Source organism: Leopardus geoffroyi, chromosome B3 (genome assembly GCF_018350155.1).
Source record: "Leopardus geoffroyi isolate Oge1 chromosome B3, O.geoffroyi_Oge1_pat1.0, whole genome shotgun sequence".
Lineage (NCBI taxonomy): Eukaryota > Metazoa > Chordata > Mammalia > Carnivora > Felidae > Leopardus > Leopardus geoffroyi.
Window position 1 is genome coordinate 60,463,086 of NC_059337.1, and position 485,957 is coordinate 60,949,042.

At 40.0% G+C, this 485,957-nt stretch overlaps 8 protein-coding genes, 1 long non-coding RNA gene, 1 other non-coding gene and 1 pseudogene across 49 annotated transcripts in view; 8 read left to right on the top strand and 3 right to left on the bottom strand.

Moving 5' to 3' along the window:
* UBR1 (ubiquitin protein ligase E3 component n-recognin 1) overlaps window positions 1-15,532 on the top strand; it is a 137,346-nt gene extending 121,814 nt beyond the window's left edge. Inside the window, exons 44-47 of the mRNA XM_045448006.1 lie at window positions 377-454; window positions 9,162-9,332; window positions 10,634-10,735; window positions 12,926-15,532. Coding sequence (XP_045303962.1) covers window positions 377-454; window positions 9,162-9,332; window positions 10,634-10,735; window positions 12,926-13,067 — 493 coding nt within the window. The 3' untranslated portion in view covers window positions 13,068-15,532. The remainder of the gene's footprint in view (window positions 1-376; window positions 455-9,161; window positions 9,333-10,633; window positions 10,736-12,925) is intronic.
* Window positions 15,533-39,999: 24,467 nt separating this feature from the next.
* TTBK2 (tau tubulin kinase 2) lies at window positions 40,000-206,054 on the top strand. Of its 6 annotated transcripts, XM_045448018.1 has the most exons (16): window positions 84,383-84,482; window positions 95,233-95,288; window positions 96,294-96,405; window positions 96,636-96,756; window positions 113,661-113,734; window positions 120,203-120,343; window positions 121,821-121,925; window positions 145,041-145,106; window positions 149,518-149,610; window positions 150,225-150,350; window positions 161,443-161,600; window positions 169,185-169,401; window positions 179,698-179,909; window positions 181,836-182,424; window positions 194,157-195,430; window positions 198,999-206,054. In XM_045448018.1, the coding sequence occupies exons 5-16, from the start codon at window positions 113,723-113,725 to the stop codon at window positions 199,459-199,461; spliced, it is 3,456 nt and encodes a 1,151-aa protein (XP_045303974.1). In that variant the 5' UTR covers window positions 84,383-84,482; window positions 95,233-95,288; window positions 96,294-96,405; window positions 96,636-96,756; window positions 113,661-113,722; the 3' UTR covers window positions 199,462-206,054. The 6 variants fall into 6 exon arrangements, with proteins under 6 accessions (XP_045303971.1, XP_045303970.1, XP_045303975.1 ...); XM_045448015.1 differs by lacking the exons at window positions 95,233-95,288; window positions 96,294-96,405; window positions 96,636-96,756 and adding exons at window positions 40,000-40,088; window positions 74,378-74,513 and having other exon boundaries at window positions 84,335-84,482; XM_045448014.1 differs by lacking the exons at window positions 95,233-95,288; window positions 96,294-96,405; window positions 96,636-96,756 and adding exons at window positions 40,106-40,517; window positions 74,378-74,513 and having other exon boundaries at window positions 84,335-84,482.
* On the top strand, window positions 139,910-140,012 carry LOC123584515. The gene has a single exon (XR_006705483.1). It is a non-coding gene; the product is annotated as a U6 spliceosomal RNA (small nuclear RNA).
* Window positions 206,055-207,376: 1,322 nt separating the features above from the next.
* CDAN1 (codanin 1) lies at window positions 207,377-219,724 on the top strand. 6 transcript variants are annotated; one of them, XM_045448011.1, is made up of 28 exons: window positions 207,377-207,506; window positions 207,735-208,225; window positions 208,461-208,664; window positions 208,864-209,033; window positions 209,166-209,279; window positions 209,362-209,440; window positions 209,791-209,911; window positions 210,069-210,178; window positions 210,650-210,739; window positions 211,376-211,451; window positions 211,981-212,186; window positions 212,493-212,613; window positions 212,749-212,895; window positions 213,006-213,172; window positions 213,519-213,606; window positions 213,860-213,949; window positions 214,133-214,187; window positions 214,397-214,530; window positions 214,612-214,715; window positions 214,965-215,123; window positions 215,497-215,560; window positions 215,754-215,832; window positions 215,992-216,140; window positions 217,281-217,388; window positions 217,505-217,568; window positions 217,739-217,920; window positions 218,174-218,281; window positions 218,901-219,724. In XM_045448011.1, exons 1-28 carry the CDS (start codon window positions 207,417-207,419, stop codon window positions 219,024-219,026), a joined length of 3,696 nt encoding a protein of 1,231 aa, XP_045303967.1. In that variant the 5' UTR covers window positions 207,377-207,416; the 3' UTR covers window positions 219,027-219,724. The 6 variants fall into 6 exon arrangements, with proteins under 6 accessions (XP_045303967.1, XP_045303966.1, XP_045303969.1 ...); XM_045448010.1 differs by having other exon boundaries at window positions 207,378-207,506; window positions 208,458-208,664; XM_045448008.1 differs by having other exon boundaries at window positions 207,394-207,554; window positions 208,458-208,664.
* A 1,635-nt stretch (window positions 219,725-221,359) lies between these two features.
* On the bottom strand, window positions 221,360-341,679 carry STARD9 (StAR related lipid transfer domain containing 9). Its single transcript, XM_045448007.1, is given in 34 exon segments — window positions 221,360-222,867; window positions 223,424-223,582; window positions 223,772-223,851; window positions 224,086-224,288; window positions 224,454-224,518; window positions 224,726-224,847; window positions 225,038-225,155; window positions 236,334-236,474; window positions 236,821-237,004; window positions 237,426-237,623; window positions 237,829-245,368; window positions 245,371-248,000; window positions 249,723-250,203; window positions 250,658-250,845; window positions 256,270-256,373; window positions 256,507-256,589; window positions 257,289-257,426; window positions 257,745-257,796; window positions 261,707-261,886; window positions 264,214-264,285; window positions 264,722-264,799; window positions 265,951-266,048; window positions 266,231-266,440; window positions 266,849-266,946; window positions 268,131-268,198; window positions 273,529-273,601; window positions 275,722-275,791; window positions 284,987-285,099; window positions 286,868-286,929; window positions 287,018-287,050; window positions 290,733-290,849; window positions 333,518-333,634; window positions 335,257-335,326; window positions 341,564-341,679. Coding segments are annotated over 34 exon segments (14,094 nt in total). The 5' UTR covers window positions 341,611-341,679; the 3' UTR covers window positions 221,360-222,765.
* Window positions 256,594-264,207, top strand: LOC123581919. The gene is made up of 4 exons (XR_006704086.1): window positions 256,594-256,701; window positions 257,015-257,069; window positions 262,580-262,697; window positions 263,969-264,207. It is a non-coding gene; the product is annotated as an uncharacterized LOC123581919 (long non-coding RNA).
* Window positions 341,680-356,408: 14,729 nt separating the features above from the next.
* On the bottom strand, window positions 356,409-371,394 carry HAUS2 (HAUS augmin like complex subunit 2). 7 transcript variants are annotated; one of them, XM_045448027.1, is made up of 7 exons: window positions 371,259-371,394; window positions 365,146-365,238; window positions 364,750-364,819; window positions 362,014-362,146; window positions 360,393-360,501; window positions 358,473-358,572; window positions 356,409-356,691 (listed from the first exon to the last, which is right to left on the bottom strand). In XM_045448027.1, exons 1-7 carry the CDS (start codon window positions 371,349-371,351, stop codon window positions 356,666-356,668), a joined length of 624 nt encoding a protein of 207 aa, XP_045303983.1. In that variant the 5' UTR covers window positions 371,352-371,394; the 3' UTR covers window positions 356,409-356,665. The 7 variants fall into 7 exon arrangements, with proteins under 7 accessions (XP_045303983.1, XP_045303982.1, XP_045303984.1 ...); XM_045448026.1 differs by having other exon boundaries at window positions 356,409-356,703; XM_045448028.1 differs by adding an exon at window positions 371,022-371,107 and having other exon boundaries at window positions 356,409-358,572; window positions 371,259-371,352.
* A 4-nt stretch (window positions 371,395-371,398) lies between these two features.
* On the top strand, window positions 371,399-379,536 carry LRRC57 (leucine rich repeat containing 57). 7 transcript variants are annotated; one of them, XM_045448020.1, is made up of 6 exons: window positions 371,399-371,688; window positions 371,780-371,885; window positions 371,992-372,130; window positions 372,696-372,964; window positions 375,226-375,411; window positions 376,057-377,620. In XM_045448020.1, exons 2-6 carry the CDS (start codon window positions 371,802-371,804, stop codon window positions 376,096-376,098), a joined length of 720 nt encoding a protein of 239 aa, XP_045303976.1. In that variant the 5' UTR covers window positions 371,399-371,688; window positions 371,780-371,801; the 3' UTR covers window positions 376,099-377,620. The 7 variants fall into 7 exon arrangements, 5 of the variants coding, with proteins under 5 accessions (XP_045303976.1, XP_045303979.1, XP_045303980.1 ...); XM_045448023.1 differs by having other exon boundaries at window positions 371,416-371,526; XM_045448024.1 differs by having other exon boundaries at window positions 371,427-371,533.
* A 740-nt stretch (window positions 379,537-380,276) lies between these two features.
* On the bottom strand, window positions 380,277-417,132 carry SNAP23 (synaptosome associated protein 23). 7 transcript variants are annotated; one of them, XM_045448032.1, is made up of 9 exons: window positions 417,006-417,132; window positions 398,206-398,309; window positions 397,374-397,415; window positions 396,911-396,959; window positions 395,842-395,959; window positions 391,270-391,302; window positions 385,013-385,171; window positions 383,522-383,666; window positions 380,277-381,597 (listed from the first exon to the last, which is right to left on the bottom strand). In XM_045448032.1, the coding sequence occupies exons 2-9, from the start codon at window positions 398,260-398,262 to the stop codon at window positions 381,532-381,534; spliced, it is 669 nt and encodes a 222-aa protein (XP_045303988.1). In that variant the 5' UTR covers window positions 398,263-398,309; window positions 417,006-417,132; the 3' UTR covers window positions 380,277-381,531. The 7 variants fall into 7 exon arrangements, with proteins under 7 accessions (XP_045303988.1, XP_045303989.1, XP_045303990.1 ...); XM_045448033.1 differs by having other exon boundaries at window positions 417,010-417,131; XM_045448034.1 differs by lacking the exon at window positions 391,270-391,302.
* A 2,991-nt stretch (window positions 417,133-420,123) lies between these two features.
* ZNF106 (zinc finger protein 106) lies at window positions 420,124-481,775 on the top strand. 12 transcript variants are annotated; one of them, XM_045448040.1, is made up of 23 exons: window positions 420,184-420,326; window positions 439,143-439,228; window positions 441,338-441,391; window positions 444,839-444,900; window positions 451,044-451,244; window positions 454,116-456,296; window positions 457,350-457,977; window positions 459,236-459,305; window positions 460,516-460,670; window positions 460,755-460,815; window positions 461,536-461,877; window positions 463,793-464,570; window positions 464,925-464,980; window positions 465,552-465,697; window positions 467,312-467,446; window positions 468,157-468,273; window positions 471,310-471,501; window positions 472,025-472,087; window positions 472,794-472,913; window positions 473,440-473,511; window positions 474,326-474,397; window positions 477,029-477,175; window positions 477,872-481,775. In XM_045448040.1, exons 4-23 carry the CDS (start codon window positions 444,842-444,844, stop codon window positions 477,926-477,928), a joined length of 5,652 nt encoding a protein of 1,883 aa, XP_045303996.1. In that variant the 5' UTR covers window positions 420,184-420,326; window positions 439,143-439,228; window positions 441,338-441,391; window positions 444,839-444,841; the 3' UTR covers window positions 477,929-481,775. The 12 variants fall into 12 exon arrangements, with proteins under 12 accessions (XP_045303995.1, XP_045303997.1, XP_045303999.1 ...); XM_045448039.1 differs by lacking the exon at window positions 441,338-441,391 and having other exon boundaries at window positions 420,124-420,326; XM_045448041.1 differs by lacking the exon at window positions 441,338-441,391 and having other exon boundaries at window positions 420,124-420,326; window positions 461,656-461,877.
* On the top strand, window positions 436,754-438,699 carry LOC123583645 (annotated as a pseudogene).
* Window positions 481,776-485,957: the final 4,182 nt, after the last annotated feature.

Sequence of the window (485,957 nt, forward strand, 5' to 3'; positions counted from 1 at the left end):
GAAATACAGGCTTGGGTTCAGTGACTTGTTAGATACTAGAGAATTTAGGATTTGTGGCTGCGTCTGATTACAAAGCCTGTGTATCCTTAACAACTTTTTTATATTACCTTCCTAGCCATTATGGAAATCTAGCTAGAACAATTTAGTCTTCAGGAATAGTGGAGGTTGAGTTTGGAAAGGAAACCAGCTGATGAAAGATTTGGAATTCTAGGCTCAGATGCTTGGATTTAATGTTGTCAACAGGGGGAATTACTATGGGGTGCAAGTATGGGTTCTTTTGTTATTTTTAAGACATTCTTCCTTCTGTTACTTAGTTGGTTTTTGACATGGGTTTATTTACTCTTAAGTAAAATTGTCTTTTAAATTATATTTCTAGATACCCTAGAAAAAGAAATAGTTTGATAGAGCTACCTGATGACTATAGCTGCCTCCTAAATCAAGCTTCTCATTTCAGGTAAGAAGAAATATTTTTTTAAAAAATTTTAGGGGCGCCTGGGTGGCTCAGTCGGTTGAGCGGCCGACTTCAGCTCAGGTCACGATCTCGCTATCCGTGAGTTCGAGCCCCGCGTCGGGCTCTGTGCTGACAGCTCAGAGTCTGGAGCCTGTTTCAGATTCTGTGTCTCCCTCTCTCTCTGCCCCTCCCCTGTTCATGCTCTGTCTCTCTCTGTCTCAAAAATAAAATAAACGTTAAAAAAAAAAATTTTTTTTTTAAAAAAAAAGAAAACTTAAAAAAAAAAAATAATAATAAAAAATTTAAGCCTGTAATTGGTATGCACCACCACTAGCTAACTTTTTAAAAATTGACCACTTAGCATCTTTTATAACAGTGAGTGCTGATTTCTTTTTTATTTTTGAGGTGAGATCCACAAAACATACAGTTAATGATGACAAAGTATACAATTCAATACAATTTAGTGTCTGCATAATGTTGTGCAACCACCACCTGTCTCTAGTTTGAAAACTTTTTCATCATCCCGGAGAAACACCTTGTATCCACTAAGTAATCACACCCCATTTCCCTCTTTCCCAGTCCCCTGGTAATCAATAATCTGCTTTCTGTCTCTATGAATTTGCCTACTCTCTATATATCATATAAAAGGTATCATATATGATTTTTTGTGTCTTGCTGCTTTCACATAGTATGGTTTTTGAAGTCCATCCAAGTTGTAGCATGTATTCGGCCCTTTCTTGACTAAATAATATTCTACTGTAGGGGTGCCTGGCTGGCTTAGTCGGGGGAATTTGAGCCCCCTGTTAGGTATAGCTTAAAAATAAAATCTTAAATATTCCATTGTATGCATATACAGAGTTTGTTTATCCATTTATCCATTGATGAGCACTTAGGTTGTTTCCCTCTTTTGATTATTATGAATAATGCTACCGTAAACATTCATGTACAAGTTTCTATGTGGGCATATATTTTCATTTTTCTTATATATATTCCTAGGAGTAGAATTATTGGGTCATTATGATAATTCTATGTTTAACTCTTTGAGTTGCCAGTAAGCAGTTTTCCATAAATGGCTGTCCCATTTTACATTTCCATCAGCAGTGTAAGTTTTGAGAGAGAGAGCACATGAGGGGCAGAGAGGGAGAGAGAGAGACTATCAAGCAGGCTTGCTCTGTCAGTGCACAGCTCGACATGGGGCGTAAACTCATGAACCATGAGATCATGACCTGAGCTGAAATCAAGTTGGATGCTTAACCAACTGAGCCACCCAGGTGCCCTAATACACATTTTCTAAATGACCACTGATGTTGAACATCTTTTTATGTGCTTTTTGGACATTTGTGTATGTTCTTTGGAGAAATGCCTGTTCAAGCCCTTTGCCCATCTTGTAATTGGACTGTCTGTTTTGTTGTTGAGTTGTAAGATTTCTTTATACTGAAGGGGAAGGAGACTCTTCCTTTCTTCCCTCTCTGTTCCTCCCTCTCTGTTCTTCCCTCTAGTCAAATAATTAAATTGACATAAGACAGAATAATATGAGAGGGATGCCTGGGCAGCTCAGTTGGTTAAGCATTTGACTTCAGCTCGAGTCACAATCTCAGTTTATGAGCTTGAACCCTGCATCAGGCTCCATGCTGACAGTGTGGAGCCTGCTTGGGTTTCTCTCTCTCAGATTAATAGGAGAAAAACCAATTTAATTTCATATATATGGGAGATCACAGAGATACGTGACTCAAAGAAGAAACTAGGTTTATACTTTATAGTTAAAGAAACAATTATTTGTGAAGATTTGACAAAACAAAGGAGTTTACACTTAGAGTACCAAATTAATGAAGAAGTAAGAGAGTTTATATATACAGCCTTCTTGACTTTGATTTCCCTAACTTTGGCAGTAAGGGTATTTTCTATCCTTCTGGTATAGGGAGGATACCTTCACATGGGAGATTTATTTCCTGCTTTCAGGAGAACGAAAGAGGTGTCAGAGTGTCCTTTTTGCACCTGCTGTTTCTTAAGTAACTTTAATTCAAAATAATCATTATGCCAAAGCAGCATACTTTGGGGTGGCCTATTCTGTTCTCTTTCAGTCTATTCTTAATAGTTTTATAGTTTAGCTCTGTATTTAAGCTGTGGATCTGTTTTGAGTTAATTTTTGGAATAAAGCAGGAAGTCCAGCTTCATTCTTTTTTTTTTTTTTTTTTATGTGGTTTCCACTTATCACAGCACCATTTTTTAAGAGACTATTCTTCCCTTATTGGATAGTCTTGGCACCCACGTTGAAAATCAGTTGGTCAGTGATGTTTGGGTTTCTTTCTAAATCCTAAAGTCTGTTCCATTGGTCTCTATGTCTGTGTATCCTTATGCTAGTACCACACTTTTAAGTTACTATAGCTTTGTAAAAGAAGTTTTAAAATTGTTACATGTGAGCCTTCCAACTTTATTTTTCTTTTTCAGTGTTGTTTTAATTATTTGGGGCCCCTTGCAGTTACATACAAATATGAGGATTGGCTTTTCCATTTCTGCAAAAAGGCAGTTAGAATTTTAATAGAGATTAAATTAATCCTATAGATTACTTTGGGGAGTATTGCCATCTTAATAACATTAAGTACTCCAGTCCATGAACATGGATGCCTTCCCATATTTAGACCTTCTTTAATTTCTTTCTGCAGTATTTTGTAGTTTCCAGTGTACAAGTCTTGCCCTCTTTGGTTAAATTTATTCCTGGATATTTTAGTATTTTGGATGCTATTGTGAATGAAATTATTTATCTTTTTTTTTAAGTTTATTTATTTATTTTGAGAGAGAGACCATGCAAGTGGGGGAGTGGCAGAGGGACAGGAAGACAGAGAATCCCAAGCAGACTCCGCACTGTCAGCATGGGGCCCAACATGGGGCTCAAACTCATGAAACCGTGAGATCATGACGTGAGCCAAAACCAAGAGTCAGACACTTAACCAACAGAGCCACCCAGGCACCCCTGCAATTATTTTTCTTAATTTCCTTTTTGGATTGTTCCATTGCTGGTGTATTGAAACACAGTTGATTTTTGTGTGTACCCTACAACTTACCTGGGTATCCATAGGGATTACAGTTAACATCCTAAATTTATTTTTTTTTTTTAACATTCTAAATTTAGTTTGACTTGACAACATCATAGTTCCAGCTGCATAATTAACTGTTCCTTTCTAATTTTTTCTCCCTTCTTTATGTCGTTGAGGTCACAGATTACATTTTTATGCGTTCTGTGCATGTTAATGTAGATTTATAATGATGGTTTGTTCATTTGTCTTTTAAATAATATAGTAAACAAAAAAAGAGGAGTCATTTTTCCAAAGTTATAATAATACTAGCTTTTATACTTACATGTGTAGTTAGTTTTACCAGTTATCTATATTTTTTTTATATGGCTGCAAGTTGCCATTGGTGTTTTTCTGTTTTGGCTTGAAGGACTCCCTTTATTACTTCTTGTAAGACAGGCCTTGCAGCGATGAACTTCCTTAGCATTTGTTGGTCTGGGAATGTCTTCATTTCTCCTTTGTTTTTAAAAGATAGTTTTGGCAGATGTAGAATTCTTAGTTGACAGCTTTTTTTCTTTGAGGACATTACATGTATCCTACTGCCTTCTAGCCTCCATGGTTTCAGCTGTTAATTTTATTGAGGATTCCTTGTATGTGATGAATTGCTTTTCTTGCTGCTTTCAAGCTTCTTTCTTTGTCTCTGACTTTTGACGGCTTGATCATAATATGTCTTCTGTGTGAATCTCTTTGAATTTGTCCTGTTTGTAGTTCAGTTTCACTCCTGACATGTAAATTCATGTTTTTCAACAAAGTTGAGGAGTTTGGGCCATTATTTCTTCAAAAAAATATTTTTTCACTTGCTTCTCCTTCTGTGACTCTCATAATATGTGTGTATGTTGGTATGCTTGATGGTGTCCCATAAATCCCTCTGTTCCTTTTTATTCATTCTTACTTCTTTCTTCTCCTCTTCCTCAGTAATTTTAACTATCCCGTCTTAAAATTCACTGATTCTTCTGCCAGCTCAGATATGCAGTTAAACCCCTTTAGTAGGTTTTTTATTTCAGCTGTTGTACTTTTCTATTTGTTTCTTTTTTTTATAATTTCTCTTTGCTGGTATTTCCTACTCTTACATGTGTTTTCCTAATTTCCTTTAGTTCTTTGTCAGTGGTTTCCATCAGCTCTTTGAACTCATTTAAGAGTTAATTTAGAATCTTTGATTATTAACAAGTGTCCTGTCTGGGCTTCCTCAGGGATGATTTCTGTCAGTTTCTTTTTTTCCTGTGAATAGGCCATCATTTCTGTTTCTTTGTAAGCTTTGTGAGTTTTGGTGAGAACTGGACGTTTTGAATATTGTAATGTAGTAGCTCTGGAAATCAGATTCTACCCCCTCCCCTGGAATTGCCACTGTTACTTGATGAAGGCTGTAGTTGTCTGTTTGTTTAGTGACCAAACTGGTTTTTGCAGAGACTGTATTCCTTATTATGTGTTCACTGAAGTCTCTGTTCCATTTTTGCTGCCATCAGCCAGTGAACTGACAGATTTCCTTAAATTTCTGGATCCAATAAGAAAAAATATAAAGAATATTCTGTCTGTTTAAGTCCCCTCTGCCATCACCACCAAGGAAGTCCCTTCAGCCCATAGAAGTTGAAACAATAGCCAGTGTGTGTGTCAGCCCCTGAGTGAACTGCCAGGAAGAAGTAAACAACCCTGAGTTTTGAGGACAACCCTCATTTTTTTGAGGGGGTGGTAGCCACTACACAAAAAGCCAAAATTTACTAAAATTTACCAGCCTCTTTCTTTGTTAAGCACTCCTGTGGATGCTGCAATGATCACCTAGATTCCAAGTTCCAAAATAGTTGCTTCAGACAGATTTTGCCAGATCAACAGTTGTATTGGTAGAGGAACCAATTCCTGGAGCTCCTTACTCCACCATCTTCTATGACATCTCTCTTTTTTAAAGCTACAGGAGCCTTTTGTGTTTTTTTAAGCACTCGAAGAATCATCATTTATTCATGTACAAGTGTGGTCAACACATCCATCCACTGAAATAACCCTGTTTTCAACTTCACAAACAAGTAGTTCTCTTAGAAATATCTTTTATATGTGTGTCTTTAAGCACTGTTTTATGTGCATTACAGTGAGGTGACCACATCCTCACTGAAATAACACTGAAGAACCCCCACTTTTTTTTTCCAAGCAAAATCTTATATGGAAGCCCATTATTACAGTAAAACAAATAATAGCATTGTGGCTCAGGTTTAAGCCTGATACTAGAGAGAGGAGTAAACCTCCTTAGCTTTGTGTGGCACCATGCCCCCCACCACACACACACCTCAATCAGATTAAAACCTAATGTAAAACAGTGTTTCTTAGACTTTCTTTTATCTTCCTCTTCCTTTTCACTGATTATTTTCCAAAAAAAAAATCTGGATGATAAAGACTGGTGAGAAGTAAAATACACTAGTTACATTATACTCATTACTAATATCATGTATGAATTACCCATTAGTTACCTTTGTAAGAAAATAGCATGACCTTAAATACCTTATTCTGTATGATAAAATAATATCCTATAAAGTAACAGTTTACACTTGCTAAATATGACGTAAGTTATTCAAATAGCATAAATTCATGAGCTACGTACCACCGATGTAATGTCCCTATAGAAATTCTGTTGATATCTGCCTTAACCATTGGTGTGTGAATATTTCATATTTGAATCACAATGCATCATGTCTTGGAAATAATAGGCCAAAATTCCAATAGGCCATAATTGATGCAATTATGTATCCTTGACACTCAGGTGGCATCACACCATCACCCATAGCAAATCAGATTAATAATGATGACATGAAATGAGCAGTAACTTGTAATTAGAAGGCAAGAATGTCAGCAGTCTGAAAATCAAAGCCTGTTTGAGAATTCATTGCTGATGTGCCAGTAACACAGCATCTTTTTCCTAAACTGCAGGGATTCCTAAGCTCAGTTAGGAGTTATGTAATATTAAGTAAGCATTGCACAGCTGCCAAACTTCTTAATAAACTTTAATTAGAGTTCTCAGAAAACACAAAGAATTCTTAAATTTTGTTTTAAGGATATCAATAATTCTAATGAACTGCCTTGGTGTGCAAAGTGACTATTATAGTCCTTAGTCATAAGTTAAATAACTTGCTGTCATTTGAAGGGGCCAAAAATAGGGATTGCAGTGTATCATCATTTTTAGGGCTTGAAGAACCCAACGGTGGCCTACTCTGAGAATCACTACCCTACAGCATGACTGAGGAAATTCTCATATTCAGTTATAACCCCTGCTTTGAACCCTGAAGCCAGGGAGTTTAACTGGCCCAGGAGGGTCTTGGGCAGCCCATTCTCCAGTCTCTGTTACTAGATAGAACTCACCTTGGTATTAGCTACCTTGCTGCTTGTCTCATTCAGGTTAAGTTCAGCCACCTAAAGAAATGGTTGCATCATTTACCTCCCAGCCCTCAAAAAATTAGCTAGGTGATGTCAGAGATTGCATCCAGCTCTAAATTCAGTGATTCCCCTAATCTTAGGGCTGTATTGCTACCACAGAATCCCAGTGAATAAGTATTATCTTCCTGGCATTAAAGAGTATCACTGTTGGCTCTTAGGAGGATGTGAGAAAAGTGTTAGTCATTAATCACAGTGAAGATCCCCCTGGATGATATTACTACTTACTGGTTTCAAGTAAAAATGAAAATAAATCTGATGATCTCCTCCAGTTTTATTGTCACCATCAGTTTCTGTTAAGACTGAGCCATTTGGGGGCACCTGGATGGCTCAGTCGGTTAAGTGTCCCACTCTTGATTTTGGCTCTGGTCATGGTCTCACTGTCGTGAGATTGAGCCCTGTGTCAGGCTCCACGTGGAGCCTGATTGAGATTCTCTCTCCCACTCTCCCCCACCCCCACTTGTATTCTCCACCCACATTCAACAAAATGGATGGGAAATGTGTCTGAACCCTTGCTGCACATCATGATAAAACAAAAAAAATTGGGGGCACCTGAGTGGCTCAGTCAGTTAAGTATCTGGCTTTGACTAAGGTCATGATCTCACAGTTCATGGGTTTGAGCCCCACATCAGGCTCTGTGCTGACAGCTACAGATCTGAAGCCTGATTTGAATTCTGTGTCTCCCTCTCTCTGCCCCCTCCCCTACTTGTGCTCTGTCTCTCTGTCTGTCTCTCACAATAGTAAACATTAAAAAAAATTTTTTTTAATTGTATACCTAACAAGGTCATATTGAGGACATAAACTGTCTCTGAAAATAAGTAAATAAACCTAAAAAATAAATAAAAGACTGGGTCACATGGGTGGCTCAGTTGGTTAAGCATCTGACTTCGGCTCAGGGCATGATCTTGTGGTTCCTGAGTTTGAGCTCAACTTCTGGTGAGCTCGAGCCCTGTCAGGTGAGCTCCTCTTCTCTCTCCCTCTGTCTCTGTCTCTGTCTCTCTCTCTCTCCCCCCACTCTCTCCCTCCCTCTCCCTCCCTCTCTCTCTCTCTCTCTGCCCCTCACTCACTTGCGCCAAAAAAAAAAAAAGACTGAGCTATTTCTGCCATAGGAGGGTAAGCTGCTTGGTTACTATACTTTAGGTATCACCTTTATTTTCCTCTGTAGGATACTAGAGACTAGGATTCAGCCATCCTTCACTAAAGGTGAAAGATACTAGCTTTATCCAAAAAGAGCTATAATTATATTCTTTCCCCTAGAAGTGAAATAGTCCCCTCATCTACAGAAGATGGGTGGAATATCTATGCACAGAGTCTTTCTGCTCCTAGTAGACAGTGGTGGTGGTTTTCTTATCTTCGCTGAAAAACAAGGGATCAGAGAATCAACTGTTAATGCCCTATTGGAGATTATTTTGGTGCTCTTTATTCTGACCTCGTTGGATCTCAGCTTAGTGGTTGCATTTATTTTTTTACTGCCCAAATAAAGGAATTCTGGATGTTTCTGTTATATCCATTGTAAGGCAGAGATAGGGGTGAAAGCTCCTTTTTTCCAGGGTGGCCATTATCACTTTAATTCAGAGAATGATTCCCCTCCTTTGGGGGGCATTGTAGCAAGGCTGTAGCATACTACTACATAAAATGGCAGATCTCAAAGTACTGCTTGGTTCAAGCAAGTCAACTCTGTCACTTTTTCCTTCCTAAAGACTTGCTTTGTTTCCCAGATGGAGGGTATATCAACTTTAAGACTACAGTCTCTCATTTCAGCCCTAAAGATCTCAATACTTAAATGGACAGGAAATGTGTCTGAACCCTTACTGCACATTGTGATTAAAAAAAAAAAAAAAAAAATTGTACACCTAAAAAGGTCATATTCCTCTGATATTGAGGACATAAGTTTGACTAAACCAATCCAGAGGAGGGAGCTGACTATAAGTTGGTCATGTCAGATGAAGACTGGATTCTATAAATGTATCACAATGTCAGTGAGGCATATTTAATGGCCAAACTATGGAATTATCAGGACACTATATACTTAATAGTAAATCTTCTTAATCAGGAGATTGTTTTGTTACGTCCTTATTAAAGAAGAATCACCTAATTAAATGTTTTCTTGTGTTTTAGGATCTTTGTTTGCTACAAAGCAGCCAGTGATGAACACATTTCATTGCTAGCTGGATATGTCATGCTTTTATTGTTTATCCACCACACTGATTGTTTTCTTTCCCTTTGAGGTGCCCACGGTCTGCAGATGATGAACGAAAGCACCCTGTCCTCTGTCTTTTCTGTGGAGCCATACTGTGTTCTCAGAACATTTGCTGCCAAGAAATTGTGAATGGGGAAGAGGTTGGAGCTTGCATTTTTCATGCACTTCACTGTGGAGCTGGAGTCTGCATTTTCCTAAAGTGAGTAGTGAGTGTTTCGGAATCTTCATAATGAATTTAGGGAATCTGGATCCAATCTGGAAGCTATTATGGTAGGATAGTGTGTTGATAGGAAATGATCACATGAAATTGCATTAGAGAAGATATTACAGAATAAGTAAAAAACAAAAACAAACAAAAAAACCAAATCAAAACAGACAAACAAAAAAACCCATAGGATTCTGTCCACATTTTAATTTTTTTGTGAAATGTCTTAAGCATGATAGACTTTGCATTGATTACTCTGGTGTTACAGAACACTCAGGTACAATGAAAGGGCTTGGAGTCCTAAAAACAAGTATATTTAAAAAGTACCTGTACCTTGCTATTTTAAGTTGTCCTTTGAATATTTTCATTTTCTTCATTTCCTCTATCAAAGCAACTGTTGTTTTCCCTGGTCTCTCTGCAAAAGACTGAGAGTGGAACATAGTTATTTCATGTTTATGAAAGAGTGCAAGTTGCCTGAGAGAGAAAATTCAAAGTTGATGCGTGTGATTTTTCTTTCTATCTCCCCATGTACTGTAGTTTCTGTTTATGTAAGCCCACGTCTCGCTAACCATTGCCTGTAGGCATCTGTTGGAAAATGTGAATGAATGCATGGAAGCCACATCCAAATACCTATTTTTTTCTTTTAGGGAACCTATAGCAAATAAACCCACTACCTATTCCAACTGCTTATTTTGTAATGTCACTCTATAGTACCTATCCCTTCTGTATACACATACCCAAACATTATTTGTATGTCTTCATTTCTCTACTGTAAGAGTCCCAAGTACCTTCAAAGTGGCAGTGATTCTTTATAATTTGCACTATTGGAGGCTGGCTCTGACCAGAAAAGGCTTAATTAACACTTGCCTAGCTGACCTTCTTTTCTGGCCCAAAGTTATCAGATGTTGTTCTGTGCTTCTGTTAAGCTCCCTCCCACTCCAGATCGTGGGTCAGGAAACAGAACAGAAACAACACTGGCCGTCATTTTCCATGGTATCTGTGATTCAAGTAGGACAGCTTCCTTCCTCTCTTCAGTATATTCAGTCAGCATTAATGGTCCCGTTTCCCTAAATCCATTGATTTTTTTCCCATAATGTCAATAAAAATAACAATATTCACTGTCTTTTTTTTTTAGACAAAACACAGTTTAGTCTATTTGTCTATGTTTACTGTCTTTATACTGAATTCCTGACAGATACTGGCCATATCTTTTCTCTAGATTAACTTTGATGCAGTGCCTATCATTTGCACTCATGCAGTTAATAATATTTCCTCTTGGTTCTTTTGTCCTTCAGAATCCGAGAATGCAGAGTAGTTCTGGTTGAAGGTAAAGCCAGAGGCTGTGCCTATCCAGCCCCTTATTTGGATGAATATGGAGAAACAGACCCTGGCCTGAAGTAAGATTAGTTTTTGTTTGTTTGTTTGTTTGTTTCATTGTAGTCACATTATTGTACATGGATGTTAACAGTTCTTTAAACACAGAAACTAATGCTAAATATTGAAAGATATTTTTAAATAGTTGCAAATTAAAAATATTAAATATGATATGATCCTGAGGAGCACATAATTTTGAACAGCTTTGTGCTGCTTTAGAATGTGAAGGTAATACTTTTCCAAAATTAAAGACACCCAGCTGTTCTAATGTTTGAATATTATGTTATTTTTAAGCAACCTTTCTACAGAATTATGTATGGAGGTAGTTTTTGGATTAAGGGAGAAAAAGGCTGAGTGGTTCAAAGTAGTTAATGACTGAGGATAAGAAATCTGAGTTGTTCTAGAAAGGTACAAAGAAGCAGAATTTTTAAATTAATTAGGCAATTTGAAAATTCCCAATCAGCTGAGACACTTGAGTGCCTCCAGAATGAGAATCTCACAGTTCTCCATTACTGGCAACGGCCAAATTTTAGTCATTTTGGATTAGCTGCTCTACAGTGTTACAAAGTGTACAACCTTAGAATTGATGGGGAGTGGTTTTATTTAAATATTTGCTAATCACCAGCAAGTTTTTTTTTGTGTCATAAAGACAACAATAAGCAAATATTTCTGAGAAGCAGAATATAATTTGAGGGCTTAGTATTCTACACCTCAGACTTAATCTCTACTATACAAAAACCAGAAATTAAAGCTAAATACACTGTATGAAGCTGAAAAGCCATTAAAGCTCTATCAGACTAAGTACCCAAAAAAAGAATAAAGCTGCTTCGGGTTATAAATCTCATTGTCCATTTAAATGAGGTCTAATAAACCACAATTTCTTTATCCATTCATCAGTTGATGGACATTTAGGCCCTTTCCACAATTTGGCTATTGTTGAGAGTGCTGCTATAAACATTGGGGTACAAGTACCCCTATGCATCAGTACTCCTGTATCCCTTGGGTAAATTCCTAGCAGTGCTATTGCTGGGTCATAGGGTAGGTCTGTTTTTAATTTTCTGAGGAACCTCCACACTGCTTTCCAGAGTACTACATGGCAATGAGAAAGAACGAAATATGGCCCTTTGTAGCAACATGGATGGAACTGGAGAGTGTGATGCTAAGTGAAATAAGCCGTACAGAGAAAGACAGATACCATACATTTTCACTCTTATGTGAATCCTGAGAAACTTAACAGAAACCCATGGGGGAGGGGAAGGAAAATAAAAAAGAGGTTTGAGTGGGAGAGAGCCAAAGCATAAGAGACTGTTAAAAACTGAGAACAAACTGAGGGTTGATGGGGGATGGGAGTGAGGGGAGGGTGGGTGATGGGTATTGAGGAGGGCACCTTTTGGGATGAGTACTGGGTGTTGTATGGAAACCAATTTGACAATAAATTTCATATATTGAAAATAAATAAATAAATAAATAAGGTCTAATAATACCCATGATATACTTTGCCTATTTTCTGAGTAATCAAGGAGTAAATTTCTGCTTCATCAGCTAAGTAACCTATTAAGTTCATGGTGATCAGTAGTGAAGGGAGAATATCCCTTTTGAAACCCTCTTGGTAATTACCCCCCTGCTCTAAGAACATCTTGCCTGGGTGGCTCAATCAGTTAAGCAACTGATTTCGGCTCAGGTCATGATCTCACAGCTTGTGAGTTCGAGTCCCACAATGGGCTTTATGCTGACAGCTCAGAACCTGGAGCCTGCTTCGGATTCTGTCTGCCTCTCTCTCTGCCCCTCCCCTGCTTGTGCTCTATCTGTCTGTCTCTCCCCCTCTCTCTCAAAAATAAATAAGCATTAAAATTTTTTTATTTCTAAAAAAATTTATTTATTTATTTATTTATTTTTATGTTATTTATTTTGAGAGAGAGAGAGAGAAAGCGAGAAAGCACAAGCGGGAAAGGGGCAAAGAGGGAGAGGGAGACACAGACTCTGAAGCAGACTCCAGGCTCTGAGCTTTCAGCACAGAGCCCAGTGCGGGGCTCAAGCCTACAAACTGTGATCATGACCTGAGCCAAAGTCGGATGCTTAACTGACTGAGCCACCCAGGAGCCCCCCACCCCCCAAAAAAATTTTTTTTTAAAGTTTGAACTAATTTAGGCAATAAAGATATGGGCAGTTATTTGATTCGAACTTACATGTTGGTGTTTTTTGTTTTCCTGAAGGAGGGGCAATCCCCTTCATTTATCTCGTGAACGGTATCGGAAGCTCCATTTGGTGTGGCAACAGCACTGCATTATAGAAGAGATTGCTAGGAGCCAGGAAACTAATCAGATGTTATTTGGATTCAACTGGCAGTTATTGTGAGCTTCAACTCTGCCTTGGGACAATCACAAGTGAAGACAGTAATGAAGACTGATTGAAAATTATGGAGATCTTTCTTTCTGAGGGCTGGGGAAGGGTTGGAGGGTCTTTTGCTCCATGTCCAGATTTGCATACATTAATAAAATATTCCTTAATGGAGTATTGCTTTCAAGTAGTGAAAATATGCTTAAAGGAGTAAAAGGACGACATAGATTAATGTTTCATGTTCCAGAACACTAAAAAAATGCTCCTTCACCCCAAATGTCTCACTGTGCTATTTCCAGAAAACTCATTTCCCTTCATAATCTGTCCCATTTCATGTCATTTCATTCACCTGGTAAATGAAGTCACATCAAGCAGTCATGGACATTTTTATATGTTGGTTAACTCTTCTACAGTTCTGTATTTGGTATTTCCCACACACACCCAAGTTTCGTTTAGCTGACATTGGAACACTGACAAGATTCTAATCTGTGGTAGTCTTCCTTGCAGCTCAAGAGGAATTGCAGAAACCATGCAGTATACTTCAGTTGAGAAAGTTTTCAGAAGAGTAAATTTCTTTTAAGGAATTCCCCCTAATGTGCCACTTAGTGTTTCAGCCAGAAATTAAACAGTTCTATGGACAGAGTTGCCACTTGTAAGACAAATTTCTGCCACTGTGGAAAAGCTTTTTTCCCACAGTAGACCTCAAGAAGAGTTAGGATAATGTATTCATTATTCATCCCTTATGGGCCAAAGAAACTGTAATACTCTCCTTTTACCACAAATAGCTTTGTTAAGTTTTGAAATTATACTTTCTATTTCCAAAGGCAAGTTTCTAAAATGAGCTCACTTATCTCTTGTTTGACTCTTAAAAACCTGAGGCAGTTCTGATATAAAACTGTCTATAGAATGAGGATAAGAAAATTCCCCCAATGAATGGAGCATGGCAGCTGTAAATTAGAACAATCAGATTTAAGCCAATTCTGTAACCTATGTCTTTGTAAAAGACAAATCCTTCGTTATCTGTGTACAATGTTTTCATAAACTCTGGTTTTATGTCTAGTACAGACAACCAAAAAAGCCATGTGATCAGTAGTCTGTGTCCTGTTATAATATGCTGTGGTTGAGCCATCTTGTTTATAAATAATAGTGCTCTCCTGAATCTGTGCATAGACTTCTTGATTTTTGGCTTTAACTTTTTATATCAAGAACTTGTGATATGAGCAGCAGATAGAAGATAAATTGAAATCTTCCATTTTAGCTTCTGTTGTCTCTGGAATAATGTTATGAATTTGAAAAGATGCATTCAAAGATCATCTGATATTGCCTTTGGTGACTACGTCATATACGTGTGTACATGTTTTCCTGTCTTCTTTTTGCTCAGCCAAGGCAAGCAAATAAAAGTATATTTGCACAGTGATTGATGATGCACATCTGGGGTTAGATTTTTTTGGTATTTTTTATGTAAAGTGGGTTTTGCAGTAAAGGATGGGCATGAACAGGCATCAGAATCACAATCATGATTTTCTACTTGAATAATTATTATTCAGAAGGTATCAGGAAATAGATACAACTCCAGTGAGCAATCTGTAACAGTTGATGAATGAGGATCAGAAAATTCAGTATTCAGTTTGTCCAATTTGCCAGTATGATTAAGTGATAAGAACATCTCCCTTTATTTCTTAGATAATTTTTTTGGATGGATTGTCTGACTTGGTAAGTCTGAGCCAAAATAGGCAACAGGAGGTACTGACTTCTGCCCTGATTGGCCCCAATTTAACAAAGATACACTGACTTTGTTTCTAGTCTTTTTATATTCATTTCATAAATCCTGGGCTTAAGCTCTGAGGCTGCCAGAGGGACTATCCTGTAATGGCCAGTCAGACCTTTACTGCCAAAGAACCCATTTCATATTGAGTTCCACTTTTGAGATTGATTCAGACCCCTGCACTGTAGATGAACACGTGTCTCAGTGCTGCCCCCAGCCCTAGGGATTTCTAATTATATTCAAATATGATAGTGGTCTGCCCTCATCATTGCAAATAATTTAATTATGCTTATCGAGTTCACTCACAAATGAGCAAAACGTCACTTTATTTTCATTAGTGTAGTTGTGTGGAGGAACTGGTTCAACAGGATGGCTCCAAAACTATGTTTTTCTCATGTTTTTGGTGAGGGGCTGACAGGAATTTTAATGATACAGTGAAGAAAAACGTATATCTGTATAATTAATTTATTTTGTTGATGTATGGGCTGTGAGTTCACTTTAGTGGTCATTTGTCATTTCATAACAACTATGCATTTTGGTTCACTGTGACGATGATCTATATTTAGTGACTGCGACATGTTTATACCACTGATTCAAATTCCATCCATGATGAAGTTATACAAATAATGCATATATTGATATCTTTTATTGCAAAATGTAAATTTAAAACTTGTATAATGTTCTTGTGCTTTTTGAAATAAAATATCTTATATGTGTATATTTACAAAGAAAAAAGGGACTTCTCATGTTTGGGGATTTGGGTTTGAAGTATAAAAATCTGTACCTAGAAAGGAGCTCTAGTTAAAAGTTACCCTTCTCAGCTCAAACAAATTCTTTAACAGACGTAGGTATTTGGTGTAATGGTCTCCAAACTTTTTGACCATACATTCCATCAGTAAATATATTTTTTTAATTTTTAAAAAAATGTTAATGTTTATTTATTTTTGAGAGAGATAGAGACAGTATGAGCTGGGGAGGAGCAGAGAGGGGGGGAGACACAGAATCTGAGGCAGGCTCTAGGCTCCACAGAGCCCAATATGGGGCTCATACCCACAAACCCTGATACCATGACCTGAGCTAAAGTCGGACACTCAACCGACTGAGCCACCCAGGTGCTCCCATCAGTAAATAATTTTTTTTTCAACGTTTTATTTATTTTTGGGAGTAAATAATTTTTAAGCATGAACTGATATATAGAGAGAAGTTTTGTTTTTTTTTTTAATTTTTTTTCAATGTTCATTTATTTTTGAGAGAGAGAGACAGCATGAACAGGAGAAAGGCCGAGAGAGAGGGAGACACAGAATCTGAAGCAAGCTCCAGGCTCTCAGCCATCAGCACAGGGCCCGACACGGGGCTCGAACTCATAAACGGTGAGATCATGACCTGAGCCAAAGTCAGACACTTAACTGACTAAGCCACCCAGGTGCCCCTAGAGAGAATTTTTTTATATTCAGTACTATACTAATGTATTAAATACATTATAAAACATTGCCCAAAAATGGAGATTTTAAAAATCAGCTGAAAAATAATTATATTTCTATTTATTTATTTATTTATAAATGTTTATTTTTTAATAAATTTTTTCAATGTTTATTTTTGAGAGAGAGAGAGAGACACACACACACATACAGAGTATGAGCAGGGGAGGAGCAGAGGGAGAGGGAGACAGAATCTGAAGCAGGCTTCAAGCTCTGAGTTGTCAGCATAGAGCCTGACATGGAGCTTAGACTCACGAGCCATGAGATCATGACCTGAGCCAAAGTCGGACACTTAACCGACTGAGCCACCCAGGTGTCCCATAAATGTTTATTTATTTTTGGGAGGGAGAGCATGACCAGGGGACAGAGGGAGACACAGAATCCAAAGCAGCTCCAGGCTCTGAGCTGTAAGCACAGAGCCCAATACGGGACTTGAACCCAGGAACCATGAGATCATGACCTGAGTCAAAGTTGGGTGCTTAACCAACTGAGCCACCCAGGTGCCCCTAGAATATTTCTATTTAAAGATTTTCCACATGAATCTGTGGATTTCATTGAGTATGTACACTCCACTGTGGACAGAGTCGTCTAGGGCAGCAATGTCCAGGAGAACTCTGCAATGATGGGAATGTTCTATATTTGCCCTCCACTATGGTAATTACTGTCCCCATGCAGCTATTGAACTTTTAAAATGTGGCTAGTGCAACTGAACACCAGAATTTTTAAGTTTATTTGATTTTAATTAAATTTAAATCATCATGTGTGGCTAGTGGCCACTATATTGGACAGCATTAAATCTAGTGTAATGGTTCTCAAACTTGATTGTGTTAGAATCACCTAAAGAGTATTAACAAAATATAAATTTCTGGGATTTCAGCCCGGATCTTGAATCCAAATCTCCTGAGATTGAACCTTTATAAAATCATTGTGATTTCCTTCTGTTTCTATACCATTACTCTTAAAATTTAGAGCTTTCTTTCTTTTTACTTAAGTGATTTTAGTCTAAGTACCAGAGAGCCTCAGGGAGAAAAGTAGATCAGAGAGGGAGGAAAGTGCCAAACTTGGATTGTTGTGATATTTCAGTTGCAGTTTCTGTGTATGCTTTCATTTAAGAAAAGGGTGCCTGGAGTTAAAACAAAAAGTCCTTGCTTTAGTTTTAAGACTGTGCGATATTCTAGGAGGGTAATACTGGAGGCAATGAAGGAAGGGTTTTGGTTATGAAAATACAGTTGGCAGATAGAGGTCACTAAGGAATCTTCTCCATGCTTATACTAGATTGTCTGGGCACTACTAGGAAAAACAAATCATACAATTGTTCACAATTGTTCACAATTTACATTAAAATTTAAATTTTCTAGGGCCACCTGGGTGGCTAAGTCGGTTAAACATCAGACTCTTGATTTTGGCTCAGGTTATGATCTCACGGTTTGGGAGATCAAGCCCTGTGTCAGAGCCTGCTTTGGATTCTCTCTTTCTGTCTCTCTCTCTCTCTCTCTCTCTCTCTGTCTCTCTCTCTCTCTCTCTCTCTCATTGCCTCTGTCTCTCTACCTCCCCTGCTTGTGCTCTGTCTCTCAAAAATAAATGAACATTTAAAAATTTTAAAAAATGTAAACTTCAGTACAACAAATAAATAAATAAAAAGATACCCAGAGTTAGGTGGTATAATCACATCAACAGTACAGTTTCTGAATTTCCCCCAAACTCTTCCTGAAAACCATATACACTAACCAGGATAACAAAAGAAAAACCCCAAAGTTTAACAAAACTAGGTAGCAGCAGGGTCTCTCCATGAATTTCCAAGTCTGGGCAGATACACCCAAAGCACCAATAGCAGCAAGGCTGTGTAGTGCAAGTTGTGGAAAGTGAAAGGGGAACTAAGAGTTGCAGAACTAAGAAATTGCTAATGACCCTCAAGTGGGGAGAAACATAGTCAAAAGAAATCCTGGACAATCAGGACTGAGAATTGCCAGCAGAGTTAACTGAAGTCCTCACATGTTCTAAGTTGAGGGTCAGTGAAAGACTGCTGTCTTGAGAGAATCCGACAATGTGGTGGCAGTCTAAGTCCTCTGTATTCTTATAAATAACCATTAAATACTGCCTTCAATACAGAAAGAGAATCGCCCTATGGAAAACTAAAAACAAACCAGATTGAGAATGGCAGCAATACTGTGAGTAAGAGACAGAATTCAGATTGTATGTGTGAGTGATATACAAAGTAATCTATTAGCAAAATGCTACATTTAAACATATAAGTATTAGAGTACTATCTGAGTATTTGACATTAAAAATGGAGGAGGTAACTCTGAGCTGTGAAGCTGTGAACGTTTTCTTGGCCAATCTCTGCCAATATGACAAATATCTCCTGCAGAAAATCCATCTCATTTAAAAAAGAATATAACTTTCTCTGTATGGCTTATTTCACTTAGCATAACACTCTCCAGTTCCATCCACATTGCTACAAAAGGCCATATTTCATTCTTTCTCATTGCCAAGTAGTATTCCATTGTATATATAAACCACAATTTCTTTATCCATTCATCAGTTGATGGACATTTAGGCCCTTTCCATAATTTGGCTATTGTTGAGAGTGCTGCTATAAACATTGGGGTACAAGTACCATGGGGGAGGGGAAGGAAAAAAAAAAAGAGGTTAGAGTGGGAGAGAGCCAAAGCATAAGAGACTCTTAACTGAAAACAAACTGAGGGCTGATGGGGGTGGGAGGGAGGGGAGGGTGGGTGATGGGTATTGAGGAGGGCACCTGTTGGGATGAGCACTGGGTGATGTATGGAAACCAATTTGACAACAAATTTCATATATTAAAAAAAAAAGTCAGTTTGACTACAAAAAAAAGAATATAACTCTGATTGGGGCATCATTGGGATGGCTCAGTCGGGTAAGCATCTCACTCTTGATCTCAGGGTTGTGAGTTCAAGCCCCACATTACTTAAATAATATAATTGTGATGGTTAATTTTTTTAATGTATTTATTTATTTGTTTTGAGAGAGAACAAGCAGGAAGGGGCAGAGAGAGGAGAGAGACAGAATCCCAAGCAGGCTCTGTGCTGAAAGTACACAGGGCTCTATCTCACAAATGGTGAGATCATGACCTTAGCCAGAACCAAGGATCATGACCTTAGCCAAAATCAAGAATCAGATGCTTGGGGCACCTGGGTGGCTCAGTTGGTTAAGCGTTGAACTTCGGCTCAGGTCATGATCTCAGTGTTCATGGGTTTGAGCCCTGTGTCGGGCTCTGTGCTGACAGCTCAGAGCCTGGAGCCTGCTTCAGATTCTGTGTCTCCCTCTCTCTTTGCCCCTCCCCCACTCGTGCTCTGTCTCTCTCTGTCTCAAAAAATAAATTTTAAAAACATTAAAAAATTAAGATTAAAAAAAAAAGATCAGATGCTTAACCGACTGAGTCACCCTGGCACCACCTGTGATGGTTAATTTTTTTATATCAACTTGAGAGGCCTAAGGGATGCCTGGATAGCTGTTGCAACATAATTTCTGGATGTATCTGTGAGGGTGTTTCTGGAAAAGATTAGAGTTTGATTCAGTAGACTGAACAGAGCTATCCTCACATCCTCTGGAGGTATCATCCAATCCTCCGGGGGTCCAAATGAAACAAAAAGAAGAAGAATGATTTCCCTCTCTCTCTCTCTTTTTAAGTTTATTCATTTTGAGAGAGAGAGAACGAACAGGGGAGTGGCAGAAAGAGAGAGGGAGAGAGAGAATCCCAGGCAGGTTCCCCATTGTCAGCACAAAGCCTGATGTGGAGCTTGATGAGGGGGCTCATTCTAATGTTCCTGTGATATGACCTAAGCCAATATCAAGAGTCAGGCTTAACAGACTGAGCCACCCAGGTGCCCCTTCCCTCTCTCTTTTTAACAGGGATGTCTATCTCCGGCTCTCAGGCTTCGGAGCTCCTAGTTCTAAGCCTTTGGACTTGGATGGAATTATGCCACTAGCTTTCCCAGTTCTCCTGCTTGTAGAGTGCAGTTGGTGGGACTTCTAGGCCTCTATAACCACATGAGCCAATTCCTATAATAAATATCATATATACCTCTGTCTGTGTGTGTGTGTATCTTCTGTTGACTCTGTTTCTCTAGAGAAGCCTAATACAATAAACTAGCCCCAAAGTTATTACAAGGAAAAGGAAACCAAAAATGAACTGAGCAAAGTTGCAACAACTAGTGAGAATACAGTAGAAAATTGTGGCCCCAAAGCAGACAGAAACTGTAACCTAACAATTGAAAATGAGATATAAGAATTTTTTTAAATGATCAAAGCTTTGTCAGGACACAACTCATAAATGTAATAGAAGATCTCAAAAGTGATACAGTAAGACAACAGGAGGACATGAAACTCAAGTAGTATTAGGAAAAAATTTTGGAAAAGACTAAATTAGAATGAGTACAAGCTGAAAAGTCAACTATGAAAAACACAGTAAAGAAAAGTAGTAAATAGAAAAATAGAAAAAAATAAAAGATAAAAAAACATTTGAGATAAAACAAAAGAGACAGAAGATAGGCAAGAATGATTGAATATATATTAACTACAGTTCCTGATAAAAATCAAAGAACTGGAACAGAACACAAATGGAAAACTAATTTGACAAAACTTGCCTGGAAAAAAAAAAAAAAAAACCCTTGAAAATACACATTTGAAAGGAAACACTGTCAAATTCAACCCAGAGGAGTCCAACACCAAGACCTGCCCCAGTAAAGTTGTTGGATCTTAAGAACAAGAGAGACAAAATCATTTGGACATCTAGGCAAAAAAATCCAAGTCACTCGTAAGATAAAGTCAAATTGACATTGGCATTAGACTTCTTGGAAGCAACATTTTAAATATACTCAATAAAAGGATTTTTAAGAGTTTTTATGTCCAAACTGCCCAGGTATAAAGTTCACACAAATTGTTAAAAGCAAGTTAATACTCAGGAAAATATTTTTTTTCCATGAGCCTTGATTGAGGAATTTACCAGAAAACAATTTTTGGATAATCACAAAATGGTTATAGAAGCTTTGGCATATAGTCCAAGGGTTGGGTGTTGTAAGAATTGAGAGTAAAGAAGGAGTAAAAATGAGAGACAAAATCAGATGCTCTGATAATGTAAAACTAATACAATTAGCAAAAAATGGGAGGAAAGGGTTGAATAGGTACAAAGTTAAATAAGTGAACTGACTGCATCAGCAGTATTAGCTAAAAAGATATCACTCAAAGACGACAAATCAAAAACAAAACTTTACACAAATTGACACTAGGGATAAAACTAGTGGCTACATAGTGAGAAAGAAGAGGCCAGTAAGCAATTTCAAAATTGCTTACATGTTAGCAAAACAACAGCCAGTTTTAAAGAAAGAGTACTTAGACGGGTGCCTGGGTGGCTCAGTTGGTTAAGCAACCGACTTCAGCTCAGGTCATGATCTCACGGTTGAGGAGACTGAGCCCCAGGTCGGGCTCTGTGCTGACAGCTCAGAGCCTGGAGCCTGCTTCGGATTCTGTGTCTACCTCTCTCTCTGCCCCTCCCCCACTCATGCTCTGTCTCTCTGTCTCAAAAATAAAATAAAAACATTAAAAAAAAAAAAAAAAGAAAGAGTACTTAGAACATTACATAAAGATGTTAGTATAATGTTTACAACCAGAACTACAATGCAATACCAAAAAGAAAAAAGGCAAAGAAAAGAGGCTACATAGTAAAACACTGTAACAAAATTCAGAGACCAATGGATAAATGTAAATAGGCTTAATTCCGCTATTAAAAAAAATCAGATGAGCTAACCAATAGATTCCAGTGAAAAATAAAGAAATGAACATAATTTTTAAATGGGCAAAATATGTGGATATTTTTCCAAAGAAGATATACAAATTTCTAATCAGTACATGAGAAGATGCTCAACGACATTAGTCATTAGGGAAATGCAAGTCAAAACCACCATGAGACACCACTTCACACCCACTAGAATAGCTATTAATCAGCAAGACAGACAATACCTGTTGGCAAGGATGTAGAGAAATTGGAACCAAATACAGGCAGGCTTCACTTTGTATGGTAATGAATTATTATAAATATGGCCATGCAAACAAACCATGGAAAGCACTCTTAATAAACAATGGGAAAGATTGTGATTGTTCCATAGCCTTTAAAAGTTTTGGTGGAGGGGCACCTGGGTGGTTAAGCATCTGACTTGGGCTCAGATCGTGATCTCATGGTTTGTGAGTTTGAGCCCCGCATTGGGCTCTCTGCTGTTGGCACAGAGCCTGCTTCAGATCCTCTGTCTCCCTCTCTCTCTGCCCTTAGTGTGCGCGCTCTCTCTCCCTCTCTCTCAAAAATATATAAACATTAAAAAAAAGTAAAAATTCTGGTAGAAACAAAATCTTATAAATGTGTGGGGAAATAAAAATAGTAAAACTAACATTTAGTATGATTTATAACATTGAAAACTTTGAAAATTAAAGTGTTTTATTTCTTTTCAGAAGACTTATCAAGAAAAAACATCAAGGGTGCTTGCTTCTTCCCTGTGTAATTTATGATACAGTGAGCATCTTTTCTACACCTTGGCAAATTGTCATTCATCTAAGTTTGAATTACTTCCAACAATGTATCCTTTGTGTTCTCGGTGTTATGAAATACTTTCAGGCATTCCTTTAATGTGAAGTTTTGTGCCAGTATCGTTTTTTTCTGGGGCGCTTGCCATAAAAACGTATTTATTTCAATAAGTTTGTCTTCACTAAGTTTCCCTGACTGCATATCTAGAGTCCCTTAAGCAACAGTAATGTCAACAATTCTGCAGTTAACTATTGCTTCTATAACTCCTATATAACTTTTATGACATTTATATTTGACCCAAATTTCACTTCCAGCATTATCGCTTGAGTGTCTTTGTTGCGCTTTTATCTCTGTCGGCCAATTCCCTGTTTTGATTATCAATTTTTGTAAAACGTCACATGGGTTTATCACTGGGAGGCAAGAAGACAGCACAATGACATGCTTTGCTCTCTGTCCCTGACCTGAATGCTTTGACACAGATGTGCAATGTGCAAACAGAATTGGCCACTGACCATGACAAGCATTGTTATTTAGTAATTTGTGAAGTGAAGAGCTTGCTGCAAAGTTAACACTTTATGCAATTACAATTAACATACCATCATAAGCAAAATTTGAATCATGTTGTTGAGGAACTGGTGTTAATTTCATTAAAACACGGTAACTGAAAACTTTGTATATGGGAACGATCCAAGCTGAAGACATCTTGTAACAGAGCGGCAACTTTCATAAAGCCAAAAAAAAAAAAAAAACAAAAAACAAAAACAAAAACAAAAAACAGGATAAATAGACACATTAATAAAAGAGACTTTAACAAACATCTCCCAAACCTAGATAAGGTAGACAAAACATTCGTAAGGATATAATAGACCCAAACAAAATTATCAGTGTGTTAGTTGGGTCTTAAGGTAAGCAGACACTGAGATAGATTGGGGAGCACAAAAGTTTAAATTGCTGCACTAATCCACTCAGTTACAACTGGGCAAGGGAGTTCCAAGAAGTGCCCAGGCAAATCATCTGAATTCCACACATAGTCCTCTCTTTATCTAACAACAGCCCTTATACTTTCTTGCTGATCCCTGCCACTTACCCCTGCCAAGATGGTGACTCCTCTTCTTGCTTGCTAGTCCCTGGTAATATGCAGTCCAAAGGCCCGAGCTGCAGCCATCGTGTATAGTCCAGCAAGATCTTTGCCATGTCCCCTGGCAAGAGCGAGCCCCTTTTAGGCACCAAGACCTTTAACTCTGAAGAGCTCAGAGTTGTAGGGATAGGAAGCCTGAAGTCCTCCAGGAAGCCATTAGGAATGATGAAGGGAGCCACTGCTTGGCCCCTGAACCTCAGTTATATACTTCCTATTGGAAACACAGCGCTATATAAAGGTTTCTGATTCAGTGCATACCCCGCATTATGGAAGATGGCACGCCATCCTCACAGAGCAATGCCTCTGAGCTGATACTTGAACTACATCTTCCACAGTCCATTCCAACATTCTGTCAGACCAGCTGCTCCTGAATGATGCAGTGTGCAAAACGACCTCTATATCCCACAGTCTGGGCCCCCTCCTATACCTCCTTAGCTGTGATGTGTATTCCCTGATGGCATGCTATATTGTGTGGAATTCCGTGCTAATGGAGCAGGTACTCTACAAGCCCCCAGATAGCAGTGCTACCTGAAGCTCTGTGGGCAGGAAAGGCATACTTATACGCTGAAGAGATACCCAGTCATGTGAGAATGAAGCATCCCAGTGAAATCAACTTGCCACCCAGTAGCTGGTTGATCTCCTTGAAGAACAATGCCATATCAATAGAGCAATGGACTCCATTGCTGGCAGGATGGACGTTCCAAGGTGGCAGTAGCTCTAACAGTCTTGGTAAGTGGAATCCATGCTGTTGGGCCCATGCTTAACCTCCATCTCTCCAGTCGTACACCTATTGTATCAGTTGCCAAAGGATGCTAATGTCTAAGTTGTTTGGATTACTTGCTTGTTTGGTATGTCTTCTGTAATGGACATACCATGAAGCCTTTTGGTGGGCATTAACATCTAAAGCAAAAATCTTCACACTTTGTACACATACTCATATGTCCATCCATAGTATCATACTGTGTGTACTCCTTGTGTCTAGTTTCTTTTGCCTGTGAGATTCATCCATGTTGTCTATGTACCAGTAGTTCCTTTCTTTTATTGCTAAGTAGTATTCATCATTATATGAATACACAAAAATGTATCCCTTTTCCTGTTGATAGATATATGGGTTGTTTCTAATTTGGGGCTATGATGAATAAAGCTGTTAAGAACATTATTTTTAAAAAATTTTTTAAATATTTATGTTTATTTTTGAGACAGAGAGAGACAGAACATGAGCAGGGGAGGGGCAGAGAGAGAGGGAGACACAGAATCCGAAGCAGGCTCCAGGCTCTGAGCTGTCAGCCCAGAGCCTGACGCGGGTCTCAAACTCATCAACCGTGAGATCATGATCTGAGCCAAAATCAGACGCTCAACCTACTGAGCCACCCAGGCACCCCTGTTAAGAACATTCTTACACAAGTGTTTTGCTTTAGAGATGTAACATGCATTGATTTCTCTTGAAGACTATATATATGTATGTATATATATATGTATATATGTATAGGTATATATATGTATGTATGTATATATATATGTGTGTGTATATTTATAGTAAGAAATATGATGAGATATATAATGAAATACATGTGTGTGTGAACTGATCCATGTTCAACCTTTTAAGAAATTGTCAAGTATTTTGCCATCATTCCTCTTCTCCCTATTCTCAACATTTGGTGTTGCTGTCTTTTCACTTGTAGCCATTCCGGTGGGTATGTAATGGTAGCTCACTCTCTCACTAATTATAACACTTTTTTTAGATGCTTTTGAGATTTACTGTGTAGACAATAAATATATTTTTTCTCTTCCCTTCCAGGATTTATACCTTATTTCTCTTCATCTCTTACTGGATAGGCTGCAATATAGAGTTGTGGTGGCTTAATAGCAAGAGTAGAAAATGATCATGAAGAGTTTTCTAAGTGCTGCTCAGGGCGATGAAGAATCACTAATATTTTTTTCATAGATGAATAATGTGGTCAAATTTGCATTTAGAAAAAGCTCTCTGGCTATGATGTGGAAAAAATAAAGATACCAGGGAAGGCCAGTTAAAAGGTTCCTGAAGTAATGTAGCTAAGAAGTGGTGACCTAAGCTAGGAAAGTGGCAATTGCAATGGAGAAGAATTGATTTTTAAAAAATAAAATATGTCTGGCTCCACTTAGTCCACATCAAGTGTGATTTCAGTAAACCAATCAATAAAAATGTGCACATATTTCAAGCCATTCTGAGATAGACTGAATTTAGGGGAAATTCTTCTCCAGAAGCCACTACAAAGAACACTTTAACAAATGTTTTCAAGCTGTTAACAAAAAGAACTTGAAACAAATGGAACTATTGGGTTCAGTGTAAAATATAAAATGAAAATAATGCAATTCAATGAATGCAAGATCAGTTACTAAAACTTATTTTCTTATAAATGTGCCCCAATCAAGGCAAGTCACAGGCTGTTTATGCCAGCTTCCAGAATTGGTGAACTAAATTGTAGTGATAGTTGATGTGGTCCATGATAAGCCATATAGATGAACTGAAAAAAAGTAAACCACCTCTGGTTGGTACCAAAATAATAAGATCATACCAACTTGGAAAACAGCAACATCCACAAAAGACATAAATAGGAGAGAAGGTGACAAAAGTAGAAAATCTGTGAATTATGCAAAAAGACAAAAGTAGATGACTTTTGGAGAATGTAACTCAGCTGTGACACTCACCCAAGGCCTCAATAGTCCTAGGACAGCTTCCTTCTACTCCTCTGCCTCCTTTGCTCTCTTGCTCTTCCTTCCTTTTGCCCTGAACCCTCCCCTCACCTCATTGCCCTAGTGGATGCCCCGCTCCCTAGAGATTTCTCCAGCTTCGAGTTCATCTCTAGGTGAAAAGTTTTCAAAATTATGTGTCCAATCCTGACCTCAGGCCAGCATTTCCAACTTTTTACCTGGCGGTGCTGCTGGACTTTACAGCTCACAGAGTCAAGTTCATCAAACTCATCCTTGGCCCCAAATCAATTCTCCTTCCTGTCTTTTACTTCTGTTAAATGTACCACCATTATCCAAGTCATGCATGACATCTAAGTTACCTTTGACTCTTCCACAGTATGTTGCTTGGCAAAGTTACCAAGTCTCATCAGTTGTTTCTTCTGATTATCTGTCCTCTGCTCTGTACTCTCACCTCCCCATTTCAGGCCCTTCTTACATCATTGCCAGAACTGTTGCAACGGCCTCCTTGCTGGTCTTCTTTCCCTAGTTTCTTCCTTTCCTGAATTAATTCTGCATATTGTCACAAATTTAATCTTCCTAAAGCACAGGTCCGGTAATACCTCTGGCTGATACAGTGGCACCTCAGTAGCACCCCAAAAATCTTCAGTGGCTCATGAAACTCAAGAGCCTTTAAAACATGGCTCTGGGTTTTTTGTTTTGTGTTTTTTGGAGTTTTCTTCCCTTTCTGTGCAACCAGCTATACTCTGGTTTTTAGCCAATTTGTAAAAATAACTTTAACAGGTACTGAAAAGTTCCCATTACATCTCTACTCCTTAAGTATGAGCTGTGGATAGTGACTTCCTTCCAAAGACTACAGTGTGAAAGGAAGAAGAAAATAATAACTTTCCAGTGGAGAAAACTGATAAATCCTAGCTCAGTCAAGTGATCAAGGTCCATATCAATAGTGATAAATCATGTTGATAGTATGTATGTTGGATATGATGTGATAAAATGGAGCTTTATGTGCTTTTCCTCCCTAAGACCCTTAACCTCAGTATAACAATTTAAAAAAATCAGACAATGGGGCGCCTGGGTGGCGCAGTCGGTTAAGCGTCCGACTTCAGACAGGTCACGATCTCGCGGTCCGTGAGTTCGAGCCCCGCGTCGGGCTCTGGGCTGATGGCTCAGAGCCTGGAGCCTGTTTCCGATTCTGTGTCTCCCTCTCTCTCTGCCCCTCCCCCGTTCATGCTCTGTCTCTCCCCGTCTCAAAAATAAATAAAACATTAAAAATAAATAAATAAATAAATAAATCAGACAAAATCCAAAAGAGCATCCTACAAAATACTTGACCAATACTCCTCAAAACCATCAAAACTGTCATAACATATGGAAACCTGAAAGAAATGACATGCAAATGTAATGTGGTACCCAGATGGGATCCTAGAGCAGAAAAAATTATTAGGTAAAAACTAAAAACATCTGAATAAACTATGAACTTTAGTTAATGATAATGAATCAATATTATTTTATTAATTACACAAATGTGCCATACAAATGTTAGCTGTTAATAACAGGGAGAACTGGATGAGAGGATATTCGAGAACTCTCCATACATACTACCTTGTCAATTTTTCTGTAAATCTAAAATTATTCCAAAGAATAGCCTATTTTTTCAAATCTCATTTCCAAATAAATATTACACAATCATCAAAAATAATGAGGCAGATCTTTATGCACTAATATTGAAGAAACTCTAAGAAAATACTAATGAGAAAAGAAAGCTGCAGAACAGTCAGTGCATGAAGTGCTGCTTGCTATTTGTGTAAAGAAAAAGAATCGGTAGCTGTGTTTGCATATGGGGCAGAAAGCTACACAAGAAATCAGTAATTAGAGTAGGTGAATTGAGTGGCTGGGGGTCATGCATGAGATCATGACCTGAGCCAAAGTCAGACACTTAACCGACTGAGCCACCCAGGCACCCCTGCTGTTTTAGCAGTTTTTGAATATTGAACCATGTGAATATATTCTCTATTAAACAAACAAGCACACAAACCAACCAAATCAGGGGGAAAGAAGATGGTCTGCCAAATCGTCCTCCTGACATTTTTAGTCAGAGCAGATGGGCATTTTTCTGGTCAGGAAAGAATAGGCAAGAGGCAGCTGAGAATATAACTTTCTAAGATCCTTTCAAGAGGAATCTTAGGGCAGGTATCAACACTGTGAAGCAAGGGCCGTGGAAAGGTGAGACTTGAGCAGGTCAAATTGCCCCATCCAATGGCCTCTCCTGGATACTGTCCCACCATCTTCCTTTTAAATATTGACTTTTCTCCAGGTTCCAATCTTGCCCTCTAGCCTTTTTGCTCTGTAAGCTCTTCCTTATGGATTTCATCCATGAAAAACATTGATTCTAATTAGGGGCAGAATTAAATGACAAAAGAGAGAGAGAAATTAAACTATTTGTTGAACAGCTAATATTGTTTAGAGCTCAGTTTTATGATCTACGAGAGGGCCTCACACTTGGATGAGTTGGTATACAGTAAGTTAAAGGTATATTTGTTTATTCTTGGATTCTTGTCGTTTTTTCCTTATTGTGTGTACATGACTCTGGGCTATGTAGGCCCAGTGTAAAAGTTAACAAGTTTACTCTTGCTGAGTGGGGCTTTATAATCTGGAAAAAGCCAACAGTTATTGTCCAGTGTATACAAGAGCACAAGGTCAAAGCAACAATTAGATGAGTATAAAATAAGGCTGATCTGAAATTTTTTAATGTTTATTTTGAGACAGAGAGTGAGAGAAAGAGACACATGTGAACAGGGGAGAGGAAGAGAGAGAGAGAGAGAGAGAGAGGAGGAGAGAGAATCCTAAGCAGGTTTTGCACTGTCAGCACAGAGACCAGCTTGGGACTTGATCTCACAAAGAGTGAGATTGTGACCTGAGCCAAAATCAACATTCTGATGCTTAACTGACTGAGCCACCCAGGCACCCCTGATTTGAACTTTTTTTTTTTGGTTATAATTCTTAGGAAACATGACACAAACCGTAGGGATTTGCAGCCAATTCTTGAAGGAATCCTAAACTTCTAACATAAAATTAATGATTGGTGCACAAATGACAAAAGCAAGAATATATCAATGAATAATATAATTAATGAAAATTAAAAGTTGCAAGAAAATTTGAGAGTGAACTCAAGTGTTACTTTTCAGGAAGTTTTTCTTAACTCTGTGGTAGGTAGAATAATGTCCCCTTCTCTCTACAAACTGTCCATGTACTAACCAGGAATGTTACCTTACATTGTGATTGGGTCTTTGTAGATGTGATTCAGGGTGTGGGCCTTGAGATGGGGAGATTATCCTGGATTATCCAGGTAGACCCAGTCTAATCACATGAGTCCTTAAAAGTGAGGGAGGTAGAAGAGTGGGTCAAAGGGATGTGCCATGAGGACTTTGCCCACCGGTGCCATGACCTTGTAGATGGAAAAATGGGGCCAAAAGCCAAGGAATGTGGGCAGCCTCTTGAAGCTGAAAAAAACAAGGGATCTGATTCTCCCCTTGAGTCTCAGAAAGGAACTGAGGCCTGCTCACATCTTGATTTTAGCCTAGTGAGACCCATTTCAGATTTCTGACTTACAAAACTCTAAGATAATAAATTTGTGTTGTGTTAAGCCATTGTGTTTCTCGTAATTTGTTGTATCAGTCTAGAAAACTAATCCATTCCCCTCAACCCTGGGTAGAATTGAACAATCCCTAAATTTACACACACCCGCCCCCTCACCGATCCTGTGTAGACATCTACCAGAGGACCCATTTCCAAAATGGCTCACTAACATGTTTGTCAAATCTTTTTTTCAAATATTCTATTGTGAATATTTTCAAACATACCTCAAAGTTGAAAGAAATTTACAGTGATCATCCATATACCACCACTTAGATTCTACCAATAATAATTTAGTATCCTTGCTTTGTCACATATCTGTCCGTCCCTCTATTAATCCATCTATACAACTTATTTTTTGGATGCATTTCAAAGTAAATTGCAGATATCAATACATATCCCCCTGTATATTTTAGCATGCATATAATTAGCTAGAATTCAATATTTGTTTACAGGTTTTCTCCTTCGGATATAAAATTGGAATGAAGTGTACAAATCTTAAGTTTACTTTCACTGAGTTTTGACAAAATGCACCTGTGTAACTTAAAGCTCTGTCAAGATACAGAACATTATCATCACCTGTCTTCCCCTTGGAAGTTAATCCCTTTCCCCACCTCCACAGAGATTGCAACCACTATAGCAACCACTGTTGTAATTTTTTTCTACCATAGATTAGTGTGTCCTGTTCTAGAGCTTTATATAACTGGGAGAATATAAACTATTTTCTGTAAGACTTCTTCATATAAATAGAATCATATGAACTTTTTGTGTAAGGTTTCTTTCATTCAGCCTATTGCTTCTGGGATTAATCCATGTTGTTGTGTGGTCCTGTTCCTTCTTATTGTTGATGAGTATTTCTTTTGTGAATATAGCACAGCTTGTTATCTATTCTCTCTTATTGACAGACACCTGCGCTTTTCCCTACTTTGGGCTATCATAAATAAAGCTGCTCCAAACATTCTTGAGTTGGTATTTTTGCAAACACATATTTTTCTCTTGGGTAGATATCTAGAAGTCAGATTGCTAAAAACAGGGTAAATGTATGTGCAGTTTTAAAGAAACTTCCAGATATATTTTTTTCAATGTGGATGGACCATTTTACATTTCAACCAGTAATATATGGGAGTTCTGGTTGCTCTATCCTCAAATGTTTGGTGCTGTTAGTCTTTTTTAATTTTAGCCAAGTGGTGAATATGTTTGTTTTGTCCATTTTTCTATTGTTTTTTGTTCTTCCCCATAACCTGGATTTTTAAGAGTTTTTAATATATTCAAGATATTATCTCTTATCTGTGAAACACATTCCAAATATTTGATTTTGGTCATTTTTACTTTATGGTGATTCATGTCATGGAAAGATATTTAAAGTTTTGTAGTAGTCTTTCAATTTGTTTTCGTTACATTTGGATTCTGAGTCATAGTTTAAAAGCTTCTTCTCACCCAGGTTTAAAGAAACCCATCCATGTTTTCTTCTAGTGCTTGTATAGTTTCATTGTTGACATTTACATCTCTGATCCATATGGACTTTATTTTTGACTGTGGCCATATTTTACTTTTATATTTTCCTTTAAAAAAATTTTTTTAAGTTTATTTATTTATTTTGAGAAAGAGAGAGAGGGAGCGTAAGTGGGGGAGGAGCAGAGAAAGGGGAGAGGGAGAGAATCTCAAGCAGGCTCCACACTGTCAGTGCAGGGACCAATGTGGGGCTTGAACCCACAAACTGTGAGAACATTATCTGAGCCGAAACCAAGAGCCAGACGCTTAAACAACTGAACCACCCAGGCACCCCTATTTTTATATTTTTCAAATGGCTGTTTTTGGTCATCTGAACACAAGTTCTATAAAGATCTATCTTTGTTTCAACTCTTTGAAATGCCATTTTTATCATATATTAAACATAGTTGAGTCTATTTCCAAACTCCCTATTCCAACTAGAATTGAAGGTTTCAAAATTTTATTTTTCCAGAAATGGATTCCTTAAAAATCTGTGTGAGCAAGTAAAATAAAACTTCAATTTACTTTGAAAAAAAAAAAAAAAAAAGAGGTATAAGGATAGCATCTTTCCGCAAAAGGGTAGGCTAGAGCTCATCTTCAACTGAATCTAGACACCAACACTTACTTGCAACCATGAATTAACCAGAGCAAGCTTATGGACACCCAGTGATGGATGCAGTGCTGAGAATAGGCAAGGACCCTATTTGAATGCTGTGTATAAAGACAGACTGGCCCCGGAACCTAAAAACTCCAGTTTCTGGCTCTATATTGTTATTACAGTAAATTTAGCCGGATTTTTCTTTTTTCTCTTTCTCTTTTCTTCTGTAACCTCCACACAGGTAGAAAAAAATCACAGGGAATTTTTTTCTTTTTTTAAAAAAAAATTAATGTCTATTTTTGAGAGAGACAGAGCGTGAGTTGGGGGAAAGGGAGTAGGGAGCAGAGAGAGAGGGAGTCACAGAATCTGAAGCAGGCTCCAGGTTCTAAGCTGTCAGCACAGAGCCTGATGCAGGACATGAACTCACAAACTGTGAGATCATGACCTGAGCCGAAGTCAGACACTTAACCCATTGAGCCACCAGGTGCTGCCCGTGTTTGTTTTCTAATAATCATCCTTTGTTATGTTTCTGGGTAAGAAGTAAAGAAAATCAAAGAGCAGTACATAATCATCTTAATACAAAAGATGCAGAAAAAGACAAACTCAAAGGTGGTGACAGCACTTGTTTGGAAGTTAATACAAAGTATGAGGGCACTTGTATTTTTGTATTATTAATATTTAATTTTTTGCATTCATTCATTTAAAAATACCGAGTGTATTTAATAAATACAAAGTGAAGAAAGTATGGAAAATACATAGTGTAAGAAATGATTCTTCTATACTTATAGAAAGAAATAAGATATATGTACCAAAAAATATAATTCAAAATTGTCTATATATTGTCTATATAGGAACAACATCTAATATTTTTTTAATCCTCCATAAGATACCATACAATACCTTGATGTAAATACCCAATAAATTTCTGGGAAATTTTATTTGGCATCTGCAAATATATTTTATTTTGCAGAACATACAGTGTCCAAATATCACCACCAGGAAAATATTTTTAAAGGTCATCTTTGTCATCATGATCATCAGGTTTCTAAAAATTATAAAAATCCCTAGCCATTGGATAATCTGCTTTCGTCAGTAAGATAAGATAGAAGAGACCATTCTGTTTTATTTCAATATAGCTGGCAGTGGAATACTATGATCACTAGGGTGCGCTATTAGCATCCCCAGCCAGTTAGTCTTCCAGGCACTAGAGCCTGAAAATCACAGAAAGATGTCCCATGTTTCCAGTAGTTTATTGCTGAACCAGACTGAAATTCACTGAACCTTTTCCAGGCCATCATAGGAACACACCAGGAATCACATTACCTCACCACTTTGTCATTTGAAATTTGTTAACTATAGGGGTGCCTGGGTGGCTCAGTTGGTTAAGCCACCCACTCCTGATTTTGGCTTAGGTCATGATCTCAAGGTCCATTTGATTGAACCTGAGTGGGGCTCTGCGCTGACAGCATGGAGCCTGCTTGATTCTTTCCCTCCCTCTCTGCCCCTTCCCCGTTCACACTTTCTCTCCCTTTCTCAAAACAAACAAACAAACAAACAAACAAACAAACAAACAAACAAAGGGGTACCTGGGTGGCTCAGTAAATTAAGTGTCCGACTCTTAATTTCAGCTCAGGTCATGATCTCACGGTTGTGAGATTGAGCCTTCTGTCAGGCTCTGTGCTGGGTGTGGAGTGTGCTTAAGATTCTCTTCCTCTCCCTTTGCCCCTCCCCTCTTTCTCTCTCAAAAAATAAAAATGAAAACATGCTTATAATTAGTATTTTATAAATGCAACTGCAAACTAACTTTTAGTTTCTTTTCTAATTTTACTAGTTCTAATCAGTGTTCATCTTCTCTGATATTACACTCTTTTAATTATTATCAAACACAAACTGATATTCAATATGTTAAAAGATAATAGATACATATACTCAAAACTGAGTATATCCTCCCACCCCCAGGTTTCTCTTGCTTATTTCTTCTTAAAATTTAAAATATTATAAAGCCTTTCACAACAAAAGATGAAGTTGATTTCAAAAACATAAATACTTGTGGGGTGCCTGGGTGGCTCAGGTGGTTGTGTCTGATTCTTTTTTCTTTTTTGTAGAGAGAATCTTTTTTTTTTTTTAATCTTTATTTTTGAGAGAGAGAGAGACAGAGCATGAACGGGGGAGGGTCAGAGAGAGAGGGAGACACAGAATCTGAAGCAGGCTCCAGTCTCCAAGCTGTCAGCACAGAGCCCAACACGGGGCCTAAACTCATGAGCCGTGAGATCATGACCTGAGCAGAAGTCAGACAGTTAACCGACTGAGCCACCCAGATGCCCAGTCCAACTGTTGATTTTGGCTCAGGTCATGATCCCACTCATGTTCTCTCTCTAAAATAAAACAAAACCCCACAAATACTTGACGTAGTTAACGTATTTGGTATGAATGCATCTCTGTCAAAATTAGAATGCAACTAACACTGGCTTAAAGAGGTCTAGCTTTCAGAGGACCCTAAGGATTTGGCTGGCTTGTAGGCTATAGTTTACTGACTCCTGTTCTAGAGCATCTATATATGATACAGAATATACCTCTATCATTGTTGTTACTGCAATGCATTGCAATAGGATTTGCATGTTTGCTGATCCATCGCGAAACCCTTAAGGACAGGGGCTGAGTTTATTCATATTTGTTTTCCCAGTACCTAGCAGAGTAGTTGGCATTAATGGGCTCTGAAAATTTTTGTTTAGTGGATTAAGCAATATTTAAATAGAAGCTCACTAGGTCGACGAAAAATTTTATCAACAGGGCTGTTTCCTGGTTTGTGGAAATACTTGAGCACCAGTTCACTATTGTTTCATGCTTCAAAGGATTGTGCAGAGTTCTTAAAAACAGATTTATTGAGATAGAATTCATATACCATATGATCCACCCGTTTAAAGTATACAATTCTGACATTTGTTGTTGTTGTTGCTGAGGTATAATTGACATAACATTAGACTAGTGTCAGGTATACTAGGTATACTAGGTATACTAGGTATAGTGAGATTTGTTTTTGAAGAGAGAGGTGGAAAGCAAAAGGGAAGGGGTCTCTTTTCCTTGAATTGCACCCTAGTTTGTTCCGTGTGGTGCTGTCCTCCTGATAATTATATAAATAACCCATCTAGATCGTTTTCTGTTTGGATTAGGGGGAAGTTAGAAAGTAGGAAACCATTGGGTGTCTAAAGATCGGTAGAGGAGGCCACAATGGAGGTAGAGAGAAAGAAAAAGCATTCTCTAATATGTGATTTATTCTGTGCTAGGAGAAAAAAGGTGTGTTGAAAGGCGCTATTATGTTCTAGGTGGGGAATCAGCATAAATCTGAAATCTGCTCATTATCCTTGAATGTGCTCTAAGACTGATCCTAGGACCAGAGTCTCATTCTTTCAGACTCAGTTATCCAGGGCAGATATCCCTAGACTTGAATCATTCCTCATTCTCTTATTTTTGTAAATTTTATTGCACTGGTTATGAATTGCTGCATGACAAATTGCCCTTCAAAACTAAGTGCTTAAAGTGACAGTAAACATTTGTCGTATCACACAGTTTCTGTGGGTCTGGATTTTGGGAATGGCTTAGCTGGGTAGTTCTGGACTGGGGTATCTCACAAGATGGTAGTCAAGATGCCAGCTGGGCCTGCAGTCATCTGAAGGCTTGGCTTAGGGTGGAGGATATGTTTTCAAGAATGGCTCATTAACATGGCTGGCAATCTGGTACTGACTGTTGAAATGCCTCAGTTCCTGGCCAGGTGGCCACTCTTAAGGGCCACCTGCTTAAACATCCTGATGTTATGGCAAATGGCTTCCCTCTAAGAAAGTGATCCAAGAGAGCATAAAGCAGAAGCTGCAAAGTCTTTTTTTTTTTTTAATTTTATTTAAATCTGAGTTACTTAACATTAATGTAATAATGGTTTTAGGAGTAGAATTTAGTGATTCATCACTTACATGCAACACCCAGTGCTCATCACAAGTGCCCTCCTTAGTATCCATCACGCATTTAGCCTGTACCACTGCCCCCCCCCTCAGCAGCCCTTAGTTTGTTCTCTGTATTTAAGAGACTCTTATGATTTGCCGCCCTCTCTGTTTTTATCTTATTTTTCCTTCCCTTTCCCTATGTTCACCTGTTTTGTTTCTTAAATTCCACATATGGGTGAAATCACAAGGTATTTGTCTTTCTCTGACTTACTTCACTTAGCATAATACTAGTATTAATACTAGTAACATAACTCTAGTTCCATCCACATTGTTGCAAATGGCAAGATTTCCCTCTTTTTGATCACCAAGTAGTATTCCATCGTATATATATACAACATCTTCTTTATCCATTCATTAGTCAATGGACATTAGGGCTCTAATAAGCAATAATCTGGTTCTTGTTGATAGTGCAGAAACTGCAAAGTCTTTTATAATATGGTCTTGGAATTTACATACCATAATTTCTTTTTTTTTTTTTTTCAACGTTTATTTATTTTTGGGACAGAGAGAGACAGAGCATGAACGGGGGAGGGGCAGAGAGAGAGGGAGACACAGAATCGGAAACAGGCTCCAGGCTCTGAGCCATCAGCCCAGAGCCCGATGCGGGGCTGGAACTCCCGGACCGCGAGATCGTGACCTGGCTGAAGTCGGACGCTTAACCGACTGCGCCACCCAGGCGCCCCTACATACCATAATTTCTGAAAAAAGTCTATTAGTTACACAGATTAGCCCAATTCAGTAGGGGAGGGACTACACAAGGGTGAACACACCAGGAAGAAGGGATCATTGGAGGCCATTTTAGAGGCTGGCCACTACATTTATTTAAAAAAAATGTGTATGCATATATATATGTGCTTGGGTGGCTCAGTTGGTTAAGCGTCTGACTCTTGATTTCAGCTCAGGTCATGATCTCATGGTTTCTGGGATCAAGCCCTGCATAGGGCTCTGTGCTGACAGCAAGGAGGCTGCTTGAGATTCTCTCTCTCCCTCTCTCTCTGCCCCTCCCCTGCTTGCTCTCTCTCAAAATAAATAGATATACTCAAATATACATATATATTTGAGATCTATCTATCTACCTACCTCAAAAGGGATTCCTTAACTCTAGTACCAGCTCTTCAGTAATATATTACCTTGCCATTTATTTTAACTGAAAAATACCTTTTGGGACAGTTCAGTACTTTTTTTTTTTTTGGCTTAAAAAAGGTGATTTTATTAAAGCACAGAGACAGGACCCATGGGCAGAAAGAGCTGCCTCAATACTTCTTAAATGGAAAAGACCAAGGAAAAGGGTGACCTGGTGAGCTTTTTCTTTGGCCAGTCCGGTATCATAGGATTCCCACTCCTGTGGCATTTTCACCATTTATTTATTTATTTATTTATTTATTTATTTATTCATTACTGTCTGTTAATTCTTACACTTCCTACTCTGGGATACACTGTTACCCTATTCTCAAGATACTCATCCTAGAGCAATTCCCTCTGCACTGCATCAAAAAATTTTTGTTGTTCTCGATACGCAGCTACTGAATTGTTTTCTCACATACTTTGCTATTACCTTACCTTTCATGGATTTTCAAATGGAGTTGGTTACAAAATAACAATCAGAAAAATAATCATCTTTCCATATCTGGAGAATCCAGCTGTACCTACTGATTCATTTAAAATAAACAAAATAATAGTTCTGTGAATACATTAATTAAAACTCTTACCCATGATAGCAGAGATTTTATCTGGGTAGCTTGAAGAGGACACACTGTATTTGCTGAGTGAAAAATACTATCTTGAACTGAGAATAGCTATTTGAAATATTGCTAGGCATAATTTCAATGAATCTGAACTTTTCCCCTATAAACTTCTTTAATTTTAAAGAAAAACATTTGCAGAAACCCTAATCCTTTCCAATTCAAATTACTTGCCCAGCCAATATTCTGAAGTGAACTATATTCCGTTGGACAAAGTAATGGGAAAAACAACTTGTGGTTTTAATCAGTGGAAAGGAAACAATTTGGCTTCTTTAAGTTTGAACAGAACAAGATAAGCTGCGTCATCATCAATTGCCTTTAATGTGCATAATGTACACTTTGTCCTGCTTTTTATCCAAGGATCTAGGCATGACAGAGGTGTCTGTTGTTTTTTTTTAAAGAACGTGGAGAGGCCGTGGCATTTCCTGAATAAGAAGAAACAGATTCTATAACAGTTCTGAGATTGAACATAGGATTTATTATTAACCTTTCCATACTCCCAATTAATTAGTTTCAATCATAATGTCACTTGAGTGAAGAAAAATATTCAATGTAAGATGAAGCTTGTAAGTCATTGCATCCTTTCAGTCCATGGCAGACTCCTGGGAGTCATTTTGATTATTAAATAAAAAAAAGCATTGGACACAGGAGTAAGTTTAAGAGACCTGAGTTTTGAGGTGTCTGGCTGGCTCAAGCAGAGGAGCGAGCAACTCTTGATCTTGGGGTTGTGAGTTCAAGTCTTATGTTGGGTATAAAGATTACTTAAAATAAATAATTAGGGGCACCTGTGTGTCTCAGTCTTGCGCATCTGACTGTTAATTTTGGCTCAGGTCAAGATCCCAGGATCGTGGGATCCAGCCCTTGCCACCGGCTGTGCCATGAATGAGGGGCCTGCTTAAGATTCTCTCTCTTGCTCTGCCCCTCTCCCCCGCTCACGCGCTCTCTCTCTCAAATGAAAATAAAATAAATAATTGAAAAACAAGTAAACAAGAGACCTGAGTTTTGGCTTGGGCACTAATTAGTTTTATGGCCTTGGAAAGTTGCTTAACTTCTTTTGAGATTTTTCTTCTCTAAATTGGTGGGTAAGGATGGGAGAGAGGTTTAATCTTAAGGTTTCCTCTTCACCAAAGAGCTTGACACAATCAACACCTAATACAAATTTATCCCACACAGCCTCATTGCTCTGCTCTCCTCGCTTTTCCTTGAAAGTCTTCGAGGGATTCCCGCAATTGTCTTGCTTAGATTCCCATCCTGGCCCTCACAAGGGCTGTGTGTCCTTTGCTAGTGGTGTTTGAAAAAGGTAAGGAAGCCTCGTTTTTCACGGGTTGCAGTAAGGACACTTCGGGCTCCAGGCTGGTAGTCTTTTCTGGAGGTCTCGGTCTCCTTTCCTCCTTCTACCATTAGGCCTCTTCCTAGTGCCCGCCGGTGATTAGCTTCCTGTTAGGCGGTTCTGGGGATGGCGCCAATTTGCCAGATCCTGGCAGCTCTGGTTCTGAGGAGGTGGCATGGTAGGGCCTCACGGTTTGGGGCCCTTCTTCGTGACTCCTTCAGTGTAAATTCGTATCGTAACAACGCATTTCCGATTTTCTTCCAAAAAGCCCAAACCTGGTGTCACAATCATGCCTCTATAAGCAAGTTAACTACTGAGCTAAGAGGACACCAACGTGGGCCAACCACTAGTCTCAGGAGCTCTACTTCTACGCTCCGGACCTACGGGCAGTTGCGGCTGTGGCTGGAACTACAAGGCCCAGAATTCCAGCGCGCACGCGCGCTGCCATTGTGATGCTCCTTTCCCGGTAACTCGCCCTCTCAGGCAAACCTGAAGATAGCGGCAATTCTCCGGTGGGGGGCGGAGACGCTCTCTGCCTGACTCTCCGCCCCCGTCGTGATAGGCAATGGGACCAGCCAACCGACCTGGCGGGTTCGGGTCGTGCTCTCCAATCAGCACCTGCGGCGGAGAGGTGGGCGTGCGCACTGGCAGGGCAGGTGGGCTAGGCTGTGTCGGGTTGCGAAGGGGGAGAATAACGTCGGGTCGGGTCAGCGGGCGCTGCAGTAGTCGCCGCAGCGGCGATGGGAGCGGTGGGGACGAGGCGGCGGCGGCGGCGGCAGGAGGAGGAGCAGGGGCTGGCACAAGAGCAGCGGCTGGGGGCGGCCAGCAGCAGCATTAACAGCAGCCGCAGCCGCCGCCGCCGCCAGTAAACGCGGACGGTACCCGAGGGGACTACCCAGCCGGCCGGCCCTCGAAGCCGCGCTCGGCTCCCGCCGCAGTCGGCGGCGGGGGATGGGCAGGCGGCGGCGGTCCCGCCTGCTGAGGGTTGATCCCTGTCGGTCCTGGTCCTGAGCTGGATCCGAGCCCTCCGCCCGAAATCCCTGCGTCCGCCACGGCCCAGGTAGGACACACCCCCCCGAACCCCCGGGGCGCCTCTGGGGTGCCCCGGGCCCCGCCCTCCCCCAGTCCTGACCCCCTCCTCCAGCCGCACCCCTCGCGGAGTGACCGACCCTGGTGCGGAGGGGAAGGGTACCAGAGTCTCCTCGGTAGCTGCCCACGCCCTGGGCTTGTGCCAGACCTAGTCACTCCACCTCGGAGACAGTCTGCTTCTACACCGTTTACCCGAAGGCTTGTGCCCTGTTTCCCGAGAGCCTTTCGGTGTCTTGACTGAACTTGGAGGGTCACGAAGCTTCGTCTGTTTCTCTCTCTGTAGGTGACCCATATATTGCTTGTATTTATGCAGCTTCTGGTACCAGGGCTGAGCACAGAGGGTTCTCAGGATACACTGAGCGCTTCTTTCGCACCCCGCCTCCCCAAATATAATAGAAGGAGGCATGGGACTATGCAGTCTGTTTGCTGTGTAGTAACGACAATGAAGGCCATGACTTTCTGGTACTTAAGGTGCAAAGTAATGACCTGAAGGATTTGCCTGCCATTTGCCTGGACTGAGATGATGTTGACACCCTGGGTGCTGTGGGAGGGACAAAAGACTCCACACGTTTGTACTGTCAAATCAGAGAAGTAAATAATCCATTGGATGCCAGGATACTTTATCGCACAGTGAAGTTAATTTTGTTTCAGTCGTGGCTGCATTGGAGGTAAAAATGACATTGAGTTGTACTTTGCTTTGAATTAAAGTTGATAGGTGGCAGCAGTCCCGGTATTAACTCTTCTCATCCTTAGCTTTAGAAATTGTTCTTTAAACATGAGAGAGAGCAGTTTTCTTATAGTCTTTGTATTATGTAAAGATGTTTTGGTATTCAGTAGAAATTGAGATTTTGAAATCCAAAAAAACTGAAATACACGAGGATCACATTATTATGAATGGGCGCATGTACACATACACGCAGGGAGAATCCACTCTGTGTTTTGTTAATGTGTGTTCTGAGCCATTAATAACAGTTGCATTGGTTTCTAAACACTGATTTGCCAGAATAGACCACAAAGAAAGATGTGTTTGCTGTTTTCTTTTGGCTCAGTAGAATAATGTTCTCTTTGGGGGGAAAGGAGAGATGGGAGATTGATTTTAAAGTATTGAGGGAATTGAATGTTATGTATTTCTTATAAAGAAACAGTAATGTTGACAAATATTACTAATATGACTAATCTTGAAGAACTAACTCTAGAAATTTTTCAAATAATAAGTGTACTCATTTCCATGGCATATTGTGATCCATTCAAATTGAAAACATACCAAAAGGAACCTTTAATTTAGAAAGTTATGTTTTCCTGTATGATGTATCTTGATCAAGGCACTGAAAGGGATGTCTGAAGCATGCTTATAAAGGAAAGTTTCTCATTCTTTTATGATAGAATGTTAGGAAATGTTTTTTTCTCTTTCAGTTTTAGAAACATAAAAGAAATTGAAGTCCCTAGCTTCATTAATTTAATTTATAATATCAAATTGAAATAAATCTGATCTTCAGTAAGGAGCTAAAAATAATAGATCTTTCTTATGCTCTTGTACTGTGGTTAATACATAATTTAGTAAATTCTCTATTGTACTATATATGATTTCAGATTTTGTGTCTTTTTTTTTGACTTAAAAAATACTGATTATTTTAATGCCTCAGGAAATCTCCATGAGAACACGCTCATTTGCTTTAGCAAATTGAACTCAATTATAATAGGGCTTCAAATAGTTTTAAGTGTAGAGTTGGAAGTGAAGTTTGTATAATTTAGACAAATTTGAAAGTATTTTACCTCAAAAAAATAGGCTAAAAGGTGATAATTAGTGATAGATTGTTGGTTTTTCAATGTAAACAAATCTTACAGAGCTTAGTTCTCTATCATGGAATCTAACTTTGACAGGGGCAGTCAATTCTTTATATTTTATAACCTTAAAAAGTACTATATAGAGATGACAACTTGATTGCAACTTGTGAGAGACTTTGACCTGGAACCACCCAACTAAGACACTCTTAGATTCCTAATCCTCAGAAACTCTGTGAGTTAATGAATGTTTGTTGCCTAAAAACAAAAAGCAATGTATAACAAGGGAAAAATTTTAATGACCATTATTGAACTAGTGTGGGTTGAATTGATTCACGAAATAAAATAGCCTTTTAGAATTAATGGGAAATATAGCTTACATCCTTCCCCACTCTTAAAGAAGTCTCCTGTAGAAAAATTCTTTTATAGGTATGTGACAAACAACTTTACAATTTGGGCTTTATAATTTGAACTTTACAATTTAAGTTACTCAAAATGATTCTAGTCATGTATTCCTTTTTTTTTTTTTTCTCTCTTCTTGAGGTTTTTGAGAAATACTCAACATATAGCTGGAGTTGTGTCCGTTTATTTGATTAGTAATATTGCAGGATATCTTCAATGTATGAATTTTTGAAATTAAACATATTTATGCTATTTTACTTCCTTGTCGTCCTTTTTTTGTTGTTGTTATGCAGTGTATTGTAAATAATAGCGATGGCAGTGGTGGATTCGAACCCCCACCCCCCCTCCCCCCGCCCCACCTGAGGCTTCAGTGGATAGAATCCTTGTGTTGAAAATACTTTTATAACTTTTATTTGTAAATGTTCAGTGTTTTCAGGTTAAATGTCATACTTCCATGTTTGAGACAAGAGTCTTTAAGTCTGTATGAAAAAGTTGAGTTTTTTAGAGCTAACTTTTGAGCATATGAACAACACATATATAGTATTGCCACTCAGAAGTTACTTTCTTCCTTGGGGTGCCTGGGTGGCTCAATCTTTTGAGCGTTGGACTCTGATTTCAGCTCAGGTTGTGATCCCAAGTTGTGGGATCAAGCCCCGTGTCAGGCTCTGCTTGGTCATGGAGCCTGTGTGCAATTCTCTCTCCCTCTCTCTCTCTTTCTCCTTCTCCTTCTCTGCCTCTCTCCCCTGCCCCTTGCACTCTTTCTCTCTCTCTCTTTCTCGAAAAAAAAAAAAGTTTCTGTCTTCCTTAATATCTGGTGATCTTATTGTAGGTTTAAAATACAGGTTGAAGGGTGGCTGGCTGGTAGAGCATGTGACTCTTGATCTTGGGGTTGTGAGTTCAAATCCCACCTTGGGTGTAGAGATTACTTAAAAAAAATAAAAATCTCTAAAATACATACTGAAATTAAATTATTTACGTAATGTGAATGTCAGTTTTGCCAGAAAATTTCATCTTTTAAATCGGTGATTTTTAAGCAGATTTCTTGGTATATTTTCATTTATGTTTTATGACTATGGTAAACATAATTATTCTTCTCTTTGTGATTATTTTATATGTTCTTTTTTTTTTAATGGTTGTTAATTTTTAAGAGAGAAAGAGACAGAACACAAGCAGGGGAGGGTCAGAGAGAGAGGGAGACACAGAATCTGAAGCAGGCTTCCCGCTCTGAGCTGTCACCACAGAGCTGGACATGGGGCTTTAGCCCATAAACAGTGAGATAATGAGTGACCTGAGCTGAAGTCAGACGCTCAACTGACTGAGCCACCTAGGTGCCCCTGTTCTGTTTGTTTGCTTTTTTTTTAATGTTTGTTTATTTTGAAAGAGAGCACAAGCAGGGGAGGAGCAGAGAGAGATGGAGTGAGAGAGTCCCAAGCAGGCTCTGCACTGCCAGCACAGCGCCCTATGCAGAGGTGGAGCTCACAAACTGTGAGATCATGACCTCAGGTGAAATCAAGAGTTGGACTTGTATTGAATTTTTTTAATGATTTTTTTTTTAACCTTTGTATATGAGATCCTCGATGTTTTGGGATGTTGATAGTTCCTTTTTATTGTATTAAGAAATTCACTTTCACTTAGATTTAAACTTCCCATGGTAAAAAATTAAGTGTTATGGGGCACCTGGGTGGTTAAGTTCATTAAGCCTTCAAGTTCAGGTCAGGTCATGATCTCATGGTTCATGAGTTAGAGTCCTGCATCAGACTCTCTACTGTCAGCCTGCTTCCTATGCTCTCTCTCCGCCTCCCCCTCCCCCCTTATGTGTGAGCGCATGCTCTCTCTCTCTCTCTCTCTCTCAAAAATAAACATTACAAAAAATTAAGTGTTCTTTGAAAAGAATCTGAGGTGTTTTAGTGTCTTCTGAAGAATAGGAGGTGGTAGGGGAGCCTGGGTGGCTTAGTTAGTTAAGCATCCGACTTCAGCTCAGGTCATGATCTCATGGTTTGTGGGTTCAAGCCCCGAGTTGGGTTCTACGCAGACAGCTCAGAGCGTGGATGGAGGCTGCTTCAGATTCTGTGTCTCACTTTCTCTCTGCCCCTTCCCTTTTCTCTGTCCTTCCCCTTCTCTCTGTCCCTCCCCTTCTCTCTGCCCCTCCCTGAGTTCTCTCCCTCTCTCTCAAAAATAAAGAAGTAAAGATTAAAAAAAAAAAAAAAAAGAATGGGAGGTGGTAGCTTTTCACTGTCTCTGGTAAGCTTTCAGGATTTAACTGTGTTTTAGGAATCAGCATTTTTGTTTTATAGAAAGTTTGCACCTTAATGAAAATAAGAATTGGTATTTTTAAATGTTTGAAATAGAAAATTTATTTGCCATTATATGTATTTTTACCAGAATGCTTTTTATCATTTTTTTTTTAATATAGAAGTGTATGGTTGGTACAAAATGTTACTTTAGTTTCATATGTACACAACTTATATGTAACACTATGCCCACCACAAGTGTACCTACCATATGTCACCATACAGTGCTATTATAGTACCATTGCCTATATTTCCTATGCTGTACCCTTTATTCCCATGACTTATTCATTCCATAACTGGAAGCCTGTACCTCCCACTCCCCTTTACCCATTTTGCCCCCTGCCCTTGGCAACCCTCAGTTTGTTCTTTGTATTTATGGGTCTGTTAATGCTTTTTGTTTGTTCATTTGTTTTGTTTTTTAGATTCCATATATAAGTGAAATAATATGGTATTTGTCCTTTTCTGTCTGACTAATTTCACTTAGCAAAATACCCCTTAGGTCCATCATGTTGTCACAAATGCCAAGATCTCATTGTTTTTTGTGGCTAAAATATTCTGTTGTGTATATATACCACTTCTTTATCCATTCATCAATGGATGGACACTTGGTTGCTTCCTTTTATCATTTTTTTACATTTGTCTTCTTTCTGCAGTTTCAAGATAATTGCCTTTTTAAAAAAGTGATTTCACATTGTTTTCCTTGTCTTATTCATTTAAATACTGTATTTTGTTAATATTTGACATTTAGTTTTATACATGTTATATATTATATATTAAGTTGGAAAGACCCTCTTTCTTACTTTCTTTGATCCATTAAGGGCCTAGTTTCTAAAATACTTCAGAAATGGTTTTATCAACATTTTGCAATGACCAATGAGGCAGAGATGAAGGGAGGAAGTAGGAAAAAATGAATAGCTAAAGAGACTCTTGCCTCTCATGAAATTTGATTTGAAAAAATCATCTAGAAGCTAATTCATATGGTAGATAGTAAACTAGATTAGGACTTCATTTCTGCTGTGCTTGTTTAGCACTTAGAAAATCCAACATGTCCAAGACAAAAGTCAGCCCTCTTTTAAGTGCTTTAGTTCTACAAATGAAGGTATTATTATTTAATCAGTTGCCCAAGCTCAAAAATCTCATTATGTATGTATATATTTTGGTTTCCTTTTTCCCCTGGTTCTACCTGCACAGAATCTCTCCTTTTTATTTCTATTGTAACTACCTTAACGTAGCCTCTTTTCACTTCATTACCTCTCCTTAAACATGTGGCAGCTCTGAACCTCATTATCTCTCCTTGGAACTATTGTAATAGCCTCATCCATTTGTTCATTAAATATTTGTTCAGCATCTATTGTGTTACTATGCTAGGGGTTAGAGATTTGGCAGTGAAAAGGACAAAAATGATGTCACTTCTGGAGCTTAACAATATAATGGAGGCAGTCTGTTATAGAATAAGGAATTCTAAGTGTTCCAAGTATCATGAAGGGAAAATGCAGACTACTGGGTGAACATATTACCAGACAGAACTAACAGTCTGGGGAGTGGGTTCAGGGAAGTAGTCTTCTGTTTTGTCACCCACAGTTTATTCTCCATATGCCAGCAGATTCAGAGGTTAGTAGATATATTACAGCTATAAGCTGTTAAGTAATTAAAAATAATAATTTATTTTTAATAAGCTTTTTAAATAAAAAAATTTAATAAGAATTAAATGTTCACACAGCTTTTGAAACAGCTTCAGACAAATGCTTTCAGAACACCAGAGCATTTGAAAAATTTGGTTCTACAGAGTCTGTCCACCTCTCTGTACAGTATGAGTATCTACTTTGGGTTTTCTCAGGCTTCAGTTGCTTGAGTACTGACAGAATTCCTATGTTATGTTTCACATTCTGTGTTTGAACCTCCGAAATGAGGACTAGGCATTACCAGTAGGAGGGTATGTATGGTTACAAAAAAGAAGTCTTCCAGGTAAGTAACTGTCTCTCTGTGGCTAGAATCTAACAGTTTATAGGTGACTTATTTTTTTTTATTTAAAAAAATTGTTTTTAATGTTTTTATTTATTTTTTTGAGACAGAGAGAGACAGAGCATGAGTGGGAAAGGGGCAGAGAGAGAGAGGGAGACACAGAATCTGAAGCAGGCTCCAGGCTCTGAGCTGTCAGCACAGAGCCCGACATAGGGCTCCAGCTCACAGACTGTGAGATCATGACCTGAGCAGAAGTCAGACAGTTAACCGACTGAGCCACCCAGGCGCCCCTATAGGTGACTTATTAAATATACAAGTAATTAGGATATAATTTGGATATCTTTGTAAGTTTAAAAATATGTAATGCATTTGCAATCAGAGAAAAAAAAAAAGTCTCTTACCATATTCTGGCACCTAATTTTGGTTTAGAAAATAAAGTTACTAGAGCCATTAACCTCTACATTAATAAATGCTTGAGTGGGAGAGAGCCAAAGCATAAGAGACTCTTAAAAACTGAGAGCAAACTGAGGGCTGATGGGGAGTGGGAGGGAGGGGAGAGGGGGTGGTGGGTATTGAGGAGGGCACCTGTTGGGATGAGCACTGGGTGTTGTATGGAAACCAATTTGACAATAAATTTCATATATTTAAAAAAAAAAATAAACATTAAAAAAATAAAAAATGCTTACACAGCAAATGAATACAAACTGTTAATTATGCATCAGGATGCAATTTGAGTGTATTCTAATTTTTACTGTAACATATCATAGTACTTTACTTAACTCCTTTTTGCCTCAGTTTTGCTATTTTGAAAAAGGAAAATTAATATACTTATAATTAAAATGGAGATCATTACAGAGAAGTTTCTGTATTGATTTTTTTCCCTTTGTCTTAGTGGGAAGATCATAGACCTATAATGCTTTGTTTGGTTGATATAGCTACAGAAGATTTTACCAAAGGAACGGTCTTGTTCAGTGTTTTCATTACAATCTGGCCATGTAAGTTACACTGTACTTTCTTTAGGGAAAGGATTTGCTTATGTGTTGTTAGTGTTGTAGCCAGGGAGAAGAGAACTAGATTGTTTACACTTTTATCCTGTTGTCAGTAATTGTAACTACTGACTTGTAAAGTTTGTCTTTAATAGGTATTTTACTTTCTTGAATATATTTATTGAACCCAGAGAGTTTCCATGCTGCTAGAAGTGTAATTTACCTCCTGTGAAAGTTTAAAAGGAACATTTGAAGTATGAATGGTGACTAAATATTCTTTTCCTTTTGCTATCAGCAAATAGCATTAATCACAAATCTTTATCTGTTTTTAATAGCCCTTTAGAGAGGCTCTGGCCAAAAATCTTTGGGGTAAAACAAAAACAAAATCCCATGAGATTTATCCTATTCTTGACTGTTATTTCTGTTCTTTACATTAATATTATTAAGTGTCTTGAAAAACTTAGCTGTTGTGTACCTCTGTAAACTTGCATCTCTCTCTCACCTTGTTTAAAAACATAATTGAGAGGCTCCTGGGTGGCTTGGTCAGTTGAGCATCTGACTCTTGATTTTGGTTCAGGTTATGATCTCACAGTTTGTGGATTTGAGCCCTTAGTTGGGCTCTGCACTGACAGTGTGAATCTTCCTTGGGATTCTCTCTCTCCCTCTCTCTCTGTCCTAACCCCCCTTTGTGTTCTCTCTCTCTCAAAATAAATACATAAACTTTTTAAACAACAAAAAAACCGAGGGGGGAGGGGCAGAGACGAAGGGGGCATAAGATCTGAATTGGGCTCTGCACTGACAGCGGAGAGCCCAATGTGGGGCTCGAACTGACAAACCAGGAGATGGTGACTCGAACTGAAGTTGGGTGCTTAGCTGACTGAGCTGGACACCCCGAGATTATTTTTTATAATGTGAAAAATATATTGTTTTGACTTTTGAGATAGGAGGTAGCCACTCTGCATCATACTATATTTTAATCTATTTTTGGAATACAGATTATGTATTCTACCTGTTTATATAATAGATCAGGATTACTTTGAAAGCATCTGGTCTTTTACTCTAATAATAGGAGGTGTTTGATAAATGTTTTTTTTTATCAAATTTGAAAAAATTTAAGACCTTTTTTTCTTTAGATTTTTTTTTCCCCCTAGCATGGAATCCCTCTGGGCCCAATGAGTGTATCTAGAAATTAAAATATCTACTAAAAGTGGAAAGAAACTTTATATAAGACAGTATGGTTACAGTAACTGACAACAAAATAAAAGTGTAAACAGTCTGTTCTTTCCTTCTGGGACTCCAGTTACATTACATGTTTTAGGCTTTTTGATGTTATCCCATAACTGACTGATGATCTGTTGGTTGGGTTTCTTTTTCTCTGTATGTTTCATTTTGGATAGTTTTGTTTTTTTTTTTTTTTTTTCTCTTCTCTGTCTTCCAGTTTATAATCCCTTCTTTTACAGTAGCTAATCTGGTGTTAATCCTATCCAGTGTTGTTGTTGTTTTAATGTTTATTTATTTATTTTTGAGAGAGAGGGAGAGAACACAAATAGGGGAGGGGCAGAGTAAGAGGGAAGCAGAATCTGAAGCAGGCCCCAGGCTCTGAGCTGTCAGTGCACAGCCAGACTCAGAGCTTGAACTCATGAACTGTGAGATCATGACCCTGAGCCGAAGTCAGACACTTAACCGACTGAGCCACCCAGGTGCTCCCCCCTCCCCCCCCCTTTTTTTTTTTTTTATCTCAGATATATACTTTTAATGTCTAAAAGTCCTTGTCTACCACTTCTATTTCTGGGTCTGTTTTTACTTTTCTTTCCTCCTTTCTGTCCTTCCTGTCGTTCCTTTTTTTTTTTTTTTTAATTAAAGTGTATTTGATACACAATGAATGTTACGTTCGTTTCAGGTGTGTAGAGTACAGTGCTAAGATAAGACTAGAGTTATGTATGCTGTGCTCACCACAAGTGTAGCTCCCATTTGTTACCATGCAATGCTATTACAATACCATTGGCTGTATTTCCTGTGCTTAACCTTTCATCTCCGTGATTTATTCACTCCATTAACTAGAAGTCTATACCTCTTAATCTCCTTCACCCATTTTGCCCATCCCACCACGGCCCTCCCCTGTGGCAGTCACCAGTTTGTTCTTTGTATTTGTGCATCTACTTTTTTTGTTGTTCATTTGTTTTTATTTGTTTTAGATTCCACATATAAGTGAAATCATATGGTATTAGTCTTCCTCTGACTTATTTCACAGACCTTCTAGGTCCATATGACAAATGGCAAGATCTCATTCTTTTACGGCTGAGTAATAGTCCACATTCCATATATATTCCATAATATGTAACTTCTGTTTTATTCATTCATCTCTCTCTCTCTCTTTTTTTTTTTTTTCTTTGAGAAAGCGAGAGAGAGAGCATGTGTGCAAGTGGGGGAGGGGAAGAGGGGAGAGAGGGAGAGAGAGAGAAGCTTAAGCAGGCTTCACACCCAGCATAAAATCATGACTGGAGCAGAAATCAAGAGTCGGACGCTTAACCAGTTGAGCCACCTGGATGCCCCTATTTATTCATCTCTTGATGGGCACTTAGTTTGCTTCCGTATCTTGGCTATTATACATAATGCTGCAGTAAACACAGGAGTGCATATAGCATTTTGAATTAGTGTTTTCATTGGATAAATACCTAGTAGTAGAATTACTGGATCACATGGTATTTCTAGTTTTTTGAGGAACGTGCATACTGCTTTCCGTAGTGGCTCTATGCATTTGCTTACCATCAATAGTGTAAGAGAGTTCCTTTTTCTCCACATCCTTGCTAACACTTGTTATTTCTTATCTTTTTGATGCTAGCACACTGACAGGTGTAAGGTGATATCTCATTGTGCTTTTAATTTTCATGTCCCTAATAATTAATGATGTTGAACATGTTTTCATGTATCTGTTGGCCATCTGTATGTATGTCTTTACTGGAAAAATGCCTATTTGGGGCCTCTGCGCATTTTAAAATTGGATTCTTTGGATTTTTTTTTTTTTCTGTTGAGTTGTGTAAGTTGTTTATACATTTTGGATATTAACCACTTATCAGATATATTATTTGCAAATAGCTTCTTCCATTCAGTTGGTTACGCTTTCGGTTTTGTTGATGGTTTCCTTCACTATGCAAAAGCTTTTTATTTTGGTGTAGTCCCAATAGTTTGTTTTTGCTTTCCTGCAGAGATCTATCTAGAAAAATGTTGCTAATGCTAATGTCAGAGAGATTACTGCCCATGTTTTCTTCTAGGATTTTATGGTTTCAGGTCTCACTGTTAGGTCTTTAATCCACTTTGAGTTCATTTTTGCGTATGGTATAAGAAAGTGGTCCAGTTTCATTGTTTTGCATGTAGCTGTCTAATTTTCCTAGCACCATTTATTGAAGAGACTGTCTTTTCTCCATTGTATAATCTTGCCTCCTTTGTTGTAGATTAATTGACTATAAATGTGTGGTTTTATTTCTGGGTTCTCTTTTCTGTTTCATTTATCTATGTGTCTGTTTTGATGATTCAGCTTTGTAGTAGATCTGGAAATCTGGGATTGTGATACCTTCAGCTTTGTTCTTCTTTCTTCAGAATGCTTTGACTTGGGTTTGTTTTTATTGATTGATATTTCCTTTTTTCATCCCTGGTAATTTGTTTGAGTGCCAGACATTATGATTTTACATTGTTACGTGCTGGATTTTTTTTTTTTTTTTTGTATTCCTTTAAATATTGGGGAGTTTGTTTTGGGATAGTTATTTGAAAATACTTTGATGCATCCAAGGCTCTGAATGTTTTTGAAGGTCTTTTTCACTCTGTCTGGTGAGTATGCAAACTATTCATAGCCTTATTTGAGCATCAAAGATTGTTCTGCCTGCCCCTTTCCAGTGGTTTGAACTTGGCTTTGATCACTTCACTTCCTTACACAGGTGCATTGATAAGTACTTAGCCAGAATCTCAAGGAGAATTCTCTCTAGATATCCACAGCTCATTCTTTGTGCTGATATCTCCTCTCCAGTGTTTTGTTTTGCCTTGACCTCCCCAGAACTCTGAATTTTGTCTCCTTAACTCAGTGAGATTTCTGGTCTTTGTTTGGGTTCCCCATCCCTGTACTGTGGCCTGGAAATTCTCTCCAGGTAGTGAGTTGGGGGCACTTGTAAGGCTAACTTTATTTCCCTTTTTCTCATGGATCCCTATTCTGTAGTGCTTATTGTCAATAGTGTCTAAAAACCATGTTTCATATATTTTGTCCTTTTTTCTAGTTGTTTAATGTGGTAGGGTAAATCTGGTCCCTGTCACTTTATTGTGGCCAGGAGCTGCAGTCACCTGGTGAGTATATTTAAATTTCAAACAAAGAGGAGTCATATTTCACAGTTATGCTGTCATTAGAAATTTATGTATTATCTTTATGCCCAAATATAGCTTCAAAGATATCTTCTATGCCCTTTAGACACATTATAAGCTTCTGATGATTAATTCTAGCACTCTTCTCATTGGGATTAAAATTGTAGTAAAAATAATTTTCCAACACTCTGTTCAAGAGCAGAATCTAACATAAACTGTATATGGCACTATGTATAAAAACCATGCTGTTATTTATTTTGTGAATTATCTAGCTTCCCCTCCAAATAGGAGGATATCTAGTTATAGATATATAGCTACACACACACACACACACACACACACACACACACACACACACATAGTTATATAGTTATATAGTTAGTTATACAGTCTATCTAGATAATAATAGTTATAACTGAACTTTGTTTCCTTTTGCTTTATATCCATCCCCTTATACGAAGTCCCTTAGTGGCTCCCCTTTGCTGAAATAGAATAAAGTTCATTTTCTTCCTAGCATGATTTTTATAGTCTGAACTCAGTTTACCTTTCATGTCTATGTATTCTTTCTCTATGATCAGAATTCTTTTAGACTAATCTTAGTCCATGTAGACAACTGTACGTGTTCATTTTTCCATGCACTTGTGTGTTTTGTTCATTTCCATTTATGTGCCTTTGCTTAGCTCCTCAGTCAGTTAGCTTTTGCCTTCAAACAAACCACCCCAAAGTTCAGAGGGTAACACAATTTGTTAGTTAAATATTCTGTGGATTGGCCGTTTGGGTCCAACTGCATGTTCTTTTTTGGTCTTGTCTGGGCTCATGTATGCGAGGCATTGTGCTAGCTTGGGTTTCTTCACAATTTGGGTTCCAAAACAAGCACTAGAGGGCTAGTTGAGAGCATAAATGCTTTTCAAGCTTCTGGGTCATGTTTGCTAGTGTTCTGTTGGTCAAAGCAAGTCACAGGGCCAACCTCAGTTTCCAGGGTAAAGAAACTCTACCTCTTTGTGGGAGATGCAGCAAGGTCACATTGTAAAAAGATATGTATACAGGAGTGGGAGGAATTTGTGGTTATTTTGCAGTCTACTGAACCATCATCATAAATCCTGTCCACCTCCTCTGAGAAACTTTGTATAATCATCCTATCTCATGTAAACCTCTAGCATTTCTGATTTGTCATTTGTACTTGGCCCTTACAGTTTGATGTTGATTAACTTTTTGTATTTTTTACCTTTTAAATCCAGAGAATTACTGTTACTTTCTGTTTTTGCATTATGTATTCTATTTTAAAGAATAATTTGGAAATAATTATTTATGTTTTCTTCTTTCCTTGCTTGTAAATTAATTAAGGGCAAAACCATGCATTACACTTCTACCTACTCTTCTGTGTATTTATAACAATTCATTGAATGACTATTTTCAAATCAACTCTCAATTACTTGTTTGAGGATGACTTAATTTCACTCAGCTGTATAGAATGTGAAAGAAGTTGTATTCATTCTTCCAATAATTAAACATTTATTGAAAGATTGTTCTGTGGTAGGTATTATGCTAGATACTAAGTACAAAGATGAGAAGAATTCTGCTCTTGACCTCAAGAAATTTATAGCATTGTAAATTATGTATGTGCTTATAAGCCTGCTTCTTTACTCTGAACCTAGATTTCTGCCCTATGACCAACTCATAGGTTAGCTGGCTTTTCACTATTGCATAGATGGAACAGTCTCCTGCTGTCTGTCACACTGCTAGATGATTGTTGCCTAATCTATTCTGTGCCTAGCTTCCTTGCCTCTGGTTTATATGACTATTATCTTTTGCTGTTTTCATTTACTTATTTTTTTTAACATTTATTTTTGAGAGGCGGGGGAGGGGCAGAGAGAGGAGAGAGGGAGACACAGAATCCGAAGCACGCTCCAGGCTCTGAGACATAGGGCTTGAACTCTGTAGCCATGAGATCATGACGTGAGTCGAAGTGGGACACTTAACCAACTGCGTGCCCCGGTGTCCCTCCTGCTTTTTTTTTTTTTTATAAGACATATTAATCATAGACTACGTAAAACATTGGTGTGAAATTTAATATTACTATAAATGGTCAAGAAATAGAACATTACCTGCATCTCAGAAGCCCCTTCCTGATCTTATTCCCTTATACCCCAAAGGAATCTATTCTCGTGACTTTTGTAAAAAATCATGTCCTTGCTTTTCTTTATAGACTTACTACCTATGTTTGCATCCCTATTTAACATAATTTAGTTTTGCTTATTTTTGAACTTAATATAAAAGGATTTATATTGGGGGGGGCACCTGGGTGGCTCAGTTGGTTAGGCAATGGACTCTTGATTTCAGCTCAGGTCATGATCTCATAGTTCATGGGATCAAGCCCCTGCATCAGGCTTCGCGCTGACAGCACGGAGCCTGCTTGGGATTCTCTCTTTCCCACTCTCCCTCTCTGGCTTGCATGTTCCCTCTCTCTCTCTCTCTCTCTCTCTCAAAATAAATAAATAAGTTTAAAAAAAGGATCTATATTGTATGATTTTTTTCAATGTTGTTTGTGAGACTTGTTCTAGTAGTTCAGTGTCACAGTCGTTTATTTTTGGTTTAGTATAGTTTTTGTGGTAGGTAGAAAATGATCCCTTGAAGATATTGGTGCCCTAATCCCTGAAACCTGTGACTGTATTACCCTTAAACTTTATGTATTTATTTTGAGACAGAGAAAGAGAGAGCAAGGGAAGGGTAGAGAGAGAGGGAGACCGAGAATCCCAAGCAGGCTCTGCACTGCTAGCACAGAGCCTGACTTGGGTCTCAATCCCACAACTGTGAGATGATGATCTGAGATGGAATCAAGAGTCTGACCCCTAACTGACTGAGCCACCCAGGTGCCCTGTGAATGTGTTACCTTATTTGTCAGAAGGCACTTTGCAGATGTGATTAAGTTAAGGCTTTTGAAGATTATCTTTGATTATCCAGGTTGGTTCAGTGTAATCACAAGGGACCTTAGAAGAGGGAGACATATATAAAGAGACATGATGTTTGAAGCAGAGCTCAGAGAGAAAGATTTGAAGATGCTGTACAACTAGGTTGGAAGATGCAGGATGGGTCCGTGACCCAAAGCATACCGGCAGCTTCTAGAAGCTGGAAAAGACAGGAAAAAGTATACTCCCCTAGAGCCTCCATTACAAGCATAGCCTTACTGACACCTTGATTTTAGCCCCATTTGAAGCCTGGACTTTTGATTTCTACAATTGTAAGATTATAAATTTGCATTGTTTTGCCAATAAATTTGTGGTAATTTGTTACAGTAGCAGTAGGAAACTAATGCTTTCTTTCTTTCTTTCTTTCTTTCTTTCTTTCTTTCTTTCTTTCTTTCTTTCTTAACTATATGACTATATACTACACTTTATCCATTCTTCTCTTACTGGACATTTGAGTTGTTTTTTGTTTTGGCGTTTATGGATGGTGTGGCTATGAACATATTTGTGTATGTTTCCTGGGGCTCATGAGAGAAGAGTATTTTTAGGATATATACCTGGGAAGAGAGTTATTGGGTCACGAGGTATGCACATTTTCAGCTTTACTTAGAACTATTTCCAGAGTACATTCCTACCAATGGTTTATGAGAGTCTAAGTTTTTATTTTTAAATAATTTCTTCTTTGATAGTCACTATGATAATGCTTCCTTCCTTTATGTGGGCGGGTTCTCAAAATTTGCTTCAAGTCAAGACACATTTAGGAACTAATTTATACTTTTTCTAATTTAGAAATAGTAGGTGGCATTGGTTTATTTTTATTCCCTTTTTGATCAACCAATTTTCGCTTAACCTTAAAAGCAAGATTATAACAATGCAAATGCTGTAATTTAATTTGTAATCATAGTTGTAGAGTAATATTTTTCTCTTGCTGGCAAAAACATTTTTGTATGAATTTGCTAAGTAGTAGTTGTATAATGGGTTTAAATTCAAGGCCTCTATGCAAACATGGTAATTTCTGTTCATCAGCATTCAAGCAGCACAGGGACTGCTTTGGACAGTAGTATGTCTGTTAATGTGACTGTTTCTTCTTTTGGTTAAGAAGCATACACAATGATTTGTTAAGTAATCATGGCCATTTATTGAGCACACTTAGTATGCCAGGCATTGTGATAAATAGTTTACATATATCATATATTGTCACTTTTAATCCTGAGATAGCCACCATTGTTACCTGTTTTTTTTTAGATGAGGAAATTGAGCATGGAAAAGTTAAGTAATGGGCCTTAGATTACACAACCAGGATTTGAATCTAGGTAGTTTGGTCTTCATGTCTATTTTTTGAGAAGTCTCTGGACTTAGAACACAATAAACTCACTGCAGTATTGTGTTAATTTCTCTTATAGGGAGTTCTCTTCATTTGGTGTGGTTTGGTCTAGCTTATGTTTATAGAATTATTATAGGATTTTTTATCCATTTGCCATTGTTCCTCTTATTCTTATTTTCATTTTCCTTTTATTTCTCCTTTTCTTCGCATCTTTCTGTTATATTTGTGTATGTGAATCTGTATAACTTTTAAATTATAGTTTGTTTCCTCATTTTCGTTTTGTTAATTAATTTCATCAAATATCTATTTTTTTTTTTTAATTTTTTTTTTTCAACGTTTATTTATTTTTGGGACAGAGAGAGACAGAGCATGAACGGGGGAGGGGCAGAGAGAGAGAGGGAGACACAGAATCGGAAACAGGCTCCAGGCTCTGAGCCATCAGCCCAGAGCCCGATGCGGGGCTCGAACTCACGGACCGCGAGATCGTGACCTGGCTGAAGTCGGACGCTTAACCGACTGCGCCACCCAGGCGCCCCAAATATCTATTTTTTTAAAATACACTTTTGTGTTAAAAATTTTTTTTAAATGTTTATTTTTGAGAGAGAGAGAAAGAGACAAGAGTGTGAGCAGGTGAGGGGCAGAGAGAGAGGGAGACACAGAAATTGAAGCAGGCTCCAGGCTCTGAGCTGTGCACACAGCCTGATGTGGGGCTTGAATTCGTGAGTGATGAGATCATGAACTAAGCCAGAGTCGGACATTCAGCCAACTGAGCCACCCAGGCACCCCTCAAATGTCTCTTGATTAACTGCAAAGTTTATATATTTTTTTATTATGGCAGAGGGTATGTGATTATGATATGGTTTTCATCTTTAAGGGATTTATAATCTAGGGGATTGTCAGTGTTTGCTTATTAATTTGTTGGCTGTTTCTTCTCAGTCTTTTTCTATCTAACACGTTTCAAGTGATTTTTCACCACATGTTATTTTACAAATCGAATATCCATTTAATATGTTTTGTTCATATTTCATCATCTTTGGGTCTGTTTTGGCAACATCTTCAGATTTATCCTCATTGACTGAATTCATTAGTATGCTGTTTACTCTATTAGGATCTAGGTCATTAAGGTCACCTAGGTTATTCTAGGTCATGAATATTATTAAGGAGGAAATTTTTAATTTTTCTCTTGCAGTATCTAGTTTTCTTGCATCAAGATTGATTATTTTTAAGTTATTAGTGTTACTGAAAAATGAATTCCAATTATTTGCAGCCAAATTACATTCACTGTTTAGATATAATTAGTGATGTGGAATCAGAAAGAACTATTGCCCCATACCATTGAAGGCTGGTGTGTCACTTATTTATTGCTGCATAACAGATTACCCAAAACTTAGTGTTTTGGAATAACAACATTTATTATTTTACAGTGTCTTTAGGTCAAGATTTTGGGTGTGAGTCAGGTAGGTACTCTGTTTTAGGGTCAGTCACAGGCTGCAGTCAGGATAGGCTGTAGTTGTCACATGGCTCAGCTGGGGAAGGATCTGTTTCTTTGCTTAGTCCGATGGTTGGCATTGATTCAGTTCCTTTGGAGTGGTTGAACTAAGGGCCTCAGCTCTCTGCTATAGCTCTTGGTACCAGTTATAAATGGAATCATATAATTTTGCTAGCGAGGGCTATCCTCAGTTCTTTGCCATGTTGGGCCTTTCTTGGGAGGCAACATGGCAGCTTGCCTCATCAGAGCACCAAGTGGGAAGGGCCAAAGAGAAAGAATGTGAGCAAGGTAGACGTCTTTAGTAATATATTTGGGAAGCAACCTATCACTTTTGTTATATTCTATTCATTAGCGGCAAGTTACTAGGTTTTTTTTGTTGTTGTTAAAAAATTTGTTTTAATGTTTATTTATTTTTGAGACAGAGAGAGACAGAGTATGAGTAGGGGAGGAGCAGAGAGAGGGAGTCACAGGCTCCAGACTCCGAGCTGTCAGCACAGAGCCCAATGTGGGGCTCGAACTCACGAACCGTGAGATCATGACCTAAGCCAAAGTCGGATGCTTAACCAACTGAACCACCCAGGCACCCCAAGTCATTAGATTTCGCCTACACTCAAGGAGGGATCAAAAGCGTGAGATGAGAGATCATTGGGAGCCATTTTAGAAGCAGTACAAGTAGTACATCTTGGTAGCTTATAAGACTCTAGGTGTTTTCTGTAGGGTTCAGTTCCTAATTGGAACAGGTGTATTCTTAGATTTATTTCAGTGTTCTGTGAAGGACTCCACACAGGGTATCATTTTGTTCCATGATATTTCCATTGGTAACTTAGAGTGAGACCATGAAAATTATTTGGATTTTGTAGTTATATCTGAGGGGTAACTAGTAATCATTTAAAAAAATTTTTTTTACTGTGGTAGAATACACATAAGATTTACCATTTTAACCATTTCTAAGTGGACAAATTCAGTGCCATTACATACCTTAACACTGTTGTGCCACCAGAACTTTTTCATCTTCCCAAAATGAAATTCCGTATCCAAACAGTAAATCAACACTATCCCCTCCTTGTAGCTCTTAGCAACCCACCAGACAGAAACTACTTTTCTGAATTTGCCTACCTAGGTATCTATTATAAATGGAACCATAAATATGACCTTTTGTGATGGGCTTATTTAACTTAGCATAATGTCTTCAAGGTTCATTCATGTTGTAGTATGTTTGAGAATTTCCTTCCTTTTTAAGATTGAATAATACTCCATTATATGTATGTACTACATTTTGTTTATCCATTAGTCTGTCACTTGGGATGGAGACTTGGGTACTTCCACCTCTTGGCTATTGTGAATAGTGTTGCTATGAACAATGGTGTGCAAATGTCTTTTTGACTCCTTACTTTGAATTCTTTTGGCTATATACTCAGATGTGGAATTATTTAATCATATTTTTAATTCTATGCTTAATTTTGAGGGTGACCTCCAATAATGTTTTCTGTAGTGGCTGCACCATTTTAAGTTAATATCAGCAATGCACAGGGGTTCCAGTTTCTTTTCATCTTTGCCAGCAGTTGTGTGTGTGTGTGTGTGTGTGTGTGTTTATAATTGTCATTCTAATGGGTATAAAGTGGTTAGTGGTTGGATTTGTGTTTCCCTAATGATTAATGATGTTGAGTATCTTTTAATGTACTTGCCATTTGCATATTTTCTTTGGAAAAATATCTATTCAGGTTGTTTGCCTATTTAAAAACATTGTTTTGTTGTTGAGTTGTAGTTCTTTATATACTGTAGATATTTAACCCATTATCAGATATGATTTGCAGATATTTTTTTCCCATTCCATTGCCTTTTCATTCTGTTGATAGCATCCTTTGATTCACAAAAGTTTTTAATTTTTATGAAATCCAATTTATCTGTTTTTTCTTTTGTTTTGATATTATAGTCAAGATATCATTGCCAGATCCAATGTTGTGAAGCTTTTCCCCTATGTAGTCTTCTAAGAGTTGTATAGTTTTTTTTAACTCTATTTTCAGTAAATTTTTGCATATGATTATAAAGTAAGCATTTAAAAAAGATTGTCCTTTCCCCATGGAATAGTTTTGACACCTTTGTTGAAAATCATTTGACCATATATGTAAGGGTTAAAATTTTTAACTTTTAAAAATAGTGTTTCCCTTCTTATTGTAAAAATATGTATTTGGTGTAGTAAATTTACAGAAGAGGAATACTCCTTAAAATAATCCTATTATATAGAACTATATAATTTGTTAATAGTTAATTTGTTAATTTGTTAATAGTTGGTAAATATCAATCAGGTTCTTTATTTTATTTTTTTAAGAGTGTATTTATTTTTCAGAGAGAGAGAGAGAGAGAGAGAGAGGGATGGACACAGAATCGGAAGCAGGCTCCAGACTCTGAGCTGTTAGTTTAGAGCCCTACTTGGGGGGAGCAGGGCTTAAACCCACGAGTAAGATCATGACTTGAGCTGAAGTTGGACGCTCAACCAACTGAGCCACCGAGGCACCCCAATGCAGGTTTTTTCTATACATAATTTATGTATACACTATTAAAAATACAAATGGGATTATATATATATCTATCTATGTATATAGATAGATAGATATGTATATATCTATATATACTGTTTTATAACTCTTTAACTTGAAGCATAAAGAATTTTTCATGTTTAAATATTTTACAAGTTACTTTTTTTTTAATGTTCATTTACTTATTTTTGAGAGAGGGAGAGAGGAGGAGAGAGAGAGAGGGAGAGAGAGTGAGTGTGGGGGAGGGGCAGAGGGGGAAACAGAATCCTAAGCAGGCTCTGTGGGGGGGCTGGAAACCATGAATGATGAGATCATGACGTTAGCCACAATCAAGGGCCAGACGCTCAACTGAATGAGCCAACCAACTGCCCCAACAAGTTACTTTTTAAGTTTATTTTTTTATTTTCAATTAATTTAAATATGCATGTAAAGTTTAATGATTCTCTGCACTTTATTATAGAAAAGAACAGTTTTCTTTCCTCACCGTCTGCCCTGTTTACAACTCTGCAGAAGTACTCATTTGAACACTTTTTCCTGATTTTTTCATTGTTTACCTCTATATCTTAAACTGATGTGCTTGTATTGCTACTGATTAATTTTTATTAAAATTTTTTTTTAATGTTAATTTTTAAGAGAGAGGGACAGAGTGTGAGCAGTGGAGGGGCAGAGAGAGAGGGAGACACAGAATCTGAAGCAGGCTCCAGGGGTCAAGCTGTCAGCACAGAGTCCAATGCAGGGCTCGAACCCATGAACCAAGAGATCATGACCCGAACTGAAGTCAGGTGCTCAACCAACTGAACCACCCAGGCGCCCCTAACTTTTAAATTTTAGTTATAATATATAGGCTTTTTTCTATGGAAGATGGGAATTTTATTTTTTTCACTGCTTATCTCATTCCTACCACAGTTAAGTCCTATTTTTTCAGTAATGTTATATCTTAATTTTGATTACGTCAATATTCAGACTTTATTTTGACTCTGTAAATGCTTTGACGTGTAGGTGAAATTTGCTATCTATACAGATATAAATAGAGATAATGGTATCTTTTCTTCTCTACACTGTTATTTTTGTTTATTTTTTCCTAGAGCTTATAATTGTTGTTTTTGTTTGTGTGTTTGGTTGGTTAGTTTCCTAATCACTAATTCAGTCCCAAATTTTCCTCAATTTGTACAGGTCTCCTCTTAATGTATTCAGGTTCATTTAGGTATTCTATCAATAGCATCATCTTTGAGAACTCTTTCCTGGAGCCATTCTTGTCCTACAGGCTAGGAACTGTGACTTACTCATCTTAGTGTTTCCACAGTTTTTGGCAGGGTCCTCATCAAATGTTTATTGAAAGGATGATTAGTAAAAGTTTGTAGAATTAGTAAAAGATTGTAGAATTTTAAAAAATGTTTACTTATTCGGGCAAGAGAAATAAAAGCAAAAACAAACTATTCAGATTACATCAAAATAAAACGTCTGTGCACAGTGAAGGGAACAGTCAAGAAAACTAAAACGCAACCTACCAAATAGGAGAAGGTAATTGCAAAGGACATATCTAATAAAGGGTTAATATCCAAAATATATAAAGAACTGATACAATTCAACACCCAAAAAGCAAATAATCCTATTAAAAAATGGGCAGAAGATGTGAGTAGACATTTCTCCAAAGAAGACATACAGATGACCAACAGACATATGAAAAATTATTCAGTATCACTTATCATCAGGGAAATGCAAATCAAAACTGCAATGAGATATCACCTCACATCTGTCAGAATGGCTAAAATAAAAAAACACAAGAAACAACAAGTGATGGCGAGGATATGGAGAAAAAGGAACCCCCTTGCACTGTTGGTAGGAATGCAAACTGGTACAGACGCTCTGGAAAACACTATGGAAATTCTTCAAAAAATTACAAATAGAACTACCCCACAATCCAGGAATTGCACTACTCGGTATTTATCCCCCAAATACAAAATCACTAATTCAGAGGGGTACATGCACCTCTATATTTACTGTAGCATTATTTACAATAGCTAAACTATGGAAACAGCCCAAGTGTCTGTCGATAGATGAATGGGTAAAGAAGATACGTATGCACACACGTGTGCACACACATAGTGGAATGTTACTCAGCCATAAAAAAGAATGAATTCTTGCCATTTACAACAGTATGGATGGAGCTAGAGAGTATTATGTTAAGCGAAATATGTCAGTCAGGGAAAGACAGATATCATATGGTCTCAGTTGTATGTGGAATTTAAGAAAAAAAAACAACCACAAATGAGCAAAGGAAAAGAAAGACAAACCAAGAAACAGACTCTTATCTAAGTGGATGGGGGAATAGGTAATGGGGATTAAAGAGTACACTTCTCGTGATTAAAAAAAACTACAAAATGGCATATTAGAAAACATTATAAAACAAAAATGGAACTCTAAAAAAAGTTTACTCATTCACATAACTTTGTATACCATAAGTCTGGATTATTAATAGGGAAAAATATATATCTCTATAACATAATTTAGCTGTTCTCAAACTCTGGTTTCAGGACGTCTGTCTTACTAATCTTAAAATTTTTTAAGGACCCGGGGCGCCTGGGTGGCGCAGTCGGTTAAGCATCCGACTTCAGCCAGGTCACGATCTCGCAGTCCGTGAGTTCGAGCCCCGCGTCAGGCTCTGGGCTGATGGCTCAGAGCCTGGAGCCTGTTTCCGATTCTGTGTCTCCCTCTCTCTCTGCCCCTCCCCCGTTCATGCTCTGTCTCTCTCTGTGCCAAAAATAAATAAACGTTGAAAAAAAAAAAATTAAAAAAAAAAATTTTTTTTGAGGACCCTAAAGAGTTTGTTTTTTTAATCATAGATTTATATGTAATGGTATTTACTGTATTAAGATTAAAATATATTTTAAATTTATTTATTTTAAAATAATAAAACTGTTGCATGTTAACTATTTTCCAAAACAGAAAAGCAAGTTGATGAAATAAATGGCATTCTTTTATGTTTTTTTAAGTTTCTTCAATATCTGGCATGATAGAAGACAGCTGGATTCTCATACTTCTGTGTTCATTCTCTTACAATATGTTGCTTTGGTTGAAGTATATAAAGAAAATGTGGCCTCATACAGAGACACAGTTGTAAAAGGGAGGAATATTTTACTAGCCTTTTTAGATTGTAGATTTTCTTTTTATAAATTAGAAAAATTTTTAAACTTTTTAAAAAAGTTTATTTATTTTGAGAGAGAGAGAATCAACAGGAGAGGGGCAGATGGGGGCGGGGGGAATCAGAGAATCCAAAGTGGGGTTCTCGCTGACAGCAGAGAGCCTGACGTGGTATTCAGACTCACAAACCGTGAGATCATGACCTGAGCTGAAACCGAGAGTCCGACACTTAACCAAATGAGCCATCCAGGCACCCTGCTGTATATTCCCTGCTTTCAAGCATAGCGAGATTCTAGGCATATCTTTTACATACTCTGCCGTAGTTTTAGAAGTAGTCATTTGTCCAAGGAGCTTTCATTCTTTTTATTTTGTTTTCAAAGTTTATAAATAAATAAAATTTATTTTGAGAGTGAGAGAGAAGGAATGTGAGTGGGGGAGGGGTAGGGAGAGAGGAAGAGGAGAGAGAGAGAAAGTAAGAGAGAGAGAGAGAGAGAGAGAGAGAGAGAGAGAGAGAGAATGAATCCCAAGCAGGCTTCCCGCTGTCATCAGAGCCTGATGTGGGCCTCAGACTCACAAACCATGAGATCACGACCTGAGCCGAAATCTAGAGTCAGATGCTTAATCAACTGAGCTGCCCAGACACCCCTCAGTCTTTTTTGTTTTGGGTGTGGCGGGGAGGAAAATGGTATTTGGTACCCTCAGTCTGGATACTAATGGATGTTTAATGAGACTGTTCTTTGTTGCTTCTAGGACTGCTCATGGTTAGTTGTGAAGTACATAATTAAGTAAAGATCATATTTTTTCATATTTTCTTCATTATAAGATTTCAGGATTTTTACTTCTTTGACTTCTGTATTTATATCTCTTTTTGCGTAAAATGTTGATTCCTAGTGGCTTAATGTAATCAGTTATTTGCTGTGTTCTGCAGTATATCTATAATAGTTTTAAAATAATGTAATTGATATTGTAATAATATAACTACTAAAGGCTGTTTTAACATTTCTTTGTGGTTCTTTTATTCCTTTAGAATAGGGAATGTACAATCAAATTACTGTATTTTAGAGCCACAAACTTGGTAAAACAGTAGGTTATTGGTTTCAGTCTGTTTTAAATTTTTTGAGGTTGTGTAAAATTTTTGATATTTGGCTCTTTTTTTCTTTTTAAATTTAATTTTGTCTTAAAATTTTTTTTTAATGTTTTATTTATTTTTTAAGAGAGAGAGACAGAGAAAAAGTGGGGGAGGAGCAGAGAGAGAGGGAGACACAGAATCAGAAGCAGTCTCCAGGCTCTGAGCTGTCAGCAACAGATCCCGATGCAGGGCTTGAACTTGTGAATTGCAAGATCATGACCAGAGCTGAAGTCGAAGACTTAACTGACTGAGCCACCCAGGTGCCCCGAATTATATCTTTTAATTGTCTTGAAGGAAGAGGCCGTCACTGAATATCTGAACCAAATGCTTTTTCATGTCTCTCTGTGCAAGGAAGAGCTATGAGGCTTAAGAGTTCTGGGATCAGTGAAGTGAGACTATTTAGGAAGTGGTTGAACTTTTGTTATGCACATGTGGTTATGGAGTGTCACTGTTGATTGGTTGACTTTTTAAAAATGTTTGTTTATTTTGAGAGAGAGAGAGTGTGCGTGTGCGCACACACGCACACACACCCACACACCCACACACCCACACACCCACACACCCACACACACGAGCAGGGCAGGGGCAGAGAGTGAGGGAGAGAGAGAGAATCCTAGAAGAAGGCTCTGTGCTGAACACAGGGCTCGATATCGTGAACCATGAGATCATGACCTGAGCCGAAATCCAGAGCCAGACCCTTAACCAACTGAGCCACCCAGGCATCCCCTAATTAGTAGACTTTCTGAAGTGTGGTCACTTATTCATACCTATTATTGATAGACGAGGATGAGTTTAATTGTTTTTTTTTTTCAACGTTTATTTATTTTTGGGACAGAGAGAGACAGAGCATGAACGGGGGAGGGGCAGAGAGAGAGGGAGACACAGAATCGGAAACAGGCTCCAGGCTCTGAGCCGTCAGCCCAGAGCCTGACGCGGGGCTCAAACTCACGGACCGCGAGATCGTGACCTGGCTGAAGTCGGATGCTTAACCGACTGCGCCACCCAGGCGCCCCGACGAGGATGAGTTTAAAGCCAGCTCTGAAGATTACTATTGGAAAGTTACTTTCTTGAACTTGGAATTTAATTATAATAGTTTTTTCTCATGCAAAACAATGATTTTGGTTTAATTTTTTTTTTTTTTTTTTTTTAATTTTGGAGAGCAAGGGAGAGGGGCAGGGAGAAAGAGGGAGGGGAGTGCATGTTAAGTAGGCTCCAAGCTCATCCAATGCTGGGCTTAATCTCATGACCCTGGGATCATGACCTGAGCTGAAACCAAGAGTCAGATGCTCAACACCTGAGCTACCCTAGTGCTCCAATGATTTTGATTTTTTTTTTTTTAATTTTTTTTTTTTCAACGTTTATTTATTTTTGGGACAGAGAGAGACAGAGCATGAACGGGGGAGGGGCAGAGAGAGAGGGAGACACAGAATCGGAAACAGGCTCCAGGCTCTGAGCCATCAGCCCAGAGCCCGACGCGGGGCTCGAACTCACGGACCGCGAGATCGTGACCTGGCTGAAGTCGGATGCTTAACCGACTGCGCCACCCAGGCGCCCCTGATTTTGATTTTAAAATCAAACCTACGTTTTAAAATAGATCCATAGAAGTCTGACTCCCATTCTTATCCCTTCTATTCTGTTTTCTCCATTCGTTTGAGAAAAGGTTGACAAACAACAGCCTGTAAGCCAGATTTGGCTACCTAGCTCTTTTTGCAAATAATGTTTTGTCACAGCCATACTCATTTGTTTACATATCATCTATAGCTTCTTTTGTGCTGTAACAGCAGAGTTGAGTAGCTATCACAAGGATTATATGGCTTGAAAAGACTGAAATATTTACTATCTGGCCTTTTTCCAACAATACAGTGACCTCTGCTATAGGGAATCATTTTCATCATTTTTTGGCTTATCTTTTTTTCTTTTCCTTTTTAAAAAAGCAAATAAGTTAATAAGTTTAACATTTATCTTCTTTTAACACAAAAGTAGCATACTGTAAATACTTTACTGCATCTTGGTTTTTTTTACTTAACAGTATATCCTGAAAATCACTGTATCAACATCTCTCTTATTCCTGGACTAGTATTCCATTACACAGATGAACCATATCATTCCATTAATCCCCTATTGATGGGCTGTTAGGTTTTTTTTTTTTTTCCTAGTCTTGTGATTGTAAGTAGTGTTACAGTGAAAAGTATTGTGAAGAAGTCATTTCACATTTTTTGTCGTGGTATCTTTGGAATAGATTTCTTGAAGTATAATTACTGGTTTAGAGTTTAAATGTATATTATCATGCTGAATGTTACCAGTTTCCCCACCTTGGGCCCATACCATCCTTTCTTTTCTTTTTTTCTTCTCTTCTCTTCTCTTCTCGTCTCGTCTCGTTTCCTTTCCTTTCCTTTCCTTTCCTTTTGCTTTGCTTTTTTACTATGGTAAAGAAAATATAAAATATACCATCTTAACCATTTTTAAGCAGACAGATCATTAGTGTTAAATATATTCACGTTGTTGTAAAACAGATTTCCATAACTCTTTCCTCTTGCAAAACTGAAATTCTATACCTACTGAACAACACTTCCCCTTTTTCCCTACCTTCCTGCTCCTAGTAACCACCATTCTACTTTTTCTGTCTGTGATTTGGACTACTCTAAATCCTTCATATAAGTGGATACATAAGAGTATTTGTCCTTTTGTGACTGGTTTATTTCACTCAGTATAATGTTCTCAAGGTTCATTCATGTTGTAGCATGTCAGGATTTCCTTTTTTTAAGGCTAAATAATATTCCATTGTATGCATATACCACATTTTTTTTTTCTATACCACATTTTTTAAATCCATTCATTTGTTGATGGACATTGGGGCTGTATCCATGTTTTGGCTATTGTGAATAATGCTGCTCTGAACTTGAGTGCACAAATACCTGTTTGAGACATTGTTTTCAATCTGAGGGGATATATACCCAGCATTGGAATTGCAGAATCATGTGGGAAATGTATGTTTAATGTTTTGAAGAACTGCCATACTGTGTGTTTCATAGTGGCTGTTTTTACGTTTTTATATTTTACTTTGCCACTATTTTACTTTTATATTTTACTTTCTGTATCCTCTCCAATACTTATTAGTTCTGTTTGATTGCTTATTTTTTCTTTTTCTACATTTATTTATATTTATTTTTTTAATATGAAATTTATTGTCGAATTGGTTTCCATGCAACACCCAGTGCTCATCCCAACAGGTGCCCTCCTCAATGCCCATCACCCACTTTCCCCTCCTTCCCACCCCCCATCAACCCTCAATTTATTCTCAGTTTTTAAGAGTCTCTTATGGTTTTCCTCCTTCCCTCTCTGTAACTTTTTTTTCCCCCTTCCCCTCCTCCATGGTCTTCTGTTAAGTTTCTCAGGATCCACATAAGAGTGAAAACATATGGTATCTGTCTTTCTCTGTATGACTCATTTCACTTGGCATAACAGTCTCCAGTTCCATCCACATTGCTACAAAAGGCCATATTTCATTCTTTCTCATTGCCAAGTAGTATTCCATTGTGTATATAAACCACAATTTCTTTATCCATTCATCAGTTGATGGACATTTAGGCTCTTTCCATAATTTGGCTATTGTTGAAAGTGCTGGTTCCCATTTCTCCACATCCTCTCCAGCATCTGTAGTCTCCTGATTTGTTCATTTTAGCCACTCTGACTGGCATGAGGTGATATCTCAGTGTGGTTTTGATTTGTATTTCCCTGATGAGGAGTGACGTTGAGCATCTTTTCATGTGCCTGTTGGTCATCTGGATGTCTTCTTTAGAGAAGTGTCTATTCATGTCTTCTGCCCATTTCTTCACTGGATTATTTGTTTTTCGGGTGTGGAGTTTGGTGAGTTCTTTATAGATTTTGGATACTAGCCCTTTATCCGATATGTCATTTGCAAATATCTTTTCCCATTCCGTCGGTTACCTTTTAGTTTTGTTGATTGTTTCCTTTGCAGTGCAGAAGCTTTTTATCTTGATGAGGTCCCAATAGTTTATTTTTGCTTTTAATTCCCTTGCCTTTGGAGATGTGTCAAGTATGAAAATGCTGCGGCTGAGGTCAGAGAGGTTTTTTCCTGCTTTGTCCTCTAGGGTTTTGATGGTTTCCTGTCTCACATTCAGGTCCTTCATCCGTTTTGAGTTTATTTTTGTGAATGGTGTAAGAAAGTGGTCTAGTTTCAACCTTCTGCATGTTGCTGTCCAGTTCTCCCAGCACCATTCGTTAGAGACTGTCTTTTTTCCATTGGATACTCTTTCCTGCTTTGTCAAAGATTAGTTGGCCGTACATTTCTGGGTCCAGTTCTGGGGTTTCTATTCTATTCCATTGGTCTATGTGTCTGTTTTTGTGCCAATACCATGCTATCTTGATGATTACAGCTTTGTAGTAGAGGCTAAATTTAGTCTGGGATTGTGATGTCTCCTGCTTTGGTTTTCTTCATCAGTATTACTTTGGCTATTCGGGGTCTTTTGTGGTTCCATACAAATTTTAGGATTGCTTGTTCTAGCTTCGAGAAGAATGCTGGTGCAATTTTGATTGGAATTGCATTGAATGTGTAGATTGCTTTGGGTAGTATTGCCATTTTAACAGTATTTATTCTTCCAATCCATGAACACAGAATGTTTTTCTATTTCTTTGTATCTTCAATTTCCTTCATAAGCTTTCTATAGTTTTCAGCATACAGATCTTTTACATCTTTGGTTAGGTTTATTCCTAGGTATTTTATGCTTCTTGGTGCCGTTGTGAATGGGACCAGTTTATTTGTCTGTTACTTTGTTATTAATGTATAAGAATGCAACTGATTTCTGTACATTGATTTTGTATCCTGCGACTTTGCTGAATTCATGTATCAGTTCTATCAGATTTTTGGTGGAGTCTATCGGGTTTTCCATGTATAGTATCATGTCATCTGCAAAAAGTGAAAGCTTGACTTCATCTTTGCCAATTTTGATGCTTTTGATTTCCTTTTGTTGTCTGATTGCTGATGCTAGAACTTCCAACACTATGTTAAACAACTGATTGCCTGTTTTTAATAGTAACCGTCCTAGTGATTATGCGGTGATTTCTCATGAGGTTTTGAATTGCATTTATCCAATGATAGAGATGTTGAGCATCTTTTAATATGCTTTTTTAGCCATATGTATGCCTTCTTTGGAGAATTATTTGTTTAGGTCCTTTGCCCATTTTTAAATCGAGTTGTTTGTCCTTTTTGGGTTGTTGAATTGTTCTTTATATATTCTGGGCATTAGCCCTTTATCAGATAATATAGTTTGCAGTTTTTTTCTTCTAGGTTGTCTTTTAACATAAATTTTAAAAATTTTGATGAAGTTCAATTTATCTTTTTTTTTTTCTTTTTGGTTTGTTGTACTTTCAGTATCCTATTTAAGAAATCATTGCCTAGTCCAAGGTCATAAAGATTTATGCCTTTGTTTTCTTCTCCAAGAGTTTTATAATTGTAGCTTTCACTTTTATGTCTTTGATACATTTTGAGTTAATTTTTGTATATGATATTAGATGGGGGTACAAGTTCATTCTTTTGCATTGGATGTTTAGTTATCACAGTACTGTTTGTTAAAAAAGACTCTAGATATTTTTAACCTATGCACTTTTTTTTTCTTCTAATATATAAATATTGCAAACATACACAGAAATAGATAGTATAGTGAATTCCCATGTACCCATCATACAGTTAGAAAAATTATAAAAATTTTACCATTCTTACCTCATCTAATTCTCCACCCCTAACACAGTAACTCTTTTTCCCCTTACAGTGAATTAGGGCAAATTCAAGACCTTTTTTCACTTTGTACATTGGTAGTTTATGTGTCTCTGACAGAGAAAGACTTTTTATTTTATTTTATTTTATTTTATTTTTTGAAATTTATTGTCAAATTGGTTTCCATACAACACCCAGTGCTCATCCCAAAAGATGCCCTCCTCAATACCCATCACCCACCCTCCCCTCCCTCCCACCCCCCATCAGCCCTCAGTTTGTTCTCAGTTTTTAAGAGTCTCTTATGCTTTGGCTCTTTCCCACTCTAACCTCTTTTTTTTTTTTTTTCCTTCCCCTCCCCCATGGGTTTCTGTTAATTTTCTCAGGATCCACATAAGAGTGAAAACATATGGTATCTGTCTGAGAAAGACTTTTTAAACATAACCATACCACTATTGTTACACTCTAGAAAATTATCAGTTATTCCTTAATATTATATCCTACTCAGTTTTTCTGATTGCTAGTTGTTGCCTTAGTTTGAGATGTATATTGTTTCTTGTAATGTATAGTGTAAGGCCTTTTATTTTCCATACCATTTATTTGTTGGATAAACTGGTCATTTTGTCCTTTAGAATCTTCAGTATCATGGATTTAGCTTACTGTATTCTCAGGTTGGCATTTAACATATGCCTTTGTTCCCCTTATTTTTTTAAATGATAATTAAATCTAGAATATTGATTAAATTTAGTTTTGAAATTTTTTTTTAGGTGAGGGACTTTTGTAGCATAGGTGGTGCTGAGAAAATTTTGTTGCAGAATATCAGGAAGCACTTATGTTTCATTGTCTTGCTTTTTAGTGATGTTAAGCTTGATTGGTGGTTGGGGGGGGGGGGTGGTTCCTGGATGGCTCAGTTGGTTGAGCATCTGACTCTTGATTTTGGCTCAGGTCATGATCTCATGGTTTGTGAGTTTGAGTCCCCCGTTGGGCTCTGCATTTGTGGCATGGAGCCTGCTTGGGATTCTCTCTCTCTCTTCCTCTCTCTCTGATCCCCCTGTGCTCTCTGGCTCTCACCCTCCCCCCAAAATAAATTTAAATTTAAAACAAAAAAAGATTGATTGGTGGGTTCAACTTAATCTTTCATATTAAAGTTCCCCATCTACCTTTGGATTTGGAAAACGGTGATTTTCTTTTTTTTCTTTTTTTCTTTTTTTAATGTTTATTTTTGAGAGAGTGTAAGCAGGGAAGAGGCAGAGAGAGAGAGAGAGAGAGAGAGAGAGAGAGAGAGAATCCGAAGTAGGCTCCAGACTCTGAGCTGTCAGCATAGAACCTAATGTGTGGCTCAAACTCAAGAACTTCAAGATCACGACCTGAACCGAAGTCGGATGCTTAACCGACTGAGCCACCCAGACACCCCATGGAAAATGGTGATTTTCTAATTCTGTCATTTCTTCTAGCATTTATTAGCTGTGATTATTCTTTGAGGAAAAAATTCATCTCCTTAGTTTCCCCCAGATACTGTTCATACCAGAAAGGCACGATAAATCCATGATTCTTTGTTTCATTATCAGTGTTCAGAGTAATAAGTTGTACTCTGGCAACCTCCACAGGATGGCCAAAGAGGAATTTTCTTTTTACTTTTTTTTTGTTGTTGTTTATTTTAGAGAGAGAAAGAGAGAGACTGCATGCGAGCGGGGGAGAAGGGCAGAGGGAGAGACAGAATCCCAAGCAGGCTCCATGCCCACACAGGGCTCCATCCCATGACCCTAGGGTCAGGACCTGAGCCAAAACCAATAGTCAGATGCTCAGCCACCTGAACCACCCAGCCGCCTCTCTTTCTCTTTTTTGAGTGTCATTATGAACTATTGGTATTTGTATTTTTTATATTTTCCAATCATTGTAGTCACCACTCTTGTATATGCTTAAGGGAGAAATTTGGCATATGAGAATCCTTTTGCCTGGCTCTGATTTCCTTTGACTTGCCTGTAGTAGTATTGTTGATATTTTGTTGCTTTCTGATTTGACAAGATATCTCAAGTTCATTGTGTACAATTTCCTGTGTCAGACCTGGAAAAAGCTATTTCTCCAGGAAGCCCTGATTTCTTTTAGTGGGAGGTGATGTTTAAAGTCCACAATCTGGGGGCGCCTGGGTGGCGCAGTCGGTTGAGCGTCCGACTTCAGCCAGGTCACGATCTCGTGGTCCGTGAGTTCGAGCCCCGCGTCGGGTTCTGGGCTGATGGCTCAGAGCCTGGAGCCTGTTTCCGATTCTGTGTCTCCCTCTCTCTCTGCCCCTCCCCCGTTCATGCTCAGTCTCTCTCTGTCCCAAAAATAAATAAACGTTGAAAAAAAAAAAAATTAAAGTCCACAATCCGAAGGCAGAGGTACTCATTGCTACTGGGTTATCATTGCTTTTAGGCCTTTTCACGCCATTCCTCACGCCAGATCTTCTACCATAATTCCTTGATTGTCTGATGCTTGTTACATAGTTGATTCTTAGGGGCATTTCCTGGGAACAGTGTTCTTTGAGTTCTGTGTTTCATAACTGTTTGTTTCCTTTAGCTATGGAAGTTAATTTGGCTGGGTAGAACATCTTTGGCTTAGATATTTAAATGTATAATTTCATTGTCTGCTGGTGTAAACTGTTTGTGCTAATGTCTATTGTCAGTGCCAGTGTCTGTTTTCTTTACCTTTTAAGTAATTTGGACTGTCTGCACAGATGGTGATGATTTTTTCCCCCTTGAAATCCAGTAGTTTTATTAGACTGCGTGTTGATGTTGATCTCCTGGGTTGTTTTCCCAGGTATACCTGGGTATACCCAAGAATATCCCAGTGATATACCATTTCAGTATGCAAATTTAGCCTTTTTCTTTTAATTTAGAGAAATTTTTTGTATTATAGTGGCTAGTATTTGTTCTATTTCCTAGCATGGGTTTTCTTTTTGGGGGCCTTCTATAATATGTATTTTGTATTTACTTTGCCTTTTATTTGTCACTTTTGCTTTTAAATGTGGTTTTCGTTTTCTTCTTTTTTTTCTTCCTTGATTTGTATGGTGTTTTCTCATGTGTCTCCTCTTCATTTCTGATCCTTTTCTGAGTTAGCTCAGGTTTCTTTTTATGTCTTCCTAATTTCTAATTATGATTTATGTTGTCATCTCCTTATCTCCTTTAGGCCAGATTTTTCTGCTTATTTTCATTTTCTGTAGGTATGCTGTTCATATTATTATCCTCTTTTTCTTTAAATATCATTGTATTAGAACTGATCAACAGTACATTTCTGTGGCTCATGTTTATTTCCTATGCATTTTGAATGCATTTTGTACATTATGTAATGTTAAAATTTTATTAGCTCTGATGATGATAAGCTCTAAGTTACAACCTATTAAACTATAAGCTGTTGTAAGTTAGGTACCATGTCTTTTTCTTTAGCAATATGTTGTAGTTAGGGTGGTGGTCTGTCTAGGTCAATTGTCATTGACACCATGCTTGCTCTATAGTTTAGCAATCTCAGTTATTGAAATTATATCTGTGTTGTAATGTAATGTCTTTGTAATGTCATGGGCATCTTTAATGGAAAGGTACTTTTTTTTTATATAAGCACTAAACAGATTTTGGAACCGAGTTTGTGGTGTTTTTACTCCCTTTCCAACAAAGCAACCTAATTAATGTATAGAATTAATGGTGCTACTTGGTCCTGGAATGTTTGTGTTAATTAATTAGCCCTGATATGCTGCTGCTGTTTCTTTTGTTTTAGGTTAAATGGAAACCACCCTTGGGAGCTGGATGCCTGTATAACCGTTCTATCACATCAGTGAATTGCAATGAGTGGAGGAGGAGAGCAGCCGGATATTCTCAGTGTTGGAATCTTGGTCAAAGAAAGATGGAAAGTGGTGGGTATCTCTCTTAGATTGAGAGAGACACAACATGTGGGGTAGTTTTTGGTATCTTGATAAAAATAGGATTTCCTTAGGAAATAATATATATATTGCTAATATGCCTGAATCAGTTTTCAGTTATTTTCCTGTGATTGTCTTGTTTATACAATAATTCTTGCTTTATACAGTAGTCAGTTTTCCTAACCACTGATAGCTAATGCTGAGTAAGGTAGAAAAAAGTATACTTAGAGAAAGACAAATGAAAAAAAAAAATACAGTACAGTGAACTTCTCTTTTAAAAAAGTTTTGAACTTTTTATTAAGGAAAATTGTAAGCATACATAAAAGTAGTGAGACTGATATAATTAACCTTTATATACTCATGCCCCAGCTTAAGTAGTTATTAATTTATAGTCAGTCTTGTTTTATCTCTTTAACCTCCCTCCCGGAATATTTTGAAGCAAATCTTTTACCCTGGTATTTCTTCTGTGTGTACTACAATTATGTATCTCTAAAGGTTAAAAATTCTTTTAAAAATGTAGTCATAATATTATCACATCTAAAAAAGTAATAATTTTTTAATGTCATTAAGTATCCTTCCAGCTTTCACATTTCCCCTATTGTAAATTATTTTTAATGGTTTGAATCAAATCCAAATAAAGCCTGGGTGTTGCAATTGGTTGACATCACTTAAATATCTTTTAATTTCTAGATTTCTTTTCATCTTGCTTTTGTTCCTCACAGTTTATTTATGGAAGAAACTTGGTCATTTACCTGTAGAATTTCACAGTTTGGATTTTTCTGATTTCTTCTGTGTGGTATTAATAGGTTTCTCTGTCTCATGTATTTTATGTAAATTCTTATTTATTTACTTATTTTTAGAAGTTTATTTATTTTGTGTGAGAGGGAGAGAAAGCAGGGGAGCAGCAGAGAGAGATAGAGAGAATCCCAGGCAGGCTCTGCACCGACAACCCCCAGTGTGGGACTCGATCTCAGGAACTATGAGATCATGACCTGAGCTGAAATCAGGAGTCGGGCACTTAACCAACTGAGCCACCCAGGCATCCCCAAATTGTTATTTATTGGGGTTTGATTAGATCTAAGTTCAGGTTTGTTTATTGAGTTGGCGGTGTTTTTTGTTTTTTTTTTTTCATAAAGGGTATTGTGATCTTTCAATAGGAGGCACATAATGTCTTATCACCCATCAAGACATTGTGTGTCCTATTGGCCATTCTCATTTTAGCAGTCCTGATCATCATTTTCTAGGTCTGTTAATTGCAGATTATTGAGCGTTTGTTATTCCTTCATTTTTTAAATGTTTGTTTATTTATCTTGAGAGAGAGAAAGAGAGAGTGCACACGTGTGCAAGTGGGGAAGAGGGAGAGAGAGAGAATCTGAAGCAGACTCCACACTCAATGCAGAACCTGACATGGGGCTCAGTCTTACAACCAAGATATCATGACCTGAGCCAAAATGGATGCTCAACCCACTGAGCCACCCAGGCACTCCTGTCATTCCTTCATTTTTTAAAGTACATCTACAAAGAGGAATTTTTTGTTGTCAACTATTTGGTTGTCCTGAGGTACATTTTGATTAGGAAAAGAGAATAAATGCTTAATTCTTTTTCTTAATTTACCAGTTTTCAAAATAATGAATTGGTTCCCTGGCATTTTCCAAAAGTGACCAATGAGATTTTTAAAAATAGGTAGTCAAGAATGCATGGATTTAAGCATATTTCATATGTTTCAGTCAGTTGTCATTACTATCCTTATTGATCCCTAAACTGTCTCATTTGACTGAGGGAGGACACCCTTCAAGTTGTCTCTTGAGTCTTTCAACATGATCCTAATAGTCCTTTGATATCTTCCTTGTCCTGGGCTTGGAATCTGCCATCTTCTCTGCTCTTCAAGGAACAATTTTTGTTTCAGATGTATTTAAATATGTATTTTAATCAGAGTTTTGTTCATTACCAGGTGTAGGAAAGTTGTTATAGTGGTTTCCTTAGTTTATCAACAGATTGGAAAAAGAAGATTCTTCCTTTAGAAATACAAATTTTGTTTCTATGATACAGTGTTTTAACCAATTAGGCAAATCAGTTGGCTTTGAAAATTTACTTGAGTAAATGTAAGAAAAGAATCATGTTGTCATCATGGATTGGTGCAGGAAGATTACAATTAGTAATCTTTTATGTAAGTCAGAAATGAGTGTTTCTTTGGTGTTTTGTATTAAGTGCTGTGATAAAGTTTGGCTGTTTCCAGTAGACATATCAAAAGGTGACAAATGAAGCTATGCCTGGCTTAGTTGCTCTGTCCTGATAATTAGAACTAATATACGTATCAAACATGTCCCCCAAATTTGGGAGGCATAGTAGCATTTTAGTAAGAAATAGTCTCATTGTTATGGATGGTGTTTTGGTTATCTACCATTATGAACAAACTGCATCAAAATTTAGAGGCTTAAGCTGATCAAAAAGGATTTAAATAATATAACAGAAAGTGAATTTAGAATAATAGTCATAAAATTAATCCCCGGGCTTGAAAACAGCATAGAGGACAGCAGAGAATCTCTTGCTACAGAGATCAAGGGACTAAGGAACAGTCACGAGGAGCTGAAAAACACTTTAAATGAAATGCAAAACAAAATGGAAACCACCACGGCTCGGATTGAAGAGGCAGAGGAGAGAATAGGTGAACTAGAAGATAAAGTTATGGAAAAAGAGGAAGCTGAGAAAAAGAGAGATAAAAAAATCCAGGAGTATGAGGGGAAAATTAGAGAACTAAGTGATACACTAAAAAGAAATAATATACGCATAATTGGTATCCCAGAGGAGGAAGAGAGAGGGAAAGGTGCTGAAGGGGTACTTGAAGAAATAATAGCTGAGAACTTCCCTGAACTGGGGAAGGAAAAAGGCATTGAAATCCAAGAGGCACAGAGAACTCCCTTCAGACGTAACTTGAATCGATCTTCTGCACGACATATCATAGTGAAACTGGCAAAATACAAGGATAAAGAGAAAATTCTGAAAGCAGCAAGGGGTAAACGTGCCCTCACATATAAAGGGAGACCTATAAGACTCGTGACTGATCTCTCTTTTGAAACTTGGCAGGCCAGAAAGAATTGGCACGAGATTTTCAGTGTGCTAGACAGAAAAAATATGCAGCCGAAAATCCTTTATCCAGCAAGTCTGTCATTTAGAATAGAAGGAGAGATAAAGGTCTTCCCAAACAAACAAAAACTGAAGGAATTTGTCACCACTAAACCAGCCCTACAAGAGATCCTAAGGGGGACCCTGTGAGACAAAGTACCAGAGACATCACTACAAGCATAAAACATACAGACATCACAATGACTCTAAACCCGTATCTTTCTATAATAACACTGAATGTAAATGGACTAAATGCGCCAACCAAAAGACATAGGGTATCAGAATGGATAAAAAAACAAGACCCATCTATTTGCTGTCTCCAAGAGACTCATTTTAGACCTGAGGACACCTTTAGATTGAGAGTGAGGGGATGGAGAACTATTTATCATGCTACTGGAAGCCAAAAGAAAGCTGGAGTAGCCATACTTATATCAGACAAACTAGACTTTAAATTAAAGGCTGTAACAAGAGATGAAGAAGGACATTATATAATAGTTACAGGGTCTATCCATCAGGAAGAGCTAACAATTATAAATGTCTATGCGCCGAATACCGGAGCCCCCAAATATATAAAACAACTACTCATAAACATAAGCAACCTTATTGATAAGAATGTGGTAATTGCAGGGGACTTTAACACCCCACTTACAGAAATGGATAGATCATCTAGACACACGATCAATAAAGAAACAAGGGCCCTGAATGATACATTGGATCAGATGGACTTGACAGATATATTTAGAACTCTGCATCCCAAAGCAACAGAATATACTTTCTTCTCGAGTGCACATGGAACATTCTCCAAGATAGATCATATACTGGGTCACAAAACAGCCCTTCATAAGTTTACCAGAATTGAAATTATACCATGCATACTTTCAGACCACAATGCTATGAAGCTTGAAATCAACCACAGAAAAAAGTCTGGAAAACCTCCAAAAGCATGGAGGTTAAAGAACACCCTACTAACGAATGAGTGGGTCAACCAGGCAATTAGAGAAGAAATTTAAAAATATATGGAAACAAACGAAAATGAAAATACAACAATCCAAACGCTTTGGGACGCAGCGAAGGCAGTCCTGAGAGGAAAATACATTGCAATCCAGGCCTATCTCAAGAAACAAGAAAAATCCCAAATACAAAATCTAACAGCACACCTAAAGGAAATAGAAGCAGAACAGCAAAGGCAGCCTAAACCCAGCAGAAGAAGAGAAATAATAAACATCAGAGCAGAAATAAACAATATAGAGTCTAAAAAAACTGTAGAGCAGATCAACGAAACCAAGAGTTGGTTTTTTGAAAAAATAAACAAAATTGACAAACCTCTAGCCAGGCTTCTCAAAAAGAAAAGGGAGATGACCCAAATAGATAAAATCATGAATGAAAATGGAATGATTACAACCAATCCCTCAGAGATACAAACAATTATCAGGGAATACTATGAAAAATTATATGCCAACAAATTGGACAACCTGGAAGAAATGGACAAATTCCTGAACACCCATACTCTTCCAAAACTCAATCAGGAGGAAATAGAAAGCTTGAACAGACCCATAACCAGCGAAGAAATTGAATCGGTTATCAAAAATCTCCCAACAAATAAGAGTCCAGGACCAGATGGCTTCCCAGGGGAGTTCTACCAGACATTTAAAGCAGAGATAATACCTATCCTTCTCAAGCTATTCCAAGAAATAGAAAGGGAAGGAAAACTTCCAGACTCATTCTATGAAGCCAGTATTACTTTGATTCCTAAACCAGACAGAGACCCAGTAAAAAAAGAGAACTACCGGCCAATATCCCTGATGAATATGGATGCAAAAATTCTCAATAAGATACTAGCAAATCAAATTCAACGGCATATAAAAAGAATTATTCACCATGATCAAGTGGGATTCATTCCTGGGATGCAGGGCTGGTTCAACATTCGCAAATCAATCAACGTGATACATCACATTAACAAAAAAAAAGAGAAGAACCATATGATCCTGTCAATCGATGCAGAAAAGGCCTTTGACAAAATCCAGCACCCTTTCTTAATAAAAACCCTTGAGAAAGTCGGGATAGAAGGAACATACTTAAAGATCATAAAAGCCATTTATGAAAAGCCCACAGCTAACATCATCCTCAACGGGGAAAAACTGAGAGCTTTTCCCCTGAGATCAGGAACACGACAGGGATGTCCACCCTCACCGCTGTTGTTTAACATAGTGCTGGAAGTTCTAGCATCAGCAATCAGACAACAAAAGGAAATCAAAGGCATCAAAATTGGCAAAGATGAAGTCAAGCTTTCGCTCTTTGCAGATGACATGATATTATACATGGAAAATCCGATAGACTCCACCAAAAGTCTGCTAGAATTGATACATGAATTCAGCAAAGTTGCAGGATACAAAATCAATGTACAGAAATCAGTTGCATTCTTATACACTAACAATGAAGCAACAGAAAGACAAATAAAGAAACTGATCCCATTCACAATTGCACCAAGAAGCATAAAATACCTAGGAATAAATCTAACCAAAGATGCAAAGGATCTGTATGCTGAAAACTATAGAAAGCTTACGAAGGAAATTGAAGAAGATTTAAAGAAATGGAAAGACATTCCCTGCTTATGGATTGGAAAAATAAATATTGTCAAAATGTCAATACTACCCAAAGCTATCTACACATTCAATGCAATCCCAATCAAAATTGCACCAGCATTCTTCTCGAAACTAGAACAAGCAATCCTAAAATTCATATGGAACCACAAAAGGCCCCGAATAGCCAAAGGAATTTTGAAGAAGAAGACCAAAGCAGGAGGCATCACAATCCCAGACTTTAGCCTCTACTACAAAGCTGTCATCATCAAGACAGCATGGTATTGGCACAAAAACAGACACATAGACCAATGGAATAGAATAGAAACCCCAGAACTAGACCCACAAACGTATGGCCAACTCATCTTTGACAAAGCAGGAAAGAACATCCAATGGAAAAAAGACAGCCTCTTTAACAAATGGTGCTGGGAGAACTGGACAGCAACATGCAGAAGGTTGAAACTAGACCACTTTCTCACACCATTCACAAAAATAAACTCAAAACGGATGAAGGACCTGAATGTGAGACAGGAAACCATCAAAACCTTAGAGGAGAAAGCAGGAAAAGACCTCTCTGACCTCAGCCGCAGCAATCTCTTACTCGACACATCCCCAAAGGCAAGGGAATTAAAAGCAAAAGTGAATTACTGGGACCTTATGAAGATAAAAAGCTTCTGCACAGCAAAGGAAACAACCAACAAAACTAAAAGGCAACCAACGGAATGGGAAAAGATATTTGCAAATGACATATCGGACAAAGGGCTAGTATCCAAAATCTATAAAGAGCTCACCAAACTCCACACCCGAAAAACAAATAACCCAGTGAAGAAATGGGCAGAAAACATGAATAGACACTTCTCTAAAGAAGACATCCGGATGGCCAACAGGCACTTGAAAAGATGTTCAGCGTCGCTCCTTATCAGAGAAATACAAATCAAAACCACACTCAGGTATCACCTCACGCCAGTCAGAGTGGCCAAAATGAACAAATCAGGAGACTCTAGATGCTGGAGAGGATGTGGAGAAACGGGAACCCTCTTGCACTGTTGGTGGGAATGCAAATTGGTGCAGCCGCTCTGGAAAACAGTGTGGAGGTTCCTCAGAAAATTAAAAATAGACCTACCCTATGACCCAGCAATAGCACTGCTAGGAATTTATCCAAGGGATACAGGAGTAGTGATGCATAGGGGCACTTGTACCCCAATGTTCATAGCAGCACTCTCAACAATAGCCAAATTATGGAAAGAGCCTAAATGTCCATCAACTGATGAATGGATAAAAAAATTGTGGTTTATATACACAATGGAATACTACGTGGCAATGAGAAAAAATGAAATATGGCCTTTTGTAGCAACGTGGATGGAAATGGAGAGTGTGATGCTAAGTGAAATAAGCCATACAGAGAAAGACAGATACCATATGGTTTCACTCTTATGTGGATCCTGAGAAACTTGACAGGAACCCATGGGGGAGGGGGAGGAAAAAAGAAAAAAAAAAAAAAAAGAGGTTCGAGTGGGAGAGAGCCAAAGCATAAGAGACTGTTAAAAACTGAGAACAAACTGGGGGTTGATGGGGGTGGGAGGGAGGGGAGGGTGGGTGATGGGTATTGAGGAGGGCACCTTTTGGGATGAGCACTGGGTGTTGTATGGAAACCAATTTGACAATAAATTTCATATATTAAAAAAAAAAATTTAGAGGCTTAAAAAACAATCATTTTTTTACGTATAATTTTGTGGATTAGGAATTTGAGATAAGTTTGCCTGATAGTCAATTTTTTTTTTAATTTTTTTTAACATTTTTATTTATTTTTGAGACAGGGAGAGACAGAGCATGAACAGGGGAGGGTCAGAGAGAGGGAGACACAGAATCTGAAACAGGGTCCAGGCTCTGAGCTGTCAGCACAGAGCCCGACGCAGGGCTCGAACTCACAGACTGTGAGATCATGACCTGAGCCGAAGTCGGACTCTCAACCGACTGAGCCACCCAGGCGCCCCAGTTCGTCTCTTAACCATGTGGCACGGGGCAGGGTTGGGTGGGTTAGAGGATCCAACTTCCAAGTGGGCTGTTTGGTGACTTGAAGGTCCTTGGTTCCCTAATCCTCCCCCTGTCATCCCTGGTAACTTATTTTCTAGGACCTCTTCACAGGTCTGTGGCTTCTCAGATGGTCACACTTTTTATATGGTAGCTGGCTTTTGAGAGACAGGAAACAGAAACTGCAGGGCTGGTTAAGGGCTGTTCTCAGGGCTGGGGCAGTATTACTTCACCATGTTCTGTTGGTTAAAGCAGCCACAAGATTAACCCATATTTAAGAGGGTGGGGAATGGATGCTGTATCTTGGGTGAGGGGCAAGGTCACACTGAAGAAGAGCAAAAGGAATGGGTGATATTGTTGTGATCATCTTTAGGAAACAAAGTCTGCCACAGGCCTTACCACCATTCTTTCCCTAATCTACATACCCCCATCATACTAAACTGCCTCTAGCTTTCTGCTTTATAAACATTGATGATGTCTTAATGCTTTGTCAAGCTCAGTAAAAAATATTAATGTTCCCACTATTGTTGAGATGACATTATAGGAGTAGACCAAGGAGCAAAATCATTACTTTGGTCTAGATTTTCTGTTCTGTCATTTGGTAAGGTTGTTGTGAGGTAAAACATGAAGGTACCTCTCACCACTGTCCATAATTAGAAAAATGTCCCTTTGGTATTGCTTATGGATTTTTAAAGTTATACTAGGCTTTGTTTAATAGATATTAAGAATTGTAAGTATCAATCAGGGCCCAACAAAAAACAATTTAACTGAAATGAAGTTCTGGAACTTTATTTTAATCCTGCGCTCATACTGGAATTTCTCATGCCATCTCTTCCCATCACCCAACTGGAATAAAGGATTATGGCTCTTATATACAAAGCAATGAGTAGTTATTTAGCAATAATTATGTAGTTACCACTTAGCCACTTGCTGTAAGGGAAACAAAAAAATAGAAAGGTGTGGCTGTTTCTGAAGAAACTTAGTTTCACTGTAGGGAGCTAGGACATTGACAGTGGAAAGTCAAAAAATAGCATAGTGTATTAATACAAGTGATATCTGAGGTGTTTAGCTTAGTAAAATGATTAAATGATTAAGCAAATAATTCCTATAGAGATTCAGAAGATAGAGAAATCTGCCTGGAGGTAATCAGTAATGCAGTGTTCTTGAAAGAAATAGAGCTTAAAGTGAGTCCTCTGGGGTAGTTAGGATTTAGGACCCTTGTGCCTCCAGTGAGGACTGCCTGCTTTACATCACATCTTAGGTGTTTGATAATGTGGAAAGGAGAAGACCTTCAGGAAATGGAAGAACGCTAATTCCGTGCCACATCTGGTTTGAAGTATACTACCCACCTTGGTGCTCATAGCTCTACAGGTTTAGTTGTCACTAACACTTGAGAACTTGCTTGTAGTACTCAGACAGAGATCCTGGTATTCCCTAGTTAAGTTAATACATTTTATCAGGAAGGATGTTAAGTGTTTGTTGAAGGTGTTTTATTTGATTAGACTTTGTCTTATCTGAGCATATAGTTATATAGTGAACTCTGGGATAGTTTAGAACAGGAGTTTTCTGTCTCTTCTGTGGAGTGTGCTCAGTGCCTCAGAGGGGAGGATAAGTGGTGCTGAGAAGGCTGGGCTCTGGTTGCCTCACTCCCACCTCCAGCCTCTGCACATACACATCTCAGCTGGGGTCCAGATATGACTTTGATTGGCAAAAAGATTTTGTGGTTTAAAAGTTTACAAATGTTGCCCTAGAATTAAAATAACATATCTGGTTGTTGGGGGGCATTTGTGGCAAGCGAAACTTTCAGGTGCTGTGCTTTTTTGTGACATTTTTGATGCTGTAGACTAAAATTTAAAATTGTGGCTGAAATAATTTCATTACCTTTTGTGGGCAAAACCATGGGAAAAGGTTTTGATGGTATTTCTAGGCATTTGTTTTCTTGGCATATGTGCAGTTAATTTAACGATATTGAGATCTTTTATCCTCAAATAGGGATAGTAAAATTATATACAAGAGATGAATTGGTTTCCAATTAGAATGTTCTAGTAATTTTATGTGTGTATGTTCTTATTTCCCCTGCAGTTGAGGAAGATTGGGGGTGGGGGCTTTGGAGAAATTTACGATGCCTTGGACATGCTTACCAGGGAAAATGTTGCACTGAAGGTAGAATCAGCTCAACAACCAAAACAAGTTCTGAAAATGGAGGTTGCTGTACTGAAAAAACTACAAGGTAAGCTATTTTGTATGATACACCAAACAATTTATAATTTGTTGTTACCTTTCTAAACCTCAGTTACATTCTCAAACTATTAATGAATAATCAGGAATAAACAATGCTTAGCATTTTTCTCTTGGAAATTTTATCACTAGCTAGTAGGAGTGGAGATACTGATTGCTTAGGCTAATTGGACTTTGGGAATTCCTTTTTATGGTGAACAAGGATGACAGAGTGAATTACCTAAAACATTCTGCTTTAGAAAGTGTTTTTGTAAGTCTATTTTGGTAAAAATTTGCCTTTTTTTTTTTTTTTTAAACCACTAAACATGAATACCTCTGAGTTGTTTCTACTCATGTCATTGGGTGTAAATATGCTTTAATCACTAAGGAAGCTGCCTTCAAATCATACTGCAGGATGGATTAAAAATAATACTATTTGTTGTGTGGATAACTTTTTCTTGCCCTGTTGTCATTTTTGAGATCTGTTTTCTACTTGGGTTCCTATTTCTTACTACAAGGATAAATAAGTTTGTTTCTGACTTTAACCCAGTCATGTAATACCCTGAATTTATTGCTAGTTTATATTCATCTTTGTATCTTCAGCTTAATGATGTAATCTGATATTACTCATATTTAAATGTTTTGTCTGAATCAATTAAATGGGGTTATTAGCACATTAAATGATCTTGTTAAGCTCTAGACGGTTTGATATTGTTATGGGACATTCATTAGTATCTAAAGGAATTTAGTGGTAACATATAGAGCAAAGGAAGTTGCTAGAATTAGTAGAAATAACTGTAGTTGGTAGAAATAGCAAGCACAAAATGCTGTGTAGCCTAGGACCTTCAAATTCATGGCTGTGTAGTCTCTAGGGTGAATGTGCTCTCTTTGTGAATTCTTGATGTTTGGAATTCTAGTAAACTAGTTTGTGTTAAGTTAATGAAGTGTGTGTGTATTATGTATTCTGGCAATGTCTGTTCTTTTAATCATTGCCCTTTGCCTAAGCTTTCTGATTATCCAGGTTTCTCTAACAATTGGCTCGTTTGATTAGAGCCTGATGCTAATAAAATTATAGATCTGTTTAATAGTTATTTTTTAGTCCAAAATTAGCTTTCCCAAAACATGAGAAATTAGGAAAGCGGTGGATAAATCAATACCTATTAGAAGAAACATAACTGGAGAAGGAAGAGTAGGGGAAAAGATGGTGCTCTCTTTTTTTTTCACCTTTTCTCCGTACTCCCTGATTCTTTGGAGCTGTTCTCAGCTCATTGACATAGAGGCCACACAAATAGGTGCGGCTGGAGCTACCAATTCCTGGGTTGCTCAGATCTTAGCAGATCTCTTTGACTCTCAGACAAGCTCATAAAGGATATGTCAGCATCAGTGTGGCCTGCACAGTGCCATTTCACCTTTCTCCTACTTGGCCCTGGGAAGATGTTTCCAGGTGAGGCAGGATATAGCTCCATAGGTCTTTCAGTAGGTTTCTTGCCTATTTTGACCGCAGTTTACCCAGGATTCTATGGGATAAAGCCTGAAGATAACTTCAGTAGCTTTTTAAAAAAATTTAATGTTTATTTATTATTATTTTTTAAAATATAATTTATTGTCAAGTTAGCTAACATACAGTGTATACAGTGTGGTCTTGGCTTCAGAAGTAGATTCCCATGCTTCATCGCTTAAGTGCAGCACCAGTTCTCGTCCCAACAAGTGCCGTCCTCAATGCCCATCACCCATTTTCTCCTCCCCCCCATCAACCCTCAGTTTGTTCTCTGTATTTAATAATCTCTTATGGTTTGCCTCCCTCTCTGTTTGCCACATTATGGAAACAGCCCAAATGTCCATCAACTGATGAATGGATAAAGAAGGTGTGGTTTATATACACAATGGAATAGTATTTGGCAATGAGAAAGAATGAAATCTTGACATTTGCAACAACATTGATGGAACTGGAGGGTAGAATGCTAAGTGAAATAAGTCAGTCAGAGAAGGACATATATGTTTTCACTCATACGTGGAATTTGAGAAACTTAGAAGACATGGGGGAAGGGAAGGGGAAGAAAATAATGTTTGTTTATTTTTGGGAGAGACAGAATGTGAGCAGGGGAGGGGCAGAGAGAGAGGGAGACACAGAATCTGAAGCAGGCCCCAGCCTCTGAGCTGTCAGCACAGAGCCCAACGCGGGGCTCAAACTCACAAACTGTGACATTGTGACCTGAACCGAAGTCGGACGCTTAACCGACTGAGCCACCCAGGTGCCCAACTTTAATGCTAAACCCTTAGATGCTGAGGCTCTCCTTCTCTTTCTGGCTATTTTATCTTTCATACTATTAACTGACATGTTTTTTCTACCCACTTATAACCACATCCTAGTTCTCAGAATCCTTCACTTTCCAAAAATAAATGGGTTTTTATTTTCTGGTCTGTATTTCTTCTTTTGTTTTTAAGTTTTCACTTCTATGGTCTGTATTTCAATGAGGCAGCTCTTGAGTCTTCTTGGCTTTCTCACTTATGCCTTCTGCGTATTTAATGCTTCACAACTTCTTTTTGTTGAAAGTGCTTTAGAATTTGGGCCTTTTTGAGAACATTTTTATGGGGCTGACTTGCTTGCCTTCCTTTTGATATAATGACTTCTTACTCACTGACCCCAATAAAAAGGCTAAGTGTATAAGGGGAAGATATACAACCAGAGGCTAACCCTTTAAAGGATTGGTTGGTTTTAGATTTTTTTTTAATGTTTATTTTTGAGAGAAAGCAAGAGACAGAGTGTGAGTGGGGGAGGGGCAGAGAGGGAGGGAGACACAGAATCCAAAGCAGGCTCCAGGCTTTGAGCTGTCAGTGCAAAGCCTGATGCGGGGCTCAAACTCACAAACTGTGAGATCATTAACTGAGCCAGAGTCGAATGCTTAACCCACTGTGCCACCAGGTGCCCCAGGATTGGTTGTTTTTTTTTTTTTTTTAATTTTTTTTTTTTTTTCAACGTTTATTTATTTTTGGGACAGAGAGAGACAGAGCATGAACGGGGGAGGGGCAGAGAGAGAGGGAGACACAGAATCGGAAGCAGGCTCCAGGCTCTGAGCCATCAGCCCAGAGCCCGACGCGGGGCTCAAACTCGCGGACCGCGAGATCGTGACCTGGCTGAAGTCGGACGCTTAACCGACTGCGCCACCCAGGTGCCCCAAGATTGGTTGGTTTTTAACTGATGTTCAATTTTTGATAGGTAGTATAAGGATTTGTTTCTTCATAAGATAAAAAGATATTTTAAGGTGAATTTAGCCAGAGCCCTAAGTTTTATTCCTTGTAATACATCAATCCCCCTTTTCAAAATTCTCACAGTTTTTTTTTTTCCTGGATTCCTTCAGTTCTCAATTTTCTCTCAGTCTAACCCTGTATTTCCTTAGCTCATGCAGAACTCTCATTACTAGTATGATCCTTTCTCACCGGCCCTGAAGTGTGAAGGCCTTAGCGTTTTACCCCATCTTTTCTTCTAAATCACCTCCCTATGCTACTGTCTCAGATTACTCTATTTTCACAGCTTTCTGAACCATTCTGGATGTATCCTACAATTCTCTATTGAGTCAAGTTTGACTCCTGAATTGTACTTGGTTTTTAAAAATGTGTTTGAGGGACGGTGGCTCAGTTGGTTAAGTGTCCAACTTTTGATTTCGGTTCATGTCATGATCTTGTGGTTCATGAGTTCCAGCCCTGTGTTGGGTTCTGTACTGACAGCACAGAGCCTGCTTGGGATTCTTTCTTTCCCTTTGTCTCTGCCCCCTCCCTGCTTGTGTGTTCTCTTTCTCTCTCTCTCTCTCTCTCTCTCACAAAATAAATAAATAAACTTAAATAAATAAATAAAAATATGTTTGAATGCGTTAGTTGCTACTAGACTAAACCATGTCTCTAGGCAGTACTTCTAGTACTAGATAGTACGTCTACACTTAGTTATTATTTTGTAAAGTATCCTAGTAAATAGAACCGTACAACTTAATAAGCTTTTCTTTTTAGTAATATATATCTGTGTATAATTTATTTGTTTCTTCCTTGTCTCCATTTGGACTTTACTGTTTTCGAACCTTTTTCAATTCAATTGCTTTGAAACTTAGAGCTAAGGGGATAATTGCCTCCCTCGTCTGTTAGATTCCTTTTCCTTTCTTTTCTCCCATCTTCAATACATGTTTGTAGCAATATCCTAGCTATCTTCACTTCTCCATTTTAATGGCCCTCTTGAGTTGTATCTCACTATACCATTTTTTTTTGTTTTTGGTCTTTTTAGTAAGTATAGTTTTATTTGCACTGCTGGTGTAAGAGGAAAAAACCTTCTGTCTCATGACTTCAAATTGATCACCAGTAATTCTGTAGCACCTCAGAAACCTATCATCAATGCTTTTTATAAAGATTCCTATTCCATTTATAAAATTTTGATACATAGCTATAATCCTTCAGCAAGACAGGCAAATCTTAACTTTGCTATTTTCCCTAATTTTTATTATGAAAAAATTTAAATATACACAAAGATGGAAATAATTATATAAAGAACATTCTTTGTACCCAGTACTCAACTTTGATGTATCAGCACTTGGCCAGTCCTGTTGCAGCTATATCCTACTCCTTCAACACTCTTTGCCACCTTGCTGGAGTAATATTTAAGAAATATTTAAGAAATGCTAGGTTGTTTCTGCATCCTGGTGCTGCTTCTGGGATATGTTTGTTATAATTGGTGAGCCAGTATTGATATATTATTATAACTAAGATCTATAATTTGTGGTAAGGTGCTCCTTTTTTTAATATAACATAAACAGTAGTTTTAAACACCTATCAAATACAAGTTATTCCTCAATACCATCTAAAATCTATGCAGTGTTTAATTTTTCCCATTGTATCAAAAATATCCTATTGTTCTGTCTTTGAGGCCTATTGATACCTTGTCAGCACTGATGGGGAGGGAAGGAACTGGTGAGTGAGCAGGACTGAGAGGCATGCTTTGACTCTTGACTATAGCATTGACCAGTGGGAAGTGGCAGAAGTATAATATATAGAAAAACATCAGTTGTAGTTGACAAAAAAAGTGACACCTGAGGAATTAGGACCAACTCCACCATCCACTGCTGTGTGAACCTAACCATTCCAGGCAGGCCCCGACGCAGGGCCTGAACTCATGAACCATCAGACCATGACCTGAGCCCAAATCAAGAGTCAGATGCTTAACCGGATGCTTAACTGACTGAGCCACCCAGGTGCCCCTGCATTTATTTGTTGGAGAAATGAAGTTCTTAGTTCTATTCTATAGAATAGTCCAAATTCTGGATTTGGCTAATCACATACTTGGGGTGCCTTTTAACATGTTTCTCTAGCCTCTGTGTTTCCTATGAACTGGTAGTAGATATATAGAGCATCGGTGAGATTCATGTTGTGATTGCTGTTGTTTTTGGCAAGAGTACATTGTCTGGATATATTGTTTCCATAGGGGTTACAAAATAGTGATTTTTCTGATTCTTTTATTTCTACCAAATTTCTGAAGTGGAACTATTCTATCAAGTTAGAACTTTATTTCATCAGCTCTGTGTTTCCCCCGAAACATAGTTGCTATAAGAAGGGCAGGGTAAAGACTTGATTTTTTTTTTTTTTAATTTTTTTTTTTTCAACGTTTATTTATTTTTGGGACAGAGAGAGACAGAGCATGAATGGGGGAGGGGCAGAGAGAGAGGGAGACACAGAATCGGAAACAGGCTCCAGGCTCTGAGCCATCAGCCCAGAGCCCGACGCGGGGCTCGAACTCACGGACCGCGAGATCGTGACCTGGCTGAAGTCGGACGCTTAACCGACTGCGCCACCCAGGCGCCCCAAGACTTGATTTTTGATCCTTTTATTTTCCAATTCTCAGAATAATGAGCTTTATGCCATATATGACCGGTGAATTTTTTTGTTTTTGTTTTTGTTTTTGTTTCCAGAATCACCATGAACTCAAGGATTTTTATGTATTTTATTTCAACTCATTGCAGTCATTGTTATTTTGATGCTCAAATTTTCGTGTGTTTGGCTAGTGGAAGCCCTTTCAAGTTGGTTGCTGTGTCTTTCTAACTCCAGTGTTCTTTGATATCATCTTTCCTTTCTGGCGCAGGCCATATTTCAGGCTTTCCTTGAACTTTCCCCCATGCTATTGTTGGAATCTGGAACTCTGTTTCTCCAGGAAGCCCTATTTCCTTTTATTGGGAAATAATTGAGATTACAATATGGCCCTAGGGCACTAGTTGCTATTGGGCCAACACATTTTTCTCAATAGGTTTTAATAACCACTAGATTCTGTCTGGTTTATTCTTAATGTGTACTTTTTAATGTGTTTGAATTATTTTTTTTTTAAGTTTATTTATTTTGAGAGAGATAGTGTGTGCACACACAGAGGAAGAGCAGAGAGAGAACTAGAGAGAGAATCCCAAACAGGCAATGTACTCATTGTGGAGCCCGATGCCAGGGCTCCATCCCAGGACCATGAGATCATGACCTAAGCCGAAGTCAAGAGTTGGCTGCTAAACTGACTGAGCCACCTGGGAGCCCCTGAATTGTTTAATTTTTTTATAAAAAAAATTTTTTTTTACAAATGAAAAATTCTGTTTAATTATATTTAAGTATTTCTCAATGTGTCCAAAATTGTTTACAAGTTTTCCTTGTATTTATAACAAATCTGAATAGAAAATTTTAATAAAATATAAGTCTAATTTAAGAAAACTTTAAATGAACCATTCATGTTTAAACTCTAATATCAGTTATTTCTTGGCAGTTAGTAATTTTCTGTCAAATAATTATTCCAGGTTCATATTTAACCTTTAGTGTTATGCTTTTATCCCGAGACTGCATAAGAATATGCAAATTTAATGAAGAGAATGGTTTTTTTTTAGACACAGTGAAAATCTTCCAGTTTAGAAGGTTCTCACCTTGGATAAATAGGCACTTTTAGCCTCTAGGAGTATTTAATAAGGTGATTCTTAAATTTGCTCTGTATCCAAAGCATCTGAAGATCTTGTCAAAAGGAAAAGGAGTTCCCACTCAGAGACTTAACAGATTCAGAGTCTGTGAGCTGCCTTCTTCAGCTTTCTTGGTCATTCTAACGCACACACAAGTTTGAGAGTAAATCCTTTAGAAGGTTCTTGAATCAAGAGACTTTACAGTTTCTTCCTTGTCAGTCCTCTTTTTTTAATTTAATTTAATTTTTTATTTTTAAAAATTTACATCCAAATTAGTTAGCATATAGTGCAACAGTAGATTCCTTAGTGCTCCTTACCCGTTTAGCCCATCCCCCCCCTGCCCACACTCCTCCAGTAGCCCTCAGTTTGTTCTCCATAAATATGAGTCTCTTCTGTTTTGTCCCCCTCCCTGTTTTTATATTATTTTTGTTTCCCTTCCCTTATGTTCATCTGTTTTGTCTCTTAAAGTCCTCATGTGAGTGAAGTCATATGATTTTTGTCTTTCTCTTAGCATAATACCCTCCAGTTCCATTCACGTAGTTGAAAATGGCAAGATTTCATTCTTTTTGATTGCCGAGTAATACTCCATTGTGTGTGTGTGTGTGTGTGTATATATATATATATATGCACCACATCTTCTTATCCATTCATCCATTGATGGACATTTGGGCTCTTTCCATACTTTGACTATTGTTGATAGTGCTGCTATAAACATGGGGTGCATCTGAATTGTATTTAAATTAAAATCTGAATTTTAATCTTAATTTATTTTTAAGAGAGAGTGGGAGACACAGAATCTGAAGTAGGCTCCAGGCTCCGAGCTGTCAGCACAGAGCCTGATGCAGGGCTCGAACTCATGGACAGTGAGATCATGACCTGAGCTGAAGTCAGATGCTTAACTGACTGAGCCACCCAGGTGCTCCTGAATTGTTTATTTTCAAAAATACATTGTGTTGGGGGCTCAGTCGGTTAAGCATCTGACTTTGGCTCAGGTCATTATCTCTCGGTTTGTGGGTTCGAGCCCCACATCGGGCTCTGTGCTGATAGCTCAGAGCCTGGAGCCTTCTGTCTCTCTCTCTCTCTCTCTCTGTGTCCCTCCCCTCCATTCGTGTGCGTGCACGCACACGCTCTCTCTCTCTCTCTCTCTCTCTCTCTCTCTCAAAAATAAATAAATAAATAAAACATTAAAAAAAAATAGGGTCACCTGGGTGGCTCAGTTGGTTAAGTGTCTGACTTAGGCTCAGGTCATGATCTCATGGTTTGTGCTGACAGCGTAGAGCCTGGAGCCTGCCTCGGATTCTGTGTCTCTCTTTCTCTCTGCCTCTCCCCCACTTGAGCTCTGTCTGCCTGTCTGTCTCTCTCTCAAAAATGAATAAAAAATAAATAAAATAAAAATACATTTGTGTTCCCTTTTAAATTGGAAGCTATTTAAAGAATTATATATACTTAAACTTGACATATATATTATGTTCAGGAGCAAAATGGTAGCACCAATTAGCTTTGTATTTGGTGATAGCATACATTTGTAAATGGCAATATGAGAGAGTAAGAAAAATAACTTCTATTTCTGGTAATTTTCTTTATAAACTTTTTTTTTTTTTTTTTTGGTAAGTAAAAAAAAAAAGAAAAAAGTTTAGATGATCACAGCTTAGATTCTCCAAACTATGTTGGATAGTGATTTAACTCTTTATTGTTATAAAAAACAGTCACTTGGATCTTCCAGAAAATCATTTCTATTTGGTTTAGAAGTTTTTTATTTTTGGATATAGGTGGTTCTACTGTTTTGGGAATTCAAGAGTATTATAAAATTACTATGTTTTATACTTAGTGTATCTTTTCATCAAAGAAGCTTTCTTGGATCTTTAAAAGTTTAGGTTTTGTTTATTTGCTTCTAATTACTATATAACGATATATCTAAGCATAAAATAGTTTTTCTTTAAAAGTATCCTACAGATCAGATTTCTCACTAATTCTGATGTGAAAGTGCCTTCCATAATGTGTTCAATCTAATGAAGTTTATGGTGTTTAAAAATCGCTGCTTAAATCAATGAGTGACTTAGAAGGTTGTCTAGCTTTCCTGCCCCATTTTAACTCTACTTCATTCTGTGAATGAAATAAAGCATCATCTTATCTCTTGTACTCTTTCATTATGCACCAACTTGAGTAAAACTGAAGTTTTTCTCTTTATCTTAGATGAGAAGATAATTTATAAACTAAGTTTTTTCTCCTCTAGATTCTCTAAAAGCAAGTATAGAAAGATCCTATTAATATCAAAAAATAATAGGGGGTGCCTGGCTAGTTCATTTGGTTATAGCACATGACTCTTGATCTCAAGGTTGTGAGTTCAAATCCCACATTGGGCATGGAGGCTACTTAAAAAAATAGAGTAAATGCCATTGTTTGATAATCAAGTAATTTTATTATTTTTATTTTTATTATTCTCAGTTGAAATAGCTGGGAATTAATTTTTCTTGCCCCACATAAATGTAGAGGAAAACTACTTTGGTATAGCCCTTAAAAAGGAATTGATTTTGTTTTGACTTCTGGGGAAATTTTTTCACTCTGTTATATTGGTCTTGCATTTTATTTTTGCCTTGGAGACTGCAGAGCACAAGCTGAGAGTTGGGAAGAAGGATTGCTAGTACGGAAGAGCAGCAGTACCTCTTCTGCCCTCCTGCTTGAAGTCTCTAGCTTCTGCTGCAAAGTATGACTACTCCCTTTCCCCAGTTGTAAGAATGAGAGACAACGTCTTTTTTGGATTAGACTACTGGTCTGTCCAGTATAGAAGACTGTCTGTGAAGTTACTCCAAAGTGCTTGCCCTCATCATGGTGCATCTGTACCATCAAAGGGTGTTAGATCTCTGATAACTCCTTTTGTGGGAGAACAGAGTAATTGAACTCTGGGACTAAAAGGTTAGAGATAAACCCTCACCCTTTATTATATCATCTACCCATTTATTAACCTGTCATCTGCTCTTTTGTTTATTTCATCTGGTACTTCTTTTCCCTAAAGTAATTTTTGCTTGCCCTGGTTAAGGTTCATTTGTTCCATCAAAGATGTGTTAGGAGATCTCTGAGAACTTTATCTGTTCAGTGCATTTATTTTAATATTCTCTACTTGGAAGATTTAACATTATCTGCCAGCTTGGGGATTTGTCTGTTCATTACTCTGGACATATAGAAATAGAATAGTTCTAGGTTATTTAAGGAGCAGAGTTCCATTTTCTTGAAAGGGAATATAATGTATATATGTTTGTCTTTGTATATACATATGCACATATAGTTATATGTGCTTTATAAGCACAATGAAAGTCTGGAATCTTACAGAGCTCAAGAAACCATTGGAAATGGTTATGTTTGGGTATTGGCATTAGGAGGGACCGGGAAAGGAGAGGATTTTTTACTGTAAAGCTTTTTATATCCCTCAGTGCTTAAGAAATTGAAAAGAATTATGCAAATCTTTCTTTTATAGTAAAAATGTAGTATAATGATAATAAATATCTTCGGAATCCATTCTTACTCTTTATCTTCTGTTTACATTTCTGAATGATTGAAAATACATGGTGAATTAATGAAGTGTAGTGTGATATAATAAAAAAAAACTGTTTTGTGTTATGAACTTGCTTTATAAACGGTTAGTAATACCTTATTTGTGGAGAGATCTGTAGAGTGTTTGAGAGCTGACTATATGCTAGGAGTTGGGGTACTGAATGCTAGGCTCATTCATACTTATCTTGTTTTACTATCTTCTGTCTAGTTCGTGTGTAAGACCTCGCTCTTTTTTTTTTTTTTACAACCCTTTTTAAGGGTGTAAGTATTCACAGTACAAGATTTAAAAATCAAACAGAAGAATAAAGTAAAAAGTAAGTTTGCTTTCTCTTAGCCCCTCACTCTCCTCCAAAATTAACCATTGTTACTAGTTTCTTTTGTTTTTTCCAGAAATAGTACATATTCTAATCAGCTATTTATCTATCTATCTTTACGCATGCATATATATAATCATGTGATATATATTCTATATATAAATCATGGAATCATAATCATTTATAAAATCCTTTGATTACATATGACATGACTTTTTGCGTGTGTGTATGTAAAATTTCCCTCTCTTACCCATATGCCTCCACAATACATGCAATCATATTGTATATATATTTGTTCTGCAACTTAACATGACCCCTAAGATTCAGACAGTGACACTCATTTTTTATGCACCTTTATGTTCTGCAGCAGGAATAATTGTTCAAACATACTGATTGCATCATAGCATTCCCAACCTTTGCTAAAACAATTCAGGGCCTTCCTTTTCTCAGGTAAAGTCCAGCCACCTTAACCTGGCATACAAGACCTTGAATTGGTTCCTGCCCGCTTTGCTTGCCTCTTGAAACTCTTGGCTTAGACTTGGAGGGTTGGTCATCCTCCAACTTTTTTCAGTTTTTTAAACAGTTTATAACCTCTTCTCTGCAATCTACTTCCTCTGTTTTGTACTTTGGATAACTCCTACTTTTTTTTTCTTCTTTTAACAAATTTCTAACAGTCGTAGCATTTACAAAAATCCACAAGTAAAATAAGATTTAAAGAAATAAAGCAAAGTACAATTAAAAACTTCACTTTTTTCATAAGCATATAACATCCAAAAGAATATATGCTTAAAAAATGTGATTCTACTGGCTTACTTATTTCCTTTTTCACAATAAGGTTAATATAGGATTTGCTTATTTTTAATTTTTAATTTTGTATAATCAAAGTTATATAAATAGATTCAGTAATTAGTTCCTCAAAGTTATTATGAAAAACAGTAGTCCAGGTTCTGGTTCCAGATAAGATGGAGTAAGCACACTTCACCCTGTCTCTCCCACTGAATGCAGCTATAAAACCTGGACAGAGTGCTTGGAGTGGCTATTTGAGGACTCTGAAAAATAAATAGTAGGAGGCAGATTGGGGAAGAAGACCAGAATTCAAAGTACCACTGAACCGGCGGTGAGTTTACCATTTCTTTCCTTCCAGTATGCCCCAGCCTGAACTTAATGTATCCTGAAACTTGGAAGTGAGCATTATTAACACGACAGAAAAACTACCAGGAGAAGCCCTCTAGTTCTGACTCAAGGAGCTCCAGGAAGGGGTCTCCTAATGCTCAGAGAAAATGTGGCAATACCGCATCATTCTTTTTTTCTTCTTTTTTTCCTTTTCTTCATTTTCTTGCACCCCAGGCCTCAAGCAGTCCTTGGGAGCAGCTGCAATGGCCTCAGTGGGGGCAGGCAGGAGCCTAAATCTCAGAGGGAGGGGAAGTTTCCTCTCAGATTGGAGGAGCTCTGGTCTCAAGAGAGTGAGGTAAATCCCATGGCTTTTCTGCTCCCTCTGCTCTTTTTTTGTTGCTTGGCCCAGTCTTGAGGAGTACATGGCAGAGTGGGGTTAATGAAGCCTCAATTTTCTGCTGGAAAGCTGGAGAAGGAGAGCCCCGGGGAACCAAGAGATTGCAAGAAAATGAGGAGTTTGGGAAACTGACTACTTAAAGTTACTTATGGAATCATGAGTTGACTTCCAAGCTGTACCTACCTGAGTCTGATCCTAAACAGCATACAGAAACATTGAGGACTGAAATACGGTATAGACCACCCCTTAACTCCCAAACTAGACACTACGTGGGACAGTTATAAAACACATTCAGTATGACTACAGAGGGTTTGAAAACTGAATTGAAATTGGAAATAGAACCCACAGGAGGCTGGTCAGAACTTGAAATGTGAACCCAACTGATCAGTTATTGTCCAAAACAAAAACACCAACATTCTTAGTGGGACTTAAATAGGACCCAGAGTATCATAAAGTAGTATTCCAAGTGTCCAGAATACAATCTAGAATTACTCAGCTTAAAAAGAATCAGAAATATTGAACTCACATGGGAAAAGACACCTAACAGATGGTGATCACACATATGTTAAAATTATCTGAAAAACAGTTTTAAAATCAGCTATTATAACCATGTTCCAGGATTGAGCGAGAAGATAGAAAGTCTCTGCAAAGAAATAGAAGATATGAAGAACTAAATGGAGAATTTAGAACTAAGAAATACAATAATGGAAATGAAAACTCATTAAATCAGCTCAATAGCAGAGTAGACATGACAATGAAAGAGTCAGTGCACTTGAAAATAGATAAACAGAAATGATGTAATTTGAAAACAGAGGAAAACAGTTAAAAATAAAGAAATACACAGCCTCAGGGACCTACGAGACTATGATAAAGTCTTAAATTTGTATCATCAGAGACCCAGAATGAGAAGAGAATGAGTGTGGTCCATCAAAAATACTTGAAGAAATAATGACATAGAGATTGGAAAGAAGACATAAAACTGTCCCTATTTGCAGATGGCGTAATCATCTTTGTAGAAAATCCCAAGGAATCCACGAAAAAATTCCTAAAGTAGTGAGTTTAGCAAGTGATTCATGGTCAACTCAGAAAAAGCAATCATATTTCTATATGCTAGTGATAAACAATTAAAAACTGAATTTAAAAAACTTTACGTAGCTCCCCCAAAATGAAACACTCAGCTATAAATGTGACAAAATATGTGTAAGATCTCTATGCTGAGAATTATAAAACCCTGATTAAAAAAAAGAAAAGATTTAAGTAAATGGAGAAATACGTTGTATTCATGAATTTGAAGAATCGCTATAGTAATGATGGTGGTTTTCCCCAAATGATCTATGGATTTAAAGCAGTATTGATAAAAAAAAAAAAATCCCAACAGCACTCTGCCTAGTTATAAACTGATTCTACAATTTCTAAAGAAAGGGAAAGAACCTAGAATAGCCAAAACAATTTTGAAAAGGAAAAATGTTGGAAAAAATGAAACTACATGATTTAAAAACAGCATGATGCTATCATAATCAAGACTTTATTGGCAAAGGAAAGAGCTGTAACTCAATGAGATAGAATAGAGATTCCAGAAATAGGCCCACACAAATATGGCCGATAATTTTTTATAAAGTTGCAAAATGGAAAAGGAATAATCTTTTCAATAAGTGGCGTTGGAATAATTGGACATCAACATACAAAAATAATGAAGTTTGATCTAAACCAAACATATTATACAAAAATGAACTTAAAATGTACCACACATCTAAATTTGAGACATAAAGCTATATAACTTTTAGAAGAAAACGAGAAAATCTCTGTGTCCTGAGTGTAGACAAGAAGTTCTTTGACATGAGACCAAAAGCATGATTCATGAAAGAAGAAATCGATGAATTGGAGTTTATCAAATGAAAAACATTGCTTGTGAAGATGCTACTAAGAGAATGAAAAGACACATTATAGGCTGGAAGAAAATACTAGCAAGTCACATACCTGCAAAGGACTTATATTTGGAATATGTAAAGAACTTTGAAAACTCAATGGTAAGAAATAAGCCATTTAAAAATGTTTAATAGGCTTTGGCAAAGGGGATATAGAGTGGCAGATCAGCTCATGGAAAGATGTTTAGCATAACTAGCTATTAGGAGAATGCAAATTAAAACCATGGTAAGTTACCATTGCACATCCATTACGATGGCTTAAATTAAAACTGTTAACTGTACCAAGTACTGAGGAGGATGTGGAGCAACTGGAACTCTCACATTTTTGGTGGAGTTGCAAAATGATGCAGTTCTTCTAGAAAGCAATTAAGCAGATACTTACAAAAGTTAAATATGAATTTACTGTGTGATCCATCAATCCTACCCATAGGCATTTACCCTTGAGCAATAAAAATTTGTGTTCATATAAAAGCAGATACAAGAATATTTATATCACCTCTATTCTTGTCAAAAATGTATAATTCAAAGAGTGAATGGATAAATCAAGGGTGGTAAATCCACATACGGTGGCATACTGTTTGGCAATAAAAAAGTATGAACTCTTAATTCTCACAACTCCTGATTTCCTCTTCTTAGGGGAGTCTCTTCAGGGACCACCTAGTCAGCTCCAGTCAGGCATTTTTGATCTGTTCACAAGTATCATCCTTGGATCACACCTCAATGTCTTCCTGGGGATTCCCTTTGCTTCTTTTATATTGTATGCCTTGTTGAATCCCTTTTCTTTTGTGTTTATTCTCATTTAGTGAAGCACTTCTACTAGCTCCCTGAGTAAAGGATACATGGGAGGTATGTGTTTGGGACCTCTCTTGCATGTCTGAAAGTGTTTTTATCCTACTCTGATGTTCAAATGAAAAACTGGCTGGATTTAGAATTCTGTATGGAAAATAATTTTGCTTCCAAAATTTGTCTTCATACTCAGTGTTGTTAAGTATAATTCTATTATGATTCTTGTCACTTTGGCAATATCTAATTTTTTTCTCTTTTTCCCCCAGGGTTTTTCAATTTCATGATGATATGCCATGGTATGGGTGTGTTTTAATCTAGTATGCCTGTTTGTGTGCTTTAATTAAACTTGTGATCTGAAGGTTTCTCTTGGGAAGTTTTCTTGAATTATTTTGTTGATGGTTTCCACCCCCTTCATCATTATTATTATTATTATTATTATTATTATTATTATTATTATTTTCCTTATACTGGGCCTTGGAATGGTTCCCTAATTCTTGGTTTCTTCTCTCTTATTTTTACATATGCTTGTTCGTACATATCTGTGATAGACAAGTACATTTTTTAAGTAGGGTAATGAAATTGTGCTTATTTTATTCATTCTAACCACAAAAGCCTGGTAGTTTTAAATTGGCAGTTGTGATAGAATAGAGAGTTTTGTTTAAAAGGTAGAATTCCCTGTGATGGCTATCTAGATTGAAGAGATGGAAACTTTTGCCTTTGACTCCTGGTGAGCTACTATAACCTAGGTAATTGTTAGATGGGCAGCCTCGTGAGTGCTAAGAGGAGCCTTTGTTCCTTAAACTCCTTGGCTCAATTTTTTTCTGGGGACTTGGTTTAGAGGGCTCACCACTTTTGTTTTGTTTTGTTTTGTTTTGTTTTGTTTTGTTTTACCGATAGGTTAACTCAGTCAAGCTCTAAGCTCTGTGATGCATTCTAATCCATCGAATTTATTGATTTCTCACAGTGCTTATTCTTTGTTCTTAGAAGCTATCATTTGATCTCATATTGTCATATTGTATAGTGAGTTCATTTCTTTCAACAAAATTGTAGATTCTTTGAGGACAGGACCCATGCCTTTTATTTTTCTGTCTTCCTTGGTATAAGTACTTCATGAACTGTTTTTGTTAGGTTGGGTGTGGTTTGTTTGGTGGTGGTGCAAGTGGGTAAATAAGAGGAGTAAATGATAGGTGGGTAAGGAAGCTAGGACTGATTTTCTTGTGTCTTTGGCAGTACAGTAGCCCAGCTTTGCAGAATCCCAGTATTTGCTAGTTTGCCACTGAGCTGGAATTTATTCTTTAAGTTACAGAGCATCCCCATTAGTGGGTTTGGGATACTTTTAACTCAGCTCTTCACTTTATTACTAAATGGCTTTTTTATTTTGAAAGGAAAATGATTGATGCCTCTTTCTGATTTTTTTTTACTGTCTTCTATCATATAAAAATAACATACAGTTATTTGCCTTTTGCATGACATTATTATTCATTAATATTTAATGCTAGGATGTAGACCACCACACCATCACTTGCCATAGCTTTTTAAGCCCTTGGATTGAAAGCAAAGGTAGTAAATTATCATTTGAAATTGTAGGAACACCATTTGCAACTACGTGGATGGAACTGGAGGGTATTATGCTAAGTGAAATTAGTCAGAGAAAGACAAAAATCTTATGACTTCACTCATATGAGGACTTTAAGAGACAAAACAGATGAACATAAGGGAAAGGAAACAAAAATAATATAAAGACAGGGAGGGAGACAAAACAGAAGACACTCATAAATATGGAGAACAAACTGAGGGTTGCTGGAGGGGTGTGGGAGGAGGGATGGGCTAAATGGGTAAGGGTCATTAAGGAATCCTGAAATCATTGTTTCATTATATGCTAACTAATTTGGAGGTAAATTTAAAAAAAAAAATTAAATTAAAAAAATGAAGTAAGAACAAGAAGATTCATTAGGTTTTATGCATTTATTTTAAAGTACCAGCATATCTATTTCTTTAAAAAAATATCTTGGACAGTAAGGAAGGGTTTCTCACTACTTGCCTTAGATGAGTAAAAATCCTATTTAATATCACAATTAAAATCGGTGTTTAACTACCAAGGTTCCATCTTGCGTATAATATCCAAAGATAGTATCTACCTATTTAAATTAAGTCTACTTCTTACTGTCTTTTTTGGGTGGAGATATCACGGATTATTTCATTTTGCGCAGTTTGGTGACAGACCACAAACATTCCTTACTGGGTTATATTGGTCAAGAGCTAGAAAATTAAGAGAAGGACTTAGTGGTGGTATTTTGAAGGGTTGGTAAAGATTTGGTTTGTATATTCAGAATTCCTTTCCTCTCTTAAAGGATTTCTTTAACATAAGAGACATATAAACACGAAGTTAAAATTGCTTTGTTATATACTTCCATCCTATATTTTCTTGAGGTCAACCATCTATGACTTTTAGTGATCAGCGCTACCTTGCTGATTGTCTTCTTTCTCTGCTTTCGTCTCTGCACCAGACTTGATCGCTCTTTTTCAACTCTGGGAAACTTACTTTAATTTTCTTGTTTTTTCCCCTCAGGTCTTTGGTAGGTGACTAATTTGCTAATACCTGAAAATCTAATCCTGAATTTTAATTGGTTGATATTACCTCTTACAGGGATACTTAGATTTAAGAGTTGTATTTGATTTGAGGAAATGAGGTTGAGGGGAAAATGTGAGCAAAAACCAAAGTAGCACATTTGAGAAGGAGAATAAAAAAAGAAACTGGCTTCATTAGCGTGTATGATACATGTTGAAGAACTGAGGTTTGGTAAGTAATGTAGAATTAATTGTGAATTCCAGGTTCACCATTTCATTTCATTTCATTGCATTGCATTTATTTTTCCAGAAAATAAATGTTTAAAAACTTTTAATCCCAGTACAATAACATAGAGCATTATATTAGTTTCAGGTGTACGATATAATGATTCAACAATTATATACATTACTCAGTGCTCGTCATAATAAGTATACTCTTAATCTCCTTCACCTCTTTCACCTGCCCTCCCCCCCCCCCCCCCCACCATCCACTTCTTCTCTGGTAACCACCAGTTTGTTCTCTGTAGTTAACAGTTCATTTTTTGTTTGTTTGTCTCCTTTTTTTTCTTTGTTTATTTGCTTTGTTTCTTTAATTCCACATATGTGTGAAATCATATGGTATTTACCTGTCTCCGGTTGACTTCTTTCACTTAGCATTATATCCTCTAGATCCATCCACGTTTTTGCAAATGGCAAGATTTTATTCTTTTTTATGGCTAGGTAATATTCCATTGTGTGCACGCATACATGTGTGCATGTGTGTGTGTATCTTATATCTTCTTCATCCATTCATCTGTCGATACACACTTGGGTTGCTGCCATAATTTGGCTATTGTAAATAATGCTGCAATAAACATAGTGGTGCATACATCTTTTTGAATTAGTGTTTTTGTATTCTTTGGGTAAATACCCAGTAGTGTGATTACTGGATTGTAGGGTGGTCCTAGTTTTAATTTTTTGAGGAACCTCCATACCGTTGTCCACAGTGGCTGCACCAGTTTGCATTCCCACCAACAGGTTCCTTTTTCTCCACATCCTTGCCAACACTTGTTGTTTCTTGTGTTGTTGATTTTAGCCATTCTAACAGTGTGATATCTCTTTATAATTTTGATTTGCATTTCCCTGATGGTTATTGATGTTGAGCATCTTTTCATGTGGGCTATCTATATGGCTTCCTTGGAGAAATGTCTTCATGTTTCTGACCATTTTTAATTGAATTATTTGGGGTTTTTTTGGTGTTGAGTTGTATGTTTTTTACGTATTTTAGATAACTCCTTATTGGATATGTCATTTGCATATATCTTCTCCCATTTAGTAGGTTGCCTTAGTTTTATTTTTTCCTTTGCTGTGCAGAGATTTTAATTTTGATGTAGTCCCAGTAGTTTATTTTTGTTTTTGTTATCCTTGTCTTAAGAGAAGTTCTCTTAAGATATGCCTATATGTTCTCTTCTAGGAATTTTATGGTTTCAGGTCTCACATTTAAGTCTTTAATCCATTTTGAGTTTATTTTTGTGTATGGTGTAAGAAAGTGGTCCAGTTTCATGCTTTTACATGTAACTGACCAGTTTTCCCAGCACAATTTGTTGAAGAGACTCTGTTTCCCATTGTATATTCTTGCCTCCTTTGTCATAGATTAATTGACCATATAATCATGGGTTTTTTCTAGGTTTCTCTTTTCTTTTCCATTGATCTGTATGTCTGTCTTTGTGCTAGTACCATACTGTTTTGATTTCTTCAGCTTTGTAGTATATCTTGAAATCTGGATCGTGATACCTCTAGTTTTGTTCTACGTTTTCAAGATTGTGTTGTCTATTCAGGGCCTTTTCTGGTTCCATATAAATTTTAGGATTATTTGTTCTAGTTTTGTGAAAAATGCTGTTGGTATTTTGACAGGGATTGCATTAAATCTGTAGATTGCCCTAGGTAGTTTGGACATTTTAACAATATTTGTTCTCCCAATCTCTGAGCATGGACTATCTTCCATTTGTTATGTCATCTTCAAAATCATCAGTGTTTTATAGTTTTCAGAGTATAGATCTTTTACCTGTTTGGCTAAGTTTATTCCTAGGTGTTTTGGTATTTTTGGTGCAATTGTAAATGGGGTTGTTTTCTTAATTTTTATTTCTGCTACTTCATTGTCTATAGAAATGCAATGGATTTCTGTATATTAATTTTGTGTCCTGAGACCTTATTGAATTCATTTATCAGTTTTAGTAGTTTTGTGGTGGAGTCCTTCACCATTTTAATGGTCTTTATGTAGGCATTATTGTTTATGGTTTCTTAAGTAGGCAAATGACATGATATTCCAAACAGTATTTGGGGAAATTATCCTATGAATAGTGTGTGGCCGGTGACATATGGGACATTCTTGGCCTAGTCCAGTGAAGTACAATCAGATTTGACAGAATGGAGGGAGTCTAGAAGAGACACTGCTAAGTGAGCCTGTCAGTAAATAATAGGTGGTAATTCATTAGAGCATGCATCATCAGAGGAGTCCAATAGTATGTTTATAAAAGATAGGTGAAGCACAGGACAAGGCAAGCTCGTGCTTGTCATTCTAAGGTAGACATTTGGCCCACCCTGTAGGGGTGGGGAGAGGGGCAGTAGAGCAGAGAAGAAGGAGCCAAATGGCCTTAGGCCTAGAAAGTCCAGGGTGCTAGATAGTTTATGAAAGGCTTATTTTCATTCTCCCTTCCTTCTTTCCTTCTTAGACACCTGTTAAATGTGAACCATTGTGCTAGGAACTGGGGTTATAAATAAGGGATGGTCTTTGTCCTCAGGGGTTCACAATCAAGTCAGACTGATACAGAGGGTGAATAATGATGTTATAGACGAAAAGTTATAAAAAATGTATAAAATTTATTAAAAAGATCCATAGGAGCATTGAGAAGGGAACAAAAGAGAAACGAGAGAGAAGCTCAGTTGTCAGAGCCAAGGAGTTAGGTCAGGACAAGTCGAAGCGGCAAGGGTGAATGGTTGATGACATCTAGAGTATTGTGGTGGTTAGAGCTCCATAAATGTTTCCTGCTGAGCCTGAGGAGAAAGTGAGGGGGGTTTGAGTCTTTAGGTGATAAGTAAGTGGCACCAGTAATATAGAGAGAAAGGATATAGTGGCAGGGAACGAACAAGGGCTTTAAAGTATTTGGGAAACATGATACAAAAGACTCCAGATAAATGGCTCTATGACATAGTGATGTCCTAGGCCAAGGTAGGAAGTCCCAGGAGTGGATGGAGAGCAGATGGACAAAAGATAAGAATTGACAATTCGCAAGAAAGAAAACCTAAGCAATAAAGAGATGAAAAGATGCTCAACCTTACTAGTAATAAAGAAACTCAAAATATATAGCAAAACACTGTTTCATACCCATTGGATTGGCAAAAACAAAAATGTCTGACAGCTCCAAGTGTTGGTGAGGACAGAGAAATGGGAACTTACTCAAGTCCTGATAGCATCAGTATAAATTGGTACAACCACTGTGGAAGGCAATTTGTGCCTATTATTTAATGAAGAGGCTAGCAGCCATTTATCATTCTTTCTGTGTCAGGCCTTGTTTTAAGTGTATGCTTTTAAAAAATATATTATTTGATTTAATTTTTCTTTAACTTTCCCCTGATTTTATAGTTGAGGAAATAGAGCTTAAGAGAGGTTAAATAATCTGTCCACACAGTCAAAAAAGTAGTGAATAAAAGAGCTAGGATTTTAGCTTAGATCTGTCTCTTTCTAAAATTTGTGTTCATAATCACTAACGATAATAGGAAGCATATATAGAGCATTTACTGTGTGCCAGGCAGTATATTTAATATTAGACATACCTTACCTGATTTACCTGTGTAATAATAACTCTTTGAGGTTAAGAATTTTTGTTACCCATCATGTGGCTTTTAGAAATTAAGTAACAAGCTAGCAAGTGAAAAAGCTGTATTTAATTCCAGTGATCTTGACCACATGAACTTTTCTTCCACATCATATTGAAGGATCCAGAGGTGTAGGATAGACTACAGGTATATTTTGACCCGGATTCTCTTTTTTTCCCCCTCTCAGTTTTACTGAGATAAGTATAATTGACATATAACTTTGTATTATATACAACATAAAGATTTGATACATGTATATACTGCAAAATAACCACAAGTTTAGTTTAGTTTATCACCTCACAGTTTTTCTTTCTTGTGATAAGAACTTTTTTTTTTAACTTTGAGGGTTTTTTTTTTTAAGTTTATTTATTTATTTTGAGAAAGCATGTGGAAGGAGCAGCCAGAGAGAGAGAATCCCAAGCAGGCTTTTGCGCCATCAGTGTGGAGCCAAAATGAGGGGCTTGAACTCACGAACCGTGATTTGTTTCCATGTCTTGGCTATTATAGGTAATGTGGCATTGAACGTGGGCGTGGGATGTCTCTTAACGATAGTAATTTCATTTCTTTGGGTATATACCAACAAGTGGAATGGCTAGATCATATGCTAGTTCTATTTTTAATTAAAAAAAATTTTAAATTCCAGTGTAGTTAATGTACAGTGCTATATTAGTCTCAGGTGTACAATATAGAGATCCAACAGTTCTATATATTACTTAGTGCTTATCAAGACAATCCCGCTCCTAATTCCCTTCACCTATTTCACCCATCCTCCCACACACCTCCCTTCTGGTAACCATTTGTTTGTTCTCTGTACTTAAGAGTCTGTTTTTTGGTTTGTCTCTTTTTTTTTTCTTTGTTCATTTGTTTCTTAAGAAACTTCTAAAGTTTATTTATTCATTTTGAGAGAGACAGAGACAGTGTTGAACAGGGCAGGGGCAGACAGAGGGAGAGAGAGAGAATCCCAAGCACTGTCAGCATGGAGCCTGATGCAGGGCTCGAACTCAGGAACTGCTAATCACGACTTCAGCCAAAACCAAGTGGTGGACGCTTAACTGACTGAGCCAAATCTCTGTAATATTTTCCATAGTGGCCACACCAATGTACATTCCTAGGAGTAGTGCCCAAGGATTCGCTTTTCTCCACATCCTTACCAACACTTGTTATTTCTTATCATTTTGATAATAGCCATTCTAATGGGTGTGAGATAATATTTCTTTGTGGTTTTGATTTGCATTTCTCTGATGATTAATGATATTGAACACTTTTTCATGTACCTGTTGCCCATTTTACTATTTTCTTTGGAAAAATGTCTCTTCAGGTCCTCTACCCATTTTTAAGTTGGATTGTTTGTTCTTTTTTGCTGTTGAGTTGTATGAGTTCTATATTTTGGATATTAACTACTTATCAGATATATGATTTGCAAATATTTTCTCCCAGCTGGTTGCTTTTTCATTTTGTTGATGGTTTCCTTTGTTGTGCAGAAGCTTTATAACTTGATATGGTCCCACTTGTTTATTTTTGCTTTTGTCATCTTTGCTTTTGATGTCAAATTTAAAAAATCATTGCCAAGACCAGTGTCAAGGAGCTTACCCTCTATGTTTTCTTCTATCAGTTTTATGGTTTCATGTTTTACATTCAAGTCTTTAATCTATCTTGAGTTGATTTTTGTGTATGATATAAGATAGCATCTGGTTTTCATTCTTTCACATACGGCTGACAGTTTTTGTATGTGATTATCTCTTCCATATTGTAGAAATAATTCTCATGCTTATTTCCTTCATGGTTGAGAGATAGTTGCTGATAGCAACTGGAAAGGAGCTCCATTCTTTCTCTTTAAAAATAACATCTCTTCTCATAAGTGTCATATGAAACTATTGAGTTTTCCTCTGATTAGAACATTCCTGAAACAGTCTTGTCAGGGGCGCCTGGGTGGCTCAGTCGGTTAAGCGTCCGACTTCGGCTCAGGTCATGATCTCGCAGTCTGTGGGTTCGAGCCCCGCGTCGGGCTCTGTGCTGACAGCTCAGAGCCTGGAGCCTGCTTCCGATTCTGTGTCTCCCTCTTTCTCTGACCCTCCCCTGTTCATGCTCTCTGTCTGTCTCAAAAATAAATAAATGTTAAAAAAAAATTTTTTTTTAATTAAAAAAAAAGAATCTCGTCAGGGTAATGTCACGCATTGATTGCTTTAAGTCTTGAATATTTAGTTTTCTTTCCCTCAACAAATTGATCTCTATAATAAAAGAGAAATTTCTCTATTACTCTGATTGGCTTAGAACAATTAATGTCCAACCTTGGGCCTGGAAGTAGATCAAGCCCATAGAGACAGTAGATACATGATAAAGGAAGATCATTCCCCAAGGGTAATTTGGGTCTGTTATTAAGGGGGAATGAGTGCTGGATAGTTAATCAATATGATGCTTTATAAATATACTATATCATTTAATTTTCTCAGTAGTTCTGAGGAAATTGAGACTTAAGCTTCCATAATTATTAATGGCAGAGTTCAGATTTAATTCTAATCTAGTGCTTGCTTTATTTCTTTCCATCTGTCTTGTGTCTCCTTCAAAGAAAAATAATAAGTTGTCCCACTGGTGTATGGCATTCATGACCCTATCTTCTAAGATTCCAAAGTGATTTTCTGTAGATTTCCTTAATTAAAACTTAATCATCATAAGATACCAAAAGTTATGGGGTACAGTTTAAGTAGTACGCTTAAAAAGCAGCATATAGCAGTAAACACCTAAATTAAGAAGCCAGAAAGATCTCCAGTACATTGTCTAACCTTCCACCTTATGACACTAAAGAAGGAAGAGCAAATTAAACCTAAAGCAGGCAGAGCCAGCCTGGCTGGCTCAGTCAGTAGTGTGACTCTTGATCTCAGGACCATGAGTTCAAGCCCCAGGTTGGGCATAGAAAAGAAAACAAAACAAAGAAACCTAAAGCAGGCAGAAGGAAGTAAATAATAAAGATTATAGTGGAGATGAGAAAAACAAGGGGGAAATCCACAAAGCCAAAAATTGGTTCTTTGAATAAAATGAACACTATTAACAAACCTTTAGCTAGAAACACTAAGGAAAAATAGAGAAGAATCAAGTTATTAAAATCAGGAACGAAAGAGGGAACATTTCTGTTGACCTTACGGAAATAAAAATGATTATAATAAGGGAATACTACATAGTACATGGCAACAAATTAACCTACATGAAATGGACAATGGATGAATTGTGTGGTATGTTAATGTTTCAATAAAGGTATAAAAAACTTATTCATTGTTTAGTTAGTATGTATCCTGTGCAGAGCTGCGTACTAGAGTACGAACATAATATAGCCTGAAGATGCTGAAATTAAGTTTATATATCTATTATATTCTGGTGCCTTTGTGTACAGTAATGAGAATCTGTGGGAATTAAGTAGGAATAAAATGAGGGTTGGCTTGGTTATCATTCCTACACAAGATAGTCCTGCTCTACAGCATCATTAAGATTATATAGATGTCAGGGCACCTTGTCTGCTCAGTTGGTTAAGTGTCCGACCCTTGGTTTTGGCTCAGGTCATAATTTAATGGTTCCATGAAGTTTGAGCCCTATGATGGGCTCTGCACTGGCAGCATGGAGCCTGCTTGGGATTCTCTCTCCGTCTTTCTCTCTGCCCTTTCCCCACTTGCACTGTCTCTGTCTCCCAAATAAATAAACTTAAAAAAAAAAAAAGATTATTTAGATGTCATGGGGGTGTATGGATGGCTCAGTCGGTAGACTGTGCAACTCTTGATCTTGGAGTTTTGAATTCAAGCCCCACATTGGGTGCAGAGATAACTTAAAAATAAAATCTTAAAAAAAGAATATTTAGATGTCTTTTATCCTGGGAGTTCTTAAAAGTTTATAGAATGGTTTACCTAGAGATTTGGAGTTGTTTCTGTAATGTTTCTGGACCTCTCCTTTATTCTCATTGTGCATGAAGTTGAATAACTGTTTTTGTGAATGTGGAGTCGTGATCAGACCTCATAGTGCACAGTGTAGGACTCTTTTTTTTCGTTTGTTTGCTTACCAACTATATATGACTTTGTAGACTGTCTAACTTACAATAAAGATTGCTATAGTTCTGGTATCTAGATTCTACTTAGGACTCTTACCTAAATGACAGTGTGTTAGGTTTTACCTGATATAGTCTGTGCTTTTCAAGCTGGTTGTCTATGTTTCCTTTTCTCCACAGCAATGATTTTGAATTATTAACATTCTCTTCAAGTATAACCTACCCTAGTCCCCTCATTTTTAGAGATTATTTTGCTTAACTCACATCTAAAAAATAGGGAAAATAATAATACTTAAGCTGTGAGGATTAAATGCATGTAAAGGACTTAATATAATGCCTGGCACAATATGCTTGCATATTGTGCATGTTTTATTATTTATAATTATTTATTAATTTGTTTATTTATAGATACTGATTGGGGATTTCACTATTTACCAGGTACTGTGCTAGGGACCAGATAGATATGGTCCTTGTGCTACTCATGGAGTGATATCTCAGTTTGTACTAGATATTACAGTAGTTATTTTACTATTCTAAGTGGTGGTGAAGAATTACTATTCCAATTAAATTTTAGTTTCTCCGTGCTTCTAAAAATTTGTATATATTTACTAAACTAATTTTATTAAGGATTTTCATTAATTGTGTATATCTAAAATAGAAGAGCAGTAGTACACTGTTTCCAAAGTATGAGGTAAGAATTCATTAAGCTCTTACCTAAAGCAATGAAGATAGATGGGTGAATCCCAGAAAATTTGCTACTGACTTTGTATTTTGGTTACCTAGTAGAGTCTACACTTTATTTGATTTCTGTCTTTTTTCTTTTTAAAAGTAGGATGGTTTCACTATTGAGAGATAAATAGTATTTTGGTATATAACATACCAATAGGATATTTTTGAAAGAACATCCTAAGAAGAGTTAAATATAGTATGGCCTTCTGGTTTTAGATGGTTGAAATGTCTTTGTAATAGAGATCCATTATTTAAATGTTATATGCTAGGAAGATGGAATCTTGAAGAATGGGTAACAAGAAGAAAATACTTCCTAAATGATATTTTAATTGTTTCTTTGAAGCTGAGGGAAAGTGTAAGTTGCTAATTGACCATTATTTTATCCTTTCATTCCTACTTCAATTTACTAGGTGACGCAGTTTTGCAAACATTTGTAACATGCACGTGAAGTGATTGTCAGCATTGTACACATTGGGAATTAATGCTCCCGTTTCACTCATTTCTTGCTAGTTCGAGTCCTTTTCAATAAAAGCACAGATAACGAGAAAACAGTGTGATAACCCAAAAGCAAAAGAAGTTGAATTGTTAACTTAAGTCTAGATTGTCTTTATGTTTTAAGTCAGCCAGTAGAAAGTTTTTTTTTTGAATGTTGAGATATTATTTCTCATCCGTCTATCAAGTCTTGCCCTTATAGCTCTTGGTGTGTGACTTACTTTACAGGCAAGCTTCTTCAAAGATTGCCCTGGCTGTCTCATACTTCACTTACACTTTAATCCATTAAAGGCTGGCTGCCGCCCTTTCCACTCACTAGTGACTTCCTAATTTTTTATATTAACCAGTTTTTCTCAGTCTTTCTTCTTCTTCTTCTTTTTTTTTTTTTTTTTTTTTTTTTTTTTAGTGTTTATTCATTTTTTTGAGAGAGAGAGAGAGAGAAAGAGACAGAGCACAAGCGGGGGAGGGGCAGAGAGAGGGAGACACAGAATCTGAAGCAGGCTCCAGACTCTGAGCTGTCAGCACAGAGCCTGACACGGGGTTTGAACCCACAAACCGTGAGATCGTGACCTGAGCTGAAGTCAGACGCTTAACCAACTGAGCCATCCAGGCGCCCCACTTCTCAGTCTTCCTATAGCATTTGCCATTGGCCACTTCTGCCTTAACATGCTCTTCTCATTTTATTTCTATAATACCCCTTTCTCACAGTTTCCTCATACCTCTGTGGCTATTACTTGATTTCCTTCATGCATTTTATTTTCGCCCATGCTCTAAATGTTGCATTTTCTAAAATTCTGTTCTTAGGTTAATTTTACCATTCTTTATTCTTCCAACTTGTCAACTGTCCATCTATGTTTGTAGTTCCATCTACCTTCCATGAACTAATGGTTCCCCAGTGTATTTCTATAGCTCAGCAACAGGCTTGAAATTACAATTGTCTGCTGAATTCAACAGGTTGTTATTATACTCAATATTCTGATATCCCTTACAGTCTATACAACCTACTGTATATTCTCTTATTTTGATACAATTTATCATATAGTTGTACCAATTTTTAGTCAAAAATTATCTTTAGTATCTCTTATATTTATCTTATTTTTTCTGACTCTACTGTAATAATTTAAACCCTATTCTCTCTCTTGGGATATTGTGACTATTCCCAGAATCACCTTTCTGCCTCTAGAATTAACCTCTCTGTAGTCTATCCTCCTCATTGCCACCATAGCAGTGTTCTAAAGTAAAATGTTTTGTGTTTTTCCTCATCTTAAAATTTTTTACTTTTTTTAAATTTATTTATTTATTTATTTATTTATTTATTTATTTATTATTTTTAGAGCGTGCAAGTGAGTGAGGGAAAGGGGCTGAGGGAGAGAGAGAGAGAAAGAATCCCAAGCAGACGCCATGCTCAATCAGGGCAGAGTCCAACACAGGACCTGTTCCCACGACCCTGGGATCATGACCTGAGCCCACATCAAGAGTCGGACATTCAACCGACTGAACCATCCAGCCACCCCTTAAAATCTTTTATATGCTTCTCCTTATCCAGCAGTAGATTTTATATGTCCATCCATGGCCCATCTGCTTTTGGATCATTTAGAGAACTTTTGAAAAGCTCCTATACTGTATCTTCCTCCATCGATTATGAATCAGTATAGAGTTTAGGAATCTTTAAAAATCTTCCCAAGATGATTTTGATAAGCAGCCTGGGCTGGTAAACACCGACTTATAAATGTCTTTCACTTTCCTTATCATGGAGTCTAAGGCGTTTCATGGTCTCATGCCTCCTGCTTCTCAAGCGTCTTCTCATGCTGTTCTCCCTTCATTCACTGTACTCCAGTAGCCTTGGAGCCTACCAGTCTTGATCCTTTTTTAAAGACCTTTGTTTGCTTTTATTGGATCAGGGAAGAATCCTATATTTCTGCCTGCTCCACCTTTGCTTTCCTCCATACCCTAGTCAGCACCTCCTTGGGTTTCACAGATGTTGAAAGCTACTGAACTAATGCAAATTAATGAGGTCCAGAAAGATTAAGTGATTAAGTGACTGAAGTCATATATTGGTCAATGGCAGACCATATCTAAAATTCAGGATTTATATTCCTAACAGAGTTCTTAGGTATTGCTCTTCTCTCTTTTCATATGTATAATGTCTGGGCAACTTGATCTGAAATGACCCTTTAATTCTTTACTTCCTAAGTAAATTATCATTCATTTATTCCCTCATTCATTCATTTATTCATCCAGTAAATTTATTCATTCAATAAACATTTATTTGACTACACAAGGAACAGTGTAGAGTCCAGGGGAGGTAGGTAGAAAATCTGAATAATACAGATTTCCTATTATTAAGGTTCTTAAGACAGGTCCATTGTATTCAATTATAAAATACTATACAGAAAAACAAATTATTAATTTTTTAGAAGAGAAACCATAGTATAACCTTTTCCACTGTTTTGTGTTTTTCTTTTCTTTCTTTTATCCAGGGAAAGACCATGTTTGTAGATTTATTGGCTGTGGGAGGAATGATCGATTCAACTATGTGGTCATGCAGTTGCAGGTAGGTTACTTTGAAAATGTATCTTAAAATATTTCAGTTTTGATCAAGGTACCTAATTTTACTTGTTGTGGATAAAACAAAATTCTTGGTATCATCATCTCAGAATGTTTTATACTATGCAGATGGAATTTTTTTTTTTTGGATGGAATTTTATTTAAACAGATTTGATATAGATTTTCCCAAAGATGAAAGGGTTGTTCTTGTCAACTGTTTTAGTTGATCCATATCTTCATTAATTGTCATCATTGCAAAGTTTTTCAATCCCTACATGGATTTCTGGATATAATGTGAGTCTTGCTCTGTCCCTGTCCCTTCCCCTTCCTGTCTTTATTACCATTAGGACTCTAGTTTTTAATTTATGTGCTCACGTAGTAACTTTGCTTGAAAATTGAAGCATTAGTTGATACAGAGGAGAAATGCATTCCTTTTTCTTTTATCATTCATTAACATAGGTCTGATCCCTGTCCTTTAGACGGAGAGTGGAATTGGGCTGGGCAGGAGAGGAAAGAAATTCAGAGAGGGAATTTTGGAGTAATGGCCACAGCAGGGAGAAGAGGGAAACCATCCCATTCTCTCTGACAACTGCGTCTGCCCCTGAACACATACACATACACACATACACACACACACCTCTGAACTGTAGTCACTCTCAAAGTGTAAAAGCTGTGGTTTACCTTACTGCCTAACTTAAGAGTTATCAGAGTTTCCTTTCATCTTTTGCAAAATTTTCTTTGGACATTGGGTTCTTTTGTTTTCTTTGAACTTAACTGTATAACAGTGATTTCAGACATAGATCCTAGCCTGAATGCTTTCTCTTCTCATCAGAATACTTTTCCTGTTTCCCTCAACTATCCTTCAGCATTTGAGTTAGATCCAAAGATATTGTCTCTGTAAGCTATAGCCATAGAGTCTTTGAGTCGTGTGATTCACTGTCTCTTGAGCCAGCATTGTTTTATTTCTTGAAGCAGTTATCCTTGTAACTTTTGAGGTCATTAGTGTAGACCCTCCTTCTCTCACTTTGGCCATTAATAATATAACTTTTTGGTATGATATTGTTTAGTTTTCTTCTGGATTTATTATACATCTTATTTGATCCTCACCATATCCCCATGGAGAGGATAAGGAGGTTATCCCCATTTTGCAAGTTAAGGGACTGAAGCTCAAAGAGGTCTGTGACTTCCCTGGGGACTGACTAACTTGTTGGGTGTTAGGCTTTTGTGGAAGCCTGAGGCCAGTATTCTTGGCACAATTAGAGAAAACTCCTCATTTTGTTTTTAGGTTACTACTGACTAGAGAATATGGATAGAAGCTTTCTCAGTCTGTAGAATCTGTCTCAGTCTTAGCACATACTCATTTTTATGTTACTTGAGCTTACTTGTTTTTATTTTATTTGCAGTCATTTAAATCTCACTTTCTGGAAATGGGAGGGCTCTTAGTCTGGGAAAACTAAGGAGATTGTTGTATATCAGATAACAATGGCCTTTGGCCTTTGGCAAGCTCTTCTGGACTCACCTAAAAACCTTTCTATTTGACTTGCATGCTGTATTTTTTCCTGTCATAATAAAATTAATCTACCATTAGCCACCCCCCCATTCTGCATAGTTGATTGACTTGATTTGGGCTCATGCTGGTGTACTTACTACAGGGTATTCTCTCTTAGTTGACACATTGAAGATAATTACAAGGTTTCCCCGTGTACATTGTGATAAAATTTACATACTCAGCTTTTCGCTGGCACTTTTAATTTCTTCTAAAAACCCTAAGTTCATTAATTCTTAAGTAGTCTTTTCCTCTTGGTGATTCAATTATATAATATCTGCCTTAAAAATTTCAAGGAATAATCCTATGTCTATTGTAGAAATTATAGCTAATTACCACTAAAATGAGTCTTTTTTTAAATGTTTATTTAAAAAAAATTTTTTTTTACATTTATTTATTTTTTGAGAGTCATAGAGAGACAGAGCACAAGTTGGGGAGGGGCAGAGAGAGAAGGAGACACAGAATCCGAAGCAGGCTCCAGACTCCGAGCTGTCAGCTTAGAGCCTGACATGAAGCTTGAACTCACAAACTGTGAGATCATGACCTAAGCCGAAGTCGGAGCTTAACCGACTGAGCCACCCAGGTGCCCCTGTTTATTTATTTTTTGAGAGAGAGTGGGGAGGAACAGAGACAGAGGGAGATCGAGAATCCCAAGCAGGCTCTGCGCTACCAGTGTAGAGCCTGAGACAGGGCTCAAACTCACGAGCCATAAGATCGTGACCTGAGCTGAAATCAAGAGTCAGACCCTTAACTGACTGAGCGACTCAGGCACCCCAAAGTGGGTCTTAAAATCTTATAGGATCAAGAAGTTGTACTTATTTCTTTTCTCATTTCTACCAGCAAGACCTGAGACAGTTCTCGTGGAATTTCCTTTCACCATTGAGGCTTTCCAGAGCCATCTTTATTATAGCCAAGGAGTGATACTTTGTGAAAACCATATCACCTAGGGAAAGCCAAAAAGTACTTTTAATTTTGTAACCAGTACAGATGTAGATCTAGATTGCCTGACACCAGAACTGCCATACTTTTAAAAATGTATTTTTTTATTATGAAAAAAAACTAAACATACATGAAAATAGAATAGTATAATGAATACCCATGTACTCATCACCCGGCTTTGGTAATTATCAGTATATGGCCAGTCTTGTTGCTGGTGTATTCTCCCTCTCCTCTCCCTTCCCAGATTATTTCAAAGCAAACTGAAAGAATATTTTATGTGGAAATATATACATATGTATTCTAAGAGTCGGAGATTCCTTTTTTCTCCTCTTATGATAAAACACAATAGTTCCTTCATAATAGTGTCAAATATGAAGACAATCTTCAGATTTCCTTGATTGTATCTCTTTTATTTTTTATATTTGGTTTACTTGAATCTGGTTCCAGACAGAGTTCCACACATTGCATTTGGTAGATACAATTCTTAAGCCTCTTTTACTGTATAGATTCACTTTCTTTTTTTCTTACAGTTTTTGTTGTTTTGATTGTCATTGATAAAAGTGGAATCATTTGTTATTAAGTTGTCATGTTCTGGAATTTGCTGATTGTCCCCTCCTTATTTAACATGTTCTTCTATCCCCTGTATTTTCTATAACCTGGTGATTAGATAAGATTCCAGTTTTGTTTTATTTGGCCACAGTACTTGAGAGGTGAGTGGTATACTTCCTGTTGCATCACATCAGTAGGCAATGTCTGGGTTGTCTGTTTTTAGTAACGTTAGGATTGATGGGTGAGATTTGGGGACTGTCAGCCTGATGCATCCTTTTTAAAGTTCCCAGTGGTTTTTCTCCTATGTTTTAAAAACCCATTAGTAATCATTGCCTAGATCCATTACTTTAGTGAGATTGCAAATGTACTATTCTAATTCTATTTTTCTTAGTTTATTAACTGGAATTCTTCAAAAAGCACTCCACCAGGTGTGCTTGGCTGGCTCAGTTGGTAGAACATGCGACTCTTGATCTCGGGGTTGTAAGTTCGAGTCCCACACTGGGTGTAGAAATTACTTTAAAATAAATAAATAGATAGATAGATAGATAGATAGCACTCCACCAATTATTAGGTTATCTGAGATACATTTTATACAGGAAAGGCGGTAAATAGAAGAAAAGAATACTTGATTCTTAAACTCATGAATCGTGAGATCATGACCTGAGCTGAAGTCAGATGCTTAATGACTAAGCCACCCAGGTGCCCCAAGATTCATTGTTTTTTAGTGCTGCATACCAGTCAATAAGATGAATTTCCCACAGTGTATTAAACCTTTCATTTATTGATAAACATATAGATTATTTTCAGTTTTTCTCTATAACATAATAACCGGGGTGCCTGGGTGGCTTAGTTGGTTAAGTGCCTGACTCTTGATTCAACTCAGGTCATGATCTCATGGTGGGTGAGATCCAGCCCTGTCTGGCTCTGCACTGACACCGTGGAGCCTGTTTGGGATTCCCTCTTTCCCTCTCTCTCTGCCCCTCCCCTGCTCTTGCCAGTGCGTGCTCACTCTCTCTGTCAAAACAAATAAATAAACTTTAAAAAAACAAACAGGTAATAACCAGTTTTAGTTTATACTCTGAAGTATAATTTGGTAGATAAAACCTGCGTATATACCATGTTAATAACTTTCCTCCATACTCTTGCTAGCCTTATGTTTTAGTTTTTTTGATTTTGTTAATTGATATTATAGGTTTGTATGTATGTATGTATTTATTTATTTATTGTATATTTTTGAGACAGAGGGCAGACAAGCATGCACAAGCAGGAGAGGGGCAGAGAGAGGGGGACAGAGAATCTGAAGCAGGCTCTGCACTGACAGCCAAGAGCCCGATGTGGAGCTCGAACCAGGAGATCATGACCTAACCTGAAGTCACATGCTCAACTGACTGAGCCACCCACGTGCCCCTTAGATTTACATTTTAAAAGATTTGAAATGTTAGTATCATTGCTAATACCATAAACTGAATTAATTGATTTTCTTTCAAAAGCTTTTATAACTGTGCAAGTTGTTTACAAATGAAGTTCCAATATTTCTTAGGTATATTTTTGGAGATCAAAATACTGATTTTTGAGAAAATATTATTGGAGTGCTAATAAAATTTATTAGGTATTCTCATGGATTGTAAAACTCATTGTTCTAGATTGTCACTTATTTTACATTTGCTGAGATGTAGAGAACAATAAATTCACCTAACATTTAAAAAATAATAATAAAGATAACTACCAATTTATGTTATGAGAAAACTGCATTTTTAAAGAAGATATGAAGTATGAAAGACTCCTGACTTTCCTGTAATTTTTCAATTCTTTTATTACTTAAGTGCTATTTAGTATTTTTTTTTTTATTAAAAACAATTTTTTTATTAGGTAAACTCTATCCCCAGTTTGGGTCTTGAACTCATGACTCTGAGATCAAGAGTCGCATGTTCTACTGACTGAGCCAGCCAGGCACGCCTACTATTTTATTTTATTTTATTTTTTATATTTAAAATTTTTTTTTAACGTTTTTTATTTATTTTTGAGACAGAGAGAGACAGAGCATGAAGGGGGGAGGGGCAGAGAGAGAGGGAGACACAGAATCGGAAGCAGGCTCCAGGCCCTGAGCCATCAGCCCAGAGCCCGATGCGGGGCTCGAACTCACGGACCGTGAGATCGTGACCTGATCTGAAGTCGGACACTTAACCGACTGCGCCACCCAGGCGCCCCTCTACTATTTTATTTTAAATGGTACTTAAGTAATTTAAGAATTTATTACTTTTTCAAAAGTGAATCAACTGTCTTTAGATGAAGTGATGGTATTAGTGGTATTAATCCCAAGCATATACTACAAAGTTTTGAGAATAGAGAGATTGGGATGTTTAAATTCCCTCGTGATGAAGGAGCCAGTTTCCATTCTTTGGGTGGTAGAACTATAGCAACTGTAGCCCTACTCTTCTCATCAAATTACTGGTTTGTTACCTAGGCAACAGAGAACTTTCTGGGTGGAGCAGTACTATGAAGTGAAAAAAAAAAAAAACCCCACAACTTTGAATTCAAACAGGTTTAGATTTGAAAAACAACTTTATCTTAATAGGTTAACATTGTTTAAACTTTCTGAGCCTCATTTTCTTCACATCTATTTTAGGTGGCTGTAAAATGCAATCAGGAATGTAACACATCTGGCACAGGCTAGATACATTCACTGCTTTTATTTATTGCTATAAATTATTGAGTGTTTGCTTCATGTTATTTTTGTTCATAATAACAGTAATTAGCATTTACTGAGTACCTACTGTGTGCCAGGCAGTATCCTAAACACTTTACATGTATCTTGTTTAATTCTCTTCATTTTATAAGGAAACCGTGACACAGAAAAATTAAGTAGTTTGTATAGGAATGTGTTTGTATAGGAATATGTAATGAAGAATTACTGTTCTGGTACATGTATTTTGTATATTTAGACTACATTTTGTTATGGCATGAAAGACAAATGGAAACACAACGATGACTCAAAAACGCAGTATGTTCAAAAACTTCTGGTTATTCTTAAATTTGTCTGAAACATTCATGTATTTTAATGGAATCTCTTTTTTTTTTTTTTTTAATTTTTTTAAATTTACATCCAAGTTAATTAGCATATAGTGCAACAATGATTTCAGGAGTAGATTCCTTAATGCCTCTTACCCGTTTAGCCCACCCCCCCAAAACCCCTCCAGTAACCCTCTGTTTGTTCTCCATATTTAAGAGTCTCTTATGTTTTGTCCCCCTCCCTGTTTTTATATTATTTTTGCTTCCCTTCCCTTGTGTTCATTAGAATCTCTTCTTTTGAATGAGAGGATCGCGATTTGGGTAAAATCCTTGCTCTTTCTGTCAAAACACTTTTAATAGTAAATGAATAACTCCCCAGTCTTCTCTTACAACATAGTACCATATTTGACATTGTTGATTTGGTTTTCACAGGGTCGGAATCTGGCAGATCTACGCCGTAGCCAGTCCCGGGGCACATTCACCATTAGCACTACTCTTAGGCTGGGGAGACAGATTCTGGAGTCTATTGAGAGCATCCATTCCGTGGGATTCTTGCACCGAGACATCAAACCAGTAAGGGACCTTTTCAAGTCAGAGCATAGACTGAGTTTGCTTTGTACTCTTCATCTGATGATGGGACACAATAAATTATAAATGTAGCTTTCTGTGTTTGCTTTCTATTATTAAACACAAGGTAATATTTTAATTTCTTTAACTAGAAGCAAAATGTAACTTGCCTCTTAATTTTTTTTAAAAAGTTATAATTACAAACTACCACTTACATTCAAGAGCTTTTCTCATACAATGAAAATGTTGCTTGCAGCCAAATTAAAAATTATTAATGCTTGACTATTATTATGTGTGCGGACATTCCTAGTTACTTAACCTTACACCTCAATTGGTAGTTAGTCTTTAGATTTTTTTTCCTGATACTGTCTAAAAATATATACATTTGTTGCTTTTAGATATTGACATTGTGTTCTTTGAACTATTTCTCAAGTGACAAATTGTACTTACAAGAAACCATCAGTTGTGAAAGACCTTATTATTTTTTTTCTGAGTGCTGCAGTGGCAATATAGTATTTTTTTCAATTCTGTTTTTCTTAGAAATTGTCACTTCCATAACTGAAATATGCTTTTATTTTTCCTTCTTGGTTTTTTTTTTTTTTTTTTTTTTATTACTCACAAGGGGAAATGATCCATTTCTGGTATACTGTATTTACTATAAATATACCATGTGTTGGTTAGTGCAGTTGAAAATTACACCCTTCTGTTGCTACATGATTTCTAAAATTAAATGGTTTACATGAAAATGCCAACTAAAATTAACATTAGTAGAGTCAGACTTAACGTAATGTAGATTTCTTCTCCTCTTATTTCTGTGCACAGCTAAATGTCACTACTTGAGAATCATGGTGACTGAATGCTCCTTAAATGGAACAGTCTTTTAAAATAAAAGCTAACAATTCTGTAGCAATTTTGCTTTTTCCTTTATAAATTCCCTTTTTGCATACCATCTTTGCAAGTCTGTGCTTATTTAACATTACATTTACTTTTTTAAGGAAAGAATGCAAAGTTTATTTTCCTTAAGTCTGTTTTGAAATGTTTCCTTAAATTGAATTTTAATTTTGTACTTAGTGAAATTCAGCGTTATGATGCTTATAGGAAATTCATTTAAATTCCTCGCCATGTATTAAAATTTGCTCACTCCTGGTTCTTCCCATGTTAAAAAGGAAGAATTGGACTGTCTTTAAAGCACTGACTTAGATTAGAATTTCAAGGAATTTAGAGTTCCACTTAAGTCAGTGTTGTGTTGTATGTAACTTTATACTGTCAGTTAAATTCTTTGTTGCTCAAAGTTACCTGATCCTGGGCACTAATAAAATCCACAATGAGATTGTGTATTAATATCCAGCAAACATCATTGATTGGAATAGTATATTTGGGACATATGTATTATATAGAGGTTAAATTGAAGAGTTAAAGTATAGGAAGGATAAGATGTAAAGATAAGTTTTATAAGAATATATTTCCTTCTCTGCTTTTCTAGTCAAACTTCGCCATGGGTCGCTTTCCTAGTACATGTAGGAAATGTTACATGCTTGATTTTGGCTTGGCTCGACAATTTACCAATTCCTGTGGTGACGTCAGACCAGTAAGATTTTTCATATTATTATTAAATATTTAAGAATTAACCTGTCATTTATAGTACCACTTTTTTAAAAAAAAGAAATACAAATTATGTATAGAATGGATGTCATTCAAAAAGTAGTATATAGAATTTATCATTAAATATAGGATAGAGGTAATTAATTTTATTATTGAAAGTTGTGGCTTTAAAAAAAGTACATTAAAAACATTTTAAAAATTAAAAAAAAAAAACTTAAAAAGTACATGAGACACAGATTTAGAGTGGATTTGTAGTAAGAACACATGTTGGCCCTTTAGGATCAGGAGCCTTTTTTGCAATCTGAGGCTCTTTCTATATCCTACAGTTCTTCTGTTTTTGATATTGTACATTTCATATCCAGAATTTACATTTGGTTCTTTTAAAAAAAAATTGTCTTTATTGATATTCTCTGTTTGATACGATGTTGTCATACTTTCCTTACTTTGCTTTGGTTCTGTGAACATATTTATTTTTAATTTTTTTTTTTCAACGTTTTATTTATTTTTGGGACAGAGAGAGACAGAGCATGAACGGGGGAGGGGCAGAGAGAGAGGGAGACACAGAATCGGAAGCAGGCTCCAGGCTCTGAGCCATCAGCCCAGAGCCCCACACGGGGCTCGAACTCATGGACCGCGAGATCGTGACCTGGCTGAAGTCGGACGCTTAACCGACTGCGCCACCCAGGCGCCCCTCTGTGAACATATTTATAATGGCTGTTTTAAAATCTTTTAAGTCCAGCATCTACTCACTGTCAGAGGCAGTTTCTATTGCCTGTTTTCCCATGTATGGGTTATACTTTCCTGTTTCTTTGATTTCTTATGTTTTTTTTTTTCTTTGTTGTTGGAAACTGAACATTTTAGATAATATCTTCTAGTAGTTTCAGATACTGGTCCTCCTTTCTAAGGCTTGTTATTGTTGTTTTGCTTGTTTATTTGTTGAGTGAATGACAGGATTTGTTTTAGTGAAGGCTGTTCTCCCTGCCACCACCCCCCAACCCCTTTTTCCCAACACTCAGTATTAAGTCTGTTGTTGTTCTGGGTCATTCTGCCTACAGTCACCCTGGAATGACAGTGGTATTGATAGGGCTGTCTTCTATACTTTCTCTGACCACACCCAGTTTTAAGCTCCACTAATTGCTGGCTGATTGCTCTATTGTTTACAATAGTGCCTTGGGGCATAAATTCCTCCACAAAGGAATCTAATCAAATTGTGGCTCCTAAAATGGAATAGTTTCTGAGGTCAGAATTTGTATTTGTCTGAGCCCAGGAGTCCTCCTCCCAGATGTCTCATTCCCCTGGTTCTTTCTCACTTGGCCAGCCTGTAGCCTAGGCTCTATCTTCATTAGATCCATGAATCTCTTCCCATTTTTCTACACCACAACCTTCAGTATTTTTGAGAAATGTCTTCAGTTTAAACTTCACTGTTGCAAATGAAATAAATTCCTTTGGGAAGAGGTATTTTTTTCATGCCTTTCTCCTGCCCCCAGGCAAAATCTCTGAGCCAGGGCTCTAGAGTTGGGGGTGAGGACTATGCTGAGCTTCTGAGTAACATCGTTATTTTTTAGGAGCTGAGCCCTAGGGTTGAGATGGGAGCAGTAGGCTGAGATCTCTGTCTCTCCTGCCATGGAAGCACTGCTTCCTGAGCCAGGAGAGGGCTGTTGGGCCCCCAGTATTCGCAACACATTCCTACCCAAGGTAGAGCCTCCATTCCATGAGTGGAAGTTGGGTGCAAGAAAGGAACTGTACTTCTCTGTCCACACTTAACCTGGATTAGCCTCCTCAGCAACAGACAGCTGGAAGAAGCTAAGAAATGCTGAAGTCCTGCTCCTATGGGAATAAAGCCCTCTGGCTGGGAACTGAGAAGGGATGGAGTCTGGTGTCCTTGGTTGCAACAGTCTAGAGTGGAACCACCCTCTCTGCTCTGGAAGAGGGGAGGGAAGGAGTGGTTTTGGTGCAAGTACCGTAGACTCTAGCCTTTTTTACTTAATTTTCAGTTTTCTTGAATAGATGTTTCTTCATTCACTATTTGCTCTAAGGACCATTTTCAGAAGATTTAGCTGTTTTTAAAATAATTTTCACCAGTTTTACTGGGAATCAGGTCAGTGTGTTGCAGGATTTTTTATTTACCTCAATACCTGGATTCGTTGTCTCACCGCTTTGAAGAACGAAGAGGAGGACACAAAGTGACCAGCAGGCAAAAGGTTATTACAGTATAAGATTAGAAAGTAAGAGTAGTATGAAAGCTCTCTTTACAGAAAGGGACCATTTGAAAGTGAATGCCAGCCGACATTTGGCAAGGGTCCTTGTTTTATAAGGTTTTGGTTAGCCTTCCCCTTCCCCCTGTTCCCTCTCAGGTCCCACCCTTATTGGCTTGATAGTTATAGGTGCTGGGTGGTCCATTTCTGATTGTCTCTATTCTATTGTATGAGGGGTGGCTATTGGTCATAGTTAGGTCTTTTGTTAAATTCCTAAGGGAAACCAGGGGGGGAGTAGATGGTGTCTGTTACATTCTTAAGTGGAACCTTACTGGTGAGGGGGTTTGCTGTGATCAGACACTCCTAGAATTGTTCCAAATATGCATTTTTCCCCACCCAGGGACTTCAGGTCCTAATATTTCCCTCTCTGCCTACTAATCCTATCTTTTCCTATCATAAGTGGAACTCCTTATAATGTCATCCTTACAGTTCAGTTCTTCTAATATCTCCTCTTTACCTTTAGTTTTGTTTTAACATGGTACTGATTGTGATTTTCATTTCTAGCAAATTAGTTGTATAGAAGTTGAAATGCTAATTTTGAATACATTTGCTACGCTAAGTGTATACAACTAGAATTGTATACATAAATGTAAATTATATTTAAAATATAGGCACATGAGAATTTACCTGCCTAGAAATTATGAAGAATCTTTTTGAGTTTAATGAAGGTCTTGCATTAATAGATAGCAAAGCAGGTAAAGAACTTAGGTTCTGTGTAGCTTACTAGATTTCAGTATATTTCTGTAATTCCATTTCTTTTCCAGATGTCTTTTTTTTTTTTTTTTTTTTTTTAGTTTTTAAACTATTACCAGGTTATTGTTTATTCACACACATAACAGATATTTAATGAGCACATAATGCGTGTGAGGCATGGATCTAGGTGCTGGGACTGTAGTGGTGAACAAGCAGACCAAAATTTGGCTCTTATTATAGAGGTTATATTTTAGTGGAGAAGACAGATAAACATATACATAATTTTAGGTAGTAGTATATGCTGTAAATAAACACAAAGCAGTATATTGACATAGAGAGTGATGGGCAGTGAGGATAGGAGACTATTTTGGACGTATTAGTTAAAAAAGACTTCTTGGGGTGCCTGGGTGGCATAGTCGGTTAAGTGTCAGACTTCCGTTCAGGTCATTATATCATAGTTCATTGAGTTCGAGCTCCTCATTGGGCTCTTTGCTGTCAGCGTGGAGCCTGCTTTGGATCCTGCTTTGGATCCTCTGTCCTCCACTCTCTCTGCCCTTCCCCTGTTCACACTTGCACGTGTGCATGTTCTTTCTCTCTCTCTCAAAAATAAACATTAAAAATACATACATATATATATATATATATATATATATATATATATATATATATAAATAGTTTTTTAAAAAAAGACTTTCCTGAGGAGGTATTGAGTTTAGAATTGAATGAAGTATGAGAACAATGTGAATTGCCATGTGAATAATCTGGAAAGGGAGTGTTACAGGCAAAGGGAACAGCAAGTTCAAAAGCCCTGAGTCAGAGTAAGTTTGGTGTGTTCAAGGAAAAGCAGGGAGGCCACTGGAGCTATAGCACAACATAGTGTAGCATGATGAGGGGTTAAGCGGAGAGAGACGAGGTTTAAGAGGTTGGTTGGCCCTGGATTGTGTATGATTTTGCAAAGAGATGGATTTTATTCCAAACACGATAGGAAGCCTTGGGAAAATTTTGAGCAGGGTTATTGCATACTCTGTACATGATCTGTCAATAAGGTAACTACATAGTGGAATTATATTCAGTGGTAGATCATATTTAAAACATAGCCATAGGAGAATTTCAATGCGTAGAAATTGTAAGGAGACTGTCTTCAGTTTTATCAGTATTCTTGTGTTAATTAGTATGCATGCAGGAAAGAACTTAGGTTCTATACAGTTTATTGATCTTGAATATATTTTTAGAATCCCATCCCTATTCTATTTTTTTAAATTAAAATTTTTTTTTAATGTTTACTTATTTTTGAGAGAGAGATACAGAGTGAGAATGGGGAGGGGCAGAGATAGAGGGAGACACAGAATCCAAAACAGGCTCCAGGCTCTGAGCTGTCAGCACAGAGCCAGATGCAGGGCTCGACCCACGAACTGCGAGATGATGACCCAAGCTGAAGTTGGATGCTTAACCAACTGAGCCACCTAGGCACCCCTAATTTTTTGTTTTTTAAGTAAGCTCCACACCCATGTGGAGCCCTATGCCGGGCTCAAACTCACGACCCCAAGATTGAGACCTGAGTTGAAATCAAGAATCAGATACTTAACCAACCGAGCCACCCAGGCACCCCTCCCATTTTGTTCTAAATAATCATTTTTCAATTTTTAGAACATGTGTTTTTTGTTTTTTTTTTAAAGTCACTCTGGCTGTGAAGAAGAGATCAGAAAGTTATAAGTTAGAAGGCTAATGCCATGGTCCACTGATCATTGATGGTGACTGGGACCTAGGGCATTAGGGTGCTATAATGAAAGTGGTGAGAAATGGTCATATTTAGGATATAGGTTTTTTTTTTTTTTTTTTTTTTTTGAGAGAAAGTGCTAGCAGGGGAGAGGCAGAGAGAGAGGGAGAGAGAAAGAGAATCTTAAGCAGGCTCCATGCCCAGCACAGAGCCCAAAGAGGCTCTGTCTCATGTCCCATGTCCATGAGATCATGACCTGACCCCAAATCAAGAGACAGACACACAAATCGAGAGTTGGACATACTCAACTGACTGAGTCATCCAGGTGCCCATAGGATATATTTTAAAAATGGACTTAACAAAACTTCATTTTGGATTTGTTGATGTTGGGATGTCAAGGAAAAAGAAGGGTCAAGGTTGATTACTAAATTTAGTCCTGAATGAATGATCATACCAGTAACATAATGGGGAAGAAGGATGAAGAGTGGATTTGGTATTCTGTTTTCTAGAAGTCAAGTTTGAGATGCCTCTTGGATTTCAGATGGAAATAACAAGAAGGTGATATGATATAGTAATATATACCTTAAAGGAGAAATCAGGATTGGAGATAATATAAATTTAAGAATCATTTGATTAGGAGTGGGGTTGTAGCTGGGGCTCAGAGTTAAAAGAGCACCTGGCTCTAGGGGTCTCAGACAGGTAAGATTCAGTTACTGGCTGTTGAGAAAAATCCAAAGGCAGAGAGTGGTGGTGAAACAAGAAAGGAATTTATTTCAATAAGGCCAACACCCAGAAGACAATGGACTAAAAAAAAAAAAAAAAAATCATTTGCTCCCAATATTTAAAAATAAAGGGCAGTTTTAAAAAGTGGAATGAGGAGGGAGGGGCCAACATCACAGAGTAGTAGGAGGATTCGAACTTCCCTCTTCTCCCAAAGAAGTGTTGAAGCCAAAGGACTTTGAATCCCAAGAGTCTGGGAGGAAAAGAAACAGTCGTATTCCCAGGAATCCACTGGAACAACCTGACGGGCCATAGATGCGCGATTGCGAACTGGGAGAGATAAAATGAATGGAGGGCAGGGATCTGCTTCTGCAGAGAGACAAAAGGAAGAGAAAGAGCGGCTAGGGAAGTATAGGACTGTATCTCGACAAGAGAAAAATCTCAGACCAGGACGGAGAAAGATCAAATCTCTAACTGTGGGGCTTGCTCCAGACTGGGGCTGGCTGGCCAGAATGGCACACCTGAGGAGAGGGGGAGCCAGCCCCGGGCTCAGTGGCTAGGTCAGGGATGCAGTCCACAGTAGGAGAAAGCAATCCCCTCCCTGGAGTGCTGTGGGACAGGACAAAGCCTGCTTGTTCCCGCCAGCCAGGGACCACATATCGGGTGATGCAGAGAGGCGCTTCCCCTGTACCGGAACCCGGGGAGCAAGAATTTGAATCCCCGCCAAGTGCCAGGCATAGGAGTTGGGGAAACGAGACAGACTGCTTCATTTACACCCATGGCACAGTGAGGATGGCTGAAACAGAGTGGTTTGGGACACCGGGTCTGTGGAGGAGAGACTGGGGGGGTTCGCCATTTTTCTCCTTAAACCACCAAGGTGAGGCCTCAGGGATCAGACAGTAGGACCCACAGTGGAGGCGAGACCAGCCTACACCAAACCACGCCCCTCCGCACCAGTAACTGCATATCTACTGGGGCAGGGTAGACGCTGAGGAACCAGACAGCCCCTCCTCCAGACCTGCCCTGCTGCATTGCCTTGTTTAATGTATGTAGATACATTGTTCCTTCCTTTTCTCTTTCTTATCTCTTCCCTCTAGTCTGGTTACTCTGGTTGTTGGGTTGTTTCAGCAGACATATTTAATCCATTCTCTTGATACCTGTTCCACACCTCCTTCTTTATTCTCCCTTCTCTGTCTTGGATTAAGCTGTATTGTTTCTCTCTGAACAAATTTACCTTCTTTCATTTTTCCCTGCCTTCTTCTTAATTTTCCTTTCTCTCTCTCTGGATTAAGCCATATAGTTTATCTGTCTGGGTAACTTTCTTTTCTTTTTCTTTTTCCCTACCTCCTTTATTTTCCTTTCTCTCTCTCTGGATTAAGCCATATAGTTTCTCTGGTGAATTTTTATTCTTTCTTCCCTCCCCCTCCCCCCGCCCCCATCATTTCATTGTATGGGATAAGGCCTCTTTCATCAGCACTGCCTCCACCCTGTGGTTTACTTGTAGCTGGTGTTTCTGTTTTTTTGTTTGTCTTTTTTTGTTTGTGTGTTTGTGTGTTTTTGTTTTCTGTTTGTCTGTTTGTTTTCCTTTCCAAGGCTACTTCAACAAATCAAAGCACACCTGGTGGGAGGTCCAAAGCATCACCACAAGTAGGGAGTAACCCAAGTCACAACAACAGACAGCAAGTAATACTCTCCAAAAAACATCTCCTGAAGGGCCACACCCTGGACAGTGTATGACCCCTCTTTAATATAGTAGTGCTTGCAGGAGCAGGGCACATAACAAGCTTTTAAAATACATAAGGGACAGAAAACTAGCCAAAATGGTGAAACGGAAGACTTCTCCTCAAAAGAAATTCCAGGAAGAAATGACAGCTAAAGAATTGATCAAAACAGATATAAACAATATAACTGAACAAGCATTGAGAATAATAGTCATAAGATTAATCTCTGGGCTTGAAAAAGCATATAAGACAGCAAAGAATCTATTGCTGCAGAGATCAAGGAACTAAAAAATAGTAATGATAAATTTAAAAATGCTATAAATGAGGTGCAAATTGAAATAGAGGTGGTCACAATGAGGAGAGAAGAAGCAGAGGGGAGAATAGGTGAATTAGAAGATAAAATTACGGAAAAAGAGGAAGCTGAGAAAAAGAGATAAAAAATTCTAGATCACAAGGGGAGAATTAGAGAACTAAGTGATTCAATGAAACGGAACAATATCCGTATCATAGGAGTTCCAGAAGAAGAACAAGAGAGAAAGGGGCCAAAGGTATACTTGAATAAATCATAGCTGAGAACTTCCCCAGTCTGGGGAAGGAAACAAACACTGAAATCCAGGAGGCACAAAGAACTCCCTTCAGACGTAACTTGAATCGATCTTATGCATGGCATGTCATAGTGAAACTGGCAAAATACAAAGATAAAGAGAGAATTCTGAATGCAGCTAGGGATAAACCAGCCTTAACATACAAGGGTAGACACATAAGGGTAGTAGCAGACCTATCTACTGAAACTTGGCAGGCCCGAAAGGAGTGGCAAGAAATTTTCAATGTGATGAACAGGAAAAATATGCAGCCAACAATCCTTTATCCAGCAAGCCTGTCATTCAGAATAGAAGGAGAGATAAAGGTTTTCCCATACAAACAAAACTGAAGGAATTCATCAGCAATAAACCAGCCCTACAAGAGATCCTACGGGGGACTCTGTGAGTGAAATGTTGCATGGATCACAAAGGACAAGAGACATCACTACAAGTATGAAACCTATAGATAACACAATGACTTTAAACCCATGTCTTTCAATAATAATACTGAGTGTAAATGGACTAAATGCTCTAATCAAAAGACACAGGGTATCAGAATGGATTAAAAAAAAAAGACCCATCTATTTGCTATCTCCACGAGACCCATTTTAGACCTGAGGACACCTTCAGATTGAAAGTGAGGGGATGGAGAACCATCTATCATGCTACTGGAAGTCAAAACAAAGCTGGCGTAGCCATACTTATTTCAGACAAACTAGACTTTAAGTTAAAGGTTGTAACAAGAGATGAAGAAGGGCATCATATAGTAATCACAGGGCCTATTCATCAGGAAGAGCTAACAATTATAAATGTCTATGCACCAAATTCAGAAGCACCCAAATCTATAAAATAATCACAAACATAAGCAATCTTATTGGTAAGAATGTGGTAATTGCAGGGGACTTTAATACTCCACCTACAGCAATGGACAGATCATCTAGACAGAAAATCAATAAAGAAACAATGGCCCTGAATGATATACTAGACTAGATGGTCTTGATAGATATATTTAGATAAAAAAAAAAAGCATAAAGCAGCAGAATATACATTCTTCTAGAGTGCACATGTAACATTCTCCAAGGTAGATCACATACTGGGTCACAAAACAGTCCTCAATAAATATAAAAGAATTGAGACCATACCATGCACACGTTGAGATCACAGTGCTATGAAACTTGAAATCAACCATAAGAAAAAGTTTGGAAAGCCTCCAAATGCATGGAGGTTAAAGAACATCTTACTAAAGAACAAATGGGTCAACCAGGCAGTTAAAGAAGAAATTTTAAAAATATATGGAAACAAATTAAAATGAAAACACAACAATCCAAAGCCTTTAGGATGCAGCAAAGGCAGTCCTAAGAGGAAAATACATTGCAATCCAGGCCTATCTCAAGAAACAAAAATCCAAAATACAAAATCTAACAGCACACCCAAAGGAACTAGAAGCAGAACAGCAAAGACACCCCAAACCCAGCAGAAGAAGAGAAATAATAAAGATCAGAGCAGAAATAAACAATATAGAATAAAAAAAAAAAAACGACAACAAACAACAGATCAATGAAACTAAGAGTTGGTTTTTTGAAAAAATAAACAAAATTGATAAACCTCTAGCCAGGCTTCTCGAAAAGAAAAGAGAGAGGACATAAGTAGATAAAATCACGAATGAAAATGGCGTTATTACAACCAATCTCTCAAATACAAGCAATTTATCAGAGAATACTATGAAAAATTATATGCCAACAAACTGGACAACTGGAAGAAATGGACAAATTCCTAAACACCCACACACTACCAAAACTCAAACTGGAAGAAATAGAAAATTTGAACAGACCTATAACTAGTAAAGAAATTGAATCAGTTATCAAAAATCTCCCAACAAATAAGAGCCCTGGACCAGATGGCTTCCCTCAGGAATTCTACCAGACACTTAAAGCAGAGATAATACCTATCCTTCTTAAGCTGTTCCAAAAAATAGAAATGGAAGGAAAACTTCTGGACTCATTCTATGAAGCCAGCATTACTTTGATTCCCAAGCCAGACAGAGACCCCACAAAAAAGGAGAACTACAGGCCAATATCCCTGATGAACATGGATGCAAAAATTCTCAACAAGACATCAGCAAAGCGAATTCAACAACATATAAAAAGAGTTATTCACCATGATCAAGTGGGATTCATTCCTGGGCTGCAGGGCTGGATCAGTATTCACAAATCAATCAATGTGATACATCACCTTAAGAAAGGGTAAGAACCATGTGATCCTGTCAATAGATGCAGAAAAAGCATTTGACAAAATACAGCATACTTTCTTAATAAAAACCCTCATGAAATTCGGGATAGAAGGAACATACTTAAACATCATAAAAGCCATATATGAAAAGCCCACAGCTAATATCATCCTCAATGGAGAAAAACTGAGAGCTTTTCCCCTGATCAGGAACTCAACAGGGATGTCCACTCTCACCGCTGTTGTTTAACATAGTGTTGGAAGTCCTAGCATAGCAGTCAGACCACAAAATGAAATAAAAGGCATTAAAATTGGCAAAGAAGAAGTCAAACTTTCACTTTTTGCAGATGACATGATACTCTACATGGAAAACCCGAAAGACTCCACCAAAAAACTTCTAGAACTGATACATTAATTCAGCAAATTCGCAAGGTATAAAATCAGTGTACAGAAATCAGTTGTGTTTTTATACACCAATAATGAAGCAACAGAAAGAGAAATCAAGAAACCCATCCCATTTACAATTGCACCAAGAACCATAAAATACCTAGGAATAAACCTAACGAAAGATGTAAAACATCTGTATGCTGAAAACTATAGAAAGCTTATGAAGGAAATTGAAGAAGACACAAAGAAATGGAAAAACATTCCATATGCTTGGGAATGCAAGCTGGTGCAGCCACTCTGGAAAACAGTATGGAGGTTCCTCAAAAAACTAAAAATAGAACTACCCTACGACCCAGCAATTGCACTACTAGGCATTTATCCAAGGGATACAGTGTGCTGTTTCAAAAGAACACATACACCGCCATGTTTATAGCAGCACTACTAACAATAGCCAAAGTATGGAAAGAGCCCAAATATCCATCGATGGATGAATGGATAAAGAAGAAGTGGTATATACATACAATGGAGTATTACTCAGCAATCAAAAAGAATGAAATCTTGCCAGTTGCAACTACGTGGATGGAACTGGAGGGTATTGTGCTAAGTGAAATCAGTCAGTCAGAGAAAGACAAAAATCATATGATTTTACTCATATGAGGACTTTAAGAGACAAAACAGATGAACATGAGGGAAGGGAAACAAAAATAGTATAAAAACAGGGAGGGGGACAAAACAGAAGAGATTCATAAATATGGAGAACAAACTGAGGGTTATGGGAGGGGTTGTGGGAGGGAGGATGGAGTAAATGAGCAAGGGGCACTAAGGAATCTACTCCTGAAATCATTGTTGCACTATATGCTAATTTGTATGGAAAATTTTAAAAATAAAAAATTAAATTAAAAAAAATATCCCATATGCTCATGGATTGGAAGAATAAATATTGTTAAAATGGCAATACTACCCAAAGCAATCTATACATTCAGTGTAATCCCAATCAAAATTGCACCCACATTATGCTCAAAGCTAGAACAAAGAATCCTAAAATTTGTTTGGAACCACAAAAGACCCTGAATAGCCAAAGTAATACTGAAGAAGAAAACCAAAGCAGGAGGCATCACAGTGCCAGACCTTAGCCTCTAATACAAAGTTGTAATCATCAAGACAATATGGTATTGGCACAAAAACAGACACATAGACCAGTGGAATAGAATAGAGAACGCAGAATTGGACCCACAAGTATATGGCTACCTAATCTTTGGCAAATCAGGAAAGAGTATCCATTGGAAAAAAGACAGTCTCTTTACAAATGGTGCTAGGAGAACTGGACAGCAACATGTAGAAGAATGAAACTAGACCACTTTCTTACACTGTATACAAAAATAAAATAGATGAAAAACCTAAATCTGAGACAGAAAACCATCAAAACCCTAGAAGAGAAAGCAGGCAACAACTTCTTTGACCTCAGCTGCAGCAATTTCTTACTTGACACATCTCCAAAGGCAAGGGAATTAAAAGCAAAAATGAACTATTGGGAACTCATCAAGATAAAAAGCTCCTGTACTGCAAAGGAAACAGTCAACAAAACTAAAAGGCAACTGATGGATTGGGGAAAGATATTTGCAAATGAAAATCGGATAAAGGGCTAGTATCCAAAATCTCTAAAGAACTCACCAAACTCCACACCCAAAAAACAAATAATCCAGTGAAGAAATGGGCAGAAGTCATGAATAGACACCTCTCTAAAGAAGACATCCAGATGGCCAACAGACACATGAAACGATGCTCAACTTCACTCATCAGGGAAATGCAAATCAAAGGCACACTGAGATACCACCTCACACTGGTCAGGATGGCTAAAATGAACAAATCAGGAAACTATTGATGCTGGCAAGGATGTGGAGAAATGGGAACCCTCTTGCACTGATGGTGGGAATGCAAACTGGTGCAGCTGCTCTGGAAAACAGTGTGGATTTTCCTCAAAAAATTCAAAGTAGAACTCCATGACCCAGCAATAGCACTGCTAGGAATTTACCTAAGGGATACAGGAGTGCTGATGCATAGGGGCACTTGTACCCCAATGTTTATAGCAGCACTCTCAACAATAGCCAAATTATGCAAAGAACCTAAACGTTCATCAACTGATGAACGGATAAAGAAGATGTGGTTTATATGTACAATGGAATACTACTTGACAATGTAATAGAATAAAATCATGCGATTTGCAGCAATGTGGATGCAACTGGAGGGTATTGTGCTAAATGAAATAAGTCAGAGAAAGATATCATACGATTTTACTCATACGTGGATCTTGAGAAACTTAACACAAGACCACGGATGAAGGGAAGGAGAAAAAATAGAGAGGGAAGGAGGCAAACCATGAGAGACTCTTAAAAACTGAGAACAAACTGAGGGTTGATGGGGGCTGGGGGAGAGGAGAAAGTGGGTGATGGGCACTGAGGAGGGCATTTGTTGGGAGGAGTACTGGGTGTTGTATGTAAGCCACCTTGACAATAAATTATATTAAAAAAAACAGATTAAAGGAGAAATATTATATAATCATCAATATAAAAGAAGAAAGTGGAATGAGATTCGATGGCTCAGGAGCCCATATAGCTAGATAAAAGTCTGAGCCACTGGTTACTTTGGCAACTGGATGATGGGTAGAAAAGAACTGTGAGGGGCACCGAGGTGGCTCAGTCAGTTGAGGGTCTATTGATTTTAGCCCAGGTTATGAACTCAAATGGTTTGTGGGATGGAGACCTGTGCCCAGCTCTGTGCTGACAGTGTGGAGCCTGCTTGGCATTCTCTTTTTCATCTCTCTCTCTCCCTCCCGTACTCGCGTGCATGCTGTCCCTTGCTTTTTCTCTCTCTCAAAATAAACAAATAAACTTAAAAAAAGAGAAAACTATGAGCTAGCCCAGAACAGTGGGAAGGAGAATCAGCCAATGAGGTAGGAGGAAAATCAGGGACGCCTGGGTGGCTCAGTTGGTTGAGTGTCGGACTTCGGCTCAGGTCATGATCTCATGGATTGTGAGTTCAAGCCCCCGTCAGGCTCTGTGTTCATAGCTCAGACCCTGGAGCCTCCTTTGGATTCTTTGTCTCCCTCTCTCTCTGCCCCTCCCCCATTTGTGCTCTGTCTGTCTGTCTCTCTCTCAAAAATAAACATTAAATAAAGGTTGGTGGGGGGGGGGAGGAAAATCAGTGTGGTATCTTGGGAGTTAAGTGAAGAAAGTGCTTCATATATGTAGGTGGTCATCGCCCACCTGGTGCTGTCCTATCCTGGATGCTACAGATAGGTCAAGTAAGGTGGGAACTGAGAACTGACCTGGATTGGCAAGATGAAACCTTTTTGTGACTTTCATAAGAATAGTTTTGTAGAACAATGAAAACCTAATAGGAGTGGGTTAAAGAGAGGATTGGGGAGAAATAGAGAAAGGGAGTATAGACAATTTTCTGGAGGAGTTTATTTTTTTAGATTTAAAAATTTTTTTTTGTTTTTACTTTTATTTGCATTTATTTTATGTAGAATTTACTCCCGGGCCGTAGTTTTTATTTCCTCAGTTTCTTCTGGGAAATGCTTTTTTTTCTGTGAAACCTTTTCTGGTTTAGGAACTATTTGCTCTTTTTCAGTAAGGATTATCTCAGTGTGAGAGAGCTCACATATGGGTTAATCTGACCGTGAGCCCTGTAAGTTCTACACCACATCTTGGTGGCTTTGTTCACCTGGATTTGTTCAATGGCTAGAGGATCTACATCTAAACCCTTAAGTTCACTATTACTCTCCACATTTTTAAGCCGGTGCAGTAAAAATTCCACATTCTTTTTGGGCCACCAACGCTGTGTCCATCCCCACTGTTTGGCCTGGACATACCTACCAACTCCACCAGTATAGTGATGGAATGGCACCCATTGCTTCTGCAAAGTGACATCTTTGAGATACTCGGCTTTTTGGATATGCATACCCTTCATGGCCTGGGCAGTTTCACGTGTATTCTTAAAGTGGACACGAAGATTTGTACTTTTTGATTTGCATGATTGTGTAGGGTTTTCTGGATCGAGTGAATAGTGAACCGTTGTCAGAGATCACCTTAGGCCGCTATGGGAAGAGCTGGTTCTTTTTTTTTTTTTTTTTTTTTTTTTTAAAGAAGAGTGGTAAAACAGGAAAGGGGCTGAAAGGGAAGTAAAATCCTTCCTTAGTTTATTCCTTTTTTTTTTTAATGGCAGTTATTATAGCATGCTTGTGTACTGATGGTAATGCTCTAGGAGACATGAAAAAAAATGATAATGTAGGACAGAGGAAGAATAATTCAAGGAGCCACATTCTTGCATAGCCATCAAGGAAAGGAACCTGGGCACAAATGATGGGGTTAGCCCATTCTTTAAGAGCAAGAACACTTTATCCATTGTAACTGAGAAAAGGCAGAATTAAGTGGAGACAGATACAGGGAAGCATTTAGGTTTGGTGGTGGGAAGTTGAAGTTCTCTCATTGCTTTTATTTTCTCAGTGCAGAAAGAGGCAAGGCCTTTTGCTGGGAGTGCAGAATGGTGTTGGAGTTTGAGGAGAGAAGAGGACAAGTGAAATAATAGTTACCATGGAGAGGGAGAGAGGAAAACTAGCATCAGCAAAATAGATTGCTGGCCTGTGCTGAAAGCTCATTTAGTATTACGGCAATTTAAGGGGAGGTTGTCAGGACAGTTGTTTTTCTCCAGACACCTTTAATTGCTTGTTTAGATTTACGGGTTAGTCTGAGAGTTGGTTTTAACCTGGGTGAGGATCTGGTTAGCACTGTGAAAGAGCAAGAGGAGAGAGCTGAGAGAACGTTATTGTGGGTGAACATAGTTCAGGCTGTGTGAGGAATGAACTTTCCCTTTATTTATATATCACTAGCTGGTTCCTTTTAAGATTTCAGTAAGATTTTCATAGTTTTCTTTAAATCTCAAATAAAATTAATTTCATACTTTTTGGATCATGATTATGATTGAAATCATTTTCTCATATTGTTCCACTAATATCAAATCAAAAGTTGCTTTTGTAGATTTGTTTTATGTAGTACAATTTTGTTTAATTTATTCATTCCTTTTAAGAAACTTAAGTCGAGGGGCGCCTGGGTGGCGCAGTCGGTTAAGCGTCCGACTTCAGCCAGGTCACGATCTCACGGTCTGTGAGTTCGAGCCCCGCGTCGGGCTCTGGGCTGATGGCTCAGAGCCTGGAGCCTGTTTCCGATTCTGTGTCTCCCTCTCTCTCTGCCCCTCCCCCGTTCATGCTCTGTCTCTCTCTGTCCCAAAAATAAATAAAAATGTGGAAAAAAAAAAAAAAGAAACTTAAGTTGAAACTCCTAGATTTTCTAGGTATGCTGTCATGTTATCTGCAAAAATCAGTATTTTGATTTTGTCTTGCCATATGTGTTCCAGAAGAATGTAAAAAAAAAAAAAACATAAAAATTTTAAGGAAGAATATTTAAAACATCTGTGGCCTCCATCTATGTTAAGAAATATCTTATTACCACCTTACATCCCACCCCTTTTTTTTCCCTCAAGCAGTATGGTCTAATTGAAGTTACTGCGAGGATGGAAATGTTCTGTATCTATACTCATATGGTAGCCACTAGCTACATGGAGCTGTTGAGCACTTGAAATGTGGCCAGAGCAAGTGAGGGACTGAATTTTAAATTTCATTTATTTATTTTCTCTCTGTGTTGTTTTTTATTTGAGAGAGACAGAATGGGGGAGAGGGATGAGGGGGAGCGAGAGAGGGAGGGAGTTGAGAGAGAGGGAGGGAGGGAGAGAGAGAGAGGGAGAGAGAGAGAGAGAGGAGAGAGAATCTTAAGCAGGCTCCATGTTCAGCAAGGAGTTTGACACAGGGCCCAATCATTGCATAACCCTGGGATCATGACCTGAGCTGAAATCAAGAGTCAGACCTCAATGGACTGAGCCACCCAGGTGCCGCTTAAATTTTGTTTAGTTTTAGGTTGCTATTTAATTGGCCATTGCAGCTCTACACATAACCTCCATTCTAAAATTTGTATTAAATCTTCTCTCTTTTGTAGACCTGACAGTACTTGTTTTGGAGTATGGAGCAGATTCAGGGAGCTATTGTAAAATAGTACAGTTGTCATATGGCCTTCACCTAGTTTCTCCTGGTGATAATATCTTACATAATTGTAGTACGTTGTCCAAACTAGGAAGGAGATATTGGTATACGATTATCACCTTAAGTGCAGACCTGACCTGAGTCAGCTTTCACTATTTTTTTTTTACATGAGGGAAGAGAGTATGTGAAACTTTATCACATGTATTGATTTGTACACCCAACACCACAATCTATGGATACAATACACAATATGTGGACACAATCTATTATATCTATAATCTATTGTATACAATCTATTGTATCCATAGATACATGTATACAGTCTAGGATACAAAACTATTCCATCACCACAAGGAAATTCCCTCAAAACATAAATATAAATTATTTACCATACTTAGTAATAGTATCCTTAGTATAGGACCATCACAATGCATTACAACGGGAATGATGTATAGTCTCTGTTGCACTACTAGTGAGTTGTTTATATGGTTGCTTTTGAGACCCTCTACTATTTAACTCTACTATTTAACTTTGAGATGTATTAGTCACATTAAATAGGGATGTGTGAGGCACATAGAAGTCCTGAGCTGCGTACATTTACAGTATTCTGTTCCATATAGCTTCAGAGTTGAACTTTTGTTTACTTAATAATTTGAATCGTCATGTTCATTATTGTTTCTTCCTGATTTGAAGTATGCCTTAATTTCCTCACTCCATCTGGGTCGCATGTTGATCCTTTGTATCTCAACTTTTGCAATGGCTTGTTTTCTTTTCCTGTTTCCTTTCTGCTATTCAGTTGAAACTTCTAGAGCCTAGGGTTATAGTGACCTACTTAACAAAATTTTTAAGAGTCCATTTCTCTGTTAGCACCCACAATTTCAGCTATTTTCTTACTTCCATTGGGGGCTATATTACATAGTTCTCCATGCTTTCCACCTACTCTCTGATCTCTTGCCTTTGGTTAGCAGTAGGTCTGGGCTCATTTCTCCAGTTCTTCCCTTCTCCTTCTAGATTTATTCTCCCCGGAGCTCATTTTGTCTCTGACGTTCATTCCCTCCTTCACATTCACATTGCTCTGTGCTTGTAGTACTCTTGTGGTTTCTTTGTTTGGATTATTAAAAGGGTTTCCTTGTTGGTCTCCCCACCTCCTCCTTCCAGTCTGTTCTTTTTATCTCCAGCAGAGTATACATCCCAAGAACTTTCCTGATCACATCCCATCCCTACTTAAAATTTTTTATGAATTCCATTTGCCTGCATGTTATAAACCAAAAACCTTAATATGGCATTCAAGGCCATCCTTAACCTGATTCCAACCTATATTCCATTATTTTCTCTCACCATTTGCTCCAGCCATATCAGACACTTTGCCTGACACACACAGTACTTTGCTCCCATTTTGCATTGTTCACAGTGTTCTTTTTACTTAAAATGCTTTTCCTTCTTCCTGTTGTAAGGTGTTCAGATTTTCAACGTCCAACTTTTTCTTTTTCATTTTCACTTTCATCCAAATATCTAGGTATTTATATGCTCTTAGGTTGTTAACCACTCTCACTTTTTTCTTTAAAGATGTAAATAATGCCCGCTTTGGCAGCACATATACTATAACTGGAGCGATACAGAGAAGATTAGCATGGCCCCTGTGCAAGGATAACATGTAAATTCATGAAGCTTTCCATATTTTTTTTAGAAAAAGGATGTTTTTAAATATGATTTTTAAGAGATAATGTATTTATATGGTGCAAAAATAAGGTAAAAATTCATCAAAGTTAACCCCCCCGCCTTTTTAAATGTTTTGTTATTTATCGTTGAGAGTGAGAGAAAGCACAAGCAGGGGAGGGGCAGAGAGAGAGGAAGACACAGAATCTGAAGCAGGCTCCAGGCTCTGAGCTGTCAGCACAGAGCCTGATGCGGGGCTTGAACTCATGAACTGCGAGATCATGACCTGAGCCAAAGTCAGCCACTTAACCAATTGAACCACCCAAGCGCCCCAAAGTTAAACCCTTTTTTGAAAGACACTATTAAGCAAATGAGAAGACATGTCACAGAGTAGGAAAAAATATTTCAGAACACACATCTGACAAAGGACTTATATCCAGAATATATAAACAATTTTCACAACTCAATAATAAATGAATAAACCTGAGCAAAAGATTTGTATAGACCTTTCATCAAAGAAGAGACACTTACAGTAGCAAATGGTGAACATCTTTAGTTATCAGAGAAATGCACATTAAAACCACAGTAAGACATTACTACCCAGCAGTTAACCTAAAAAGATGATTCTAAATGCTTTTGAGGGACAGAAATCAGAGGTTGCCAGAGACTGGGAATGGAGGGGAAGGGACTGACTACAGCCTTTAAGGGAACTCTAGGGGTGATAGAAATACTCTATGCCTTGACTGCAGTGGTAGTTACATGCCTGTGTATCTTTAAAAACTCATAGAACTGTGTATATCTAAAGTTTGGATTTAACTGTGTAAATTATACCTTAATAAACCTGACTCGAAAAAAACTAAAAGATAAACCATGAAACAAATCTCCTACTTTACCTCTGCTCTCCCAAATGTACTCATTTTCTATACTGCCCTTATCCCTCTTTCCAACCAACAATATAGGTAGCTATATTGTTACTATTTCCTAAATGTATTCTTCCAGAATTTCTTTTTGCATATATAATAAATATGAATATATATTCTCATTTTTCTCTTTTTGAGTCAAAAGGTAATGTGATGTATATTTTACACTTGTCTTTTTTCCCCACAGTATATCTAGGAGATATTCCCATGTGAGGATATAGGACTTCTTCCTTCTTTTTTTGCAGCTGCAAAGTATATTCCATTTTAAATATGTACTGTAATTTATTTAATCAGTCCACTATTTATGTACATATGGGTTGCTTGCAGTCTTTTGCTATCACAAACATTAATGTAGTGAACGAATGTCTTACATCCATTATTTTTGTACATATGCAAGTATATCTATAAAATAAATTTCCAGAAGTGAAATGGCTTTGTCAAAGAGAATGCATGCATTTGTAATTTTGATAGATATTGCCAAATTGCCGTTAATTAGGGAAATTTGAAGAGATCATCTATTTTAAGTCCCCATTAAATGTTGCCTTATTCTTAAGACTTTCTTCTTCAGCGGGACTTTTCTTTCTTCCCTTTCTCCAAATGGAACTAATCCTTACCACTCTTAGGCTTTTTCATAGCTCGTTGTACTTTGCTAATGATGTTCATTATAATCTGCTTTAAATTAGAATTAGTTGTATATATGGCTGTTTTCCCCAGGTGGGTTGAGTTGTCTTTTCTGCTTTATATAAAAATTTGAATTTTTATTGACCTGGCATTATTTCTTTGATGAGTCACATCAAGATCTTTCTATACAACTGATCTGTCTTTAGCTCTCACTTTTTCATGGCAGAAGCAAGGTCAGGGGTGCTCTTAACTGGAAAGGATCCCCTGGGTTTGTCTTGGCTAGAATCTGTTAGGGGACATCTAGATGTCTGATTAACTGTGGACTGGACTGCAGAGTGTGGTAATAACTCTGGGGATTTTTATCCTGACAGTTACTGGAATTAAAATAACTGGGCAAAAGTACGTGCTACAAAAACATTTTTGTTAGTGAAGGCTCTTGTCAGGTAATGAATAAAAGTATAGCCAGTGAAATGTTATTTAGTGAAAAAGATTGATGGTAGGCTTTCATATATAATCCTACACATTCTTTGTTTAGAAAAGGAATCTCTGACCTCAGAGTTCTATCAAATTGAGAATATTAAATATTCCTGTCAGTCATGAATGTCTTAGGAAAATATTGAGATCTCCCGACTATGATTGTCAATGAATGGCAGCTAAGAAAAGAAAGGAGATCTAAATATATTGCAGGAACTTTTGATTACTGAAATTGTTATAAATACAGGGGCGCCTGGGTGGCTCAGTCGGTTAAGCGTCCGACTTCGGCTCAGGTCGTGATCTCACAGCTCGTGAGTTCGAGCCCCGCGTCGGGCTCTGTGCTGATAGCTCAGAGCCTGGAGCCTGCTTCGGATTCTGTGTCTCCCTCTCACTCTGACCCTCCCCTATTCATGCTCTGTCTCTCTCTGTCTCAAAAATAAATAAACGTTAAAAAAATTAAAAAAAAAATAAATACAAAGACTGGTTTTAAAATAGTTACAGCTTAAGAAAAAAACAAAAAGGAGTAATTAAAAAGAGAAGAGAGGGGGGCTTGGTCAAGAGAGTCAGCATGTGACTCTTGATCTTGACGTTGTGAGTTCAAGCTCCATGTTGGTTACAGAGTTTACTTAAAAATGAAATCAGGGACACCTGGGTGGCTCAGTCAAATTGAGCATCTGACTTCGGCTCAGGTCATGATCTCACTATTCATTCGAGCCCCATGTCAGGCTTTGGGCTCACAGCTCAGAGCCCAGAGCCTGCTTTGGATTCTGTGTCTCCCTCTCTCTCTGCCCCTCCCCTGCACGCACACTGTGTTTCTCTCTCAGAAATAAATAAACGTTAAAAAAAAAAAATGAAACTCTTAAAAAAGGGAAGACAGAATTTCATCAAAGAAGGAATATACAGAAAACTATTTGAACAGATTACAAAAATGAGTAAATGAAGGAAGAACATGTAGAATGATTATCTTTTAGCGTATGACCAGAATGATTCTGGTAACAAGATTTTAAAAATAACATTTATTGGGGCATCTGGGTGGCTCAGTCGGTTGAGTGTCTGACTTCGGCTCAGATCATGATCTCAGTTTGTGAGTTTGAGCCCCACATTGGGCTCTGTGCTGGCAGCATGGAGCCTGGAGCCTGCTTCAGATTCTGGGTGTGTGTCTCTCTCTCTGCCCTTACCCCACTCATGGTCTGTCTGTCTGTCTCTCTCTCAAAAATAAATAAACATTAAAAATAAATAAATAAGTAAATAAAAACAACATTTATTATAGTCTTTTTCTGGCTATAAAAGTAATACATCTCAATTGAGGATAATTTGAAGTTACTGGGAAAGAAAAGCCTACAAATGAAAATTATTGGCTGTGAACATTTTCAGGTTTGTCAAGTTTTCATATTGAGTTATGGTGCCATCCATGAGTCTTTAGGGTATTGATTTGACCCTTGTGAAGCAGTAGAGTGGAAAGAAACAATGTATGATTTCAAATCAAAAGATGTTGGTTGATGTCTGGTTTTATCACTTACTAATTCTGTGTCCTCACATAAGTTTAGTTAACCTCTCAGAGCCTGTTTCTATGTCTGTGAAATGAGCAAGACTAAGACCTTGCTATCACAGTTTATATTCCAGTGGAAGAAGACAGGCAGTGAACAAATAAGTAAAAATATAAATAAAATTAATTTTAGGTATTGAAAGGTATTATGTTAAAAAAATAAAACAGTAAAAAAGGGTAGAGTGGCATTGAAGGGGGGGGAGGGGTAGTATTTTAGATTAGGATAATTAAGGGGTACTTCTCTGAGGAGGTAACATTGCAGCAGAGAGCCTAATGTGAAGTAGAAGAGCTAACCATTGGAGGCATGTGAAGAGATGGCTTTCCAGCTGGAGTGAGTAGCAGAAGACGCTAGAAACACAGTTGGTTGTAGCATAAACCATAACTAAATCCATTTTGGAATGGGGCCAATGCCAAATCATGGAAATCTTGTAGGCTGAATAAGAGTTTGGACTTAGTATTCTAATTTGAGCTCTCTGAGAACTGAGATCATGTATTATTCATGTTTGGCTTTATTCCCAGTACCTAGCATGTAATAGTTACCCAATAACTTGATTTATGAATATATGAATTATATATTTAGAGAGGGATATAAGTTGCCATCATTTTTGAATTGAGTTTGAATGAAATAGCCAAGACATGAAGAGGTTGGCATCTTTACTTAGAGATTCCTTGTGGTCTTACTGTACTTAAATGTAACCAGCTTAGCATGATTCTGGATATGTGAAGGCATTTAGTGTTTTTCTTTTTTCTTTTTTCTTTTTTTTTAATTTTTTTTTTTCAACGTTTATTTATTTTTGGGACAGAGAGAGACAGAGCATGAACGGGGGAGGGGCAGAGAGAGAGGGAGACACAGAATCGGAAACAGGCTCCAGGCTCCGAGCCATCAGCCCAGAGCCCGACGCGGGGCTCGAACTCACGGACCGCGAGATCGTGACCTGGCTGAAGTCGGACGCTTAACCGACTGCGCCACCCAGGCGCCCCTTCTTTTTTATTTTTAAAAAATGTTTATTTATTTTGAGGAGAGGGGAAGAGAGAGAGAGAGAGAGCACAAGCAGGGAAAGGGCAGATAGACAGGGAGAGAGAAAATCCCAAGCAGGCTCTACACTGTCAGCATAGTCTGATTTGGGGCTTAATCTCATGAACCATGAGATTCTGACCTGTGCCAGAATCAAGAGCCAGACACTTAACCTACTGAGCCACCCAGGCGCCCCAAGTGTTTTCTAATGTACAGAATTTATTTATCATAAATGCTACTGTATTTTAAAATGTAGGTAGAAAAAAATTGGGCTCACTATCACTAAAATGTTAGTTTTTAACATGATTTAGAGATATTCTCTAATTTTCTGTAATTTCAAAATAAAAAATTAGAAATTTAAGTAGTATTTTATTGTGACAGTAATGCGCGTTTCTCCCATCTACTTCATGTGCTCAAGTGTGTGAGTCTTTTGTTATTTGAAGCTCATTTTATTATTCTTTACTTCATTTTGTTGTAGCCTCGAGCTGTGGCAGGCTTTCGAGGGACAGTTCGTTATGCGTCAATAAATGCTCACCGAAACAGGGTAGGTATATGAACTTAGAGTCATGTCTGCATAAGCATGCTGATGGCTTGAATCAGATTGACTTTTTTATATTAGAGTACACAAGTGTGGAAGGTACTTGGAAGCAAAGGGTAATGTGTTAGTAATACTAATGTATGGTGGTGTGTATAGTAGACAGTAGATGCTCGCAGCTACATAAAAATAAAATTGGATTTGTTGGAAAAGATAATAGCTGTGTGTGTGTGTGTGTGTGTGTGTGTGTGTGTGTGTGTGTGTGTGTGTGTAGGGAATCTTGTGTCCTTAATTAGGTATAAGTAAGTGTTAACAAGTTGAATATAGAATTTTGAAGAAATAAATTATCTGTGTTCTAATCTTATTTGGGAATATCATACTATCAATACCTAATGAAATATAGGAGTCAGCATTGTACCTGCAGTACGCATCTAATCTGTTATATCCCCTCTCCATTAAACCTTTTCTTTTCATGAAGATCTCTCAAACAGAGATAACTTTAAAATTTGCATCTTAGTAAATTATACCTTTTAGATTAAAATTTTAAAGTCTCTTTTTTACTTTGCTCCTTTTGTTCTTTTGATTTTTTTTTTCTTATTCTGAATCTTAATTATGAGTGGGAAAGGTGTTTATTTTATGGAATCAGAATCCTTGAACTTGTCTGGATGAAGCTGAGGCATTTAACAAGTGAATCCTTGATAAAAGAGAAATCTTTTGGGGCGCCTGGGTGGCTCAGTCGGTTAAGCGTCTGACTTCGACTCAGGTCATGATTTCACAGTTCATGAAGTCAGGCCCCATGTCGGGATCTATGCTGACAGCTCAGAGCCTGGAGCCTGTTTCAGATTCTGCGTCTCCCTCTCTCTCCGACCCTCCCCCGTTCATGCTCTGTCTCTCTCTATCTCACAAATAAATTAACATTTAAAAAAAATCTTTTCTTGACCTTTTATTACTTTATTCTTGTTCTGTGAAGCCAAAGTTGCCTTATTGAAAATTTGACTAATGCTAACTATAGAAAGAAGAGTATGCTGTGGTCTTATATGCTGTGCTCTAGTTAATTTAATTTGGTTTCTTATAATATGATTATAAACTGAAAATAGGAAAAGTATTTTTATCAGTGCATAATGTAGCACTCTGCCAAGTCTGTCAGCTCATTTGGTTTGATTCAGTGTTGTATTAATATGGCATCTAGTCAACTATCCTGCCTTGAAAAGATATATTCTTAAAATCCTTTAGAATTACTAGGCCTTCTAATTAATTCTGTGTAAAAATTTGGTCAACATTAGAATCTTTGAGATAAGACAGTCTTTCTGAGATAAGCATAAACATTTCCAGAGATCATTATAACTACATATGCATTTCCAAAGAAGCTAGTAGAAAGAGATTATATATTTTTACTTTTTTTAATTTGTACAAATTTCTTTTAAAAAGCTTTTCTAGTATAGAGTGCTCTAACAGTTAACTCTGTTAACCTGCATATTATTTGTTTTTCATCTGACCTTGGTAAAGGAATTTGATTATATATATCAGCAGTTCTTAACCTTCTTTTCTGCTCCCAAGACACCTGAGATGTAGAATCCTTTACAGGGCTTCACAGTGGTTGTTAGTTTATGTGGTGATGCAGGAGTGCAACTAGTGGAACTTTCAGAGGTGCTGGTCTAATTTTAAAAGACTGCTCAGATAATTCTAATATACTTCTTTCTTCCCTATTCTGTGATCTTGATAATTTCTAAGCATAATTCACTCCATTTCTTTTTTTTTTTTTTTTTTTTTGGTACCTTGATCTTAAACTTTTAACATGAATAATTCTCAGACAATATACAACTTTTCAAAATACATGAACTCTGTTCACTACATTGTTCTACATTTCAATCCATTAATATTTGTAGTATCTCAGTAATTTGAAGAAATTATTTTACTGTCTTCTGATTCTGTGGTTGCTATTGAGAAGATCTTTGTCCATTTAATTTTTGTTATTTTTTATTTAGCTTGTCATTTTTCTTTGACTATTTTGGATATCTTCTCTTTGTCTTTGCTGTTCTACAGATATGTTCTTTTGTGCCTGTATGTGGATTTCTTTATAATTGTTCTGTTTGCAGGGTGCCTGGGTATCTCAGTCAGTTGAGCATCTGACTTAAACTCAGATCATGATCTTGCAGTTCATGAGTTCAAGCCTCACATTGGGCTTGCTGCTCTCAGCGCAGAGCCTGCTTGGGATCCTCTGCCCCCCACCCCCACCTCTGCCCACCCCTGGCTTGCGCTCTCTCAAAAATAAACAAACATTAAAAATAATAATTATTCTGTTTGGGATTTGTAGTGCTTCCTAAATCTGAGCATTCATGTCTTTCATCAATTTTGGAAGAACCTCAGACATTTCTTCTTTAAATATTGCCTCTTTCTCTTTCTTTCTGTACCCTCTTTTTTCATATCTCAAATTGGTATATTTGTTAGATCTTCTTGTTTTGCCCTCCGTGTCTTTTAGGTTCACTCTCAGATTTAACTCTTTGTGCCTCTGGGTTGCATTTCTAAATACTTTCTTCAGATCTGTCTTCCAGTTCATTACTTTTTTTTCTGCCGATTTTGATTAGCTTTTTAATCTGTCCCTTGAGTTTTTAATTTCTAGATATTCTTTTTGGTCTTTTTTCAAATCTAATAGGTCTTTTTATTTTTTGGGGTAGGATATGGTTCCTTCCTGATGACATTTATTCCCTTTTTTTTTTAAAGCTTAAACATTCTAAAAATTCTTAAAAAAATTTTTTTTAATGTTTATTTATTTTTGAGAGACAGAGACAGAGCATGAGACAGACAGAGGGAGACACAGAATCCAAAGCAGGCACCAGATTCTGAGCTGTCAGCACAGAGCCCAACACATGGCTCAAACTCACAAACTATGAAATCATGACCTGAACTGAAATTGGACGCTTAACCAACTGAGCCACCCAGGCCCCCCTAAACATTCTTATTTCATATTCTGTATCCTATAATTCCATATCTGAAGTTATTGGATATCTAATTCTGCTCTGTAATTTATCTTGTCATTAGCTTATGATAGCCTGCTTTCTAATGTATTTTATACTTGTGAATAATGAGCTTATATTTTATGGGACTTTATGTATAGGACTTCTGTGAAGCCTGAATTTATGGGTTCTTTAATGTTGACAGGATTTTCATTTTCATCTGTCATTACTACAGGGTGGGATCACCCAGAAAACAGTTAATTTCTGGACTTGGTTTCCCAGACCACACATGTGGTATAAATTTAAACCCCAAATCTGAGTGAGGGGCAGGACTATGGTAACAAATTTTCAGGGTAGTTTTTTTAAACCACTAACTTTATCCCTTTGATAGTGGTTAAATTTTACAGAAAAAAAAAGTTATTGCTGTAAAATGCACATACCAAATATTGAACTAAAGATAGCCCTTTGAGGGTCTGAGCTATATGGTGAGAGCCTAGGGGAAAGTGTCTCAGTTATAGCTTCTGTCTTATGTAGTATCAATACTTTTATACCTGTTCCCTTCCTGATTGATAAAACCCTGGTTGATAAAACCTGTAACAGATGTTCCCAAAGGCAAAGTTTCAGCATCAGCTTGCTTCTCTTATTTCCAGCTTTCTTTTAATTTTAGCTCCTAGAATTTGCTTTAATTCTTTTTTTAATTATTATTATGGTAAAGAACATATCACATTAAATTTACCATGTTAACCATTTTTTTAACTTGAGTATAGGTGACACACAATGTTACATTAGTTTCAGGTGTACAATATAGTGATTCAACAACTCTGTGTTATGCTATGCTCACCAGTGTAGCATATTAACCATTTTTAAGGGATAATTCAGCAGTGTTAAGTATATTCACATTAGTGTGCAATAAAATTCTAGAACTTTTTCATTTTGCAACACTGAAACCCCATACCCACTAAATGCTAATTTGCCCTTCACCTTCCCTTCTTCATGAACTGATTTATTAATTAATGGGCTGTTAATTATATTTCCAGCATATCTAGGTTTTGGGGTGTTCTTTATACCAAAAAGTATTTCATTATATCTATTTCTGTTATGCAGATTGTTACATAGCTGTGTAGATATATTTACCAGAAGATTTTATGGGAAATAAATGCTAATTTGCCCTTTACCTTCCCTTCTTCATGAACTGATTTATTAATTAATGGGCTGTTAATTATATTTCCAGCATATCTAGGTTTTGGGGTGTTCTTTATACCAAAAAGTATTTCATTATATCTATTTCTGTTATGCAGATTGTTACATAGCTGTGTAGATATATTTACCAGAAGATTTTATGGGAAATACATTAAAATTTTTAAGCCTTATCATAAGATGAAACGCAGTGGTTAGGCCTTAGACAATGTAATATACTCACAAGGAGTGGTAATGTATTGTGACTGAATTCTCTTTGGCTTATGAAGGAAATGGGAAGACATGATGACCTTTGGTCCTTATTCTACATGTTGGTGGAGTTTGTGGTTGGTCAGCTGCCTTGGAGAAAAATAAAGGACAAGGTAATTTTGAAAATGGAAATGGAAATAACAGTTTTAGTAGGGGAAGGAATAAAAATTTCTCCTGAGTAGGCATAATTGATGAGAACATACTTACATATAAAAATTAAAATTAAGCTGATATTAAAGATCTAATGTTAGGATTTTTTTTTCTGTGTATATGGAGAATAGATACTCCTTTGAGTATCTATTAAATCATCACTTCTGATTTGATTTCTAGTTTTTCCTCTTTTCACTACTTCTCGCATATTCATTTTTATAAGTCAAGTAAGTTTTTAAATTTTAATTGTTACATTATATTGTTTGATTTGAAAACTGAACAAGTGTGTTGGTAAAGAAAAGTAGACTAGATTTAACTCTTTAACTCTAGATAACTCTTTTTTTGGGCGAACTGTCAATTCACTGATGCAGAACTCTGTTATCCTTTTGATTATCCTCCCCTCTCTCCCTTAAGGCATTGTGCATTAAGCTATTAGTAAGAGCTCAATTCTTGCTTTATACTTAATTACCCACTATCTCATTCCCTAGTACATACCCTTGAGACTATTACTGAGAGGCTGTTAATGTGTAGCTGCCAAGAGAAATTGACTTTAGTTCCTGTTCTCTTTACTTCCCAGGAGCAAGTAGGCTCTATTAAGGAGAGGTATGACCACAGGCTTATGTTGAAACATCTCCCTCCAGAATTCAGCATCTTTCTGGACCACATCTCTTCTTTGGATTATTTTACAAAACCAGACTACCAGGTAATCATCTTTGGGAGTTCTGTGGGCTAATCCTTCTCTCTCATTTAGTCTTTGTCTTCACTTACTGTAGCTTTGAGGGTATTGTATATGAGTATGGGAGGTCCTAGAATGATATTATTTTAATACATCCTGAGAAATGTGGTGACTGACTGATGAGGACTCTGTGTGTGTGTGTGTGTGTGTGTGTGTGTGTGTGTGTGTGTGTATGTGTGTGTGTGTGTTCCCATCTGGAAGAACATACTTCATTAGAGTTTTAGATTTGTGTATGGTTGAACAGATTTTACTGTTCCTGCTGTGATTCATCTGGTATATAGAACTGCTGATAGTTGAAATTATGTAAATCCTAAAACTAATTTGTTGACCAGAAGGAAATGTCCAGCTAGGTAATGTATCTGTTGAGGGCTTAGGGCTATAATATCGTATGTTAATATGCTGTGGAACAACAGTTGGTGAAGATTATTGGCTCCATTTTATCTGTGGTCAGTGAATCATTTCCTTAGGGTTTCCATTAATAAGGCCTTATAAGGATTGACTAAGTTTACCACAAATTGCACCCCTGGCCCCAACCAACTGTATTTCAGAAGATTCTTTTGCTCTCAGGGAGAACTTAATATAGCTTAATGCAAAATAATCACTACCACTGAAGACATAAATGAAGCCACCCATGGATTAAACCAGGCATGTGTCATTTCATTCCACTTTGCTTTATTGCACTTTGCAGATATTGCATTTTTTACAAATTGAAGGTTTGTGGCAACCTTGCATTGAGCAAGTCCATCAGCACCATTTTCCAACAGCATTTACTTATTTTGTGTCTCTGTGTCACATTTTGATAATTGTGAAACATTGCATACTTTTTCGTTATTGTTATATAGTGATCTGTAATCAGTGATCTTTGATGTTACAACTGTAATTGTCTTGGGGTACCATGAAACATACCCATGTAACATAGTAAACTTAATCCATAAATGTTATGTGTGTTCTGATTGCTCCACCGACCAGCCATTCCCTGTCTCTCCTTCTGCTTGAGCTCCCTATCCCCTGAGACACAACAATATTGAAATTAGGTCAGCTAGTAACCCTATGATGGCCTGTCAGTGTTCAGGTGAAAGGAAGAGTTGCACATCTCTCACTTTAAATCAGAAGCTGGAAATGACTCAGCTTAGTGGGGAAGGTATGTCAAAAGCCAAGATAGGCTGAAAGCCAGACCTTTTGTGCTGAACAGTTAGCCAAGTAGTGATTGCAAAGGAAAAGTTCTCGGAGGAAATTAGAAATGCTACTCCAGTGAACACATGACTGATTAGAAAGCAAAACAGCCTTATTACTGATAGGGAGAAAGATTTAGTGGTCTGAAAAGAAGATCAAGCCAGCCACAGCGTTCCCTTAAGCCAATGCCTAATCCAGAGCAAGGCCCTAACTTTTTTCAGTTCTGTGAAGGCTGAGAGAGGTGAGGAAGTTTCCAAAGAAGAGTTTGAAGCTAGCAGAGTTTGGTTCATGAGGCTTAAGGAAAGAAGCCCTCATCATGACATAAAAGTACAAGGTGAAGCAAGTGCTGATATAGAAGCTGCAGCAAGTTATCCAGAAGATCTAGCTTCTGAAGGTGGCTACTACACTAAACAACAGATTTTCAATGTAGAAGGAACAGCTTTCTATCGGAAGAAGAGCCATTTAGGGCTTTCATAGCTAGAGAAGAAAAGTCAATGCCTAGCTTCAGAGGTTCAAAGGGCAGGTTGACTCTCTTGTTGGAAGTTTTTGCAGGGGCGCCTAAGTAGCTCAGTCAGCTGAGCAAGCATCTGACTCCTGATTTTGGCTCAAGTCATGATCCCAAGGTTGTGGGATCAAGTCCCGTGTCAGGCTCCATGAAGCCTGCTTAAGATATTTTCTCTCTCTCTCTCTCTCTCTCTCTCTCTCTCTCTCTCTCTCTTCCCCCCCCTTCTCCCTCTCCCCTCCCCCCTTCTGCCCCTCTCCCCCACTTGTGCTGGCTCCCGCTCTCTCCTCTAAAAAAATCAAATCAAATAAAAAAGAATAAGCTACTGCAGCCGGTGATTTGAAGTTGAAAGCAGTGCTCATTTACCATTCTGAATATCTAAGGGCTCTTAAGAATGCTAAATCTAGCCTGGGTGGCGCAGTCGGTTAAGCCTCCGACTTCAGCCAGGTCACGATCTCGCGGCCCGTGAGTTCGAGCCCCGCGTCAGGCTCTGGGCTGATGGCTCAGAGCCTGGAGCCTGTTTCCGATTCTGTGTCTCCCTCTCTCTCTGCCCCTCCCCCGTTCATGCTCTGTCTCTCTCTGTCCCAAAAATAAATAAACGTTGAAAAAAAAAATTTTTTTTAAAAAGAATGCTAAATCTACTCTGCCTGTATTCTGTAAATGGAATAGCAATGCCCAGATGACAGCATATCTGTTTAAAACATGGTTTACTGAATATTTTAAGCCCCCTGTTAGGACCTACCACTCAGAAAAAAAGATCCCTTTCAAAATATGACTGCTCACGGACAATGGACATGGTCACCCAAGATCTCTGTTGGAGATGTACAATGAGATTAATGTTTTCATGCTTGCTAATACAGTATCCATTGTGCAGCCCGTGAATCAAGAAGTCATTTCAACTTTCAAGTCTTACTGTTTAAGAAATATGTCTTATAAGGCAATAGCTGCTATAGATGATGATTCCTCTGATGTATCTGGACAAACTAAATTGAAAACTTTCTGGAAAGGATTTACCATTCTGGATGCCATGAATAATACTGATGATTCATGGGAAGAGGTCAGAATGTTACCATGAACAGGAGTCTGGAAGAAGTTGATTCCAACCCTCATGGATGACTTTGAAGGGTTCAAGACTTTCAGTAGAGGAAGTAACTGGAGATGTGATGGAAATAGCAGGAGAACTAGCATTATACATGGAGCCTGAAAACATGACTGAATGGCTGCAATCTCATGATAAAACTGTAATAGATGAGTGACTTCTTATGGATGAGCAAAGAAAAGTGGTTTCTTGAGATGGAAGCTACTTCTGGTGAAGAATGCTATGAAGATTGTTGAAATGAAAACAAAGAATTTAGAATATTCCATAAACTTGGTTGATGAAGCTGTGGCAGGGTTTGAGAGGATGGACTCCAGTTTTGAAAGAAGTCCTGAGTGGCTCAGTTGGTTAGGCATCCGATTTAGGCTCAGGTCATGATCTCACAGTTTGTGAGTTTGAGCCCCATGTCAGGCTCTGTGCTGACAGCTCAGAGCCTGGAGCCTGCTTCAGATTCTGGCTCCCTCTCTTTTTCTGCCCCTCCCCCACTTGTGCACACATGTGCTCGCTCTCTCTCAAAAATAAATAATAAACATTAAAAAAAAGGTATCACATGGAACAGAGAAATCACTTGTAAAAGGAATAGTCAATCAGTGTGGCAAACTTCACTGTTGTCTTATTGTAAGAAATTGCTATAGGGGCGCCTGGGTGGCTCAGTCGGTTAAGCGGCCGACTTCGGCTCAGGTCATGATTTCGCGGTCCATGAGTTCGAGCCCCGCGTCGGGCTCTGTGCTGACAGCTCAGAGCCTGGAGCCTGTTTCAGATTCTGTGTCTCCCTCTCTGTGACCCTCCCCTGTTCATGCTCTGTCTCTCTCTGTCTCAAAAATAAATAAGCATTAAAAAAAAAATTTTTTTTTTAAAGAAATTGCTATAGCTACCTCCACGTTCAGCAGCCACCACCCTGAGTAGTCAACAGCTATCCACATCAAGGCAAGACCCTCTACCACCAAAAAGATTGACTTGCTGAGAGCTCAGATGATAGTTAGCATCTTATAGAAATATTTTTGTTTTTAAAAAATTTTTTTAATTTATTTTATTTTATTCTTTATTTTAGAGAGAGGACATGCACAAGCAGGGGAGAGGGGCAGAGGGAGAGAGAATTTTAAGCAGGCTCCACATTCAGCATGGATCCCAACATGGGGCTCATTCCCACAACCCTGGTATCATGACCTGAGCCAAAATCAAGAGTCGGATGCTCAACTGACTGAGCCATCCAGGCACCCTCCAATAAATATTTTTAATTAAGGCATGTACATTGTTTTCTTTTTAGATATAATACTATTGTACACTTAATAGTATACAATACAGTAGAAATAACTTTCATATGCACTGGGAAGCCAAAAAATTCACTTGATTTGCTTGATTGTGGTATTTGCTTTATTCAGGTGGTCTAGAACCCAATCTGCAATATCTCTGAGGTGTAACTATAAAAATGGTGTATCAGTTTATCATTTTCATATACAAAGGACAATACATAGACTTTACTGTTAATGAAAATTTTACATTCATCAGTGTTGCCCGGTTGAAAGACTCTGAACAGCATAGTGAACTTATTTGTATGTGGTAGCTATTTCTGTGTGAAATGGCAGCTTTTGTATAACATATAAACAAGATATAAAACAGAGAGGCAATATATAGCCTTGAGTACTTAGAGATGTTAAGTGGGTCAATTTGTCACCTTCTTTCCTGTGTGGCTTTTTGCATTAATAACTATAGATTGTGTAACAAATGGAGAAAATCCATTGTATGCAAGTCACTTTGGAATATATTCTTATAGTTACATTTTATATGTATTTCTGAAATGCACAGAATTCATATTACTTGTAATAAAATTCTACCTGTAATACTAGATTCAGGAGGAGCTGGAAAATGTTCCAACTTTCTCATCTTAGGTGCTAATAATTTTTTATTGATAGAGTTTGCATGGGAGTATAAAAGTTGAGCAAGCAAAATAATTTTGATCACATTCAGCACTTAGTTATGTCTATAATCTAAAGAAAACTATTGTATTCACTAGCTTAAGTTTGAAAGTTAGATTTATAATTATTTAATTTTTAAATTTTTTTTAATGTTTATTTTTTGAGAGAGAGACAGAGTACAAGTGGGGGAAAGGAAGAGAGAGAGAGAGAGAGAGACAAATTCCGAAGCAGGCTCCAGGCCCCAAGCTGCCAGCACAGAGCCCGATGTGGGGCTTAAACCTACAGACCATGAGATCATGACCTGAAGTGAAGTTGGTTGCTGAACCAGCTGAGCCAGCAAGGCACCCCTGTTTATAATTACTTTAAATTAACATATTCTTATTCTCATGTTTTTCATTTGGACATTCTCCTAGGAGCTTCTCTGTGTCTTTGTCATCTAATAACAAAACAAAATATAATAATTTTACTACTTTTGGAAGAGAGAGAGCAGGCAAAATATTTTCTTTTGGTTCTTTCTTGCTCTCTGATCTCTCATAAGCAGTGAGTGGGAGCAGAGGACAGGTGGAAAGGAGAAAGATAATTGGGGAAAAGATTTTGGTGTGCCTGGTATGTTCTCATGACTAGTATCAGTGTCACATCAGGTTCCAAAAAGGTCTGACTGCATCTTCTGTCTCTTGCTTCCCTCACAGAGTCCTCCTATGGACTTCATTTTGAGAAAAATTACTCTGCTTTGAATCTGAACACTTTGTGAACTAATGCTGTCCATATGGTTAATTTTACAGTTTGGTATCTGTTCGGGAATATGAGTTTAATTACTGTTCTTTCAAAATTTTAAATTCCTCATTGGACAACCATTGTGGTTAAAAACAATAACGAAATCTTCTATCAACAAGCAAAAAAAAAACAAAACCAAAAAAAAACAAAAAAAACCAGTATTTAGCATGACTGCTTCCCTAGCTACATCAAAAGTCAAAAAACATTATGTCTTGTATGTTCTGAGCCAAGACTGGAATGAATATATTTTGTAATCAGAGTGTTAAATGATGCTGTTTTACAAAGCCATGTTCACTTTGAATGTCTCTGCTTTGTAAGCCCTTAAAAGTCAGAATTTCTTGCCAGAAAACATTTCCATCTTAACAAGTTGCACATAGCCAACACCTCATCCAGTAGCCATCTAGTCCACACCTAGAGAGAAGAGTTGTTTTGCTCTTAACCAGGAATCTTTTATGCATGTCTTAGAATAATGGCTGGCACTTGCTTTTGGAAAGAGTTATAGTGTTTTGGGAAACTACGTCCAAGTTTATCAGTGCTTAGTATTTATGTATAAGTGTATCTTCCCAGCTGGCGTTAAGTCCTGGAGGTACAACCATGTCTTCTTTTTTTGTCTTGCACTATCCTCACACTGTGCCTGGCACCTAAGTTTTCAGCAAATGTTAGGAAAATTCAATTTAATCTTAGTTTGCCCACAATCACCTACTAAGGAAATCTATAAATGCTGTTTTCTATCTGTTAAACTAAAGTAAGTGAAGCTATCAGAATTATAGCCATGATTGAAACAGAGATCATATTATGAATATTATGGGGTTTTTTTTGAGAGAGAGAAAGCATGAGCAGGGGAAGGGCATAGGGGGAGGGAGGGAGAGAGAGAGAGAGAGAGAGAGAGGAGAGAAACAGACTCCCAAGCAGACTCCATGCTCAGCCCAAAGCCCACATGGGAGCTCTTTCTCACAACTGTGAGATCATGATCTGAGCTGAGAGCAAGAGTCTGATGCTCAACCAACTGAGCCACCCAGGTGCCCCCGAATATCTGAAAGAGGATAAATTAAATTCTGAAAGAGGATAGCAACTCTAAGAAAAAGATGCTGGGATATGAATCTCTTCAGATGATAAAATTCTCTAGTTTTATACATGTACAAATACACACACACATGTGAGTGCATTTAAAATGTGAAATTTGATAAGCTCTGTGGATTGTACCCATGTAATTTTCCCGGTTTGGATATTGAACTCTAACTATTTAAGGTGTTATTATTGGAGCACACTGGGTGAAGGGGATTTCTCTGTACTATTATTGTAATTTACTATTAATCTTTAATTATTTCAGATTAAAAAAAAAATGCTGGGCCAACATTTTCAGAAATGTACATAATGATTAAAAACACTCAACCCTATTGTGACCACCACGTAATTTAAATAATCCTTTTTAAAGTATTTTGAGAAAGGAAAATATCTCTGAGGAGTAAATAGGAAAATCTTAACCTTGAATTCCACCACAAGACTCCACACGTAGGTGACACAGTTACTGGTTAGTGGGAAACTAACATAGCATCAGATTGGATAAAGAAGAACCCTTGGGGTGGGGGGCGCCTGGGTGTCTCAGTCATTTGAGTGTCCGACTCTTGATTTTGGCTCAGGTCATGATTCCAGGGTTGTGGGATTAAGCCCCACATCAGGCTCTGCACTGAGCATGGAGCCTGCTTAAGATTCTCTATCTCCCTCTGCCCCTCCCCACCGCTCACTCACTCTCTCTCAAAAAAAAAAGAAAAAAAAATTAAATTAAAAAATAAAAGAACTCTTGGTGCCTTTGCACATTATTGTCACGGTAATGATACCTAACAATGCCATAGCAATACATGGGTAGGGTTATTATCCCCATTTTATGGAAACTTACTTTAGACCTGTTGCCTGGGAAAACTGGTGGTTTCCAGTAGTGGTACTGGAAGTGGTGTCTGAACCCAATTTCTGACTCATTCCAAAAAGCCCTGTTTTTTTACCATCTCGACTTCTTTGGAGAGGTGGCCACGAACACAGCAAATACTAACTGTAAAACAAATACTAACATGACTGGTTGATAAAAATGCAGTGAAAGAACTACAGAGTTATATGAAGAATTATTAGAAATTCTTGTCAGTAATTAATGGAATCATGTGATCCTGACAAAAGACCACAAAAGTATTTTTATTAGAGTGTTCCAGTGATGTGAAGCATTGTTTAGCAAGTTGAGAAGACCAATAAAACCCATAAATATCCACACTGTTGGTGAACCCAAAACTAAAATGTATATGTCAGCCAGTTTATACAGTGCCACAGCATTGCTAAAATCAGAGTATATGATAGGAAATCCAAAGCTGACCACATTTCTTACTAATCTTGTTAATATACTTCCCAGGTTTAGGAATGGGACTGTTTAAGCAGAGGTTGCATCAGAATGCAGCAGGCTTGCCTCTTGCTGTTTTAAGATTCCCCTGAGTCTGATGTCATTGGAGTTAAATTTTTCAGAAGGCCTAGATGGGCTGTTAGGAAGAAAAAAATAAGAGATTGAGCTGGAGAATAACAAGGGGGAACCTCCCATAAATTAGAGGGTCAGGGAAGGTCTATTTGTTCTGTCTATTCTGTTCCATCCTTCTGCCTTCTGCTGCTGGGTCTCTGGTGTCACCATCTTAGTAACAGACTTTTTTATCTGAGGCCCAAAGGCATATGCTGCATATGTTTATACTCTGATAAATGTAAGAAAATAATTCCATGACAAAAGGACATCTGGCATAAAACTGCTTAGGATCGTTCCTTGGCAGCCCGGTACGGGCTGTAGCAGTGTGGCAGTGGCCGTCTGAGTGCTCACACAGCAAGGCGGGTACTGCCTCAGGGACAGGGATTCCATTTTCAGGAGGCATGCAGCTCGCTCTGTGAGAACCTCTATTTCCAAAGTCAAGAGAGTAGTCCAAGGTGTGCCACTTCTGTTCCCATATGCTGGGTCTCAATCCATCTTCCTTCTGGGTTTTCTGTAGCCCTCTAACTCTGACAATTTGGGGAAGTCTAAGCTATAACATAGGTAACTTAAGTCAACAAAAATATGACCAAAATCAAATTTGTGAGGTCTTATAGCCATGCCGTTTCCAGTTCCTTTTATCTATTTAGTTTCCTTTTCTACATGTATTATTTTTTCCTTGGGATTTAAATGAAAGGTAGCGTTATATGAATCTTTTAGTTAATATTATCACAAATACTTGTTCTTGAAATGTTTTGAGAGTAACTATTTAAAGGTTCTGGACTCGTAATTCCAACATGGGTTTCTCTCCCTACCCCCCGCCCCCTCAGCCTGATAGTTCTCTGGCACCAGCTGGGTGTCCTACAATTCAACTCACTTTTGACACTATCTACCCAGAGATAGATGGCATCAGATTCCACAGGTTAAGGACTCAGTCCCAGAAGACCGCCCTCCACTTCAGATGCCATTCGCAAGTCCTGGTTGTCACCTGTACTTCTGACTGACCTATGACTATAAACCAAAGGTTCCCACGACCCCTTCCTTGGGCCTGGTTAATTTGTTAGAGTGGCTCACAGGCCTTGGGAAACCAGTTTTCTCACTAGATTACTGGTTTGTTACAAAGGATTTAACTTTGAAAGAGCCAGATGGAAGAGATGCATAGGGCAAGCTATGGGGAAAAGGTGTGGAGCCTCCATGCCCTCTCTGCGGGCACCACTCTCTCAGCATCTCCATTATGTTTACCAACCCAAGAGCTCTCCAAACCACATCCTTTTTAGTTTTTATACAGACTTCATTATATAGGCATGATTGATTAAATCATTTACCATTGTTGATTGATTCATCTTCTAGCCCCTCTCTTGTTTCCTGGAGGCCAGGGGATGGGACTGAAAGTTACAAGTCTCTAATCACATTGTTGCCAGCCCTTATCCAGAGGAGCTTTCCAAAAGTTACCTCATTAACAAAAACCCAGTTGTGGTGGGAAGGGGCTTGTTATGAATAACAAGATAGTCATTTCATGTTTATGTCTCTAAAGTGATTTCAGGAACTGAGGACTATAGATCAAATATTATTATATCAAAAGATGCTCCTATTGCTCTTTTCTTTTAGGAAATTTCAAGGTTTTGGGAGCTGTGTGCCGGGAACTATGGACAAAGACCAAATATACATAAGAAATATATTCTGGTCATGTGACTGACCAAACTTATAACTTATAAATCACAACACTGCTGTTATATATAAAGTATTGTGTTAGATACTGTGATGATCAGACATGCACCAACCTCTTGGAGCTTACAGTTTGGGTGAAAGAGAGAAACCAATCAAATAATCAGAAATAGCTATAAATATACCATTGATAGCATTTGGTCACCTTGTTGAGATGTTTTCTTCACTGGGCATCAAAAACAGCACACTTGATTCTCCTATCTCATTGACCATTCCTTCTTGGTTTCCTTTGCTGAGTCTTCTTTCCAGCCAAATGTTGGAGTGCCCTAGGCCTTTGCCCTTTGACCTCTTGCTACCTACTCTCCTTAGATGATATCATCTAGTTCAGTGACTTTAAATAATACCTTTTCATATGTATATGCTGACTGTCAAATTTGTATCTATATACCCTATTCCTCCCTGAAACTTTCAGTATCCTAATCCTCAAACTCTCATAAAGGATGATCTTTGTGAGATCTTTATCCACGTCACATCAGAGTTTTAGAATTTAAAGACAAAAAAATGAGGGGTGCCTGGCTAGCTCAGTCAGTAGAGCATGCAACTCTTCATCTTGGGGTTGTGAGTTTGAGCCCCATGTTAGGTTTAGAGATTACTTAACAATAAAATCTTGGGGCACCTGGGTGGTTCAGTCAGGTAAGCATCCAACTCTTGATCTCAGGTCAGGTCTTGAACTCAGGGTGGTGATTTCAAATCCCACCATGAGCTCCACGTTTGGTGTGGAGCCTACTAAAAAAAATTAAAAAGAAAGAAAATTTGATCTTGAACAAATGAAGACAAAAAATTGAAATATGTAATATAAACCAAATAAAGAGGCAGATTTCTTTGTGATAATTTGTGTATATGCACCCACATACAGCTGAATAATTTTTCAGCCCCCCCCCAAAAAAAAATTGTAAGGAAGTACAATCAACTTCTGTATACCTAGTATACCAACTGTTAACACTCTTCACTTACATCAAACCATATAAACATCACTTACATCAAACCATATAAAAATGCCGTTTGACAAAAAAAATGATCACCTTGATGATTGAAACTGAATACACATGTATATACATACAACACAAATATTCTGTTGCCAAACCATCTGAAAGTAGGTTTTAGATAAGACACTTCATTATGTGTCTTCTAAAAACAAAGACATTCTCCTGCATAACTGTAAACTGGTAACCCAATTGAGAAAAATCAGTATTAATTCAGTATCATCATCAACATATAGTCCTTATTCAAATTCCCCCATTTGTACGATTGTTCTTTGTTTTGTTTTGTTTTATTTTTTAAAATCCTACTACAAAACCAATTGTGAGTCTGGCAGCTTTCTCAAGGAATAAAGCAATGATGTTTATTGTTAGCTTACTCTAGTGTTTTTCTTTATGGTTTAGCTTCTGACATCCGTGTTTGACAACAGCATCAAGACCTTTGGAGTAATTGAGAGTGATCCTTTTGACTGGGAGAAGACTGGAACTGATGGTTCCCTAACAACCACCACTACTTCTGCCACCCCTCAACTGCACACCCGTTTGACCCCTGCAGCAATTGGGTATGTCCTAAACAGATTATTTACCAGTGGCTTTCTTGCGTGTACTGTGTTAGCAGAAATGTCTTTTATTTCATCCAGGTTCCTTCAGATGACAAAATGCTAAGACATATGAGAAAGCCTATGGATTTCCTTGAATTAAATATTGCTCTTACATATGTCCGTTCAGATTTACTTTTCTTAGAAAGTGTTTATAGGTCATACTGTGAAATGGGAGCTTTGAGCTGGTATGGCTTGTTGATGGTCAGATTTACAATGGGTATTCCTCACAATGAGAAGGAATTGTTTGATTTTAGTTCTAAAGAATATATAGGAGCCTGGAAAGAATGAACCACAATTATGCCTAACTATACTATGCTTAAGTTTAGTGTGAACAAAACATGTAGCTTGTTGCTGTAAGAAGGTGATTTAATTTACAAAGTGTTTTAGGAACAGGTTATGGTGTATTGCCATCATCTTGGTTTTGTTTTCTCCCTTACATGCATTAAATACAGTTGGTTTTGTTTGTTATTTTTAAAATTGGGGGGCAGGGTTGTCCTTTTTTTTTTTCCTGACCCATTTTTACCTGCTCTGGTTGCTTTAAACTACTTAGTTAACAATGAAAAAAGTAAGTAGGGAAAAATCACCATATAAATGGAGCTAATTGTGATAAACTAATCCATTGTTTTTGATTTTATATTGAAAGATGGGATCACCAGAGCTTATTGAATCAGAAGAGCTTACATGGACTTACATAACTGGAGATGATATCTTTGATTAGCTAGTCTGAGAGTTCTTAAGTGGGGCACCCTGACTGTCTACATTAGAATCATCACAGATGTTTGTTTAAAGTACCCATTTGTTGGAGCCACCCCAGACTTACCGAATCAAAATGTCCAAGGCACAGAATGTTTCTCTTGCTTCTCTGAGTTTAGAACCCACTGCCCTAGTCCAGCCACTCCCTTTTACAATAGAGGAAATAATCCTAACACTGAGTGAATCAATCATCCAACTGTAGGTAAATATTAGCAACAGAGCTGGAACCTGTCTAGAAATTTTGATTCTTGTTTTAGTGCCTTTGTCCTCCTCCTTTGATTGTTGTTAGAAGTAGATAATTCTCAAACTTGCAAAAATCCAGGTGATAGGGCTTCATGGTAGCTGAAGTCAGTGAAGACAGTTTAAGTTCCCATCTCTCAATGTTTCCTCCTAAAATAAGACATAATAACAAGAAAGAAAAAATAAAACTACACAAAAACCATGTCCTCAACATAATTTGAAGACAAAGGATGCCTAGCCTAAACTCCAAAATAAGTAGAGAGAAACAAAAAACACCAACTCTCTTATGTTCCTACTTCACTCAACCCTGCCCCCCAGGCTTTATAAAGGCAGATCACTAAAAACTGGGGGGAGGAGGAAAATTAGCAATGGGACTTAAGGTCAATCTTAAACCAACACCAGAAAAACTGAACCTGTCTTACAAATGAAATTATTAGAAAGTGTCTAGGTAGATCAGGTCATGAACTACCAGGAGGTAAAAAAAAAAAAAAAAAAAAAAAAAAAAAGCTATGATTCAAAATACATAGCTTCTGAAAGAAAGAAAGAAAGAAAGAAAGAAAAGAAAAGAGAAAAGAAAGAGAGAGTAGGAGGGAGGGAAGAAGGAAGGAAGGAAGAAAGAAAGAAGAAGGAAGGAAGAAAGAGGGGGGAGTGAGGGAGAGAAGAAAGAAAGTCAGAAAGAAAGAAGAAAAGAGACAAAACAGAAAGGAGAAGTGCCTTTTATCAGTTGAGTGGTGAAGGGTCCAATCAGCAGAGAGAAACTACATAGTAATTTGAACAGGGAAGGATGATACAAGGAGTCATTACCTATAATACAAAATTGGAACAATGTGGCATAGACTAATAAGAAGTAGATATACGGTGCTAGCAAATACAAAGTGTAGCTCCTACTGTTAAGGCTAAGATGAAGCATCCAAGGAAGAGCTCCACCAGCTCTGACTCCAGGGCTGAGCTCCTGACCTTGTTGGATTGCTCACTGGGTGCTCACTGGATGGCCAGGAAGTCACTCTGATGCCTGGTAGAATTTGCTGAAAATCTGCCCTCTGGAACTTGATGGAAATCTGTTCTCTGGGGTGTCAGAGAAAACTATTTGCTGGTGTGTCTCACCAGAGACACTGTGCCATAAAACTGCTATTTCTCAGGGAAGCTGTTGGTTGCTGACCTCTTTGTGCTGCAGGAAACAGGTGCTGAAGATGCTAAGGTGTGGCAGGATCCTTGTGCTGGGGAGAGCCATACACACTGGAGAGACTTGCCAAGCTGCACACTGGAGCTCTGACAGAACACTTTCCTCTTGCAGTGTCTCTTCAGTGCCCTCTGACACAAGCCCCAGTGCCAGCTGGCAAAGGAAAATATTTCAAGGGCTCAGATCCACTTTCACAGAACAGGCAAAAGGGATGAATTTCAAGCTGAAGGCAGTACATCAATAATTGCAGAAGGGCAAAAGGGGAAATAAAATTTACCTACAAAAAGGAGAACTATAAAATCAGGATACTGTATCTCTCTGACCATAAAAACAAGTAAAAATCCACTAATGTGTTTGGACTTTGTTATATTGACAGAAGAGGGCACCAAACAAACTACAAATCTCATGAACTACTTCACTACCGCAAAAATGAACAAGAAAAAGATTTCCAAGGTCCATTAGTCTTACTGAAAAAAAATCAGAAGAGGAAATCTAATTCATACTAAGGAAATTTCCTTTCAGAGAATCAACCACGAAAAAGAAGAAAACTCTAAGATAAAACCCCAAATGGAAGTAAATATACTTGTGCATTTGAAGATAGGGATAATCACCTTGAATCAGAAATTTAAAAACTAAGAACAGAAATAGACCACAAAGTAGAGGAAGATGGGAGAAAAAGGAAAAGGAGAAGAGAGAGAAAGGAAGAAATGAGAGTTGACTGAACTGAATGGAAGAAAAAAAGATGTCTTAGAAGTGAAAAATTAGGGGTGCCTGGGTGGCTCAGTCGATTAAGCATCTGACACTTGGTCTCAGCTCAGGTCATGATAATATGTTTTGTGAATTTGAGCCCTGCATTGGGCTCAAGCTGGCAGTGCGGAGCCTGCTTGGGATTCTCTTTCTGTCCCTCTCTCTCTGCCCCTCCCATATGTGTGCTGGCGCTCGCTCTCTCTCTCTCTCTCTCAAAATAAATAAAATAAACTTAAAAAATGAAAAAGTGAAAAAAATTATAAAGAGCATAAAGGAGAGTAGATTCAAATGAAAATTTAATAAGGGGCATTGATATAAAGTCGGGGGTGGGGGAGGGAAGCCCTAAAGGAATGAAAATAAGATAATCATTTAAAATAGCTAGAGAGAGAGTAGTGAAAATGGAATGCTGACAGAGGAGGAATAGCATTCATTATCGATTAAGTTAGAGTCCCTAATGGAGGAAAACAAAACAATACTGGTTAAAACCAAGAAACTCTATAGCAAGATAAAATGAGAAAACAGGGGACTAAGAGCATTTAAAAAGGTGTATGTCCAGAGTACACCATTAGAACAAAAAGGCAAGGGGTGCCTGAGTGGCTCAGTCGTTCAAGAGTCTAACTCTTGATTTCGGCTCAGGTCATGATATCACAGTTCATGAGATCAAGCCCCTCAATGGGCTGTGCACTGACCATGTGGGACCTGCTTGGGATTCTCTCTCTCCCTCTCCCTTGTCCCTCCCCTGCTTGTGCATGCATATTCTCTCTCTCTCTCTCTCTCTCTCTCTCTCTCTCTCTCTCTCTCTCAAAATAAATAAACTTCTTTATAGGCAAACCTAAAATACCCCCAAAAACAGAAAGAAAGAAAGAAAGAAAGAAAGAAAGAGGCTAAATGAGAGTACAAAGAAGATTCATCTTGTAGAGAAAGAAATATAACAAAATACATATAATTATAAAATACTGTGACAGAGTTGAGGCCAAACATATCAATCATAGCAATAAATATGCATGGGCTTAACTGCTCTATGAAAAGATTTTCAGTTTGGTTTACATAGCTAAATACGTATGCTATGTACAAGAGACCTAAAGAATATTTCAGAAAGGATGAACAAAGAAAAACCCAAAAAATGGGAGCCCTAAGAAGAGAATAATGATCCTGATACCAGAGAGTCTAGAATTCAAGCAAAAAAAGCAAAAAAAAAAAAAAAAAAAAAGTTACGAAGATGGAATGCTTTTTTTATGCTTAATGCTGCAATTCACAAATGGGACATAATAAATACATAATATTTAGTCTCCAGAATCCCAGCAGTCACCTTTAGGAAGCAACAACTAGAAGAGATTCAGGGAGGCATAGCTAGAAACACACGAGTAATTGGAGATCTTCTTGCATATTTTTTTTAGCTCTACATCCTGAAGATAGAGATCGTGCCTTCTGCTCAAATGCCCCTGGTACATTAATAAAAATTGATCAGTTATTAGGTCATCAAGAAACCCTATATGCTTTATAGTTCCATAAAGCAGAAATATTATACTGCCTGATCACACTGCATTAGAACTAGAAATTTCCAACAAAAAACAAAAATGTCAGAGGCCCTTCCTCCTGGAAACTTAGAACCCTATCAGACTACTCATTTTTTACATTTAAAGCTAAGATCAGAGGGAAATTATGGGTATTAAGTAAGGAGGTACATGATGTCAGTATGTCTTATTACTGGTGGTATTAATGTTGTTAATCTGGTTAGGGTGATGTTAGATTTTTCCACTGTGAAATTACTATTTTTCCCTTTGTAAGTAATTATTTTATGGGAAGATGTTTTGAGACCATTCAAATAAACTTTTTTTAAAATTTATTTTATTTTTTAAAAAAAATTTTTTTAAGAGAGAGAATGCAGGCAGGGAAAGGGCAGAGAGGGAGGAGTACAGAGGGTCTGAAGTGGGCTCCATACTGACAGCAGTGAACCTGATGTAGGGCTCAAACTCATGAACTGTGAGATCATGACCTGAGCTGAAGTTGAACGCTCAATCAGCTCAGTCATCCAGGCACCCCAAAACTTGTTTTTCATTGTACTTTCTCCTACAAGTTTTAGCATCCATCAGTGAATCTTGCCTGAAAAGTATTGTGCCTACAAGCCTACCATTTATCTGGCCCGTTAAGAAGTGACTGAATTTGCTGACCTCTGAATTAAAATACTGATTTTTCAGCAAACCTTATCTATTAAGGCCAGATAAATATCTGTGAGCTGTGCTGTCTCTGTCACCACTACCACTGCCATTATAGTAGCCACAGACTATATGTAAATGAATGAGCATGACCCATGCCATACACTTGACTTACAAAAATAGGTGAGCTGGCCAGATTTGGCCCACAGCCCTAGTTGGCTAATGCCTGCCTTAGATTATGGGGAAGGAAGTGTGAAAAGGTTGTCTGTTCTTAGTACTTTTCTTGACATCTGTCCAGTTCTTCCATACATGTCCTTACTTTTTTTTCCTTAATGTTTCTGTAATTTATACCTTGTCCACAAACGCAAACACACACAATGTGCTAATGTGCTAATAATACTCTTACATATACTTTTGCATTCATTCAACTCCTGAATGAAATATGATTTTTCTGGGAAGGAATTTCTTTCCGTATCGCAAACTCCGGATTTGGATCAGAGCTATAGGAGAATGAAGAAAGTAGAATTATGTAAGGGTTAAAAATGGGGAATAAATGCAGAGGGGAACCTAAGTCATGTGCAGGAGAGCCCGTGTGGGGAAGATGTGAGAGCCCCTTGAAGTGTGTGGAATTAGACCGCAGCATATGAGAGAAGAGGGAAACTGGGATAGAATAAAATTAGAAGCAGTTTGTAGGTGGAGATGTACTTTGTTTCCTCAGGAGTGGAGAAGGAAATGCCAACGAGTTGGGGGTTGGAAAGAAGCTGCGGAATAGTAGCTAGGTATAGGGAAGAAAGGATTGGAAGAAAACTGAGAGATTTAAAATGGGAAAAAATTGTGGGGCTAGTAGACCGACCTTCCTGAATTCAAATATTGATTCTTTTGCCATTCTCTGTCCTCGAGAATACAGGGAATTCTTTTAATAAATATTTGGATTGCCATGTAGCACATATATGTTAGTGTCTGTTGTAATGTCTAGCATCAATCAGTACATTGAACTTATATCTGAAAAATGTTTTAGTAGCCAGTTTATGAGCTTTATGAACTTTATTTACTTTTGAACTTTATTTTTATCATAAATCCCTTAATATGAACTATTTTAGGCCAAACTACCTTTTTCAATGTGTTCCCAATGTCAGAACTATAAGAACCACTTTACAGGCCTGAGAGCTATTTTTTTCCTGAGAGCTATTATCAGTGCTTTTCTAATTACATACCTATAACATATTGATAAAGAGATTCATCTTCTCCTATTGGCCCTAGTAGGGAGAGGTGGTAGCGAAGGTCAACTTAGGTAGAATAAGTCCCTGAAAAATGACTGATCTTTGTTCTCACAGCATTTCGTATTGACAATACCTGGGCCAGAGTGTTGTCACCCTTGGAGTGGTTCACTAAGAAGATGCCTATTTTACCACTCATATTCATTGTATGTGTCAGTATAGTTAGTCTAGTGAAGACTGTTTTTTCTATTTTTAGACATTCCAGATCACTTCTAAGAAAAGGTTTCACTGTGTGGTAAATATTGTGTTCAGTCGGCAATATTTAAAAACAAAACAAACTGGGCACCTGGGTGGCACAGTTGGTTAAGCATCTGACTCTTGATCTCAGCTCAGGTCTTGAACTTAGGGTCATGAGTTCAAGACCCACATTGGGTTCTGTGCTAGGTGTGAAGCCTACTAAAAAAAAAAAAAAAACCAAACAAATAAAAATAAAATACAACCAATATACAGAGCATAGTTCTAGAACCTAAGAGCATACAAGGATCTGAACACTTAATGAGTGATAACTAAGAACTAGAAAAGCCCCCTCATGGGCCAGCGGTCTAAGGGAGAGATGACCAGCCATATAAATAGGACATGAAATTACTTAGAAAGAAATATATTGACAGGTGTCAATATTTTTAAAATTTTGTTCATGGTCAGTTCATGCAGAACTGTATAATTAAAGAATTTCTAGTTTCACCCAGAGGGCAAGAATTTCCTTTCTCATTTCCCTAGAGCCTTCCATATAGTAGATACTTAGTAAAAAGTCTGTAATTGCAGAAGGCTAGGTACATTTTACACTATTTAAAAAATACAAGTGATCACATACCTGCTTATATCGTTATGACACTTAATATTTTTCTGCTTATAGTTTTTGTTATTCCCTAAATGAAAAAAATGGGTAAAGAATAGAAAATACTACAATTGACAGGGACTTATTAGAAAATAGAGCAATAATTGTTGAATCAGTGAGTTATTGTTAACATTTCTTTTTTTAGATCAGCCTGAAAATTCTACTGATCAGAAGCAGTTTTATTTTGTACAATTGGCATGACCTAAGTTTCTAAGGTTTTTGGTTTTGTTTTGTATTACTCTTTTACTCATGTATAGACATCATGATTTAAGTCCAGAAACAAAATGTAGGATAATCTTAGAGTAACTTGATTCTGGTGTTTTTAAGTTCTACCTTTTTTTCACTCCACATTTTTAGAATTGCCAATGCCACTCCCATCCCAGGAGACTTGCTTCGAGAAAATACAGATGAGGTGTTTCCAGATGAACAGCTTAGTGATGGGGAGAATGGCATCCCTGTTGGTGTGTCACCAGATAAATTGCCTGGATCTTTGGGGCACCCACGTCCCCAGGAGAAGGATGTCTGGGAAGAGATGGATGCCAACAGGAACAAGATAAAGCTTGGGATTTGTAAGGTTAGTATTTCTTGTATGGGAAGAATATCTTTCTATGTGCTTAATGTTTTTCTTCTGTTAATGTAGCTAAGTATCATGATTCTTAACTTTGAGAAGTAGAACATTGTATTGCTAGTGATTTATATATTTGTAATTGCAACATCTTGGCTAATTCTGCCCGTAGCACTCAGGTATAGATGCTAAACATTAATCTTCGTCTTGTATTTTGTGAAAAAGATGAAGGGATTTTTAAAAAATAACCAGACACAGAGACTAAAAGAAGAGACATCTATAGAAAAGAAGTAATAGTCTTTCTAAATAATATGACAAAACTCTGGGCCCCTTCTTTAGTGTGGACCTAGGGAACTAGGAGTACCCATTCTGAAAATTGCCTCAAGTGGAGGTGGGGAAATGAGGGTTGGGAATGGAAAACATTGAACTGATCACGAGGTGACATAGTGGATGTTGAATAATCAACATGATTTTTTCTTCCTTAGGATTATAAGCAGGACTACTTGTACATATGGGGAGAGATACAGATTTCTGAATTAAATGGTTAATTTTTAATAATCTTGGGGCATATTATCCCCAAATTTCTTTTTGCCTTTACTGTTCCTTGTCCTTTCCAGTTCATAGAAGATAAAATGAAGATTAATGGGAATGGAGGGGCAGTGAATTATGAACCAGTTAGTTTCTGGTGCTTCTTATGTTTTTATAAAGGTTTATTTGGAATAGAAGTTAAATGTATAGGTGTGAAATGAGACTTTGGGTTCATACTTATTAACATAACTGATAGAAAATTGGCTAGTCATGCTTTATGAAGTATATCTTGAAAAGAATTTTCCATGATCAGTTGTGAGGAGCTTGGCCTGTCTGTGGGACAAGAGACATCTGGGGGACATCCCCCATCTGTCTCTCTCTCTCTCAAAAAATAAAGAAATGGTAAATAAAATAAAATAAAATAAAAATCTCTAGTGACATTCTTAGTTGCCAGCCCACAGGGGTATCTGTGTATATGAGAGTATGAAATGGCATTTGACATAGAACATACTTACTGTAATTTCTTTCACCCATTGTCACTATTTAATCTGTATTTAGTTCTCTTCTATTTTTTTAATTCTTTCCTTTTCAAAAACATTACTCAAATTAGATTATGAGTGTTACTGTTCTTTTGTAGCAGTAGTGTTTATGTGGATTTTTCAAAGATATTTACCATTTCCTTACATTTTTAGAAGTCCTGGACTCACCTTCTTTCTTTCTGAAGTATTTCCATTAGAAGTTCCTTTAGTTCAGATCTTTTGGAAAGACTTTCAATTTTTACTTAGTTGTTAATGTATTTATTTTAGCCTCAATTTTTTTTTTTAACGTTTTATTTATTTTTGAGACAGAGAGAGACAGAGCATGAACAGGGGAGGATCAGAGAGAGAGGGAGACACAGAATCAGAAATAGGCTCCAGGCTCTGAGCTGTCAGCACAGAGCCTGATGCGGGGCTCGAACTCGCGGACCGTGAGATCATGACCTGAGCCGAAGTCGGCCGCTTAACCGACTGAGCCACCCAGGCGCCCCTAGCCTCAATTTTTAAAGAGAGTTTATGCTAGCTTCAAAGTTTTTGATTGACAGTTATTTTTCCTCTGGCTTCTGTATTGAATTTCAAAAGTCTGTTATTCTGGATTTTTTTTTTTTTTCTTTGTTACATGATCCATTCCCTCTCCCCCGTCTTTGCTCCCTGGCGACTTTTTAGCTTTTCTCTTTGTCTTTGGTGTTGTACATTTTAACTACAGTGTGTCTAGGCTTATATTTCTTTTTATTTATCCTGGTTGGGATATCTTGTTTCCTGAGTCTTTGATTCATAATTTTGTATCATTTCTAAGAGATGTACAGCCATTCCCTAGCAAAATATTGCCACTAATTCATTCTCTCTGTTCTCTCATTCTGGGACTCCAATTAAACATAAATTATGCCTTTATTCTGTTACATAATCTCAACATCTTTTTTCATATTTTCCTTCTCCTTGTTGTGCTTCATTCATAATCTCTTAACATCTTTTTTCATATTTTCCTTCTCCTTATCTTGTTGTGCTTCATTCTAGGTAATTTCTTTTGCTATGTCTTCTAGTTCAATGATTAAAAACTTTGGCTTTTCCTGGTTAATTTGATGTTTAACTTGTTGATTGAATATTTAATATTAAATTCATCAGCTAAAATTCCAAATAATCCCTTGTTGATATTTGTGATAATGACCTTTATTTATTTAAACATTTTAGGTATAACTGTTATATATCCTGTTTCTTTTTTAAAAATTAATTTATTTAAATTCAAGTTAATTAACATACACTGTGCTATTGGTTTCAGGAATAGAACCCCGTGATTCATCACTTTCTTATGACAACCAGTTTTCATTCAGACAAGTGCCCTCTTTTATGCCCATCACCCATTTAGCCCATCCACCTACCCACCTCCCCTCCAGCAACCCTCAGTTCTTTGTATTTAAGAGTCTCTTATGGTTTGCCTCCCTTTCTGTTTTTATCTCATTTTTTCTTCCCATCCCCTATGTTCATCTGTTAAGTTTCTCAAATTACACATATGAGTGAAATCATTTCTCTAATTGATTTTGCTTAGCATAATGTACTCTAGTTTCATCCATGTTCTTGAAAATTGCAAGATTTCATTCCTTTTGAGCACCAAATAGTATTTCATCGTATATATACACCACATCTTCTGTATCCACTCATCACTCAGTGGACATTTGGGTTCTTTCCATCTTCTTATCCATTCATCAGTCAGTGGATGTTTGTACTCTTTCCATAATTTGGCTATTGTTGATAGTGCTGCTGTAAACACTGGGGTGCATGTGCCCCTTCAAATCAGCATTTTTGTATCCTTTGGATAAATACCTACTAGTGCAATTTCTGGGTCATAGGGTAGTTCTATTTGTAATTTTTTGAGGAACCCCTCCATACTGTTTTCCAGAGTGGCTGCACCAGTTTGCATTCCCACCAACAGTGCAAGAGGGTTCCCCTTTCTCTGCATCCTTGTCAACATCTGTTGTTGCCTGAGTTGTTAATTTTAGCCATTCTGACAGGTGTGAGGGGTGGTATCTCCTTGTGGTTTTGATTTGTATTTCCCTGATGATGAGTGATTTTGAGCATCTTTTCATGTGTCTGTTGGCCACCTGGATGTCTTCTTTGGACATCTGTGTCCAAATAGACACAATAGACATGTGTCTATTCATGTCTTCTGCCCATTTCTTTACTGGGTTATTTGTTTTTTGAGTGTTGAGTTTGGTAAGTTCTTCATAGATTTTGGATACTAACTTTTTATCCAATATGTCATTTGCAAACATCTCCTCCCATCCCACTGGTTGCCTTTTAGTTTTATTGATTGTTTCCTTCATTATACAGAAGGTTTTTATCTGGATGAGGTGCCAGTAGTTCATTTTTGCTTTTATTTCCCTCACCCCTGGAGACATGTCAAGAAGTTGCTGTAGCCTAGGTCAAAGAGGTTGCTTCCTATTTTCTCCTGTAGGATTTTGATGGTTTCCTGTCTCACAATTAGGTCTTTCATTCATGTTGAATTTATTTTTCTGTATGGTGTAAGAAAGTGGTCCAGTTTCATTCTTCTGCATGTCGCTGTCCAGTTTTCCCAGCACCATGTGCTGAAGAGACTGTCTTTTTTCCATTGGATACTCTTTCCTCCTTTGTTCAAGATAGGTTGGCCTTACATTTGTGGGTCAATTTCTGGGTTCTGTATTCTGTTGCATTGATCTATGTGTCTGTTTTTGTGCCAGTACCATACTGTCTAGATTACCACTTTGTAATACATCTTGAAGTCTGTAATTGTGATGCCTCTAGCTTTGGTTTTCTTTTTCAGGATTGCTCTGGCTATTTGGGGTCTTCTCTGGTTTCAGACAAATTTTGGCATTGTTTGTTCTAGCTCTGTGAAGAATGCTGGTGTTATTTTGATAGGAATTACATTGAGTGTTAGATTGCTTTGGGTAGTATAGACATTTTAACAATATTTGTTCTTTAAATCCATGAACATGGAATCTTTTTTCCTTTCTTTGTGTCTTTCATAAGCTTTGTGTAGTTTTCGGTGTACAGATCTTTTACCTCTTTGGTTAGGCTTATTCCTAGGTACTTTATGGTTTTTGGTGCAATTGTAAATGGGATCAATTCCTTGATTTCTCTTTCTGTTGCTTCATTATTGGTGTATAGAAATGCAACCAGTTGATTTTATATCCTGTGACTTTGCTGAATTCATGTATCAGTTCTAGCAATTTTTTGGTGGAGTCTTTGGCATTTTCCATGTAGAGTATCATGTTATCTGCGAAGAGTGAGAGTTTTGACTTCTTCTTTGCCAGTTTGGATGCTGTTTATTTCTTTTTGTTGTCTGATTGCTGAGGCTAGGACTTCTAGTACTGTGTTGAACAACAGTGGTGAGAGTGTACATCTCTGTCGTGTTTCTGACTTTAGGAGTAAAGCTCTCAGTTTTTCTCCATTAAGGATGATATTAGCTTCATATATGGCTTTTATGATGTTGAGGTATGTTCCTTCTATCTCTGCTTTCTTGATGGTCTTTATCAAGAAAGGATGCTAGATTTTGCCAAATGCTTTTTCTGCACCTATAAAGGATCATATGGTTCTTATCCTTTGTTTTGTAAATGTTGCATAGCATATTGAACCAGCCTTGCAGCCCAGGAATAAGTCCCAATTAATCATGGTTAATAATTCTAATGTACTGTTGAATTTGATTTGCTAGTACATTTATCTTATTGAGAATTTTTGCATCTAGGTTCATTAGGGATATTGGCCTGTAATTCTCCTTTTTAGTGGGTCTTTGTCTGGTTTTGGAATCAAGGTAATGCTGGCTTCATAGAATGAGTTTGGAAGCTTTCTTTCCATTTCTATATTTAGGATTGGTTTAGAAGAATAGGTATTAACTCTTCTTTTTTTTTTTAATTTTTTTTTTTAACATTTATTTATTTTTGAGACAGAGAGAGACAAAGCATGAATGGGGGAGGGTCAGAGAGAGGGAGACAGAGAATCTGAAACAGGCTCCAGGCTCTGAGCTGTCAGCACAGAGCCCGATGCGGGGCTCGAACTCACGGACCGCGAGACATGACCTGAGCCAAAGTTGGCCGCTTAACCAACTGAGCCACCCAGGCGCCCTGTTATTAACTCTTCTTTAAATGTCTGGTAGAATTTCCCTGGGAAGCCATCTGGCCCAGGACTTTGTTCGGAGATTTTTGATAACTGATTCAATTTCTTTGCTTATGGGCCTCTTCAAATTTTCTATTTTTTCCTGTTTGAGTTTTGGTAGTGTGTGAGTGTCTAGGAATTTGTACATTTCTTCCAGATTGTCCAGTTTGTTGGCATATACTTTTTCATAGTATTCTTTTATAATTGTTTATATTTCTGTGGTGTTGGTTGTAATCTCTTTCTTTCTTTTTTTTTAATGTTTATTTAGTTTTTTTGAGAGAGAGTGCGCACATGCACAAGCCAGGGAGGGGCAGAATGGAAGGAGGACAGAGGATCCAAAGCGGGCTCCATGCTGACAGCAGAAACACCAGGATGGGGCTCAAAATTGCAAACCATGAGATCATGACCTCAGCTGAAGTTGGATGCTTGCTTATCCAATTGAGCCTCCCAAGTGTCCCATGATCTCTCCTCTTTCCTTCATGATTTTATCTATTTGGATCCTCTCTCTCTCTCTCTCTCTCTCTCTCTCTTTTTCTCTCTCTCTCTCTTTTTTTTTTTTTATAAGTCTAGCTAGGGGTTTATCAATTTTTATTCTTGGAAAAAACCAGCTCTTAGATTCATTGATGTGTTCTACTGTTTTTCTGAAAACAGCTAGGGACAAATGGACCTTAACCTACAGGGGTAGACACTGTTCTACTGGGGTTTTTGTTTGTTTATTTGTTTCTATATCGTTTATTTCTGCTCTAATCTTTATTATTTCCCTTCTTCTGCTGGCTTTGGGCTTTATTTGCTGCTCATTTTCTAGCTCCTTTAGGTGTAAGTTTAGATTGTGTATTTGGGACTATTCTTACTTCTTGAGATAGGCCTAAATTGCAAGTATTTTCCTCTTAGGACTGCCTTTGCTGCATCTGAAAGGTTTTGGACTATTGTGTTTTCATTTGCTTTCATGTATTTTTTAATTTCTTCTTTAATTTCCTGGTTAACCCATTCTTTCTTCAGTAGGATGTTCTTTAACCTCCATGTATTTGAGGGCTTTCCAAATTTTTTCTTGTGGTTCATTTCAAGTTTCATAGTGTTGTGATCTGAAAATATGCATGGTATGATATGGACCTTTTTGTACCTCTTGAGGGCTGATTTGTGACCCAGCATGTGATCTATTCTGGAAAATGTTCCATGTGCACTTGAGAAGAATGTGTATTCTGCTACTTTAGGATGAAATGTTCTGAATGTATCTATTAAGCCCATCTGGTCCAGTATGTCATTCAAAGCCATTGTTTCCTTGTTGATTTTCTGCTTAGATGATCTGTCTGTTGCAAGTGGGGTATTAAAGTCTCCTAGTATTATGGTATTATTATTAATGAGTTTTTTTTATGTTTGTGATTAATCAACTTATATATGTGGGTGCTCTTAGGGGCATTAAATATTTACAATTGTTGGATCTTCATGATGTATAGACCCCTAATTATGACATAATGCTCTTCTTCATCTCTTATTACAGTCCTTGTTTTAAAATCTAGTTTGTCTGTTACATGGCTACTCCTGGTTCCTTTTGACCTCCATTAGCATGATAGATGTTCTCCATCCCCTCACTTTCAGTCTGTGGGTGTCGTATGGTCTAAAATGAGTCTATTGTAGGCAGAATATAGATGGATCTTGTTTTTTAATCCATTCTGATACCCTATGTCTTTTGATTGGAGCATTTCATTTATATTCAGAATGATTATTGAAAGATATGAATTTAGTGCCCTTGTGATATCTGTCACTTTGGTGTTTCTGATGATATTCTCTGGTCCTTTGTAGTCTTAGCTGCTTTGGTCCTTTTTTTTCCCCTCAGAGAGTCCCCCTTAAAATTTCTTGCAGAAATGGTTTAGTGGTCACACGCTTCTTTAGTTTTTTTGTCTGGGAAAGTCTTTTTCTCTCCTTTTATTCTGAATGACAGCCTTGCTGGATAGAAGATTCTTGACTGCATATTTTTCCTGTTCAGCACGTTGAATATGTCCTGCCACTCCCTTCTGGCCTGCCAAGTTTCAGTGGACAGGTCTGCTGCTAACCTTATGTATCTACCCTTGTAGGCTAGGACCTTTTGTCCATAGCTACTTTCAGAATTTTCTCTTTATCCTTGTATTTTGCAAATTTCACTATGATACATTGTGATGTTGACCTGTTTTTGTTGACTTTGAAGTGAGTTCTCTGTGCCTCTTGGACTTGGATGCCTGTTTCCTTCCCCAGATTAGGGAAGTTCTCTGCTATAATTTGTTCAAATAAACCTTCTCCCCTTTTCCTCGCTTTTCTTTTTCTGGGACTCCTTTGATATGAATATTGTTTCGTTTCTTGTAATCAGTTAGTTTTCTAAGCCTCCCCTTGTCATCTAGTAATTTTCTTTCCTTCTTTTTGTCAGTTTCATGATTTTCCATAATTTTTTCTTCTGTTTCACCTATTCTCTGCTTCTTTAATTCTTGCTGTCCCTGTATCTAGTTTATTTTGCAGTTCAGTTATAGCATTTTTTAATTCATCCTGACTAGTTCTTAGGTCTTTGATCTCTGCAGCAAGGGTTTCTCTGGTGTCTTCTGTGCCTTTTTCAAGCCCAGATAGTAGTTATGACTGTTGTTCTAAATTCTTGTTCAGATATATTGCTTATATCTGTTTTGAGCCGGTCCCTGGCTGTGATTTCTTCTTGACCTTTCTTTTGGGGAGAATTCCTTCATCTTGTCATTTTGGCTAAGTTTCTGTCCTTTGCATGTTTTAAAAGCTTGTTATATTTCCTACACCTGAGAATACTACTGTATTAAAAAGGGGTCATACCCTGTCCAGGGCCTGTCACTCCAGGAAGTGTTTCTGGTGTATGCTGTGTGCCCTCTGCTGTTGCATCTTGGCTGCTCTTTCCCGCTGGTCAGTCCTTTACAAAGCTCCTCCTTGCTTGTAGTGGTGGAGTGTATGGAACTTCAACCAGGTGTGCTTTGATTTTTTTGTTGAAGTAACCCTAGGAAAAAAGGAAAAGGCTGGGGAGGGGGGGGGGGGCGGGGAAGGCTGATCCCATAAAAAGAGAAAAAGAGAGGGAACAAAAAAATATAAAGCTGATTGCACAGAAAAAGAAAGGCGGGGGGGGGGGGGAAGCAGAAGAAAAAAGAAAAGAAGGAAAAAGAAAATTAAAAAGCCTGATTCAAAAAAAAAAAAAAAAAAAAAGATAAAAGGAAATGACAAAAAGTAAACCAGAAACTATGAGCCTGATTCCAAAAGAAAAAAGAGAAAAGGAGAAAAAAACTAAAAATGAGTTGTCTTTGGTGCTTGAGGAGTGCTTGGCTGTGCTGGTCTGGAGGAAAGGCTGGCTGCATTAGCTCAGATTCTATCTTGCTTCCAGTAGATAAGCAGTTGCCAGGCATGGAGGGGCAGAGTATGGTGTAAGCAGGTCCCAACTCCACTGGGGGCCACTGTGCTCCTCTCTGAAGTCCCACTGTGTTGTGTTGGGGGAAAAAATGGCATCACCCCAGGCTTTGATCCCCAGAGTGGGGATCCCAACCACCACTGTTGAGTAGCCCTTACAGAATAGTGAGGGCAGTCAGCTTGCCCTGAGCCACAAGTATCCTGCACCTTCTCCTTGGTGCACAGTTGGGATTCAAAACCCCAAATCTTAAAGGACCTGGCATAGTGCAGATCCACTCCCCTCCTCCAGAGTAGAGCCTTTCCACCCTGCTGATGAAAATGTTTGGCCGTCACCTGCAGGGTCTTTTGTCCTTGGTGAGGCAATAAACCCTCTTCCAGAAGTACTCCAGGAAGGGGACTGTTCTCTTCCAGTGTACCCTGGAGATGTCTACACTACAGTATGCACTCCAGGGCCAGCTCCCTTCTCCCCAGGAGTGTGTCCACAGCTCCACTCAGGACAAAGACACATACTTCCAAAACCTTGGAATGAGAGCTCCAAAAGCTATTTGCAAAACAAAACTGGGATGCTCAGTATTTCTCGCTCCCCAGTTCATGGTCCAAAGAGGTTTTCCTCTTGTGCTAACTTGATGTTGCACTTTCTTAACCCTTCTCTCTTTCCCTCCCTTTTGTCTCTGCACAGAAATGGTTCCCTCTTGTCTGTGGCTCCACTGTTTTTCTCTTCCCCAATTCACATCCATGCACCTCACATCTACCAAGCTGTTTCCCTCCAACTGTGGAGATCCTTCTGTTGCTCTGCACATCTATTTCCTGGGTGTTCCAAAAAATCTGACCTCAATACAGCTGTGTTTAGGGACAAAGAAAGCCCAGGGTCCCCTACTTCTCCACCATCTTAACTCTCCCCTCTATATATCCTGTATTTTAACAAGTTTAATATCTGATGTCTTTGGGAGTTTTAAATATTTTTCTAAAAATTATTATTATTTCTGTTAGTCGTGGTGGCATTCCTTCCCATGTGTTTGATTAATAATTGATGGCAGTCCTGTAGACCTTACTTCAGAAGAAGACTTACTTCGGAGAAGATTGTCTTCTGCTGGTAGCCAGCAGACCAGTTGGGCATCTTTAAACATACCAGACCTACCTCTCTTACCCTACTACTGGGGTCAAGCTTAATTTCCTTGGCAAGTGTGCTGCTGTGGCCATCTGTCCTTAGGCAGCCCCACTACTCTGAGCTGTGTCATATTCAACCTGCTGCTCTACTCAGCTCTTTATTGTTCTAGCTCCAAGTTTTCTTATTGTTGTTTGGTTTTTCATTTGGTTTTTAGAGAAGGAGCAACAGGGGATATTCATGCTTGGCAGACTCTCCTACCTCTTGTGAGACCACCTGTAGCTCGAAGAAAATGTCCTTTCCAGGTTTTATTTTTACTTTAGTGGAATGGAGACCTGCAAGCATCTTGTAAGATATCATACAAAAAGCTAAGATGGTTAAACATTTTTAGACTGTTTATTTTTGTACCAAAAACATAAAAAACTAAAATAATACTGAAACTGAGAATAGATTAAGAATATTCATTTTATAAAGGGTTAATAGACAAGTGTTCAGTGATGTAAACTATCCAAAATATCCTGATTCCTGAAAACACATCGCAAGCATTTGCTTATATTATTTTGAAAGACTTCAGTGATTCCTATACATAGTCACCTGAATGTTTTTCATTATTTTCTTTTATATTTTGTCTAGGCTGCTACTGAGGAAGAGAACAGCCATGGTCAAGTAAATGGTATTCTGAATGCTCCAAGCCTTGGTTCACCGATTCGTGTCCGCTCAGAGATTACTCAGCCAGACAGAGATGTTCCATTGGTGCGGAAGTTACGTTCTATCCACAGCTTTGAGCTGGAAAAACGTCTAACACTGGAGCCAAAGCCAGACACTGACAAGTTTCTTGAGACCTGGTATGAAATAGTTTTTCTTTTCTTTAAAGCTACTAAGAAAGATGCTATAGTTATCCTCAACATCATCATTATTAATTTCTATAATGTAAAGTCTTTCAAATAAGAAATGTTTGCATTTTTGTAGTACTGATTTGATTAAGCTCTCATCTCCTTCCATGTTTTTATTATCATTGTGATTCTTAGTGTGAATTGTCTTATAATATTGTTAAAAGTTCTTATAACACAGCTTTTGGCTTTGCAAGTTGAGCAGTGGGAACTGGTAATTTCATAAAACTAGGTACAAGTTAAAAACATTTTGAACTTACCTTGTTTGGAAGAGATCTCATTTATTGGAGTAAGAAGATGCAATGTAGAGTTGGAGTGCAAAAGATAAAGAAGGTATTGTGCAGGAAGAAGGGGAGTGAAGGAGGGAAGGAGGGAAACAAGTAATTTATATACAAGGGACAGGCAGTTCAATTCAATTTAATGAAGGCCTTCTGTAAGTAAGTACTGTAGGAAAAATAGACATGAATAAGTTTCTTCCTAGAAATAAGGAAAGGTGGAACTTTAAAGAGCTATACATAGGTAATAACTATAGTTCATGATTAGAAGTCCAATTATCTGTAAATTTTGCTAACAGAAGAATTGTTATATATAAATTAAATAAGACTGCAGTAATACTAAGAGCCAAGTGACTAGTGATGGTCGCATGCCCTTCAGTGTACATCCCCGGTGGCTGCTATTGGCAATGAAATGTTAGAAGGACCATGTAATTGACTAACATGGTGTTTACTGTGTTTAAAGACAGTTCAGCCACTTCTGGCCTAGTCTAATCTGGCTTCCATTTTTCAATCGTCCTTCATATATGTGTATTCTTCCTTACATGGTAGTCATTCAGTCTCACAGCTATGTGATAGAAGCTATGTCTGCACATTGATATGATCAAAAGGATGGATTTGAGATGGGGCAGTGCTTAAACATTTTGAGTTGTGGCTAAGATTGGGAATAAAGACCTAAATGCAATAGGAGTAAAAGCTTAGTTTGGTAAAGAATTAGTTTAACAAAGGAATGAAACCAAAGGGAGTCCATGTTGAGGGAAAAGCTGAGAAATAAAAATAAGGTGGAGGTAAGAGAAGTAATCCAAGAAAATGAACTCAAGCCAGAAGCTAGAATGAAAAGGGAACAGTTGAAGGAATTGAAGCACCTAATTACAGACTTGGAAAGCAAAAAGTGTATTGCTTAAACTACTTCCCTGAAGATGAGATCAGTTCTTAGAAGCAAGTGCAGCCAAATGGTCACACCATTGCCTGCCCCTCAGCCGGCAGAGAGATTCTATACAGTGCCATCTGCTTTTTAATCCACCCAAACTGACAATATACCTTGAAGCTTCCCCCACCCCCTCCCGACCCCCCACCACTGTGTGCACCTCTCTGTGCGTAGTGGACTGGGTGTGCTTGAGCAGGTATAGCAGCTTTTCTTTTTAAAAGTTCTGCCTTTGGTATTTACTTGAATGAGTACATTTATATATATGTCTGAAGAAGAAACACTTCAAGTATTTGCCTAATGTATACTAGCTTCTTCATTTCCTTTTGTAGGGCTTCTGGTGAGGCAAAAGCTAAATTTGGCTAAATTGTTCCTGTCTGCCAGAGAGAGGGCAGTGTGATTGAATTGTCAAAGAAAAGTTGAAGTAGATCACATGAGTCAACCTGGTTAGGCTTCTCTTCTGCGCTGCAGCAGGAGAGCCATCTTCCTCCCATGGGCTCCATCTTCCCAAACAGGATTATGACACATAAAGCAGAACTTAATCAGCCTGTGAAACTTTCCTTATGTTTTATTTATATTTTTTTCTCTAACCTGTGTGTGAATGTTAGTTCTGTATAGAGCTTATAGGTTATGCAATAAATATTTTCCTAGGGCAGTTGAGTAACTTCTCTCTGTTTTCTTAAGCCTGGAGAAAATGCAGAAAGACTCCAGTGCAGGAAAGGAATCTATTCTCCCTGCTCTGCTTCATAAGCCTTGTGTTCCCGCTGTGTCCCGTACTGACCACATCTGGCACTATGATGAAGAATATCTTCCAGATGCTTCTAAGCCTGCCTCTGCCAACACCCCTGAACAGGCAGATGGCGGTGCCAGCAATGGATTTATAGCAGTTAACTTGAGCTCCTGCAAGCAGGAGGTTGATTCCAAAGAATGGGTGATTGTGGACAAGGAGCAGGACCTTCGGGATTTTAGGACAAATGAGGCTTTAGGCCATAAAACAACTGGGAGTCCTTCTGATGAGGAGCCTGAAGTACTTCAAGTCCTGGAGGAATCGCCTCAAGATGAAAAGCTCCTACTGGGTCCTTGGGCAGAAAGTGATCATTTAAAGAAAGAAACCTCAGGTGTGGTCTTAGCACTTTCTGGGGAGTGTCCTGCCACTGCTGTTCCAGAACAGTATACAGATAGGCTAGAACTCCAGGCTGGAGCTGCTAGTCACTTTATTGCAGTGACACCCACGAGTCCAATGGAGGCGCAAGCAGAAGGACCCCTCACAGCGGTAAGAAATTTGTTCCTATTATGTTTCTCTGCTATCCATTCAAGGTGCTGTTAAAAAAGAACTAACCAGTTCAACTAGCAATCAACTGAGATTGTTCAGCAGATGCCTAAGTTTGGGGATAGGGCGTGATGTCTGGAGTAGGTTCTATATCAGTCATCCAATATGAAATTTCTCAAAACAAGTGAAGGTTTCCTGTCAGTGTAGCAACACATGAAATGTCATTATAACCTAATTTCAGAATAACATTTCTAATTAGTCCACAAGAGCTGTGTGTTTAGATATGACTTTTTAAAAATTTGTAATTCTAAAGATTTTGAATCTCTGCCTTATAAACCTGGTGAGGAAGGCATATATAATTTGTACTTTATAGTGTACAGTTGGCTAGGTTTGATTCTTTTCTGTTTCTTTTTCGTAATCTCCACATGGAAATTTCTCATATTTTACATTACTCTTAAACAGTAGTCTTCCAGCTTTGATGTCCACTTTGTAAAATACAGAGTCCCAGCCTCACTTCCAGAGCTTCTCCTTCAATAAGTCTGGGAGAGAGTGAGACCAGGAGTCTGCATTTTACCAAGTAGCTGAAAGCAGTTGTGATTTAGGTCTTTTGCAAGGGAATTACCCTCAGTTTGGGCATTCAGCTAGAGACGCCTGTTACCCTGTTGTTAATCAGTAAGCAGTGATGCCCCGATGACTGAGAGCAGCTGGAGCCCCAGAAAAGTCAAATATGGAGGCAGTAAGGAACTGTGTACGGAGATCTTTGGCACCAGCCTGAGGACAGGTACCTCTGTCCTTACATGGGTGGAAGTACCAGGTTTTCTCAAATTCCCTAATCATCTAGCAGCTGTCTTTTCCAACTCACCAAAAACAACGTTGTTCCCCAAACTGACATTTTTCTGTTAGAACACAATTCCAAATGCAGGTGTAAAACAGTGAGAAAAGATAACAAAATTTGCTTTTGTGTCCTGCTTTATAGGAATTCACTTGCACTTCACCATAGGAAAATCAATGCCTGCCTCTTTCTACAGCAGAGTTAGTCTTTTCTTCTTTTCCAGGACTGCTTTGTACAGTTATACAGGTTGTTCACTAAATAAAGTGGCCTAGCCCAGGGAGCAAGTAGGGGCTGAAACCTAGCCCAAACTTTGCTAACCAAACTGCGTTTTTGTGTAGGTCTGTTTCTTCTTTAAGGAAGCATCCTTTTTCAAATTGTACACAATGACCTATGGGCTAAAGGCAAGTCCAACCACCCCCCTCCTTCCCCTCATCCCTTTTTCCACCCACCTTCCCTCTTTCCATTTATTTCTCTTTCCATCTTCAGTTTATTCTTATCTTGGACTCTGTCATGCTATGTACTTGCTGTCACTCAAGCATTCTGGTGTACTTCCCTTCAGAAAGGTTTTCTAAGGGCCCCTGTGTGGCTCAGTCGGTTAAGCATCTGACCAGCTCAGGTCATGATCTTGCCGTTTGTGGGTTCAAGCCCCATGTGGGACTCAGCTGACAGCTCAGAGCCTGGAGCCTGCTTCAGATTCTATGTCTTCATCTCTCTCTGCCCCTCCCCTGCTTGCTCTTTGTACCTCTCTCTCTCTCTCTCAAAAATAAATAAACATTAAAAAATTTTGGGAAAAAAAAAGGTTTTCTAAAGCCTTGGCTCCATTTCTCCTAGTATTGCTTTCTCCCATCAATACTGTTTTATCCACAGGGATTGTTCACATGCTTCTCTTACACTGTTTGTATTTTCTCTGTCGGGTTGTTGAAAGACTTGCATTCATTTATTTGATATTATAACTTTGGCCTTATTTTCAGATATCTTTAAATACAAGTATTTTTCTTTTTTCTTTCTTTTTTAATTTAAATTCAAGGGACGCCTTGGTGGCTCAGTCTGTTACACATACAACTTCGGCTCAGGTCATGATCTCACTACTTATGAGTTGGAGCCCCGTGCTGGGCTTGCTGCTGTCAAGCTCACAGTATGGATCCTGCTTCAGATTCTGTGTCTCCCTCTCTCCCTGCCCCTCCCCCACTCACAGTCTGTCAGACTGTTTTTCTCTCTCTTAAAAATAAACATTAAGGGGCGCCTGGGTGGCGCAGTCGGTTAAGCGTCCGACTTCAGCCAGGTCACGATCTCGCGGTCTGTGAGTTCGAGCCCCGCGTCGGGCTCTGGGCTGATGGCTCAGAGCCTGGAGCCTGTTTCTGATTCTGTGTCTCCCTCTCTCTCTGCCCCTCCCCCGTTCATGCTCTGTCTCTCTCTGTCCCAAAAATAAATGAATAAACGTTCAAAAAAAAAAAAAAACAAACATTAAAAAAAAATTTTAATTCAAGTTAGTTAACATACATTTTAGTCTTGGCTTCAGGAGTAGAACCCAGTGATTCATCTCTTACATATGACACCCAGTGCTCATCCCAACAAGTGCCCTCCTGAATGCCCCATCACCCATTTAACCCATATCCCCACCCACCTCCCCTCCAGCAAGCCTCAGTTCTCCGTATTTAAGAGTCTCTATGATTGGCCTCCCTCTCTTTTTTTATCTTATTTTTGCTTCCCTTCCCCTGTGTTCATCTGTTGAGTTTCCCAAATTATACATATGAGTGAAATCATATGATATTTGTCTTTCTCTGACTTATTTCACTTAACATAATTCACTCTAGCTCCATCCATGTTGTTGAAAATGGCAAGATTTCATTCTTTTTCATCGCCAAGTAGTATTCCATCATGTATGTATACATATGTATATATATATTACATTTTCTTTATCCATTCATCACTCAGTGGACATGTGGGCTCTTTCCTACTTTGGCGATTGTTGATAGTGCTGTTATAAACACTGGGGTGCACGTGCCCCTTCAAATCAGCATTTTTGTATCCTTTGGATGAATACCTACTAGTGCAATTGCTGGGTCATAGGGTAGTTCTATTTGTAATTTTTTGAGGAACCTCTATATTGTTTTCCAGAGTGGCTGCACCAGTTTGCATTCCCACCAATAGTGCAAGAGGGTTCCCCTTTCTCCACACCCTCACCAACATCTGTTGTTTCCCGAGTTGTTAATTTTACCCATTCTGACAGGTGTGAGGTGGTATCTCCTTGTGGTTTTGATTTGCATTTCCCTGATGATGAGTGATGTTGAACATCTTTTCATGTGTTTGTTAGCTATCTAGATATCTTCTTTGGAAATGTGTCTATTCGTGTCTTGTGCCCATTTCTTCACTCTTTTTTTTGTTTTTGGAGTGTTGAGTTTGATAAGTTCTTTATAGATTTTGGATACTAACCCTTTATCTGATATGCCGTTTGCAAACATCTCCCATCCCGTCGGTTGCCTTTTAGTTTTATTGATTGTTTCCTTCACTATGCAGAAGCTTTTTTATCTTGATGAGGTTCCAGTAGTTCATTTTTGCTTTTATTTCCCTCGCCTCCGGAGACATGTCAAGTAGTAAGTTGCTATGGCCTAGGTCAAAGAGGTTGCTGCCTATTTTCTCCTGTAGGATTTTGATGGTTTCCTGTCTCACAATTAGGTCTTTCATCCCATTTTGAATTTATTTTTGTGTATGGTGTGAGAAAGTGGTCCAGGTTCATTCTTCTGCATGTCTCTGTCCGGTTTTCCCAGCATCATTTGCTGAAGAGACTGTCCTTTTCCATTGGATACTCTTTCCTGCTTTGTCAAAGACTAGTTGGCCATATATTTATGGGTCCATTTCTAGGTTCTCTATTCTGCTCCATTGATCTGTGTGTCTGTTAAAGTATTTTTCTTAACTGAAGGTCTCTAAAGAAATGTCAGCTGCATCACTTGTGTACTTATGTCTAAGGTATTAAACTTAACCATTTCCTTCACTTGTGGGGGATGAGATTAAAAATATATTTATGTTGATTCTGTTTTTGAGGCTTAAATTGAGTTTACTTTTGCAAAGCAGATGGTATTATTTCCTAACTTACTACAGACATATTAAATAGGGAGGGCTCCCAGTTAGCTTCTCCACATCTCTTGCAACTCTGATTATATGTTCTAGCTTGGATGATATGCTAAACTATATCACTGGGCTATCTGAATATTTTAAATTAAGACATATCCTGATGAGAATGTTTGTTAGTTTGTATCTTTTTCACTCAGGCTCGTTTCTCTTTTATGATGATATGAAGGGAGAGTATACCGATGTCTTAAAATATGTAGGAACTATATAAAAATAGGCAAAGCAAAAGTTTATCTGTTTACAAGCATAGTTGGCATAATAAACTAACCTGATGAAAACTTTATTAGTGCAGAGCTATTAGCCTTGGTTAGGAATTCCCTTATCCATAAACATGAAACCACTGATTATCACATAGCATGTATAAATTTTTTAAATAATATGTTTTGAAAGATGGCTAAATTTGCTAGATTTGAAAAAAATTGGTTTGGGGTTACTGTTGGAAATTAAATTTTTTTCCTTGGGTAAACAGTGTTGATTGAAATTGGCTCACTGTCAATCGTTTCTAAAAAGCTGCTAAACATGGATTTACAGGGAGTAAATAAGACCAACCTTTGGCTTACAGGAAAAATACTAAGTTATGTTTTGGTTAGAAAATGGAGAGGTGCCTTGGTGGCTCAGTTGGTTAAGCATCTGACTTCGGCTCAGGTCGTGATGTCGCAGTCTTTAAATTCAAGCCCCTTATTGGGCTCTTGTGCTGACAGCTCAGAGCCCAGAGCCTGCTTTAGATTCTGTCTCCCTCTCTCACTGCCCCTCCCCCACACATGCTCTGTCTCTCTTGTGCTCTCTCTCTCTCTCAAAAAATAAAAAAGAAACATAAAAAAAAAAAATGAAGAGACAAGATTAAGCTAGCATACATAAATAAGAGTAGAGAAGAAAAAGAAAAGAAGGGGTGCCTGGGTGGCTCAGTTGGTTAAGCATCTGGCTCAGGTCATAATCTCTTGGCTTGTGAGTTTGAGCCCAACCTTGGGCTCTGTGCTGACAGCTTAGAGCCTGGAGCCTGCTTCTGATTCTGTCTCCTCTTTCTGCCCTTCTCCCACTCACACTCTGTCTGTCTGTCTCTCTCAAAAATAAATAAACATTAAAATGATACAAAAAGAAAAAGAAAAGAAAATGAACTGCTTCTAAAAGAGGTCTAAACCACTGGTCCACGTGACATTGGGTGATCTCTGTTAGTAGGGAGGTTGGATTTGAAATTTAATATAGGAGTGGAAAAGTTATTTCTTAAACCGAGTATCAAGGCAGATTGTACCACATGATCTCATGATTCTAGATGGTCTTTTAGAAATCCAGTGCTTCAGGGGTGCTTGGGTGGCTCAGTTGAGTAAGTGTCTGACTTCAGCTCAGGTCATGATCTCACGGTTTGTGGGTTCAAGCCCCACATCAGGCTCACTGCTGTCAGCCTGTCAGCTCAGAGCCTGGAGCCTGCTTCAGATTCTGTGTCTCCCTCTGTCTCTGCCCCTCCCCTACTCACGCTCTGTCTCTCTGTCTCTTAAAAATGAATAAACATTTAAAAAAAAAAATTTTTTTTAAAGAAAGAAAACCAGTGCTTCATTTTAATATTAGCTTTGGAAGTAGTATAAATATGACTGGGGAATGATAATATCAACAATATGTTACCTGTTGCCGTGTAACAAATTATTCCAAATTTAACGGCTTTATTTATTTTATAAAAAAGTTTTTTTAATGTTTATTTTTAAGAGAGAGAATGTGGGGAGGGGCAGAGAGAGAGAGGGAGACAGAAAATCTGAAGCAGGCTCTGCACAGACAGCAGAGAGGCCAATGTGGGGCTCAGACTCATGAACCGTGAGATCATGACCTGGGCCAAAACGAAGTCAGTCACTTAACCACTGAGCCACCCAGGTACCCCTCAAATTTAGCAGCTTTAAACAACAAAGTTATTTCACACTTTTCTGAGAGTTAAGAATGTAGGAGTGGCTCAATCTAATGGTTCTGGCTCAGGTCTTTCATGATGTTGCTGTCAAGCTGTCAGCTAGGGCTGAAATCATTGTAAGGTTCAACCAGGATGGGAAGATCCACTTCCGGGCTCACTCACATGACTGTAGGCAGGCCTCAGTAGTTGTTGGCCAAAGGCTTTGGTTCCTCACCACTTGGGTCTCTCCATTCTTGACAGTGGCAGCTGACTTTGTCACTGAGTAAGGAGAGAAGGAGATAGAGATAGGGGAGTGGGTGGGGTGGTAGAGCCAACATGCCTCCACCATGATAGAAGCCATAATTTCTTTTATAACCTCATCTCAGAAGGGCATGCCATCACTTCTGTCATATTCTGGTAGTCACACAGACCAATCCGGCTACAGTGTGGGAGGGCCTATACAAGGGTATGAATACCAAGGGGCAGAGGTCATTGGGGGCCATCATAGAGACTGGCTACCATATTATCTTACATCCATATTTCATAGAATACTTTTGTAGTTGATCTTAACAGCGACTGTATGGAACAAGCAGAGGGAAAATTATTGTCCTTTTTTGCACTGATGACACCAAACCATAGGACAGGGAGATAATCTGTAAAGAGGCAGATAACTAGTGGAGTACATTCTGTGTTCTGTTCCTCACATCAGGGGATTATCAACATTTGAAGGAATTTCCTCTTTGACTTGTTTCTTAGACACTGAGAAGAAGAAAGGGGCTGTGAGTCACAACACACACGGGGAGCAAGACAAAATGGAAAGGAGTCACATAATTGTTTTGTGATCTATCTGGTAGTCAGCATCTACAAAGAGGATTCCTCTGACTGTATTTACAGGAGTACCAATACCAGTACTAGAAAATTGAGATCAGCAGTGATTGCATTGCCTTAATTCTGTTCTTTTCATTCCTTCAGTTCTATTCAGTGTCTCCTGAGTTCCAGGCTCTATGCTTTACCCCAGGGATAAATAGTTGGCACCAACCTTCCAGGTTGGCACTGAGGGCCTATGTCTAACAGTTACCTTAAACAACATGAAGTGATTCTAGTGGAGCTGTGTACACAAAGGAGGGCACAGATCAATCTACCTAGGACTGAGGAGTACAGTACTGGGTGTTTTTATTTTCTAAACTTTTCTTTATTTTCTAATTTTTCTTACCATGAAAAATGAAATTTTGAAAATACATTGCTTTCATAATTAGAGAGGAAATAAAATATTAAATATTTTTCTGGAAAGGTTAAGGTGCACTTCAAAAATAAGAGGACTCTGAAGGATGAATTAGTTTGCTGGAGGGAGATGCAGGGCTGTGAGGCAAAGAACACAGTTAGTGCAGAGGCACAGAGACTTGAAGACCACAGTTCAGAGCATTGAAATAAGTGATTTAGAGTCTTAAGTGCTCTTTCCTTAGGGCAAAGGAAAGGGGCTGAAGATAAAATGCAAAAGGTAAGGTGATAAAGGGCATCGGCCTGCTCCGCTGAGATGTGTGGGTTGTGGGACAAGAAACTGCCAAGACTGAGGGAGAGGAATTTTATTCAACAAGTATCAAGCATCTACTGTGTGTCAAGTACTGCACTAGGCATCAAAAGAATTCAAAGCCCAGTGAGTCTCCTCACTGCTTCCAAGCATCTTCAAGCTAGTAAAGGGAAACAAATGAAGTGTTATTGATGCTTTGATAGAAATCTGTAGGTTATGGAAGTTGGGAATAGTTGAACTAGAGTGATCCCTGAAGTGTCTTCCAGTATTATATGAAGGGGCTTGAAAACTGACTGTGAAATCCTGTAGTCAAGTATGTGATGTGTAATTACAGGCCAACCAAAAATATTTTTACTTCCGTCTGTCTTTTCTGTGACTTCTATTCTTTGGGTGTGGGGTTGTGGCTTGCTTATGATTTTTGGTACCCCCACGAAATTCTCATAGTTTCAAATCCTGCTAAAAAACACTTGAACTATTAATGATGAGTGACTGTCTCTGAGAAATGGGTAATGGGAAGGGGAAAAGCAACTTTTACTTTTTGTTTACTTCGGCTCGAGGCTTCAGGTTTTCAGTTTTACCTACCTATGTAGCACATTGCTGCTCTCTCCATTCCTCCTCTAGTCAGCCTCCATATTCATAAGCCAAGCCACAGTGTAACAACATCTTCAGCAATAGTAACCAACATGGTCAGAGTAAGCAACAGGGATAAAGAGTGAGAGAGTGGGACATTCTATTAGCAGATAGGACGTCTTTTTTTTTTTAATGTTTATTTTTGAGAGACAGAGGGAGACAGCATCAGTGGGGGACAGGCAGAGAGAGAGGGAGACACAGAATCTGAAACAGGCAACAGGCTCTGAGCTGTCAGCACAGAGCCCAACAAAGGGCTCGAACTCATGAACTGCGAGATCATAACCTGAGCCAAAGTTGGACACTGAACCAATTGAGCCACCCAGGTGCTCTCCCGATAAGGCCTCTTAATACTCAAATGTTATCACTGCCATGTACTCACTTTTTAGTAATAAACATTTGATACATTAAAAACATGGTTCAATAATAGTGTTTTAGTTTCATTCATAAGTTTTAACACTTGCATGAAGTGTCACATAAAGATGCTTTAAGCAAAAGAAGTGTATAGTGGAATTTGAATGGCCCAAAGAAATGTGAATGTTTAAAATTTAATTTTTTTTAATAGACCAGGAATGTGTTCATATAACTCAGTTATTCTTGGCTATAGTGGGAACTAATAAATTATTCTACTACCGATATCTCGTAAATTATTTGTCAAAAACCAAAAGGAGATCTGGATATTTCATATATGACATTTTATTTGGAAGAGAGGCTATTTGGTATGCCTGTTGAATTTCCCAAAGTTTTTATTAATAACATACTCCTTGAATGAGATAAAAGTTAAAGGATAATTATTTATAAGTTAAATGTAAATAATAGTTTACAGTTTACTGTCTCTTGCTCTGTGGCCAGTTGTAAACATGGGGTAATTATAAATAATGAGGCTGCTTTATCTGAACTAAAAAGTAACGAGACTGAGGTTAGTCAAACTGAGTAGCAGGCATTAATAAAACTAATGTGAAAGACACGGAAAATATTGAGGTCATTTTCTAGTTCTGTAAAAAGGTGTTTACCTTTAGAGAACCAGTTAGAGAACAGAAGAAAGGCACTGATTGAATTCATGCCTTAATGAAGTGTTTGTGAATTATAGAAATTAAAGATATAAAAGATGCATATGGCTTCCTGGCAGATCGTTAATTAATTTCCAATTATGGGAAATGCTTTTGTGTCTTACAATCTGAGGTCAAGGAATCTGTTTTCAGATACACTTAGAATTAGCCTTTTCTTTCTCTGTATTCAGCTATTGATCTTTGGTTTTCTCCTTTTATCTCATCAGATAATGTTTTTGCAGACTCTTTCCCAGACTTCACTTGAAAGTGTAGTGCATGTCAGAATGCTTTGCTATGCTATGTATGATGTCAAAATCCTTAAATCCTATCCCTGACTTTTTTTTACCAAGGTTTTTTTTTCTCACTTGTGAAATTTGTGTCAACAATAGTACCCAATGAAAATACAGGGCAGTTATGAAATGAAATTTGTAAAAATGATTTTAGGAACATTTTAGAAATTTTAGGTGCTGTAGAAATATTATATGAGCATATTTTATGCAGTTTTTCATAATTGCTCAGAATCTTTTTCAAGAAAATAAATTCTCCTATCTAATGTTCCTATATCTTACATGTGTAGAAGACTGTCACCCCTTTTTTCCTGCCACACATACACATCCATTTATGTCCTGAATCTAAGATGAATTAAGCTCACAAGTGCATTGATTCCCTAGCTCTAATCTCAGAAAGATCATTGGAATGTTTTCCCGTAAACATTGCTGAGTTTATTTTGGCTGATATTTCTGAAATTACATATAATAATGAAATGACTGTTGTTTTATTTTGAATGTAGGTAGAGTCATCTCCCTTGTTATTTGACATTTATTGTAACTTCTTACCTGGTTTTCTTATCACCCTGACTCCCGGGTCTTAAAAAATACATTTCAAATAGTAAATAACTATGTATTCTAGGTTTCAATATCATTTTTAAAAATATACTAGCAAAGTGTCATCTGCCTGAATGAATATATTTTAGAACAATGAAAAAGAGATACAAGTGTAAAGTGACTTCCTGAAGGGCAACAGACCACTAGAACTGACTCCCTTTTCCTGAAGGTCATTAGAGGTCTGGGCTTATTGTAAGAATTCTCATCTGAACCTAAACAGCCTGTATTCAATTAACCAGACAGATGCTCAGGACACTGGTTCCATTCAGGAGCTATTTCAGGAAATTATTAGTTAGGTGTTTTCACCTGGGCTGGACTTACGACAAGCTTTACATGTCTTTTTTTTTTTTTTTTTCTAATGTTTATTTCCTTATTTTTCAAAGAGAGAGAGTGAGCAGGGGAGGAGCAGAGAGAGAGAGAGAGAGAGAGAGAGAGAGAGAGAGAGAGAGATCCCAAGCAGGCTCTGCTCTGCTAGTGCAGAGCCTGATGTGGGGCCTGAACCCACAAGCTGTGAGAACATGACCTGAGCCAAAATCAAGAGTTGGACACTCACCCAGCTGAGAGCCACCCAGGCGCCCCAAGCTTTACATGTTCTTAAACCTAATTGTATTCCTGATACACAGAGGAAAAAAATCCAGACAGTTTCTCTGACTCTGGAACTACACCCATTTCTTGATGTCTTTGGATTAAGATGGGATCTAAGTGAAGTCTCCCATGACAGCTCCACATTCATTTTGCTTTGAATTCAGGCCAATTTCCATAGTTTCCCCAAAACATAATTGGTTTCATTAAGTAATTTGACTTACTTGATTTCTCAGAAAGGCTTTTTTTCCTTATCAGTGTATGTGGTTGATATTTTCTGTCTCCTTACATGTCACAAAATGTAGAAACTTTAGGAGTCTTAAGAAAGGACATTCTTACTAGATACTGTATCTCATTCACATAGAATTGAAATGACCTCAGTGGAAGGACGGTAGAATTTATCATAGGCTTGTCTTTAAAAAATTAAAGAAACTAATAAAACATTAGGAAACATCTTTGCAAGTCTTTGCTTATAAGAAGATAAAATATTCCTAACATTGTTTGATTGCTAGGATTTATGGGAAACAAAATGCATGTAAATCCAGAGTTTTTAAACTTAGAGTAATTTGTCAATGATTTTTTCCTGTAATCCTATATCTGGATTCTGGCAGGAAGTAGCTGGCACACTGAAGGGGGCTTAGAATTTAATGAAAACAACTTTTTACAGATGTGTGGGTAGACTAAAGAGAACCAACAGGACCGTCAGTAGAGGGAGTCAGTTTTATCTTGAGTCCTGCAAGAGAAGGAAGAGGGAGCAGAAGCTGGGAGAAGCGCCATGCAACAGCAGCTATGGCCAGAAGTGGTAGAATGTAGTCACCACCAATGCTCCTGTCCCTTGGGCAGGAAGCAGAGAGAATTAATACCCAGACCTTTCTCTCCTCAACTCTCTGATTCTCTGTTGGTGCTTCCCATTGGGCAAACCCAACCAGAAATCAGAAGGCAAGGGAGCCTGGATAGTGCAGTGTGTAGAAATTCATCTTCCAGAGCACAGAGCAGGCTAAAGTAAAGGCAGGGATGAGCCTAGACAGAGACTGTTTTATGTAGCTCCTGAGTAGGGGGGCTTAAGTGTCGTGTACTTTGACTGAGAATTGTTCATTTTAGGTATGAGTTGGACAGACCTGGTCAACATCTATGTTCCTCTAATAAATTAGAATTTTAAGTATTAAATTTCAAATCATCCATCTTCATTAATATTCCACATTATTGCATTATGTTTTTTCTTCTGTGTCTCCAGATTACAATTCCTAGACCTTCTGTGGCATCCACACAGTCAACTTCAGGAAGCTTTCACTATGGTCAGCAGCCAGAGAGGAGAGACCTTCAGCCTGTTGAGCCCACTGTAGAACTTTACTCTCCACGGGAGAACTTCTCTGGCCTAGTTGTAACAGAGGGTGAACCTCCTAGTGGAGGAAGCAGAACAGACTTGGGGCTTCAGATAGATCATATTGGTCATGACTTGTTACCCAGTATTAGAGAGAGTAACAAATCTCAAGACCTGGAACCAAAAGACCTCGCTGACCATAACAGACTGGCTGTGAGAGAATTTGAGAGTCTCCCTAGAGAAACCGAAGAGAAAAGCATTCTTCTAGGATCAGATAATGAAGATGAGAAGTTAAGTAAAGGACAGCATTATATTGAGATCGCCTCTCTTCCAGGAGACTTGGTAACTGTGGAAAGGGATCACTCAGCTACTACTGAACCTCTTGATGTGACAAAGACACAGACTTTTAGTGTGGTGCCAAATCAAGACAAAAATCACGAGATAATGAAGCTTCTGGCAGTTGGAACTTCAGAAATTTCTCCACGAGTCATTGACTCACATGTTGAAGGACAGATAGGTCAGGTGGCAGCAATGCAAAAAAGTAAGCTATCTAAGGATGATGACATCGGGAGTGAAGACTTGCCAGGTCATCAGGGAGACGTGTCTACTTTTTTGCACCAAGAGGGTAAGAGAGAGAAAATTGCCCCTAGAAATGGAGAATTATTTCATTGTGTTTCAGAGAGTGAACATTGTCCCCCATCCCGAAAGGATGTGGTTAAGTCATCTTTTGTAACTAGACACAGCCGAATCCCTGTTTTAGCACAAGAAATAGATTCAACTTTTGAATCATCCTCTCCAGTCTCTGCAAAAGAAAAGCTCCTCCAAAAGAAAGCTTATCAGCCAGACCTAGTCAGGCTTCTTGTGGAAAAAAGGCAACTCAAGTCTTTCCTTGGGGACCTCTCAAGTGCCTCTGATAAATTGCTAGAGGAGAGACTAGCTACTGTTCCTGCTCCCTTTTCTGAGGAGGAAGTCTTCACTCCCTTTTCAAGACTGGCTGTAGACTCGCACCTGAGCAGATCAGCCGAAGACAGCTTTCTGTCACCCATCATCTCCCAGTCCAGAAAGAGCAAAATTCCAAGGCCAGTTTCATGGGTCAACACAGATCAAGTTAGTACCGCAACTTCATCTCAGTTCTTGCCTCGGCCACCACCAGGAAAGCCCCCTACGAGGCCTGGAGTAGAAGCCAGGTAATGCCATGTGTTCTGTGTTAACTGTGTAGTGTTATTTCTGTGTCTGCTTGATTATGATATATCAGTCATTTCATTTCTTCGTTGCCTGTTTCTGATCATCTACTTCCTTCCCTGCCTTTTCCAGCCTTTATAACCCAGTGTATAAAAGGGATCATAGTGATTCACATTAATTCTTGCCTCTCCCACTTTCTCACAGTGTGACCCTTAGTTTCCTCATCTGTGAAACAGGTCTTACGTTTGCCTCATAGTTTGGGGAGGATAAAATAAGGTTGCATACATATGGAGCTTTGTGCTGGGTTTAATTAGCATGCAACAAAGGTTACTTGTCTTCTAGTCCATTTTAACTAGATACTCCATTATAACAGATGTCATTATGATGTCAAACTCTAGTGAAAAAGACTGTGTCCATAATTTTTTTAATTTTATTTTAGAGAGAGAGAGAGTGAGAGATCATGTGTGCAAGCAGGGGAAAAGGGCAGAGGGAGAGAGAGAGATCTTAAGCAGGCTCCATGCTCAGCATAGAGCCCAGTGTGGGGCTCAATCCGATGGCCCTGTTATCATGATCTGAGCCAAAATCAAGACCAAGTAAGCCACCCAGGCACCTCCTGTGTCCATAATTTGATGAACGGGTCATGGTAACAATGTTATTTATCTGATTATAATGAATTAAGCAACTGCAAAAACCCTGTGGGCAGTTTTCCTAGGCCTGATACATACGGCCTTACAAAAGTATTACTTCAATATTTACTGTATGGTATACTTGTTTATTGAAGTATTCTTGTGTATAATTGACCACAGAGTGATTTTATATATATGTATATATATATGTGTGTGTGTGTGTGTGTATATATATATATATATATATATATATATATATATATATATATGTATATATATATTTTTTTTATTTTTAAGTTTATTTAGTTTGAGAGAGAGAGAGCATGTGTGGGCTTGCATGTGTGTGCAAGCCGGAGAGAGGCAGAGAGAGAAGGAGAGAGAGAGAATCCCAAACAGGCTCCGCACTATCAGTGTGGAACCTGACAAGGGGTTCGGACCCATGAACCTTGAGATCATGACCTGAGCCGAAATCAAGAGTCGGATGCTTATTAACTGACTGAGCCATGCGGGCACCCCAAGAGTGATTCTGTTTTAAGGAAGGGGGGAAATAAAAAAAGGAAAAAAAAAAAAAAAGGAAGGGGGGAAATATTGGGAGGTGATGAACCAGTTAAGAATGCTTTCCTTGGAGCCATTACTCACTTTCACAGACTAGAAGGGTCTAAACCCTTGGAGAAGAAAGAGAAAAAGGATGACCTTTTACCTAAAACAAGGTGAAAATCAGAATACATCTACCTGAAAACTAGAGCCTGTTATAGGTAGTACAGTAGTAGGTCTCCACCTGTTATATGGATTCTGAAGTGTATTAAAGTGAGGTTCTGTCTGTATTATTACCCAGCAGAACTTGTTCCCCCAAGGTAATGGTAAGTTTAGACTTGCCCTAAGGTTTCATGTTCAAAGGTAACTAAACACTGGATTTTCAGTGCCAGTGGGACTACAGTTCCATGGGGAGAATGGTGATGTGTAAACTGCAGTCATTTGAGACATTTTAAAGGTGATTCCATGAACAGTAGCCACACATCCCCTCTTCCTTCTGCTTTTCTTCTGTACTTAATAGAGATAATGTGTCTGTGGCTTGACATGCTTTGGACTGCAACAAACAAATCTTGATTATCATTTATTATTTAGCACTTTACATGTCCCTCAAATGTAGCACTTGGTAACCAAGCCAAGCATGTGGCATTGTGCCAGATATTACAGAGCTGACCAGTCTGGACTTCATCTGGGAGTTCAGCAGAAATGCAATTTTCCCACTTAGGTCCTGGCACAGAAGACGTATTTTATTCCCTTCTTCAAGTTTTACCATAAGATCCGTGAGGGTAGGCTTAACCAGAGTGAGTTTCATCATGTCTGAATAAGTAGATGGTGGAAAAGGAGGAGGAGAGAAAATTGAGTAACTTGTTGCTGACACATGATGGTGATTGATGGTGGCTGTTTATGTCCCTGCATCCTGCCAGTGATCATACAACCTTGGAAATTCTCCCACTTCCTTCTATAAGGAGTGGCATGTCTGCAGTTTGCGGTTTAAATTCTTTTTTAACTGAATGGATTTTTAGCCCAAGACAGAAAGACATTTAGGGCAGAGAAGATACTGCTATTCGTATGAATGTTCTCTAGATTTAGAATTCTAAGGCCCAGGTCCATTGCCAGTAAGACAGGGCAGTCAGCCCCCAAACCCAGCTCTGCTGAATCTCAGACTGTTGTCAAGGGCAGAAACTGAGGACCCCAAGAAACCAGTGACTACTCTTTTCCTTTTGGAAAGTATTAAATGAGGTTGAAAAATACTTTTATCCGTATTTCCTGCTGTTGGTGAATATAGTTCATGTTGAAGACTTACATTGTGGGGCTTAGTGTTTGCATATGCACATGCCACATTTCTGTCATGGGAGCCTTAAACAAAATGGTTTACTCTCTCTCTCTCACTTACTAACATGCTAGAGATGTTTCAAGTTGAAGAGCAAACCTGCCTTAGGAGGAAAGGGATTAACAACATTTAAGTGCTTCTGAATGGCAGACATCCAACTAAATACTTGGGCCACTGTTCTCAGCTGCTCAGTAATCCTGGGAGGTAGATAGCATTCCTATTAAAAGCTAGGAGAGGTTACGTGAACTACTGCTGAGGATGGGATTTATGGAGCAGCTATGGAAAACAGTATGGGATTTCCTCAAAAAATGAAAAATGGAACTACCGTATGATCCAGTAATGCCACTGCTATTTACCCAAAGCAAACAAAACACTAATTCGAAAAGATATAATGCACCCCTGTGTTTATAAGATATGCAGACAGCCCAAGTGTCATTGGTGGATGAATCGGTAAAGATATAGAGTGTGTGTGTATGTGTGTGTAATAGAAAATTGCTTAGCCATAGAAAAGAAAGACCATGGATTGGCATTTACAGCATAGATGGACTTAGAGGGTATTATGCCAAAGGAAGTGATTCAGAGAAAGACAGATACCATCTGATTTCACTTATATGTGAAATCTAAAAAAAAACCCAAAATGAACAAGCAAACAAACAAACAGACACTCATAAATACAGAGAACAATTGGTGGTTGTCAGAGGGGAGTGGGGTGGGAGGGATGGGTAAAGTAGGTGAAGGGGGGAGTACAGCAAAGGAAATTTAGTCAATGATATTGTAATAACTTTGCATAGTGACAGTGACAAAACTTATCATGGTGAGCATTGTATAATGTATAGAATTGTGAAATCATTGTGCTTTATACCTGGAATTAATATAACATTGTATGTCAACTATACTTTTGAAAAAAACTAGGAGAGGTTAAATAATTTGTCTAGGGTCATACAACTGGTGTGTGAAAGAGTAACTCTGTTTCCTGTGTTTGCTGACTTCACTCACATCAGATACATTATCATTTGGGACATTGTGACTTTCTGGACTCACTTGAAATGAATTAAAATGAAAAGAATTCTTCTCTGTTCCTTTAAGGCTCCGCAGATACAAAGTCCTAGGGAGTAGCAATTCCGACTCAGACCTTTTCTCCCGCCTGGCCCAAATTCTTCAAAATGGAACTCAGAAACCCCGGAGCACTACTCAGTGCAAGAGTCCAGGATCCCCTCACAATCCAAAAACACCACCCAAGAGTCCAGTTGTCCCTCGCAGAAGTCCCAGTGCCTCTCCTCGAAGCTCTTCCTTGCCTCGCACATCTAGTTCCTCACCATCGAGGGCTGGACGGCCCCACCATGACCAGAGGAGTTCATCCCCACATCTGGGGAGAAGCAAGTCACCTCCCAGCCACTCAGGATCTTCCTCCTCCAGGAGGTCCTGCCAACAGGAGCATTGCAAACCCAGCAAGAATGGCCTGAAAGGATCCAGCAGCCTCCACCACCACTCGGCCGGCACTAAAGCCCCCCCAGGGAAGAGTAAGTCAGCCACTAAACTCAGCAGATAGGAGCTGGGCTGCATCTCTGGGAAAGGTGTGAGGTCTTCCTCCTAAACCTGATGCATGTGTGTCCTTGTACTGTCTATTTAAAAAATCAGTGTTGATCTTCTCTTACAAAAGAAAGTAACATAAATTATTTATAAGAAGACATAAATATATGATAAGGAATTACCTAAGGCAGGCAGCAAGCAGATCAGGAATCCATGCCTTTGCATAGGAAGGGGCAATCCAGCAAAATCCAAGGGGGAGATTAAATGAACTCTTATTTTTTAGCTGCCTTTGAAACAAAGGAGTTAAAGGAAGGAGATGGAATAGAATTTTAAGGGGTTTGGCCTGGTATGTTTGTTTTTAAGGCATTGCTCAAAGATTATATAGCAAAAGTGAAACTTCTTGTTTTAATATTTTTATTCAAACTTCCCAACGTGGGAGAGTCAGAATTGCTCTAATATTAGGATATATAACAAGTCTGTTTGCTGGAGACCCAGTGCTCATACACACATGGCTTGTGTATTTATCTAGTGTATTGAGAGTTCACACCTTTACTTTGCCTCATGCCTACTACCCTCCCTGGATTTCACAGTTTTTAAAGTTAGTGTATCTCACCTGATGCAGTCTCTCTAATTTTAACGATACATTCTAATATGCTTTCAGCAGGACATGATGAAAACTTCAAATCCAGTTATTTTTTTTAGTCCCCTAATATTTTTCTGTGGAGCGGCAGTTCTTAGTATATTTTTATTGTGAAAAAGAACTACTGAAACTTAGGTAAAGGAAGAAGTCTAAATAGAGCTACTTTCCAGGCTTCAGTGCTTTAGGGAGAGAGGAACAGAGTGAGGCTAATACCATTCAAGACAAAAGAACCCTCTTCCCCTCTGTTTCCTCCTTATGGAAGGAAGACCGACCAGAGTAGACCTTACTTTCTTAGGTCTTCCGGATACCAGCTATTTCCAATATCAACCTCCAAGATGATACCAGGGAAATACACTGCTGTGGAGTGTGACTTTATGCTTTTAGATATTTAGAAAGAAAAATAGAGAGAAATTAGGTACGTTGTTGAGGCTTATAATCCTCAAACTTTGTATTTTATACATTTAGCCAATAAGGAACAAGTATCTGGGGAAATAAATTTAGGCTCAGTATTTATCTTTTAATGTTTTATTACCTGCTTCTCTTGTGCTTTAGTTTGAATATTTGGGCTTTTGGACCTGATTTCCTTGTAACCTCAATTTATAAAGCTGTGAGGAGGAGCATATTCTGATTTCACTCTTCTAGTAACAGGAATCAGGCAAAAGTAAATTATGCTAGATTTTTCAAATGGGCTCTTTTCTACTCTGTAGGTGTTTTGTGTTGTAAAGACCTTATTGAGGTCAGGTAAATTGGTCTGCTTGCTGTTGAAATTTGCCTTCTAGCAAACATCTGTGCTTTCTCTTTGACCTTGTGTTTGCTGCCAAAGCTTAACATGGTTGAATTGGAAAAAAAAAAAAAAAAGAAAAAAAAGAAAGAAAGAAGTGTATTTCCTCACTAAGTGAATACATTCTAATGCTGCATCAAAGCTGCCCTGAAGCTGCACTGAACTTCTCTCGTTCTCTTTATCTGTGTTGAGCTTTTTTTAAAAAACAAAAAACAAAAAACAAAACGAAACTCAAAGCACTCTTGAGTCCTATACGATCTCCCATAAGAAATGTAGCATAGTGTGGAATCTTAATTTCTCTCCGGTTTCAAGCACTACAGAGGAATGCAATAGATAAGACATATTTGCTGTTTAACTAAAGCAACTGTAATATTGGAAGACCAGTCCTTCTGTATTATATTGTATAATAGTTGCTATAACACTACTTGCATGTCTTCATGGTAAATGATATAAATATTTATAAATATATAGAGAACCATATGCTTATATAAACTCATTCTTTCTCATTCTCCATTTGTAATTTCAAGATCACAGATGGTGAAATTCCTTTCTATTGTGTGCCTCGCGTACACTTGGGCCTTGCCTGTCTTCATTTTCTGAAAATATGTTCTTGGCATGGGACATTTCAGATTCTTCTTGCCTTCTTTGTGTAATAATGCAAGGGTTGGCAGCCTTCAAGCCAAGATAGATTATTTAATTTTCACTTTTAAAAGATTTTAATAGGGGAAAAAATTACCGGGACATGCTTGTAATACTCGTTCAAAAATTTGTCATGTTAATCACATAATTCTGTCCTTATGGTTAAAGGGGATAAACTGGAATGATAATCATGGGTCTGACATAAATTGATTTTTTTTAATGTCTTAAAATTGCCATTCTTCATTCCTCTTTTCATCTCACAATTTTTTTGGGTGGTGGGGGAGTGGAGTAAGGAATTATCTACAATTCCTTAATTATCTACAATTAAGGAATTATCTTTTTTTCTGTTGTATTAGCTAAATTGTGCTAAGGGTAGCCAGCTTTAAATCCTGACCCCTGTCATCTGAAATGTGCCAGTCATTGGGAAAGCTGATGAGGCTGCAGTTGTGGTGTGTGTGTTGTTTTTAACTGGTGTTTCTCTTCTAGCGGTCAAAACAGTGATGGCAACATGGTGATTGGATGTTTTCTCTCTATGGTTTCTTAATTTTCTCCCAGCTTTTCTACTGTGTTGCCCCCTTTTCTAAATGGCCCTGACGAACTCCAGATCCAGAGAGAAATAGCCTCAGCGTATAAGAATATTTTATTTTGCATGTAGAGGAAAGAGTTAACCAAAGATGTTCTGCTCTGATACTTTCAAAAGAAAACAGACTAGTTATCGCTTAAGTATCAATAGGTCCACCTAAAAGGACTAGCTGATACAGCGATTTACTTCATGGTTTTTAAAAGCATAGTTTGTGCTTTTAGAAATGTTAGAGGTCTCAGGCTAAAAAGAGAAGTTGGCAGCCCTGAGCAAAGCATTTTTGGCCCAAGGATTTTTGTTTTTGTTTTATTTTAAGGTTATGGTATGGAGAATGGGTTGGTTATTTGTTGTTGTTTTAGTTCCTTCTTTTTTATTTATTTTGGTGTGTTTTTTTTTGTTTTGTTTTGTTTTTTTTAGTGTTGGCATATTTCAGATCTCAGTGACAAACACAGATCAACCAAGCAATTTTAAATCAGTTTGGTTATTCTACCTAAGGAACATGGCCATTAATTAAAAGTCCAGCCAAACTATACTAAACATAGTATGGGGCAAAAGTTAAAATTCTCTTTTGAAAATCAAGTGCCTCCTGGTTTCTCTTCTCACAACAAAATGGCAAACCCTAGTCACACTTGCCCTTACACCGTCATGTCTAGTCTCTGGAATTATGTGTGGAGCAGGAAATGGATTAGCACTAGCTCATTCCCGGTAGGTAGCATTCTTCTTACATTATGCTGCCAAATCTCCAGGGTATACAGACTGTTTGAAATATTAAAGTTTCACCTGAGAATCTTTTGCGCAGCATAAAGGCATTTAACTTTAATGTATAGTGAACAAAGGAAAATTGGATCAAATCAGGCGTAAGCTTAAAGCACAGCATGTAAACATCTTTGAATGGTAAGTCTCAGGCAGGTGCCCTTATTCCCAACTTGGTATGCAAGCTGGCCTTGCTGACGAAGGGCACCATCATATTTACTGTTTCTTAAGTTGCATGTTGTGAAGGGAATGTTTTTTGTAAAAGTTGCCAAGTCAGTCCAGTTCTAAATAAGTAGCAAAATGGTCATTGATACCACTGTTGTCATTCTCCACTTTGTATTATTTGCTTTAAAATACTAAGCAAATCTGAGCTGCTTCCTGATTCAGTGGACTAGTTGTGCAGTATCTCTTTCTTTTCAGCTCCCAGCCACTAGGGGAACTTGAAGTTCTTTGGTCTTCATCAGAGATTCCTTCCAGGCTACACATTTTTATGCAAATATTTCTATGGTTGCATTCAATCTACAAGGAAAAAGTGTACATTGGTGCATGTTTGATAAACCCACACGCAGACACTTAAAACTATAATTAGTTTTTCTATACCCCATAGTTTTGAATTAAAAACAGATGCTTTTCCCCCAGAGGGTTCTTTGTTCTAGGAACTACATTCTGAATCTAACATTAGGCACTGGTGAAAGGAGAAACAGGATTGGGAATTCAGAATTTAGTGACTTAGGGAAAAAAAATGCATCTTATTCTGGCTATTTGAAAATATATTTATTTGTAGATAAGTCTAGATTTAGTCTTGGGAGATCAAAGTTTTTTACATCTTAAAACTTTTTTCATTCCCTTAGATCTGTCCAAACATGTCATATGTTAGCGAACCATTTCTTCTCTCGTGTTCATGTATTTTGGAATTAACTTGTTTGCATTCACTGTTTTATATTCTGCCCATTTCTGTTTATGTGCATTTACCACAGATGTTTTGGGACGTTGCCTAAACGGAGACATATTTTGGCACCTGTATCACTGAGGAGATAGAATGGTTGATGACAGTGGCATTGTTTAACTTTCTTGAGTTTGGGTCTGTACAGTTTATTTGCAGAAGAGCTACTCATCTATGTTTTAACACAAAAAGTATTACAGGATTGAGGCACGTAACCACAGTGGTAGTCGTCATATGTCAATATTTACCCAAGTTCTGAATCCAGAGGTGCAGATTTAGACCTTAACTTACAGAAGGGAACATGCAGCGGCTGCAGTCCTCAGACCGTATGGGAGGATGTGGTGCACAGAAAATGCCAGGTGCTTTTTAGGACATCCTGCTTCCCTGTCCTCATCTGATAGAACTCTGGTGTACACCTCGAGGATGTGGGAGGAATGTGGAAACATCGTACCATTAGATTTCTCAATAGTTTGGCTATCCCTTTGGAATTAGGAGAAAGTGAACCCAGATAGTCGTGGGAGCCTGCAGAATCTGCTGCCAGCAGTGCAACGGAGAACTGCAGGAGGTATATGGGAATTCCTGTAGTTTTTAAGTGACTCCAGGACAAGGGACAAGGATCCCTATTAATTTAAAGGAGAATTTGGATGCTGCACACCTCAGTCCCTGAGAAATCCCTGGCTGGACATGAAATGATGACATTAGCGTCCTGGCCCATCACTACATTGCCTAATTGAGTTGTGATTATCTGCTCTGACTTTTAAAATGTAAGTTTGATGTTTAACTATTCCCCTTGAGCAAATTTGGATCAGAAAATGGAAATGTGTGACAAGATCAAGATCACTTTGTGGTTATTATACACAATCTTCAAAAAAGGGAATAGCCAACAAGTAACATTTAGTAATAATTTGAATACTTCTTACGCTTTGCCGGATCTTTGGTTTTAAGGAGACATGTAAAACAAGTGAAGCCTTTTCCTTCATTACCCTGTGAAACTTTCACAGAGCCTGCCTCTTCAATTGGCAGTGACAGTATGGGCATAGTATGTATCACTGGTGATGCTGACATGTCTCTTAGATGCTCTGGGCTAGTGGTTCTGGGTTCCTTGACCTACAGAATAGGATTCCATAGGCAAATCTTTGAGCCCACGTGACTATAGAATTTGCCAATGACATAATTTTACACACTAATGATAGATAGGAATTTTACCTCTTTTCAGTAGTTTAATACCGTTTCATATTGTGTACAAAAATGTTCACTCACCCAGCTAAAAACATTGAGTAAACCCAAGGTTTTAATATAGACTGTCCTTGCCATATGATACTTTCTCCCCACCTTATAATACACATTTTTAAATCCTTCAAAATTCATTCACAGCACTTCACCATATTTGGAGTCTGGGTATTCTTCACTCACCCATAAGAGATAAACAAGGCTACTAGAGCTTGAATGTGATTTATTTTAGGGAGTAAAATTCTTGCCATCTTTCCCAGGAAGGGAAAGCCCGTAGGACTTTTCAAAACTATTTTCTTTTTAAATGACTCACAAGATAGGTAAGTTAGTTCACTAAGGTAAAAAGCATTCAGAAATAGGAAGATCACAACACTGTGCCACCTGCAGCTCTGAAATTGGATTGAGTGAATTGAACAAAGAAGAGAACAGATCAGAGAACCCACGTGGAGTCCATGCACTTCCTCCCTCCTGCACAGTTCTTGGTCCCCCTCCTGACTCCATTCCTAAAATTGCCAGTGTCGATTTCATTGGGCCATTTGTTTACGAGTTTAACAGTTTTGGGGAAAAAAGAGGGAGGGGGAAACATCTAGTTTTGACTAGATATAATTCTTGAAAGTTATGAACTCTTGGCAACTGTTACATCAGATTGAACCACAAACTAGAAGAATTTTCTTGTCAAGCAAGACCAGTAAGGTAGAATAGAGGACTTTAATAATCCCACAGTTTTCTCCCTTTCTCCTCCTCTTCGTGAAATCAGAGTGATGAGAAGTTGCTCTTTGAAATACCTCCAAAGGTATTGTATTGACCTTTTCCCTCCAAGCAGCCCTCTTTATGCATTTTTGCTCAGGCAACCAAGGACATAAGAGTATTGGCAGAAACACGGAGTGCTTTTGTATAGGCCATCTGTACATAAAAGTGTAATTATTTATTTAATTTTCCCATTTGTATCATATTAAAGCTTTGTACAGTGTTTTAAGTTCTGTTTTAAAATTATTTTGTATTTTATTTTTATAATCTAGTAATAAAATATTCATTCCGCATGCAAACTCTAGTTCTGTTTGTGTGATGGTTTGCTTTCAAAAGCAGGAAATAATATTTTTCTGATTTAATAAAGTTATTGAATGCACCAGAGGTTACAAGATCAACAGGGAACAGAAGGTGTTACTATAAATGCAGTACCACATCCAGAGGTGACCTAGAAAAAGAAGTCCTGGACTGAATAGAATAGATACTGGTGTTCAGTATCCCTGCAGATAAAAACGAGAGTTCTGGGATATGAGGAGATGGTTTCCCATGTAATAAAACTGAAGGTGAAGTAACAAAACTGTGTGTATTAAGATCTCCTTTTCACTCCTTCATCCTCTGGCTGGAGATACTTTCTCCTTTTCTGCAGGAAACGCCCTTTGTATCACTAGAGTGATTCCTGCTCCCTACCACCCTCTCCTTTCCATCTGCGACCTTCCTTTGAACCAGAGGAACTCTCAGGAGGCACCCGTATGGGCACTGCTCCACCCCGTCTGGTGTGGTTCAGCCTGGAGTGTTCTTGCCAACTGTCTAGCTCTCTGCCTGGTTTCCCTTTCTTGATTTTCTCAGTGAGTAGCAACATCCAAAGAGCTGCCTCTCTCGTGTTTCTAAAAGAAATTAAGAAATAACTCAAGCTGCCATAAACTAATCTGAATGTGCCTCTTAACATTTCAACTGCAGAGTAGTCCAAATAATATAACCTGGTGTAAGGTAAAGGTACAGACAAGCGCTTCTGTGTGCAGCGTGGCCTGAGGAACTTTAAGGTTTGTGGGCTGAGGATTATAAAAAGCCTCCATGCAAGAATCATCGTGTCTTACAGCCTTAAATGGTCGAGCAGTTGATGGTGACAGCGGGCGTCGCACGGGCCAGGGGACTGAAAACTCAACTTTTGAGAAAGACAAGGTCAAATGAGGTTAGGCTAATTTTATCCTAACTTCGTTAGGGTGGTGACTGTTGTATCTAGAAAACTTAAACTCCAGAAAGAAAAGAGTGTGCTTATCACAGAAAATAAGGCAGGTGTCTCTCTCGGGGAATTGTTCACCTTTATCGTCCAGCCGCTCTCCCGGCCCCTCGGTCTCCCCTGTCGTGTCCCTGGGTCCCCGCAGGTCGCCCCTCGGGCCAGGGCAGCCGGGACCGGACCTCACCCATCGCGGTGCGGCCTCACTTTGCGGGCCAACTGTTGGCTGCCGGGAGCCGCTGAGCCAACCGCGGCCTTGACCGAAGGCCTTAGCCGAACCTCAACCTGGGGAAGCCCCGGCCCCACCCCCAGCCCCGCCCCTCCGCCCCGCGGCCCAACGGTCGCTCCTCCGCGCCGGCCCCGCCCCTCCCAGGCCTCCCGTGGCGCGTCGGCGCCTGCGCAATCGCGTTCAAGTGCCCCGACCGGGATGGCGGCCGTTTTGGAGTCGCTGCTGCGAGAGGAGGTGTCGGTCGCAGCCGCGGTGAGGTGGATCGCGCGCAGCGCCCAGAGTTCGGAGGTAACAGCGCCGACACGCCCCCAGGCCTGGCCCGAGTGTGCTTTCCGCGTGAGATACCACCCCTCCGGTCCCTTTTCTCTTGGGTGCCTGGCTGTCAGCCCGGGCCGAATGCGCTCCAACTAGGGGCCGCTGCCGGGGCCGCCCGCCTCAGCGCGCCCTGCGGTCCGGGCTGCTCGTGGCGCCGGGCTGGCAGCTGACCCTCTCGCCCCTCTCCCGCTTCTCCCTCAGGATGACCCCGGGGAGGCGGCCGCGCTGAGCTCCCTCCGGCCACTGCGGAAGGAATTCGTGCCATTCCTGCTGAACTTCCTGAGGGAGCAGAGCAGCCGCGTCCTCCCGCAGGGCCCCCCAACCCCCGCCAAGGCCCCGGGCTCCTCGGCAGCTCTGCCTGGGAGGCCCGGGGGCCCGCCGCGGGGCGGCCGCGGGGCGCGCAGCCAGCTCTTCCCTCCGACGGAGCCTTCCAGCACCGCCGCCGCCGAGGCCCCTTCGGCCCGCCGCGGGGGCAGGAGGCGGGGCCCGGGGCCGGGTCGCGAGCGGGGAGGCCGCGGCCCCGGGGGCCTGGAGGAGGGGGTCAGCGGAGAGAGTTCGCCTTGGGCCGGGGGCCGGAGGCCCAGGGGATCTGGCAGCCCCGGCAGCCCCAGCCTCGCGCGCTCTGATCCGCCAAACCTCAGCAACCTGGAGGAGTTCCCTCCCGTAGGCTCGGTTCCCCCCGGCCCTGCAGGGTGAGAATCAGGCCCCATCCACGATTGGGGTGGCACGAAGGCTGTGTTAGGGGAATCAGTAAATCAGGGCTGGGCGCTCCGCAGTTGAGCGTGGGAATACCCCGAGGGTTGTGGGTGAGTTAACCACAGTGGTGAGGGGCCTTTTGCGAAGCCCCCCCCCCCCCCCCGCTGTTGTGGTGGAGGGGGAGGTGTTTGAAGATAACGAATTTGAGAAAAACCTGTGGCTACTCAGCAGGACGAAGCCTTCGCGCAGGATCAATCCAACTCCGGTGAGCGAAGAGCGGTCGCTGTCCAAGCCCAAGACCTGCTTCACCTCACCCCCAATCAACTGTGTCCCCAGTTCCCAACCCTCAGTCCCGGACACTAGCCCTTGGGGCCATGGCCTTCCCCCAGGGTGCAGAAGTCTGCAAGAGGAACGGGAGATGCTCAGGAAGGAGCGGTATGACCTTGCCACTCCCTGGGTTGTCAGCTTCCTCCCAGTGGGGGATCTGCAGGCCTTTTCCCTTGAGATTGGTTTGCCCCTGGGAGCAGCCCTGGGTCTGTTTCCTGGGCTGTGGATGTCTGCCCTGGAGAAACCTGAGTATGGCTGTGGAGGGGAAGCCAGGGGAACTGCTCATGACATCTCTCTGTCCCCTTAGCTCTAAGCAGCTGCAGCAGTCACCTACTCCCGCCTGTCCCACCTCAGAATCGGGGTCTCCCCTCCCCAGCCGGACAGGTAACCTCACAGCTGAGCCTGCTGACCCTGCCAGAGTGTCTTCCCGCCAGCGCCTAGAGCTGATAGCCCTCATCTACTCTTCATGCATCGCAGGTAGTTGAGAGCAAAGGGCGCTTGAGTGGAGATGCCTGCGGAATTTTGCTGTAGGAGAAATGATAAGGCAAGCAGAACTGAGCCTTGGTTCCAAATGATGCCTGACACCCTGGGGCTTCCTTTTATATCCAGAGAACCTGGTACCAAACCTCTTCTTGGAGCTTTTCTTCGTCCTTCAACTCCTTACTGCTCGGAGGATGGTGGCCACGAAGGAGAGTGACCTTGAACCAATTCCGGGAGCACTAGGTCAGTGAGTGAGCCTCTTTTTGGGAAATGAGGTCTGGAGATGGAACAGTTCTTAACTGACAGCTTGGTACTATCCTTCTAGATTCCCTGGAAAGCCCTCTGTTCCAGAGTGTCCATGATTGTGTCTTCTTTGCAGTACAGGTTTTGGAGCATCAGTTTCAGTGAGTTTCCCCAGCTTTGGCATTTGAGCCTTATTCCCAATGTTCGCTTGGGTCTCTGGCCACTTGAGGTAAAATGCTTGTGCTTAACACAGGTGCAATAACCTTGGGCCTTTTCCTACATGGAGCCTGTAGTTATTGGTCAACTACTGCTCCATAAGGTTTTGGTCAACCCTGCTCCATAAGGTTTCGTTTCTTCCCCCTTGCCTCCATCATCTTAAATCCTTGGCCCATGACTTTGCCTTACATGCCTGCTCCATGTTCCAGATAATGTTCTCTGTGGCTTGCAGATGTCAGCTTCCTGTTTGCAGTCCATGTCCCGTTCCCAGTCATATGTGCTTTTGTCCCTGCAGGGTTCTTTCCTACTTGGACAAAGGGACCTTAAAACTGTTGGCTGAGAATGAGCGGCTGCTGTGCTTTTCACCAGCTCTGCAAGGCCGCCTCCGAGCTGCCTATGAGGGCAGTGTTGCCAAGGTAGGGACCCCTTCTAGCCTCCACCTGACCCTTCCCAGCCTCATAATTTAGGCAGCCCAGCACACACCGGGCTAACTCCGGGCAGGAATACAGAGATGAGGTTTTCTGAGCATGATCTGTGAGGGTTTCAGTCCCTAATGTCCCTGCCATATTTTAGGTCTCTCTGGCGATGCCACCGTCTGCTCAAGCTGTCTCCTTTCAGCCAGAAACTGACAATCGTGCCAACTTCTCCAGTGACCGAGCTTTTCATACTTTTAAAAAACAAAGGTGACAAGAAAAGGGAACTTTCAGGAGGGAGTGGGGCAGCATTTCTCTGGGATAGGCAGCCTATGTTGTTTTCCTAGAAACTAGGAGTTTGGCACTAATAGGTGGTAGATTAGCACCAGTCCACCCTTTCTGCCAAGTATCATAATGGCTACACACCTTCATTCTGTTTTCCTGCCCATGGACTTGAACCTCTGACCTCAGCAGCCTTCTCACAGGTATATGACGTTAGTCACAGGGTCCTCAAACATGAGAGGCTCAGCTCAGCTCAGCTTTTCCTGTGTACAGAAGTATGTGAAGCATGTTGTGTGCTGCTGCTGGGTCTTCAATGTTGTCGGCATGTAGAGAACTTTGGAGAGGATAAGGAATGGGGCTGTGGATAGTCCTGTCCTCGATGGTTCGGAGCTAGAGAAAGCACTCTTGGGAGTGAGATCAGCTATGCTTCAGTTGATCAGGCGTTCTTGTGTCTGTCAGGGATGTGTTTTTTGAGGTGCTTCGAGAGTGGGAAGATCGGCATGAGGAGCCTGGCTGGGATTTTGAGAAGGGCTTGGGCAGCAGGATCAGGTAGGTGCTCCCACACTGGTCACCTTAGTGGTGCTCTGGTAGTTGATTGGAGGAGGGCTCTTCCTCCACTTATAGCCCATAGCTCCTACCTTCTGTGTCCTCCTTAATCTCTAGTTATTGGCAACTCTGCCTCTACTCAGAGGGATTTGTATTGCCAGCTCCTTGCACTCAGAATGACTCAGACTTGTTATATGAGTGTGAATGCTTGGATGAATACCAAGCCCGTTTTCCAGGTTGCTTGAGTTTTGGCCCAAGTCACTGGTTAGACCCTTTCCAACATTTTCTTCATTGTCTAGTTCAGCAGCTCCAATAACTGCATAGCTAGATGCAGAAAGAATATCCTGTCCAGTGATCTACCTTCCACATGAGTCCTGACACTCACTAGAGCCCAGTATAGACTGAAGATTAGGGATGGTATTATCTCTTGGTGGGTTAGTGTGTCTGTAGCCTTGAGGGATCTTGGTGCTAAGGAGAGTGTCCCTTACCTATTCCCACATCTTTGCACTGGCCAACTCTGGCTGAGGTCTGCTCACACCCCTGGGTAAGGACTGAAAGGCCCAAGGATTGGCTCGTTCTCTCAGATTTCTGCCCCCTTCCTCCTTCTGTCACATTCTGTTCCTGCCTCTTATGCCTCAGAGCCATGATGGGTCAGCTCTCTGCAGCCTGCAGCCACAGCCATTTCGTTCGGCTTTTCCAGAAACAACTTCTCCAGGTAAGAGCCCCAGCAGGAGAGATGAATCTACAGGAGGTATTAGGTATTAAAGGCAGCCAGGTAATGGTGGGATGGAGCGGACAGACATGCAGGTCCTGGGCTGGAGTTTGAACAGGAGTTCTCCTTGGGGGGTGGCTGAGATGCAGGCAGCCAGAGGGGAGCCAGAGCCCTCCATCACGAGCCCTGCACCCACGGCCTCCCTAGCCTCCTCACACACCCAGCATACCCTTCTAGCCTTAGGCCCTCACTACTCCCTTGTCCTTGGTCTGTGCCATAGTAGAGCGAGCCCTGTCGTAGGACTCAGGCCCGATTTTAAATCCTGGCCCTAGTGACCGAGGCAAACATCTAACCTTGTGAGGTTAGTCTCTTTACCTATAAAACACAGTGATCCCAACCTTGAAAAACAAACCTGTGGCACCTGATACAGGGCTGGCATTCCAGAAATGTTCATTACTTCCACCCTATTTTGTTCAGTCCTTCTTTCCAGAAAAACTTACTGTTTTTTTTTTCTCCTCTTCCTGCCGCGCAGATGTGTCAGAGTCCCAGTGGCACCGGAGGCATGGTCTTGGGTGAAGCTCCGGATGTGTTAAGTATGCTTGGAGCTGACAAACTGGGGCGGTTGCGGCGCCTACAGGAGAGGCTTGTGGCCCCTCAGAGCAGCGGGGGGCCCTGTCCGCCCCCCACCTTCCCGGGCTGTCAGGGATTCTTCAGGGACTTCATCCTGAGCGCCAGCAGGTAAGGGTCCCCTGCAAAGTGCAGGGAATAGGGCTGAGGCCAGGAGGGGTTTGTCTTTCCAGAAGGGCAACAGTTCTCTCTCTTTTGCCTGGAATGTAACAGAGTGGGACCGGTGATGTCCAGGCTCCTCTAGCTCACAGTTCCTGCCTCCATTTCCTTTCCTGTTCTTTGACCCACACTGGTAACCTCAGCCTCCTTCCCTCTCTGCCCCACTGTGCCTTGCTTTCTGCATGAACTTTCTCTGTATTCCGATTCTGTCTATGCCTCTGCCAGTGTCTTTTTTTTTTTTTTTTTTTTTCTTCCTAGCTTCCAGTTTAATCAGCATCTCATGGACAGTCTGAGTTTAAAGATCCGGGAGCTCAACAGCCTTGCCCTGCCACAGCCTGAGCCTAGTGACGAAGATGGGGAGTCAGATGTGGACTGGCAGGTTAGAAAGCAGAATGAGGGAGAGAACAGGGTTCTGACGTAGGAGGGAAGGGCTCTTTTCAAGAACTGGGTAACAGATTCAGAATTGCTCTTGAAGCCCTATGCTTAGGACATCTTGCTTCCCTGATCCCTACAGGGTGAACGGAGGCAGTTTGCCATGGTGCTGCTCAGCCTGAGGCTTCTGGCTAAATTCCTGGGCTTTGTGGCTTTCCTGCCATACCGGGGGCCTGAGCCACCCCCCACCCGTGAGCTCCAGGACTCCATTCTGGCCCTGAGGAGCCAGGTGAATGGGGGCTCTGGTAAGGAGGGCCGGGAGGGGCCGCTGAGCCCTGGAGATGGAGGGCGTCCCCCACCTCCAGCCCCCCGCCCCCTGACCCAACCCTGCCCCCCCAGGTGCCCCCGGCCCTGGATGTGCGGGCGCTGTTGCAGCAGGGGCTGCGGGCCCGCCGAGCCGTGCTCACGGTGCCCTGGCTGGTGGAGTTCCTCTCCCTCGCTGACCACATTGTGCCACTGCTGGACTATTACCGCAGCATCTTCTCTCTCCTGCTCCACCTACATAGGTGAGTCCAGAAAGGGTGAGGCTTAAGCCAAGGGCATGGGAGAACACTGCTGAAGCTGCTGTCAGTGAAGAGGGTTGAGCGGCCCTGTGCTTCCTGTGTGGTACCATAGCCATAACCTACTCTCAGGGGAGAGGCAGAAAGTGGGCACTTTTTTGCACTTTTATTAGCTGTTTTTTATTCCTCCTGTGGCTGAGCTCAGAGGGAGTAAAGATCTGGTGAGGGGCGGTGGGGAGATCCTGGTCACCTGTATGACAGCCATCCCCTTTTGGTCTGCTTTTGAGAATTACCTTCCCAGTGATAGCTTTTTTTTATTCCGTTCTGTTTCTTATACAAATGTACTGTTTAGGAGCTTGGTCTTGTCAAAGGAAAGCGAGGGGGAGATGTGTTTCCTTAACAAGTTGCTGCTGCTTGCTGTTCTGGGCTGGCTTTTCCAGGTTGGTCAAGTGGAGAAAGATCCAGATTGGGGAAGGGAGGCATCCACTGTGGGTGGAGTCGGGGAGTAGGAGAATGTCTGAGTCTGAACAAGGTCACGGCCAGAAGATGAAGGTTTAGAGGGGGTATGGGAATTACCATGGTTTCAGAGCAAGGTTGCTTTGTATCTGGTGGCCAAACCCTGGAACCACAAGGTCTGTGTGTTGAATCTCTGAAGCACTGACTGGAGTTTGCACTGCTCTGATCTTTTGTCAGATTCCCACAGTCCCTGAGGATCTGTTCTTTCTGGAAGAGGGTCAGTTGGATACTTTTGAGGTGGATACAGTAACTTCAGAGCACGGGTTGGTAAGTGTTGGGGTCTGGCCAAAGCTGTGGGAGTGGCAGGAATAAAGGAGGCAGGCAGTCTGGGAGTTCCTAGAGACTGAACTCTTCTGTTACTCTTCCCCAACTGTCCCATTTCTGGCACACTGGGGAGGAAGAGAAGCCTGCCTGCCTGCCTGCCTAACTCTGGCCTGTTCTCTCCCCCAGGATGGCATGCCTGTGGTGGACCAGCACCTACTCTACACCTGCTGCCCCTATATTGGTGAGGCACCCAGGGTCCTCAGTCCCTGGCCTGTCCCTTCATGAGCACCTAAAAGGCATCCCGTGGGCCTAACACCCTAATATGTTATTCTCTTCTTAGGCGTTCCCCAGGTGCCTCAGCCTGTTTATTCCACAAATACTTAAAGTCCCAAGATGCCTGGGAGGGTAGGGGTGGTTCTGGAACTAAGCAGTTGGGCTTCCCTATTGCAGGAGAGCTCCGAAAACTGCTCGCTTCATGGGTGTCAGGCAGCAGTGGGCGGAGTGGAGGCTTTGTGAGGAAGATCACTCCCACCACCACCACGGGTCTTGGAGCCCAGCCTCCCCGGACCACCCAGGGGCTGCAGGTAAGGGCAGGGCAGAGATAGGGGACATCCACGAGGGAAGAGAGAGGAAACTCTTCATGCGCCATTGCCTCCTTCCCACAGGCACAGCTGGCCCAAGCCTTTTTCCACAACCAGCCGCCTTCCCTGCGCAGGACTGTGGAATTTGTGGCTGAAAGAATCGGCTCTAACTGTGTCAAACACATCAAGTAAGGGTTGAGGGGGTTGGGAAGGCAGATGTGGAAGGTGCCAGGCTCATTCCCTTACCATTTACCCCCTCAACTCTTAACATTGTATTGCCAATCTGAGGAAAGTTAGCTTGAGGGGAAGGATATGGTGGGGAGGCTAAAACTGCTAACATTATTTGAGGTTAGTTCTGACCAGATTTCCTTGCATTTGCAGCCCCTTTCTGATTCAGTTCCCTCAACCACCTTCAAGCTTTTCTGTCCCCGCTGCAGGGCCACACTGGTGGCAGATCTGGTACGCCAGGCTGAGTCGCTTCTTCAGGAGCAGCTGGTGACGCAGGGACAGGAAGGGTGTGATCCAGCCCAGCTGTTGGAGATCTTGTGTTCCCAGCTGTGCCCCCACGGGGCCCAGGCACTGACCCGGGGGCGGGAGTAAGAGACGTCAGACCCTCATCCCCACTCTCCGCTTTTATTTTCCTGACTTTTTCTTTTTCACAAACTCATCTCTTTTTATTCCACGTCCTCTCTGAAACCCCCTTTTTCTTTCACTTCCTATGTAGGTACATATCTTAGGCTTTAGGACCCAAAGTCTAAAGTTGAGTTGTAAGAATGGGGGGTTGGGTGTCCCATTCCTCCCAGCGTCAGGGATCAGGGGTGGGCCCAGGGCTGACAGTGCTTCTCTTACCCCCCTGCCCACCTCTCCCCAAGGCAGAGCCCTCCTGGCTCAGCTGATTGGTGCACTTGGCCTTTCTTTCTGTGAGCCAGGCCAAAACCTCTAGCCATCACAGACTCTGTCTCCTTTCAGGTTCTGTCAGAAGAAGAGCCCTGGGGCAGTACGGGCACTGCTTCCCGAGGAGACCCCGGCAGCTGTAAGTAGGGAGGAGGCCTGGAGCCCGCGGGCTGCTGTTTGGTGGTGGGAGAGTTGCGCTGCGGGTCACATGTGCATGAAGGTGGTGGATGGGTCCGAGGGTTGGTCCCGGCCTTGGGGACACCTGAGCTGTTGTTCATTCTCATCCCTGAGCCTCCCCTGGCCCCTGACGCTGCAGTTCTTCTGGGTCACAGGTTCTAAGCAGCGCAGAGAACATTGCTGTGGGGCTTGCGACAGAGAAGGCCTGTGCCTGGTTGTCAGCCAACATCACAGGTAAGGTCCAGGACAGGGGAGTGGCTGACCAAGTTCTTCAAAAGTGGACTGGCAGAAAGTGGGAGGCCTCTAGGGGAGAAGGAACATAAACCAGTTGGAAATAGTGATGGGCATGGGTTGGTGTGGTGACCCCTCTTCTGTTCTCCCTTTGACCTGCAGCACTGATCAGGAGGGAGGTGAAGGCGGCAGTGAGTCGCACACTTCGAGCCCAGGGTCCTGAACCAGCTGCCCGGGGGGAGCGGAGGGGCTGCTCCCGAGCCTGTGAGCACCACGCTCCCCTCCCCTCCCACCTCATCTCCGAGATCAAAGTACACAGCTCCCCTCCTCCCTGCGCCCCTCTCCTCTCCCTTCTCCCCGCTCTTTTCCTGGTCTCCCTCCTTCCTCACGTCAGCTGCAGTGTTTTGTGTAGCCGCTTTCTGTGTTGTGCAGCTAGTTCGGTGTCCTTCGTTACTGAACGGGATTAGGTAGGGCACAGCCGAACTGAACGGTTTTCCTAATTGCTTTTCACTAACTTCCGGTACCTGAATCACCCAAAAGGGGAAAAGAACAGATATGGAAGTTTCCGATGGACTGCATACTGCTTGCATGGGAGGTGATGGGGTCTGGGGGGAGTGGATGTCTGCTGTAGTAGGAAAGCCTCGAAGGGGGCAGTCACCTGTGTTGGCACAAGATTTCAGAAATGTTCTCATATGTGGGATGTGATGCTTATTTAGTTGTAGGCAGTAAGAATAAACTACCATTGCTCTTGATTGTAAAAATTTAGATACCGTCTAGAGTAGGGCTCAGCAAACAGCCCATGGACCAAATCCAGCCTGCTGCTGATTTCTATAAATCAAGTTTTATTGGAACACAGCCACACTTGTTCACTGATGAATTGTCTAGGGCTGTTTTTGTGCTACAGCAGCAGAGATGTTAAGGCCTGCAAACCCTCAACTATTTACTGTTTGGTGGAGCCAAAGATTAGGACTAGAGACTAAGAAGGAATGACAAAAATGGAGAGTATATAGTGGGGAGAAGAAAAGGCTAAGTGGTTTTCTGTACTGAAGCCGGACTCTCCCAAGAAGATGAACAGAGAAGCATGGGGGATAGAAAATATAACACGTAGCCAGACGGTTCTCCTAAATGCTTTCAGGATAAGGCTTTCTGGGAAGGGGATGGGTGTGGCTTTGTCCCAAGACGAGTGGCATCTCTTGAGCTCTCAAGGCAGCATGTTGTCCCTCAGCTGACCTGCTCCATCTGTTCCCTCTGTTGCTGTCCACTTGGTTGGCTTCTTCTCCCAGCTGTGCGGTCCTGCCCAAGTCCCAGGTCTAAGGCACCTTGGCCCGGCCGCTTCATCCGGCGACCCTGTCTTCCTTTTCCTTCTGCCTCTTTCCACTGGCTTCTCGGTGGCCTCCTCGGTCCCAGCCAGGTATGAAGTCTCGCTCTGCTTCCACCCCTGCTCTCTCCAGGATGTGCTCGCTCTGGCTGTGGGGCCCCGGGACCCTGAGGAGGGAGTCTCTCCGGAGCATCTGGAGCAGCTCCTGGGCCAGCTGGGCCAGACACTGCGGTGCCGCCAGGTGAGACCTAACACGATGCTGTACTTGTGTCCTTGTCCAGTGCTAGTCACCAGAGCTGCATCAGCTCAAGTCTGCTGCTGTAAGGATAGTGCTAACGTCCAGCCTCTTCTCCACAGTTTCTGTGCCCGCCTGCAGAGCAGCATCTGGCAAAGTGCTCGGTGGAGTTAGCATCCCTCCTTGGTATGGCTCTCTGTCATTATTACATCACCCTTCTGTCACATCCCCCAGATCTCAGGTTTTGGTACAAGCTAGATTAGAAACATGGAGCTTTGTTCTCTTCTACCTCCCAGGGGCCAGCTAGGTGACCCTACCTCCATTTCTCAAAGCTTGACTTTTTTCTTTGCCCAAAGTGGCAGACCAGATCCCTGTCCTCGGGCCCCCGGTACAGCACCGGCTGGAGAGAGGACAGGCTCGCAGGCTCCTGCACATGCTGCTTTCCCTGTGGAAGGATGACTTTCAGGTGCCGGTTCCACTGCAGCTGCTGCTGAGCCCAAGAAACCTGGGGCTTCTGGCAGACACTCGGCCAAGGGAGGTGAGCTAGAGCGGTGGAGGTGGGCAGGTGGGCTCTTTAGCCCCCTGCACTCCTGTTCTGACACCCCCCACCCTCACCCCAGTTGCTGTGTGTGTGTTTCCTTTACTCCACCTTTTCTGGCGCTGTGTTGGTTTCCTCTAATACGCTCACATGGGCTGCAGATCTCCTCCTCCTCCTCAGCAGCTCTGTCCTTTGGATCAGTCAGGGTCACTGTGTCAACCTACCCCGCTGATGCTCTCCATGTGTGTTGCAGTGGGACCTGCTGCTGTTCTTGCTCCGGGAGCTGGTAGAGAAAGGGCTGATGGGACGGACAGAGATAGAGGCCTGCCTGGGCAGCCTCCATGATGCCCAGTGGCCAAAGGTAAGGAGTCCTCATCTCCTCATCCATCTGTCCCTTTTCTCCTGAAATGGGGCCAGCGGTGGGGCCCAGGCATTCTTAGGATCTTCCCAAAGCTCAGTGGACTTTATCAGGGATCTTCAGGACCACCCTGAAATGGTGTGGCTGTTCTGGAGTGCCTTTTTCACATTTGAGTAGCTACTGTATGAAAGAGGGTGCCAGCGGAGGAAGGAAGATGGAAGGCAGGTAGTTGGAAAGCAGCGTGGCAAGGTGAGTATGGGTTTTTTAAATCAGAATAACCTAGATTTGAATCTCAGCTGGTACTGAGTGTTATCGTGATCTAGGGCAGAATAGTGTATACCTCCTAGGGTTTGTCAGGATGAAACCTGTTGGTGGTAAGTACTCACTAGATGATTCTGCGCCTCCTGTCAGATTCCCCTCTCCCTGCTGGAACTGGAGCATCCCCAGAGGACTAATGGGAAAAGGTGTCTGTCCATTTCAGTGTAGAAGGCCACTGGGAAAAAATAAGGTTGTCTACTCACTGGTTAGCAAGGGCTAGATATTGGGGATTGAGTTTTATAGAAAGGATGTACCATCCAGAATTATGTGTCAGCCTTGTCTGTCCTCTTTCTGCTTATTCCAGGACTTCTCTGAAGAATTAGCAACACTGTTCAACCCATTTCTAGCTGAGCCTCACATGCCAGAACCCCAGCTAAGAGCTTGTGAGCTGGTGCAAACAAACCGGGGGACTGTGCTGGCCCAGAGCTAGGGCTGGGGAGTGGCCCTGCCTCAGGTGTCTGACCAGAACCCTGGAGCCCGGCCGGACTGTGCCTCAGGAGGAGGCCCCGGGCCCCCTTCGGAGTGCTCACCGCTGACCCTTGCTGACGCGGGAGCAGCTAAGTCTGTAAGTCAGGCTTCCTGCTCACATGTGAAGGAAGCGTGCGTGTGGCTGCCGGCATCCCACTGACGCTGACTGCAGGCTCACCGCCCGCGTCCTAGAGGAAGGAGGAGGGTTCACCAGATTCAGGATTGTGATGGGAAAGCCTAGAGACAGACTCCAGTCCTGGAGCAGAAGAGTTGGCATTTATTATTTGGATTATTAAATGACGTGTATGGGCTTGACGACACAGGACTCGAGCCCTATTTGCTGCTACCCCAGCATCCCTTAAAACTCTGTGGTTTGGAAATCATGACAGAGGCAAATGGCTTCTGCTTAACTCGTGAGTAAAGTTAAAACATGAATCTTGGGGAGTGGACGTTTTCTTACCACCAGGAGCTAGGCTGCCTGCCATCTCCTTAAAAATGCACAGTACGTGAGGTGGGGCTGACCTGTCAGAAGCCCAGCTTTTACCCTGCACCTTCTCTGCCTTCAGCCCTGTGCAGGTACTAACTCTCAACCGTAACTCCTTACAGGGGCTATACACAGGGCAGAACATTAGAGCTTTTTAAAATAAACCATTTTCTTTATCAAGGGCTTCATGTCTAGTTATTTTCACCTGGCTCTTCCCTTGAGAAGGCCGTAGTCTCAGGTGGGCTTGAAGGTGGGCACTGACAAGGCAGAGCAACCCTTGTGCTGGTTTGTTAGGGCTGGGGGTGGTGCATTTGGCTCAGAACAAAAGCGTTCTGTGTGTCTCTAAGTTTGGACTAAAAAGCGCTACCTTGATAACGTGCATGAAGTTCACTCCTATAAAATTCATTGTTTTTCTACATTGGCAGTGCACACAGATTCAGGCTGTGTTGGAGGAAGGAGAGGGTACTCAGGGAACCCTTCTGAAGCGTCTCACAAAATTCTGTGTGTCCGTGTGTAGTTCCTGGGGGAAAAGTACATAGCTGTCAAAGAGGCCGACCCAAGGCTGAAAGGGCCTGCTGTGTCTGTCACCTGAGGAAAGCTGGTGGGAAGTCCTGACAGCCCTCAGCACAGAAAGGTCCCTCAGCACCTAAAAAGCCACTTCCATTCCTCAGCTCCTCCCAGCTGCTCCTTTTTACAAGTTTCTGCAGCTGAACCTTTTGTTCCATAATCTTTTTATCTTCAAAGGCCTTTATTTTGTCCTTTAAATCCATTTCACACTAATCTATAGGATGTGTCCTATAAAACCATTTATACTAAATTCAGGAAGTTCTGAATGCCTGGGAGCCAAGAAATGTTTTATCTTTCTGCACCCATGTGGCTTAACGAGAGCACTGCTCTCTGAAGGTGAGCCCTGAGGTAAGAAGCTGCCACTTCAGAGGACCCAGCTCTCTGTAGGTGGGACAGGTAGGCGGAGCTTGGAGGCAAGCCTGAAGCCCCAGGGATGCTGGGCTAATGCCCACTCAATTCAATATAGCGTGGGCCCAGCTCAGGAAACTTCACAGTGGCCTGTGTGAACCTTGAAGGCCCATTCTCTAGGCAGTAAGATAGAATTACAGTGAAACAGTGAACTCATTAGGTTCCTTTCACATACCTGCTCTCTACTAATTGTCTCAAACATTGGTTTTCAAAGTGTGGCTGGTCCCCAGACCAGCAGCCTCAGGACTTCCCAGACATAAAACAAATACGTTGGCCCCGCTCCAGGACTACCGCATCTCCAACTCTGGGGTGTAACAAGTTCTTCAGGGGATTCTGATGAAGTCAGAAATCCACCTATCCAAGCGAAAATTTGACTTCCTCGTGATCATTTGGAGCTGGGTCCCTGGATTATCTTTAGTACAGAATCAGCCTCAGTTAATTAATATTCCTTAGCTTGCTGACTCAGGCCTGGTGTGTGGCTATGGTAGGAAGGGGATTGCGATCGCCTCTGGGGACCCGTATGTTCAGCTTCCCATTGCCAGCTCTGCTTCAGAAGCCCAGAAGTACTCACCTGTTGTTAAAGAGCTTCCTTCCAGGGGATCATGGTCACTGGTGTGTGGCAATAACTGATCTGGAATCCTCTTATGTTCGTATCTGGCTATAGCTGGCTGTAGTTGGGTAACTGACAGGGCTGTTCACACACAAAGTCGTGCTGAGCTCATGGAAAGAACTCAGTACATTCGTGTGAACTGTATAGCTTGAAACTGGGCCGTGAGCTGTTGCTGCCATCGTAATCTCCAGACTAAAGTCTGAGCTCAAGGGACACCGCAGTCCACTAAATGAAAGGACACCATGGACCTTTAATTTGCAAGTGTTCTTTTTCAATCAATGGACTTAAGAGATTTATATGAAAAAGAGATGGGAGTACATAAATAGGGTGTTAAATATACCAAAAAAATTAGCCAGAAAAATACATTTAAAAGCAATTTAAAAAGTCTTCAACCAATCATATATGAGTAACAATCTGAGGTAAAAGAAAAACAATCCTGCAAACACTTTGAGAAACAATAAATCTCTGTGCTATACTGTACAGAAACTGACCTTTTCAATCCCCATATGGCCACCCTCTTCCGCCAAAGATTGTGGGCACCAGAATGGAAGCTGGGAATCTCTCCCACCCTACCACTTCCACGTAATCGTACTGAATACTCGAAGCTCAAGTTTAGGCAGGCTAAGGTACAAGAAAACCGAGCCCATTCCCCATCCCCTCCTAGAATAGCACGTCTGACCACAGCAGCACGGATGCTCAGGGGACCACTGAAGGCTGGCACCAAGGCTCTGAGTAAGGGAAGGAACAGAACTGAGTTTCCTCCTAATGAATCACTTACCTCCTCTAAGAGTTCTCATATCTTCTCTCCAGTCTTCAATAAACAACTTTTCAGCTCTTTGAAATTCCTCTTGCCCTGTCAGCAGCCAACATTGGGCTGCCCACCCCCATCCCTCCTCAAAGGGCTAGGTTCCCCTCCTTGGCCTCAAATCTGTCCAACCTGCTTCTACAGTGGTCTTTCCCATTCTTAGCTCTGGAGTGATGGCTCCAAGACTGAGCATTGCTCAATACTCCTGACTGAGGCAAAGACCCAAATGTCCTCTCCTGTGAAGGAAACGAAGAGGAAAAAGTAAAAACTAATAATAAAGCATTTTGTAAAAATGCAAGGAGAAACGATTCCGAATGGTTTGTGCAGTTGTTTTTTTAAACCGTTTTTCTGGTTTGGCACTTTCCGATACTGCAGTCCGAAGTGGAGCTGAATGCTGGAGACGGATTCTGAACAGTCCCGATCAATGGCTGCTTGCTTCCCTCCCTGGCTGGGGGCTGGGCCAGAGTACTGCCCTCTCCTGGCTCTGCTGGCTACGCCCAGTCCTGGTCTTCAAGCGGCCTATCTGCCACGATGTCCCGGAGAGGAAAGAGAGGCTGAGGAATCCAAAAAGGTGAGTTGAGCTTCACTGATGCTGGCCACCTGGGGCCAGGAACTCAGGTCCCCTCGCTCTGCAGAGGCACCAGCTGTGACCCAAGTACTGACAGGACTTTGCTGGCAACTCAGGTCTGAGTGCTGGTCAGCCTGGTCAGCCACAACCAGGAGCCTGGCCTGTCCTTGCATCCTGTACAGAGAATGACAAGAGCCACCTGGCATCACTGGCACATCCTGCACCTGCGTCTCTGCAGCACCATCTTGACAGTAAGATGTTAACTCCCAAGGAAGGAAGCCAGTCTGGCTATAACCAGTGGCTGCTGTTTGATGAAGGAGCTTAGGAGCTGAGGGGGGAAGCCCGGCGCACCGAGTTCTACCTGAAATAAAGCAGAGAGGGAAGGGTTAAAGGTGTGTACAGAGGGGGAGAACAAGCCAGGCCACACGTCAGCCCCAGGTAGTCACCCAGGCTGTTGCGATACAAAAAGCTTCTCTGCGGTCCCGGAGTTTACAGGCCCCTGGGCTCTGCTGTTCAGATCTAGGCATGGGCTTCACCTCCCGGTGACAAAGGTCACGTTGGGGAACTGGGAGTGGAGAAAGAACAGAATGGGTCCTGCACATTCTGCTCTGCTGAGGCTGCTGCTCCTCCCTCACCGTGACTATCTCCCAAGGACTCAGCAACAGAGGGTCTAAAGGCCACCGAACTCTTTGGTAACAGCAACTTCAGTCAGAGAAGACTGACCTACTCTGTCCCCCTCCTCCGTCCTCGATTCCCCACTGACTCCCCGCACTGTGGCCCAGGAAGCCTGAGTCTCCAGCTCTGGGGACACAGGGCCTGGGCACTGAAGGGTGTTGAGCAGCTGAACAGAAAACTCCCGCGGGGTGGTGGGGTCACACCGAGGCGTTCTGTGCAGCCAGCCACACAGGAAGGATCACCTGGGCCAAGTAGATGACTCTAGTGATGTCCCTTCCTTCCACAGTGAGAGGCTGTAGGATCCAGGCACTGGGCAGGATCTCCCCTCGGACCATGTCTCTGCTGGGTCTCGGCATGGATGTATCATAAACAGACTGAGCCGCCATGACAGACAGGTGCCCCTGGGGACAGGGAGTGAAGTGGATCAAACCAGGACAGGCTCCAGTGCGGCCAGACAGGCTTCATGTCATCCTCATCCCTGCCCACCGCACCCTCCTTTCCCTGCAGGACCTGAGGCCCACAGTGACTGCCTCTCAACAGCACTCTAGCCCAACTTCCTCCCACATCTTTACCACCAGCGAGGCAGGCACCTCTTTAGCTTCCACGCAGACACAACAGAAATCCCGCGGCTGCTTCAGGGCACACAGGGCAGTACTGCACACCAAGTACACTGGGGGGTCAGGAATGGGGAGAGTCAGGAGGTGCATGGACAGACCTAGCCTAAATCCTTCCCAGCCCAGGAGTGCCCGCCAATATCCCGTCGTTCTGCAACCTGACAGGTAGACCTAGCCTGAGCCACCCGGAGGAGGTCGTGTGAGCACCTGGCCTCCTGAGAGGACCACCTCCAACCCTTGCTGCCCCTGGCCCCTGGCCCGGACCCATGGAAAGCCCTCCCTGGGCTCACCAAGGTTGATGCTGTTGGTCACCCGCTGATGCAGCCTCACTGTCTGGATGGGCTTGTGGTAGAGCGGCCACAGGGTGGGGTCACTCACAGCTGCCCACACATGAGACAGTGGCTGGGAAACCACGCCTGCCCCCAGGAAGCCATGCCGAGTAGAAGAAAACATCTTGTAGTAAAGATGCACCTCCTGCTCCTCACCCTGATGGCTGGGGACACGAGGGTGGGGAAGAGGAAGAAGAGGTGAGAACTGGGCTCCTGGGTCAGAGGGGCAGCTCAGGGGAGGGACTCAAGGGAGCCGGGGCAGAGAAGGTAAAGGAGGAAAGAGGACAAGCAGGACAACAGGTTAGGACAATCCACTAGAAGGAACTTACTTCCAGCCAGCTGCTGGCTGGCAGCTGAAGAGGTTGTGCAGGTTACCTGAGCAAGCAGCCATTACCTGCAGACACAGGGATCACACCCAAGTGAGCAGGCACGGTACAAAGCAGACCCCTGGGTTAATCAGTCACCAGGGCCAGCCCTACCCTCATCTGAAAGAAGTTGGCCCTCATCTGCCCTGCTCTTTCCCTCCTTTCCCTCCCTCCCCCTCCCCACCCGGCAGAGGGCTGGTAAAGGAACCACGGGGACGAGCGGAATCGCTCCTCACGTCAGCAACAGAGATGTCCACGATGTGCTTGGCCAAATCTTGATAGGAGGAGGACAGGTAGGCCCCCAGGCTGGACAGGCTGGACGGACAGCAGCAGCAGCTGCCCAGGGAGGTTCTGCGGCCTGCAGTGAACAGGCAGAGGTCGTGAGACAGCATGAGCATCGAGGCCTCAGAGCAGCAACAGCCTCCTGAGGGACAGTGACTCGGGGCTGATAACCTCGGGCTAATGACTCCCTAAGGATCTAGAGGACCTCCGCCCCCAAAGTCCCCAAATCAGGCAGATAGCTGCATGCCCTCACCCCCACCACTCACTGTAAGCTAAGCTCTTCCAGGTGGATCCAGCCAGACTCAGTTGACTGTTCCTCACTGCAGAATGTCCCCGAACATCCCCTATCCAGGAGTCACTGGAATCAGGCAAGTGTGTGTCCCCCTGCAGAAAAGATGTTTAGGACCAGAGCAAAGGAAGATAAAGCAGAGCACCAGAAAGCCTGTGTAGAATTATCTCCTCTGCCTCTGAACTATCCCAATAGTTTCCAATGTAGAGGCTCTATCAAAAAAATCTTCCCCATGGAGCCTGGGTGGCTCAGACAGCTAGGTGTCCAACTCAATCTCGGCTCAGGTCTTGAGCTCACAGTTTTAAATTCAAGCCCCGTGCTGGGTGCTGTACTGTGCATGAAGCCTGCTTTAAAAAAAAAAAAAAAAAAAAAATCTTCCCCATTGGGATTACAGGAGGTTGGATGTCCCCAAGAAGCCAAGAGCAATAGAAACCAGTCCCTGGACAATCTCTCCTTATGGTTCAAGCCACAGGATCAAAGACTGCTTGGAGGAGAGCTCCAAAAGGGATCAAAATGAACAGAGCCTCAGAGGACCTGGTATGGAGCCTCAGTGGGTTTGGGGGCTCTACCATGTGGCAACACGAATGAGGCCATGGCTGGAGCCCAAGTGGAAGGTGGGAGGGGGAGGCAAAGCAACGGGCTGTGAAAAGCTTGACCCTAGGCCCCAACTTCCCCAAGCCTCACCTCCCCAACCCCATACAGCAAGGAAGCCAAAGGTCCTAATTTGGAACCAGACGGGATGATCTCTGGATCTGCAATACGGTCCTCCCACCTTTACTTCAGCCGGCAACTCAGTGACATGACCTTGACCTCTACCGGACCTGACAGGCACTCTCCATCCCACCTCTATCAGTTTTTAACCTATGGCTAAAGACAAGAAGAGGTGAACACAGACAGTTCTATCTCCATCCTTGTCTCCATTCCTCTGCTGCAACATATAGTCTCTTGTACTTTAAGCAGGTGTCTCTGTCTCACCTGCTTATCACAAGAAGTCTTGTGCCATCTTCTTGGGAACTTTCCACTACTGATCATCTCCTCCTTCACTGTTGCCTCTGCCTCACCCTCTTCGTTGGATCCTTCCTACAAGCACTCAAGCATGTAAATATTTCTCCCACCTTTAAAAAATTTCCTCAGATGGGTCCTTGCTCTCCCACCCTTCACACACGTGCTTCTTGAAACAACGGTCACCATTCACCATCTCCCACCTCTCACTCCCTTCTGAACCTGCTTGAACATAACATTTGCCTCACTACTCCACCCAACAGCAGTCACCAGGTCCCTGTGACATCCATGTGCTTGGAGCTGATCACCAACTCCAGTCCCCACCTTACTGAACCTCTCCGTGAGCTTCCACTCAGCCAGCCTCTCCCTTTCACTCAAGATAATCACTTCCTGAGTCCCCAGGCTCTTGGCACCTCTCCCTGCAGTGCTCCTTCTCCTGTGTTGGCTCAGACTCCTCAAACAAAAATCGATATTCTGGGATTCTTTCAGGACTTAGGCCTAGGCCCTCTTTTCTCACTCATTGTATACTCCTAAGTGATTCCATCTGCTCCCCCTGCTACACTGATGACTCCCAAAAGTAAATATCCATGGTTTAATCAATAAATACTGATGACACAACTAGCTACCATGTGAAAAAAATGGATCAGAGACCCATTTCATACATCATGCCAATATAAACTCTTCATGCTTTGTGGCTCAAAAATACATGGAATAAAGGATTTATTATCACTATAAGAAAAGAATAAGTTAAAAAAATTATAGTGGGGATATGACTTCCTAAACAGGACATAAAATTCAGAAGCCATGAAGGAAAACATTGGTAAACACCAGGCAACACAAAATTAACATTTTCCAAGAGCGCCTGGGTGGCTCAGTCAGTTGAGCATCCAACTCCTGATTTCAGCTCAGGTCGTGGTCTTGCAGTTGGTGAGTTTGAGCCCCACATCAGGCTCTGCTCTGACAGTACGGAGCCTGCTTGGGATTCTCTCTCCCCTCTCTATGCCCTTCCCTTGCTCATGCTCTCTCTCTCTCTCAAAATAAATTTAAAAAACTTTAAAAAGTAACATTTCCAAGTAGTAATAAAAAAACAAACAAAATAAAAACACACAATTAGGAAAAAACACTGGTATCTCAAATGAAACAGAAGGATAATTTTCTTAATATAAAAAGGGCCTCTAAAACCAAAAAGACTAACAACCCACTCAAGAAGTGGATATACTGCACTGTCATGGAGCAAAAGGACACAGAACTTTTAAGAATCTGAAAACACACTCGATCTTAGACACATGAGGAGAACTGCAAATGCGTATTTTATGCCCATCACACTGCCAAAGACTGAAGGAAAAACCCTTGGCAACGCTCTGTTAAGCAGAGTGGTCAAGTATTATTTAAGAGTGTAAACTGGTATACTTTGGAAACATCTACCACATATTTTAAATTTAAAAATGTACATATCCTTTGACCTACCAATCTCATTCGTAGGAATGCAACCAAGAGATGTTCTGTCATTTAAGTATAAAAGCGATAAACAATTTCAAATACAAACTCAGGGACCAAAGAGAAAGGGCCCATGAGTCTTTCTGGAAGAAATTATGAGGGGACGAATCACTAGGGAGGAATAAAAATGCCTGGAAAATTACTAGAAGTGAGCAGAGTCCATTTAATCTAGCCTAAGAACAACTCTATGAATGCAAACATTATACACAATGTAGAAATACTCTGACAAAAAGTAAAGGGGAAAAAAAAGGGTAGAATACATTGATTTCCTGATGTTTTATAAAGGTAACAACACTGCTAAATCAAGTAATAGACTATTTGAAGATATAAAAGTGATCATGGAAAGAATTTTTTAAAGGCTTCCAGATTATCAGACAAAAAAGACACATATTTACCCTCACAGCAGAGAACAAACAGACCACATAATGATAAAACAACAAAAAATTTTTAGATGTCCATGGGAAGGTATGCCTAGGTGGCTCAGTCAGTTGAGCATCTGACTCCTTGATTTCAAATCAGGTCACGATCTCATGGTTATGAGATTGAGCCCCATGTCAGGCTCTAAGTGTGGGGCCTGTTTGGGATTCTCTCTCTCCCTCTTGCTCTGCCCTTCCCCTGCTTACTCATGTGTGTTCTCTCTCTCTCTCTCAAAAAAATAAATTAAATAAATTAAATAAATAAGTTGATGTTCATGGGAATACTGATAACGAGAAAACCTTAATAAACTTAAAAAAGTAGAAATCATATTTCTCTGGATTCTTTCATAAGCAACACGTAGCAAACTAAAAATTAATAATAAAATCAGGAAACACAGGAGGCTTTCTACCAAAAAGTTCTTAAGAACTCATAAGAACTGGATTAAGGAAGAAATACAAACTGAAAATGCAAAATTACTATAAAAAATAGATAAAATATGTAAGTTATGGGATATAACTAAAGTACCATTCAGGTGGAAAATTTTAACTTTAAATATTTACATCAGTGAAAAAATAAAAAATAAATGAGTTGGTGTAATACCTATACACCAACAAATTAGATAGATGAACAAATTCCTAGAAAGACACAAACTACCAAAACTGACTCAAGAAGAAATAGATTCTGAAAACAATATGACACTATATGTTAGCTAACTAGAGTTTAAATAAAAATTTGAGGGGCACCTGTGTGGCTCAGTCGGTTGAGTGTCCGACTTCGGCTCAGGTCATGATCTCATGGCTCATGAGTTCGAACCCCACGTTGGGCTTTGTGCTGACAGCTCAGAGGCTGGAGCCTGCTTCAGATTCTGTGTCTCCATCTCTCTATGCCCCTTCCCCACTCGTTCTCTCTCTCTCAAAAATAAACACTAGAAAAAAAAAATTTTTTTTTTAAATTTTTTTTTTTTTTCAACGTTTATTTATTTTTGGGACAGAGAGAGACAGAGCATGAACGGGGGAGGGGCAGACAGAGAGGGAGACACAGAATCGGAAACAGGCTCCAGGCTCTGAGCCATCAGCCCAGAGCCCGACGCGGGGCTCGAACTCACGGACCGCGAGATCGTGACCTGGCTGAAGTCGGACGCTTAACCGACTGCGCCACCCAGGCGCCCCTAGAAAAAAATTTTTAATAAAAAATTTGAAAAAAGGAAAGAAAAAGAATAGAATATCTGAACATTTAACAAGATATTGAATTAGTAATCAAAACAATTCCCACAAAGAAAATTTCAAGACCAGATAGTTTCACTAGCTTCAAATCTACCAAACATTTAAAGAATTAACACCCAATACTTCACAAATTCTTTCCAAAAACAGAAGAGGAGAGAATAGTTCATAAATCATTCTATAAGTCCCTGACATAAAACCAAAGAAACCACACGTAAACTACAGATCAATTTCCCTTATGCATATCAACACACAAACCCCCAACAAAATATTAGGAAGGTGAATCTAGCAACACAGAAAGAGTTATATACATCATGACCAAGTATACACCATTCCTGGGATTTATCCTAGGAACACAAGATTAGTTCAATATACAAAAATCAATCATGTAATACACCATATTAATAAAAGAAAAAATCCACACAATCATCTCAATAGTTACAAAAAAAAATATTTGACTAAATTTAATACCCTTTTATGATAAAAACTCACTCAACAAACTAGGACTGGAAAGAAATTTCCGCAACGTGATAACAACTGTCCACAAGTTAACATCATCCTTAATGGTAAAAGGCTGAGTGGTTTAGTACTAAGATCAGTAACAAGAATGTGTGCTCTCATAGCACTTCTATTAACATTGAACTGGAGATTCTACCCAGGGCAATTAAACAAGAAAACAACAACAGGGGCAGATGATATGATCTTGTATACAGAATGTCCTAAGGAAGCTACTAAAAAACTATCAGAGCTTGGGGCGCCTGGGTGGCGCAGTCGGTTAAGCGTCCGACTTCAACCAGGTCACGATCTCGCGGTCCGTGAGTTCGAGCCCCGCGTCAGGCTCTGGGCTGATGGCTCAGAGCCTGGAGCCTGTTTCTGATTCTGTGTTTCCCTCTCTCTCTCTGACCCTCCCCCGTTCATGCTCTGTCTCTCTCTGTCCCAAAAATAAATAAACGTTGAAAAAAAAAAAATTAAAAAAAAAAAAAAAAAAAAACTATCAGAGCTAATAAAAAAATCAACTCAGCAAGGGTACAAGAAACAAGATCAATACACAAAAATAAACAGAGTAGCAATTAACAAACTGAAAATGAAATTAACAATTCCATTTATAATAGCATCAGAGGAATAAAATAATAAATTGAATAAAACAAATTCAAAATTTATACTCTGAAAACTACAAAACAGTGTTGAAAACAAAGAAGACCTGAATAAATGGAAAGATACTCCATATTCATGGATCAAAAGACATTACTATTAAGATGTTAAATACACCCCAAATCAATGAAACAAAACATTGTTTCATTCAATGAAACATTCAATGAAATCCAAATCCAAATCCCACCTGACTTCTTTGCAGAAATTGATAAGCTCATCCCTAAATTCACATGGAAATTCAAGGGACTCAGAATAGCCAAAACAATCTTGCAAAAGAATAAAGTTGGACACTTCCTGATTTCAAAACTTACTACAAAGCTACAGTAATCAAAATAGTGGTACTGACATAAGGACGGACATATAATTCAATGGCATAAATTCAGAGTCCAGAAATAAATCCATACATCTATGGTCAATTCATGTTTGACAAGGGCACCAAGACAATTCAATGGGGGGTGGGGGGGTGGGAATAATAGTTACTAACAAATGGTGGTGGGACAAGTGGATATTCACATGCAGAAGAACAAAATTCAACTCCTAATTTTGTCTCACTAAATACAAACATTAACTCAAAATGGATCAAAGAAAGACCTATACCTAGGAACTAAAAGCATACAACTATTTTTTTTTTATTTTTTATTAAAAAAAATTTTTTTTAACGTTTATTTATTTTTGAGACAGAGCATGAACGGGGGAGGGTCAGAGAGAGGGAGACACAGAATCTGAAACAGGCTCCAGGCTCTGAGCTGTCAGCACAGAGTCCGACACGGGGCTCGAACCCACGGACCGCAAAACCATGACCTGAGCCAAAGTCGGCCACTTAATCAACTGAGCCACCCAGGCACCCCAGCGTACAACTATTAAAAGAAAATATAGGCACACCTTGGAGATACTGTGGGTTTGGTTCCAGATCACTGGAATAAAGTGAGTCAGATTATTGTTTTGTTTCCCAGTGCATATAAAAGTTATGTTTACACTATATTATAATCTACTGAGTGTGCTATCATTACATCTAAAAAAAACCCAATACATAGGGCACCTGGGTGGCTCAGTCAGTTGAGCCTCTGACTCTTGATTTTGGCTTGGGTACACAATTCCAGAATTGTGGGATGGATCAGGCTCCATGCTGACAGTGGAGCCTGCCTAAGATTCTCCCTTTCTCGGGGTGCCTGGGTGGCTCAGTCAGTTAAGCATCCAACTTGAGCTCAGGTCATGATCTCACGGTCTGTGAGTTCAAGCCCTATATCAGGCTTTGTGCTGACAGCACGCAGCCTGGAGCCTGCTTAAGATTCTGTCTCCCTCTCTCTCTGCCCCTCCCCTGCTCACACTCTGTCTCTTTCTCTCTCAAAAATAAACATTTTTAAAAAATGTTAAAAAAAAAAAAAAAGATTCTTTCTCTCCGTCTGCCCCTCTCCCCTGCCTGTGCTCTCTAAAATTAATAATAATAATAATAATAATAGTAGTAGTAGTAGTAGTAATAAAAAACAATGCATATAACTTAATTAAAAGTACTTTATTGCTGGAGTGCCTGAGTGGCTCAGTTAAGCATCCAACTCTTGATATCGGCTCAGGTCATGATCTCATGGTCGTGAGATCGAGCCCCTTGTTGGGCTCTGCACTGACAGCACAGACCTGGTTGGGATTCTCTCTCTCCCCCTCTCTCTCTGCTCTGCCCCTGCTCATGCTCTCTCAAAATAAATAAACTTTAAAAAAATACTTTATTGATAAAAAATGCTAACCATTATTTGAGATTTATATTGTAACCATTAATTGAATCATAATCATTGATCACAGGTCATAACAAATATAATAATAATTAAAAAGTTGGAAATATTTCAAGAATTACCAAAATGGGACACAGAGACATAAAGTGAGCAAATGCTGTTGGAAACATGGCGGACAGACTTGCCTTACACAGCACAAACCTTCAATTTGTAAAAAAATGCATTACCTGCAAAGCATAATAAAGCAAAGCACAATAATAGGAGGTATGTTTGCCTATATAGGCATAATCTTTGTGACCGGGGATTAGGCAAAAATTTCTTAGATATGAAACCAAGAGTGCAAGCAATTTGTGCTTCAAAGAGTGCAACATTTGTGCTTCAAAGGACATCACCAAAAAAGTATAAAGACAATACACAGAATGGGACACAATTGTTACAAACCAGATATATAACTGATAAAGAACTTGTACTACAATATATAAAAAAATTATTAAACTTAATAAAAAGATAATAATCCAATTATAAAATGGACAAAAGGTCTGAAAAGACATCTATCTGAAGAAAACATATAAATAGCTAGAGTAAACACATGAAAAGATGCTCAAAACCATTAGGATAATGCAAATCAAAACCACAGTGAGGTACCATGTCACATCCACTAGGACAACTATAATAAACAAAGATGATGGTCAACATGGGGAGGAATTCAGTGCTCACACACTGCTGGTGGGGCTTTAGAGTAGCGTAGCCTCTGTGAAAAATAGTTGCCAATTGTTCAAATGGTGAAACACAGTTTCACCCATCTGTGGACCCATCAACCCAACTCCTAGGTATATACTCAAAAGACAGGAAAATGTATGCCCATACAAAAACTTTTTTTCTTAAGTCAATAAATTTTTATGCAAAGAATTTTACATGTGATTCCTTCCACTGCCAATCACTGTCGTTCTTCCAAAGTCAGAATCATAATCTTCAAAATAGCCCCTTTATAAAGAACTTTTGGGGACACATATGTGGCTCAGCCGGTTAAGCATCCAACTCTTGATATCATCTCAGATAATGATCTCATGATAGTGAGATTGAGCCCTGTGTCGAGCTCTGTGCTGACAGCATGGAGCCAGCATGGGATTCTCTCTCTCCCCTTTTCTCTCTGCCCCTCCCCTGCTTATGCTCTCTCTCTCTCAAAATAAATAAATAAACTTAAAAAAAAAAAAGTTGACATCCTAAACTGGTGAAGCACAGTCAAGCTGTCTAGAGGAACAATCAAATGTTAAAGAGACAGCTCAACAGCCATCTGGAAAGAATAAAGTTGGATCCATACCTCATATATTCAAAATGAATCAAAGATTTAAATAGGAGGGGCGGGGAGCCTGGATGCCTCGGTCAGTTGAGCGTCTGACTCTCGAGTGAAGCCTGCTTAAGATTCTCTTGCTCTTCCTCTCTCTCCCCTGCTTGCTTGCTCTCTCTAAAATAAAAATTAAATTAAAAGAAGATTTAGGGGCACCTGGGTGGCTCAATCAATGAGTATATGACTTCAGCTCAGGTCATGATCTCATGGTTCGTGGGTTCGAGCCTTCCGTTGGACTATGTGCTGACAGCTCAGGGCCTGGAGCCTGCTTCGGATTCTGTGTTTCCCTCTCTCTTTGCCCCTCCCCCATTCATACTCTGTCTCTCTCAAAAATGAAATAAAAATATTTAAAATTTAAAAAATTTTTAAAAATTAAAAAAGATTTAAATATGAAAAATAAAACTATACAATTTCCAGAAGAAACCACAGAAGTTCTTTATACAACTTTGGAATGAAGAACATGTTTCTAATTATGATCAGAACATAGACACTTAAGAGGAGAACTGATAAATTTTCTGAATAGCTCCAAACACAATAAGCAAAGTCAAAAGAGAACAAAGAACTGGGATAAATATCATTAATTCCTATTAGGCAAAGGGCTAGCTTGCTAAAGAACTCCAGAAACTAGTAACAATAACATAGAGAAATGAGCAAAGGATACGAACAGATGGCCCAGCAAAAATTTAAACATTTGATAACCTGTTGGAGAAACTGTGTATATCTGTGAGGTAACATCTGTCAATATTAAGATCTCAAATGCACATACTCTTCTGGGTATCTACCTCATGGATATATTTGTAGGTTCAGGAGATGATGCATACACACAGTTATTTACTGTAGCACTGTTTACAACATCAAAAGACTGAAATCAACCCCAGCTGGAGGACTGGTTACATAAATTACACTGGATCTTTATAATGGAATGCTACGTAGCAGTGAGAAAAAAAAAAAAGAGACAAAGCAAGTTCTCTATACAGTCATGTAGAAAGAGCTCCAAGATACCCTGAAGTGGCATGATATGCTTTATTCCATGAGCATTAAGATACTCTAGGAGGGCTCCCCCGACACAATAGTGCTATTTCTTTGGGGGCGGCAAGGGAGAAGGACCGGGTTGTCTGCTGCTAGGGGCAGGTACTTCCCTAGTTACCTTTAGAGATAGGTATATATAATTTTTTCTCTTTTCTACCATAGGAAAAGATTACCTGTGCAAAACATCACATTTAAAACCATACAATAAAAGAGAAAAAAGAAACACCAAGTATTCAGCTGTTAAAAAGAATAAGTCAGCAGCAGATTTGGTGGTGCGCAATGGTGTCCAAAAGACATTCTTAAGGAAGAAAAGTGACAAAGCAGGTGACTTTTGCTGCCATTCATGTGCTTTAGAAAGATACACACATTATAAAAAAAAGAGAGAGAGAGAGAGGGAGAGGGAGAGATTTAAAAAAAAGAAAAAAACATGGGGGCGCCTGGCTGGCTCAAAGAGTATGCGACACTTGATCCTGGGGTTGTACAGATTACTTAAAAATAAAATCTAAAAAAAGGGAAAAAGAAAAAAATAATGCATATAACAAAATAAATAAAATTTTAAAAATTAAAATATAGAAAAAATACATTAAAAAAGAAGAAAAAAAATTTTAATATGCACATTCTTATAGAAAGACATACAACATATTCAGAATACCTCCAGAAATTCACACCGTACTGGGATAGAAGATTGGTTCTGAGCAGGGCAACAGGAGACTGAAAGACGAACTTGGCATCGTATATCCTTTGCTACTGTCTGAATACTAGTGAAGTTTTACTATAAAGCGAATTTCAAATTTTATATCCCTGGCCAGATCTTACCTGTGATAAACCTGTGTTTCCAACTGCTCCCTTTGCATTCTCACAGAGACTTCAAAGCCAGTAAGTCCCAAACTAGACTCATGACCTTCCCCACAAAACCTGTCCTCCCCCAGTGCCTCACAGTCACCATCACTGCCCCTTCAGCTGCTCTGGCCAAAAAAAAACTGTGTGTTGTTTCTGACTCCACCCTCGCCCTTCCTCTGCATCCAGTGAATGTGCTCTGTCCAGGGCACCCCCCCTTGGGCCCCTGTGCTCGTTGTCACTAGCAGGGCCCCCACCCGGCAATGGGCAGCTCTCACCAGGCTTTGCTGTGGTCATTGCCGGTCCACCCACAGCTGCCCAGTCCCCTCTCCTATAACCTCATCATCCTGCTCCCCTGGTTTCAAGGCTTTAGAGCAGCTTCTGGGAAGTAACATCAATCCGAAAGGGGCCTGAATTTGCAGCAGCGTCTACGTGATCTGGCCTTTTCTAGTCCTTCCTCAAGTCTCTCTCCGTTCTTACCATATTCCAGCCATGCTAGCTTTCTTTTAGTTCTTCAAACTCTTCCTCCCTGAGGCCTCACTTACCAAGACCTCTGCCTGGAAGGCTATGTTCCCCACCCAACCCCCCATCTCTCCTGACACCTGACATACTACACTAAGCTTCTGCTCTGTTAACTGCCTCTCACGCTTCTGGTGTCACTTTAAACACACTCTCTTCAGAGCATCTTTGCTGACCTTCCAGATCAGATCCCATTTTATATTGGCTTAGAACCCCTTCTTCATGTAACTTACTGCAACAGTGCTTAAATAATCTTACAATAATCTGTGCATATCCCTCTAACGGTTTAAGAAGAACTTTTTTGCTCACTGCTCTATCCCCAGTGCCTAAAATAGTACCTACAAAATAAACACATGTTGAATGAACACACAGGGAGGAGGAGGCAAAACTAAGGGAGAGACAAAGCCTATCTATCATCCACGAGAAGCGTTCAAGTCAGCGACAGCCTCCGGGAGGCAGAACTTCCTGCTCCAACTCCTGTCTCAGTGGCTCTGGCCTGTGGCTCATTGTTAGTATCTGCCCACTCACCACACTGTCTGGGGACTGGAGCTGGTCCGACAATAAGGCGTTGCTGCTGTTGTAGCCAGAGGTAAGACCAGAGGAGAGGCTTCCATTGGAGCTGGTAGACAGGGAGCTGGAGGCAGCCAGTGTGTGCAGCTTTTCTTCTTCCTTACAAGGACGGATGACTGGCAACCAGCTGCTGGTACACCTTCTCTATCCCCTCCTCCCCTGAAACCACCCCTCCTCACCTCCCCAGTGCCTCCCCACATACCTACCCCAACTCTAAACCAAAGCAGCCTCCTCCCAGATTTTGGCCTGGGGACAGGAGCCAGTCAGAGGAGGGTGACAAGTAAAAAGAGCGAGCACAGCTTTGAGCTGGCACTAGGAGTCCAACACCTTCCTCCAAAGGCTACATCCCAGGACTCCAAGGCAGCCCGGGCGAAGGCTGACCTGGTCTGGCGTCTTTCCCAGGCTCCTGGCCCACCCAGAATCACTAGCTTGCCCCATGCCCCACCCTCAGTAGCTGGGAGATGATCTGCTGGCGGATTCTCAGCTTCTCCTGCTCGGTCCGCTCCTGCAGCCGGGTCCGGGCCCGGGCAATCTCCACCTTGGCCTCCTCGCGGGCGCGCTGGTATTCTTGCAGCATCAGCGCTATGTCTGAGGCAGGATGAACACACCGTGATGCCGACCCTGGGCTCCTAAGGAAGACCACAGGGTGGAGAGATGCCTTCTAACATGGTGGGTGCATGGGTGACGGCCCTGGCCTGCTTACCCCGGACCTATTCAACACCATCCTCTTGAAGGACCCATCCTCTCTTTGCCCAGTTTGGTTTTACCACCCATTTTGAGGTTCAGGCCTGCTGTCTTACACAGAAGGTCACAGCTGCTCTGTCCACCCTCTCCCATGAGCTCTGCCCCCACCCTGTTCCCTCCCACATCCTCCTTTTTCCCTTTGACCCATTCTCCCTGAGCTGCCTCCACCTGCCCACAGGAACGTAGGACCCACTCTTGGAATCACTCCTGTCCAAAGGAAGCTGCAGCCCCCACTTTCCAGGCCCTGCCCCCCACAGCCCTCCCACTCCATACACAATCTGCTCTCTGCAGGGTCCTGGTCCATACCTTGTAGTTTCCACAACATCCTTCCTCAGCTGCTGCAGGTATTCTCGGCGCCTGCTGGGTAGGCCGAGGTCCCGGGTGGGGAGATCCCTGTTGGGCAGGAGGCTCAGTTGTTTCTGGGGGCTGAGGTTCCGTGTCTGGTATAAGTTCTGAAGTCGTTCAGCTCGCTCTCTCCGGAGGGCCTCAATGGTTTGTTTTTGCCTGAGACAAAATGTGATTGATTCACTGAAGCTGGCCCTGAATGCCCTTCTCCATCTTAAGATCTATCTCTGAGCCCCGGAAGATCCCAGAGCTGAGCAGGGATCCCAGAGCTGAGCAGGGGAGAAAGGAACAGCCAGCTATTAGCCTTCTGTGGTTCTCCTTCAGCCCACCCCTTGCCCTTTCATGCCAGGCTGGGGGCACTTACCGGGCAAAGAGCTCCTCCCAGGTGGACTGCAGAGGCTCCTCAGCAGCAAGTGCCTCCCCTGTCCCACTTTGCAGCACCTGCAGCAGGGCATCAGCCTCCCCAAAGCCGTGGTGCAACTTCGCTTCTGTGAGCTCTGTGCTGAGTGAGAGGTTCTGGGCCCCAATCTGCAAGGGGATCTGCTCCCTCTGGGACCACTCAGGATCCTGGCTCTGGTTGTCAGGAGATTGTAGGGGCTTCTGTCCCTGTTTTCCAGAGCTAAGATCACACCTGATTCCCAGTGACTCCACACCTAGCCCCCCAGGAGAGCCATCCTGAACCCCGCTCCAATGACTGACTTTGTTATGCACTGAGGAGTCCCTCAGGCCGTGATGCTGGGGCTCAGCGGCCATGCATACCTGGGAACTGGAGCTCAGTAGCACCTCAGATTGGCAGGTAGGGCTCAAAGTGGGACCCTGGAGCCCTGCAGTAGCAGTCAACTCAGAGACAGGGCAGGGTCTGAGGTGATGAAGGCCTCCTCTTGAAGAGGAAAAGTCCAGAGTGGGTTGTGGCTCACCCTCATTTTCTGTCTTGCTCCGCCATTCACTTGGCTCCCTACTGCTCAGCGAGCCACACTCCAAGGAAGCCACGTCCTCAGGCACGAAGTCATCAGCCAGACTCGGACTCTGGCTCCTCAGTGAGGGTGGTGGTGGTCTGCTTTGGACCAAGGTGGTGGTCTTGGGCTGAAGCTGCTGAGGGGGCTGCTCTATGAAACAGACTTGGAGTTTTGGGCTCTGTGGTGGACTGACCGGGGACCTCACCTCAAGGAGCGAACTGCCATCACTCCTTTCTAAGGGACTTCCACCTTCCCCACATGGAGCCCCCACTCTTTGGGAGTCACCGGACTCATTAACAATTTGAGAATAATTATCCACTGGAGGCCTGGGGGAATCAAGGAAAAGGTCTGGACTGGAGACAAAATTCTGGCGGCCTTCAAGAGGACAAGCTGAGGGGGCTGTGAGAGACAAAGAATCTGGGGAGAGCCCCACTCCTTGGGTGCTGGCACTAAGCGTGAGTATTGGGGAGGAGGCCCTGTCTACCAACAAGGTACCCACGGTGCCCAGCTCCTTCTGGACCTTAGGATTCCCCATGGACTCTGCAGGACTGGGGCAGGGCCCTGGGGAGTGGGAGCCTTTGAGGCTGGAGCTGTTGACAGCCAGGCAGGAGGGCTCCTCTGCCTGGACGCTGGGAGGCAGGGAGGCATTAAGGGAAGCCTGAGGGATCACAGAAGGGAGGTTCTGCCCAAAGTGGGCTTTCTGAAGCCTCGAGCGGTATGTGGGTGCTGGAAAGCTCTGGGGCCTGAAGTGGAGGCTTTCTTCCTGAGATTCTGAGGGCCCTGCCATTTTCCATGCAGTTTCCTCTGACTCTCTCCTCTGAAGGGTCCCTGTGACATGTCCCTTTTTTTGAGACATGATGGGGATACCTGAGCCCAGCACTTCAAGGACCACATTGACCTCCTGAGGGTTGGCCTCTGGGGTTGGAAGGTGCAGAGGTGGTAAGGCCAGTTCAGTTTGGATGCCCTCATCCATGGTGGTCTGAGTACAGCAGTCCATCATTAGGGCCTGGGTCATCTCATCTGGGGACTCCCTCTTGACGTTCCGCTCCTTTTCAGCCACACTTGGCTGGGAGAAACTCCCTAACAGCTCTGAGGTGCTGTGTAGCAGCTGTGAAAGGTGGAGAGACAGGTTGTGCATGCTAGTCCAGGAGACCAGACCAGAGCCTGGCACTGCACTTGTTTCTGGCTGAGCAGAGATGTCAGTGGAGCTCCAGCAGACACTGCAGCCCAGGGTCTGTGTGCCCTGCTCCAAGGTGTTCATCCTGGACTGCCCCACAGGGCCACATGCCTCTGATGGATACAGAAGCATAATCTCATCTACTGGACCTGCAGCACTTTCTTCCGCCAACAGGGGCCTACTCCTCAGACAGCCTGCTTCATCAGGAGTGCCCAGGGTCTGGGCTCTCTTGTCAGGACCCTTACTGGGGATTGTTCCTTCAGGGGTGTTCAGGATGTGGGGGCTCCCCAAGGCAAATGAGGAGCCCCATACTTCCCAGGCCTCATGTGAACCTTGGGCATTTCTAATGCTGCTCTGTGTGCTTCCCAGGTCCCGGCCATCGGCATAGGTGCTGAGGTGGGAGTGGAGTGGAGAGTTCTGGTCTTCCAGGCCATCGTCCATGCTTGAACAATGGGCCATGTTTGATGGTATCGGGCCCTGGGTACAAGAGACATCCGCGGCACTGCCAAACACATACTGCTTCCAGCCAATGTGCACAGGACCCTCTGGACGTGAGGAGAGGATATAGGGATTGATGTCCCTGGAGCCAAAGTGTAACGTTCCTTTGTCTACCCTAGAGTGCCACTTCTCTGGATTTTCCTGCCAGGACTCTTCCAGGGTACTAGATGTCCAGCCTGTCATGAAGTCAGGGATTGGCATGCTTGAAAGATCTGAGGACTTTGGGTAAGGAGGGTTGGCAGGTTGTGGGGGCTGGTGACCAGCAGTGCTCATGTCCCAGTTAGATGAGGCCTTCTGACTGCAGCCCTCAGCTTTCAGAGATGTTCCTGCTGCTGACTTTCTTTTGAAATGACCCCTGGGATGTGGAGTCCACCATCTGTTAGGCTCCTGTGTATCTTCATCTGTGGGGGAAGGAGGCTCCACACTCAAATTCAGCTCCCGAAGAGACCGGGAAGAGCTGACCACAGAGAACTGTGGTCTGGGGGAGGACCTGGAGTGTTTGGGACCAGAAAAGACTGAAATCACAGGAAGTGAGCACCCATGATGGGGAGCCGGCTGCTCCCTGCCAGAGGCAGGCAGGCCAGGGCTCTGGGGTGTGGGCCATGGGGCTCCACTCTGCCCCAAAGGCATGGAGGCTGAGTCTTCAAAGCCTGATGAAAGCATCTTGGACACAGAGAGATGGGCTACAGATGCTTCCTCTCTGCCTGCATCTATAATTCGACAGCTGTCCAACCCACCTTCATGGGAAGGTTGGGAGCTCCTGCCCTGGGCAGGCTCTTCCTGACCACCCGAAGCCTGGTGTCTCTGCTGCTCTTCCTCATCCCAGGGACTGTCAGCTTGGTGCCTAGAAATGTGTTTTAACTTTGCTACAAACCTGGCTTGGGGATCCAATCCACTGTGATCTCTGGACTCAGTGGAAAGTTGTGGTTTTTCTGGAAGGCACTGGATGGCATCTTCTAAACATCCATGCTGAGGTTCCCCCAGAAGCTCACTCTCAATAGACCCTTCACTTAAATTCAGGGTGTATGGTCTCCCAGTTGTTAAAGGTGGTTCTGGCTTGGTTTGAGAGTCCTGTGCATTCTGGACACCTACAGAGCTATCCTGAAATTCCCTCAGTGGCTCAGAGTACATGTCTGCAGAGGAAAATGTAGCCTCAGGCTCTAGGCTGGCTTTCTTCTCAGCAACCTTTTTCTCAGGATCCTCTCCTGACCTTGAGCTTCCATCAGCCACTGAGTGGCTCAAGGAACATGTCATCACATCAGGGGCAGAAGGGGAGCTGCCCTCTTGAGCCAGAGATAGGACAGGAGCAGAAGCGGAAGGCTCCCAAGAACTGATGTCTGCTGGTGCAAATACTACGCGAATGCCTTTGGGCTCAAGGCCAGGAGTCCAGAGCACTTCAGGTGCCCTGGAATAGCTTTCTGCTGTCTCATCCATTCCACAGGCTCTGGAAGATACTATGCAGGGTGGCTGGAGAGTATGTAGGGCAGTCTTGGCACTCCTCTTCCTCAGGTCACCGTCTCTGTAACACGATAAAGTATAGGACAGGGATGCACAGGCACGAGAATCCATGGGTTGAGGATTGCAAAGATGCCAGCAAGGCGATGTTCCACTGTCTTCCTGCCCCCTAGGTGGACTAAGAGCCCTGCTGCCTTCCATGCTCCCTGAGATGACAACACGGTCTAAAGTTTCCTGTGGATGTCTGCACTGGGACTCCTCCTGAACTTCAGAATCAGGGCTAGGTCTTTGATCTGGCAATGGAGTTGGTCTAGGATGTTTGCTGCTGGCACTGTTTGCTGGGCTGCAGGCTTCTGCCAGCCCACAGTCATCGCTCTCCTCCCACTTCACATGGTGCTGTGAAGGAGCTTCTGTATCAACCCTTCTTGGGGCTCCAGGCAGGATGGTACCGTGTTTGGGACTTGCCCCCGCTTCCTCTAAGCCAATGGAAGCCTCAAAGCACCGGCCATGGTCTTGGGTACATCCTGAGAGGCTGACAGAATTCTGAACATCACAGGTCACAAGCCCACTTTCAGAACAGGTTGCTTTTCCTCCCTGTGCAGCCACTGAGAAATTACCTGAACCGCCACCACAAGTGGTATCTAGAATTCTAGGTTCGTGATGCACTGGGTTGGTCTCCTGACCACCAGGGCGTGTGCCTTCTGCAGTCTCCCATTGAGCTAACTGGCTTCCCCCACACAGAATCATGCCAGGATCACCAGAAGGGGCCCAAGAAGATAAGGCAGCCACTGCTTTCTCTGACCTTACCCTACTGTCCACTACCAGTGTGGAAGGAAAACTGTCTGAGCTCACAGGATCAGCAGAGGAAGGTGTTCTGGTTGCTTTTTTCTTTTTCTCTAAGATTTCGGAAGAGCTACAGTGACATACAAACTGTTCACCAGCTCCCAGAAAATGTCTCCGTTCTCCAGTACAATGGCTTTTGCCTGGAACAGGGGCTGCATGGGAGGAAGTTTGTGAGGGATGCCATGGCCCTGTTTTAGTTTCAGTGTTGGGCAGATGTTGAAAGCTGTCTGCAGGGAGGGGTGTGGCCTCATCAGTCGACAGATGTCCTGGTTCAGCAGAGAGAGATGTCATATAAAATCCTTGTGCTTCATCCTCATTCCTGGTCCTATCTGACACCGACTGGTCCCTTTGTGGACACTGAGGCCTACCACGGGCCCTTGAAGAATGTTCAGGTTCTAATAAAGTCACATAGTAAGGAAGAACATTGCCATCAGCCCCTAAGCCATGAAGCTGCTTTCCCTGGGCCTTTGCTTGTCTGATCTCCTCTAACACAGCCAGGTCCGTAGATGTATGAGCACAGTGCTCTGGGTGAGGCACCCTCGGCAGGGACACAGGTGCTGAGAAAGCACCACCAGCAGGACTGAGGTCCTTGGCCTCCTTCTCTGCCTTCTGCTTAGCCTGCTGGCCTTGACTGTTACCCTCTTCTAAGAGGCAGCTGGTCTTTTCAAGTGGGCTAAATCCCCTTTTCAGGGGACTGGCTCTTTCTGATCCTCTTTGCACAGCTGCCTCAGCTTCAGAAGCAAAACTCTCCCTGGGACTCAAGCCCATCACGATGCTTCTGAGGTCCCCTCCTTCATCTTGAGTGCTTGCTGATCTCCTGCTCTCTGCCCCCAGGGAAATGCTCTCTGGTACATGGAACTGACCATGAGACGCCATGGCCGTAGCTATCACAGACTCACACCAAGCAGTGTGTGCCAAGGAAAAGCCCCCTCTAACATCTCCCTGAGGGCTATAGCTTCGGGGCTCTCCACTCTGGTCTTGACGCCCTGCTCCAGTTACCAAGGGACTGTCAGTCATTTTGAACATCGTGGGATCCAGCACATAGTCAATGTGTACAGTATCACATGCGTGAAGATAGTTTCTTGGTAGCCTTGCAGAATCCAAAGGCAAGGTACCACTCAGGTCTCTGTGAGGAGCCACAGAGGAATCTGGCTGGCTCAGCAATGGGCCAGTCTCCTGGCTAAAAGATGTGCTCACACAATGTGGGCTTGGGCTAGGAACTTTCTGAGTCCATGAGACCATTTTGTCTTCCTCCAGTAGGCTCCCTCCCGTTCGCACAATCATTTCCTCAACTCGGCCTTGAGATTTTGGCCCCTTTTGCTTAGAACTACTTACATGTTTGGCAACTTGGCTCTCCTGAAAATCTTTCACAGTTTCCAGTTCCTCAAGACCTCCCAAGCTACAGGGCTGCCCTCTGGGGCATGCAGATGCATTCCCTGCCTCGCTCTCCTTCTCAGAAGACATCTTCAATCTGGGCTGCGATGGCAGAGCACTAGCCGATGCCTCAGTTCTTGGATTACCGCAAGTGTCTGCGAACCCTCTACCAGCTGTACATGTCCCTATGCAATCACAAGTGTCCCAGGATGGTCTGTCTAATACAGCTGGGGGAGTGTGCTCTGTCATAAACTTAATGTCTTGTATACATTCCCTTAACTTGAAGGGGCTCAAGATGATTTTTCGGACTTGGGGACCTTTCCCAATGCTATTGTTAACCTCCATTTCTCCAGCTTCACTATCCCTAAAGGTAATATCATCTATCTGTTTTGGAGAAGATGGCTGATCCTTGAAAGACAGGTGGTTTCCAGAGCTGCCTGACCTCAGGGCACAGTCAGCCATCTCCCGATCCCTCTGGTCCTGGAACACAGACTCCTTACTGACTCCCTGTGTGGGAGGAGCATATAGCTGCTTATTTTGCTTGGATTCAATTTCTAAGATGCCATTTTCCAGCTTCATTACACTCCTAATTAGCCTGGCCATCTCGTCAGCACTGTTAACTCTTTTATTCTGTTTTCTTCCAGAAGGTTCTTCTTTGGGGTTTAACGTTTCTTGTGATCTTCCAGAGCCCTTGCATTCACTCAGGTTTTTTTCCTGAGAGCTTATAACTGACCGGAATCTTTCATATGTAGATTCTGTCTGTGGAAGCTTAAACTCTTTTGAGCAGCCTTTGGAATGGAGAGATTTCCCAAGAAGCCCAGATTCACTCTTCCCCTCTGCTTTCCCCCCACCCTTGTGGGCTGGACTCTCATCTTGGGCCATCATCTCTGGGCCTCTTACTCTATGACACACTGATTTAGACTGCAAAGAAACAGCAGTTTCCCCCAGCATGTCCTTGTCAAGGGCTAAATTGATGGTTTTATAGATGAAATCAGACCTGGCCCCGGAAGGAAGCTGTCTGTTCATATCAAACGCCTGGGTCTGTCTTAGGACTACATGGTGATCCTGCTCTTCTTGCCCATCTGCCTCAGACTCACAAACAAGGAGAGGCCTCCCAGACCTACAATGGTTTGAGGAAACATTGCAATAGGACTGTATTGTGGCCTTTTCTTTTTCCTCAAGTGCTGAAAGACTGTGTTCATTTAAAATTCCAACTTGATTTTCAAATTCACATACTTTTGTGCTAGTAGATGAAAGAAAATGTCTGTTGTGACCAACAAAAAGATAAACTGAATTATGGCTTTCTTCTTCAGTATTTCCAGGGCATTTCCCCATTTTGCTGATAACTTCCTTGGTGTTCAGATGAACTGGCCTCCCTGCTGTGACCTGCTGAGATGAGGGAATCTTGGAATTGTGGTTTTGTAACAGCACTGGCAAATTATTCTTCACATAAACATTGTGGAGAACCTGGTGGTCATGACCAAAGCCCCAGGCTTCCCTGGGGGGTGGGGAAGGCATTCTTGATTCTCTGCAAGCCGGAATCTCTAAGGCAGTTTCTGTCAGGGCATCCCGGCTTTTGGTCACATAGAATGTCTCCAAGGGGGTGGCTTCAAGGAAGACGGGAATGGATTCCAGGCAGCAGAGTGGGGGTATGGCTCTGGACCTGACGCAAATGAAACACTAGTGTGCCTTCCAACCACTTCCCTGGAGCTCTCCTGATAGTTCACCTTCTCCTCCTGGAGGGGCAGGTAGCTGCTGTGACTTAAGTGCCCCTCCTGGCCTGCACTATTCTTTCTGAGAGGAGCCCAGCCCCGGGGCCCATGGTTTTCTTTAGTGGCTATGGTGACATTACTGTGACAAGGGCTCTTGAGGAAGAAACATTCATCAGAGGAAGTCATCAGTCCAGGCTTCCCATTACTCTGCGAAGACTCTTCCAAACTGTTCTGCTTGTCTTCACGTGCTTGTGTCATGGAATTTGCCACCTTGTTCTCGGCTACAAAGACTGGTGCATTTATAGTTCCAGAAGTCAATGATTCTACATCTGCTGAGTAAGTGCCACTATGACTCACCTCTTTCTCTCTAGTTGTAAGGAAATCTGAAGTACCTTCTATCTCAGCGCTCAGACTGTCCTGTTCTTTCTCTGCTCTCAAATGCCTAATTTTGGAAAAATGGAGAGGAAAGGTGCTGAAATGCAGACTGCTGGATACCCCAAAACCAACTGGCAAGACAGTATCTGTTTCTTTGCCAGAAGCTTGGGTCAAGGAAGTGGAGTCTTCTTCGAGGGAGGGGAAAGCTGGCCTGGGCTCTCTCACAGCCTCCAGAACAGGATGAGACAGTTCAAGGAGGTACTTCTGCTGAAGGGCAGCCCAGTCCCTCTCAGGTGCACTGCCTACATGAGTTAATGAGGCGGCAGAGGCAGCCAAAACACTTGATAGGCTAGAGGTGTTGGATGCTTCCGAGTTGCCCTGCTGGGCTGTATCAGGGGTACCTCTGGCTCGAAAGATGCCAGCAACTCGTGGCTGAAGAAGGCTGTACGACCCCCAGAATGACAGCCTGGATGTATCAGAGGCAGGGATTGTGTACACACCTCTTATATGGCAAGGCAGCTCAGTGCCGCCTTGGGGTATTTTGGAGTTATAAGGCAGGAGTGTTTCTGCCCTTGATGGCTTGAGTTCTTCCCTATTTTGCCATTGTCCAGGCCTCTCCTGACCCTGGGGTTGAAATTCCTGGATATCAGGACTCGGACATAAGGAACCCACTATTCCTGAAGGGCTGCTGGAATTGATCTTAGAGTCACAGGAAAACCAGGAATCCATGGACAACAGAGGGCTCCCTCTTGAAAGCTGCAGGCCTTGGAGTGTGTTTGCCTGTTCAGAGGAGCTCACCTCTACCTCCGACTCAGGTTGTTCACAGTGAGGCTGGGGTGGGGGGCCAAGGTAAAATGAACTGCTCATTGGCAGGATGGTATCCAGCCTGGTTCCTGTTCTATGGTTGATGGGACCAAGCCTGCACATTGCCTCCTGGTCCACTATGGGCAGACTGGAGGTCTGCAGGTGCCAAAATGTCTCTGCGGGCATCTCATCAGCCGAACTGAAGAAAGGCTCTTGCTGATCTTCCCCCAGTTCCTCCTTGGCATCAATCAGGCTATCCAGGGAAAAGCTCCTGCAAGTTTGGGTGAATAGTTCACTGTCTGAGGACATGGTGAAGCCCCTCACAGGGACTTTAGCTCTGGCCCTGGGGTGGCCGTGGTGGTTGGTGAGATAACTGCTCCCTGAGCTGTCTGGTGGGCTTTCATATCCTTTCTCAGCCAGCGAGTCCTCAGATATTTGGCTGTCATCACTTTCGGAGTTCTCTGACTCTGGGAGATCCTGTTCCTTCCCCTCGAGGTCCTCTGGCTTCAGTGGCTCCATTTGGGCTTTGGCATAGACATAGGAGAGAGAATCCACTGAGTAACTGCTATCCGCATCAGATAAGTCACCATCTTTCTCTCTTACAAGATCCACTCTTGGGCTGCAATCGGTGAGTGAGGATGTGGAATCTGGGTCTCCTGCACTGTGCTGCCTCCTCAAAGAGCTGCCATGAGGCAAACAAGAGGAATTTCTGACGATGTCTCTGGCCCTAGCTACCAGCACCCTCTGCTGCCTTTTTGATGCCTTGCTTGAAGAAGGTGGTTTGGATTCTACCCAGAAAGTCTTGGCTGCCTTTCCATGCCCAGATGCCTGTCTGGGTCCACAGGGATGTGAGGAACTGCATCTGGCTCCCTTAGCAGTCTTGTGGGTCCCAACGTTCCCTTCTTTACGCCACCCTGATCGTGTGTGGTCAGAGTCTGCTAGTCCCCTACCCCTCCTGGTATAGGTGGAAGGGCTGAGTGCTTCTGGCTCATCCTTTGGCTTTAGCTTGTTAGCTGAATGGTCAAGAGATGCTAAGCTCTGGGACACCATCCAACAGGGCTGCTTACCCATGCTCTCCATTTCCTGGATGCTGGCAGACTCAGAACTCACAGTGAGACAGGTGCCTGAGGCTGAGGCTCCTTTCCTTGCCAAGGCCCCCCTGGCTTTGCAGAGATGCCCCTTGCCTGAGGAACAGAGGGCATTCTTGCTGAAATGCCCTGTCCTTGGAGGGTAAGAAGCAGCCTGGGGCAAATATTCTTCTGATGGAATTGTCTCTGACATTTGGTCAGTAGGATCAGGCAAAGGAGGTACCATGGTGGAGGGATCTCGACTCAGGAAAATACTGTGGAGACAAGGAAATCCATCTCAGAAAAGTAGAAGGTCCCTATTGCCTGCTCACAAAGGGAATATAAAGTCCCACTTAGTTTTCTGTAAAAGAGGTTAAAAACTAGGCCAATGTCACTGTCCCCTAGCATTTGAAGTCAGAGAAAAGCTCTATGGGTACAAAAAGCAACTGTGGACTATAGCCCTGGCTTCAAAGAGGCCCAGGTACACTCTGTTCCTTAATTTCTTTATCTTATAAAAAAATTGAACTGAATCTGAATGTAATCATGCCTTTAGGGAAAACTTCCATTTAATAGGCAGCGTGAGGAACAGAGGAACCATCTAAATGACACCACAAGGAATCAAACAGGCAAACCTATAAAGCATCATATCCTACAGAACTGATACACTTTTAACAAATCAGTGATATGAAGAAATAAAAATGAAATAAAAGAAAAAGGAACTTAAAAGACATAACCACATGCAGTGTGTAAATCCTATTTGGATCTTAATTTGAACTGTAAATACATATTTTTGAGGCAATTAGAGAAATTTGATATGGCCTAGGTTTTGGATTATATCGAATAATTATTAATTTTGTTAAGTGAATAATGAAATGTGGTTCGAAGAAAAGTTCTTATTTTTTTAAGTGTATACTTGATGTAGGATTGAAATGACACGGTATCTAAGAGTTGCTTTAAAAATACTTCATCAGAGGGGAGACTAGGTGGCTCATTTGGTGAGGTGATCAACTCTTGTTTTCTGCCCAGGTCATGATCTCACAGTTTTGTGAGCTTGAGCCCTACACTGGGCTCTGTGCTAGTGGTGTGGAGCCTGCTTGGGATTCTCTTCTCCCTCTCTCTGCCCCTCCCCAAATTGTGCACGGACGTGCTCTCTCTCTCTCTCAAAACAAACAAATAAAAATATTTCATCAGGAAAAGGAAGGAGAGATTAAAGCAAGCATGGTAGATGTTGGAAACTCCTGAATGTGGGTGAGAGGGACACTATTCTCTCAACTTAGTCTATGTTTGAAAATTTTTAATAAAAGTCTTTAAAAAAAAAAAAAAAAGCCTGCCTAGTACTCTGAAGACCAGAGAGGTGAGCCAACAGAACCAAAAGGCGTGAAGTCTACACATACTATGGGAAGGCTCTGAGGTAAGCCTGGAGGATACAGAGAAGTAGACACAGTCCCCTGCTCCACCCTCACCTTGACTGAATATAAGGAGTGAAGGGGAAAAGAAAAAAAAAAAGAAGATCCCAAATTGGACCCAAGAATTAGCTAGTGTTCCACTAGCTTACCAGTTGGAAGGTAGGGTGAGGAAGCTCACTTGAGGTGGCAGGACAGGTGGAAGGGAGGGAGGGAGGAGAAGGAAGCGTGTGGGAACACAGTCCGGTGTGAGGCAAGAGGAGAGGGAGGTGGTGGCAGGACAAACACAAGGAATGTATGTGCACAGCCAGGGTCTAAAGAGCAGGTGAAAAATGAGGCTGAGATTCTCACTTGGAAGATATCACCAAAGTAGCAAGAGTTGCCACTCGGGGTGGGAGAAGAGAAAAGCCTAAATCTTAGAAGATGTCACCTACAGAGAAAGAAGAGGGGAAAAGTGGTGGGAAAAAGAGGAGGAAGCAAATCTTTCCATTTCACAGACTGAGAAACCATGGCACTGGGAAGTGAAGAACACTGACTGGGCAACAAGGCTGTAAACCTCAGCCAGTGATTTCAGGTGACCACAGCTGGCTGTACCTGTGTAGCCTGGGAAAATACTGGCTGCAGAGCCTCTGGAGGCTCAAAGAACGGCAATCTGTCAGTCTGCTTCTGTGTTGAGATCCTCGGACCATGGCACCAGCACCAGGGAGCCGGTATGGGGGCCTCTGGGTGTGGTCATCCTGGAGCCCACACAATGTCTTGGGCTGCTCCAGTCCTGTCTGGGCCTCCAGCAGCCTCTGCTTCTTGATGATTCTCTCTAGCTGGAAGGAGGCTTTTCTTCGCCGGATGTCCCTCTGTGCTGCCCGAAGCACGTTCCTGCGCCCAAGCTGCAGTCGCACCTCCCTCTTCTGGCTTCGGACCAGTGGGGGAGGCGGAGTCTCAAGATCTGTCTGGAGCCAAGCACCAGGTCGCACACAAGCTTCAAGTTCTTTCTCTGCGATGTGGTCTTGCTGCTGTTGCTGTTGCTGCTGCTGCAAGCCAGCCAGCCGGGGCTCTTCTATGAGCAGCCACTGCTGGTCTGGGAACCAAAGACACCCTGAGAGAAGGTCAGCACCTCTCTCCCTGCCCGTGTGGCATAGACTCACACAACTCTGGCTGTGGTTGGACCTGAATGGAGGGAAAGCCCTGGCCAAGATATGAGGGATGCCAGGCCCCTGTACCACAGGGCTAGGGAAGGAAGCCCCCAGGCATTAGCACATGCTGGCACAGGCACCAAAGCACAAATAAATGTGCGCGTGAAGAGAGAGCAGGAGGTCCATCACTCTGAGGGGCAATAAGGAAGGTCGCTTCCTTATTCTTGCTTCCAGCCCCTCATAGGAGCCCCTGGTTTCTAAAAGAGGGGAGAGAACACCTAATACCAAAGATTCCATCAAATCATAAAGGCAACAAAGCAGAGAATACAGAAGGATGCGGAAGCATGAAAATGAAGAGATGAGAAGGTGAAGCAAACACAGTGAGCAGTGGGCACCTACTGTCTTTAATTGGCCGGCTGAGGTGTGCCTGGTCCAACTCCAGTTCCTGTCTGGCTCTAATCTGTCCTGCTAGGATCCGCTGCCTCAAATCCCCCACGTAGTGCTGGTGCTGAATCAGGGCCCTGTGGGGCGCCTCTCCAGCCCCCAGTGGCTGGTGGTCCTGGTCGCTCTGCTTTTCCAGCACTTTCCTATCACAGAGGGGCCGGAGTTACCCAAGGGAAATGCAAGCCCAGTTCAGGGCAAACCAGTGGTAGTCTAAGCTTTTCTGAGAGAGCCATGAATTCAACAGGGCAGAGAGGGCTTTGAACTTTTAGCAACTTGAGACACACACTGTCCCAGGCACGCTGTCACAGGCAGCTCATGATGTCACAGTGAAGGAGGGAAGAATGGTCCTCAGACTAGCATATCCTTAGACTGTGAGTCTACCACAAACACAAGTTCATTCTAGTTAAGGAAAATAACCAGGAAAGTAAACCACCTTTAAAAAACAAAAACATTTTAGCTAAATCAAGGAGCTTTGGCCTTTAAAAAAGAATAAAAGGTATCTGCTCAAAATGTGCTGGAAACAGAGTAGAGGCAGAAGCTCCAACAACCACTGTGGGAATAGAAACTCCCCTACATGTTCATCATGCATCTCTGTTTTCTGAAACAGAAACACTCTGTGACACGGGAGTAGGAAGAAGATAGTCAATCTAGAGGAAAGAGATTTATATGCACTGAGACCCAGAGGAGGGCTGGTCTCCACTCAAGGGCTATTCTCAGTGAATGGGCCCAAGAATAGGGCTCACGAGTTTCAGGTTGTACCATAACTTTAGAGATATACACTGAAGTATTTACTGGTGAAATTGGGATTTGTTCAAATCCAGTGTGGGGGACAGTAGGGGAAAGTGGAAAGGGAGTGGGGATATAAACGAAACAAGATTAGCCATGACTTGATCACTAGTAGTGTATTTGGAATTATCCATAATACAAAGTTTAAAAAGAATTCTGGATTGCAGTCATGCTTTATTCTGCCTTCAAGTACCTGTGTGGCCGTGGATGAGTCACAGCGTTCCTCAGAAGACTGACAGCTTCTACCTGCATGGCTTTTCCCAGGGTCACACATGGCCTCCTATGCAAGGACCTCACATGCTGTTTCTGCAGGGTCTCCCCATCTCCGTCATTCAGGTTCATTCATTCCTTCCTTCCTTTCTTCCTCCCTTTGTCTCTCTTTTCCTCCCTCCCTCCTGCCTGCCTTCCTTTCTTCCTTCTTAATGTTTATTTTTGAGAGGGAGAGTGCATGTGTGAGCCAGGGAGGGGCAGAGAGACAGGGAGACAGAGAATTTGGAAGCAGACACCGTGCTGTCGGCACAAAGTCCAACATGGGACTCAAACCCACTAACTGTGAGATGGTGACGTGAGCCAAAGTTGGACACTCAACCGGCTGAGCCACCAGGCACCCCTCTGTCGTTCAGATTTCTAAAAGAGCCACTGCATGGGCATTCTAGGGTGGTGGCCCTAGGGAGTAGGGAGTGACTAGAAGGGCTTGGGAGCTGCCACAGGCTAACAAAAGAGCCCGCATCTGCTCTCCCTTAGCCAGTCCTTAGCCCTCATTCCAGTCCTAGGATGCCCTGACTCTCAAGGCCCATTTACTGACTTGACATTAGACAGTCGGAGCAGTGCTCTGGGCAGGGGTGGGGGGTGGGGGGGAGGGGTTCACCCAGCTTAAATTTACTACTTTGTAGAGAAGAATGAAATCACAGAGGGTATACCAAAGCAGAGGTCCATAAATTATAGCCTGTGAACCAAATGTGCTCTGTTGCCTATCTTTGTGAATAGTGTTATTGGAACACTCATTCGTTTATGAGTGTTTATATCTAGGCTGCTTGTGCAGCTGCGGCAGAGACTGTATGGCCCACAAACCCTAAAATACTATCTGGTAAAAATAACAACAACAAAACACAAACCAACTATCTAGTTCTTTACTAGTTTCCTGCCTTTTGTCTTAGAAGAAATTAAGATTTCTTAATGCAGCCTTAAGAGGAGAGTGAAGGATGGATGGCGGGGTGGGGGGGAGGGGGGTACGAAGTGACACGATGGCAATCTCCTCCCTGGGAAGGAGTCTGGGAGGGGACTCAATCTACAATGGGCCCAAGAACTGGGACAGGCCCAGATACTTGAGTGCGTGTGTCCTGGGGGAGACTGGCTCTGACTACTATGGGCAAAAGGCCAAATACACACAGTGGAATATACAGGAAAGAGGAAAGGCACTCTGTTCATATGTGAGGCAAAAGGCTAAGGACAGCAGTTAGAACAGAAAACCAGTTTACACCACACAAAGAGAAAAGGTGCTAATGGGAAACAGATTATACATGTTTGTATGCATGCTAGATTACCGCTCCAAAATTTGTCTGACCACAGACATGGCTGAATTACAAGCATGAGCCCATAAGAGGGTCTTGGACAAACTCAGCTAAAGTCCAGACCATCAGACGCAAGGAGCAGGGGAGGTACCTTTATTCTTAATCCCCAGAGAGTATTCAGCTTCCTTCTCTGCCTGTCTCACAACCCTCAGATTCACAATTTGCTTCTCCACAGAAGAGGGTTCCCTCTACCCTTCCCCTAGGGAAGCAGCAGCTAGCCAGTTAGCTTCTGCTGACCCAATGCAGCTTCCTTCATGCACCAACAAGACCTGCACAGGGAAGCTGTCTGAGATGATCACTATAGACCCAGCACATTCACCTGAGATGGCCACACGCCATCAGAATAAAAATGGCTCTTCTGCTAAGCACATCAGTCAAGTTCCCAGAAAGCAGGTTGGGGGTGGGGGAGTGGGAGAAGCAACCTTATGTTACATGTCCGGGCTTATTACTACTGGCAAGTCTTCAGTTATCTGCCACCCAAGGACCTCTGTCTCTGTCAGATGACTGCCCTTCATCTTAGGTGGCTCCAGCATCTCCCCACTGCTGCCTGGTCACCTGCCTGCCAGGACTCCATCACGCCCTCCCCCGCCCTCTCTCCCAGCTGCTTGGAGGCCTGACAGCTTCTGCAGCAGAATGCAGCAGCGGGTACTCACTAAGGCAACAGTGGCAGTGGCAGCAGCGACAAGGTCTCCCAGGCTCTAAGCACTTAAGGTTAAAACCCCCAAAATTCCAAAGAGGAAAATGCAAAAAAAAAAAAAAAAAACAGTTTTCAAAGACAAACTCCTCTCTGGTCCAAGTCACTGCCGCAAGGGATAAAAAGAGACAGGTTGACCAATCCCCTCTGGCTCTGGAGTCACCTCCACCTTTGCAGGCTCCCTGTGAGTGCTCCCCCAGAGAGAAAAATGAGAGAAGAAAATTCTAGGACAAGGGGAGGCTCTGGAGCTAAGCCCACCAGAGCAGAGGAGACTCTTACGGAGACACAGCCACACACACAGTCTGAGAGCCCAGCTGACGACATACAGTGTTCTCTCTCACGGGTTCTCTCCCTGGTCCCTCTGCCCAATCACAGGCTTGAGGCCCATACCACCCCACTTCCACCAGGGGCTGGCACACAGATGCTGACTACGGTAGCTGCGTAGGACCAGCCCAGCCCACGGACTCCTGGAGCTGGTGCTAAAGACTGGAGGCAGCAAGTGGGAGAAGCCTTGATCCTTCAATCCCTCTCTGTCCTCTCCAAATGAAAGGGTGCATTCTTGATGTTACTGAAAGGTCACACCAGTGCCCCTGGGGCTAGAGAGCCCGAGAAGACCTTTAAAAGGCAGGAGAAGGGGGCAGCTGGGTGGCTCAGTCAGTTAGCGTCCGACTTCGGCTCAGGTCATGATCTCATGGTTCACGGGTTCGGGCCCTGCGTCGGGCTCTGTGCTGACAGCTCGGAGCCTGGAGCCTACTTCAGATTCTGTGTCTCCCCCTCTCTCTACCCTTCCCCTGCTCACGCTCTGTGTCTCTCTGTCTCTCAATAATAAATAAAAGTTAAAAAAAAAAAAAAAAAAAAAGGCAGGAGAAGACCAGTGTTCTCTAGGGTGGATGGGTCAGCTGAGATGAGGTGGGAGGACAGGAAAACAAAAGGGAGATTATGTACCTGGGCAGCTCGGCACAAGGGCCTTCAGCAGCGGGGCTGGGAGTGCCAGGCAGAAGGCAGAGCTCTCCACGTGCACTTGCTCTTTCAAACCCTATCATGAGGACCTCCCAGAGACAGATGGTAGTAACCTTACTTAGAGGTGAGGGACTAGGCTCAGAGACTCAGTAACTTGCTTAAGGCCACAAAGCTTTTACTTCATAATTCCAGGATGTCAAGGAGCTTTACCCAACTCCAAGATAACTCTTCAACCTCACAGCTCATTAAGTTGCACAGCTGTTCTCTGTAAATCTCTGAACTCTGGGAAAGACAGATCTCTAATGCGTCTTCCCACAGTAGAAATCTTACCTAAGACAAGACCTCCTCTCATGACTGTACTCTCATGAAACAAGAGCTCCAGCAGCTCCTTACTCCACCTTGGCCTTGATATGTTCCAGCTGTGTCACCTCTCCCACCTTCCCTGTCACCCCACAGAGCCCCCGGTCACGCAACACTGGAGTCATCCTGCCTGAGACTCTGGTGCCTCGTCCTTCCATCCTCAGTAGCCCACATGTGAGGACTTGCCTGCTATTCATGCATCGCAGCACTCTGCCCCTACATCCAACACCCCTCACCACCAGTGTCAGACCGAGACTTTTCATCAGCTGCCAGCAAATGTTCCTGGCCTAAGAAAAGAGCAGCTAGATTCCCTGGAAGGAACCAGGGGAAATAGCCATCATAATCTCCCAGGAACCCTGGCCTCAGTGCTGGGCAGCCTCCCAACACCAGTGGTCTCACAGGCAGTGGGTATCCTGCTGACATTTTCTACAGAACATCCCCAAGTAAGAGGCTACTTTGGCTTACAGGACCAGAAGGATACCACTGTTCACAGTATCAAACCTACGAGACATGTAGATCTGGGAAGGGGATTCTGTGGAGAAATAGATGAAGAAGGACTGTGAAGAAGAAAAGTAATGGCCACCAATCACATATAAAACTTTGATTCCATGTTTTCACGATCACAATGCAGGCGAAGTGGGTATGAGAGGGCAGAACTCCAAGATATTTTCATATTGTTCTGAGAGTTCCTGACCCTCTTATGTGTAGTTCTGGACCCTTTGGTATTGAGAAAAGAAAGGATTCTCAGTCACAGACTATCTTTAAAAACTCAGAGGAAGCCACAGTCCTGAAAGTTGACACATCTTGTGACCTCACACACAGGCCAGCCAGAATTTAAAGGGGCACATGGGGAGGTAAGTTCAGAAGCAGTCTCAAAGTTATGTACAAACATGTCATGTTCAAATCTTGCTGACAGAAGAAACTGGCGACCGGAAACATCAGATTATATATACTCCTTTCAGTGATGAAGGAAGTTGTAATAACAAACAGGAAATGAATGAGGGCTAAGACTGCTTCCCTGCCAACTAGAAGCTAAGCAGCTAGTTCAGTAACATTCCATCACTTGCACAAGTCGGTTGAGACCAGGCCTCATTCAGAGCTTGGCTATTATACTCACTTCCTCCCTGCTCCATGTTGTAATAGACTAAGAAGTAAGAACAGTAGGTTCCATGGCAAAATGAGCACAAGTTTCTCACCTCTCCTTCCAAAGCAAAGGGCAGAGACCCAACCGGGAGGCAGTGACATCTCCGTCCAAATCCAACCATTCCAAAGAGCCATTGCCACCGACAACCTCTCCGACCTGGGAACAAGGAATGAGCGCGGTAAGGTTGCTGTCACCACCCCCACCCCAAGAGAACCAGATAAAGCTCAAACTTGTCCCTTTGAAAGGAGCAGGGCAGCTGGCAGTCACCTTGAAAACACAGCACACTAACCTGCCTTCTCTGCCGCAGGACAGCGGCCTCTGCTGGGTGGTTGAATCGGAACTTCTGTGCTTTCCCCAGCGTTATGACTGCTCCTGTGGCAGAGACAGGGGAGAATGAACCAAAAGCTCACGTTCTCCGTATGTATTATGTGCAGGGTGCCCTTCTGAGAGACCAAGTCCTGCCCCCAACAAGCCTATAACTTAGGTGAGTCAATAAGATATGTATTCATTGGATATCCCACAGCATATATACTGAACTAACAAAATGAACAGGAGGAGTTCTGCTATTCTGAGGGAAAGCAAAATGAGTTCCTCGTGGACTAGTTAGGGAATGCTTCATGGAAGAGGGGGAATGTAAGCTCAGCGTCAAAGGAAAGATGGAATTTGAACAGATTAATAATAGTAGTAATAGTAATAGTGATAATGAGTATTTACTAGGTGACAAGAATACTGTTAAGAACATTACACAAATTAACTCATTCAGTCTTCACAACAATTCTCTTATCGCCATTTTACAGATGAGAAAATCGATGTCCAGAGACTTTCCCAAGGACACAGAGCTAGCAAACACAGGTAGAGATTTCAGAGAGTCATTCTCCACCTTGGGACCTGGAATTGGGGCCTTGGGAAGAGGATGGTATTAGGAAATCTTCAGATCTCCAGATCTCTGGGTGCAGAGAATGAGTATCCCATGTTTAAAGCCTGCTTCACTGAGTTCTGTGGGTTTGGCCCATGAGAAGGAAGCTAGTTCATCACTTATCCCGGTATAAACAGGGCTATAAACAGTCTTACCTTGGGTCAGACGACAGGAGGCAGTGACCTCCCGGCCATTGACTGTGCAACGGGCCCCCTGGGCAGGCCGCAGAATGACTACCCCACAGGCACTCGTGATAGTGCAGTGGTCTCTCTCAATCCACTGCCCCTGCAGAACTACACAAGAGATGGGGGTCACGTGGGTGGGGAAACAACCCAGGGAAACACCCTTTCTGCGAGATCAGAATCCACATCTAGAAGATCTTACATTATGACGAGAGGAAGAGCCACCCAGATCTGGATTCTCCCATGGTGTGGATCTCCTCCGATCATGTCCCTGACACACAACAACCACCACAAGGTAGCAACAAAAGAGTAATAGCCCCTTGATCCTCAAGGATTCCTCCCTCTCAGAGCATCATCAGGTTCCTCTAAAGAGACCAGTCAGGCATGAGTATCCACCACAGTGTCAGACCCAGATGCTCTATCACTTACCAATGTCCTGTTCCTGATCTGAGTCAATCCTTCCTATTTTTGTTGTCCCCTCCTAAAAGGAAAAACAAACCCCTTTAAATGAGAATGAAAAGGGACACAGCCTGCTCCCAAAGCAGAACCCACCTGGTGGAGTGTTATCACTGTCTTCCCATGCCCACCCCAGCCTTTCCCACACACTTCTCAACTTTGGTCCAGGTTGTTCTGACTGCTCTTCCCATCCACAGCAGCCCAGGAAGCTCCTGAGAAGGCAGGGGCAAAAAATACAGAAAAAAGCAGCACCAGCTCTTTGCAAAGTCAACTAGTGTTGACAAACTCCTTTCTGTCCCATGGCCTGATGTTAGGGAACAGTCATGGTTGTCGGTCAGATATTCTCCAGTCCGAGGAAGAGGGCGCAAAGGCAGAGCTTTTCTCTAGGGACTAAGGTTGGTGTGGTCCAAGTTTGGTCCATTTAGTCTCCAAGAGACACGTATTTTACGAAGATGTATGGAGCACAAGATTTTTAACTTCTTGGTCCACAAATGAAGTTTGAGAGATACCAGATTTTAAGAAGGGTAAAGCACAAATGGGAGAAAAGCATGTCTAGAATCAAAAAGGACTAGAAGAGAGTGTAAGGAGGGGAAAAAGGAGTTAGCATAAACAAATTACTGGGTTAGTAGAAAACAGGGCCTTTTGGCCCTTGGATTATAGCAATTCTTTTAAGAACACATAGCTCTGTTTGTAGAAGGCAGCACTATGACAACAAGGATGCTGAGTTTAGATACATATTTATCAGGTATTGAATAACCATCCACTATGTCCCAGGCATTGCAGTGAGTGCTTTACAGACATCTCTTATTTAATCCTTGAGCAACCTAAAATATACTCATTATCCCCCTTTTATATATAAGGAATCTGAAGCTGATGGGGAAAGTTGCTCAGGGAGCCTATACACTAAATAGGAGAGCCATGGCTGGGGCATCTGGGTGATTCAATCGGTTAAACGTCTGAGTTGGTTAAATGTTAAAGGTCATGATCTTGTGGTCTGACTTTTGAGCCCTGCGTCAGGCTCTGTGCTGACAGATCAGAGCCTGGAGCCTGCTTCGGGTTCTGCGTCTCCCTCTTTCTCTCCCCCTCCCCCAACTTGTGCTTGCTCTCTGTCTTTCTGTCTTTCTCTCTCTCAAAAATAAATAAAAATTAAAAATATTTTAAGAGGCACCTGGGTGGCTCAGTTGGTTAAGCATGTCTGACTCCTGGTTTTGGCTCACGTTATGATCTCACGGTTTCATGAGTTCAAGCCCCACATCAGGCTCCAAGCTGACTGTGCAGAGCCTGCTTGGGATTCTCTGTCTCGCTCTCTTTCTGCCCCTCCTCCATTTGTACTGTCTGTTTCTCTCTCAAAATAAATAAATAAACTTTAAAAAAATTTATTAGAAAAAAAAATTTAAATAGGAGAGCCATGGCTAGAATTGAGGTCTCTCTGGGCCTGAGCCCATGCTTGTCCAGCCTCACCATACCACCTCCCTCGTAACTGGAAGTGACCAGAGAGTTTCCCACCTGTTTTCACTGTCAGCAGCCAGAAGGGGGATGTCCCTGCAGCTCCCCAAAAATAGCTGGTGAGAAGGGAGCCTCCTAGAAGCAATGAATGAGACTCTGGCCTCACTGTGCTTCCCGCCACCCCCAGACAGCCGGAGCCCAGCCTTTCCTGCTCAGCCACACAAACAAATGGATGCTGGCCTCCACAAATCCATCAAACAAAATCGAGGAAAAGGGGTCAGGACCCCTTGGGTTCAGGGTCAGTCCTGATGATGAAATGCATTCCTCACAGTATATCACAACTTCTACATCTACAGGGAAGAAACTACCAAGAAAAACACAAAGGCATCTCATTTAACAAGGACTGAGATGATAGCTGTGCTTGCTGCCCCTCTGTTTCTTTATGCAGGGAGAGTGAACAGCAGGAGGATGAAGTCCAGGATACCAGTAACCTGTGCTCCACCCACCCTTCCCTCTGTCCATCCAAGGTACTTCCCAAGGTGACCCAAGGGAAAAGAGCTTCCAGAGCAACGCTAGGGATTCGTGACAGGTCTATAACCAAGTTAGGAAAGCAAACAAAAATACAGAGATTCTTGGGTGATTACTGCTATACCATTACCCAAAATAGGATCTAAACCAACAAAAAGGGAAAAAATGCAGAAATGCCAGGATTAGAACGAGACTAAAACCTCACCCCCCAGGTTCACTGGGAATGCATCTAGGAAGGGGCACCACCCTCAGTGTGCACAGACCCCACACTGAAAACCAGCGCTCCCAACATTCAGATGAGGCCTGTGCTCACCTCTCCTCTCTGATTCAATCTGAGTCATGTCCTTTAACCCTCTGCTGCCACACTTAGCTCTACCACATGACGTCTAGCTTCACCTGCTCACTCCACATCCACTCAATACATCAGATCATTTCTATTCAAATATTAACCATTTTAATCCACTGGTCTCTTCCTGACCTCCAACCTCTCCCTATGGTTCTAATAGAAGGATTGATAGACAGCCTTTGGTATTCAGATCTGTTATTTAGGTAACAGCTTCCGCCTGAGGCATTTTCACAGAGCTAATTTATACTCTGTGTGTCGGAAAATAAGCTACTTTAACTTTCTGAGAGGCTCGGTCTCTGACAACTTCCCTGAGGGCTTATCCTAAGAACACAGACTTTCTAAACAGGATGAGCTCTGCTAACATTTCGCTACCATATACACTGCAGTGTTAGGAGCCTGATTTCTCCAGGGATGAGAGCAGTGTTACATACCCCTCATAAACCCTGTTCCTTTCAAACGGCAGCTGGGGACAATTAGGAGAATGAAGACTGGATTTTCAGTGAGCGTAGGGATTTTGGCCACATACAGTATGTTCTGTCATCCACAGGGAATGTCCTTTTATAGGAGGACAAATACTTTTGATGAGGACAGGGTATGAATGACTACCATTGGGCACTACATCTCAAAATGCTTCATTGAGAAATGAGGACCTGCTTCCATGTGACATAGAACCAGGTGATCCAGATCCTTCTTGGAAGGCAGGAGTTTGTTCCACTGTTCCAGATGGCTGCATGTTGTGCCCTGCCCTGCCCCACCCTGCTGGCCCACCAGCGCTCTGGGGTCTTCCTCACGCTTTTTTTTTTTTCTTTCTTTCTTTCTTTCTTTCTTTCTTTCTTTCTTTCTTTCTTTCTTTTTTAATCTACTTAGAGCGTGCTGGGGAGGGACAGAGAGAGAGGGATAGAGAGAATCCCAAGCAGGTTCTGCGCTGTCAGTGCAGAGCCCGTTGTGGAGCTCGAACCCACAAACCGCAAGATCATGACCCGAGCTGAAATCCAGAGTGGCATGCTCAACCAACCGAGCCACCCAGGTGCCACGTCCCTCATGCTTTCTTTAAGCCATCTATATCTACTTTCATTTGCCTCTCTTCTTTCCCTGGTAAACCTAGTAATGAGAAGCAGGAGGTTGAGGAGTGGGGAGATAGGAGAAGGAAACTGTTTCAGATCTTGAGTCCCTCTTTAGCCTCTGAAAGCTGTCTGTGAGCAGCTCGTATGTGCAGAGCTCAGGAGTGCTAACCGCTTTTCAAGGTTAGGATTTTACCTCCATGCCTGCACTTCTGTGCTTCAGGAAGCCAGAAAAGGAATACAAGCAGCATCATTCTTACTTTAAAATGATGAAATTAAATCACAGAGAACAAAAGTAAGTTATATAAGAGCAATAGTAGCAGCCAAAGAAAAACAAATAATTGTTCTGATTCCCAATTTTCTGCTCTAATCATACAAAAGCAAACAAATCAATCACCCTTGGCTGGCTAGCCCATTTTCCAGAGGGCAAACCTGAACACAGCTCTGTGGCATCTGACTCAATTCGTAGATGCATGGCTACTGCATTTGGCTTCTCCCTCCTTGACTCTGGAGCCAGTGGCTCAGGGAAGGAGGCAATGCACCAGCCTGCTCACCTTGAGGTGATACAGCACGACTCCTGTGCTGAGTACATCATCCTCCAAGGCCATCAGGTGTGGTAGACTGGAGTCAATGACCACTCCAGCCCGCCTCCTGTTGATGTCCACTCTGTAATGCTCCAGGAGGGCCTTCCACTCATTCCACTTCCGGGTCCAGTCTTTAGTCAGCTGGTCTATCTGCAGAGAGACAGGAGGCAGTTTTAGACGCCCAACGGTCCACGGAGCAGACATAAGGTCAGAAGTCATCCTGCTCTGATTCCTCATGGCATTCCCTCCTCACCTTCTTCACTGTTACTATTCAAAGCTCCACATAGGCCCTTGCACCTCCTATGTGAGCTGTTTCCAAAATTTCTTCAATAAGCAAGAGTTACTTTTATAAACTCCCTCAGTAAAGGGTATTCTTAAAGTTTTCTTCAACAAACATGTATTGTTTTTATAACTCGAAAAAATGCCATAAATGTTATTTTGTTTTATTATTTGAGATGTTATTCATACATGTATGTTTACAACTCCCCTTTCCCCATCCTTCTTCTATGTGATCCATACTGGGAATCCTTTTATGACCTAACACTTCTTTCTCAAGGTGTAGAACCTCAAATCCTAATATAAGCTTGTATCAGGCTCAAAGATACACAAAGCATCAAGATGAATCTTCTCAGGTAGAAAGAAGACTATAAGAAACTGGTCTAAAAGAACATGTAATAACAACAATAAAATACGAAGGGCTTACTATATATCAGGAACAGAGTTTAAATATATATAATATGGCAAATTACAGGCCTTAAGCTAAGGCCATTTGGGGAACGTGAATGAACAATGTTGAGTATAAGGTGCTTTTTTTTTCTTCTTTTGGTGGAAATTAATGTCCAGGCAGAAAAGTTATCCTGGGGATGGAAGAACTGAAGAAGCCCAGGAAAAGGACCTGGATTCAGCTAAGTACTTTTCATAAACAGAGAACGTGAGAAAAAACAAAGTATGCCAAGTTTAGGTACAAGTGTTTTATGTACCCTAGAAATGTCATTTTTAACATTATAATCATTGAGTTGAAGTCTGCAAAGAGTGAAACTACCAGGTACTGCGAAGAGCTGGGTTGGATTAGGACCCAGCAGAGGTGAGCAGCAGTGCATTGTGGCTTACAGGTTAGCCAGCCTGGCTCAGGTAACTGGAAGTACCCCTTCTGGCTGGCTTTCATCACCTACCCCTACAAAGCCTAAGGTCAGAAGGCCAGCGAGTGGCAGATTCGAGTCCAGGTCTGCCAGAATGTATAACGGAGTGATTTTGACTCTGTACTTCATCTCTTATATACACAGGGGTGGTATTTTCTGAACCAAAAATCAGAACATATATTTAAACACAGAATTTTTGAGAGATATCTGGATGCGTGATATAGTCCTAAAGTTTAGTCGGGATAACAAAATATTGACATAGCCAGGATACTTTATAATGGATAAGGATGAGGCGACAGAATACCAGGAATTGGGACATTTGGTTGTGGTATCTAAATCGAACCTGTCACCAAACAATGCCTGCCATTTCTTCCTCACAAATGTCTCCAGGAATCACCATGTAACCTAACCTCCCCACATGTCTTGTCCTCACGTTCACAGGGTCACAAAATCAGTCTCTTTCCTGGTTGGTCTGCTTCCAGTCTTACCTCTCTTCAATTAGTCCTACATACAACTGTCATATTAAATGTCACCAATAGACTCCATTATTATGTCACCCAACCTGGTTCAAGAAGCCATGATTAATCCTGTGTATGTCAAATTCAAACCTCCTAAACTGGCCCTAACATTACCTCCACTACTCTCTTCCATGAGCACCTATTCTCGCCAGCTCAGTCTTCCTCACACTCTGTGCTTCCACGTGGCCTCCCACACCAGTTCACTCTTTTGGTTCCATGGCTTTTCTTATGTTATCCCACCCTCACCCAAAATGTCGTACCCCTTTCTCCCTATCTAACACAATCCACTGATCTTTCAAGGTCTAGTTCAACTTCTCTAGCTTCCAGCATTGTGATGCCTGCACTGAAAATTCCAAGCCATATTGATTTCTTCCTTCCCTAAGCTCTTTTCATAGAACTCGTATAGTTCATTTCATTTAACCATTCTCTAAGTGTGTTTCCAACTAGACTGCAAGCCACTTGAGGGAAGGAACTTCTTTGTATCTCTGGAAGCATCATGCTGAGCACCTATTTGGTACTCAACGAATACATGTCAGTTAGTTGATTTTTTGACTGGAAAATATTTTTTTTTCTAGGCTACTGTCCCTATGCAAAGGAAGTTATCATGAACCCCTAAGAGAACAAAACAAAGAAAGCCAGTCACCATCCCCTAAGGCAAACACACTCCCCACTCAAGGCTCAATGGAGACAACTGTCTCTAAACTAGAGAGAACCTCTCCGTCCTGAGGAGGGAGCAGTCTTGACTGAGGAATAATGGAAGGAGATGAGACCCACTACCAGGGTGATATAAACCATAAATGAGTCCACCCAACAAACCCACCTTCAATTCATTTTGGAGAACCAGCTCCTTCAGATTCTCATCCTTTTCCTCATTCAATGAACTGAAGTTTCTCTGCACAAAGAGAAAGATGTGCTTCATGGGTCTCACCCTTACTCTTATGAAGGAAAAGAAGGGCAGATTAAAAAAAAAAAATGACCTTATCATTAAAATCAGAAACAAATCAGAAGCTTAAATATTGGGGATCAATTTGGTACAAAGAAGGAAAATTCAAAGAAATTCTTCTGGAGGGGCCCATTCTCTTAATCCTCCTACACACAGAATAACAGCCATTCAGGCAATTGCCCTTTGGACAGCAAAGATGATATATTGATGATGCCCACCCCATCCGAAACTACTCAGGTAATCAGAGTAATCTAAGTCCTGTCTTTGTTCCTGACTCTGTTCTACAAGTGTCACTTAAGTGAAAACAAAAAATGCAGCAGAGCTCAGCTTCCATGCAGAAGAAAAGCAGGTTTTGTGTACAGAAAAGTTCCAATTGCCTGAATACCAGTTCGAAGCTCAACAGCATGGCTTTTAGTCTTCTGATCTCCTCCCTGAGTTCTCGGATCAGTTTTATATTGGCATCCTGAAACATAAAAAACTTGGTCACCACTGAATGATATCAGGCCTCAACCAGCTTTAAAATAAAACAGAGAATTAGTTCGGAAAAAGTGGTTTACTCCTTTGGAGTAACTTCTGAGGCAGTCTTCTCAAAGTATGATCCCAGAACCCTATCAACTTTACCTAAAAACTTGTTAGAAATGCAAATACTGCCCCCCACCGACACCTACCGAATCAGAAACTCTTGAGGGCCAGAGCCCAGTTGTGGTTTAACCAACCCTCAAGGAGTTGATTCTGATAAAGTAGGAGAATCAGTGTCCTTGAGCAGGAGGTTGACAGGTAACCCAAAAAGCAGCACAAATAGGTGGTAGATGTTGGCCTTCCTATAGTGTGACTGAATTTAGTACCAACTTAATTACATTGCCTTCTAAAACAGTTCATAAATGGGCTATAAAGGTCTAGCCACCAGTTTATGATTCCTGCCCTGAAACTTTTCACTGAAACTGCAAAGATAAGGAATTTTTCATTATTAATCAACTTTCAAAACTATTAAATTCCTTACAAGCCTCTTTTAGCCCGAAACAGAGAAATCACTGCAGTTTGCACAGAAAAGAAAGAAAACAGGGGTGCCTGGGTGGCTCGGTTGGTCAAGCGTCCAACTCCTGGTTTCAGCTCAGGTTATGAAACCTTGTGGTTTCATGGGGACAGTCCCCTTGTCAGGCTCCACAATGATAGTACAGAGCCTGCTTGGGATTCTCTGTCTCCCTCTCTATCTGCCCCTCCACCACTCACACTGTCTCTGTCTCTCTCAAAATAAATAAACTTAAAAAAAAAAAAAGAAAAAGAAAAGATATAAAACAGAAGCATACATCAACATAAACTCAAAATAAAAGCAATAAACACAGAAACTTTTAAATGATCTCCCTTAAGGTGGCAGTGATACACCAGGGATGGCCTCAGAGAAGGATCTAAAATAAACTATTCAAAAAGGCAACTGAAATGGAGTCAGTAAAGATATGGGAGAAGGGTATGACTCTGAAACAAAGAATTTCACTCTTTCTTTATTTGGAGAAGGTCAGGCAAGTTGAGGTGACTGTACGGAGAAAGAAATCAGTGAGAGAATAAAAGAACTTAATGTAAACAATACCAAACCAGGACTTCAAATAAAGGTCTCACCTCATTTACCCGAGGCTTGTTGACGATGTGTTTGGCATTAGATGCATATCTCAGTGTGCTCATGGTCTCACTGTAGCTAGTATGTGCAGGAGACACAGCTGAGGTAGAAGGAGAAAGTTAAAAACGACGCCAAGCCCTTCCGACCCAGCCTGTAACCACTTGCCTTACTGCTATCGTCCATGCTGTATTATGAGACCCTTAATGAAGCAGGTGGTCATGGCCCCTTCTCTGAGGCAGAGTACCAGTCCCAACACAGAACCAGCTCCAGCATCCCACTCACTGGCAACCATGATAGTTTTGGAGTTGCCGCCAAGGCTGTCCTTCAGCAGCCAGGTCAACACGGAGTCCCGGTATGGGATATAAGACTGCCTCCGAGAGGGCCCCCCTCCACTGCTTGTCCCAGAAGGAGAGCTAGGGATCCCACTGTCACCACCATCACTGGCTGCACTGTTGAGGCTCTGGCAGCTGCTGAATGCTTGAGAATTCTGGGCTTTAAAGACAAAAAAATAATAAAAGTGGAGGGAAAAAGGAATCATGAAACACACGCAGTAAAACAATGGTTGGAGAACACAAATTTAAGTATCACACTTCCTAATCCCTCTCTGCATATGATAGGATGCTACAAGTTTGAACCCTGAATTAGACTTTGGACTCATGGCATGGAGTATCTGAGTCACATATTTCAGTCTCCTCTCTTTTTGAAACGAGAGGGATGGGAGGATGACCATAGTGTTCTCAATCACAGACAAGTATCAATTTTTACGATATTCACCCAGAAGCTAAGTTTATAAAAAAAGAACCTTGTAAATGTCTATCCCAGCTTGACAAGATGAAAATATAGGAGTTATTTTCCAAAGTCTCCCTCCCACTCTGATGATCCAGTCTATCAGCAAAATACCTAAAGTGGAGATGACAATTCCCAGAGTCACAAGAGACTTGTTGATATTGGCTCCTTCAGTAATCCGGTCCTTACAGTAACTGGGATCTGCTCTTTCACTAAATAATCAATGAAAAGAAGAAGAAAAACAAACAGGAAGACACTGTCCTTATAATACTGCTGAAAGACACTATCCATTATGTTGTACATTATGTAAGAAGCGCACATGATAAATTCTTTTTAGAATATAGTGCCCGAAAAAGTATTACCATCTTGTAACCAACTGGCATTCTTCCACTTCTCAGGCAATAGAAATCAAATAATTCATTACATTTTTATTTTGGCTGCCAGAGCACTTTCAGCTAACTAATGCTCATTTACAGTAATGATATTAGCATAGATTTTTCATATACTCACATCTGCCCAATCTTTGTTTTAATTTCAGCTATTAATGGCTTTATGGTATCTGGGTCGTTATCTGTCAATTGTTTTAAATTTCTTTTTTTAAGTCCATGGGAAATATTGAAGATTCACACTTCCAGGTGCCTGATATAGTTTCTTTCAGAGAGCATTTCATTTTTTTCTCCCAAAATGCCAGAGTTGCAGCTGACAGAGACAACACTTCATTTTTAAGGGAATGATGTACCATAGTAATAAACTAACAGTTTTAAAATAAGAAAATTTGCTTTATCTCATCTCACACTTTTGTGTGTGACCACAGAAGAAAGAAGACTTTCTTCTCTCTGAATATACATGTGACTACAATCCATGCTTTCTTCTAATACTTAGAAGGTCGTATCTTCTCCTCTATGCCATGGTATTTTTATAAGCTTGCTTTCTTTTTTTTTTTTTTTTTTCCAGTAATGATAGGCTGCATGAAACCAATATTAAGTCAAAGAAAAAAAGTATACTAAACCGGTTACTTCCACTTAGAGCAGTGGTTTTTCATCTTGACTATACACTAGAATCACCTGGGCAGCTTCAAAAACTACTGACGTCTGCACTGCCTCTGGTGCCACTAATAATGCTATTTATTTGATCAGAGGTGAAACCCAGGCACTGAGAACTTTTAAAGGCCCCAGGTGATGTTAATAAGCAGCTAAGATTTAGAACCCCTGACATCGGAAATTTTGCAGCCCCTAGAAAACTACAATTTCTTAACATGGCATTGAACAATTTGTTTCTTTTATAATTTTCTCAGGATGACTGATATGTGGAAAAGGTGGAACAAGTTTATTCCCTGTAAAATAGGCAAGAACAAGGTCAAGGGATTAATTCCCCTTGGCTCTGAAATCCTAATTACCTGCCTGCTAGGTCCACAAGGTTGATCTTGCTAGCAATTTCAGAGGGGAGGTTGTTCTCCAGGATTGCCTAAGGGAGAAAGCACATTTAAAGCTTGTCATTTGGAAAAGTGTAGTATTTCCCCCTTAGACACCCTCCCTGAACAAGGTGATATTCTGGATTTCTAGCCAAATAACTAAAAAAATCTGTATATGAATGTGCTCTGAACCAGATGAGCTCTCAAAGTTTGATAAGTCAATCAGTAAGCTCTGGGTCCTTACTTCATTGAAAATAGAGCAGGACATGGGGCGCCTGGGTGGCGCAGTCGGTTAAGCGTCCGACTTCAGCCAGGTGACGATCTCGCGGTCCGTGAGTTCGAGCCCCGCGTCGGGCTCTGGGCTGATGGCTCAGAGCCTGGAGCCTGTTTCCGATTCTGTGTCTCCCTCTCTCTCTGCCCCTCCCCCGTTCATGCTCTGTCTCTCTCTGTCCCCAAAATAAATAAATGTTGGAAAAAAAAAATTTAGAAAATAGAGCAGGACAAAAATTAAAAAAAAAAAAAAAAAAGGAGGGGGGTGCCTGGGTGGCTCTGTCAGTTGAATGTCCGACTTCAGCTCAGGTCATGATTTTGCGGTTCATGGGTTTGAACCCCATGTTGGGCTCTGTGCTGACAGCTCAGAGCCTGGAGCCTGCTTCGGATTCTGTGTCTCCCTCTCTCTATGCCCTTCCCCTGCTTATGTTGTGTGTGTGTGTCTCAAAAATAAATAAACATTAAAAAATGTTTTTAAAAAAAGAAAATAGAGCAGGACTTCCACAGTGGGCAAATCCCCATGAGGTCCTCTGAGCACAATTTTCAGAAGTACCAGAAATTTTTGTACAATTTAGCAGGCAAATGCTTGACTCCCCTCGTGGGGACTGACTCTCATCAGTAAAGGTCCACAGCAGGTGTAGGGCCCCCAGCTGGAGTCACAGCATGTTCACTTACTAGGGCAAGCACTCTACCTATGTTCTCAATTCAGGAGCATCCAGCTCTCAAGAAAAAACCTATTTTTCCTTTAAAAAAAATTAAGTGTAGGGTTTTGTTGTTTTATTTTAATGTTGTGCATTGATCACCAAAATCCAGGAGGGTTTTTTTTTGGGTGGGGGGTGTTTTTCATTTTAGAGAGAGAGAGGGCGAGCACGTGTGAGCAGGGAAGAGGGGGAGAGGGGGAGGGAGAGAATCTTAAGTAGGCTTCACCTCGGCATAGAGCCCGACACAGGGCTTGATCCCACAATACTGGGATCATAACCTGAGTGGAAATCAAGAGTCAGACACTCAAACAGCTGAGTCACCCAGGTGCCCCAAAATCCGGTTTTAAAACATTTCCAATAACTCCCCAAGTTCCCCCAAGTCAGAACACAATCAACCTCCATTCCCATCCCTTTCCCCAGGCAACCACTCACCAATTTTCTACATATAAATTTGTCTTCTCAGGGGCGCCTGGGAGGCTCAGTCCATTAACTGTCCAACTTCAGCTCAGGTCATGATCACGTGGTTCATGGATCTGAGCCCCTCCTAGGGCTCTGTGCTGACAGCTCAGAGCCTGGAGCCTGCTTCAGATTTTGTGTCTCCCTTTCTCTCTCCCCCTCCCCTGCTCACGCTCTCAAAAATAAACATTAAAAATTTTTAAATTTGTCTTCTCAGTATATTTCATACAAATGGAATTAAACAATGTCTGACTTCTTTCACTGTGCATAACTATTTTGAGACTTATCCGTGTTGAGGTTATGTATCAAGAGTTCATTCCTTTTTATTGCTGAGTAATATTCCATTGTATGAATATATCAGGTTCAACTTATCCCTTCTTCACCTCTTGATTGACATTTGGATCATGTCCAGCTTTGAGCAATTACAGATAAAGCTGCTATGAATATTTGAGTCCAAGTCTTTGTACAAACATACCATTTCTTTTCTCTTGGGAAAAACAGCTAGGCATGGAATGGCTGGATCATATGGTAGATATATGTTTATATTCTTTTCCAAAGTTGTACCATTTTATATTCCAACTGGTAATATAGTGGACAAGAACTTCAGCTCCTACATAGCAGGTCATGATTTAGTACAATCACTCTTTTAAATTTAGGTATTTTAGGGATGCCTGGGTGACTCAGTCGGTTAAGCGTCCAACTTTGGCTCAGATCATGATCTCACAGTTCGTGAGTTCAAGCCCCACACTGGGCTCTGTGGAGCCTGGAGCCTGCTTCAGATTCTGTGTCTCCCTGTCTCTCTGCCCCTCCCCAGCTCACACTCTGTCTCTCTCTCAAATATAAATAAACATTTAAAAATAAATAAATTTAGGTATTTTAAAAGGTGGATAGTAGTATCTCATTTGATTTTAACTTTCACTCCCTTAATGATTAATGATGTCTGCATCTTTTCAAGGGCTTGATAACCATCTATATATTTTCTTTAGTGAAGTCCTGGCTTAAAATTTTTGCCCACTGTTGTAAGTTGTTTTCTTATTACACTGAGTTTAGATAGTTCTATATATATTATGGATACAAGTCCTTTATCAGGTATGTTTTACAGATATATTTTTCCTATCTGTGGCTGTTTTAAAAGTCTCTTAATAATGTCTTTCAGGGGCGCCTGGGTGGCGCAGTCGGTTAAGCGTCCGACTTCAGCCAAGTCACGATCTCGTGGTCCGGGAGTTCGAGTCCCACGTCAGGCTCTGGGCTGATGGCTCAGAGCCTGGAGCCTGTTTCCGATTCTGTGTCTCCCTCTCTCTCTGCCCCTCCCCCGTTCATGCTCTGTCTCTCTCTGTCCCAAAAATAAATAAACGTTGAAAAAAAAAATTAAAAAAAAAAAAACAATACTAACTTAATTCCTATAAATATAGAAACTTTGCTTGAATAGATCTCCTTTTCCTTCCTACTCCTTTGTCCTATTAGTGTCAATATGTATGACAATGTATGTAATGTATAGTGATTATAATACAGCATTATAATTATTGTTTTATACAATCTTATTTTTAATAACATTAGAAGAAAAAATAAATATATTTATGTAGCTTTTTATATTAACCCACATATTTCTTGTTCTCAAAACTTTTCGTTTCTTCTTGTAGACTTAGGTTACTGATATTACTTTCTTTCAGCATGAAACATTTCATTTGGTTTTCTTGTAAGGTAGGCTTGCTAGCAATAAATTCTGGGGGTTTTTTTCTTTTCTTTTTTATCTAGGAATGTTCTTATTTCATCTTAATTTTGGGAAGTTAGTTTTGCTGCATAGAGAATTCTTGGTTGACAGTTTTATTTCCTTTCAGTACTCTGTTTTCTGGGGTCCAATATTTCTGGTGAGAAGTTGTCCATTAATCATGTAATTGTTCTCTTATATATCCTGAGTCATTTTTCTCTGGCTGCATTCAAGATTTGCTTTTTGTCTTTCAATAATTTGACTAAGATGTGTCTAGGTATGAATCTTTTTATATTTATTTTACTCAGAGATTTCAAAATACTTCTATCTGTACATTAATGATTTTCAACAAATATTGGAATTTTTGGCCACTATTTTTCAAATTTTTCTTACGCTTATTTTCTTGTGTCTTTCTGGGATGTCCATTACACTTATGTTAACACATTTGCTGTGGTCCAACAGGTCTGTGAGGCTCTGTACTTTTTTCTTTAATCTTTGTACTCTCTTTTCTTCAAAATGTTTGATTTCTACTTGTCTGTATGCAAGTTCAGTAATTCTTCTGCCATCTCATATCTACTTGAGTCCCACCAGTAAATTTTTTTGTTTCAGTTATTATACAGCTCAATTCTGGGACTCCCATTTTATACAACAATTTCTAGGATTTTATTGAAATTTTCTAGAGTCACTGGCATCATTAAACAATTTAACATCTGGAGCACTTAGAATCAATTTCTACTGACTGTTACTGTTTGTTTGTTTGTTTGTTTTTTCCCCCATGGCCATGAGTTGTAGTTTCTTACTTGCTTTTGCATGTCTAATATTTTTGGTCGAACACTAGCCATTTTAGATAACATACTGTAACAACTCTGAATTCTGTTATTTTTTTTCCCCTTGAAAGTGGCAGCGGTTGTTGGGTTTCTCTTGTAACTTGCCTAGGCTAAAAATCTCTAAAATCTGCCTCCCCAGCAATATATAGCCAAAGAATTCTCTGTTCAGTTTTTTCCTTTAGTTGTTTTTACCTCTAAGCTTGGCCTTTTGGGGGCCACTCTGTGTCTACGTAGCTAAGTATTCAACAAAATACAGGTCATAAATTATAATCAAACATCTTGAGCCAATAAAATCTCTATTCTCTGTCAATGGATCTATGTGTGGGCTGGGGAATGCATTAAAAGTTCAGTTTTAGGTTTAGGTTCTGTTCAATACAGGATATGTGAAGATCTTATCAAGTCTGCTATGGCTGCATCATCTTCCAGAACTTCCTGTTAAATCCCCAGATAATTTGCCAGTTCATTTCTTGCCTGAAACAGACTCACAACCTCAGTCTTAAGGGAGCTATTGATCTCCTGTTTCTTGCCATCAAGAGCACCACTCTAACTTGAAAAAGGTCTAAATCATGTGAACTCCTCTAGCAGCGGTAGCAACAATGGTGCTGGCTTTCATGGCCTTCTGTTCCCTCACTCAACTACCTCACTGACAGAGACAGGTGGGGATAGTAACAGCCCAAGGCAACACACCACAGGTTTGTACTATTCTTACCTGCAATTTGGTAGTTTTCTTAAACAAATGTGTGGTTTATTATATGACTCTGGTCTATTTTTAGAGAGGAGAAATGGTTATTTTGACAGTTTTGATCAGGTTTATAGTTGCTTTTGAGGGATAGGATTTGTTGATCTCTTTACTCCATCATAATAGAAGTAAATCTTCAACCTTTTCATTTTAATGCTTATATTTATTTCAGTCTCGCTCCTTGTTTTATCTTTTTAATGTTTATTTATTTATTTTGAGAGAGAGAGAGTACATGGAAGAGAGAGTTGGGAGGGGAAGAGAGAGGATCTCAGGCAGGCTCTGTGCTGCCAGTGCAGAGCCCGACATGGGGCTCGATCCCACAAACCATGGGATCATGACCTAAGCCAACATCAAGAGTTGGACACTTAACCAACTGAACCACCTAGGTGCCTCTTGCTTGTTTTAAATGCTCATATTGATCACAGAGATATAAAAGTGCTTTGAAATGTTAAAAGTAAATTTAAGTTGAAGGTATTTTGATTCGTTTTTACGAAACTGCCTCCACCCTTTGTGGTGTAGAGCTTAGTAGATTGTATGTAGGTCCTCCTTGTGACATTAGATCACAGTAAAGGACCTGTAAATGGAAAGGTAAGAAGAAAGGAAAAGAAGTAAGAAAAGACAAGAAAGCCGTCAAAAGGGACTGAGAAAGGAAGAAATCTAAGCAAATAAAGGGGTAACCAACCTGTGTATAGTAGATAGTGAAGATGGCATGGGATCTGCTGCTGGCTTCATGAACATGAGTGGCTGCTGTGATTCTGTGTACATAAAGGAAGACAATTAGGATAGGTATTGTTTATGCACGGTGGATCCTGAAGAATCCATGGGGAACACAAGAAGTGTTAGTGTCAAGGTTCACAGGTGAGAATCACAAAACATCCATATTTAGTCCAGTTTAGTTAGGAGAGTGGTCCAAAGATGGCAGAAGCAGCATTCTAGGTATGATAGCTGAGAATAAAAGGCAGTGTAGCGTCATATTAAACCACATTAGGACATTTTTAAGCAAAGGCAGCAAAAATCAGAGTTGAAAAGGGGAATACTAGAGTGTCGCCAACCTGGAAGAATATCCCCAAAAGAGACCCATTTAAAGAAAACAAGAGGAAATAGAGAGCTTGTTGGAGAAGCCTCAAAGAAAAAGTAAAACCTGATTAAACACTAAATATTAATGTTGTAGTGTCAGAAAGGGATTTGAAATGAGATCCTGAATTATGTCAAAGTCATACTTAAGCAAGGTGGAATGCATAACCTCCTTTAGAATTCATTGAAATATTAATCCTTGGGGCGCCTGGGTGGCGCAGTCGGTTAAGCGTCCGACTTCAGCCAGGTCACGATCTCGCGGTCCTGGAGTTCGAGCCCCGCGTCAGGCTCTGGGCTGATGGCTCAGAGCCTGGAGCCTGTTTCCGATTCTGTGTCTCCCTCTCTCTCTGCCCCTCCCCCGTTCATGCTCTGTCTCTCTCTGTCCCAAAAATAAATAAACGTTGAAGAAATATTTAAAAAAAAAAAAAAGAAATATTAATCCTTAAAGGCAGAAGAGTCTTCCCTTCATCTAAATCTAAGTCAATCATGTTTCAGTTTAAGACCATCTTACTGACTTCTGTTCTGAGAGGAGCTGGAGAATGGAAGAAGAGTCAAATTCCAAAGACAGGTCTCATGATTCAAGGATAAAGAGGAAAAGGTGAAGCCTGACACTTAAAGATCAAGGAACGGGCGCGTGGGTGGCGCAGTCGGTTAAGCGTCCGACTTCAGCCAGGTCACGATCTCGCGGTCCGGGAGTTCGAGCCCCGCGTCAGGCTCTGGGCTGATGGCTCGGAGCCTGGAGCCTGTTTCCGATTCTGTGTCTCCCTCTCTCTCTGCCCCTCCCCCGTTCATGCTCTGTCTCTCTCTGTCCCAAAAATAAATAAACATTGAAAAAAAAAAAAAAAAAAAAAAAAAAAGATCAGGGAACACAGGGTATCCTGAAGACCAGAGTCAAGTGCCTCCAGGATAGTTCCATGAAACCCAAGGAGTAGAATGTCAAACTTCAAGTTCTTCTTTTGGGGCCCCGGAGTGGCTCAGTCAGGTGAGCATCTGACTTCGGCTCAAGTCATGATCTCAGGGTTTTTGAGTTCAAGCCCCATATCGTGCTCGTAGCTGTGAGCACACAGCCTGCTTTGGATCCTCTGTCCTCCTCTCTCTGCCCCTCCCCTGCTTGCATGCTCTCAAAAATGAGTAAAACATTTAAAAATTAAAAAATAAAGTTCTTCTTTTATGGTCAATTAACTTGGACATGCTATTAATAGGGTAAATAGAAGACTAAATCCCAACATTTTTCCCAGGTAAAAAAAGTCTGTTCTTTCAGGCATATACTAGTAACAGTCTCAGTATTTCCTAGTAACCAACGATATGGAATGTTATCACAATTTACAATAGCTTTTAGGAGAGTCTACAGCACTTATTCATAGCAGATTCAAAACAGTCTTTTTTTAGGTATCCTTTACAAATATATCAAACTAGAAGAAAAATGGTTTTCTGAAACATTTTAAACTATACTGGTTCTTATCTCTATCAAGCCTACAGAAAGAACAATGCAGGCAAGAATCTTTCTTTAGTCAAAATAGCAAAAGTTGTGTATTATAAGACAAAGCACAGAGTAACTCTGGGCTTACTGCCTAATATTATTATATCCAGAACAAACTCCAGCCTATCTACTAGTGAGAAATGCATGAAATCTTAGCTACTGCCCCTTCCGCTGGGTACATTACTGTTCTGAGAAAGGTCTCCTGATTGTGAATGTGGGAAGCTACAGAGAGAAGTATAATCATATACTCCAAAAGGGAGATGAGAACACAGGAAAGAAGAATGAGGCTGAAAGAAGGACAGCAACAAATAAACCTGTTACCTGTTTGCTATTCCCTCCTCCAAGAGTTGAATTACTTGCTTATAGTTGGTAACTACATGTTGAGATAAACCTATCAGATTTGTGAGGGAGGAAAAAACAAAATAAATAAAATGCTTCATAAAGTTTGACTTCTTCCTGTAGGTCATTAACTTTATCCTATTTTATATAATTTGATAGACAAGAATAAGAGATCTTGACTAAATTCATTAAGATAATAAATTAAATCCACAAATATTTATTGGAAGCCTATTGTCAGGTATTATGATAGGCTCTGGAACTACAGGTCTCTGCCCTCACAGAAAATATAGTCTAGAATTCATACAGTGGTTCTGCTAACAACAACAAAAACAACAGCAATTCCTTACAATTTAGCTACATAGAGTATAAGAAAAGATTTTATATTCCCTCACATTTGGCCCTCACAAAATTTCTGAGGTAAACAGATGCTATGCACCCCACCAGACGGCAGACTCAATTTGGCATGCAAAACATACAGTACACATGTCCCTATGCAAACACAGTTTACAATCGTAAGAAGTTATACTATACAAAACCATATGGCCAAATGCCATAGGAGTAGAAGAGATAATAAATGCTAAGGCAATCAGAGGAGTGGCCAGGGCAGGCTCCACGAAGGAAGTGAGACTTGAATTTAGTCACAGAATAGGTAGGCTTTAGATAGGTAAAGAGGAGCTTAAGGATATGAAAGCAAGTCTTTATGGGTTGTTAGTGACCAAATCAAAAAGGGCCTTCACAACTGAGTCAGAGATTCAGGAAAAAAAGTAACTTCACTGGCTCATTGCTGAATACAATTAGGCTACAAATTAGCAAAGCAATTTCAACACTGACTGGATTTCTTTATTTTAAGAAATTATTGGTAAAGCCACAATGAGATATCACCTCACACGTGTCAGAATGGCTAAAATCAAAAACACAAGAAACAACAAGTGTTGGCAAGGACATGGAGAAGAAGGAACCCTCGTGCACTGTTGGTAGGAATGTAAACTGGTGTGGCCTCTATGGAAAACAGTATGGAGGTTCCTCAAAAAATTAAAAATAGAACTACCATATGGCCCAGTAATTCCACTATTTACTCAAAGAATACAAAAATTCTTTTTTTTTTTTAATTTTTTTAATGTTTCTTTATTTGGAGAGAGAGAGAGAGAGAGAGAGCGAGCGCATGAATCGGAGGAAGGGCAGAGAGAGAGGGAGACACAGAATCCGAAGCAGGCTCCAGGCTCTGAGCTGTCAGCACAGAGCCCGATGTGGGGCTCAAACTCACCAAACATGAGATCATGACCTGAGTAGAAGTCAGATACTCAACTGACTGACTGACTCAGGGGCCCCAAGAACACAAAAATTCTAATTTGAAAAGATATATGCACTTCTGTGTATTGCATTACTTACAATAGCCAAAATATGGAAGCAGCCCAGGGTCCATCGATAGACGAATGGATAAAGGAATTGTGGTATAAGGGCGCCTGGGTGACTCAGTCAGTGGGCATCCTACTCTTGATTTCACCTCAGGTTATGAACATGGAGTTGTGGGATCAAGCCCCAAGTTGGGCTCCACACTGAGCATACAGCCTGTTTGGGATTCTCGTTCTCCCTCCCTTTGCCCCTCTCCCCTGCTTTTTCTCTCTCTCTCTCTCTCAAACAAACAAACAAACAGAAATTGTGGTGTATATATATACAATGGAATATTGCTCAGCCATTAAAAAAAAAGAATGAAACCTTGGGGTGCCTGTGTGGCTCAGTTGATTGAGCATCCGACTTCAGCTCAGGTCATGATCTCACAGTTCATGAGTTCAAGCCCTGGGTCGGACTCTGTGCTAACAGCTCAGAGCTTGGAGTCTGCTTTGGATTCTGTGTCTCCCTCTCTCTCTGCCTCTCCCTGCTCATGCTCTCTCTCTCTCTCTCTCAAAAATAAATAAACATTAAAAGAATTTTTTTAAAGAATGAAATCTTGCCATTTGCAACAACATAGATGAAGCTAAGAAGTATAATGCTCAGTGAAATAAGAAAGACAAACACCATATGATTTCACTCATATGTGGAATTTAAGAAACAAAAGAACAAAGGGGGAAAAAAAGACAAACAAAAAAACAGACTCTTAAACTACAGAGAAAAACTGATGGTTATCAGAGGGGTGGTGGTTGGGGAGATGGGTGAAATAGGTGATGGAGATTGCAAGTACCCTTATCGTGATGAGCCCTGGGTGATGTATGGAATTGCTGGATCACTATATAGTACACGTGAAACTAATATAACACTGTACGTTAACTATACTGGATATAAACTAAAATTTAAAAAATAAGATTTTTTAATGAAATAAAATAATAAATAAAAAAGAAATTATTATTATTTAGATGTTATAATTAGTTTTATGGTTATGTTTTTTTTTAATCTTTATCTTTTAGGGCTACATACTAAAATATTATAGATGAATTGATGTGACATATATAATTTGCCTTAAAACAACACAGAATGAGGGAAAGTAGACAGGAATATAGGTACAGCAAAACTGGCCAGGGGTTAATGATTATTGTAACTGGGTGATGAATACATGGGGGTTCATTATATTAGCCTATTTTTGTGTGTGTTCAAAATTCTCTCTAATAAAAAGTTTAAAAAATTGTGGTAATGGTAAGTGAGATAACACAAATCAATCCTTCCAGTACAGACTATTAGAAAAATCTGGACAAGTAATATTAAAGACATACGTTTTGAGGCACAGAGGGATACCCAGATATTAAAAATTTTCTGGCCATATACTGGGCAAAGATGGAAGCCCAGAGAAAAGAGGCCAGCATCTGGGGACACTTTTCCTCTGAGGTCATTTGCCAGATCTTGAGGGGATATGACTCAGAGCAGTTCCCTTGACAACCTCACTGGTCTAGAGAAACCCAGACTGCAGTCCAGATCCCACCCACAATTGCCCTATAGAACACCACTTGAGCTGGAAACCCAAAGGGCTAAAACACAGGAATAAAAGAGTTAGAAGTACATAGCCTTTGAAGGGTTTGCAACGCAGCTTTGAACGTTGCCAAAACTTAAATTGGACTGAGGTGACTCTGGATCACTAGCATATGCAGAAACCTGGACAAATAAAGAGAAGTCTTCTGCACAGAAAGATACCATTGTCCTACACCTTCAAATAGTTTCTATAAAAAAAATTTAGCCAACACTATCTGGCACAAAATGGTAACAACCCAAACATCCAAGTAGATCTGGCAATAAATCAATGAAAACCAGCAAGAATAATAGGCAATATAAAAGAATTATTCACCATGATCTAGTGGGATTCATTCCTGGGCTGTGGGGCTGGTTCAATATTCGCAGATCAATCAATATGATACATCACATTAGTAAAAGAAAATAAAGAACCATATGATCCTGTCAATCGATGCAGAACAAGCATTGGACAAAATACAGCATCGTTTCTTAATAAAAACCCTCGAGAAAGTCGGGATAGAAGGAACATACTTAAACATCATAAAAGCCCTTTATGAAAAGCCCACAGCTTATATCATCCTATATGGGGAAAAACTGAAAGCTTTCCCCCTGAGGGAAACACGATAGGGATGTCCACTCTCACCGTCGTTGTTTAACATAGTGTTGGAAGTTCTAACATCAGCAATCAGACAACAAAAGGAAATCAAAGGCATCAAAATTGGCAAAGATCAAGTCAAGCTTTCACTTTTTGCAGATGACATGATAATATACATGGAAAACCCGACAGACTCCACCAAGTCTGCTGGAACTGATATATGAATTCAGCAAAGTCGCAGGATACAAAATTAATGTACAGAAATCAGCTGCATTCTTATACACTAATAATGAAGCAACAGAAAGACAAATAAAGAAACTGATCCCATTCACAATTGCACCAAGAATCATAAAATACCTAGGAATAAACCTAACCAAAGATGTAAAAGATCTGTATGCTGAAAACTATAGAAAGCTTATGAAAGAAATTGAAGATACAAAGAAATGGAAAAACATTCTGTGCTCATGGATTAGAAGAATAAATATTGTTAAAATGTCACTACTACCCAAAGGTATCTACACATTCAATGCAATCCCAATCAAACTAGCACCAGCATTCTTCTCGAAGCAGAAGAAGTAATCCTAAAATGTGTATAGAACCACAAAAGACCCCAAATGGCCAAAGTAATATTGAAGAAGAAGACCAAAGCAGGAGGCATCACAATCCCAGACTTTAGCCTCTACTACAAAGCTGTAATCATCAAGACAGCATGGTATTGGCATAAAAGAATTTTTTTAAATAAAAATTTTAAAAAATAATAATAGGCAATATAAATGCAAGAAAAATTCAGACCTTGGGGTTATAGTAACTTTAAAGTAACTCTGCTTACTATTTTCAAGGAACTAAAAGGCAAGATTATAAAACTTCAAAGAAAACTGTAAATTGTAATGAAAGGATCAAATGGAGATTTGGGAAATAAAAAGTACTACAGTGAAAATAAGAATTCAATATCTAAGTTTAATAGCAGGTTAGATACAGCTGAAAAAACAAGTGAGTAGAAAGATAGGTCAGAATCATATAACCAAAATAAAGAACAGAAAGACAAAATATAAAAATATAGACAAGAGGGTAAGAATCATAGCACAGATAAGGAATTGGTCTAACATACCTGTTAGTGGAGTTATAGAAGGAAAAGAGTGGAAAAAAAGCAATATTAGAATAAATAATGACTAAAAAATATCCACAACTGATAAAGGGTCATTAAACAACAGACTCAAGAAGCCCAGCATGTGCACGAGGTGGACACCCACATGAGAAAGAGGACAGCAATGGCAAGGAGACAGATCACATGTAGGAAGGTAGATCAAAGAAGTATCTCCCCTGTTAGATAAAGGAATTACAAATATGAAAAGAGAGAAATCCAGAACTAACTGTGCTGTGTTGGACTGCAATTAAAGGTACTGGTGTGAACACAGATTACTTAGCTCTGTCCACTCAGAGGGACATTTGGGCATACATAGCACCCAGACCCTAGCTTCTAAATATTATTCTCCACTAAAAAGGAACAGGACTCCTGGGAGAAATGGCTGATTCCAAGACTGAGGCAAAGAAAGCAGATGCGCCTGGAATATCTCTGGGCTAGAACACAAGGAGGTGCTCAAAAAATAACAGTGATGTGTCAAAATATCACAGAAGTGTACTCAAAGAGGATTCCTGAGTGCATCAAAATAAAAAAATCACAGTAAAAGAAGATAACCCATTGGATAAAATAGGAAACCATGAATCTAAACTGAAATAAATAAAATGAAAGTTAGATGACGACAGGATATGTACATGATTTCACAGCCCCACAAATACTTGTTGATCACAAAAGGAAAATAGCAATTTCAGAGTGAAAAAGGCTGGCAGATTTCACCTTAAAAATCATAAGTAATGGGACACATTAAAATTGTACTTGATGGCTGTCAAAGTTCATGAAAGTTAAAGAGAGACCAAGGAAACTTTCCAGACTAAAGAGTCCCAGAGAGACAAACTAAATGCAATCTGTGATTCTCAAATGGGCAATTATCAGGATAGTTAGGGAAACTTAAATGGGTTTTAATGATTAGATGGTAGTAACACGCCAAAGTTAATTTCCTGATTTCGGTGGTTGTGCTGTGATTATACAGGAGAACATTCCTATTTGGAGGAATGGAGGGAAAATACCCTAAAATAATCAGGGGAGATGGGTCATTAGGTTCGCAATTCACTCTCAAATGGTTCAAGAAAAAAAGTTCTTTACACTGTGCTTGCAACTTTTTAAAAAGCTTAATTTGTTTCAAAGTTAAAAAACAAAAAATTTAGGAGTGCCTGGGTGGCTCATTCAGTTAAGCATCTGACGGTTTCAGCTCAGGTCATGGTCTTATGGTTCGTGGGTTCAAGTCCCAAATTGGGCTCTGTGCTGGCGGATCACAGCCTGCTTGGGATTCTCTCTCTCTCTGCCTCTCTCCCTCTCCCTCTGCCCCTCCCCTGCTCATGCTCTCTCTCCCTCTCAAAAAATAAAAAATAAAAAAAACTCTTGGAAAACTTTTAGAAAAAAAAGAGAATTCCCTTAATCTGCTAAGGCAATGTTTCTCAAAGCTGGTCCAAAGACTGGGGCCAGTTCTCAAATTGTTACTGGTATGTAATGAGACAGAAACAGAAATGAGAGTTTTAAAAACTTTTATAACAATATGACAAGTGATTTTATATCTTTTGAATTCGTAAAAAGAATTTGAGCTTATAATCAAGATGTCTCTCTCATTTTTCTAGTAATTCATCTTTTTTTTTTTAAGATTTTATTTTTAATCTCTACACCCAAGGTGGGGCTCAAACTCACAGCCCCAAGATCAAGAGTTGCATGCTCCTGCAACTGAGCTAGCCAGGCACCCCTAATTCATCTTTACTTTATCAAGGTTTTGGTTTGCCATAGATTGGAATTTTTTTTTTAAAACCTGGTCCTATATTTTTGCTATATTTTTATAAGTGTGTGATAAAGAATATTTATTAAAAACAAACACTATTGCAAATATCATACCTAATGGTAAAATGTTGAAGCTTTCCTCTGGGGACAAGATTAAATACTGCTAGCACTTTAATTTAATATGGTACCAGAGGTCCTGGTAAGTGCAGAAAGGCAAGAGGAAAAAAGGTTTAAGAATTAAATTAAAAAAAAAAAAAAAAGAATTAAAAAAAAAACATGTAGATTGAACACATAGAATATTAAAAAAATTTTTTTTCAGAAACCCAATTACCTACCTCCAACACCTTCTACTTTGCACCTTATCCCTTTATGTTAAGATAAAGGCCAAGGCAAAAACATAATACTGTCCTTTTCTCACTTAGATAATACTTCAGACCCTATAACCACTAGCCTCTGATGTGTGCTTTGGGCAGAACTTTGTACGTTTCAGATTTGAACTTAATCTGTCATCTAATTAATAAACTTTTTAATGGAAGGTAATGGGCTACCCCCTTCCTTTCCTTTGATTTAGACAACTCTCAAGTTTCAGCTCACAATTCTGAACTAGAAGTGTAAGTTCTTATATTTTCATATTTCCTATGGCACCCTGAATAGCATAGGCATCTAGTAGGTACTCAATAAATTCCCAGAGAATTGGTTTCAAAGCAGAAACCACTTTCCACTTTGGAATCACATTCACAGAACGTATGAGCCCAAAGATGGAAGTACACAGACACGTATATAGGCAGGCAGGTAGGCAGATAATGTAAATAAATGAAGAAAGCAAATGTTTAAAAAACTAAAAGTAGGGGCGCCTGGGAGGCGCAGTCGGTTGAGCGACCGACTTCAGCCAGGTCACAATCTCGCGGTCCGTGAGTTCGAGCCCCGCGTCGGGCTCTGGGCTGATGGCTCAGAGCCTGGAGCCTGTTTCCGATTCTGTGTCTCCCTCTTTCTCTGTCCCTCCCCCGTTCATGCTCTGTCTCTCTCTGTCCCAAAAATAAAAAAAAATAAAAAAAAATAAAAAAGTTGAAAAAAACTAAAAGTAAAAAGTTTGCTGTAATGCCATCAGAGAGTAGTAAGGGGAATAATAGTTCAGTGTGACTATTCAGAGTCTTAGCTTCCAAGGCTGGTTCTATACAACTTAAGTTCAAGGCTCCTTCATTGAGAAATGGGAGGAATGTTGACCTTTATTTGTCATGATTTGAGAAAATGCCGATCAACTTTAAGAAACATGTAACCCAAAGGATCTAAGAGACTTTTTGCTGGGTTAAATTATTTCCTACCAACCATCCACCCTCCCCCTGAGGGTTCACTCCATGAAGGTATCCAAAAGAGCCCTGAGATTTCAGTCCAGTTCCTGTCACTGACCTTGGGTATATGACCCAAGCTGAATGGCTATGCATAAGTTCCTACCTTCTCCGGGTTTCAGGTGCAATGCCAATCAAAAAATCTATGATCACAGGTCTCCCTGATGTACAGGATTCTGTCCCACTCATCTCCTCCTATTCTAGGCAATGTTCCCAGTTCCAACCATGCCCCAGTGAGCTGTGTGATTTGGGAATATCCCCTAGCTTCTTGTAGCTTCATTTTAGCCTTTGTGCAATGGGAACAACTGGACTGTGTCTGAGGTTTCCTCTACTTCCCCACCATACACACACACACACACACACACACACACACACACACACACATTAAAATAAAACACAAAGGTGAGAAACTGTGACACTACTGCATCAACACCTGGTCTGCCCTCAAAGTATTGTTTTACACAGAAATACATATCCACACGGTTTTACAGAGTAAACTCCACTGGCTCTTAGGAAAGCAAATGGCATTTTTGTTGTTTCCAGGCTGCTGTTTATGATGGAACACTTAGGAAAAGACAAAGGTAGCAGAATCAGTGACTGGTACACCTCCACTGGTCATGCCCTGGTCAAAGAAGAGACCAACTCTTGATGTCTGATATAACTCTCTTTTGTCAGGATTTAAATTAGCATATCTCTGAAGGAATAGGAGCATAGAATTTGAGTGTTATTTTTATAGCGGCCTGAAAGGGTAAAAACTTCCTCCACAAAAGAACACAACTGTTTCTACTTAATATTAAGATCTAGCCTAATGGAATAAGACAAATGGTACCAAACACCAAGTATCAGCACTCAATGAGGAAGCAGTTCTGACCCGTGCTATGTGTGACATCTCCTCATTTCCCTATCACCACCAGTGGAAGAGAAAGTACTCAGAAAAGGAGAATGCCTGACCTGGGAGTCAGTCCAGGCCCTACTGGACCTGGCACCACAGACCCAACCTTATACCATGCCACTTTCCCTCTCATCCACCATGCTTTAGACACATCGGTCTCCTTGTAATCACCCAGCCCTTCTCTCAGGGCTTTTGCTCACGGTGCTCCTTCTACCTGAGTCACTCTTCCCCTTGCTACACCATTCTTCACGTGACTGGCTTCTGAATCTCCTCACATAAGTGTTTCCTGACCACGCTATGCAGATGGACTGCCTACACTGCCCAATGCTCTTTTCCATCATGACATCTATTTATTTTTTATTAGCTTTTTATCACTACTTTAATTGTTTGTTTTCTGCCTCACCCCCCACAAGACTATAAGCCTGCCTCTGAGGGCAGGATTGTCTTTTTTGTTTATTGCTATATATCCAGCATCTAGTACAGCAGGTGGCACATAGTAAGTATTCACTATACATCTATTAAATGAATCAGTGACCATTAGGAAAGCTTCTCAGAATTCAGTTTGGTCTCAGACTTCCAGGACCACAGTGGCTCACCTTGTACATAGGGCCCCATCTCTGGGTGCTCCCTGACCCGCAGACTGTAGGACTTTTTTTGATCAGATTGCTTCAGCAGATCCCGCACTCGTTCATTATAGATTTCCAGAAAACTAAAGACATGTAGAACAAGGCACGTAATTACATTTTGAAAAATGGGGACATCTTTTCAAAATTACATTGTGAAAAAAGGCAACATATTAGATTTGGAAAAAAGTAGGGGAAACACTAAGCCAAGAATCAGAAGGTTCTAATTCTTGATCTAGTTCTACCTCTGACACTCTAAGACCTTGACCATGCCAAGGAACCCCACTGAGTCTCTTTCTACATGTGCACAATTGTGCTGCTAGCGTTAGCTGTCATCACTTGACAGTCTTAGGTTTACAATGTCAGCGCTGACTCAAATTTAGCCTTCAAGAGGCTATTTCAGCATGGTTTTAGGATGCTGCCACCAGCCTGTATCTTGATCAGGCCACCATACCGCAAAGTCTAAAGGCTTATTTCTTAAGTGATTTCCAAACATGATCTTTGAGCTCTTATTATTCTGTGATGGCATCTTGAGAGCCAGTGTTGAGCAATGAGGACAGTTAAATGAATAAGATTCTGGTCCCTACCCCTAATTTAAGTAGGACAATTCTCATTTCACCTGTTTTATACACAGCAATTCTGGTTAACATAGGTATCTACTAGCATTTCATTTCTTTTCAAAATAATAACATAGCTGGGCATCTGGCTGGCTCAGCTGGTGGAGCATACAACTCTTGATCTTGGGGTTCTGAGTTCAAGCCTCATGCTGGATGTACAGATTATTTAAAAATAAAATCTTTAAAATAATAACAAAATAGCTACAATTCTTAATTAAAATCAGCAAAGATTTTGTTAAATAAGAAAACATAATTTGGATGTAAATTTTAATAAATAAAAAAAATTAAAAAAAAAAAGAAAACAAACTTCTCACAGAAAGGTCTTCCTCATCAGAACACAGATGTTTGCCTGTGAAGCCGGTGACCAGAAAAAAGGCTCCAGATCAGAGCTGAACACTATGCACATTCTTATAAACTGTTTCTTCTTAACCTTCCCAGATTTGGACACAGGCATCCCAGATGTCTCTCAGAGTAGTGGTTCCCAGATTTCATGGCCAATAAAGCATTTAATATATATGCACATGCTCACAGACACACATATACGTGTCTAAAAATTTTACTTTGCAAACTTAAAAAAATGTATAAATAATGTTCACTATCATTTAATTTTTAAAAAGGGCATTTATTCTTTTTGGGATGATGAAATGTTCTGGAATTAGTAAGGATGACTGCACAACCTTGTAAATATAAAAAAAATCACTGAACTATACACTTTGGAGGCATGAATTTTATAGTATATGAATTATATCTCATGTTTTTTAAAGAGGACATGAACACCAAAAAAACAGAATACCAAAAATTAAGGGCAATTGGTAACCTTGAACCAACATTTTCGCTACAGGCTGGTTAAAACTTCATATGGGAGTAATCAGCACTGTCTTGGAACTAGAGCTTAGGAACTACTGACCCAAAGAACAATCTACTGGAGCTGGAAGAAAAATTCCAACAGCTGGTGTTAAACTGTAAGGAAAGTAAAGAAAAGGAACCCAGATAGCCAGGGCAAGCTGGTCCACAGGAAACACCTGTTTAAGCCTGGGGATAGGAATTAAGATTCCTACAACCCAAAGATCTAAGTATGTTTCTCATCGCTCTATACTGCAAAATATTTCTGCTATGGAAATGGAATTTTCTCCATTCCTCTAGATGACTCTTGAAGCAAAGAGAGGACAGCTGAACATGCTACAATTTGGAGTAGAAACGGAAATATCTTAGGCCCTAGGGCCTGACAGGTTCTTACCTTACTTTTATCCTACAAGAGGAAGGCAGTGGGGCATAGTCTTCCTCCCTGATGAAGAGACCCTGCACAAACCAGAGGGTTGGAGTTCACTGAAGGGAGTGTACAAAGGAGGTGTACTTTGAGAGGATCTAGTCAAAATAGAATCTATACCTCACATATCCGTGGCGTCAACCCAACAGAGGCCTAGAGAAGAGAAGAAAGGAAAGCATTACTGTTCACTTACAGTGAAGCTCTCCCACAACAACCAGGAACCAAGGTTGGCAGGGGGATGGGCACATGGGTTCTCTGTGCTACCTCTTCATTTTAGGCAGGTTCACTGGAAGTATGTAGAAGATTCTATTTGCCTGTGCTCTCAGGAGACACTCACAGGAGGAATGTACCAGCTGAGAGGCAGATCACCACCGTAAGAAGGAAGAGTGGAGAAGCTAACAAACACAGGTACCTGCTTTCATGCAATAAAGATTACATCCTTCTTGGATAAACCTATTTACCACGGTGGGCCCTCCCAAAACACTTCTATCCCTACACATAGAGAACTAGAATACATGGGTGTTTAAAATATACATTTAGGGGGCGCCTGGATGGCTCAGTTGGTTGAATGAAAACTTTGGCTCAGGTCATGACCTCACAGTTCGTGAGTTCATGCCCCACATTGGGCTCACTGCTTTCAGTGCAAAGCCCACTTTGAATCCTATCTCCCTCTCTCTCTGCCCCTCCCCTGCTTGAGCTCTCTCTCAAAAATAAACAAACATTAAAAAAATTAAAAAATAAAATAAAATACACATGGGGGGTCTGGATGGCTAAATGGGCTAAGCATCTGAATCTTGATTTCGGCTCAGATAATGATCTCCCAGTTCGTGGGATCCAGCCCCACGATGGGCTCTTCATTTGACAGTGCAGAGCCTGCTTGAAATTCTCTCCTCCTCTCTCACTGCCCATCCTCCCACACTCTCTCTCAAAATAAATAAATTAAAAAATAAAATAAAATAAAGCACACATTTAGGGAAAAGTAGCTTCTTTTTTCATTTTAGACCCATTGTTAACATATATGTTGGTTAAAGCTTTTATACCCGTGGTGTAGTCGGCATTTTCTTTTAATTTCAAATACATAAAGTCACACTAAACACAGACATAGTAGCAATGAGCTGAGCCCAAGGCAGCAGGGGTAATCTTTTCTTTTAATGTTTTTTTTTTTTTTAGGTTGTCTTTCTACTTTATTATTTTTAGCACAAAAATGTTTAATTTTAAGGAAGTCCAGTTTATCTGGTTTTTTTTTCTTGCCACTTGTGATTTTGGTGCAGTATATCTAAAGTCATTGCCTAATTCAACGTCACAATGATTTACTTCTATTTTGTTTTGTTTTCCAAAAAAACCCTACAATTTTAACACTTAAATTTAGATCTATGAATGATGTTGAATTATTTGTAGTTATGAGGTAGAGTTCTAGCATCTTTCATTTGCATGAGTGTATCTAGCTGTCCCAGCAACATTTTTTGAAAATACTATTCTTTGCCCATTGGATTGTCTTGGCACACTTGTGGAAAGTTTAAAAGTTTGTTTTTCTATTTTCTTCCATTGATTTATATGTCAATCCTTATAAGAGGTCCACACAATCTTAGTTTATCTTTCTAGTAAATGATGAAGTCAAGGAGTATGAAACTTCCAAATTTGTTCTTTTTCAAAATTGTTTTGGATGTCCTGAGACCCTTTAATTTGCATATGCATTTTAAGATCAGCTTCCCAATTTCCACACACAAAAAAAATGGTAGCTGGATTTTTTCTTTTCTTTTTTAAAATTTACATCCAAATTGGTTAGCATACAGTGTAGTAATGATTTCAGGAGTAGAATCCAGTGATTCATCCTCTACATATAACACCCAGTGCTCATCCCAACAACTGTCTTCTTTAATGCCTCTTGTTCATTTAGCCCATCCCCCCACGCACAACCCCTCTGGCAACCCTCAGTTTGTCCTCTATATTTAAGAGTCTCTTATGGTTTGTCCCCCTCCCTGTTTTTATATTATTTTTGCTTCCATTCCCTTACGTTCATCTGTTTTGTATCTTAAATTCCACATATGAATGAAGTCATATGATATTTCTTTCTCTAATTTTGCTTAGTATACCTTCTAGTTCCATCCACATTGTTGCAAATGGCAAGATTTCATTCTTTTTGATTGCCAAGGAATATTCCATTGTGTGTGTGTGTGGTATGTGTGTGTGTATGTGTATATGTATATATATATCCACACACACATCTTCTTTATCCATTCATCTATCAATGACATTTGGGATCTTACCATACTTTGACTATTATCGATGGTGCTCCCATAAACATTGGGGTGCATGTGCCCCTTTGAAACAGCACACATGTATCCTTTGGATAAATACCTAGTACTGCAATTGCTGGGTCATAGGGTAATTCTATTTTTAATTTTTTTGACGAACCTCCATACTATTTTCCAGAGTGGCTACACCAGTTTACATTCCCATCAGCAGTCCAAAAGGATTCCTTTTTATCCGCATCCTCACCAACATCTGTTGTCGCCTGAGTTGTTAATTTCAGCCATTCTGACTGGTGTGAGGTGGTATCTCATTGTGGTTTTGATCTGTATTTCCCTAATGATGAGTGATGTTGAGCATTTTTTCATGTATTTGTTGGCCATCTGGATGTCTTCTTTGGAAAAGTGTCATGTCTTTTGCCCATTTCTTCACTGGATTATTTTTTTTGGGGGGGGGGGTGTTGAGTTTGATAAATTCTTTATAGATTTTAGATACTAACCCTTTACCTGATATGTAACTTGCAAATATCTTTTCCCATTCTGTTGGTTGCCTTTTAGTCTTGCTGTTTCCTTCCCATGCAGAAGTTTTTTTATCTTGATGAGGTCCCAAGAGTTCATTTTTGCTTCTGTTTCCTTTGCCTCCAAGACGTGTTGAGTAAGAAGTTGCTGTGGCCAAGGTCAAAGAGGTTTTTGCCTGCCTTCTCCTCAAGGATTTTGATGGCTTTCTCTTATGTTTAGGTCTTTTATCCATTTCGAGTTTATTTTTGTGTATAAGAAATAATGTTTATTTTTCAGAGAGCGCGCTCATGAGAGAGGGGGAGGGGCAGAGAGAGAGGGCGACAGAGAATCTGAAGCAGGTTCTGTGCTGTCAGTGCAAAGCCCGACATGGGGCTCAAACTCACGAACTGTGAGATCACAACCTCAGCCAAAGTCGGATGCTCAACCAACTGAGCCACTCAGACACCCCTGGGGGGGTAATCTTTCAGAAGGAATAATGTCCCAGATAATGTCCATGTGTAGTGTTATTTGCCACCTGCCCCACCAGTTCAACTAACCAAGGTACTCCTAAACATAAAACAAAGAGGTGTGCTTAAGGACCTCTACCCTCCCAATTTTCCATGACAAAGTAAGGTTCTCATAAGTCCTTCATATTTCTGAAAGTTCCATCCCAGCAGCTGGTCCTCCTGCTTCTCTCCAACACTCAGATGGAACACATAGCCCCATTTCTGCACAGCCCTAGGCAGCACTTAAGATTCAGTCTGTCTCGTCCACTCCTAAGGTGTTAAAAAGCTTCAAGCGACGAACGTGGAAATGATATGAGAAATTCAGCACTGACAAGGTCTGCTTCATCAAAGGGAGTTGTAAAATTCTAAGGTTCTTCAGGGTTTAATAAGGAAGGGCTAATTATTCAAAGTTCACCTTTCAATTAAAGTGCTAAGAAACCCAATCTTAATACAGAAGAGAGCCCATTAAATCTTATTAAACTTGACTATTAAATTCATATTCTAGCTCTCAGTAGCAAGGACATTTCAGATTCAGGCTTGCTGTGGCAACAGAAAGAGATATATTCCAATACCAACACTCACTGGGGTCCCCAGCATGGTATATGTCTTCCCAGAGCCTGTCTGCCCATAGGCAAAAAGGCATATGTTGTAGCCTTTGGCAGCTCCAGACAGTACTTCGGTTCCCAAATCTTGGAACACCTGTAACAACAAAAGTAGAAAGCATATAGTTCTTCCCATAGCATATTGAGGGACCATATCATTTTACAATTTTCAGTGTCTAGCTTTGTGCCCAACATACAGTAAGTGTGTTAAAACACATTTGAATGAATAAATTTTCCCTAGCAAACTTTTTCTGAAACTGAATTCATTCTTGTAAAATCATAGGGAATTAATAGTCATGTGTAGTTGAAACACTTTATAATATTTTTGGATTAAAAAAACCCAGGGGTGGGGTGACTGGGAGGCTCAGTCAGTTAAGTGTCCAACTCTTAACTTGGGCTCAGGTCATGATCTCGTGGTTCGGAAGTTTGAGCCCTGCATCAGGCTCCACGTAGATGGTGCAGCCTACTTGGGATTCTCTCGGAGTCTCCCTCCCTCTTCCTCTCTCTCTCTCTCTCTCTCTCTCAAAATAAATAAATAAACTTGAAAAAATAACCCTGGGGTGCCGGGTTGGCTCAGTTGGAAGAGCACGTGACTCTTAACTTCAGGGTTGTAAGTTCAAGCCCCATATTGGGTGTAGAGATAACTTAAATAAATAAAACTTAAAAAGAAATTAAAAAAAAAAATAACCCAGAGTAGCGACATATGGAATTGTTCAATCACTATATTGTACCCCTGAAACTAATATAATACTCTGTTAACTAACTAGAATGAAAATAAAAACTTAAAAAAAAAAAAGAGCTGTATTTACACTTCTTATCACACATAAAGGTTGAGGTAAGGTTGATACTATTTGTGGATCTATTTACCCATCCTCTCTCCAAACTTGTGGTAGTAGTATAGAAAAGTAGGGTTGGAGCTTGTTATTTAAAGAGCGAGGATTCATGTAAAATATATTTTTTAGTAGGGCCTAACATTAGGGAAAGTTCTTAAAATGATTTCTCTTCCTCTAAACAGCTACCTATAGTTTAATTATTAAGAACACAGGCTTTGGGGGGTGCCTGGGTGGCTCAGTCAGTTGAGCATCCAACTTTGGCTCAGGTCACAATCTCACGGTTTGTGAGTTCAAGCCCCACATTGGGTTCTGTGCTGACAGCTCAGAGCCTAGAGCCTGCTTCAGATTCTGTGTCTCCCGCTCTCTCTCTGTCCCTCCTCTGCTCATGTTCTGTGTCTCTCTCAAAAATAAACAAACATTTTTAAAAAAATATTAAAAAAAAAAAAAGAACACAGGCTTTGGAACTTTCTAGGTTCAAAGCCTGGCTCCTTGGGCAAGTAACCTTACCTCAGTTTCCTCATCAATGAAACAGATTTTTAAAAAGCACCTAAGAATAGGTTAAGGGAACTCTGAAACAACATCAAGCATACTAACATTCACGTTATATGAAGCTGAGAAGAAGAGAGAGAGAAAAAGGGACAGAAAATTTATTTGAAGAAATAACAGCTGAAAACTTCCCTAACCTGGGTAAGAAAACAGACATATAGGTCTCAGAGGCAAAGAGAGCCTGAAACAAGATGAACTCAAGGAGGTCCACACCAAGAGACATAATAATTAAAATGTAAAAAATTAGGGGCACCTGGGTGGCTCAGTAGATTGAGCCTCTGACTTTGGCTCAGGTCATGATCTCCTAGTCTGAGTTCAAGCCCCGCGTTGGGATCTGTGCTGACAGCTCAGAGCCTGGAACCTGCTTCGGATTCTGTGTCTCCCTCTCTGCCCCTCCCCTGCTCAAGCTCTGTCTCTCTCTCTCAAAAATAAATAAACAGTAAAAAAAAAAATTTTCTTAATGTAAAAAATTAAAGATAAAAAGACAATCTTAAGAGCAAGAGAAGAGGGGCACCTGGGTGGGTCAGTCAGTTAAGATTTCGACTCTTGATCTCAGCTCAGGTCTTGATCTCAGGGCTGTGAGTTCAAGTCCCGCATTGGCTCCATGCTGGGCATGAAGACCAGTTAAAAAAAAAAAAAAAAGCTGGGGTAGCAATACTTATATCAGACAAAAAAAGACTTAAAACAAAGATTGTAACAATACACAAAGAACTACATTACATAATGATAAAGGGATCAATAAAATAAGAGGATATAACACTTATAAACATCTATGCACAGGGGCACCTAAATATATAACACAAATATTAGCAGACATAAAGGGAGAAGTTGACAGTAATACGCTAATAGTAGGAAATTATAACACCTGATTTACATCAATGGACAGACCATACAAACAGAAAGTCAGTAAGAAAACAGCGGACTTGCATAACACATTAGACCAGATGGATGGCTACATGCAGAAGAATGAAACTGGACCACTTTCTTTTTTTAATAATTTTTTAATTCAAAAATTTTTTTAAATTTACATCCAAGTTAGTTAGCATACAGTGCAATAATGATTTCAGGAGTAGAATCCAGTGATTCATCCTCTACATATAACACCCAGTGCTCATCCCAACAACTGTCTTCTTTAATGCTTCTTGTTCATTTAGCCCATCTCCCCACGCATAACCCCTCCGGCAACCCTCAGTTTGTTCTATTTAAGAGTCTCTTATGGTTTGTCCCCCTCCCTGTTTTTATATTATTTTTGCTTCCCTTCCCTTATGTTCACCTGTTTTGTATCTTAAATTCCACGTATGAATGAAGTCATGATATTTGTCTTTCTCTAATTTCTTAACATAATACCCTCTAGTTCCATCCATGTTGTTGTAAATGGCAAGATTTCATTCTTTCTGATTGTCGAGGAATACTCCATTGTATATAGATACCACATCTTCTTTATCCATTCATCCATCGATGGACATTTGGGCTCTTTCCATACTTTGGGGTGTTATGCTAAGTGAAATAAGTCATACAGAGAAAGACAGATACCATAAGTTTTCACTCTTATGTGGATCCTGAGAAACTTAACAGAAGACCATGGGGGAGGGGAAGGAAAAAAAAAAGTTAGAGAGGGAGGGAGCCAAACCATAAGAGACTCTAAAAACTGAGAACAAACTGAGGGTTGATGCGGGGTGGGAGGTGGGGGAGGGTGGGTGATGGGTACTGAAGAGGGTACCTGTTGGGATGAGCACTGTGTGTTGCATGGAAACCAATTTGACAATAAATTTCATACTTTGGCTACTGTCAATAATGCTGCTATGAACATTGGGGTGCATGTGCCCCTTCAAAATAGCACATCTGTATCCCTTGAGTAAATACCTAGTAGTGCAATTGCTGGGTCGTAGAGTAGTTCTATTTTTAATTTTTGGAAGAACTTGTTTCTCCAGAGTGGCTGCACCAGTTTGCATTCCCACCAGCAATGCAAAAGCATTCCTCTTTTGAAACTGGACAACTTTCTGACACCATACACAAAAAAATAAACTCAAAATGGGTTAAAGACCTAAATATAAGACCTGAAACCATAAGACTACTAAAAGAAAACACAGGCAGTGGGGTACCTGGGTGGCTCAGTCAGTTGAGCATCTGACTTTAGCTCAGATCATGATCTCCCAGTTTGTGGGTTTAAGCCCTGCATCAGGCTCTCTGCTGTCAGCATGGAACCCACTTCAGATCCTCTAATCCCCCCTCTCTCTGCCTCTTCTCCACACACGCACTTGCTCACTCACTCTCTCTCTCTCTCTCTCTCTCTCTCTAAAACTTGCCTCAGCAAGTTTTCTATATCTGTCTCCTCAAGCAAAGGAAACAAAAGCAAAACTAAAAAATTGGGACTACTTTAAACTTAAAAGCTTTTGCATAGCAAAATAAATATCAGCAAAATGAAAATCTACTGAACAGAAGATATTTCCAAATACTGTATCTGATAAGGGGTTAATACCCAAAATACACAAAAATATATACAACTCAATGTCAAAAAAGCAAATAATCCAATCAAAAACAGGCCAAGGACCTGAATAGACATAGTTCCAAAGGAAACATAAAAATGACCAGAGATGCTCAACATGATTAATCATGGAGGAAGTGCAAATCAAAACCACAGTGAGTTGTCACCTCAAACCAGTCAGTATGGCTAGTATCAAAAAGACAAGAAATAATAAGTTTTGGTGAGGATGTGGAAAAAAGGATGTGTAATGCACTGCTGGCGGGAATATGTGTGGAGCCCCTGTGCAAAAAGGTATGGAGTTTCTCAAAATATTAAAAATAGAAAAATGCCATATGACCCTGTAATTCCACTTCTGTGTACTTACCCATAAAAACGAAAATATCAAACTCAAAGAGATAAATAAACATTTATGTTCACTGCAGCATTATTTACAATAGTCAAGATATGGACGTAACCTATGCCTGTCGATCAATCAATCAATACATGATATACATTATACAATGGAATATTACTCAGCCATAAAAAACAATGAAATCTTGCCATTTGCAGCATCATGAATAGACCTGGAAGGTATTTTGCTAAATGAACTAAGACAGGAAAAGGCAAATACCATATGATTTCAATCATATGTGAAATCTAAGAAACAAAACAAATGAACAAACAAAAAACAGAAACAGACTCATAAAACAGAACTGGTAGTTGTCAGAAGGAAGAGCGTTTAGGAGATGGATGGAATAAGTGAGGAGATGTAAGAGATACAAATTTCCAGTTATAAAATAAGCTACAGGGATGAAAATTACAGCACAGGGAATACAGTCAGTAATACCGTAATAACTTTATAAGGCGACAGATAGTAATTATACTTATGGTGGTGAGCATTTCATAATGTATATAATTGTCAAATCACTATGGTATATATCTGATACTAATAAACTATTTTATGACAATTCTACTTCCAAAAAATATAAAGATGATGAAGACACCGGCCCTCCCCCTGGCCAAAAACAAAAACATACGAGGCCTGACCAAGACAATCCTATGGAAAGGATCTCCCCTCTGATTTCCTGCTAGAGCTTTCCATTGTCCAATGCCAACCTCAAGCCAGAGGTTAAGAGAGTCCATTTTTTAGTCCAACAGGTCACCCTGGGGCAGAAAATAAGATGGAAATTTTTTTATGTTTTTTTTTAATTTTTAAAAAATTTTTTTAATGTTTTATTTATTTTTAAGACAGAGAGAGACAGAGCGAGTGGGGATGGGACAGAGAGAGAGGGAGACACAGAATCCGAAGCAGGCTCCAGGCTCTGAGCTGTCAGCACAGAGCCCGACACGGGGCTCGAACTCACAAACTGTGAGATCGTGACCAGAGCCGAAGTCGGACGCTCAACCGACTGAGCCACCTGGGTGCCCCTGAAGAGTTCATCTTGAAGGGCAAAATGAAGACATTCAACAGAACCTAAAAAGCAAAGGGAATGCTGGCTGAAGAACCTGGAAAGACTTGATGAAATAGGGAACATCTGAACTGAGTTTCAAGACAAAAGGACTTTCAGAAGTGCCTGGGCAGTTCAGTTGGTTAAGCATTTGACTCCTGATTTCAGCTCAGATCATGCTCTCACAGTTTGTGGGATCAAGCCCTACATCAGACTCTGAGCTGACAGCATGAAGCCTGCTTGAGATTCTTTCCCTCTCTCTCTGTGCCCCTCCCCTGCTCACCTGCATGCTTTCTGTCTCTCAAAATAAATAAATAAAAAGACAAGGATTTTCATGATGGGGATGATCGTCTAGGTTGGATAAACAACACATGTAAAGCTTGGAGTAACGAAAATACATGGCTATTCAGATGGAATTTGGAAAATCAGATACATTGGGGGATAAGACTTAAGTATTGGGGTAATGCTAAGGATTAGGTTTTATTTTCTTTCATCTTAGTGTGTACTGCATTATTTATGGCAGAATCTCAAGGAATATGATAAGCAACCTATTGTTCTACCATGAAAAATTAGCAGTACAAGGACAACTAGGCAGCAAAGAAATTAAGAAACCCACTTATAAATAACCCTTAAATCAAAGAAGAAATTAAAACTAAAATTATAAACTACTCACAAAGCAATGAAAAGAACAACATATCATACCAATGAAATAGAGTGAAATATATGATTGAAGAGTAACATTTTGTTTATACATTGGTTTTTGACTTTCTCCACATCTTCCTTTAGTTCTCTGAGCATCTTTAAGACAACTGGTCTATAGTCTTTGTTTAATATATCTGCCTTCAGGGCTTTTTAAGGGACAGTTTCTGTTGATTTGTTTTCCCTTTGAATAGGCCACACTTTCAGGTTTCTTTGTATGCTTTGTGACCTTTTACATTGAAAACTGAACATCTGAATCTAATAATGCAGTAATTCTAGAAATCAGATTCTCTCCTTTGCCTGGGGTATCCTGTGTCTCATTATTCTTTTTGTTTATTGTTTTTGTTTTTCTGATTACTGTAGGCTGTCTCTGTGCCGAGGATCAGCCTGATGTGTAAACCTAAGGTTCTAGCAAGTGGTCTTTTCTGAGTCTTTCCCTGGGCACGCATGGTCACTTTCTAATTTTCCCCATGTGTGGAGTTGTTTTTCAATGCCCTGGTCTTTAGTGTCTGACTGCAAAATGGGGAAAAGCAGAAAAATGAAGTAGGAGTGGAGTGGGGAGTTATCACTTCAAATCCCCTGGAAGTCATTTCAGCTGTATGGGGAGGGACTTGCAACAATGGGAAACATGCAACAACAATGACTACTCAACTCTGCAATTCTGTGATCCCAAGCAGGAATTGGCAATCAGCACAGATTCCTGATATTTGGAAGACAGGGTCCTTTTTGTCCACCCGACTCCTGCAAGCTGTGTACAAGATGCTCCAGGACCCATGTACAGCTGCCTGCCACGTGGCTGGGGATAACAAATGGGTAACTGCTACTGTGCTAGAAGCTGAAATTGACAGAAATTAACTGCAATTTATCCTCCAAGTCTTCCTCTGGAAAATGCAAGCCTTCAAGAAAATCCAGAGTTCCAAAAACCATTACATCAGACAGTTTTGTCTAGTGTAATCCCTGTCTAGGTTGGGGAACAGATTCTTCATGCTTCCTGATAAGGGAGCGTAAGGCAAGCTGAGGGCAAAGTACAAGCTAACAGTATTCCCCCACCCCAGTTGGGATATGTGTGATATTCCTTGGACACTCCTGGCAACCCAAGAAGAAAGGAAAGGGGTTTAAGTGCTTCCCATGATGATATGGGAAACAAAGGCAAATGAAAAATTTAGTTCCCTTACTGCCTACAGCCCATTGACAAGTCCTTGAAATTGGCAGTGACCTCCTTCTAGGAGCTCAGCTGCCTGATGGTAACACTTTGCTAGGGGCAAAAGGGAATCTTGGCTTAACATTATCCTGACCCCCAAGGTCCTATAAGTCTACTTTAGCCTATGAAAATTCCTTTGGAAACTTTATCTCAGCTCCCCCAAGATATATGCCAGCAATCATACTCCAAGCTTAAGGCCCTCTGATATACATCTGAAAGGTCTCATGACTGAAGTTTTACTAAAGGATAATAAATGGCATTTTCCTAACAGCAACTGGCCCCTCAAGATCCCGGAAACCTAGCTTTCAAAATACCTAGAGACTTATTCTATCTTTAACCCCCTTCCACCCTGAGGGTATATAATCAGTTACCTATCACAGCCCCAATGCAGTTCTTTCTGTCCATGGGTCCTGTCCCCGTGCTTTAATAAAATCACCTTTTTGCACCAAAGACATCTTCAAGAATTCTTTCTTGGCCGTTGGCTCCAGACCACCCCACCATCACCCCAAAACTTCATCATTTCCTACTCTGTCATTTTCCCAGACTCCTCTCCTCCATAATTATTCTTTAAAATACAAACTAGTAGCCCCATATTCCCCTATTGAAACTGTATATATTTAAGTACTTAGAAGTTTCTTTTATTCTTGAACCCATTACCTGAGATTCACCCATATTATCACCCTACGGATGTACTTTTCCTTTTAATTTTCTGAAAACAAACAGAAATATGTGAAGTAATGTTAAACTACTCAGAGACTAATAAAATCAAGTGAAAGAAGTTACATTTATTTATTCAACAAATATTTATAGAGTGCCTAGTAAGGCAAAATACTGTGCTGGGCACTGCTCCCATTGTTTAAAGATAACTGTTAGGATTGTTTTGCACCATTAGTACTTCATTAGAAGTGTTTTTATTCAAAGCCAGGGTTTTAGATCCATATAACCAGTAACACTTACTTAGCAATCATTTCATATTAGGGGCTCTTCTTAGCACCTTAAATGATTTAGTACTCCTCACAATATATCTATGGGATAGTTACTATTATTATCAATCTCTAATTTTCACAGGAGAAAACTCAAGTGCCACAGGTACCAAGTACTTCTAAACAAAGCTCTTGCTCTTAACCAACGTGATACCCTGCAGCTAACAAATTAACTACTCATGGAGTTACCAGGAAAGGCAAATCTTATCTGCTAAACACAAAGCTATTACCCTACAATTTAAAACTGTCTTCAAGGTTTCCTTACTTCCTGTTATTTTGCTTTACAGTGGAAGAAACTTTACCAAGTCTCCTTTTTAGTATTTCCTCTTTAGTATTTAGTATTAGGAGTTTCAATAATATCTTGTTAGGGGGTCCTGGGTGGCTCAGTTAGTTAAGAGTCTGACTTCAGCTCTGTAATGATCTTGTGGTTAGTGGGTTCGTGCCCTGCCTCGGGCTCTATGCTGAGCGGAGCCTGGAGCCTGCTTCAAGTTCTGTGTCTCCGTCTCTCTCTGCTGCTCTCCTGCTTACTCTCTCCCTCTCTCAAAAATAAAGTAAAAACATTAAAAAAATTTTTAAAATAAAATTTACCAAAAACAATAAATTCTAATCCTACTGCCATTTGTTAATTGCTTTTGGAGTTTTCTGCTCCATTATTAACCTCTTCATTGCACATAAAGAGAATTACAATCTCATCCCAAAATTTCACACACACAGCCTTATTGAATGACCAGAATTTGAAGCTTATTACAGACACACACTTGTATTTTTTTTCTTTGCTGTTTTTCAAACTACAAAGAATGCTCACTTTTTGTATCAAGTTAATACAACAACACATGAAAAAAAAGCTAACCTTTCCTTACCCCTAATGCTGCTCATTTAAGTATCCAACAGGTAGCTTTCAGTACTAAGACAGGGAAGAATATATCCAACAAGTATGTCATTCCATACTTTCCTCCACATATACAAGGATATACAGTAGTTTTTGTTTGTTTTCACTGAAATAGACACATACAATACACATCAACCTGCAACTTGCTTCTTATCATATAGTATACCATGAACATACAGGTTATTTGCCATAGATATAATTTTTCATTTTTCATGTATACACACCATAGCGACGATCATACAAACACAATTTAAAATGATTGGGATAGGGGTGCCCGGTGGCACAGTCAGTTGACTGACCAACTCTTGATTTTGGCTCAGGTCACAATCTCAAGGTCATAGGACTGAGCTCTAAGTCAGGCTCCACATTCACTGCTTGAGGTTCTATTTTTTTTCTCTCTCTCTCCCTCCCTCTGCCCTTTTCCCCTTTTCCCCCACTCACATGCTCTCTCTCTTTCAAATGAATAAATGGATGAATACATGAAATAATTGGGATAAAAAATAACTTAAAAAATAAAATAACTGGGATATTATTCATGCTGTGGAGGAAATACCTTATTTCCTTTTTTTTTTTTTTTCAGTTTTATTTATTTTGAGAAAGAAAGAGCACGCACATGCATGTGAGCAGGGGAGGGGCACAAAAAGGGTGGGAGGGAGAGAGGGAGAGAGGGAGAGAGAGAGAGAGAAAGAGAGAGAGAGAGAGAGAATGAGAGAGACAATCCCAAACAGGCTACTCTCAGTGTGGAGCCTGATGCAGGGCTCAGACTCACAAACCATGAGATCATGACCTGAGCCGAAACCAAGAGCCAGACGCTTAACTGACTGAGCCACCCAGGCACCCCAGCTTTATTTCCTTTTTTATTTGCTTTCATCTTGTCCTTTACTCTTTCCTTCCTTCTACATTAACGCATACCTTCAGGTAACATGTTAATAACTGGCATCATTTCTTGTTCTTCCCACAGTCATAATCATACACACACACACACACACACACACACACACACACACACACACCCATTTATGGGTTTTGGTTACTTCTTTAAAAAAAATGGGATGTTATTACACACATTGTTTTTCTCAATCAATATCATCTCATAAAAACTCTTCTAAGTCATCTGCGATATAGTCCATCATATAAATGCACCAAAATTGATTCAACCTTTCCCCCTAGGAATGGGCACTTTGTTTCTACTATTTTATCCCTGCTAACAATGCTTCAATAAACATCCTTAACCATGTATCATTAGGTACTGGTGTTTTTATTTTTACTTATTTATTTTTTTAAGTAGGCTTCACGCCTGGCATGGAGCCCAATGGAGGGCTTGAACTCACGACCCTGAAATCAAGACCTGAGCTAAGATCAAGAGATGGATGCCCAAATGACTGAGCCATTCAGGTGACCCCAGTGTTTTATTTTTATATAATAAGTTTCAGGAATGGGACTTCCAGGTCAAAGGATAAAATATTTCTTATTTTCATAAATACTGACACATTGTTTTCAAAAATTTTCCATTGACAATGTATGAGTACCCTTTCTTTCCTAATTTCCATCAGCAAACAGTATTGCCACTTTTTAAAATTCTTTTTAATGTTTTTTTATTTATTTTGAGGGAGAGAATACGGGAGGGGCAGGGAGAGAAAGAATCTCAAGCAGGCTCTGCACTGTCAGCCCAGATCCCAAAATGGGGCTCAAACTCCTAAGCCAGGAGATCATGACCTGAGCGGAAATCAAGAGTTGGGTGCCTAACCGACTGAGCCACCCAGGTGCCCCTGTATTACTGCTCTTTTCTTTTTTTTCTTTTTAACCACTCTTAGTTTGAATGATACAAATTCATATCTCATTGTTATTGTAATAACAGTGAGTTTGAACTTATCAATCATTTTTTGGCCATTTGGATTTGCTCTCCTGGGAAGGGTCTATTTATATCCTTTGCCCATTTTTCTACAGGACTGTTTTTCTTTTACTTGTCAATATAAAAGACTTCTTAGTATATTAGAAACAGCAGCGCTACATCTGCCATATGCAATGCAAACACTTTTTTCTCCAGATATATTGACTCTTAAGTTAAAAGACTTTATTTTTTGAGTCACAGGTTTATAGAAAAACTTAGCAGAAAGTAGAGTCCCCAGGTATCCCTTCAGCCATCTCTCCCCTTCTCAGTTTCCCCTATTAACATCTTGCATTACTGTGGTACACTTGTTACCATAGGTGAGACAATATTGATATTATTAACAAAAGTCCCATATTTCAAATTAGGGTTCATTCTTTGTGTCATACAGTTCTATGAATTTTGACATATGTATAATCACATCTATCTACCGTTACAGCATTATACAGAATAATGTCACTGACCTACAATTTTCTATATTCTACCTAGTTATTCCTTCCTTCCTCTCCCAACCTGCCATATAGATGGAATCACAATATGTAGCCTTTTCAGATTGGTTTCTTTCACTTAGTAATATGCATTTAGGGTTTTTCCCTGTCTTTTCATGATTTGATAACTCATTTCTTTCTTTGCACTGAATAATATTCCATTGTCGGATGTACCGCAGTTTACCCATTTACCTAATGAAGGACATTTTGGCTGCTTCCAAGTTTTGGTAATTAAGAATAAAGCTGCTAAAACATTTCAAGCACAGGTTTTTGTGTGGCCCTAAGTTTTCAACTCCTTTGGGTAAATACCAAGGAGCATGACTGACCAATGCTAACTTTCCCCTCATCTTACACCAAGATCTCCAAGAATCCATGCATTCCAATCTTTACCTGTGGGTACCTCAAAACAGTCCCCATGTCTGTATGAAGTCCTGTACCAGCTTCCTCTATTAGAATTGCAACAAAGCCTGAGGCCCCCTCCCCTGAAATCTCTAGCCCCCGACTGTCTGCTGATCCCATGGTTATTGTTTTTTTTTTTTAAGGGTTGGATTTAATTGTTAGTTATAGGACATCCCAAGACACAAAATTCCACGTAGAAATAAGAAATCCACTGAGAGGAGAAGCTTCACACAGTATGCATAGTTTGGAACTATTCAGTATAGTTTGGTCATAAAAAGTGCTACAATAGCAAACCACTTTTTAAAAGTTCTTAGTAGAAAAACAGTAAGACAAACATACACCAAACATAGTACACAACTTTGAGCCTCAGATGTATAATCTAAAAGTTAAAGATCCCAGCAGTGCCATCCTTAACTTGGTAGGGTAGTTTCTGGCACAACGTTTTGATCCCCTTCTTCCTCTATAGGGAAATACTTCTCAATCAAGCTTAATGAAGCTTTGTACACAGACTCATCTTCATAGTTTTGTAGACATTCAATTTTGTCCAAACCCCCATATTCTTCAATCATTATACGAGTTTCTCAACAGCTTAAAAGATACATGAAACAGCATCCAGAATGACACTGTCATCAGTCACAACTGGCAATTCAGTAGCTCCTAGAAGCTTCTCAAGTTGGGGCACAATTCCTGTTTTCACAACCATTTCAATCCATTCATTTGGACCATTGGTAAGGGAGAAAATGGCCCAGCAGGTATCTACTAATACTTCTGGATCATCATGAGGCAGGGGATGAACTCAAGTAGGAAAAATTTTGTGCAACAGCATCTAATGGAGGTGCATGAATCTTGTTGAGACAAAGTTCAAAATGAGTCCAGGTAAGATGATGCAAGTAACCACGTGTTAAAGATGACATATTAATAGGGTGTCTGGGTGACTCAGTTGGTTAAGCTTCTGACTTTGGCCCAGGTCATGATCTCACGGTTCATGGGTTTGAGCCCCATGTTGGGCTCTGTGCTGACAGCTCAGAGACTGGAACCTGCTTTGGATTCTGTGTCTCCCTTTCTCTCTCTCTGCCCCTACCCTGCTCGCATTCTCTCTCTCTCTCTCTCTCTCTCTCAAAAATAAATAAATGTTAAAAAAATTAAAGATGACATATCAGGAAGTGTAAGAAGAGCCAACAGTAGATCAACTGCACCATATTTGATAACCAAGTCTTGGAAAACTGAACCATCACCTGCAGTGTTTCCTAGAGTCCATACAGCTGTGTACTGATGTGATGAGAGATACCAACAGAGAAGTGAATGCTGGGATAGCACTCTATCTGCCACAGCCTTACTCTGTTGCAATGTCCTGGAAGCAGTTTTTGTGAGCACTGAACCAGAGCCAGACTGAAGGAGACCACCACCAGTTCTGCCCAAGGACACAAAGTTTGGAATCAAACCAGCCCAGATTAGGTTGTCAGTGGGGGGTTATTGTTCCCTAGAAAGCCATCTCCTAGCAGCCTCAGTAGCTTGGAGCTGGCTTTCCAAATCTGTTGCTGTTTATGCCTGTGACAATGTCATCAACAGGCCAATCTATAGTGCCCTGCTTGCTGCAGTTTTCTTGCAGTGGAGAAATAGCATCATCAGGAAAAGAGCTGACATTGCTCCTTTCAGCATGTGGTCATCCTTCTTAGCTTCTCTCACCTCCATACTAACCTCAATTTGGCACCCCCTCATTTCTATACTATCTGTCCCCTTGTTCTTGAATCTGTTAAGGCAGGCAGCTGGCGAACTGGCACTCTGATTAGTGGACACGGTTATGAGACAAAGGAAGAAAACGACAGAGCTGGCTTAGGCTATCACAGGAAGCTTCTTAACTTTAAAAAAAATTGGGGGCTGGGAACGGAGGGAAGCTGAGAAACATTCAAGTCTCTAAATAGTCTGTAAACATGTGATTTTTCGGATTCTTCAACCTCTTGGCACAATATGCCCCAAATAATTTTCCCCACGATCCTATAAAATACTAGAAATGCTCTCCATTAGAGGAATTCACGTTGTAACATCACAGTGTCCCTATTAAAATATACAGGCAAAAACATAAAAATTAATTAATAATAAAATTAAATAAAATGCCCATGCTACTAGGAAGGGCAGAGGGATATATTATTTTGAATGGAAAAAGGATTCAAGAAATTATTGTATGCTGGATAAGATCTTGATCAGGTATCACAGAACTCAGTGACAACAACAACTTATATTTATTATCTGCTAAACACTGATCTAGGTGCTTTATATTTCTTTATTCATTTAGTCCTCACAATAGCTCTGAGGTAGGTACCATTATTATCCCCATTTTACAGATAAGATAACAGAAGCACTGAGCGATAAAGGGACTAGCTCAGGATCACAGCCAGTAATTTGTGAATCTGGGAAATAAACCATATTTTTAATTACTATACTTCACCACCTTTCATCTAGGAGAGAGATGCGGTGACAAGAGAAAAGTCTAAGGTCTCTGGTATCAGACCCTAAAATATACCCTCACTACTAAATTAATTCTTTTCTCATCTTTATCCAAAGATAAAAACAGAAATTCCTGTCTCTAGGCAGTCCCTCAGTCCACTTACCTAGGGCTTCTTATTCTAGAAAGTAAAATAAATAAATAAAACAAAAAAGTAAAGAAAATTGCACACAGCGGCAGTACTACTATAGAGAACTACTATATACACATACTCATTTATATAAACATACATGCATGAAGAAACATAAATTTATATTCCCAGTTTAAGCCCCTGGTTCCTGAAGGAACCAGGAAAACTGAGCTTTGAGATCACCAAAACACATGTCTTTGTTTACACAAGAGTCTGCTGTTTCTAACAATGCTGTTTTGCTAAACAACGCTCACATGGACAACTGTCTGAATGGCATGTGAGATCTGGTAGATCCCATATGCAGCTGTCCTACCCTCTGGACATAAGCGAGGAATTCCTAAAATAGACAGATGAGTATCTATCTAGCTCTAATGCTTCCCTTTTCTTTGCAAAAAGATGGATTCATTAGACAGGGTCTTGTGAGAAAAGATGGCTTTACTGGAAGAATCCAAAGTTTTTGCCATTTTCACAGCCTCTTCTAAAAAGACAACAAGTGGTTCCTTGATCATAATTTACCATGTTTTAGATCATTTGACCCTGCTTCCCAGGCCCCAACTAACTGGACCCCAAGCAAAAGCAAGAACATTCAGCGTGGACCTAAGAGAGACTATCAGCCATTAGATGATCCAAATAAGAATGCTAACAGGATATGCCAAATTGGATAAAGATTAACTGGCATTATCAACTTTGTTGGGGAGATCTGAATGGGAGACAGAGCTGCCATTGGCCTCTTATAGTTACTGCTGAATTCTGAGCCATAATGGTCTTGGGGCCTGGCTGTGTGACTGATGAAAGTTTCCAGTTTCCTTATTTCCCCACATAATCTTACATTCATACCCATCCTGTGAGATAATCTGATTACCTCCTTCCATGCAGCCTGAGAAAGCCCTATCACAATGACAAGTTAAACTGTCAACAGCTACAAGCACAAAGCAGAAACACTGAGCAAGCAGCAGTCACATCAATGGACCTGTTAGCAGTTGGTCTAGACAAAGACAATGTGGGTGGCAATATGCAAGATGGTTCGATTATCAGGGCTGAGGGAGTCTTTGCTTAGTCATAAGCAGAATCCAAGAATGGTAAGCTGTGGTACTGACTCAAGGAGAGTATACAAAATAAAGGGAGACTGAAGATCCAGAAGAAGGCCTTCATTCCATTAGGGTGAACTTCCAAGAGCTAGGGTGTTTGCAACAATTGAGGCAAATCATCTAGAATCTTTCCATTCCTAATAATTAAGATTCCTATAGGGCAGGGGTCAGAAATTTGTTTCTATTAATGGCCAGAGAGCAAATATATTATTTAGGCTTAGTGGGCCATATGGTCTCTGCTGTGACTAGTGAACTGCTTTTGTAGTAGAAAAGCATCTACTAACATTACGTAAACAAATGGGCATGGCTATATTCCAATAAAACTTTACTAAAACAGGAGATGGCCAGATTTGGCCCACAGGGCATAGTTTGCCAATCCCTACTGTAGAGCAAAAGTCCTTTCTAGAGTCAACTTCTTAAAAAATACAGGTTGGTCTGTGGGTTCCAAGAGAAAAAGGGAACGAAGCAAGACTAAAATGAATCCTGAATATGTGAAAGGTCTTCTAACCCTTAGAAATACGTTAACATCATTATCATTGAAAATGAAAGTACAGAGGCACCTCGGGTGGCTCAGTCAGTTAAGCGACTTCGAGTCTGTCTTTGGCTCAGGTCATGATCTCACAGTTTTTGAGTTCGAGCCCTGTGTCAGGCTCTGTACTGACAGCTTAGAGCCTGGAACCTGCTTTGGATTCTGTGTCTCCTTCTCTCTCTGCCCCTCCCCCACTCGTGCTCTGTCTCTGTCTCTCAAAAATAAATAAATGTAAAAAAAAAAAGAATAAAGAAAATGAAAGTACATGTACAGATCACCTTGTCCATTTTCTTTTTTTTAAACATGCATTTTAAAATTTTTATTTTTATTTTTATTTTTGAGAGAGAGAGAGATTGAGGGAAGGGCAGAGAGAGACCACCCACCTAACCCATTTTTCTTATAATGACTGATACCGTACCTAAGTTAAAGTCATTCAATAAGCTCAACACTGAATAGTTTATCAGTCATGACAGGCTAAGTTGGGTTATTGTAGCCAACTCTCAAAGCGTGGTAGCTTAAAAAACTACTTTTATTTTCTTATTTCTGGCTCTTGCTACATGTGGGTCAGTAGAGGACCCTTAGGGTTGTAGCTTCTCTAGGACCCAATTGACAAAACAACCTATTTCCAATGTTGCTTCATGGTGCCAGAAGAAAAGAGGGCTTCAGAAGGTCATATCCCACCAAGTGAATGCTCAGACATAATTTCTGCTCATAACACACTGTACAAAACTAATCATATGGCCCCACCGCACACAATAACCAGGAAGTGAAATTCTATCACACAGAAAATAAAGAACCATGAATATTCAGTAAGCAACATGAAGACTATCACATAGCAATAGTTAAGTCACTTTTACCTAATTGATCACAAAATGAGATTCTTAAAAAAAATTTTTTTTAATGTTTATATATTTTTGAGAGAGAGAGAGCAAGCACAGAAGCAGGGGAGGGGCAGATAGAGAGGGAGACAGAGGAATAGAAGCAGGCTCAGCACTGACAGCAGAAAGCCCAACGTGGGGCTTGAACTCACAGACTGTGAGATCATGACCTGAACTAAAGTTGGATGCTCAACCAACTGAGCCACCCAGGCACCCCACAAAATGAGACTCTTCACAAAAAACCTTTCTGATAATTGGTTAGGCAGAAACCACTGTCAACTTCATTTACATTAAAATTTCAAATTGTTTAGTGTATTTTTCCTTAGTGTCTAAGGATTCTGAAATCACAGGACGCTGAGGTTATCGTTATGGGTATCAATTCTTTTTTTTGTTGTTGTTGTTGTTTAAGAGAGAGAGGGCACAAGTGAGTGAGGGACAGAGAGAGAGGGAGAGAGAGAGAATCTCATGCAGGCTCCACACTGTCAGCGTGGAGCCCCAAGTGGGGCTCGAGTTTACCCGATGCAGGGCTCAAACTCATGAACCGTGAGATCATGACTCAAGCCAAAGTTGGACCCCTAACTGACTGAGCCTCCCAGGAACCCCTCAAGTATCAATTCTTAATGCCCACATTGGTAGTTGCAGAGGACATAGGAGACTCTTCACTGACCATGAGACATAACCAGAAACTACATGAAGAGCAGGGGTCTGCAGGAAGCAATGGGGACAGGATTCACAGAGGAATATTGCCATATTCCACTTTGGAACTAGCAAATGTTTCACAATTCCTTAAGTTCTCTACTGTTATCTTCTAGATCAACTTTGATGACACAGCAGGTGCTGTTAATGTTCCACCCATATACGCTCGAATTCCTTCACCATTTTCATGCACATTGGGCAGCTGGTGTGCTTTTACTTCCAAAAATCAATACTGGTGTCTCTATCTATTTTTGGAGGACTGCCCTCCAGTTACTAGAACTCCTTTTGAAAGCCAGATGTCCTAGGAGTCAGCCTTAACCAATGTTTGACGGGTGCAAGAAAACTGATCAGGAAATTCTTGATCAGGAAAACTCTACACTCAGTCTTTAAAGCACCCCCGTGGAGTTGCTTGGCCTCTTTTCCTTTGCTGGTGTCACTTCCCCACCACACCTACCATTTCTTTCCTGGCAATACTTCCTAATAAGTCACCTTCACACAATTCTTCATCTCGGAGTCTGTTAGAGAGGAAGCCAGCCCAGAAACAGCCCACCCACAGCCTGAGGATAAAAAGGCTATGTGGTGCTATTCAAAGAGGCCAGGATTTAGATTCCAAAGACTCCAAATAACCAAGTTCCAGGTCTACCAATTATTAGATTACGGCAGTCTCTATCAACCCTTCCAAAATGTAGAAGTAATGGTACCTACCACAACAATTTTGAGACAAATACTATGACAACACATGTGAAAGCACTTTGTAAACTAGGGCCTATGCTATCAAGAAGTTAGCTCATTTAAGACAGCTGCTTCCCAACTTTCAGTCCCTCCCCCAACCTATAATTATGACTATACTCCCACTTGCCTACAAATAGAAAATGTGTTGAGCAGTAGTTTTCAGATTTTAGCATACATTATAATCACCAGGAGGGCTGTTAAAGAGTTCGGTGGGCCCACCCCCAAAATGTTTGATCTGTGGGTATGGAGGAAGGCCCAAGAATTTGCATTTCTAACAAGTTCCCAGGTGACATTAATGCTGCTGATCTTAAGACCTCACTTTAAGACCCACTGTTACAAGAAAAACTTCAGCCACTCTCTGCAAAGTGTAACCGATAGAAATTTACAATCGATCTACTTACTATAGGGAAAATTTTTAGGAGACAAATACGGCTTTAAAAAAAACTTGTGAGATTTTCTTTCCCATGGTACGGATGTCCTCATCTTACAAAATAAACGAGTGCAAGTAAAGTTGCCTGCAGAGAATACTTCTGGGGGCACCTTGATTTCAGCTCAGGTCATGATCTCACAGTTTGTGGTATCGAGCCCCCACAGCAAACTCTGAGCTGCCAGTGTGGAACCTGCTTGGGATTTCTCTCCTCCTCTCTCTCTGCTCCTACCCTGTTCATTCTCTCTCTCTCTCTCTCAAAATAAATAAACTCTAAAAAAAAGAATATTTCTTTTTTTTTTTAATTTTTTTTTTTTTTCAACGTTTATTTATTTTTGGGACAGAGAGAGACAGAGCATGAACGGGGGAGGGGCAGAGAGAGAGGGAGACACAGAATCGGAAACAGGCTCCAGGCTCTGGGCCATCAGCCCAGAGCCCGACGCGGGGCTCGAACTCACTGACTGCGAGATCGTGACCTGGCTGAAGTCGGACGCCCAACCGACTGCGCCACCCAGGCGCCCCAAAAAAAGAATATTTCTGAAGAGGAAACTCTATGTTCCATCTCAATCCCATAAAGACTTGCATTTAGTAAAAAAAGAGGTTCAGATGGTTGTCAGTCTAGTGTCATGATCAATGTTAACGTAGTAAGAACAATTTATTCAGTACTGAAATGTACCCAGTGATGTTCAAAGCACTTTACATGCATTGATAATTTACTCCTCACAATAACCCATGAAGTAGATACAATTGTCATCTTCATTTTATGATGAGGCAACTGGAGGTCAAGAAAATGGCCCAGAGTTATACAGCTAGTAAATGTCAGAGGTGAAAATCAGACCCAGGAAGTTTGGCTCTACAGTCTATAGTCTTAACCATAAACAATACTGCATGGTGGATGCTCTTTTAAAAGTGTGCACTATTTACAAAATTCTAACTCTATGATCTTCCTTCTTGTTGGCTCCCCTACCATTCCTGTGTGGCCATATGACCAAGCATGAGTCTACCTCAAAGCACAGGCATGGCTCCCAAGAAGCTTGCCAGTTACCTTGCCAGTATGTGCTCAATAACTCACGATGTTGGGCTATAATACAACTACTAAATATTACATGTACTCAACCTGAACAGTACCAAAATGAAGAGGGATGATGAACAGCAAATATACTAAAACCTCAATTTTAAAGACATTCTACATGACATAGACATTTGTTAAAGAAATGCACTTTTTGGGGCACCTGGGTGGCTCAGTCAGTTGGGCGTCCGACTTCGGTTTGGGTCATGATCTCGCAGTTGGTGGTTTCGAGCCCCGTGTCAGGCTCTGTGCTGACAGCTCAGAGCCTGAAGCCTGCTTCAAATTCTGTGTCTCCTCCTCTGTCTGCCCCTCCCATGCTCATGCTCTGTCTTGCTTGGTCTCTCAATAATAAATAAATGTTAAAAAAATTGTTTTAAGAAATGCACTTTTTGACTTTCAGTATATTTTTATAAATGTAACACAAAATAAGAACAAAGTACAAAAGTCCATCTCTATAGCTAGAAACCAGCCGAGGGCTAAAAGGTTAGTAGGGAACTGACAACTCTAGAAGGTAAGAAGGTTAGTAGGATACTGACAGCTCTCAGTCTAACTCCACAAAGACTCCACATAAAGAAAGCACAATATAAAGAGAAATACAACAAAAAGAGAGAGAGAGAGGAACAAACGTATTGTGTTGGGCCTTAGGTCTCAGCAAAAAGGTTGTTCAAGGAGCCCACATACAGTCCTGAAAGTCAGAAAAAGAAGGGAAGGTTGAGAAGGCAGGGCTGTCTGACCTCTCTTAGATTCAGAGATTAACAGGTTAGGTAGTGACACTACTGACGTCCAGAGGGAAATAACTTGCTCAGAGTCAGATAGCAAGCTGGTGGTAGAAGGAGGACTTATACCTATCTCCAAACTTCCTATCCACTTGTACCTTTAGACACTTTTTAGGAAACGATCCTGATTTCCCTTGGGTCTCTTCTACACAGGGTCCCCATTGTTGGTGTTTCATCCTCTCCTCACTGGGCAAACGCTAAGACTGTCTGTAAGAATAACCTCTGCAACCAAACTCTCATTGTGACACTGTAGCATTCACAGGGACTGAAGAAAGGCAGAGACTATTCTCACTAGTTTTTACAAGACTCTCTGCCAGGTCTATTAGGAAGCAGCATGATGAATGTCACACTTGAACTGAGATGAAAGACCTATCCTCAAACAGCTCATCTCTCAACATGTCGTCAAAGCACTCCATGGAAAAAAGCCCCAGGAAAGAGCCTTACCGTGTATTTTAACAGAGCACAAGTGGGACTTCTGAGGAGCTGGTAATGTTCTCTTTCATGATCTGGATGCTGGTTACATGGGTATGCTCATCTTGTGAAAATTCAAGGGGATAGAAAATTTGAACTGTACACTTATAATATGTGCATCGTTCTCAACGTATGTTTCAATCAAAAGTTTTTAAACTAGCTGTTTCCCTTACCAGCAGAAAGGGGTGACATGCATCTGCTGAAGAATCTTTTGACCACACAGTCTCTTCTGCAAACACTCGTTCATGACACATCTACTGAGCCAGAGTAAGAACTGTAAACACAGTTTGGGGTGACAGAACGGGCTCGGGTCATGTTCACGGAGGGCTCTGGAAGCCTTCCTCAACAATGGATTTAGGCAGAGTGACATCACAGCAGGGGAGGAAGAAAAGAGCATTTCCTCACTAGCTTTTAGCTGTCTCTTTGTCCCCACTCTCTCCCTAAACATCCCCTGTCCAACCCCACTAACCTCAGCAGTGAATCATGCACAAGAGCAACAGTCCCCAAAGTCGGGTCCCTAGATCCAAGGATGCCCAGGGCTGACTGTGGCAAGCAAACCTGAGCAGGCCCTGTGGCACTACAGAGGGAAGAGAACATCACACATCTACAGCTGCAGCTGGGACATGGCACCCGTGAACAACACACAGTACACACTCAGTTAACAGTGACTAAATAAATGAGTACATTATCTATGGACTGAATCTAAAATATGTGCAATAAATGTGTGCTGAATAAAATTGAATGATGGATGTTTTCTAGGTCTTCTTTAAACCTTACTGTCATTGATTCTGCATATTTGATCTTTAACCAAGATGAACATCACCAGGTCAGTATCTTCCACGTAGCACTGTTTTTGTATTTCTCAATGTGTTCATGAGGGCTCTTTACCACCTTTTGTAATAGGTCCCATCAGGCAGTACTCTGAAGGCAGTCGAGTAGGATGGAGCCGCTTCACGTTGTTTGAGTTGTTAATGCTTTCATCTAAGAAGAAAATAAGCCTGGAGGATGCAGTTTCTGTTTTTAACTCTCATTCCTAAGTAGAAAAAGTTTTCCTGCAACCATGCTGCTAGAAACGAATTTCCTGCTTTTAATATTGTTTAGTCTGAATAGGTCTCCAGAGACCAATCTTAATTGGGGAAGCAAATGAACTGGGCCCCTAAGTCAGTTCCGGTTTCATAGTTTGGTTCAGCCAGCCCAACTGAAGCCCATCTCATTCCCAGGAATCCAAGGCCTAGTTAGTTTTGTGTTGATGTGCACAGCCTCTGTCCCATGCTTACCACTGTTAGGGGCCCTCTTCCCTTGAACCACACTTCCCTCCTCCAACCCTATAATCACAAGATCTCCAACTACACTGGTAGTGGGGCACTTGCTGCGCCTCAGCCCCTCATATTAAATCACGTCAACCAACAAAACAAAGCATGACTCCAACCTCAGCTAACAGCCCTGGGACCATCTCAGGGCTGCCACTGCCACTTACCAAAGTGTAGGCAGAAGACAAAAAAGATGATGGAAGACAGATTTGATGGCATAGCACTCACTTCAGCAATTATCTGCTGGTGACAATAAGGAGAGGCACTGACACAAACCTGACCAGTCACTCAGAAACCTGGGACTGACTTTCAATGAAGCATAGTTAATAAATTAAAAACTTCTAACAGGGGCACCTGGGTGGCTCAGTCAGTTGAGCGTCTGACTTCGGCTCAGGTCATGATCTCACAGCTCATGAGTTCGAGCCCCGCATCGGCTCTGTGCTGACAGCTCAGAGGTGAGAGCCTGCTTTGGATTCTGTGTCTCCCTCTCTCTCTGCCCCTAATCCACTCACATTCTGTCTCTCTCTCAAAAATAAATAAACATTAAAAAAAAAAAACAAAAAAAAACCTCCTAACAGAACTGGGGCTCCTGGGTGGCTCAGTCAGTTAAGTGTTCAACTCTTGGTTTCAACTCAAGTCATAATCTCACAGTTGGTGAGTTCAAGCCCCACACTGGGCTCTGTGCTGGCAGCATGAAGCCTGCTTGGGATTCTCTCTCTTCCTATCTCTCTGCCCCTCCCCTGCTCACGTGCTCTCTCTCAGAATAAATAAATAAAAACATAAAAAAAATTTTTTTTTAATCCTAATGAGCTGACAAATAGCTAAGAGATTCATCCTCTCTGGTGTATAAATGCTTCTAAGTGAAAAATACTGAGATGAGGTTCATCTCTGCTGAAAAATAAATACTTGGAAATTAAAGCTGGTGGAATTTAAGATAAATCTAGATAACAAAATCATTTAAATGAAATGAAAAGATTCTTTCTTCTGAATTCAATCTAGAGGTCCTGCATTCTTTCTTTCCCTCCCCAGTATGACAGTGGACACTTTAGGGTTTCCTGACAGATAAGAGACCTACTCAAACAAACAAACAAACAAACCAGATACCAGGAAATGCTGGGCTGTGCCAGGAAGAAAAAGGACCACACTGCCAGACAGGATTAGTACACAGATCCCAGACTCCTTCATGGGCACTTCTGGTTACACTTCATCACTTTTAAAGTCCACTTCAAAAAAATAAAATAAAGAAGTCCACTTCAAAACCTGGCCCCACTTAGAAAAGGTGAATTGAAGCACCTCTTTGCCATGAAGGATGAACTATTTCTTGTGTCTCAGGAAGTAGTTGGGTCACTTATGGCTATTCACAGGATTCAGAACAAAACACCCTGACTGCACCTACAGGCAAGCACTTGCTTCAGATACAAAATTAAAAATAGGTGGGGTTCTCCATATCTCAGAGAGAGGCATCAATAGGAAGGTTTGCAAACAAACGTTTCTTATTCATGACTTAGGAGTCCTTTCCTACAGTAAATGCAAAGTTAAACGGCCCAAACTTTTCTTTTTTTTTTTTTTTTAATGCTTTATTCATTTTTGAGAGAGAGAGAGAGAGAGAGAGAGAGAGAGCAAGCAAGGGAGAGGCAGAGGGAGAGGGAGACAGAAGATCCAAAGCAGGCTTCACACTGCTGATAGCAGGGAGCCCAATGTGGGGCTCAAACTCACTAACTGTGAGATCATGACCTGAGCTGGAGTCAGACACTCAACTGACTGAGCCACCCAGGAACAGCCCAAGATTTTCTAACTGTCAGCTAATTCATATCATACTTCAAATATTAAGACGGAAGCACATAGGAGGAATTAGCTCACATAGCAGACAGCAGGGTGTAGTGAAAAGAACAAGGGCTTTGAAGGCAGCGGATCTGGGTTTCAACCAGGGCTCCACCTCTTAAGAGTGTGGCTGTTGTCAAGTTACCTAACCTCTCTGAGCCTCAGTTTTCATGTCTCTGCAGTAGAGGTGATAATAACCCACTTTGCAGGGTTGTTGTGAAGAGCAAATGAGATCTTAAGTTAGGGACTCAGTTCAGTACCTGGAACAGAATAGGTTCTCAAGAAATGGTGTTTTTTTTTCTCATTTCACACTTAAGCAAGTTGGTCATGAAAACATTTTCCAAAATCAAATAAAACTTTTCCAAACCCTGAAACCAAATCTCTAAACTACATATGAATATTTTCAGATGCTTACTGAAGAGAGAGTTGCTTCTATTTTCTTAAAATCTCTGATGTGGGAGAAAAGGAAAAGCAGCACCAATCAGAAACCACTACATGTCTGTGCTTTAAACCAAACCGCCACCACCACAAACAAGATGGGGTTAGTTTAATGGTAGAGGAATAGTAAAGGGGAAAAAAGTAATTAAGGGTTCTCATTCCTTTCAGATCTCCTTATCTGAGCTGAGAACCACTATCTATACTGACTGTATGCAAGCTGTATTAATTCTTCCTCCCACATCAATTCAACACATATCCCCATAAAGTATTTGTATTTTGTCTAACTGTGTAGCTACTGAGATAAAAGCTAAGCAATAAAAGGACTGACAAAGGAATATCCCCCGCTTCTAGGAAGAGAAGAAAAAAAAAGAGTTTAACACACTCTTCTGTTACCTCTTCCACTCCTGGGGACCAGATGTAAGGGGCTGTTTGTATATGGAGGATGGTTTTATGAGTGAGTCCATCTGCTTTTGCCCAGAGACCAATTCCCCAGGAGCTCTGCCTTTTCCAACTTCTAAATACAAACTGAGGGGTGCCTGAGCACATCTGGTCACCATTTGATTTCAGGCTTCTATTGTGTTCGGTCTATGGGAGGAAGTAAGTCTATAAATAGCTCATGCCACTATGACTTACACTTGAAAAATGAGAAACCATCAACTGCCTTTCCTGCAGAAATAAGAGAGGTTTTCACTGAATCCAGCTCCCTCCATACTAATCATACATCAGGTTAGCATGCTAAATAGCCAGCTTCAATCTAATAATTCACATACCTATTTTATTATAGGACTAAATGGTATCTAGAATGAAATCCAAAGGGAGTTCCAATTAAAATTAGTGAATGGTCATGATACTTGAATAAGTCTCTGGTCTTTTTGGAAACTCACCAAGCTGTGTAGCTACATCTATGTATGTGAAGCACCACTTTCAAGTCATAAGAGGAAAAGTTCTTCCTACCTTTGGAAGAGAACTACTAGGTTTAGATCCTATTCAATCCAGAATATATCAATCCTGTTGTGAACTAGATTTTTTGACAACCTCCCTTTCCCTCTCCAACAAAAAAACCCTACGTCCCTCTTTAAGTTTTTTCAAATGTTTGATTAAAATATTTATTATAGTGGGGCGCCTGAGTGGCACAGTCAGTTAAGTGTCCGACTCTTGATCTTGGCTCAGGTCATAATCTCACAGTTCGGGAGTTTGATCCCTGAGTCAGGCTCTGCACTGATGGTGCAGAACCTGCTTGGGTTTCTGTCTCTCCTTCTCTCTGTCCCTCCCCCACTTGTCACCTCTCTCTCTCAAAATAAATAAATAAACTTAAAAAAAACTTTTTAAAAAATATATTATAGTATTTACCACACCATGAAGGAATTAACTCTTTATTTATCTGTCTCTCTCAAGAACTATGAATTTTCAGGGTGTCTGGGTGGCTCAGTCGTTTAAGCATCCTACTCTTGATCTTGGCTCAGGTCATCATCTCACAGCTGGTGGGATCGAGCCCTGTGCTGGGCCCTGCACTGGTGGTATGGAGCCTGATTGAGATTCTCTCTCTCTCTCTCTCTCTCTCTCTCTCTCTCTCAAAATAAACTTAAAAGAAAAAAAGAGTTATGAATTTTTAATGGGTAACTACAGTGTCCAGTTCTTACTGGTTATTTCCAGTGACTCATACAATTCTTGGCATATTTTTCAGCAGATATACATTGAATGAATTATTGAATAAGTTAAAAATAATCACATATTATATGAACTTAATGAGCTTTCACAAATAAAAGACATCAAATTGAATGTTAGTTTAAGGGAGAGGTAACAGAAAAGGGAGCCAACCGGGGAGCCTGGGTGGCGCAGTCGGTTAAGCGTCCGACTTCAGCCAGGTCACGATCTCGCGGTCCGTGAGTTCGAGACCCGCGTCAGGCTCTGGGCTGATGGCTCAGAGCCTGGAGCCTGTTTCCGATTCTGTGTGTCTCTCTCTCTCTGCCCCTCCCCCGTTCATGCTCTGTCTCTCTCTGTCCCAAAAATAAATAAACGTTGAAAAAAAAAATTTAAAAAAAAAAAAAAAAAAAAAAAGAAAAGGGAGCCAACCAAGTAGAGGTAGACAGAACAAAGATATAAACATATTGTTCCCTCTTCATCCTCACACTAACTCAGAACTCCAAAAAGGCTATTTTTGTTGGAAGCTGAGCTTATGTAGATGTATGTAAATCACAGATTAGAGCCAGTATACCACAGTGACCACCCCTAACTTCAGATCCTGAAAAAGAAAATAGGAGACTAAATTCCTATCCCCAAAAATGCAGTTCAGAAAGAACAGCAAGCAACAACAAGGATGTTGGACAGCCAAGATCTGGAAATGCTCTAAACTGTTAGAGTAAATTATCAATTTCTGATTTTTTTTGGTTTTAGAATATATGGAAAAGCCTTCTGCCCATAATCTAGAAGCCACAGCATACTATTGACTATGCCTGAAAAAGGCTCTGGCTGCCTTTGGTTTAGGAGACAAATGCTAAGTTAAAATTTGTTCTGCTAGAGTCCATAGAGCAAATCACAAAACAATGTGAATCATCTGCTGACACGAGTCATAATGCTATATAGTTTGTGGGATATAAATCAAACACAGTCTCCATCTCTGCAAAATATGATAGCTAAAATAAAGTTAAAGAATACATTAAAAGACAGAAGGAAGAGGACACCAGTTGGAAATATGGATCCAAAAAAGAAATGAAGACCACCAGAACTGGTAACTATGTGGGTAAATATATAAGATTTTTTTCTTATTTACATTCTTTAAAAGATAATTTACTGCTTAAGCAAAAATGTTAATATATAATACAGTTCATAACATAGGTAGGCATAAAGTGTATGACTTGATAGGATAAAGACTGAGAGTGGAGAAAAAGAACTATTCTAATGTACCTGATTTAAGGGAGCGGGGGAAGTAGTATATTATCACTTGAAGGTAGACTGCAGTAAGTTAGAAATGTATACTATAAACCCTAAAGCAACCACTAACAAAACAGAGTTATAGCTAATAAATCGACCAAGATAAAATGGAATCATAAAAAATACCAATCCAAAAAAAGGTAGAATACAAAAGACAAAATACAAAATACAAAACAAACAAAAAAAGAACAGATGGGACAAACAGAAAACAAACAAAATGATTGTCAAACCTGTATTGGTAATTACACTAAATGAAAATGGTCTAAATAGCCCCAATTAAAGTACAGAGATGGTCTGATTAGGAAAACACATATGCTGCCTACAAAAAAATTCACTGTAACTATAAAGATATAAATAGCTTAAAAGTTCACAGTAGCAAATATGCTAGGGTATACTCACATAGAAGGTTACTATGTGATCATCAAAAAAAAAAAAAAAAAAAAGACATAATTATATATGGATATGAAAATGTCTCCAAGATATATTAACTGAACAAGGCAAGATACAGAATAATATGTGTATGCTCCAATTTTTTAAAGAAAAGAAATATACAATTATATGCTTATACTTGTATAGAATTCTCTGGGAATATGTATATGAGAGATTGATAACAATGTTGCCTCAGTATAGGGGAAAGAGTTTGGCTAGAGATAGAAAAGAGATTTAATTTTCACTATATGTCCTTCGTACTGTTTTTTTTTCTGCCATATGCATATATTACCTATTTTTAAAAATTAATACAGTATTTTTAGAAGAAAAATATTCTTATTAAAGAATTAAGAGCAGAAGATACTTTCATTGGCAACATATAGAACTCAGCAGAGAGACTGTCTTGTTTGGTACATAAACAACAGAGAAAGAAGGGCGACCAGGTGGCTCAGTTGGTTAAGGGTCCAACTTCAGCTCAGGTCATGATCTCACAGTCCATTCATGAGTTCGAGGCTCATGCTGGGCTCTGTGCTGACAGTGCAGAACCTGCTTTGGACTCTCTGTCTCCCTCTCTCTCTGCTCCTCCCCTACTCATTCTCTTTCTCCCTCCCTCCCTCCTCCCTCTCCCTCTCCCTCTCTTTCTTTCTCTCTCTCTCCCAAAAATAAATAAATATTTTAAAAAAAAAGGAACAATAGATAATGAAATGCATTAGTAATAATAACAAGTGATATTTATTTAGTGTTTCTACTCTTTTCCAAAGTCGTGTCAAGCCTAATACTTCATTTTATTCTAACAATATTCCTATAGTGTTGGTAGGTGGGGGAATTACCGCTCCCTCTTGAAAGGTAAAGAAACTGAGGCTGATGAGGGAGTGTGAGGCAAGATAGGGGGCAAAACACAAGCTAGCACACCCCCAATGCCCAGGTGGGACATGTAGGATACATGACACTTCTGGTCACCCAAAAAAAACAAGAAAGGACAAAAAACAAATGGTCAAACTGATGAGAATCTCTACCAGAAAAAGGCAATCCTATCAATAGGGCAAAGTCCAGGAACTCCCTAAGGTCTTAATGTTAATGCCTTGCTAGAGGGAAAAACAACTGTAGCTTAAAAACAGCTAGGCCTCCAGTAAAGTCTTTAGCATATTAAAGTCTCTTTGGAAACTCCCTCCAGATACCCCAACTCGATAAACTGGTCACCCCCCACACTCACAGTGCAGCTCTTCCTGCCTATGGGGTTCTGTCCCCGTGCCTTAATAAAATCACCTTTTTGCACCAAAGATGTCTTCAAGAATTCTTTCTTGGCCGTTGGCTCCAGACTCTATGAATTCCCCATCCATCTCTCCAAAACTTCATCAAGGATATTTAAATCACATAATATAAAATCTGTTCCACTAAACCAAAAGTCATCAAGGTTTGCCTGAAATGGTAGTTATGTAAGTGGATGTGAGAGAGTCTAACACAGCTTCTTTCTTGAGTCAACCAGACAGACTTGTAAGAGAAATTTCAGTCAGAATGAAGTCCACATTTTATAGCCCAAACAAAAGCACAGTTAACTAGGCCTTGGGAAAAGTAGTCATCTATTCAGATTTGTATAAATTAAAGCGGAATGTATGACATACTCTACAGTCTTGTTACTAAAAGTGTAGTCCTCAGGCCAGCAGCATCTTCAGCTCTACCTCAACACCTCCACGTTCTAAATCTGCTTCTCTAATTTTAATTACTTTCAGGCACATATGTATCACCTGGTGATCTCTTTAAAACGCAGATTTGGAGGGGCACCTGGATGGCTCAGTAGGTTGGGCGTCTGACTTCGGCTCAGGTCAAGATCTCACCAGTTGGTGGGTTCGAGCCCTGTGTCCAGCTCTGCGCTGACAGCTCAGACCTGAATCTGAAAAGATTCTGTGTCTCCCTCTCTTTCTGCCCCTCCCCTGCTCGCACTCTGTCTCTCTCAAAACTAAACATTTTAAAATGCAGATTTCGATTCAGCACCTTTGGGTTGGGTCTGAAAATGTATTTCTAACAAGCTCTAGGCAATACACTTTGAGAGGCAAGGCAGAACAGCCCTAGACTCTCTACATCTGTATTCCCAGAGTAGAAAGCAAGTCCTCTAGCTCTCATGGTACAGAGGCATCTGAATATGCACAGTATTTAGTAAACCTCAACAGGCATATCCAGAAGGAAAAACCAGCAATGTTTTCCTGGGAGGCTATTTTTCTACAAGAAAGTACCTTAAATAATAAAATCAGAACACTTCTACTATTCTGGAACAAGAACAGATACATCTGTATGATGCCCCATGGGCAGGCTGCTGAGAAGTCAGTAGAAATGGAGATACCATGGTCCCAAGCTCAGGGTCTGGAAACAAAGAAAGGCAGTCGTGTCCAAGTAACAGTGAGGAAGTCAGAAAGATGATATAGGCACTACAGCCTATTAGAACCTCTAGAAAAGGAGATTTGAGTGAGACATTAGGTTTGCTCAAAATCTGATCTGCAGAAAAGGAGCTATATCAACAGAGGTAAACAAAACAAAACAAAACAGAAACAAGAAAAAACTGAGCAAAACTCTGTCTCTTATAAATACACACACTCACAATATGTTTGGGGTTTTTTTGTTTTTGTTTTTTTTTTACTTTTTTTAATGTATTTATTTTTAAGAGAGAAACAGAACACAAGCAGGGGAGGGGCAGAGACAGAGGGAGACACAGAATCTGAAGCAGGCTCCAGGCTCTCAGCCGTCAGCACAGAGCCTGATGCAGGACTTGAACACAAGAGCCGTGAGATAATGACCTGAGAGTCCTGCACACTCACATTATTTTTACCCAGCACCTAACATATGCCTGACATACAGGAGATAAACATTTTAGTCAGAGGGAAAGGCTTAAGCAAAGATTGTAAGGCAAGAATAAAAACGTACAAGATGTGTTTGAATGGATTCGGTGGTGCCCATCCAGGGTGAAGCTAAGAGGAAGTTAGAATGTCCATCTTTCCAAGTGTTCCAGGAGGCCAGACTCCCACATTCCACCTCTGAGCTGCTCCAAACTCCAAGGGATATGGAGGCTAATCACAGGGTTTTTTTTGTTTGTTTGTTTTGTTCTGTTTTTTGTGTAATGGCACAGTGGCCTCAAGAACATTCTGGATACCCAGCAGATAGAGGCCATGTCATTACTCCCATTCCAGAAACAGAAAAGGGAGGATAGATACTTTCACTTTAGATAATTTGGGGGCATGAAGATTTTTAACCAGAGAGAAGGAGGCTGAGTATCCTGGGCTACAAGGTTGCAGCAACAGCATTCATTCACTCAACAAATGTTTATCTACTGTATGTCAGGCATATGCTATGTGCTGGGTAAACATAATGTGAGTATGTGGGGCTCAGGTCATTATCTCGTGGCTCAAGGGAGCACGCTTTACACATTGTACGTTAGCCAACTTGACCATAAATTATATTTTTTAAAAAAGAGGCAATGAGGGGCGCCTGGGTGGCGCAGTCGGTTGAGCGTCCGACTTCGGCCAGGTCACAATCTCGCGGTCCGTGAGTTCGAGCCCCGCATCAGGCTCTGGGCTGATGGCTCAGAGCCTGGAGCCTGTTTCCGATTCTGTGTCTCCCTCTCTCTCTGCCCCTCCCCCGTTCATGCTCTGTCTCTCTTTGTCCCAAAAATAAATAAATGTTGAAAAAAAAAATTTTTTTTTAAAATAAAAAAAAGAGGCAATGAAAAATAAAAAAGACATATACACAAAGACAAAAAAAAAAAAACTACCATGAACAGAATCAAAAGTAAAAATGTGAAATATTTCCACCATCTGAAACAGAGGGATCAATTTCCTTAATATGCTAACTACTCTTACAAATAAGATGAACATGGCAATAGAAAAACGGGGAAAATATATGAACACATTATGACAAAAATGGCCAAGAAACTTGAAAAGATGCTCAATCTCAATTATAATGAAAGAAAAGCAAAGCCAACAAGATACTATTTTTAGTAGTAGTAGATGGGCATAGATTAGAAAGTTTGGTAATACCCAGTATTGACAAGGGATACAGTAGGGTATTCTGTTAAGGGTATAAGCTGGTACAATCTTTTTAGAAGGCAATTAGACAAAAATCTATTGAAATTTAAAAAGCACGAATTCCCTGGGATGCCTGGGTGGCCCAGTTGATTGAGCATCCAACTCTTGGTTTCAGCTCAGGTCGTGATCTCATGGTCATGAGATCAAGCCCCATGTCAGGCTCTGCGCTGACAGCGAGGGGTCTGCTTGGGATTCTCTCTCTCCCTCTCTCTGCCCTTCCCCAGCTCATGTATGCAAGCTCCTTCTCCCTCTCTCAAAATAAACATTTAAAAATAAATAAATGAAATGCACAAACTCTCTGAACGTGCAACAGCACTTCTAGAAATGCATCTTACAGTTATACTTGCAAAAATGCAAAGATGCTCATTCCAGTATTGTGTATCACAGAAGAAACCTGGAAATATCCCAATTGTCCATTACTAGAGAACTAGTTAAACTCTAATACCTTTATACAATCAAATTCTATGTAGCACTAAAACAACGAGGTAGAACCATATGCATAGCAAATAAATTAGGGCCAACCTAAGCTGAGTAGAATAAAGCACATTGAAAAATAGTATGTATAGTGTAAACTCCACCTTTTTAAAAGGCTATATAATACATACTTATTTATGTTTACAGAATGTCTGGAAGGATACCAAAGAAACTGTAGACAGTGGTTACCTCTAGAGTAAGACTTGGGGAGGAGGGGAGGCCTGGAAGGGGAAGGTTTTCTTTACTTTTCACATTATACTCTTCTTTACTATTTGCACATTTTATAATTAGCTTGTACTGCCTTTATAGCAAAGTATTTTAATAAACTAATCAATTTGTCAACACTTTTATGCAGTCATCTGCTTTCTGCTGAGTATAAAACTAGGGAGAAACCAATCCCATTTCTTTTTCCACACTTCATGAACCCTTTTCAGAACACTGTACTTAGAAGGGGCCTTTTGTTGGTCAGCTGGACTGGCTCCCCCAAACAGAGGACCATTGACATGGTGCTGAGAGGTTGCTTGGACACAGACTTACTGTGTAAGTATGTATGTGCAAGAGAATTTAGCACCTGGCAAGGCAGACCAGGTGGCCTCCTCTGGAGAGGCTTACCATTATCAGTCCGCCTGTACATGAGTGTCTATTGTGGTAGACTTTTGTTCAAAGGGCTGCTGTTTACTGTATATCCCCTCCTTTAGATGATTTTGTAAATCTGTTTTTCCAAAAACTTTCAAAGTACAAAAAAAAAAAAAAAAAACCTCTCAAAGTAATCATCACCATCACACTTTTCTTCTTCAAAGATTTAATTGACGATCCTTTAAAACTCAGGACAAATTCAAATGTAAAGGGAGTGCACATATGGGGCGACTTGTCAGCACTGCACACAGGAGCAAGAGAACTTCTGGGTAATGTCAAGGACAACTGTCTCAGGAACCCTATTTATATTTATACTTAGGCTGCCCCATGTCTGCAAGTGACTGTTGAGCTTTGGGCATGCCACCCTTACAGATAACCTCTCTCTCCGGCCTAGACTCAAGGACCCAGACAGTACCAGAAATTTCTGTTACCCTTGGCTCACAGGGGAGGAAAAAAAAATGCCATCAAGCTTTTGCATTTTAAAAGATTTCTCTAGGGGCGCCTGGGTGGCGCAGTCGGTTAAGCGTCCGACTTCAGCCAGGTCACGATCTCGCGGTCCGGGAGTTCGAGCCCCGCGTCAGGCTCTGGGCTGATGGCTCAGAGCCTGGAGCCTGCTTCCGATTCTGTGTCTCCCTCTCTCTCTGCCCCTCCCCCGTTCATGCTCTGTCTCTCTCTGTCTCAAAAATAAAAAACAAATGTTAAAAAAATTTTTTTTTTTAAAGATTTCTCTAGTTTTTGTACAGGCATCCAGCACCAGCAGCAAACATTAAGTTTCAAGGATCCCAGTTCCTCAGATTTTTATAAGTCTGAAAGCTACTCTTTAAAGATTCATAATCAAGTTTCTGGAGAGGAAAAAAATGTGTCAGATGAAGCCAAAAGAATGACCTTATTGCCTTAAAATCCAGCCCATGGCGATGCTTATGTAGCTGAGCAGCTGTGCTGCTGGCAGGGGTAACATACTGAAATGAAACACTCATGATAATCTCCCTTCCCCCACTTGTGCCTGCACAGCCTCATCCAGTTATTGCACAAAAAGGCTTTTTCTTATAAACTTCTCTCCCTTCTACTTCTGGCTCCATCTTGGTTGGAAAGAAATAGCACGAGTGATGGAATGTACACAGCTCTGCAAATATTCATGAGAAAATGCTTTGACGCCCACATGCTCCTCAGCTCCCCTAACACATACATGCTTTAGGGAAAAGGGATGCCCAGAGAAACTGATAGGAGTACTTGGTTCTCTAACTTAAGTAAACCGCAAGTCTTCTCAAAACAGGTAGCAAGATTCAAGAAGGCAGAGTCCTAATTTGTCTTTCACCCACTGAACCATAAATTGAATAATTAATCCAATAACCATTGATGGGCCATTTCAAATGTGCAGCACTGAGGGCACCTGGCTGGTTCAGTCACTGGAGCATGTGACTCTTGATCTCAGGGTTGTGAGTTGAAGCCCTACAATGGGTGTAGCGATTACTTAAAAATAAAATCTTAAATAAATAAATAAATAAATAAATAAATAAATAAATAAATAAAATCTTTAAGGGGTGCCAGTGGGTTAAGCATCCAACTCTTGACTTCAGCTCAGGTCATGATCTCACAGTTTGTGGGTTTGAGCCTACACTGGGCTCCGCACTGGTAATGCAGCGCCTGCTTCAGATTCTCCCTCTCTACCCTTCCCCTGCTCTCTCTCTCTCTCAAAATAAATGAATAAACTTTAAAAATTAAATAAATCAAATCTTTAAAAAAAATAAACTGTGTGACACTGGAAATACAGAAATAGAGCTGTGCAGCTCTGTGTGGCATGGCATTCGAAACCTTGGACTCTGGAGTCACACAGTCAAGGGTTTGAATCCTGGATCTTTGACTTGATTGTAGGACCTTAAACCAAGGTATCCAAACTATCTGAGCCGGTTTCTATTCTGAAATGGGGATAATAATACCTACTGTAAGGAACAGTACAATCCTAACAGCATCTCCCCCTCTGTAAACTCTCAAATTCCTTTTAACTGTAGTTTCTTCTTCATGTTTTCCCCTCTTCTTGCCCCTCTAAGGTCCCTCCTCAGTTTCAGTAACTCTTCCACCTTCTCTACTCTGTCCCCAAAGCCTTCATTCACACTCCAAGCTCAGAAGATACAAAACAAGTAATGCATCAAAGAAGTGAGGGTCATAGTCCACTTCTCTACCTCACTCTACTTGTGTTCTGAGGAAGTAATAGATCATTTGTCTTCATCTTATAATGAGTTGGGGTCCCCAGAGAGAAACACTGCTTCTGTACCAGCAGTATCTAATCACAGCCCAGTTACATCAGAGAATCCATAGTAGGCACTCAATACTTCCCCGTGCTACTAGATGGCAATAGTGCCATTTCCTCACTTGAATGAGTACAGAGCCAAGAACAGAAACATTCTAAAGAACAAGAGCTTTCGTTGGGATTCTGCTAAGCAGCCTATTTTCTGCCATGCAGGAACCATTGTGCTGCAGTTGATGACCCTCATCACTAGAATAAGCAACAGGCACTTCCCTGAAACATTAAGGACAATTCTGGACTAGCCGAAAAGAAAAAAAAAAAAAAAAAATCCCGTAACTGATTTTTGTCTCTCTAGGCTTTCATCGTTAAAATAAGTATCTTGAATCGTCTCTAGCATTCTTCTAATATCAATATTCTATATTTTTGTTAAAGTTTTTATTTAAGTAATCTCTGAAACCAAAGTGGAGCTTGAACTTATGACCCAGAGATCAAGAGTCTCATGCTCAGGGCTCAGTCGGTTAAGTGACTGATTCTTGATTTCGCCTCAGGTCAGGATCTCATGGTTAGTGAGAGCCTCACACTGGGCTCTGGGTTGACAGTGCAGAGCCTGCTTGGGATTCTCTCTCCTTCTCTTGGCCACTCCTCCACTTGCTCTGTCTCAAATAAATAAATAAACATTTTTAAAAATTTAAAAATGGGGTGCCTGGGTAGCTCAGTCGGTTAAGTGCCTGACTTCGGCTCACGTCATGATCTTGCAGTTCGTGAGTTTAAGCCCCATGTTGGGCTCTGTGCTGACAGCTCAGAGCCTAGAGTCTGCTTCAGATTCTGTATCTCCCCTCTCTCCGCCCCTCCCCTGCTCACACTCTCTCTCTCAAAAATAAATAAACATTAAAAAAAATTTTTTTTTAATTAAAAAAAAAAAGTCACATGCTCTTCTGAATAAGCCAGCCAGGTACCCCTCAACATTCTGGAATTCTAAAGTATAAATATCTAGCAACCACATATAAGGATTCAAAAACTCTGCACAAGTTATTCTTCATGCCCTAATTACATACAATCCGCTACAATTTAATTTGAAATCCTCTATTTTGTACTAATGGAAATGAAGACCAACTGGTTTAATGCTTCATAAACTGTTAAAATCATCATGTTCTGTACTTAAACATTATTATTACCTCTCTGTTGTCCCGTCTCTGAACTGACATTTCTTCATTAAATAATCACATGCAAATGCATACAAGGTATACTATACTGATAGTGGCTTTCCTGTTGATTCCTGTAGTCAGTCCTTTCATCATTTTTAGGGGCATGTGAGGTTTTCCTCTGAAGACTCCAAGTTTCTAACATCCTCAAGCTAAAGTCCAGAAGAAGCAATGGGTGCCTGGGTAGCTTAGTGGGTTAAACATTTGACTCTTGATCTCAGTTCAGATCATGATCTCACAGTTTGAGACATCAAGCCCCACATGGAGCTCTGTGCTGCTCCCTCAGAGCCTGCTTGAGATTTTCTCTCTCTCTCTCTCTCAAAATAAATAAACTTAAAAATTAAAAAAAGAGAAGCCAAATTGTCTTTATTCACAGATGACATGATTCTGCATGAAGAAAATTCTGAGGAATACATACACACACACACACATTCCCCGCACCCCCTCTGGGGCTCTTTGAGGGTAGGCAATGGATGTACTTATGTGTGTTGTTTGGTATTCAGTGCACTGTGGAGATTAAATAATATTATAAAAACAAAAGCACAATCACATTGCTGCTATAATTTCAGTTTTGGATCCAGTGGTTAGGAGGAGGAAATCTCCTGCACACTCACACGATTTTTTATCTGGAAAAGATACAAGTGCTTCAGCCAAATAACTGACCATTTTAAAATAAAGATTCCCAGGAGAATAGGAGCAACTGCTTTCCACAAAGGGCTGGGTAGCTTTTTGTTCCTGGACGTGCTTTCTGTTGACTCAGTCTGCACTTGTTTTGACAGCCAATTACAGTCCTTTGTGGGTAAAGCTGAGCTAAAGCTCTTCATGGAAATTTTTACAAACACAAAATTATCCAAACACAATACACTTGAGCAGAGGACTCCCACTCCAACAGATATTCCTGACCAGGAGGAAGGGAAGGGAAATTAATTTTCCAAGTGCAGCAACCTGATCCAGAAGGGATCATAACAAGATTCAAAGAAGAGATTTTCAAGTCTAGTTCAGCTCTTAGCAGCCTGAGCCTCACTTCCTTTGTACTGTGATAGGGTAATCACCATAGGGAACCAAGCCACAGTACTCAGGAACCCCCTTATCAAATTGCAGTTGCCAAGCCCTGGTCTGGGAACTTAATTATTTCATTTCCTCCTCACAGTAACTCAAGCTCAAGAAACTAGAACTCAGAAAATTTAAGTAACTTGTCCAAAGCCAGCCAGCTAATCAGTGGCTATGCCTGAATTCAAACCCAAGTCTAACTTCAGAAACTGGATTAACTTTAATACAGATTCAAGACAGATAAAATGTAGGCCCACTTTGAAGAAAAGCCTTGACTACAAGTCCAAATATCAACAAACACTAAAAACACAATTTAGACCAATGCTGACCTGCCTTTAGAACGGGAAGCTAATGACACCAAGGTCACAGGGTAATGGACAAGACAGGTGGTATGATCCCCTACTGCTGCCCATTCACTACAGTCTTTTCTCTCTCTCTTCACCATCTCTTTTCTTTCCTAATTTACCATCTCTTCCTTTTCCTATATCCCTTTTGTTTTTCTTTTTATACTGTATTGTAGCAAATCATATGAACTCTGCATTCAGATAACCCTGTGTTCAAATCTAAGACTCATTTCTTACTGTGTGACCTTTGGCCAGATCACGTAACCTAAACCTAAATTTCCTCAACTATCAAAGGATAAAATCTTCTACCTTTTAGGCTGCTGAAGGGATTAAATCAGATAATATGTGTGAAGAGATGACCAGGTCTCTAGTAGACTAAATGAGACTTTAACATTGAGGGTCCATGAGACTTGCTAACATACAATTTAGAATTGGACAGTCTTGGATTTGAATCCCTGCTCCACCACTTACTGGTTAAGTGATTTGGGCAAGTCTCATAACATTTATGTACTGTAGTTTCCTTATCTATAAGATGGAATATATAGGATAGACTAAACAGATTTGGGAGATGATCAAACGGAATGATAAACATTTAGAAACTATAGATATTTAACAAATAAAGCAGCCTCTCATTAGAACTTGCAGTAGTGCCTTGTTCTCTAGAGTCCCATGTTTGTTGATGCCTGATCTATTTATCAAGCGTGTCACCACTAAAGATTAGGAAGCGCTAAAACACTAAGAAATGCTAATCTTGAACCTATCTTTTCAGATCATAAAATAAATATAAAAACAGGGAGGTGGAAGAGTACAGTGCAATGAAAAGACCACCATAAGAAGCATGGGTCCGGTCCCACTTGGGCCTTAACTGCCTATATAATGCCATATAAATCACACAGCTGTATCTGGAACATGAAGGGTTTGGAAACATTTTTTATTTTCCTGACTGGGACTGCCACTGGCATTTAGAGGGTAGAGGCCAGAGGTGCTGCTAAACACCCTACAGTGCACAGGACAGACTTCCACAGCAAACAATTATCCGGTCAAAATATCAATAGTAGTGAGGTTGAGAAGCCCTGGCCTAGATGATTGCTAAGTTCCCTTCGAGCTCTAACATTCTAAGAGACTGTGATGAGGCAGCACCGACACTTAATAGATGACATTCTTGCCAACATCTATCAAGCAATGGCTTATGATATTGCTCAAAATCCTCCTACAGCCAGTGGGGGAACGTTTTCAGAATATTTGAATATTCTGAAATCAGTACTGTATTTTTGTGGGTAAGGACAGTGCTTCCTCACAACAGGAAGAGAGCCAAGGATGAAGAGGGCTCAGTCTTACAGGGACTTGGTCCCTTGCTCTTTGGAGTTAGAATCAGTGTTTCCAAAGCCACAAGATTCCTTCTGGCCAAGATGATTTAAGTAACTCTGATTCAAGGTCAGAATAAGATAACACACATAACAGCAGAGGTGAATCTCAAATACATCATGCTATTTGAAAGAAGCCAAACTCAAAAGGCTACATACTATTTTATTACATTTACATGATATTTGGAAACAGACAAAACTGTAGTGACAGAAAACAGATTAGCAGATGCCAGGGCCTAGAGGTAAGAACAGTTTGACTGCAAAGGGACATAAAGAGATTTGGGGAATGATGCACTATTTTATATACTGAATATAGTATAAGCTACACAATCGTGTTTGTCAAAACTTAGAGAACTGCACACTGTACACTGAAAAGGTGAATTTTACTGTATCTAAATTATACTTCAGTAAAACTGCCCGGGCACCTAGGTGGCTCAGTTGGTTAAGTAGTCCGACTTCAGCTCGGGTCCTGATCTCATGGTTCATGAGTTCGAGCCCCATGTCGGACTCTGTGCTGACAGCTTGGAGCCTGCTCTGGATTCTGTGTTTCCCCCTCTCTCTCTGCCCCTACCCTGCTTGCATTCTGTCTCTCTTTCAAAAATAAATAAACATTAAAAAAATTTTTTTAATAAAAATAAAATTGCCCCTCTCACCTCCACCCCCAAAATATGATCACAAATGCTATGTTGTACTTTGGGAGAGGATGAAGTGGATGACATTAAAATTCTTTCCACCCCATGTCCTATAATTTTATGACAGTCTGCCCCTCTATCCTGGTGACCTCAGGGTTAAGTCTGGGCTCCAATTTCTGTGTTAAAGCAATGAGTCTCTCCGACCAACTTATATGCATATGAGTTCTGCCATTATTCAGGGACATTTGGCCCTACTTTAGCTTGTGACAGAGGCTCCTTCCCTACTATCTCCTAGGTTAACTCCCCTCAGGACTGATGAGGGCCTTAGACATTAATAAACAAGTCAGAATAAACCTCAGGGGACACTGGTTTTATCTCTCTGCACAGGCTTCCTGTCCAAATCCCATTTGATCTTTCCATTGAACTTCAAACCAAGCAAGAGAAGAAGAATCATATTTATGACCCCCTCCACTATGGACTTCTGGGCTTTCCACCAGATTATTCTTATACTTATGTTATATAAATGCACACTTAAATTATACCCAAGTTTGTTGAGACATATGTAGATACAGATACGCAGTTTTGTTTTGTTTACAAACATCACTGACCCAGATTATTACTCTATCAAATGTTACACAAAATGGTTAACTTTTCTTATATCCATATCTAGGTATGCTATAGTCAGGCAGGACTGAAACAGCCATTAGAATGCTCATACTTTCTGCTAATAAAGACCACTGTCTTCTATGACACATATGCAGTCACAACTGTGAAAGGCTGAAGGAGTCCCATCCTCTTATTTGAAAGTCAGCTCCTTTCTTGCCTCTGCATGAAGGATGTCAGTAGAACAGTTACAAACACCAGGAACCAGATACCTCATACATGCTTGAGTGCTAGGATAAAAATCAAGGTCCAAAAGAAAAGCCTGGACGTGCCAGCGCCTTCATATTCCAAAGGACAGAAAATATGGTAGGGACCAGATACTATCCACACTGACATTTTCTGCTAAGCATTTACAGCAAACACGTTGTGACTACAAATATAGGGTGCTCATATTACAACAGAAGGGGCCCACAGAGACAACAAATCCCACAGTAGTCTAGGGTCTTGTTTCCACATGTTCCCCTCAGAAGAGAAGAATGGGGGAATTACACTCCCATGTTTTAAAATTAATCATCTCAGAAGTCTGCAGTGGCAAAAAATCAGTACTGTACTCTAAATCACTCAAACTTCTTTTTTTTAATGTTTATTTTTGAGAGAGAGACAGAGACAGAGAGAGAGACAGAGGAGCCATAGCCAGCTCTGCACTGACAGCAGAGCACGATGCAGGGCCTGAACTCACAAACCGTGAAATCATGACCTGAGTTGAAGTCAGACACTCAACTGACTGAGCCACTCAGGCGCCCCCCATATTTTTTTTTTCATGTTTTAAGTCACTCAAACTTGATAACATTGCTTCTTTGTCATAATCAGAAAAAGGTTCACAAAAAACTAAAACACTTAGCAGAAAACATACTTTAGCTTTTTCTTCAAAAGTATACAGACTGACAGGGTGTCTGGGTGGCCAAGCTGGTTAAGTATCCGACTCTGGCTCAGGTCATGATCTCATGGTTCGGTAACTTTGAGCCCTGCATCAGGCTCTCTGCTGTCAGTGCAGAGGCCGCTTTAGATATTCTGCTCCCCTCTCTCTCTGCCCCTCCCCCACTCACGCATGTGCTCACTCTCTCAAAACTAAACAAACAATAAAGGAAAAGTACATAGACTGATAGACAATGTTCTTCCAGACTACCCCCCAAAATATTTCCATTTCCAGTGGTATTTCCTAAGGACTTATTCGTATACTGTTTTTTTCATATGTAGGTATGATGATATTGACCCACAGAAGGCCAAATAACTGATTTTTCTAATATTAGGGATGGACTTTCATAGAAAGTATCTTGGTAACTGCTGAGGTGAGGGCTATTGTCTGTGGTCATAAAACTCAATGGGGCAAGGTTTGCAGGCCATCACAGGGACTGAATGCATGACCTTCAACAGTGCTCCAACAAGGACAATGCTGCTGCTTCACAGAAACAGAGAGAAGCTCTGTAGACCCAGCTGGCCAGACCTGCTGCCTCAGAAGCTTGTGAGAGAGCTAAGTAGAACTACCAGAGGCAGGAAGGGTGACCGACAGTCTTGCTGGGAAGGCCTTGACTGGTCCTCCCAATCCTCAGCAGATCAATAGAATTCACTTCTCACATACCTTGCAGGCTGCCAGACTAGATGTCTAGCCCTTTTACACTCAGCCTAGGACCATAAGAACAAGCCTGAGTGTCAAAGATACTAGCCTCTAGGATTCCTGGGTCCTTTTGCTGTGTATACCAAAGGCCAAGTTTTAGGTGAGCCCATTTATCTGCCATAGGAGTAGAACACTACCTGAACTGATTTCTACCCACCTGAATATTGCCCATTTAGGCCCAAGCCTAAATGGACACTAGCCAACTTTCATGACCTGAGCAAGCAGTCTTTTCCCATTTCCTTTGTTCTTTCTGCAACCGAAGCCTCTCACCACTATTTCTCAAAGCAGAACATCATTAGTTTCTGACCAAAATATTAAAGTAAGAAATAGCCAGGCCCCATGTTAATTTCCCAATAATTATCCAGTCAGAACTGAGGAGAGTGGAGGGAAAATGACATTACCACATCCTGAGATGCATACTGGGGGTCCTCTGGGTTGACTGACCAGTAGCAATAATCAAAGCCAAATGCCACCACCTTCTCCCGGGAGTCACCAAAGCCATCTGGTCGACTGTCCACCTAAAATCAAACATAGGATAGTCTTTTCTATTATAATATCAGAAGCTAGCCAGTGCCACCTGATTCCTCCCTGCTATAGCTAGAGAGACCTAAAGTGGTCATGAAAATCTTTATGTTATCTACCGAAAGAAAAAAAAGTAACCTTTGTCATTTCCTCATTTAAAACCCCTGGAGAATTAAATGTGCCTATCATACTGTCACTTATCTGCCTATATATGAACCAAGCACAGAGCAGCTTAGGAGAGAAAGTCTTTCCCTCTCGGAGCATCTTCTTATCACTATCATTTTTTCTCCAGGCATTTCTGTAAAGGATACCAAGAGTGCATGTGTAGTTTGGTGCCTGGGCCTGACAGTCTACCAACTGAGACCTTTCACAGAGGTCTCTGGGTATCCACCCCTAGCGAATTAGGAAGCACAATGGACAGAAGAGCGAGGACCAACCCAACTGCCCATGGTAGATGAGGGTAGAGCCAGAGCTTGGAACCACACTGACTTCCAGGTACTGGGGAGAATGGTATTATTCCCAGAAATGTCTTACTATTTAATATTTAGACTCTGAACAAAGATGGACAACCCCCAGCACTAGCCACCATAAACTACAGTAGAAAGAGGCTGTCAGAATGACTAAGAAATTTTTAGTGGATAAATGACTTCAAGGAAGTAGACAGCTAAGGAGGTGTGCAGGGGGCAGATTAGAGTTTGATCCTGGCCAGGATTTATTCTTAAAAACTAAAAGTCTCACCTTTCAGAACAAAGCCCCTGAAGTGTTTAAGCAACAGAGACATAAATAAGAAACAGCAGAGAATAAAAGGTCTTTTGTCCCTGGGGAGCTCCTGTTGCAAGTTTGGCAGGTCCTGTTCTCTTTTAGGCCAGAGCTGCTGTCAAGGGAAACATCACATCACAGGAGTGGGCATGGCTGGAAGGCCTGGTTCTTGATAACCCTCACTCCTGCAAGTCAGCTTCCTCACTCTCAGGAGTGCTTAATACTACCTGCAAGCTGTCTATAGCAGCAGTCACATGGCCAGCTTCCCTCCGTCACACCCCAAGGCCCAGAAAGAAAGAAACTCTTCCACTTCCGCTGTTCTGGTAAAGGAAGGAATAGGATGGAGGAAATCAGCCCTGGGAGGGGGTGTGGGGTGGGGGAGGAAGTTCCCAGCGTTTGTCCAATTGTGACTCAAAGGTCAGTCAGATCTGTGAAAGAAAATCTGTAACAAGACCCAGGATAGTGACCTACTCCATTCTGAGATCTGATGCATATTAAAATCTATAGTAATGCCTCTAAATTAAGTGATATCAAATGAGGGACTTGGGACAAAATCTAACTCGTGGTCAGGCGAATTAAGTATATCCACAGATGTACCCAGCATGACTTAAACTGGCCATGGTGCCCATAAACAATTACCAACCAGTTTCTAAACATCTGCACCCTATTTGACAGAACTTGGGCTGCCGTGCCACAATTCCTATACTTCTTTCCTGCCTTATTTTTATACTTGCTTTGTAGTAGGTTATAACTCTTCCCTCTCCCAATCCTCCACCCTAAACACATCTTTATCCCAGAAGCCCCTGTAATCATACAAACTCCTCAGTGGAAAGAGAAAGGAAAACAATTTCAGGCTTACCTTTAAATTTCTGATTTTTGCCACTTTGCCCTCAACTTCCATGATAATTCTTCCCCCTTCTTTGGTCTCCCTAGAAAAAAGACCCAAACTCATATGAGAAGAAACATTGCTTTAAAAAAAAAAAAAATCAAGAAAAGGGAAGTTGAGACCAGCGTTATTGGGACAAAATGTTTCCCTACTGCTGTCTCCTAAGTAGCTGTCCCCCGGCAGACGTGCTTCTCTGGATCATTAGATTGGCTCTAGAAGAGCTAAAAATTACCACTATTGAGCACCCTCCATGTGATAGGCACTGTATTAGGTACAGTCATATTATGCTTCATCTTATGCAATCTTACCGCTAACACACCCTCCTGACATGGCTTCCTACCATATCTTCATTTTTTCAAATGGAAGACTGAAGCTGAGAGAAATTATGTAACTTGTCCAAGCTCACACATCAAGTAGTGGCAGAGCTGGGATTTAAATCCATATTTATCTGACCACAAAGCCTAGGCTCTTAACCATACCTTAGAAATCAGGCCTGAAACTCTGCAGAGTACCCTTTGCTCAGAGCACAAGTCATCCCCTCTCATTTTTTTCTGGGATTTTGAGCACAGATAATAATGAAAAGGGTTTTGGAGTCCTCTCTGTTGAGACGCTGAGAACACATTTTCCAAATCCTTTCCTTTTGTCTTCCTAAATCCAAATGAGAGCTAAGATTCCCAAGAATTTTCCTATGTAGCAGTTATGTAGTAACACTACATAACCAACCAACCCCTAAATTTACTTTAAGGGGCTTAATTCAAGTGATCCATACACCTGAAGCCCAAAATAAACAGAATATGCTCCATTCTAGATATGAAATCCTTTTTCATAACATGAAGACCTTTTAGCTGAAGTGAAAGCCAAAATGGCAGATGAGAATTAAATTCATTGGCATTTCCCCCACTATAATGAAAGCAATCAACTAAATTACTCCTAGCCTAGGACCTGAAACTTAAGAAAATATGTTCTGTCTCATTTTTATCCTTCCTCATGGTTCCGAGGATGTGACCTTGAGAGTTTGGGGAGGGGAGGAGAGGCATAGTGAGACAAGGGTCTTTACATTTAAGATTTTATTTTTTAACGTTTATTCATCTTTTGAGAGAGAGAGAGACAGAGGGTGAGTGGGGGAGGGGCAGAGAGTGAGAGAGACACAGAATCCAAAGCAGGCTCCAGGCCCTGAGCTGTCAGCACAGAGCCCGAAGTGGGGCTCAAACTCACCAACTGTAAGATCATGACCTGAGCCGAAGTCAGATGCTTAACCGACTGAGCCACCCAAGCACCCCTAAGATTATTTTTTTAAACCAGTGAGTGAGTCTGGGATAAAGCCCTGGGTGGGAAATTTCCCTCTCCCATGTAGTAACATGTCTGTTACCTAAATTTCCTCAAGGCCTTGATGCTCTTTCTTTCACATTTTATACTAGATAGTACTCAAGGCACCTGAGATACTCTTAGTCCCCCAGGATCATAAACCACACCCTGCTCATCGGCCCTCAATGATTCTAAAGAAAATCTTTCATCTTTACTGTTAACATTTTACATGATAACATTTTTTTAACTTTCTTCATTCTAAGGTACATTTTATTATCTCTCCTCCCACTATAAAAGCAATACACATACTGTAGTAAATTTGGACAATAAATAAGAAAAAAAATCATGCAATAACTTTTCCAAATCTATTACCTAATTTTTTCTAAGTACACCCTTTCTTGAGGATTCATCTATGACTCTCTCATATAAAGCAGCCTGAAAAGAAACATCCTGAATTTGACTTCTTGGAAGAAAGATACAAATCATAAGGGTAAGATGCTGACTCTTCCAGGCCTGGACCACTGCCATTGGTAACCTAGGGATTCCAAGCTATTCTAAAACAAAATGAGGGAGAATTAAAACTGAGCAGAACAGGGGCGCCTGTGTGGCTCAAACGGTTAAGCGGTTATGCATTTAACTCGCGGTTCATAGGTTCAAGCCCTGTGTCGGGCTACACACTGATAGTGTGGAACCTGCTTCAGATTCTCTATGCCCCTCCCCAACTCACGCTTTCTCTCTCTCTCTCTCTCAAAATAAATAAACAAACTTGAAAAAAACACTGAACAGAAAGAAAGGGCACCAACCTCAACTGGGGAGCTGGCCACACACAGCTCAACGAAAGTCTGCAGAGATGGAGCCTTATGCCACGGAATGGCGCTACTAACACTTGCCTTGGGGTCCTGAATTCTACCAAGAGGCATTTATTTCTTAGAATGGATTTCCCTTTGCACAGGGATAAATCCTCAGTTACACACTTACTCCTACAACAATGTTTCTTAGAGTGTGGTCCACAGGCTACCTTCATCAGAATTAAGCGAGTTAGTGGGTTTATTTGAATTCCTGTTAACAAGTTGCATTATGGGGCGGGGAACAACAACCAAGTTGCATTATAACAAGCTCCCCAGGTGGATTGTATGCAAACGGTAATTTGAGAATCACTGTCCTAGAGGGGAAAATAAGCAAGCCATTACCACTTATTATCTAATCATTTGTAAAAGTTAAAAAAAAAAAAAAGCAGACATCTAAGTATAAGGAGTAATAAAAATAATTGTTAAAAATTATATAGCGAACACCTTTTTGTACACTTAAAATGAGCCAAGCCCTAGGTATTTTTAATGTATTCTTTCATTTAATCTTCATAAAAAAACATTGAAGTAGTTATCCTATTTTACAGATTTAAAAAAAAAAGAAAAACCTACGACCCACAGAAAGGGAATATAGTATACGAACAGTAACTTTTGACAGGGCAGTGGGGAGTATTCCAGAGCCTACAATATTGACAGAAGAGAACATGTTCTTTCAATGATGAATGATTCTGGATACGCAAGGAAGAGCATCACCTAACGAGCTACAGATTTTCTAATTATGGGAAATTGTGAGGAGTGGGAGGGAATCAAAACCATTTCCCACATTATCATTTTACTTATGGTCAGTCCCAGTCCTATTAAGCAAACAGGCATTTGATCAAGAAGCGCAACTTTTCGGTCGTCTCAGGAAGAAACAACTTCGTCTACTGACTGGAATCTTGACTCTACCTACTTTTAGACCTTAAACAAGACCATTTTCTTACCTGGAAAAACAAAAAATGGAAGCTTAGACCAGATGATCTCTCAGATTTCTTCACAAGTACATCATATCCAATGACTATTAGCTGAATCCGTGCCAGTGACTTATTTGAAGTTTGAACAAACCACATAATTAGCAGATTCCCTACATTTGGATGAACCTCAGCAAAGATAGTGGAAGTTAACAAACCCTGGGTATAGCTGCATCTCTGCAGGATTCTCTGAGAAGACAGGAGTGGTCTCGACTTCTTAGCTGGGGAGTCACAGTGGGTTTATCCATATTTGCTCCTGAATCTTCAGCCTCATATAATTTATTCACACCTGGATATCTGCAGTATTGGCATTCTACCTCTTGATGCTCAAGCCTCGTAACCTAAACTAAAAGCAAGTAAGCTTTTGTGCCTTTCTTTCACCTTCACTTTTCTTTGATGAGATAAATTACTCTCTACCATGGCTGCAAATAACTCAATTTCAAAAGCATTTTCTTGGGGCGCCTGGGTGGCGCAGTCGGTTAAGCGTCCGACTTCAGCCAGGTCACGATCTCGCGGTCCCTGAGTTCAAGCCCCGCGTCGGGCTCTGGGCTGATGGCTCGGAGCCTGGAGCCTGTTTCCGATTCTGTGTCTCCCTCTCTCTCTGCCCCTCCCCCGTTCATGCTCTGTCTCTCTCTGTCCCAAAAATAAATAAACGTTGAAAAAAAAATTAAAAAAAAAAAAAGCATTTTCTTAGTTTTTTTTATGTTTATTTTTGAAGAGAGCAAGAGACAGAGCAGGAGTGAGGAAGGGGCAGCGAGAGAAGGAGACCTGGAATCCAAAGCAGGCTCCAGGCTCTGAGCTGTCAACACAGAGCCTGACCCGGGGCTCAGACTCACCAACGCGAGAGATCATGACCTGAGTGGAAGTTGAACACTTAACCGACTGAGCCACCCAGGTGCTCCACAACAGCGTTTTATTAATCTAAGCCACACTATTATAAATTCCTAGCACTCAAGGAATTGAGAGGCTACTGTTAGGGGTGCTCAAGGTAATTATCCTGAGAACCCTAAAAGAACAGTTTTGCAAAAAGAAGATGAGCTGGAGGCTACCTCCAAGGTGGCAGCTGCACCTATGAAAACTCCTCAACCATAAGTCACCACATTCAATCATGCAGAAACCGGTTGTCATAAACTACTTACCAATCTAAACACAGCAGTTCAGGCATGTACTGCTTTCCTTCTTTCTTCATTGTATCTCTTTTGCCTTTTTCCTACTTTCTTTTCTGTTCTTGTTTCTTTCCCTCATCCCATTGCTCTTCTCATTATTCCGTCAATTGTATGACTTTTCAAAACCAATCACCACCATACCAGGGACAAAAATAATCCCTGCTAGTATCAAATTTTGTTATGGGAGACAATGCATTTTTGTTTATCCTTCTGCCCAATTTGCAAGCCACCTTATGTCCTGGAAAATTTTTAACCCTCCCAAATAATTCCATTATATGTCTTTTTTTTTTTTTTTTTTTAATTTTTTTTTTCAACGTTTATTTATTTTTGGGACAGAGAGAGACAGAGCATGAACGGGGGAGGGGCAGAGAGAGAGGGAGACACAGAATCGGAAACAGGCTCCAGGCTCTGAGCCATCAGCCCAGAGCCCGACGCGGGGCTTGAACTCACGGACCGCGAGATCGTGACCTGGCTGAAGTCGGACGCTTAACCGACTGCGCCACCCAGGCGCCCCAATTCCATTATATGTCTTATGGTCCCAAACTACATTCTGCCAGCTTTGTCTCCTCTCACTCACCTCCCTCTACACATCCTCTCCCCAAAAGGGGGTTTTCTAACAGCTGAAGTCCTTTGCTCTCAATGTTATTTCTACACCTTCTATACCTATCAGCAAACTCTAATAGCTCTTTAAAAAACGGTACAGGGGTGGGGCCCCTGGGTGGCTCAGTTGGCTAAGCATCTGACCTCGGCTCAGGTCATGATCTCATGGTGCGTGAGTTCAAGCCCCATGTTGGGCTCTGTGCTGACAGCTCAGAGCCTGGAGCCTACTTCAGATTCTGTGTCTCCCTCTCTCTGCCCCTCACCTGCTCTCTCTCTCTCTCAAAAATATAAAACATTAAAAAATTAAAACACACACAGAGAGTTCAGGGGCTCCTGGTTGGCTCAGTCAGTAAAGCGTGAGACTCTTGCTCTCCTGATCTCTGGGTGAGCTGGAGCCCCACATTAAAAAACGACAACATGGGGCGCCTGGGTGGCGCAGTCGGTTAAGCGTCCGACTTCAGCCAGGTCACGATCTCGCGGTCCGTGAGTTCGAGCCCCGCGTCGGGCTCTGGGCTGATGGCTCAGAGCCTGGAGCCTGTTTCCGATTCTGTGTCTCCCTCTCTCTCTGCCCCTCCCCCGTTCATGCTCTGTCTCTCTCTGTCCCAAAAATAAATAAACGTTGGAAAAAAAAAAAAAAACGAAAACAAACAAATAAAAACAATTAAAATACCAGCCCTTCCCTGGCTTTCCAAACCTAGGAGTGGAAAATCCATGAAAAGGGGAAGAAATTATGTCGTCTGATATTGGATGCCTCAAGAGCTGAGAGATGATGGATCTGATTAGCCCATGAGGAAATAAGCACTGACAACACTGAAGAAACGGCTTAGAATAACTTCCTTCTACTACCCAGTTCTGCTACCGCGCATGGGATGAAACCACGCTCTCCCTGGGCCTCAATTTCCCTCTCACGCCTTACAATCTGGCTCTCTCCACATCTGTGCAGAGAAACCAATGTGCGCTCAGGAGCACACACAATTCTGCCTCAGCCCCCGCAGGTACTCCAGAGCCACCAAGAAGAGAAGACACTGCCCATTCCTCTCCCCGGGTACTTTCCCAGCCCTTCTCAGCGAACTCAGTGAGAAAGGCCCAACCAACCCATGCATCAAGACTTGAGCCGTGGTCCCCCAAAACTCCTGCTCACAGGACTCCAGGGACACGGACACAGCGCAGCCCACCGCTGACGCAATCCAGTAAGCACTATACCCCAGGACGAGACCCAAAAGTTCTAACCGAAACTTTGTCCCGCCAGGCTTTTAGGGTTTCCGGACCCTGGCCCCTTGGGCCACTTTGTGTCTGACTTCTCCGCGCCAGAATCACTTGAGCGAGAGGCGGGGACCTCGCCCTCCTCTCAGCTCATATGACGCCTCAGGAGCCCCCTCCCTTCCAGACTCACCTCTTGCTGAGAGGTCGGACCCTCACGGCCACCCGCACGTTCGCCATCCCTCGGCCACAGCCCAAGCCTAGCAGGTCCGCCCAGCCGCAGCATCCCCAGCCCCAACCCCAAGTCCAGCCCCGCCCGCCCCACGCGCCTCACGGGACGGCCCCGCCCATGCGCGCGCAGTGAGCCCGCGAGGGTAGAGCCTGCGGAGCCTCAGCCAATCGTGAGTCCAGTGGGCGGGAGGTCGCCCGGCCCGGCCTGCCAAGCCCGTCTGGCTCCGCCCCGCCTCGCACCGCCCACGCACCGCCCAACACAGCCCCGCCCAAGGGCGAATCTGTTCGATGGGGGCGAGGCCTACCGCGTCTCAGCCAATCCTGAGCCATACAGGCCAGGCCCCACCTACCAGGAATTAGCTTTTGTTCTCGGACAGTGCTGTATGGAGTCAAGTAAACACGTTTAAGTTTCGGTTAACACCAACAGTTTACAACGAAATTTGCTAAATACTTGTAATCCCTGCGTTGCCCTGAGCTGTCAATTCTGTGCTTAAATTTTAGGGGCAGAAATGAAATGGCGAACAGTTCGCAGCGACATTTGCAGTTCCTAGCGAAGAACAGTGCTCTTGAAGAAGCACCTGGAGTGTGAAGTTTACAGTGCTAGTTGGCAAGCTTCTCTAGATTGTGATGGAATTTCGTGGCCACTCAGACAGTGTTTGTGATCGTGGAAAGAATGCTGTCAGTCCGAAATGGTTCATTAGTTCATCTAAGAAATAACTTGAATACCTACCAAGAGTCAGGTGCTCTGGTTCTTGCGGATACAGTCCCAGCCTTCGTGGAACTTAGAATCTACAGGGAAAGGAAAAGAGACAAATTATATAATTTGTCAGATGGTGCTGACTGCAATTTTTTTTTAAAGCAGGGAAATGGTTTTGGGGTATGTAGAGGGAAAGGTACTTATACAGGATCTTAAGGAAAGGCCTCACTGATAAGGTGACACTTAACTAGATTTGAAGAAAAGGAGGAGGCCATTCAAGTATTCATTTATTTAATAAATATTTTCTAAGCAAGCATCTATTATAACAGGCTTTGTTCTAAGTAGGAAGGATATAAGCAGTGAAGAAAACAGACAAACCTCTGACCTCATGGAGCTTGGTGAGAGAAATTACCAATAAGCAAAACAATTTAAAATGTATATCAGAGATGTATAATATGTATAAAGACAAAATATAAAGCAGGAGAGGAGATAGAAGAAAGTGAGTAGAGAAGGTGTTGAAATTTCAGATATGGCCAGGGAAGTATTTGCTGAGAAAGTGACATGAGAAAAATCTGAAGGATATAAAAGAATCCCGCTGTTATCTTGAAGGACAATTCCGGACACAGGGACCAGGCCAGTGTGAGGGCTCAGAACTTGGATGTAGCCTGAAACATTCGAAGAATGACAAGAAATTCAGTGGGGATAGAATGAAGTGACAGAGAGGGAGAGTCATAGAGGTAACATGAAACCACCATAAACTCTTTGAATTTTATTCTGGGTGAATTGGAAAACAATTGGAAAGTTTGAAGGAGAAAGCAAGATTATATGATTTATATCTTTAAAGGATTGCTCTGGCTGTTGTTTTGAGACTAGGTTGAGGAATGGGGAATGATGAAAGCCCAACAGAGACCAGTTAGGAAGCTCTTTTAGTACTTCAGGGGTAGTAGTAGAGTCATGGTGGTGTCAGGCATTTTGCAATAGCAGTTTACCTTTCCAGTCTACTCTTTCTCATCTGTTTGAAAGTATTCTTCCCTAGAGTATTAGGACACAATTCAGATTCACCTGGAACCCTAGTCTTCTGAATGGCTTCTCTACTCACTGTGCTTTGCAGTGAAAATAATCACTGTTAGGAAAACCAGTATTGAGGTTCTTCAAAAAATTAAAAATAGAAATACCAAAGATCCCACTTCTGGGTAAAAATGGAAATGAAATGAAATCAGTATCTCGAAAATATACCTGCACCCGCAAGTTCATTGCAGCATTATTCACAATTAGCCAAGACATGGAAACAATTTAAATGTGCACCAAAAGATGGATAAAAGAGGGGTATCTGCATGGCTCAGTCGGTTGAGCATCTGACTCTTAGTTTTGGCTCAGTCGTGATCCCAGAGTTGTGGGATTGAGAGAGATTCTCTCTCTCTCTCTCTCTCTCTCTCTCTCTCTCTCTCTCTTCCTCTCTCCCCTGCTCATGCTCTCTCTCTCTCTCTTTAAGAGAAGAAGAAGGAGAAGAAGAAGAAGAAGAAGAAGAAGAAGAAGAAGAAGAAGAAGAAGACGACGACGACAGGGACACCTGGATGGCTCAGTTGGGTAAGTGGCTGACCAGCTCAGGTCATGATCTCACAGCTCATGAGTTCAAGTCCTGCTTCAGGCTTGGTTCTGACAGCCTGGAGCCTGCTTTGAATTCTGTGTCTCCCTCTCTCTCTGCCCCTCCCCAGCTTGCACTCTGTCTCTGTCTCTCTCAAAAATAAATAAACATTTAAAAAAAGTTTTTTAAAGATGGATGGATAAAGAAAATGCAGTGTGTGTGTGTGTGTGTGTGTGTGTGTGTGTGTGTGTGTGTGTGATGGAAAATTAATCAGCCATTTAAAAAAAGGAAATCCTGCCATTTGTGACAACACAGATGGGCATTATTCTAGGCAGAATAACTCAGAGAAAGATAAATCGTGTATGATCTCACTTTCATGTGGAATCTTAAAAAGCAAAACTTATTGAAACAGATTGGTGGTACCAGGGCTGGGGGTGGGAAAATGAGAATATGTTGGTCAAAGGGTACAAACTTCCAGATAGAAGTTCTGGGGATCTAATATACAGTATAGTGACTATAGTTAACAATACTGTATTGTATACTTGAAAGTTGCTAGGACAGGCACCTAGCTGACTCAGTTGGTGGGTCATGTGACACTTGATCTCAGGGTTGTGAGTTCCAGTCCCATGTTGGGGGGAGAGATTACTTAGAAAGAAGGAAAGAAAGAAAGAAAGAAAGAAAGAAAGAAAGAAAGAAAGAAAGAGAAAAAAGAAAGTTGCTAAGAGAATAAAATTTTATTTTACTTTAATTTTAGAGAGAGAGGAAGAAAGAGCACAAGTTGGACAGAAGGGCAGAGGGAGGGAGAGAGAGAGAGAGAGAGAGAGAGAGAATCTTAAGCAGGCTCCACGCTCAGCATGGAGCCCAACACAGGGCTCCATTGCACAACTGAGATCATGACCTGAGACGAAACCAAGAGTCAGAGGCTTAATCAACTGAGCCACCCAGGCACCCTGAGAATAAATCTTAAGTGTTCTTACCACCACACACAAAAATAGTAATTATATGATAATATATATGGATATATTAACCAACCTTATTGTGGTAATCATTTCACAATGTAAATATATTGTACACCTTAAACTTACACAGTGTTAAATATGAATTGTATCCCAATAAATCTGAAAAAAGTATTGTTTTGTTAATATATTTCTATTTTCAGATTGGAGAAGTTGGCTTAATAATATTCTGTACTTTAAAAATTGTGTATAGTCATAAATATTTTGATCTGGATTTTTAAAAGATAAGGACACTTTTTAAAGTTTATTTTTAAGAGAGAAAGATAGCTAGCAGGAGGGGGGCAGAGAGAGAGAGAGAGAGAGTGAGAATCCCAAGCAGGCTCTGTACCATCAGCATGGGTGCCCAAAGTGGGGCTCCAACCCACGAACCATGACATCATGACCTGAGCTGAAATCAAGAGTCAGATATCAAACCTCCTGAGCCACCCAGCCGCCCGAGAACTTCTTTCTAACATAACCATAATATCATTATCATGACCAGGGACATTAGTTCCTTAATACCATAAATATTCAGAATTTAAACTTCCCTTATTGTCTCATAAAGTTATTCTTTTTAAACAATCTCTGGAGGTGCCTGGGTGGTTCAATTGGTTAAGCATCCAACTTTGGCTCAGGTCATGCTCTCACAATTTGTGAATTTGAGTCCCACATCAGGCTCTCTGCTGTCAGCATGGAGTCCACTTTAGATCCTTTGTCCCCCTCTCTCTCTGGCCCTCCCCCTCTCATGTTCATCCTCTCTCTCTCTCTCAAAAATAAATATTAAAAAAATTAAAACAAAACATCTTTGAGTCAGGATCCAAATAAATTGGGTTGATATGTCATTTATTTGTTTGCTTGTTTGTTGCGAGGGGGATGGGGCAGAAAGAAAGGGAGAGAAAGAATCCCAAGCAGGCTCCATGCTCAGTGCAGAGCCTGATGTAGAGCTTGATACCACAACCCTGGGATCATGACCTGAGCCAAAATCAAGAGTCGGACGCTCAACCAACGGAGCCACCCAAGCACCCCTGGGCTGATAGGTCTTTTAATCTTTTATTCAGTAACTTCCTTGTTGTTCTCTTTCTCCCCTGGCATTAATTTGTTTAAAAAAAAAAAAAAAAAGGCCATTTTTCTGTAGATTTCCCACAGACTAGATTTTCCAAATTGATCCCTATGGTGATATTCAAATGTCTTCATTCTCTGTATATCTGTAATTGGTAGTTCAATCCAGAACCTTAGTCAAATCAATCAGCACCTGTCTTTTTTTTTTTTTTTAATTTTTTTTTAACGTTTATTTGTTTTTGAGACAGAGAGAGACAGAGCATAAATGGGGGAGGGTCAGAGAGAGGGAGGCACAGAATCTGAAACAGGCTCCAGGCTCTGAGCTGTCAGCACAGAGCCTGACACGGGGCTCAAACTCACGGGCCGTGAAATCATGACCTGAGCCGAAGTCGGCCGCTTAACCAACTGAGCCACCCAAGCACCCCGAGCACCTTTTCTTTTTGTGATATTTGTAATCGCTAATGATGATCCTTTGAGCTCTCAGGTCATCAATTCACTAGGGGTTTAAATGTTCTGGACCTAATTTCCAATGTGTGTGGTGGAGTGGGGGTGCCTCTCTCCCCCCACCAAGCAATTCTCCAACACCAGCTGTGTGTCTTACAATTCAATTCAATTCTGACACTATCTCCCCAGAGATAGCATCAGATTCCAAGGGTTAGGGGCTCAGTCTCATAAGACTGCCCTCCACTTCCAATGCCAATCACAATCCCAGGTTATTATCTGTGCTTCTGACCCACTGGCTACAGGATGGAGGTTCCCACAATGCCTTCCTGTATTCAATTAATTTCTAGACTGGCCTTCAGATGTCAGTCAAAGGTCCAGGTTGTTACCTATACTTCTGACATAGTGGGCATAAATCAGAAGTTCACATGAGCCCCTCCTTAGGTTCAACGAATCTGCTAGAGCAGCTCACAAAACTCAGGAAACCCATTTACTCACTATATTATCAGTTTATTACAAAGAATACTAAAGGATACAGGTCAACAACCAGATGAAGGGATACATAGGGTGAGGTCCCAAACAAAGGAGCTTCTGTCCTCATGGAGTTCAAGACCCAACATGGTGGCATGTGGGAAGGGTTCTGGTTCTCCAATCTGGAAAGTCTTGGAACACCATCCTTTTGGGGTTTTATGAAAGATTCATTACAAGGCATGATTGATTAAAGAACTGACTATTGGCAGTTGATTTAGTTCCAGCCCTCCTTCCTCCCTAGAGTTGAGGGAGGTAGGAAAGTCCTAACCCTCTATTCACATGGTTGGTTCTCCTGGCAACAAGCCCTCATCTCTAAGTGGGGTCTAAAAGTCACCTCATTATAGGGGAGCCTGGATGGCTCAATCAGTTAAGCATCAGACTTCAGCTCAGGTCATGATCTCACAGTTCATGAGTTTGAGCCCTGCATCAGGCTCCTTGCTGATAATGCAGAGCCTGTTTGGGATTCTCTCTCTTCCTCTCCTTCTCTCTCAGATCTTCCCCAACTCTCTGTCTCTCTCTTAAAATAGATAAATAAACTTTTAAAAAAAGTCATTTGTCCTGGGCTACTTGGTTGGCTCAGACAGTTAAGCATCTAAATTTCAGGTCAGGAGCTCTAAATTTCGGGTTAGTCAGGTCAGGACTAACAGAACAGAGCCTGCTTGGGATTCATCCTCTCTCTCTGGCCCTCCCCAACTCATGCTCACTCTCTCTCTCTCTCAAAATAAATAAACTTTAAAAAAAATCACTTGGGGTGTCTGGGTGGCTTAGTTGGTTAAGCGACCAACTTTGGCTCAGGTTTGTGGTTTTTGGCTTGTGGTTTGTGAGTTCGAGCCCTGAATTGGGCTCTGTGCTGACAGGTCAGAGCTGGAGTCTGCTTCAGATTCTGTCTTCATCTCTCTCTGCCCATCTCCTGCTTGCACTCTGTCTCTCTCTCTCAAATACAAATAAACATTAAATTATTACAAAAATAAAAAAATTAATTAATTTTAAAAATCACCTCATTACCAAACAAGTGACACCTTTAAAGGTCACATCACTTAGAAAATTCCAAGGATTTTAGGAGCTCTGTGACAGAAATGGGATGAAGACCATTATACATATTTCTTTTTTTTTTTTTTCAACGTTTATTTATTTTTGGGACAGAGAGAGACAGAGTATGAACGGGGGAGGGGCAGAGAGAGAGGGAGACACAGAATCGGAAACAGGCTCCAGGCTCTGAGCCATCAGCCCAGAGCCTACGCGGGGCTCGAACTCACGGACCGCGAGATCGTGACCTGGCTGAAGTCGGACGCTTAACCGACTGCGCCACCCAGGCGCCCCCCATTATACATATTTCTTATTGTAAGTTACAATATTACGGGGTTGCAAAGTTATGATACTCTAATTTTATCATTTCTTTCTTTTTTTTTTTTTTAGAGAGAGAGAGAGTACATGAGTGGGGGAGAGGGACAAAGGGAGAGAGAGACAGAGAGAGAATCCCAAGCAGGAGCCACTCTCAGCACACAAACCGACATGGGGCTTGATCCCACAACCCTGGGATCATGACCTGAGCCAAAATCAAGAGTCAGCTGCTCCACCGACTGAGCCACCCAAGCACCCTTACCATTCTTCATTTATGAGTTGAAATACTTCTATCCAGAGCAACTTTTCCTCATCAACTATTTGGTTACCCTGAGGTACAGTTTATTTAGCAAAGACAGGACAAATGCTTGATTGTTTCAATTACCAGTTTTCAAAATAAGTTGGTTCCCTAGCACTTCTCAAGGTGGTTAATGATTTGTTTTTACTATTTTTATATATTCATGAATTTAAGCATATTTGATTTGCTTCAATCTATTGTACTTACTAGTATTGATAGCCAAATCATCTCAACTTTGGCCAGTGGGAGCCTCACTGACTTCTGACTCGGCTCGAGTAGTCTTTGATAGCTTCCTTTATTTCTGATATGACAAGAAGTTTTAGGTTTATTTTAAACATTTCCCACTCTATTAAAAAAATTTTTTTTAATGTTTATTTACTTTTGAGAGACACAGTAACAGAGTGAGAGCAGGGGAGGGGAAGAGAGAGAGGGAGACACAGAATCCAAAGCAGGCTCCAGGTGCTGGGCTATCAGCACAGAGCCCAACATGGGGCTTGAACCCATGAACGGTGAGATCATGACCTGAGCCAAAGCTGGACGCTTAACTGACTGAGCCACCCAAGTGCCCCAACATTTCCCACTCTGAATATGATGTCAGCCATTTCTTTAAGAATTTTTGATTCCTTTATGCCTCTATTATTCATTTATTTACCATTTTATTTTTATTTCTATTTTTTTATGTTTTTATTTTGTTTTTGAGAGAGAGAGATAGAGTGTGAGTTGGGGAGGGGCATAGAGAAAGGGAGACACAGGATCTGAAGCAGGCTCCAGGCTCTAAGCTGTCAGCACAGAACCTAATGTGGGGCTCAAAACCAGGGACCTTGAGATCCTGACCTGAGCTGAAGTCGGACGCTTAACCAGCTGAGCCACCCAGGTGCCCCTATTTATTTTTTATTTAAAAAAGTTTTTAATTGAGGTAAAATTGACATACAACATTATATTAGTTTATCTTAGGCCACAAAACAAGTCATAATACATTTAAGAGGATATCAAGCAATGTTTTCAACCATAACAGTAAGAAACTAGAAATCAGCGGCACCTGCGTGCCTCAGTTGGTTAAGCGTCTGACTTCAGCTCAAGGTTCTCAAGGTTCATGAGTTTGAGCCCCGCATTGGGCTCTGTGCTGACAGCTCAGGGCCTGAAGCCTGCTTCAGATTCTGTACAGGTCTCATTCTCTCTCTGCCCCTCCCCTGCTTGTGCTCTCTCTCTCTCTCTCTCTGTAAAAACAATAAATAAAAATTAAAAAAAAATGAAACTAGAAATCAAATACAAGAATAAAAACCAGAAAACTCACAAGTATGTGGAGATTAAGCAACATACTGCTGAACAAACAGTGAGCCAAAGAAAAAATCAGGGTGGCTCAGTTGTTAAGCATCGCACTTTGACTCAGGTCATGATCTCATGGCTCATGAGTGAGTTCGAGTCCCATCGGTGAACCCCACTTCTCTCTCTCTCTCTCTCTCTCTGCCCCTCACTCAATTGTGCCTTCTCTCTTTCTCAAAAAAAAAAAAAAAAAAAAATCAGAGGAGGAAAAAAATACCATGAGACAAATGAAAATGGAAACACAACATACCAAAATTTATGGGATGCAGCAAAGCAATTTTAAGAGGGAAACTCATAGAAATAAATTCCTATCTCAAGAAACAAGAAAAATATCAAATAAATAATGTAGCTTTATACCTCAATGAACCGGAAAAAAAGGACAAAGTTCAAAGTTAGTAAAAGGAAGGCAGTAAACAAATATCAGAGCAGAAATAAACAAAATAGAGACTAAAAAGACAATAGAAAAGATCAATGAAACTAAGATTTGGTTCTTTGAAAAGACAAACAAAACTGACAAACTTTTTGCTAGATTCACCAAGATAAAAAGAGAGATCAAACAAAATCAGAAACGAAAGAAGAGACATTAAAACAGATAACAGAGAAAAACAAAGGATCATAAGAGACTACTATGAATAATTATATGCTAACAAATTTGATGACCTAGGAAATAAAATAAATTCCTAGAAACATACAAACTACTTCATGAATCATAAAGAAATAGAAAATCTGAACAGACTGATTACTAATAAGGAGATTGAATCTGTAATAAAAAACCTTTTAGGGGCACTTGGCTGGCTCAGTTGCAGGAACATGTGACTCTTGATCTCAGGGTCATGAGTTTGAGCCCCACATTTAGAAATTACCTAAATTAAAACTTAAAAACAAAGAAACAAAGAAACCTTCCCACAAACAAAAGTTCAGGACCCAGCAGCTTCACTGGTGAATTCTACCAAACATTCAAAGAATTAATACTAATCCTTCCCAAATTCTTCCAAAAAATAGAAGAGGGAACCATCCCAAACTCATTTTACCAGGTCAGCATTACCCTAATACCAAAACCATTAGAGGATGCCATTAGAAAATTACAAGCCAGTATCCCTGATGAATGTATTTTCAAAAACCCTCAACAAAATATTAGCAAACCAAACTCAAGAGTACCTTAAAAGGATTACACCCCATAATCAAATGGGATTTATTCCAGGGATTCAGGGATGGTTCAACATCTGCAAATCAATTGAAAATTAAAATCAGGGGCACCTAGGGGCGCCTGGGTGGCTCAGTTGGTCAAGCAGCCAATTTTGGCTGAAGTCATGATCTCACAGTTTGTGAGTTTGAGCCCTGTGTCGGGTTCTGTGCTGACAGGTCAGAGCCTGGAGCCTGCTTCAGATTCTGTGTCTCCCTCTCTCTCTGCCCATCCCCTGCTTGTGCTCTGTCTCTCTCCATCTCTCAAAAAATAAATAAACATTAAAAAAAAATTGTTAAAATCAGGGGTGCCTGGGTGGCTCAGTTGGTTAAGTGTCTGACTTCTGCTCAGGTCATGATTTCTCAGTTTGTGAGTTTGAGCCCCACATTGAGCTCTGAGCTATTAGTGCAGAGCTTGCTTTGGATCCTCTACCTCCTCTCTCTCTCTCTGCCCCCCACCCCCCACTCACTCACTCATTCTCTCTCTCTAATAAAAATAAACATTTTTGAAAAAATTAAAATCATATGATCAAGGGCACCTGGCTGGCTCAGTTGGTTAAGTGTTCTACTCTTGATTTTGGCTCAGGTCATGATCTCATAGTTTGAGAAATTGAGCCCCACATCTAGCTGTGCACTGACAGTGTGGAGTCTGCTTGGGATTCTCTTTCCCTCTTTCTCTGCCTCTCCCCCACACATTCATTTTCTCTCTCTCTCTCTCTCTCTCCCCCCCAAAATAAATAAACTCAAAAAAAGTCAAATAATCATCTCAATAGATGTAGGAAAAGCATTTGACAAAATTCAACATCTGTTTATGATAAAAACTCTCAACAAAGTGCATATAGAAGGAACATACCTCAACATAATAAAGGACATATATGACAAGCCCACAGGTAACATCATACTCCACAGTAAAAAGCTGAAAGCTTTTCTCTAAGATAGGGAATAAGGCAAAGATGTCCACTCTTGCCACTTTTACTCAACATAGTATTGGAAGTCCTAGCCATAGCAACTTGGCAAGAAAAAGAAATAAAAGGCATCCAAATTGGAAAGGAAGAACTGTCACTAATTGCAGATGATGTATTATATATAGAAAACTCTAAAGATTCCACCAAAAAAACATTAGAACCAATAAAAGAATTCAGTAAAGTTTCAGGACATAAAATCAATATATAAAAATCTGCATTTCTATACACTAATAATGAACTAACAGAGAAATTAAGAAAGCAGTTCCCTTTACAATTCATCAAAAAGAATAAAATGCCTGGGAATAAATTTAACAAGGAGGTGAAAGACCTATACATTGAAAACTGTAAGACATCAATAAAAGAGATTGAAAATGACAAATAAAGGGAAAGATATTCAGTGTTCATGATTGGAAGAATGAAGATTGTCAAAATGTTCATACTGCCCAAAACAATCCGCAGATTCAATGCCATCCTTATCAAAATTCCAATGGCATTTTTCACAGATTTAGAAGAAACAATTCTAAAATGTATATGGAGCCAGAAAATTGTCTTACAAAGCTAGAGTAATCAGAACAGTATGGTAGTGGCATAAAGAGACACATGGATCAATGAAACAGTACAGAGAGCCCAGAAAAAACGGCATGCATTATAGTCAATTAATTTACTACATGAAGCCATGAATATACAATGGGGGAAAGGACAGTATCTTAAATAAATGGTAGGAAAACTGGACAGCCACATGGCAAAGAATGAAACTGAATGAAAAGAATGAAACTTCAGGGGACCCAGAAGGGCCTTTTTAGGTAAGTTCCATACCCAATTCTTATTTGTTTGTTTGTTTAATTTAGTGTCTGAAGGAATAAAAAGATAGCCTGGAAAGGGAAATGCCAGTTACCAAAGTCATCTACACTTTTGGTTAAATCTAATAACACCAAGGACTTTCACTTATCATTATGTACTAGGAACTGATTGTTTTCCATGTATCATCTTACTTAATCTTCCCAATAATCCATGAAGTAGGCACTATTATCTCCATTTTTGAGAAAAGGAAATTGAGACTTCTGTTTTAAAAAGTTGTAAAGAACATACAGCTAGTGGTGCAACCTCAACTGAAAACCAGGTCTAATTCTAAAGCCTTTGCTATTACTCTGCATGCTGTAGTAGCTAAAGACAAGCCCCATCTCTAGGTCTCCTTAACTGGGGAGTGGAGATGGAGAGAGGAATATAAGATTAATATGAGTTTGGGGAGAAAAGCCAATTCAGATTGCTGATATCCTATTCCATGATTCCCACTTATGTTCAGGTATTTTACAGAAAGCCTTCCAAACAGCAAAGTTTTTCAAGTAGATTCTCATTTTCTAAAATTATTTTTAAATGTTTTAAAAACATTTTTTTATTTTTATTTTTTTAGTTTATTTATTTTGAGAGAGAGAGCAGGGAAGGGGCAGAGAGAGAGGGAGTAAGAGAGAATCCCAAACGGGCTGTACACTGTCAGTGTAGAGCCCAATGCAGGCCTCAAACTCATGAACTACAAGATCATGACTTGAGCTGAAAGCAAGAGTTGGATGCTTAACCGACTGAGCTACCCAAGTGCCCCTTTATTTTATTTTTAAATGTTTATTTATTTTTGAGAGAGTGCAAGCAGGGGAGGGTCAGAGGGGGACAGAGGATCTGAAGTGGTCTCTATGCTGACAGTAGTGAGCCTGATGTGGGGCTCAAATTCAGGAACCATGAGATCATGACCTGAGCCAAAGTAGAACACTCAACTAACCGAGCCACCCAGGTGCTCCTATTTTATATTTCATTATTTTAATTTAATTTAATCTTATAGAAAGAGCATGTGTGGGGGAGAGTGGCAGAGGAAAACAGAGATAGAATCCCAAGAGGGTTCCATGCTGAGCAGGGAGCCCAAAGAGGGGCTGGATCCCAGGACCCTGGGATCATGACTGAGCAGAAATCAAGTGTTGGACACTTAACCAGCTGAACCACCCAGATGCCCCTTAATTTTTTTTTTAAGTTTATTTATTTTCTTTAGTAAGCTCTACACCCAATATGGGGCTTAAACTTAAAACCCCGAGTTTAAGAGTCACAAGCTCTTCCAACTGAGCCAGTCAGGTGCCCTCAAGTAAATTCTCATTGATCAAGGTAAATTTTTATGTCTCACAAAAGCTAAGATTCAGAAAAGAAAATACACGTTACAGAAAATTTTATCAGCAACTACTGATAAAAAATAAGTATATGTTACTATCTCTAGGTAAAATAATTTCTGGTTAAGAAAATGTATTCAGGGGGTACTTGGCTGGCTCAGTTGGAGGAGCTTATGACTCTTGATCTCAGACTTGTGAGTTCAAGCCCCACATTGGGTGTAAAGATTACTTAAATAAAAAGTTAAAAAAAAAAAAAAAGGAAGAAACAAAGCATATTCAGACAGATTAAGTGCAGGGGCTTTTTGAAAATGTAATCTCACTTCAACTTTTAGAAAATGAATGGATTTTCACTTTTTCTAGCCTTCCATATTAAGAAAATAAAATGGTTTTGGGCACTTGGGTGGATCAGTCGGTTAAGTGTTAGACTTGATTTCAGCTCAGGTCATGATCTCACAGTTCTTGAGTTTGAGCCCCCATTTGGCTCTGAGCTGACAGCGCAGAGCCTGCTTGGGATTCTCTCTCCCTGCCTCTCTCTGCCCCTCTCCAGCTCACTCTCTCAAATAAATAAGTAAGTAAGTAAGTAAATAAATAAATAAATAAATAAAAATAAAAAAGCCTTAAAAAAAGAAAATAAAGTGGTTCAAAGTCTTGAGTAAGATATTTGAGTCCTATTTCATTATCTTAAATTCTGGTATAGCAACTTAAGAGGTCTAAAAAATTAGCCTCCCAGGAAATGTTGATAAGCTGATCATGGGATTCCTGCTCTTACCATATCCTAATGGAAATCTTTTCTTACAAACACTTGTGGTGGTTTTTTTTGTTTTGTTTTTTGTTTTTCCAAAGGAGAAGGGAAAATTTAACTTGGAAATGGGGGAAAAAGGAAAAAGGCACAATTAGAAGACTTCTAGAATGTGTTGTTTATCTTGACTTATACCATTTTTTTGGTAAATTCAATCATATTAGATTTTACCTGAATGTGGAATAAATTTGTTATGTAAATTCATTTGTTTTAGACATTTTAGGAATAGCTACATTATTAGTTTTATTAACATGTCAACTCCATTGTATTTTGCATGTCAAGGAACCCTTTGGGTTTTTTTATTCCTGACTTTATTAAAGGTTTGAGAAGACAAAAAAGTCTGACAGTCATAGATCACAGGAAGGAGTAAATAAGAGAAATGCTAGAAAAATCAAGCAGCATCTCAATTCTCCAGAATAGTCTTCACAGAGTGGCATCATTATAATGCTGGAAATGAATTCACAAATTTCACACACCTTAGTGCTGGTTCATAAGCTCCTCAGGTGTTTTCCAGGTACAGCCTAAAATTGGCCCCTGTATTTGTTGGGCAGTATGGGACTGAAGAGACACTGGCCCCTCCAGGTTGGTGGGTCACAGATTTAATAAGCAAGGGAGCTTACATACGAGGCTTGTCTTCAGAAGTTACAAGATGAGTAAGTCTCCAAATCCTTCCACAAAATCTCAGGTTCTATGTAGAGGCCTTAACTGGGTTCAATCATGTATACCATCCAGATATTCTCAGCACCACATTATCTCAAGGTTATGTCTTTGGGGGCACTTTCTGGGAGTGGGGAAAACAAGTAGAACCCACATTCCAAGAATAGAGAAGTGGGTGAGGAGCTTCGCAGTCAGTGAGTTCAAGCCCCTCGTCAGGCTCTGGGCTGATGGCTCAGAGCCTGGAGACTGCTTCCAATTCTGTGTCTCCCTCTCTTTCTGCCCCTCCCCCGTTCATGCTCTGTCTCTCTCTGTCTCAAAAATAAATAAACGTTAATAAATAAATAAAGTAGACCTCACTCTTACCTCAAGTTTTTGAGTCAGATAACCGAAAGGCCTATACTTTATGTATTTTTTTTTTTTTTTTTTTTTTTTGAGAGAGAGAGACAGGGTGCAAGTGAGTGAGGAGCAGAAAGAGAGAGAGGAGAGAATCCCACAAGGGGCAGAGATAGAGAGGGAGACAGAGAAGTGGGCTCACCCAAAGCAAGACTCGAACTCAGGAACTGTGAGACCATGACATGAGCCGAGGTTAGATGCTTAACCGACTGAGCCACCCAGGCACCCTATATGCCTGTACTTTAAATGTAGACACTACAGAGAACCTATCACAAGATTCAGACAAGGGCCACAAAATTTTAGCTAGAAATTACAGGTTCATTTTTTTTTTAATTTTGAAAAAGACACACTAGACAAAACAACCAGGCATATCAATTTTTGTTTACACACACACACACACACACACACACACACACACACACACACACACAGGAAATCACATGAAGAAGAAACATAGTAAGATCTTTGAAAACAAGCTGCTCTTGAACAAATTTCTGATGAAATACAAAACCTTGTTTAAGTGTCTAGGAAACGTTAATGTTCAAGATATTACGACCACTCTTCTATATCCCATTTGCAAAAGTAGCAAAGTAGGCTTCAAAACATGATCCTGGGTTATTCTGGCAGTTTTTTGGCAAGGATCCTGCTTCCTTATGAACAAGTACTTTGCTCAGTCACTGTGTTGAGGTCTTCCTGTTAAGGAGTATGATGAATATAAGGATCAGTGAATCCTGGTGATACAGAGAATGAGAGAATGCAACAGCATAAAAATACTGATGCTTACATCTTTTTTTAAAGCAAAAGAAACCACCTGTGGCTTAGTATTAGCAACTATTATTATGCCACTCTCTTTTTTATATGTACAATAATCTCAAGCAAAATATGTGAGCATTTTGTAAGGGAAACTTCTAAAAGTTTTAGATAACAGGGCTTTTTCTATTCTTTGTTCTATCTTCCTTCTTTGCCTATTCATAAGGCTACCAGAAGTTTCTTCATGTCTCAGGGTCTTGAACACCTCCCCCCTCAGGTTTGATACATTTGGAAGATTCGTAGGATTCAGCATATCATTGTATCCATGGCTATGATTTATTACAACAAAAGCACACAGAGTAAAACAGCAAAGGGAAAAGGTGCATGGGGCAAAGTCCAGGGGAAATCAGGTACAACCTTCCAGAGTCCTCTGCTAGTTGAGTCACACAGGATGTGCTTAATTCTCCCAGCAACCAAGGCAGAACATGTGTGAAATGTTGTCTTTCATGGAAGCTCATTAGAAATGCAATGCCCAGGGTTATTTTCATGTGCTGGCCATATGTACCTTCTGCTTAGCATGTACCAAAATTCTAGACTCCCAGAAGGAAAGGTGGTCAGCACAAACCACATTGTACAGGGGCACCTGGGTGGCTCAGTTGGTTAAGCATCTAACTTTAGCTCAGGTCATGATTTCACAGTTTTTGAGTTTGAGTACTGCTTCAGACTCTGTGCTGACAGCTCGGAGCCTGGAGCTTGCTTGGATTCTGTGTCTCCTTCTCTCTCTGCCCCTCCCCACCTCGTGCTCCTTCTCTCTCTCAAAAGAAAAAGCATAAAAAAAAAAAAAAAAAAAAAAAGACCCCCACCAAAAACCACACTGTACAAACACTTCAGTCATAGCGAGCAGCTCTTATTAGTGAGATTGGGAATGGAAGGAACCCTCCTGAAATCTTAAGTTCCCAGAAGCCAGCCAAGCAGGCTTTATAAGCAGGCCTTTCATAAGCCTGCTACATTTGCTCTTTTGTATGCACTTAGTAACTTTCCCACAGGAAAAATCAACATACTTTCAGGTGCAAGACTCTTCTAATTCAGAAACAAACATTTACAAAGATATAATAGGGACACCTGGGTGGCTTAGTCAGGTGTCCGACTCTTGATTTTGGCTTGAGTCATGATCCGTGTTGGGCTCTGCGCTGACAGTGCGGAGTCTGCTTGGGATTCTCTCTCTCCCTCTCTCTCTGCCTCTCCTCTACTTGTGCTCTCTCTCAAAATAAATAAACTTTAAAAAATAATAAAAAATAAAAAGAAGACATAAAAGGGTCCACTGAGTGAGATATAGCTAAGGCACTCATGTTAATAAATTGTCATAGTTGTATTTGATCTTCAAGCGTTTTACTGTAAAGTAGAATGAAAATATATGAAAAACAAAGGAAAACTCAATTTGGTCTTAATGAAGTTGGAATCTCAGTGCTTTTCAATACAAAGAGGGCTCTTTCAGTATTGCTAGCAGCAGAGCTTATGAATGCCCATATTACATACAACTGGCTAGAAACAGACTTTGCATGACTACATGTAATTAAGCAAAAATAAACCATTGACAATCACTTGGCATTAAGAGTTTGGATATGAACTTTAGAAGTAAAAGGTAAAGATGGCATTATAGCATCATGTTTATGAAGATAATTTTCTTCAGCTAGTATTTTGGGGATACAAGAGGAAACTTCCTTTTGTTGTTCTTGCCACTTGAGTATATTCTCTGCCAGTTCTTCTGTCTCAGTCACCAAAATATCCATTTGTGCTAAAGCCTTGCTCTGTAACATTTGAAAGAAGGGGAAAACAGGAGAAATTACATCTGTCATCAATACATCAGTATTATATCATAAATGGTTATGATAACAAAAGTTTACACCGGACATTTTCTAGCCCCTTAATACAAAGGCTTCTTAAAATTGTGCTCTCCTCATCTATTACAGCACACGTGTTTTCTTTGTGAGTTCATTTCTCTTTTGTCTTCAATTATCACCTCAAAGCAGATGACCCACAATCTATATTGTAAAACTTATCTCCTTCCTAAAATTCAGTCCTATATTTCAGCTTATTGAAAATCTCCACCTCAATGTACATTTAAGAACACAATTTAACTGCAGTTCAACAATGATTAAAGGTTTACTCTCTGTGCAAGGCATGTCAGAAAACAAACTCATTAGCTTTTTTGATTTCTTGCTCCTATTCACCCTGGAGTCACCAAGGCTAGATACTTTATTGCCTTGGATGTGTCCCTTGTCCAAAGAGTAGACACATTCTAGGAATGTGACATCCCAAATCTCAAAATCTACATAATCCTTTGTTTATCTATGCTTTAAATCTTTTATCTGAATGCCTGTATTTATTCTCCAAGTTTCTCTGCCATTGGTTCCTCTGCACAGTCCTCTAACCTACAGCTTTAATGTGCACAGAAAACACCTGAGGAACTTATAAACCGTGGATTCAGATTCTGAAGGTCTAAGGTGAACGAAGTCTTCAATTCTGCATTTCTAACAAGGTTTTAGGTGATGCTGATGCTGTCTGCGTATACTTTGTGAGACTCCATCTATTCTATCCAATATTTTCTCTATTAAGGTAGAATTCTGATCAAGTCACTTCTCTGTGTCCTTCTCTAAAAAACAAAACAAAACACTATTTAAACTGTTGACTGTTCCCCAGTACTCAGATAGTAAAATCTAAACTTAGTCTGGTTTTCAAAGCATTCCATAAACTAACCCTGAATTAATCTCCCTTTCAATACCTTTATGTATCAGCCAAAGTGGAGTACCACTCTTGCCCCAAACTACCAGTGCTAATTTTCATATCTTTCTTCACACTGCTGCTTTGGCCCATACTATTCTTTCTGATGCAAAATTCACTGATTCTTCAGGTCACTACTAACTACTATGTAAAACTTTATTAAAATATTCTTACCCCACTCTACTCCCAATCTCCCTAAAGTACAAGCAATCCCTCCCTTTTCTTTGCTTAATAGACAGCATCTTCTTTATAATTCTCTGCTGTATTCATGGCACAAAAGTAGTATTTTAAAGTAGAAAATATCCTACAGGTTTCTCACTAAATCTTGAGAATTTGGGAGCAGGGATTGGTTATATCCGTTTATCTCTCCTAACACCTATAGCAAAGACCCTAGCACAATAAAAAGAACACATATTTATTAAATATTGGAATTTTGGAATAAAACACTGTAAAATGACTTCTAAAAAAGCTTAAAAAAAGAGAGAGAGAAAGCATCTTAATTAAAAAAAATAATTCATTCAAGGGTGTCTGGGTGGCTTAGTCGGTTAAACATCCGACTTTGGCTCAGATCATGATCTCGGGGTTTGTGGGTTTGAGCTCTGCATCGGGCTCTGTGCTGACAGCTCAGAGCCTGGAGCCTGCTTTGTATTCTGTGTCTTCTTTGCTCTCTGCCCCTCCCCCCACCTCAAAAATAAATAAGCATTAAAAAAAATAATTCATTCAGAGTATTAGCCATCAAAAAGTTAAACAAAGAGATCACACATTTGAGCTTCTACTATAAAAGAACTAAAGAGCCAAATGCAATATAAAGTAGTTGAGGTACTTAAATGCTACTGTTAATACTCACCATTTTCTTTAGATTTTCATCTAAATGAGGGATATTTCTAATTGTTTCAAGATGGTTTTCTAATCTTTCAATGAAAGTCACTGCCAACTCCAGCAAATGTACCATGTATCTGAAAGAGGGAGAAAAAAGTCAACTATTTTCTTTTTAGTTATTTTGTGTCCCCCCTTTCCCTTTAATTAGGATTTTTAATAAAAGAGAATTACAAGCAATCCAGTGAGCCAATAATAACTGTCCTGCATTCATGGAAATACCAGTGATAAAAATGTCACTCTCTTTCACTTTAAGCAGAAATTAACTTGTCATCCAAACAGAAAAACAGAGACAACACTAATCCAATCTGGTACCCAACCTAATAGACAAAACTTAATGTTAATCATTTTCTCATATAAGTAAAGAAATTTCCCTAGATTAAATCTCATTCCATTTCAATCTACTCATTTTCAGTGAAGGGTGAAGACAATAAGGATAAATGTACTTGACTGAAACAGGCTACATGTAAAACCACTTTGAATCTTTGCATTTGCAAAATGCTTTAAAATCATTACTTACTTTTTCTGATATAATATACAATATACACATTAATAGTATTTTACTGTACCAAATAGATACTGAATATACCCTCATGAATGGAATTTTTATATTTATTCTTTTACCACAAGATAAAAAAATCTGACACTTTTTAAAAAAAATTTTTTTTAACGTTTATTTATTTTTGAGACAGAGAGAGACAGAGCATGAACGGGGGAGGGTCAGAGAGAGAGGGAGACACAGAATCTGAAACAGGCTCCAGGCTCTGAGCCATCAGCACAGAGCCTGACGCGGGGCTTGAACTCATGAACCGCGAGACCATAACCTGGGCCGAAGTCGGACACTTAACCGACTGAGCCACCCAGGTGCCCCAAAAATCTGACACTTAAAAGAGGTACTATTGACTTGCTTGGGCTTATCCAATAAGGCACAAGTGGAGAAAGTTATCAGTCAGATCCCCAGATGTTTGCTTCGTTACTGTTATTTATGATTATACTTGCAATACTCTTATGGGGAGAAGAGCAACAGAAAGCATGCCCATTCTATGGATTGGGAAACAGAGGCTTAAACAAATCATTTGCACAAGGCTTTGAAGCCTACAAACAGCAGAAATGAGATCAGACTTTTTTAAATTAGAAAGTGACTTTTCTAATTTCTTTCTTTCTTTTTTTTTTTTCTAATTTCTTTCTTAAAGTCATTATCATCATTCCTAAAACACAGTGGGCAAAAGGAATGCCTTTCTCTTCACCACAGCTTAACTATTTAAAAGCAAAAGGTTTTCTTTCTGGTTAAAGTTAATAATAATAATTAATGTTAACAGATACAATCACTAATATATTGTTTAATGAATTAATCTATGAAACAACTACTAAACATAAAATGCCCTCAGGAAACATGTCTAACTATTAATTTCTACTTTTTTTAAAAAAAGAGTATTTATTTATTTTGAGAGAGACAGAGACAGTGCAAGTGGGGGAGGGTCAGAGAGAGAGGGAGAGAGAGGATCCCAAGCAGGCACCGCACTGTCAGCAGAGTCCGACGCTCAACCAACTCAGTCACCCAGGTGCCCCTAATTTCTACTTTTTAGTTTAACCTGTGATAAACAGCTTCAATAGGCAAGTTTTCCTGGCACATGGGTTTCAACAGTCTTTGCCGCAGGGACCTCTTTTCTTTTAGCACCGCTTCCAAATGATTATTCATGTTTTGCAGAGCATTACACTTCTGAGCTACATAAACCAGAAACAGTAATTATAGTTAGCAATATAATATGACAAGTAAGTTTTAAAAATCACTAATAATTCTTTGCTTTGATCTGATTCTACCAATGTCGAAAATTAACCCATTTCCCTCCTAAATATCCCCCCTTTGCTATCTGTAATGCCCAAACCAGTTTACTTTCAACGATTTTCTCTTACTTTGCTGACAACCAAATCCAGTGCTAAATTCTTTGTCTGCATTGTTTAACTCTACTCCTAGTTTAGTTTTTATAGCCTGCCCCGTATTCTTCACATAAAATCTCTTTTCTCATCTTGGCCTCTAATATATCTTTTTAAAGTTTTATTTATTTATTTTATTTATTTGAGAGAGAGAGAGAGTGAAAGTAGGGAAGGGGCATAGAGAGAAGCTAAGAGAGAACCCCAAGCACTGACAGCCTGGATCTTGCCATGGGGCTTGATTCCACAACCCTGGGATCATGACCTGAACCAAAATCAAGAGTCAGACGCTCAACCAACTGAGCCATCCAGGCACCCCTCTGCCTCTGATATTGTACATTCATATTAAAAAACAAACATTTCTCTTACAAGCTATTTCTGATTATTTCAATATTTTGCCCAGAATTCAGTTAATGGCTGCCAAATGCCTTTTTTCAAATTTTTATTTTGAAAAAATTTTAAACTTACAGAAAAGTTTCATTGAACTCCCACATACATTTCACCCAGACTCACCAACTGTTAACATTTAGCTACATTTTTATTTCTTCTTTCTCCACATACCCATACATATATTTTTGCTGATCCATTTAAGAGTAAGTTGTAGAGGGATGCCTGGGTGGCTCAGTCAGTCAAGCATTGGACTCTTGATCTCGTCTCAGGTCATGATCTCACGGTTAGTGAGTTTGAGTCCCACGTCGGGCTCTGCACTGAAGACGTGGAACCTGCTTGGGGATCTCTCTCTCTCTCTCTCTCTCTCTCTCTCTCTCTCTCTGCCCCTCCCCTGCTCTCTTGCTCTCTCTCTCTCAAAATAAATAAACTTAAAAAGAAGAATAGGGGTGCCTGGGTGGCTCAGTCAGTTAAGTGCCTGACTGGCTCAGGTCATGATCTCACAGTTCCTGGGATTGAACCCTGTGTCAGGCTCTGTGCTGACAGCTGGGAGCCTGGAGCCTGCCTCAGATTCTGTGTCTCCTTTTCTCTCTGCCCCTCCCAGACTTACTCTCTGTCTCTCAAAAATGAATAAAGGTTAAAAAAAAAAAAAAAAGAGTAAATTGTAGATATCATGAACTTTTACCCCTAAAACTTGAGCATGCATTTCCCCAAATAGCATTCTCTTATGTAATCACAAGTGACAAATTCAGAAAATTTAACATTTTTATAATACCACCAATATATAATATAGTCTATATTGACACATCATCACCAAGTAACTCAATAATGTCCCTTAGAGCCAAAAAAAATTTTTAAGTTTATTTATTTTGAGAGAGAGAGAGAGAGAGAGAGAGAGAGAACATGGGCAGGGGAGGGGCAGAGAGAAAGGGAGAGAGAGAATCCCAAGCAGGCTCCACACTGTCAGTGCAGAGCCCGTTGTGGAGCTTGATCCCATGAATTGTGAGATCATGACCTGAGCCAAAATTAAGAGTCAAACACTTAACCAACTGAGCCACCCAAGCACCCCAGCAAAAGAATTTCTAACCAAGTATTCAATCCATAACCACACCATGCTTTGGCTATCATGTTCCTTTACTCTCCTTTATTTTTTTTTATTAAAAAAAATTTTTTTAAATGTTTATTTATTTTTGAGAGAGACAGAGACAGAATGTGAGTGGGTTAGGGGGACAGAGGGAGACACAGAATCCGAAGCAGGCTCCAGGTTCTGAGCTGTCAGCACAGAGCCCGACGCGGGGCTCAAACTCAAGAGCTGTGAGATCATGACTTGAGCGGAAATTGGATGCTCAACCAACTGAACCACCCAGGCGCCCCAAGTCTCCTTTATTTTTTTTTAAAGATTTAAAAAATTTTTTTATTTTTAAGTAATCTCTATGCCCAACATGGGGCTTGAACCTACAATCCCTAGATCAAGAGTTGCAAGCTCCACTAACTAAGACAGCCAGGCACCTCTAGTTTCCTTTAATCTGGAAAATTCTTCGGCCTTTGTCTTCCAAGATTTCCTGAAAAATTTCTTTTAAGTTTTTTTATTTATTTTGAGAGAGAGAGAGCACATGCACACACAGGGGAGGGGCAGAGAGAGGGAAAGAGAAAATTCCAAGCAGGCTCTGTACCATCAGTGTGGAGCCTAATGCAGGGCTCCATCCCAGGAACCATGAGATCATGACTGGAGCCAAAATCAAAAGTCCGATGCTTAACCAACCGAGCCACCCATACAGCTCCAAGCTTTCCTGAATTTGAGGAGTTCCTACCTTAGTCACTTATTATGCTATATGCACTAGTCAAGCCAATTGGACTTCTATTTGAGCACAGAAAAGAAGACTTTAGTAGCTTTGGGGCAATACCTGGAAAAGTTATGGTATATCATAATTTTACTGCCTGGTGTTTATTTAAGGTAATCCAAGAAAAAGTTGAAATTCCAATGATTACCCATTTCCTCAAATACTTACCCAAAAAGGAAGGATGAATAACATCTGCTGCATCTTTTTCTAGTCTTAAAAGTTCAATTTCCAGGTTTTTCTACATTAGGAAGAAAAGTAACACTTAGCTCATGCGGAATCCAGCCTGAAGGCTTACATTTTGGCAAAAATGGATAGTCTTTAACCTAGGAACACTAGAGGGAATGGGAGGCAGAATTTGTTATGAGAGCCTAGGGGATTTACTGCAGGTTTTTACTTTGGTGTTTAAGCCCTATTGCTGCTACTGCTACGACTACATAAATAAACACGAATCCAGCTATGTGCTAGACACTATTCTAAGTGCAAGAGAACTACTGCTGGAATCAATTACGATTTTTTTTTTTCCCTGTACTAGAAGCAGAAAGCAAAAAGTCCAACAAAATTTACCTGGTAGATTTCAGCTTGAATGTTTGTCATCTGCTGTAGTCTGGAGAAGTTCACAAAGCAAGAAGCTGACTTCTTAGATATATTTAACATCTCCTATTGATAAGTGAACAAAGAAAGCAGCAGTATGTCATATAAAAAAGTTTGTGTGCCTTGAAACAGCATGTCCACACACATAAAACATGAGGATTTATCATGTGCAACACTGCCCCTGAAAAATGAAGTACTGAAGTATAACAGTAGCAATGTGTATTTCCTGTTTTTAACATCTCTATCACAAATCTTTTGCCCAAATATTTAAAAAATAAGAAAAACAAGACTTAATCACTTTGTACTACTTCCTAAAGCACCATGCACATTATGTTTGTATTAGTGACAGCTTACCAGAGAAGGCTGCTAACAGTAAGAAGGTGGAGGCTGGGGTTGTTGGAGAATCACCTCTATACAAATCACCAAGACCCAGTCTCTGACCTTCCTGAGTCTAACATTAAAGGCTTCCCCACCATGGAATCACTTATCTGATGCATTAAAAGACCTCTCTACTGGCTAGAAGTCATTCATCCTGTGTCTTTTCACATTCTCATTCTTTTAGGCAAAGGAATGTTTTGTTCAGGTGTAATTATTTTTCTAAAAACCTTACCCGCCCTTCATCCTTTCATTTTATGCAAAATATTGCTTGCATATATAGCCACCTTAAATTGCAGGTTACTTCAGAATAAGAATATTGTTCATCCTTTGGCTTCATCCATAATTTTCTGTATCCTCTTCTTTTTGAGAATGGTAGCACAGGAAAAACTTTAGAGATCTTATAGGCAAAGGATTGGGAAATGAAAGCCCATGAACTAAATGAACTAAAGTGACTGTTTTTGTGCAGCCCATAAGCTAAGAACGGTTTTTATATTTTTTAATGTTGGGGAAGAAAAATCAAAAGAAAAACAGTATTTTGTGACACGTGAAAACTACATGAAATTCAAATTTCAGGATCCAGGATAAACTCAAGTGTACCCATTCATTTACTTATTACCTCTGGCTTCTTTCACACTACCACAGCCCAGTTGCAACCATATGGATCTAAAATCCTCAGATACTTATCCTCTGGCCTTTAATAGCAAAAATTTGCTAACCAATGATAACCAATTTTATAAGCATTGATTGAGTTAGGCCATGGAAGATTCAAGTATGGATGAAATAAGCTCTCTGTCCTTTAATAAGCTCATGATGGATGAAAAGGGAAAGGTATTCTTGTACTAACACATATGTGAGACGAAGGGGAAGATGAATCTAGAAACGTAGTTTCCTGCGTCATCATGGAAGATCTTGATAAATGCAGAAAATGAGAGCAACTGAAGGTTTTCTGGTGAAGATGTAACATGATCATATATGATACATATTTTAGAAACTTAAATATTGACAGTATGGAATATAAAACTGATGAGGCTGGGGGAAAGAAGGAATGGGGAGTGACTACCTAAGTGAGTATGGAGTTTACATTGGGGATGATAAAAAAAAGTTTTGAAAAAAGTTTCACAACACTGTGATTGTATCATGCCACTGAAGTGTACACTTTAAGATGGTTAAAATGGTAAATTTTATGTTGAGTATTTTACCACAATAAAACACTTAATTCTGGTAACTAGCCAACAAAATAAAACAAGTAAAAACAAACAAAAACTAGGGAAGAGATGGGACTGGAGGTTAGATATTTAGACAAGGGGCTACTACAGCATTCTAGGTGAGAAGATGAGAATGTGGAATAGGTCAGTAGCAGTTAAAAAGGAAAGGAAGAGAGTGCCTGGGTGGCTCAGTGGGATAAGCGGCTGACTCTTGATTTCGGCTCTGGTCATGCATGATCTCACAGTTTGTAAGCTTGAGTCCCACACTAGGCTCCCGGTTGTTAGCACGGAGATTCTTTCTCTCCCCCTCTCCCTACCCCTCCTCGACTCAAGCTCACGCTCTCTCTCAAAATAAATAAATACACTTAAAAAAAATAGGAAAGGAAGGCATAGATGTGAGTCCCTGGAGAGATGAAATTCATAAATCCTAGATGATATGGGGTACCAGGGATGAAGTCAAGTCAATGCTAACTCCAAGGATCCTGGCTCCAGTGACTGCACAGACAGATATGCCATTCTGTCAGGAAGATAACACAAGATATTTTACTGACGGCAAAACTGAGGATTGAGGGAGTAAAGCAGTATAGTTTAACTTCATTCTATGTATATCATGGCTGAAATGAGGACAAATCTAATCCACTGCATTTCCATTATGTAAGTGGAAGGTAAATAAAAGTAAAACATCTCCCATTTCTCATTGTAACTTACTCGTTCTCTTATCTCTCCATCCCTCCCTGTGTATACACTAATCTTAACCACACACATGGCAATCTAGTAAACTGTTGGGTTCAACAGCAGGGTAATGGAGCTTAGCCAAAAACATGCAAGAGAAACCAGTGGAAAAATAAAAATGTTTGAGGGAGAGCCAAAAGGAGAGAGGAAAGAAAGAGTAGCCAAATTTCCTAGAAATAGAAATTCTGTTTCTATTTCTACAAATAGAAATTCTAACTATTTTGAGGATTCTGACTTAGCCCTATATCTTTTTTTTTTTAAACGTTTATTTAATTTTGAGACAGAGAGAGAGACAGAGCATGAATGGGGGGAGGGTCAGAGAGAGAGGGAGACACAGAATCGGAAGCAGGCTCCAGGCTCTGAGCTGTCAGCACAGATCCTGACGCGGGGCTCGTACTCGTGAACCACGAGATCATGACCTGAGCCGAAGTCGGACACTTAACCGACTGAGCCACCCAGGCGCCCCAACCCTGTATCTTAAAAAAAAGAAAAAAAGGCAAAGATTGGGGAATACAGAAAAGTCTTTACTGTTAATGACTGCCATTAAATATTATACACTTTATACACTTTAGGGTAAAGGGACAATGAAAATGAAAGGATCCTGAAAACGGGAGTCTGTTTACGGTATTTCTGTTCATTCTGTTGCTAGGCACAAGAAGCTGAAGTCCAAGACTTTTATGTGCAATATAAAAATCCTGGGGCACCTGGATGGCTCAGTGGGTTGAGTGTCTGCTTCTTGGCTTTGGCTCAGGTCATGATCCCAGGGTTGTGAGATTGAGCCCTGTGTCCAGCTGAGCTGAGCGTGGAACTTGCTTAAGATTCATTCCCTCTCTCCCTCTCCCTCTCCCTCCCTCCCTCTCTCTCCCTGCCCATCCCCCCACCACAAGAAAGAAAAAAAGAAAAAGAATCCCAGTAACATTGTGCACATAATATATATATATATATATATGTATAAACTTGTGTCTGTGGGCATACTTTCTTCTTTTTTTTCTGTCCTTTCTACTTGATACTGAATTCTAGCTGAGGGACATTAAAAGGGAGGCAGTATAGCAGAGAGTTAAGAGCAGAGCCCTTATAAAGGGGGAGGGGCTACAGAGGGTAACACTAAGAAAATAACAGATATACAGTTCTATCTATATACCTGTGTGTGTGTTTGTGTGTGTGTATGTATTCAATAGGGCTGCCATGACTCACTAAAGCTTGCCAGAAAAACATGTGGGACATAAGGCCACTGAAGCCATCCTAGGGCATATATCAGAGCAAATACCCCATTTATCTTACACTTAACCATACCTTTCTTTCACTAAATCATTCCCCAATGGATAGATCAAAACAGAACAAAGCGCAAACAAACTATGTTTTCTGGAAGAGTTGTATCATATAGCAATTTTAAGCATTACTCTTAAAATTTTTTTTTTTAGTGTTTATTTATTTTTGAGAGAGAGGGAGAGACAGAGTGTGAGCAGGGGAGAGGCAGAGAGAGAGGGAGACACAGAATCTGAAGAAGGCTCCAGGCTCTAAGGTGTCAGCACAGAGCCTGATGCAGGGCTCGAACTCAGGAACCGAGAGATCATGACCTGAGCCAAAGTTGGACACTTAACCCAACTGAGCCACCCAGGCGCCCCGCATTATTCTTCATTTTTAATGCACATGGGATGACATGCACTTAAGGCATAGACTAAAGAGATCCTATAACACATATGATTGTAAGATGGTCTTAAAGAGCTGTGGTTGGCAAATCTTACCTGTAAGCAAAACAGGTAACTAATTAGTGCTACTTGAAGGACACTAGGAAGATCCTCTCCAAAACAACTTCCACCCCAACAAACAGCTTACTTATCAACGCCTAAAATTCTCTCAGATGTTTATTTCTTCTACCAATACACTCTAGAGGGATAATTCCCAAATGTCTTACAGTATGAGTTTAACAAATTACTTTGTTACAGAACTAAACAATACAAGTGAGACTATTAGGCAATCCGGTAGGAAGAAAACCCAGGAGAGAAGAGAGGAAGGTGAGAACTGGGGAGTGCTGTAGTTAGGTTTTGCCTATTTTCCAATGCATTCATTTGTACCCCTTTCCTCCCCCCAAATTCATAAGGTCTGGTTACTAGAGCCTCAAGTAATCTATTAGACTTCAACAGAAGTTTAAACTCTTTCAAGATAGTTTCATAGTATCATCTATCACAGTTCATCTTAGAAATGATACCACGTGTCAGAAAAGGCAGCTCTATGATCTATTTCACTAGTTGAGTGACCTTGGATAAATTTCTTGGTCTTCTCAGACCTTAGTTTCTTCATCTTAAAAATAGTATATGGTAGAGGTGCCTGGATGCCTCAGTCAGTTGAGCATCCAACTCTTGGTGTTGGCTCAGGTTATGATTCCCGGGGTTTCCTAAGTTCAAGCCCCACAAGTGCTATGCACCATCAGCGCGGAGCCTGCTTGGGATTCTCTCTCTGTCCCTCCCGTTCTAGCGTTGTCTTTGTCTCTCTCAAAATAAATAAATAAACTGTCTGCCTTGGACCCATAATCTCCCCCACCCTGTGTGACTCCCCTCTCTTCTACTGGCATAAAACCTGGTGTGTGTTCTCAAATAAACTTTTAAAAAATTGAAAAAAAAATAGGGCATGATAGAATTCTCTAATGATTCTTCTAAGTATACAAAGTTGTGTGTTTTCCATAAATCTTACATCATGTTCATATAGCTAATCTCTGCGGATGATTTTACCTTTCTACTTTTCCGTTTCCTTTTTAGCCAAAATCCTCAACTTGCTCGTTATCTCAAAATTTCTTCCCCTCAATCTCACTTTCCCCATTTCCTTGTCACTTCTGCCACTTGTATTCCATTATTCCCTCACATCATTAATTTCTCCCTCTATTGGCTCCTTCCCTTTGGCATATAAACATGTTCTTGCCGAACCTAAACTACCACCCCTTGGGCTAATCTGCCTCTTCTCTCACAATTACTCCACTCCTCCATTCATATTCCAAGGTTTTTTCGGGTCTTTTTCGTATGTATGTATGTAAACATGTGTGTACGTACTGCCTTTAAAGATGCATGCTTCATCCAAAATAATATAAAAACAGGGAGGGGGACAAAACATAAGAGACATAAATATGGAGAACAAACAGAGGGTTACTCGAAGGGGTGTGGGAGGGGGGATGTGCTAAATGGGTCAGGGGCACTAAGGAATCTACTCCTGAAATCATCGTTGCACTATATGCTAACTAATTGAAATATATGCTAACTGAAAAAAAAAAAAAAAAAACCTGAAAAAGACCCCAAAACTTTATTGAAAAAAAAAAAAAAAAAAAAAAAAAGATGCGTGCTTCCCCTGACGCTCTTCTGTACCCAGCGCCTCCCGGCGAAAATATGCTTCAATACCTCACACCGACAAGCGTAGTTTGGGAACGTTTGTGTTGTAACTAATTATCCCCATTCCCCAAGCCTGGCACCCGTTACAATGTAGAGGAGGTAGCAATGGTGAGAAAAAGCGGGGAAGACTGGTCTTTATTATCTCTCACGAACTGACCGAGGATAACTCGCCCGCAGACACTTGAAATATCTTCTTGGAGCCCCGCTTTCGCACCACCACTGCAGAACGGTCACCACTGTTGCCTGGAAGGGGTTCCAACGGCATCTACTACAGTACGGCCCCTAGCCAGCACTCTCACACACACTTCGGCAGCCCGGCACCACCACCACCTCACAACCATCTTCTGTTGCCACCGTCGGCACCCCCTTAATGACGCCATCGCCGCCCACGCACCTGAGTGACCAGCCCCGAAGCTACGAAACGGTCCAGCAGTAGCCCCGCAGCATTTGGCTCGGCCGCGCGGTCCCAGGGGTTCGCAGCAGCCATGGCTGCAAGCCACCCCCCCCAATTGGCGCGGAGAGTGAGTGGAACGCACTGCGAACGCGCCGCGCAGCTCGATGACGTCACAGGGCGTTTCTTCCCGGGCGGAAGCCCGGGGAGCGCATCCCGGGAGAGCGCGGGCCGCGGGTCTTCCTTTGCTGAGCCGACTGTGAGCTGAGGGGTAGGAGGCGAGTCCGGCGCTCTCAGATCATTCGTAGGCTACAGCGGCGTCCAACCTCGGAATAGCTGTGAAAGCTGCTGGACCTGGTGGTCGGGTTCTCTGTTCTCCCTTTTCTTCCTTGCCACTTTTAGTTGGCCCCCAAGATCTAGGAGTCGGCAGGAGGTGACAGCTTGGGAACGAGACCCAGCCCAGAGGCGAATAGGGTGGTTGGGTGTCTGAACTGAGCGGTGACAGCTGCGCTTCCTTCCTGCAGGGACCTGAGCCGCGGCCCTAGGATGGGAAACAGTGCCCTCCGCGCTCATGTGGAAACCGCGCAGAAAACTGGTGTCTTTCAGCTTAAGGACCGTGGGCTGACCGAGGTGAGACTGGGAGGGGACCGACCAGGGAATTTAAAGGGAGAGGGACGGCGGGGGCGGTGAAGTTATTCGGTGAGGGATTCTCCGCGCTGTGAACCCCTTTCTCCAGTTCCCCTCAGAGTTGCAGAAGCTGACCAGCAATCTAAGGACCATCGACTTGTCCAACAACAAGATCGAGAGCCTACCGCCTATGATTATAGGGAAGTTCACTCTGCTGAAGAGCCTCTCCTTGAACAACAACAAACTGAGTATGGCTTTGGCGCCTGGGAAGCTTTTGCTAGTGATCAGCTGTTAAGAAGGGTGGTTTTCTCTTACAAGCTGATTTTTGTTGTTGTTATGAAACCGTTCTGAGAGCTCAAGACGCAGGAGAAAGTCAGAGTCCTTAAAGCTATCTCTTGTAATTACACCTACAAGCCTCCTCTGGTGGTATAACAATTGGTACTGGCTTAATTTGGACTTCAAAGGGAAGATCGTCTTTAGGATGTAATGTAAACAGAGTTAATTTTGCTGCTAATTTAGAAAGGGGGATGGAATGGGAAGGGGAGGGCCTTACAAATCCCATAAAATTGCCGTCGGATTTTGCAGAGGTCCCTTTACAATATATGCATAAATGCTTTCCTGCATTTTGATGGCGCCCTCACTTTCTGAAGACTGCGTTGGTAAAAATGCAATACTTAAAAATGGCACAACATGTAGGAGTTCTATATGTGTTAACAGGAGGTATATCAGGTGGTCATATAGTTTTTATAAATTTCATCAAAGGTGTTTTTCAGCTGTATCAGATTCAGGTTTTTAATTTTTTTTCATTGGCAGCTGTTCTTCCTGATGAGTTATGCAATCTGAAAAAACTAGAGATGCTAAGCCTAAACAACAATCACTTGAGAGAGCTACCATCTACCTTTGGGCAACTGTCAGCCCTCAAGACCCTGAGCCTCTCTGGGAACCAGCTGCGAGCCCTACCACCACAACTCTGTAGCCTAAGGCACTTGGATGTGGTGGATCTCTCCAAAAACCAGATTCGGAGCATACCTGACACAGTGGGGGAGCTGCAGGTCATCGAACTCAATCTCAACCAGAACCAGGTCTAGAGCTTAAGAGTTTTTTCCTACAGCATGTGGGTTATAGTCTCCTGTATAATCTGTTGTTCTCTAAACTGTAATTGTAGAGCTGGGTATGAGGCTAGATGAGAAGTACCGTCTATAGTCTGTACTAATTTTAAAGGCCAAAGTGCCATGGAATTAGTTAAGACACTGGGTGTGTTGTGTAGGTGTTTTTTAAAAGAGTGGGATAGGTAATGGGGTGAGATAATTTCAAAAGTTAAACTAATGTCTCATAAATCTTGAATTCTTCAGATCCTCCCCAAATATGCCTCTAATCATCTAGCAAGGAGCTAGGTCAGGTAGAATAGAAAAAAGGCTTTAATTCATAAGTTCTTGGAGTTGGACAACAGAGATAATTCTTTGTCCCTTTTTTGACATCTTGTCAAGTGTGTCCTGCTTTCACTGAAAAATCACCCCTAACAGGCTTTCTGGTAATAGCCCATTTCCTTGTTTAATTGTACAGCTTTAATTGTAGTATTTGAAATTTATTTCCATTACTTTGGAAGCTTTTTGGTTAGTATGCATCTGACTGGAGAAATAATCTTTGGTCTAGACATAAGTCTTAGTGAAACATTAAACATAGACTAGGTGGCCTTTAGTTTTTTTTTTTTTTTTTGGTGCCTTCACTTCTAGATTTGCACAGTCCAATCCAGCAGTCACACGCTGCTATTAAAATTCATTTAGATTTTAAAATTAATTTCATCTGATGCCACTAGCATATTTCAAGTGCTCAAAAGCCATATGTGGCTACCTTATTGGCTACATATAGAACATTTCAATCATTGCGAAGCTTTATTGTACAAAACTGTTCTAGGTTGTAATAATCTTACATTATGATGAGATTCAGTCTGTCTCTGTGGAGATTGGCCTCACCTTTTCCTTTACTCTTGTACGTTCTTGAGATTTTTGGAGAAAAATTATATTTGAAAAAACTTTTGGAAAAACATGGTTCAGCGACAAGTACTGGTTGCACACTCATTCCATTCACCCAGGCTGATGCCCTGTAATCACTGGTTCTGATTTTAGTGTGCACCAGATTAACCAGAAGAGCTTGTGAAGAGATCACTGGGTCCCCACCCTCAGTGTTTCTGATTCCGTAGGTCAGGGGTTGGGTCTTAGAATTTACATTTCTACCAAGTTCCCATGTGATGGTCTGAAATGATACCAGGCAGAGTAAATATAATTTGGTGACTTGGAGCATTTAAAGGGCAAAAGAGGTGAATGAATCAGAGACAGTTGCTTGAGTGCCTAAAAGAAGATTAGAGCTACGCAGAATGGACATGCTGAGTTGATTACGATGGTGACTCATGCAAATAGAAATGTTTTACTAAAAATTGGACACATGGGCACCTGGGTGGCTCAGTCAGCTAAGTGACCGATTTCAGCTCAGTCTGAATCTCATGATTCATGAGTTTGAACCCCACATGGGGCTCTGTGCTGATTGCTCAGAGCCTGGAGCCTGCTTCAGATTCTATGACTCCCTCTCTCGCTGCCCCTCCCCCACTCACACTCTGTCTCTCTCTCAAAAGTAAAAAATGTAAAATTTTTAAAAACTGGACACATAGGAGTAGACTAGACGTGAGCAGATATGAACGTAGATACAGATTTTCAGGTCTTGACAGAAGTGATGAACTTTAAGGATGTGAAGAGATCTTTAAGGATGAACTTGAAAAAGATCAAATATTAAATATTAGAGACTACTGCTTGAAAAATGTTCATAGGAACAAGGCGGGGACAGCCAAAAACCAGGAATAATTCAAAAGAAAAACCTAGTTCTTAGGTACAAGAGGGAGTTTCAAAGAAGTGGTAGCAAATCCAACGGGGAATGAGTACAGTGAAACCTTGGCTTTGGTAGTATAGTGGTCAGCATCTATGTACAAATAAAACATTGGCAGTAAATGCACCAAAATGTTTATGATGGCAGATTGGATAACTTTTTTCTTTAAACTTATGATCCTCAAATTTCCTATAATGAACAGTGCTTTTATTAGAACATTTTGTTTCTAAAAAGCCACTGGTGACCTTCAAAAAGCATCTTTTTTCCAAAAAAGTGGAGGAGGAGTAACAGAAGCTGGATAACACAGGCTTCGGGAGTGAGTAGGTAGTGAGAAAATGGAGGCGGTAAAAGAAAGAACTAGGACAAATGGTCACGTTTTTGTTTTAATTTAGTAAAAAAAAAATAATAACCATTATAGTAGTGCTTTTGCTTTTTCCTATGACTCTTTTTTGTTGTTGTTCAATAGATATCTCAGATCTCAGTAAAGATATCTTGCTGTCCTCGTCTTAAAGTTCTTCGCCTGGAAGAGAACTGTCTTGAGCTCAGCATGCTTCCACAGAGCATCCTCAGTGACTCCCAGATCTGTCTGCTTGCTGTGGAAGGCAACCTTTTTGAAATAAAGAAACTTCGAGAACTGGAAGGCTATGATAAGGTATGTATTAGTGTACTTAGTGAAGTATCTCTGTTCCAGAGATGAGGACAGTGAAGTAACCCCCATGAATGTATAGCTACAGGATATATGCATAATCCTGTTTACATCAACAGGATTTGTTCCCCAATTTGGAGGTGGATTCTAAGAAGCAAATGGTATTGTGCCAAGACCACTTTTCCTCCAGACAGCTTATTGTAAAGCATCTTTGTTTTTTGATGAGTGTCCCTGTTAAAATATATGTGAAAAAAAAAAACAACCCAAACTATGTGTTTTATATTTGCATTTACAACAGGTTGATTTTGCAGGGAATGAAAAAGAACATATCCAATAAAAACCTAAGTGAAAATCATCATATAAAATCCTAATTAAGGGTGGCTGGGTGGGTCATTTGATTGAGTCTGACTCTTGATTTCAGCTCAGGTTGTGATCTCCCTGTCGCAGGATCAAGCCCCACATTGGGCTCCACACTAAGTGTGGAGCCTGCTTGGGATTCTCTCTCCCTCTGTCTCTGTCTGCCACTCCCCCTGCTTTCTCTCTCACACACGCTTTCTCAAAATAAATAAAAATTTTTAAAAATCCTAATTAAAAAAAGGCTAATTTTCGCTTATGCCAAGATACCACATATTCTTCTTTCATGATTTTTAGTACATGGAGAGGTTCACGGCCACTAAGAAGAAGTTTGCATGATGTTCTCCAGGAGCATGGGAACCATATAGGACACTGACTTGGAATCTGTTGCAATCTGGCTGAATCAGAGGCTCCTGTTGTTGTCAAGGATTATCTGCAGTAAGGAGATGATACTCCAGATTATATTTTGCTCAATGATCTTTTTCCTTTCCAGGACTCGTCTTAAGTAAGCTAAAAGAAATCAAGAGACAGTAAGAGCCTTCCATTTTGAGTCATGGATAGGGCAGAGACAATGTCGATCATCAAAACCATCATTAGTCTGCCTTTAAGAAACCAGTAGCTAGTTGCTGTTTATACAGTGAAGGGATGCTGCCCGGTAACAGAATCACTCCATATCACAGCTTGAGATTTCATGTTTAGTTTCAGTGTATGAGCTTTCATAAAGTTGACTGCCATTCCACCTGTGTTAACATTTTGTATTTTTATGAAATTCAAATAATTTGTGAGAGGCTACTATGGTTAATCTAAGGATTTATGATTTCATTTCAGTCCATCAATTCAATTGCAGTGTTTATACTTGGAATTTAGAATGTACATAAATATGTGACTGTCTTGTTTAAAAGTGTACTGTCAGAGAAGCACCAATACAACACTAAGAGATGTGTCCCCAAGGCTGCAGTAGCAAATTTTTTACTATTGCAGGTGCCTTATTGGTAGAGAGCTTTGAAGAGCTAAAACCATATATGCAAAACTTGTAAGATACAAAGGGTTTTAATAATCAAGATTTTCCCGAAACTTTGTTAGAAATAATGTCTTATTTCTGGTAATCCTTTTCCCTTTTTGTATTTATAATTCTAATCAAATTACCAATCAAAAAACTATCTGTATAATATTTTAAAATAACTATGTTTATAAAGCTTATTCTCTGGGTGAGAGAATATACTAAATAAAGAATTTTTAATGAACTTTGACTGGAAAAAGGGTTAATCCTTCTTCCATCAAAGGAAGAAGACAGGAGAAAATTTAACCTGTATGTGGTCCTTTGTTTGAAAGTAAAGTGATTAGGAAACATTTCATGTTCTTGTTAAGGTCGCAGGAGTACTGAAATGCCTTCATGTGACCGATAAGCATTTCATTTTGCAGTACTGGAACCATGTTTTTATTAAGAGAAACTAAAATTTACAAAGGTATATGATTTTATGTTGTTACTGACATGAACATTTAGATAACTACCACTCTGTAATTTTCTGAGGTTTTGTCTTTCTCAGGGCAATTTAGCGTGTATTGTCAGTTCTTCTTTTATAAACCTAGTTTAACCATTAAGCCAATAGATCACAACAGCTTAGTGTTTAAACTATATGAAGAAGTCTCTCTGACCCTAAATCTGATATGGATATTCTCTATTTTCCATGTTATTTTCTGTTTCTCATCATGGGGAAGGATGGGCTGCCAGTTTATCATTAGCAATTGAGTTTGGCTTTTTATAAACTTTAATGCTTAACCTTTTTGATCTACTAAACAATGTTTCTCTAAACTTTTTTTATCAGTACTTAACATCTAATAAATCAGAACTTATAAATAACTTAAATGTCCCCATTTAATTATTAATTGGAATTAAAAAAAATCCCTCCTGAGAATCAGTGACTGCTAGCTTTCACAACTTGGACCCAGCCTTATTTCCAGATACCCCTTCTTCACTTTCATGTGCCTGCTCAGTCACACCAGATTATTCTCCTTAAACCCACAGTGCAGGGTCTCTCCTGTAATTTGCCTTTACATTGTTTGCTCAGTCAGGAATGCCCTCTCTAAAACCCATTTTAAGTCTAAGCCAAATTAATTAATCCCCCATCTGTTATGATAGCACTTCTCACATTCTATATTCATCTGTCCCTTGTTAGAATGAGCTACTTGTGGGCAGGAACTATGTAAAGTAACATGCTCAGATTTATAGTGCACAAGTATTTACACTTAACTATGAGCTGACATAATGAAGTTGGTTTACTAGTATGTGGTCTGGAGACCCATATTCTAGTTTGGCCACCAGCCCTAAGTCACCCACATTTTTTTAGAGCTTGGTTGGAAGCCATTGTAGTATATTAAGATCATGGGCCTTGGAGTTAGAAAGATCCTGATTTGAATCCACAGTATTTCATTTACTACCTCTGTGAATTTGTGCAATTCATTCCCATCTGTAATATGGGGAATACCTCCTAACGTTTCAAGTATGAGGATATGGTAAAAAGATACATAATGCATTTAGCAGAGTGCACACAACAGAGTAAGCAATCAGTAAATGCTGCCATTTATTTCATCTGTAAGGCATTAAAATAGAAGTTAAGTTATATAGAAATGGAAGGCTTGCAGCAAATAACTACATTTAAAAGGATAAAAACAAATGACTAGAGAATAAGGAACTTGAATACCAATCTGAAAAATACAAATCTGATTAGGAATCTAATTGGATAACCTGGAATTTTAGTAAGAGTGACCTAAAGAAAATAACATGTAAAGGGATGAATTTTGGGGCACCTAGGTAGTTCACTCAGCTAAGCATGACTACTGGTTTAGGCTCGGGGTTGTGGTCTCAAGGTCAAGCCCCACGTTGGGGTCTGTGCTGGGTGTGGAGCCCATTTAAGATTCTCTTTCTCCCCTGGGGCGCCTGGGTGGCTCAGTAGGTTAAGCATCCGACTTCATCTCAGGTCATGATCTCACGGTTAGTAGGTTTGAGCCCCGTGTTAGGCTCTGTGCAGATGCTGTGTCTCCCTCTCTCTGCCCCTCCGCTGCTCATGCTCTGTCTCTTTCTCTCTCTCAAAAATAAAATTAAAAATAAGAATGTTTGGGTTAGGAGATTCATAATTCAAGCATGACATGAAAAGATCTAGAGTTGAAGTGTAGTAACAAGGATGAAGGAAGTGTGAACGAAGGAAAAATAGGTACAACTATTGGGGATAAACATAATTGTTATTATAAGATTGGAGACTCGAAGAGGGAGCTTACTGTTAAAAAATATATATATTCGGGGAGAATACTATTTTTGAACTTCTTAGTTGTAGGTTAGTGTTATGCTCAAGGTCATACAAGTAAATGACCAAAGTGAAATTTCAAAGCAGGTGGTCAGACTCTAGAGCTGTGTTAACCACTTTTAGTTACTGCCTTTCAAAAGTACTGGAAAACAAGTTTCCAGATAATGTTACATGAGAAAATCAGAGAAGTCTTTTTAAGTCAATAGCATCTATTTCTAGTGCATTATGGACCTAATTTCTATGGCCTCAATCCCTCTTCTTTCTCAGCAGAAGCTTTGGAAGAGTTTGTAACCTGGGATCCATAGATGGGCTTTCAAGACCCATGGATGCAAGATTCTTATTTATGCATGATTCACATTTGTGTTTATCTATTTCTCTGGGGAGATAGACTATGATGTCTTTCATCAAATTACAAAGGGATTCACCAAGAGCTCCACCCAAAAGAGAATAGCAACTATAATTTATTAAGCTCTTACGTTCACTGGGTGCTGCTCTCAGTACTTTACATCATAGCACACTGAGTTCCTGTGACAACTCTATGGAGTAGGAATTGTTAATCCCCATTTATAGCCAAGGAAAACTGAGGCAAAGAAATGGGCTTGCAGTCTCAGCAAGTAGCAAGAGTGTAAATTCAGACAAAGTTGAGTGCCTTCTAACTAATTATATTGTGTGGGCAGCATTTAGGTGTTCTCAAAACTATTGCCTTTAGCCATAATAAAAAAAAATTTTTTTAAGTTCCAAGTAAGGGCATTTAGGTATAGCACAATCCCCAGTGTTTTATACCTTCTAACTTTACACATTTACTACTACCTGCCCAGCCAAACTTCCTCTGGCATGCAGAGTGCCTGACTGAGTATCACTTTACATATTTTCCTCTTTAGCCTATGAATGTCCTCATGTTAATATAATCTTCAGTAAGTGGTCATAGTTCTAGCTCATAAACATCCTTTCAATCACTGGTGTATTTAAGCTCGAATGAGAGACTAATAAAAATTAAAATGAACCTCATGACAAGTCATAGGAAGAAAAGTCATGTCAGTACAAAAGATGGGAAAGGTGCTAAAGGCAGCTTTCCATTGGAGTGCTTCTTAATTTATGGACTTTTGCTTTATGCAGTTTGTTAAGAACTGGTGAAATTATTGATCCCCCTCTCCCCATCCCTCCACCAAACAGTCACAGAAACACATTACCTATTTGAAAGAACAATTCCATTAGTTAGTTATAAAATTTAATTGTAAAGATCAAGCAGTGGTTATTGGTCAAACCAATCCACATTAATAGCTCTGAAGTGTACAGACACTAGTTTTTAAATAAAGGTGACAAATACCAATCAGATTCTTATAACACTGTTCAGGATCTAAATAAACGTGATTCTGGACATAATTCAATCCACAAGGCTAGTTGAGTGATAGTGCAATCATCAATAATTAAACCAAAAGCATTATTTTCCAAATCACTTTTAAACAGAATAAATTCTAGCTTTTGTAAAGTCTAAAGCTACAAAAAACTCAAAGCAATGTAACGATTTTTCTACCTGAGATCAAAACAAGTTTCTTTTTTTTCGATCTAAACATAATTCTTGGCATTGAGGTAAATATGAATTCATGTGATACACTTTGTCAAACTTTTCCAAAAAATTTAAGCCCTGCTTTAGAGAGAAATCCTGTTATACATACATATTTACATATTTTTTCTTCAAAAACTAATGACAATTTTATGAGGTTAATAGGCATGTAATGGGACCATGATAGTACTAATAATGTGAAAATAAAAAGCCATTCTTTTATACAAAGTGTTCCTATATGATGCAATATAAAATGCGATCACAGAATCTATGTACATACATGAATCACCAAAAGTTCAGAAACTAAGCTCACTTTAAGAAAATTAATTCTGTTTTTTTGGAGTAGAGGTTGCCAAGTTGTGTATAACAAAAATTTTGTGCATAAAAGCTCTGAAACCAAGTCTTAGCCTAAATTGGCAATAAATGCAACTTAAGTTAAAAACTAAACCGAACTAAATCTTTACTGTGGCTTTGCAACTTTTGCTTTGTGGCCTGCAGGTTTTCCTGAGGTAACAACCTCTTATCTCTTGCCTCTCCTTCTTGCTGCCCCTCTCCCTGCCTCCAGCTTCCTTTTTCATGGCTGTCTTTGGCAATGCTTCCAAATCTTGAAAGCAGAAGAACCTGCTAAAGTAAATGGGAAGGATGAAAAATAACACTATATATGATGTACAAAAACCAATCTAAGAGTATAAACCGAGGGAAAAAAAAATACTAGAAGGAAGGCTGAGCAGTAGTCTACCCTCAAGGGAAAAGAGAACATAAAAAATAGGGGTCTGTACTCCTAACCCTTCTTGCACATTATCTTGTAATTAGAAGAGCATGGGACCAAAACTTCAAACTTTGAAAAGGTAATGACTTTGAAGGAGGAGCTAGAGAAGTGAATAAATGATAAGTACAGCAGCATCTTTAGCTGTCAATGAGTTTCTTTGCTCTGGCATTCGCAATGTCAATACGATCTTTGTTGGTGTCAGCCTGAAAAAAAGAAAAAGATAACAGCATTATGTTACAAGGTAAGTTGCTCTAAAAAAGTTAAATTTCATATACTTGGGAGTAACTCATACACTGAGAAAATTCAGGAAACAGATGAAGTCACATTACAAATCTCACTGTAGGCAAGAAGAGACAATATGAGGGGCGCCTGGGTGGCTCAGTCGGTTAAGCATCTGACTTCGGCTCAGGTCATGATCTCACGGTTCGTGAGTTTGAGCCCCGCATCAGGCTCTGTGCTGATAGCTCAGAGCCTGGAGCCTGCTTTGAATTCTGTGTCTCCCTCTCTCTCTGCCCCTCTCCTGCTCATGCTCTTTCTCTCTCCTTCAAAAATAAATAAAAACATGAAAAAAAATTAAAAAAAAGAGACAGAATATGAAATTCATTTGGGAAAACTGGGTGTATAAACATGACAAAGACATGACAGAAGAAGTGGCCAGTATTTCATATATTCCATAACATTTTTTCATAGTTTAATATGTCTGAAACTGGGATGCATCTTATAATCAGTGGCATTTGAGATGTGGCATTTTAGATGCAATGAAATTAACAATACTCTTTGCTACAGATTTGGACCTTGTGGGATCCCCTGAACTGAATCATAAAAACTTTTTAATTAAAAAAACTTTTTTTAGTGTTTATTTTTGAGACAGAGACACAGCATGAGCAGGGGAGGGGCAGAGAGAGAGACACACACACACAGAATCTGAAGTAGGCCCCAGGCTCCGAGATGTCAGCACAGAGCCTGATTCATGGCATGAACTCATGGACTATGAGATCATTACCTGAGCTGAAGTTGAACACTTAACCAACTGAGCCACCCAGGCGCCCCAATGAATCATAGAATCTTATCTGAGACTACTCTAGCTCTAACCCAGAGAGACTGAAAGAATTTTCCCCAAGATTTTTGTAACAGATATATTACCATCCATATCAATATGTGAATTAAAAAGATGGGTGATATGTAGCCTAAACCCACACTACAGCTTTGAAAGCATCTCATGAACCACTGTTTGCTTCACTGAAATCCACCATTAAGTGAGTCAACAGAGCTAAGCTTAAAAATTCACCCCATCTTTAAAGCACAATGAGATTTTTAATAAAATAACAGTAACAAGAAATGGCTTTTAGACATGACACATCCAAACACTGAACACAATTTCACTTCCAGTATCTTTTCTATCATGTGAAACTAAAAAAGAAAAGGCAATTCTACTTTTTCTTTACTCATAGGACACTGTTTTGTGTGTCCACTCCACAAGAACCATTCTGCAGGACTGATTTTCACCTACTGACTCATAAGATGAAGATTCAGGAACCTACTAATTTGTTAGTAACAAAATAAAATTCCTGAAAGCTAACTCATTCATTCAGGGGGGAAAAAATAGCCCTCCCAAAGGTCAGAGTAGAGTCTAAGCTTCATATGTGAAATTTTAAATAAAACCACTTCATTCCAAGATCTTGGTTTCAAAATGAACCAACTGCCATGAGCAAGGGATTGGAGAACTTGGCTATTGTTTTTCAATGTGTTAGAAATGCCACCTTAGGGGGCAACCTGGTGGCTCATTCAGTTAAACATCCGACTCTTGATTTCAGCTCAGGTCATGATCTCACAGTTCATGAGATCCAGCCCTGTGTCAGGCTCTGCACAGATAGCCACGGAGCCTGCTTGGGATTCCCTCTCTCTCTCCCTCTCTCTCTGCCTCTCCTGTGCTCATGCCATGTGTGCGCACTCTCTCAAAATAAACAAAACAGATTAAAAAAAAGAACTGCCACCTCATCAAAACTGTTAAGACTTTGATAGGAGGACAGGATCTCCTATTGTTCTCTCCCAAAGTATGGAGCATAGACGTCCATTACTAAAACACTGCAGATATCTCAAATTTCTGAGGCACAAAGGAGAGTTTACCTTTTCCGTGATCCGGTCTATTTGTCGATTTTGAGCCTCAATCTCATTGCCCATGTCCAGGGCCATGTTTTTTAGGTTTCCTAGGATACTGCCCACTTGGGTCAGGTTCTCTTCCATTTCATCTTCTCTGGCGTCATTAGTTATACTATCACAAAAACACAGTTAATTCAGTACTTTTATGGTGAATTATAAACGGACTAATTCGATTTAATTTTCATAAAAATAAGTAACCAAAAATGACCTCAGCAAATGTTAGACCTGTTGGAATGTAGGTTGCCATTCTCGGAAAACATTCTGCAGTAAAAATGGAAACATTGCCCAAGGAAAGCACAATGTCTTAAAGCCCATGTAAGAGAAGTAACAACTCTAGAACAATGGTTCTCAAAGAATGATCACAGCATCGCGTGGGAACTTACACTAATTCTCACATTCTACTACAGATCTACTGAATCAGAAACTGGAAGTGGATCCCATCATTCTGTGTTTTAATAAACCTCCCAGGTAACTATGATGTATACTAAGTATAAAGAACCATTGCTCTAAAACAGAGGTTGCAGGGCCTGCATGGCTCAAGTAGGTTGGGCATCTGACTCTTGATTTCAGCTCAGGTCATGATCCCAGGGTCATGGGATTGAGCCCTTCACTGGGCTCCTCACTGAGCGTGGAGCCTGCTTACGATTCTCTCTCTCTCCCTCTGCCCTCCTCCCCGACTTGTGCTCACGTGCTCTTTCTCTCTCTCTCTCTCTCAAAATAAAAAATCGAGGGGTTCTAGGTAGCTCAGTTGCTTAAGTGTCCAACTTTGGCTGGGGTCATGACCTTGCAGTTCTTAAGTTCAAGCCTATGTCAGGCTCTGTGCTGACAGCTCAGGCCTGGAGCCTACTTCAGATTGTGTGTCTCCCTCCCTCTCTGCCCCTCCCCCGCTTGTGCTCTGTCGCTCTCAAAAATAAACATTAAAAATAAATAATTAATTAATTTATAAAACAGAGGTTGCAAAACTCTGGCCCAAAGGCCAAAACTGGCATGCCACCTCATTTTGTAAATAAGGATTTATTCAAATACAACCATGCTCATTTGCTTATATGTTGTTTATCGCTGCTTTCACCCTACAACAGAGTTGAGTAGTTGCAATGGAGACTGGCCTGCAAAGTCTGAAGTATTTACTATCTGACCCTTTACTTTTATCCTTATAGGGATCTAGCTGACCCCTGCTCTCGATGATAATTTAAAACACAGTTTCCTATTTATAGAAGTAAAATATGCTTATTTAGGTAATTTTGAAAATACTGAAAAATGTAAAGAGAAACGAATCCATCAACGAAGGTGAACCACAGTCAATATTTTGTCAGAAGACAGATTTTCAAATGCATTTTTCAAACAGCATAAACACTATTTCTAATTGATGAGTTAGGGTTCGTATATAACAACACCCATCCTCCTGAGTAAGACATTCATTTAGGAAAGGGGTAAAAAAATCAGGAGGAGCTGGCATACCGTTTAATGTATCCACCGCTGGCTGTGCCAGTAGTTGCTTGTTGAGGCTGACCATTTGTCACTCGACCTGGCTGCTTAGATACTACATTGCTAGGACAGTTGTCTCCACCATCTCCCCATGTTGCCTTGTAGGCCTTACCGGACTCAAAGTTCTTTGTCCTATATAAAAGTCAGGAGTGTAGAGAGATACCGAAAAGCAGGAAGGGAAGAATTGGAATTATTAATGCTTTTTATTTTGAGGATGACCCTAGCATCCTTAGCATAAAAGCTACCTCTAGTTAGACCTGGATTAGCTATACTATGCTTAGTTGCAATATGGCATAGAAAAAAGATGAATTGTGTAAGCCTGCTGACATTAAAAAGTTTTTTTGAAGGTTCAACTATTTCCATGAAATCTTCATAAGCAGTTAGCAAGTTGGAAAATTCAATTATTTGATTTTTCAGGTTCCCCTAGCTTTTGCCAGTCTTTAGAAAAGAAGATTGTGGATACGAGGAAAAAAATTCCTTAGGACAGGTGTTCTCGGATGCCTTAAGAGGCTCCCTGGGGGGGCGCCTAAGTGGCTCAGTCAGTTAGCATCTGACTTCAGATCAGGTCATAATCTCATGGTTTGTCAGTTTGAGCCCCACATCAGGCTCTGTGCTGTCAGCGTGGAGCGTACTTTGGATCCCGTGTCCCCCGCTCTCTCTGCCCCTCCCCTGCTTGTGGTTTCTCTCTCCCAAAAATAAACATTAAAATAATAATAATAAAGAGGCTCCTTGGAAGGATCTTACAAGTTGATGAGAGATGGAAGAGAGAGAAGACTGAATGGGCAATACTCAAACCCTGGTGCCCTTTTATTTGAACCAGAATAGTTCCAGCTGATCAGATTTTTGAAGTTAGAATTTTGCATTAACTTTTAAAAAAGAAACAAACATCAGGAAAAAGGCATGAATTATTTCCAAATTGTACAGCCAATGAATAACTATCTTGGCCACACTGGTGGCAGTTACAAATCCTTTGATTCAGGGCTTTTCCATTTAAGAGTTTCCTTTTTCTCCTTAAAAAACAATAAGCCTGGGGTGCCCAGGGTGGCTCATGGTTGAGGGTCCAACTCCTGATTTTAGCTCAGGTCATGGTTTCAGAGTTTGTAAGATCAAGCCCTACACTGGGCTCTGTGCTGACAGCATGGAGCCTGCTGGGACTCTCTCTGCCCCTTCCCTGCTTACTCACATGCATTCTCTCTCTCAAAATAAGGAAATAAACATTAAAAAAAAATTCCTATATCCAGGCATCTTAAATAAAAGCATGTACTTTAGATGTAACTGATACGCCAAAGCCAGAATTTTACCATGGGATTTACTACTCAAATTGATAATAATGGCAAGAAAAAGAGCCTTTTAAAGTGACTTTTCAATGACTATTATAAAAAAAAATAATAACACAAATATAACTTTTTTATTAATTGTTTGGCTACGTATACTTGTCACTCACACAATTTTATTAATTAAGTCTATTTATTTATTTTGAGAGAGAGACAGCATGAGCAGGGGAGGGCAGAGAAAAAGGGAGAGAGAGAGAATCCCAAGCAGGCTCTAGGCTGACAGCAGGCCTTGATCCCACAAACCATGAGATCATGAACTCCTGAGCCAAAGTCAGGAGTTCGACACTCAACCAACTGAGCCACCCAGGTGCCCCTTCACTCACACAATTTTAATTTTTACTTTTCTGTAAACAAAAACAAAGTAGTGTATAGCTATAATATAGGCGTCTGATTTATTCCACATAATATGCTGATGAGGAAGTTTCAAAACTATAAAAGCAGAGGAGAGATTTTATGAAACAGTGGCTCCTTCCTTAATAGACGTTAGGATTCATTTTTGACAAACCTAGAATCAGATCTACAACCATTATCATTAATGCTACAGAAAGGTACTACTACTTTTTTTGTAAGGGATAATGAAGGGGTAAATCTATCTATGAAAACTAAAGAGCTAATCAAAGTGCCTTTCTTGGTTCCACGTTAAGTTCTCATGATCAATTTCCAAGTTGTGCTGTTTAATTAATTTATCACTAAACCATGTTAAATCTATCTTGGAACAAGGTGGGATATACCTTTTTAAAGTGAATATTTACATATAATTATCTGTTGGTTTGGTGAAACCCATTTACATTTATGTGTTGTTAATAAGTCACAGACAAAATTCTAAAGTAGAGTAATTCCTAGTAAATTGACAGCGTTATTATTTATTAGAAAGTTAATAACCAGAAATATTAATAGAATTAATATACATACAGCTTTTATCAGGATGTCAGATTGCAGAACAGTTAAAAAGAGTGAGGGCTGGAATCAAGTCACTGAATAAAAGACTATATTTCTTGCTAGTCTTAGTACATAAAGAGTAGCCCGGGGAAGGATTTGTGGGGCTCCTAGTCTATCAAGGGATATATATATATATGTATATATATATATATATATATATATATATATACTCTAACCTCCTTCTCAACCATAAAAGATAAGATTTGAAAATTCTTTTAACCTTTTGAGAATTCTTCCATCCATAATTAGCTATAAGGGGCTTAAGATGGAAATGAACTGTTTTAACATGATATAGTGAATAAGTTTCAGTTAAAGCATGATCTGTGTTATAAACAAAAAATCAGACTGGTTATCAAACCTTTCTCCCCTTAAGAGGACTGGACCCTTGGGGCGCCTGGGTGGCGCAGTCGGTTAAGCGTCCGACTTCAGCCAGGTCACGATCTCGCGGTCCGTGAGTTTGAGCCCCGCGTCAGGCTCTGGGCTGATGGCTCAGAGCCTGGAGCCTGTTTCCGATTCTGTGTCTCCCTCTCTCTCTGACCCTCCCCCGTTCATGCTCTGTCTCTCTCTGTCCCAAAAAATAAATAAACGTTGAAAAAAAAAAAAAGAGGACTGGACCCTGGAAGATGTTCGTCGAATATCAAGGGGAAAAGGTACAAAAAGTGGACTTTGAATTTTTCTTTTTATAGCTTTGCATTGGGATTGTCATGTTTACTTTCAAATGAGTTGGGGAAAAAACTGCACTCTTTCCATGCAGTTAGGACTATCCTGAATGTTTACCAAGAGGTGATTTTTAAATGATGTTGATTTTGTATCTTTATCTACCTGACCTCTCCAGGTCTCTTCAGCACCTCCACTCTACGTAGTATCTTCCAGTCGATCCTGCCGCTTGCCACGACCCTGGAGTTTGTGCCACTAAGTTGGAATACCTTGAAAGTTACCTGTTTTTAAGGAACTGTTGAGTAGCTGCCCATATAATAATAACAACAAAAGCAACAGTAATAAGAACGATTTTAATCTTATTTGTCTTCCTTCAAATGGTCTTAACCGCTTTAAAGGTAATTATTTCCCAAACTTGACTAGGCACAGTGCAACCTGGATGCCTGTGAACACACAGATGCATAAGTTACACACTGAAAATTTTGCTTTAGTATGTATGGAGTAGAGCCTGCAAATCTTTTGTTATTATTGTTTTATTGAAATTCAAAAGCTTATTTAGCTCCCCAGCCAGGGGTAAGGGACTGTGTAAGGACTTCCAATCTGTTATAGAAAGAGTATTTTAGTTACTCTGGTAGTCTGCCTTAGTATTTTTATACATTGGGACGGTAAGGAATTAATCTGAAGGAAGCAAAAGTATACACCAAGATTTTATTTTTTTAAAAAGCCATAAGATTTGTGGTATATTGACTTGAATCCCAATCCTAGACCTGTCTTTCCAGAGCTGTAGAGCCTTAAGCAAACTTCCATGGCAAGTGTCCTTTTTCTTATATGTAAAACTAAGATAAAATAAACATACTGTAGTTAATATTAATACTTCACGGGGCTGTGAAAAGATCCTGTTGATAATGGATGTAAACTGCTTTGAAAAGCATTAGTCAAATATTTTTATTCTTTGGCTTCAACCTTAACCTGATCCTTACTTAAAAGTCCATGCCTTTAAGCGCACAATTACCAACTGGCATGTTTACTCTTCTGGCCCATTAACACTCCCTAGCTTTGAGGTAGCTGAATATAGTTAGATTATGGCTACATAAAAAAACATCAGGCCCAGGTTGTTTTGGTCTACAATAAGAAAGAAAAGATTCTGATGTGTGACCGAATTCTTTTGCTTACTAAAATTTATGGTCTTTCTGGGAAGCAATTAGACATCATAATAAAACGCTTAAGCAAATTTATAATTTTTAAAATCATTTTTATCATTAAATTGCATTGGAATTTAATGCAATTAAATTATGATAGAATTAAGAATGCCATCTGGGGGATGCCTGGGTGGCTCAGTCAGTTAAGCATAGTAATCTTGATTCTGGCTCATGTCATGATCTCATGGTTTGTGGGATTAAGCCCCATGTTGGGCTCTGCGCTGACAGTGAAGAGACTGCTTGACATTCTCTCTCTGCTCCTCCCCTGCTCATGTGCGCGTATGCTCTCTCTCAAAATAAATAAATATACATTAATGAATAAAAAAATAATGCCATCTGGAAAGTTAGATTTATCCTGTCAGTTTTGAGGTGTCAAATAGTCTTTATCACTTTTTTTCCAGATAAATCCCATTCAAAAATAGCAAGTTTGAAATAAGGATTTGAAATATCCCTTAATCAATTAAAGAAGCTGTTGTAAAAGCAGGAAACAAGTCTCAAGATATGATCACAGTAATTTTAACAATTTATACAGTTTTGGTTGTTAACATTAACAGAATAAAAACAACAAAAAAAGCTCAATGTTAGCTATAGTTCTTTCATATCAAGAAGAGACCAACTAAATACCAAATGTAATGAGTACAAGTGTGTGTGTGTGTGTGTGTGTGTGTGCGCATGTATGTGTGTGTGTATGCGTGTTAGGTGATCAGGCTACAGGAAGGAAAAAAAAGGCAAGAAACAATGGACAGAAATCAAATGCTTAACCATCATCTTCACAGTTCCTATAAAGAACCAAAATTAAGGAGTCAGGGGTGCCTGGCTGGCTCGGTCACTAGAACACCCAACTCTTGATCTCAGGGTTGTGAGTTCAAGCCCCATGCTGGGCGTGGAGCCCACTTAAGCGCATAGCCAAACAAAACAAAACAATACTTAAGAAGTCAAAGACTATACTAAACAGTAGGCAGACTACAGGGTTAACTTTCATAAAAAATTAAGATTAGTGGGGCGCCTGGGTGGCTCAGTCGGTTAAGCATTTGACTTCAGCTCAGGTCATGATTTCACGATTTGTGGGTTTGAGCCCCTCATTAGGCACTGTGCTGACAGCTCAGAGCCTGGAGCCTGCTTCAGATTCTGGGTCTCCTTCTCTCTCTGTCCCCCCCCACTTGTGCTCTGTTACTCTCTGTCTCTTAAAAATAAACATTAAAAAAAATTAAAAAAAAAATTAAGATTAGTTAAGCTCTATATTAATTCAACATGAAACCAGAGCAAGCTAACACATGACATAATAGGAACTATAGAGCAAATTAAGAGAGAAAACCCTTACTTAAAGAACATTCAAATATGGTAACATTTTAAATTTATATCCCATCTTGTTCCAAATGGTATTCAAGATGACTAGATTGGCAATTAATTCCAAGTTGGTAGTGGCCTAAGTTATGGAGAATCCAAATCATTAGAAGCAACTCTTTAGGAGGAAAAAATCTTGATTCTGGAACCAGAAAGGCGTAAGGAAATAACAAGATAGGCTGAAATCGAAGTCCTATGGAGAAAGGTGGATTTAGCCTGAATTCCCTTACCTTTCATCAGAACATAGGATGAAGCAATTCTCTACAAAAATCAACTTATTTAAAACTTCTTAAGAAACTTCAGGGGTGTTTTTATTTTTAATCTCAAATGTTATTTAGTAAAAGCTTAGTTATCAGAGTCATTAGTCAAAGGGTCGCATTATAAATTAAGATCATTTTGTCAAGTCCATCTTTTGGCATACAGCACCCAGAACAAACTCACTTTACATTACACATCACAGCACAGTTTTAAAGACAGTCTCCACAATTCACAAAATCCATGCACATGCACAGAAAAGCCATTTGAAGCATCACCTTTAGATAGCAGGTTAACAGCTCAAACTGCGCCACAAGACTGCATCTTAAAGTTCTCTTTGATCAGTTACTGAGCTCGGGTCCTGATGTTAAATCTTCATTTTTAGTAAGCAGATTAGAAAGGAAGAGATTGAGAAGATGAAATGCAGAAAATAGTGAGTGCCAGTCAAACAGAACAGAAACAGGTTTAGAGTTCTAAAAACATAATGCATTTAAATTCCTGCCTGGTTTCACAGAAACAAGGAACATCTGAGAATCTAGATAAAAAGAAAAACAGGAAAATAATTTAAACCAGAGTATGCTTCATTTTTCCTAAGAATGTGTGGGTGATGATATTCTTACCTAAAATTATGAAAATTAGTATGAAGAGAAGGCAAAAACTAACGGGAGAGGTCCTAAAACTTTTTTTCTTGGTGATTACAGATTTCTCCTCATTATTTCTATTATATATTTTATTTGCATTTTAATTTTTAAAAATCTTTTTATACGTCTAACTCTCCCATCAGCCAACAAGTTTCTTAAAGACATTCAACCAACAAGTATTTATTGAACACCTACCAAGATACCAGGTCAGACACACACAAAAAAACAAGAGTAATGACAAATAAAACAGTGCCAGAGCTATGCCTTACTCATCTTTTTATCACCAGTGAGTAGGATGGAAGGGGCACTCAAAAATTGACTAAAATATAAGTCAGCATTTATTTTAACAATCAGTGCTGAATTTTTACACCTCAATATGACATAAGACTTGAACAGTAGAAAATCTCTAGTACCAATTTTGAAGCTCTCTAATAAGTGGTCCAGAATTACCAATTTATCTTCAAACTATGTGTCTGACATTATAAGCATACACTGAAAAGAGGCAAGTTCAGACAGAAGAGTACCTTGTCTGAGAATAGTTAAACTGAGATACGAGAGAGTTTACTATTATGAGACTTCCCATTTCAATTATGCTTCTTTCTAAACTCTTATTAATTAGAATGACAACTTATCGGGGCGCCTGGGTGGCTCAGTCGGTTAAGCATCTGACTTCAGCTCAGGTCATGATCTCACACTCTGTGAGTTCAAGCCCCACATCAGGCTCTGTGCTGACAGCCCAGAGCCTGGAGTCTGCTTTGGATTCTGTGTCTCCCTCTCTCTCTGCCCCTCCCCTGCTCAGGCTCTGTCTCAAAAATAAATTAAAAAAAAAAAAAAAAAAAAAAGAATGACAGCTTATCAAAGTTACTGTCAAAGATAATAGAACTTTTAAAAGATCTGTGCTATCTGTGCTACAGTTCAAATAGTAGCAAGCTAAGAGAATGACACTTATTCACGATTTTAAAGTTTAATCCTGGTAGTCCTTTAAATTAGCTAAAATTAAAATTCCCTTCTAATACAGGGTTCTGTTAAGTAAAACTATTTCCAGGTCTCTTTTGTTTACTGACCTGGTTTCAATGAATACTACTGAACAAAAGAAATCTCAAAGAACAAATCTATCCAATACACTTTCTATATAGAAATACATCTAACAATGGCAACAACAAACAAGTTCATTCTTTTCTTGCCAAAGTCAAGCAATGTAGCATATAGTTAAAAGCTGTGGCTGTAGCTGGTTTTGAAACTCAGCTCTTCCATTTCTAATGTAAGTTTTTTGTGCCTCTGTTTCCCCATATGTAAAATGGTGCTAAGAGGAGAATCTATCTCATATTAAGGTTACTGTTAGGATTAAATTTAAAGTGTTCAGAATAATAAGCGCCTAAATTAATAAAAAAGGCCCACAAATCTTATCCAAACCCTTGGATGTGAGACATTTTGAGCAGTACCACATAATCAGTAAATACCTGGATATTTCTGTAGTGAAGCAAATTAACACTTACATGAAGTGTGATAAAGATCATGAACAGTTTCAGTTCACATCACATTTTATAGCCTAATTAATGAGTTGTGGCACCACATTATGAGGAAAAAAAAAACAAACCAAAAACTTGGTTCTCGGAGTTTTTCAGATTTCTGAGTGGCAGATTAAGAGATTGTGTATCGAGTTTTTATTACTACCAGAATTACCACTAGCCTTATACGATCCTGTGTCCGCCTTTGAGAAGCTCATGTTATGGCTATTTATATGATAAGCCTAACTAAAACCCAGATTAGCAGATAAAATTAGAAAGATCAAGACACTGGCAGGAATAATAGTAGACAGAGCTGAGGACAAGAGATACCATAGAGGCCACGGATTTCATGTTATAAGAAGAGAAAGGTGCAAGGAAGGCAGTTAAAGTTGGACATCTTTAAACTAAAATATCACTCTCTTCCCTTCAGGGAAAAATCCTTCTTGTTATAGGAGCACCTTAACTCTTATCTGTCAAGAAGTGCCTTCCTCTCTGGACCTACTGAGAAAGGGTTCTCAGAGGTGAGAGGCTGCAGACAACTTCAGGACCATACTCTACCTTCTCTCTCACCAGTGTCCCAGAAAATCCTGCCTATGCTTGGTTCGAATATACAAAGTGAGATAGTACTTACTAATAATTAATACTTCTATAGCTCCATTCCCTTCTTATTATATCAGATCATCTTAGGATTCACTGCTCTTTCTGTTTACCAACCCTAGACTCAGAGCTGATTTTGCTCTACATTCTAGGGAGGTCTTCTTTCTTCTTGCTCTTCTCCTAATAGGTAATCTCAAGGAAATTCATTAGACTTTTCTCCTCTGGACTTTTTTTTTTTTTTTTTTTTTACATTTATTTATTTTTGAGAAACAGAGTGAGACAAAGCGTGAACGGGGGAGGGGCAGAGAGAGTAGGAGACACAGAACCTGAAGCAGCCTCCAGGCTCTGAGCAAGCGGTCAGCACAGAGCCTGATGCGGGGCTCGAACCCACAAATTGTGAGATCATGACCTGAGCCGAAGTCGGACACTCAACCGACTGAGCCACCCAGGCGCCCCTCCTCTCTGGACTTTCAAGAGGATACACAGAACACAGGAGAAAAGCACAAGTTTACAATCCATAGTTAAGAGTTTAGATAAAAATGGGGCACCTGGGTGGCTCAGTCGGTTAAGCATCAGACTTCGGCTCAGGTCATGATCTCATTCATGGTCTGTGGGTTCGAGCCCCACATTGGGCTCTGTGCTGACAGCTCAAAGCCTGGAGCTTACTTCGGATTCTGTGTGTCCCTCTCTCTCTGCCCCTCCCCAGCTTACACTCTGTCTCTCTCTCGAAAATAAACATTAAAAAAAATTAATGCATTTCTAATGCATTTAGTGCATTTCTAACTTGTTTGCTTAAACCATCTGCTAAACCCTGACTGTCAAGTCATAGTTATTTAAATATACGCTTTCAGAGAGTCAAACAAGGTCCAAACATGTCAACAGATTTGTCTTAAAATAGAAAGCCAATGGACAAAACTACTGTCAAATCTTAACTTCTTACGACCAAAACACTAAAGTTGACCAATAAACAATTCTATATTCTTTGGTAGAAATGGCTAAGAATGCTGTCACATGAAAAATTATCTATAAGTATGACAATATAACAAAAGTTCCCCCATTCCTAACTCCTTTGAGAAGTAAAAAAGCTGAGACAACTAGATGAAGTACTAATGTTTATGAAGCTCTTCAAAAATGAATTCTCTCAGCAGTAAGGGTGGTCATTCAATTTCCAGGCACTGTCATTTCAACTAAGGGTAAAGTTCAAAGTTGTTTCGTTAACAAACAGAAGGGAAGATAATGGTTGACTGCCTTAGGTAAAACCTCATCTTGGTTGAAATACACAGAACATTCGTCAACACCATGGAGTTTGGTTTACCAAAGAGTAAGTAGAGAATTTAAATATTCATAATGGAGTGACCAAAAACAATGATCCCTTTCAAATATAATCTTATATACCATACACAAAAAGTTTGAAGACTTTTCATCTCCTAGTTTATTAGAGACTTCAAATTTTCAGACTTCTTTGATTTTTCTTTGTGTTTGACACACAATCAATTGCTTTAAAATAAATTCCCTTTGACTTACAGTTTTTTCTCTAATCTCATTAACAAGGCCTCACCTCATAGGCCTAGATTATAAAAGGTTCCTAACCAGTCCCCTAGTGTGCAGTTATATATTCCACTCCAATCCATCAACCCCTCAGTCTGCCTACTTATGTCTTATTTTTCACTTCTACTCTATATGAATCATGCAGCTAAGTCAAGCTTCTCTATAATTTCTGTTTACATTAGGAAATGCCCCCTAGTTCTTCCATGTCCATCCAAATCCTTCTAACACTCAGAGTCCAACTCAAGTCCGATCTCTCCCGTAAGATTTCTCCAAACCAAATTTTATCAGTTCTGTACCCTTAGCTTTAGCTGACATGTGATCTAGCACTATTATTTATTTTTTACTTCTCTGCTATTCTTCCTCATATATCTAACCACATGGTAGGTCTTTTGAAGACAGGATCCAAATCCTTTCCTCCCTTGGCAATCCCTCATGTGCCTACCATAAAATATATATTTTGTTAATACTCTTTGTTTGAGAGGAAAAGACACTAATTCCATCCTGCTATATATTATCCAGATGTAAATTTCCTCCATTATATTTCATACATTATTAAAAAATGAAATTGCGACTTGATCCCAGAAAAGACCAAATTTAGGCCATGGTTTTTAGTGAACATGCCCATTTTCATGAAAAGTTTGATCTGCCTGAAGGAAAAATGGCTTAAATTTATCTCACAAAGTTCCATATATAGGCCCAGTCACACCTCTGACCTTATCGGAGGGGTGGGTGGGGATGCTCTCACTTTAATTTTAAAAAGATCTTGATTTCTCAACTCACCTATTACATGGGCAGACACAAAGGCCACAGCACTTGTTGAGTTCTGTTAAAGTCTTCTCTGCCTCTCTCATGTCTTTATTTATTTGGTCCATGCCTTCTTCTATGCGGTTTAGTTGTTCTAAGAATAAGGTCGGGAAGTTACATTTTGTTTTACAGTCCCAGTACCAACCAGAAAACACTATTATTATGAATAGCAAACCTCAATTTTGAATCCACCAATAATCCATCATCCCAGTGACTGTATCAGTGCCAGAAAGTACTACATATTGTCCAACATGAAAACAATCTTTCACAAACTGATTTTGAGGCAGTGGCCTCTTACTGTGGGAAGATTTGTTCTAAAGAAATTTGTGTAAGAGGAGCATGTGAGAGTTTTTAGAGATCACCCCTGAACCCAAATAAAGTATACTTTGACCAGACCAGGTCCCTAGTGTTTTATCTCTGGATAAGTTCAAAACCTGAGGGCTATTGTAAGTCTAATAAAAACTAGGCCAGAGGGGCACCTGGGTGGCTCATTCAGTTAAGTGTCCGACTTCAGCTCAGGTCATGATCTCACGGTTCACAAGTTCAAGCCCTGTGTCGGGTTCTGTGCTGACAGCTTAGAGCCTGAAGCCTGCTTCAGATTCTGTGTCCCCCTCTCTCTCTGCCCCTTCCCCACTTGTACCCTGTTTCTCTCTCTCAAAAGTGAAAAAAAAAAAAAAAATTAGGCCAGATTGCTCAGGGGCAACTCAAATAGAATATTTCCAAGCTCACCCAAATCTAAACCTGTTTAAGGTCTTAACCTGATTTCTGAAAAGGATGCAAGAATATCATAGTATCTAATGTACATATGACATATGCACACAATAAATCCTGCTACTGGACAAGTACTTGGTATACAATTGGGCACTGTCATCCCCACCTCAAATAGGCAATTAACACGACATAATTCAGAAAAAAGTAAACCTATCACTTTTATCTTACACAGAGAAGGCACTCCCCAAGGCTTAATTTTCAACATGGCTGATTTGAAAGGGCTTTCTGGTATTCTAAGTCAAATCAAGGGTTTTTGCCAATGACTGCAACTCACCCCCTTGTTCATCCAGCATAGTGATAGTCTTGATTCCTGCATCCTGAGACTAAAAGAAGGGAAAAAAGCTGATAGCACTAAAAAACAAAAGCAACAGAAACAAAGACTACAAGGCCTAATAGCAAGAGATAATCATTTAGAAACCTAAGTTCTCAGAGGATTAAAGCTACAGAGAAAACTAATATCCCAAACTAACTTTAACTATTCACCATGCCCCAATAAAATTAAATCACTAATTCATGGTGAATTGATGTTCCTTATCACATTCTAATACTGTCAATGGGAGAAACAAAAAAGGTCCATTAGTGTATGGTTTGACAATTTCAGCAACTGCTGTTTCAAATAATAAAGCTTACTGATACCATATCCTTCTGACTCTTAACAGAAATCCCAGCTTATGCTATCAAGATCCCTCTTATACAATTTCTGTACTTAACTTTAATGATTAAAGTTTCTTTCTTACCTCAATGGCTAAACCCAGCATTCTCCTTGTGCTTTCCAGAGACTAGGGAAAAATATAGGGTTTTAGTATTCTAAAATATGTAGCCAAAAAAAAAAAAAAAAAAAAAGAAAGAAAAACCTGATCATATATTCATGATGCTATTCTATTTTTAGATACTGCCAGCCCACCCAACCTTCCCTTTAAAATAAACAAACAAAACAAAAAAATAAAGTTGAGCACTATAATTTTAGTTATTTTCTTCCTACCAGGTGCTCCATGAGAGAAAATTTGGAGGGTAAAGTTAATGGCATTTATAAAAGTTTAATGTAGGCAGAAATCAAGGTATATAACACAGACATCAGAAATTCTGTTAAATTAAATGTTTTCAATTCCTCTAATTTAGAGTATTTTGTTGTAAGTAATTGTTAAACAATGACTAAAAAAAAAAAAAAAAACAACACAAACCCAAATTGCTTTCATTTATTTAGCTTTTGGTGAGCTGAAAAACTAAGGGGCCAGCAATGGCATTCTGAGGCAAATGCATTCTAGGACATAAAGTGATGGGGAGGTCAAAATGGACTTCTAAGAAGGTCCTTTCATCCCTCAACTGAAAGAGAATTGCTGGGGTGCCCAGGTGGCTCAGTCGGTTAAGCATCTGACTTTGGCTCAGGTCATGACCTCATGGTTCTTGAGTTCGAGCCCTGCATAGGGCTCTGTGCTGTGGATTCTGTGTCTCCCGCTCTCTCTTCCTTTCCCCAACTCATGCTCTGTCTCTGTCTCTCAAAAATGAATAAACATTTTTAAAAAATTAAAAAAAAAAAAGAAAATTACTTATTCCAAGTAAAATATTTACCTCATCAGTAACCTGGTGGGCTCTCAGCTGAATTTCTTCTGATGACAGATTATCCATGATGAATTAAAACTTTTGATAAGCACAGGAACTGAAACGTGGATATTCTGTAATAATAAGGATATAAAAAAGTTTGAGCAAAGAGTATGGATTTATGGAATTCAGGATACTTATCTGGAAAACAGGATAAAATAACCTATCTGTATCTTTATCCAGCTAGTTATCTATCACAGGTGAGGAAATTATGGCCAAGGAAGGATAAATAGTTGGTTAAATGCTAATTAGCACCAGAGGAGAACCTGAAACTCAGGTTTCAGGACTTCTAGTGAAATGCTATTTCAAAGAGGAAAGTGGTTTCTCTACTTTGAGGACCACATACTAGAAGACAAGCTTTAAAAGATTATTAAAATAAATTCTTGGTTATAAAATGTTCTTCATACATTATTTGAATACGAAAAAGCAATAAGGTGAAGAGTCTAAGTTAGGTAGTATTCCATTAATAAAGTAACAAAATTCAAAGTCATATGCCTGAAGAACACAGGAAACATTCTAGACATGTGCCAGTTGTCCAGGCCACTAATTAGAGAAAATGAATTATTTTCATTCTTAACAAGAAAAGGGTAATGTTAATGTAGAACTCAGAACAGATTTTTCACAGTGGATTCTCCCTTTCCAATTATATTGTTTCTTGTTTTAGTGAAGCCCCTAAGAAACGCAAAAATTCTTTCTCCTATACATAGTAATTTAGTAACTCATAACTCAGAAAGAGAAGATTCATAGACATTCAAACTAAACACAAAACAGTTACTAGGTGTTATTCAGTACTACTGTTGTGTACCCCTCTTTGAAAAGTCATATGGAGTAGTAACTACTGTGTTACACCTCTAGGTTGCTTTCCTTTCATTACATTTGTTAGCTTTGTGTTATTTTTTTTCTGTTATTACATTTTTGAAAACAAATTTTACCAAAGCTCTGTGTCAGTGACACAGATAAAGTTCTGAATTTACCCTCAGGGAACAAGGGTAATGATTGTCATGAGTTTGAGGGGGGTGGGTAGTGTTACTGGCTTCTAACAGGTAGAGGCCAGGAATGCTGCTAAATATCCCATAATGCTCCTAGGGACAGCCCTTTGCAACAAACGATTAACTGGCCCCAAATGTCAAAGTGCTGAAGTTGAGAGGCACCCTGCCATGGAGTATACTCAATGACCGGTAGGGAACCTAGTTAACCAGGAATATACTAGACTAAATCCTTGGAAGACAGTGATTTTGTTATATATATATATATATATATATATATATATATATATATATATATATATATATATATATATATGTATATATATATATGTGTATATATATATATATACATATATATATATATATATATTTTTTTTTTTTTTAAATCTCTAACACCTAATATATTGGATCTGACAGTTGGTACTCCAGCAAATGTGTGCTGAATGAACACATAAGCAGAAAAACAAGGTGCATTCTCAAAATATTTATGTAGATTTTAGAAACAAAGCTACATATACCAGTAGCACTAAGCCTGCAATTATCCACTAGAAACACAAAGCAAAAATTGCCATTACAAGTGTATGATCTGAAATGGCTTGCTAGTCACACACAAATCTTTTTAGTCACATCCATAACTAACCATCACTTTTAGTAGAATCATCACTCATAAAACAAAAAACAACAATATTATATTCTCAGTACAGAAAGGCACTGCATTTGGAGTCCTGTTTATTTATTAATTCCTATCGTGGCTGTTTTAGGTTTAATTAAGATTTTGAACATTTACTAAAGCCTTTAATGCTCATGAAAAAATGATTATTAATTACTATTAGTAATAAAAAGTATTACTGCAAAAGCTACGGATTTAATTTCATATCTTGCTTGCCACTGTAGGACTCTGGTTCTGGCAAAAGGTTCATGTACTAAGATATATAATCAAGATACAAGGTCTTTCTTGAATTAAGAATTGTTCATTCATAGGTAGAAGCATAAATAGGACCACATGCTTTATTACTTTGACCCTTTAGCTTTATCAGAGATATGTTCATGCTACAGTTTTCTCTTCTGTCAATCTTTTATAGTTACAATTATGAAAAGAAAAGTTGTTTTTGTAATCTCTCACCTTCAGATTTTTGTACACCTTTCATTTCTATAATACCTCGTCTGCCCTCCCAGGTAACTTGTTTCTCCATTACTTTCAGAGCCCCAACAAGATACCCTTCAAAGCCTGCTCTTACCAGGCAGAATGCTCCAAAGTTGTCTATACCTCCTCAATGCCCAATAGAACAAAAAAGTGATATGAAAAGTAATACATGCTAATCAAGCAGTGCCTGGAAGTGATATCCTTAGTCAAGTTTCCCAATACAGTGTCCCATGGGTAGGAATGTATTTTGGGCATATGATGCCCAGATCTCTCAAATTGTATAATTTCATAATTCTACTCCTATTTGCTATCTTCCTATCCTAGTGAAAATCGGCAAAACACGTAGGTTGAAGGAGAGGCTTGAATGTAAAACTGACCTCTGTCAAACTAGAAGATTCCTTCTAATTGTACACACACACACACACACACACACACACACACACACACACGAAGGCAGATACAGTTGGGAGGCAGAAATGAAGAATCACTCCTGGCATGGCAATGGACTCATTTTGAGAGACACAAACTTTGGTGAACTCAAAGTTCTGCCTAGTATTTCTTTTTTTCCTCCCCTGAGCAGATGGCGCACAAGACAAGAAACAGACTTATGTAAAGTTCTCACACACGTTTGACAAGCTGATATCAGAACACAGCTGCCTAAGACCTCTACTCTAGATTCTTGAGGGTGTTGAACACATGGTTACAGTAAAAGGGAGTAAGAGAGACAAAGCAGAATTATAGGGGAAGGACAAAGCAACAATACTTCCAAGGCTCTTATTAGCTTTTACTAAACTGCTCTGAAGCGTCAGGCAGGGTGCAACCTAGAATTAGTTATATAGCTTTACTCATATTTATTATTATCTCCAGGAGTTTTTCCTTATGGAGTCAGGAAAAGACTACTCAGAATGTTGTAGTAATGAGAATTAGAGGGAGTGCCTAGTGGCTCAGTTAAGCCACTGACTCTTGCTTTCAGCTCAAGTCATGATCCCACAGTTCATGCATTTGAGCCCCATGTCAGGGTCCATGCTGACAGTGCAAAGCTTGCTTAGGATTCTCTCTCCCTCTCTCTGCCCCTTCCCCGCTCACTCTCTCAAAATAAGTAAATAAACTTAAAAAAAAAAAAAGGGGGGGTGCTTAGAGCGGCAACTGAATGGCTCAGTCGGTTAAGCGTCTCATTTCCACTCAGGTCATGAGCTCACAGTTCCTGAGTTCAAGCCCTGCGTTGGGCTCTGTACTGACAACTCAGAGCCTGAAGCCTGCTTCAGATTCTGTGTCTCCCTCTCTCTCTCTGCCCCTCCCCCATTCACACTGTCTCTGTCTCAAAAATAAAACACACAAAAAAGTTTTTTAAATTAAAGCTGGGGGAGGGGAAGGAAAATGAAATGTCTCTTGACACAAATATCTCATTAAACTCTGTCTTCGGGGTGCCTGGGTGGCTCAGTCAGTTAAGCATCTGACTTTGGCTTACGTCATGATCTTGTGGTCCGTGAGTTTGAGCCCCACGTCTCTGTGCTGACAGCTTGGAACCTGGAGCCTACTCAGATTGTGTCTCCCTCTCTCTCTGGCTCTCCCCTGCTTGTGATCTGTCTCTCTCTTAAATGTAAAATAAAACATAAAAAAATTTTTTTATTAAAAAAAAAAACCTTAGTCTTCTTATATATAATCTAACAGGTTAAATGTGTGTCATTTTTGTCAATATTCCTGGAACTTAATATACTACGCTAATTGTGAGTGTAGTATATGCTCCCTTTGAAAGATAAAAGCAAGAGTTTCCCTAGCACTTTTACACTGTATCTCCCTTAATTTGGTTAATTTGGGCTTACTAGAAGACTCCTAGTTTACCTTAATTTCTTTTTAGAAACTTCGGAGTGGGGAAGAAGAAATGTTCACTGAGTACCTTAGTATATATCATGTACCCTACTAAGTACTTATATACATCATTATCTTTACTATGCCACCTTATAGATGGGCAAAATAAGATTCCAGTAATTTGCCCAGGGTGACTGAATCAGTAAAGAGCTGATTTACTATTTTTATTTTTAAGAGAGAGAGAGAGAGAGAGAGCAAGACTGAGGGGAGTAGGGGGGAAAGGGGCAGAGGGAGAGAGAATCTCAAGTAGGCTCCACACTCAACGAGGAGCCCAACACAGGGCTCAATCCCACAACCCGGGGATCATGACCTGAGCCAGAATCAAGAGTCAGACGCTCAACCCACTGAGCCACCTGGGTGCCCTGTTTTTTTGTCTTGTTTTGTTTTGTTTTCTTTTTGAGCAGACTTATTATTCAAGTATGGATACTCTGAAACCAAAGATAGTTCATGGTCTGGTAACTAGTCTTACTGTTGGATGCATCTTCCCTTAACAAACATCAGATGTTATGAGAACTGTTGAATATCAGAAAATAGACTAACTACCCTACCTGACGGCTCATTCTGAAATTTAACGTAAATATATAATATACATAATATACATATAATAAAACCATAAAAATTCTTCAACAGATTCAAAAACAGTTAAACTAAAGGAAGAACTGTGGTGCCTGGCTGGCTCAGTCAATAGAGCATGCAAATTTTGATCTTGAGGTTGTAAATGGGAGTTCCACGTTGGGTGTAGAGATTACTTGAAAATAAAATCTTAGGGGCTCCTGGGTGGCGCAGTCGGTTAAGCGTCCGACTTCAGCCAGGTCACGATCTCGCGGTCTGGGAGTTCGAGCCCCGCGTCGGGCTCTGGGCTGATGGCTCAGAGCCTGGAGCCTGTTTCCGATTCTGTGTCTCCCTCTCTCTCTGCCCCTCCCCCGTTCATGCTCTGTCTCTCTCTGTCCCAAAAAATAAATAAACGTTGAAAAAAAAAATTTTTTTTAGGGGCGCCTGGGTGGCCCAGTCGGTTAAGCGTCCGACTTCAGCCAGGTCACAATCTCGCGGTCCGTGAGTTCGAGCCCCGCGTCAGGCTCTGGGCTGATGGCTCAGAGTCTGGAACCTGTTCCCGATTCTGTGTCTCCCTCTCTCTCTGCCCCTCACCCGTTCATGCTCTGTCTCTCTCTGTCCCAAAAATAAATAAACGTTGAAAAAAAAAAATTTAAAAAAAAAAAAATTTTTTTAAAAAAAGAAAATAAAATCTTAAAAACAAAATTAAAGAAAGAACTAGAAAGACAAAAGTTATCATGGTTTTCAGCTGTTTTAAAATAATTAAGAATCTGAAATTACATTAATTTAGGGGCACCTGAGTGGCTCAGTTGGTTAAGAATGCAACTTCAGCTCAGGTCATGATCTCACAGTTCAGGAATTCGAGCCCTGTGTTGGGGGGCTCTGTGCTGACAGCTCAGAGCCTGGAGGCTGCTTTGGATTCTGTATCTCCAACTCTCTCTGCCCCTCCCCCACTTGTGCTCTGTCTCTCTCAAAAACAAACATTAAAAAAAATTTTTTTAATGAAATTACATTAACTTTGAAAATAATACTATTGGGAATAAGGGATATAAAGAAAAAAGTCTTAGAACTGAATCAACAGGAGTTCGATGTCTTCACCGATAAAAATCAGGAAGTAATAATATAATCAGGAAGTATATATATATAATATATAATAAATATAATCAGGAAGTAATCAGGAAGAGTAATCAGGAAGTAATCAGGAAGTAATGGAAGTACAGCACTTTATCATTACTATTATTTTTAAAGATTTTATTTTTAAGTAATCTCTGTACCGAACCTGGGGCTCAAACTCACAACACTGAGATCAAGAGTTGCATGCCCTTCCAACTGAACCAGCCAAGCACCTCACACACAACACTTTAAATCACCACCCATTTCAGTGTCCTGCTAAGAATAATATACCAGTGATTTTATATAATAATTCATTTTATACTGGAAAGCAAAGATTTTGCATTAAAATATTCTACCAAGTTAGCTTCATGACTTATTCCTTCTTAATCACAATATAAGTTGCTCTACAAGTTACACCCATATAGTTTATTATTGTATGATAAAATTTGTGGTTCTTTTTGGCATAGTTTGATAATCAATGTATTTATATCAAGTGGAAATTTCTGTTCATAGCAGGCTAGCATAGGAACTCCAGCATTCAAATTCTGGCCCCAAAATGTATTTGTTGTATAACCTCGGGCAAGTCAGCTAAATCTATTAAGACTTGGTTTCTGCATTTGTAAAATAGAGATAACAGGCTCTTTCTGTGAGGATTAAAAAAAGGTGATCCATATAAAGTGCTCATTATTGGTGCCTGATGCATGGCTGGTATTCAAGTGTGAGTCATTATTTTAATATTATTAGGGAAGCAGAAAGACATAGGCAAAAGAAAAGCCAAACAATGTTAAATATAAGTGACATTAATGTAAATGCAATTGAAAATAGCTACTAAATATTAATTGTTCCATCTTTGAGGCTACATTTGAATATTGAAGTTGATAATACTGTATGAGCTATGTATCTGAACTATTTTCAGGCCAGTCATGAGTCTGCACATGTCAAGACAGATATTAAACAGGTTTAAATTAAACCAAGTTTCCGGATGATAGGTACTTATCTAGACAAATATATATATAGTTTGCATGTCTAAAAAATTAAAAACTGCCCTAAAATGTTTTTTGTTTTTTTTTCTGGCTAAGGCCAAGCAAACACAAAACTACACAAAATGTTGAAGGTTATTATATAAACTGAACAAACTAAGACTTAAAAAAGTCAAATACTTGCTATAACTACTGAGACAAAGAATATGGGTATAAAAAAGTCTAGCAGGAAATCATCAAAATATAACTAACGGCTGTGGTGGTAAAATTGAGTGATTTTTCTTTTTTTCCCAATTTACCAAATGATCTGCATTGTAGTTATACTACTTTTAAATTTCATTCATTTATTTTCATCACAAATATGATAGCTTATGACAACCAAGAAAACAGACTTATAAGACTGGAGAAAACAAAGACAAGGAATTAATTTTAGACCACATTTCATAAGCATAATGATCAGTTCTTAGCCTCTCTTGAGAGAAATCTTCTGTTGGTACATATTCACAGTAAATGTATTTGTGGAAACATTTCCATCCATTCACAGATGATATAAAGGTATAGAAATGATACAGAGGTATAGAAATGATACAGACCGATTGTCCAAACCACAAAGGTATAGAAATGATACAGAACGATTGTCCAAAACATTCTGCTAACAGATGTTTAGAGGAAAGGCCCTTGCTAAAGTTTGGCTGGGAACCATACTTCATTCACATTAGGTGGCAGAAATGGGTTCTAATGAGCTCTGAATAAGTTCTTAGTACTTTCACGGCAAAATACTAAGAGGTGGATAACGCAGAGTTCACAAAGAGGCAGAGAACTTAGCTGGAACAGAGAATTTACAACTTCATCCTGGAATACAGCCAAACTCCTGTCATGGCCCCTCACCTCCAGTGTATTCTCCTTCTCTAACCTTCCTACCAACAATGAGAATCCTCAGGGATTCAAAGAAAATGTATAAAATTAGAAGCCATTTAATAGGTAATCTGTAGAATGTGCTTTAAAATAATTCAAAGGTGGGGAAATGGCTGGGAGTACAGAGGAAACAAGATTGGCCACGACTGTTGAAGCTGGGTGAATAATACATGAAGGTCATTATGCTAATCAACTTTTTATTATGAATTATTATCAAAGTATCCAACATATACAGTTTTTTTTTTAATGGCAGCTAACTTTTAATAATCTTTACTCACCATTTTGTAAATCTAGATAGTAGAGGATTGAGAAGATTCAGAGTAACTACAAGTTAATACTTATAAACCATTATACATGCAAGACACTATACTAAGAAATAAAATACATATGTGTATTATAGATATACACACACACATTCCTTTAATCCTTACGATACTCTCAATCCATCTAGGCTGCTATAAAAAACAACAACATAGACTCGATTTATTAACAACAGAAATTTATTTCTTATAGTTCTGTAGGCTATAAGTCTGACTAAGCTCAACATGCCAGCACTGGTCATATTTTCATGAGGGCCCTCTTTCTGGTGCAAACCTAATGCCTTACGTGGTGGAAGGGGCTAGGGAGCTCTCCAGAGCCTCTTTTCTAAGGCACTAATCCCATTCATGAGGGATCCACCTTCATGGCTTAAGCACCTCCCAGAAGACCCATTTAAATACCATCACACCAGGAATTAGGATTTCAACCTATGAATTTTGGTAGGAAGACAAACATTTAGTCCATAGCAAATACTATTTAATTCCACATTTTACAGATGTAGGAACTTAAGGAACAGTGAGGTTAAGCAACTTCTGCAAGGTCACAAAGAGCCAGATTCAAATCTAGGTGGACCGATGCAGAGGATGTGCTGTTACATACATTAAAAAGAGGAAAATAGATATATTGTCAACTCATTCAAATGTGTAGCAGCTTTGCCCAAAGAAATGCATATACATGAAGTCCCTGCTTTTCCCTTTTCAAGTAGCAAGTCTAACTCCAGGATTAGCGCACATGTTACAACAGTGGTTCCCAGTCTTGGCTACACTCATCACCTAGAGGCCCAAGCTACACCCCAGACTATTTGAATCAGAATCTCTGGGGGGTGAGAGCCAGTAGATTTTGAACCTTCCCAGGTGACTCCAATGTGCAGTCAAGGCTGAAAACCACTATTTTTTATTTTATTTTTTTAAGTTTATTTATTTATTTAGAGAGAGACGGCAAAGAGAGAGAATCCCAAGCAGGCTCTGCACCATCAGCACCGAACCCAACATGGGGTTCAAACTCACAAAACCACGAGATCATGACCTGAGCTGAAACTGAGTCAAGAGTCAGATGCTTAACTGACTGAGCCATCCAGGTGCCCCTGAAAACCAGTGTTTTAGATCAAAGTTGATATTTTTAAAAATGTAGAGTCAGGTATTATCAATGATATCCTACCCTGTTATAATTCTGGTACCTAATGGAGGGGAGGGAAAAAAGTATCATTTAACAATGCAGGACAAGAATAACTTAGCCTTCAGTAAGTTAAGCACTGAATTACATATGACCCAGCAAATCTATTCCTAGGTACTTTAGAGAGAAATGATAATGCACATCCACATGAAAACTTGTACATTAAATGCTTAAAGCAGCATTATTGCTAACAGTCAAAAAGCAGAAAACCCCCAAATGTTCACATAATGGAATATCATTCAGCCATAAGAAGGAATGCTACATGCTACAACATGTATGAGTCTTGGAAGCATCATTCAATTAACAAAACCAGATACAAAAGACCCGTATAGTATGATGTCACTTATGTGAAATGTCCAGAATAGGCAAATCCATAGAGACAAGAAGTAGATTAGTGATTGCCAGAGGATGGGGGAAAAAGGGAAAGGACTAACTACTGATAGGTACAGGGCTTGTTTTGGAGGTGACAGAAATGTTTTGGAATTAGTGATGATAGCTGCACAGCATTATTAATATACTAAAAGCCACTAAATTGTGTACTTTATTACTTTAAAAACTTTTTTTAATGTTTATTTTTGAGAGAGACAGTACTAGCAGGAGAGGGGCAGAGAAAGAGACAGGGAGACACAGAATCTGAAGCAGGATCCAGCTCTGAGCCGTGAACCACGTGATCATGACCTGGGCCGAAGTCAAACGCTTATCCATCTGAGCCACCCAGGTGCCCCTAAGTTGTATACTTTAAATAGTGAACTTTAACATTATGTGAATTATACCTCGATTTATAAAAAATTGAAAAAAAAAATAACTTCAGGATGGAGAAAGAATATTTGGAAGAAGCAGTCAAGTAAAAGTAAACAGTATGAGTGAGAATCAAAAGGAAGAAAGAAATCATTAATTTTGTAGCTTTTCCTATGCTGAACAATTTTCTGCCATAGCATAAAATATGGAGATTCACTTAAAATAATTGATAGTAGCTATCTATAGAGTAGGCACCATTGAAATACAAAACTTGTACTTTATGTTCAATGGCTCCCCTCCTTTCTTCTCCAGGAAGAAAAATGGTGGTTGGAAAAGAGGATAGAACAACCACGTCAAGAAATAAACCCAACGTACTTCTTTATTCAGATATAAGTATCTTTGTGTTTAAAGCAACTTCTGGGTGGGGTGCCTGGCTGGCTCAGTTGGAGGAGCATGCAATTTTTTTTTTTTAATTTTTTTTAATGTTTATTTTTGACAGAGAGAGCGCGCGTGCGCGCATGAGCAGGGGAGGGGCAGAGAGAGAGAGAGACGCGGCATCGGAAGCAGGCTCCAGGCTCTGAGCTGTCAGCACAGAGCCCGACGCGGAGCTGGAACCCACAGACCGCGAGATCACAACCTGGGCCGAAGTCCGACGCTCAACCGACTGAGCCACCCAGGCACTCCAGGAGCATGCAATTCTTGATCTTGGGGTTGTGAGTTCCAGCTCCACATGAGGTGCAGAGATTAGTTAAATAAATAAAAACTTTAAAAAATTTTAAAACAGCTTCTTGGAATTCTGAAAACATGCCTTTCCACATCTTTAAAAGGAAAAAGAGTCCAAGTTTTCTGTCAAGGAGAGAAAAAAACTTAAAAATTTTTTTTAACGTTTATTATTGACAGACAGAGCATGAGTGGGGGAGGGGCAGAGAGAGGAGGAGGAGACACGGAATCTGAAGCAGGCTCCAGGCTCTGAGCTGTCAGCTTTGAGCCGAACATGGGGCTTGAACTCACAAACCGCGACATCATGACCTCAGCCAAAGTCAGACACCTAACCAACTGAGCCACCCAGGTGCCCCGAGAAAAAAACTTTTTTTAATTGGCACTTCTGGCTGTTATTAATAACTAGTACAAGAGAAAGTGAAATTTAAAGAAGACAACATCAAAATCATTATTTACATGTTAGTGTATCTAAAAATGCTGAACTGTTTTTTGAGACTTAAAATGGTCATTATACAGGTTAAGCACCATTATTTTCTACCAATAAATCTTAATGCCACATTAAAAAATGTGTATAGTTTAAATATTAAAGGCCAAATTGGGGCGCTTGGGTGGCTCAGTCGGTTGAGCATCCAACTTCAGCTCAGGTCACGATCTTAGGCTTCCTGAGTTCAAGCCCTGTGTCAGGCTCTGTGCTGACAGCTTGGAGCCCGGAGCCTGCTTCAGACTCTGTGTCTCCCTCTCTCCCTGCCCCTAACCCACTCACATTCTGTCTCTGTCTCTCTCAAAAATAAATAAACATTAAAAAAATTAAATTAAATTAAATAAAGGCCAAAAATGGAAATGCCCACCCCAGCTTAAATGAGATGGAATGAAAATATTTTAAAAATTTTACAGATGATTTTTATTTGCCTTACACAATAATGCATTTTCTAAATTTTCTGTAAAGAATCTTTTTAAAAATTAATTAATTTATTTTGAGAAAGACAGAGACAGTGCAAGTTGGGGAGGGGTAGAGAGAATCCCAAGAAGGCTCCGCACTGGCAGAGCAGAGCCCAATGTGGGGCTCAAATGCACAAACCGTGAGATCATGACCTGAGCTGAAACCAAGAGTCAGACGCTTAACCAATTAACCACCCAGGTGCCACTTTTCTAAATTTTCTTTAAAAGGATTTATTTTACTTGTAAGTTTTTATTTTAATTCCAGTTAACAGTGTTATATTAGTTTCAGGTGTACAATATAGTGATTCAAAAATTCCATACATCACCTGGTACTCATCACGACAAGTATACTCCTTAATCCCGATTACCTATTTAACCCAATCCCTCACCCCCTTCCCAAAAAGTTGTAAACATATACTGGTTTTATAGATAGGTTTCACAATACTCTATTACTCTGTAACTACATTAACAGCAAGTCTATGCAATAACTATAAATCATTGATAGTGAAAAACTCTAAAAGATAAAAAATGTTGCAAGTTCCAAATGACACAAGAAATAGTGATATAAATAGTATTTTTTTTTTTTTAGCATTCAGGATGTCTGTGGGTAGTTCAATTCCCACATCTATAAAATTAAAGTTTTCTTGACCACTGTTTAGAATAAAATGATGATTTTTAAAAACCAAAACTCTCAAAAGATAATGCAATATATACAAGAAACTTTAAAATTTTTCCTACTCTTTGGCCTTGTTCTGTTCTTAACAATGTAGAAGTAAATCACAGATACAAAGATACATTAGCCCCAGTTTTATTTATTTATTTATTTATTTATTTATTTATTTATTTTTGGCGGGGGTGGGGGGTGGGGGGAGGGAGAGAACGGGCAGGGGAAGGGCAGAGGGAGAGAAAGAATCCCAAGTGGGCTCTGCGCTGTCAACACAGAGCCCTGGTTGGGGCTTGATCTCATGAACCATGAGATCATGACCTGAACCAAAATCAAGAGTCGGATGCTTAATAGACTGAGCCGCTCAGGCATCCCAATTCCAGTATTATTTATAATGTAAACAAAACAAAACAAAAGGAAGCCACTAAGGAACCAATGTGGCCACTAAGCCACAAAGGAACCAATGATAGGGGATATGACTGAATAATTATGGTATAACTACATGATGGAATATTATTTAGCCCTCTAAAATTATTTTTGAAGATTTGGGTTCTTCTATATTTTATTTTAATCAAATCTATATATGTACATGGTTTGAGAAGTCAAATAGTTTCACAACAGTAATAAATAGCAATTCCTCTGCTCTCCCTCATACCCCAAACCAATTCCTGCTCCCAGGACCCCAACAGCAAAATTTTCAACAGTATTAGTTATTTCAGTGTTTAATCCCAAATTCCTAAATCATATGCTTCATATGCTTCAATTCTGGATATCACCCACAAACTCTCTACAATGAACATAATTAGCTCTTATACCTCCCCATCTCCTAGTTTTATATTTGCCCTTAAAAACTGGCTGGCTAATAAATTCTTGGCTGGAAATCAGAAGTCCTGAAGCAACAAAGAAATCTGTTTAACTGTGGCTATCTCAGTCAAATGTAAATGACCTAAATATCTTTCCTTCAGGGGTGCCTGGATGGCTCAGTTGGTTGACCATCCAACTTTAGCTCAGGTCATGATCTCACAGTTCATGAGTTTGAGCCCCATATGGGGCTTGCTGCTGTTAGCGCAGAGCCTGCTTCGGATTCTCTGTCCCTCACCCCCACCCCCCCCCCCAAAAATGAATAAATATTTAAGGGAAAAAAAAGCCTAAAAACAAAAATTTTCCTTCAAAGAACATTTTTATTAATCCCAAGGAACAAGGGTTCCATGGAACATGACTTGGAAACTACTAACCTACTGAAATTTCTGCTTAATTTATCAGTTATATGGGAACAAAGTTTCTGTTCAATTCTTATCTCAGAGAATAGTCTCTGAAAATAAACCTCAGAGGTCATCTAGTCTAACTTATTTATGCTAAGAGAATAAAATGCAATACTTCTGGCTCTTTCCATAATACATAATCCTTCCTAGGGGAGGGGGGTGGTCCTTCTTGGAACAGACCTGACAATAACTGAAGAGGTAACAGTTCGCAGATGAGAACTGTTGTCTTAGAAGGGCACGCCAAACCAGGACCCAACTGAAGAGGAAAACAAGGCCAAGGTTGTCAGAAGAGAATGTGGTGATACCTAGCTATGGTGACTCCCCCATAAGAGCTGAGAATTCCCTCACACTGGTGGATGGAGAGTCTAAGAGAAAGCAGTTATTAGCAGAAACCTGTGGTTTTAGGAGGGCATGCCAGACCAGGGCCCAACTGAAGAGGAAAACAAGGCCAAGTTTGTTGGAAGAGAATGTGGTGACATCTAGCTATGGTGACGGCCTCAGAAGAGCTGAGAATTCCCTTGCGCTGGTAGATGGAGAGTCAGCAGCCTACCTAGTCTGGAGGCTTGGCAGAAAGAAATCCCAGTCCCAGAATACATCCCTCTTCATTCATTCCACAAACATTTTTCAAGTATTTGCTATCAAGTAAGGGAACATTTTTTTTTAAATATTTGTTTATTTTTGAGAGACAGAGAGAAAGAGACAGAGTGTGAGCGGGGGAGGAGCAGGGAGAGAGATACAGAAACTGCAGCAGACTCCAGATGCGGGGCTTGTACTCACGAACCGCGAGATTATGACATGAACCTAAGTCAGACGCTTAACAGACTGAGCTACCCAGGTGCCCCACGTTTAAAAGGAAGAAGGAAAGGATGCTCACACACAAAAAGTACAGGTGTACAGTATTTCAAAATACTCAAAATACTCTAGGTTATACCAAAAAGAGTCCATGCTCTGATTAGGAAATTTAATTATTTCTGAAGGCATTTAGATGAGAGCTTTACTCATGTTAAGATTAGTTTCCTCCTTTTACTTCCTCTCTCAAGGTTCTTTTCTACTTCCTTCTATGGGAACAACTTTAACCATTCTTATGAAGCTCAAAAACTATGTAAATAGAAGAAGTACACCACTAAATCATATCTATTAAACATCTTGGTTTCAAAGGGCACTGAAGCACATGATTCAAGGCAGAAACCATACTGAGTGAGAAAATACCACTGAAAGTCAGGAATCAAAAGATCAAAATTACACTTCAGCTTTACAGAAGCACAGTTTATAACTTAATTGCTGATGTCCAACACCTAGTATTCAAGTCCTGGAACTTCCCTAATTCTATTCTAAGTGAACAGAACATAATTCTAGGGAGGTAGACCTATATGTGATTATAATCACATTGTTGAACTGAATCACACTGTTGAAAAGAAAGGCTATGGAAAAAGAAAAGGAATGCTCTATGGGAGTTAGGAAAAAGGCTCAAGAATGCAGCATTCATTCTCCAGGTTGGAAAGACATACAATCTGGCAGACTTAAGAACGCTATCTGCTAAGGAGACAGCAAGTGCGAGGTAGGCACAAAGCTTCACCTTGCCTGAATAAAGTATTTACCCAAATCATCCAGGTATTTTGGCTCCGAGTCCAAGTTCACCTAGAAGTTTTCTGGTTAGCTTCTCAAATATTCTGACAACAGGAATCATATGCCAGAGATAGAGAACAGTAGCACTCAGGTCCCCGGAAAATATCTCCTCACAATAGGTTAAAAGAGTGACACACATTCTTGTTAATACAATAGGCAATACAGTGTGGTGGCTAAATGCCCAATACTTGGAGACATAATGTTTTTAAATCCTATTGTTTAATTTACTTCTTTGTGCTTCAGTTTTCATTAAATGAGAATATAATGTTTATTGGAGCATTATAAGGATTGAGTTAATTCATGCAAAGCATTTAAACCTTGGCTGGCATGGTTTATAGTGCTCAACAAAGCTACTATAATTTTTCATAATAGTTATTAAACATCTCTTGTGATTTTGATTTGGGAACCAAAATCCAAGCATGATCAACCCTAAAAAAATTGTGATTTTGCACTATCAAAGAAGTGTCACAATGTAAGGACTCAGTAGTCCTTATATTACATACGCAGTAATATATTGTATGTATGTGCGTACAGAGTGGGTAGGGTGGGGAGACACAGGAGACAGGTTGTGAAGGGCTTTGTATACTCTACAAAGAAGTTGGGAATTTTATTTTATAAGCTTTAAGAGGCCATCTAAATGTAATCTCCGTTATCAAAGCATTGTTCAAATAAATTTAAATTCAAGTTACAGATCTCACAAAAATCAATATGATGAGGGGACTCCAGAAAAATACACTCATCAGTGATATAAATATTTTAGTAGCAATACAACCTAAATTGAAATCAAAACCAAAATGTCAGTGAATTTAAATGAGGGCAAATAGAACCCCACCTCCACCCCCAGTCTTACAAAAAGAACAGTACATGCTGTTTCCTGGCTCTACAATCCACTTCCTCCAATTGTTGGGAGGCACTGGATCCATCTGTGTCAAGTCTCTACCCACCACAACAAAGAAAAGACCAGTCCTTGTCATCTAGTCCTCTCTCGATCTACAGAGCTACAAACAAAATATGGCACTAGAATAAAAAAGTTCAGCACTCTTGGATGCAAGCAACATCATATATTATAAATATACATAACGCTAAGTATAAACACAACTAAAAAAACACTCTTCCAGAATGTTTAAAACACAGGAACGAAAGGAAGAAAAAAAAGCACCTTAATTCAGAAGAAAAAAACCAAACAGTAGCTGATTTCACTAAAATGTCAAAGAGCTAACATCCTCTTTTTTCCCTTTTGCTATTCTAATCTACTTTCATCTGGTGAGACCAGATAAGTTTACTAGAATTGTGTCACAACAGTGAATGCCATCACTGGGTCCAGTGGCCTAAACCAATCCTTGATTTTAAAGTGGGTAGGTTATGGGTTGCCTGGGTGGCTCAGGGTTAAGCATCTGACCAGTTCAGGTCATGATATCAAGGTTTGTGAATTCAAGCCCCACTTCAGATGAGCTCCGCTTCTCTCTCTCCTCTCTCTCTGCCCTTCATGGGATTCTCTCTCTCTCTCTCTCTCTGCCTCCTTGATCACTTGTGCCCTTTCTCTCTAAAAAAATTTTAAAAATAGACTGAGTAGGTTAGTTCCAAAGCAGTATTTTCCAGAGTGCAGAGTAAGAACACAAGATGATTTCAGCTGTTATATAAGCAATAGTTATGTATTTAAATAGTTTTTATTTTTCGGGGCGCCTGGGTGGCTCAGTCGGTTAAGCATCCGACTTCAGTTCAGGTCACGATCTCACGGTCCGTGAGTTCGAGCGCGTCGGGCTCTGGGCTGATGGCTCAGAGCCTGGAGCCTGCTTCCAATTCTGTGTCTCCCTCTCTCTCCGCCCCTCCCCCATTCATGCTCTGTCTCTCTCTGTCTCAAAAACAAATAAACGTTTAAAAAAAATTTTTTTTAAATAAAAATAAAAAAAATAAATAGTTTTTATTTTTAATTATTTTAAATGTTTATTTACTTATGGGGAAGGGGGTGCAGAGCCCAATGTGGGGCTCAAACTCATGAACTGTGAGATCATGACCTGAGCCAGAATCGAGTCAGATGCATAACCGACTAAGCCACCCAGATGCCCCTAGCAATAGTTACGCATTTAAGTTACATGTATATTATAACATATACTAGAAAAGGGAATAAAATACATAAAAACCATGATTTCACAGATTATCACTTTGGAAAAGTGTAATGTTGAAAACAAATCTATTAAAAACATGAAATATTGCAGATGATCTTCTAAAAGGCAAATTTTACAATGGTGGTATGGTTCATGATGGGTGATATACTGACAGTTGTCCCATGAACAACTTGGGCCTGTTTCTTTGTTTACCTGCTTCCATCTAGGTTCAAGGCTGTGTTCCGAATAATTAGAAAAGGTGTGACCTTTAGTTAAGTGAGCTTGCTACTATGTTTAAGCAAACACTACTATTTACAGGAAAGAGTGTTATACTGTTAAGAATAGTGTCTATAGGAAAGAGTGTTAAGAAAATAATGGCACAATAATCCACTGCTATCCTGGAACTAGAATAACAGCAATTTTCTAGTGTATACCCATATACCACAAGCACCCCGCCCCCCAAAAACCCAAAAACAAAAATAAAAAGCCTACTAACACTGATAAATATTTGAGCTGTAGGCTGTTGCATGATCATTTCATTCACTTTCACATCATCTGTCAAAGGAGCATGGTAATTGTGAGAAGAAGTGTTTCTTCTAATATCTATATGAATATATTCTTTCTCATTACCTTTGGCCAAAGGAACAAAAGACAATTAACCATTAGATGCTTTAGGCATCAACTGTGATTATGGAAGAAACATTATTTTTTAAAAATCTTACTATGAAATATTTTAAGGTTAGATTTCAAAGTATTCTAGCTAATGAGATCCCATGCATTTAAAGTGTGGTATTTTCCAGGCTAGGCAAGAACGTGGGAGAACCATTTCTACCTGACCATATTTTACCTGCACATCTGAAAGCCAGTCTTAAGGGCACATGGAATAATATTCCTCTCAATTCTTGAACTATCTGCTACTAAGAAGCTATATTATTTTCACATGGCCAAGGGAACGTTGTCAGAAGCTACCAGTATCCAAACAGCCCTCTCCAGTCGTCCACCTACTCCCTAAAGATGACTAGCAAAAGGCAAAACGACACTCCCTTCTCATCTTCCTTTCCCAACTTTGACGTCTTTCGGTTTTCTCTACTCTCATGTACCTTTCCTAATACTGTAGTGATTAACGACTTAAAAAAGGTTGAAATGAAACAGTACTTTCCAGTACTCTCCCCCTACCCACAACAACTCCAGGCTGGAACTGTGAAATTCGTTTTACGGATCCTTCGTGCGTCCGCAGTACAGCCACGAGGTAAGAATGGACTTTCCTAGAGAGCCTGAACTCTCCAATGCCACGAACCTCAGAGACCTTCAAATAACTAGTTCAGAGTTATCTGATCACTTGTGGTCACCGTACATACAGTCTTCTAATCACGACCACAGCAACACTGTAGAGGAGAGGGAGTGGGAGTTTACCTCTGCTTGGTTTTGAGGAGGGGACCAACGAACCACCACCCCACCACCCTTCCTCCGCCGCCCCTCGGTAGTTTCCTGGCGCCTCGCGTCCTTGCTCTGGGCCCGACCTGCCCAGTAGAGGCAAGAGCACTTCCCCCCCTCCCCTTAAGCCCGACCCCACGAACTTTTAAACACAATAGTACTCCTTCTTCTTGGGACCTGATCCCAATCTTCAACCCGACTAGCTCCCTCAAACCCACTCCTGGAAGCTCACCAACCAGTTCCGGCCACTCCTCTCGCGCCGCAGCGGCTCGGACACCCCCAGCCCGGACTTGGAGCTGCCTCCTCCTAGCGCCTGCGCGCGCCGGGCCCGCGCGCCTGCGCACTTCCCCGGCCGCGCGGGCGCGGACACACCCCTGGAGCCGGAGCCAATCACCGTCTGAGGGGTTTAAATCTCCCTGCCACGCAGGCGAAGAGCCTGGGGAGTCGCCCGTTAACCGGATAATTCGAATCCCTCCCAAAGGTGGGATATATTCATGCAACAAACATTTGTCGAGGGCAAGCCATCTGCTGGATGATTGCTGAAGAAAAGGAGACAAGAATGCCTTCCTCGCCCTCCAGGATCTTTTGATCTATCTAGATTGGAGATCGATATGTAAACAAATAATAGTGGGTAGAATTTAGTGAGTGGCATCAGGAAGTCCGAGGCGGAGTCGGTGCACAATGAAAGCTGCGCCTTATCCTTAGGGATGTCTGGAAGGGTTCCCAGAGAAAGCGACTTTTCAATCAGGAAGGCTAAGTAGGAATTCTCCCAGAAGTCTGGGATAGAGAGTGATAGTTTTCCAGCCTGCGGAAACAGCCTTTGCCATTAGGAACATAGTACTTTCTGTAAATTCCTTGTAGTTCATTCTGCTGAGAGGCTTAGAGCTCATCGTGTATCTCCAGGTGAAGTGGGGAATAACCCTTAAATAGTCGGCAACGGGCTAGATCTTGGTAGGTCTTGCACTTTATACTGGACTTTAGTGTGCAAGCTTAAGTGAGCCTGGACTTTATACTATGGCTACAGAAATCCATTGAAGGGTTTTAAACAGGTCCAGGAACTCTTCTGGGTACCTCTAAGAATAGAGCACAGTGCTGGAAATTAATAATTAAAAAAAATAATAACAGCACTTCGAAGGAATCTACTTCTAAGGGTCAGGAAAGTGAACCCTGAGAAATATCTTTTGTATATTGTAACACAGAGGTCATTGGTGATCTTAGTGAAAGCTATGTGGTGGAATGATTAAGTTGAAAGATAGATTGCAGCAATTTCGAGAGAGGGGAGGTGCAAAAGTAGGGAGAGGTTATAAAATGCTTTTGGAAAGTTAGGCCTTGACAGACAAGGGGTCAAAGTTTTTGTTTCTGTTGTTTGGATTTTTGTTAGAATTAAGACAGGAGAAACTTGAGCATGATAGGTAACATACAACTGAGGGGAAAAAATAGTTGAATAAACAGAAGTGTTAGTAGGTAAAGATCTTGAGAGAATAAGAGTAGAGACAATCCAAAGTACTGGTGGGAGGAATGGTGTTGGAAGAGAAATAAAGATATCTCCTCAATTATAATAAGAGGAAGTATGTGTCTGTAAGTGTGTATGTTTAGTAACAGGAAGTTAAAGAAGTTCTCATCTGATGACCTCTGTTTTCTTTGTGAAATAGGAGATGAGGTCATTTGCTAATAGAAAGGGAGTTGGGGGTTTTAAGGAAAGTGGAGAAGTTTTCGAATATGGTTGTATAAAGTGACAGAACAAGTTGATCAGAGAAAGACTGGAGGACTGGTGTCAGTGTCAAGGGCCTGTATAAGATTGGTAAAAATGAACTCTCCCTCTTCTATCTTGGTGTGTGGCTTTCTTAAGCACCAATCACTTCTTATAGGCAGAAGTGGACAAAATGTATGGTTGAGTTTATTTATGGTGTATTTATCCATGGTGTAATGCCATGGTTCTCAAACAGGAACATTTTTGCCCTTGAGCGGACATTTGGCAGTGTCTGGAGACATTTTTGATTGTCAAGACGACAGGGATTGGGGTGGCGGATATAAAGGGGATACTATAGGCATTTAGTATCCCGGAATGCTAAGTATCCTGCAATGCACAGGACAGCCCAAGAATCATCTCCAAAATATCAATAGTGCCAAGGTTAAGAAACCCTGATCTAGGATTACCTTGATGCTCACCAATGGCTGACCTTGGTCTTCTACAAGCTTTTCTTTGGACTATGGCCCTCAGCTTATAGGGTAAAGTAGTCCTTCCATTGCATGCCTTTAAAGGAGAGTAGAATGAGCAGCATACCTCAGACCTTGAGTGTTTAGAAGAATTGTGATGTCACAAACACACAATTAGAATAGTTCCTCAATCCTTTAGAAGCAAATCTGGGGGCGCTTGGGTGGCTCAGTCAGTTGAGTGTCTGACGTCGCTTAGGTCATGATCTCACAGTTTGTGAGGTCAAGCCCCGTATCAGGTTCTCTGCTGTTAGTGCAGAGCTGGCTGATCCTTTGTCCCCCTATCTCTCTGCCCTCCCCCTGCTTGTGTGCGTGCTCTCTCTCTCTCTTTCTCAAAAAAAAAACATAAAAAAAAAAAAAAAGGGTTCTAAGCAAGTCTGGACTTACACATAGATGAAGGTGCTTGCTTTGATTTTAGGTATTGCAGGTCTTGTTAAACATAGACATTATCAGAAGCTCAATAATATGGGAGGAGTAACACTTCACAACATTATTAATCCTAATGTAACTTGGTTTATCTGATTATTTGTAGTCACTAAAATAGGGAATGTGTATGGGCTAAGTTTAATAAAGAAAATAAATATATTAAATATTAATAAAAAATATAATCATTGATATTCATGTATTGTTCGCTCTTTGACAGGCACCCATTCATGGATAGGAACGTGACCTATATTATGTCTTTTAATCCTAGCAACGTCCTGAGAGATAGCATTATCTTAATTTTAACTGTGAAGAAACTGAGGTTCCAAGAAAACTTGTAATTTGCCCAAAGTCATAAGTTACTAGCGGCTAGATCAAAATTTGAACTCAGATCTGTCTGTCCTCAAGCTCTTGCAACATCCATTAAATTTCAGTAAATTTTCCAAGGCAGGAATGGTTGGAAATGTAGCTTAAACAATTGCCACTGCATAAAGGGAATGCTGGGGATTTAGGAAGAGAGTAGAAGCAAAAGGAAGGCCGGGGAAGAACAAAGAGAAAGAAAAAGGAATGAGGAAGGCTAGTCACAACTGAGTTCAGTGCAGCAGAGTAACTTCCTCAAGCTTGCCTGCCGGTCTTTGATCTTTTTGCGTAAAGCTTCTTTCCCCTGTGTCCGTTGTTCACTCTCATGTGTTCAAATAAAGCTAGATTATTGAGAAAGGCGGACAGCAAAGGGAAAAAAAAAGGGGAGCGTGACGGTGGCGGTGTGCGCCTGCGCGCTGGCGGCGGCGGCGGCGGTGCCCGGCGGGGAGGGGGTCCGGAGTGGGCCGCCGGACCCAAAACTGAGTGGGGGGGCCTCAGGGAGTCCCCTCGCCGGGATCTTGGCGGCCTGATGGAGTAGGAGGGGTCGGCTGTGAGTGTGAGTATCGAGGGTCGGGCTGCGTTGAGGCGTTTCGGAACGGGAGGGTCCCGGTGGTCCGCGCCTAAGGTTCGGGGCTGCAGGACGTGGCCGGGTTTTTGCTCGTGCAGGCTGCGGCACAGGGGCAACCCCCTTCTCCCGGAGCCCGCGCGGTTTACGGGCAGGCGGTGCTTCTGGCTTCGGGATACAGATTCTCGCGGGGGCGTTCCGACTCTACTTCCAGCCCCGGCAGGAAACGTGCCTGCAAGAACCTTGACCTTTAGGGGAGGCCGCTGACCTCCTTCGGTCCCCGGTTCCGCAGGGATCCCTCAGACCCAGGTGCTTAAAGGCCTCCGGGTCACAGGCCAGGGACACCTTTCGACCTCTTGTGACTGACAGCCTCCGTTCTTTTTCCTCCTTCCGTCTTCTTTCCGTTTGGGATGCGTCTTAATAATAGCTACGATTTATGGAGGGCTTACTACGTGTCAAGCTAGTATTTAGTCTGAATCTCGGTGCATAATTATGGGGAGGAGATGCTTTGCACTCAAATGCTTTGAGTCTGTTCAATTTAATCATCTTTAAGAGTCAGCCTAACCATTTTATTGGGAAGTTTGAGATTTCCTTGGCTCTTAGCAACTTAGGACCATCCGAGTTAAGGGAAGTTCTCTTACCTAGCAAATGGGTGCTTTATCTACCATAATGGTTTATATCGAATTTAGCTAAGCCGAAATAACTTGTGAGCACTTCCTAAAAGCCTAATAGTGTTCCAAACGCCATGGGAAATCTTAAAATGTGTTCTAAGCCCTGTTCTCGAGTTTGGTTGTGAATGAATCCATGAAATATTTAGATTCAGTTAGGACTTATTTAGCATCTGCTGCATTGTACACTCCGGTGTGTCACAAAAAATTGATGAGATACTGTAATGGCAAGTGGATTTTTGAAGCATATTTCTGATGAGGTACCTAAGATTTGACCCTAATTTGCTCAAGCTAAACTAGCTAGGGTAAGTGGTGAAATTCACATATGCCAAGTCTCCTCTTTTTCCTGTTACACCAAGTTAGATATTCTAAGCACTTTTGGGAAGCAACTACATTACAGTTATAGTTTCTAGAGTTAACTCCTGAGTCTAGAGAATGGTATGTGCTTTTAAAGGTACTAGAGGGGCACCTGGGTGTCTCAGTTGGTTGAGAGTCTGACATCGACTGAGGTCATAGTCTCAGCTCCTGAGTTCGATCCCCGCATCAGGCTCTGTGCTGACAGCTCAGCCCCAGGGCTTTGGATTCTGTCTCCCTGTCTCTGCCCCTTCCCCAGCTCACACTCTGTCTCTCTCTCAAAAATAAATAAACATTTAAAAAAATTTAAAGAAAAATAAAGGTACAAGGTAGTTTTTGAAGAGAACTTCAGCATGGGTTGGAAGGTGGTAAGAGGGTGTGAAGGAATCTGGTCAAGTTAGTTCATAATCAGTTGCTTTGATAAAAAAGATAATCTAAAAAGGAAAAACTGCAAATAGTAATTATTTAGCTTAGAGCACAGCACATGTAGTCTGCTGTATAAGAGGCTTCTGTACAAGAAAAGGAAGGAATAATGGTAGATGCTAGATGAATTGGTTCTGGGGCCAGGAATGGCTCTGTGAGAAATATACATGTTATCCATTTCCTAATTCAAACATCATAGTGGGAAGTTTAGGATTAATTTGTGTATCCAGTAAATAACATGTAGGCAGACAAGCACATTGAATGTGCTATCTCCAATTGAAACCTTATAGTCAGTTGGGTTTTTTTCCTCTTCTAATCTGAAAGAGACTATCAAGAAATTAGAGTTCCTAAGTGTTCATCAGTAGAGGACTGGTTAAGTAAAGTATGCCTTTGTAAGAATGAGCCAGCCCTCTGTGTGCTAATACTGTGTAATAACCAAGATACATTAAGTGAAAAAAAAAAAGTGAAAAAGAGGTTTCACAACCGTGTGTGTGTGTGTGTGTGTGTGTGTGTGTTTAAACTGTGGTTATTTGTGTATATATATACCTAGAATATCTCTGGAAGAATTCAGAAGAAACTGGTAACAGTGACTGGAAGTTGAAGTGGCTGAGAAACAGGAGTGGGAAGGGAATTATTTTCTGTATAAGTTTTTAAGAATTTCTTATGAAAACTTTCAAACATCCAGCAAAGTGGAGAAAATACTATATTGAACCCATGTAAATTGATCATTCTTTTCCATATCTGCTGTTACATTGCTATTTGCTTTTATTCCTGACATTTCACCCCTACACACTTTAATACATGTCTCTAATGAAAAGAACATTTTCCTGCATAACTCAATAGCATAATGACACGAAACAACTAATTCTTGTATATTATCTAAAACCTAATCTTTATTAAAATTTCCCCAAATTTGGGGCACCTGGCTGGCTTAGTGGGAAGACCATGCAACTCTTGATCTCAGGGCTGTGAGTTTGACCCCCACGTTGGGTGTAGAGATTACCAAAAAAAAAAAAAAAAAAAAAAATTTAGAAAATTAAATTAAAAAATTTCCCCAAATTGCCCCCCACTTATTTCTTCTTTTTTACTGTTTTTGATCCTATTTCCAATAAAAGTTTATGCATTGCATTTGGCTTTTATGTCTCTTGAAATCTTTTCAAATCTAGAACAGTTAACTTTTTTTTTCTTTTTCATCATAACTTGTTGAAGAGACCCTGTCAATGATCTGAATTTAACTGATTGATTCCTAGTGATATCACTTAGCTTATTACTGCTAACAAAGGTAAGGTAAATGCTTGATTGGTTTCAGGTTAAACACTTTGGGTACAATATCATAGGCTATGCTCTATACTCTAGTTTTTCCGCTATTAGTGATAGTAGTGGGTGATAGATAGTGATTGATTAGTGGGTTCAGGTGGTAAATTGGAGTTCTCCATTGAAACCAGCTGTACGTCCATTTCTATTTTAAGAATTTGAAACATGTTACCTATTGAAAGTGTAAATAATTACCTTTAGAAAGAAAAGCTCACAGCAAGAAATTGCTTCTTTTTTTTTTTTTTAATTTTTTTTTTCAACGTTTATTTATTTTTTGGGGGACAGAGAGAGACAGAGCATGAATGGGGGAGGGGCAGAGAGAGAGGGAGACACAGAATCGGAAACAGGCTCCAGGCTCTGAGCCATCAGCCCAGAGCCCGACGCGGGGCTCGAACTCACGGACCGCGAGATCGTGACCTGGCTGAAGTCGGACGCTTAACCGACTGCGCCACCCAGGCGCCCCAAAATTGCTTCTTTTTAAACTGAATCCCTGATTACTAGGTGGTAGTATCTCATTTTATAGAAAAGGAATTTCAAGTTCTGAAAGATTAAAATTTACTTGGGGTAGTAAACTTATTTTTTGTCTACTTCAGAGGTCATGCTTTTCCACCAGATTTTGTAAACTATAAACTGGTATATAAATATAAAATTATTATTACTCCTAGTAGTTATGTTACTTGTCCCTTTATGTCTTTTTGGATAGGTAATCAGTTTCTAATTATACTAGACTTTTTTGGAGTATCAGTAAACTGCGATAGGTCTCTTTAGTGTGATGAACATTCTGAAAGTTCAAAATATATGTGCAAGTCAAACTTCTTAATGATTTCTGGAGTTTCTTTTTTTTTTAATTTATTTTTTATTTTTTCAATATATGAAATTTATTGTCAAATTGGTTTCCATACAACACCCAGTGCTCATCCCAAAAGGTGCCCTTCTCAATACCCATCACCCACCCTCCCCTCCCTCCCAGCCCCCAGTTTGTTCTCAGTTTTTAAGTCTCTTATGCTTTGGCTCTCTCCCACTCGAACCTCTTTTTTTTTTCCCCTTCCCCTCCCCCATGGGTTTCTGTTAAGTTTCTCAGGATCCACATAAGAGTGAAACCATATGGTATCTGTCTTTCTCTGTATGGCTTATTTCACGTAGCATCACACTCTCCAGTTCCATCCACGTTGCTACAAAGGGCCATATTTCATTCTTTCTCAATGCCACGTAGTACTCCATTGTGTATATAAACCACAGTTTCTTTATCCATTCATCAGTTGATGGACATTTAGGCTCTTTCCATAATTTGGCTATTGTTGAGAGTGCTGCTATAAACATTGGGTTACAAGTGCCCCTTTGCATCAGTCCTCCTGTATCCCTTGGGTAAATTCCTAGCAGTGCTGTTGCTGGGTCATAGGGTAGGTCTATTTTTAATTTTCTGAGGAACCTCCACACTGTTTTCCAGAGCGGCTGCACCAATTTGCATTCCCACCAACAGTGCAAGAGGGTTCCCGTTTCTCCACATCCTCTCCAGCATCTAGAGTCTCCTGATTTGTTCATTTTGGCCACTCTGACTGGCGTGAGGTGATATCTGAGTGTGGTTTTGATTTGTATTTCCCTGATGAGGAGCGACCTTGAGCATCTTTTCATGTGCCTGTTGGCCATCCGGATGTCTTCTTTAGAGAAGTGTCTATTCATGTTTTCTGCCCATTTCTTCACTGGGTTATTTGTTTTTCGGGTGTGGAGTTTGGTGAGCTCTTTATAGATTTTGGATACTAGCCCTTTGTCCGATATGTCATTTGCAAATATCTTTTCCCATTCCGTTGGTTGCCTTTTAGTTTTGTTGGTTGTTTCCTTTGCTGTGCAGAAGCTTTTTATCTTCATAAGGTCCCAGTAATTCATTTTTGCTTTTAATTCCCTTGCCTTTGGGGATGTGTCGAGTAAGAGATTGCTACGGCTGAGGTAAGAGAGGTCTTTTCCTGCTTTCTCCTCTAGGGTTTTGATGGTTTCCTGTCTCACATTCAGGTCCTTTATCCATTTTGAGTTTATTTTTGTGAATGGTGTGAGAAAGTGGTCTAGTTTCAACCTTCTGCATGTTGCTGTCCAGTTCTCCCAGCACCATTTGTTAAAGAGACTGTCTTTTTTCCATTGGATGTTCTTTCCTGCTTTGTCAAAGATGAGTTGGCCATACGTTTGTGGGTTTAGTTCTGGGGTTTCTATTCTATTCCATTGGTCTATGTGTCTGTTTTTGTGCCAGATTTCTGGAGTTTCAAAAAAGTTTTGTACAAAGAAGCATTATGCAGTCTTAGTTCTTGTGCCTTAGGTCTTCTAGGTTTAAAAAAATATATGAGTTAGGGGTGCCTGGGTGGCTCAGTCAGTTGAGGGTCTGACTTTGGCTCAGGTCATGATCTCGCTGTCCATGGATTTGGGCCCCGCGTCAGGCTCTGGGCTGACAGCTCAGAGCCTGGAGCCTGCTTCAGATTTTGTGTCTCCCTCTCTCTCTGCCCCTCCTCCACTCATGCTCTGTCTCTCTGTCTCTCTCTCTCTGTCAAAGATAAATAAACATTAAAAAAATTAAAAAATATGTGAGTAAAAAGAAAATAAAAAAAAATTAACAGTGATACATATATATTGCTTAATTTTTTGAAAAGAACAAAAAGGTCTATAGTGAAAAATGAATTTCCAACCCCCATGCCCTCAGTTTTTTTTCCCAGAGTCAAAACCTATTACTAGTTTCTTGGGTATCCCTCTAGATAAATTCTACATATGTATGTATGTCATTAGGGTAAATTTTGACATTTATGTATAGAAGTATCTTAGTAACATAACCTAAAATAATACTGTTGAAGGTTATGCTCCAGTTTTTATTGTTTATATCCAAACACCTTTGCTAACTTTTATTCATTCATTTATTCAATATTGAGTACTTACTCTATACCAGATGGTGTGCCAGGTCATAGGAATAAAATAATGAACACAACAGACATTCCTGCTAGCTGTAATGGAGTTTACTGTCTATTGGGAGAGACAGTCATTAAGCAAATAATTATACTAATGACTATAGCAAAGATTTGGTACCAACTTTGTGCCAAACACTTAATATGGGTTTTTTTTTTTTTTTTTTTTTAATTTTTTTTTCAACGTTTATTTATTTTTGGGACAGAGAGAGACAGAGCATGAACGGGGGAGGGGCAGAGAGAGAGGGAGACACAGAATCGGAAACAGGCTCCAGGCTCTGAGCCATCCGCCCGGAGCCTGACGCAGGGCTCGAACTCACGGACCGCGAGATCGTGACCTGGCTGAAGTCGGACGCTTAACCGACTGCGCCACCCTTGCGCCCCTTAATATGGGTTTTCTAATTTATTCCTTGTAACAGCTCTATGACATTGATTCTGATAATATTTTTGTTTTATGAATGTAGAAACTGAAGCACAAAAAGGTTAAACTACTTGGTCGAGATCACACACAGCTAGTAAGTGATAGAGCTAGGTTTCAAACACAAGCAGTCTGGTTATAGAGATCTTGCTATCTTCCTTTACCCTAATGCAGTGGTTTTTAATGAGTTTCAGATCATCTCCTAGGGAGGTTTGGAAATTTGGGGGGTATTTTTAGTTTCAAAATCATTGAGAGGATGACACTGACTTTACTGGATAAAGATCCGGATGTTAGACATCCTGCAATGTAAAGAACATCCCTACCCTATACAGTAAAAACCTGTTGTACATTTTACATCACTTTCAAATGGCCCAGAGGATGTTCATGTAGGTGAAAAATCTGTTTCTGATCACATGAACTTAGAACTAATTTTTTTACACATGAATTATTTTTTGTTCTGTTTTGTTTTTGCATAGAGCACAGTTACTGTGTAAATCAAGAGATTGTATTTTTTTTAATATTTTTTAACGTTTATTTATTTTTGAGACAGAGAGAGACAGAGCATGAACAGGGGAGGATCAGAGAGAGGGAGACACAGAATCTGAAACAGGCTCCAGTCTCTAAGCTGTCAGCACAAAGCCCGACGCGGGGCTCGAACTCCAGACCACGAGATCATGACCTGAGCTGAAGTCGGCCGCTTAACCGACTGAGCCACCCAGGCGCCCCTGTAGTTTCTTTATTTCAGAGTTTACAAAGAGTTGGTCACTATTTTGGAAAATCGTATCACGTTCCTGGTATTTTCATCAACGATATAACATGCTTTTATCAGTCTGTATTTGCAGTTTTCACACTCATAGTCTTCATCTAATAGAGTCATGCCCGAGCATTTACATGTTGAAATAAATATTATTTTATTTTTTAAATTTTTGTTAAAAAATGTTTTATTTATTTTTGAGAGAGAGAGAGGGTACCAGCAGGGGAGGTGGCGGGCTGGGGTGGAGGGGAGAGAATCTGAAATAGGTTCCATGCTGACAGCACAGAGTCTGATCCAGAGCTGGAACTCATGAACTGTGAGAAAATGACCTGAGATGAAGTTGGACACTTAACCAACTGAGCCACCCAGGTGCCCTTATATAATATTTAAAATTTGACATGTGTAAGTAAGTTACAGTCACTCTGAATTTCACTAAGGATAGGAGCTATTATAAAATATTTATAATAAAAAGGTATAAATACCTTGAAAGAAAAATTCCATGGTCACCTTTGGGACAGCTGCTTGAAGAGCATACTGGGGATTGTTTCTCTCTCTTTTTTTTTTTTATGTTTTCTTATTTATTTTTGAGAGAGAGAGGCAGAGCATGAACAGGAGGGGCAGAGAGAGAAATACACACAGAATCTGAAGCAGCTCCAGGCTCTGAGCTGTCAGCACAGAGCCCGATGTAGGGCTTGAACTCATGAACCGCAAGATCATGACCTGAGCTGAAGTTAGACGCTTAACCAACTGAGCCACCCAGGCGCCCTGTACTGGGGATTGTTATAATCATGTCTCATATTTATGGATGAATGAAAATTCCCATAACATTTTAGGGGAAAAAAAGAGGGTATTGTGTCTGATATGGTTGAGAACTGCTGCTCTACTGTCTGCCTCAGAAATAGTCACAGTTGTGATAAGTGGTATGAAGGAGGTACAGGATTTTAGGAGAGAAGTGTGTATGAGGGAGTATGGCCTAATCTGAGAGATCAGGGAGTGCTTCCCCAGGCAAATGACATTTGGACTGAGATTTGAAGGATGAATAGTTACCTAGATGGAAAGGAATAAAAACATTCCAGGGAGGGGGACCAGCATATGAAACAGCTCTTTGGAGGACTTTGTTAAGTATTGTGGTTTTTGATCTTAAATACTTGGATGCATTGAAGGGCTTTTTTATTTTTTATTTATTTATTTTTAATGTTTATTTTTGAGAGAGACAGACAGAATGTGAGTGGGGGAGGGGCAGAGAGAGAGAGGGAGTCACAGAATCCAAAACAGGCTCCAGGCTCTAAGCTGTCAGCACAGAGCCTGACACGGGGTTCAAACTTGGGAAGAGCAAGATCATGACCTAGGCCAAAGACAGACAGTTAACTGACTGAGCCACCCAGGCCAAGGGTCTTTTATTTATTTATTTTTAATTAAAAAAAAATTTTTTTTAACATTTATTTATTTTTGAGACGAGAGAGACAGAGCATGAGTGGGGGAGGAAAGAGAAAGAAGGAGACACAGAATCTGAAACAGCCTCCAGGCTCTGAACTGTCAGCACAGAGCCTGACATGGGGCTTAAACTCAGGGACCGCAAGATCGTGACGCGAGCTGAAGTCGGATGCGAGCTGAAGTCGGACGCTCAACCGACTGAGCCACCCAGGCGCCCCAAGGGGCTTTTAAAAGTAAGAAACTGAGGCATAAAACATAAGAGCTTATGGTCTTGGGGCGCCTGGGTGGCTCAGTTGGTTAAGCATTCAACTTCGCCTCAGGTCATGGTCTCACAGTTCATGAGTTTGAGTCCTGCATGGGGCTCTACTTGGAATTCTGTCTCTTCCTCTCTTTCTGCCCCTCCCCTTCTCTCTCTCTCTCTCTTTCTCAAAATAAGTAAATAAATAAACTTAGAGTGTATGGTCTTGGCTTTTTCAGTGTATGGTTGAAGGAATCATAGAAGTGAATGTTTAGGTTGAGGTGAAATGGAAGTAGACTAGAATCCTGAGCCATTTCATGAAAGACATCTGCCATTCAAGAATCATCCTAGACGCTAGCAGATTTGTCACTAGACCTAGGGCCTCCCACTCCATCACAAGGCTGAGGGGCATGTCTTCTTTGATCACCCTCACCTGCTTGAACATTGCCTGGAGCCATTCAGTCAGGTTGAAGGCTCTGAAAAGTGTAAGCATGTGTCTAGTTCTGATCATGGCTTAGTAAGCTCCTTCTGGCAGACCTTCCTGCAGATAACAGCTATTAAATCAGAAGTACATAAAACAACTAAAATCACTGGAGAGTTACCCAAAGCAAACAGATTCTGGAAGGGAATTAACACTTGAGGAACTGATGCACATGATTTCCCATTTTCATGGCTGCAGTCTGTGCCAGGTAGGGTGGTTAAATTTCTGATGTTAAACTTCTAGTGTCTTTGGCCTGAAGAACCAAAAGATAAGGCTCTAGGCAAACACACCTATTGGGAAGTAAAAGGAGAATCCTGGAAAATAGAGAAGCCTCAAACTCTTGTGAATGAACTCTACTGAAATCTTGACAGAGTGTGGAACTATGCATGTGTAGAACAGACTCTAAGAAGTTCAGCTAAGGGTGAAAGAACTGAATTGAGATTTCATCTACCTAAGAAACAGAGTTTGCAGTTTGAGTCAACCAATTTACATACCTACTAAAACAAAAATAAATTAAAAAAAAAATCACTCTTTGGGACCTGGGTGGCTCAGTCGGTTAAGCATCAGATTTCGGCTCTGGTCATGAACTCACGGTTTGTGAGTTGGAGCCACACATCAGGCTCGTGCTGATAGCTCAGAGCCTAGAGCCTGCGTCAGATTCTGTGTTTCCCTCTCTTTCTGCCCCTCCCCCGCTCGCGTGCACACACACACTCTCTTTCAAAAATAAACATTAAAAAATTTAAAAATCGGCACTCTTCAGAGGAATATAAAGGAATTCAGAGTCTCCACAATATAACATTTATAACATCCAGCATATATTCCAAAATTACTCATATACAGAGGATCAGGGAAATGTAACCTATTCTCAAGTTAAAAGACTATCTTAATCTTAAAATACTCAAATGTTGGAATTAGCAGGAAAGGATTTGAAACTTTTGAAAAATATGTATTAGTAAAGAAAAGGAAAATGATGCACAGGAAAATACTCATAAAGAATGAGTATTAGGGGACATGGGTGGCTCAGTGGGTTGTGTCTGACTTCAGCTCAGGTCATGATCTCGCAGTCCGTGAGTTCGAGCCCCGCGTCAGGCTCTGGGCTGATGGCTCATGATGGCTTAGAGCCTGGAGCCTGTTTCCGATTCTGTGTCTCCCTCTCTCTCTCTCTCTGCCCCTCCCCCATTCATGCTCTGTCTCTCTCTGTCCCAAAAATAAATAAACGTTGAAAAAAAAAAATAAAAAAAAAAAAAAGAAAAGATTAATAATGTTGATAAACCCATAGATACACTAATAAAAACAACACAAATAACTAATATCAGGAATGCAAGGGATTTATCACTACAGATCCTGTAGAACAATAAGGGGATATTATAAACAACCTTACGCCAAAAAATTTGACAATGTAACTGTGCAGTTTCTTGAAAATATCAACATACTAAAGCTGACACAAGTTGAAACAAAATCTGAATAAACTCATATTAAAGAAACAGGATAATGATAAAAAAAAAAAAAACTTCCGTAAAGAAAACTCAGGGCCATAATGGTTTCACTGATGAATTCTATCAAGTACTTTTTGTTTGTTTGTTTTTGTTTTTTAAGTAGACTTCACCACCGTGCAGAGCCCAATGCGGGGCTTGAACTCATGATCCTGGGATCAAGATCCTAGCTGAGATCAAGTCTGATGCTCAACTGACTGAGCCATCCAGGCACCCTGAATTCTGTGAAGTATTTAAAGAAGCAATAGGGGCATCTTGGTGGCTCAGTTGGTTAAGTGTCTGACTTCGGCTCAGGTCATGATCTCACAGTTTTTGGGTTCAAGCCCCGTGTCAGTCTCTGTGCTGACAGCAGGGAGCCTGGAGCCTGCTTCAGATTCTGTGTCTGCCTCTCTCTCTGCCCCTCCTCTGCTCGTACTCTGTCTCTCTCTCAAAAATAAACATTAAAAAAAATTAAAGAAGAAATAACATCAATCTTAAACTTCCAGAAAATAGACAGAAGGGAATTGCTTCCAAACTCATTTCACTAGTACATCATTACCCTAATAACTAAAACCAGATAAAGATGTTACAGATTTAAAAGAAAATTACAGAAACATGCCTTATGTACATAGAGCCCCGTATGATTCTGAGCAAAATATTAACAAATCGTAATACATTACGATTAAGTGATCTTTCTGATACAGCAAATATAGTAAAATGTTATATGGCAGAATCTAGGTAATAGATATAGGGATATATGGGAACCTGGATGTGGGATGTTCACTATGAGAACCTTTCAGCATTTTTGTGTTTGAAATTTTCCAAAACACAGTATAGGGATTAAAGAGAATATTATGAACAGATTTGTATTTTAAAGAGATTATTTCTGCTGCAGTGTAAGGAATTGGGAAAGTACAGGAATACCTGAGAGTAGTTTGAGAGAGGGTGCTGGGACCTGTTAGGAGGATATTATACAGCTGTTCTTTTTAAGGTGACAATTTCAAGGTAAATTAGAGCTCTGGGAAAATTTCCATGCTGTTGGAATGCTGAACTTTTGAACAGTACCAAATTTTGTCTAAGCATATTTTTTTTTTTTACTACTTACTTGCTGAGATATTTGGATCTATCACTGTATGCATGTGAGCTTTTAGTAAACAGTAGATTTTTGACATTTACAAAGTGACGTTGAGGAGTTTTGCAAATTCAAAAATTTGCAGACACCACTGCTTTAGCACATAAATTCCTCCCTAAAATCTGATGAGATATATGGTGACCTTTGCAGACTCAACAATTTTTTAAATATAGGACGAAGGCATTTAGGAGGCTATTTTAAAAAAAAATTGTTTTCATGTTTATTTATTTTTGAGAGAAAGAGTGCGAGCAGGGGAGGATCAGAGAGAGAGAGGGAGACAAGCATCTGAAGCAGGCTCCAGGCTCCCTGCTGTCCGCACAGAGCCTGACGTTGTGCTTGAACCCATGAACCATGAGATCATGACATGAGCTGAAGTCAGACACTTAACTGACTGAGCCACCCAGGTGTCCCTAGAAAGCTATTAACATCAATTAAACTGCTAAAGTAAATGTTTTACTGTATTACACCATGACTATAGTTAACCATGAACTTAAAAATTTCTACAAAAAGAATAGTGAAGATGATTGTTATTATAATCATACTTGTATAAAGTGGATGAAGATTACTGAACATACTGTTAGCAAGAAGATGCATGGAGAACAATGAAGCTTTTTGAGGAGAATGTTGGGCAAGTTAGCTAGAGTCACTCATTAGCTTGCAGGGATTGGAATTCATGCCACAGAATTTAAAATTTCTTGTCACAGAATTTTAAATTTTAATATCTATAAAAGATGGATTGAATACAGGAATAAAAATTTTTTAAATTGCTAAATAAATGCAACAAGCTACCCAGTTATAGTTTTAAAACAGTGGTCACATAACCGGTCCTTGGGTTTATGACCTACTCTGTTATATGATGATAACATTTGCTAGTATTTTATATTACCTCGTTAAGGTTGGTGTTACCCCAGTTTCTTTTTCAGTTACTTTTCATTCTAAGATATAATGCTTGCCAGGTTCCAGAATTGAGTAAAGAATTGGAACCTGATGGTAGTTCTGAGTTAAGGGATCTGTAGTCCACCCTTTCCATTTTCCTTGCCTGGTCATGGGCAAGCTTCACTTGAGAGGGGCACAACTTTTAATGCGCTTTTCTGAGTCACAGACTTAACTTCCGGTTTTTTTGTTAGCCCTATGCTTACTAATAAAGAGTGGTTAGTACATGTACTCTTCCTAAGTGTTGTGGTAGGGCAGATAATATAAAAAGTAGGAATGCTAGCGAGTAAAATGCTTATAAGCTTATGCTCAAAGATACTGGATGCAGGAAGCCACCAATCACTTGCCTTGGGAATCAGGAGCCAGCCAAGACTTAGAACTAGCAAATATGACAGGTACCTACAATAAGCCTTTGAAAGTTCTGGTTATAGGTTGATGTGATAAAAAATACTTTCTGACCTTTATTACCAGCTCACTTCTTCCTTAGCTAGGAGCCTTGGAACTTTCTAGGGAGGCCCACTGAGCAAAGGGAGGACCCTCCCAGAGTGCCTCCCAGAAGTGCCCGTCATATCTTTGCTCTGTAACCTTCTGGGCAACCTAGGGGTAGTAGGAAAAACTTGCTCTGTCACTGAGCACTGTCTCTCTGTTACCCTGTTTTGCTCATCAGAAACCCATTACTTTTTTGTTCAGGGTTGAGATGGAGGCACACAGTTAGTTACCTTTGGAATTCAGAAAAGGGATTCTAATCTGAGTACCACTCTCCCCACCTCAACAAACCAAAATCAAGCCTTTTCTTTCTTTTTTAAGTTTTTATTTATTTAAGTACACCCAACCTGGGGCTCGAATTCACAACCCCAAGATCAAGAGTCACATGCTCCTTTGACTAAGCCAGCCAGGCACCCCTAAGCTTTTTTTTTTTCTTCACTGTTTCACAGTGTATTATTGTCCTGTAAAGTCTGCGTTGGCTTTAATTAGGTCAGAGTTCAAATATCTTAAGAACTACTGAGTTTATTGTAATGAATCTTAGGAGGTTTATAAACAGATCCCATCCTCATGGGAAGGTGAGGGAGACCAGACATAACCTACCATCAAACGGCCTGTACTTACTTACATTGCAGGTTGTTTAAACAGGAAAATGAGATAATGTGACAGTGTTGCAAATAAAGTTCTTTGACACCAAACAGTGTTTTTCAGCCTTGAGTTACATAATAAATATTTGGAGAAATATTGTAACGTTGATGTTTGAGATGGACTACAGAGTTGTGAGATAGCGGTTACTGGGAAAGGTGTCTTTCTGACCTATTTAAATCACTTTTGAGTGTCTACCCTTGTATAAGGGTGGGGATAATGAGTATAATGAGGCACAAAATGGAGTCTCTGGAAATTCCAGTGTAATAATTCTACTCTGCCTACACAACTGTATTTCTTTTTATTAATAAGCGATGTGGATGATTCTGTTGTACTGCTTGGGTTTAGAACTTCTTTATATACTGGGGGGCAGGAGCCAAGGCAGGAATCTTTAATGGGTGGAGCAGTTGGTTGAAGGGAGGATAGATAGACCTGTAAGGTCTTATGGGTTCATCACATTGAAGAATAGATAGCAAAAATGAAAAATAGAAATCTGTTAGGACTCCTGTATGACTAAATACAGGAATCTGAAGGAAAAGAATCAGTAATATGGTTTTTGGTAATTGTATTGACAGAATAGCAATTAGAATGTTGAGAAAAGGGTATTTATTATGGGACTTTTAAGGCTGTTATGACTAAGAAATATCACAGATATTTCTCACAGTTTGGGGAAAATTGGAAAAATTTCATAGTGGATATTTTTAAGTGATATGGGAGGAAAACTCAAGGGGGTTAAAGTGAGAATGGCAGTAGTTGAATTGTTTTTATATACTTACTTGACTTGTGTAATGTAACCTCTCAAGCACTTTGAGATTGCAGAGTTGGGCGGTTTCTATTTCCTTGACTTCTAATCCTTAAGACCTTGAAAGAGAGCAGTGGTTCCCATCTAGAAAGCTGTGAGCTAATTTGAGTATTTCAGAGAGTTTAATGGAAATCATATATTAACCCAGATTAAAGATATGGAAATTAAAGTTCCTTTGTCTTTGGCTGGAATCCTGTCAATTCAGTTCTTAAATACTAGGTCTTCCTTATTGATGAAATGCTTTGTTAGCAGTTATACTTTTTAATTTTTTTACGGACGTTAAAATGAATTTACTTAATTCATGCAGAGTCGAAACATGGAGCTTGTGAAAGGAAAAATAAATAATAAGAGGGAGTCTTTGGTTAACAGGTTGATAGAGAATATTTTATTTTATCTTTATTTATTTCAATCCAAATTAGTTAACATACAGTGTAGTATTGGTTTCAGGAGTAGAATTTAATACTTCATCTCTTACATATGACACCCAGTGCTCATCCCAACAAGTGCCCTCCTTAATGCCCATCCCCCATTTAGCCCATCCTCCCACCCACCTCCCCTCCAGCAACCCTCAGTTTGTTCTCTGTAAAGAGTCTCTTATGGTTTGCCTCCCTGTCTGTTTTTATCTTCTTTTTCCTTCCCTTCCCCTATGTTCATGTTTTTCTCAAATTCCACGTATGAGTGAAATCATATCATATCTTTCTCCAACTGACTTATTTCACTTAGTGTAATACCCTCTAGCTCCATCCACGTTGTTGCAAATGGCCAGGATTTCATTCCTTTTCATTGCCAAGTAGTGTTCCATTATATATATATGTATGTATGTATGTATATATATGTATGTATATACATATATACATACACACACACATACACATACACCACGTCTTCTTTATCCATTCATCAGTCAGTGGACATTTGGGCTCTTTCCATAATTTGGCCATTGTTGATAATGCTGCTATAAACATTGCGGTGCATGTGCCCCTTCGAATCAGCATTTTTGTATCCTTTAGAGAGATACCTAGTCGTGCAATTGGTGGGTCATAGGGTAGTTCTATTTTTAATTTTTTGAGGAACCTGCATACTGTTTTCCAGAGTGGTTGCACAGGAATATTTTATTATATGACTTTATTTCTGTATCCATTTACTGGGAGTTAATTGGCTAGTTAGTGCTTAGTTCTTACTTGACTAAATATATAAAAACACCACAATAGCTGTTGTTGCTTGTGCCAGAAAGTCAAACTTTTTCATCAACTCTGTTGCTTCTAAGTTTTTTGTTCCTGTTTTGCTTTGATGATTAATAACTTGAAGCAATATTAAAAACATTTCTGTACAGGATAGAGCTGGGCTGGCTCACTTGAGCGTATGACTCTTGATGTCAAAGTTGTGAGCTCAAGCCCCACGTTGGGTGTAGAGATTACTTAAAATCTTAAAAAAAATTCTGGACATACCTTCTTTATGATTGTTTCCCCAACTCTTAGAACAGTGCTTGGTGCTCAATAAATGCTTGTTGAATGAAACAAAATACTGTATGTAAATAGTAATTAAAGTTGAAGTAAACATTAAGATATAAGAGAATTAAAAGAATAATGATGCATTGACACTGAGTACCAGAGTGATTTGTGTTAATTTTGAGATCTAAGAGGTAGTAGCAGTATTTGAAGCATGAATAATACTGTACTTATTCATAAAGGTCTTTTTCTTTGTTGTATTAGGTAGTTGGCATTCAGCTTTCTCAAATGGCCAAAATTTTACCTTATAACCTGGTTTTGGTGTGTTTTTTTAAAAAAGTTATTTTAGTTTAGAGAGAGTGCACTAGCTGGGGAGAGGGGCAGAGGGCAGGGGTGGGGGAATAGGAAAGGAATCTTAAACAGGCTCCACCCTCAATGTGAAGCCCAGTGTGGGACTCGATCCCATGACCCTGTGATCATGGCCTAAGCTGAAATCACGAGTCAGATGCTCAACCAACTGAGCTACCCAAGCGCCCCTTGTTGAATGAAATTATTTCAGACATTCAGGAATCATATGAAGTGGGTTGCAATAGCAAGGAAATTGCTGAGTGACCAAGAGAAGTAGAAAACTATAGGTCTCTTCCTTACTGGTCCTTCCACCATGTTGTCTAGGAGCTACAGATTAAATTAGGGTAGTTTATAACTTCATTACTTCACAATTTTAAGGTCCCTAAGGAGTGAATCCAGGCAAGGAAGCAGATATGTCTGTTAGAGCCTGGTGTTTCATGTGTGGAAGGAAAAACAGTGATGCTTGGGAAGTGAAATTAAATTCTCATGTAAGGCATCTTTGAAGGGGCATAAGAGAAAAATATGCTAGCGCTAGAGGATTGTAAAATAAACCTTCTGGTTTTAATCCAAACCTCAGTATTTACTCAGCTCTGTCTCACATTTGGTAACCAAAGATAGTTCCATTTGGAACAGTTCTACAAATGCTTATGGGATGCCCGCATTATGGCAAACATGGTTTTAAGTGCTAGATCTATACTAGTGAACAAAATATACAAAGTCCCTGGAAATAGAATTAAGAATTAAAAATAAATATATGCTAATTCGGGTAGTAAGAGATACTTGCCTCAGATGTCTTTTGCTGTTTAACAAGCTAGCCCAAAATTTCCTGGCGTAAAAGAAATATCTTACTGTCTCTTAACATTCTGAGGGTTGAAAAGGCTCATCTGCATGATTCTTTAAGTCGTCTTACTTGGGGACCCTCATTGGCAGCTTACCTGACATGGCTCATTCACTCAACATGGCTGTCAGATGGTGCTGGTCATTGGGTGCTCACCTGGGCCTCAGTTCTTTTCCCCTTGTCCTCTCCTTGTGGCTTGGGCTTCCCACAGCCTGTGGCTGGGGAAGGGAAAATGAACCACACCTTCGATGGGTGGTGGTGATAAGATTAAATTGCAAAAGAATACGCGGGGTGGGAGATAATGCCGTGGCCCTCTACAGAAACAGCCTACCACAGTGCTATTAAAAATATAAAAATCAGGTAGCATACCCAGTAGTTCCATGGATCTGCCTCTTCCTTCAACAGTATTTGGATGTATCAGACCCAGGGATACCCCTTCTTCCGGCCTTCTACCACTCTCCAACCTCTTTTCCAGTCACAACCTTCAGATCCATCTTCTAAGCTATCCCTTGCCTCTGAGACCAGCTAACACTGTGGTTTTTGGTTTTGTTTTTAAGATTAGTTCCTTATTGCCAAACATGAGCTCCTGGATTTGTCAGAATTATTCCCCTGAGGTGGTGGCTGCTGTCAACCTCCTGGTCAACCTGTATCTGCAGGTTTCCTACACCTACTTCTCTCTGGGCTTATATATCAACCATGATGTTGTGACTCTGGCACTTCTACAAGTTAACTGAGGAGAAGTGTGGGGGTGCCCACTGTCTCCTCAAGATGCAAAAACTAGTGGGTGGCCGCACCCTCTAACACAATATGCAGAAGCTGTCCCAAGATGGGTGGGGTGAAACCTTGGACACTAGGGGAGACACTATGGTCTTGGAGAAGAAACTGAACCAGGCCTTTTTGTATCTGCATGCCTTGGGTTTTGCCCATGCAGACCCTCATCTCTGTGATTTCTTGGAGAGGCATGTACTTGATGAGCAGGTGAAACCATCAAGAAGATGGGCAACCACCTGACAAACCTCTGCAAGCTGGCTGGTCCCCAGGCTGGGCTGGGCAGGTATGTCATAAGGACATCTTAAGGAAGCATATTCCAGGCAGAGAGAATAGGACATATAGAAACTCTAAGGTAGGAGAATCCTTGGTGTGATCCAGGACTAGCAAGAAGGGCAGTGTGGTGGGGCATGGAGTTAGATTGAGAGAAGCAGATATTGTGGCCAATGGCAAGGGACTGGATGTCCTGTGAGTGAGATGGGAATCTGTTGGAAGATTTTGTGCAGAGTAGTTAAGTGATCTGACTTAAATTTTAAAAGAATCCTGTTGTGAGAATCTTTGGCTCCTGTTTTGAGAATAGACTATGAGAGGACACGAGTGGAGCTAGAGACTCAGGTCAGTAGGCTAGTGCCATGTGAGATGACAGATCCGCTAAGTAGTGAGGCTGGGGTGGGTTTGGGATGCATTTCAGCATGGGAGTGGCAGGATTTGCTGATGAGGGTGGATATGGGGTAGGAAAGAGGGATCAAGGATGACTTCCAGAGTTCGAATTCTCATTTACCAGCGTGGGAAGACTGGGAAGAGCAGGGTGGAGGTGAGGGAGATGCAAGACTCGTACTTTTAGCTTGCGTTGAGGTGAATCTAAGAGGACATCTGGGCAGAAAAAGGTTGCTAATTGTTACTTCCTCATTGCAGGTGTGACGTTGAGTGCTTCAGATCTGGTCACTATGGTACGAGAACGAAAATGCATATTGTGCCACATTGTGTACACCTCAAAAAAGGTAATAAATAGAAGAGGGAGAATCCAAGGCTTTTGTGACTGATTTTTTTTTTCCCCAGAGACATCACGTGGAATTTGTAGATAGGTGAAAGCTTTTAATGGTGTCTTGTTTCCTAAACCATAGTCTCATTCCACTGGTTTCTTTTTTGCTGCCTCATGAAGCCAATAACTGCATTATTAAATCTCTACCCAGAATTTGAAGATACTCAAAAATCAATAATAAATAGTTACTAATTTAGTCAGTAATTAGTTACAGAGAAGATGCCTTAAAATTCAATTTATTTGAAGTTATACTATTATCTGAGGAGCTAAGGATACAGCATTTGTTGTCTGTACCCGCATTCTGCTTCTGCCCATGCTTGTGAAAAGTGCAGCACATCAAAAATGGTGTTAACAATACCCTAGATGTCCACAAGGTGGGAGTGTTGCTCAGAGAAAAAAAACACATCTTTCAGAACTGAAAAGAACTTGTACCTTAGGGAAATTGACTGCAATTTGTCTCACTTTTTGCTTTTTCTTGACTGTGTCGTTTGGTTTTTTTTTTTTTTAATTTTTTTAATTTTTTTTTAACGTTTATTTATTTTTGAGACAGAGAGAGACTGAGCATGAATGGGGGAGGGTCAGAGAGAGCGAGACACAGAATCTGAAACACTCTCCAGGCTCCGAGCTGTCAGCACAGAGCCCGATGCGGGGCTTGAACTCACGGACCGAGAGATCATGACCTGAGTCAAAGTCAGCCGCTTAACCGACTGAGCCACCCAGGTGCCCCTCGTTTGGTTTTTAAGTAGTGCTGCTAGCTAGAATGCTGAGAGATTTTTCTCTAAGCTTTTTTTTTTTTTTTTTTTTAATTTTTTTAATGTTATTTAGTTCTGAGAGAGAAAGGCCAGAGCACGAGCAGGGGAGGGGTAGAGAGAGAGGCAGACACAGAATCCAAAGCAGGCTTCACACTCTGAGCTGTCAGCACAGAGCCTGACACAGGGCTCAAACTCAAGAACTGAGAGATTATGATCGGAGCTGAGTCGGACACTTAACCGACTGAGCCACCCAGGCACCCCTCTAAGCTTTTAAGATGTCCTGGATTGTCACTGAAAATTCAGAGAACTGGGAAGATTATCATGGGCTAAGTTAGCCAGAGAAGTTTGAGTGAACCTAGAAAGATGTTTGGGAGAAAGATGGTTTAAAGAAATAAAAGAGAAAGATATTTTAGGTGGAATAACAACATGTACACAAGTGAAGAGGTAGAATGGAGTATAACAGTTCTAGGAGTCTATCAGAAGGCTTATCTGATTAAAACAGTTTTGTTTTGGGAATAGTGGAACTGCAATATAATTTGTAATTTATTTATGTATTTTTTTTTTTTATAAATTTTTTTTTTTTTCAACGTTTATTTATTTTTGGGACAGAGAGAGACAGAGCATGAACGGGGGAGGGGCAGAGAGAGAGGGAGACACAGAATCGGAAACAGGCTCCAGGCTCTGAGCCATCAGCCCAGAGCCTGACGCGGGGCTCGAACTCACGGACCGCGAGATCGTGACCTGGCTGAAGTCGGACGCTTACCCGACTGCGCCACCCAGGCGCCCCTATAATTTGTAATTTAAATGCAGATAGTTATAAACCGTGTTGAATGCCAGGCTGAGGGGTTTGATTATGATCCATCCAGTAGGCTCGGGTAAAGAAATGTTTTTTGTTTGTTTGTTTGTTTTTCCTGTTTGGGATTTCTGTTAGTGATGGAAAAATCAATCAGGAGTTTATTTGTTTGTTTGTGCATTAATATTTTTTTAAAGTTTATTTACTTAGAGAAAATGCAAGTGGGAGAGGGGCAGAGACAGAGGGGGAGAATCCCAAGCAGGCTCCATGCCGCCAGCACATGGAGCCCCACACGGGGCTTGAACTCATGAACCCACGAGATTGTGACCTGAGCCAAAATCAAGAGTCTGACACTTAACCAACTGAGCCACCCAGGCACCCAGTTGGGATTCTGAAATCATGTTTAATAATATGGCTGATATCTTTTATAAGAGTAAAAGAACCGTTCTTCTAGTTTAAAAATTTTTTGACCAAGGTTTATGCTAATTTGTAATAAATAGAAATTCCTTATGGCTCCTTTCAGATTGGAGGGAGATGGGAACTAGAGAAGATGTGAGAAGGATAGGCAGACACTCAGGTATGGTTTCAGACTTTCGTGGTGTAGGAGCCCTATCTTGTGATATCTCATAATTTTGCCATTTTAAGTCTTTGGACGTTTCTTCTACTCTAGTTTAAAACATTTTTGTCTCTGTATTTTTCCATGGATCATAATGAAGTTAAATTAAGAGCTGTGATTGATTACCTACTCCTGCCTTAGGAAATGCCAATGATAGGTTTCTTTTTTTTAATATTTGTTTTTGAGAGAGAGAGAGCGAGCGAGCATGAGCAGGGGATGGGGGGGAGGGAGGTCAGAATTTCTGAAGCGGGCTCTGAGCTGACAGTTGAGAGCCCGATGTGGGGCTTGAACTCACGAACTATGAGATCCTGACCTGAGCCTAAGGTGGATGTCTAACCGACTGAGCCATTCAGGTGCCCTGTCAATCATAGGTTTTTAAGTGAGGGAATGTGTGATTTAAGTGTTAAGATTAATGTGGTATTGTGGTGCCTGGGTGGCTCAGTCATTTGAACCTCCAACTTTTGATTTAGGCTCAGGTCATGATATCGAGCTTTGTGGGTTCAAGCCCCACCTCGGGTTCCGTGCTGACAGTACGGAACCTGCTTAGGATTCTGTCTCCCTCTCTCTCTGCCCCTCCCCTCACATGTGTTCTCTCTCTCTCTTTCTCAAAAATAAATAAATATTAACAAAAAAAGTTAATGTGGTCTAAGAAGTAAGCAGAATGGGTTAGTTGAAAGGAATAACTCTGATAGTTTTAGATAGATTATGAATAACTTATGTTGAAGCAGTGCTTTCCTCTAGTCTCCCAAACTAGCATAACCCTAATTTCTCCAAATATACTGTGGAGAATAAAAAGAACCTAAATGTCCTAAGTATGGGGAAAAGCTGTATACTGCATCCCTGAGCATTCTGATGCTCATTAATTTATGAAAGGCTGAGAAGCCCTGGAGTTAAGAAATACTAAAAAAAATAATAATATGGGGCGCCTGGGTGGCGCAGTCGGTTAAGCGTCCGACTTCAGCCAGGTCACGATCTCGCGGTCCGGGAGTTCGAGCCCCGCGTCGGGCTCTGGGCTGATGGCTCAGAGCCTGGAGCCTGTTTCTGATTCTGTGTCTCCCTCTCTCTCTGCCCCTCCCCCGTTCATGCTCCGTCTCTCTCTGTCCCAAAAATAAATAAACGTTGAAAAAAATAATAATAATAAATTTGTTGTTTTCAGTGTTTTCTAAATTTGTTCAACTGCCAAATCTTTTTAAAAAAATTTCTTTCCTCCTTCTCCTTTAGAAAATATAACATTGTTAATATAGAAGAACTAAATAGAAGCTTGATAACTGAGCAAGTATGCATTTGGGGCTATTACTCTAATCCCGTGGCCATGGATCTTTCCTAGTTATTTTGAAAGCTCAGTTGTCACACTATTTGCATTCATTCCTTGGAGCAGGATGGGAGAGGATTTCAGATGTAAATTTAGGAAAAGATTTGTGAAGTGTTTTAGACAATCAAGTCATGTTAAAACAAGTTTTGAATGATAACATTTTTATAACTGAAATAGAATATAGAATTAATTTTTATATCAGAGAGGATGACCTATTTCAGTGAATGGTGTTTTGGTCAGAATGGTTGCAAGAAACAGAGGGACTTAAATTTAGCTCAAGAAAAGGGAATTTGGCACATGTAAATATCATATAAGGAAAAATTGAACAAAGGGATGCATAGGGATTTGAGTAGGTGTTGTATATTGTTCATGGATTTTTTCATTGTTTATGTCACTAACTTGACTCAGCTTTCAGTTATGTAAGTGTTCATTGTAATTAGTGGCCAATCAGTTGTAGGTAGAAGGACGTCACATGTAAAGCCATCCTCCAAGTGAAGCATTTGTAGAGATAGGAAGGAAATGATGGTCATCTTCAATAAAATTGTCATTTAAGGGATGTATTTTTTTTTTTTTTAATTTTTTTTTTTCAACGTTTATTTATTTTTGGGACAGAGAGAGACAGAGCATGAACGGGGGAGGGGCAGAGAGAGAAGGAGACACAGAATCAGAAACAGGCTCCAGGCTCTGAGCCATCAGCCCAGAGCCCGACGCGGGGCTCGAACTCACGGACCGCGAGATCATGACCTGGCTGAAGTCGGACGCTTAACCGACTGCGCCACCCAGGCGCCCCTAAGGGATGTATTTTGAATCACATCCCTGTTTGTCACACTGTAGTAGATAACTTAAAGTAAGAATAGGTTATTGAGTTGTACTCTTTGACAAATGAATTGTATATAATGAGAAATCTGAATGCACTAGATGGTTACAGTGCTTTGCTGTCAAAAACGTCAGGATCTGAGTTCTAGTTTGACCACTTGATTGACTCTGAGAGGGCAAGACTGAATATTTTCACACTTACCCCTTCAGTCTCTAAGTCTGTACTTGGCATATAATAAGCAGTGATAAATATTTGGTGAATAAATGAGTTCGCTCCTGTGTATCCTTGTATTCTTTTGAAATTAATAATATTCCCTCAGCAGTGTTGTGCAGTTTGTGTGAAGAAATGTTTGAGGCACTTAAACACAGGGCACAGTTAATAGTAATAGTCAACAATTACAGTAGCCCTTTTATCATACATGTCAACAGCCATTCTTTAATTATGTTGTGCTGTGTATGTATACTTGTGTGTGACAAAGGGATAGACATTTACAGCTTTTTGAGTTTTTGGAGGTGTGTGTGCATATGTTTTTAAGTGGAAGCTCTTCCTGCAGATTTTATATTCTTCCCACTAAGAATGGGATGGAGGGAGGAGAGAACCTAGCAAATTTTCAAACATTTCATCAGAATCAAACAAATCAGTGGGGGAGATTGAGCAGTGAAAATGAAAGCATGATTGAGCTGCTGTGTTCAAAGCAGTTTTTAAAGACTTCATAATCAACCATGGAGAAGTTCTGTATCTGTAACTTCTACCTAGAATTGATATATCCATCTGTTCATTCAGCAAATGTCGACAACCAGATGCCAAGCCCTGGCCAAGAGTTGAGTAACAGTTGGAATTTGCTCTTGAGAAACTATCAGTTGAGTAGGGAAAGAAAGTCTGGAGAAAAGTAGCTAAAGAGCTGAGAAGTTAAGTGATTTCAGAGATTTTTTTTTCTTTTTTAGATAATTGTAGTTAAATTCTTTCTTTTGGGATAGAATTTAACCCACATAGTTTATCTTAAATATTTTGCCCCCCCCCCCCCGCCAAGACAGTATACTTTCTAACCTTTTTGGAAAGCCATTTAATTGGTTTTTTTCTTAACAGTTCTTTTATTTAAGAATGAAATATGCCCAAAACATAGCTGAAGAATTATGAGGAACTGGTTTCACTATTGAATTGAGAAGGGTAACCATGGCAAGGAACTTGAACCCTAGTTGTTGATTGAGTAAAAACAGAGGGATTTCTTTTCCCAAAACAACGCCCCCCTTAGTTTAATCTGCTTTCTTTAATTTTGAAGGAGATGGACGAACACATGCGGAGCATGTTGCATCACAGGGAGCTTGAGAACCTGAAGGGCAGGTATGGGAACGTCTGTATTCCATAACTTGTGAATGTCGTGGGAGCTGAGTGCTGAGGGTGCCTGTTAGCTTATTTCATAGTAATCCTTCATAAGTGAATATTGTCCTATGACATAGAACTGTCTTTTAGAATTATTGACGAATATAGTAGTTTTTTTTGGCATTCAAAAAGGGTAAGTCTTTGTGTATCTAGAATGTGTAGAATTCACAGCAGCTCTAACAAGCAGATTGCAACAAAGGTGGGTGGGGATGGGCTGGTTCCTCATTAGTAAATATTCTCATCCAGACACACCAGTCTTGAAACTAAGACATTTCATGTTAATTGTCTCAGCAGTGTTACAAATTATTTAAAAAAAAAATTTTTTTTTTAACGTTTATTAATTTTTGAGACGGAGAGAGACAGAGCATGAACAGGGGAGGGTCAGAGAGAGGGAGACACAGAATCTGAAACAGGCTCCAGGTTCTGAGCTGTCAGCACAGAGCCCGACGCGGGGCTCGAACTCACGGACCGTGAGATCATGACCTGAGCCGAAGTCGGCCGCTTAACCAACTGAGCCACCCAGGCGCCCCTCAGCAGTGTTACAAATTATTACCTGCCATAAACCTTTAGAGTTAGTGGGATAGTCTGAGAAGTCCAAAGTGCGCTAAATGGCAGCAAGTCTCTTATTAGTGTAAATAAAATCTGAGTGCAAACTTTGAATATTTAAGAATGCTGTTTTGTGATGCAAAAGTTGAGATGTTTAAAGAAAGAAAATCTAATAAGCACCTTTAAAAAATTAAATATAGCATATGTGTGTATTCCATGTCTCTCCCCCCTCCCCCCACATCTGTGGTTCTTTTTTGATGTTTTTCACTTACTTCAATTTGAGATTTGGAAACAGTATGGAATAGAGAAAGATTGGGAAACTGAGAAATATTTTATCTTTTTTTTTTTTTTTACTTTGTGTCTTATTGCATGAATAATAGATACAGACTTTGATCATGATGCCCGTGTAAGTCATTCGAAGTTACTTGTGTTTTAAGTACTATGGTTTTAGATTGTGTGGGCAAATTAATATGGTAGTAAACTTTCAGTGTATGATTAGCCTATTAGTGGAGTTTTTCCATGGTCTCCGTTCCCTACTGTGTGAAGGTTAGGTCTAAACAACAGTATAAAAGAGGCTTTCATTTAGATTTAATGTGGAGAATTTTTATCATAATACCTTGAATATATGTAATCTTTAAGTCATTATCATTGGAAACCTATGAAATATAGTCAACCTTTGATTCTCTAAATGTGGATTATCCTAATTACCTCATCCCATTTCCAGCAGACTTCCTTTTGGAATTCACCTTTCTCTGGGCTGTTTACCTGCTACCTGACTATATTATAAATCAAACAAAACATATGAGGTCAGTAAATCTAGTCCTTAAGAGAGAAGCCATTTTTTTTTCCAAGGCTAATGCCTTGTTTTGTTCATACATCCACTAATCAGGTATTTAAAACATTAAAAAAATTTTTTTTGATTACTTAAGATTCATGTTCAGTCAGTACAGAATTGTAAAAAGTAAAAAAGGTAGAAATCCTCTCACCCATATATTACTCCCCACCCTGCCCCAATCCTACTCCCTTTTTACAAGAAAGTCATCAGTTTAGTGTATATCTTACCCAAATCTCTCTCTGTGTCTATGCATAGATTTATATTTATATGTAGATATATATGGTTTTGTCTTACTAACGTAACTGAACTACATGCCATGTATTTATTGTTCAGTAACTTTTTTCCTCTACTCCTGCCCATCAACTTAACTGTGCTTTGGGGATTTTGTGTATTTCCAGTTATTTGGAGCATAGTCAAATAATCAAGGAGAAAGCATTTAGAAGCCTCAAAGCTGACCATAAAAATGTCACCCTTATCATCCAAACTCATTTTATTTAGAGGGATATACTTTAGTACTTATTTATTCATATTTTAGACACAGTGCTAACAAGTTTTATATGGCTTCCTGGCCTGTAATAAATTATAAGGGAGAAGGCAAAGCAGATAACAAGGAAAAACAGCTGATGAAACTATAGAAAACAAAATTTCAAAAATCATTTACTTACTTGGAGCATTTACTGTAGAGACAAACTGTTAATCCCTAATTTGCACCATAGGGACAAATAGTTACCAGTCATAATTTTTCCCTCCTCTCCTCAGTTTGTGATTATTTTCTGTGGCATTCATGTTTGATTACTGGCTTTCTGATGTTCAGACTGTTTCTCTTTATATGTGTATCACTCTAATTTTTAGTTGTGATCTGGTTAAGAAATGTAAAGAGCATACTTTTTAGGTTTTGAATACAAACTTGGTTGAGAAGTAAGACATTCTTATTTGGTTCACAATTGTGGACATCTGGAGCATTCCCCTATTTTTTCCCCAGTCTGCTTTTTCAGATGCGTGGCCTGTTTCCACAGATAAATGCTATTACAAGGGCACGACTTTATTTATCAACCAGCTGTTGTGGTATAGTTAGAGCAAGCTTAATAAAGAAAAGCTTATGGGTAGAATATCTTAAGGCTTTGCCTTTCACACATGAGAGGAAATTGTGTGGTAACAGGATGAAGTTAATTTGGGCCCTCCTTTAAATGTCCTGAGGACTGTTTTTGCTTTTATTAGTCAAGAAGTAAAGCAGTACTTTTCCCCCAACAATTACTTACGTAGTTATACAAAATAGTAAGTATTTTAACTGGTTATTTGATAGAGAATTGGGAAATAGCATCATTAAAATATTATTTAATTTGCCATTAGCTTTTTAAAATACGTGGTTTCCCTAACATCATATGTGGAGGAATGAATGCATATTGTATGTAGAACAGATAATATGCCTGCCTCCAGACACAGACGCATTTGCATTTTTAAGAGATGTGGTTGTCCTAACCCCCTGTTCTTTCCCAAGATAAATGTGGATTCTCCTTTTTCTCATTTTAATGTTTCTTGCAAAGATTCTTTCTCCCTCACCCCCCCCCCCCCCCCCCCCGTCTCTCTTTTTTAAACAAGAATTCATCTATAAGAAAAATGTTAGGGACTTTTGTTTTGGATAGTTTGCTTTTAGTGTTAACCTTTATTTATATTGCACTTATTGCCTGTACCCTTTTGGGCAGGATCTCTTCAGGTGTTTTTCTATTAAATACGACTTTATTAATTTTTAAAAATTAAATATAACTTTAGTACTATGGTTACTATCCTTTCTTACGAGGAAATCCCATGTGTTTAAAAAAATCTGTGTTTGAGTGTTTGTTTCACATCCAGCATATGCCTGTGCTTTGGGGATCGCAGTGTGTGGGTTTATGATTATGGATGTTTATTTTTAACAGAGTTAAATACTGTCTATACTGCATTCCTTAATATTTTAAACAGTATGGTTCCAGTAATATCTGTAAAGAGAGAGGGATTTTGGTGGTTTGGATGTGAGAAAAATTCTATCCATTTTAGAAGTAAGGGTATAATCAGAAATTTTATTTAAGAATACCTTTTTGGGGGTGCCTGGGTGGCCCAGTCAGTTAAGTATCCGACTCTTGGTTTCAGCTTAAGTCATGATCTCACAGTTTTGTGGGTTCGAGCCCTGCATCTGGCTCTGTGCTGGCAGTGCACAGAGGATTCTTTCTCTTGGGATTCTCTCTCTCCCTCTCTCTCTGCCCCTCCCCTGCTCACCCTGTCTCTGTCTCTCTTAAAAAAAACCAAAACTTTAAAAACTTAAAAAAACAACAACAAAAAACCCTTTTGGAACGATGTCCCTGGTACTACGATATACGGTTTAGTATTCTGTAAGTTTTTAGGGAGAAAAGTGGACTAAAACATTTTTCATAGTTTTAGAGAGTTTAGAGCCAAGAAGATTTTCTAACCAGAAAATTCACTTGATTCGAATTTTCTTTTTGACTTCATGATTTAAATTATAAAACATTTTTTTTTTTAAATCGAAGCATAGTTGACACACAATGTTACATTAGTTTTAGGGGTACATCATAATGGTGCAAGACCTTTGTAAGTATGACTCGAATTTTTATTATAGTGTAAATTCTATATTCTAGGTTAGTTGGGGTTTTCAGACTCTTCTGATGGTAGGTAGATTTATATTTACATATTTTTAATTTCTTTCTGTGTTGCCATGAGAAAAGGCTTGATTTCTGTTACAAGTTAACATCCACTTTTGTTTTCTTGAATGTTTTTATTTATTTTTGAGAGAGAGAATGTGAGGACTAGATCGGGAGGGTCAGAGAGAGAGGGAGATACAGAATCTGAAGTAGGCTCCAGGCTCTGAGCTGTCAGCACAGAGCCCGATGTGGGGCTCAAACTTACGAACCGTGAGATGGTGACCTGAGCTGAAGTTGGACGCTTAACCGACTGAACCACCCAGGTGCCCCTTGTTGTTGTTGTTTTTGTTTTTAAATAAATGTTCAGGTGGTCTGTAATAGAAACCATCTTTTGGTAAATGAAGTGCTCAGTTTTGAGGTTCTCTTCTGGTTAATTGATGTGAATTCCACCATGTCTTTATAGATATTCTTGAGGGGAGGATGGAGCATTGTTGTGCATGGTGTGTGTCTGTCTTATCAAAGACAGCATGTCTTTTTGTGTTGGTTTTTTAAAGGTTTATCTATTTTTGTGAGCAGGGGGAGGGGCAGAGGTAGAGAGAGAGAGGGACAGAGGATGCTGACAGCAGCGAGCCCAGTGCAGGCCTCACAAACTCACAAACTGTGAGATCATGACCTGAGCCAAAGCTGAATGCTCACCTGACTGAGCCACCCAGGCACTCCTGAATTTTATTTATTTATTTTTTTTAAGATTGGCAAAGGTAGAGAATTTAATCACTGGAGAAAGCACCAACTTAATTCTACATAACTACCCTTACCATTGTTTTCCATGCTTTTCATGATTACCTCCATAACTGTTCCTCCTTCCTGCTTTTCTTTCTTTTGCTTTTAGCTGAAGGTGGTATTTCAGTTGGTGGCTTAGGTTACCTACCTAGGACAGTTAATAATTTTCCTTGGGTACCTCTCATGTACAGATGGGATATACATGTTAAGAAACTTCTTATAAAATAAATAAATAAGTAAGTAATAGAGATTGGCATAGGAAGTACAAAAATATCACTTGTGTAAACCCAAGACAAATGATGCAGAGGTAAGCCCATCTGGATTATTGAATGGATTTTACTGTCCATTCCTGACACTTGTGGCCATGGTGTTCAGATGTTTCCCATCAATGACTGCATAGACAGCTGAACCAATCAAGGGATTTCAGGAAGCTAAAAAACCAGTTAAAACACTCATCTACTACAGCTGTGGATGTCGATTCAAGATTTTGGTTTCTTAAAACTGGCCAAATATGAGTTACCATTAACTGTGTAAAGTAAAAGGGGGAAAAAAAACTGCTCAATTTTCTTTCTGAACAAGAACTGGTTTTGCTTCTCTCTAAACTTTTGCATTTTCTGAAACTTGAGAAAAACCATTTGCCTAGCACAGCTGTTAACTTCCTACAACTGAAATGCTTTCCATTCCCTTTAAATAAGCCCTTCTGAAGCAGAATGTAGGTCACATGTATCATCCAGCCCAAAAAAGTTTGCTGAGACTCCTCCTGTCATTTGCTCCGGGGTCCGGAATCTGCACATTCCAGGCAGAGCTCCAGCCGGTCCGATTTAGTTGCCACGTTGGGATTGGTTAGGCTGCCTGCTCTTTTCTCCACCCCTAAACTTTCACTGGGAGAAAGCTGTTGAGCCTGAGATAAAATGGAAGCGCTGTCACCAGGCTTCTGAGTGCAGCTGGCATCATGGGTGTGCTCTAGAGCAACTTCTGTTTGCTCTGAGCCCCCTGCCCTGCCTCCCCTTTCACCATGTTTCCTCTGGCAAGATTTTAAGTACAGCAATTCAAGAAGATTTCTCCTCCTAAACTACATTATTCTGAAGTGTATTGCCTCTTGATTGCTGGAAAAGAATCTTAAGTTCATTTCAAAAATAACTTATGAACAAACTTATTAAAAGTGATGAAAGGAGCATTGAAATTGATTAGCACTAATCTTTCACTGTGCCCAAGTGTGCGGTGTTTTTCAGAGGAAACCATACCAGATCTGGTGAGTGTGCCATGCCAGTGGGCAGAATTGAATGTCCCTCATCTCCCTCTTTCCCTAGGGACAGTAGTCATGAGTGCCGAGTGTGCGGGGTCACAGAAGTGGGTCTTTCTGCATATGCAAAGCACATTTCTAGCCAGTTGCACAAAGATAACGTTGATGCCCAGGAGAGAGAAGATGATGGAAAGGGAGAAGAAGAGGAAGAAGATTATTTTGACAAGGAACTTGTTCAGTTAATAAAACAAAGGAAAGAACAAAGTCGGTGAGTAATTATTTTGATTTTTAAAAAGTCTGTCTGAAACAGTGTGGTAGAGAATACATTTTCCATTTCCGTACTTTTCATCTAGTAACTTTCAAACTTAGTTTAATTGCAAAGGTTAGCTTGAGGTTGCTGTCTTATGCATGAAATGTCAGTGGAGTCCTCTCTTGAACTACTGTACTATCTGCTTACAGAAAAAACAAACTCAGTATTATCCCTCCATAAAAGTTAGCTATAGGTGCTACATATCTGAAATTTTTACTGTGTTGATAACCATGTTTAAAACTGGCTTTATTCCAGTTTTTTTTTTTGAACACCAGTGAATGGTTTTATTTGATACCCAGAATGTCTAGTGGAAAGGTATTAGTGTATAAGCTTCCTTCATATATATTGTATTTCTTATTCTATCCGTCAGTAAAAAAATGTTTTGCCCCATGTGAATTAACATGGTGCTTCTACCAAATGTGATTTATTCTTCATTATTTAGTGTTTCAGTAAGTATTTACTGAATACATTTGTATCTTAAGTTTGACAATGTCAGGATCATTTGAGCAATATAAGTTTTCTAGCTGTACTACATAATTTTATACCTGCATCTATAATTCGGGTATTAGGCTTTTGTATTTTTACATTACTGAGTTGTGGCCTAAAGAGTTCAAGCAGAAATTTTCAGATATGAGTAAGAGAGAGAACCATTTAAGAGGTTGGGTGATTTTTCAAGTCCTAGAATATAATGAGAAACGTTATACGTTCTAATATAAAATTTTAAAGATTCTTTCTGAGTACTAGTTATACCAGGTATGCAGTCTGTATTCAGTTAGTGGTTTAGTATAAAAAAGGAAGTAGTCTTTACTACTTGTAGTATATGCTACCAGTGTTTTGAACAAGTCCTTGAAGGAGACTTTCTTGGTCTTAAAATGTCAGTAGCACCTGGTTCTTAAACCCGTTTTGCTGCTTAGTCCTTCAAATGACATTGTTACTACTTTCAGCATAGCTGTAGTTTATTCTTCTTTTAGGGTGTTGAAGCCTCTAGGAGGCTAACTTTTATTTTTTTCTTATGCATTTGTGCCATTATTAGCTTATCTGTGTAAATGATTAAGCATTAAGTCAGAAAGTAAAAGAGCTTCTCAGTAAATTAGACATTCACATTGTAGTTAATATTCTTTGAATATTCTGATATGCTTCTTTGGTGATGTATTTATAGTATCTATTATTTCTTCACATTTTTTTCTCTTTTCCTTCATGAGATTTTTAATTTAGATTGCTTTTTCTGGGCTATGGATTTAGCTGCATGCCATTGTCCCCGCAATCTAGCCAATTCACACTGATCTAGGAATTCTATTCTGTGACAGATTTGTTGCCCAGTTCTGGATCCCATTAGTGTAGCCAAGTCCATAACCTCCTTGGATGTCATAAGTGTATAGTGCTTAGAAACAAAAGATAAAAGCAATTTGGTCAATGGTGTTAAAAAAAAAATCCTGCACATATATGTAATAACACTTGTCACTTGGCAACTTAGGGTCTCCTGTTTAGCAATGGTTGTAATTCATAATGAAGGTGGATGTTTGAACTTTCAAGTAAATTAACTTTGAATTCCATCTTGTGAAAAAGGAAGAAATTCCAATTTGTGCCCAAAATCTTAGAGACATTAGAAGTTTTTAGAACCAGTTAGAGTCATTATGGAGTTTAAGTCAAGTTAAGAGGAGGGAGCCCAATAGCAGAAACTTAGTTTGGGGATTTTCAGTTCATCAAGGGCTAGCAGTTAAGAGTGTAGACTCTAGAGTCAGTCTGCCAAACAGATCTCTCCTGTACCACTTACTGGCTTTCTAACTCTAGGCACGTTACTCTACCTCTCTAATGCTCTGTTTCTTCATCCAAAAAGTAGGAATAAGAGGAATAGTTGCTTCAGAGCTGTGAAAACTAAAGAGATCATCTATATAAAGTGCTTAAAATGCCTGACAGTAGGCACTCGATAAGTTTTAGCTAGTATTACTCGATTTCTCGAGCACCTACCACATATGTTAAGCACTATGCCAGGCATACCACAGGCAGTTTATAGAGGGAAGTGGTTTTACACCTATTCCTGTGATGTTTACTTAAGTCTGTTCACATTTCTGTGGGCTCCTTGTCTAACACGAATAGTTCAAACAGCTGTAGCTTTATAAAAACCTCTAGCTCATGAAGCTCCTTATAGCACTGATTGTGGGTACTACTTATTTGGTATGTGCTATTTTACTCCTGTTTGTGACCTTATTTTCTCAGCTAGGTTGTAAGTCTTTCAGGAACAGGAACTATACATAAAAGTTTTCTTCCACAACTAACAGTCATTGAATATGTGCTGGATAAAGTGTTTATTAATGAAAGTGATAATGCAAAGTGAAATCTTAGCATTTAAAATAGGTTAAGAAACTGGTTTTTTCAGAAAGAATCTATGGCTGGAAAAATCCACAGTATTAAGAGCAGTGGAACTTAGGTTGTATTAACTATGATAACTAGCCAAAGCTACAAGATACAATTATGCTTATTTTCAAAAAGCTACATAATGTGAAAATAATAATTGGATGATGGGGACAAAAGTCCCAGAACATGCTAAGAAAAGCAGGAGCAGGAAAAGGAGGATAGTATAAATGTGTCAGATTTTTAATATTTCTGGAGTGATGGCATATCGTTTAATATCTGCATCCATAAACTGTGAAATATAAGTTTAGCAATATCATTTAAAGACGGGAAACAGCCACTACTAGAAATAAAAATAGACTACTGTATGTTCTAAGTAGCCGAGGAGATAGGTAGAGGAAAGTTTGATGGGTTATGCCTTTTAAGGAAGCATGATAATTATTTTAAATCACTAATGGAGAACTGTTTTTCTTCCAGACAAGATGAACCTTCCAACAGCAGCCAAGAAATAAACTCTGATGACAGGCGACCCCAATGGAGACGAGAAGACCGAATCCCTTACCAAGACAGAGAGAGCTACAGTCAGCCAACATGGCATCATCGCGGACCTCCTCAGCGAGACTGGAAGTGGGAGAAAGATGGCTTTAATAATAGTAGGAAAAACAACTTTCCACATTCTTTGAGGAATAATGGCGGACCAAGAGGATGTTCCGGGTGGCATAAGGGTGTTGCAGGAGGCTCCGCGACTTGGTTTCACAACCATAGTAATTCTGGAGGTGGTTGGCATGCAAATAGTGGAACGGTAGATTGGAATCATAGTGGTACAGGAAGGAATTCCAGTTGGCATTCTGAAGGAACAGGTGGCTTTTCCAGTTGGCATATGAACAGCAGTAACGGAAACTGGAAATCCAGTGTACGTAGTACAAATAGTTGGAATTACAGTGGCCCCGGAGACAAATTTCAACCAGGCAGAAACAGAAACTCTAACTGTCAGATGGAAGACTTACCTATGCTGTGGAATAAGAAATCGAAGTCTAACAAATACAGTCAGGATAGATACAGTTGGCAGCGGCAAGAAAGCGACAAAGTTGGTGCGGCTGCCACATACAGAGGGCCTTCTGAAGGATTTACAAGCGATACATTTCCTTCAGAAGGCTTACTTGACTTCAATTTTGAGCAGCTAGAAAGCAAAACTACTAAACAAACAGATACCATAGCTTCCAAAACTGGTGGGAAGAACAGCAGTGTAGCAAGGGAAAAGCTCCGCCGCTGGACTCCTTACCCTTCCCAGAAGACTCTGGATTTACAATCCGCAATGAAAGAAGGTGCTGGAAACAAGGCAGAAATGATAGATAAGCCTTTCTTTGGCTTTAGCTTGACAACCACAGGAGCAGCAGAGCCCCAGAATGATGGAAAAAGTAACTCCCCGACGCTGAAAACACAAAAAGAAACACATACTGGATTGCTTAGTCACAAAGCCCCTTCTGACTGCACTGCTCCCTATGAGGCGGTGAGAGATTGCCCCGTCACAGAGAAACACGAACAAGAGCTTAACTTAAGTAAGATGCCATCATTGAAATCTGCACTCCTTCCAATTCCAGTCACTAAATCAGTTCCCCAGAACCCAGATTTAAAGAATCCCTCAAAAAACACCAAAACAAATTCTTTTTTTCCTGGAGAACACTCAAATCCCTTGAACAAACCCACTGTGGCAGACAGTCATGGGTCTTACATAACCAAATTGCAAAGTTCATGTCCTCGTGTTTTAAAAGGGAATAAAAGTACATTTGGCACTCAGGCGGAACCTGATAAAAATGTAAGTGATACATTACAAAAAGCCAAAGAGGTGCTACAGTGTCATGAATCACTGCAAAATCCACTCCTTAGCACTTCTAAAAGGACCAGGAACTATGCAAAAGCAAGTAGGAATGTAGAAGAGTCTGAAAAAGGATCTTTGAAGATAGAGTTCCAGGTACGCACATTAGAAGATGAAAGTGATGGGGAGCTATCTGACACAGAAAAGCATGGAACAAAAATTGGAGCCCTGGGTTCTGCACCTACAGAAATTTTATCCTGCAGCACTCACATCACTGATGAGAAAGATGGGGATGAGCAAAACCTGAAAACATGTAGAAAACTGTCCACTAACACATGTAATTCAACAGTTCATCAGAAAGAACCTGAGTTACAAATGACATCTGCAGCCAGTCCACACTCTGGCTTACTGCTAGACTTGAAAACTTCTCTAGAAGATGCACAGGTTGATGACCCTGTTAAATCTCATGTGTCTTATGCAACAGAAGGTTTCGAGAGTGCTAGCTTGGATGCAGAGCTTCAAAAAAACGATATCGGTCCGTCCTCAGGCCCTCTTCTGCCTGACCTCAGTAAGCTTGGCTTTCCTGCCTCTCTCCAGAGAGATCTAACCAGGCACATCAGTTTAAAGAGCAAAACTGGAGTACACCTTCCTGAGCCAAACCTCAATAGTGCTCGCCGCATACGCAATATCAGTGGTCATCGAAAGGGTGAGACGGAGAAGGAGTCTGGGCTCAAGCCAACCCTTCGGCAGATTCTAAATGCATCCCGGAGAAATGTCAACTGGGAACAGGTCATCCAGCAAGTAACCAAGAAAAAGCAAGAGCTAGGCAAAGGCTTGCCCAGGTGTGTGCTTCTTTTTAGTGTCCATTTCTCTCTCTTTTTTTAAACTTAACCCTTTGCCCCGGCCAAGAGAATTCTATTTGTTGTATTTAATTAAATGCTTGCAAAAAATACATGTTGTAGATGTCTGGTTTAAATATTAAAGAGTGACTGCTACTCTCTAACAACGCAATAAAGTGTTTCCTAACAGGGAATTCAGGTTGCAAGGAAGCACATCACCTCTAAGAAATGAAATGAGATGGGGATGTGGAAAAAAATGATCAGAAGTCCATCACTTTAGTTATAGAGGCCAGAAAGTAACAGCATAAAAAAGTGTATCAGTAGATTTGTATCTATCTCTAGATCTTAATGACTGGTACAGTTTTTAAGTGTAATTGTTCTTACGACCTTTTACTCAGAATCTACGAATAGTTACCCTTCTGTATTTATTCCAGGCACTATATTCGTGATCACAAAATACTTTCTCTTAAGTACTTGTGTGATGTTTTGGCTGTTCATCTTATGCTGAGATACTAAACTTTTCTGAATGGTAAAGCAGCATTCAGTGTAGGTTTGCTACTTGAAAATCAACCTGCTGTGTTATATAGCCCTTCAAGCTTTAAATTTTATCCTTGATGAAATAGCGTATTTATTGTGCACTCTTTTCCATAACTTGAGTATTGAGATTATAAAGTTCTTATCCTTAGCCCTGTGCCTGTCATTTGTTGAATGCTCAGTAAATATTTTTGTTTGTGTTTGGTTTGTGTGCTGTTAAAAATTATTATGGTTGGTTTAGAAAAGCTCCATGCTAATAAAGCTCTCAATTTTTACTTCTTCAAATGTATTCTCATAACTGTGTACAAATCTGTAATTTAGTACTTGTTATATTACAATACTTACACTAAGGTTATTTATGTCTGGGACACTTATTAGACTGTGAGCTTTTTGAGGGCAGAAGCCATCTTATTTATATTTGTACTCTCAGTGCTTAACAGAGTCTGGCACTTAAGTGATACCCTCTCTTCCTTAATCATGTCTGATTTATGGTTTTTTTTTCTTTTTTTCTTTTTTCTTCAGGTTTGGCATAGAAATGGTGCCTCTAGTTCAAAATGAACAAGAGGTCTTGGATTTGGATGAGGAGCCTGATCTGTCTAGTCTCGAAGGATTCCATTGGGAAGGTGTTTCCCTTTCTCCTGGGTTGGCAAGGAAGCGAAGCCTTTCTGAGAGCAGTGTGATCATGGACAGGGCTCCTTCTGTGTATAGCTTCTTCAGTGAGGAAGGTACAGGCAAAGAAAATGAGCCCCAGCAGATTTTTTCACCTAGTAACGCACTGAGGGCTGCACAGAGTCAGACAACAACCATGGGCCTTAAGCAGGAAGTGACCCCTCTGGCTCTCTCCCTAAGAACAGGTGAAAGGGCTGAAAATGTTGCTACTCAAAGGCGACATAGTGTGCAATTATCCTCTGACCGTTCGATACCTTTGATGCATTTGGCAAAAGACCTGAACAGCCAGGAGAGTTCTACGCCACCTTCAGAGAATCAGAATACCCAGGAGAGTAATGGAGAAGGAAACTCTTTATCATCAAATGCATCCTCAGCCCTTGCAATCTCCAGTTTGGCAGATGCAGCCACAGACAGTAGCTGTACTTCTGGTGCCGAACAAAACGACGGCCAGAGTGTTAGAAAGAAACGAAGAGCTACCGGAGTGAGTATGATTGCCCCTGCTTATTGTTGGACCTTTCATGTGCTGACTTGACTGTTTTAAGAAAGATATAACTTTAATTTTTTCTGGGTATCTGGGTTGTGTTTTTCCCTACTCTGGAATAGATTTGTGAGGCTTTTACTCTTCCTTTCATATTCTTATCCTACTGGTTCCTTTCACTGAGTAATTCTACTAAGTTAGATGTCAGTGAATATGAATGTACAGTACTAGGAAAATATGAAGTCATCTCTAAAACTAGTCTCCAAGGCAATGATTCTTTGTATCACCTGACTGAGGAGTAAGCCACGTCTTCGTCTGTAACTATATCTGTCTTCATGATGCATTCTGTACTGGCCCTGAAGAAAGGCACTCTAATGTTGCATTTGTAGGCCATGAATGCTTGTTAGGCCGAGACAATTGGGTTTAACACTAGGGTAGTTTTAATACGATGAGAGTGCATCTATGTGAGCATGGTCTTACAAATATTTTTAGTCTCTGTTACTCAGTGTTTTGTACCTCAGTTACCCAGCCTGGCCCTTTCAGAATCCATCTTCCACTGAAACCACTTCTCTTCTGGCATCTATGTCACTAACACTGCTTAACCCTTTCAGGAACCCTTTCTGAAAAGAAAGAGTTGCTGGCAGTGATGTAGTCTGGAATGTGGCACTCTGAGAAAATGGACTGTTTGCTTTAATACTGAGGCACTATAGCAGAGTACTTAAGGGCTTGGCTTGTAGACCTGAATTCAAATTCCAACTTTGCCGCTTTGAGTTCGACACTGTAGTGGATATTCTTGGACGAAAGTTTGTCCTATAACAAAGCTAATATCTGGGGGCTTGTCTGATAGACTGTTTAGCTTTTTGTTGTAAAAATTTTGTTGTGAAGATTTTCTAGAAAAGTAGAAACTATGTCACTGTGAAATCATATATTTGCATTACTGGCTTTGTCCATACCTCTAACTATGCCATGCTTTACCAAAGTGAAATGCTTTGCCTAAGCCCCAGGGATTCACCACCTCTAGGATGCTAGGAAAGTACTGGACCTTAGATTCTGTTCTGGGTTTTTTTTGTTTGTTTTTGTTTTGTTTTAAATCAAATACATTCAACTAATATTTGAGTTCATAATGTGTGCATGAGATTCCTACCATCTTGTTAGAGATGGTAATAATGTAGAACAGTCTTAGAATTGATTCACTTTTTTTTCCTTCTCGGAGAATGGCTTTTCCACATTTAATATTACTCAGTTTTCTTTATTTTCTCAGGATGGATCTTCTCCTGAACTCCCAAGTCTTGAGAGAAAAAACAAAAGAAGGAAAATTAAAGGAAAGAAAGGTACAGTGCAAAATATTCTGTCAGAAACAAATTGTTTTTATAGCATTTCAACTTTTTCACAACTTGACAAAGTATAGCTTGGGGATATCAAATACTGTTCACCCACTTAGTATTATTTTTTGACATTTTTGTTATCTTGCTTCAGGATGTAGAAAAGGTTGATTTTCTCCCATATCCAGTTGCAGCTATAGAAGAAACGTTTGATGCCACATAGACCCATAAGCTAACATTAATGTATATCTTGGACAAATTGAGTTCAGTATGAAGTCAGAAAGTCCCATTTGGGCCTTTTCAGTGATGAAGAGGAATATAGGCCATTTGCTAAGAATTTTGTGTCTCTTGATTATTTATCGCTATTTTTCTCAGTTTACATTTTTGAGGCATCTTTGTTGCTTCTCTTACTTGAGTTGAGAGAAGTTATTGGAATGGCTCCCTCATTGATAGGATTCTCTTATTCTTGCTTTCCACTGATTCTGAACCCTTTCCAATAAGAGGGCTAGTATGGGAACTGATTGGATGAGCCTTGGATGGTTGGATGTTATGGATAAGTTGGGGGTAAAGGATGACCCCAATTTCTGGCTAAGGCATCTTTGGGGATGATGATATCGTTTATTAGAGCTAGAAAACTGCATGAGAGGAGCAGGTTGACGGTAGAGGAAGATGATGAGTTCCCTTTTGGGGGCCTTGAATTAAAGGATCTTAGAGACACCTAAGTAAAATCAAGGTGGTAGTTGGATGTGTGGGTCTGGAGTTTTAGGAAGAGGTCTTGACATACTGAATGGGAAAGAGACAGACCTAAAGATGACAGATACACACACGTGGTAGGACATTTTATTTAAAATCACTTAAATGTACACTTCAAAGCTGTTTTTTCTTTAGGAAGATTTCTCTAATAAAGAGAACTATTTTATGTTAACTAAGAGACTAGAAAAATATGCTTTGGGAAGAGAGTGCAAGCAGTTCACATCTGGGACCCAGTCTAAGCATACTTGAACCTATGACATACCTCCATCTCACCAATTCTCACTTTTGGTTTAGCTCTGATATCGGGCTTGACCACATGATTTGTGAGATTTGATGAGTCTGCAGTGACCTATTGGAGAGGAAAAACAAAGGCTTATCCTAGAGAACTGAGGTAGTTCACCTTCTGAGGGCTGTATTATTCAGAAGTCTGCAGTATTAAACTGAGCCTTATGGTTTCTTTTGGCAGAACGTTCTCAGGTTGACCAGCTGCTGAGTATTTCTTTAAGGGAGGAAGAACTAAGCAAATCATTGCAGTGCATGGATAACAACCTTCTGCAAGCCCGTACAGCTCTTCAGACAGCTTATGTTGAAGTTCAGAGGCTACTTATGCTCAAGCAGCAGGTAACAGCGGATGGAACATTTAATGAGAATAGATTATCTCTAAAGTTGGATTTCACAGTGCTTAACAGATTACTTTATTTTTAGATAACTATGGAGATGAGTGCACTGCGGACCCATAGAATACAGATTCTGCAGGGATTACAAGGTATTTGGAAAGAATCTAATGGATTGGATCCTCTGTAGCTTATTATTTCTTTTTTTAATTTTTTTTTTTTTTCCAACGTTTATTTATTTTTGGGACAGAGAGAGACAGAGCATGAACGGGGGAGGGGCAGAGAGAGAGGGAGACACAGAATCGGAAACAGGCTCCAGGCTCTGAGCCATCAGCCCAGAGCCCGACGTGGGGCTCGAACTCACGGACCACGAGATCGGGACCTGGCTGAAGTCGGACGCTTAACCGACTGCGCCACCCAGGCGCCCCTGTAGCTTATTATTTCTTTGTTATCTATGCAGGGGAATTAAAGTAGTTGTGAAAAGGTCATATGTTTTCCTCTCCTGTCTCCTTGTTTTCATCCTTCTGTAGAAAGGCCTGTGACGCTGTGCTCCCTGAAAATGCTTAGCAACAGAGGCAGTATGTTACAGGGAGAGCCTTGTGTTAGGAATCAAAAGACCTGGGTTCAAATCTTGGCTCTTCCATTAGTAACTATGTGACTTGGGATAAATCACTTAAAATTTGAAAAATTGGAATACTAACACCTGTTCTACCCATGTGCTTGTTGGTTGTATGGATTTTATTTCCTACATTTCAAAGAATGAGGGACTTTAAAGTTCTCCTGTAATCTTTAGAAATACAAACTGGCTCAGAAATGAGTGGCTTTTCAGAAAATATTTTTGCATTTGTATGTGCGTATGTTTCCCATTCTAGAAACATATGAACCTTCTGAGCGCCCTGACCAGGTTCCTTATAGCCTTTCACGAGAACAAAGGAACAGTAGATCTCAAACATCTGCTGATGCCACGCTGCTGCCTACTCCCTTTTTCCCAGTATTTCTGGAGCCTCCATCTTCCCATGTGTCTCCATCATCCACCGGAGTCCCTCTCCAAGTAACCACATCTCCTACTTTCCAAGCCCATGGCAGTGTTCCTGCTCCAGACTCCTCAGTTCAGATTAAACAAGAACCCATGTCTCCTGAGCAAGACGAGAATGTGAATGCTGTGTCACAAGGCTCTGCTGGCAATGTGTCCAAGGAATTACCGCAAGTTAATAGTATGTAAACTTTTCTCTGGGTTAAGGGCAACCCCAGCAGAGGGTCTAGGGCAGTTTTAGGTCAGTGATGTAAAGTCATACCTGCCCATTAAAACTAAAGTTTTTACAATTAATTGTTCTTAATGTTTCCTCCATTTAGGAGGATTGTTTAAATATCAGTAACTTGTCCTCAGTTTTCTCTAATCTAGGATTACTAAATTGACTTTGTATTAGCACCTAAAATGTTCCATTATGAGGATTGATGCTGTTTGTTTTTTTGTGAGAGAAATGGAGTTGAAGTTGTCCAGTCAATTTTCTAGATAAGATATGTCCTCTGAATTTCTCAGCACTTACCTTTCTTTGTCATTAAAGAGCAAGGTAGGATTAATATAAGCCTAAGAGGCAGGTGGCCATGATAAAAGGCAGTGGACACAGGTTTAGGATCATCATTAGGAACTTGAGTGGTTTTGAGAAATGGCCAAGGTTTTTACTCTTTGCATAAAATAACACTCACTTATTTACCATTGGAGAAGGACTTCTAAGCTATTTTAAACCTTATCTGAAGTTTGTGTAACCACGATGGTGCTATACTGAAAACTGAGTAAAAATAAACTGCCATCGTGTGACCTGAGCAAAAACAAAAAGTCTGAAGAGTTACCCTAGATTTGGCTACCTGTTGCAGTACTAATCTAGATATCTATCTAGCTCAAATGTATATTATCTTTCGTCTTGAATTTTGTTGCTTTTGTGTGAATAGTATTTGGTATTTTTTTAAAAACTGGTAAAGAAGTATTATAGTGACTTCTTAAGCTAGTATTTAAAAAAATTTTTTTTAATGTTTATTTTTGAGAAAGAGAGAGCAAGCGGGGGAGGGGCAGAGAGAGAGAGGGAGACACAGAATCTGAAACAGGCTCCAAGCTCTGAGCTGCCAGCACAAAGCCTGACCAGCCACGGATCCATGACCTGAGCCGAAGTCAGATGCTCAACTGACTGAGCCACCTAGGTGCCCCTTAAGTTAATATTTTTAAAAATTGATTTTTATTAGATTTTTTTCTCTGCAAAATAATTCATGTTCACAGTAAAAAATTGGGAAGCGATTAAAATGTAGATACGTTGTTTTGTTATATATTATTTCAGTCTTTCTTCAATCATAATTGTGTATTTGCACATAGAGTTTATAGAAAGGCAAAATCATAGTCTGTTATAACCTGGCTTTTTTCCACTTAATAGATAATGATCATTTTCCTGTGTCATAAAAGTAATTGTGTAAAATATTTTAATTTTAGTACTTGAATAATACTTGAGAAATTGTGTAATCTGGGTAGATAGTAATTTATACAATCTCCTTTGAGTATTTAGTTTTTATCCTTTTTTCTTTAATATTGCATAGAACACTACATTGTATATGTCTTTGATTATTTCATCAATCTGAATTCCTTGACATGAAATAACTATGTCAAAGAAAATAGACTTTGTTAAGTCAACTGACTTTTTAACTACTGTTATGTAAACAAACTGGGTGATGTCGCAGGTAAAGTGGCATAGTGAAAACATCTAAGACATAAAGGTGAAAGCACTTTAGCTAAGTAGATATTTCAGTGTGTACCAAGAATAAAACATCATGTTAAACATGGGGACATTTCAAACAAGAAAGAAAGAAAAGAGATGGCTAGAAGGAGTCCCTGCCCGTAAGGAGCTTTTGTAGGGTATAAGACATGCATGTTATTTGTGAGATTTAATTCAAGGCAAAGAGAAATTTCTGCAGGCTATGGGAAGCTAAGGGATGAGAAAACAGTTTTAACAGCCATAGTCTTGTTAACATATGTCGAAAGGTTGTTTTTCAGGAGAGATTCGATCAGTGGTAAATAATGGCAGTTTATGGTGATAAATCGCAGATACAGAAGAAGATGCAATATTTTTTTTCTTCTTATTTCAGGAGAGAACAGTGACAGTTATCCTGTTTATCCAGTCATCCCTGCAGCATTATCTTTATCAGAGCTAACAGAAAGTTTCCATGAGCCTAGCCAAGAACTGAAGTTTTCCACGGAACAAGGAAATACCAGAAACAGAGATAATACTGCCTCTTCCCAACCAACTGGTCTTCCAAGCCTGAATAAAGAAGATGAGCCAATCAAAGGCAACAGTGGGTCTGAGGCCTGTACCAGTTCTTTTCCAAGATTGTCGTTTGCTTCCGAAACCCCCTTAGAGAAAGAGCCCCACTCTCCAGCTGACCAGCCCGAGCAGCAGGCAGAGTCTACTCTGACATCAGCTGAAACTCGGGGAAACAAGAAAAAGAAGAAACTTAGGAAGAAGAAAACTCTTCGGGCTGCTCATGTTCCTGAGAACAGTGACACCGAACAGGATGTGTTTACTGCTAAACCTGTAAGGAAAGTAAAGACTGGAAAGTCAACCAAAGGGGGAAAAGTAACGACCTCCACCTGGGAAGACAGCAGGACTGGCCCAGAACAAGAGAGTGTCAGAGATGAGCCAGAGAGTGACTCATCTCTGGAAGTCCTAGAAATTCCTAATCCGCAGTTGGAAGTGGTGGCCATTGATTCTTCTGAATCCGGAGAAGAGAAACCAGACAGTCCATCTAAAAAGGATATTTGGAACTCCACAGAGCAAAATTCATTAGAAACTTCTCGTTCTGGTTGTGATGAAGTTAGCTCTACCAGTGAGATTGGCACTCGTTATAAAGATGGTATCCCTGTAAGGTAAGGATGTTGTGCTGGTCCAGTCAGAACAACTTTCGCCATTATTCTTTTCTTAAACAATAGAACTTTTGGTTATGAATCAATTTTTAAATGAATCAAATGTATAGAAAATCGGTAGAGATTATGGGTGTAGAAAAATCAAACCTTGGCAGTGGAGATTTTCTGCTTTCTCATTTGTGTTGTAAATATATACTATACTTATATTTCCTTTCATATAGAAATTTCAAATGGAAAAACGGATCTCTTTTGTCACTGCTGTGTGCCCAGTGTTTAGAACAATCCTTGAGTCAGGAAAATTTAAGTTATTGCTTGTCTTATTCACATCCGCTAAAAAGACTTGCTATTCTTTTGTAGTGTGGCAGAAACTCAGACTGTGATCTCCTCCATAAAAGGATCAAAGAACTCTTCAGGTATTTGGTTATTCAGTTTTATTTAAATTAGCCACAGAAAAAAAAGCTTTATAAATATTAGAGCCAGGGTTTAAATCTTATTAAGTATGCCTATAGATTAGGGTAGGGTCGGGGGATTGTCACCAAGAATATTGTTTTGATCCGCAATTATGGTGTCCTGTAAATCCTGCCTTTTTATTTTCTTATTCCCATCTCTCCTATCTGTTCAACTAATGAGTTTTCATTGGCTCATGGGGCTTTTGCTTTGAGAAGGAATTGCTTGAAGAATAATGCCTTGTTCAACAAAATACTGGCAGCAGAAGAGAGGAGGTGGGGAGAGATTTGGTACTTCCAGGTATCACTCAAAAAATGAGTATCTGTCTTTTTTCCTCAGTGAGAGGCTTTCTCTCCCAGAGTCTCTTATTATGAAATCTTCATAACGAAGATCATTAATGGAAAATGTGGGGTTTTGCTAGAGGGAACAGGTTTTAAGGAGAATCCAAGGACCACTATATTATGTAACGGTTTTAATTTTTGAGTATCTTTTCAGACAAAAGCTGATACATCTCTGAAACACATTCTTGATTTCCAGAAATATCTTCAGAGCCAGGAGATGATGATGAACCCACAGAAGGGAGCTTTGAGGGGCACCAAGCCGCAGTGAATGCAATTCAGATATTTGGGAACTTACTATACACCTGTTCAGCAGATAAAACTGTTCGAGTTTATAATCTGGTGGTGAGTTGATATATCAATTTGAATGTTTTTTGTTTTTTTGCAGGTTTTAGGAACTCTGATTCACACTCTCTTAAACAATAGGGGTATCTGTTTGTTGTCCAGAGATGTGTATACTAACTGTAGATAAAGTTGATGCAGTGGCTCAGCAGGGTCCCTGGGGACTTAGCTTCTTTTTGTCTGTCCACACTGCTTTCTCTGGTATCACCTCTTCCTAACGCTAGTTCTCCTCCTGCTCATAGACCGATGTCAGAAGCTGCTGGGGTTTCTTTTTTCTCCCATTACCAAAAGGGTCCTGTGCTTTACTCTGAACAACCACTTGGCAAAGGGAGATGAGATAACAGAAGGCTGGGCCAGTCAGGTCCTGGTCCTGGAGGTGGTGATGACGTCAGTTGGATCGCTGCAACATAATAGGGAGGATAGAATGAAAATATTGGGGAGGTACTAGAGGAGGCATTTTTCCTCACAGTTGATTAATTGTCCCAAGTGACTAAGGAGAGCAACAGTGTTCTAGGACCCGTCACTGATAATCTGATGCTCATTACTCTCAGTTTTCATAGAATGAACTCTTGAGTTTTGAATTTGGTATACATCAGATTAATTTTATCAACAATGATCTTTAAGAAACTTTAAGAGCACTGTGTTGTCTGAATAAATACCATGAAAGTATTTGAGATTACTGAAGTCCTTGGAAGTCCAAAGGTTAGATGATGGACCATGAAAATGTGTCCTAGGCAACAGGTGTCTAGGTTCCAATAGCCTAGTGATGTGAAGGGGCAAGAAGGATGTCTGAAGGAAGGAAGCAGTGGTACCAGGAAGTATGAGTGTAAGATTTGGGAGATTGACTCTAACTCTAAGTTGCAAGATAAATGTACGTGTGTGTGTGTATTTTTTTTTTTTAATTTTTTTTTTAAATGTTTATTTATTTTTGAGACAGAGACAGAGCATGAACGGGGGAGGGGCAGAGAGAGAGGGAGACACAGAATCGGAAGCAGGCTCCAGGCTCTGAGCCATCAGCCCAGAGCCCGACGCGGGGCTCGAACTCACGAACCGTGAGATCGTGACCTGAGCTGAAGTCGGACGCTCAAGGCTGAGCCACCCAGGCGCCCCTGTGTGTGTGTATTTTAAGTAGATCTGAATATGTGCACAAACATAATATCTAGGATGTTCCTGTGTGAAACCACCCCTGGTGGCCCCACTAGGGGCCTGACACATCTCTGAATGTTGTGGAACATTCTCTCACAAGTTACCAAGGAAATGAAGGAACTCATCTGGGAAATTAGCTACAGTTTGGATTTGTCAGATCTTTGGCCCCTATGTTGGAGAGCCTTGCTCCAGGCATTAATTAAAATTCTGATCTATCTTACAGCAAACTGCCTTAAGAATTTTGGGTAGGGCTCAGCTAACAGAGTTGTGGGTACTTAGTCCATGTGACTGCTGGGCATTTAGTAGACACGTATTAACTGAGCACCTTTTGTGTAACAACAGGCACTAACCTAAGCACTGAGGATGCAGCAGAGAACTAATATGTTTTAACATTTTTGTTATTGCTAAGGAAATGTGTTACCTAATCCTTGTGTATCCACAAGTAATAATCTGATATGCGCTTGACTTTAGAGTCGGAAGTGCATCGGGGTCTTTGAGGGGCATGCCTCCAAAGTGAACTGCCTCCTGGTTACCCAAACCTCTGGCAAGAATGCTGCCCTTTACACTGGTTCCAGTGACCACACCATTCGCTGCTATAATGTGAAGGTAAGTGGGTCCAGACAAATCAAAAGTGATGATTTTAAACTGCTTTGACTGCGTTTACTGTGTAGAGTGGAGACACTGAAACAGATGCTTCATTCTGCCCACTCTCTGTTTTACGCTTCCAAACCATTTTTAGTACAGGCACGCCTCAGAGATTGTGGGCTGGGTTCCAGACCCCTGCAGTAAGGAGAGTATCACAATAAAATGATCAAATGAATTGTTTGGTTTCCTAGTGAATATGAAAGATATGTTGATGCTATGCTGTTGTCTATTAAGTGTGCAGTGGTGTTAAATCTAAAAAAGAAAAAAAAAGTATGTACCTTAAATTAAAAATACCTTTTTTTTCACTCCTCCACAGAGAGAGAATAAAAGAAAAAAAAACATAAAAATACTTTATTACCAAACAAATGCGAGCCATCATCTGAGTTTTCATCAAGCTGTAATCTTTTTGCCCACTTCTTAGTGTCCTTTGAAGAATTTCTACATTACAAATTAGGAACATGAGTAACATTAGAATTTATATTTGTTTATAGCCTGAGGGTCTTTGGCCACATATTTCAAAGGAAAAAGAATCTAAGATAATCTTGTACAAAACAGAGGTCACTACATTTCCTTCCTCATAAAAATCATGTCACACACTGCTTGAAGAAGGATTGTTGTCACCCTTTATTTGCTGTGAACCCCTGCTGATTAGGTGTTGTGTGCTTTATTAGACGCGAGAGTGTGTGGAGCAGCTACAGCTGGAAGACCGGGTCCTCTGCCTCCATAGTAGATGGCGAACCCTCTATGCAGGACTGGCAAATGGCACCGTGGTCACCTTTAACATAAAGGTTAGTGTTTGAGGGGAGAAGGCTGAATTCCCATGCCACTTGAAAGTAGTGTGAGAATGTGTGGAAAGAAGTGGAAGGCAGACATTTTCCTGTTGTCTTGTGTGAGAAGATGACAGAATTAGCTGCTGCTCAAAAACTGTTACTTTCTGGTATAAGTGAAACAAGATCCTGCATTCTGTCTGCTCAGGCTCAAATGTGCCAGGGCCAAAAGGTAACTCTACTAAATTAAACCAAGCCTGATGATTTGGGGCCAAATAATGAGTCATAGGTTAAACTAGTCTATCTCATTTTAAGAATGACCCCATGAAAAATGAGCTTAAATTCTCTTGAGTATGACATTGATGTGGTTTGGAACCGATTGAGAGTTTCATGAGGATAGCCTGTTCTGTAATGTGAACTAAGTCATAGGTTTGTCTGTAAGCCCGTGTGGCTTCATTCTTTCCTAACCCAAAGAGAAATTCGTTTGTTGAGTGAACCTATATTGAACATCTGTTGTTATGTTCTAGACCTTAGGATGATGCCTAGGAAATGAGGAAAGACCAGTTCTTGCTGGCCCTATACACTTTGTTAACGTAGATGGACTTCCGTCTTGTAGACTTTAAAGTATAAGAGGCATGATTGAATTTGTATTTTAGAGAAAGTCACTCTGGAGTTGATGAGATAGGAAAATACTGGTCCTAGTAGAGACAGGGAGCTCATTTAGGAGGCTTTGTAGTAGAAGGTGACATGAAAGGTTAGACTAAGGATGAAGAGAAGAGAATGGATAAAAGATAATAGAGGTAGAGTTGATGGGTTTGGTTGCTAATGAGTTGCAGTGCCATATCCCAAGGTCATTTGGTCATCTTTTTTTAAATTTTTTTTTTTTTTCCAACGTTTATTTATTTTTGGGACAGAGAGAGACAGAGCATGAACGGGGGAGGGGCAGAGAGAGAGGGAGACACAGAATCTGAAACAGGCTCCAGGCTCTGAGCCATCAGCCCAGAGCCCGACGCGGGGCTCGAACTCACGGACCGCGAGATCATGACCTGGCTGCAGTCGGACGCTTAACCGACTGCGCCACCCAGGCGCCCCCATTTGGTCATCTTTTAACAGCACGTTAGAATGTTTGCTATGTTATGCCCAATTATAATATTATTCATATGTGTAGTGAATACCTACCAACTCTCCTTCGACATGTGAGCTGGAACCACTACTTCTTTTTTTAATTGTTTTCTTAATGTTTATTTATTTTTGAGACAATGTGAGAGACAGAGTGTAAGCAGCAGAGGGGCAGACAGAAGGAGACACAGAATCTGCAGCGGGTTCCAGGCTCTGAGCTGTCAGCCCAGAGTTCGATGCGGGGCTCGAACTCATGAACCATGAGATCATGACCTGAGCTGAAGTCAGATGCTTAACCGACTTGAGCCACTTAGGCGCCCCTGGAACCACTGCTTCTAAGGGATACAATAAAATACCTCATGCCTTCTACTTTTAAGAAGCTTAGGGGCGCCTGGGTGGCTCAGTCGGGTAAGTATCCGACTTCGGCTCAATTCATGATCTCGCAGTCTGTGAGTTCGAGCCCCGTGTCGGGCTCTGTGCTGACAGCTCAGAGCCTGGAGCCTGCTTTGGATTCTGTGTCTCCCTTCTCTCTCTGCCCCTCCCCCACTTACGCTCTGTCTCACTTTGTCTCTCAAAAATAAAGTTAAAAAAAAATTTTTTTTTTTTAAAAGAAGCTTAAAATCAAGTTAGAAGAATCTAGCACATAGATAATCAAGTACCAGGTTATGAAGAGATCACAGAAGGGTAATTAGTGAAGGTTGTTACATTCCAGATGTGAAGTGTTAACAGCCTACATTAGATTTGGTTAGGGCAAAAGAAATGAAGAAGAAAGAATAAATTTAAAATATTTTAAAGGATAAAACTTGATAATTCTCTAATTCTCTTTTGTGAGAGTAATGTCATCAAAGGTAGACAAAAGTCAGGAACAGGACTTTTGAGGCAGGATGAAGACAAGAAATTGAAATGTAAATGGTTGAAAAGCCACAGAGAAGGTGGATTTGGAAACAGAGATTTGAGAGTCTCTGCAGACATCGGAATTTTGAAGCCTCGTGAGCACTGAGCCCTTGTTGGTTTGCCCATACACCTGAATGCAGTGCTTCTGAGGTCTTAACAGAAAGCCAGGGCTGTTTACTAGAGTCTGTCCACCAGTGGTCTCTAAACTCCCATCAGGCTGTCTCCCCAGCACCTATGATGGCTGGAGTCATTGCTTAGCCCTGGAGGCTACCAGCTGCTCCTTTGTGAAGTTTCTATGAGTTTCACCCCTTGCATGTGCCTGATGTTCCTTTTTAGAGATTTTGGGGAAGTGGGAGACTTTATGGACAAGGTTGGTGTGGGACTGAGGGAAGCAAGTCTAAGATGTGAGGTAAAGGAATGTTTGGGAATTCAGGATGTGACCATGCCACTCTGATATAAAAGGCTTCTCTAGTTCACTAAATGATGTCATGAGAGATGACATAGAACCAGAAATCAAAAGGACTTGGGAATAACAGGTGGAGAATGAGATTCTTACTGAAATTATTTGTAAGTAAGTCATTCTCAGTGGAGAAATTTGGAAACATATGACAAATTGTTTGCATAAAGTTTGGATAACAAAATACAGAGAAAGAGCTTCTAGGTCTATGGCAAGGAAAATGTATGAGCTTATGAAAAAGAAAGTCAATCATCTGTTATCATTAACCTAAGGAAACTGAGAGAAGGCATAAAAGAGAGTCAAGTGCTAACTAGGATCCGATAGTATAGGTTGAAGTTAGAAATGTGTTTATAATGTAAGAATTTGCCATGCCCGCACTAGAATGGGGGAGGAGGGAGTCATGGACACAAAGAGAGTTGGAATGGGAATAGCAGAGGTTGGGAAGTTAAAAGATTCGCATGGGGTATGAGAACTTAACAGGTAGTAGAATTTAAGAGTTTGAATCAAGGTAGTGATTTGGGTGAGTTGATTTTGATATTTACCAGCCAAGCTGCTTTTATTTCATATAATGGTGGCTTATTTTTCAGAACAATAAACGACTTGAAATCTTTGAATGCCATGGCCCTCGGGCTGTCAGCTGTCTTGCCACAGCTCAGGAAGGTGCCCGAAAGCTGCTTGTTGTTGGATCTTATGACTGTACCATTAGTGTCCGTGATGCACGGAATGGACTCCTTCTCAGGACCCTAGAAGGCCACAGCAAAACCATTCTTTGCATGAAGGCAAGTACAGTGCAAGATAACAGGAGTCAGTTGGCACAAATAAAAGGATTTGAGTGACATTTGTCTTGTCATCTAATGCCTTATCTACAGCACATCATCTGGAAAAGAGCAAGGAGATTACGGTGCTTTTCTTTAGGCCTGGGTGACCAAGGGATGTTTGTTTTTTGTTTTTTGTTTTTTTTTTTGCGGGGTTGGGGTTGGACTGTATTTTAATACATTAATATATTAATGGAGAAACAGTGTATTTTATTATAGAATGTAGATACACTTTAAAGTCCTTCTAGGCAGTTTCACAATCGTTCTGACGAGGTCAAACCCAATAATACATTGTCACTTCATCAGAGTACCTGGTGGTAGGCCCTAAGTTTCATTTCAGAAAATTTGAGGAACTTAGTGTTTTATATCTAGTTGATGCTCATCTCAAAGTGGGTTGGAAATTAGAATTCAACAGTGTGCATTACAAATTACAGAGAAGGCTCAGAACCTTTTACCAAATGTAACTCAATGAATTTTTTTCTTTAAGGTGGTGAATGACCTTGTGTTCAGTGGCTCCAGCGATCAGTCAGTCCACGCGCACAACATTCATGTAGGTTGTGTTGGTGTAAAGAAATCTTTAATAGAATGAAGATTAAACCTTGAAGGATTCCTCAGACCTCTTGCCTTTTATATTGCAAGCTTAATATTTATATTGAAAAGCTTAATAATAATCCCTACCTGCATAAGCTCTTGGAAGATAGTGAGCACTTGAGAAATTCTGTCCTCTTCAAAATTTTTAATGGGGGACAGATTCAAAGTTTACGTAAGGTTTAGTTTGTCATTTAAACCTGAGATAAATTGAGCATCTGAGGCTCTGAGAAAGTGGATGTGATACGTAGTTTAAAATAGAACAAATAAGAACAGCTGAGAGATTCTGCTCAGGTCATAGAGGCAGCTCTTTGACGCTCAGTGCCCGGTCTATAAACCTGGCGATACTGCAACCTCAGGGACTTGTCCAGACACAACAAAATGATAAGAGTGAAAATTCTTTAAAACCTATAAAATACATACAGATAGAGTTGTAGCCCTTCTCTTTGTGTGACAATAGGTTCTCTCCATCAGGATACATTTCATGCATATTATATATGTATATTGTAATAAATGCTTATGCAGGTACCTGAGCTGTTAAAATTAGTACAGCTACGTTGTGTACAAGTAGGCTCAGAATTACGACTTGGAATAATAGAATCATAAATCTCAAAAGTCAGAAGGAATCTGGAAAGTCAGTCTAGTGACTTGTCTCTTTTCTGATGCAGACTGGTGAGCTTGTACGGATCTATAAAGGTCACAATCATGCAGTGACTGTGGTGAATATCCTAGGGAAAGTGATGGTGACTGCTTGCCTGGATAAATTTGTTCGTGTCTATGAATTACAGGTAGAATTTAGATCCAGTATTTTGCTTGAATGATTTGGGGAATAGGCCTGTTTGGGTTGGGTGTTGAATTATTATTGTTATTGTTATTGTTATTATTTTTAATACAGTAAGGCTGGGGTGGGACCCAGGAATCTGCATTTTTCACAGGCCCTCTAGATAATTATGAAGCAGATGATCCTTGGACTGTCAGAAACACTGCTCTGAAAGACATCTGGCTCTGGCTCACAGAGGTCAATACTAAAATGGTTTTTGGAGAGCAGAGTTAGTCTCTAAAACCTGTCTAGTTCTCTTGGTGTGCAATTTCAGGTTTAGACTTTGACATTGCACAGAAGTTAGTTTTCTCATTTCCAGTTACCAGCTCCTCCCTTGAAGACTTATTCGAAAGATTGTCATTAGATTATGTTTCTGTGAAAATGCTACTGGTGCTTCAGCTTAGTGCTAAACCTGCCAGAGGCCTCCAGGGATTATGCTTATTAACCACAGGGTATAAATAACCTTAATTCTCTATTTTTTTCCTCCACCTAAGTCCCATGATCGATTGCAAGTTTATGGAGGACACAAAGACATGATTATGTGTATGACCATCCATAAAAGTATGGTGAGTGTTATTAGCCATGTTACATATTTGCTTTTGAATATGCTTATTACTAAAAACTACAAACTGATAGCAATATTACTATTTATCACTTCCAAAAATGACACGTTTCTGGTAGGCATTCTGATATTGAATGCCTTTCTTTCTTTTGGCATGCTATTATCGAGAAGTAACCCAGTGACATTGTTGAATATTCCCTTTTCTATTAATAGCTAAAATAACTACAATAAGAATCTGATAACACCATTAAACAGAATATAAGTTTAAAATGTTTCCCCCAAAAATTGAGTGGTGCTTTTTCCAGAGACATTATGATCCGAACAGAACATTGGAATAGAGTCAGGAGATTAGGCCAGTATGGCATAGTGAAAGCAGACCTAAAAGTAGAAGCTAACTCATTTAACCCTGCTAAGCCTTGATTTATTTTATTTTTAAATTATGTGGTTGGACCAGAATGGGTGTTTTTCAGACTCTGAGCCTTAGAACCCTTTGTTCCAGTGAAACACAGACGGCTAATATATTATGCCCGAGGTAGCATACAATGCCCAGTAGCCAGAGTGGACCAGTTACAATGTAAGTGGGTGCCTCTGAGCCCTGCCACTTATGCTCTCAACCAGCGTTCTGGAAGGAGCAAGGCTTCAAAGTATCTATACTAGAAGTTACTTCCCCACTGTTGTACTCTGGGGCTGGGTTTGGTTTAGGTTTGTATTTTCTTGTAGCTGGTACAAGGAGCTTTTGACACGTATTTTTGGGATATTGAGTAGTTGTTTTTTGTGTGTTGTTTTGGTCTGATAGGATAAACCTTTCTTTCCCCCAGATTTACACTGGCTGTTACGATGGCAGTATTCAAGCTGTGAGGCTGAATCTGATGCAGAATTACCGCTGTTGGGTAAGGAGTGAAACTGTTCTTATGACCAGACTTAGGAGTTGTTTAACCCTAGGCTAATTTATACATCTTCATCATCATCAATTAAGCATTTTTATATTTGAGTGTCTACTTTATGCCTCCTGCTGTAGGCCAAGGAAGCTTATTTTTAAAACCTGTACCTAGGGGCATCTGGGTGGCTCAGTCAGTTAAGCGTCCAACTTTGGCTCAGGTCATGATCTCACAGTTCATGAGTTTGGGCTCTATATTGGGCTCTGTGCTATCAGCACAGAGACTGCTTCAGATACTCTGTCTTCCTCTCTCTCTGCCCCTTTCCCGCTCGTGTGTGTGTGTGTACGCTCGAAAATAGACATTAAAAAAAAGAAAATATTTTTATCATTTATTTTTATTATTTTTAAAATTTTTTAAATGTTTATTTTTGAGAGACAGAGTGAGCGGGGGAGGGGCAGAGAGAGAGAGACACAGAATTCGAAGCAGGCTCCAGGCTCTGAGCTGTCAGCACAGAGCTTGATGCTGGGTTCGAACTCACAAACTGTGAGATCATGCTCTGAGCCGAAGTCAGATGCTTAACTGACTGAGCCATCTAGGCATCCTCAAGAAACATTTGAAAAAAATGATATAAAAAAGTTAAAACTGTACATAAAATACTTCCATACTTCTTTCATGAATAATCTATTTTAAGATTAGATGTGAGGTATGTTTATGTATCATCCACCCAGGTTATTTCTTTGGTGGTTTTTGTTTATTATAAAATCAGTACATGCTTACAAAAAGGTCAAGAGTACAGTTGACCCTTGAACAGTGCAGATGGTTATAGAGGCACCAAACCCCATACAGTTGAAAATTTGCATATAACTTATGACTCCCCCAAAGCTTAAGTACTTATAGCCTACTGTTGATCCTTCCTGACAACATAAACAGTCAATTAACACATATTTAGTATGTTATGTGTATTACAGACTGTATTCTCACAATATAGTAAGCTAGAAAAAAGAAAATGTTACTAAAATGTAAGAAGGAGTGTCTGGCTGGCACAGTTGGTAGGGCATGTGACTCCTGATCTCAGGGTTGTGAGTTCGAGCCCCACATTGGGTGTGGAGATTACTTAAATTAGTAAATAAGATAAAGTCATAAGGAAAATACATTTACAGTACTATATTGTATTTATTGATAAAAGTTCATGTATAAGTGGATCCACGCAGTTCAAACCTATGTTGTTTAAGGATCAACTATTTACGAAATGAGTGCAAGTGTTTATTTTTGTGACCTGCTTACTAGCTTATACAGGGATTACTTGTATTAATAGTTTGATTTGTGTCCACATTGGTTTTTGAGGAATAGGCCAATAAAAATTTGTATTCTGGAAGGTTTTAAACTTCCATTGCCTAGGCTAAATTGCCTGGTTTTTATTTTGGGGTGGGAGCTCCAAACTTTTACATTGTTCCTTATAGGCCTTAATTTGTTTCAGCAGTTCTAATATTAGTAGTGATCAAAGAAACGTTTATGGCTGAAATCCCCCCCTCCCAGTACCCTAACATGCTTTGTAGAATTGATGGAATGAAATTGACACCCTCCATTTTTAGATTGGGCTCTGTGCTGACAGCTCAGAGCCTGGAGCCTGCTTCATATTCTGTGTCTCCCTCACTCTGTCCCTCTCCTGCTCACACTCTGTCTCAAAAATAAAAACAAAAAAATAAAATAAAATAAAATAAAATAAATGAACGTGTTAGAATTAGAATTGTAAGATTTATGATAAGCAGGCTTGTAGGATAAATACCAAGACAGAGTCTGTATGCTTTCTGACTAACAAGTGAAATTGAGAATTGAGCCACATTTATTTATTATTAAAAAAATTTTTTTAACGTTTTTATTCATTTTTTTAGAGACAGAGACTGTGAGCGGGGGAAGAGAGAGAGGGAAACACAGAATCCGAAGCAGGCTCCAGGCTCTGAGCTGTCAGCACAGAGGCTGAAGTGGGGGCTCAAACTCACAGACGGAGAGATTATGACCTGAGCTAAAGTCAGACGCTTAATCGACTGAGCCACATTTACCCCTGAGCCACATATTTTATAGTAAAATTAGAATTTAAAAAAAGAAACAAGGTTGTGATTCAAGTGATAAAGATTCTGAGTAAAGTCAGGCTTCCATAGCAACGTAGTTTTATCAGACATTTTTATTTTCAAGTTTATAAATCAGCAGTTCTTAGAATTGTTAGAAACAGCCCCTTCAGTATTACAGAGAGCTCTTAGTCTTTTTAAATAAGTAGACTAAGGAACTCATTCTGTGATGGCAAGGTAAAAAAATAAGTGTGGTGTAAACTGAATTTTATGATAAGTTGTCTGTCAATTTTTGCTAACCTTTTCCTTATCTCTCTTAACGATACAGCTATCTTAGTGCTTTGCCTTCTCAATATCACACACTGTCAAGACTTTCCAGGCTTTTCAAGGCTCCTCATGATATTGTTAATTAATGTGGGTGCCTCTGGTTTTGTTATATTTTCTATCTAAGAATAAAGCCTAAGGGGATTGCTTTTTTTTTTTGCCCAAAACTTATAGGATACAAGTGAGGGGCTTTCTAATCGCAGTTGCATGCTTCCTGTACACTTTTTAACTTTCCTTTTTGTTCTCTTTCCAGTGGCATGGTTGCTCTCTGATATTTGGCGTTGTGGATCATTTAAAACAACATTTGCTCACTGACCATACGAATCCAAACTTTCAAACTCTGAAATGTCGCTGGAAGAACTGTGATGCCTTTTTCACCGCTAGGAAAGGGTCTAAACAGGTACCTGAGTGGGACTTGAGGCCGACCTGGGGTCTATTCAACTGCTCAGAGCAGGCAAACATTTTTTGCCTTATTAGAATGTTGAGAATTGGAATAAATAGGGAGAGATTTTCCGTTTTATTATTATTATTATTCAGAGATTTGAGGAATAGCTTAATGAGGTTTCAGATGATGAATTAGGTAGTTTTTTGTTTTTTTGTTTTTTTTTTAATTTTTTTTTTTAACGTTTATTTATTTTGAGACAGAGAGAGACACAGCATGAACAGGGGAGGGGCATAGAGAGAGGGAGACACAGAATCTGAAACAGGCTCCGGGCTCTGAGCTGTCAGCACAGAGCCCGACACGGGGCTCGAACTCACGGACCATGAGATCATGACCTGAGTCAAAGTCGGACACTTAACCGACTGAGCCACCCAGGCGCCCCGAATTTGGTAGTTTTTGAGAAAAAGCCCAAAGAGAATGTTTTCAAATGTTTCAAATCCAATAACTGAACCTAGAAGTTTGTTACAGTGCTCTTGTATAAGATAAGAACTCATCTTGAAGTGCATGTTTTCATGTAAGTTAGCAAAGTGCTGGGTCCTAGGTACCTTTAATGTGTGGATCTTAGAATGTGCCCATGAAGCTCTCCTTGGCTTTAACTGTCTCTTGTCTTACTATCAACTTTTCTCTCATGGGCTCTTTTCCCTTTATTCCTAGGATGCTGCAGGACACATTGAACGACATGCTGAGGATGACAGCAAAATTGATTCATGAAGCTTTTTGCCTCCCATGTTGGGAAGTTATTTGTTAAACTAATTTCACATCGGCCCCTCACAGAGGCCACAATCTTCCCTTCCCCAGAGAAGCAGGGAAGGAGAAAGTTGTTACCAGCCAGGCTTACCACTAACATAAGTCTGGGCAGCTCTATGGGATGATAGTTACACTTTAAGTTCTTACTGGAGGTTTGTCCGATTTAAACAGATTTTAGGGAACCATACTTCTCTGAGACAGCATGGAATATAGTCATCTATGCTACTAGTATTCTCCAGATGTTTATTAAAAATACAGATCTTAATTGGCTACTCAGTTTGACCCATATGATTAATATGTAGTCGTTCTTGATTTCAGTGTGCAAGTTTTAGTTTACGTTCTTATGATGGTTTAAACCCATAGTCCGGCTTTTTAAGTACAAGTTTGTTCAAATGCTAGATTTTTAGGATCAGTTTTAATTTTTTTAGTTCTAATAACTGGGTATTTAAATTAGAAGCAACTAGTTTCCTTTCTTAACGATTATGTGCAGTGTGTTTCAATATCCTCGTGCTTTGTAGATGGACAGAGCTAGCTTTAAATCTCAAAGGGACACACAGTAGATTATTAACGGCTAGAGCGACTGCTCTGCTGAAATTTTAGGAACTCAGCAGATCACATAATGACAAGTCCTCACAGATAGCACTTCCTTTCGAACCTCTGTTCAAGTTGTGATAAGAGTACTCAGTTCAAGATAGTGCACAGACCCAACGTCTACCTTGGAATTTTGCTGTTAGACCCAGGCACTCACTGCTGCAGGTATTGTCAGGCTGTTTGAACTGGAGGTGTAGATCTCCTTTTCCAGTTTTTGACTCGCCAGTCCTGCTGTGGGTTTGCAGCCTTTTAGTTTGCTCCATTACAAATCCCTTTCTCCTCCACTATCTAGCTGTGCCCAGACTGTTGGCAGCCATCAGATGCTTCCTCTGGGCCCCTGGGGTGCTTTCCACCCACCTGCAGCACTCAAGAAGGGGGAGTTAGGATAAAGCATCTGAATACAGTCTTGAGGGGCTCAAGCAGGCTTCTTAGAGACTTATTTCTGAACTGGTGTCTTGCCTTCACCTTCCCTGTAGCTGGCCAAGAAGAGTGGAGCATGGTGAGGGTAAAGACGCTACTTGTCCACTGAGAGCAGACAAATTAACAAAGCCTAGTGAGACTGCTTTGTTTCTGGATTTTCTCTGGACTCTTGAGAGAAGCTATAGAAGTGTTGCTTTCTAGCCTTTTGTTTCTGGATTCTCAAAACTCTGAAAGATTTCTTCAGAGTGGTAGAAGGGAGAAGAGCTCAGTGCCACATACCAGGCTTCGGGATGTGACACCTGCTGTTTTCTAGGATCGCGTAGCGTGCAGGTTTATCTCCACCCCTTTTAGTGCACACACACACCTACTCACATGTCTTCACTCAGGCTCTAGGGCTGGGGGACTTCATGAAACATTCATGGATAGGTTTCAAGAGGGTATGAAATCGTACGCAAGTATGTGTTCTTTTTTTCCAGAAAGAGCTCCAGGGGTTCTTACTGGATCCAAAAAAAAAAAAAAAAAGCTAATCTAAGAGCTACTACTAAATAACGAATGGCCCCAAAAGCTGTTTACTTCTATCCTTGTGAATAGGAAGACTTTTTGACCAGACTCTTGATGTTTGCATGATACCTGAGAGAGAAAGGAGAAGATTCTCTTGCATAGAATGTATTTGTGCCGTTTCTGTATGCGATTAAGAAGCTTTCTTACCTCTCCTCCTCATTTCCTGTATGGACGAGCAGGGAAGCCAGGCTGTCATGTGGGTTTGGGAAGGGGGATTTCCCAGGAAAGCTGTCAGAAATTATTACTACACCTGGCATTTTATTCAGGACTGTCGTGAAGCTGCATTTCTGTGTTGATTGGTCAGTGTGTTAAGACAGTCTTGCATACTCTGTTACGCGTAGGTGCTCTTCTGTCCTGCCTGAGGACATGTCTGAAAAGATGAGCGTGGTGGAGCCTTTGGACAGCAGGAAGGGGATATGTGAGGTGTTGGGCAATCGTGGGGAACCTTTGAAGGTATGATAGGATCAGTAACAACTGATTTGGGTTTAATTTTGGTAGAATTGTGCATAGTCTATCTGCCTTTGTGTGTGCAGGGTGAATGTTCCTTGGACGTGTGTATGCGCGTGGGCACCTATACCTGTAATGCTTTTCCTCATTTCACACACACACACAATTTGAGGCCATGGTAATAATGTCTTTGTTTCAAGAATGTGTGAAATTCTTTTATTGCAGGTTAGTGTGTTATCCTAAGTGCACTATTTGAGCCCTCTGTTTAGAAATAAAGGCACCATAAGCATCTTGGCTGCTTATGGTTGTGTTATTACTTTTAGGGGTCTTGAAAGGTATGCAGAACTTTGACTGTTTTTTGTCTTTTACAGTGTCTTAACTGATGCTAGCCCTCTGTCTTCACTTAGAGAAGAGGGGTGGCTCAGGATTTTGCCTTGACTTGGTATTTAGTGCTTAATGAAGGAAGGTGTTAACATGACCTGACAAAACCCAACTCATTTCTTGTAAGGAGTTGGAGGCCATTTTTAGAATGTTATCTTTAATTGCCTGTGCCTACTTCTAACGGCTAGAAGCCAAGAAAACTGTGGTTATCAGTCCTTTTGTGTGCTTATGCTAGCATTTTAATGGCAGTTTGTTATGACAAGCTGTCAGTCACTTCAAGTTTTATCCCAGAGTTTTTAATCAGGTTCAAAACTTATTTTGGCACTCCTCTACTCAGTTAGAAAGCAGTTAAGCATCTAAGAGCAAAGAATTATCTCCATCTGATGTTACTTGAAACTGAGGAAACACCATTGCTACTACAGTCCTACTTTTGTGGGCAAAATATTTTTCTGCCTCAGAAGTGAGCAGTTGAGTGTTTAGATCCTGACCTTCCTGTAATTTATAGGCAATATTATCGCTGTTCACGTGATTATTTGTCTAACAGAGGGGGCTTTTTTGTTTTTGTTTTGGGATATTGTATACAGTAGACACCTTTAGTGAGTAGGTATGTGGACAATGTGGTGGGAGTAGGTATACAACACTTAGTGGAATGGTACAGTATATTTTATGGAAAAGAATTCATCGGAGGGGAGATCAAAGTATCTTGTGAAGTGGGATTTAAACAGCACATATCCTCTTGGTTTGCTCAAATCACTATAATTTGTATGCGCATACTTAAAAATTTTGTTTCTGCTACCAAAAGGAGACCTCCTAAAACTGTTACATACAAAGGCCATGCCTGCCACATGGGTAAAATTGTGATTTCATCCCTGCCCCAAATGATCACGATTTTCAGGATTTCAGAGAAGCCGTCTAATGGATATGATAGAAGCCATGATGGAGGTGGTTTGGGTTGTATGAGTTCCACATGCAAGTGGATGTGAAATCTTGGTGTAAACCAAACATAATGCTTACCAGACAGTAACCTCTAACCTCACCTCCAGCCCCCAAGTCTGTGGCCCTGCTGGGTCACATGACAACTGACTCCTAGATTTGCCCTAAATTCAAGGTCGTAGCCCAGTTGAATCAGTGGGGGAGGAAGTTAAGGAGGAAAGGCTGTTGAAGATCTTTCTCCTGCTTAACAGAAATATATGCCCTAGAGCTGCTCCAGTACCCTTGGTCTCTGAATTTTTTTATATATTGAATATGGATTAGAAGAATGAAATCAGATGACATTTGACTGCAAAAATGTTTATAAGCAAATAGCTTAGCCTTCTTACATTTTGGTATAAAGCTGTGAACTTCATAACTTTGTAAAGCAAGATATAAAGCAAATACAAGAGGAAAATAAAGTACTTTTACTAATTGTTTACTTTTTCTACCTTATCTGGATATTAATAGCCCACCCTTTCTTTTCCATGTTGGAATAGACAGTAAGAAGAAAACTGGGTGGGAAACACAAGATGGTTATAGATACGCCACAGACCACGATCCAGATAAGTTTGGCAAACAGCTACATTTATGGATTTGTCGAAGGTCGTAAAACAGGTTAGTTAGTTAATGGAAGAGCAAGATTAAAACTACATCTCTGGGGTTCGAGATGGCTGTGTAGAAGACCCTGAATTCACCTCCTCCCAGGTATAACAACAAATTTACAGCTATAGAGGGAATTATTTTCCTCTGTAAAGGACCTGAGAACTAGATTAACAGCACCTCCAAAAGAAAAGATACAAGAGATGCATTGAGACAGGTAGGAGAGGCAGAAACTCATTCACTCTCTGGATCCTACCTGAGGTACAGCCACCCACTATTGGGAAGGGATCCGAAAAATAGAGCTTTCCCTTGAGGAGTGAAGGGAGTATGCCCCACTTTAGGCACCCAGACCCTTGTGTCTGGCACCAGAAAGACAGACTCTCAAAACACCTGATGTTGAAAATCAACAGGGATTATGTCCAGGGAGACTATAGAACTGTGGGGAACAAAGAATCTACTGTTAAAGGGCTCACATGCCCACCCACTCATCCTGAGATCCAGTGCAAAAATAATTTGAAAAGTGCCTAGACTCTGACAGAGGGAGAGACCCACTTGCTAATCCTAAAGTGGCAAACAGGCAAGAACCTGCAGTGACTTTCTCTGGGGATGGAAGCACTGGCTGGTGCCATTTTTGCAATCTTCTAACCAGCTGGTGACAAAGCTGGTGGGCACCATTTTTGGTGCTCACCCTGTAGCCTCCTAGCACTGGTGAGCATACTCCGTGTGCCACTGAACCAATGCAAGCAGCCACACCACAAAGGGGCCAGGTGAGTACACTGCAACTGGGCTGGGCATGTTCCACCCTCCCTGTGCAGCAGCTGTGCCCCAACCAGATGGACTCAATAGATACATACAGAACGTTCCATTCAAGCAGCAGAATACACATCCTTCTCAAGTGCACATGGAACAGTCTCCAAGATGGATCATTAGCTAGGCAACAAAACAAGTCTCAATGAATTCAGGATTGAAATCCTATCAGGCATCTTCTCCAACTACAATGGTATGAAACTAGAAATCAAATACAAGAAAACTGGAAAAACTAGAAAACTGGAAAAACACAAAAATAGGGACACTAAACAATATGCTGCTGAACAATCAGCAGGTCATTGAAGAGATCAAAGATATATATCTATATCTATATATATCTTATATATCATATTATATATATATAATTATATATCATATTATATATATATAAGATATATATAGATATGTCTTAGGTTTATATATATATAAACCTAGAGACAAATGAGAACAGAAGTAAGACCTACCAAATTCTGTGGGATGCATCACAGGCCTACCTCAAGAAAAATAAAAATCCCAATGTTCTAGTTAAAATAACGTATAAAAAGAAAAAACAAAGCCCAAAGTAAGTAGGAGGGAGGAAACAAATATCAGAGTGGAAATAAATGAAATAAAGACTGCAAAGCAGTAGAAAGGTCAGTGACTAAGAGCTGCTGCATTGACCAGATAAAACTGACAAACCTTTAGCCACACTCACCAAGAAAAAAAGGACTCACAATCAGAAAGAAAGGGAGGAGACATTGCAACTGATACCAAAGAAGTATAAATCTAAGAGACTATGAACACCAACAAATTTGACGACTTGGGAGAGATGGATCAATTCCTAGAAACATACCACCTACCGATGCTGAATCAAGAAGAGATAGAAAATCTGAACAGACTGGTTACTAGTAAGGAAACTAAATCAATAATCAAAAACCTCCCAACAAACAAAAGTCCAGGACCAGATGGCTTCAGTGGTGAATTCTACCAAACATTCAAAGAAGAATTAATACCCATTCTTTAAGAAGAATGGGTAGTAATTCTCAAATTCTTCAAAACAAACAAAAAACAGGAGGAGGGAACACTCTCAAACTCATTTTACAAGGCCATTATTACCTTAATGCCCAAACTAGACAAGGATGCCACTAGAAAATTACAAGCCAATATTCCTGATGAATAGACATTCAAAAATCCTCAACAGAATACTAGCAAATCGAATTAATACATTAAAAGGATCATGTCTTGGGGTGCTTGGGTGGCTGAGTTGGTTAAGCGTCCAACTTCAGCTCAGGTCATGGTTTCACAGTTTGTGGGTTCGAACCCCAGGTCGGATTCTGTGCTGACAGCTCAGAGCCTGGAGCCCACTTCAGATTCTGTGTCTCCTTCTCTCTCTACCCCTCCCCCACTCATGCTCATGTGCATGCACTTTGTCTCAAAAATAAACATTTTTAAAAAGGAATCATATCCCCCCCAAAATAAAAGGATTGGGGCACCCAGGTGGCTCAGTTGGTTGAGTGTCCGACTTTGGCTCAGGTCATTATCTCAGTTCATGGGTTCAAGCCCTGCACCGGGCTCTGTGCTGACAGCTCAGAGCGTGGAACCTGCTTCAGATTCTGTGTGTTCCTCTCTCTCTGCCCCATCCCCACTCATGCTCTGTCTCTCTCTGTCTTAAAAATAAATAAAACACTAAAAAAAAAAAAATAAAAGGAGGGGCACCTGGGTGGCTCAGTCGGTTAAGTGTCCGACTTCAGCTCAGGTCACGATCTCGCGCTCCGTGAGTTTGAGCCCCACGTCGGGCTCTGGGCTGATGGCTCAGAGCCTGGAGCCTGTTTCCGATTCTGTGTCTCCCTCTCTCTCTGCCCCTCCCCCGTTCATGCTCTGTCTCTCTCTGTCTCAAAAATAAATAAACGCTAAAAAAAAAAAAGTTAAAAAAAAATAAAAGGATCATACCCATGATCAAATGGGATCTATCCAGTAATACAGGGTGGTTCAACATCTGTAAATCAGTGTTATTCACCACATTAACAAAAAGAAGGATAAAAACATGATCATCTCAATAAATGGAGAAAAAGCATTTGACAAAATTCAACATTCATTTATGATAACAATATAGTCAATGGGGAAAAGCTGCAAGCATTTTGTCTAAGATCAGGAACAGGACAAGGATGCTCACTTAACCACTTTTATTCAACATAGTATTAGAAGTCCTAGCCAGACAATTTGGTGAGAAAAAGATATGCATCCAGATCAGAAGAAGAAGTGAAACTGTCACTATTTGCAGATGACATGATATTATATGTAGAAAGCCCTAAAGATCCTGTAAAAAAAAAAAAAAAAAAAGCACAAAAAAACTTGGAATAAAAAATTAAGTACAGTTGCAGGATACAAAATCAATATACAAAAACATGTTGTATTGCTAAACAGTAATAATGAACCATCAATCCAGAAAACAATCCTATTTACAGTTGCATCAAAAAGAATAAAATGCCTAGCAATAAATTGAACTAAGGAGGTAAAACACTTACACATTGGTAACTACAAAACATTAATAAAAGAAATTGGAGACACAAATAGACACTCAATACTTCTGGATTGGAGGAATTAATATGGTTACAATGCCTATGTTACCCAAAGCAATCCATAGATTTTAATGAATCCCTACCAAAACACCAATGACATATTTCAGGGAATAGAACAATCTTCAAATTTGTATGAAACCACAAAAGAACCCCAAAATGCAAGGCAATCTTGACAAGACCCAAGCTGGAGGTATCATTGCTGCCTGGTTTCAAACCATTCTACAAAGCTATAGGAGTCATACAGTATGGTGCCAGCACAAAAACAGATACACAGATCGATGCAGCAGAAATGAGAGCCCAGAAATAAACCCACACCTATATGGGCAATTAATTTCTGACGAAGTGGAAACATACAGTGAGAAAGGACAGTCTCTTCAATACATAGTGGTGGGAAAACTGATCAGCCACGTGCAAAAGAATGAAACTAGACCATGGTCTTCTACCATATGCAGATATTAACTCAAAACGGATTAAAGGCTTGAATCTGAGACCTGAAACCATAAAATTCTTGGAAAAAAACATAGGTGGTAAGCTCCATGACATCCTCTTAGTAATGTTTTTGTGGTCAGACTCGAAAGGCAACAGAAACAAAAGCAAAAATAAGTGCAACCCTATCAAGTTAAAAAGGTTCTGCACAGTGAAGCAAACATCATCAA

Coding starts and splice junctions, on each gene's coding strand:
- TTBK2 (XM_045448015.1), top strand. CDS start 74,445: ATGAGTGGAGGAGGAGAGCAGCCGGATATTCTCAGTGTTGGAATCTTG. Junction 145,107..149,517: donor TAAATGCTCACCGAAACAGG/GTAGGTATATGA, acceptor TGGCTTATGAAG/GAAATGGGAAGACATGATGA. Junction 161,601..169,184: donor TTGACCCCTGCAGCAATTGG/GTATGTCCTAAA, acceptor CCACATTTTTAG/AATTGCCAATGCCACTCCCA.
- CDAN1 (XM_045448008.1), top strand. CDS start 207,417: ATGGCGGCCGTTTTGGAGTCGCTGCTGCGAGAGGAGGTGTCGGTCGCA. Junction 213,173..213,518: donor CTCCTGCTCCACCTACATAG/GTGAGTCCAGAA, acceptor TGTACTGTTTAG/GAGCTTGGTCTTGTCAAAGG. Junction 217,921..218,173: donor CAGACACTCGGCCAAGGGAG/GTGAGCTAGAGC, acceptor TGTGTGTTGCAG/TGGGACCTGCTGCTGTTCTT.
- LRRC57 (XM_045448020.1), top strand. CDS start 371,802: ATGGGAAACAGTGCCCTCCGCGCTCATGTGGAAACCGCGCAGAAAACT. Junction 371,886..371,991: donor AGGACCGTGGGCTGACCGAG/GTGAGACTGGGA, acceptor CCCTTTCTCCAG/TTCCCCTCAGAGTTGCAGAA. Junction 372,131..372,695: donor CTTGAACAACAACAAACTGA/GTATGGCTTTGG, acceptor TTTCATTGGCAG/CTGTTCTTCCTGATGAGTTA.
- SNAP23 (XM_045448032.1), bottom strand. CDS start 398,262: ATGGATAATCTGTCATCAGAAGAAATTCAGCTGAGAGCCCACCAGGTT. Junction 397,416..398,205: donor CCCACCAGGTTACTGATGAG/GTAAATATTTTA, acceptor ATTTTTCCCTAG/TCTCTGGAAAGCACAAGGAG. Junction 391,303..395,841: donor TGTGTCTGCCCATGTAATAG/GTGAGTTGAGAA, acceptor CTTTTTATCTAG/ATTCTCAGATGTTCCTTGTT.
- HAUS2 (XM_045448025.1), bottom strand. CDS start 371,351: ATGGCTGCTGCGAACCCCTGGGACCGCGCGGCCGAGCCAAATGCTGCG. Junction 362,147..364,749: donor TATTCATCCTTCCTTTTTGG/GTAAGTATTTGA, acceptor TGGTTTATGTAG/CTCAGAAGTGTAATGCTCTG. Junction 360,502..362,013: donor ATTGAAGCTGTTTATCACAG/GTTAAACTAAAA, acceptor TCCCTCTTTCAG/ATACATGGTACATTTGCTGG.
- ZNF106 (XM_045448039.1), top strand. CDS start 439,175: ATGGTACGAGAACGAAAATGCATATTGTGCCACATTGTGTACACCTCA. Junction 444,901..451,043: donor CTTGAGAACCTGAAGGGCAG/GTATGGGAACGT, acceptor CTCTTTCCCTAG/GGACAGTAGTCATGAGTGCC. Junction 451,245..454,115: donor CAAAGGAAAGAACAAAGTCG/GTGAGTAATTAT, acceptor TTTTTCTTCCAG/ACAAGATGAACCTTCCAACA.